The sequence below is a fragment of the Phyllopteryx taeniolatus genome, chromosome 15 (assembly GCF_024500385.1).
Source record: "Phyllopteryx taeniolatus isolate TA_2022b chromosome 15, UOR_Ptae_1.2, whole genome shotgun sequence".
Taxonomy (NCBI): Eukaryota; Metazoa; Chordata; class Actinopteri; order Syngnathiformes; family Syngnathidae; genus Phyllopteryx; species Phyllopteryx taeniolatus.
The window spans coordinates 6,011,998-6,575,709 of record NC_084516.1 but is presented as its reverse complement, the minus strand read 5'-3'; the positions used below and the strand labels follow the sequence as shown (position 1 = coordinate 6,575,709).

The following is a 563,712-nucleotide window of genomic DNA, read 5'->3' as shown; positions in this document are numbered from 1 at the left end:
TGTAATGTATGTGTGTATATGCTTTGGTTTGGTTTGTAAGAGAGATTTCTGCCTGGGGTGGTGTCACATGACTGTGTTTCACCAATCCGACAGAACTCCTAGTGACATTGGACTCCGTTTGACCAATCAAACGGCCCCAGGCAGTCACATGACCGCACATAAAGTCGGCAGCCTCACACAGCAGCAACATTTTCCAAGTGACAAATTTTCGTGAAACCCGATTTAAAAAAAAACAACAGGGAAAACCATCCACCAGTGATAATGTAATGGAATCTCTTCTTATAAACAGCACTTGGAGTTGTTGGCAGGGCAAAGGGGGAGGTGGGATTGTTTGTGTTTAGTGATGTGTCCATGCACGACAAAAATGTTTTGACTGTCTTGGGCGCTCGCTTGTTTTCAGCACTTTGGGCGGAAGAGAAGACATGTCGATGAGATCCAGCCCACTGGTTGTTATTTGGCTCGCCATTGGCCCAGCAGCGGTGAGGCAGTTTCACCATGATAAGAAACAGGCTTGCAAAAATGTATAAAGTTCTTAATCCTCTGAGTATTTTGACAAAAGCACACTGCAGAGATGTTATTAAGACAACTGGAAACTATTTTAAATTGTGAAAAAAATAAATGCATAATGTCTCCCCGAAGTCAGTTCACGCTCTCTTCTCTGGTAACAAGTAGCAGATGTTAGGTACCCAGCTTGGTGGTCCGGTAACTTGACCTTCTGTGTTACTGAATTCTCTCCATCTGCCTTCTCTGTAGACCCTTTGAGGCCATTGTGGTGTCAGGGGTCACTGTGCTGTCGTGCCAGAGTCCAAAACAGGTTTTGACTAGATTTCATCCACTGTCATGTAAATTTGAAAAATAAATGTCTCCTGTAAGATATCAATTGTATCCATCATTGTATTAATCAACCCCACGCTTAATACAACTGTTACATCGGGATATATATATATATATATATATATATAAAACACTTTTCCATAAAATGTCATGTTTTGAATTGCTCAGAGGTGCAGTACCAGCGCCGGTCTGTTCGCGTCGCCCTACTTTTGTTCACCCTCTGTGTTTGTTTTGTAAGTGTTCGGCCGCGGCATCCTGGCGTTGTACAATAATGTTAGCAATATTTTGCTAATATTATTGTGATACTATCTATGAAATAACTTTCAACTTTAGGTTTTGACACACAAATATGGTCAATCTCGGTCTCACTCGAGTGGACGATGAGCTGGCAGCAAAACACCCGGTGAGCTTTTACAATTTCGCGTGTCGTGATTCTCTTTTGCTCAATTTTACACCGACGACACTGTCTAAGCGTAATGTAAAATATGAATGAAGATATGCCTTTATCAAAGAAATGTTGCCTTTCAGGGCTTAGAAAGTTATGCCGCCTGTCAGTCTCAGGCCTTCATGAAGGGGACTGGAAGCTTTGTGCTTGGTACGTAAAATGTGTACTTTTTTTAAACCACTCATTTTACTAACTTGTAATAGCTTTTTTTGTTTTGTATGCAAGGTCCCAGTATGACAGAAACAAATTCTAAGATTGATCTAGTATTTGCCACATGAGGGCGGAATAACCCTCAGGCATGTGTGATACAAGATGTGGACAAAAGTATTGCATATCTGATTATTATGAATAATTCATTTTATTTAAAGGTGCCTTACGGGGCACTCAAGGTCACCGTACAAAACATTTAAAATAAATCAAGCAAAACAAATAACAGAACATAAAACATCAATTAAAATGGCAAATCATACGGAAAATGTTAAGTGGGAGAAGGGGGTGCAACCTCTTGGCCAAACTCTTGGTTCTGGACCAAAAAATTCCCACAAACACTCCAAAATCTTGTAGAAAGTCGTCCCACTCCTTATTTTCTTCCATTTTTCACTTCCTTTTAGCATAACCTGTCCCTGTACAGTAGTGTACCAATAAATGGTGGAAGCCTGTGCCATATTGTCATAGCAGTTCGATGGTCTATTATGTCAACCTTCCCTTACAGGTGCTGTTGGCCTTTTTGCCCTCCAGAACATTCTACAGAAGAGATTTGCTTATCCTCTGCAGTGGAACTTGCTCATTTCCATTGGTGAGGAATAAAAGCGTGATTCTCCCCCCGCTCCTTCTCTCTATTATAAGTCTCCATCTTTTGTGCCTGTCAGTGACGTCATCGGCGGGCAGCTATGCACTGACACGGTGGGAAACGCAGAAATGCTCCGACCTGTGGTTGCTACTCGAAACTGGCAAAATCCCGGACAGGTTGCCGCCACAAGGTGAGTTTCTGGCCCAATGTACAGTATGTACGACTGGATTGACAGATGTAAAAGAAACATACTTTGCTTTACTGTCACACTTTAAAACAGTTCTCAGGTGTCTCAAAACATGTCTGTGTATAGGTGGTACATGGACTCGTCACCAAACACAAATACTCAAACACTGTCAACTTCAAGCAGTCAAGTACAGTGGAACCTCGGTTTTTGTATGCCCCGGTTTTCGTAAGATTCGGTTTTTGATCATTTTTTTTTCGTCGATATTTTGTCTCTTGTTGGTTTGAAAATGGTCCGTACCAAGCTCATCTGCCTGCCCGCGGGACTCTGCCACTCATTTTGTGGAATCAAGCACCCACACATAGGATTCCAGGTACACGGGCAACTTTATTGAGTGTTTTCTTGTAGGGCTTGTGAACGTGTCATCATGACGCAATGCTTCATGGACGTATAGGCCATTTTCCTGTCTGTTTACTACTCGAATGTGCCCTGTCATGGTGGTTCCTTTGTATTTCTGTTAAATTTATATTTTTTCAGCCGAATTTAAGTATCGTCAGATGTTGTTGTGTTACGGGGCCCAACACTTCCTGAACGATGTAATTCTTTTTACCAATAGAGAGTGCTAAGACACTGTAACATGGTCATAGGGACCATGACTTGCATTTGCTTGAAAGTGAACATTATGGTCAAATAAAGGTAAAAGTAATGTTAAAGGTTCATTGAGCCATTTAAATGGTCATTTACTGTCTATTTATTTCACTTTGTTTTCTGTATGTTAAACTGTAGCTATTCTCTACTTTTTTTGTTAATATATTTGGGTGTCTGGAACAGATTTTCATTTATATTATTTCCTATGGAAAATTTTGCAACAGATTAATCATGAAAACCAGCGTTCCACTGTATGTACTGCTTATCAGAAGCTAAAGCTTTTAGTATACACTTATCTGTGCATCCATCAAAAGTCAATGCAGCTCTGCTTACTTTATGGCTTCAATAGGTTAGCATCAACGTCGCACCAGTGGGGGATGTTTCTGCTTGATAGTGCCTATGCATGAGTGGTTCCCGTAGTGTAGCCCGCACACCGCTTGAAAGTGGCTCTGGCTCTCCACCCAACCTTACTGATGATGTTTTGAGTGAAGAAACTCAGTGTAGGGGTTGTCACTATGTAAAATAGCCACATTGTTATGTAACAGTGGGGTGGTTGTCCAGAAGGACATTTTCAGAAATAGGTCAATAAAATCGGTATAAAATGACCTTTAAATGATGGATGTTTACTCTTGTCTTCTAGTGCCTCAAAAAGAAGAAGCACCCGGGACTGGGAAGACAAAATATGATGATGTGATGGATTGAAAGCCTTATACAGTTATACAGTGGAACCTGTCTGTTCGGGGACGTAGTTCAACCAACATTTTTTCAGAAATATGCCTCAAAAGTAAAACAAAACTTGGGGCTCAAACCGGCATCATGTAGGTTTTCTGAGACTTCTGCTCAGTGAGAAAGTGTGTTTTGCTTTTTCGTCATTTCGACATTTTCCAAATTTAACTCGTCCTTCCACCGTTCTCCCGATTCAAACCATTCCAATTTAAATATATTTTGTTCATTCAGGAAATATTAGGAATTACTGTTCACGTTCCCTAAATTCACACATTTTTCAGTGTTCCACATTTGCATGAAAATAATCCCAAATGTATGCAGACATTTTTTCAAATTTGCCTAATCCTTACACATTTCTCAACCGATTCAAACCATTGTAATTTCTGTTAGCTCATTCATGAAATCTTCAAAACGATTTTTCACATTACAAAAATATTCACTTTAAAAAATTCACAATTACATACACAGTTTTCATTTCCCCAATTAATGCAGACATTTTTCAAATTGTCCTAATTCTTCCACATTTCTCAACCACAATTAGCTCCTTCAGGATATGGTGGGAACTCTTTTTTTACATTGCATAAATTCCCACTTTTCCCAAATCAACCAATTTTGCATGGTAAAATTCCCAAATGACCGGCGACATTTGACAAATTGACCCCATTCTTATGTCAACCAATCAAACCATTGGAACGCCAAATTGTGCAGCTCATTCAGGACATTTGCCTTTCCATACTTGGGCTGCTATTTTGCTATATGTTAGCATACCTGTGGTTAGAATGTTAGCATTTGATCAATTAGCATAGAAATACAGAAGTACCAAATAATGGCACAGAGGAAAAGCGTAATGATAACTATAAAACCAGGACCTGACTGTGATATAGGAACTTGTCTCATAAAATCAGTTGATAAATGCTGTGTCATATGATAAACGCTGTGTCATATTTGCATTCAACAGAATGTGCTTTAAGACTTCATAGCAGCATTAACATGAGGATATACTGAAGGTCAGAGATTGGTATGGCTTTTTGTAGTGATCAGATGTTAAGCTTATGATCTGGTATTAATTTTTTTGGAGGATGTGTTTGTTGGCTATGTAATACATTTTATACTGCAGTACCACTCAATGGATGCTGAACACAGACTGCTGGGATTAACAATCAAATAATTGAGGGGCGGGGGGTGGTCGAGTGAAAATCTCTGGTGATATTCATGGACATTATTATCTTTGCAAAGGTTTTTTAAATACTGGAGTTCATTAGATTGTGTAAGTGCTCATCTGTTTTGGCCACACTTGCTATTTTAAATCACCCTGCGTCTTGAATGTGTGAGTAAAGCAGGGTACAAACATCAATTTTTGAATTTTTAACTGATTTATAAAATGTATGAAACGACACACACAAGGTAAAAATATCAATGTGTGTGCATAAAGCTCTTATATTGTGTTGGAACTCTGTGTTGACCACACACACAGCGATTTGCAAATGTAAATATTGAACAAATTTAACATTTACTATCATTGGCCAAGACCATTTTCTGAACAGATTGCAGTATGGGCGGCACGGTGCCGACTGGTTAGAGCGTCAGCCTCACAGTTCTGAGGACCTGGGTTCAATCCCCGGCCCCGCCTGTGTGGAGTTTGCATGTTCTCCCCGTGCCTGCGTGTGTTTTCTCCGGGCACTCCGGTTTCCTCCCACATCCCAAAAACATGCATTAATTGGAGACTCTAAATTGCCCGTAGGCATGATTGTGAGTGCAAATGGTTGTTTGTTTCTATGTGCCCTGCGATTGGCTGGCAACCAGTTCAGGGTGTACCCCGCCTCCTGCCCGATGACAGCTGGGATGGGCTCCAGCACGCCCGCGACCCTAGTGAGGAGAAGCGGCTCAGAAAATGGATGGATGGATGGATTGCAGTATGATTGCAGTAGGAAAAATCACTCTTAACACACCCCACAGCAAAGGATCATCACTGAAGTTAATATTTTAGAGACATCTGACAGTTAGGCGTTTTGATGACTTTGACCGTGCTCAAATTCGGCCTGATTATCAATGTGTGTGTGTGTGTACCACCGTTTAAAAGTAAGTCTCTGCATATTCTGCTCAATCCAACAATACTGTCGTGCTTTAATACTCCAAGAACAAACCAGTAGCGTGACAAACACACTCTTTCTGAATGCAAATTGAAAAAATTGAATGTTTTGGCTTCGCTTTGCATGCTCTGCTCTGCATGTGATCATCCTCCCATTGCAGTTACTCAAATCTGATTAAACATCTCCAAGACAGGAAGGTTTTTGAACATTCTCGCTCTCTGTTGCTCTCTTGTTTTTCGGATCCAAGAAATGAACGACAAATCCCTTGTCACACACACACAGATGCCGCTAAAAGAGAAAGAGGACAAACCAGAAGTAATGAGGGACCCAAAGACTGTTGTTAACATGAGTGGAAATGTGACTCATACAAGCAGCTGGAGAACACTTGGCAACCTCTGGCAGCACTAAGCGGGGTCCACACATACTGAAAATCAGGCCACATTCAAGCATTTTCCCTTCCTTGTGATCAAAGTCAGCAAAGGTCCGATTATCAGATGTCTCTAAAAGATTTACCTGGGCGATTGTCCTGTGGTGTGGGATGTATTAAGAGTAATTTTCCCCCCTCAATCCCCTCTGAAAAAGGTCTTGGCCAACAATTGTAATTGTTAAACCTGTTTATAACATATGATAGAAAATACTTTCGTGTGTGGAGAACACCAAGTTTGGTCGAGGCACAGACTCTGTGATTGTGACAAGAAACGGAACGCTAGCCAATTAAGCGAGGGTCACAACTTCACACGTATCAATAATCGGGCCGAATTTGAGATTTTTTTCCCCCCACTTTTTGATCAAAGTAAGCAAAGGCCCGATTAACGAATGTCTCTAAAAAACGGATTATCCTGTGTGTCAGGAGTGATTTTTTTCCCCTCCACAACATGATAGAAAAATGGTGTGGGTTGCTAATTGTAAATGTTAAACCTGTTCAATATCCGCGATCAAAGATCCTTGTGTATGTGGTCAATAACGAGTTCGGCCGAGACGCGTACTCTGTGATTGTGATGTGAAAGGATATGATAGCCAATTAGTAAGGTACACATACTGATAATCGGGCCAAATTTGAGCATTTTTCCTCCCTTGCGATCAAAGTCAGCAAAAAGGCCTCATTGTCAGATGTCTTTTAAAGATTAACTTGAGTAAATGACTAGGAAAATCTTTGTTAAAAAAGCTAACAATTCAAGGCTAGGTTCTCCCATTTCTTCGAATGCCACTCATTCTTTTTCTTTGTATTTTCCAGCGGTCTGCCTCTCACTGGTCAGTTTTGGTACTATAACAGACCTCGTTACATGTTTGGTGTGCATTGTTGACGATCCAGAGTGCACCTCTCACGCTAAGATTAGTAAGCACACACATGACAATGCATGGCTTCTCTTTCTAAGAAATCGATTAAGATGTTAAATCGGTCTGTGTACCATGCTTTAAAAACACAAATGTGTGTTCGCTTGCTCTTGGCCTTCTATTTTAGCGTGGCAAAAAACTTGACATCCCACTGTTATTCCATTGACATTTTGGCAAAAAAAAAAAATGCACAAATGCGTATGATCCTTTCACCCTGTTAGACTGTGACTGCGTGTGCATGGGCATGACAGTAGAAGAGGCGAGCACGGCCGGCCGTCAGAGTCGAGCCATCCCGCTGAACTGGAGCTGTGACCTCTCTCCTCTTTCTGTCACTCACTTTCTTGGGTTATATAACAGCAGCTCACATCCTCATCCAGGCCAATGCAAACTCTATTTACAACATTTTTGCAGCACAAGACTACCACAAGCGGCACGGATGCGTGGTTAATATGTTTGCCTCACAGTTCTGATGTTCTGGGCTCGGCTGCAGCCTTCCTGTGTGGAGTTAGTAATGTCTCCTTGTGCTCGCGTGGAGTTTCTCTGGCTTCCTCCCACATTTGAAAAACATGCATGTTGGCATCATTGAAGACTATAAATTGTCCATACGTGTGAATGCGAATGATTTATTGTTTGTCATATGTCCCCTGCTACTGGCTGACAACAAGTTTAGGGTGTACCCTGCTTGTCTCACCAAAAGTCAGCTTCGATTAATTGAAGATTCTAAATTGTCAATAGGCGTGAAGGTGAGTGTTTGTTTGCCAATAAGTGTCCTGGAATTGTCTGATGACTAGTACAGAGTGGACCCTGCTTCTCTCAACAAAACTCATGATAGGTTCACTAAAAATTCTAACTTGTCAATAGATTTTAAAATTTTGTCTTTTGACAACCTTTTTGAGAAGTTCTAATCTATATATATATATATATATATATATATATATATATATATATATATATATAATAGCACGGAGACAGCCCCCCTCAGTGTAACAAGTGACCTCCTTTAAACAGTTGATAAAGGGGTGGGCTCGATGCTTTTTCTGTTGGATCTCAGTGCAGCTTTTGACACAGTTGACCACGTTATTTTAATTGACCGGCTTAGACACTGGGTGGGGATCAGGGACACTGCACTGAGTTGGTTTCATTCCTATCTTTTAGAGCAAACCTTTGCCGTGACCATAGGCAATCATTGTTTTTAGATGTATTTATTTTTATCATCATACATCAAGCTGCTTGATCTCAGTTGGACAAGCTGGGTTCTGCATTGCCTGGGGCTTCAGTGTTTTTTTTATTTTATTTTTTTAAATATGATACACGCGCATGATGTTTGGCGTGTACTGTGTTCTACTCTTGTCTGTCACAGCACTTTGTGAACATGATTTTAAAGGTCCTATATACTCTAAATAAAGGTATTATTATTTAATAGGTGTGAATGCGAGTGACTTGTTTTTCTATTCAGTATGTGCCTTGTGAAGGTGCAACAATTAATCGATTAATTGACAACTAATCGATTATCAAATTAATCGACAGCTATTTTGATATTGGATTAAAAGTTTCAAGACATTTAACTTAATATTGTCCAAATCCTCAAAATTTCAGCTTCACAATGGTAAATATTCTCTGATTTCTGTAGTCTTCCATTACAACAGACTGATTATTTTGGCTTTAATCAAAATAAGACATTTGAAAACATCTGCTTTTACTTAGGACAACAATGATCAACATTTTTGCCCATTTTCTGATATTACGGCCCAAACAAGTAACTGAATCGTAATCTATTTATGTTTGTGCATTTCATTTTCTGCATTGTCCATTTGAAGCAATGTCCTGTTTTTTTAATAAAGGGATGGACATTAAAAAGTATTTTTTTTTATCTGATTAATTGACAGATTAATCGAAATTAAATTATGGTTAGTTGCAGCCCTAGTGATTTAGGATTGGCTGGCGACGAGTCCAGAGTGTACCCCGTTTCTCTCGACAGGCTTTGGTTAATTGAAGACTCCAATTTGTCCATAGGTGCGAATGGATATTTGTCTGTTTCTTGTCATTGGCTGGCAAACTCTTGCCTAAAGTCAGCTGGGATAGCCCCCAAACACACTTTGAGGCTACTTGATCACTTACTCTATTTGATCTCGACTATATATGCTCAGCCCCCAGCCACAATCGATGCCCACCCATTTTATTTGTTGACTAGAATAACCAGCGCATGATTGATTATGTGAAGGCAACTGTTGATTCTGCATCCTATCCTTGGGGCATCACATCAACATAGCAGGACAATTCCATTATCTCATCTGATCGGGACAGGAAAAGTTGGCAGGGTAACAGGGAATTCACTGTTGTTACAACATGAGTCACTCTGGGACGTTTGCAAAGCAGATGGAAGCAGAGTGAGTGTTCAAGCCTAGACAGGTTGGAAGTATATACAGTAAATGACTCAGGAAGGTGATGAAGAAAGTTAACAGACAGTGAACCTCTTATCAGATAAAATAAAAACAATTATAACAAAAATAGACCTGTGCTGATATTCATTTGTCATTTGATAGATAGATTAGATAGATAAAATGCAGTGCACTTTTATTTCTTGCATTATATTCAATCTGTGTAGTTATGTTTTTTTTTTATACAATATACCCCGGTCACAATAGGTAGGATTGCAGTTTGGGTAAATATATATATTTTTTTACAAATTAAAGTGAAAGGATTAAGAGGGCTTGGCTACTTCTCTCTCTCTCTCTCATTTTTCAAATCATATAGTAAAAAAAAAAAATCCTCTATATGAATAACGTCGCACTACGAGATATATAACACAAAGCAGCTCACAACTCAAACTGGAGTTTAACCTCGGCTCTCCGCCAATCAGCGCACGACTCTGTCACGCCTCGACCAATCGGCGGGCCGGGAGCGCTCGCGCACATACGTTTGAAGGGCGGTGCTGGACTCCACAGGAGAGTGTGTTCAGTGTTCACACACGCGACGATTAAAAAGTGAAGTTTCACCAGCCAACGCGGGATTAAACATGACGCCGAAGCCTTATAAATACATCACAAAATGTTTGTAGTAGTTTAAATTCAGTCGCTTCTGTGTTTTTGTTGGTTATTTAGTCTTTTCACCTCGGTAAAGTTGTCAGGCTCCTGGTAGTTTATGCTAACTGGAAGTACTCGAAAGTAGTCATGGCTTTGATAGCCACGGAGCAGGGCAGCAAAATGAGCGGTACGTCGGCGATCTATGGCTGTGTTGGGCCCAGAAAAGACGCCGTTCACGGGAAAACCCAACCGAAAGAGGGAGACTATTCCACGGACGGACTTCCCAAAGCGTTTCTTCACAGCCTGCGGACCTTGTTTGACATCCTGGACGACGCCGGTCGCGGCTACGTCCACATATCGGAGATCGAGAGCCGCTGGCAGGGCGCCGACACTCGGGAACTACCCGGCGGGGTGTTGAGCTGCCTCCGACGGGTCACCCCTCCGCACGGCTGCCTCACGTTCGAGCGCTTCGTGGCGGGGCTGCGCTATTCAATGCTTAACCCGGAGAACCGCTGCCAGTTGAAGGCGCAGGCGGCCGTCCCTCCGCAGCCCCCTCCGCGGTCCGCATGCACCCGGGCGGAGAACAAGGTCCGCCCGCTGGGGCCGAGCAACGTGACCAACATCCAGCCGCACCGCGCGTCCTCCCTGATAAGCCGGGCCAGACCAGAGGAGGGAGGTGGCCACCCGGCGTGCGGACCGCCGCGGTACGGCGCCGGCTATGAGAGATCCGGTCGCAGTCTGGAGCGGATCCCGGCCGCTCAGGAGGCCGGCGGGTCTTACCGGGTGGAGCCGGGTCACCTCTCAAAAGCACCCCAGCAGCAGAGCCGGGTCAGGTCCATCGAATCGCTGGCGCTGGAGTCACCACAGCTCCAAGGACCAAGTATGTGCAACCCGAAGGCATTTCTAACTGTTTGCATCTGTTATGAATTAACGAGTGGGGGAGAGGGGTGTGTCTTTGCCACAATTTTCCAAAATCAATGATTTTGATAATAATAATAAATTTGATAAAAATCAAATGCAGGGACTCTGGTGTAATATGATGTAGTGATGTGATTTTAGGTAAAGAGAGGTTTTCCTGATCAGATCGAGGCAGCGGTGATACCATTCTGATCATTCACACACACTGACTGAAACAAACACTTTGCTGCTAAGTATTTACAGTCGTACCTTGCGATACGAGTTTAATTCTTAAGGTGAACACGCTCGTACCTCAGAATACTCGTATCTCAACTGGAAAGGCAATTAGTCTGTACCAGCCCCCCCCCCCCCCCAAAAAACCACCCAAAATGTGTTTTTTAACATTTTCCATCACAAAAAATTGCACTCAACAGTAATATAGAAAAAAAACACCCAGTAATAACATTTGCTATCCATATAACCTGCAAATATTGAAAATGTGAGCACAAAACACGACTGTACCGTATTGTCCGTCCTTGTTCTTATGTGGGGTCTATTGGTAGTTGGCAATCCAGCTTAATGGAGCATCACTGCTACGAACTGATGTTGTCATTCCACTGCAAGAAAACCAATTTGAATTGGATGTTGTGACGTGTGCTACTGTACTGTTACAAAACCTAGTGTTTATACATTTATCTGGTTTCACTATAACAAACGTCCCCGTGAGGGCCACTATAACTACGATATGGCTGGGGATGAAAACGGGTTTTACACCCCTGCAATCCAAGAACCAAAAATGCTTTGTTTTAATTGACACAGTCAGAAAGATATTAATTGAAAAATGACCCGTGCCTTCGTGGGTTTTCTCCGGGCACTCCGGATTCCTCCCACATCCCAAAAACATGCATGGTAGGTTAATTGAAGACTCTAAATTGCTTGAAGGTGTGAATGTGAGTGTGAATGGTTGTTTGTTTATATGTGCCCTGCGATTGGCTGGCAACCAGTTGAGGGTGTACCCCGCCTCCTCCCCGATGATGGCTGGGATAGGCTCCAGCGCTCCTGCAACCCTTGTGAGCATAAGCAGCTCAGAAAATGGATGGATAGATGGAGTTTATTATTTTGTTTGTAGTGTAGTGGTGTAAATCATCCTTATCATGCTTAAACTATCATATAGTATTTTGAAAAAAATAAATGGTGCCAGCTCTTTTTACATGTCACAATATGAAACAATAATATTTGCCATTGCGATCAAATTGAGACAAAAGTGTAATCCGGACATGTCGATGATGTGTGTCACATCACAAGTAGGGCGTCTGCATACTTTTGAGCAAGCCATGCGCACATCTGTCGTGCAAAAGCAAGTTGATATGTTCACCACATCGTCTTGCCAGTTCAGTTGCTCTGGCAGTGTTCAATTGGATGCACTGATCCGAGCGCAACACAAACAAAATACACAAAGTAAGTAGGATATGTTCACTCAGTAAATAGTCTTTTAACTGCAGTAGAGTCTACTTACGGTAGAAAGCCATCTATTCCGGGACGCCTGTTTGGCTTCCTAATATTTAAGGCTTTGGAGCTTCAGTTCACTTCCTAATCCCATTTCATGTAACAATCATGGCTCAGAAACATGTCCATGGAATTGAATTATGAAATCATGACTCATAAAACTGTTTAATCATTCATTCATCTTCCGCTCCGCTTATCCTCACTAGGGTCGCGGGCGCGCTGGAGCCTATCCCAGCTATGTTCGGGCGAGAGGCGGGGTACACCCTGAACTGGTCGCCAGCCAATCGCAGGGCACATATAAACAAACAACCATTCGCACTCATGTTCACACCTACGGGCAATTTAGTTTATCAGTTTATCAGTTTATTTTTGAAAGGGGACAATGCAATTTCATAAAACACATGAAGTACACATGGTTAAAAAAGCCAGAATTAGCCAGAAGGCTAGTTTTCATCTGTAGTCCCCTGGCCATGATGTAAAAAAGCAGTAAAATACATCTACAAGACAATATAATACAGGATACATAATCAAACTATACTATTAAGAGAGAATAAAACCATAATTTTTTTTGATCATAACAAAAAGACAACATAACATACTTGTCTTTTAGTGTTGGCAGCTATAGGTGTTAACTAGCCACATTTTCAGTTTTTTTGTGAAGGCCTTGTATGTTGTAAGCAGTTTAACCTCCTCAGGTACTGAGTTCCACTCACCAGCGCTCCTCACTGACCAGGCTGACTTACTGAAAGTGCTCCTGCGCAGAGGAATGAGACAGTCACCTCTGACAGAGCCTCGAGTGACACGCTCAGAGCTGTTTCTTTGGCTGATGAAGTCAGCCAGAGGAGCTGGGGCCAAATCATGCAGTACTTTATAAATCAAATTTAAATCTGCAAATATGTGAAGACTGTCCCAGTTTAAAAGACTGTATTTTTTAAAAATTGCACAGTGATGATAGTGCCTTGGTTTTTTTATCCATCACTTTAATTACTTGTTTACTTTAATTTAGAGTCTTCAATTAACCTACCCTGCATGTCTTTTGGGATGTGGGAGGAAACCAGAGCACCCGGAGAAAACCCACGCAGGCACGGGGAGAACATGCAAACTCCACACAGGCGAGGCCGCGATTTGAACCCCGGTCCTCAGAACTGTGAAGCAGATGTGCTAACAAGTCATTCACCACGCCGCCAGAAAACGCTTTAATTCTTTGGATTATATTTAATAGTGTCATTACTGTATGTTTTTAATAAAGTACCATACTGTAGAGGGGCGTTTTTCTTATTAAAAACAAAAAGACATTGCAATGTTTGGGGGAGTTTTTTAGGGGGGATGCTGGAACAGATTAACGGCATTTATTTACATTTATTTCAATGGGCAAAGTTGATTTGCGTTATGAGTACAGTCACAGAACAAATTAAATTTGTAAATTAAGGTACCACTTCATTTGTATACAAACAATAAGTCACTTTTACATATGTCCCTTCTAAAATGAATGTCTATTTAGGGCTTATTTTTTGTTGCTGTTGTTGTGTATTGTTTTGACAACAAGCTTGTCAAGCATGCCACATGCCCTAAAAGGAGCTCACGTTCAGCATGTTGTAACTTGTTGAGTTATTGCTGCCGTTAAAGCCAGGCCAAGTCAGCGGTCCGGTCAGACGTGTATCTTTCTTCATTGGTGCCGTGGGCCTCGCACTGCGTGACTGCCGATGGTCAATTCTCCCCCGGTGTGAGGGAAGTAATGCTTTAGGAATCAAGCTACCTCATCTCACTCGTACGTCTCTTTGTGTCGCTCTAACGACCGCGTTTGCTGTCACACAGGCTCAACCCTCTGATGAGTCTCTCTGGGTTAAAAGTCTGATCCTCGCACAGCCAGCATGCCTCGAGGGCGACACTCCATCACTCCCTGCTCACTTACTTCCCTCGTTTGAAAAGTTTCAAGAGATTTTTCCACCCAGCAGCACACGTTGTTTCAGTGCATTCATCTTAAAAAAAATTAAAAAAAGACACACAACACTGCACCATAGCTTATAGCTTCCATTGGGTACCAAACACAGTCAGTCATATGGTATGATAAAGCCATTATTAGTGTTTTCAATTGCATAATTCACAGTATTGATATTGTGCTTTCCTAAAAAGAAATAATAATAATCAATGACGTCATTGATTGGCTTCAACTCAACTTCCATCACATTAAAGTTGACGACAAAAAAAACCTCGACTTGTTTAACCCCTATTACACAACCACATTGGTAGTTATCGTAGTATACAGCTACGATTCCCTCAAGTTCAGTTCCATACTGCATGTTTTTTTTTTTTTAACAACATATCCAACCTGTATCGTGCCACTTTGGCACACAGAGTGTGGGGTGAGCAGTGCCTTATCAGCATGAGACTGGACCACCCCTCAAAGCAAGCTGATATCAGCAAGGATAAATACGAAGTAAATTGTGCTGGAATTCCTGATCCTTGGGCTACTGGTTGCAGTCGTAAGAAACGCTTTGTTTTTGGCAGATGCCGGTAGACATCTGCTGTCTATTGTTTGGTCGATGGAGAATTTGTGTTACGAAACAAATGGAAATTCATCATCTCTTTGGAAGACCATTTTAGCATCTATTTACCTTGTACACTATTTTTAGGCATTAAGGATCCTCAAATCCCCATGTTTCGGCCTCTAGTCCTCATGCATTTGGCTGATTAGCGTGGACGGACAGAGCAGCACTTGTCCGTGCCATAATCTCTCACATGCAGTAAAACCTAGTAGTATTAGTCCAGATTACAGCACGCAGGTCAGGCCTCGCCAAAAGGGTGACAGCTGTGAAATCTCTCACCAAAAAGTCCTGCCAGAAGCTCACTTTCTCCTGGAATTTAGACACGTAACACAGTGGCAGTACACTCATAATCTATAGGGTGCTATTGAATCATCAAGTGATAAATCACCGTCAATCTTGTGGGAAATGCAATTGGAAAGTCATAAAATCAGCAAAAAAAAGAACATTAACTGCTGAAACTTACTCAAATAAATTTAACAATTATTAAAAGGGAACTCAACCCAAGATGTCAAAATCTTGCCATAAACATAACCGTACGGAGTAATTAAATGTTAAGCAATGCTGCATTGTTCATGTCGATATTATACCTTATTATTCTATCATATACCGTTGCATACCAACATCGACACAACACCACCCCAAAATGATGTTGAATCGCTTTTATACCAATTGTATAGCACCGGCAAAATCCATCGCTCTCTGCAATCTGTCATCTGACATGATTCAATAGTACGTAACAGGCAGCAGGTAACTCTACCGGCGCTTCGCCGTCACTTCCCGTCTGTAACTGATAACGATTTCGCCCAACATGGCCCCTCCCACCCTAAATTAATTAATTATTCAGTTTAATTCTTGTTCCACAAACGCAATATTAATCAGAGTATTGTGTTTTGGCTTGTGTTGGCACATACAATGTATTCTTGCTTTAAAAATTTTGTAATCAAGTCCCCCTTTAAAATGTTTTTGCAGCACCGTTTTGCTTGACTGGTACTGGGTGTGTTGGGTCAAAAATATTTTAAATAGTGACAATTTAAGCCTCTTTGTCTGCTATGTATTTTATGAAGGAGTTTTAAGGCCACACTGAAAAGGAAAAAAACTTTTACACTCGGAGATTAAAGTCATAATCTTTTGAGACTGCAGGCATATTTAGATTCTTTTTTTTCACTTTGAGAATAGTGGTAATATTCAGAGATTAAAGTTGTATATTTTTGACATTAAAGTCTTATATTTTCGACATTGTTTTAACATTGTATACTTTTAAGTAAAACAAGTTTGATTTTTGGAATAAAAAGTATATTTTTTATGTTAGTTGTATATTTCAGAGAGTAAAAATCATATTTTAACAAGTGCATTTAAAAATCTGCCAGCACGCAATGCAGCCCTCTGTAGCATTTTTCTCGAAAATATATTGATTGGTAGGATTACAAATTCAATTTTATAGTGTACTTTTTAACAAATTTTCCCACCGATGCCCTAATACTCTTTCATGGGTTCATTTTGAATGGCTCGCACGTGTGGTGACCACTGGGAACGTTTTCCACCCTCCTTCCTAGTTGTTGGATATACAGTATTCTCCTATATTGCTAAACAAATACTCAATCATCTCATCCACATGTGTCCAGGTGTCGCCAAATCCAATTTGCCCCGATCCCAAAGCGAGTCTGCGACGGGCTTCACTGGAGGCTCCAGGCGTCACAGCCGCAGTCGGGAGGAGCCGAGGCGCCACACCATCACCAGCGGAGTGGACTACGAAATGGTCGGTGTGCGGCTCCGGAATGGCATTCAAAACTGTCATGCACATTCATACACTCAATGTGACCTCTGCATTTAACCCCCATCAGAGCAGCAAACAATGCTGGGTAGTTGTAAATCGGAAAAGACAGAGCCACTTTTCTGCAACGTAGGAGATTTTGTGCAAAAAGTCCACTGAAGCCTAAATCGCCCACAGGTGTGAACGTTCTTGTTTGTCTCCCATTGGCTGGCGACCAGTCCAGGGTGCACCCCGCTTCTCTCGCCAAAAGTCGTCCTAGTTTATTCAAAGAGTTGCCCTTGTTATTGCCTGGCGACCACTCCAGGGTCTAAGTGTGCCTCTCTCCCAAAGTCAGCTGGGATAGGCTCCAGCTCACCCTTGATGCCAATGTATGGAAAATGGATGGATGGATGGATTGTACATGTTGTTCAGTCACAAAGAAACTAGTGTCACTAGTGGCGAGAATAGAATAACAAGAGAAAAGTCTCATTTGACCTCCTATTGGCTACCCGGTTCCCCTCCCACTGCTGTCCCCTTGCACCCCCCCCCCCATGCTTAAACTCCCACCCTCCCCTCTAGAGCTCATGCCTGCCTCCTCTCTGGCTCTCTCTCCCCCCTCGCTTCCACCATTTTTCCACCTTCCCTTGCATGCCTGATCTCCTTCTTTCTCCTCGCCGGCGTCTCCTCCGTCTCTGCGTCTGAGGAGGCAGACGGACCCCCCTCCTCCCCTTCTTCCCTTCTCTTCCTCCTCTCCCTACCCTCCCTGCCCTCATCCTCCCCTCTCCCCACCCCCCCCTTCCCTGTGTCCCTCCCACCGGGGCCGACTCCGCTGCCTCGATGGTAGCGAGCCGAGTCGGGCCCAGCGGCCCGGTGGACGTGGAGGAAGCCGGCCGGGCCTGGACGGCGGTGTGGGCCGCGTACACCACCGTGTTCATCCCCCTCAGCAGCAGCCTGTACAGCCGCAAGGCCCTGCACTTTTTTTTGTGGGTGAGTAGGCGGAGGTGGAAGAGTTGAGCGGCAGCTTCTTGGCTGTGTTTGGGACAAGAGTGAGGAGTTTAGTATAGTCGATTTTTTAGTATAATGGCACTACTACACTATATGGAATGAAAGTATTTTGATAGATAGATAGGACTTTCCACCATACTATACAGTACTACTATTATACAATGCTTAAAAAGGCATCAGCACTGTTTAGATCACTGTAGTATACTATAATTATGCTACACGGCTTGATACCATACTACACTACATGGAATGAAAGTTCTAACCAGCAATAGACAAGACTTACCTCGAAACAAGTGATTTTCAAAGTGTGGTACTAGTACCACTAGTGGTATGGGGGCTCCCTCTGTTGGTACATGAAATAATCCCTGCCTATTCAGTTCCGTTGTATTTAACTATTTAGTGGATTACATTTGCAGTCAATATTTAAAAGCTGTTTTTAAATTTTTATTTAGATTTAATTTTTATTTAACTTCTATGTGCAATGCATTGTAATCGAATCATTATTTTGGTAGGCCATACAGTTTTTTTTTTTTTCCCCCCTATATTTAGGCAGTATTACTGTTCAAACTATGCACAGTGTTACAGTGGCTTATATGGTATATACTTTTAAGAAAAAATAATATATATCGGGCTTGTGTTTTTTGATGAACACCTAGGCCTACTGTGCTACTGTATTGTACTGTTGGTCATTTTGGTGGTACTTGGAGAGCAAAGTTTTTTTAGGTGGTACTTAGTGTTAAGTTGGAGAACCACTATTATATACTAAACTTTACTAGTGTACTGTACTTATACAATTTACTAAACTATACGTAAAAAGGGACAGGCGTACTACACTATACTGCATGAATACCATAATACACTATATGGAATTGTGAGTTTTAACTAGCCACGAGACTTTCCTCTATTGTATAATATACCATACAACAATATATTCTACTATTCTAAACTGTGGTACTATACTAGTACTGTTCATCCCCCTTAGCAGCGAGGTGCTTTTCCTGTGTGTGAGTAGTTGAAGGTTGAAGAGTTGAGTGCTAGCTTTTTGCTGGTTTTTGTTATATGAGTGAAAAGTTTGTTGTGGATTTTGGACACCCTGCTGAATGGAACAAAAAGTTTTTACCTTGTAGTATGTTTAAGATAATTTTCCCTCAATAATCCTTTTGACACCATTGTATTTGGGGATTGTTTATCGCCTTTGACGCGCTGTTGTATAGCCGCTCTTTCATCCTTTGTGTTAAGCAGCCTGAGCAACTGTTGTGCTGTTATTGTGTGTATGTGTGGTGTGTGTGCGAGTGTGGTGTGTGCGTGTGTGTATTTATGCACCAGTTGAGGCACACACTACTTCAAACCTTCTGCCGCTCACTGTTTTCGGTGCATTCATTGACACTAGCTCCTTCATCTCACCACCAACACACTCCACCTTATCTGCCTTATTTAGGCACAGGCCAACAGTGAGTGCTCTGATGTAGTTGTTTAAACATGGGATGGAGCCATGCAAGGGGCGCTTGGGGGTGTGTGGGGGGTGGCTGAATGCCAGCGATGAGGCTAGGACTGTGCAGCATGGACAGCCAGGTCAGCACAACTCACATAGACACAGAGGGGTGGCCATAATTGAGGGGCTGGCTATTTACTCCATTCTTAGGTTGTTGCGCGGTTGCCATGATACCGGACTGTTCAGGATTCAGTCGGACTGTTCGTCTCTGTCTGCGCCTTCTTCACAACACAGTCTGCTCTCAGGTTGTGTCGACGACGTGGAGTTTGTGCTCTTTGCGTGTTCCCAAAAAACAGATTTCCTCCCTCTTTTCCAGCTGAAGCAAATGAAGGAGCTGGAGCAGGAGAAGGACTCCTTGCTGGCGGGCCTGGAGGTGGTGGAGCGTGCGAGAGACTGGTACCAGGGCCAGATCCACAATGTCACTGAGAGACAGCGGCAGGTCGGGCAGAACTCCCAATGCACGGTGAGTAAAGACCCGGGATAATCCAAAACTTCTACTACATATTTACCAGGGAGTATGAGCGTGTTTTTTTTTTTTCAAAATCTTTTTTTAGGACTTTTTCACTGAAGCCAACCAGAGTCGTATCAACATTCTTATTCCCAAATTACAAGAAGTCAACCGCTGCCTCAATGACCTCATTTGCTGTACTGGAATGGTGAGAATCAACCTGCCACACGTAACTCATTCCATTGTTATACTACTGTATATCATACCTATAGTTTCCTGTCCAAATACCATACTGTATCCATACTACATTCATACTAGCCTGTGAAATACCAATACATTGATACCTTGAGATACGAGTTTAATTCGTTCCTGGGCAACGCTTGTAACTCAAAACACTTAAATCTCAAATCATCTTTCCCCGTTGAATTGAATGGAAATGCCAATAATCAATTCCAGCCTCCCCAAAAAAACGAAAAGATTTATAATATTGTACTCTTGTAAAAATGTAAAGTAAGTGCATAATTAAATTGAACTAAAAATAATTCAAATAGTTTTTTCACATTTTCTCCTTCAATCTGCTATATGCGGCACGTCACGTGACCAACACGGAACACAGGATAGCTGACTTCCTGTGTATGCTATGCTAACGAGTATAGCTACAGTTCAGTTGATGACCTGGTTGTTTGAAGCCGAACTTGCTAAAATTTTGTTTTCTTTATGGCTAGTGTCTTCTGACAAAAGTTAGATACATCTATATCATTTATTTATACAAAGATGATATCATAGTTTTAAACATGAACGAACCCTGAAAACCTATTGTCATCTTTGGTGGCTCTGTGGTGACATCTTGTTTAAAAAAAGACATTGTGGACATTTGAAGTTCTTACGGGTGCTTTGAAACGGTCCACTTCCCCAGTCACCCGAGTGAGGAGGAAGTGTTTTTACCTGATTTGCAGAATGTGGAAATAGTTTGCGGAAAAGCAAAAAATCGGGCAAGTGATTGGGCAACTTAATTGTATACAGTACTGTACCACACCACCCTACACTGTATACTATGTTGAACTCCTTTTTGTTTTGTTTTCCCAGTCATCCTTCCCTTCCAGTGGCGGTCTGACGGCAGTTCTCCCCACCAGCTCGCAGCCTCCGGTTCCAGCTCCACCACAAGCCATCATGAGACTGAAGGACCAGAACAGACTCCTCACACAGGTTCCTTTAAGTTAATTCCTCCAATACTTCATTGCTGTCAGCATTTTGGACCGTCTGACCGTTTCATATACTTCTTCCTTCTTCTCCTCCTCCCCCCGCGAAAGGAGGTGACAGAGAAGAGCGAGCGCATTGCCCAGCTGGAGCAGGAGAAATCTGCGCTGATAAAGCAGCTGTTCGAGGCGCGTTCCCGCAGCGTCCAGGACACCAGCACCATGGACTCCACCTTCATCTGACCTTTATGCAGTAGGTCGGATTTGTAAGACTGACGCTGTCGTAACCGTTTACCCGACTGACCTTTTGTGGCGGCGATGCACCTTTTTCAACACCCCTTGACTGCAACTTGTAACCTCTCCACTCCACAAGCTAATTGTGCACTACAAGAGGCAGAAACACTCCAAGCTGCTGGACTCCAACCTCTTTAATTTTGTTTACAGTAATCCCTACTCTTCATAGACGCCCATATCTGTAGTTAAAACTATAACTATACCACAACCTATGATCCCAAAATACTTTATCATTTCGCACTTATCTTACACTAACCTTAAAAATAAATGGTTTATAGATTATTTGAATTTGAAAAATGCACCAGAAGTGGGCGTGTACATGCACATGTGGCGAAGACTCACTGTAACTTCCACTAACTACCCGGGCTAAACTTACCTCCTCCCCGACATACAAAACCTGTCTCTCAGTCGAGATGTGTCACTTCAACATACAGTGGTGCCTTGAGATACCCATGACCCGCCTTATGAGTTTTGCAAGATACGAGCCGTCATTTGACTTGCGATCGCAAACTTGAGATACGAGCGTTGTATGGTGGCAGTAAACTCAATTCAACTCACTTCACAATAAGCAGCACTTTGGCGAAGAGAGAATAATGTGTTGAAAAAGAGGCTTCAAGCTGTTTAATGCCACTCCCAGTTGAACTTAGAGAAAAACACGGTTTGTATTTAAAACAAGCAAGCTATGGTGCCTTCAGAATGCCCCCCACTTTCTTAATGCTGACATAAATGGAAAATGCCATTTACATTCTAACGGTTAGCATGGATAATTGTGGTTTTACAACCCTTTAAGCAACACATCTTTGAACAACAATGATGGAACGACACAGGAGGACAGATAATATAACAAAACTCACAGGCATATATTCTTTATCCTCTACAGAAAATGACTAATGTAACAGCAACTTATTGAGTAGTAGTGGTAAAAGTCTGTTCTTATTCATTTGTGTCTGCTTGACTGTATTATACCGTGGTGCCTCCCGGTGGCCAAGGCAGCCACACCAGAAGGAACAACAAAAGGAAATTAAATGCAGCATTAAATCATTATGCGAAAACTGTTTAATGCTTTATGTTATAAATAATATTGAGTGATTTTTGTGATTTTTCCCAAAAAACAAAAACACAAGAATTAGTGTTTTTCTGGGGGGAGGCTGGAACGGATTGATGGCATTTCCATCAATTTCATTAATGGAAAATAATTTCAGAAGTGTTGCGTTACAAATGTAGTCACGGAATGATTTCAACTCGTATCTCAATTTACCACTGTACTTCCTTTTGTACCAATTACCGTGCTAATGTCCTATTTAGACGGGCTTTGGTGCAATCTTGTGGCGTTTAGGGTGTTTCAGAAAGTGCACAAAAACCGTGATTTTGAGTAGGTGAGTTTTTCAGTGACAAGCTAGGGATAGTTTCCACAAAGATTACCTGGTATAGGTGAATTTGTGAATAGCGAACTGCAAATATGAGAGGGATTACTGTACTTCCATAGAAACCAACCACTTTGTGCAAAGAAGGTATATCATCACCTAAACCTTCTGTTTACGTTTTTTTAAAAGTTTGATCCCTTAATCTAAAATACAAAGTTTACCCCTTTTCCCTTTCAGTAGTCTCTCTTATTATGAAAATCCTACACTGACTCTCTGGTTGGAGTGTTTAAAAAAAATAAAAAATAAATCTAAACACGAAGGTTTTTATATTCAAGTAGTATGTTGGATGTGTTGTTTTTGTGAGATGATGGTGGGGTGGGGGGAGGTCAGCCCTCAAGCCAACGTGACGTCGATCCAGAGGCGGAGGAGAGAAGTTTGAAAGTTTGGATGTGGAGGAAAGTGGAAGAAGTGTTCACTTGTTTGGGAGATGTTTAAAAACACCTTTTGGCTCATTTTTAAAAAATGCTAAATTTCCTGTTTTGTCCTCCACGTGACTGGATAGGTCGCAAAATTGATCCTCTGAAGATGTTTAGCTAAACATGTAGCAGTAAAACAATAATAATAAGCTGGCAGTAAAACAATAATAATAAGCTGTAAGTGTATACAGCAATTGTATGGTACTTCTGGGATATCTCCATAGAACATAGTTACTGTATGTAGTTTTGAATGTTTAGGTTTTTTTTTGCTGCTCAAAGTACATAATGTGAGTGAAACTCTTTTCTCCTGCTTTCTATTACAAGTACTTCATCTATAAATGAAATGTAAAATAATAAATACAAGCAAACAGGGTGACAAGGCGTCCTTTTATTCTTTTAATTTATGACTAAATCATGCTCGCAGCAGCTTGAGAAATATAAGGTTTTTCTATTTTTAAACCTTCATGCTCCAGAAAATGAGTGTGTTGGTTTTACACCCATGAAAAAGACTCAGACTTTTAATTTGACAAAGGCAATAATGTGTTTTGAAGTTGTTAAAATGGGAAAGAAAAGAAGCCTTACTACATGTACCAGTATGACTATGGAATCCAGCTACTGTACTTCAAGAGGCATAGACTGTATATTGATATCTTGACTATGTTATATTAATATTGCTGTCAATTCACACAGGATTTTTGCTATGAAAAATATCTTTGAAAGGTTGGCAATAAGGACCGATTTCGTATCCGCTACCGTGGCTGTCTTGTGATTATTTTGGTCAGAATAAACTTTGAAAGAAAATGTGGAAATAGTTATATATGGGTTGGTTATCCATAAAGATCATTAGATTTGTTGCTTTTGGGGTCAAAGCCTATGCTGTCACATTTGCAGTGACCGCAGTGCAAACTAACTTGAAATGAATGAAATGGACAACCTATATGGAGGAAATTGTCTCTTTCAGTCCTTTTTAACTGTTCTGATGCACATTTGGAGACCCACACCCTTCAACAGGACATCTACCTGAAGGGAGATGTACAACAATTACAGAAGACAGACACCAAAGGTAAACAAACCCAGCTCATATTTCACCCAGAAACTGACCACTTGTGTATTTCTGTGATTAACTGCTGAGGAATAGAGAGCCAATAGACTGGTGGCAAAAGTACTTCCACTCAGTTCTCAAATACACTAGTACCTTGAGATACAAGTGACTCGACTTACATGTTTTTCGAGATACAAGCCGTCGTTTGGCCAATCTTTTGCTTTGGCTTGCGAGGAAAAATTTGAGATACGAGCGCTGTATGGTGGTAGTGAACTCAACTCACTTCACAAAAGCAGCACAGTGCCACATGGTGGCAATCTGTTAAATGCCACTCCCAGTGGAGGTTTACTGTCCAACTAAACATAAAGAAAAGAGAATTACACATTGTGTATTAAAAACAACCACATACGGTAGATTTGCTTTAGTTTAGATAGTCTGTTTAGCTTAATGCTAATAACAAATAGCATCTGAGTTGCACTGTTATAACCCTTTTAGCAACGGATTTTTGAACACAAACGGTGGAGCAACACGTAAACAGATAATATAAAAATACAGGTATATATATATATGTATCAGAATCAGAATCATCTTTATTTGCCAAGTATGTCCAAAACACACAAGGAATTTGTCTCCGGTAGTTGGAGCCGCTCTATATGTAATATGCTTATCTCCAGCTCCATGCATATCCATATAACTGTATTATACTGCCACCAGGTGGTCAAGTCCCACACACTGGAAGGAGCAGCACAATGTCCATTGAATCGAAGCAAAAAAAAATGCTGCATAATTCTGAAACAAGTAGTAATTAATTGTCATTACTGTATGTTTTCTGATTTTTAACACATTCCAAAGTATTCTGTTTTGTTTTTTTGGGAGCCTGGAACCCACCACTGCTAATTACCAGGTGAAGGTCATTCCATGAGCACCGAGTTGTAAACGGTGAGCATAAAAAACATGTCAGCCTGGCGTAACACTTTCCGAAGTGTTACGGCAAATTGAATCATGAGCGAGTCGGTGCACGGTTGCATCAGTTGTTTACTGCCGTCAATTTTCCGTCAGGCCCCGCATTGCTTGGTTGCATCATTGCCAATCGGTGTTGAATGCATGACGGCTTGCCACAACATGTCTGCCTCACCGACCCCCGCCACTTCATTCTTTTTACTAGCCATTGTTTCCACCAGATTCCCTCCGACACTTTCACCCAAGTGTCATTGCTTTAAACTAGTGGATTTTTAAAAATTATTTCTCTGCAAGGGTGTGTGCACAAGGGCCTCAAAGAGACATGGCGGCTGGTTCCTGACACTCTGATTGGACGACGGGACGGGAAAAGGATCCCTCAAGTGTTGGTGTGTCTTCCGAGAAGGACTTTTCCAATCATTTATTTTAAGGCTCAAGCTCAGGATACAGAAGACTTAGTTTGATTCACCGATTTATTGAATAGGTAAGTGGCTTTTGTTGGCATACTTAATAGAATGTAAGTAAGTCTATTAACCCATTTAGCTACTCTAACATAGGAATAACTACTCATAAATAGGCATCCTTGAGTCACTTGAAAGGGACAATTATTATTACTGCTTGATTGTTTGATTTTGTAATTATTACAAATTGTACATTTATATTCAAAAATTCAAAATTAATAATTAGAATCATTTTCATTTTTCAATTAAAGGTTTATTTTTAAAAATGTTTCATCCTAATTCACTACTTATTTATTATTGTTGCTTGTGATTTGAGTTTTTAGCAGTGGCGTCGCTAGTCCTAATGTGTCTCAAGCCCCCAGAATAAATATTTGGTAATATATGTTAATGTTGAAGATTCAAACTCCAACCCCCCACTTAAAACCGAGTCGTGAGTGTGTCAGTGCCAGCTATCAAAGACAGTTACATCATAAAATGCATACAGTGTGTGTCTATTTTTATTTTATAGTGGACGTCACACTGAGATATTAATATATTGCCTCTGGTTTAACTTGTTGTTTATACAGCAGATGTACATTGTAAAGGAATACTCGCAAATAATTCATATAGCACCATGCAGCTACAACCCCAATTCCAGTGAATTTGGGACATTGTGTTAAACATAAATAAAAACAGAATACAATGATTTGCAAATCATGTTCAACCTATCTTTAATTGAATACACTACAAAGACAAGATATTTAATGTTCAAACTGATAAACGTTATTGTTTTTAGCAAATAATCACTAACTTAGAATTTTATGGCTGCAACACATTCCAAAAAAGCTGGGACAGGGTCATGTTTACCACTGTGTTACATCACCTTTTCTTTTAACAACATTCAATAAACGTTTGGGAACTGGGGACACTAATTGTTGAAGCTTTGTAGGTGGAATTCTTTCCCATTCTTGCTTGATGTACAGCTTCAGCTGTTCAACAGTCCGGGGTCTCCATTGTCGTATTTTACGCTTCATAATGTGCCACACATTTTCAATGGGAGACAGGTCTGGACTGCAGGCAGGCCAGTCTAGTACCCGCACTCTTTTACAACGAAGCCACGCTGTTGTAACAGATGCAGAATGTGCTTTGGCATTGTCCTGCTGAAATAAGCAGGGGCCTCGATGAAAAAGACGTTGCTTGGATGGCAGCATATGTTTCTCCAAAACCTGTATGTACCTTTCAGCATTAATGGTGCCTTCATAGATGTGTAAGTTACCCATGCCATTGGCACTAACACAGCCCCATACCATCACAGATGCTGGCTTTTGAACTTTGCATCTATAACAGTCCGTCCAGATGGTTTTTTTCCTCTTTTGCCCGGAGGACATGACGTCCACAATTTCCAAAAACTATTTGAAATGTGGACTCGTCGGACCACAGAACACTTTTCATCAGTCCATCTTAGATGAGCTCGGGCCCAGAGAAGCCGGCGGCATTTCTGGGTGTTGTTGATAAATGGCTTTTGCTTTGCATTGTAGAGTTTCAAATTGGATTTACGGATACAGCGCCGAACTGTATTAACTGACATTGGTTTTCTGAAGTGTTCCTGAGCCTATGTGGTGATATCATTTACACATTGATGTCCATTTTTGATGCAGTGCCGCCTGAGGGATCGAAGGTCACGGGCATTCAATGTTGGTTTTGCTAAAAACAATAAAGTTTATCAGTTTGAACATTAAATATCTTGTCTTTGTAGTGTATTCAATTAAATATAGGCCGAACATGATTTGCAAATCATTGTATTCTGTTTTTATTTATGTTTAACACAACATCCCAACTTCATTGGAATTGGTGTTGTACTACTGCAAGCACACACACACACACACGGGCGAGTTGCACTATAACTACAAAGAGGAAACTGAGGGTCAGTCAGTGAAGGAGCGAGGGGCTAAGGGCACCACTTCATTACATTCATTCAAAGTAAGAGGAGCATCACAATGATCATTCTTTTTCATTTAGTCACTTTGAACATATTAATGAATTCATGTTAAGGACTAAAGGAGTGCTAAAGGTACTCTATGGGTCACACATACTGTCTATATCTTTACAGTTCATGGCACTTTTTTGCACATTTAGCTACTAAAAGTCCATCCTTTATCGTTGAGCTTTACTGTTATTTAGTCCTGCTCATATACAGTAAGCTACATGAATATGTGTTGTGGATGATATCATTAATGTGGTGTGCCAGGTGAGGGTTTTATTGACGGCGCATTAGGGGGAGGAAGTAGGATTAAAAAGAAATAACAGTGTAATGGTGATAAGAGCCAGTTTAGTAGATCACCATAATAAAGCAACGAATTGTGCTCAGCAGTCATTGAATAGGACATATACAATACTACTACGACTACTACTACCTCTACTGTTACTACTACTATAATTTAAAATTAATAATATACAGTACATTGTATAAATAACACATTTTAAATGTGCCATATTTTACCAAACCAACTTTTTCAAGTATTTGGGAAGTAATATTGGCTCTACGGTGCCTCAGTAAAAGTGAAATATGAATTAAAATCATCCACGCGTTCCTGAGTTCCAGATGTTTTTCTGCCGAGAGGTCTGAAATTAGATCATTGGAATTCATCTATCCAGCCACCAAACCACCTAGCTACCTTGTACCTAACAATCATCTATCCTGAAGCTTTTAACTGGAACACATAAGAGGGAGCACATTCTGTCATCTCTATTCTGGCCTCCCTCTGTTGGCTGTCTTTGCACTTTAGAGTTGATGTTAAGATTCTTTTGTTCATTTTTAAATCTTGAAATGATCTCTGAACTACTCTATCCGTGACACTCCTGCCCGTTGCTCAGGTCTCAGCGCAGGTACCGAACTCTAAGCGGAAGCTCAGAGGGGATAGGACGTTTCCTATTGCTGGTCTTAAACTATGGACCAACATTGTCCCAGATTATCGCACTACTCGTCACTTTAAACCGCATACACTCGTTGAAGTCTCAGCGCCCCTTGCACAATGGTCATTGCACCGGTCTATTGCAATATTAGTCATTCGAACTGCTCTAAGTGCTAGAGGACTCTGCATCTTTTTGCACAATTGTTTTTTGTCAATGTCTCTGTCTCCAAAGTGTTCTGTAAATTGACTGTCTGTTGTACTAGAGCGGCTCCAACTACCGGAGACAAATTCCTTGTGTGTTTTGGACATACTTGGCAAATAAAGATGATTCTGATTCTGAATGACCTCCTGGTACACATTAGACAACCCCTGTCCTTGTCCATTTTTTTAAAACGTGCCTAAAAACCCATTTTTATTGCTTGTCTTTTAACACAGCATGAGACAATGCTGTTATTTTATTAGTGTCTTATTTGTCTATATTATTTGAATCTTCTACCCTGTGATAGATCTCGGGTTTCCTGTGCCCTCTCTACGCCATGGATTTCCTCTTCCTCAACTCGTCGGCGCTGTTCATCTCTCAGCGGCCCGTCAACGCCACGCCGTGGGAGCTCACGGTGTACGAGGGCTGCCACGACATGCCAGCCGTTCTCATCTGGTACCTGGGCCTGCAGTTCATCAACATGTTCCTGGGCATCCCGGCCAACATCATGGTCCTGTGGCTCATCCGCAAGAACAAGGGTGACTCGTCCACGTCGGACATCTTCATCCTGCACTTGGCTGTTCTGGACGTGCTCTTCTGCCTCATCCCGCCGCTGGAGCTGGCCAACATCGTGTTCCTCACCACCAGCAGCACCTGGTACGTATTGCGCTTCTTCTACGGCATGAAGGACTCGTCGCCGCTCTTCCTCTCGTGCATCTGCTTGGACCGCTACGTGGCCGTGGTGCACCCCATCACCTTCACCGAGCTCAAGGACCGGCAACACCGGGCCGGCCTGGCCGCGCTGGTGTGGCTCGTCACGCTGGCCTACGCCGCCGCCAAGTCCGTGGGCCACATCGTCAACTTCGAGAAGGTCTTCACCACCATGATCCTGGCCGCCTTTGCCTTCATGGTGTTCTGCAACATCGCCATCCTGTGGGTGCTGCGCCAGTCCGGGCCCGGCCGGGATGAGATGCACCCAGTGAAGAAGCGAGCCTTCAAGATGGTGCTTATCATCCTCGCCATCATCGTCTTCAACTACTTCCCGCCGGTGGCGCTCTTCCCCTTCCAGCACTACTTCTCGCCTGACGTCTTCCGTTGTTACATCCACTACGTCGCCTTCGGTCTGATGGACTTCAGCAGTAGCATCCAGCCCATGCTCTACCTGTCTAAGGAGAAGGTGGCATGTCCCGGCTGCTGCCAGGCCAACACCACGCACCTCCGGTAGCTTCTACATTGTGAACGTAATTGAGAGACACTCGCACAATCCACTGACATCCGATACAAGAGCCTTGGTCTTTGATTGTCACGTAAAAATGAAAGATAGCCAACTAAGCGGTGTACACTTTTTGATTGCATCGACATACAAGTTTTAATTAAACATATCTGTACTATTGTGTTCGTAGCACTGCATCTCACCAAGAGTTTGCTCTAATATTTTGATTACCGCATTTATCGATATGAGAGCCCTTAGTGCGATGTAGGGCACAAACACATTTTTTCAATGAACACCTCCGTAAAAGTGGCAAATCAAAATTGACCGTTATCTTCTGTCTATCTACAGCTCTTGTATTGGATCTCATTAGATGATGCACCCGGTGTCGTAGTTGGTGAGTGTAAAATTTCAGTCTCGCTGAGAGGTCAAAGTTACAAAACTGATAATGTACTAGTCAAAATTCCAAAAGCAATATATGGAGAGCGCGGGCCAAAAGTAGGTACACTGTAAACTTTTCAAATGAATTTATTTAAGGAGGGATGGAACTGTATGAAAGGAGGGAAGGATGGACAGAGAGAAACAATGATGTATGAAAGGAATGAAAGGAGGAAGGATGCAAGGATGGCATGAAAGGATGGAAGGAAGGAAGGATAATGGATGGGAAGGCGGAAGTACAGAAGGTAAAACGGGTGGATGGATGTAAAGAAATAAAGATGTATGGTACGTAAGGAAGGAAATGAGGAAGGAAGGAAACATGAATGATATGAAAGGAAGAAATGAGAGGAAGGAAGGTAACAAGGATCTATGAAATGAAAGGACATGATAGAAAGGAGGAAGTACAGAAAGAAATAAAAGATGTATGAATAGGAGAAAGGAAGGAAGAATAATAGACGAGGAAGGATGGAAAGAAACAAGGATGTATGAAAGGGAGAAAGGAAAGAAGGAACGATGGAAACAAGGATCTAGGAATGATGGGAAGGAAAGAAGGATGTATGGAAGGAGGCATGAATGATAGAAGGAAACAAGGATGTATGAAATGGACAGGGGTAAGGAAGGATACAAGGATGTATGAAAGGAAAGTAAGATGATAGAAGGGAGGAAGCTAGCAATGAAGGGAGGGACAATGGAAGAAAACAAGGAAGGAAGGAAGAATAGAAGGATGGGGTTAACTCACTTTTAGGGTCTCCACCTGTCAGCTCATCTACAATAGCACACCTGGCCTTGAAACCCTAATTTGAAACACAAATTACAAACTCTAAACCAGGCTAGAAACCCTAAACTTTACTTGAAAGCACATATTCAATTTACGGGATGAAACTGTTCAACAAATATAATTGCAACAAGTTTTTGGAAATACATGTTGAAATGGAAAAGCCTTCTCCCTAACCATTGTACTGTACAATAAATTCATGCCTTCAAAATATTGTCTCATTTTTGTGTAAAAATAATGATACAAATCACTTTTTGGCTTTAACCGTAAACAAAATTAGCGAAAACGTGATTTACAGGCGCGTTAAAGTGACGTCACATATACACGAAGCTGGTTCTGCTTGTTCTGTCTCCATCCAGTGCAAAGCTCCAGCGCGCCCCCTGCAGGCCTCGACGGCGAACGTCCCGACTGTAGCCACGTCACACAGGCTAACATGTTTATGGTGCCGTTCACCATTATTCAAAAACACGCTGATAAGTCAGTGTTGTTCATATAGCAAAATTACGCCTCATCGTATCCTGTACGTACGTCGCCGGACTCTATAGTACAACGAAGCCACGAAAGCCGACGGCTAAGCAAGGATGACCCCATAAATGCTAGGTAATGCTAATATTTTTAATCTCAATGCTAATCATGCTAATGATGCTGAGGCTAAGTGATGAAGTAAAGTCACTTTTGGAGTGTGCCTGTGTTGTCGCCTGCATCGTTATTGGTAACGCAATTGTATTAATTATATAATGTCCATGAATGTGATGCTAATGACGTGAGCAATGATATGGAATATCGACGGCGGCGTAGTGTAAATGTTAGCTGAAATACCGAAAGTGGTCATCTTTGACATGAACAAAAAATGTAATTAACTGCGATAAATATCCAGTTAGGCTAGTGAAATATTGCTTATGTAAAGGAGAGATATCTATCTATCGATCGATCGATTGATCTATCTATCGATCTTAGAAAAAGTGACAAATTCAAGAAGAAAAACGTATCTTGTCGGTATAAAAAGTCGTAATCTTACGAGAATAAATTTAGATTTTTCCAAGATGAAAAATCAAAGTTTAAGAAGGGAAGAAAATCATGTTTTAGTTAATAAAAATAATAATTATATATACATACACACTTTAGTCTTATTAGGTCAGAAAACACACATTTATTGTCTAGAAAATAAGGCTATATTCTACCAGAAATCTGGCTCAATGCTATGATAAGGAAAAGTAACTGGTTTATTATGTTTGCTTTATTGGCGTGCTGGTTCTCATATGTAGCGATGCATATTAATATGAACATATTTAGGGCTGCAACAATGAATCTGTTAACTCGAATACTTTGTCGGGATCATTTTCCCACACAGAATAATGTTACTGCAGTCGCACGGAGAACTCATTGTATAAAATAAATTGGCGTGAAGGCGGCGAGTACTTAAACGAGAAGGTAAAGTGCAATGTGTGTTACACAACAACACGTCGATGATGGCAAACATAAGGTTGCGTATCAATGTTAGCAAATTTAAAGTAGCCAACCAGAGCTAGTTAGAACATATTGTTTTGTCCCCGCAAGTCCATCCATCCATCCATTTTCTGAGCCGCTTCTCCTCACTAGGGTCGCGGGCGTGCTGGAGCCTATCCCAGCTGTCATCGGGCAGGAGGCGGGGTACACCCTGAACTGGTTGCCAGCCAATCGCAGGGCACATAGAAACAAACAACCAGTCCCACTCACAGTCACACCTACGGGCAATTTAGAGTCTCCAATTAATGCTTGTTTTTGGGATGTGGGAGGAAACCGGAGTGCCCGGAGAAAACCCACGCAAAGACGGGGAGAACATGCAAACTCCACACAGTCGGGAACCGGGGATTGAACCCGGGTCCTCAGAACTTTGAGGCTGACGCTCTAACCAGTCGCCCACCGTGCCGCCTCCCCGCAAGTCATCAAAAATAAACACAGCCGCCAGTGCGCTTTTGATTGCTTTATTGAACAAACGGTGGGAAAACAAAGATGAAATAAGCACATTCATACGCGAACTGCCGATGGCAACAACTCACGCAGCACAGCCAGCCAACTCTCCACTCTCATTCGTTGATGCTCGCATCACTCACCAGACCTGGCCTCACCTTTTAAAGCCATACACACTTAAAGTCACAGATACTACAGTGAAACATGAGGATGGTGAGGACAAATGGAGAATAATACCTGCACCTCACACACACATACACATTGTTGTGTTGAATAATGCAAAATAAGTTTTTATTCGAATAATCGATGGGATAATCGGTACAATAGTAATTTCCCAAAATATTAAATAGCTGCAGCCTTAAACATAATAATTAAATTCATCAGAAAGTATTTTATGGACTAAGTCTCACGACCCCACCAGACTCCATTTTGAGAGACATAGTTCTAAAGGACCGTGAGACTACTTCCATTGTAGCTTTGTGTTCACTGAATTTGGACAGACACCTTCTGGTTTTGCCACATCAAGATTATTATTGGTGTTGTTTAAAGGAATGAAGCTGAGCCACTCCCCTTACCTGAGCTGTGTGCGTGTGTTTTGTATAAATAATGTGTGTCTGTGTGTGCATGCGTGCCTTCAGGTTCTGTGGGCGTAGGCTGAACTTCTCAGGTGTTTTTTCGCCTGAGTCATTTGCCAATCACAACGAGCCCTTTCTTTCTCTTTGCATCTTTCACCCTCCTCCTAACTCTTTCCTAATTTTTTCACGCCCCTGCCCCTCTCACAGCCATATTTGCAGCGGCGAAACGACCACACACACACACACACAGGTCTAATCTATCCACAAAGGAAACCCCACACAGGGTCCACGTGCGAGCGACAACACCGGCTGACATGCCGCTTGATGCGAAGAGAGCGGCCGTGCAGCTAGTTTGTGGTGCCCTGCAGGTAACAGAGAAGAAAAAAAAAACAGAATGGTGATTTTGTGTTCTCGCTCTGTGAAAGCATGTAAGAAGCCATGTCTTTTTGTCTTCCCTCCTCCCACAAGACGAAAAGCTCACAAGCCGGCTGATCATATGATGCTGCTTTTACGAACCCGGAGGGTGGTAAGTCACGCTTTAACTAGTTTAAAAAAAATCGTCCTAACGAGATGTTTCCTGGCTACTGTTTATCTGATTACTACACAGGCAATAATAGTTTAGACTTTTTTAGAAATGAGACATTGCACACCACTTTCGTTTTAGCCGCTCTTCCTCTTTTGTTCTGACTTGTGTCTTTCAGTATGTTAAAACATTTGGACTTCTTGAATATTTATGTTAACAGCCATCCCAAGCTTCTTTTGGGCTGTAGTAACTTCCACAGCTTTCCGAACTTGTTCTCATGGTGAATTCTTGCCGGAAATATCACAATACACGACATGAATTGTACTTATTATAAGCAGAAGAGCAGTTTCTAATAATTATTTTTACCTCACATGCGACTAAATAAGATGACCAGAACATTAAAGGTCTCAGTATGATACATTGCAGGTCTACACCACTGCAACTACCATAAATTACATTCTTTTGTCACTGTTTTAATCTGAAAAAACAGATAGCGTGTCAATGCAATGTTAACCAAAAAACAACATGATATTCTAATACAGTCATACCTTGACTTAGAAGTGCCCTGAGTTTTTCAAGTCAAATTTTTTTTTTCTTTGGGTTGCGAGCCAAAATTTAAGTTATGAGTGAGCTTCGGATAGGCTGCCGCTTGATTGAACTGGGAGGGGGAAAAACAGCACAATTAAGGTACTGAAATGCTCTCGCATGTGGGCAAGAAGAGCCACAGGTGCCAATGACCACACAAATACAAAATGAGAACAACAAAAAAAATATTTTAAATGGGTGACTCTTAGCCACACACGATTGACCACCACACATCTACTGACTTGCTGTCACAGAAATACTGTGACCTGTTATACTGTAGCATACTGTATTATTGTATTATATTTTTATTGAACCACAAAAATATGGCGTGATTTTCAAGGAAGAAGCAGACTCCTACAAAGACAGTAAATGGGCGATCCTAAAGGGGATATTTTCAGTGGCTGTTGGCAATGATCAATCGACCCATTCACTGATAGAGCATTTTGACGACAGAGACTCTCCTCGCGCTGCTTTTTAGCCACAGACTACATATGAAATTGTAAATATAGATGTAATAATTAAAAATGTGCAGCAAAAAAAAAAAGGGGGGGGGTTGTGGGGGCTGGAACAGTTGAATGTCATTTCATTTCAATGGGGAAAATTTATTTGTTCTGAGGAAAATTAAGTTACAGTAAAATAAAATATATGTGTAGTGTAATTGAGAAAATGTATTTTTTTTCATTCCTCTCCAGTCAACATTAAGAAAGACAAACATGGAATATAACTACATTTAAAGTGCACCCACTTCTGTTTTTTTCCACTATTAGCCTGGTGTAACAAAATCACTAAGTGCACCCTGACAGGAAGTGAGAAATGAGCGCACACAGGAAACGCGGTCAAGGTTTCACCCGGATGTCGGTTGCGTGACGCTCGGAGGGTGTAATAAGGGGAAGCTGCAGGAGGAATGAAATTTAACGTCGACAACAGAGGCTGCCTGTCGGTTTGTGGACGACCTTGGTGAGAGATGCCCTCGTTTCTGTGTTGACAACACGCGAGCCAGCGATCGTAGGCGCGCACGCCGTGGCGATAAGATGTTTAAAAACAAGACGCAGCCGGTTCGACTGCCAATCCGCAACATGTGCCACCAAATTGACTTTTATCTCCGTCGCTCACTCTGAGGTCAGATAGCGCCATGAAATCCACCCCAATTTAAAAAACTAACTGATTTGAAACAAGAGCAGCACAGCCAGGCATGAGACATTGGGTTTTGTGGACAGGAGTTAAGCGTTTTTATAATTTTCCCTTTTTACACCACCAACATGGATTTGAATTTAAAAGGTCAAATCTGCCCCTTTTAGAGGACGGTCCTGCTTCATGCAAGTGAGCCAGCCCTGAGAGGTAACAAGGATATTTTAACTTGTGGAGTCAGAAGTACATGCACTATATTTTGTGTATTAAGAGTCGCACAGACTCGTCGACCTTACTACTCCACATTGAAATTTAGAGCGTGACATCGACGAGTCGCTAATCATGTTTTTGGCTTGAGGCAGAGTGCAATAGATGTGCGCTGAATGACATTTGCCACTTAAAGTGATTTAAATTGTCTTTTATTTCTAAATTGCCATTTTAGTAGGTGACACCAAAGCTGCACATTTAGAAATAGAAGACAGTAAGTAAAGTGGAAAAAAGCCAGGCTTGAGCAGGATTTTGAACAACTTTTTTGGCCTTCACTATCAAGGTGGAAGGCGAGTGGGGAATTATTGCATCGCGCACCAAGAGGTCCAAGATTATTTGCGATCGCCGCAACTTCCCATCATGCAGAACCCACTGCTGTGTTGGGTCCAGAGCGAGGATAGGTTTCCTCGTTTGGCCAAGTTGCGCAAACGTGACCTGGCGAGCGAGCCTTAACCCAGCCCACGTCGATTCTCGTTTTCTAACGTGTCTGTTCTGCATAAACAGAATCAGAATCATCTTTATTTGCCAAGTATGTCCAAAACACACAAGGAATTTGTCTCCGGTAGTTGGAGCCGCTCTAGTACAACAGACAGTCAATTTACAGAACACTTTGGAGACATAAAGACATTGACAAAAAACAATTGTGCAAAAAGATGCAGAGTCCTCTAGCACTTAGAGCAGTTCGAATGACTAATATTGCAATAGTCCGGTGCAATGACCATTGTGCAAAGGGCGCTGAGACTTCAAGGATTGTATGCGGTTTAAAGTGACGAGTAGTGCGATAATCTGGGACAATGTTGGTTGTGCAAATGTTACAGATACTCCTCAATCAGTGTGCAAATGGAGCAGATGCTACTCTGGCATGAGTGGCCAGTATATGCAAATAGTGCAGCATGGCGAGACAACTACAGTGAGTGCACGAGTAATACATAATTGGCCCCACAGAAATGTGACAACGAAGTCAAGTCAAAAAATTGCCAGCTTGTTGTAATGGAATTATAGGTTAGGTGTTTAAGAAGTTGATCACAAGAGGGAAGAAGCTGTTGGAATGTCTACTAGTTCTAGTTTGCATTGATCGGTAGCGCCTACCTGAGGGAAGGAGCTGGAAGAGCTGGTGACCGGGGTGCGGAGGGTCCGAGAGGATTCATGATTGTATGTGGTGTCCATTGTCGTTGAATATAGATTTTTGCAAATATCCCCTCTTGTCCATCCATCCATCCATCCATCCATTCTCTACCGCTTATCCGGGTCGGGTCGCGGGGGCAGTAGCTTCAGCAGGGACGCCCAGACTACCCTCTCCCCAGCCACTTCATCCAGCTCTTCCGGGGGGATCCCGAGGCGTTCCCAGGCCAGCCGAAGGATGTAGTCTCTCCAGCGCGTCCTGGGTCGTCCCCGGGGTCTCCTCCCGGTGGGACATGCCCGGAACACCTCACCAGGGAGGCGTCCGGGAGGCATCCGAATCAGATGCCCCAGCCACCTCATCTGGCTCCTCTCAATGCGGAGGAGTAGCGGCTCTACTCTGAGATCCTCCCGGATGACCGAGCTTCTCACCCTATCTCTAAGGGAGAGCCCGGACACCCTGCGGAGGAAACTCATTTCGGCCGCTTGTATCCGGGATCTTGTTCTTTCGGTCACGACCCACAGCTCATGACCATAGGTGAGGGTAGGAACGAAGATCGACCGGTAAATTGAGAGCTTCGCCTTTCGGCTTAGCTCTTTCTTTACCACAACGGACCGATACAAAGTCCGCATCACTGCAGACGCTGCACCGATCCGCCTGTCGATCTCCCGTTCCATTCTTCCCTCACTCGTGAACAAGACCCCAAGATACTTGAATTCCTCCACTTGGGGCAGGATCTCATCCCCGACCTGGAGATGGCATGCCACCCTTTCCCGACTGAGGACCATGGTCTCAGATTTGGAGGTACTGATTCTCATCCCAGCCGCTTCACACTCGGCTGCGAACTGCTCCAATGAGAGTTGGAGGTCACGGCTTGATGAAGCCAACAGAACCACATCATCTGCAAAAAGCAGAGATGCAATACTGAGGCCACCAAACCGGACCCCCTCTACGCCTCGGCTGCGCCTAGAAATTCTGTCCATAAAAGTTATGAACAGAATCGGCGACAAAGGGCAGCCTTGGCGGAGTCCAACCCTCACCGGGAACGAGTCCGACTTACTGCCGGATATGCGGACCAAACTCTGACTGCGGTCGTACAGGGACCGAACAGCCCGTATCAGGGGGTTCGGTACCCCATACTCCCGAAGCACTCTCCACAGGACTCCCCGAGGGACACGGTCGAACGCCTTCTCCAAGTCCACAAAACACATGTAGAGTGGTTGGGCGAACTCCCATGCACCCTCAAAGACCCTGCCGAGGGTGTAGAGCTGGTCCACTGTTCCACGGCCAGGACGAAAACCACACTGCTCCTCCTGAATCTGAGATTCGACTTCCCGACGGACCCTCCTCTCCAGCACCCCTGAATAGACCTTACCAGGGAGGCTGAGCAGTGTGATCCCCCTGTAGTTGGAACACACCCTCCGGTCCCCCTTCTTAAAAAGGGGGACCACCACCCCAGTCTGCCAATCCAGAGGCACTGTCCCCGATGTCCACGCGATGTTGTAGAGGCGTGTCAACCAGGACAGCCCCACAACATCCAGAGCCTTTAGGAACTCCGGGCGAATCTCATCCACCCCCGGGGCCCTGCCACCGAGGAGCTTTTTAACTACCTCGGTGACCTCAAACCCAGAGATAGGAGAGCCCGCCTCAGAGAACCCACACTCTGCTTCCCCATGGGAATGCGTGTCGGTGGAATTGAGGAGGTCTTCGAAGTATTCTCCCCACCGACTCACAACGTCCCGAGTCGAGGTCAGCAGCGCCCCATCCCCACTATACACAGTGTTGGTGGTGCACTGCTTTCCTCTCCTGAGACGTCGGATGGTGGACCAGAATTTCCTCGAAGCCGTCCGGAAGTCTTTCTCAATGGCCTCACCGAACTCCTCCCATGCCCGGGTTTTTGCTTCAGCGACCACCAGAGCTGCATTCCGCTTGGCCAGCCGGTACCCATCAGCTGCCTCAGGAGTCCCACAGGCCAAAAAGGCCCGATAGGACTCCTTCTTCAGCTTGACGGCATCCCTCACCGTTGGTGTCCACCAACGGGTTCGGGGATTGCCGCCACGACAGGCACCGACCACCTTACGGCCACAGCTCCGGTCGGCCGCCTCAGCAATGGAGGCGCGGAACATGGTCCACTCGGACTCGATGTCCCCCGCCTCCCCCGGAACATGAGCAAAGTTCTGTCGGAGGTGGGAGTTGAAACTCCTTCTGACAGGGGATTCTGCCAGACGTTCCCAGCAGACCCTCACAATACGTTTGGGCCTGCCACGTCGGACCGGCATCTTCCCCCACCATCGGAGCCAACTCACCACCAGGTGGTGATCAGTTGACAGCTCCGCCCCTCTCTTCACCCGAGTGTCCAAGACATGCGGCCGCAAGTCCGATGACACGACCACAAAGTCGATCATCGAACTGCGACCTAGGGTGTCCTGGTGCCAAGTGCACGTGTGGACACCCTTATGCTTGAACATGGTGTTCGTTATGGACAATCCGTGACGAGCACAGAAGTCCAATAACAGAACACCGCTTGGGTTCTGATCGGGGGGGCCGTTCCTCCCAATCGCGCCCTTCCAGGTCTCACTGTCATTGCCCACGTGAGCATTGAAGTCCCCCAACAGAACAATGGAGTCCCCAGCGGGAGCGCTCTCCAGCACCCCCTCCAAGGACTCCAAAAAGGGTGGGTACTCTGAACTGCTGTTTGGTGCATAGGCACAAACAACAGTCAGGACCCGTCCCCCCACCCGAAGGCGGAGGGAGGCTACCCTCTCGTCCACCGGGGTGAACCCCAACGTACAGGTGCCGAGCCGGGGGGCAATAAGTATACCAACACCTGCTCGGCGCCTCTCACCATGGGCAACTCCAGAGTGGAAGAGAGTCCAACCCCTCTCGAGAGGACTGGTACCAGAGCCCCAGGTGTGTGTGGAGGCGAGTCCGACTATATCGAGTCGGAACTTCTCGACCTCACACACCAGCTCGGGCTCCTTCCCTGCCAGAGAGGTGACATTCCACGTCCCTAGAGCCAGCTTCTGTAGCCGGGGATCGGATCGCCAAGGTCCCCGCCTTCGGCCACCGCCCAGCTCACACTGCACCCGACCCCTATGGCCCCTCCCACAGGTGGTGAGCCCATGGGAAGGGGGACCCACGTTACCCTTTCGGGCTGTGCCCGGCCGGGCCCCATGGGTGCAGGCCCGGCCACCAGGCGCTCGCCTTCGAGCCCCACCACCAGGCCTGGCTCCAGTGGGGGGCCCCGGTGGCCCGCGTCCGGGCAAGGGAAAACGAAGTCCATTGTTTGTCGTCATCATTAGGGGTCTTTGATTAAATTTTCCACAGTATTTCCCCTTTAACATTCACAAAGTTTGGCATCTGTTCTAGGAATTACAGCCATTTTATGCAGAGGACCTCTTATTTTCAAGGGCTTAACAATAGTGATATCATCTCATATTTCTGTAGTCCTCTTTGAAAGCAGACTGATTATCTATTTGTTTCATCAAAACAAGACATTTGTAAACATTTGATTTTACTTTAGAAAACAATGAACAACATTTTTGCCTATTTTCCAACATTATGGATTAATCCAGTAACTGAATCCTAATCAATTTATGTTTGTGCATTTTCTGCACTCATAATTTTAAATCATGTCATGAGTTTGAATAAAGGTCTCTGGATAAAAAATATTATTATTATATTTTAAAAATCTGATTCTTCAATTAATCGTAAAAATAATCGACAGATTAATCGATTATTAAAATAATTGCTAGTTGCAACCTTAAAGTAAAGCACAGATGCCTGAAAAAGCTACTTAAGTACAAAAACAACAAATATTTGTACTTGTTGATTTGATCAGGCAGTCATCATATTAAAAATATGATTATATTTAGTATTTACAAGAATGGAGTTCAGTCACATCTTGATTGTTTTATTCCATAGTGGTGTATAATAGCAAAAATTAGTTCCAAATACTTGTGGACTGTAAGTGAATTAGTATCAGTTTTGCTTAATGTGTGCTTCCCTCAGTTATGCAACCCCTGCCAGTCACATGAATAGCAACAATACAGAGCCACTGTTTATTTCCTCATCAACAACATTGTGAATAGACTAATTTGTCTGTTCGGTAAAGACGTCTTCCCTCGTGGAGATTTCTCACAACTATTTTTATCTCAATGAACCTTTCTAACCGAATTGTTGGTTAATGCAACATCCAGCATGGGTCACATGTTCTCTTTGGCAGATCTGTGAGTGGCATATCTCTACTTTCTAAGAAGAAGTGAACTGTGGGGTGTGGGGAGAGACGCCGATGGAGGAGGACTGTGTGGGATCTCCTCACTTGGATTTGAGTGATTCGGGCCCTTGGCGGACCCATGATCATCAGCAGTTGAACGGAGAGGCGAAGGGTGAGATAAAGGAGATAATATGGCTGACACGACCGGTGAACTGCAACACTGTCGCGGCCGCGCTCTCCTTCGCCACAGCGCAGTGGGACATTCCTGACGCTAACGCCGCCGCGAAGAGACCGACTTTTAAAACCGCCTGCGACTCTGTGGACAATATTTCATCGCTGCGCGAACCTTTTCATGGTGATGAAGTGGAGCACAGAGAGGAACAATATGGCTTTGACTCATCAGTGAACTCAACGGGAAATGACTTCAAGGTAGTTTCTTAACGCTCTCTCAATCCGTAACATTTGGTACATACGATTTAATCTAACATCTGTATAAAAAAAAGAAACATAGGTCGAGAAGAAGTTTACATTTTTTTAGATAATAATGTTCAATTTTGGTGGACACTGTCACAGCAACGTAGTGTCCCGATTGGAAGCAAAACATCAACAGGGTGGGGTGGGCGTGCCCCGTCTCCCCCTCTGCTAAAAGCGATCTGTGCGGGCCGTGGCCTGGCGGTTGGGGAACACTGCCATGGCCTTTAAAGGCACACATCCAACACAAGTTTATCTTGTTATATTCTCTTTTATTATGTTTTGATACAATTTAGTGCTATTTTTCTTCTTTGTTTTTTGGGCAGGCTGGAAGGCAGGCAGGGTATCAATGGGGAAAATTGATTAGAAATATGAGCAAATCGAGGTACAAGTTTGCTCAGGGAACAACTTCAACTCCACGGTTATTTGAAAGACATTTGAAGACTTTCATTTGAGCTGACCTTTTTTCTTAGAACTTGTGGGATAGATGATTATTTGTTCCCCTGCCAAATTGTAAGTTTGCTCACTTGCAAAGAAATCAACGGTACCAAATTTTTATGGTTGTTTATTGATTATGGTGATAGACGGAATATCAGTCAAAAATGCGTAGAAAAAACCTCCAAAACACTATAAAAGTGATGAAATGTTGTGCATTTTATTGAGTGAAATAAGTATTTGATTTCCAAGAACTATGAGTTACTACTACCGTATTCTCACGACCATTGGGCGCACCGTATTAAAAGGCGCAGTCTCAGTTACGGGGTCTATTTCTGCATTTAACACATACATAAGGCGCACTGTATTATTGGGCGCAGGCATGGTGAAACATACGCTAGCCTAAAACATACGGTAGCATGCATGCAGGCTGAAGCAATGTTTTTAATAAGGCAGCGGGAGCAAAACTGAGTTCGGTTGTACTTTATTTAAGTATTTAACAATGTACTCACGTTATTTTTTGATCAATCTCCATCCACAAATCCATCAAAGTCCTCATCTTCTGTATCCGAAATGAACAGCTGGGCAATTTCTCCATCAAACATGCCAGGTTCGAGTCGGACTTGTTGCCGTGCGAAAGCTCGAACAAGCATCCACAATCCATTCACAAATTGTGGCGTAACTCGCCCTGCGCTGCCTCCTAGTCTTAGTAAAGATGTGTTCACCATCTGTCATCTATGGCTCCCACGCCGCTCACTTCACTTTGAACGCCCTGTTTATACGGATGTCCAGCGGTTCGTCAAACCTCCCGGAATGATGGCAAGCCCAGAGTTATTGCACTCAGTCGAATGGTGACTTGAGAAGCTTCTCCCGGCTGTTCTTTGCTCATTAATCCATTGCTCAAGTTGGTCTTCCAACTCGGGCCACCTCGCCTTGTTTCCACGTTTTGTTTTTCTTTTTTTTCCGCGGAAACTCAGCTTCGTCTTCTTGACTTGGCGAAGCTCGTTTTCCTGCTTCCTCCACTTGCGAACCATGGATTCGTTGGTCTTGAATTCTCCCGCGGCTGCTCGATTCCCATGTTCCTCTGCGTGACTGATAGCTTGCAGTTTAAACTGTGCTTCGTAAGCGTGTCTCTTCGTAGGTCACATTTTTGGGGGTCCTTAGCCAAACCGATGTTGTTTTGCACAATGCACACCCCAGAAATGCTCCCAGTCAGTCAAGCGGTAAAAAAAAAAAAACGGCGTGGGGGCATGGCTTTAGCATGCTACTTCATGCACCCTCCCCTGTCCTCGGCCAGGTCCTTTTCCTCTGTGTAAGCAGCGTGTCGGCAGGAAATACTCAAAACAAAACAAAAGTCAAGTGGAGCGCTCATCACACAACAACATTTACAGATGTTGGAACTCGGTGCACACATAAGGCGCGCCGCATTATAAGGCGCCCCGTCCATTTTGGGAGAAAATTTAAGACTTAAGTGCGCCTTATGGTCGTGAAAATACGGTACTTCTAGTTGGTGCTTCTTCTTTAAGCTTCTCCTTTGTTGCCGTGCAGTTTGTTTTGGGTCATTGTCTTGGTGGAAGACCAATCCATAACCAATCTTCAGTGTTCTTGTTGAGAAAAGGAGGTTTTCATCCAAGATTTCACAGTACAATTGTAACCAACACATTAATACACATTTCAGTATGATGCAGTATAAACTACAAGCATGATAAACTACATATTGTTAAATCAATATTCAGTTCCTCTCAGACAAAACAGCATTATTACCCAGCTCTGTAGGTGTACAGTGAGTGGTATTAAGTGCAGAGTGCAGATTAAGTGAGAGAGATTATTTGCATCACCACCTCAGTTGTTGCCCATTCATTATGCAGATGTCGAGGTAGTTTTGTGGTAGGATGAATGTAGCGGAAAAAGCCCCATTTGCCACGTCTCATATTGCATCTGCAGTCACGTTGTGCATGATCGACGACCCGTGTTGCAATTTTTAGCCATGTGATGCCGCAGAGGGACAAGGGCCGACGACACAACAAAGGGAACATTCAGCGCATCAGCTCTTAGACGGTACGCATCATACAAAGCCTCATTTACTTGCGAAAAGTATAAATCACACGTCTCTATTACCTGTTGGGTGGAACATGAAAGAGTGATTTGCATCCCTCTCTGACACAGCGGTCACGTTCGAGTCAGACTCAGAGGAAGAGGACCACGTCATGTCTGATGCGGGTAATACCACTGTGGATTTACGCCCAGAAGAACCACGGGAGGAGAAGGATGTGCCGATGACGGGACGCGGCGACTCAGAGGGAGCCCAAACTTCATTTCAAAATCCAAAGACGGCGGCTGGGAAGCAAGTGGGGAGTGGAAGCAACATGTCATATCCCAATGAATGCGTCTCTAACCCTGCGTGAGTATTTAATCGTTATCTCCAGCTTTGCCTGTATTTGTAGTAGGGCTGGGCAACATTGCCTTAGAAGAAAATATATATTTTTTTCCCCCACAATGACAAGGACAATATTTAAAACAAGTTTTGCTTCCCTCCTTTTTTGGATTTTCTTTAGTTCTCCTGATACCAAACAGGCTTTGAAACAGTTTTAACAGAAATAATTGAATGTCTTTTGTTTTATTTGGAGATTATATGAAAAGGGTTGTTGTAAAGGTCAGGCAAGGTGACCATGGCAAATTATGTGTTGGCTTTGAGGGTCAAATACTGTGGGTCAAAAGTATCCACCGTTGATAAATTATTGCTTTTGTACCGTACAAATGGGGACCGTGTCATTGGCAATGTTAAGCCAAAGAGTCCGCTCATGTTTTCTCTTTCTTACTGGAAATAAAAGTCGCTTTTGAAAATAAAAGTTGAAGGGTCACAAAGTCGCTAAATATAGCCACCAAATCGCGAACTTGGCAACAAAGTAGCTCCTCTTTTTTCGCAGCCATGTTTTTGGTGCAAGCAGTCAGAGAGGTTGTGCTTTGAACTACGGAAGCCACCCAAAAAATATTTCCCCCACAAAATCGTCCTGAACAATGTATTTGACTTACCGTAATGAGCTATAAAACTGAATAATCGCCCTGCCCTAATTTGCAGGTTGATTTACTTATATGTTTGTCACACTACGATGCCTTTTATGATGATTACATGTGGTCTGTACTTTTTAGGATGGCAACCGCACAGTCAAAACAAACCTTAAAGGTACTTGCTGCAGGAACCCCAAGTGAAAAGGTTCCAGCAGCTGATGATGCAGAAAGGGAACCACAAAAGTTCTCCCAGGACAACGGGCTGCCCTCGAAACATGAAGACTCAGTCCATTTGGGACAGCCTCAACATTCAAAAGGATCACACGCCTCAATCCAGCCTGCGGACTCTGCTGTTGAAGAGCGGAAGGTCGAGACCGAGCCATCGCGCCAGAACCAAACGTCCCAGCGTGCCACTTCCTTGGTACTCGAAGTTTCCAATCAAGCTCGAATGTCAAACGAGGTTCAGGAGGTTGCAAGCGCCCTCAACGGATCTGGAGTGGTACTAGTGGCGAAGAGAGAGCCAAGCAGAATGGCAGAGTCGGCAACTCCTCACATGAATGGAGGCGATATGGATAGGGAGAAGGTGTGTCAACTCGCTGTGCGGCTCTTTATGTTGGATGGGATCCAGCGCGTAGATGTGGTCAAGCACCTTGACAAAGAGTAAGAAGATATACATAACATTCTCACTTTAGGGGTTCCACTGGGGGTTCTACAGTATTATCAACTGAGCATTATGTAATACAATGAACCCCTGTTTATTGCGGTAGGTCCGACCAGCAAGAAGTGAAAATCTGTGATTTAGAGAAACATTGTAAACAAAATGTATTTGAAGCATAAAGGTATACAACATACTAGTGTACAGTATTGAAAAGTGCTATGTTATGGAGTTCCATAGCCATAGTTGTTATGTTGAGAGTTGAGGCCATCCTTCTTGTCTTGAGACAGTGAGACTCCTTAAATAGTAATCATTTTATGTACATAATTGAATTTCTACTGCATTTGAATTATATAGTTTTACATGTAATATTTGCGTTTTCAATACTGTACAGTATATTTACGTAAAAAGCTATAAAACCCCATTAAAATTATGTGGTATTTTTTAGTTTTCCATAGTAGTATTTTGGTTAATACATGGGACCAGCAAGAATGAATTAGTTTACTTCGCGGCGTAAGACTATGTGGTCACACAGCACAATTTTACTTACTGTTTTTTTAGTTTTATTTTATGGCTGAGAAGTGTTTTTGAGGATAAGCAGTACAGAAAATGGATGGATGGATATTGTCTGTATGACCTTTCTACTCTGTTAGTGTAGGTTAGTGATAGTATTTGTTGAATTCTGACTAGTGTACAAATTTGGGTTACGTCGCCGCTGTTGCAACAGAAATATGTCTGAAACCGAGGACCCCCCGTTATCTGCATAATGACGTTTGCTTTATCTACAACTATTTCCACAACATGGCAGCCTTTTTGTATTGACAACACATGAAGTCATTGCTCGTGTATCTCTGTAGCACCGCCTTCAGCCGTGCTGTTGGGGAGGAGTACCTCAGGTTCTTTGAGTTCACCGGTCAAACTCTGGATCAAGCTCTGAGGTGAGCATTCCGAAGGCAGAGCAAGTGTCACAAAGGCCTGCTAAATATGTTTGTATTTCCCTTTTGCATCTCTCAGGTCTTTTCTTAAAGTGGTCATCCTGCTGGGAGAGACACAGGAGCGCGAGCGGGTGCTGCAGCATTTCGCCGGCCGCTTCCATCAGTGCAACCCGGACTCCTTCTCCTCACCAGGTGAGCATCGATCTCGTTTCCTCACGGGCCTTACCCCGCATACCTGACACAAACTCAAATGTCTCACTTTTGACCCTCTAGGGGCTGTGCTGGCTATCACGTGCGCTCTGATGCTCCTCAACACTGACCTGCACGGACAGGTGGGCAGCACGCTTGAGCTGAACGGCTCCTGAACTGTGCTCGCTGTCAATCAACTGTACTCGTGTTTTAACAGAACGTAGGGAAAGCCATGTCCTCGTCCAAGTTTGTGTCCAACTTGGACGGCATGAACGACGCAGAAAACTTTAGCAAAGATCTGCTGAAAGTAAGAAGCCTCTCTCGAAACCCTTTTAGAACTGAAAAATATGAAATTGTTAATGGTTTTTAAATGTACCTTATAGTGTCTTTACAACGCCATTAAGAGCGAGCCGCTGCAATGGGCTGTGTGAGTACCGTTACTTCTCATCATTCTTCCCATCATGTCAGTGTTAATTTTGACAGCACTTATTAATTTAGTTTTTGTCATAGTTATTTGCCTAAAATGCTTAGTTTTACTCCTAAATTGAGTTGGCTCAATTGTTTTAGTCAAATAAATTTCTTAACATCGAAGTCGACTATACCTACAGTAAATTTAGTCAACTAAAACAAGTGATTCTCAGTGTAGTACTAGTACCTACCGCTACTACCTATGCAAAACATTCAATGAATTAAATGTTCAATCTGTGCATGTAACAGTGCCTTAAACTTTATTTTAATCCTGTACAGTACATTTATTTGTTAAGTACAGATCAGTTTTATTTACCTAGTAAAATGCATGTGCATTTAATTTTTTAGAGCTGTTTGTTTTCAAGTCACTGATGGTGTAGTGGTACACTCGCCTGACTTTGGTCTGGGCAGCATGGGAGTAGTTCCCACTCAGTGATGGTGTGAATGTGAGTGCGAATGGTTGTCCGTGTCTTTATGCGCCCAGCGACTGCCTGGCGACCAGTACAGGTTGTAGTCCACCTTTCGCCCGAAGTCAGCTGGGATAGGCTCCAGGACCCTACGACCCTAACCAGGATAAGCGGAGTTGACAATGGATGGATGGATGGATGGTTGTTTGTTTTCAAGCGTTTAGATAATTTTATCCATTTTCTGAGCCGCTTCTCCTCACTAGGGTCGCGGGCGTGCTGGAGCCTATCCCAGCTATCATCGGGTAGGAGGCGGGGTAAACCCTGAACTGGTTGCCAGCCAATTGCACGGCACATACAAACAAACAAACAACCATTTGCATTCACGTTCACACCTACGGGCAATTTAGAGTTGTCAGTTAACCTACCATGCATGTTTTTGGGATGTGGGAGGAAACCGGAGTGCCCGGAGAAAACCGACGCAGGCACGGGGAGAACATGCAAACTCCACACAGGCGGGGCTGGGGATTGAACCCCAGTCCTCAGAACTGTGAGGCAGACGCTCTAACCAGTTGGTCACCGTGCCGCGTAAATATACTTTTTAGGAGTGAAACATCTGCCTCATTCTTTATGAACACAACCTACGCTACAATATTTTAATGTTGGTCATTTTGGAGGAAGTTGTATTTTTTTAAGTGGTACTTGTGTATGTAATATATGTAACATAGACTACGTTGTTTAGAATGGAAATGTTCATTTGACTTAATATATTTTAATTATTTATAAATCAATGAACACGTTTAATGTGATGTGTGTAATTAAAAAATAAATACATACATTTTAATAAATGAATTAATAATCAGTAAATACATTTGAAATAACCAATTTTAGGGGGGGAAAAGTGGTTTAGAGAATTGCTGGATGGATAAATCAATGCACCAAATATTACAGGACTGTTTTTAATGTAAATGTTCTGAGGCCTGGATTAAACCGAGCTGGCCAGATGCCATTTTTTTACACTTGGATAAAATGAACTATCATTAATATTAATATTATATATCTATGATATCATTTATGAAATTATAATAGTTTGGAACGCCATCACTTTTATTTTGGTTACCTGACAGAGCACAACAACAAAATTCTAAAGTAGACCTGCATTCAAAAGTCAATTACAAATTTTAATGATTTGAACTGAAATCCTGAAAAGCACTCAAAGCACCTTAATCTTAATAAATAGCACAAATGTGCTCTTTCTCTTTACAACACCAATAAACAAACTGCATAGCCCCATAAATCATCCCGCCTTCACACATGGCAAAAGCAGTTGTTCTTGGATATATTCGTAGCTTGTCCCCCCTTCAACAAGTTTCCATTTCCATCTAACATTACATTTGTTTTTATGAGTTTTTGTCTCGTTTGCATCAGGGAAAATAAGTTGCCGAAAACTGTGACAAAAATGCTTCCTCAATGAAATGACCACTGCATCACATCTTCAACTGGCGACTCTCCAACGCTTATGAAACAGTGCCGAGGAGGAGCTGACCTCGGCGTTGATGGAAGAGGTGAACGCGCCGCTGCGCTCCAAGAGCAACCCGTTCCAGGACGTCCCCCACGACAAGGCGGCCCCCGTGGTCAAGCAGGGCTTCATCCAGAGGAAGCTCTACGCCGACATTGATGGGAAGCGCAGTAAGTGATACGCAAAGTGCCCTACTAACCCACTTTGAGCCACTTTAACCCCATTTGAATAGAAATGTCTTTTCGCATGTTTAATTAGTGACTCATTGCGAATGTCTTTGTCAGCTCCTTGGGGGAAGAGGCGCTGGAAAACCTTCTATGGTGTGCTGAAGGGAATGGTCTTTTACTTGCAGAAGGTTGGTAATGTTAATGTTGTTAATGATGCCTAATGTATATTATAGGTCTGAAAGATTAACTCGAATAATTTAATGACAAAAAAAAATGGCAACAAAAAATCTCTTCCTCGAAGCTTTGCAGGGATCATTTTTCCACATTGAATAATGTTACTGCTGACTCAGGCACCATTCTATATACAAAAAGTGGTACGATAGTGGCGAGCCAGGAGGAAAGACTCCCATGTCACTCACCAGGCCCCACCTTTTAAATCCACACATACTCAAACATGATAGTGTAGAATGTGAGGATGGCGACCCCAAGTAGACAATAATCATACCTGCACCTAAAGTGCCCCTTTTGGATGATTGGTAGAATTTAAATAAAAATACTTGTGCCCCTTGTGTACCCCGCCTCTCGGTCAAAGATAGCTGGGATAGGCTCTAGCACGCCCGCGACCCTAATTGAGTATATGCGGTACAGAAAATGGATGGCTGTTCACTGCATTCTACTGAGAGCTATTTGTAATACACAATGAACCCCCGTCACAATCACGGGAGTCCGATTTGTCATCATAATTATTGAGCATGGTACGTTTAACATTTACGATGTTTAGCCCGACCGTTTTTCAAACAGATCATGGAGGAAAAAACATTCTTATCACATTCAGCAAGATAATCTTTCAGAGTTATCCGACAGTCGGGCCTTTGCTGGGTTTCATCGGAAAGGAAGAAAATGCTCAACCTCCATTATCGGTATGTGTGTACCCTGCTTTTAGTGATCCACCTGCACATATATTTGTGTCTGTCAGGATCACAGCAGGAGGGAGCAGCAGACCAATGAGGAGGTGGTGAGCGTCCATCACTCCCTTGCCGAGCCGGCGGCCGACTACACCAAGAAGCCGCACGTCTTCCGTTTGCAGACTGCTGACTGGAGAGTTTTCTTATTCCAAGCATCGTAAGTTTGGCAGGAATTTGGCATTGTGCATCTTTGTTCCGTGAACACCAGTCAGCGATCTTTCCTTTTTGTCTCAGATCCAAAATGGAGATGACCTCGTGGATCAGCCGCATTAACTTGGTGTCGGCTCTTCATTCCTCCCCTCCGTTCCCCGCCGCCGTCGGCTCCCAGCGGAGGTTCTGTCGACCCATACTGCCTGCCTCGCAGTCTGCTCACACTCTGGTTTGTTTTGGTGTTACTAACCTCAATCAACGTGTGTTAATGTATCAACTACGGTTGGGCAATTAATCAATTTTATTGATTAATTTAAGTTTATTTGGCAGGACTTTTTTTTTTTTTTTTTAAATCGTTTTTTTTATTCAGTGGCTTCCATAGTTCAAAGCGCATCCCTGCTGATTGGCACTGATACCACGATCAACATGGCTGCGAGCAGAGTGGAACTAGATTACAGTAGTCATTTTGCAACTGCTTAAAAAAAATGCAAATTTTGTTTTAAAAAGCAACCTCTAAGAAACATACAACAAGGCGAACAAAGACGTTGTGCCCATTTATACGTTGCATAAGCAGATATTTATCGATGTGTTAGAAACCCTTGTGCTTCCAGTAAGAATAGGGCATGGAGCAGACACATGACGACTCATTTTATGATGTTAAATAGTTGAATATTTAAAATGAAATTTATTAATAATCGTGTTTGCATAAATTTGTTAAATGTTGGCAGTTTTTTGAGGAAGCATGATTGAGCAAGGACCATCTCATTATTTGATTATGTTTTGTTGCATGATTGTGCTATTCTGATATTCCTTAGAGTTTACATTAAAAAAAGTGTTGTTTTGCCTGTTAATGCTGCCAGAAGAAACCTGCTGGAAATGGGAGAAATGAAGCAAATAGCAAAAGAGAAAAGAAACTCATGGAATAATGGCATTGTCATTTGCTTTTTCTATAAGCAGAGGGGAAAAAAAATCGATTAAAATCGAAAATCACATTTTTGTGACAAAAGCCATATGATATTACCATCCCTGGTACCAACACTCATTGTGCTTCGTGTGCAGGAGCGCCAGCTACAGTCTCACGCCGGAAGGCTGGAGTCCTTCAAGACGGACCTGTCGCACCTTCAGCAGAACCCACCAGAGGGCAAAAAGGCTCGAGGCAAGGAGATGGAGGAGCACCGCACCAGGGCCGAGTACCTGCAGCATGAGGTAGCAGCACCAGGCGGCCACGATTGAGAAGCGAAGTGGCGGTTCTTAACTATCAGTGACATTTCATCTGGTGCCCGCAGATATGTCGCTACGAGAGCTACATGCAAGTGCTGGAGGCCTGGAAGAGTGTCGAGAAGACGGGCGACGGCACTCTGATCGCCGCCGTTCTCTGCTCATTCGACAAAGCCATGTGCGCTTCGCCGGTGGCCGAGGAAGTAGAGGAAGACGCGGACGAAGGCCGCCTGACAAAGTCCCACTCCAGCCCCTCCCTGGACCTGGATATGGCACCGCAGTGCGCTCACAAAATCAGACGCAACGTCTCCGAAAGATGGACTTACCGGAGAACTGCGCCTCGGTTGAATAAGGACGCATGACAGCAAGACGGAAAATTTTGTGACAATTGTTTATTCCTGGTACAAACTGAAACCCGACCACTCGTATCCTTTTGTTTTTTTACCTTGTGCACTTTGACAAAAATTTACCTCAGGGATTCCCAAACTCAAAGAACCTGATTCATTTGTTTAGCGACCAAAAATGTGTGGACCTGATTGATTGATTTATGTTGTCGTAGTAGTCCAAATGGGCCTACCTGGTTTGTGACCACTTGGTGGTGCTGTAGTTAAAGCGGACGAGGTTGTTATGAATGCACTTTTGTTTAGAATCTGTTCTTTATTTTCTGTGTAACAGTCCGTGTCGTTTTTATGATAGCTTTGTTCATATGAAGGGTTCATCTGTAATGTTTTCAATGTGTCCAGTGCTGGAGATGTTTTTTATTTTGTTTTTTTAAATACATTGAAATATTCATTTTGGTACCAGACAAATAATTTTTGTAATATTTTGTGTTAGAATATCTGCGAGAAAAGACTCCCACGTAACGTGTCAAAGAAATGCAATGAAGGACTGAATTTCTTTTCCCACCAATAATTTTTCACCAATTAAAAACGTTTATGTGATACCTTCAAAACCATCGTTTTTTCTGTGTACATTTGCTTGTCATTCAAACAAGGCTAAACACTATGGTATTTAAACGTTAATTGTTAACAACTTGAATTTGCTTTTCATGTGGAGTCGAAATTTGGATACTGCTTTGGACAGTACTTGGAGTTTGGATCTTTTCAGGTCTACCAAATATATTGTCCGGTGAGAGCATTTCTAATGAGTATGAACACCACAAACTGCAGCGTAACCTGTGTGTTTCTGTCTTTTCAGGACGAGACACAGTGAGCTCCACCTTGCAAGGGTAAGCGCCCACCTCGCACCCCTTCGTTTACTTTGATGGGATTCTCCACGTCAGACTGGTTGTCCATGTTTCCACTACCATAGTAGAGCAGCGGTTCTCAAGTGTGGTACATGAAAGACTCACTGAATAGAAATACAATTTACAATATTTAAAAGATGAAATACAATCGAGCATATTAGAATGAAGCTTACAGCTTTGCATTCAGCCTAACTTTTTTCCCCCCAATTTTTTAAAATGTTTTTTTCTTTTTTCAATTTTGGGGTGGAAACAAACCCCCGAAAATGCTTATTGGTGGTTTATCCCCGCTTAGTGAATAATGTTTTGAGTTTAATAAAAAACAAATAAATTATTAGTGTCAATTATCCACGGCTTTTCTCTATTCAGGGTCTAGCCCAGTCTCAATCTCCCGTGAATAGCGGGGATCCACTGTACAGTACTTTTAAAAATGTATTTTATTTTATTGTTTAACCTTTTATGTACAGTATATTTTTAAAGCACTGTTCAGGTGTATTAAACTGAGGTACAGCACATTTGCATTTGAGCTTGTGAGCTTTTTTGTTTTTAAACATTTTAGGTAAAGGTTTTAACTTTTATCTGCAATGCCTTTTAATTGAATCGTCTTAAGTACACTTTTTATTCTTTTCCTATATTTAGGCACACTGTTAATGTTCAAACCGTACGTAATCTTACAGTGACTTGCAATAATGTTAAATAGAATTCTCAGGAATACAACAACCGTCTGGTTTTTGATGAGTTGAGGATACTTACTGCCTACTATGTTAGTGTATTTTAATGGTTTTCATTATGGTGGTACTCGGAGAGCCAAGTATTTTTTTTGATGTGGTACTTGGTGTTAAAAGTTTGACAACTCTTGAACTAGAGCATTGTAGACTTGTAAAGACAGAAATGTAGCATTCATGTAATCTTTAAAATGCACATTTCTACCTATTATAGTGTCCAGTAATCTGTGTGTTTTGCATAGTTTTGTTTCATAATGTTACTTTATTTTCCTGCTGCAAGTAAGACCAAAGAGTGAGAAGTCAAGTACAACTCTACTAATGCGTTGTTGATCTGTAAATGTGTTAATGATTGATTTTTGAAGGGTAAAACTGTTTTTTTTTTCTTTTTTTCTTGCCATGAAACAGTCCTTGGTCTGTTAGTGTGTGTGTGCGCACAGGCCCATTTTGTTCCCTTTCAACCCGACATGTCGGGTTGCGACCGACCTCAAGCGCTTAACAATAAGAACAGGATGTCTAGGATAAAGGCCCGTAGCGCTCCCCCCCTTTCCAGACTTCTAACACGTACACATTCCTCACACTGGAATGTAATGCAACAATAGGAAACGCAATGAAGAGCAAAGACAATCGTGAGGGCACCCTGTCTTGTCCGGAGGTCCGAATGGGATCAAGGCACTGGACTCTGCATAAGCTTTTTGGCGAGACGTTTTTGGGTGGTGGCAATGTCTGGACGGGCTGCGGGTGCTTCGTTAACGTAATAATGCTGGACTTTCCTGTCCTGTGAATGGAGGCCGTCTCCATTCATTGACTGTCATAACAGCAGCTCATTAAGATAAAGTCAGATTGTGCAGATGAAGGTGACTGATGGGCCACCTGAGTGACGGGGGGCCCAGGGCCGTATTGAGAGGGGGGTCCGGGGTATGCTGAAAGGTGACGCCAGCCCTGCAGTACACGACAAAACATTCCACGGTGAGGAAGGCAGCCATTAGTGTGTTGTTGAGTTCATCCCAGCTGAAATGTTTGCTAACATGTGCTGAGGGTGCGCTTCTTCAGTGGACCCGGTGGGCTTCCTCCTTCGGAGGACTGCCGCCAAGTCACAAGTGGCTGGAGCAACAGGGGCAGTCTTAGCTCCTGGATTCACACAGCATCTTTCCCAAGGAATTTTCCCCTTTTTTGTTGTTGTACCATGTGTGCCCTCTCCATTCGAGCTTTGTGAGTCTCAGTCAGGCCTGGTTGAGTAATTAAAAAGCCAAGAGCTCAAGTTGGGATCATTAGTGGCTAGTCTGGCATGCTTTTTGCAACACAAAGAAAACTAGAATAACACTTGGTCAAGCGCAGACCCTCCGCCAAGGTTGAGCTGTCAACAAAAGTGAGGAAGAAGTTGTTTGTTTTGTTTGTCTGTCTGCATGTTCGCAGGCCACTTCCCGGTTTACGTTGCATGACATACGGCAGGCTTGAACCATTTTCGATGTGGGAGTGGAATTGGTTCCATTGTGCCCCAAAATGGTGAACAGATAAGGCTGTATTCGTGTTTTTGTCCATCAGTATCTTAGCAGACCATTTCTCAGTTTATGACAACAAACCGTACAATTTTGGTTTAAGGGTTGTGGAGGATGGTTCCATTGCAAATCAGTTGGCAAAAAGGAAAACAAATGGCTCTAAAAAATGTAAAATCTTTAAGTTCTACTAGTCTGCAGGCAACTTGTTTTTCATTGGAAGACATGACGATGCTATTCACCATTTTTGATTTGGGAGTGATGGTTCCATTCGGACTAAGAACTGGCAAACAGAATTTCTCTTAACAAAAAATGAAAACAATTGCGGGATACAATATTTGTTTTTCTTAATCCATATCTTAGCAAACAATCCGCTATATGCGGAACATCACGCAACCAAACCCGGAAAACCGGTTCGCTGAGTTCCTCCGTATGCTGCGCTAACGAGCATGACTACAGTTTGATGACATGACAATTTAGAGCCGAACTTGCTCAAATTTTGTTTTCTTTTTGTCTGGTGTCTTCGGACAAAACAAATACATTTATATTTTTTATTTTTACAAATATGATATGATATATGTAAACATGAATCAAGCCTCAACATCGGCTATTGTCATCTCTGTTTGCTCCGTGGTGACATCTTGTGTTAAACAAAAGACATTGTAGACATTTAAAGTTCCTCCAGGTGCTTTGTCCCCTTCGCTATTTACGCGAGCCGCTAGAAGTGTTTTGACCTGTTTTGACGAATGCATAATTAAGTTGCGCTTATACCGGATTTCCTGGTTGATGACAGCAAGACTGTACTGTTTGGTTTAAGGGTTGTGGTTGTGGAAGGCGGTTTCATCACAAAGCAAATAAACGGCTCTTAAAAAAAACAAGTGGGCCAGGGTATATATTTTTTTTTCATTCTGTATGAGAGCAGGCGACTTCCTGGTTCACGTTGGATAACATGATGGGATGACACATTTTTTATTTGGAATTTTGTGCAGCGCTGCCTTGAGATACAAATTTAATTTGTTCCTTGATCATGCTTGTATCCCAAAACACTCATATCTCAAATCACCTCTCCCCTTTGAAATTGAAATGACATTAATCCGTTCCAGCCTTCAAAAAAAAAAATAATAATAATGTTATGTTTTTAATGAGGAAAATAGCACTCTTATCATATTATACTGTGTTAAAACATACAGGAATGACATAATTAAAATAGAATTAAAAAAACAACAACTTTTTGTCACACTTCAATGAACGTGCTGCTCATTCTGGTGTGTCCACCTTGGCCACTTGGGGGCAGTATAAGGCACATACAGATATACAGTATCGAATGGAGACTCAGCTCCTTACAGGGATTCTCAGGTCCTCTCTGGGATTCTCAGTACAGCGGTAATATTAGTCGTCCTTTGCAGAAGATCAAGGATGTCTGCCTGTGTGTATTGTCATATTGTCTGTCTGCATGTGTTGCCCCATCGTTTGTGTTCTGATATCTGTTGCTCAAAGGATAACACTGCCGCATAGATGCTAATTGTAAGCCTGTGTGCCTATGGAGTTTCCCATTGTATGTTAGTGGAGTGCTGGTTTTCTTTTTTCTTTTTTGGATCTACGCTTCCATTTGTTAGCAATGATACATACTGTATACTTTCTGGAGAGTGACTTCAAGAATAATAGACAAATGGGTCACCATATGTATTTTTTGGATGAGGGAACCAATCCGTCTGGACTGAAACTGCAAAAATGTAAAATACAGCCAATATATGGTGAACAAAAAAATACCTTTTGCCTTTGCAAAGGTATCAAGTCCAGCACATTCTTTTCCCCGACCCCCTACCCCCACTCGCGCGGTGAACACGAGCCAACATCCACGAAATGCCACACCAATAAACACCACCAACAAACATTTTTTTTTTTCTTCCGGCCTCAACGACGCTCCGGATGCTCATTGTCCATCTGCTGCTGACGCCTGGCACGCTCCACTTGTTACTCCATGTCTCCCACTCTCCCACTTGAAAAACTCTTTTTCTCTGCACCCTCCTCTCCACCGCCACCCCCGCTCTTGACCGCCGTGGCGTCAGACCCGCCTCTCCATGCAGGGCCCTTGAAAGCTCTCTGCGGCCCTCTCAGACACTCCAACCAGCAAGAGTCCGCCCGAGACTTTGACAGGGATGACATGTATTGATAACATGAATGCTTTTGGAATGTAAATGGAAGCCAAGGAAGGTAATATGCAAACTCTAGTCAATAAGGTAGAGATTGGAACCCTGGATCTCAGAACTGTGAGGCAAATGTGTGAACCACTATTTCATCGTACTGCCCTAACCAAAAATAGGAGAAGGAAAACCCCTCCTTCCCTTGTCTTTCAGTTGATTCCTAACAAGCTTGATGTAAACGTTGGCTTTTGTAGCAAAAGCAGCTGTTGGAATTAATGTGAGTGCCTGGCTCGAGGGCATCTCTACGCATGACCTCCCCTCGCCCCCTCCTATTGCTAGCACACACACTCAAACGTACACTCCTTAGGTACAAACTGTGCTGCGGCCGTAAAACACGGCATAAAAAGAATGTTTGTGAACTAGTCGGCTCCGTTTGTATCTGCTTTGCATCTCTCGATCTGGGTCTTACAGCGCTCGGACCCGGCAGCCGTTCCACCTGCTTCCTCCTCGCTAATCGTTAACCCGAGCAGCGCTGTGCGGCGGCGGTGAATGAGCTGTATTGTGACTGACCACAAGTGCCCCCCCGCCCCACTCCTCAGGTCACCCCGCTCCTTCCCTTGGGGCGGTACCTGATACCTGGGCTGATTTTATCCACCCTGGCTGTGCATGGTGCTCAATGTGTGTGCTTTGAAAGGTGCGTTTTTCTTGATGTCTCGCAGTCAAACAGTAGCTTCCTGCCCGCAGGGCCCGTGTGCTGTTTAAAAGGTGAGCTCCAACACTGGGCACCTGTGTTTCTATACCCCCCTGCCTCTCCACCACCACCTCTCCTTTCTGAAGCTCCCTCTGTTTGCTCCCCTTGACTGGCACATTTGTTCCAAAGGTGGAGGAGATGAGAGAGTTACTTGAAATCAGAGGATAGGGTTGTCATTACAGGTGTTTTTTTCTATGAGTGATCTTCAGATCCTCTTTGGCTGGATTTAAAAATAGCTTTTAATGATGAAAAAGAATAATTCTCATTTTAATTATACATTTAATTAAGTGCATTACAATTAACCAGTTACACAATACACTACTAGCAAAAGAAGTTGATTTTTTTTATTTCAACATTTTACAATAAATCAATAAACCCATTACTGAATGAGAGTTTTATTCACATTTTTTGTAAATCGTTGGCATCGACTGGATGAGTTTCTTTCATGAAGAGGGAGATATCTTCATTTGAAGCCCATCCTCGAAATTGTGAGGTGCTGCACAGCTTCACATCCAAATTCACAGACGTCGAGAGGTCAAATACCTGCAAAATTGCAGCCAACCTCTTGAAGGTTTCAAAGAACTTACAAAGCGTTCAGGTAGATTGCTCTGATGTCACACCTGGTGGGCGACTAGTTCACAGTATACATCCAAAATCAAACGCCACCGTAATGAGGACAAGTACTAGAGAAAAGGGATAGATATTAACAGTGGTTAATTTCTTTTTATGCTTGCAAGAATTTTAACATGACCCTTGAACACCTCGACTTCACTTGATCTCCTCATGGAATTGTTTTCAAGTGAAACAAATTGGTAATGGAATTGTCTTTAACCTCCACTGTTATTGGACACTTGTGCAATAACAGGTCATGCTTGGTCTGCAAAAACAAATACTGGAAAACTGAAGCCTTCTCACACGCAATGTGGGTCGGAGGCACCCAAAAACCGCCGTTCGCGCGACACCATGACGGCTCGTTTGTGTGGACAAATTGCGTGGGCCTGCATAATACTCATTTGCTGGGCTTGAATTGCTCGGTCCGGTGTAACTGTCTCGTAGATAAGTGGCTAACTTTACAGATGACTGGCGCGGGACAACCGGAACCCCCACGCCGTCCACCCTCCCTCTGCCCCTGTCGCCACACACTCCTCTTGCTGCCGTTTTGCCAGCTCGTTCTGGGGGGGCCCTCGTTGTGTCTTTTGAGCTCTTACCCCGTAATGGTGATGGACACATGCCTTCTGCTCGACACACACACACACACAGACACCGTGTAAGGATGGCTCTGTCTGTGGTAGTGACTCCCTGTCGCACCCGCACCCCCAGCCTGTCCTGCCAGCTTTGTCTGCCCTCAGCTGTTCCGGCCGGGTGCCTATTTTGTACCGACGGGCTCATTACCGCAAGCGCTGTGGCCCGAAGCCTCCTCACTAATAGACCCTCAGAGGCAGGAAGACTTGCGCTTATGTGCCACAACTGTAACTTTGTCTTTTCAGTCTTTTGAAAGTCTGAATCTTGATGTTTTTCGGCACATGAAGCTTTCTTGTATGGAGTTTAATAATTATACTTTCAAGCCTACAGACTAGGTGTACGAATGAACAGAGAAGGCGACGACGAGCAAAGTGATTCATCTCGACTAATCTTTGAATGTCGGCGAGGAGCTAAATTCAGTCCGGGTTGTTAGCGGAAGTTAGAGATTCTTTGCTGCTTGTATGTCGTGGCTGTTAAAAAGCTAAAAATGACACGTCTCATTATTGCTTGAAAATTTGTATTTTTATGGGTAACGTCCTTGAAAAAAAAAATCTAACCAACTGGAAGCCATTTATTTTTAAGCGTAATTCTGTAAGGTGAGTTTGAAATTATATTTAAGTGTTTTGGATTATACTTTGTAGTATATTTGCAATTTACACTATTAGTATAGGCGATTATAAACATTTTAAACGAAAATTTTAATGATGACAAAAATCGGCAAGTACGCAATATAAATGAGGCTTTAAAATCGTGAAAAATCAAGCCATTTTCTATCTTCTCAAATGGTGTGAGCGTGTCTGCTAAATGCGCCAAATCACGCACTCCTGACAAATGGATGCTACTTCATGTAGCATCTTCCTTATGCCTACACATACCTACATGTCACTAAAATATATCCGCTTAAAGCCTGCAGTGGCTGGAATATATCCCACCGGGTCATCGTGGGGCTTTCTGCACCCCGCAGAGAGGCGCTAGCCACCAGATAGCTGGCGGTTAACACGCTTGGACCTAGTAATAATATTACCCCGAATATCCGCTCATGTGAACGAAGGTGCTCAAGTTGTTATATAGTCGCGGAGGGAGGACCGATGCAGGACACCAAAGTGTGACACTACGTGCCGTTTTAGTCACGGAACCCAAAAAATCTGCAAAACTGAAATGGTGAAAAAACAGTTAAAAGCTATATCTACACAAATGTGTGGCACCTACTTCTCAGTCGTTGCAAGTTTTCAGCAATGCTCTTCAAACATGTCTGACGTACAGTATTTAGAAGAAAATCTCTGTATTCCCTTTGTGTGTTGTTCATTTGGGTGACTTAAAAAAACCAAACTGTGGCTCAACCATACACATAACCAACACATACGAGCCCAGGAATGGAAAAGCGGCACAGTCTAATGAGAACCAATACAAAAAGTCTACCTTCACAAAAGCTATATTTACATCTTGTCCGTCAGTGGGCACCAGGTGGGCCAGCCCCGCCGAACCGTGGCTAGCTAGTTCGCGCATTGTGGTAATGAGGTGGCAAAAAAAAAAAGGGACGCAGACCCCGAACATAAAAGCAGTCGATGCAGAAAATAAGAAGACGCCATTAGACAGACGCGTGCGTGCAGGGTCGCTGCGCTCGTCCTTTAAAACTGCTGAAAGAAATGGCTGTTATGGGGCTAATATCACCAAGGTAATAATAACAATAATAAGAGTAATCCCCCTAGAGGACCTAAAGTACAACCCCTGGAAATGGCGTCCAAAAATCGTTAATGCAAAACAAAATGGCAGACTTCCTGCTTTTTTCTTGTTGTTTCTGAGCATGGATTCTTTAGAGTTTGGTGATGATGGACAAGCTCGCGTAATTTCGTCTTGTGTTTTATAAAATGTCCGACGGGCACTCACAAGTCAATTTTTAGGGGGGTCGCATCCGGTACACACACACACGCTCATAAAATTTTGGGCGTTTTTGGGTATGCTACATCCTTAAAAAAACACACACACACATTTGAAAAAAAAAGAAAAAATTATGTCCATTAATTGAAACAACATGAGCATTATACTGCGATTGGCTGGCAACTAGTTCAGGGTGTACCCCGCCTCCTGCCCGATGATAGCTGGGATAGGCTCCAGCACGCCCGCGACCCTAGTGAGGAGAAGCGGCTCAGAAAATGGATGGATGGATGGATGGATGCATGAGCCTTATATATTTTATATATTATATAATAATAATAGTGGATTGATAGTACAGGTCAATAAATTGCTACTAGAGCTACCACTACTCCTTACATTAACAATGGTAATACCATTTTAAATAGAGTGTTCCTTGCTGTATTGGGGTTCACTTATTGTGGATTCAGTCCATTGTGGATTTTTTTTTTTTTCCATATTCATATCACACATAAGTCGCCATATCGTGGGATTTGTAGTGTTTGCTGTGATTTTTTTGTTTTGTTTTGTGGTAAAATAATCGCCTCCTAGCCTAAAATGTAAAAACTTAAAAAAAAGAAAGAAAAAGAAGTCATTAAAACACATATTACAAGGAATATAATCTACATAGTGTAGGGTACTCTGTGCACTACTGCAGCTCCGAGAGTTTAAAAGGTGTTTAAGAGTAGAGAAAGTGTTTATAGGGCTATGGTAGAAGTTAATAGGTCTGTCGGGATGATTAATAAGACTCTGGGGAGGTTCATAAAGCTTTAAAATATGTATAAATATATTTAAAACAAGAATAAGTGGTCGCTACTTTGTGGTTTACACCTATTGCGGGGGTGGTCCGGGACCTCACCTGGACGTTAAACAAGGTAATACAAATTATAAAAATATCATTAAAAAATAAACATGATACTTATACAAATAATAATAATTTTGGAACGTCACATTTCATTGAACACGCAACAGGAAGCGCACCTTTGCCATGCTTTAATTAAAAATAATTCTTTAGAAACTCCCTATTTACAGTACATCTGCAATAATAATAACCGTGTATATGAATAAAAAATAGTCACAATTCTTACCAACATGGCAACAAACTAAGCACGTGTATGGAAGCCTGTTTTTGCTTTTTGTCATCAAGTCAACATCCACTAGCCCTGCCGCTTGCCCCGCAGGTAAGTCATCATTTACATATGTACATCATGTAGACAAATAGAGGGATTTTTTTTCCATCTCATTCACAAGCAGACAAATCAAGAATGAAAATATTCCCCATTTTAAAAGGAAAGCATTGTAAAACAACAACAAAATAAAAATCAAGCATAGTTCATTATAAAGATGTTGCATATCCTTAGTCAGGTGTGCGAGAAAACAAGTCTTTGGCTGAACAACTGCAATAAGTACTGAAAAAGATGCACCGCGTGACACGTAAGGCTGCAGATGTGTAAACGTGCTCGAGTCCGAGTTACCCTGCGTCGCTTGGATCGTTGGCAATGACAAATAAATAATTGACTTGGTAAAAAAAAAAAAAAAAAGACAACAACAAAAGAGGTTGCTGGTCCATCTGCAGAGTCGTCAGAAAATTCCATCCAGGTTGTAGTCTGGCTCGTGAAGGTCCGTCCAGCGGGGGACTAGAGGTGGTCGTAGGCAGCCGCTGAGGGGGGGCCGCTGCGGGAGGCTGTGCTGTAATAGTAGGGTGAACCTGAGGGGGCGCACATACAACAATGTGAGTCACTAATGAGTTTTATATATATTTTAATCCATATTATCAGCAATTTGTAGTTATCCTTCTGTTTTTTTGACCGAAATGTTCATCTATTATGTTGCTTCGGTTTCATCTATGCTGTCCTCGTACAAATTTTGGAATTTGGCAAAAATAGGATACAAAAAGTCATTTGTATCCAGGCTCTTACTGTGAAAGAGTTTTACTTTTTCATTAGTGACTGCTATGAGAATGATATACTCCATCCAACCCCTCTTAACAGTTTTGAACTAATTGCATTGTTTCCGCGCATGGAGCATGCAGCAGGCACAATGATCTCATGTTGCTAGAAAAAAGTTCCAATAGCAACAGAATGCGACGACTCACATTCACACCGATGGAGAATTCAGAGTCTTCAATTAAACATGGCTGACTTGACGAGAGAAGCGTGGTGCACCTGGACTGGTCGCCAGTCAATCACAGGGAATATTAGACAAAGAAGCAGACAGCCATATTGATGGATGTACTATGCATGGAGACTCAGCTCCTCTCTCGCTTCTCAGTACGGTAGTAATATTACTCGTTCTTTGCAGAGGATATAGAATATATACGTGTGAGTATCGTTATATTGTCTGCATCATTTGTGTTCAGATATCCGTTGCTTAACACATTCACTGCCATTGACGGCTTTAGAAGTCAAATATCCATGTTAACTGGGAAGGCTGGCAGTGAATGAGTTAAAAGGTACTAACCGCGCCACATACATACTAAGTGTTAGCTTGTGTGCCTCGGGCGTTTATATTAGCATTAAACTAGCGGACAGTCTATGTCGTTTATGTTGCTATATTAAAAGCTTGAAGTTTATTTGCCAAACTGCGGCTTGCCGTAAAGTAAGTTGAGTCACCTGCCACACTATACAGCGCTATCTCAAGTTAGCGCTCGCAAGTCAAAGCAAAAAATCGTCCGTTCGACGGCTTGTATATTGCACAACTCGTAGGTTGAGTCACTCCTATCTCAAGGCACCACTGTATGTTTATTGTGTTTTACAATCATACATAACTATATTTATATATAGGTTGTATTGAATTCAATTTATAACTACATATGTACCTGTGGCTAAAAAGTGAAGTGTGGAGAGTCTCTGTTGTAGAAATGCACGAGTGCAGTCAATTAATGGGGTGATCTCTGCTTCTTCCTTGACAATTGTGCCATGTTGGTTGTGGTTCAACAGAAAATAATACAATAGAGTACTGTGTGTGGCGGTTCAAAACGTCGTTCGTTGCGTGGCGGGCCTAAGCTGACTTTTGGCGAAAGAAGCAGGGTACACCCTGGACTGGTAGACACTCAATCACAAGGCACAAATAGACAAACAAGCATTCACGCCGATGGACAATTTTTTTTCAGTGAACCTATGATTTTTGGAATTTGGCAAAAAGTTCCTGGACAAAACCTGAGCAGAGATTCGAACCTGACTACCTCCTTCCGTTAACAAACACCCGGCCAGCGTCACTCACCCAGTATGCTGGAGTTAGTGAACCTCCAAGCGTCGCTGTAGGAGGCGTAGGGCGAGTGGCTGTAGGACTGAGCGGGGTAGTCGGCGCCTGAGGGAGGGTAAAAGAAAAAAAAAAAAAGTTACATGATTTTTTTTTTTTTTTTTTAAGAAACAAGATCGTCCATTTCTGTGAGATGTTTACGCGCCGCTTAGCTCATCATTCACCAGCAGTTTAGCTGAGCCTGTAAACCATTAATCTACAGTGCAGGCGGAGGCCCAAATCCCTCGAACCCAGTGGTGCATGCCCTTCGCCCTCAAGCCTCCTCTTCTTGCACTTCCCGCTTGAGCCTCCCTCCTTCCTCTTCGTCTCTCTTTTTTTCACATTCCAATATCTAATTGGTAATTATGTTGGCTGGAATGAATCCTCATGAATCCCCACCTCCAGCTCCTCTAGTCCGTACCCCACCACAACCAGCACCTCCATCCCCCCCATACGAGGTAATTGTGTATCAACGCTCCCTCACTGCGAGCCCACCAGAAAAATAATAAATCAGACCCTCTCATTTCGCGCTTCGAAGGGCAGACTTCAAATAAAAAAAAAAAAAAAAAAAAATGCCTCACACTCACGCACACACAAAGTGGCATCCTGACACACACACACACACTACAAAGACCACCCTCCTGGGCCCCCTGGTTCCCATGGCGATGTGTGGTCAGAGGTGTTTGGCTGGCTGGGGGTAGTGGGCAGCAGGGTGGAACCCCCAAGCCTGTTCCTTGTACCCCCTGGGCCCATGTACTCACACACACACACAAACACACACACACACACACACACGCTGTTCAAGTCAACTCATTAACTCCAGTCAAGCCTCCGTCGCAAACCGCTGCTTTTCCTTATCCACCCCCCCCCCCCCCCCAATATTCTCTCTCTTTTATGTTTTTGTGTGTGTGTGTGCATTACAACAACACGTACCTGCGACCACGCCAGCAATGGCAGACGAGGAGTATCCCGACTGGGCCGGCGACGGGATGTGAGGCGGGTAACCCGGCAGGGTGGAGCTCACCATGTCTCGCCCTGAAAAGCACCCACAGAATGAGACGTACGTTAGGTTAGCGTTATTATCTTGGTAATCCACTCACCGGACAAAATATTAGGTACACAAGTGCATCCAAAATTATGGCTGTACAAAAATAAAAATGTTTAATTTTGAAACATATTGGAAATTTTACCTTAGCAGGCGATCAGATAATGTATTTGTTGAGTCGGCCAATGCAACTTCTGCTTAAGCGATATGTGACTCATGACCCGAATTTAAGTAACCGTACAAGATTGTATGTTTGGGACCAGGGGGCAGCACCTGTTTAGTGGAAGCATCACTTCAGCTTCCGCGTTAGTTGGAAGACCTTGTATACTGCATTCTGCGAGTCAACTATACGCAACCTCGCCGCAAGCGGCATCGGGCTTGTTGTCAAACGTTTGTACACCTCGTTCTACGTAACTGGAAACAATCGTATGTTTGTGCGTGACAGCAGCCGCCGCGTTTGTCGGAAGAACTTTGCAACCGCTCTGTGCAACCTCTCCTTGAGCAGCATGTACGCCTCATTCCAAGTAACTGGACACAAATGTATGCTTGCGATCAGGACGGTGGCTCAGTAGCGGCCATGTTAGTCGGAAGACGCCATGCAATTTCTCTTTTTCATAAGAAATAAACTCAAAATAACGTTTTGACACCTGAGCTTTATCAAAAGCACATGATCATGAGATGAGCGGATAACTGGGTGACATCCTGAGGGGGTCGTGGACGTTACCTGAGATGATTGACTGGCCGCCGATCTGGCCATACACAGGTGCGTGATGGGAGAATGAGTTGAAGGAATTAGAGAAATGGGTGCTAGCTCCGCCGCCGCAGCTGCTGCTACTCATAGAAACCGGTTTCTGCAGCTCCACAAATGGCAGGTTGGACGCCGCCATGTTTGGCGAGGCGGGGCTCGTGCTGGTAACCTCTGGTGACATTTCCTGCTTCAAACAGAGCGGCAGGGACTGGAGGGGCTCTGGACGAGGGTGCGGCGAGGCGGGAAAATGGACGAAATGAAACAATGGAAAACCAAAAACCATGGAAAACCGAAACCAGGAACGACGGGTGGCTAAAACTGGTTTTGGCGAGGAGGGCGTCATCTTACCAGGCACCATGGTGTAGCTCTGATGCGCCGTCAGGTTGCGTCCAATGGCGGAGCCGGACGATGACAGGCTGCTCTTGGCCTCGTCCAGGCTGCCAGTGATGAGCGACAGCGGGTACAAAGTCTGAAGGCCAAGGATTAGCTATTAGCTGTCGCCCCAGGGAAAAAAAACAAAACCCAAACCAAACATGCTCATGTCTCGGAATTCCTAACAACACATCACGTGACGCTGGTGTCCTCACCTGCTCCGTCTTGCTACCCGAGGCGGAGGTGGAGAAGGAGTCGGGAGGGTAGTGGGGACGCTCAAAGCCGCAGTCCAAGTGCTGCGAGAAGTGGTCCACACGCATGCTTTTCCTGGGAATGGCGCCGCCACCGCTGCCCTGAGAGTCCACACTGTGCCGACAGCTGTCCTGGTCGCCTGAAGACCAAAGGAAGCAGAAGTTGACCATTCTGAGGAAGACCTGTGGCTGCTCACAATGCCCTGAGCATCTGACAGTTCCCGGCCCGAGAAGATGACCGCTGTGCTGAAGCAACCTCCCTAACCACCCAACTTTTTGTTCCTCTTGCATCAAGGGGACCCACTTTAGTTTGTATGGTGTGATGAGTCAGTTAAGGTTGTCAAGATTTCCAGATCGATGTGGAAATGTAAGTTTAAAATGATTTCTACTAGACCCTAATATGCTTTATAAAAGGTACATATGGTTTATAGATCCACTGTGATCTGTATGTTGCACATGTGGAAATGAAAACACAGATAATATTGTTGAAATAGTACTCATTTTTGTTCAATTTCAGATTGCTCACAAGATAATAAGGGAAAAAGTAAATAATTTCCAAATGTAACCCACTAGGAATTGTTTGCACCAAAAAAAAAAAAAAAAAGGGGGAAAGTTTTGGAATTGTCGCTATTTATAGTTTATTAAGCCACGATTATACGGTCAAGCCCACATGAGATCAAATTAGGGTGAATGTGGCCCCTGAACTAAAATGAGTTTGACACCCCTGCCCTAAATTGTCCATCAGTGTGAGTGTGACTAGTGACCAGTCCAGGGCGAGCTGGGATAGGCTCCAGCTCACCTGTGACCCGAACGAGGACAATTGCTATCGAAAATTGAGGGATGGATGGCGAAGTCCAATTTGGTGCTGATCCCAATGACAAGGCCTTAGTGGAGGTTCTAGTGGGGGCTCTTACTGTCATCATGGCTCCTCTTGCCCTCGCTGCTGGGTTGGGGGATTCCTAAGAGGCCGCTAATGGAGTAGGTGGAGCCCAAAGAGTCGGAGTGCGGAGACTCGGGCGGGGTGACGGCCGAACTAGGAACTTGAAAAAGGAAAACATTGGCTTATAAATCGAGCTTATATATACTACAATGGAGGAAGGAAGGAAAGGGTCTTAGACTTACTCAAGGTTTGTCCAGGGCTTAGGCCTTTTCCATCCAGAGGGAGATTGAACGGCTGCTGGACTTTGGTTCGAATGATCCTGATAGAGAAGAAGGCCACACAAAGATGACTTACTGCACAGGTGTCAAACTCAAGGCCCACCCTCCAGATCCGGCCCTCAGCGTCATTTTGTGCCCCGTGAATCCTTGCCTCAATGTTTTTTTTCTTGACCTATGTTCAAAGCTATGCATAAAAATTAGAATAACCAAATGCAGTGGCAATTATGCAATGTGTTGGAGTGATGTAGATCTATATATTTATATAGATATATTTATATATTTATATATTGAGTTCCTAGCTCCTCCCTGTCATACAAAGCTTGCCTCTTGAGATCTTGAGGTGTGTCGCTTTAATAAACCTTCTAGTTAAAACCCAAGTACTGTACTACTTTTCTATTTAGACAGGGTTTGGGCAGCATCATAAAGAGCATAAAAATGCGAATAGATTGAGTTTTCCAGGGAATTGGTGAATAGTTAACGGCGAACAGTGACTGAAGACAATCACGAGCGCGCTCGCAGGCCGGTTGCTCACCTGTTGATGGAGCTGACGCTGGGCACGGTGTCACCGTCGCACACCGCCTCGGTGAGCAGCCTGTCCCTGATCTCCCAGGCGAACATGGTGGGGTTCTGCCTCTTGTACTCTGCGATCTTGTCCACCACCTTCGGCGTGGCCACTTTGGGCTTGGAGCCGCCGATCACGCCGGGCTTGATGCTGCCTGTCTCGTAATACCTGCGGGGGAACCGTTTTGAATGGAAAGCCGTTTGAGCGCTTTTTTACTATCGTTGATATCCATGAACGAGTACGCTCTTTGTCCTCTCTAGTAAGAAAATTCAGCACATTAAATGAACGACTGTCTTACTAGTTAAACAAAAAAATAAATTCCACCGCGGTGTGACATTTCTGCACATGAGTTGGACAACTTTGGCAGGCCTTTAGGATAACGACATGTCACTTGAAAGGAAAAAAATGTGCACTTCTGGTGTTCCAGCCTTGGCCACCGGGAGGCAGTACTGTATAATACAGTCATGCAGACACAAATGAAGACAAATAATACACGTCTTCTTCTACTACAACTCTGTAAGTTTCTGAAATACTAGTCATTTTTTGTAGAGGATAAATAATGTAATATATGCTTGTTAGTATTGTTATATTATTATCCATCTAAATGTGCTGTTCCACCATTTGTGTTCAAATATACATTGGTTAAAGAGTTTGTAAAACCGCGACTATCGATGCTAACCGTTCGCATGTGAATGTTTCCTCATATCTTAAACTAGGAGGCCATTTTTTAAAGCATAATTGGTTGTTTTAAAAAGGTGTAATTATCTGTGTTTGATGTTCAGTGTGACAGTAAACTTCAACTGGGAATGGCGTTAAACAGCTTGGATTCTCTCTTTTTTTTTTTGATGAATTCATCTCTATCTGCCAAACGGCTGCTTAGTGTGAAGTGAGTTGAATTGAGTTCACTGCCACCATTACAGCGCTCGGATCTCAAGCTTGTTAAAGCAAAAAAATGGCGGCTTGTATCTCGAAAAACTTGGAAAGTCGGGCCGTACAGTATCTCAAGACGCCACTGTCAACTCGTGCACAGTTTACTTTAATAGTAACATGTAGCTGTCCTACTGGAGAATTGTCATGTTATAAAAATGTCCTACTAGTTGCATGTAGTCGCGCATTAGTAGTGTGTAATTGCATACTAGTACTGCGCTATGGAAAGGTGTTTGAGCATTTATTTGATATTCTTATCCGGCTTAAGGTCCATGTACTACTACACTCTTTGTCCTCACTAATAAGACAATTCAGCACTCTCGTGGAATGACTAGGGCGTACTAGTAGAACAACTGTGTCTTACTAGTAACGTTTATTCCACTACTATTTTGGCTACTAGTACGACCTCAAGTATGTCGAATAAATACTCAAACGGCTTTCCGCAGTTTGCACTAACAAGCCGTCCAAAGGGTACTAGTGGCAACTCACCGTCCCAGGATCTTGCTGACGCAGCCGTGACTGACGCGGAGCTGGCGGGAGATGTCGCACGGCCGGACCCCCTGGTGGGCCATGTCCACGATGCGTTGCCGGATCACCTCCGGAAGTGGACGGCCATTAACAAACATTCCGCCTAGTTGGTTAAGACCCCCATGACCTGGGGGAGGAGGGGGGATGAACACTGATGAATGTCAGGGAACCAAACACGCCGATTCTTATGTGTCTTCAATGTAAAGCAGTGGTTCTCAAACTTTTCACAACAAGTATGTCTGAAGAAAAAAAGAAAAGAAAAAAGCACTCCACGTACCACCATCATGACCAACATTGAAATATAGTAGGTAGTAGGCCTATGTGTTCATCAAAAAGCGAGACAGAGGTTTTAATCCTAAAAAGTCTAAATTATATTATTATAAACCACTGTAACATTATGCACAGTTTGAACATTAACACCGCGCTTAAATATCGTTTTCGTTTTCAAAGAAATGTATTGCAAATAAGTTCTAAATTATACCTAAACAAATGTTTGAAAACAAACTGTTCTATAAGATTAAATACAACTATATTGTACTTGAAAGTTAACTACAACGGAGCTGTACTTAACAAACTCAGTGATTCTTTCACGTACCACTAGAGGGAGCCTGCGAATCAATGATGGAAAAGCATTGGAAAGCACTATATGTATCAATATACAGGTGCATTTTTTATTTATTTTGTTTTACATTTTTTTTATGGCAATTACAAGGAAGCGTCAATTATCCGCGAGTTTTCGCTATTCACGGTCGGGCTATAGTCATCAAAATAACAAAAAAATACGACTCTAGTAAATCTTATGTGATATAGTTTAAATGGAACTTCTGAAATGAATGAATTTTCTCACCATTTATCGAGATCTTTTATTATCATTCCTTGTTTTTCCTAACATCATATATTCATAAGTCACTTGCTTTTGTGTGTTGAATATATGAAGTACTATACTGTATTTTGTTTCACTCTTATAATAAATGCACTTTTTGCAGTTTTCAAACTGCTAGCAAAATTTGAACGTAGCCTCACGTCAACCCCCTCACCCGCGCTCTCGCGTCTCTGCCCAAAGAAACGCTCGTGCATGGCAACTACATTACTAGCATGGCTTATTCATGATGGAGTGTTACAATATGTTACCTGTTTGATGTTGTATTATTTGGAGTATATAATCAATTAAAAATATAAGAGAGGTAATCAACTTACCTGACGACCCGGTAAGAATGGTGACATGATGTATGTGGTGGTTTTCCAACCCCAATATGCAGCCGTCCGCGTATAGGACACACCTGTTATATATGTTTACCCTTTGTCTTAAGAACTGTCGTTTTTGTTTTTGTTTGTTTTTGTAGCTAACCTTTGTTAAATAATCAGCCCAAGAAACTATAATAGTCTCCTTTGCGAGAGGCTGCGGCACGATGAATGAAATGATTGACACACTAGTCGGTCACGCCTCCTGTCTCAGTTCAAAGTCTCTGATTGGCTATTCTTGTCGTGCCGTGACCAGTTGTAAAATAATCACTGGCAGTGAATAATAACTACAATTAAATTAGAGGCATTCGATGGGGCCAGAGATGGATTATTTTTCAAAAGATCTTTTTAAAGAAGTGTGAGCACATGCTACATTTGAGTTGGGTTGGGAAGTGTTGGGGTGACGCGCGCACGCATGCAAGCAAGCACGCACGCGCACGCACAGGAGGTCTCTTGCACGAACACTGTCTCTTTTGATTTAACCCATTGAGTCGCGTCTCTTTCTCTCAGCCTTTTGCCAGCTTTCATTTCCACATCAAACACACTTCTGGGAGGGGGAGGGTGGGTGGGTGTCTTTTGGGGAGTAAGGGGCGGGGGAACTGTGGGAGGGGGGGGGGGGGGGGGGGGGTCTCTATTAACGCTGCCAGCCGAGTGTGGAGACAAAAATCTCCCCGCCAAGCTTCATCAACCTGCAGGATATTAAAGTCGAGCAACACCCCCCCCTCGGGTGGGTGGGAGTGAGGGGCGGTGGTTGGTGGTGGGGGGCAATCTGGTGCATGCGCACAAAAGTGGCGTGCGCGCCAATACAAAACATGCATTCGTTACCAAATTAGATAGATAGATAGATAGATCATGAATACGTTTTTTATTCACACTTGACTGGTTAATAATTTATAGTGTATATATATATTATATAAAGAATGATTATTTAAGTCTTCCATCTTATTTACTAATACTGATCGTCAATATAGGTAATACAACATGATTATGCAATGGGGAATTGTATATAATAAATATTTGAGAAATATTTACTCTTGCAAATTTTGAATACTACTAATAAACACACAATGCTTTACGTCTATACTAAGTGAATGATAAAATAATAAGAGATATGTACCCATTATAAATAAAAAAATATAAGAAAAATAATTATTTACGCTTAATAATTTTTAATATTAATAATAAATATACATTATAAGAAATATGAATGAATGTACAGGTTGTCAGCCTATCACAGGGCAATCAATAACACTCACAGTCACACTGAAATATAAATAAAACAAAAAATAATCATTTACTCTTTCTTGACAAGTGTTGATAATAAGAATATTTATGCTTTCTTTATTCTGGTTAATAATGAATAAATAAAAATAAAAATATAATGTACTCCTACTTACTGTTAATATTAGTAATAAATATGTGTAATAGAATTATTTAGCCAACTCATACTTGACTAATGTTCATCATAAATGTATATAAATGATCATTAAAAAAGAGAATTGTTTACTCCTACTTGTCAACCACACTTGCTGGATTGCGTGCTTTCTTTGTGCCATTACGATGCTGCTTTGACATCTGCTTGGGTTACTCTTTTCCATTTTGTGTGTCTTGTCTTATATTTAGACGAACTACTTTGGGACCACTCAAGTTGTCCGAATGTCAATCAAACACAAATTGAGTAAAAGTTGAGCAAATGAATAAATCGTGTAGAATAATGCGATTTGTGGGGGGCATAATGTATCGGGAAGGAATGAGAAAATGCAGGGGTTGCATGGAGATGTTTTAAAAGCAATACTAGCACGAGTACATGTTTTTTTTGTTTTTTGTTATTGTTTTTGTTTTGTTTCGTGTAGTGCAATGGTTCTCTCATTTTCAGAAAAGGCCCCTCTGACAGTTACTTCTGTTTGACCCAGTTTTGCATCCGCTTTGTCCATATTTGGCTTAGACCACTTTCCTCTGATTGGTTGCCTCTGTGTAGAACACCCAACCTTCACTTCTTGTGAGAGCAGATGTGTTGATATCTGATATGTTGACAAATTTTACTGTACTTCAAAAGTGAAAAATGTGCTTTGCTGCATTAAAAAAAGTCAACAACTACTGAACTGTTTTCAAAAAAATTACTGGACTTGAAAAGTATAAACATTACTGGATTAAAAAAAGTTAGAAACAACTGAACTGTGCTTAAATGTAATGTACTAAAAAGTAATATATGTACTGGAAAAAAAGTTGATTACAACAAAACTGTACAAAAACAATCTATTGTACTTACTTAAAAAGTAAAAATTATACTTTACTGAATTAAAAAATAATACTGTACTTGAAAACTGTACAGCACTGAAAAGTACAAAATGGACTGGACTGAATTTAAAAAAAGTAAAATACAACTGAACTGTACTTCAAAAAATGTACTGTACTTGAAAAGTAGAAAATATACTGTACTGCATTAAAAAAAATTCATGTTTTAAATGTTATAAATTGTATTTCATTCAGTGATTCTTTTGCGTACCACTAGAAGGAGCCCGTGTGCCACTTGTGGTACTCGTGCCACACTTTGCGAGTCACGGGTGCAGCCTGTGTATTTACCTCTTGCCGTGCCAGCGGACATATCCCTGAGATGTTGCTCCCTGCACCTCCACCAGCCGAACGTGAGCACACTCTCGTCCTCCACCCTGCCCCTCTTTTTTGTCCTCTTCTTTTTCTTCTTCTTCTTCTTCTACTCCCTGCACGTTCGGCCTGCCTCGACGGGCATGAGGGTGGCTCGTCCGATTCTGCAGCAACACAACACTTCTGATCATCTTTGACAATTCGTTAGCCTCATAGCATAATTGCTTAGGTCATTTTAAACCTATTATCACAATAGCCATCATTTTTTTTCACATAGGTTGAATGAAGGCAACTGGACTCTTCTTGTTTGATTTATTTAATTGTTTCTTCTGAAAAGAATCACTGAATCAAATGTTCAAATTGTGCATAATGTTACAATGGTTTCAACTTTTGTTTTTGTTTTTAGCATAGTACATTTGTTAAGTACAGTTCAGTTGTATTTAACTTTGAAGTACAATACGTTTCCATTTAATCTTTTTGAACTGTTTATTTTGTAACATATATGTTGGTACAATTTTTTTAAGTCACGTGCAATACATTTGTGTATTTTCCTACATTCAAGCGCAGTGTTTGTTAAAAAAAAATGACGTAGGCTATTATGCCACTAGATTCATGATTTTTACATGGAATATATGTGCGTGTATTTTGTGTGTGTGTGCGTGTGTGTGTGTGTGTGTGTGTGAGGCAGAGAACTTTTTTTCTGGTGTTCATCGAGAGGGTCTTACATTTTTGGTATATTTGGCATATAGAAATAACACAAAAAGAACTTTCAAAAAGAAATGACATAAAAGGGCATTTAATTTCAGACAAAAGCATTTATAAAATATAATAGTAGATTATAACTTGCTAACTGCAATATGCTATCATGTCTTTTTGTATTTTTACATTCAGAAAAGTCTGTCCTCACCCCATCAGAGCTCTTTTAATGATAACCAGCTTTATCAAGGGTAAGGTGTCGAATAATTTCACCGTTGTAAATATCACAATATCCACCGTGAGAAGAAAATATGTTCAAACAATGGAAGCTTATTTCATGTGAATGAGAAAAACTCCCAAATCAAAATTGGTGACTGGATTCTTTCGTCATTGGCGCACAACAACATTGGATTTATTTCTAGTGTAATTCTAATAGCAACACGAACATTTGCAGCATTCAGTCACGTTTGATTCGGATCTTCTAAAATGGGACGTCAACAATATTCAGTCAAATGTAAATCCACATTTGCTGATAATAGAAACTTTTACAGGGATTTAATCATGACAAATGAAATTAGTGGTAAGAAAAAAGGGGAAACTTGGACTGTAGTCACACTGTATTTGAACTGGAATCGTTAATATATATATATATATATATATATATATATATATATACATATATTAAAAGAAAAGCGAATCTTCTTCCTTAAGTCTTTAAGCTTTTCCTCTCGTACAATTTAGTCACCAATAAATGATTACATTTGTACTTGATCATATATGAGGTACAAAAAAGAATTTATTATTTTTCATGTATAGATGCATGGATTTTCATTTTATTTTTCAAAACTAAATACAATTCGTTTATTAACGAAGATGCACCGATTTTTTTTTTTTACTTCAAAAACTTCAATAGGAAAACATCTAAACTATATTTTCTATTTAATGACTTAAACAATACTATAACATTGCATATCCGTTTTAAATTGAATCTTTTTTTTAAACTGGTATGCAATGTTATAGTATTGTTTGAGTCATCACGTGGAAAATATAGTTTAGATTTGTCCCTTTTTAACATCAAAACTTAATTTACTAATTTACCCCCTAAAAATAGTAGTAATAGTACTGAGTCACTATATATAATATTTTTAATGACGATGCATAGATTTTTAACTTAAAAAAAATTAACTTACTTAAAAAAAATTCTAAAGTAGTAGTAACAGTATTGTTGGTCATTAAGCGAGAAAATAAAATCGAGTATTTTTCATTTTTAACTTAAAAAACTAATTTCATCACTTTTTCCCCTTTAGTACTCTATTGTTGAAGTAATTAAACTTCAGTTTTTTTATTCTTGTTTTTTAACTCTTTTTTCTCTACACATGACAATAAACGTCTTGAATCTTCAATGAAGTAGACCCCCCCCCCCCTCCCCCCCCCCCCCAAAAAAAGGTAATTTGAATTAACTTAATTTGAACATGTCCATCGGTTGCACATGATTAAAATGTGTTCATATTGTTTAATGTTTTCGAGGGGAAATGACGTCAGTTTAGCACATTTTAATCATGGGTAACCGATGTGCATGTTGAAATGAAGTAGTTTTTTTTTTCGGTACACAAAACAATGAGTTCTGAATTGTTCATGAAGATGCGTTGACATTTCACATGTAAAACAGCATAAACAATAATATTACTATGAAAGTAGATGTCAGTGACAAGTGGGAAAAAGTTGATGTGTATGTTCAGAATTTTATTTAAGGTATACATTATAGTGATTTTTATTTTTTGGGGATGCATGGGCAAAACAAATGCAATTAAATAGGGGGGGGGGGCCCAATTTGTGCATCGTTTTCTATTCAAAGCGTATTTAAAGCAGAACGTCACGTCTTACGTGTTACGTCTTGTTGGATGTGAGGCAATCAACATTACATCTTCAAAATAAATCAAGACACATTTGGAATACAAATAACAAGCGACATTCTTACCTTTTTATGTGAAAAACGGAGATTTCCCAGCGCGGATCCTGCGTGCTATTATCCCAAAAATGGTGCGTTCACGAGCGTCTCCAGGCGTGCGTGTGCTTTTGCGTGTGTGTTCGCGCATAGCCGCGCGTTTTATCCAAGCGGGAGCGCGCACCGGAGGACGCCCTGCAGCCATTGGACGAGGGCGGGAAGGGGGAGGAGCCACACACACGCACACACACACGCGCGCACGCACACGTCCCGAAGTGCGCTTTCACACGCAATTTAGTGCGTGATTTGCGTCGATCCGTCACCATTTTGCCGCTGACAGCTTGAGCGCAACTCAGCCCAGCTGACATTTCGGATTTATTATTAGGAAATATTTGGAGCCATTTATTACACCCGCCCCCCAAACGTGTGAGATTGCACAGCTTCACAACAACTTTCTTATTTGGATGCTTTGCGCAAAGAGAAAAGAAGCGCGTAAAGCATCTGAATAAGAAAGTTGTTCTTTTTAGATTCCATCCACTTTATTTAAGCCTTGAGTTTTCCGTATAAAAATACATGATTCATTTTTATCAAAGGATTGTGAGGGAATGTTACCCAACGGCCAATATTACTCATTTTATAGTTGTCAAAACACAACAACTGCAACTAACAGAAGAACATTCATTCTAAATATTTCTTTCTTTAAAAAAAAAATATTCATGGGTTTCGAAGCAGGATGAAATACATATTTTCATGATCTTTTTTTTGTTCCATGACAATGAAATAAAAATGAAAGTGAAGAACAATGTTGTTGCAATTCTACAATCAATATGTTTTAATCATGTTTATATAGTATATTAGCATTAGCATTAAACCACAATACATATCTTCTGTATTTTGTTGTGTTTAATCATATTTTAACTATATTTTTAAGATAGGAGTGTGTGTCTTCATAAGTTTTTTAATATATATTTTTAAATAATTATTATTCTAATAGTTGTTTGACAGCTTGATTGTAATATTTTGTATACATTTTGTATGATTGGTAATTTGATTTATGTAACCATACATTTTCCTGTGGGGGTTTTCCATACATTTTTAATAGTTTTCATGATTTTACATGTTGTTTTTTCAAACCTAAATTGTCAAGGCAATATTTTTTGTTGATTAGACGTTTTTTTTTTGTAATCGGAACATTGCAATGTGAATAATTTACAGCATAAATGATGAAATATATTGTTATATAAAGTTTGTAGTGGTTTATGACTCAATATGAATTTATTAAATAATGATGTTGGTTACAACTTTTTTTGTGTTATTATTATTATTATTATTATTATTTTTTAACCAAGATGCTTTCAGGATAAGCGCTATGCAAACTAGGTGGATGGATTTTAATAGCTGTTTAATGACGTCATTGTATTTCGATTTGGGATTGTGCGCTTTCTGCAGAGATGTTTTTGTCCTATTTCTCCCCCGCCCCCCCCCCCCCTGTCAAATACATTTTAATAGCTGTTTTATGACTTAATTGTATTTTTCTAAAGCACGACTGTTTTTTTTTCTTTCTGCGGAGAGTGTGAGGAGGGAACAAAAAAAAAAAAGTTAGTAAGTCTGCAGGCCTCACGTCAGGTGTCAGCAGGGTGCCAACACTCGCAAAGGTTGTTAAGGTTGTTCTCAGCAGTCTGTTAAACAAACACAACACCTCTAATGACAGCAATACAACACCCCCGCGGTGGGCGCTGGACTTTATCTGCTCTTTTTCGGGGGTATTTTTATTTTATTTTTTTTTAAAGGGGGAAAAAAAAGGCAAGAATGAATGGTCTAAATGAGTGGAGCTTCACTGGTGACTGAAGTGTTTTTTTTCCTTCCTCTTCGCAGCAATGCAAGACAATGGGGCCGAGTGTTGTTGCAATAAATACACACACACACAAACACACACACACACACACACACACACACGCGCGAGATGACGCCTGCAGGGACAAGTTGACAACACACAGGAGAGAGGTTAGCGGGAGTTTAACAAGGGATTAGAAACATAACAACTATAGATTGCTATCAGACGTCATGATACTGAATGTGTGGATTATTGTGCTTAATGATAGGGCTCCTCTTTTTCAAAGGACACACACACACACAGACACACACACAAACAGTATATCATTTCAAAGTGGTTCGAGGGTTTGTGTTCAGTATAAAAATGGTAAAAAAAACACACCTCCATTCATAAAAAAAAACTACATTTTCAGCAAAAACAATAATAATAATTAAAAACAATTTAAATGTATGTATTTATTTATTTGCAGATTAATGACACACTAAAAACCATTATGACTGATTGTCAATTTGGCTCTTCAAGAAAATGACAAGGAAAAAGTGCTTCATTTAAAAATTATATTCACCCTAAAAAAAATGCAAGGATATTGCCATGATTATTGCGTTTAAAATATAATAAATGTACACACATATATATATATATATATATATATATGTAAATATAACATAGAAACAACTTAATTAATTTATTTATGTGTTAAAAAAGTATTTCACAATGTCCAGTGATATTAGGCAGAACGGGAAAAAAAATGAATTCACTGGTCACAATATGTAGATCTGCATGATATTACGATTTAAAGTAAGCATTTTTTAAAAATCCGTAATAAAGATAAGTACTGTCAGTTTTTCTTGACATTGTCAGAAAAAGATGATTGTGGCTATTATGCATCATCATCTGTCCACTCATTTATGAGCAAAATATTACAAACACCTCTCACGTTGATGTTTTATCTTTATCATTGTAAAACTTTTTTTTTTTTGGCATTATAGTTGCATTTAATCTCAATTAGATTTTGGAGTAATAGTTGATAACAGACTGAGAATATCAAAATCCACAAAAAAAAAATGGCGTTGGGGGTCTTGTTTGAAAGTGAGGTTGGAGGGGGCGGGGGGGATGGTTGGGTCTCTGTCCAGATTTGTAAGCAAAAAAAAAAAAAAAAAAAAAAAAAAAGTGTCCTGTGGGGGACAGGTGTCAATATGAGGTGAAAGGTCACTTAAACACTTTCGAATGGGCACACTGTACAACGTGTTTAACAAGCTTCATTGATTGATTAGCATCAGGTCATTTATTCCTTCCTTTAAAAATATATATCTATATATATATCTATATATATAGATATATATCTGTGAAATTTGCCAAAATCCTGTCATGGATTTTAAAGCAATGTAAGTCCTAAAATAAAGCTGTTTTGTCGGGCACGCGCTTGTGTCTCTGCTGCCAGTGCGCGTGCGCTGCCGCAGCACCCCCCCCCAATAAGATGAATGCTTCCTAGGGAAAAGCCCACTTAATGACAATTTTATAAGTGGGCGCATGTGTGTTTGTGGTCAGTGAGTCGAGATGAGGCAGATAATGAGGTCATAATAGCCTCGCTATTGATGAGCCCATTAGGCCACACATTCCTCCCAAGTGCTGAAAACACACATTTCACATTTCCTCCAGCCGCGCTTCCGCTTGAGTGCAACTCTCACTCCCCTAAAATATGTATACAGCGCTGCCTCCATAATAAGCCGACGTTTGATTGACGATTGTCAAAACTACACGTCTTTTTAAAACAAGTAAACGACGTTGCCTTATGTAATGATTTGCACACACTAATATATTTCATCGTAAGCATCTCGATGTATTCTATTTAACATGAGTTTTAAAATGGGATTGGTTGATTTAACTTCTGTACAGAACGACTTATATTACTGCGTCTTACTGAGGAGCTGTGACCGTCTCTGTATTTACTGTATCTTTAATGTCTTGTATCATGCCGCCCCCAGGTGGCCAAGGCACGCACACCGGAAGGAGCAGCACCCTGTCCATTGAATGGAAGCAAAAATAAATAAATAATAAATGCAATACCTGTTTAGCTAACTTAGCACAATGCAAAAAATCATTTACACAAAAGTTTCCCTCTTTTGTTAACTTAAGACTTTTATGCAAGCAAAATGCTGAAATAGCAAATGATAACAAGTGAAAAAATACCTTACTTGCACAGTGGTGCTTTGAGAAACAAGTTAAAAAACTTTTATCCACGCTTGTAACTCAAAACACAAATCATCTTTCCCTATTGAAATGAAGGCAAACTGCAGACTCAGCTCCTCTCGTTTTCTCATCACGCCAGTAATGTCAGTCGTTCTTCGCAGAGGATGAAGAATATATGCCTGCAAGCATTTTTATATTATCTGTCTGCATCGTTTGTATCCAGATATTTGTTGCTTAAAGGGTAACAACACCGCCACTTCGATGCTAATCGTTAGCCCGTGTGCCTATGGAGTTTCCTATTGTATGTTAGCATTGAGGTAGCAGGCGGGTATGTGGTTGTTTTAAATACACAACGTGAAATTCTCTTTGTGTTATGTTTAATTTGACAGTAATCTTCAGCTGCGGGAGGCATTAAACATCTTGAATGCTCTTTTTTTGAAGAAACCTGACCTCTCCATATTTACATTTGTATTTACGTCGTGTCGTCATCTGTGGAGGTTGAAAAAGGTAACAGATAGAATGTAGAGCGCAAAGTAAAAAGTAGTAGTAAAATTACAGATACTGATGGCTGGTAAAAATACAAGCACTGATTCGACTCCTTTAATTAAGACCCTGAAATATACTTAAGAACAAAAGTAAAAATGAATTTTCACAGTTAATTATATACTTTACAACATACATTTTTGTAACTTGGCCCAACGGGAGGAAAAAATGGACACAAACTCACCGAGCAATACCCATTTTCCCTCAACTCAAAACACCATGTTGCCATAACTCTGCCAAGGTTGTCAACTGACTAACAAAAAAATTATTATATATATATATATATATATATATATATATATATATATATATATATATATATATATATATATATGCAGAATTAGCTAATGATAACAACTGAAAAAATGATTGAACATCTTGCCTGTATGTATTTTTTCAGATTGGATGGAGAATTTTTGAGCGCCAGAAGCTTGCGGTTTTTACACTGGAGAAGAAGAGCCAGACACATTTAGACAAAGTAGGGATTCAGAAGTGCAGATATCTGTGTTTGAATGCAGGGAGAAAGAACAAAAAGTCATCAGAAAAATACTCAAAGTACAGATATGTGAAAAAATCGACTTAAGTGCAGAAAGGAAGTATTTGTAGGCCTATTTGGTTACTTCCCACCACTTAGGACGAGGCGCTGACTCCGTCGACCCACGCGGCCTGAACATCGGTCTCGGGCCGAGCCTCCCAGTTGCTGACAGCCTGCACGCCATCGCGCGCCATTGTGCGCCGCACAAAGGCCGGCATGCTGGGATTTTGTGCGCCGCATGCCGGCAACAGTTATTAGCCGCTCAAAAAGACTCAAGACGAAGGGAGGGTGGGGGGTGGGGGGCGTTTAAGAGAAGAACAAGAAGATTTGGGGTGCTGATGGGAGTAGAAAGGGAGGGGAAGAGGAGGGGAGGGTTCGGTTGGGCGGTGGGGTCAAAGGGCAAACCCAAAGCGGAAATGCGGGGCGCGGGAGGCGACAAAGGGAAAGACAAAGGTGGACGGCCGGGATGAGGGAGCAAAACAGATGGTACGGGACGGCGGCGGCGGGGGGTCAAGACGTGACAACACGGAGGACGAGCATCGACAACCCCAAACATGGCCGTCCTCCATATGGCGACACGCTGTCATTACAATCTCGTCACGCCACGAGGAGGAGGCGACTAAACCGTAGACAGGCCGCATTGTACAGTGCTCCGTCGCCATATCACGGTTCACCTGTTGCGGATTCCGTGCACGGCGGATTTTGTTTTTCATATTCATGCCATGCATAATTCACCATATCACGGGATTTTGAGTGTATGCTCTAAATGTTTTGTGGTAGATTAAACGCTTCCTTGCCTAAAGCTTTGAAACTGAAAAAAAATATAACACATTACGAGGAATAAAATGTATATAGCGTACAGTACTACTGTGCATTACTGTTTAAGAGGTGGTCTGGAACCTAACCCCCCCCCCCACGATAATCGAGGGATTTACACCCCTTTACATAACCTTTATTGAGCCAAGACACATACAGTGGTACCCTGACTTAAAAGTGTTTTTTGACAGCTGTCGCTTGACTAATTTAAAAAAAAAAACAAAGAAATTTGCATTAACAACGCTTGCTACAGTGGCAGCGAACTTCACAATAAGCAGCAGTTTGGCTTCAAGCTGTTTCTTGCCACTCCCACTTTACTTTCAAACTACACACACACAAATAAAAACAATTACACGATGACACCTTGTGTATTTAATCGCACCAGCAAGTCTGCTAGTTTAAATACTAACACACAATGCAAAACGTCATAGCTTTAATGAGACTAGCAACGATGTTGCTGTAAACTTTTAAACAACTTCTATTTGACCACAAGCAGAAGAAACACATGCAGGCAGCGTATGCAACACTAACACTCACAGTCATATATTCTTTATCCTCTGCGAAAAATGACAGCAACTCACTGAGTTGTACTGCTGTAGAAGAAGTCAATTCTTCTCGGTTTCTGTCAGCATGACTGTATTATACTGCCCCCCGGTGGCCAAGGCGGTCACTCCAGAAGGAGCAGCACACTCAATTGGATTGCAGCATTAAATCGCGATGCACAAACTGTTTCATGCTTTATATTCTATTTCATTATGTAAGTACTCTGTTTTCTCAAGTGCAATATTATAAAATGCTTTCCCCAAAAAAATGAATTTGGTTGGATTAAACTTCAGTTTGAGTGATCATACATGTTGCATAGTTTGCTATTTTAAACACGTTTGAAAAAAAAAGAGCCCTTGAAACTGTCCTTGAGATATTTGCACAATGCTGCAGAAATACACTAATTATCTCCTAAATACACACAACACAATCAGACTTCTTTTTTTTTTTTTTTTTTTATCTCTGAAAGCATTTTGTTATTTCAAATGAAAAGTCTTTTTTAACCCCACAAATTGACTACTTATACATTCATTACACCGACGAGCCGGCTGCTGACGTTGGCTGTTTAGCGAACGATAAAGTGGAGAAAAAAATGTGAACACAGTAATGCTAACAGGCATTAAGAGGAGGGGAGGGGGGGGGGGGGAGATTTATTTTTGGGGCGCCGTCCCGCCGCTGCGTCGTGTTGGGGCGATTACGGATGGCCCGGGGTAACGGCCGCCTAATTAGGCCTTTACTGTCGTGTAATTCTCCGTCAAGCACATTGTCAATATCTTGCTTGATGAGCTTGAGAGTGAGAATGGAAGATGGTGACCCCTGGTCAGCCATTGTCGTAATGGCGGCAACAAACACGCACACGCGCGGCACACACACACTTGTAATGCAGTGTTGATGTTGTGATATTTGCTTTTCGTGCCACTGTTGATCTAAACTGACATTATGTTCTCAAGGCTGTGTGGCCCACTGTTACATTTGTCATCTTGCAGGAGGGCAAACGGGGGCTCAGAGAGGTTGACGGGGGGGCCGGGGGTTGCGAGGGTGGAGAGGCAGGTGTGTATGAGTGTGAGTGTGTGTGCGTCACGAGCAGATCTGCTGGTGCGGAAGCGGATCTTTTCCCTCAGTGACTCTATTAATTTACCTCATTTATCTTCAAGAACCTCCCCTCCTCCTTTTTCTCCCCCCCAATAAATACTGGAGAGCTCAAGTCCTCATGAATGAATGTGTGTGTGTGTGTGTGTGTGTGTGTGTACAAACATTCATCTCTATGTTACGGAATAAAACACACACGTACAGCAGTTCCCCCTTTTTCTATTCCCAGAGGACAAATCCGTAGCGGAAAAACTCATTTTCCTGCAAATAGTTTGTCAGCCAAGCTAGGAGGAGTGATAAATTATCACACTGACATCAGGTGAAGAAGAACACACACACACGCGCGCATGAACACACACACCCACACACACACACACATACATACATACACCCACAGCTTTTAAATTCTCCCAAATTCACAGAGATCTCTCACAGATACAGTCCACTTGCAGATCTGCTTCTACACAGACACACACACACGTGCAAACACACACACGCACGCACACACACACACACACACACGCGCGGGCGCGTGTCCCTCGCCCCTTACAACTCAACTGTGACTCCGCCATTCCAAATGATAAATTGATGGCCAGAGAAATGGATTTGTTTTCAAGCACTCGCCCGTCAGAGAAATAATAATTCTGTGTGTGTGCGCGCATGTGTGTGCGTGCGTGTGCGCGTCGGGAATGATGAATGGAGCAGGACGGAATGCATCATAGCCGGACTGACTGAGTGGAAGAGTGGAAGAGTGGAAGAGAGAGAGAGAGAGAGAAATATCAACACACACAAAATGACGTCCGACAACTAGCATGTGTTTTGTGTCGTCCGTCCTAACGAGGCCAGACTGGTCTCGTATTGGGAAACACGACACACATCAAAGCGTGTTTTGTGTTTTTAAAGGACAAATGGCACGTTATATTGTACTTTATCAAAAAACATAGAGAAATAACAAGGATTAAACACTTTGTGCATCATCTGCAAATCAATTCATTGTGCCGCTCCTTCTGGTGCGCCCGCCTCGGCCACTGGGAGGCAGTATAATACAGTCATGCAGACACAAACCAAGAAGAAGAGTACTTCCTGTAATATTACAGCCATTTTTGTTTGGTGATGTGTCTGTGTGCCACATCCACACAGTGCAGTGCTGCCTCAAGTCTTGCGTTTTACTTTGGACTCTGCTGTCACTAGGCCGGGCGAAGATCTGGAGCCACTTTCAAGCAATGCCCGGACTCCATTGTGTGAAACACGATGTTGCAAAAACACCCACACCCACGTGGGTGCGAACTCCTTGCTGTCATGTCAAATCCAAAAGGTAAGCAGAGCTGCATTGAGTTTGGTCGGCTGCACAGAACACCTCTAGCGTCACGTTGCATTCAATGCAGCGTGCATTTCTCAGTTTCCTGTAATGCAATCATAACTGCTGTACGTGTGTGTTTTATTCCGTAACATAGAGATGACGTGTATTATGTATTACTCGTGCACTCACTGTAGTTGTCTCGCCGTGCTGCACTATTTGCATATAGTGGCCACTCATGCCAGAGTAGTATCTGCTCCATTTGCACACTGATTGAGGAGTATCTGTAACATTTGCACAACCATTGTCCCAGATTATCGCACTACTCGTCACTTTAAACCGCATACACTCCTTGAAGTCTCAGTGCCCTTTGCACAATGGTCATTGCACCGGACTATTGCGATATTAGCCATTCGAACTGAGGACTCTGCATCTTTTTGCACAATTGTTGTTTGTTGTTGTTTTTTGTTAATGTCTTTATGTCTCCAAAGTGTTCTGTAAATTGACTGTCTGTTGTACTAGAGCGGCTCCAACTACCGGAGACAAATTCCTTGTGTGTTTTGGACATACTTGGCAAATAAAGATGATTCTGATTCTGATTCTGATAGAAAACAATATGCCAAGATGATGGGTAACTGCTTTTATTTTATTTAGTTTTTTACAGGTAAAAATCTGCTATAAGATCGACAGTATATTATTCCTTAATTTAAATAATTCTTGCAGCATGCATTTGAATTAAACACCCACCGGACACTTTATTAAGCACACTAACACATCCGAATCAGAATCAGAATCAGAATCAGAATCATCTTTATTTGTCAAGTATGTCCAAAACACACAAGGAATTTGTCTCCGGTAGTTGGAGCCGCTCTAGTACAACAGACAGTCAATTTACAGAACACTTTGGACACATAAAGACATTGAGAAAAAACAATAGTCCTCTAGCACTTAGAGCAGTTCGAATTCCAGTGAAATCCAATTACTGAGCTTTGATTGACTCTCATCGGTTCTTATGCTCTGACCCAAAATATTAAAAGCCTCCTGAAGTGTGATATATGAGCATTATTTTTGTAAAGGCAGAATTTTTATTGAACAGTGGCTCTAAAAATTCTACACACTCCTGTTCAAATGCCAAATTTATGTGATATTAAAAAAAGAATGTTTGCATTAATGTGGCCTATAACATGTAAAACTCAATTGTAAAAAACGTTTTTGGGAGGTAGAGTAAAAATAAACAACTGAGATAATGTAGTTGCACAAGTGTGCACACCCTCAGAACTGGGCGTCTGGCTGTTTAGAATTAACCAATCACATTCAAACCTATGTTAAAAGGGAGTCGGCACAGACCTGCCACCATTAAAAGTGCCTCTCATTAGCCTCAATAAATTTCAGATGTTCTAGTTGGCTTTTTTTTTGCTTTCTGCGTCAGAAACATGAAGGTTTTGTGCTAACACTGATCTGATATTTGGAATTGATTGTGCTGATACTTCTAACCTCCAGGAACTTTAAAGACGAGGGTCCCATTGCTTTTATATGACAAAAACCTGGCATTTCAAAAGCAGCGTGTCGGCAGGTGTACCTAATGAACTGTCCAGTGACTTTTAAACTCAATCCTGCATGTGTGTTTTCACCCATCTTATTGTTCTTCAACCGTATGTTATTTTTACTCGCCTTCTTTATATCACCCCCCCCCTCCTCCCCCTTCCCCCCCCCCCCTCCTCTACGACAGTGCACCGCACTACACCCCACCCACAGACCCACCACCCTCCCGCACCGCCTCACAGTGATGGATGGAGGAAGGCAACAGAGCACAGAGCAACGTGTGGCCAACAGTCCACGACAGGAGGGGAAAGAAGAGAGAGGCTGCCGAGGTGAGGAAGAGGAGGAGGATGGTGTGGATTAAAGGAGGTAAAACGGGAGGAAGCAGGAAGTGTGTGTGTGTGTGTATGTGGAGTGGGGGGAGTACGGGAGCTCAGCTGAAAGCCACAGACTTAATTCTATGCATCATTAAGCAGTCTCACTCAATGCAACATCCCCTATACATCATCCACGCTCGGTAAACACAACGATGACATTACATTAGCAACTGCAAATGAATTTTCTTTTTTAGAAGGAAATTGAGAATGCTCTCCACCTCTTTTCTATTCCCTCTCTTCGTCGCCTCGCTCGCTCGCGCGCGCACGCACGCACACGCACATACAAACACACGCGCGCGCGCGCCTGCAAGCAAGCCATAAAAAGCTGCGGCAATGTACAAACAAAATAAAAGCCCCTCGAAAAATATTTTCCCCTTTCTCTGTCTTTAAATAGAAATACTGTAGAGGAGTCTTGTTCCAACAGTACAATGCCAACATTATAAAACACTTTACTGCTGCAGGAAATGTTTTGCTCATTTGATCATACAGATAATGGCGTGGCTGTTTTTTTCTTTAAATAATCCTTTTTAAATTTCCGTTTTTTAAAATTAAATTGTATTTTTTTGGTATTTTAATTCATTATTATTTTTTTATTTGTATTACATTTTTTTCCTTTCATTTTCAAATATATTTTTACGTCAATGTTTTTTTCCCCACCCATTATTTGCCAATCATCAGACATGTTCTATTACTAAATGAATTTGTTTATCTACATGTGGCACATCATGTCCAGCTAACTCGTTTGAAGTTACTTTACTTTACTCATAAAAATATTCCATTGTCCCTGTAAAACGACAACTTCTGTCTTGTAACTTTGATTTTATTCTTTTTTTACAACTTTTTCATAGTATTTTTTTGTTTACACTTTTGTTGTTGTTGTATTACACATTTTTGCAGTACGCATCATGTCTATGCAGACTTTTTTTTTGTTTTGTTTTTTTACACAACTTTTTTATGTACAATAATTATATGACTATTCTCATGAAATTATGGCTTTATCCTCAAAGCATCACTTTTCTAAAAAGATGACTATTGTTATAGATTCGTTTCCAAGATTCCAAGACACGAGCCAAAAAGTGACATTTTCCCCGACTACACACAAAGACAATGAAGGAGTTCTGGAAATTCTTCACACCGGCCTAAAATGTATTTTATTATTTTTCATTTTTTTTTTTTGCATGTGGACAAAAAGCTAAAACACATTTACTGTTGATCGATGAAACTGTTGCTGGGGGGCTATTTTTTTTTTTAACTTATAAAGAATCCTCAAAATCATGATTCAACTTTGCCACTGCGCTCTGTCCACATTAAACGACATAGGCTAAAAAGCTTTTATCATTGGCCGTCTGTCTCGGATACCTGCTTCCGACTGGAGCTTATTTGAGCAAGTTCCCTTAACTATAAGAGAGTGAAGGTCGCTTCTGTGCACGTTGAACTGCATCCCGTGTGCCTCCACGTATTTAACGGTGTTAAGAGTACAGAAGAGTGACAGAAAAGGAGCGATGGTAATACGCCAGCTTGCCTCGGAGTGACAGCGAGCCCCCCCTGTTCACTCCGGCTGAAGTGGAAACCCCCAGGAAACGGATGAACTTGCCTAGTTCGTCAAGTTACCATTTTAAAATCTCTGACTTTTATCTGGGGAGTCAAGAAGAGCAAACTCTCTCGACTATCACTCATGACTGTAAACGTACTTTGGGCACTTCAAACTTCCCAGACGAGCAAATCAAGTTTCTTCTTCGGCCATGTCAAAGACTATCAGTGCACCACTCGCTGCATTTAAAGTGAACGAGAGGAACCGCTTCGATTCCTGCTTCCGATCGGAGCTCATTTGGGCAAATTCATTCGAAGAAGACTTATAATTCACCCAAAATGGCTGCTTCCATACAAAATGGCAGCCTTCATGTTCACTTCGTGGGCCCTTGAGACTTTTTCATCTGTACTGTTATGACATACAATCGTATCAGGTGTTGAGGAGGCCAATTGTTTCATTCATTGGTCATAAGAATACTAATTCCTAATGATGCCAGCTTTCTTACTATAACGCACCAGAACATGTGAATCACAAAAGTCAAATGATTCATTGTGTTTTTGTTCCGAAGTATCCGAACGCCGAGCCCTGGAGAAATCGATGAAGGCTCTTCCGACGGAGCGTGCGTGTCGCACGATACGCCGCACGGTCGGCTCATTTGCGGAATATTGAATCGGTTACAGTGAAGTAATTCCGCCGATAGAGTCAAATGTAAAAATCCATGCATGTGCGAGCAGCTGTCAGCGTGCGGCCGCAGTGACGGATGGCGCCGCGTCCCTCTCTCGGTGCGAGGTGATAAAGAGTCGAATTATGAGCGCCAGGCAGGGACAAAAGTGGTGGGACGGGGGTGCGTGGGGTTGGGGGGCTGGGGGCTCGCAGACAGGGAAAGAGAAGCCGAGCGAATCCGTCAAATGATAAGGGCAATCAGTCAATCCGGGAAACGTTTTGGGCGACGGAAAGTGTTATTTCCTGCCGGTGCAGTTGAGGGTCAGAGGTCGACGAGGTGTCAAGAGAGTGAACCCTGACCTTTCTGCGAGTGACGAGCGAGACAGCGGCCGGTCGGCCGTCGAGCGATTGGCCGCCGGCACGCTTTACGCGCGTTATTATCTGGCGGACATGATTGTCCCACTGGCGGCGATGTGAGCAGCTAAGTGCGTGTAACAGGACGGACGTGCTCGATAGATCTGCTCATTATGTCAATCCACATCATATTGTGCACTCAAATACAGACAATGTATTAGCATTAGCTTGGAGCTGTGACATTTTCATTAACTCGCGATTGGTTCTTCACACGTAGTTGCACTTTAAATGTTGTGCTGATAAGCTACCAAAACGGATGGCATTCGGGTTAGCTGCGTCACAGGCTATCTTCAAAAACCTTTTTTTTGAGCAGATAAGGGCTTGAAAAATCTTTCTTAACACACCCCACGCTACAGTATGGACGAGATATTCCGATCAGAGTTTGCAAAGGCCCGATGTCTCTAAAAGATGATCTGGACCGATTATCTTGTGGTTTAGCGTATGTGTTAAAAGTGACAACGGTCAACAATCATAAATGTTAAACATGTTCCATATTTACCATTGCAAATCCTTTTGTGTGTGGTCAGCACTGAGTTGCGCCGAGCCACGGATGTCGTAATTGAGACGAGAAATGGAAGGATAGCCAAATAAGCGGCATACGCACATAATGATAATTAGGCTGAATTTGAAGATAAAATCAGGCTGATTCTCGGATGTCTCTTAAAGATTACCTTGAGCGATTATCCTGTGGTATGGAGTAGGGGTGTGCGGTATATGCCGTAGAGCACCGGTGTCAAACTGGCGGCCCGGGGGCCAGATCTGGCCCGCCACATCATTTTATCTGGCCCACGAAAGCAAATCAAAATTGCTCGTTGTGTTCTGGTGTAATAACATTGAGATATTTGCAAGCATATATTTTTTGTTACCAATCCCCCTTTGAAAAGAAATGTAATAATTGCTAAACATGTTTTTATAGGCTTCTGATTTCCAGACTGCTTATTCATCAACGTGTTGTGTTTAGTCTATGTAATAATATGATGTAATCTTTCATTTATATGGGTTCACAGTAGTAACAACCCTCCGAGGAAAGTCATAACTACGATGTGGCCCGTGGCAACAATGAGTTTGACACCCCTGCCGTAGACGGTATGAATTTGGCCGACGGTATAGATTTGGTCTCTATCGACCAATAGCGAGGACGCTTGTTGGCGACGTCATCGTATCGGCCTCAGCGTGAAAATGGCTTCAAACACTTCGGACTACGTAGTTATAAGAGCTGCTGCCATTAAAATAAAAAAAATTATTATTTAAATTTAGCTGGCTCGCTAGCACGGCTAAACATTGTCCTCTCCTCTAAGTCACTAACCCTTGCCTTCACGGCGGCAAATCAAATTCATTCATCATTATCACTAAAGGCGGACAAGGAGTCGGTAAACATGTGACACAGCCCACAAGAACGGAGACCAGGAGAAGACAGAGAAGTCTTGCAAACTGCTAAAACAATATGATACGTAGATGTAGCAGTTGCGAAACACCAGCGTTAAGTACACAGTGCACTTTAACAGAAGTCTGGCTGGAACCGTATTACAGCAGAGCGCAACCAACTTTGAACAGCAAGTTAGCAGGTAAATTAATAATTGTCTAGAGAAAGAAGACTTGGAGGTTAGTTTTGGTTTAGTTTATCGGTAATTCACATAATAAACATAAACATGATTCCGATATCGATATCATTACACTGGTATTGCTCAATGCTGCGTATATTTGGATGGACGACTTCTATTAAAGCACAAGTCCCGGGTTCATTTCGACTCTGACACTTCCGGAGCCGAGGACCCCCAACCGGCCCCACGCCCACCTTGCTGACCCCCACTATTCTCCAAGCCGCTCCCCTAGTGTCCACTGCTGTCCGCCAGCTGATAGAGCCCCCCTGATCATTTTTATAGTCCCCTCGCTGTTTGTGACTGACTGCAGTTTTATTATAGCGTACACACACATGCACATCAAAGGAGCTACGGGAGGAATGTAGACATTTGCTATTAGTTTTATCATCCACGAGCTGCACTTATCTGCTTCATCATAAAGGAGTGTCCCGGGAACGAGCCAGGAGGGACTCCGCGGGCCAAACAAACAATCCCCGAGCGTGTAATTGCTGCCCAGGCCTATTTCCTTTTAGTGGCTGTTACCCACTAACTTTTAATCAAAGACAACACGGATGAATGTTGACTTCGTCTCTAATAAACCGTTTTGTTGTTGTTGTTGTTGTTGTTGTTGTTGTTGTTGCTGCCGCATCTACTGACATATATTGTGTAAATGCTCGACAAGCTAAACACAGCTGTTTCATGTCTGATAAAATGCTGTCCATTAGTTTTTTTTTCATCCTTATCCAGCAGAGTTGCCATTGATTCACTTTCAACTTGCTCGCTGCATAAAGAAGTCAATAACACCTCCGCTAAGCAAATTCAATGTTCCGGTTGTTAAAACAGTTGCTGTAAAAATAATCTAAATAAATGTACGTGTAAAAATGCATTATTTTATTTTTTTTGTAATTTAAAAGAAATGTTCAAATGATTTTTGAAAAAAATCTTTTTTCATTTTGTATTATAATTACATATAAAACAAGATTTTAGTTTTGAATATTTTTAATATCTAATTAATAATTATTTGATTTGATGATGTCAGTTTTCACCAAAGTTGATCAAGGAAATAGAGTCACATGCCTAACCCAAGTCGAAATACAGTACTCACTCACAATTGCAACGAGATTACAAGCACATTTACTTGAATTAATTATTCAAATTACCTTTGAATGTTAATTGAAAATAAAAGAGTATATTTTTTAAATATAAAAACAATACATCATTGTTTATGCTGCCCTGACCGACCATTGTCTGTAAAGTTGACTCATTTTTCCTCTCAATTTTCCCAAAACTGTCAGGTGTGTATCTCTGTTCTGTATACATTATTTCCCAATCTTACACTGATTTGATCTGCACAAGTGTGAGGCTGTCTCCGCTGTAATTAAGTCAGAGGATACTCTCGCCTTTCTCCCCCACCTCTGAGGCCTCAGGAGTCAATCGGACGACGGCCTCGGTGTCCCCCGTGTGGGAGGCCGGCGTGCAGGGCCGAGTGGATGGGAAAGTCCCGTGATTTATGGCCCTCTGCAGGCCTGACTGCCTCTCATCTCACTTGAGATTGAGCCACACAGTTAACCACAACTCCAACACTCCAATCCACTCTCTATTTGGTAAAAAAAAAAAAGCACTTTGGTTCTTAGGGGAAGGCAAGGACGCTTGACGCTATAGTGCCATTGTTTGATATGAAATTGGAAAGCTTTTGCAGACTACCTTTGTGTGTAATTGGGTATATTTTTCCTTAAAGCTTGGCTGATTATCACATGGATTTGATGTTAATGATTAAGCAACCTGGTGGGAGAGGAGAAAGTGGGGTGTGTGTGTGTGTGTGTGTGTGTTTAATTCTCAGTCTCACATGGCGGACTTTCATTTCCTTATTCATGACTTTGTCCTCGTTTGGAGACCTTCTGGAACATTTGCATGAGCTGGATCGCACGGTCGGTCAGTGGTTAGCACGTCTGCCTCACAGTTCTCAGGTTGAGGATTCGAATCTCAGCTAAGGCCTTCGTGTGCGGGGTTTGCGCGGCTTGTTCTCTACGTACTCTGCTTCCTTCCACATTCCAAAAACATGCATGTTAGCTTCACTGAAGATTCTAAATCAGGGGTTCACCAACATCTTGGGAGCACTCACAGGGGAGACATTTTTTTTCAACATCGCCTCTCATATCCTAACACCAATTCAACACAGTTTACACGTCTACCCCTAAATGCATAGTCTTATTACCGTAAGTCGTCATTTCACAATAACAAATTCCCTTTTTTTTCAAAGAGGAAAAAAAGCTGTAACGTTATGAGAATGAAGTAGCATTTCTTTTCAAGAGAAAAAGAACAAAGACATTTGTCAGGATGAAAAATCTTAATCCAACAAGAATAGAGTTATACTTTTCCAAGAAAAAGTCACAGTATTATGATGTTTAAAATCAGAATTTAACAAGGGAATAGTGTAATTGCCTTTCGGAAAACAAGAAAAAAACCACAACAAATTCAAAAAGCAAGAAGAGTCCAGTTGCCTCAATTCAACCTTTGCGGATTATGCACCTGATTGACTGAGAATCTACACAGACACAATTAGCAAACACATTATTTTTCTTCTTAGGAATAATGTGGTATGAAGTTAAAAATGATGCAGGCAATTATGCTATTAGACTCATTATATTTTAAAAAATGAATTTCAAAAATGTTGATTTATTCTTTTAAAACTACGTCTTTTATTCACGGAAAAAAATGCTTTTATTCCCGAAACAAATCTGACTATATTCTTGAAAATGAAAATATAGGATTTTATTCTAGTATGCGTTTTGTTCTTTAAAAAAAAGAAAAAAAAAAGACTATATTCACGCAGAGTTGTAAGATTTATGTGCTATGTCACAATCATATCAGAGCTATTAACTGACCCAAAGGTAGGAGGAGTAATTGGTTTATTATGTATGTTTTATTGGCCGCCGGATCCCATATGTAGGTATGCAATTTTTAAATTATAATTTGCTGCAAATTATTTTGTGGACCTCTGGTTTTGGACCACTGGGGTTCCCTGGACCCCAGTTTGGGAAACCCTGCTCAAATTGTGCGTAGCTGTCCTTTTGCACTTCTGTTGAGAAAAAAAACAGGACAAATCATTGGCTAAATATTGAACGTGACTTCTCGACAGGTAAAGGGCAAGTATGTTCACACTCCTTGAAAACATGACACCGATCCCGGATGACTGTACAAGTCCATTTTGGGGATTTCTGCTCCTATTAAAAGCAGCCAAGCTTACACAGGAGGCAGCAGGCCAGTAACTCAAGGCCAAAGGAGGTTTATTTTATCATGGGCAAAGGCACCAAATCATGTCGCGATGAAGGGGTCTATATAAATGCAAATTGTAGCGGGGAGCTATTAGTCGTGGAAAAAGGCTTTTATGTAAATGTCCTGTCGGACCACAGCAGAGCGCTTGGTCACTTTGGATTAATGTTGCAAATGTGCCACTGAAGACGAAGTGAAAACAAATGTAAAATCCAATGGGGTCCACTGCAAATGTGTTCATTAAGATACAGTGGGTACGGAAAGTTTTCAGACCCCCTTAAATTTTTCACTCATTGTTATATTGCAGCCATTTGTTAAAATCATTTAAGTTCATTTTTTTCCTCATTAATGTACACACCGCACCCCATATTGACAGAATAAATAAATGAATTGTTGAAATTTTCGCTGATTTATAAAAAAATAAAAACTGAAATATCACACAGCCATAAGTATTCAGACCCTTTGCTGTGACACTCAGATATTTAACTCGGGTGCTGTCCATTTCTTATGATCATCCTTAAAATGGTTCTACACCTTCATTGGAGTCCAGCTGTGTTTGATTATACAGTTTGGATTTGATTAAGAAAGCCACACCCCTGTCTATATAAGACCTTACAACTCACAGTGCATGTCGGAGCAAATGAGAATCATGAGGTCAAAGGAACTGCTTGAAGAGCTCAGAGACAGAATTGTGGCAAGGCACAGATCTGGCCAAGGTTACCAAAAAAGTCTGCTGCACTTAAGCTTCCTAAGAGCACAGTGGCCTCCATAATCCTGAAATGGAAGACGTTTTGGGACGATCAGAACCCTTCCTAGAGCTGGCCGTCCGGCCAAACTGAGCAGTTGGGGAAGAAGAGTCTTGGTGAGAGAGGTCAAGAAGAACCCAAAGATCACTGTGGCTGAGCTCCAGAGATGCAGTTGGGAGATGGGAGAAAGTTCTAGAAAGTCAACCATCACTGCAGCCCTCCAGCAGTCGGGGCTTTATGGCAGAGTGGCTCGACGGAAGCCTCTCCTCAGTGCAAGACACATGAAAGCCCTCATGGAGCTTGCTAAAAAACACCTGAAGTACTCCAAGATGGTGAGAAATAAGATTCACTGGTCTGGTGAGACCAAGATAGAAATTATTGGCCTTAATTCTAAGTGGCATGTGTGGAGAAAACCAGGCACTGCTCATCACCTGTCCAATACAGTCCCAACAGTGAAGCATGCTGTGGGGGTGTTTTTCAGCTGCAGGGACAGGGAGACTGGTTGCAATCGAAGGAAAGATGTATGCGGCCAAGTACAAGATATCCTGGACGAAAACCTTCTCCAGAGTGCTCAGAACCTCAGACTGGGCCGAAGGTTCACCTTAAAAAAAGACAATGACCCCAAGCACACAGCTCAAATACCGAAGGAGTGGCTTCAGAACAACTCCGTGACTGTTTTTGAATGGCCCTGACTTAAACCCAACAGACCATCTCTGGAGAGACTTGAAAATGGCTGTCCACCAACCTTCACCATCTAACCTCACAGAACAGGAGAGGATCTGGAAGGAGGAATGGCAGATGATCCCCAAATCCAGGTGTGAAAAACTTGTTACATCATTCCCAAAAAGACTCATGGCTGTAATAGCTCAAAAGGTTGCTTCTACTAAATACTGAGAAAAGAGTCTGAATACTTATGGCTGTGTGATAATTCAGTTTTTTCCCCTGGCAATATGGGGTGATGTGTGTACATTGATGTGGAAAATAAAATAACTTAAATTATTTTAGCAAATGGCTGAAATATAAAAAAAAGAGTGAAAATTTTAAGAGGGTCTGAATAATTTCTGTACCCACTGTATACAAGTTTGCTGGTTTCTGATCATTTTTTAATACATTAAGCAGAGGCTGCTTTTCCAAAGATACATTAGTGGCCCTGTCTGGACCCTAAAAGCCCCCAAATATCAACTTTTGGCCAGTTTTTTTTATGGTTGCGAAAGTGTTCTCAAAAGTGCCAACAACACCCCCACCCCCTTTTTTTCCAGACAGAAAACCTTCTGAACATAAACCAGTGGCATAACAAAAACAAACAAACAAACAAACAAAAAAGTCTCCCTCGGATCCCCTTTTCTGCTGTTTTTCAGGTCTGTGATTGCAGAATGGTCGTGGTTAGAAAATCCCACTTTTTTCAGTGGCCAATTAAAAACAAACAAAGAAAAAATAATAATTTCTACAGCTTTCCAAAAATTGTGTTTCAGACTTTGGCTGACACAACTCTACTTCATTCAGTACGACCTTGTCGATTCGAAATGAACACAATGTGAGCATAAAAATCAGTCTATCAATCAATATATAATGTTGCTGTTTAGTTACCTTGTGCTGTATTTGGTATAAAGGCATCAATTTGAATACTGTAAAAACAAATAAATTGCGTAAAGGTAGACTACTGCTAACATACTGTACAGTTTAAGTTGGAACGGTGAGAGGTCTCCCTCTAGGGTTTATTTTGGAACATTACACAACACACAGATTTGATTGTAATTTTTGTCAGTTTATTTTTTTTAACTGACAAGTGACATAATTCTTTTTGCTTTTTTTTAGCATAGAGTATACAGTGAAATGATGGTCATATTTACATTATATACAGTACATTCATTTGGATTCTGAAGGGGCTGTGAAGTTAACAAAAGATGTTTACACCTTTAGTGATTGACAAAATGTGACAGTTCTGTTTGATCAGGTAAAGATCAATTTAGCGAGACCCATCCGATCTTCATTTCTTCAGAAACCTTATATTCCTGCACACCCAGCTCATGCCATCCTGGTTGGGAATAAAACAGATTTAGTGGGCTTCATTCCAAAAGCTCATGTTGTAAATACATTGTTGATTTTTATTGCAACATGTGGGAGAGACGCATTCATTTAATTGTTGGGGTTATTGTTGTAGTTTTGCAGTGGAGTGTAACTGCACAGCTTCATTGTGAGCGGTGTTGTCACGCCTAAAGCCGTTGAGGATTTTCTTTCCTACTGCCAAAGTGTTGGATGCTTTCGTGGATTTGGTGGCGATGAGCGTTTTAAGAAAATGGAAATATTAAGAACAAGGAAATACTTCTTAGAAAAAGTGTTTGAGCCAGGCATACGCGCCATGATCAGATTTGTACAACCTCTGCCTCAATTTAGGCAATTGTAAAAAAAATCTAGTGGGGACGTCAACTCTCGCGCTATGTATGTCTGCATCGAGCACGCGTGCCTACCTGCAGTCCCTCTGCGGTGACGGCCGAGCAGGCCTGGACTTGCCACATGCGATCTCGGACCGTGTGCAGGTCGAGACCCTCGGCCAGCTCCGAGGCCGACATGGCGGCGCTCAGGTCCTGCTTGTTGGCGAAGACCAGCAGCGGCACGCCGGCCAGGTCGTCCTCCTCCAGCAGCTCGGCCAGCTCCTGCACAAAAAGCCACACTGTTGTGACAAACATCGACACAACATATAGCGAGATGACCGCAAATGTTTGTCAACCCTATTAAGGGTTACAGTTGAGCTGGAGTCTATCCAGGATTCTTCAATGAATCTAAGGTGACTTTTGGCAAGAAAAGCGGGGTACACCCTCGATTGGTCGCCAGTCAATCGCAGGGCATATGTAAACATAATCCATTCCCACTCCCATTCACACCTATGGGCAATTTATAGTCTCACCAGACTTGTCTCTTCAAACCGCTTTTTGTCCGAGCAGTCAATCACATAGATCTGCAAGCACAGGTAATAACAATAATTGTACATACACGGTCCATAATATGTACGAGAATACATACTGCGATGATATGATATGACATATGTTGCGATGCAAGCCGTACCAGCACATGGGTGTTCTCAAAGTAATTCTTCCAGTAGGGTCGAATCTTCCGCTGCCCCCCGATGTCCCACACGTTCAACTTGAAGCCAGACGACTGGACGCTCTTGATGTTGAAGCCCTGCTTTTTACACATAATGGTGACGTCAACAGCGCTAACGCGTGCATGCGGGTACGTTGCGCGTCCCTTACTTGTGTAGGCGTGATGTGGCTGATGTCCTCGGCGGCCAGCTGTTTGACCAGCGTGGTCTTGCCGGCATTGTCCAAGCCGAGCAGCAGTAAGCGGACCACCTGGTCTTGAGGCTGCTTCAATCTCCGCAGGATGGACAGCAGGCCCTGCAGGTTGAGTGCACACGCGAGGCTTCACGTGCCGTTTTACACCACACCGTGTTCAACTGAACGCACAATGGTGAGAGTGATGTTATGTTCCTTCTGTAGTATTGATGATGAATGATACAAATACAGTGCAGTGGGAATTAAAAGTCAACACACCCCTGTTCAAATGCCAGGTTTTTGTGATGTAAAAAAAAAATAAAAATGACACCAAGATAAATTTTTTCGCAACTTTTTTCTCCCCCACCAATATGTGATCTATAACCTTTATAACTCAATTGAAAAAACAAAAACAAACAAACAAATCTTTCCTAGAGGTGAATTATAAATGGTAATGATTATGATCATTTTTAAAAAGAGCTCAAATCAGCCCATAAAACTAGCCAACCGATGAATCGGTTGGGAAGTGAAATACAGTAATGTGGTTGCACAAGTGCGCACACCCTTTTATAAATGGGGAAGTGGTTGTGGTCAGAATTAACCAATCACATTCAAACTTGTGTCAAATGTTAGTCAGCATAAACAGAAGAGTATTTACATTTTTATGCCATTAATGAAATGTTCATTAATGTACACTCTTCACTATTGAACAATTGATCTAACCTGCCACCATTTAAAGTGCCTTTGATTAACTCCAAATAAATTTCAGATGTGCTAGTAGGTTCTTTTCTGGTGATTTTATTTTATTTTTTGCTTTCTAGCAGAAGCCTGAAGATTTTCTTTTTTCTTTTTTTTGCAAATACTGATTGCTATCTTGAACTGTTCATAATTCTCTGCATATTTGCTAAGGCCCCAGTTCCAGTTGAAGAAAAGCCTCCTCCAAGCATGACGCTGCTGCCACCATGCTTGACTGTTCTTTTGGTGACGAGCACTGTTATGTTTGTGTCAAACATACCTTGTGGAATTATGGTCGAGAAGGTCAACATAAGTTTCTTCGGACGGTAACAAAACCTCCCAAACACGTGGGGAAATGTGTTACGGGCCGATGAACCCAAGGTTGAACAAACATGAAAAAACAAACAAACAAACAAACAAATGATGATCATGTGATCGAAAACTATCTTTAAACTTCTTTCAACCCTTGTATTAAAGTTGAAATAATGTAACAAGACTCGGTCGACAAAGTTAAGACTCAGTGTGGTTAACGTTTGTATGAACGTTTTGAATGGTGAAATGTGGCTTGTACAGTGAATAAAACGTGATGATGGTGACAGTACAGTGCTGTTTACATCAGAACAGATTATGTTTGAGCTGAGAGGCTCAGCTATATTGCTTCTAATATTACCGCCGCTGTGGTGTGTGTTGTTGTGGTAAAAATCTCCCACCGGGTTGAGATCAGGAATGTACACGGTGAATGGACGCTGTCCAAAAGCAGTTCAGGAAGGCTTTGGCTCAAGCTAATTACTTCCCACGCGGCTAAGAATAAAACACTGTCACTCCACTCTGCAAAAAGTCACATGTACAAATTGGAATCAAGTGATTACAGGTTATGAAAGCTTGGCTGTGAGGAACTAGTCAATGACTGTTTTAGGAGAGGAAAGAAAATAATATGCATTATTATGACTTGGCACAAGCTATATATGCACCTTTCTCTTTTTTTCTACTGTTAAATAGTTTGTGCTGAAATGATTTGAACATAAAAATACAGCCTGCACTAACAGTTGCTCATAACTGAAAGTATAGTCCAATAAAAGTAGACGACAACCACTACAGTTTCATCTGCCGCAATCAGAATTTGCAATAATGGCACCCGCTCTTTCTTTTGACAGAAGGCATTTTCCCTTCCCATTCGGAGACATGTAAATTAATTGCAAATATGATACAAAAAAAAACAATCATTGACTAATTATTAAGCATACAGGCATGTGGATTGATAACGTACCATGATGTCGTCCGGTGAATTGGTGGCTCCAGCTCAGGCTGACTGGATTAACATCGCTTTGACCATGTGGAACTGCAGCGTGACGTCAAGAAAACAACAACAACAACAAAAATATGTGGTGAAAGTGACAAATGAATGAAAAATGACAAAATAACCCACATAAGTTATGAAACTATATCTCACACTTTTTAGGTTTGTGACCATCGTTTGTCAAGAATGAGAAATGCACAATGTCCAACAGAAAGCATGCAGAATAGAACAAACAATTCACAAAATACAGTAGGATTCATTATAAGTATATGCAAATATTACTGCTAAAATCCTGTCATATACAATATTTTACAGTATGTTTTTATCAAATATTAAGTGCCTTTGCCACTCAGTTTATGTACAAAATGTTTATCTTAATTAAAAATGGTCTTCAATAATCTCACTATATTTTATAAAATCGTATCTGTATATTGTAATTATTATTACGATACTACAAGTGAATGTCATTACGTTAGAATATGTGGGAAACTATTTATTTCCGTAGCCCAATTCAAAAAGTAAAACGTACATTATAAAGATACACTACACACAGTGAACTACTATTTAAAGATATATATATATATATATATATATATATATATATATATATGTATATATAAAACATAACACGAAATTCACCATCATAAGGAACAAACAAAAATGTTTTTTTTCAAAAATGGCCAATTGCAATTGGCCCTCTGAAATGAATGAAATATTCAAACTATGTAGAATGTTACAGTGGATTATTGTTTTTTTTAAATCCAGCACAGCACATTTGTTAAATATAATTCATTAATTTGTATTTTTAACTTTGAAGCAGAATACATTTGCATTCTTCTTTTAGAACTGTTTGTTTTCAAACATTTTATGAGGTGCAATTTTATTGAAATTTTATGTACGCTATATTTGAATTCATAATTCAAAGTACTGTCGGTCATTATGGTGGTCCTGAGTGAGCCAAGCATTTTTTAAAGGTGATACTTGGTGTAAAATGTTTGAGACAATACAGAGACTGTGATTGTGAACATGTTAGTACAGCTAACTAATGCAAGTACAGATACTCAGTGTAAAGAGGCTAATGTGCAAATACATATTTGAGACTGAGCAAGATTATATGACTTAATTTATGACTTGTTTAATCCAAATTATTTCTTGATTTGCCCCTAGTGCGAATGTTTTTACATTCAGGTTAAAAACTATTATTTTCTCTCATGCTTATGATTGAGCTCTTTTAAAATCTTTTTTTTTTGTTTTTAAAAAAAAAAAATCTTTTACATGCAATGTACGTTATTTCACTAATTTTATTAAGATGTTTTGTGCTTTGTTTTTTACGGAAGCGTATTGCTGCCACACCAAAAAAAAAAAAAAAAAAAGGTTCACTATCACGTTATAACGTGATACGTTTCATGTTATAACGTGATAGTGAACCCTTTTTTGTTTTTGGTTTTTTTGGTGTGGCAGCAATACGCTTCCGTAGTTTTTAAATGTTTCTTTTTTATTATTTTTTTTGCTCTTTGTTTTTAAATGCTTTTGCCACAGTGGTTTGGGACTTGCTTGAAACTTTAAGGTTAAGATTTGAGACTCATGACTCCAAACGACACCCACCTCTGACATTTTCACAAAACAACAATTTTCACAAAATCTTAAAATGGCCTATACTTGAAATATGACGTCAGCTCCTAATCTACAGTATTTAGTCGAAACAACGTCTATAGCGCCCCCTGCAGCTCGTCGAGTCCCCTACACTTTCTCATATTACTCCATTTCAGTCAAGAAACAGCATAAACATGTCGGAAGGCGACTGGCGGAACCGTTAAATAGAGCGCCACGGCCACCCGAAGTGACTTCGACACGCCGTCGATATTTGACTCAATTTTTGCTTTTATGGTTGCCGTCGTGTCGACGTCTGACAACCCAGGAAGATGCCACAGAAAGCGCTGGGATCCATTGTAGGGCTCCTCTGTACCGGTGTCTGTCTGGTGCAGGTAAGCCGACGCGAGCGCTCTCCAGATCGGTCGACGCTCTCAGTCGAGGCCGAGGCTGATGGGCTTGGCCACGGCCTCACCTCTATGCTTTTTTTTTTTTTTTGTTCTGCTCCACAAAGGAAACTGACTCCGGCTCAGTTTGTGTTGGCTGCAGATGACGTCAGTTATTCAAAGTTTTCCAGATTTTGTCGATGGTCACTTGCGAGGAGAGTTGGACTTCGCACAAACAGCTACCGTACACGCCGTTTTAATGTCTCCATTTTGCAGTTTTGGATGAACGAGGTCGAGATGAACGTTAGCTGTTGCTAACGGGCACCAGGCTATTTGACGGGTTTATTCGAGGTTGTTGATATTAGCTTCCTAGGCCGAGGGGCTAGCTAGTAGCTAGACACGGATGGAGTCTCTCTTAGTAGGTTTTTTATTTTTTATTATATATTTTTATTTAACATTTGAAAATATATTTTAGCACTGTTTCGGCAACTTTAGATTGATTGTGACATTTTGTGTCGAGTGAAGCTGATCGAAAACTAATTTCCTTGGGGAATTACTGCCAAATAAATTGGGCAATTTGCTAACTTTTTAGGTCGAACATTGATTTAAAACACAAGGCTGTGTTTTATTATTAACAGCCTGAATTAAGAGTGGTCACCCATTGCCACTTCCTCTTAATAATGCTATTAACACTTGTTGTATACTCGTAGCCTACTACTATTACTGCATGTATCATTAAAAAAAAAAAAACATCCAGAAGCGACATTGAAGCACATACTATTATTGTGCTCGGATATACTAATAGTATGTGCTTCAATTTCGTGACTTGATGTATGAGATTGCAGCTTTCCAAATAATGTCTTGCGTGAATGCTAAAGAGTCCAACGTCGTTTTAACCTCAATTTATGAAAAAGGGAAAAGAAAAAAAAAACGAGATGTGATTCTCTTTTCATGACTTGGAGCTGTAAATTTCCCCAAAACACTGGAACATTGCTTTCACGGACATAACAATAGTGACGTCCTGTTCTGGAATCACCAGACTATCATAATGTTTAGTAAGCTTTCAATCCGATTGTTCACAAGTACTAGCAGGGGAATATTTCCATGATATCTGCTATGATCAGCTGTGCCGCATTAACCAATGTTATTGTTCTTGAGTCATTCATCTGCAGTTTCTCTTTCACATGTGGTTAAATGTTGACTCACAAGGAAAATCGTTTGTCTGCGCTTTTGTTTTTAATTAAGGGCAAGGAGTTCTGTTTTGGGGTGAACAATGAGCAATACCGCTGTGAGATGGGATACTGCTGTGGAGAGACGGAATGCTGCACTTACTACTACGAGCTCTGGTGTAAGTTAGCGATTCATTCGTGTAGCATTTGACAAGCTTGTTGGGTAAATCTGGATCTAAATCGAGCCTGTCTCTGACCCTCCCCATCCTTTAGGGTTCTGGCTAGTTTGGACCCTGATCATCATGCTGAGCTGCTGCTGCGCATATCGACACCGCAGGGTGAAAATGCGGCTGCAGCAGGAGCAACGGCAGCGTGAAATTAGCCTAATGGCTTACCAGGGCGCCTCCAGCTCTTTTATTTCACCCCCACCACTCAACCTCAGTGAGTAGAGGTATATTAGGCACAGGGGGGTCCTCTGCTGGCCGTCATCATCAGAAGCACTGACCTACATTTACAACCAATATTCTTAATATTTGTTTCATGAAATTGTATAATGTATGTATGTGTAATGTATTTCCGACAGTCTTCATTTCTTCGCGTTTCTTTTGGCCGCACTGCTTCCAGTACGTGTATCGGGATGTTAACATGTTTTTAAAACAAAAAACAACAATTTTTTTAATCTGCCCATGGCCTTCAGAATCACTAGTGGAACTTCCAACTATATGAGCTATGGGATTGTTTCTTTAACCGATCAGATTTCAGTTTCGCCTCACAGGGCAATAATGCCAATATTTTTTTTCTCTCCGATTGGTTGGTCAGAGTAAGCCAAGTGTGACTACCAAAACGCGTCAAGAGCGATTTGCATGCTTTCATACATTTGAGGTTTGTTTTTTTTATACCCGCAGTGGCTGACAGAGGAAGATAAATTGACTTGGTCTCGGACATACATTATAATCAAATTTCAAGGTGGACTTTTCCAGAAAGGTTAGACATCGTGAGGTATCGTTTTTGTATCGTATTGATGGTTTCTATACTTGTATGATAGTGGTATTAAAGAGGTGTATTGCATCAGATAAGTCCCCACTGAAGGGCCAGGTACCAAATGGACGGCCAGCCACTGTTTGTAAGCAAGTTGTAACGCTGCAGTCCATCACTAAAACATCCATCCATCCATTTTCAGAGCCGCTTCTCCTCACAAGGGTCGCGGGCGTGCTGGAGCCTATCCCAGCTATCATCGGGGAGGAGGTGGGGTGCCAGCCAATCGCAGGGCACACACAAACAAACAAACAACCTTTGCACTCACATTCACACCTACAGGCAATTTAGAGTCATCAATTAACCTACCATGCATGTTTTTGGGATGTGGGACGAAACCGGAGTGCCCGGAGAAAACCCACGCAGGCACGGGGAGAACATGCAAACTCCACACAAGCTGGGCCGGGGATTGAACCCCGGTCCTCAGAACTGTGAGGCAGATGCTCTAACCAGTCATTCACCGTGCCGCCCATCACTAAAACAATCAAATGAATAACAGTAAGTTCGGCGGTAAACTAAGTGTAAATTAAATTTTGCCTTAATCGATTATAATTTGTATAGTAAATTAAACATGAAATTATAGTCTCAACACAAGGCAAAATAGCTTGAAACTCGAAAAACTCATTAGTTGGTACACTTGGAAGTCATTGTACAACTATATTTACGTTGAAACATTCAAAAAATAATTCCCATGGGAGTAATGTTGAATTGGTGTTAGGATTCTGATGGGGTGCTTAGAAAATGTCTCTGGAGACCCTGATTTAGAAGCTGCTGTGCTGTCTTGCAGGATTCTGGAATGACTGCAAGCTTCCCGACTATGAGGAGGTGGTGGGTCACCCTCCCACACCGCCCCCCCCTTACTCTGAAAACCCTCCCGAGGCCGCTCCAGCTGACCCTGCTCAAGTTAGTCAGCCCGCCGTCGCTGTTGTGGCGGACCCGGAACCCTCGCAAGCCGTGCAGCCTGGGCCAGCCGCCGATGCCTTACACTCAAACCAGGGGGCTGCCTCCTCGCCGCCGTTCTCGGCTCGGGAGAACGCCGAGGAGGAGGAGGATGAGCTCATCACTCGGCGCCGGCACGTGACCGGCGACTCAGGGATCGAAGTGTGCGTCTGCCAGCTGGACGAGGGCTCGGGGCAGGAGGAGGAGAGCGACGAGGAGCGGCGTTTGTGTGGGGCCGCCGGCGGGGAATGCTGCTCCCGCCACCAGCAGCATGCCTTCAGACACAAGGAGCACACCTCCGACACGCCCAGCCAAGCCACCAGCGCCGGAGACAGCATGGTGTGAGCCACCGTGTTTCCCACCAGCTCAGCCAACCCGGTGCGACACTCGACTTTTAACATTGTCACCATGGGGGAATGTCTGTGTTTTAATCCTCCCGGCTAATGTGCAGACACTACACTCAGATGATGATGATTGCGAACCCATCGACACGACTCGCTTATTTGTCCCCTTAGTTTTTCGTTGAGTGAATTGATTGGTATTGACTAGGCCACAGGTTCTCAAACTTTTTGGGTCCAGGGACCTCTTATAGGGAAGGATTTTTTTTTTCTCCCTTCATTGTTTTAACACCAATTGAACATAACTACCATCTCATCAAAATTATCTCGTTTGAATGTTTCCTCCATTTTCTATACAGCTTATCCTCTCTAGGGTCTTGGGTGAGCTGACTTTGGGCGAGAGGCAGGAATAGAAAAAAAAAGATACCATATAATAATTCATTACAAATAATTTTGTGGACCCCCAAGTTATGGCTGGTGGACCCCAGTTTGAGAACCCACGGACTAGACGACCGTTACTACTTCTGGCTCGTCGGGAGCATTTCCGCCCGCTTCTTCAGTTTGACACTCAACCGTCCGCTCGGGATGTTGACCACCAAGACGCATACCAGCAGGGTCAATTACGTCTCCCTCCGGTCCGCACTTCGCTGAGCCCACGAGTGGAAAAGAAAACTTAGTTGTGACTGACCGAATTAACAACTTACACCAAATGTAGGGTGCCGCTGCGCGACGCAGACATGAAGATGGCGCTGTCTTCAAAATGTGGCTAGAGTGATTACTAGTGTAGTTTGGAGGAAAGGCACTGTCAACATCTCGCTAGTTTGCATGATTTGATCTTAGCTTGAATTATTTAAATATTTTTTGGGGGCTGCAAAGTTTTGGTCCCAGACAGTTGTGAAAATGTTGGCGTGTCGCTTCAACGTTCTGGTTGGGAGCATGGCGTCGGGCTTCTCTGTAGCATGAACTCTTGGCATCCGGGAGTGATTTGTTGTGGTATTTTCCACTGGCGAGGGGGGGGGGGGGCAGTTTGAGGTTGATGCCAGCAGACTCCAATTGTGTTAACTGCGTGCTTCTCTCGCCGTTGCGTGTCTCCGTAGTGTTTGGAAAAAGGGATAGTGGTCGAACTTGGGGGGAAAAAAGATTGTTATTGTGCATTCAATGTGTTCAAGCCTAGCGGCGGTAAACGACACCATCTTGCAAGAACCAATGAGGAATTTGTACTTCGATTGAACGATACACAGTAAACCCCCACTATAGCGAATAACCGTGAGTAATTGCCACCCCCCTAAAAATGTTTGAAAGCCTATATCGATAGTTTAAACCAGAAATATACCTTAAAACAATGGTCTCAAAACAATATCATTTCAGACTCCTCTTACAACGTTGGCCTTAAAATAAATGGCTTACAGATGATTTGATTTTGAAAAACTGCCCCAAACATTTTTTATATGGCCTTTGCAGACTCCTTAACTTCCGTCAACAACTCCAGTTTAAACTTGGCGCCTCCCTATCATACAAAGATCTTGATGCATTACTTCAGCTTAACTCCAATCACTATGTTGCTATTAGCCAGGGTTTTCACTGTATTATGCTAGTTCCCTGGAAATGTGCAATACGCTGCATTTAAAGGATGGATCCAAAATCCTTTACAGGTGCCTCTCTGTTTACGACGGAGTTCTGTTCCTACACTGACGTAACCCAAGTTTGTAGGCAAGTCGGAACACACCGTAGTTGCGATCACGAAACTATGCCAACACGGTAGTAATGTCCAAATTACAGTAAATATTTGTATGCAAAACATGTTTTGGCCATAAATGTAAAAAATTAAATGGAAACAGTGAGAAAAAGAGAAAAATTCCTTACCTTTGCAACGACCCTTTAAAGAGGTTTGTAATGGCATGTTATCCAAATCTCCCCAATTCCAGTCCATTGGGATTTGTATAAAATTGCATTCAGGCAACTTTCCTGTGAATATTCTCAGGGCTTTCAATGGATCGCAACTGGACTTGTTGTTGTATTAGAAGACGTTTCGCCTCTCGTCCGAGCATGCTTGATCAGTTCATGCAACACTGCTTAGTTAGGATACACTAGCCTAAGTTAGTGTAGAAAAACCTCAACTATTTATGCTCTAAGGTAGGAGACATGTTTATTAAGACAACAAGAACAGTCCAGTTGCGATCGAGTCGATGCCCTGAGAATTTAGCAGCTGTTTAAGCGCTAAATAAATGTTAACGTTTCCAAAAGTCGTCTTTTTTAAATTCGGCGATGCAAATGAGCTGTGATTGAACGCCGACAAGGACACTAACGAGACGCAAAGCCAGCTTCTGCCCGCGGCAGACCAGTTTTCACTTGACTGGCTCAAACAGTACGTGCAATTTGTTGCGGTGTCGGGAAGACGACGCAAAGCGTGAAACACAAGGGAAAGTCTGATCAAGCATGACACGTTTGAGGTTTGCGGGTCCGCTAGCAGGTGTCCAGATGTGAAGTCATACTAAGACAAGCGTGACCCTTTCGTGACGGGGCCGTGACACGCAGAGAGCGCGACTACAAGCCCAATTACAAGCAGAGGAAGACGTGTTGCTGCATCTCGACAGACGTTCCTGATGGCTGTGCACATTTCTGCCTTATGCGTGGCCACTAAATAGCATTGTTCCCTAACCTTTATTGAGCCAAGGCACATTTTTAACATTAGAAAAATCTCACGGCTTACCACCAAACAAAAATGTCACAAAAAGTTGGGGACATTTGGCTTTCCGGTGAAATGTGTTCTCATTAGCATCAATGGATTATATTTTTATTTAATTTTTTTCCCCCACCGCCAAAAGCAAGGGGTAGATTTATGTAACAGATTTAGACCCCCCATTTGTGGTCACTAGTGCAGAGTTAGAGAATTTACGTCGTAAGCATGCTAAATGATCGGGAATGAGAAAACCTTTTGTTTTAGTGCATATAATCCATATCGGTTATCTTGCAAAGAACACCCTAAAAGAGAATTTTTTTTGTCATTGTCATTTTTACATTTTTTTCATTTGTTTTCTCAAGTTCACATCAGAGTTTTGAGACACACTGAAAAGGAATAAAAATAGTGAAACGTCAAGAAACACGTAAATAAATATATAAATATATTGTAAAATCACAAGAATAGAGAATGTTATGAGAAAAGTCGACGTTCTGAAAATGAAGACTGCTACGATAGTCTTACGTGACAATAAGGACAGTGATACTAGAAAAGAGTTGTAATGATAAATATTACAACAAAAGTTGTAAAGTTAACAGAATAAATTTGTAATATTAAGATTGATGACATGAAGTCATGAGAATAAAAGGGATGTCTTGGAGGAAGTTATTAATGTTACAAGACAAAGACTAGAAAAACATTGGTCATGTAACAGAATGAAGACGATGTTATGACAAAAAAGTGAGAATGAAAACACAACGAAAAACTTTTTGTGACAAAAACTTAGAATGAATAAAGTCGGATAGTTCTATAAATGACTCATGATTTTTCTCGAAAATTTACAGCTTTATTTGTTCTTTTCAGTACGGCTCAAATATTCCGTTGTATGTTACACAGAGAAAAAAGGCTGAGGATCGAAAAAACGATGTGCAGGATTTAAGATGGAGGTTAAAACGTTTATGGCCTTCCTTGGATTTCATGTTTACTGAGATTAAGGGCTATTTATATCAGTCACGATCGTCCATCCACTTGCAATGTTTTTTTCTGATCCTTTGGAGGCTGGTGGAGTTTTCAATTGAACATTAGCTGATTGTATGACAGTGAGTGTATTTTTGTTTTACAGGCTAAAACTTTTGCCTTTTTATTTGCTTTGCTCAGCATCAACATTGAAAATGTTTCTTCCCGCCCATTAAGCCAAAGCATTAGTTAAATTTCATCCTTGTATCCAAATGGTAGTTTTTACATCTGCAGTGTCGTGTATACGTCACTCAACCAGGCTATGCAAAAAATAAAAAATAAAATAAAAATAAAACCTAACTGTTCTAATGCTGCCCCCCACTTCCTCTGTCATGTGGGCACCAGTACTAGCAATATAACTCTCAGTACTGTGGCACAGCACCGTACTGTAATCTTTCTCTCTGTGTGTCTGTGGTCTATTTGTTAATTAAAAAAATGTAGTGCTACAGCAACAATGTATGTACACAGAGGGGCTTTTAAAAAAAGGCATTTTTTGTTTGTATATATACTTTAATTCCCCTCATTTGGAGACATTAACAGCTAACCTTCCTTTTCAACCACTAACATTTATGATTAAGTTACTAGGAGGAAGTCAATTGTGCTTGTTATTGGATTGATTCATATTTTGGTGGGTTTGTCACTGTTCCGTCCATCCCTTTTGGTGCATTATTTTGTTTAAACAGCAGCTTTCTTTTTTCCATATTTAAACATTCACAAAATGAATATTTAACGGCTGCCTTTCATACTTAGAGACATACAGTTTTGTGTATTGCTTAATGGAAGACCTCAGTGTGGAAGATGGAAGTTGACTTGATGGAGGTGCTGTGGTTGGATTGGTTTTCTCTTTCCAAATAAGACCTTTTATGTTTTCCGCCAAAAAGTGAAAAGGGGGAGGCACTGACTGATGGATAATAATGCTTTTTTTGTTTAATATGTCTGCTGTGTGATGTTTGGGTCATCATTTGTATTTTATTTTTTTAATAAAATTAAACATCTACACTAATGTATTTCTTTTGGGGTGGGGTGTCTGAATGTAATTACCAAAATTATAACTTTAGTCAGGCAATAGCCTCGCTGTTCAAATGTTTATAGTCTTTAATGAGGTATGGTACTTGTTTGGTCTATGCAAGTATGAAAAAGGGTATACGCATCTTGAGGGAAAAGCTAACAAATGAGGCATCATATAACGGAACTAGAAAGTGTCCTAGTCATAATTTACAATATTTTAAGAAGACGGTCTGCTCTTCTGCATCTACTCGCTCACAACAGCAAAGCTTGTGGAATGAACATTAAATACACAACATGCAAAAAAAAACAGTAAAAAACAAAACGGGTCACCTTCCTTTCAGTGCACAGTCGAGGTTGAAATACAGCAAATGAAGGATTTTCATAATGCAAAAGTTACAAGAAATGTGATCTACTTTCTTTAACATACTGAAAAGGAAAGGTAATAAAAGTTACATTTGATATTCAACTGCAGCGGAACCTCCAATGTGGAACACGATCTGCTCCAGTTCTCATTAAAAAAAAAAAAAAATCTTCCCATAGTAAACTGTAAAATGAATTAATCTGGTTCAAACACAAACTGTCACCATCATAAAACCTTTGTCTGTGTCTGCAATGTTTTAAACTGTCGTACAACTGTTAAGAGAAATTAACCTAAAAAATAAAACAAATGACTCACTGTTTTTAAGACACCTGATGGAAACATGATTGTGAGGGAGCAGAAAGGTGTCTGGCAGAGTGACAACTGTCACCTCGTGGCCTTTTACAGGGCCCACAGGAATTGAAAAGTATTATGCAATTTATCATTTATAGATTAGGTGTATCCCCCATATTGTACTGAGCACCATATCTACTTCTGTGGTTAATTCTTTTGATGGTCACTGTGCTGAAGTGTTAAGATGTTAAAAATCAGTACATGTGTAGTAGCCACTTCATAATGTGCAGGCGTATCTAATGTTGAGGCCACTGAGTGTATACACTGTGCAGAAACGCCACGACATAGTTTATCTTCAACCTTATACAGCAGCAGGTCAGAAAAGCCTAACAGGGGACAAATCAACACATAGTCCAGGGGTTCTCAAACTGGTGTCCGTGATAAGTTGCACTAAATTCATTTTTATAAAAGTCCATACTTACATATGGGGACCAGCGGCCAATAAAACATACATAATAAACCAATTACTCTTCCCTACCTTAGCTTTGGGCCAATTAAAAGCTCTGATTGTGACAAATCACTAGAGAACTTTGGCATGTTTTTTCAAAAACAATCTTTTTTTTTTTTTTTTTTTTTTTTTTATTTTCTTTTAGAATTCCAGGATGAAAGGCATATTATGAGAATAAAGTTGTATTTTTAAATTCCATTTGTTAAAATATGACTTAAGAGTCAATAACATATAGTAAGGTGCCTTTGAGACTTTCCCATGTCACCCCCCACAGTATTACATTTATTTAACATTCATTCATTCCATATTCATTTTATTACAGTAATTACTGCTACAACCACTCAGTTAGCAACCTGACTGTGTACTGTCTAACAAATATATTTTTAATTTTAGTTTTGATATTGATATTTCACTATGACAGAGTGGACAACATCTAACGATACACATAATACGATGAAAATGACGAAACAGAAATGTAAATTCTGCAGCTATGCAGCGTTTCAGCCTCCATTGAAGAAAGACAACACTGAAAACATCAGAGGGTTTCTTAAAAGGGCAGATACCCATAGCGCCAGGGTGGACCGCAGGGGCATATGCAAAATGTTTAATATGAGAATAGAAATATACGATTAAATGACGCATATAATCAAATAACTTGTTGTGGACTATATTTAACCGTTTACTATACACACTGTAGTTAGCAGAGCAGTGTGTGGAGTGGGACATGCCAAAATCATGTACATCCAAAGGGAAAACACATTTTAAAAGACTTATCATTGTACAGGTATGTGTGCAAATATTTGGCCACTTATAATGAGACCTCAGAGTTTCATTATTCTGTTCCATTTTCATGGTGACTGCGTAATTCTGATGAGCGCACCAAAGGCACTTCATAGTAATATTGACCCTTTAATATCATTGTGATATTATTCTCGTGTTTTTTGTTCTTGTAAAGATGAATTTTTTTCATTAAAAAATACAACTTATTCTCATAACTTTCCATCTAAAAGATATGAATTTGTTAGTGTAACATTATGCCTCTTTTTTCCCCCCCTAATAATTGATCAACTTTGAATTCCTATGCCATTGAGAAGTACACGTGGTAGTTATGTTTAATTGGTTTTAGGATTATGAAGTAGTGTTTGGAAAAAAAATTCTCCCCTGGACCCAAAAGGTTTGAGGACGCCAATTCAACAGTAAAAGAGTTAAGAGTCAGATGGTGCTGCTCAGAAGAGGTTAAGCATAAGGTTTTGTGTGAGGATCCTGCTCTGTGAAGTCTTTCTTGCCAAAACCGACCAACATGTGTCAGCCACAGTGTGGACTCAGTGCAGTTAAGTTCCATACCCGAACCCACCCCCCACTCCCCTCCTCAGTAGAAGCGCTTGCGCCGGCTCTCGTTCCAGTGACCGTAGAGCAGCAGGCCGACGACCACCAGGAAGATGCAACCCAACATGGAGAAGAGCACCGTGAAGAAAACGGCCAATCCGCTCATTCCTTCCTCGGTCCGACCCACTTGAAGAGAGAAGAGAAGGTCAGAGGGAGGTAAAGAAAGACAAGCTATGTGTGTGTGTGTTACATCTGAGCAGCTCTATGTTATCCACGCTGGGTATTGTGATTTCCTCCTCCTGTTCTTCTTCTTCCTGTTTGGTCCGCAACACCGTCAGTTGGTAGAGTTTCAGTGAAATGATGTCATGGTTGTCTAGTGATTCAAGTTGGAGGAAAGTTAATTATAACTTCAGCGAATGACTTGAATCACACGCAGCACAGAAACAAGTGACGGAAGGGTTCCAGTGTTTGGTACCAGAAGGAGCTGCACAATGTGTTCAAGCATAAAATCATGATGCAAAAACAGTGTTGATAAAGTAAAATAGAGGGCAATTTTTCTTATTTAAAAAAAAATAGTTACATTTTTGTCGATGTTTATGGGGGACTGGAAAAGACTTGTGATATGAGTTCTGAGCGTAGTCACGGAACGAATTAAACCCGTAAGTCAAGGCACCACTTTATTTGTATTATTGATGTATTATTGTTTATTTCCTGTTTTTGTCAGTGCCTGGTGTTGACACTTGTGCAGTTATTTATGTGCAATTTGGGCATCTGCGCAAATTGGTTGTTTCATATGTTCCATGTATGTAAAAAATATTGGACTTGTGTCACTTGAAATATAAATAGACCGGATATAGGCACTGCGCACTTGGACGCACAGTGTAAATCCATCTTGATTGTTGGCATTTGCAGACTCAACCAATCCAAAGTACTGTGTGTTTGATTGACTTGGGTGTCTGCAAAGTGTTCTACCTGAGAGGTCTCCTGTAATTGCGGTGGCGCCAAAATAAAAGCCCTTGGGCAGCCGCACGCCAGGCAGATCCAGACAGTCCCTCCACTCGTGTTGTCCGTCAATGTCTATCATCACCTGGCGAACACATTGTTTATGAAATGATTTTCGCGACACGGTGCATTTCTCCACCACTGCCAGCAACAACAATAACAATTGTTAAACTCATCGACAATTCCAAATCCTGTACCAATCAATTTTGGCCCAAACCACATAAGAATGGCATCAAATGTATATGGATTCACTGTATTATACCTATGGCACATGTGCAGTAACCCCAGCAAGTATTGTCTTATTGGTAGTCATGTTTAGCTTTATTTTTGCTGTTGAAAATCACTGATTGACTGCAAAGCACTAAATCAGCTAATTTGCTAACAGTGTGCAACTTTGAGGATAATAACGACGGATGCGCCTCACCGTCAACCTGCGGCGGACGTATCGGATGAAGAGGAAGGTGTCGTGCTTCAGGTTGCGCACCATGGCGTTGCAGCCCCCCAGCTCGGTGGGCCGGCCGTCCCGCTCGTGGTCGTAGCTGATGGTGCCGTTGCCCACCATGGCGAGAACGAAGGGGAACACCCTCTTGTGGTTGGTAAGAGGAAAACGATGCATAGGTTGGAAGACTTCAGACATTATTATTATTGTTTGTGTTATTTGTTTATTATCACATTTGCTGGAAACAGTAAAACTAAAAACACACGTTAAACACGCATATTCCAAAGACGGTTACCTGCGTGCTCGGAGTGTATCTCTTTTTTTGTGCCTGTCCCCATGCGAATGCACAAAAGAACACAAAAGACAGCCCCTTTACACAACACTGTACGAGTACTACTATAACAGTAATCCCCCACGAGTGGCTGAACCCTGATGTGAATAGCAAAAAAAAACTACAATTGATTTCCCCGTAAAATTGTTTATAATGGCCTACACAGTAATAGTTGAAAAAAGCAAATATAGCAAAAATGATGGTCCCAAAACAGTTTGATATCATTCAGTCTCATTTCAGCAGCTTAGTTGCGAATGTCTACAGTTAGTGTAGTGTCTCCTCTGTATGTATTATAATGCCATACACATCATAAGAAGGCCCATTTACGGCATGAAATTATGATGCCCAAAATGTTTACTGGAATACATTCCGTTTGATTATGTTATTACTGTATTTTTGTATAAAATACAATACTGTGGAGCAGGGGTATCAAACTCATTTTTGGTGCGGGCGACATTGTTGTTATGGATTCCCTCAGAGGGCTGTAAATGTTTCATCGCCTCATCATAGTATAACATATACAAAACAAATTAATGGATAACTAGTTTTAAAATCAGAAGTCAATAGTTGGTTCAACTATTGTTCAAGTTACTGTAAAATGGGGTTTGGCAACTAAAAAAAATGCTTAAAATATCTCGTTATTTATTACATATGACGATTTGGAATTTTGGTACAGATTTTAGCAAGACTCATGGAAGTTCATGTTAATTATTTGCTTTAACAGGCCACAAAAAAATGAAGTGGCGGGCCAGATGTGGCCCCCGAGCCTTGGGTTTGACACCTGTCCTGTAGAGTGCTATTTTTCTTATTAAATGCACATAGAGGGGCGTAAAACAGATTACTGGCATTTCTATTGATTACAGTGGGGAAAGATGATTTGAGATACCGGTGTTTGGGTTACTGGCGTAGTGACAAATTAAACCCGTAAATCAAGCAACTACCATAATTCCTTGACACAAATGTATGTACTTTCCTATTATACAGGGCTTTGGTGCCATCCAATGAAATCGTAGAGTGTTACAGAAAGAAAGTTTTTAAGCAAATAATGGATGGGTTAATAATAATAAAAAAAGCATGAATAGGTGACTTCTTGAATCTTGATCTAACCACGTACGGGCAGGGGATTACTGTACTGCTAGACCCACTGTGACCGTCGACCAAAAAACACACGAGCGCGTACCTCTAGTTGTTTCTCCTCATTGGGATACGTGTCCACAAAAAGTCCCAATCCAGTGAAATTGTCCTCATTCCCGAATACAGGACCTGTGTGTGATGATAAAAATATTTTATTTTATGAAAAAGACTACAGTGCTATAAAAGAGCATTTTCGATAACATTTACCTTTCTGCATGCGCTCCTTAGTGTACCAAATAGCCAAGCCATCACCATTGAGGTTCTTCTTTCCTTTCCCGTGAATCTTGAAGTGCACCTGCATCTCCCAGTCGTTCAGGTGGCAAGGCTTGGAGGGAAAACACGTGATCAAAAATTCATGTGCAGAAAAAAAAAAAAGTAAACCTAAAGCGGAATACAGTGAATCCCCGTATAGTCGCCGTTCGGCATTTGCGTTTCTGCTTCTTCTCCCGATCCTGTGTTGTCTCCTTACCGTGACAATTTGCCTGTATTCCCTAACATTTATTATTGTGTGTAAATGCCAAAAAGTGGGTTTGATGATGTGTAAAGTGCTAGTGCAGATATTTTTTTGCCCATTTGTGATGTCACGTCAGTCTGTGCTAGTGTGTTATTTAGGCTAGTTATGCTAGCTAATACTGTTGATGTCGATTATGTTGTTGTTGATGATGTTGATGATGATGATGTTTATGTCCCTCTCCCCCACGAACCTAATGTGGAATACCTGTACTGTACTTCTATTTCCACAACAGTACTCACAAGGCGGCTCCACACTGCCCCCTGTCGGCTCTGCATGTCAGGTGTGAGTCGCACCTGCTCGGTGGTTACCATGGCATCGCCCATCAGCTCCCAGTGGGAGGAGCTTAAAGACCCCACAGCTAAAAGCAAACACACAAAAGGCACTGTTGTTTTTTTCCCCCCCCAACAATCACGTGCTGACAGAACTATCGTGATGGTCAAACATGGTTGTTTTGTCAAATAACATACACCAGATATGACAAAGTAGGTGGCATTTTATGTTAACGTGTTGAATGGTAAAATACAGTAAGTGTTTTTCTATCCTTCTAGAATCTTCTACCCAATGAATCGAGCGGTATACCTTGATAGGGCTTGGTGAGGGAATACTCCCGTTTCAGGAACTCCTCCATTTCGTGGTCACCGTCGGCGAAACAGTAGCCAACGGTAACAATTAAAAGAATGAAAGAGGACAATAGCTTAAAAGGCGTCATCGTTTGCAGAGAAAATAAAATGATTTGGTTTGATTTGGAGTTCCGCTTGTGCCTGCTCCAGCTGACGGCGGCCATAGTAAATCCAGCATCACCGCCCCATACATAGCCAACGTCTTTCCTATTGGCTCTTCGGATTGCTTAGCTAACGCTCATTGGGTTGTTTTGCCGTCAGTCACAATAAACCCGTTCTATTGGCTTAGCTTTATATAGAGGCGTGGTCATAAAGAAACGCTATTGCAAATATGCATTTTTTTCATAGTTACAAAAAGAAATTCATTGATCTTAATGTTTTAAATGGATGCCACTATTTATTTCTATAACTTTGCTCTCAGAATGATCTTCCCTGGTGTACAAAAGTGCTAAATGGGCAACATTTTGAAAAAAAAGTGCAATATTTCTGTTACAACTGATCTGATTCCATACTTTGTTTACAGTACAGCAGTGTTTTCATTACGCCAACTTAATATCTCATTATAATGACAATTCTTATACTTAAACTTTGCTTTTCCCCTTATCTCCTGCAACAATTTCTCCAATGTGGCAATAATAAATTATTAACCTAATTAAAATTTTTTAGGAAAATAAGCACATATGGACCAAAACTCAAAATTCCAAATGAAAGCTGGAGTTGAGATTTTAACCCTAAACCTCTTGACTGTGAGGCAGATGTGCTAACCACTCCTACACTGTAGTGCCCCCCCTGCTCCCCCCCAAAAAGATACTGACCAAATGTTACAAAAAAAATATGCCGTCAATTCTTTATAAAACTATTCAAAATAAAGGTTTTGAAAAAACAAAGTTACGCCCTTCACTCTCCTCTTTAGCAGGTAAAATGTATGCTCTCTGGTGTTTAAGTTTGAAGATGAACTTCACCCAACAGTTCACCGCAGCCTCTGTCAGTTGTTGTTTTTGTTCTGTGTGTTTGTGTTTACTCCCTTCACTCTCCTCTTAAGTCTGGAAGTGGACTCAGTTATTGTCTGTTTTGTTTGTTTGTTTTTTGGAGGGGGGGTTGTAGGGTTTTAATTTGAATTACATTCTCATGGTTGATGACTGATAATTACGCCAGCTGTCATTTGTATCAACTATTTGTATTGTTTGATTTGCAAGGCAGTGTATGAACGTGTCTTCTTGTTGTTTATTCATAGTTATTGGGTTCGTAAAGCCCACGGTCGTATGTCGGGACCGTCGTACTCACTCGGTCGGTTGGAGGCCACGCCTCCTCGTGGATGCCTTGGTTGTTGTTTCTACTCGCTCACTGAGCACCGGACGGGATGGAGTAAATCACGCCGCAGGGAAGCATGGAGCCCACGGAAGAAACATCGAGCAAAGCGGTCGACATCTATCGCGACACATGGGTCCGGTTCCTAGGTGTGTAATATTTGTATTTTTTTTGCCCCCCCTGAGCTTGCATGAAACAAACGCGAGGAATGAGTAGAGAGAACAGGGTGACCCTGGAGCTGGGTGCTAGCTAGCTAGCTTGCTAGCAGCTACCAAGCTAGCTAGTGGTAAAATGTCTATTTATAGCGAACGTGACCGACAAGGGCACTTCGTAGCACAAATCTGAGACAAACACTTTTTATTTATTTATTTATTTATTTTTATTTTTGCCTTTGACGCTTTATCCGAGCTTTTGTAGTTTATTGTAACTCTAACGAGTTGTCAGTGTTAGCAGCTCGGTCAGACCAAAGTAGTTGAGCAAGTTCACGTTGAGGCAGTGACTCACAGCCACTTGGGAGTCAGAAAGTCATGAGAGAGTGTGTCACTTTCTGTTTTGTGTACTTGAGTGTAGCAACAAAGCCTCCTTTTTAATCCTCCCAATAGTAAGTGCAAGTACACTATGCAGTATTGAAAGGCTTTTGTGCTGCAGTAATACTTAATTGCAAATGTACAGCACATCCCGAGGAAAAGTACAAGCGTGCATGTTTCAGCTGTAATTAATACACAGTATTTGTAGATAAATATGTGTGGCTCATGTTTTTTCCCGTTATTTGTAGTAATAATCACTGCTAGGGCTGCAACTACGTATTCTTTTAATAATCAATTAATGTAATTTTTTATTATTTGATGACTCGGATAAAAAATTTTTTTTACATTTCTGTCCATTTGTTAAAAAACAGGATATAATTTCAAATTTACAATGCAGACAAAGCACAGACATTACTTGATTTTGGTCTGTAACATGTCAAAAAATGGGCAAAAATGTTGATCATTGTTTCCCAAAGTAAAAGCAGAATTTTCCAAATGACTTGTTTCGATTAAACACAAAGATAATTAGTCTGCTTTCATTTTACAGAAATATGAAAGTATTTACTGTTGAGAGGCAGAAATTCAGTGGATTTGGACAATATTAGTTAAACAATGACTCTAAACAATTAATTGATTATCAAAAAAGTTGATTAATTTGATAATTGATCAGTTATTGATTAATAGGTTAGTTGTAGTGCCTTTAATCACTGCTGTTATTTGCTTTTATTTTTATTTGTTTCATAGTTTAAAAATAATTTTATCTTACTTTTAATTTTAGATTTTATTTATAGTATTTATAAGCAAATGTTTATTTTTTTAAATTTAATTTAGTGAAAAAAATATATTTTATTGTTTGTCATTAAAATGGTCGATTATGTAACAACAGATTAGAGCTGAACAGAGGCTGCTTGGGTAGTGTGTGTTAACGGGATCCACAAATAAATTAAGATTTGACCTGAGGTCAATCAAACTGTACCTATTTTATTTTTCTGATAAAAGCATTTCAGTTTTTATTTAATTTATTGTAATCTTTTTTTTGATAAAAGGATTTCATTTGTTTTTAATAATTGTTATCTTCTTTTACTTTTTGATAAAAGCATTTCATTTTTTATTTAATTTATTGTAATCATGGTCTATTTTTCATTGTTTTACTACCATGGAATTTGTCAATTATGTAGCAAGAGATTAGCGGTGAAAAGAGGCTGGTCCCATGGTGCGTGTCTGTCAATGTGTCCTCAAATAAGAAGATTACGCAATGCAAATCAAACCATTGCCCATAATATTTAGCTTTTGTACCCTGTTGGATCCTCAAGAAATTCAGAACCTGCAGAAATATCACTGACGTTGAGCTCTTAATTTAATTTTATTCCTTTTAGATTTTGTTTTATTTACTTTTTAGTTAATTCATATTTTTAACAATTCTTTTCGTTTTTTTTATTCACTAAAATAGTTTTCAGGTATTTTTTTTATTGATTAAAAAATAATTTTTTATTGGTTTTACTACCATGAATTTGGTCAATTATGTAACAAGAGATTAGAGCTGAATAGAGGCTGCTTGCACGGTGCGTGCCTCTCAACAGGAATCCTCCTTAAATAAACATTTTGACGCGATGCAAATAAAACCGCCGCCGACAAATTCGAGTTTTTGTTCCCTTTGATCCACGAGAAATTGGAGATCTTCCAAAACTACTTTGAGCTGGTAAGAAGCACAGCAGTTGACTGAAACAAAGATACAAAGTCATCTATCAAAACAGTGATCGGTAAAGCCTCTGTTGACCCTGTACACCTCCCGCCCCGATTCCCCAGGCTACGCCAACGAGGTGGGGGAGGCTTTCCGTCCGCTGGTGCCGGTGAGCTTGGTGTGGGGCAGCTACGCTGTGTCCACTGCTTATGTCACTGCTGATGCTGTGGACAAAGGGAAGAAAGCAGCTGTGGTGAGTGAGGGTGGGATGGTGAGAAGCAGTTTGATGTTCGGAACGGTTGTACAAGTGTAAACAAGTTAACCGCAGTTGTTGTTGTTAAGAAATTTGTGAATTGTGAAGCTCAACTATACAGTCGATTACTGTAATGATCACAGTAAATGCTGCTTGGAGGAGCTGGAGGAGTTTTCGTAAACTGGTTGAGGTTGAATCAACCTCTGTCGCCTCAACTGCATCAATAATACCACATGAATCTTCTTCCGCTTGTTCAGGCGCACAGGGACGACCCAGGCCAGAAGATGCGGGTGGTGACGGCGGTGGCGGACACGTTCGTGTGGCAGGCCCTGGCCTCCATCGTCATCCCGGGCTTCACCATCAACCGCGTTTGTGCCGCTACGCTGCACCTGCTCGGCCGCACCACCAAATTGCCCCTGCCTGTGCGCAAGTGGACCACCACGGCCATCGGCCTCTCAACCATCCCTTTTATCATCACCCCTATCGACAGGTAGCATGTGGTTGTTTTGCCGTAGGCCACTAAAAATGAGGGCGGGCCACAAATGGACCCTGAGCCATAGTTTGGAGACACTACTGTGTGTGTGTGTGTGTGTGTGTGTGTGTGTGTGTGTGTGTGTGTGTGTGTGAGTGTGTGTGTATATATATATACACACACATATATATAGTGGTTATGAAAAGTCTAGACACCCCTGTTAAAATGCCAGATTTTTGCGATGTAAAGAAAAATCGATGAAGATAAATCATTTTAAAGCTTTTTTCACCATTAATGTGACTTATAACCTCTACAACTCGATTGAAAAAAATAAAAATAAAAATCTTTTCGAGAGGGGCAGTAAAAATAAACTGAGATATCGTTGTGTGCACACCCTCTGATAACTGGGGTGTGGCTGTGTTCAGAATTAAGCAATCACATTCAAATCTGTTAAATGGGAGTCAGCACACACCTGCCACCGACTAACTCCAAATCAAGTTCAGATGTTCTAGTCGGCTTATACTGTCATTTTGATTATTATTTGTTTTCTCCAAATTGTAAAAAAAAAAAGTTGTATAGCTTATACGCCACATTAATAGAGGAAAAAGTTTTTGAAATGATTTATCTCTGTCTATTTTTTCAATATCACAGAACCCTGATACAGTATCCAGCTGTGTTCTCAGTCCAAACTTTGAATGGTAGTGTACATGAAAGTCAAATCACTTTTGTTTACCACATGTACACCGTGCAGGTCTGTGGACTACTTGCTGGATTCGAGCCTGCGGAAGGTCTACGGTCACAGCGAGAAGCAGGAATAAGGAGGGACAAGGCGGCAAAGGATTGCATGGAGCCATAAAGAAAAGGGATTTTATAGTAGATCTTTAAATTGTACTGTATACGTATAACACTATGCAGGAGTGTTGCTGTTAAGAATTATGACTGTCTACTCAAGGTTCTTTTAATGTTACACGGCAGGGATGCACTTTGCATAAAGCGGGGTACACGCATACCGATAATTGGGTCATTTCCAAATTTTTGCTCTCTTCCGATCAAGGTCAGCAAAAGGCAGATTGTGAGATGTCTAAAAGATTATCCTGAACAAGTATCTTTTGGTGTGAGATGTTGTAAAGGTCCTTATCGCAAGTCTTTATGTGTGTGCTCAACACCGAGTTGGGCCGAGCCATAGATTCCGCGATTGTGACGTGAAATGGAACGTTAGCCAATTCAGCACGGTTATACACACACACCAACAAACAGCCACAGGCCAAATTTGAGCCTTTTTCATGGCTCGGAAAGATAATTTTTTTCCCCCCTCTCTAGTCTGCTGGGAAAATGGTCAGGGCTGACAATATCTCAAAATATTCGGTACTGTATTTACTGTGTACTGTGTGGTCAACATCTCCACAATAGAAATGACAGCATTGCGACGTGGTTAGCCTAGCTTAATCTATTTCTTCTTCTACGACTTTTCCGGCAGTCTGGATGTCCTATGACACCGTGCTACCTCTCCCAGGTCAGTCTAGGTACTACGAACGCATTGTTACGTGCGAGTAGACCACACACTATTGGAGCAGTAAAAGCACACTTAAACAATGATTTATTGTTTTTCCTTGTCATGTGTCACATTTTAAAGATCGGTGTGTGTCCCTCGCCTTGAGCAATACATTGTGGTTCTGCTGTGAAGCAGTTTGCCACAGTAGTTCACTACCTTGTTCTTCACAATTTCAATTGTCTGGTTCTATTCACCTCTTTATCTCTGATGCACTTTGATTCTACCAAGGTGTTAGCCATGGCAGCCATTGAGCTTTGCACTGGGAACACTATTTACTCCACATTTGTGACACAGTACTGTGAATGTGTGAGCTTCACACGTATTCATCATCACTACGATCTGTTGCCGTCTCCGAGCACAAGTTCGCTGTAGAGAAATACTTGTTAAATGGAGGGACTAGAGGTGTGGAAACTACGAGCTATACTAGGGAATAGCTGCTATTTAGCAACAATGTTCAATTTTGTGAATGTTTGACTTTATTTGTATGCCTTGTTAGCAATAACTGTCAATGCTCAGTTTTACATTTAGTACATGTTTTGGTGGTGGGGGAAGAAAAGCAACGAGGAAAAAGAAGCTAAAGGGATTGCTCATGGTTCTCTTTTCATATTCAGTGTTAACATTTCAGATTTGACGTGATAGTTTTGTGGCAGCATGCCACCGATGTAAAGAAATGGAGGTATTTTTTGTATTGTGGTTGAGTGTTGAGATTTGGGAGGGGTTGCGTCTTAGCAATATTTTCATCATAACTGAACATTACAGCCTCACTAGTCATACTGGACACTCCCCCACTCTTTCACTGTTTGTAACACTGGATAGAAAAACAAACTTGATTGTGCAACTGTTGTGAAATAAATACTACAATGATGTGCATATTGTGTATTTTTGATTTTTTAAATTGATCTAAATCTAGGTTTCAGTAAGAATTTTGGGTCTAAAATTGTACCTAAGACTGTTAATTGAGAGGAGTGACTCAAAAGTGCGGTACGCAGGCTCCCTCTGGTGATATGCACAAGAATCACTGAAATGTTCAAACTGCATAATGTTGCAGCAGCTAACTTTTTTTCTAAAAAAAAAAAATATATATATATATATCCTATACATCTTATGTGTGTAGTTCATTTGTATTGGACTTAAGCACAATACATTTACATTTAATCTTTTGTTTTCAAACATTTAATGAAGTACAAATTGTATAATTTTTTTTAAATATTGTTTTTAGGAATAAAATCTCTGCGTTGTTTTTGATGAACATTTATACAATGAAAAAGAATTATTTGAATTTACTTCATTTGAACACCAATATGGATTAAAATGTGTTCAACTAACATTCTATTGTTTTGTAGGGGGAAATTAAATCAGTTTGCCACATTTTAATAATGTAAAACTGAAAATTATCCCGGCGGCACGGTGGCCGACTGGTTAGAGCGTTAGCCTCACAGTTCTGAGGTGCGGGGTTCAATCCCCGTCCCCGCCTGTGTGGAGTTTGCATGTTCTCCCCGTGCCTGCGTGGGTTTTCTCCGGGCACTCCGGTTTCCTCCCACATCCCAAAAACATGCATTAATTGGAGACTCTAAAAATTGCCCGTCGGCATGACTGTGAGTGCGAATGGTTGTTAGTTTCTATGTGCCCTGCGATTGGCTGGCAACCAGTTCAGGGTGTACCCCGCCTCCTGCCCGATGACAGCTGGGATAGGCTCCAGCACGCCCGCGACCCTAGTGAGGAGAAGCGGCTCAGAAAATGGATGGATGGATGGATGAAAATTATCCCCCACCCCCAGTATACGCCTACTGTAGTTTAAATATTGGTCATGAAGGTGGTACTTGGGAGAGCTTAGTATTTTTTGAGGTGGTACTTGAGAACCCCCGATTTAGGATAATATGACTCAAATAAAAGTAGTTCTCCAAATAATAATAATAATAATCTAAGAGTCAGCATTTCCTCTTAACAAAATACTCATGGAAATGTAATAAGTATGCTTTATTAAAACTACTCTGAAAAGCTCGATTTATCCTAAAGGTTACCAAGTGGTAATGTAGTGACTCGTTATTACCCACCTCTGCCTGGGACCCCTTACATGGGAGAAATTATTCCCAGGACCCCCTCATCATCCTAACACTAATTAAACTTAACTACCATGCGCACCCCTAAATGGTGTAGGAGTTATATATTTTCTCACAAATGAGTTTTGATAGTCCAGATAATTAGGTACACCTCACAGAGTATTATTACACCCCCCCACCCCAAGTACAAGCTCTCAATATGATACAGTGGAGTCTTACTTTTTGATCATTTTAACTGTTTTATGTTTAAATTGTTTAATAAATTGTGTGATTTTTATCTGTGTGCAGCACTTGGTTCCAACTGGGGTTGTTTATAAAATGCTTTATAAATAAACTTGAATTGAGTTGAGCTTTTGTCTAATCTAGAGCTGATTAGACTATGCAAGTGTATGTGCATCTCTGGAAAAAAAAATTAAAAATGAACACCACTGCAAAATATTGTTTGATTTTTGATTTTGATATGTATATATATACTTTCTTCTCTAAACATAACTCTCCAGTTACAAACACAAATTCTTAGCAAAAAAATGTAAATGGTCAAAACACCAAAAAAAGTCCAGTGTTACATTTGGTCTTTTCATATTTTTGCAAGGCTGTATGGACATATATATATTTTTTTTTTACTGCAAAAAAAAACTCAAGTCACTGTTCCTAATTGCTCTGCAGCTGATGCCAATTGTCCCAATGAAGTGAGTGCATTTAAGAAGAAGCAACACAAACATCACACTTGTTTCAGTCATGCTGCTTCTTCTTCATTTGCTGTTTTTGGCACTGATGACGCCATCAAGAAGTCATCGAGGTAAGAGGAGCCCTGTGCTCGCTGCTCACTTCATTAGCTTCACGCTCACAGAAAAGGTCAGATACTAATGAAATGAACGAGGAAACAATAATGATTTTCACACACGGTATCTTCAGCAAGCACCAATGCAGACAGTAGCCAGTTTGGCTTTAAATTGAAATCAAAAGTAAAATTTTGTAGGGAAAAAGATATTTGTTTGCACTATTATCTTATTGGAGGCCATCAGAATTGCGTATTGTCCCTGTTCAATATAAATTTCAAATTTGATACATGAAGTAAAAGTCATTTGCTGCAGCTTGTATTTGATTTCAAACTCTTTGCTTACAGTTCAAAGATGAAGTGCAAATGAATTTTTAAAAAGTGGACTACAACAGAACTGTACTTGAGTATAAAATATGATGGACATGAAAATTTCAAAATGGACTGAATTAAAAAAAAAAAGAAAGCAAGTTCAAATAGGTGGTAAGCATAGCAACAAGCTTCATTGTAAAGTTTGACTGTATTTCTTGTTTTGAATGTTGCTAATTCAGTGACTATTCCACTACGCCACACTTTGAGAATCATGGTGAAATTGATAACACTTAAGCCTTCTGTGCCAAAGCAGAAACTAGGTTACAGCAATGAGTAAATGCTATAAAGGGCAGGCCAGCATTTTTGAGCTCATCAGAGATTGGAATTGTTGTTCTAATTGTGACCTCACTGGCACTAATATTATTTAACTGCAGAGGACAAAGGAGATTTATTTTGTTGTTGTACATGTTGATGCTGCACAGTTTAACTCGTGAGTTTGCTCACTCTTATCTTTTGCAACCCCCTGTATGTATACATTTTCAAGGCCTTCCTCTACACATCCTGGGCCAATGGACCTTCTCCGAGGAGAACGCTCAGGACGATGAACTCGATGAGCTTTACAGAAAGTCCTCCGAAGACTACTTGATGCTGATGATGCCCGAGAGCACACTGGGGACCGACGGCGTCACTCTACTACAGGACGACGAGAACCTAATGACTACTACGAGAAAACCGTTGCTTCTGAAGGCTCGAGGTGAGGTCACTGTGCCTTTTTAAAATTTTTCGGCGTGCTCGCTAACTAGTTTACGTTGTTGTTGGGATGATTCAGATGAGAAAAGAGCAGGATCGGCAGTGTGGAAGGTGGCTGTGGTGGTGGCCATCCTGCTGGTGTCCGTAGCGGGATGTGTGAGCGCGGCCTACTATCTGTGTGTCTGGAGAGGTGGCCGCATTCATTATCAACCTCACAAAGTGGAGGCTTGAGTCAATAAAAATGGACTGTGACATCAGCTGGCATCACTATGACCTGCATAATTTTCATGTATCAGTTAAGAGCAGTACGCCGTTGAGGAAAATTGTATTGTTACAGAAACGAGAGTTCATTGACCCCTGGTCATTTTGTTCGTTTGTTCCTGACCCATCTGCGATAGACTATAAATATGGATAAATTAAAATCCCCCTCACGTGCTTTATTTTAGTTTATTTTTACAGGGACAATGTACAATTAAAAGGAATTGGACCAGAGTTGGCTAAAAGCTAATTTGCATCTGTTGTACGACCATGGACTACAATAAATGCAGCACAAGAACAGAAGGCAGTCAAAATTTGGTTTATTTTAAAAGGGGATTGTAACACAAATATTTGCAATATGTGTTATTAAAAGTGAAGACAATTTGAAGTTTGGTTATTTTAGTCGGAAACATGAAGGCGACGCACATGATTTGCTTTCGCGGGCGGAATAAAATGATGTGGCGGCCCGGATCTGGCCGGCGGGCATCTCATTTGATCAAGTCTCGTGCTAATTTACAGTTCTGGAAGTAAAACTATATAAGCTTTATCTAAGTAAGGTAATAGAAAGAGGATTATTCTTGTAATTCCAAACTTGGTGCAGGCACCAGAGTAAAAATGTAAGCAAATGCATGTACATAATACAATCTACAAACTTGGTGCAGCCACCAGCTACTGTATCCCTCGACTTTTTAAATGTATTAAAATATTTGTTTTTGTTTTTGTTCTGGGTGTTCCAGTTGTTTGGGGCACAACATTTGAAAAGAACGACCGACAGCAGTTTGGACTTTGGGGGACGAAGCGGTTAATAAAAGTGCTGAAAGGCAGTGTGGGGGTGGTGCAATGCAGAAAGGGAAGCTAGGGTAATAGACTGCAGTAAACATATTTAAAATATGATATAAAACAAAGTATGCCAAAAGCTCTAAGAATTATTTTTTTAACTTTATTTAAAATGTTTTAATAAAGCAAACTACGGTTAATTTTGATTTATTTTTGGAATGAGCTGCTCCATCTGCCCCTTTTTGAAACCTCAAATGCGGCAGAGTGATACTTGAGCACAAAGTTCGCTCAGGCCTTTTATCAATTCATGGATTGTCAAACTTTGCAAACCCTTGTCATTCACTATAATGACCAGTAGAGGTCCTTGTTCTTCTTATTTTGTACATAACACAAAGTGTCAGGAAATGCACAGCAGGTTCCAAACTTAAACATACGTTTTTATTTTTTTTTTGCTTTAAGAATAGGTTTAAAATCGAAGCTACATACAAAAGGTGTTCCCCTAATTTCCTAAATGTATCGCTTTTTTGCTGATTGTCTGATTGTATTTTTTTTTTTCTACAATGGTAGTAAATGAATCCACAGGTGAAGTGAGACATTTCAAATCAGCGAAGGAGATTCCCATCAAGCCCACCACGACATGTACGAGTCCCCCTTTTAAGCAATATCAGGTGGCATTGGGGGGAGCTGATGAATTGAATTAACCCCCCCCCCACACACACACACACACTTGTGATAGATGGGCCTGTTCACAGGGGGCTGCAAAATGGAGCCATTGTTCATGTGTCACTCCGATTGCCACGTCCATTCTGATTGGTGCCTGCCTGGCGAAGGCCACAAGTGGACGAAAGACCTCCCTCTCTCCTCATTCTTCTTGTCTCATGTCCTTTTTTTCTTCCTTTCTTTTCTCTCCCAGTTCTTCTGTTGCAACTCTGTTTTCCATGAAGCGAGATGCAAAGAAAGAAGCCTTCACTTGGGACAAACACAAGTAAATGTCTTTTTTTTTTCTTTTTTTCTTTTCTTCCTTCTTTGGTGCTTTATTCTATATTCACACAAATGTCAATGTGAACCTCTCAAGGGAAATCAAATATCATTCATAAATACTTTTTTTGGGTACCCACTGGGTTACAAGTGTTTACAAAAGGGTGACGTTGACTGAATTGGGTCAAAATGTCATCGGAGTCGGCCCATAAAAATACATGATGATAAAAGGTGATGATAGATGTGACTTAGTAGACATGAATTTGAATAAGGTCGGGAATTGTGGTGACAGATGCTATTGTATCTGCGTTAATTTTATTTAATCACGCTTCAATTATGACATCATGGACACAGCATTATATTCTAACATGTAAAATGTTTTTAAAAGCTTCACATATTTCAATGTAAAATAGTTGCTATTTCTCTAGATCACAACTTTGAATTACGTGACCATGTAAACATTGCAATGCATCATACTAAAACTTATTTCACTGTCAAAATAAACTAAATACAGTACTTAAAAATTGCTTCAATATGAAATATTTCTTTAGTTATTAGTTAAATCACGATTTATCACGATGAGAACATAAATGGATTACACCTAATTGTTTAAAAGCTACTTTAATAATATAAAAATAATTGCAAAACATACAAGACTATAATTAAAACAAAATAATGATTTACTTCAAGGTAAAAATATATTTTTTAAATTATTCATCTATGATCGTAGAAATGGACACCTTACAAATCTATTTAAAAAAATACTTTAGTAACGGAGATTAAGATTTCTGCCCGACAGGGACAATACATCAGAAACAAGCAGATGAAAGACATTTCCTGGAAAAGGTACAATAATGTAACAGGACAAAAACCTTGAGATATTAAAATGTTTGCAAACAATATACAAAAATTTGGTAATTATAACAAAATAAATACAAAACATCTAATTATATATTTTTTAAAATATGCCAGGGTTATTTTTCTTGGCTTTTCTAGAATGTCAGTTTTAAGTGCCATCAATTGCAAAATGTGTGTGGAAGAAAGTCTTGCGCAAAAAATGTTTAAATATACATTTAAGTAAATAGTAATATATTATAAAATATACAGAAATTATACACAGTACAACAAACCAGAAAAAAAAGTAAAAAAAAAAAAACAAAACATTCCAGCCTCTAAAGTAATTGAAAACGATCTGACACAATCATTAGTTCTGGTCAATTAATAGTAATTGTATTATGCCATAGTTGTGGTTACTACATCGCTCTCCTCAGACGGATACAAACAAGTAAATACACACACACAGTCACTCACACAATGAGCCCCCCCCACCCCACTCCATGTGCCGCCACACTTTGAGTGAAGGACCATGTTTGCGGAAAGGCCACTCTGAGGGCACTAACTGAAATGTTTAACGCTCGCCAGTGGATTTATGGAGGTCAGCACAAGGCTACGTTTTGAAAAGGAGAAGACAAGGCTATACCTTTGGATTGATTTCCATGAATGACTTCATGCTCAGGGGGAGGAGGGGCACAAGAAGAGCATCCTGCTACATTAAACGACAGCACAAAGAAAACGTAGCAGGTCGACGCAAGAAGAAATGAGGGCACGATGGCGTCAGTGAGCATTCTGCTAATAAATATGTGTCTGCCACAGAGAAAAGAGTGAGCTGACGCGTGCAGGGTTGGGCTTTTATGGTGATTTGATGGACTACTTTGCACAGGAGAAGGGTGAAATTGCCACTTCAAAAATGTGTATTGCTGCTTTGTTTGTTCTGTGACCACACTTGTATCTTAAACCATCTTTCCCCATTGAAATGAATGGAAAGGCTATTAATCGATTCCACGCCCCCCCCCCCCCCCCAAAAAAAAAAAAAACCAACAATCTTTTTTTTTTTTTTAACAAGTAAAAATCTCAATCTATGTTGTACTTTATAAAACATCAAATAGAAACAATTAGGTGACACAATGCAAGCTTTTAACAACTCAAGGCATTAACAAGCCTCCCGGTATGCTCGGCAACACTCCGACAAGTTGGGGCAACATTGACGTGACGCCCTGTCACAAGTCAGGCCTTCAAAATAAAAGCACTCCAATATAATACGTTTGCACGTGGTGGCTTATTTAGCAGTCACTTTTAATAAACAAGCACAAAATAGTTTCGTGTGACAGCTAAATAAGCCACCCTGGAGCCAAGGAAAGTGTGGGGAAACTGTTATTATACTGGCAAACTTTTATTCTGAAGGCCTGACTTTTGACAGGATGTTATGCCAATGCTGCGCTAACTTGTCCAAGGTTTGCCTAGCAGACTGGAGAGGCTTGTTATATAGCCTTACTGGAGTTGTTAATAAAAGTCTGTATTGTGGAATACGCCTTGCCATCTGTTGAACCCGTTTTATATCATTTACAATATGCTTTGGATTAACATGACACAATTTTTTTTTTGTATGAAAAACCGAACAGGTGTAAGAAAACTGGGACAAAATTTGGATGAAAAAAATAGTCAAATTGAATTATATGAAAACAGAAGTACCAATGTAGTTCCTTGGACCAACCGTTCAAATTAGACAAGGCATTGGTGAGTTTTTCAGTGAATAGGTGAGGATAGGTTCCACAAAAAAAACAAACAGGTGAATTTGCAAATGGTCAACCATGAATGAGCGGGGGGGGGCTTACCGTAATTCTGGATCCAAAAGCATGTCGCAGAAATGTTATTAGGACACTTGTGAACTGTTTCAAATAGTGGGGGGGGAAAAGGCTATTTTTATGCATCTCGTTAAAATTTCTGATCATTTGACCGAGAATTGGCAATGCTATTTGACCACAAAATGATCCCCTTGTATTGAGATGAAAATAAAAGCTCAGAAACTGGGAGATTACATGATTCATATCACCAGTGTTATTAGATTAATTTTGCCAATCACGGAGCCGCAATCTGGGAAGTGAGCGATGCCTTGAAAACAGCAACATGACAGTTCTTTATCATGATTTGATGCTTGATGGTTGTCATACAGCTCGGTGCTCTCTCTCTTTCTCTCGCTCTTTGTACGATGAATTAGAGGGAACACGAAAACGGAGCAGACCTTCACCAATACATAATGTATGAGCAGCTCCAAGGCTCCCGCTGAATTCTGTTCAGGTGGCATCAGAGGGTGCAGCCGAGCGGAAATGCAGGCCGGTCACTTAGTGCACGCCGTGTGTGGTAATCTCTCCACACGGAAACTCGGACAATGTCACTCCGCTCGCACGGTGAAAATGTGCCGTACGAGCAGGTTGCCGCAGCGCGTCCAGAGGCCTCCCGCTAACCTTCAGGCAAACCGCTCTGCACGTTTCCAAGACAGTATTTGCAATGGAAATGAAATCTATATTTCGGTTTCAGGCTGGATTTAATGGTCACAGTTGATGTCGATGGTTAACTTGAACCCATGTGGCATCTGCACAATAGCGTAGTTACGTGAGAAAATAGCAGGGGTAGGTAGCGACATGTCAGGAAAACTGCAATACAGTCAACCCCTGAAAATCTTGATTAAAAAGTGATCATATAAAACGTTTTGGGATATTTTCCCCCTCCCACACACTTGAAACACATTTAAAATCACTAAAAACACTTGAAAATCTTCCTTTGCATGTTTTCTTTTTTTTTTTTTGACTATTCTCCAAGTAAGAGGCACAGCGTGCTTGCTTCAAGCTGTTTATTTCGTCACTCCCTGTCGGTTTACTTTCAAACTGATGCATAAAACAAAAGAGAATTAAATGTTGTATACTGTATTTAATGAATGAAAAAAAATCAGCCTCACCCTCAATAAAGGCCCTAATAGATATCAAGTGCATGCGGCAGTTGCATAAATATATACACTGTGTCACTATATGAGGAAATACGGTAATACAGCTCAGAAATGTGAATTGCTTGTGTTCAATCATGAACGTAGCCTGCGTTTTTGGGGTATGTGGGAAACGACCCCCTGGAGACGCCTTAATTTTAAGTGTTGAATCCTTTTGATTAGCTACGTTGGGTTTAGCGTCAGTGATCATTATTTCTGAATTAAAAATAAATAACAGTTCATTGTAAAGGCATTCTATAGTGTATTATCGTATCACACAAGTTTTACTAGGATGGGGGTTGGCAGTTAAAATATTTGTTACGCCACAAATCACGCAGACAGAAGAATGCCTTCCTGTGTGCGCCATGAATGTAATGCGTCGTCTAGCTGCCCTACCACACCCTCTGGGAGCCATGATTCATTTCCCATGCACTAGTCGTACATACAAATGACAAATTGGAGCTAAAGAATTGACTCGATGAGACGCAATATAATCGCACTGAGCGCCTCTGTTATTATTATTTTCTTTTTTTCTCAGGAGGGCTTTAAAGTGACTTTTTGTCACACCAAAGCACGTTGTGTGTGTGTGTGTAGCGTGTTGTGTCGTGTCGTGGTTTGTTGTTGAGGAGTGCACGCCGTGACATCTGGGTTGATTCACTCTGGCAGCGTTGTGTCGTGATGGGGCTCGTGCGGCATATTGATTTCGGCGTGACTTGGAGATGTCTTTGTAATCTGACTACACAGATGGTAAATGTCTCCAATAGAAGAAGAAGAATGCAGGATGGAGTTTGTTGTTATGTTTATATGTTTGTTGTGTTATGGTGGCCACAGAAAAGTGTCAAAATATTGACACTTTAGTACATGAAAAATTAGTTGTATTAATTTGTAATTAATAAGTAATAAGTAATTTGGGGTGTACTCACCTTTGTTGCTAGCTGCTGTGAGTTGAGTTATTTTGAAGATAAATGATACAATTAAAATGGAATTATTTTATTATCATATAAATAAATACTTGAAAATATTTTATGTATACATTTTAACTGTATATCTATCGATCGATCGATCTATCTATCGCAAAATCTCGTGGAGCTTGAGCACAAATGTTTGCCTACCCCTCACTTAACGTCACATGACTTTTTATTTTTTTTATTTTATTATAATTTTTTTTTTGCAAAAGCAAAACGTGCCCAGAACGAACTAACTAATGATGTCAGTTTAGCACCTAATTCTACTGGATGTGGCGGCACACTACAACAGTGATTCCCAATCAGTGTGCCGTGGGAAATCATCAAAATTGTACTTAACCGCTCAAAGAATTATTAATTTACCAGAAATAATGTATGTATCTTTGTTCCTCTATCTATGGCAGTGAGGCAGAGTGACAGACAGAACAAATAAATGCTCTTCTATTAGATATGTGTCTTTGCTCCATAAAGGTTGGAAATCACTGCACTACAGCCCCCTGGCCCCGAAAGCAAAGGCGTCATTGTATAAGGGTCAGAATACAGAAGCCAGACAGGAATGTCAAATAGTGAGGGGGCTGACCAAAAGCAAGGAGAAGTGTACCCGAGAAAACACAAACAATGAACTTCGGCCGTTCTAATTGAAAAAACAACAACAACAAAAACAGCAAAGTTGAAACCTGCAGACGTTCCTGTGATTTAAAGTCTCTCTCTCACTCTGCCACTACTATAACTTTGCTGGGTGCCATGATGGATGAGACGGTGTCAGGCCATGTTCATTATAATGCACACCATCTATTCTCCTCAGCCACACTCTGCCGCGCTCCAGGAAATGCCAGCGAGGTAGTACCGCTCGTGCACTTGCACAAAGAGGAGAGAAGCCCTCATCTGATATCACGGCCAGACTTCGCTGCTTTGTTTTGCTGTTGTGTTAGCTTAGCGCCCAGTGAGCCATCAATCACGGATGAAGATACCCACTTGGATAACTTCTGTGTGTGTGTGTGTAGGGGGTGGAGGGACTGTATGACTGATGACCCCCCTACAGTGTCCACGCAGCCATATTCCCTTGAAATATGCTCGTCCTGAATCATTAATGAGCACTCCCGCAGTTAACGTTGTGCGAAAACATGACAAGAAACACAGAACGCTTCCCACATCAATGTGATCGTCTCATCCAGCTGCAAGAAACATCAAATACTCACATGAAACCCCTTTTGGAACTGATTCATACATTTGTCAACATCTTTTTCAATTTTTCAAATGTGAGAGACTCCGCACGTAACGAGGAAAGCAGGTGTACAGCAAACCTCTGCAAATATGTGATTCACGATTTATGAATTCACCTTTTTATGCTCCCCCGCCCCCAAAACGCCCTAAACTGCCACAAGATGGCGACAAAGCCCTGTCTGCTAGGAAAGAAGTACATTGTTTATTTTATTTATTTATTTTTTTTAAATTTGTGTTGAAGTGATCAATCTTGACTGAGAAACTAACATCTTTGTATGTCAGGGAGGAGCTAAGTTTAGCCTGGGTTGCTAGCAGAGGGAGCAGCACAATGGCCGTTGTATTGAAGCAAAAAAGAAAAAAAAAAGTAATATAAATTGAAGTATGTCCGTATTGTATGTTTTTATATTGTACAATATAAAGTGCCATATTTCTTATTAAAAATGTTTTTTTGGGTTGCTGGAATGGATTAATGGCATTGAAGGAGGAAAAAATATTTGCGATAGGACTGTTTTGCGTTATAAGCGTGGTCACGGAACAAATTAAACTTGTATCTCAAGGTGCCATTGCATATTTTCTAGATACAAATACAGTGTATGAGAGGGGGGGGAATTACTGTACCTATTTCCCCCTACACACACACTGTATATAAACTTGCAACATATGGAAACAGATTTATTCAAACTGATCTGAATCTCATCTATCACCAGGACACCAAGCGCACTTAACTGTGTGTGCGAGTAGCTTCTTCTTCTTTATTTTTATAAAGCCTTTAAGGGTCTATTGGAAAAAAAAAAAAAAAAAAAAAGGTTATCCAAATGACTTCTGGATCATTCCTGGAGCAGAGGGATCAATAACCGCCAGGCTAAGTCCCCTGCTCATCCATCTGATGCTTATCTTTCCCCAGTAGCGAGAGGAGGAATCTGCGGACTTTAAGGCTCTCTTTTCTCCCTCTGTGGCACCATGCAACAACATTGTCCTCTCATGCATGAGGCGGCGTTAAATGATTCATGTCAAAACTGCACCAGTATCATCGGACACGTTCGCCATATCACTGGGGAAGCGAGTCTGTTTCTCCCAGTTAGTACCGTGGCACCAAAGTAAGGAATGGCCTATAAATAGCTCGGCTAGATTTACACATAAAGGTAACATCTCGCTCGAGCAGAAAGGATGGAGCATCAGGGGGTTGGGAGGAAGCTATTAATTATAAAGGAGAAATCAAACTGCTGCCATGTTGTGTGTGACTGCTCGGAGGGTTTAGATGTGGCTGGACTGCTTGTCAAAAGTGTCTGGAAAATAATGTAAATATCCCAAAGTGTCATCTTAGGAAATAAGAGTTGCGACACGCTCAAATGTCGCTTGATCCGCTCCCCGCTTTTAAATGATTGTCACTTAAAATCGGATTTGAAGATCTCCTATAGTCGAGTCAAGCCTGTCTCGCTTGTCACTCTCTATGACTAATTTAAAGGCTCTACATGCAGACATAAAAACAATCCCCGGCATAGCAGCTTGATCATTTCCATTTGTACATATGCATGAAGAAAAGACTAACATGACATACGAACACAGAGGGATTCAACTGCGAAGGTTTTTAATAATCAGCCTATAGCTCGGCTTAATTGATGTGAGCTAATAGTCGGAAACATCAGAGCCGTCTCATTGCATCAGAATACAAACACGACGACTGTAAAACAGTATGATAAGTGCTCCTAATAAATGATTAATTAGGGCGCACATATTGGATGGGATGACTCCTTTCCGTCAGGAAAACTGCTCGTTTGTTGTTTCATTCACAATGCAAATTACAGATCATTTCACGTGAAAATCCCATTAGATTTAATTGGCGACTTGTAAAACCGTCCGCAAGTTGACGCTAGATTGAGTTTACCTGCAAAAGGATGCTTCAGTGTCACATTTTTCAAGTCATAAAACCAGATGCAATCACAATCGACATCAAATTGACACGGTGGAAATGTTAGACTATTTATGATATTTATACTTTCCTCTTGACATATTTAAGTGCAGTGGAAAACTCAAAAGGCTCTAGCTTGTCTCCGCTGTCCGTATCAGTAAATTCATATCAACATATTTATCATGACTTAAAAAAAGTGCAAAGTTTAGCACTTTAGGGAGAGTTAATATACATACAGTGGCTCTAAAAAGTCTACACACCCCAAGTTTTTGTGATATAAAAAAAGTGAGACGAAGACAAAACATCTCCAAACTTTTCCCGCCATTAACGTGACCTATAACCTGTACAACATATATATATATATATATATATATATATATAGTACTTTTTACAGATTAAAATGATAATTTTACCAGAATAAAATTATAGTATATATTTTCAAAACACAAGCTAAACTACTGTTCAGCCCCCAAAATATATTTTCAAGATTAAAGTCATAATCAAAAGAGAACAAAGTTGAATAAAAAATTTGATGAATTAATAAAAATAAACAGCTGGAATAATATGGTTGCACAGGTGTGCACACCCTCTTATAACTGGGTATGTGGCTGCGTTGAGAATGAACCAATCACATTCAAACTCATGTTGAATGGGGCTCGGGTAATTATGTAATGCCTTGGAAGTTTGTTTGTTTCCTTTTTGTATGTTTTCAAGATTTTTTTTTTATATATAAACAAACACAATTAGTAAATATTCAGGATAAAGCCTTCATTTTAAGACAAATGTATATTTGAGACAAAAAAATGTTTAAGGTCATAGATTTAGAATAGTCGTTTTTAGATTAAAGGTTGTGACATTATGAGCAAAAAGCTGTTTTATTTTAAGTTAAGTTATTTTCTAAAAAGAAGTTGCATAATTTCGAGATTAACATTGTTACATTATGAGAATACATTTGTATATTTTCAAAATTAAATTAGTAATATTTTGAGAATAAAGTTGCATATTTCAAAGAATGAAGAATGAGTCATAGTTCCCCCCAAATAATCACAATTTTACAAGACTCAAGTCTTCCAATTTTATAAAGAAAAGCTATCATATTTTTATATATTAAAATTGTAATATTACAAGAAGTCATATATTTTCAAGAAAAAAAGCATATTGTCTCGATTAAATGAGTAATAATGTAAGAATAAAGTGGCATTTTTTCAGAGACCCCAAGTCACATTTTTGTGATTAAATCGCAGTTTTACGAGAATAACATTTTTATAATCGGGCAAAAGAGTGGAATGTTTTTTAGATACAAATTCAGATTGCTTTTAGATAAAAATGTATATATTTTCCAGAATATGCAAATGCTCTACAATATGTAGTTCTGTAGTCTATATAAATATATATATGTGTATATACATATTTTTAAATGTGTATATTTTTCAAAAAAATGCATTTTTCAGAGAAAAATGCATATTTCGCGACACATATTTTGCGACACACACGCAGAAGATATCCAGACTCGCTTCCCCATATTTTAATCTCAATATTAGTATAGTATATAGCCCTAATACTCATTCGTACATAGGTGCATTTATTATAATAAATGATGAATTATTCTTATTGTTATTAACCTACATTCACTTCACTGTCCTCCCTCCTCCCTGATGTACAATTACAATATTGCCAATATGGTCGCATTCACATAAAGACACCACTCCAAATATATGATATTATTATTATGACTAATAATGGAGTACGGTAGGTGACGGACACACAGTGTGTCTTTGCAGCTGTGCGAGATGTAATCCCACACTTTGATCACGTGGGTCGCATGGGTGGGTGTCGGGCGGGGGTGACCGTGGGGTGGTGGAGATGTTGGGTGGGGTGGGGGGGCTTGGTCAAATGGGAAAGGCGAGTCTCTTGTTGTGCGACGACCGCCATTACATTGCCGCGCGTAAAAAGGGGGAGGGGGGAGGGGGGGGATTGTGTTTGGATGTTACGTTGCACGAGCGTGCGCGCGCAGACCCCACGGACGACCCCCCCCCCCCCCCACTCCCCTCCCCACTCCACACCAGCGCTTCTTATTTACCAACCTCAATGACATGATCACACACATAGCGAGGACTGCAAATCCGCCGCGCGAGAGCGAGCATTTTTTTTTTACGCACGCGCGCGCACAATAAAACGTGCAAGAAATCGGTGCCTTTTTTTTTTTTTTCTTCCTTCTTTTCTTTGCGTGCTCCATATGCACGTGCACGAGAGGACGTGTCGTAATGATAGAAAACTGAAAGGAAGGAAGGATTTTTTTTCTTCTTCTTCACACACGCACAGAAGGCTGCTTGTCTCTTTCCTGCCGCTGGAATAGTTTCTCTCCTCCTTCGGACGATCGTGGATTGTGCCCCACTTTTGCCCCCCAAGGGAGGGTCGAGGGGACGCGAGGAAACGCCGTTTGGGATTGTTGTTGTTTGTTTGTTTGTTTTGGGTTGCCCCCCCAGCCCCCCCAAGAGAATCTTCATCGGTTTCCTGAATCGAGAAGCAACAGAGGGATTAAAACATTCCTGGCCGGGTTACATTGTGCGCCGTGCTAAGAAAGGCGGCTATAAATAGCCCCTGCGCGATTCTCGTCAACTATCACAAGTGGTGCATGGGATCGTGAAGAATCACACGCGTGTAAAAACCCTACTCTACTATACCCTACCCCCCCCCCGGTTCAAGAAGTTTATTTAATTTTTTAATTTGAAATTTTTTTTTTGGGGGGGGGGGGGGGCGGTGTGTGCGTTCGTCGCTGCGTTCGCAGCCATGGATTATTATTATTATTATTCCGATGATCACTATGATGTTCGTCTCAGGCTGATCTTCTCCAAATGGCGTGGATGTGCCCGCCTGACCTGGATTGGAATCGTGTTCTGATTCCCCCCCCCCCCCGGCGCGTGGATTATTTTGACCATGGGCTCATCGTGCACTTCTTCGTCTCCTTCTTCGCTGTGAATCCGCCCCAGCATTATTTGCTTCTCTTATTCATCTTGGACCTCTTGTGAGGTTTCGAGCCTTTTTTCTTTTCTTTTTTTTTTTTTTTTTTTTTTTTGGGGTGTGTGCTTGTGTGGAGTGGACCCCCACTTCAGGGACGGGACCCCCACTGTGTGTGTCAGCCCCTTGGTGCGCGGGGGGTTGATGTAGGATTTCGACATGCCCAACGCTGAGGAGCCAAAGCTGGGAGCATTATGACGACAACGACGAACTGGGTGGCGAACGGGGCAAGCCTTGAGGACTGCCACTCCAACATCTTCTCCCTGGTAGGACACATCAACCATGCATCGCTTCTGCACACAAACTTACACTATATTTGTCTCTACTGCAAAGGATCGGGTTTAGTTTTTACTCCTAATGCAAAATCATTTGAAACCCGGTGGTGTTTTGTTCCTGTTATCGCCTCCGGTACCCTCGGAAATGCAACTACAGCGCAGGGAAACAGTAATGTTTATATACAATACAGAGCTGATTATACGTGAATATCAATGAATAAGACAAAATAGATTTGACAGCTCGCTTCATCGGCTCCTGGCTACAGCCCTGAAAAACACAAGTTTCACATATTGTAGAGGTGAAAATAATTGCACAACTCTCCAAATAATTTGACACCCTACGTAATGTTGGTGCCCCTTCCCTTTGCACGGCCCCTGGTATCTCAGAAAACAGTAGATTTATATAGAATGCAGAGCTGAAGCATAAATCAAAGAATCATTTGACACCTCACGTCATGATCTCTACTCCCGTTTCATTTGGATTAGAGTTATGACTTGAACAATATTTTCATTGCTGTGATTGTAGCACACACAGCACTGCATCATACTGAGGGGTATTGACGAATATTTTGACTGCACGGCGGGGATAAACAGAAGCATACTCTATACATGTCTTCAATGCAAATGGATTGGTGTAGTTTTATATGCAACACAAAAGCTGAACATAAATGCATCAATCCAAAAAATAATTTGACATTTCACGCCATGGTGTCCTAGGGGGGGCTGCCCCTTTCCTTCGTATGGCCCAAAGATGCTTTCAAGTGATGCGAACTGGACAGCACGAGGCAGCCAGCTCTTAAGGCTCAGTTTTGATGGGCCGACAGGTTCAACCAAATGTAGATTTTTCTTTGTATTTTTTTGTTCTATATAAGGTACTGTATCATACTCAGGGGTCTTAATTGCTATTCTGGTTTTACGAGGGAGGTGAACAAAATTGCACTATATGCATGTCTTCAATGCAAATGGCTAGACAGTATTAGGTAGACTATGTTGTGATGGTCCGAGAGGTGTTAATTAAACAAAATGTTTATAGTTGGCATTGTAGAACAATACTGCAGCATACTTAGGGGTGTTAATTAATATTCTGGTTGCACAATGGGGATAAGCAAAATTACACTGTATTCATCTTTAATGCAAATGGATTGGTTTAGTTTATATATATATATACAAAGGTGAACAAATGCATCAATAATAATAAAAAAAAAACAACAACAACACTTTATGACATGGAGTCCTGGGGGTGCCCCTTTATATGGCCCATGGTAATGCAGAAATGTAGCCGGTCACAAATGATACGTACTGGACAGTAAGAGGGAGCCTGGATATTAAGGCTCAGTTTTGATAGACTGACAGGTGTTCATTAAACAATGTTTTTTTTTTTTTTTTTTGTGTGTGGGGGGGGGGGGGGGGGTAGAACACCACTGCATCATACTGAGGGGTGTCTCTAATATTTTGTATTTACTTCTAGAAATTACATTATTTGGTCACATTAGGTCCAAGTGGTTCAACTATATATATAATGTGTGGTTTCTAATATTGTGACCCACTTATTACAAAAAGGCAAATAACATATTATACTTGATAGAATGCAGTTCTACACCACTGTAAACCACATTCATAAACATGTTGTTAAATCAATAATGCACAGGCACATTTAGCACCACAGGAGGGGCAATATGTTCATTATAGTCGAAGATCCTCATCAATAAATAATAGTACACTTTCAAAAAAAAAAAGAGCTTGTCAGGTTAAAACCAGTTATAATGGAGCAAAACACACCTCTTAATGATGTACATGTAGTTGTATCGTGCTGCTCCAAACACTTCACTCTGCTCTGTAGGTAAGCATTATCTAAGCTCACGTGGAGGGTGAAGATCACCTCCACAGCATCATCCCCCTTTTAAATAATCATTTCAGTCTACAATGCTGAGCAGCGCCTGCCTCTCAAATATTTCTCCCAGGCATAATGATTTCCTCATCTTCAATATTGTAATGTGTCAAGCTACACAAACGGCTTACCAGCTCATAAATCCGAGGATCGTGCGAGCTGAGGAGCAAGTCGAAAGCTTTTTACTCCTCCTCCTCCTCCCAGATAAAAGCTGATAAAATGTTAATGTTGCCCTCTCAAAGATTGGCTGATAGGAATTTTTTGACAGGCGGCGACACGCACAGCGGATACGGTTTGGGGTGAGATTTGGTGACTTTGTCGGGAGGCGGGTGTTGTGTTTGGCAGGTTTCGACACCCCCTTGCAAAGAAAGAAGCGGCGCGCTAACTGTCCTGCTCCCTGAGGGCAGCCAAGTGGAAAGGCATGCAGTAGACTGGAGTCCAATGCTTTGGCTCCAGAAAACAACACCGAGGCCCCGAGGATGATCTCTCATCCTGCGAGTCCCAACTGAGCTGCGACGTGAGCGGTCGTTGCCGTGCGTTTCGGTCGGTGACCGTCCAAGTCGTAGCGGTCGTCAAAAGTCGACAATGCTTTGGTGTCAGGAGGTCTTGCGGCTCCCAATGCGGTGATAACATCTCTCTGAAGGCTTCTCCGTCATGACTAAGCCTTCATTCGCTCGCCACTATTTGCGAGACTTGTTCGCACCTGCAGCACCAGTGCGAGAGCTCCATCTATTGATCTATTGGAAATGGACAACTTTTTTCTTGAAAACGTACAACTTGATTCACGTAATACTCCGTTTTTAATCTAAAAGAAAATCGTTAATCCCAAACCTACGTTTTTTTCACTAAAAAAATGAACATTCTTCTTCTAATATTATGACTTTAATCTAAGCCCCCCCAACTCATTGTCTTGAAAGTATACAACTTTATTCTTGTGATATTATGATTTAAAACTCAATCAAGTTGTACGTTTTCAAGAAAAAAAGTTGTATTATGATTGAAAACTATTCCTACTTTAACTATTGTTGTAATATTACGATTTGAATATTAAAACAAATCGACAACTTTAATCTTAAATCAGATTCTTTTTTTCTGTAAAAGGTATGATTTTATTCTCACATTACGATTTTATTCATAATATTATGACTTCCTTCTAAAAAAAATACTATTTAAAAAATATACTTTATTCTTGGTAAATTATGATTTTAACTTTTCCAAATATACAACTTTACTCTTGAAATATTATGACTTTAATCTAAATATAAAATATTTATTACGATTATTAATATTATAATATTATTACAATTTTAATAACAAAAGAAAAGTAGGAACCAAATATCCAAATATTTTCTTGAAAATCTACAATTTTATTCTCATAAATTGAGGTTTTATTATCAAAAATCTACAATTTTAACGGTAATTTAAAAAAATTGACAACCTTTTTTCCCAAAAAGGTACAATGACTTTTATCTGGAAAAAAATACTTTTTTATCTTGAAAATACACAACTTTAGAAATGTATTTGCATAATAGGACAATTTAGATTTTCAAAAACACATATACAACTTTAATCTCAGAAATATGCAACTTTATTTTCACAATACTACGACTTTTATCCCCCCAAAATCTATGACGTTAATCTAAAAATGTAGACAAAAACCTATGACTCCTTAATACTCTATTATGACTTTACAGAATAACTAAAAAAAAATCTATAGTTTATTTACTCAAAGATATCCCACTTTATTTGCATAATATATTGACTAAAAAAAATATACAACTGAAATATACAACCCGTCTATCTATCTATCTATCTATCTATCTGAAAGGCGTAATTTTTACTAATTTTATTTTTGCGTTTGGTGGAGGTAATAAGGCTGCTAGTGCTTTACTATTGTATAGTTTATTACTGTAGTTGTATTTTAAAATAGTGTGAACTACAATGTATCATATTAGTAGTAGTAGTACATATTACTAATGCTTTATTAATGAAGTAATGCTTTTTATTATATTAAGCCCCGCTTCTAACATACATGTTACCTTATTTAGTCCCACTGGTTGGGCGCAGTTTAACAGTACAAGCACAATAGTAAACATGCGTGTAAGTGTCAATCAAAATAGAGCGTTGTCACCATCCAGTAGATGTGGTTGCAAGATTCAATTGTGTAATTTTAATTTAGGCAAGTGATGCAGCGCTTACAGACAAATGATACCGTGACGGCTGTGTTATAAAGAAATTTACCAGAAGTTCAATCTGACGCTGGCTCACATGTGATTTAGCTGTGGTCATTTCCTGCCTTTTTCTGTTTGTGGTGCAATCATTTGTACATTTGCTATTGTTTGTTCATCTCACGAAAATATTATTTTTCAAAGACAATTGTTCACCTCGCGAGACAATAAAGAATTTTTCTCTTCTACAGTGGTACTAAAGTAGATAATGCACTTAAGTAGAATTTTCAGGTATCTACTTATCTATTTTTCTTGCAGTTTTTTTACTTTTACTCCCTAAATTTACTTCCTATTGATCACTTTGTCAAAATAGGCTTGTTACTGTGATCAACATCAGCGGATGACGAAATAATGTAAATAAAGACATAAATAGAGAGATGTAAAGTTAACGGCAGTTGAGCTCTTGACTGATCTTGGAAAGGCGGAAAAAACAGAAAGCGCAGTGACATGGAGGAACGTGAACCAGGGAGCATAAACGATCATTGCGCAACAGATTCGGACAACCAAGATATTCCCCCTTCTGGCCTTATTTAAGAGATTTAAAAAAAATAAAATAATAATTTATGTTGGCTACAAGGAATCGTTGCAAATGTGTTGTCTTGTGCCAGCTGAAAAAAAAATGAAAATGAAAAAATTCTCTGTCTAATCTGAAGAAAAAAAAACCCCTCACCAGTAAGGTGCATTTTATTCATTTATCGTTGGTTATTTTAACATTTTTTTGTTATTCACTTCACAATGTTAGCAAAACTTTGGGAACACGTTTTGATGGCATAAAAGTCGAGCAAATGCCGACTGACTTTTGCACAAGCGATTCTAAAACGGCCAATCATAATGAACGGCATGCGACTATGAAATTGCGCAGTCGTGATATATAGTCACAGAGAATGCGTATCCAGCTTTGACAAAATAGCAGCGTTAGCGATACTAAGGTTAAACATCTAACCTGCAATTCCATTGCAACATGCTGCCAATTATTATTTTTTTTTGTCTTGAGTTTTTTGTCACATTTCTGTTATACATTACTCGTGCACTCACTGTAGTAGTCTCGCCATGCTGCGCTATTTGCATATCTGTTGTTGTTGACCAATACTGGCCACTCGTGCCCGAGTAGCATCTGCGCCACTTGCACACTGATTGAGAAGTATCTGCAACATTTGCACAATCGACATTGTCCCAGATTATCGCACTACTAGTCACTTTAAACTGTATACACTCCTTGAAGTCTCGACGCCCTTTGCACAATGGTCATTGCACCGGACTATTGCTATATTAGTCATTCAAATTGCTAGAGGACTCTGCATCTTTTTGCACAATTGTCAAAAAAAAACAGTACCGGCATTACCAGATTACTAGCAACCTTTTATTGTGTTTATGTCTCAAAAGTGTTCTCCGTCAATTGGCTGTCTGTTGTCGTACGAGTGCGGCTCCAACTGCCGGAGACAAATTCCTCGTGTGTTTCTCGGACATATTTGGCAAAGTAAAGATGATTCTGATGACTTATTCGTGATATTATAACGCTAAATGTTATAGAGGTTTGAAGTTTCCTGGGGGGAATATATAATCAATTAAAAATCAAAAAGAGGTGATAAACGTACCTGTCGAGCAGAAATGCTGAGTCTTACTATGCCCATTTTTATTTTGTTTTTTTTTTGGGGGCGGGGGGGGGATTTTCCATATGTGGATGTTCCACTGTAGTTTTTTTTCTCTTTTAAAATACACATAAGTGTGCGAGTACTTTTGCCAATTCGGTTTAAATGTGTAAAAATAGTGGAGTCGGCCTCTTAAATATGAACTGGGCATTAGTTGACCTATGTTGGAATATTAAAAAAAAGGTCTTTGCTAAGCAGTGTGACAACCTGTTTTACTGCATTCCTCCATGCGCTAACCTTGTGTCTCACACTGATTTACCGCTTGTAACTGCAACTTGCATCATTATCATAAAAAAAAGAAGGAAGTAGAGCGAAAAGAAGAGGAATATGTGATTGGCCTTTACAAGGCGCAGTTGCTGTCGTGAGCTGTCCATCAGCGACGTCACGCTCTGGGATCAACACACACACATATCGAAAATCAACTGTCTTGTGTGTCTGTGATTATCCATCTGTGACGGCACACAAACGAGTCCCGTGTAGGATGTGAGCTGGTGACGGAGGAGGGGAATGGGTGGGGGAATGTTTTTTTTTTTTTTTTTTTTTTTTTGCTCTAACACAGAGGAAAAGAGCGCGAGCGAGAGAGAGAGGCTGAGGAACTGCAGTGGAATCTGTTTTCATTTTAGGAAAGTATTATGACTGATGTGCATTTCCTGACTGCTGGCCTCAGCCCCCGTTTGTGCGAGAGAGTCGGACGGATGGAGAGAAAATTAAAGAGCGAGAGAGCATAATGAGAGAGGGAGAGAGAACAGTCATCTGGCTGTTGACATGTGCAGCTTATTGTAACAGTGACTCAAGCTAAGCAAAGGCGGAGGCTATAAAAAAAAAGAGCAACACACAGGAAGCCTCCACTGTGCTCTTTGTACATTCACCGGCCACTAAATTAGGCACACCTGCACGATCTAATGCAGTGTTTCCCAACCGTTACTGAGCCAAGGCGCACATTTTAGAATGGAAAAATCTTGCGACACACCACCAAACAAACAAAAAAATACATAAAAAAATCATAGTTACTGTATGTACGGCGGTATTTGTGTTGGATGGGTGCCTTTAAGGGGCGTGGCCATGTGAGTGACTTCTGAGTCATGGCCTCTCTGAGTGTTCTCATTTTGACTTGTTTGTCTTGTCTCGTTCAGTGTGCATCAGCGACTGTAGCTCCTTGCCCACATGCGAGGGCATTACAGTGACAGTGGACCCTCGCTATTCGCGGGGGTTAGCGACCGAGACCGACCGCGAGTAGCGAATTTCTGCGAATAGTGAGGGGTTCACCCAATTACTTATATTGATAGTTTAAACCATAAATACCAAAATCTATGATCCCCCAAAAACACTCATAGCATGCTCATAGCATTTATAATGCTTAGAAACATAATTCATTCACATAATTCTCTTTTGTTTTGTTTAGTTTTCCAGTATTACTTATGCGCCATCTAGTGGCATTTTGGTGGCATGCATATATGTTGAACTGAGGGTAGGCGCTTCATTTAATCAGGCCATAGCCATGTCTAATTCAAAATGTGATTTGCTGCCATCTAGTAGGATCTATAGGCAATTAAAACCTTTTTGGGTGGGCGTCAATTACTTATGGATTTTTGTTATTCGCAGCACGGCTTGGTCCCTCTCCCCCGAGGATAGCGGGGGCTCGCTGTATACATTTCTAAACAGCGAGTCATCAGACCGAAAGGAGCGCTGGACTTTAAAGGTTACACGGTATTATCGTTTTTAGATACAGCACTTGTCTTGGTTCTCACTACATGTGCAAGTGGTCATAATACTGTGGCCCTGTGACGTCCGCTCCCAGGAGACAACCTTCAAACAGTCGTCGCACAACACACACATCAACGTAACGGAGATTGAAAGCACCCACACGGCCACGCAAACATGCAGTATGTATCTCATATTGGAAACACACTAAATCTGCCAGCCACACTTGCACATGCACATGCACGCAGTATATATGTTTTATGGACTTGATGTGTGTGTGTGCGCTGTGAAAACATCCCCGCCAAGGACGCCGGCTTGTGCAAACACAGGTAGAATGCAGACTCTTTAATTAGAGGACGTCTTGTGTTCCCCCTCAACGGGCGAGGAGTGCACCACTGGTAATTAAAGTGTCCTCAAGTGGAGGTCTAATGTGATCAACTAAGAGGCGCTCATTAGCGCAAACTGTATTCCAATAGAGATCCCGCCTTTATAATAATGATGTGATGGTCCGGCCTGGAAATAAAGTGCTAAGCTATGCAGCTGTGGGAGCGCCATTAAGCGCGGCGTCTTGATTAATGGTGGACGAGGCGGGGCGCCATGTAAGGAGACGCAGGTGATCGGGAGCGGTGTCTTTTTTAGCACAGGGCTGTTTGTGTTTGCATTTTTTATTAATAGGACTCTCACGCCTAAGCACCGGTGAAATTTCGAGTCCGTCAAGTGGACGTACAAGTGAGTGTTCAATAGGTCGCGGGAGGGGTGGGGTGGGAGCAGTGGCCGACAGCAGCTTCTGTGTGAGTGCTCATTGTGTTTATGCGTTTTACTGTTCTCCCGTCGTTCAATAAACGGCTGGAAAGTTTATTGGCGACTGTGACTCTCCTTTCCCGCATGTAAGGGCATCACAGTAAGTAGCGGAGCTGCGACCGATGAACTGCGAAATACTGTAGCTTATTTTAGTATTTTATTATAATATTATTGATTAATATGCTTAACAACCTTCACAACCAAAACCTTGCCCCGATGCAACCGGAGTGAGAAGGGTGGAAAGTGAAGATAATTTGTAACGGTTCTTGTATCTGCACATTTATTAAAAGTCTCTATAAAATTGTATGGGTTCCTGCTCAGTGAATGCCACGCCAACGTTTTAATTTTATTTATCAGGTTTGGAGTTTGGGTGTACTTATACTTATAAACAATGAAGAAAAAAAACCCATATAATTTCCCTCTAAGGGATTATATATTGTATGAAAAATACAAAGTAATTCAATAAAAAATGAAATGTGTGATCAAAACAATACCGTCACAACTATAGACTGGTTGGGACTCAATTGCAGGGCACGCATAGAGAAACAACAATCATTCACAATCACGTGCATCTATTTACAGTCTTTAATTATTCTAAAATGACCTTTAGTGAGACAAAATAGTTCAACTACATGAAAGCAAGTGAAAATACCAATGACGACGACATAGCGGGACCGTGACAGGTGAACTGCAGTTGAGTGGGAGGATTGCCGAATTTCGGAATTCCTAATTGTATAGCCATCATTTTAAAGTCTGTCGTTTGAGAGCTGACCCAAAAGCCATGGCGGCATCCTCTAACTAAGGACAGAACCAGTCCAGCTTTTCCGGCACAACCTCCTGCCCGCCACTCTTCTCCAGCACCTCCATCTGGTCACTTCCCGCCGCTCCCCCCACCCGGCCAGCCCCCCGGCTCTGTTGACAGCCAGCGTCAGCTTCACCCTGAGTGCCTGTGGTGGTGCCTCCCACTAATCTGCCCCTGTCACTGCTACCGGAGCCCCTTGTCATCACAGTGGGACTTGACCCCAGCTACTACTGACTCACAGTGGTGGGAAGTAACAGTAAAGTACAAATACTTCGCTACTGTACTTAAGAAGACTTTTACTTGACTTTTTTTTACTCCTAACAATTGAAAACAGATACAGTGGTGCCTTGAGATACAAGGCGTGGTCCGGGCAATTTTAATTTTTTTTGTTTTAACTTGCAAGCGCAAACTTGAGATACGAGCACTGTATTGTGGCAGAAAAGTCGGGTCACTTCACAATAAGCGGCAGTTTGGCAGAGAGTGAACAACTGTTAAAAAAAGAGGCTTTAAGCTTTTTAATACAACTCCCTACTGTCAAACTAGTTGTTACTAGTGGACTAGTTGTGTATAAAAAAAAATAAAAACGCTAACACATAATGGGAAAGGCCATAGATGAGCTAGCAATTACCATTGAAATGGTGGCGAAAACATATAGACAGACAGTATCACTATTAGGGCTGTGGAAAAAAATAGACAAACTAGGCTAAGTCGATCACAAAAATTCGTCGACACAATCTTTTTTGCCTCTACTCGATAAAAAATATTAATAAAAGCCTACTTGCGCCACCTGGAACCAATTTGCGCCGCTAGGAACCATTTGGCCACTGTCCATGTTGACCACACGGACATTTGTTGCAGATGGACTGCACAGTTGGGCCGGTGAAAAACAGTACCTAAAACAACAGAGGGCCGTCTATAAGTGATTTTTAAAACACTATTAGATGGAAATGTACATATAACATGATGTATGAGTAAGGTGAAAGGTAGTTAGTTTTTGTTTTCTTTTTACTTAAAATGCTAGTGCACTAATGCTAACCACGAATGCTAACCGTTTAGCAAAGGCGGATTTTGTTGTCTCAAATTCTGTACAGTTTACATACACCCAGTACCAAGATATGAAGTTTAAGCATATAAGTCCAGCCCTCACAAATGAGAACAAAATACATTAGTAGTAGTTAATTTTTCAAATTTCATTAAAATTATTATTATTTTTTAACAATAGTCCATAAGGTAGGTTATCTTGAACACACTAGTAAACTATTTGTAAAGTCTAAAATGATAAAAATGAATGAATTTGCGGAAGTTCAAAGAGCCCAACACCTATACAAAAGCAAGGAATAATTTATTACCAAGCAATTTACAGGTTCACCAAGTAGAGTGTGTGAATGTGAGTACTTTTGCAACCTCTGCTGGCTCACCTGTGTCCCCATGACATCATGTGTCTCTCTAGCGCTGAGCGTCTGTGCCACTGTAGCATAATGTGAGCGTGCGGTGTGGGTGGGGCGGCTGCGGGGAATCACAAAGGGAAAAGAGAGGGCTGTGCTCACTCCCTCGCTCGCTCCTCGTTTTTACGATGTCATCTCATCTAGTTACCTCTGCCAAGGAGGTCATGCTTTCACTGACGCTTGTTTCTTTGTGTTTCTTGGCAAGATTATGTCACGAGTTCGTAACACATTTTCACAAAATGCTCTCATTGGGTGTGGCACATTGCTTTCTAAGCCATGGGGGTTAGGTTCTTATGACTTTTTTTTTTTTTTCAACTAAATACAAATTTGGATGCAGAGCCTTAAACAAATGTACATTTATAAACTTTAAAAATACAGATATAAAAATGCATTACATTTTTCAGTGAATAACGCACAAATTTAGCATACACATTAACATGGCATCTGTGCATTAATTTTCCCACTCACTTGAATTAGGATTGTTCTGCCTTGGTGGAGGTCAGTGTTCATCTGTGTGCAATTCTGCTTACCCTGGTCACGGGGTTTACTACTTTTACTGTATTCTTGCTCTGAAAAAATCTGGTGCAAACATGAGAAAAAAAGTGCAGATTCCAATGTTACTTGGAACATTTTGCTTATTCTCCCAGTCAATAATAAATTGATTTTAATGAGAAAAAGGATTTTCTTATTCAGGATTGTTCTGCCTTGGCTGAGGTCAGGTCTGTGTTGAGTAGTTTTCTAGTTGGTGTGACTCTAACACGGGTTTATGTTTGTATTGCCTTTTGTTTATTTTAAATTTCGGTGCATATCCACATAAAAATATGAATCCAGGAATGCAGAGTAAAATGTCAGAGATGAATTTCAACAACTAAAATCTGTGATTCACAGTTGGTAACAACCTTGTTGGAGGTCAATGTTCAGCTGAGTGCTACTTTGTCCACTGGGGTTTTATTTCCATTGTTTGTCGACATGCATAATTAGAGTTTTGGTGTGGACCGGGATAAACTTGCTAGTAGGTCACGTAGCTGATCCAAATTCGGATTGTTAAACCTTTGTGGTGTGCTGCACTCTTCTAAGTTACATTCATGTGTTGTCTTGGATCTTATCTAAGTGGCGAGCCACAGAGGTGAAGGTCAGTTGAAAGGCACAGAAATGAGGGTGGGATCCTCGAGGCTGGTAGGGAGGTGACCACCGCTGGGCTCCTGAGTTGGGAAATGGGACAAGATGGGGGCAGCGGTATTTTGGAGCGCTGTGGTCCGAGTGTGAAATATGTAACGCCCGCAGTGCCAGCTGTGTTCTATTCTTAGCGCCCACTGGTGTTGGAGCATGTGCGCTGGGCGACGGGAGGCTGAGCGGGAGCGCTGGATTGGCAGGGGGCGACGCTCGCTGGCTCCTGGAAAGTTAGCTTGGCAGACGGGCAAAAGACTGGCAGATAGAGTCCTGGATGGATAGATTAAACACATCATTGTCACGCCGCCGCGGCTTCTACTGCCGCTCTTATTTATGACGAATTTAGCTGTTATGTTGCATCAGGGGGATGTTCTTGTTATCTCGGGCAAAGACACTCTATCTGGCTCAGACACATCTTCACGGATTATTCCGCCTTCCAATACATTTTACGGTTTACCTCTGCCAAGCATGGTATACTTTCATCTACATGGCGTTGTTTGTGTGCAACTTCCTGTCTACACTTTCTAACAACCTCTCTAATGTTTCCATTCCATTTTGGTGAGGTGTCAACATTTCAAAGAAATCTTTACATTTTAGAATGGCTGAAATCTTCTTTTTGGGTCGGGACCTGTAATGTCCGATCAGTTTTGATCCAAATCTGACATTGAGCATTTAGTACCAGTTATACTTAACTTGGAAAATCCTGTTTAACACGCTTACAATCTCAATCCGAGATCAAGATGTAATTTGATGTGTTAATGTGCCTGAAAACACTGTAATATGAAAGCCAGGTCAACAGCAAGAAATTGGATGATGAACTATAACAAGCATGTACACCAACTGCTTGTCTGGTCTTATCTGAAAGTGTAATTTGAATACTCTTTTTGAGCGGTTTAAAGTGGGTTCAGAATATGGCAATTACTTCTCCAGTGTAGAAAATGTATACATTTTTGTACTGTCCTGTAAACATGTTAAAAGGGCAACAGCGGCTGTGCATTGTTGTCAGTTTTGACAAACGCGCATACCTACACTGAACACTCTAAGCTTGGTACACACAGCCCTGATTTTTAGCATTTAAACTTTACAACCCTACAAATGAAAGGGGGAAAATAATTGGAATGTGTGTTCTTACTTCTCTTAAAGTGTCTGGTGTACTTGTGATGACTAAGGCCTGGTACACACATGAGGATTTGTATCCGTTTTATCTTCTACAGACTCCACACACGAAGCTAAAAAAAAAAAAAATCAGGCATTTCCCAGTTTTGGACGTACTGTGTGTGGTGTGCTCCGATAGCCTCAACACAGAACACCACACACTGTTCCAGCACTGATCTAGAATCCAGTCCTCCAAGACCGAAATCTTGCATGATCAAACGTGAGCTGACAAAAAGAAAAAAGAACAAATACTACCGGATATGTTGTGCCGATGTTTGTGCCAGACTGCCGGAAAATACAAAAAAAGAAGGAAAAGTAAGACTGGACGAAGCGATAGAAAAAGTAAGGCTAACTGTTCGATTCAGGTTGCTTCCTGATTGGCTATCATTCCATTTTAGGTCACAGTCACATCGGAAATATTGAACAGGTTTTCACATTTACGATTGTCGGCACCAACTGTTTTCGGAGTAATCTGGGGAGGGAAAAAAAACTCTCAACACGGTCCTCTCCACACCACAGGCTAATTGGTCAGGATAATCTTTTCACAACATCCAAGAATCGAAGTAACCCACTTTGATCAGAAGGGAAGGAAAATGCCCTAATTTGGCCCAGTTCTCGGTATGCGTTGACCCCGGTTAACAAGCATATCCTCAATTTGCACATTTACGAAAAATTACAGGCTGTTCGTAAAGCCACTCTGCACTTTGATTTTTAATAACATGACATTCCAAACATGCTGTAGAACTACAGCATGTTTTTTTAAAGGTATTGTTTTTTTGATGTTTTCTTATTTTTTTTACAGTATACTTACTGTAATACATTTAACACCGTGGTAAAGGAGAGCCGCAGTCACCAAAGCATGTTGCAGCTGTTCATTGAACGCTGGGAGAACAGTAAAACACAGTGAGGACATTCACGCAGAAGCTGCTGTCAGCCACAGCTCTCACCCAGACACTCACGCAGACTCGTCAACATCACATGGCACCCCGCCAGGGCCCACCTCTTAAAGGGACATGCATGTACACAGACACATACAGTATTTCCTTTGCGATTTGTTTTTGTGTTATAAAACATTTGTGTTTAAAATTGTGTCTTAATAAGTCCAGATGTTTTTAAAGCATATCAGAGGGGTAAAACAACCAAAGAAAATGCTTGTTTACATGGTCTCATGCGGGTTTTCACCTGTTACGGGTGGGGTTTACACGTATCACCCCCGATAAATGGTGCGTCACTGTATTGCGTCGACCCGATTGAAAATGCAACTATGCAAATGTCAGGAGATGGGAGAACTTGCATTTGTCAATTTTCTAAATTGCTGCTAGCGATTTTTGCATTCGTTTTCACTACAAAACTGCGTACAAATTGCCTGCTGAGTCATTGATTTTGCAGGTGACAAATGTAGAAGCCTTGACAGAGACGTTTTTATCTCAGGGCCAATCTTTTAACGACGGAAGCCACACTGAAAAAGAGAATGAACTTTATTTAAGGGATGTATTCGCAAGCTTGTAAGTGGCCACATATTTCCTGCAACCCAAATGGCTCTGCTGGTATCCCACTTGGCTTCCGTCCAGAGCCCACTTAGGTTAAAAGGGCTCCTTTTTGGATCCAGTGAACAAGAGAGGGGGAGAGAGAGACAACATGGTGTTGCTTGCACGCCGCTGCAAATTCTAATGATCATCATGTGCTCAAGAGATTATCTGTGACCAGTCAGAAGGCTACTTGAGGAGAAAAAACACGTGCGCTGACTGTTGATTCACAGCGTTTGTGTTGCATCGATTCTCCCTCACGCTCATCTCAAATTAGGCCCATCGAATTTAAAAAAAAAAAATAGAAAATTTAATATGGAAATGTGTTCAGCTCAATTTCGGTCCTGGCTTGCCATTAGTAATAAAAGCAGAGATGAGAACATGGGGCCTTTGTGTGTAAACGGTCAGCATTACGTAAGACTGAGCGGAACGTGTTAGCCGTATAGCTTAGGGGACTTGCAGTTGTTGCGTCTTTGAGTAAACAGCAGATTAGAGAGCCTGTTGCGAGTTCAAACCTGCCAAGGTGAGAGCCAGGTTGAAGTCGGTGGCCTGGCCATGTTTACTTCAAGGCACATGACTGCTCTTCACTCTTACACTGTTGGAGTAAGGAAACAAATACAAATAAATAAAAATCAATGCTGCAGATTGCAACCAAAATGAGATATGGTTCATACCACTTGTGCTCCTTTTAGCCAATTTTGGGAACAATAAGACTATTTGCTACTCGTAGGCACTGACGCCTCCCTGCAGGGCTGATCAGCTAACCACAGCAGTGACTCATTTCTCTTTTTACATCACTCATTATAGAATTACACACAGACATTGAGGCATTGACATAGAGATCCAGTACAGTACAAGACACAATGCAAAATATCTTAATTGCTCAGTTGGATTTGTATTAATTTATGAATACAATGTTCCCCTGGTACAAGTACATCGTGGTTCATGCTTTGTACCTTCGCTACTGGGTGTTTTTGTGAGCAATCATTGAAAACATTCTTTTTTTTTTACAGTACAGTGGTGCCTTGAGATATGAGTGACCTAACCTTTTCAAGATATGAGCCGTCACCTTGAGATACGAGTACTGTTTGGTGGCAGTGAACGCAATTCAACTCACTTCACAATAAGTAGAGTGAGCTACCAGGAGAGATAGACAGCACTCACTCGGCTTAAAGACACAACACAAATGTACAGTGGACCTCCGCATAGTCACGGTTTGGCACCTGTGGATTCATCTAGCCACAGATTTTTTTCACTTTTCAATTTTTTCCCCCCAATTCTGTTATTAATTTTGTCCTTTTTCTTCTTTTGTTTCTTTTCTTTTTATTTTTTTATTTTTATTTTTTTAGGTGTAACCAACCCCGAAAATTATTATTGCCGGTTTATCCCTGCTCATTCACAATTTTTTGGGGTTGATCTGATATTGTCCTTCTACTGCAAGGAAATCAGTGTGAATTGATGATGGCCGGATGATCTGACGTTTTCTGCTGCCATCTACCAGTTAGAAACAATCTTAATATAATCCTAAATGATCCGGTTTTTTTATTTGTTTTTATACAAAACTGATGTGCATTCATATTGTCAAAGTATCTACTCTGACAGGATGAACAAAGTCTGGCACTCTAATCATCTTTGTAAGAAGAGAGTAGTATTGTTATTAGTGTTTTAACCGTGATATTGTTGTTAGTCATGTAACTGTTAATTGGTTGCCTGGACCGGTTGAATGCGCTCTCAGCCTTTGTTGCACCTCCAATAAAGATGAAACCATAAAGAACAAGAGTATTATGAATATCACCCAGTTACTAATTATTATCTTCCCCACAGCAGTCTCTTTAAAAAAAAAACAGAAAGAAAAGAAAAGTTGGCCAAGCAAATTAGCTAATATTCCAACATCCAAATCATCTGAGTATAGAATATATCAAACGAAAGAACAGAGCCGCTAGTTTAAGATGTGAAAAGCATTACAAAAATAGACACAAAGAATATTTTGTTCTTGCTTCATCTTTTCCTTTGTTTGCAAGAGTGAAGAATCTTGCAGCTGTTGTATGTTGCTTAGCAACTGTTTTTGTGCTTCTGTGTCTTCCGTGGCTTTTCTGCGAGTCTTTGTCTTGACTTCATTTCTGCGCGGCTCGTCACACTTAATTAAGTCACAGACACTAGTGAGGCCGACTGGTTTATTTATTTGCGCCTTAATTATTGAGGCTAAGCAGGATTCACCCGTTTCAGACCGCCCCGCGATGCTTTGACAGCAGTTGGACGCGGAGGCTTTGTGAGCCCTTATTTGTGTCCGACCGGCCTCGTTGGTGTCTTACGGCCTCCCGCCGCCCGCCTCTTTGTGCCAGGTGAGGAGTGGCGGCTCTGACTTTGGCTCGCCGCCGTGTGATTGGCAGCTCTATCTGTCACTCATCCCCGGGGACTGTCGCTGCTCTAATTAGGTCACTTGGCTCGCTCACCTCCCAGGGCTGCATGCTACAGCACAGCACAGATCAAATGACGCTGCCTTGTTTTATGGGCTTGGGCGGAGGTGGCGGCACAAAGCGGAGGAAAAGCATCTGTTTAGTGCCTGCGGCCCCTCGAGCCGCTTTGCTACCAATCGTCTCCCTCCCCTCCATCCCTCCGCACCTGTTTGCCGCTTTTGGGTCGGTACTTGCGCTCCTTCACTAGTGCAGTAATGCGCATTGCTCTTCATTTGCGTTGTAAGACGCCCGAGGGGAGTGCGACTCCGACTGGGTTAATTTGATTTCAGCGGGTTAATTGATGAAGGGGGAGTTGTCGCCTGCTCTTTTCCACCGCTGGTTTGTTATCATCTTTGTCTCTATTGACGGCGATTCTCAAAGTGTGCTACAGTACCACTAGTGGGATACAGGCTCCCTCTATTTGTACGCGAAAGAATCATGTTCAAACTCTGCATAATGTTACAACTTACGGCAACAACCTTTTCTCAATCATGTACTGTACAGTTAGGTTGTATTTAACTCAAGTACAACACCTTGGAATTTCATCTTTTTAAATGTTTGTTTTCAAACAGGCGGCATGGTGGCCGACTGGTTAGAGCGTCAGCCTCACAGTTCTGAGGACCCGGGTTCAATCCCCAGCCCCGCCTGTGTGGAGTTTGCATGTTCTCCCTGTGCCTGCGTGGGTTTTCTCCGGGCACTCCGGTTTCCTCCCAAAAACATGCACATTAATTCAAAACTCTAAATTGCCCGTAGGTGTGAATGCGAGTGCGAATGGTTGTTTGTTTCGATGTGCCCTGCGTTTGGCTGGCAACCAGTTCAGTGTGTACCCCGCCTCCTGCCCGATGACAGCTGGGATAGGCTCCAGCACGCCCGCGACCCTAGTGAGGAGAAGCGGCTCAGAAAATGGATGGATGGATGGATGTTTTCAAACATTTATTGAAGTACACATTTTTTAATTAAATATACTGTTTAGAAATAAAACCCCTGCTTTGTTTTGGATTAACATTTAGGCCTACTGTATTTTAATATTGGTCATGATGGTGGTAGTTGGTATAAAAAGTACCACCATGATGAAATTGTTTTAGGCGGGTGTCAATTACTTATGTTGTTTCTCAATTTGTGGCAGGGCTCCTGCAAATAGCCGTACATATAATTACTGTACCCCACATTAGGAGAGACCAGCACATACAGTAGTGCTACTGTTACATAAACTGCACTTTGCTGGAAAAGTGTTATCAGTACACAAACTAGTAGTGTTTGCATTTTCATAAAAAAATATTCTAATAAAACTTAAAAATACAGTGGTGCCTGCCTCGAGATAGAAGTGACCCAACTTAGGAATTTTTGACATATGAGCCATTCATTGTTCGCCCAATTTTGCGCCTTTACTTGCAAAGGTTTCATATCCATATTCTTTATCATCTGTGAAGAACAACTAATATTACTGCCGCTTACTGAGAAACTGTGACCGTCTTCACGTATATTCTTGTGGCTAGGGTGCAGAAGAAGCACCACAATGTCCATCGAATGTGGCAAAAACTGTTTAATTCTTTACATTCTGGCCCATTATGGCTTTACTGTATCTTTTCATAAAGTACAGTGTTGTAGAGTGCTATTTTTTGTATCAGTAAACACATTACAAACATGTTTTTTTTTGGGATGGGGGTAAGGCTGGAACGGATTAGGGCCATTTCCATTCATTTCAATGCGGAAAGATAATTTGAGCTACAAATGTTTTGCGTCGCGATCAGGCTCATGGAATGAAAACTCTTACCCCAAGGCACCATTGTAGTTAAATTAATTCACCTATTCAACATTACATCAACCTTTTCTCCTTGCTCTATGACATGAAGTCAAAGCGAGCATGTTCCGTAATGGCCTGATGAAGATAACATATCACAAAAGTGGCGTGTACCGCGACACACGTGAGGCGAGCCCCAATATTGGCAGCTCGTCAAGCGTCTCAGCAGATTGGAAGTTGATGAGAAAGCGATGCCACCCGGCCAGAACAAGTGTCTCACTTGTGCCCGACGAGGTAAAACTGCTGATACAAGCCGTCTCTCAATTGCCTAAAGGGCCTCCTTTGTCAGCCCATCAGCTCGCGAGCCTCTACAAAGCGTCGTGTGTGTGTGTGTGTGTGTGTGAGAGAAAGAGAGAGAGAGAGAGAGAGAAAAAATGTCATTGCTCTTCGATGTCGTGCTTGCAGAGTGTGCGTCAGCTTTGATGGAGCTGCCCTCTGTGCGCATTAGCTGCAATTTATACAAGACCGCGAAAAGCTACCAGCGTGCCTTGTTCAACGTAATATTCTTTTTCTTTTAAACACACAGTTTGAAGTGGATGAGAATACATTTCATAAAGTAATTTAGACGTTTAATGCGATGAGAATAAAATGACCCGTTTTCTTTTGCTCCTAGGCTCCTGCTATAGTCGTGACGTCATTTTCTTTTCTTTTTTTTTTTTATTATTTTTTTTTAAATATTTCTGTCCAATATTCTACTATTACACTATTGATATCCGGAACATTGTATTGTAAAAACGCAGGGGTTCTTCAACATTTTAGAGAACTTACAGGGGAGACATTTTCCAAGGACCCCTTATAATCCTTATGCTAATTCAACTACCACATGCACCCCTAAATGCCATGGGAATTATTATTATTATTTTTTTAATGTTTCAACCTAAATATTCATAACGTATTTAATAGAATGGATCCTCAGGTCCCTATAAAGTGAAAATAAATGTCTTCTAAATTTGACAGACCACAGAGAAGAGTGTTGTTAGCGACCTCGTCAAATTTGAATGATTTAAAATAAAATCTCCAAGTATATAAAATGAGGCTTCATAATGGTCAAAAATCATGCTATTGTCTCCACTCTCAAACGGGTTAGTGGGTGTGTCTGCTGAATGGGCTTAAACCACGCCCAACTCAACTGTCAATCAAATACCACACATCTCTCTCATGCCTACTCATCCCGACATGTTTGAACCACGGAAATATAAAGCTTTTTTTTAGCTACAGTCCAACAAAATCTGGAAAACTGAAATGGTGAAACACAGTTGAACGTTATATAGTCATAGTTGTCAGTCTAAGTTGTTGGGCAACTTATATTTTTAGCCACTTTTCCAAACTATTTAGCGACTATTTTGCAGCGACTAGTGACTTTAATTGCTGCTAACAGACAACACGAGCGGAATCATTTTCAAATTGTTTTGCGTATGACCCGGTGGAAGGAAATCACGGAGTCAATCGCACTGAACCAAATACATGGTAGCGATATACTTCATGATCATGTTGCTCATTTTTGACCCGAGGTATGTGCGTCCAAGCTGCATTTTTGCATGCTCGCCTTGCCTCACCTGTACAACTCTACACGAGAGGAGCGGGAGAACGCTAGAAATGCTGTACACAAGCAGGGATGTCAGATTTATTCTATTCGTCACAATCAAATCACAGGTTCTAAAATGTTAGTTGTATTGGTGTGCCGGTCCCCATAAGTAGGAATGCACCTTTTAAAAGGTAATGATAAGGTAATGACACCTTTCTATCAGTCCTAAATTTGTCCCAGCAAGAACCGTATTGATTCTTACTGATATCTGAGCTGGTGCTTGTGGTCATACGGTGTATGTCATGCCAGTTATCAGGGAATTTTGCTTGAAGCTGGGTCAATAACACTAACATTTTATATCTCAACTATATCTAGGCCTATTGACTTTTATTGAAATCCACACATGCCTGCTTGTGGTGGCTCAGCCTCAGGCTCGATGGCATTTCAGTTCAATTTTAGAGCTCCCGGTTTTGAAATGTTCTTTTAAAAAAAAAATGTTTGGTCAACTTTCCTCACCTTTCTACTGGTCGTAATGTCCACAATAGTTCTTTTTGCTTCATGTCACGCGCAAGAATGCTATTTTGACTGATATCTGAACCACGATACTTGCTTCAGCTAATGTGACATCGCATTACACGTATCTTATTCAATCAATTGTAGACATTTCAGGATTGTTCCGATATGACGGAACAAGAACACTATAGATTTTAAAAGACGTTTGAAAATGCGTAAAATTGGGTTCACAACACTTACAAATGTCAGACTTTCAGAAATGACATAAGACGAAATAGGGAAGTTTCTGGACCCCTGGGAAAATGGAAGCACCCCCAAAACAACAACAACAAAACAAGGATGGTGGATAAGCAAAGACGCATTATTAAATAATTGACACAAAGAAATCCTGCATAAAATAAACAAGCCTGCTAGTAGGGGGGCGCCATTAGGGAGATTCCCGAACCCCGACTTGTCATTGCACTGTCTACGGTGGCGTCCGGTTGTGTCGTTGATCTGGACGGGGTCCCTCGTAGCCACCAGCCAGCAACAGCTAGTATGTGGGAGATTCCAGACATGTTGCTGTCACATTGTCGAAAGCAGTGCCATTGTTTTGTCATTGATATGGGCCGATGTCAGCTGTCTCTCTGTGCCCCCTTCATTTTGGGACCCTAAGCAATTGTCTGGGTTACCTGCCCTGTTGTTGCTCATTCCAGCTCATTTTTGTACATTTTTAGTCTGTTCATTGCTGTTTGAATTTTGAATTGAAGAGTTCAATTCAAAAGCAGACAATTCAATTTTTTGTGAACTGAGAAAAATTAGTTAAAATTGTTTTATTTTTTTATTGTTTTACTTGTGGTTCCAGGTCAAAGCTAATAATTTTTTTCTATTAAACGTATTCCAAGTTAATATGTATTGAGCAATTAAGTGGCTAATTTGGGTAAAATCAAGCTTTTATTGTCATTTAATCGCAACACCGGACTACTCAAAAACTAATTTATTTCAAAAACAGACAAATCCAAAATGTTCACAAAACTGTAAAATTACACTGAAATGGTATTATTCTTTGTGAATATAAAATGTTAACAGGTGAGCGTGCTAGAACTACAATCTCTTGAACGAACCCTTAAGCTTAACTTAAAATTAACCTAAATTAACACTTCAAATAGAGAAAAAAGCCACATTGAATACACTCTGATTGCTTCTTCGTTGCTGCTAACCTCAAGATCCCGTCGACCCGCTTTATTGCGACCGGGATCGGCGAAGGCTTTCTGCGGACTTGATCACTCATCTCGCCGAATTAGTGATGGGTATTTCGGCTAAGCGCTTTGAGAATAATGAGATGCAATTGAATAAAAACTCACATGCAAGGAGACAGTTGAAATCCAACCTGATGTGTCTGTCTATTTCTCCTTAGGCGAGGTCATATCCTGTATATACGCACACGAACAGGCAGTTATCATCTGCCTCATGCAACTGGCTCCCCCTCAACCGCAGACATCTTGCTTTGTCCCACAGCAGTGATAATACAATATCAGAGAGCGACAGGAACAAGGTCTGCTTTCACTAAAACAAAAAGATGATATGAAATTATAATTATAATTCTACAATACAGAATTTATACAGATTTCACAGCTTTTCACCTATTGCGGTTGCGTCTGAAACGTTACCCCCCATGTTCACGTCGTTTGTTGAATGTACAAAATAAAAGTATTCATATCAAATGTGAGAAATGTATAGGAATGCAGTTGTTGTCTTTCTTTGTTTCCTTTTCACTCATTAGTAAGACGACTGAAGTGGGGTTTGTGGGAGGGTTCTTTAGACACTCCTAAAAGGCTTTGGGTGACGGTGAGAGAGTGCCGGGAGATGAGAGCGGAGATGGTGAAAGATAATAGAGGTGAGAGGAAGGTCACCGCTTGAGTGGTGGAAGGGAAAGCTCTTGTTTTTGGGGCTTGCGGGTTAGGGTTAGGCTAAATTGAACCTAGTGAACAAGAGGCTCAGAAGAGTCAAGGTTTTATTGATAGAGAGACAAAAACAAACTGTTTCCTTTTCCTTGACCTCGTTGCTTTTCGCTGGTGATTCAGAGAGAACCTAAAGTGAGATGTCTTTTCCCTGTGTGACTTGCTAGCCAGTTGCCATCGCTGCTATTTTGACAGATAAACGATAGATCAGAAATACAACATTAACAATTTAGCCAATTTCAATGAAACTTTTGAAGGGTTCAATCGATTTTGGTGCAATTCTGGATTTAGCTGTGGTTACAAAATCTTTTATCCTTAAATTTTTTTTTTGGCCTTTATTTAAACGTGAAAAATGCCTGAAAAATGAGACATGCACTCACTCCCCACAAAATAAAACATTTTGTCCCCTTTAAAGACAAAATGTAGGCACATTAGGAAGTGGGATCATTTGGTGCTGATTGTAGTTGTTTATCACATACTTTTTATTTTATAAACACTATAATCGAAGTGAAGATATTCGAAACACAATTCTCATTATTATTTGAGTGATATTTAGAATTGTAGAAAACAAAATATGTTTTACTGCCAAAGCGCAGTTGACTCTTGCACTTCACTGAAAAGGAACAACATGAAAATATTAACAATAAAGTTATTGTTAATATTTTCATGTGAATCATTTCCACGCAATTCTATTTTGTTTGTTCAACACAAAATAATTAGGCTGATGTTGGATCATCTTCATGTTGTGGTTGTGTTCAACAAGAAGAACGCAACCCTGGGGAACAGCTTCGCATAAAAATGAAGTTGATCAAAGTCATTTTCTTTTTATATTTGGTGTATGTGAGTGGTAAGATGGTGCTGTCCAGTATATTGAAAGTTTGAGAGCTGTTTTGTACGGTCCAGTCATTTTCAAAGTGCACGCTCCCTCAAGTAGTGCACGAAAGAACAACTCAAGTAACACTAACTAATAACTAAATTACATGTTCAAACGGTAAATAATATAACAACGGGTTAAACTTTTTTTTTTAATCTAGCATAGTAGATTTGACAGGTCCAGTTCAGTTATATTTAACTTTTAAGTTCAATACATTTGCATGGAAGCTTTCAGAACTGCTTGTTTTTAAACATTTAATTTGGTACAATTTAAATGTAGCTTTTATGTGCAACACGTTGTAATTGAATAATTATGTACATTTTTAAAATTTTCATATATTTATTCATTACAGGGACTTAAAATAATATTGAATATACTTTTTAGGAATAAAACCTTTTCAATTACCACTTCCTTACTACATTACTGTAATTTAATGTTGTCATGATGGCGGTACTTGGACAACTAAGTATTTTTTTAGGAGGTACTTGGTGTAAAAAGTTTGAGAAACATTAGTATAAACAGTATATATATATCTTTTAAAGCTAGTCTTTCTTTAATTAGGACAGTAGGATCATTTGTTTGTCAAAATCACTGAAAAACAAAGAAGCCTTAGAGAGCGGTGTAGGAATATTACGCTTTATTAAAGGTATTTTGGAACTAAAGCTGAACAAACACAACATATCCGATGACTTAATCTCATAATCATCCTTGAACCCTCGGGTGGTGAGTGAGGTGTCACTGCAACCGTGCTTTACTCTTCTCTTAAATCCACCTCATGGCGATCAACAGCCGTACCATTAAAGCCGTCACGATAAAAGGTTGTTCTTGTTTGCGTGGCAGATTGCGGCGCTGATTTCTCACTAAATGCGCTGATTGAACGCCAGATAATTGAATTTGCAGGGTCGACGGGGGTTTTTCCCTCCGCTTTCACTCTCGTGTTTAAAGTGTGAATTTAGTAAATGCATTACGATAACAGGCTGATAGTATCAGAACAGCGTGATGAGAAATCTCAGACGCTGAATAATAGAATAGACGAGGTGTTACTATTCTGTATTGTATGCTATTATAGCACCACATACAATGAATAATTTGCACAAAAAGAGTATAAGTACATGAGCAGGAAAGTAATCAGAAATCCAATGGGACAGAACATTAGGAACACGTCTCATTGTAATCTAGTGCCCAGGACCGCCCATTAGTTTTGATTCGAAGGCAAAATTTCCTATGGGAAATAAATGGAAATAGGAATATTAAGTCTGGGGTCAACGTGTTGGCATTATTTTGTGCGCGACTTGGTCAACACGAGAGAATAACGCAGTCATGCAGACACGAGCGAAGAAGACTTTTACAGTTTATGTAAGTGACTCAGTAACTGCAGTAATATGAGCTATTTATGGCAGAGGATCAAGAATATTTACCTGTAAGTATTATTATATTGTCTGTCTCCATTTGTTGCGCCACACTTGTTTTCAAATGTCAGTTACTAAAGGCGTTCTAACACTGCCACATCGATGGTAGTGTTAGAACGTGGGTTAGCAATAAGCTAGTGGACAATTATGTGGTTGTTTCAATTATGTGGTTGTTTCAAATGCACAAAGCATCATTCTCTGTTTTATGTTTAAACTGAAAGTAAATTTCAATTAGGAGTGGCATTAAACAGCTTAAAGCCTCTTTTCCAAAGAATCGTTCTATATCTGTTAATTTGCTGCTTGTTGTGAAGTGAGTTGAGTTCACTGCCAACGTATAGCGCTCGTATCTCAATTTTTGCCTGCAAGTCAAAGCAAAAAAAATAAATACAAAATCGCCTGAACGACGGCTCGTAACTCGACAAACTCGTTAGTCGGGTCACTCGGATCTCAAAGCACCACTGTACCTTTTTTTCCCGCTATTTGCAGCAGGGCTAGCAAAAAAAAGCTTAAATAAAACATTATGTAGGCGTGACAGGTAAATAGGCGAGTGAGTGCACGTCTTCCACCTGACACGTGTCTGTTCACATGATTCAGTATGGCGTGCACATCACCATCGTCGCATATGTTGCACGTCATGTCACTGAGCTCTGTAAGTTGTCCTCCGCAAGCGCTCAGCGGGATTTGGCGACACACCACGCAGAAAGGAAGTTTGCACATTTTGCCTTCTGCGCTAGTGTCGGCACACGACACGGATCCAGTAGCAAGAGACGGCAGTGTCAAACAGCGGAAGGACTTTTGACACCGACTGGAAGTGACGAGACAACAGTGCAAATTGATGTCTCTCTCTCTCTCTCTCTCTCTCTCTCTTTCTTTTTTTTGCATTGGGTTCGGGAAACGCAGAAACCTTGACCTTGTCGTGGGTAATCTTAGGGCAGGGCTTATCGCAGCACCAATGTTTATACCTCCCATTACACGCACTGTCATTATAGAAGGGACTCGTTTGTAATTATGGCTGTGCTCGGCATGCAGCTGTGTGCATGCGAGACGCTGCAGTGCATTGTGGCTCGTGTGGAGCGTTGTCTTGCAGCATTTGGATGGCCTTTTGGACACAGTTAAGCGGGGTACATGCATACCGATAATCGGGATTAATTCACCCCTCGAATCTCCCCGTTCTAGTGAAATTCCCCAAAAGCTCGATTAAAGCCCAAAAGCCTGAGTAATTATCGTGTGATGTCGTTCACCACAATAAAAATGACAAGGACAATTTGCCACCGCAAAGTTAAGCTAACATCTTGCCGAGCTTCTTCTATTTCTTCCTCTACTGCTACTACTACTACAACTAATAGTAGTCTTTCTTATTCTTTGTATTTTCTGGCAGTCTGGATGCCCTATGAAACTATATTTTCTGGTTTGTGCGTAAGTCTTCTTTTCAAGGTGCAGCGATTCTTCTGTGATGACTCCTGACACGCCCCCGTGCATACTGGGCGAATAATGTCCACGACCGCCCATTAGGCGTGACTCATTCAAGTCTGTGGGTGGCTGCAATTCTTGGGAAGTGGAGTTTCCCTGAGATGTGATTGTCATAGAAATCCATTTGGTCAAAATATAAATTTGAAATTAACCCCTGTAGCGGATACGGAATTTCGGCGTCTCCAGTTAGATGTGAGCTGACTTACTGAATTGATTTCCAGCCACTGAATCGTTTCGGATCGAATCGTTATAAATGAACCAATATCCTCCTTGAATCAAATTGGCAAACACAATTCTTGATACTAAGATGAACCGTTACACCCTTAGTTTATATTGTAATTAAAATACAATAAGTTGTAATACCTTTAAATGTGTTTAAAGTGTGTGGGCCCTGCAATTGGCTGGGGAACAGTTCACGATGTTCCCCGCCAGAGTCAGCTGGGATAGGCTCCAGCCCGCCCGCGACCCTAGTTAGGAGAAGCGGTACGGAAAATGGATGGATAGATGAATAAAGTGTGTGTGTTTGTGAGACAATTCTTTGGTCTCTCTATATCACAGATTTTCACATATCGTGGGCGGGTCTGAAACGTATCCCCCGCTTTGAATGAGGTTCACCGTCTTCGTATACCCATGCTGATGAAAATATAATTACCCATATCCCATGAATCATATTTTTCATATCAAATGTGATTTTTGTTTTCTCTACAATTTTAGTGAAACATGTTTTAAATGAATCGGATGTGTAACATGAAAAAACAACATTTTCACCTCTTTATCACTCTAAGTCTGTAAATTGAAGTCTCAAATCTTCTGAGACATGTTAGAGACACGTACCAGGGATCTGACATGGGCACACGTACACACTTAAATGAGCACACAGAAGTCACATTTATAGTGGAAGATTCCAAATATGCTCAAACACCGCATCCTTAAACGCGATCTGTTGCTAGCTATCTTCTTATATCCTATGTACCATATGTTATTCTGTGGACAAACTGTGTGTTGTGTCCGGTCCAGTGGTCTCAGCGCTTCTTTGTCCCTTTACATGTGAATTTGAACAGGAAGTAGGCAAACGTAATTGGATGTCCTCCGAGGAGTTATTGATCGCATTAGATGTTTTTTTTTTTCTTTTACGTGAAACACAACAGTGCTATTGCAGTGTAAAAGCCTCGCCGCAGTCACGTTATTGATTCATGCTTAGTGCTTGCTTTATATCATCCTGTGTGTAGGAAAATAAATATACTAGAACGGCAGTCAAAGATAAAAGACCTCCAGCAAGTGAACGATTTTACTAAATTGCACAAATCATAGACCTCCTGCATATTTTTGAACTGAATAACTAGCAAACTAACAGCAGTAAAAACAACTGGTTTTACAGAGATGAAGAAATGTAAATTCTAACCATGTTAGGAAAGGAGTACAGTAGTCCCTCCTTCATTGCGGCGGTTATGTTCCAGAACCCCCCGTGATAAACAAAAAACATATTTTAAAGCTTTCTGCATAATACCAAGACAAAATATGCAGGTGAGGTGCAGGTGTTATTTTTGTTTACTTGGTGTTACCATCCTCACATTCTACACTAAAGTACAGTCCCCTCCAAAAGTATTGGAATGGCAAAGTCAATTCCTTTGTTTTTGTTGTATACTGAAGACATTTGGGTTTCAGAGCAAAAGATGAATAGAGAGAAAAGTTCAGAATTCCAGCTTTCATTTCACGGTATTTACATTTAGATGTGTTGAACAACTCTGGACAGAGCACCTTTTGTTTGAAGCCACACACTTTTCAAGTGAGCAAAAGTATTGGAACAGGCATGATTCACTTAACTAAAAGTGAATAACATTTACTATTTGGTGGCATAACTCTTACTTGCAATAACTGCATCAAGCCTGCGACCCATTGATTTCCCCAGACTGTTGCATTCTTCATTTGAAATGCCAGGCCTTTACTGCAGCCTCTTTCAGTTCTTGTTTGTTTCTGGGGGTTTCTCCCTTCAAGCTCCTCTTCAGGAGGTAAAATGCATCCTCTATTTGGTTAAGGTCCGGTGATTGACTTGGCCATTCTAAGACCTTCCACTTTTTCTTCGCTTACCAAAGTTAGTGAGTTTCCGGGCACATTGAGATCCGTAAAATGCAATTAATTCATCGTATGGCCCTTACAGTATATAACAACTTGAAAAAGATGAATGCCTTCAGTTGCTAATGAATGATAACGAATGCTGAATTAATGGCTTTGTCATCATTTCTCCCTCTCTCCCTATCAGGCGGATTTGACGGGCATCAAATGGCGCTGCTACAACTTCCGCGGGGGCGGCGAGTACGGTCCGGTGATCTCGGCGCCCGCCCAGGACGACCCGGTCCTGCGCAGCTTCATGCGCTGCGTGCAGGCCAACCTGCTGTGCGTGTGGCGCCGCAAGATCAAGCCTGACGCCAAGGAGCTGTGGATCTTCTGGTGGGGCGACGAGCCCAACCTGTCGGATGTCATCCATCATGAGCTGGAAGGTGAGCGGGATGTACAGTACAATACTTACACTTTATGGAACAATTTTTTTCTTTACGTTCACTTTTATGTTTTTGCAATGCAAAAACACTTACAAAACAAATGTAATTTTTTTTTGGGGGCGGGGGGATTGGTTCAATTAATATGATTTACAGTGGACCCCGCTATTCGCAGGGAATAAGGACCGGTCCGGAGCGCAAATAGTGGAAATCCGAGGATAATTGACGGCCATCATAATTAGTATTTTTTTCTAACCCAAAACATTCTCAAGTAAGTAGGGATAAACCGCCAATGAGTGGGAATCCTTAAATAGTAGAATCTGGGGGTGCCGAACTGCGAGTATGCGGGGGTCCACTGTACAAGTAAATTGAGTCATGAGCTTGGTGACGGCACAAATGAACCCCGTAAGTCAAGGTACCACGCTACTTCATGTGCCAGATTCACTTGATTTGAAATGACCCGACATAGAAATTTGTGTCGTAACATGCATTACTTTCTTTTTTTAAGTGCGGCTCAACGCACACTGATGCTGCACACGTGCTCTTGTTGTCTAACACGCAATTGGCCCCTCGTCGCGTGAGCTGTCGAATCCTCGGCGGGCTTTGTGCTGTTTGTTTAAGACGTGTTTGTGCCTTGTGCGGGAAAGTCCTTGATTCGAGCTTCCTATAGCACCTATCTATAATGTGTTTGCTTTGCAGCTCAAGTGTTTATATGCTACTCGGGTGCTATCGCTATGATGAAGCACTGTGCGTGTGTGCGTGTGAGAGAATCACACCGAGCTATCGCACTTGTCAGCACTATTGCCCCTATTTATAGAAACATTTGCATTATCTGGCCGCGCACGTGTGTCGAAATTCAACATATCGACTAAGCCGCGGGAAGACAGAGCGCGGGGGAGGCGGAAGAGGGATTATATTATTCTGCCTCTGCTTTCATTAGAACAAGAGAAGAGGGGAAAACGATGGAAGACTGGATGCAGAGGTTGTCGCGATAGTGAGAATTGGCCATGAAAAGAGCTTTGAAGGCGCAGCGTGCGGATGCTTGACAGATGTCGGCTAAAGCCCTTTGTTCCAGCATGTGTAATACAGAGAGCTCCTTTGTACGTTGATATTGTTGTTCCAGACATACGACTGCCAACACGCAGTCCCCAGTCATCTAATAGCCTGTTGGAAGTGTGCAGGATGAAGAAATAAACTCAGCGTGGTGCTCAGGCACAAATTAGGCTTTCACGGGAGAAATCTATTGTCTGCTCGACCAAATGTACGCAGGCTCACTACTTTTACTTGCGAAGTGCTACTGGCAGCTCCTGCTGACAATATGCATTGAGGTTCAAATGGAAATAATCATTCTATATTACTAAGAAAGAAAAGAAGGATTATGAATAGCTATGGCTTGACAGAAGATTATGAAGGCCTCACTGAAAAGAAAAAAATATGTTTGCATTAAGTTTGCAAGAGCAAAAGAACATTTTATGAGAATGAGGTTGAAATATTACAAGCATAAACACATACCTTTGTTAAAATAACAGCTGCTTTTTCAGGTTTGTGTGGAGAATTTTGACGTTCGCTCATTGAAATTACAATAACACATTCTTTTCGAAGTGGGACCATCCATCCATCCATCCATCCATTTTCTGAGCCGCTTCTCCTCACTAGGGTCGCGGGCGTGCTGGAGCCTATCCCAGCTCTCATCGGGCAGGAGGCGGGGTACACCCTGAACTGGTTGCCAGCCAATCGCAGGGCACAGAGAAACAAACAAAATTTAGAGTCTCCAATTCATGCATGTTTTTGGGATGTGGGAGGAAACCGGAGTGCCCGGAGAAAACCCACGCGGGCACGGGGAGAACATGCAAACTCCACACAGGCGGGGCCGGGGATTGAACCCGGGTCCTCAGAACTGTGAGGCCGACGCTCTAACCAGTCGGCCACCGTGCCCGAAGTGCGACCAATGTACATATTTTACAATTAGATAAAAAGTCACAACAAACCAGCAAACAAAAATGTCACAAAAAGTGGACACAGGTTGATTATAAATCATTTATTTATTTATCTTTATTTTAATTTTATATATGAACCGTCAGCCATCTACTGGAAGTGTATGTGTGTGTGTGTGTGTGTGGTGGTGGGGGTGGGGGCGGAAATGTACCCCCCAGACCGCCCGGTTCCACCACCCCTGGACAGACAAGAAGTATTTTCAAATTAGTTTAAAAAAGAAATATTGGGTCTTCACTGAAATGAAAATAATATGAGAATAACGTCAGGCTATTGCAAAAATAGTTGTCATTTTGCGAGATTCTTTCATGATACAGTACTACAAAAACAACCTTTTTCTTTTAATATTATGACTACTGTTTTTACTATATTAGATGTTATAATATTTGTTTATTACTTATTATTTCTCTTTAGTTTCCTGGGGATTTGATTAATTTATTTTTAAACTGTTGCCTTAATACTCCTTCACACATTCGATTTGTCTCAAGATACTGACAAATTAGATATTCATATACTGTACCTCGGCAAAAGTAAAATATAAAATTTGGCACTGTAAAAGGGAAATAATATTATCATACTTAAAAAGTGGTTCCCAGGCTTTTTGAATGAACTTTCCAGGGCTCGGCAGTCTTCGAGCTCTCAGCACAAGCGGGGAAATGAAAACACGAGCCATCCTGTTGCTTATTTTCCGTGCAAACAGCCTAATGCGTTTGCACAGTGAGACACGGAAGATAGATAACAAATTTGTCTGGATTAGAGTTGTTTATCTTGACCTCTACAGGCCACCGTACGAGTTTATCCAAATGTACTAAATTAGTCCTGGGAGCTCAGTGAACAACAAATGTTGGAATCTACCTTAATCTTGATAAATGACAAATTGTGTGGGGACGTGGGACAAAAGTATTGTAACGTTGTTGTTCAAGTCTTACTGCGTTAATGTGAGTGGGCTTACTTCAGGTAACTTCCTGTGTAGATTCGTCTCTTCTGGCCTTCTTCTTTTTATTGCAAAAAATGTGTTTTTTAGAATATGGTCCCCCTTTTTTTTGTTGTTGAGAATAAAGACTTTTCCAGAATAAAAGACATAACATGTAACATTACAAAAATGAAGTTGTATTTTTTCTGTAGTCTTTCAGTAGAATATGACTTTTCTTCCCTTGTTCAATTTAATATCATATTATTCTTGTAATATTATGACTTTTTATACAGACTTTTTGCTTGAAAAATAAGACTTTATTCTCATAGACATCTTTTTTTCTCCTAAAATATGAATCTTTGGCAACATAACTTATTTTTCTTATAAATAGGTAAGTTTTAATTTGTGCGATATTTAGGGGAACATGTGGTGACTAATATTTAAGTGACGTTAGGAAAATTAGAGGGGCTTTGGAAAAATCTTTTTATCCGGACAAAATACGTCTTCGTTCTTGTAAAAATACAACTTCGGTCTCATAACGTTCCAACTTTTTTCAACTTAAACTATGAATTTAGTGTCACAGTAAGACTTTCTTGAAAATAGCTGCGCAGCACTTTCATTCCAATTGCATTTAATTGACATTTGTGAGGGCTCCTGTGGAAAAAAAATCCGGCTATTTTCGTCAGTTTACAACCTCTTACCCAGACAAAATACCTCTTTGCTCTTGTATTGATTCCGCCTTTTTTTCATGAAAAAATACAACTTATTCTCCACAGCATTACAGCTTTCTTTTCTCTAAAAATATGAATTTATCGTAACATTGACTTTTTTTTCCCCCTCAAAAATAAGCTACTTTTTAATTCCGATGGCTTGGTTCCTGATGGTAGTTATTTTATTTGGTGTTAGGACTATGAAAAAGTCCTTGTTAAGCAGGTCTTTGGACTCAAAATGTTTGCGAAGCCCTGATCTGACTAATGTGCTTCCCCTTCTCAGTAACTGTGGCAGTCAAATCGAAAAAAAAAAGCAAAAAATCCTGTAATTACAACGTCCGTCCGTGAACCCGCTGACCGAACGTGTCGGTGTGAAAAAGTGCTGAGTAGCCGCGGAGTTAAATGTTGAGAGTGTCGCTATTGTTTGAAGGTGATAAATCTCTTCACTGGTGCTCAAGTCTAAATAAACGATGCCTTTGAGATAGTGCCAGGAGCGCGAGCAGCCAGGATGGAGTGTCGCACCCTCTGGCTCGCGCCACCTCTCTGATATTGTCTTTGCTTCAGGGGCAACTCTTTAAGGAGCCTGTTTTCACACTAAGTGGCATCTTTAAATAGGTTGGCCTCAAATGTGTCGGCTGTGTGTGTGTGTGTGTGTGTGTGTGTGTATATATATATATATATATATATAAAGGAGCAAAAAGTATGGGTTGAGTGCTGTTCATGAGTGCATGAGATGAATGGGCTGAGTCATCAACATGTTGCCTGCACAGCCGCAGAGAAAGTGACATATTTTGGATGCTCGTCATAAATATGAATACTCTCACGTGCACTCTCGTGGTGTTTGGTTTTACGAATGATGTTGCAGTTTTGATATGCTGTGATCGTCAGTGGTGGGAAGTACAAAAACTTCATTCCTGTAGTCAAGCACATATTTCAGACATTTATGCTTGGGTATTTTTCTGACGATTTAGTATTTTTTTTTTTTACTTTTACTGCCTACATTTGAAAACTACTCCTCACTTTGTCAACGTAGGCTTGTTACTTTGTTCAACCTACGCGGAGGACGACGCAACGTAAATATAGTGAATTAAAGCCCACTGCAGTTGATTTTGATTGATTGAGATCTTAGGGTCTTACGTATGAGGAGCAAAAACCAGGATCAGTAGCAACATGGGGGAATGTGAACAAGGGAGCATTATTTGATATTCTACATCAGCGCTCTAACTTATAGTTTTCCCTCAGTCGTTTTGGTATATTTCTGGAATCATCCTGGACGTTTGCTAAACAGTATGTACATTTCTCAAAACAATTCATACAAATAGAAAAACACTGTGGATTACCTGCAAAAGTCAGTCTCTTGTTCATAATCCTTAGTTCATCTCTCAAAAGTAAACATCTGATTTAATGAACACGTCAGTGCCATCACAATGATAATTCCTTTGTGTCATTGTGTCACGGATAAGACGGATTATCAATACAACAGTATGTTCTGGAGGCATGTTCTGATGTTAACTCTGGCTAAAGTTTGGATGATAAATATTTTAAAATCGTAAGTTAGAACTCAGTGTAGGTGGGAGATTGATTCCAAAAGACCGGACAAGATTTGTATTTATGATTTTACTGTTTGTACTGTAATTTGTTGACAGACCATCTCATTCGAAAAAACATGACTGCATAGCACAAGAAAAAAACCACAAAAAAAAAACAGTAGAAATGTGAACATAGGACAATCACCGTAAAGAAAACTGTACATGCAGTGTTGTAGGAATTACATTGTAGACTTCCTTACACCTAAGCTCATGATTGAGAACACGGACTTCCATCCATCCATCCATTTTCTGAGCCGCTTCTCCTCACAAGGGTCGCGGGCGTGCTGGAGCCCATCCCAGCTGTCATCGGGCAGGCGGTGGGGTACACCTTGAACTGGTTGCCAGCCAATCGCAGGGCACATAGAAACAAACAAGCATTTGCGCTCACAGTCATGCCTACGGGCAGTTTAGGGTCTCCAATTAATGCATGTTTTAGGGATGTGGGAGGAAACCGGCCGGAGTGCCTGGAGAAAACCCACGCAGTCACGGGGAGAACATGCAAACTCCACACAGGCGGGGCCGGGGATTGAACCCGGGTCCTCAGAACTGTGAGGCTGACGCTCTAACCAGTCGGCCACCGTGCCGGTGGAACACGGACTTGACTTGTGAAATATAAATAGAACAAGAAATAAGATAAAATTAAAAAAAGATGTAAAAATGTAACACATAATAGTAAAAACAATAACATTGACCTTTTTTAGAGTGAGTCAAGATTCACCTGGGGAAAACGTCTAATGGAAATGTATAGAAATATTCTTGACAAATGGGAATTTTTGTTCAACCATTTTGCATGTAAAGACGATGAACTACGGCCTAACTGTTGTGGTGGGGTGAGTCTATTCAATAGAGACTCATTATAATGCATTTTTCTCACCACATCTTGAGCAATTGATTATGTAGCAAACAGCAAAGAATTGTACTTAATCATTTGCATTGACATAACAAAGCATTTGCATCTTGTTAAAAAACAATAACTTTTCCTGATATGCACACGTGACACAATGATGTAAAGATCATATCATAGAATTGTTTGACAAAAATGATTTGTAGCGAAAGTGTTGTCTTGTGCCCCCCTAAAAACCAAAAACCAAATCAAAATATTCTCAGTCTAATCTAAAAAAATTTAGATTTTTTAGCACGGTGGCCCGACTGGTTAGAGCGTCAGCCTCACAGTTCTGAGGACCCGGGTTCAATCCCCGGCCCCGCCTGTGTGGAGTTTGCATGTTCTCCCCGTGCCTGTGTGGGTTTTCTCCGGGCACTCCGGTTTCCTCCCACATCCCAAAAACATGCATGAATTGGAGACTCTAAATTGCCCGTAGGCATGACTGTGAGTGGGAATGGTTGTTTGTTTCTATGTGCCTTGCGATTGGCTGGCAACCAGTTCAGGGTGTACCCCGCCTCCTGCCCGATGACAGCTGGGATAGGCTCCAGCACGCCCGCGACCCTAGTGAGGAGAAGCGGCTCAGAAAATGGATGGATGTTCCTTATTTCACAATGTTAGCAAATCAACGGGAACACGTTTTGATAGCATCAAAGTCGAGCCAAGGCGATCTAGCGCTTGATTAAAAAAAAAAAAACGTGACGTAATGTTCTTTTTCTCACTACGAGCACTAAGTTATTAACGTTGGTTTTCTTCATTGTGCCAGGTTACCAAAATGCGTTTGTATATAACTGATATTAAAATTCATCTTTACTTTTGTACTTAAAGGTAAAAAAAAAAAAAAAAAAAAGTACAGACTGAAATATATTTAAGTACACGAGTTGAATCCAGTCTTCTATTTTCTTACAGGAGGGAAATCTTTGTACAATTATCTGTACCTCTACTCGAGTACAGAGTGCAAGAACTTTCATCCAGCTGCAGGATCACATATAACGCAGCAGATTTTTGGAGGTTATTGTGCAACAACATCGCAGTTGTAATACTCACACACAGGCACAATCTGTGGAGTGCGGATAATGAGATGATTCATCATAGCGATGAATATTTCATCAAAACAGGAGTGGGATATTATCTATTATCCAGCTATTTAAATAACTGCCATATTGTAATATCCCAGCTGTGGTCCAATGAGACCTTTATGCAAAGCAAAAGCGATTCATTCGACATGAGACCAACTCTGACGTACATTGTCCATGACTTTTTCCGTTAGCAGCTAATCAGCTAATGGGTAACAACAATAGCTAATGCAACATCAATTCTTCTACCTCTGGAAAAATGAGAATTACATTTCAAACCAGCGAGCTGGCTACAATGATGTGTAGCACTTAATATTATAAAAGGAAGAAACATGGATAGTGCTACGCTATCTGACAGTCTAAGTTAGCTTTTACCAAGTTAATTTGCGAGCTACACATGATGTAATGTGATTTAAAATTGTTTATTTATTATTATTATGTTTTAACTCTGCCATCATTAACTGTCCAAATATAGACAATTTTTTTCAGATATTTACGATTCTTACCCAAACTTCATAAAGCCTCACATCACATTTTAGCCATATCACATAGCTATACTTTTAAATGAAAGGAATTATACATCCATCCATCCATTTTCTGAGCCGCTTCTCCTCACAAGGGTCGCGGGAGTGCTGGAGCCGATCCCAGCAATCATCGGGCAGGAGGCGGAGTACACCCTGAACTGGTTGCCAGCCAATCGCAGGGCACAAACAAACAAACAACCATTCGCACACCTACAGGCAATTTAGAGTCGTCAATTAACCTACCATGCATGTTTTTGGGATATGGGAGGAAACCGGAGTGCCCGGAGAAAACCCACGCAGGCACGGGGAGAACATGCAAACACCACACAGGCGGAGCCTGGGATTGAACCCCGGTCCTCAGAACTTTGAGGCAGACGCTCTAACCAGTTTTCCCACCGTGCCGCCTAGGAATTATACAACTAAATAGATTTTTTTTTTTTACAGAATGTGACTTTAAAACCTTTTGATACACCGTGAAAAACCTACCAAATTGATGAAACCACAAACATGCACACATTCAAGATACAATTATTTTTTTGTTTTGATGTAATACAGAACAACTCCACTGATGTTCCCCAGGGTTCACTACTCGGCCCCCTTTGTGTACATCTACAAGAGCAGCTTGTAGATCTGTTCTTACCACTTGGGGAATAAAATCTGTGGAGTAAAATGATCGGGATATTCAAACTATGCCATGGGGATGAGTTTATTTGGTCATAACACAAATATGGACATACACGAGTCCTAAAGTAGAGCTGATAATTAATGTATGGTATTTTCTGGTGAGGAGTTTAGTAAAGGCTGATGACTTTGATAATGCCGCAGGCGGTGTTCCTGTGCACTGCCACGACAGCATGTGGTCAAGGTGAGCACAGGGGGAAGACTTCACACAGCCGAGCAGATGGTACATTTATATAAAATCTACAGGATGACAAGAGTAATTTTGTTTTCTGTTTGTTTCCTTTTTCCAATTTCGTAGAAATGCCCTAATCGTAAATTAAACAGCAACATTTATGTCTTTTCACTGAGGTTTCCACAACCCCTCTTCTTTCTTGAAACTGTAGTTAAGGTGGATGCAATACAGAATACAATTGACTTTTGAAAAAAGAAAACAATTTGGAATGGAAGCTACACTATCTGGGCAAACCAGCAATAGTGAATGTATAGTCGATGATGAACTCAAACGGCATTAATACATAAAACATTGGGTAGTCATTAAAATAAGTTCATACACGCACATTAAGTAACTAAGTAAGGTTTATAATAGGGATTCATAGCACCTATCTGAAGCACATACTACAATAAGATAAGGTTGCTACTTTGACTTGGGGAATAATAATAATGTCCATAAATGTGTTGTTTTGCTTAAAACCCAAAGGTAAAACAAAGGTTTGCGTGGACAGAGGACTAAGGAAATCAGAAAGTTGTCCAATTTGACGAAAACAACAACAAGAACAACAACAACAAAAAACATCTCAGGATTTGAAATCTTAATTTATATTTAAAAAGTGGTTAACTTCCTTTTCACTTCCTTTCCATCTTCTGTCATCATTGGACAGTTAATTATCTTGCCAGTTGTGATTTATCTTCATGGTATTTTAACTCAGTTAAAGTTGTGCAATTTTCATTAATGCATTTTCCTTTTACGATAATGGTTTGGTAAATTGAATCGAGATCAGGAGTGTTATGAATGCATTGTTGAGATAGTTTATTTTCTGTCCTGTCGAAGGTGTTCAATTAATGTGTCTGCCTTTACACGGTAAAAAACGAAACAAAATCTATGTAATTACAAAGTAACTAAGGGCAGAGAAGCAATGCTATGCCGTGGATGGAGAATGCGAGGTGGACCACCTCCTGAAACCCATTTCTCAATTGTGTTTAATTGTAAACAAACACACAAAAAAAAAACAGTTCTAGAGAATAAATGTGTGTGTGTGTGTGTGTCGCTAACCACTCTCAGTTTAATGCATATTTAATTCAAACACTTCTTTTAAATAGCACAGAGAAGAGACATGATTAAATAGCTCATCTCCAATGCGTCATTTTATGCTCTCAGAACCAACACAATGGCTCACTTTCATCATGATCCTTCTCCTTTTGAAAACATTTTCGCATCATTATGACTGCTTGAGCAGTAGCTGCCTTTCCGTGCGAGTGAAAGTGAAACAAAATGAAAGATGAATTTAAAAACAAAACCCCCGCTCGTGTATATCCATTATCAGCTCTGGTGCAATAACGATATGTCAGCAACAAGTGGATCAGAGCGGCGGCACTTAGGAGAAAATAATCACGCGTAATGGAATTAACAGAACGCAGAGAGGAGAGTGACTTGGACATGACTTTAGGCTTTTTGGCTTTAAACAGGCACCCACACACACACACACACACACACACACATACACTCGCACACATGCACGCAAATGGTCAAAATGGGCAAAAGTATTCAGACACACCGCTGAATCAAATACATTTCTCAATCAAGGGTCAGGGCAGACCCCTATGGTGCATCGTAATTATGGCTAAAGCAAGTCCATACAATACACGATGAGTTGCACCGTGCATAACTCAGTCCCATGCTTTGTGCATTCCTCTTCGCACTGATCATTTCCAAAATATTGAGGCCTCGCTGCATTGACTGCACACATGTGTTTATGAACGAGCATCTCAATAAATGAGACTATTGTAGAAAAAGTTCATTTCAATAGTTCAAAAAGTGAAACTCATATTAGTATATAAATTCGTTAAAGACAGACAAATGCCAATTCCTGCTCAATTTCTGTATTAAAATTCGGATTGTTTCTTGGATAACATGCCAATTTGTTGAGTTGGTGAATATGGCGTTTTCATTTTACGCGGTACTCCAAGCAAATATTTCAGCTACCCAACCTACATATTTTTTAGCGATTGAGATCCAAATGACAAGTTTATTACAATGAATTGGCCTATAATCGAAACTTTACAAAATGTTTTCAAAATTTCCCCATCTAAACTTGCTCGGGAAAATTTCTGCTAAATTGCCTGCATTTTTCTGCCACTAAAATCTCGACAATTCCCACAGATGCATTCCAAAGTAGAGGAGCGGAAGCTGTTGTATCTGTAAAAACGGGCACCAAATGTTCATCCACATCTGCTTCCTGTGATTGTAACAGCCAAGTGTCCAGATACTTTTGTCCGCATAGGGGATGTGTAGTGCGAAGACATAAACCTGCTAATTTAACTCCCAGCAAGGCATCAAATAAACACGTTTGGCTAAAGTGTTCCTTAATTTGCTGTTGTAGGGCAGATTTGCTGAACAGATGCAGCGTTTATAGCCACGTCCCCCACCCCACCCCACCCCACCCCAACACGCACACACACACAAACACTCACACAATGGCACCTGTCCACCTATTAGCAGTATCACATCCTCGGATCGGTGATGCATGAAGTGTTTTCCTTGAAGTGCAGCGTAGCAGCAGTTGTTAAGGGACCAAAGGCCTGTGCGCTTTTTAACCTTCTTTGCTTAATGGTGGCCCGGACGAATGTTAACGTGTCTGTCCACTCTTTATGTACTGCTGAGAGGGCCGCCGAATACACTTCAAGGGCTGCTGGGAAATCTTAATTTCGCATTGTCGGTGTGCGCAAAGTAGCAGCTGCTTCCCAGTATGCATCGCTGCCCCTCTCTTTTGTACAAAAGTGTAGAATTACTGCAAGTCTTAGCCGGATAGTGACTGGTTTTCTGTACAGTAAAAGTGCACATTTTAGAGTGACCTCATATTTTGGCCAGCCAAAGGCACACCTGTGCTGTAATCCTGCTGTCCAGTCAGCATTTTGACAAACCAAACCTGTGAGGTGGATGGATTATCTCGGCAAAGGAGAAGCGCTCACTAACACAGATTAAGACTTTGATTTGTGAACAATATTTGAGAGAAATAGTTTTGGTGTACATAGAAATAGTCTAAAAAAATAAAGTGTCGCATTTATATTTTAGTCCAGTCTATATTGTGTGCAGATAAACGGGTATTGTATATCATTGACAGTAACAATTATTTTTTACTTATTTACTTAAGTACATTTCATGTCTGTATGTTTTTTTTTTTTTTTTTTTACACGTGTGTGTGTGTGTCTTCTACTCAAGTAAAGAGTGTGAGCACTTTTGCCACCTCTGGTGTATTTCTTGACTTGCGAGGTGAGCGCGGCAATTTCATTCCCTGCACAGTTTTCCTTGGAAAGCATTTAAGGTTACGACTCGCAGTAAATTGCCGAATATGAATTTGTCGGAAGGCGTTCGAAATTAAGGGCAAAGGGACCCACAGGTCATTTAAAAATAAAGAAGCAGACTTAAAAAAAGAGTTGATGAAAATGAGCTGAGTTGTTTTAAAAGAGAAATACCCATTATTATTCATTGCAGAGAAACATGCTCCTGAGAGTACACGTGTCTATTTGCCTTGTGGTAGGTGACAAAGGTATTTACTGATTTTAAAAAAATTAATAAAGGAGTCTTTTCTTGTGTATTTAGTAGGATTTGGTACAAAAAGCTGTAAGCAGACAGCTGGCATGTTTTTGGGGATTACTTGAGAAAACTCATGAATACAGTGTTGCCTTGAGATAAGAGTTCATCATTTTTGTTTGTCACTTTCAGTTGAAGTTTAGTGTAAAACGGACACGTTAAAACAAAAAAGAAGTAAACATTATATATTTATACACCAACATTTTAAACCTAACCATGTAGTTTTTTCTTATGGGAGTGGATTAGCGTATTGCTAAAATATTATGCGAAACGCCATACATAGGTATAGAGGTGTCACACTTAATTGATTAATCGACAACTAATCAATTGTAAAATTAATTGACAACTACTTTGATAATTGCTTAATCATTTAGAGCCATTGTTTAACTTAAAATATTCCAAATCCTATGATTTCACCCTCTCAAAAGTAAATATTTGGATTTCTGTGATCCTTCGTGAAAGTAGACTGATTATATTTTGTGTTTAGTTAAAATAAGACATTTGCAAACGTCTTCTTTTACTTTGGAAAACAATAATCATAACTGTTCCCTTATTTCTGATATTATGGACCAAATCAGTAACTGAATCGTAATCAATCTATAGAAAAAGTTATATTGTAATATTGTAGTGTCGGATGAATTCCCAGCATGCCGAGCAGCTTTGTAAATAGTTGTAAAGTGTTGTATAAATGCTGTGTTCTTGTTAGCTAGTGTTAGTTAAAATGCTGTTTTTAAATGGTGATTTTATTCATTAAGGAAAAAAAAATGTTTTGTTACCTGGCCCTATTAAAAAGTAATGGCCCCCTAAACCTAATAACCTGTTGGGCCATTCTCAGCAGCAACAACTGAAACCAAGTGTTTTCTATAACTGGCAATAAGTCTTTCACATCTCTGAGAAGATATTTTGGCCCACACTTCTATGCAGAATTGCTTGAATTTAGCAAAGAATTGAGGGTTTTCAAGCATGAACGGACGGCCTTTCAATCAGATTCAAATCTGGACTTTGACTAGGCCACTCCAAAACCTTCATTTTATTTTCATTTTTTTAAAGCCATTCAGAAGTTGACTTGCTAGTGTGTTTTGTATCGTTATCCTGCTGCAGAACCCAAGTGTGCTTCAGCTTGAGGTCACAAACTGATGGCTGAACATTTTTGCCCAGTCATGAACACTGACCTTAACTTTCAAAGTTGTCCTGAGTTCCTTTGTGGCCTCCTCAGTGAAAATTAACCAATAATTGTGATTAGCCACGAATAATTCATGATTTAACAAGGGGGTAATTATTTTTTCACACAGGGTTAGATAAGTTTGAATAGGTTTTATTTTCCTTAATAAGTGAAATCATCATTGAAAAACATTTTAAGTTCACTTGGGTTATGTTTGTCTAATAATTACATTTGTTTGATGATCTGAAAGTGGGGAAAGTATGCAAAAATATATGATTTTGAGAAGGGGGTGAATACTTTTTCACAGCACTATAGTGGGGGTTCAGTGTGTTTACATTTTATTTTGGTATCCTACTAATTTCTTGTAAGAAGAAGAAACCTTAGAATGGTCTGATTTTGATTAAAAGGAAGAAAAGAAAAAAATCTAGCCCAGATCCATAGCAACTCCCGAGCTGCTTTTCTGTGTCAACAAGTTTCCCTTGGCATCCGTTCTTTCCTGTGACGCCTGCCTCTTCCAGCCTTACCACCCTCCACTCTCCATCCTCTCCCTCCCTCCTCTTTTCAGGCTTTGTTGTGCTTTATTTTGCTCTCCTCTCTTGTTTTTAGCGCTTCTCTCTGTGATGTTAGCGTGCTTGGCTCCTCGGCAAATAAAAGGTGGGGGTGGGGGTGGGGTGGCGCTGTACGAGTGCCAATCAATGCCTGCTCCTCTTTGGTCCCTCGAGATTTGTCTTAGGAACATCTCTCACCGGAGCACAACTTAAACCAGACGGAGTGAATAATTTTCCCTTCTAATTTTTGATTTTATTTTGCTGAAATCAGGAACTAGGTCACCGCCTGCCTCAATAGGGACAAGCGTCACTCAAAATGGAGACCTACGGAGGTGATAAGACCCCTGTAAGACCGCGGAAAGGGAGTGAGAATGGAGACGTTTGACTTGTTTTTTTTTTCCCCCTGTTGCTGGTGAAAGAGTGAGTCACATGTGGAAAGTGCCCCAAAAAAGAAAACATGGGCAAGGAGTAAAAGAGGGGGAGGTGAGGCGGTAAGATGAGGAGTGGGGGGGTGAGATATACATGTAGTGGGTGAGATGGAGGAGGAGGAAGAGGAGGAGGTGTCTGCTTCCAAAAAGAAGAAAAGGCTTGTTAAGGAACAGGGAGGCAACATCTGGTATTTGTCTTGAGGCCCATCAGATAGACTGTGCGCCCTATTCTTGGCTGAGTTGGGGAACATTCACACTTCGAATGTGTGGCCGGTTTGTTCATCTGTAAACAGTAAACGGACAGATGTTCAGTCATGGCATAACAAGGAAAGTTTTTTTTCTCCCCCTTTAGCTTGGCTTGTAGTGGTGTTGGTGGAGGGGGTGGGGGTAGGGGGTTCTAAAAAAGCAAAGAAATGAGGAAAAAATGACCTCAGTTGTGTTTACTTGAATTTGTCAGGAAGGACTGAGGATCTCTGATTTCCTTCCCTCCTCCTTTTGTATCCACCCACTTTGGGCTGCCAGGGCGTGGCCTGTGACCTCTTGACCCTCTACTGTGTGCGTGTTTGCGCGCGCGCGTGCGTGTGTGTGTGTGTGTTGCGTGCATCTGTGTGTGTGAGAGACAAGATGTAAGGGTGAAGTTTCCCAGCTGCGCACAGAGAGGGTGAGGGTGGTGGGGAGGGAGCATACATTTTCTTCTCCTTAAAAAAAAAAAGAAAAACCACAACCAGAAAGAATGAGAGCTTTGTGTGTGTGTGTGTGTGTGTGTGTGTGTTTGCATCTTAAGAAGGAGGGGGATAGAGGGACTGAAAAAGAGAAACAGAGAGATTATTAAAGAAGTAAACAGATGGCGAAAAGAGTTTTTGAAGCTATTGCAGAGTGAAGGAAGTTTCCAAATGTGGAGGTATCAGAGAAGAAGTGCGACTCCAGAGTTGACAGGCAGGGAAAAGTATGACATGGGTCTGAAGAACAGAGGAGGGATGTGAACAAGAGCTCAACTTCCCCCCCCCCCCCCCCCCCCCCCCAGTTTTAAACTACAACAGCAGTCATGAAAGTACAACCTCTGTCAAAGTTCAGCTGTTTAAAAATAACTTTGTGCATGTTTTTTTTTTTTTTTTTTTTTGGTAACTGTATGGTGGCAAGCCACTTCCCTGCTCATGGAGGATGATATTAGATGACAGAACTGTACCATTTTTTTATTCGGCGTTGGGGGGATTGGTTTCATCTTGACTCTTGAAGCAAAAAGAGAAAATAAATTCCTCTCATGCAGCAGATGGAGAAAATTAACATTAGGGCTGATGATAATGCTGCCTCAAGTTGTCATTTTATTCCATGAATACGCTTGTTTTGCCCAAAGCAATTGAAAAGCACGAGGCAATAAGACAGATGATTCATTTTTACTATAAACAAATTCATGCTGCTATATATGTTTTATGTCACTTTTCAAATAGGTGCAGTACTACAGCTGATAGGTTTTCTGGCTGAATGATAAGGAGAAGATAGCGTTAGTGACTGCTGCAAATAATGGTCACTAGGAATGGCCATGAGTCTAACTGTGCATGTGTTTGTGGTTTAGACGGGATTATACAGTCGTCTGCTTCCCTGCTGGTGTTTGAGGACATATATCAGCAGTTTGTGTGGCCTTTCAGCCTGCGTCAAGTGACTACTACGGCCAAATAGATTTTCTCCACTGGCCTTTTTTCTCTCCCTCTTTTTTTTTTTTTATCAGCGTAAAAAAGCAGATTTTGTTGCTGTAGCCGCACAATCGATGCTTCCACTGCAGCCGGTTTCAACTAGAGTTGCATGTTTTAACAAATAGCAAGGATGAATTAATGCTGCCATGCTAAAATAGGGTAACATGCATGTGCAAAATACATAAAAAATGCTTTGTTTTTAGTCCTTCATGTTTGTACCACTGCTGTTTTGTATGTACAGTAGTACACCACTGTGTTACCAGATAACACAAAAACTACATGAGTCATTTCTACAATTCAGTGAACCCCCGGCTATTAATGTGGGATAGTGACGGAGCCATGAAGGGGAAAGTTTATTAGACAGTGGTGAGGCCAGCCATGATGTACGGATTAGAGACAGTGGCACTGGTGGAAATAAAGATTTTGAGGTTTGCTCAAGGAGTGACCAGGTTGGATCAAATTAGAAATGAGCTCATCAGAGGGACAGCCAAGGTTCGATGTTTTGGAGACAAAGTTAGAGAGAGCAGACTTTGATCGTTCGGACACGTCCAGAGGAGAGATAGTCAGTGTATTGGTAGAAGGATGATGAGGATGGAGCTGCCAGGCAAGAGAGCTAGAGGAAGACCAAAGAGAAGGTTGATGGATGTCGTGAGGGAAGACATGAGGGCAGTTGGTGTTAGAGAGCAGGATGCAGGAGAAACATGGAAAAGGATGACGCGCTGTGGTGACCCCTAACGGGACAAGCCGAAAGGAAGAGTGACGGAGCCATTCTGCAAAAAGCTACATTTAGTTAGCTAATATTGATAACTTGTGTTGTCGATAACGTGCTGTTGTGCTAAGTTAGTTAGGCTTTGCAGTACATTACACTATATCGTCTGTTTAAAGTGTCAAATGATCCAAAACCTTGAACAGTCTTGGTCACTGCGAAGCGTCGAGGCTGAGATTTTGCATTCACTTTTTTTTGTAATAGAATTATTCGAGTTATTTAAAAAAAAAAAAAAAAAAAAAACGTGGTATAGCTGGGGGTGGGTGGGCGTGAACGATGAACCTCAATATAATGGGGGAAACACTGTAATATCGTTAAGTGGTTTTATTACAGATTTTGTTTGGCCTGTTTCCTCTCCTTACCAATTTAATTGAATTGGTGAGGAACAAAGGAATAAAAAGGAGTGTTACGCATCCACCACAACGTACTGTAGGTTGCCACGTGTGTCAGTAAAGATGAATGGGGGGCACCTGACGACTGATCCGATCTGTGAGCGGTGCCATCAGATCATAAGCGCTCTGAGTGGCTGAGGAGGCACCGAGCAGATTCATCCCGTGCTTGAAGCGAGTGCATCTTGGCCCCGCCTGGGAAAAAGCCAGGAGGGCTCTCCAGCTCCCTCCCGCTCATCCCTTAGGGGAGGGGCAGCGGGGTGTAGGTGGAGGAGAGAGTGAGAGCGAGCGCTTAACTGTCAATCTGCGGCCGCCTCTCCCCGTTCCTCCCCTCTAGTGGCAGTTAGGGAGCCCTGTGGAGTCCCACTAAGCCTCTCAATAGCCACCCTCCCTCCCATCTCGAGCCTCATTCACGTCTAATGAGGTGCTCAAGTGTCTGTGGCTTAACATGAGGGTCAACAGCACTGAAATGAGACCTTTCATTTTGTTATTATTTTCTTAATAAACACACATTTACATGTTGCTCTCATAAACACAAGCACGATAAATGGTATTATGCTCTTTGTATGTTGTTCTGAGATTCTCTTGACCTCCTAGGAGGTTCCGGTTCCGGGAATTGGAATCGTTTTTGGTTTTTTCACAGGGGCCTCACCTTGCTTGAAAACTCACCAATTTTGGCAAGGGCGTGCATCCTCGTGAAAGGGCTCCTGAAAATGGCTACCCAAAACTCACTTCGTAGTGCCACCTGGAAAATGTTAAATATTTATATATTTTTCAAAAATATATATTTTACGCAGTTATACTAGACAGGGCGGCACGATTGACGACTGTTTGGAGCGTCTGCCTCACAGTTCTGAGGACCGGGGTTCAATCCTGTGTGGAGTTTTGATGTTCTCCCCGTGCCTGCGTGGGTTTTCTTGGGGCCCTCCGGTTTCTTCCCACATCCCCAAAACATGCATGGTAGGTTAATTGACGACTCTTTTGTCTTTTGTATGTGCCCTGCTATTGGCTGGCAACCAGTTCAGGGTGTACCCCGCCTCCTGCCCCTAGTGAGGAGAAGCGGCTCAGAAAATGGATGGATGGTAGGTTGACAAATAATCTGGTATATGTGCAGTAAAAAAGCAAAGAGAAGTTTATCAAAAAGCTCGCTTTCAGGGCAACTATCCATAATATTTACGTTTACGTCAGTCGGAACATTATTCACCTCTTTTTTTTTTAAATTGCAGCTACAAACGACTACACACGTGCTTCAGCTGCCTGCTGAATGATGAGCATCAAAGGCAGCATCGCTTTCTTTTGACTCCAACCTAAACAACCTTCAAACTTTAGTCAGGAACCTCGTGCGACATGTGTTGTCTTCCCCCCCAGTTCCCAGATTAGAATCAACAGGCGGAGTTCAGTGTTGATATAACACTTGCTTGCTTAGGAGGCTAACTGTCGAGTTGAAAAGGTTTATGTGTTTTTCTTTTAGATCCTTTTTAATATCTCGCAGCAGAATGTCTCGTTTTATTATCCTTCTTGACATTTCTCTCAATATTGCACCCGTCTAAATTTGCATTTTCTGTACTGAGATCATCTTCAACGGCAGAAAGGGAGAAATGCCACACGTTCTTTTGCATTTTTCTTCACCAACATCACATGTAATATTTAATAGTAAACTGTCAATAAAAGCTCACCCGCCAGCAAACAGACACTTTTACGCAGACAGAGAGGAAACACAGTGTTGTTTCGAGTAGCGGCAACATCATAAAAGAGAGGCATAAAACTCTATGAGGGTGATACACATTTTTATAATCTCATGGGTTAAAGTAAGCGCGCTCAGCAAATTAAGTCAAAAAGAGTCGAGTTATTCAGAGGTACCTTAAACTACCCCGCACATAATTCTAATGGTACCTAGTTGCTTGATGTCTTTATTAAAGCACGACTCAGGAATTAATCTATGTTTTTGTTGCTTGTACAGGGTTGACATTTAATCTACACATAGTGGAAAATCTGGGAGTGTAAATTATTTTTGTATCATTTGGTGAGCAATTAACTAAATAATAATACAGTGGCACATAAACCTCAGAAAAAAGAATATGCTTACAATTATTTTCTGAGGGTAAATTGAATGCTGATGCATACAATAATAATATACACAGGACATAAAAGACTGAAATATATCATCATGTGAATTTACTGTACTTTCTTTTTGTTGCCATAAATTAGGTGAAGCCAGTAAACATAAACTTGAATGACAACTCATTTTGTTTTGCTTGTACAGTGGTGACTTGAGATACGAGTGACCCGATGTATGAGTTTTTTTTGCAATACGAGTCCGTCATCTGGCCGTTTTTTTTGCTTTGACTTGAGAACTTTTGAACTCAAATAGTGAACAATTTATCAAAACGAGACTGTAAGCTTTTTATGTCAATCCCAGTTGAATTTTACTGTCAAACTAAACGTAAAACAAAGATAATTAAACATTGTTTATTTAAAACAATCAAACAACTGCCTGAAGAAAGCCCCTGCTAACTTAATGCTAACATACAATGGAAAATGCAGTTGAAATCTTAACGATTAGGGTCAATAGTTTGAGAACCGTTTACGCAACGGATATTTGGACACATATAGACTGATAATAGCGGCACGGTGGCCGACTGGTTAGAGCGTCAGCCTCACAGTTCTGAGGTGTGGGGTTCAATCCCCGTCCCCGCCTGTGTGGAGTTTGCATGTTCTCCCCGTGCCTGCGTGGGTTTTCTCCGGGTACTCCGGTTTCCTCCCACATCCCAAAAACATGCATGAATTGGAGACTCTAAATTGCCCGTAGGCATGACTGTGAGTGCGAATGGTTGTTTGTTCCTATGTGCCCTGCGATTGGCTGGCAACCAGTTCAGGGTGTACCCCGCCTCCTGCCCGATGACAGCTGGATAGGCTCCAGCACGCCCGCGACCCTAGTGAGGAGAAGCGGCTCAGAAAATGGATGGATGGATAGACTGATAATATAACAACATTCACAGGCATATATTCTTTATCCTCTACGAAAAATGACTAATATTAGTATTACAGCATCTTACATCTTGCAGTGGTGTGAAACTATTTTTCTTTGTGTATTTATAATTGTATTATACTTCCCCCGGTGGCCAAGGTGGGCACATTAGAAAGAGCAGCACAATGAATTGAATTGGAGCATTAAATCATGATGCAAAAACAGTTTAATTCTTTACATTCTATTTAAATATGCTTGTCCTCTGTGGTTTTCTACAGTACAGTATTATGGAGTGTTACGAGTGTTTTGGGTTACGAGCGTGGTCACAATTGAACTTGTATCTCAAGGCACCACCGCACTGTATATACCGGTAACTTTTTGGGGAAACCTAAAGGTAACAGGAGGGTTCAAGGAATAATCCAAAATTTTGTCAAATCATTGTACTTGCTATAAAATATCCGTGTTCTGCAGGAAGAGTGTATTCGCTATTGATTTTTTGATTTCAATAGTTATGTCTTTTATCAGATGTTGTTGTTTTGGAATCCAGAACACCAGCTGTGAGTTTTTTCTTTTTTTTTTTTGCACAAAAGAGACTGAGAGGAGTTTCCAGACGACGTGCGAAAAAACAGCTCAGACACCACGTCCCTTTCATTTATTCATTACCGCCGACTTATGGGAGAACACTTGGCACTTTGCATCCATCCATGCCGCATTCAAAACATCAAAACGATTCGCTTTGTGTGTATGTAGGTATGTTTGTGTGTGTGCCACAGTAAGTGTCATATTACGAGAGAGTACGGGGAAAGTCAGTGTTGGTGAGATGCCAACCACACAAACACACCAAAATAATGTGGCCACACATTTCGCGCTATCTTTCCCTGCTGCTCCTCTCCGGTCATTTTAATTGCACCGCGGACTCTGCATTAATACAGTAAATAGCTAGTGAGTTATGTATTTGCGCTATCAACATGCTGTCACACTATCTCGCATGCTATCGCTGCACAGCGTTACTTAATCAATTAAACAGTTTATCATGTGCAATCTGTTCTCTGGCTCCGCTGAGATGATTATCTCTACATATTTTTTTTTTTTTTTTTTTAAATCTATCAAGAAGACCAACATCCTGTATTTGATTTTAGCATGAGACTAAATGAATATTTGAGCTGTGCTAGTGGGATTTTGATGTTTGTATTTTGTGTTGTTTTCAATTATTGATTTTCCTCTTCAGTGTGCCCATGACAATTGCTCATCTTCGATTATGTAATTGTGCAGCTTTGTCTGCTGAAATGGAGACCGAAACATATTTCCAGCTCTTTGTCACTTTGTCTGTGCAGTCGTAATGAGCTAATTATTATTAATAAGAACCGTAGACTTTATTTTTTACTGTATTTTTTCTGTCTTCCTGATTTGGCGTGTTGCTTTAGAGCTGAAATTCAGTAATCCGCAACCTTGTGACCAAATATTTATTTTATTATTTCTAAATATAATTTAAAGTTTCATGAATTCATGCATATAATACCAACATATATGCATGTGAGGTGCAGGTATATTTTTTTCCACTCGCCATCTTCTTGTTCTGCACTTCAGTATCTTTGAATGTGTTTGTGCCTTGAAAAGGCGGGCCTGGCCTGTTGAGTGACATGGGAGTGAGCGAATGAGGATGTACAGTCTATCCTAATCACCTGTGATGGATTACAAATCATTCTAACTAGTGGTGGCAGGCTATATTAAATTAGCTCACAATGTTTACCGTAGACGTGCAGGTGTGAAACTAAAGCCAGTTGTGCTACAATAGGCACATCACACTTCAGCTGTTTTTTTTAAGTGTGAAATGATCCCAAACTTTGGACATTTTCTGTCTTTCATGCACGCTTTCCTCCTGACTCACGCTTATTGCTACGTGAGTCTGCAGTAACAATCCGTCTGAAAAAAAAATCACCACAAAATCCCAGAATATAGGTTATGTTCTATGATATAAGTACGATAAAAATTCAGTAATAGAATTAACCCGCAAAAATAGCGAGAAGTGACTTTAACACATTTAAAATCATTTCAAACTCTGTTACAGTTGCAAAAGTCCAGCATACAATAAACCAGTTTTTCACAATATCTGCTCAGATAGTTCCTGCAAGTCTTCTGTTTTTTTTTTTTTTTTTTATTACTTCCCCTACACCCCGAGTCAAATTCCCCCGTTGTCAAAGCCAAGAGCGGAAGGCAAAGTGCAGAGAAGTAACAAGGGGAAGTTGTATGAGTGAACAGAGAGAGAGGGAGAGAGGCAGAGAGAGAACTGGTCTGGGTGGGTGCCAGTCGCCCACTTTTACCCTCCACTTTGACCTCCGCGTTGCAGAGGTGGAGCTCTGCTTACTGCAACTTGACTCCGCCGGTTCAATTCTCACTCTGAGCAAAACAAGACGACCAGGAACTTTTTGATCCTAACTAGTCATTTCTTTTTCGTTTTTAACAGACATGCCATCGTGTGTGCATTTGCACTAGTGCTACACATTGTAAAACACCTCCAGACACAGCCTACACAATCCTGGTGCCTTCTTTATTTTATTTTATTTTTTTGCCTCTCTTTCGCCTGACTCACCCTCACAAGTATGCAAGCAACTCCAGCTCAGTCACCTAATTGATTCCAGACTTCCCCCACAAGCCTTCACTCTCCATACGCGTCCTTCTGGACTCTCTGGGTCTCAATGTCGAGTGCATGTTTCCATGACATGGTGTCCAATGACTTTATGGAAACATGCTTGTCCGTGTGCAATGCATGCGTGCATATTTTATTCATAACATCAGTATGTTTTCCCAAGTAAAAATGAGGCTCTAATTAGTAGATTTCTTTTTGTCTGTCATAATATCAATAAAACTGTCTTTGTAGATTCTCAGTGTTCCAGGTCATAGTAATCCGCAAAGGTTTAATCAAGGCAATTAGGCTCTTTTTCTTTGTTGAATTTTTTTTCTTCTTCTTTTTTTCCATAAACATTCAAAATTCCATTTGAAAGGTCTAATACAGTGGTGCCTTGAGATACGAATTTAATTCGTTCTCAAAACACTTAAATGGAAAGGCCATTAATCCTTTCCAGCCCGCCAAAAATCCCCCAATTTCTTGTAATGTTTTTGAGGAAAATAGTGCTCTGTAATATTAGACATCATCAAAAATACACAGTAATGACATAATTAAATAGAACTAAAAATAATGAAATACTTTTTGTCACATTTTCGCTTTCAATGCGGATTGTTATGCTCCTTCGGGTGGCCACCAGGGGGCAGTATGAGACAGACATATACTGTTATTGGAGAGTCAAGTCCTCTCTTCGCTTCTCAGTACGGCAGTAATATTAGTTGTCCTTTGCAGAGGGTAAAGAATATACGCCCGTGAGTATATTATTTGTCTACATGTGTTGCTGCACCATTTGTGTTCAGATATGCCATGCTTAAAGGGTAATAACACTGTTACATAGATGTTAATTGTTAACCCTTGTGTCTACGGTGTTTCCTATTGTACGTTAGCATTAAGATAACGGAGGCCATATAGTTGTTTGAAATACACAATGCGTAATTCTCTTTGTGGTATGTTTAGTTTGACAGTAACCTTCAGTTGAGTGTGGCAATAAACAGCTCAGACTTTTTTTTTTTTTGGAAGAATATTTACTAATTATATCTGCCAAGGTGCCGCTTGTTGTGAAGTGAGTAGAGTCACCTGCCACCATGCAGCGCTTGTATCTCACGTTTGTGCTTGCAAGTCAAAGCAAAAAAATATATAAAATAAAAATCAACTGATTGACGCTGGCGGAACGGTGGTTAGCACATCTGCCTCACGGTTCTGAGGACCGGGGTTTGATTCCCGGCCCTGCCTGTGTGGAGTTTGCATGTTCTCCCCGTGCCTGCGTGAGTTTTCTCCGGGCACTCCGGTTTCCTCCCACATCCCAAAAACATGCATAAATTGGAGACTCTAAAATTGCCCGTAGGTGTGACTGTGAGTGCGAATGGTTGTTTGTTTGTATCTGCCCTGCGATTGGCTGGCGACCAGTTCAGGGTGTACCCTGCCTTTTGCCCGAAGATAGCTGGGATAGCCTTCAGTGCGCCCGCGACCCTAGTGAGGATAAGTGGAACGGAAGATGAATGAATGAATGAATGATCGACGGCTCATATCTAAAAAAATAACTCGCTCGTATCTCAAGGCACTACTGCACACTATAATTATTTTAAAACATTAGAGTTACCTCATTTTTTAGTATGATTATTCTTTTTAGCCCTTGACTATGGTTGGTATCTTAAAGGGGACATATTATGGAAATGTACCTTTTTAATTGCGTGCAAACAAATAGTTGAGTCGCTAGAGGACCTGTGCACTAATCGAGTAAAATTCTCTTTTGTGAGCATTCTATTTCTCAAAATGTGTCTGTTGGCAAGCCATTTGGAATTTTGCAAATTGTAACGGCTTTCATAAAATGCAAAAAACCCTGCCCCCACACCGAATTTTTCCATGGCTCCTAGACCATTGTGCTCTTCTAAACTGTCAAGTGTTGGCTGGAACCTACATGGAAGGGTGGCATGTTTACATTAGCCAGTTGTGGTGGTGCGCAAGCGCCATTCATTTGCAGTCTAGACGCAGAGGGGTGAACGTCTCCTCTCTGGAGGGAGCCTCCAAATGTCTTCAGTAACGCTACAAAAAGTCGTCAGATTTGTTGCTAGTCGCTTATTTGAAAAATGGTCGTTAAAGGGGTAAGAAAAGTTGCAAAGTTGGCAATACTGGGGAGCTGCTTGCTTTATCGTAATGCAATACCTCCTCCCCTGGTTGCCATGGTAATTAAAAATGATTCTCCACTTGTGTGAAGCAGAGCCCCCATCTCCCAAAACTTGACTCCATACACACCTCCTATTTTATTCTATCTAGAAGCCTTTTGATTTTCTGCTAATTTCTCATAATGACAAGTCGTCTCATCTCTTCCTTATAATTCCAGCTCATCCAGTATAAGAATGCTTGTTAGTTATTATACAATGTAGTCGGAAAAGTGACTCTGATAAACAGACTGCCAACATTTCAAGTGGTTGTAAACCATTCATGAAGTTGGATCAACTTGGATTAATACACATTTATTACACTGTTATTACACCCATAGCCCAGCTAGAGGCCTATCTCTATATTAGACCGTGTGTGTGTGTGTGTGTGTAGCTGAGTGTAAACAAACACAACCTGCAAACGATATTTATGCACTGCTAGGTAAATTCAACCTCATTAGCGTGTTGCTACATGCTGTTGACCTTACCTGGCCTTGTCATCATCAGCACACGTGATGCTTATGTGAGTAAAATAGGAAAACACTAGGAGTCAAACAAAGGTAGGGGCACCAACTGCAGTTATTCTAGATTGCAGTAAATCTACATTCTAATGTGGTTCCGTTCTACCAATTTTACCTGTAATGAACGGGTGTCCACTTTCTTAGCATCCCCCTGCATATACCAAAAATAACATTTACCAATGCCCTTAAATAACATAAGAGGGTTGTTAAATGAAGTGTATCGGCGACTGTGACTCTCCTTTCCCATGTGCAAGGGCATTACAGTACCTTAATTATTCAATTGTTTTTCACTTGGGTGGCAGCCTATCTCTCACTACTGCTGAGACAGGCCTGGTTTGGGAGGAAGGGTCGGTCCTTGATCTTTGCGTGCCATTGATCCGAGGCAAATGAACAAATGAGAGCGTGGGAGAAAGGGAAGGAAATGTGGAGGGAGAGGTCGTCGCGTGTTGTCGCACCTTGGAGATCAATTGCAGCCTTGTTTGTTTGCTCGTCAGTGTGCTTGGCGAGGGATTACGCTCCCTCCTGGTGATATGGAAGGTGGTGGATAATGAAGATGTGGCAGTCAACATGGCTAAAATCATTTTGGATGTTGCTGCAGTAATTCTGAATTTGTGGTAGTAATTTATATAGTAACAAGGGTATTTAAGTAATACATAATTTTTGAATTGTTTATTAACTGCTCCTCCCCTCCCCCATACAAAGTTTGTCTCTCAGTCGAGATGTATCACGACAACAAACTCCTTGACCCCGATTACTACTTCCCTATTTAGCTAGGGCTTTGGCGCCATCTTGTGGCATCTTAGAGCATTGTAGAAAAAGCACAGCAAATAGGTGAGGGTAGGTTCCACAGAAAAAAAACGGAGTAGTTAAATCTGACTTCTTCTTTTCAGTCTCGTCCTTGTTTTCTGTGATAATCAGTAAAAAGCCGAAATGACTTTAATCTAATTGAGAGCGTGTGGCTGATAACATTTACATTCTCTGGGGCATACTGCAGTTGGTTGTAGCGGCGTCCATGATGAATGACGGATCATGATGCATTAAAGCCCTACTGCATTCAGCTGCACATTTTAGTCTCTGCAGCACGCTTTTCCCTCGGGCCATCTGTTTTCCTCCCCTGATTAACAGGCAGTAAATCTGAAAATGTGGCGCTTAGTGACACGCTGTTGCTACAGTGACAGTGGTGCCGTGTTTTCCTTCAGCCTACACACACAATTTATCCGACTGTTTTGTTTGACACGTCACTGAGTGTTGGTTTTGACTAGGTTTTCTTACGCAATTGACACTTGTGTTGATATGGTGCTACGGGGATTGCGTATTTGTGTGTTCTAAATGTGTTACGTTACTACTGTTGGGATCCATAAAAAAAAAAAAAAGAAAAAGGTTTTACAGCTGCTTTTCTTGGAGAGAAGCAGAGAAAATCCCACCCTGACAGTAACCCTTTATAGGACGCACGTTGAAATATACTTCAACATTGATTATGTGTACAAGTACATCCACCCATCCATTTTCTGAGCTGCTTCTCCTCACTAGGGTCGCGGGCATGCTGGAGCCTATCCCAGCTGTCATCGGGCAGGAGGCGGGGTACACCCTGAACTGGTTGCCAGCCAATCGCAGGGCACATAGAAACAAACAACCATTCGCACTCACAGTCATGCCTACGGGCAATTTAGAGTCTCCAATTAATGCATGTTTTTGGGATGTGGGAGGAAACCGGAGTGCCCGGAGAAAACCCACGCAGGCACGGGGAGAACATGCAAACTCCACACAGGTGGGGCCGGGGATTGAACTCGGGTCCTCAGAACTGTGAGGCTGACGCTCTAACCAGTCGTCCACCGTGCCGCCTACAAGTACATTAGTTTTTTAAATTTTTTCATTTGTGATTTAAAAAAATAAAAATAGTCCGTTATTGTGTTTTCTTTTGGTTTGGTTTACTCCGGCTTCCTCACATTCCAAAAACATGTTTCTTAAGTTAATTAAAGACTAAATTGTCCATAGGAGTGACTAATCTTTACAGTATGTGCCCTACGATTGGCTGGCGACCAGTCCAGGGTGTACCCCGGCTCTTGCCTAAAGTCACCTGGGATTGGCTCCAGCTCACCCGCGACCCTTGTGAGGATAAGCACTCTAGAAAATTGATGGACGGATGCAAGTCTATTGGGAGATACATTTGGATGAAAAGGTTGAGTTCCACTGCATTTCCAAGCAGGTTGTATTACCAGTGTTCATTTTGACAATACTTTTTAATTTAGTTGTAGTTGTTTGCCTAAAATATCTTTAATTTTAGCCATAAATGCAATAATCTTTAGTTTTAGTCAAATAAATTTCACAACATTTTCGTTATCAAAATCTCCAGTAAATTTAGTCGGCTAACCTATGAAGTGTAAATATTTCTAATTTTAGCCATAAATTCAGTAATCTTTAGTTTCAGTCGACTAAATTTCACAACATTTGAAACGTCAAAATCTAAAGTAAATTTAGTCGACTAACGTATAAAGTGTAAAGGATAAGGCCTTTTAAAAAAAAACCAAACTGATTGGCTCTCTTCCCCGGACGCAGCCAAGGCAGTGTATTATTATATTTTTTAAAAACCTTTACTTAGCCAGGAAAACCTCATTGAAATTAAAAATACTGTATCTTTTAACAAGAGTGTCCTGGTCCATTGTCATTGGATCCCTTCGCAAATTGTCCCATCTTCCCACGCAGCTAAAGTACAAGAAACAGAAGCGAGTCCTGCAGCCGATAGCAAACCAGTAATTTTTTTTTAGAATTGCCCGTACTTTATTAATAGTTTAAACATGAAATATACCTCAAATGATGAACATTACCCTTACTAATAAATGGCTGACAAATAATAAAATCTTGAAAAAAAATGCACTTTAAATTTGGGCACATGTGGTGAAGACTCTTGTAACTTCCACTAACAGTCCGGGCTAAGCTTATCTCCTTCCCCATAAAAACAATTATCTTGTCTCTCAGTCAAGACGTATTACTTCAACAATTACTACTTTCCTATTAGCCAGGGCTTTGGCGCCATCTTGTGGCACCTTAGGTCGTTACAGAAAGATCACAAAAATATGATAATAAATTTTTCAGCTACGAGCTGAGGGCAGGTTCCAGAGGGAAAAAGGCAATTAGATTAAATTGTGAAAAGTGAACACAGAATAGGAGGAGATTCACTGTAGTTTATTGGATATAGTCCTAGCTTGTCCAAACATAGTATTGCTCATCATCACCACTTAGAGTACATGGCTGGAGTGGCACAATGATGGCGATGACAACTTGCATTTTTTCCCACTTTTCTCAACAAAAGAACAAGAACAATGTCTATTCTGATAGCATGATTATATTCCCCTTTGGTTCAGTTTTATTGCCTTTTGGTCAGGACTTATACTTTGGCGAGGTGCGAGAAGACACGTTCCAGTCTTAAAAAAAAAAAGAAAAAGCCATCCTGTGGGTCGGGTTCAGCAGCGGTGGGCTGCAAAGTTTGTTCTTTTAAGAGGTGTACTGAGAAAGAAGAGATATCAGGAGCGCTAATGAGCTGGATTTTGCCGGAGACTTGGCATTCTGCTCATCTCGCTGCTGTGTTAGATAGAGCGAGCTGGCTCCAGCGAGCTTCCTGTCTGCGCCCTCAAGCAGGAGTAAATGAGGGCTGGGTGGTGGTGGGGGTGAAGAGGGAGGGGGAGGTGGGCAGGGTGTTGGAAGCAAAAGAACAGAGGAAGAAGCAGGAGGAGGGAGCCGTGTTGAAATTGAATGCCAGGACGCCATGTTCTCGCCGCCTGGGTTTCCATGGCGACGGGGTAATTCTGGCGAGTAAGGAAATTTCATTCACCCTTGTTAAGAGGGAGAGGGGAGAAAAAAAACACACGAGATGAAAATATTAACTGAGCAGAAGGACAGGAAGACACATGACATAAATCAGAGACGGATAAGTAAACCCACCCATCCCCCCCATGTGATCTTAGCATTTCTCTTTTCTCGGATCGTTCTGTGATGATGCTGGGGTTTGTTTGCCCCCTGCCGACCCTCCCTCCCTACACGCAAACACAACACCCACCCTGCACACGCTCACTCTGGCAGCCCTGCAGGTATATGGCACAGAACAAAGACAACCACTGTTAACCCGCCACTGTGTGTGTGTGTTTAATTTGGGAGCTTGTGCTGAAATACAGTGACGAAGCCCCCCCCACCTTTCATTGCGGGGATATCTTGCAAGTTGTGTATTTAAAACAACCACATGGCATTAGCCTTTAGTCCGCTAGCTCAAGGCTACTGCTGACATAGGTAAAGCTTAGCATCGATGTAGCTGTGTTACAACCATTTAAGCAACAGATATTTGAACACAAATGGTGTAGGAACACATGTAGATGCACATGTAGACAATATAGCAGTACTCACAGTCCTCTGTGAAGAAATGACGATATGAATCTCACTTGAATTCTACGGAGAGCACACCCCACTCCAATATGATTGGCTGCTGAATCCAGGCAGGAAAATAAGTGTGAAATAAATATGAGTTGACTGTTATATTGCCCCCGATGGCCAAGGCCCACAGACCAGAATGAGCAACACAATGTGCATCGAATTGAATGAGAAAGTGTGGCAAAAACAGTTTTCTTATGTTTCTACTTAATTGTCATTGCTGTATGTTTTTATAAAGTATGATTTTAGAGAGTGCTATTTTTCTCATTAAAAAACACAGTGCATGTTTGTTGTGAACAAATTTGAACACAATTTTTTTTTGCGAACATAAAATGTATTGAAAATACTATATGTACAATAGACTTGCGGTTCACCACCTGCAACCCAAGTTTTTTTCAAAATGTAAATTATTTTTTCTTTTAGTTTTTTTTTTCTTTTCATTTTTGGATGGGGTGGGGGATGCAGGGGGAACAATCCTGAAAATGCTTACTCAAGAATTTTTGGGGGGGTTGAAAGAAAATTATTATAATTGGTTTCCCCCAATGCAATTCTCATGCTCGTCAATAATCCTCGGGTTTTCACTATTCACGGGCCAGTCTGGTCCCAATGCCCTGCGATTAGGAGGGGTTCCACTGTATTATAGTGCCTGTGCGTTAGACATGTGCCTTTAAGAGGCAGGGCATTGAAATTAATTCAAAACACATTTTGACGCACATGTGCCGTAGCTGCCGAAGGATTAAATCCTTGTGTTTTATTTATTTATTTTTTATTTTTTTTGCCCTAGGCAGTTCGGGTGGGGGTTAAGAAAAAGGGGGTCGGGCCGCAACTGTACACGCAAGTGCAAGAACCTGAGCACGCGAGTGGCGCGAGTGCCTCGGCGAACGCACGCTAATCTTGGGCTAAGCGAGGCTGACAACTGACTGGGCCGTCGCTGCAGCCAACCTGACACTTGCCCTGCACACGCACATACACAGTGACATCGCAGCACACAGTTTCCTCCCCGAGCGTGATTCCCGATATAATGCGCAGGTTTCCTCATCAGCACATGCGGCATGTGGTGACAGAACACGCCATAAACAAGCGCGTGTTGTTTATAATCCTCAAGCTGGTATGTGCAGATGCTTCTCAGTCTCTGAAAACATCGTTACTGTTGCCACCGATTGGGATTATAAAGGAGCGGGGGTAATAATGCTGTATATTGTGATTCATAATTTGATGCTTTGTACTTTCAGTGGCTGAGGAGGGCCTCTGGGAGTGCGGACTGTCCTACGAGTGCAGGACCCTGCTGTTTAAGGCCGTACACAACCTACTGGAAAGGTAATGAAAAAGTGAATGACAAGCAAGTTATTGTTATTATTCAGGCACAAACGAACGCACAGTAGAACCTGCTTGGAATTCAAAAACAATTTCCTCATCGGAAAAATGGAAATATTGTGTACCCCTCCCTGTTTATCATAGGGGAAACATTCCCGACTGAAAATCTGCTATATCGAGAAAGCACACTTAAAACACATATAAACTTACTAAAACACACTTAAAAAAAAAGTATTCCTTTGTGTCTTTTCTTCAAGAAATGGGTAGAACCTCACTTTGTGGAAGCGAAAAGAAGATTATCTCGCACATTTCGCCAAATAAGACATACAACAATAGTCGCAGGCATAAATTCTCTCTTCTCTTTGGGGGCAACAACTATTAGCGGAATTTAGATGGGGACCTTCTCGACCTTTTCATCAAAAATAGTTTCAAACTTTTATTTTAAGAAACAATTGCGACATAATGTTATTTTAAAGTTGACTAAAGTCGTCACTATTCAATTAAAAGCGTGTAAGACCACAGAATCTTTTTCTTTGCATTCATCCACGAAATGGAATTCTCGTCGCAATTTGGCGTCATTTTTAAAAAAATATTTGAAGTGCGTCTCCAAACAAAAGTGCCAAAAGAAAGAATTAAAAAGTCACCGTTAGACAACTCCAGTTGCCTTCTGGCATCCTCACCGCAATGAAATTAATAATCTGAGCACTGAATCATTTGCTCAAGTACCCAAAGCTCTCCTTTCTGAGCCAGAGCCATCTGTTAAATGAAGCAGCACATATTTGCTCTCTATTAAGTGAAGCATCAGCGATCATCATCGGGGGCAGGCGGAATTAACCTTCCTATTACCTTGAAGATAACTGCTTTTATTGCAAACTGTTTCGGCGAGAAAGGGATCGCCTTCTCCGTGACGACATAAACTTTTGTTTTTGCTGTGCGCGAATAGGCATGAATTTGAGTCAAGTGGGTCTTAATCAAACAATCACAAGCAACACAATTAGGGACAATTTAATAATGTGCGCAAACTGCAACCGGGCAGCAATCAGGACCATTGGAAAAGGTCTTGGCAGAGATGTAATTGTTTGATTGAATTAGCTAGCGGAAGCTTTAGGGTGTGTTAAGCAAGGTATAAACATACAGATTTTAACATTATCAAGCAGGGTGCACATATACTGAGAATTGGGACACATTTGAGCATTAACCCTCTGTTAATGATCAAAGACAGCAAAGGCTCGATTATCGGATGTCTCTGAAAGATTTTTCCTGAGAGATTATTTTATGGTGTGGGCTGTTTGAAAAACAGTCAGTGCAGACAACTGTAAATGTTAAGCGGAGTACACACATACCGATAAGCGGGCCTAATTTGTACACCCCCCCCCAAGTCCTTACGATCAAAGTCACCAAAAAGACCCGATTATCGCATGTCTCAAATGATGCTGAGGGATTATCCTATGTTATGGGGTGTGTTAAGAATGATTTTTTTTCCTCCCATAGCTGCTCTGAAAATGGTCAAGGCTGACAATTATACATGTTAAATGTGCACTCATATCAATAATCGGGATGCATTTGTGCATTCCCACCCCCTTTACGATTAAAATCAACAAAGGCCCGGTTATTGGATCGCTCCCCAAAAAGATCCTGAGGGATTATCCTGAGGTATGGGTGTGTTAGAAGTGATTTTTCCTCCCCAAATTCCTCGCAAAAATATTGGGGCTGACATTTTTAAATGATAATCCTGTTCAATACTCATGATAAGTGACTATTTAACTGGTTTGAACCACTTTAAATGATTCTTAACACATGCCACACCACAGGATAATTGCCCAGGATGATCATCCAATCATTGGGCCTTTGCTGAAATTGATCGGAAGGGGGAAAGGGGGGGCGGGGTGTCTGCTCAAATTAGTCCTGATTACTAGGGATGTCACAATCCAATCACGTGATCAAAAATCGGGGTCCCTCACCTGATTTTTATCTGATCAAGATTGGGTGAGAAAGATCAGTTTTATTAAATTTCTGACGTTTTAAATGTCACACAAAGTGACAAAATAATCCAAAGGTACAAAGAGCTTGTCAAATTGAACAGTACTATCTTAATTATATATTACTCAATGTAACTTTTCTGTTTTTTTTTTTTTTTTTAGTACGTGTATAAGCATCTGTGAAAGATGTGTGTGTGAGTGTATGCGCACGTGTGTGTGTATGTGTGAGTGCGCGTGACGCACACAGACACACTCTGCCTCGATTCTATTGGCGTGTTGTACCACACCGACCGCCCACCCTCAGCGGAAGGTGAAAGACATTGACTGCAATGCCTAAAATAAAGCCGTCTCGCTGAACGGCGTCATCAACGATTCGAGACAACGTCAGACAAGTTAGCATTTCAAACGACATAACTTGAAATAGAAGTTTATTAAGTGTGAATTATTTTGTGACAAGCGATCTTGGGATCGTAAATCAATAGTGTCGTTTGTAGATGAGCGGAGTCACGCACGTGAAGTATCCCACCAACTCAGTAGCTGCCTGGACCATCATTATAGCCTTAACGCACACGCTAAAGTAACAAATAACAATGTAAATGTATTGTTTACCATGCGCTCAGGGCAATCGCCTATATAAAATATCTATGTACAACTATATACATACACATAAGTGCGCATATTGAGAAAATTTGGAGGCACATCCCTACCGATTACCCACATGTGTGTACCCCTCTTTAGCAAAATTCCTTAATATCAAGTTTGGTTTGTTTGCTCCCAGGATCCCCCTACTGGTTTGAAGTGTAATTAGTTTCTATAGAAGTAAAGAAAATGAAGCATGAAAGCCAAAGAAACAAATGATCAAGCAGATGTACCTACAATAGAAACACTAGTTATACATTGCCAAGTGCAGTCTATAAAACAACCGTGTAAATCTTTGACCCGGTCAGAGGATCCAGCTCGGAATTCCCTGGCGCCGGCACACAGAGTACAAGTCAAGACCGTGGAGAAGGTCACTGAAGGGAGGTGAAAAGGAGGAAAGAAAAAGATAGGGAGCATAGTAACTCAACTGTTTGATAGCATTAAATGTGTCTGATGGAAGGGAAGATTCTGGGAAACCACTTTGGAAGGCAGCCTTTCTGTGTGCTGTGAAATTGTGATTAAAGAAGCATTTCGTTATCATTTAAATGCAATTTGAATACATCTGATTAACCTGTTATAAGGCACTCACTGACCCCAACATTCTGTTCTGTTCAAATCGGACCCATTTTGACCTTGGACGATCAATTAAACAAAAAAAAACAAAAAATCTTTTTTTTTGTTTCACTGTGCAATTTAATGACTTTTGACCCAAAATACACAAAAAAATTAATATTTAAAAATGTAATTCTATTGTACAAAATTTGTGTAGGCTGAGGCTGTTCTGGTTTAAATTGGACCCGTGTCTGTGTTCATTCAGTGTGTATTAAATCAAAGAAAAATAGCGGTAATGGTAAGAGTCTTGAAACGGTGAAGCTGTACATAGCATAAATGTTTTGCATTTTTTTATGGGACAGTGGGAACAGTGTTCAAGGGTCAGTTTGAAACAGTCCCGAGAACTGTCACCACATTTGCACAGGTTCCTGCTGAAAAATGCACCAGCTGCTCGTTGAAGGGTCAAGGGGGAATCTCAAAACAGTAAAAAGAATCCAAGTCATGTATTTGTGTATTTTTATGCGACAGTAGGGACGGTGATCACAGCCTTAGGTAAAAATGGACATCACGTTGTTCGATAGTCGATGTTATTAATCCCAAAACAAGCAGTGTAAAATAGAAAAAGTGCACTTTTCCTTTCCTCTTAAACATAACCATCCATTTTTCTGCTGTTAGATAGGCTACCAATACTTGGCCCGGGACACAGTTGAAACACATACTTAATACATAAGTGTTCAAATATTTTGATATTAACATTTCTATCCCCCAGAATATACACTCTGTAGAATATTCTTTCATGTAGTGTATTTTTTCCTTTACATTTGTAATAGTTATTCCATTTTTATCGATATCATCATATTCATATCATTGTATTGTCCTACAATGAACAAATTGGCTTTTCCTGTGCCTGACATTTCTGTTGGGAAATATTTAACTACAAGGTAATACACATGCAAGTTAAAACCTTAAAAATGATAATCTAGTTAAGCAGAATGAAAAAGATATCAGACACTGCTAAAATTTTGTATGAAAGTGTATAAAAAGGGACATGAGGCACTATATATGAAAAGCTAGGGAAAAAAAACCCAGCAAGGTGTGTTGTATGCAATAATTTGATAAAAAAAAATTCTATACACTGTACATAATGTTATAAACTAATAATTCGGTGTGATGGGTCATCTTATAAGAAAATGAATTTTTATATATATATACAGTGTTCCCTCGCCACTTCGCGCTTCACGTTTTGCGCCTTCAGTGCTTCGCGGGTTTTTCCAAAATATTCATTAAAAAAAAGTAAATAAATAAATAAATAAATACAGCCATATCAACGGCCATATTGCGGAAAGACTCGTTGTTTCATTTTGATGCGCGAGAGAGAAGGGAAAAGACTGAGTAATGAATTACTGTATAAGGTTTCATATTTAAAGATTTAAGTAAATACGTGTATTGTTGTAATCTTTGTCTCAAATATGTAAAGTATAAATACTGTTTACATATATTTTAATATAATATATTTAGGTATGCTTTAGTCCCTTGAAAGGTGCTCTACAAATCTAGTCATAATGATGATCATGGTTATTATTGTTACAAAGAATTGAGCGCGTTAAATTCTGTCTGTTGTTCTCACCGCTGCAGATGTCTAATGGACAAAGGCTTTGTGCGAGTCGGCAAGTGGTTCTTCAAGCCGCACCAAATGCAGGAAAAGTCGATGGGCAGCAGGTGAGTGGAATTCACTAAACGGCATGTTTTACGCGCTCACGCTTAAATTGTAAAAAGGCATCTCAAGAGCGTTTCACAGCTCGCGGGAACATCCTTCATGTGCTTTGTTCAGTGCGATCGTCCTCGGGGCAACAGCAGCCTGCCCCACAGTATGAGGCTGTTCAAAGGTAGTGGGGCTAATGTTAGCCAGAGTGGATTACGCGTGTTTGTGAGAACGTAGTGGCCCCTGGTGACAGTTGCCTTGGCCCTCTTCTCACAGTTCACCGCAATCGGAAACTTTTTGATTTTCCCACTGGGCAATCGCAAGTTAAAGCATGCGGGAATGTCAAATTTATGGCCCAAAGCTAAAGTAGGGGGGGGGATTAATTGTTTTAGTATGTTTTTGTTGGTGCCACATATGTAGTTATGTACTTTTTAAAAATGATACTCCATAATTTACTGCTAATTATTTTGATGACCCCCAAGTTACGGCTCATGAATGCCTGGGGGTCTGGGATCCCCAGTTTGAGAACCACTGCCATAAAAAATCGTCAGATGCATAACCCTTAACTACTGTTATATTCAGGAAGCATATTTATTTTTTCCCACAGTTTTTAAAACATTTCCCAGTTGGAATGGAAAGTGATGAGAATTTAGTGATGCTCATTCAATTATCGGTATTGCTTATACATCCTATTCCTTATCGATTGTCATTGTGTAAGCGAATGAAATAATACAAATGGGTTTGTGTACTTTATACAAAATATGTGGCAGATCCAGTATGCAGTCTAGCCTCTGTCAAGGGAGCAAAAAGCTTAGTGCAGGTTTTCCGTACCATGACTCAGACGACCTTCATGAATTTTCCAGTTACACTTTTATTGGTCCAGAGAAAATGAAATATTTGGGGTTGTAAGGCCAACTTTAAACATTGAGACTGAGAACAGTCAAATCATAGCTTCTAATTTTCATCCTTCCTGCCGGGATATACGGTGGGCTGCAAGTGCAAAAAATATAACAAATTGTGAAACACTTTCACATTTCAGGAACCACGAAAACAAAACACTTTAACATTTCAGAAAACAAATGAAATCAATTATATATTGACGCATGTTCTCCCCGTGGCTGCGTGGGTTTTCTCCGGGCACTCCGGTTTCCTCCCACATCCCAAAAACATGCATTAATTGGAGACTCTAAATTGCCCGTAGGTGTGAATGTGAGTGCGAATGGTCGTTTGTTTGTATGTGCCCTGCGATTGGCTGGCAACCAGTTCAGGGTGTACCCCGCCTCCTGCCCGATGACAGCTGGGATGGGCTCCAGCACGCCCGCGACCCAAGTGAGGAGAAGCGGCTCAGAAAATGGATGGATGGCTATATTGACGCCCTGAACAGCGAGCCTGTATAGGCATTTGATGCTGTGTATACAATATATTCTACTTGATCACATTTCTTAAACCATAAAAAGATGGATTCAGAGTTAAGGAAGAAGCAGCTTGTAAAGAGAGAGGATGCTGGCGAGAATTAAAGGGAAAGTGTGGATATTAGCAAGGAAGCTGCCGGCTCCATTCATTTTTTGTAACGTACCGAGCGAGGGATCTACCTTGCATACATTCTGGGCACAAGCTATGCTTTTTCATCGACAGGCTCATTATACATTATGAATATAGTTTAGCATTGATGTTAAACAACAGTTGATGCTTTACGTACTATTTATATGGCTTGAGCCGAGGCGATGCAGTGGCACGGCTCGCAAACCCGGAAATGTACAGCATTCTGGTTTGGTCGATCGGGAAGGAAACAGTTGCCTAACCACGTACACTGCGCCATAGTTCAGTCGGGTGGGTTTCTTGAGCGGCCGATCGGTCGACCGCTGGTTTTGACGCGATTCCAAATTATAATCTCCGTTCCACGCCGTCTTCGCAGTTTGCATTCAATCAAAATGCACCGCAGGATTCCCCTACATTTATGCTACTGCTGTAGGAAACTACCCAGACTCTTATTAATCTTCCCCACACTCCTATTAACCTCTACCATACTCTTACGAACACTTTTTAATACTCCTAAACACCTCTTAAACATAGTTATGCACAAAGGTACTGTACACTATGCAATTTTTTTTCCTTTGTTTTTAAACAGTTTTAATATTTTAGGCGAGTACGCATTTATTTTACCCCCCAAAATTACAGCATAGACTCAAACTCCCACGATATGGCGAATTATGCACGATATGAACATGGAAATTTTTTTTTGCAATGCACTGAATCCGCCACAGGTGAGCCGCGATATGGCGAGGGAACACAGGAATCGTTTTAACCCTACTTAAGACTTTCACAGGTGCGCGCCCTGTTTCAAAGTACCCAGTTGGTTTTGAGTGGCATTTGCTTCAATGTGACCAAGATTGCGTCAGTGTTATTGTTGGCCCTCTGCGTTGCAACAGTGCTGTAGGTGTCCCAATAGTTTTGTCTCTATTGTTTATTTTCCAAAGTGTCGGTGAGCATGTGTGTATATCTGATGCATGCATGGTGGTTAAGTGCAGTGTAGATATAGGAGGGAGACTTCGTCTTTATTTGGACATCTCTGTGTGGATATGTTGTCATGTGGCATGCACCCCCCACCCCTACCTCATGCTGAGCCACCGTTGGCGCTTTGAATTATTCAGCATCCTGCAAAGAGGGAGAAGGCGGACTATCACTGCAGCCTTCAGTGTCCAAAAACAAATAGTGCTTTGTGACTGACACCTTTTTTTTTTTTTTTTTTTTACACCATTTTATGTCATTCCTTCCTCCTTTTCCATAATAACATTGCACAAGCCTGAGGAATCCCCCCCCCCCCCCCCTGTAAATCAGTGTCCCCCCACCATCCTCACGCCACAAGGGAGGATTGCTCAGTTGATGTCATGTGACCTCCAGCCTCAGCTGTAACCAGCTCCTTTGTCTCCTCTGCACCTCCATGCCGTCCGTGCCTTTTATCCCCAACAGAGGGCGTCTATACCAGCGCGCGCCATCACCCAGCCACCCCACCGCCCCCTTTCTGCCTTTGTCAAGCTTCCCCGGTGTTTATCTCGCCCGTGTCCCTCGGGCCACAGTGGCGTAGAAGAGCGACACATCCAGGAGAGAATTCCAAAACCTCCTCCCTCTGCTCTCTTTGTGTCGGAATGAGGAGGAAGCTCTCTGGGTTAGTAGCGAATTGCATCAGACGCTTAACAAGGAGGGGGTGTGTGGGGGGGGGGGGGGGGTCTGGGAGGAAGAGGGATGAGAGGGAGGGGGGAAATCGGGTGGGGGGGGGGGGGTCTGGGAGGAAGAGGGATGAGAGGGAGGGGGGAAATCGGGTGGGGGGGCTGGAGTGGTGGTCATAAATTAATCATTACTACAGACAGCTGAATTGATGCATTACAGTCTGTCCCTCTCATTAGTTCAGTCAGTTGTATGCATGCCGACGACAATACAATATGAATCTATAGGGGCTCGTATTTGAATTCATGGCCGTAAACAGTACAGCGTTTATTATATTCATATTTTGACGCAAAACAAAAGAAGAAAAAAAAAACATTTCCTCCTGTGACTTACCGTGCCGGAGAAAGTTGTATTATCTCCTTAACAATACTTCATACTAAATAAATATCGCACAGATGCTCCGCTCTCCTCGGGTGACATTGAGCTATTAGCCGTCGTCTTGGCAACAGACACTTGGTGCCCAGCCATATCCCAAGGTCACGGAATATCAAAGCAGGAGGGAAACATTTTTGTGCTATTATATGTTGTAGATTATATTATTTTACAAGCGTAGTCTTTTTTTCGCATGCAGCGCAAACAGTACAAATAGGAGATTTTTTTCTTTTAAATCAGGTGTGCAGTTTGATTAATTTTCTACATTTTTGGGGCAGTCTGGTGACCTAGTGCATTGATTCTCAAAGTGTGGAAAGACTCACTAAATGAAATGTTCAAACCGTGCATAATGTAACTTTAGCTTTTAGCCTTTAAAAAAAAAAAAATTCCAGTACAGTACATTTGTTAAATCCAGTTCAGTTGTATTTAACATTTAAGTACAATACATTTATATGTAATCTTTAATAACTGCAATTTTTATTTATGTGCAATACATTTTAATTGAATCATTATTTATGTACAGTATTGCCTTGAGATATGAGTTTAAAAAATTTCCATTACCATGCTCCTATCTCAAAACTCCTATCTCAAATCATCTTCCCCCATTGAAATTCATAAAAATACAATTCATCCATCTGAGCTCCACCTCAAAAAAAATTTCTTTTTTTCAACATAAGTACAAAATGCACTCACCAGTATTGTACTAAAACAAACAGTAGGCTACAATGTTCCCTCGCTGTGTGTGTGTGTGTGTGTGTGTGTGTGTGTGTGTGTGTGTATATATATATCTGTGTGCGTGTGTGTGTACACACACACACACATATATACACGGTGCTCTGTGCTAATTCCATATTTGCATATTGTCACTGTTGACCAGAAACCTTGTATATCCAAATATGGTCAATTTCATATTTATTTCACAAATCGATAAAAATGGTCAGTCCACACATCTGGTATTTTTATAAATTATTGACCAATCGAAAGTGTTGTAAATAGCTTGGGAGTAAATCTTTTGTCTTGAGCACTGTCTGAGAAGTGTTGTATAACTCCAGTTTGTGCCATTATGTCAACTCAAAATCTACTATTTTTGAAACAAAAAGGAGCGAAAATTGGTTAGATACATTTGCATCATCCTATTTTGTTAAGTACTAATAGCTGTAATGCTTCATTGCAGAAGGAACTGGTCAGCCACAAAGGTAAATATGTGTGCAGATTAATATCCACCGATTTCATTGTCCAGTCAGATCATAGTTTTTTTGTTTTTTTTAATTGCATCACTCATGGCTCTTAAACCTTTGAGTTTGCGAAACTGATGTAAGCACAGTCGTTAGCGTTGGTTAAGAATTAAAGCCTTTTTTCTCTTGTCGGGGGGTCAGTGGGAGCACAGAATTTGATGTGTCCATAACATCCTAATCAATGGGAGCATAGTTTCCGTTTTTGTTCTTTTTTGTGAATTAAATTACATTATTTTGGGGAACTGTGGTGTTGATGTTGGTGCAAAGTGTCATGAAGTCTTTAAAGACGTCAAAACATGAGAACAATCCTTGCTAATGGTAAACAGTCAGCAATTACAACCCCATTTCCAATGAAGTTGGGGTGTTGTGTTAAACATAAATAAAAACAGAATACAATGATTTGCAAATCATGTTCAAACTATATTTAATTGAATACAATACAAAGACAAGATAGTTAATGTTCAAACTGACAAACTTAATTGTTTTTAGCAAATAATCATTAACTTCGAATTTTATCAGAATCAGAATCATCTTTATTTGCCAAGTATGTCCAAAAAACACACAAGGAATTTGTCTCCGGTAGTTGGAGCCGCTCTAGTATGACAACAGACAGTCAATTGACAGAGAACACTTTTGAGACATAAAGACATTGACAAAAAAAAAAAAAAACAGTCACTGAGCAGTAAAGGGTTGCTTGTTATCTGGTAATGCTGGTACATTTTTTTTTTTGACAATTGTGCAAAAAGATGCAGAGTCCTCTAGCACTTAGAGCAGTTCGAATGACTAATATTGCAATAGTCCGGTGCAATGACCATTGTGCAAAGGGCGCTGAGACTTCAAGGATTGTATGCGGTTTAAAGTGACGAGTAGTGCGATAATCTGTGACAATGTTGGTTGTGCAAATGTTGCAGGTACTCCTCAATCAGTGTGGAAATGGAGCAGATGCTACTCTGGCAGGAGTGGCCAGTATTGGTCAACAACAGATATGCAAATAGTGCAGCGTGGCGAGACAACTTCAGTGAGTGCACGAGTAATGTATAATTGGCCCCACAGAAATGTGACAACGAACTCAAGTCAAAAAATTGCCAGCATATTGTAATGGAATTGTAGGTTAGGTGTTTAAGAAGTTGATTACAAGATGGAAGAAGCTGTTGGAATGTCTGCTCGTTCTAGTTTGAATTGATCGGTAGCGCCTACCTGAGGGAAGGAGCTGGAAGAGCTGGTGACCGGGATGCGGAGGGTCCGAGAGGATTTTGCACGCTCTTGTCTTAGTTATGGCTGCAACACATCCCTAAAAAGCTGGACAGGTGGCAAAAAAGTTGAGGAATGCTCATCAAACACCTGTTTTGAACATCCCATAGGTGAACAGGCTAATGGGATAGGTGGGTGCCATGATTGGGTATAAAAGGAGCTTCCCTGAATTGCTCAGTCATTCACAAGCAAAGATGGGGCGAGGTTCACCTATTTGTGAACAAGTGCGTGAGAAAATAGTCGAACGGTTTAAGGGCAATCTACAGTCCATAATATCATCAAAAGGTTCAGAGAATCTGGAGAAATCACTGCATGTAAGCCCGTGACCTTCGATCCCTCAGGCGGCACTGCATCAAAAACCGACATCAATGTGTAAAGGATATCACCGCATGGGCTCAGGAACACTTCAGAAAACCAATGTCAGTAAATACAGTTCGGCGCTACATCCGTGAGTGCAACTTGAAACTCAACTATGCAAAGCAAAAGCCATTTATCAACAACACCCAGAAACGCCGCCGGCTTCTCTGGGCCCGTGCTCATCTAAGATGGACTGATGCAATGTGGAAAAGTATTCTGTGGTCCAACGAGTCCACATTTTAAATTGTTTTTGGAAATTGTGGATGTCTTTTTCTCCGGGCCAAAGAGGAAAAGAACCATCCGGACTGTTATGGACGCAAAGTTCAAAAGCCAGCATCTGTAATGTTATGGGGCTGTGTTAGTGCCAATGGCATGGGTAACTTACACATCTGTGAAGGCACCATTAATGCTGGAAGGTACATACAGGTTTTAGAGAAACATATGCTGCCATCCAAGCGACGTCTTTTTCATGGACGAACATTATTTCAGCAAAACAATGCCAAAGCACATTCTGCACGTGTTACAACAGCGTGGCTTCATAGTAAAAGAGTGCGGGTACTAGACTGGCCTGCCTGCAGTCCAGACCTGTCTCCCATTGAAAATGTGTGGCACATTATGAAGCGAAAAATACGACAACGGAGACCCCGGACTGTTGAACACCTGAAGCTGTACATCAAGCAAGAATGGAAAAGAATTCCATCTACAAAGCTTCAACCATTAGTGTCCTCAGTTCCCAAACATTTATTGAATGTTGTTTAAAAGAAAAGGTGATGTAACACAGTGGTAAACATGACCCTGTCCCAGCTTTTTTGGAACGTGTTGCAGCCATAAAATTCTAATTCATTAAATATCTTGTCTTTGTAGTATATTCAATTAAATATCGGTTGAACATGATTTGCAAATCATTGTATTGTGTTTTTATTTATGTTTAACACAGCGTCCCAACTTCATTGGAATTGGGGTTGTAATTGGACTATCGCTATAAATATGTTTTTTTTCATGCAAATGTGCATCCATCCATTGGGAGAGACGTACGCGCACTGACGGAATTTGCAATTAAAGTTGTCGTCGAGAGCCCGTCGTTTGCATCGCAGCCAATTCATTTTGAAGCATTCTCGTTAAATACGCTGTATTATTGACGCGCTACAAACGTTTTGTACTACACATGTACCAGGCCTCCTCGGAGAAGTAGAACACAAACCACATCATATTCCGCAGATGTCTGGTATCGTTCTTACATTAGCAGGTAAATCCTAGCGAGAGGCTTAAATAAAGCCCAGGATCAGTGGAAGCGATGGCGATGTATCTGAGACAGATGATTTTCACTTTAATTAGCAAAGAGGAAAGAAAAGTTAAAAAAATAATAATAAAAAAAAGGGGGGGGGGGGGGCTTTGCTGTTTTTAACCACGGCTACAACTTGGGTTTGGCACCAGTTTGTGTCGCCTGGCATCTTATCACAACCACTATGTGAATAAATCCAATTTTACCCGCTGAAACAAAATCACACACAGTGGTGCCTCGAGATACAAGTGACCAGACTTACAAGGTTTTCAAGATTTGAACTGTCATTCGGACGTTTTTTTTGCTTTGATTTGCGAGCGCAAACTTGAGATCCACAGTATGCATCAGTCGCACTCTTGACTTTAAGAAACAGATGCTCGCTAAGTCTCGTCATTGTACTATTAGCATTATATTCCATCCCCTTTAATCCGACAACACTACATGCTAATGTGATGTGTATGTCAAGCCTCCACGGAGCCCCCCTCGGACCCCGCCCCCCGCGTTGTTTGACACATAAACCGGCTAAGTTTTTCCTCATTGGTCTTGGCCAGCGATGCTTCTATAGTCGTGTATATGTCACTTTCACTGTACTCACAACTTGACACAAGCTTATTTGCATATTTATAGCATAGTTAGGATGTCTTTCCATGCGCACATGCAATTAATCATATGTCTGTGCACATCGGCCACTTCATTAGGTACACCTGCTAATAAGATCCGATACTAGAACTGAAATGAGATGGATAGACGGTTCGATTGATTGACAGACAGACAGCTAGATAGATAGACGGCTAGATAGATAGATAGATAGATAGATAGATAGATAGATAGATAGATAGATAGATAGATAGATAGATAGATAGATAGATAGATAGATAGATAGATAGATAGATAGATAGATTGATTGATTGATTGATTTTGGAATTTTGGGGAAAAAAAGCAAGCAAGCAATATTTTCAAGTTATATTTTCATTTATTTATTAATTTTTTTTTTTTTTATTACCTGTTAGGTCAAGCAGAATGGAAAATCTGTATGCCTTTCATGCCGGAACAGTTTTATTGTGTGACAGTGGAGTTTTTAAGCTTCCGCTGTGGTATTATAATTGAGGTTTATTGAGAATCAGATAGTCACTGATGGTGTAGTTGTACACTCGTTCAGGGTGTAGTCCGCCTTTCGCCCGAAGTCAGCTGGTATAGGCTCCAGCGTCCCGCGACCCTAACCAGGATAAGCGGTGTTGAAATGGATGGATGGATGAGAATCAGATTTGATCAGTCGAACCGAACAAAGCGTCCAGCATCTTAAATCAGGTGAGATTTTGTTTCCAGAAGTGGTGTGTAATTTAGATTGGTTAGCTCTTGTCAGTTTTGACAAAATATTGATACCTAAATACTTAATGTTTCCTATAGGAATAGGGTACTCTGGGATTTGATCTGCAGGAGTCCATGAGTTTACTGTTATTGGCAGTATTGTTGATTTTGTCCAGTTAATAGAGTAGTCTGATATTTGTGAAAATGTTTTAATGAGATTGAAGAGTGCCTGAAGAGAATAATTGGGTTTCTGTAAATAAAGAAAAATATCAGCATATAGATTCATTTTGTGTTCTGTCACTAGTGAGCATATACCTTTAATATTAGCATTGTGACGTATAGCGGCAGCAAGAGGTTCTATAAATATTGCAAAGAGCATTGATGAGAGTGGACATCCTTGTCTGGTTCCTCTTTGTAATGTAAAACTTTGTGAAGTGATCCTATTTGTGGTGACTTGTGGCTAAAACTCTGATTTCCTTGATATGTGCGAGGCAAATGTGCATCCCAGGCTGGCATTGCTCTGACTCTAAACTGTATGTTGTTTTTTTTGCCTGCACCTGCCTTGCAGCTTTACACTTCATCTTGTGCATTTGCTTAATTTTTCAACCACCAGGGACTGTTCTCTTTCTCTTTCTTTAACAAAAAAGTGAAGGCCTTCCTGTCTTTCCTCATCACCCTACTCTTTACTCAGCACCCTCCTCCTCTTCAGTCTCCAGCTGTGAAAATCACTCTTCTTTTATAAGTACCATGCGCACGTTTCCTGCTGTTTACACAGACACATGGACGCATATGTACACACACACATACGCACGCACACAAACACACGCACTGAGTCTCAGAGGATGCAAGAAGTGCTGTGTTTCCACATACTCACACCTGCTTACGGTGCAGGAAAATGTCCTTTGCTAAAGGATGAGGAGCATCAGTCTCAGCCTTCACCTGTGTTCATGTGACCCTCAGGTAGGGCTGGGCAATATGGCCTAAAATTCATATCACGGTATATAGTAAATTGGAAGGGTATATAATTGTGATATTGTGGTGACCCACAAGAGGGAGACATTCATCAGGGGCGTGCATCTTAAAGGGAGGGGCCGGAAATGAAAGAATTGTTGGCTTCAAATGGAGTGGTCGGATGTTTGATGCGAAAACACTCAGTGACTGGTTCTCGTGTCCTCATCTTACTTAAGTGTAAAAATTATCATGAAAGTATTTGTGAATGTAATATATAGTGCATACACATAGCTAAATTAATGTTTTTTTTATTGTATTGATGTTGCACTTTGCTAAAAAGAAAGGATTTAAGCTGTTGCTGTTTCATTTTAAAATTTTAAATTTAAATTTTATGTAAATATGTTTACATATAATGTACATTTGGTTTACATTTTGTTCCCTCATAGTATCCAATGTGAACTGAACCGTGACCTTAAAAACCAAAGTATGTACGAAACCACGATTTTTGGCGCGCCGTTCTGGACCTAGCCATTATGCATTTACAGTATGTGGTTTCACTGTTACAAGCGTAGCTATGTGGCCAGCAATGGGAAAAAAAAGTTTGACACCAGCAATGTAGCTCTTGTTGTGTATAATTGCACCGTTGCTATTGCCGTGCCGACAGTGTGAGAGCGCTAACGTCATAGTTATCCCACATTACATTTTGGCTGGAGCACTTATTTTACACTCAGCAATGAAAAAAGTTGAGCTTGAGTTTGACTGACAGAGTCAGAGGACTCATTTACTGTAAGAGGATTATTATTAATATACGTCACTGACTGGGGTTCTCTAATAGTATAACATGTCTCTTCAATATATGTTGAAAACTACAAACTCATCATTTAGAGTGCTTTTAGTTGAGAGGTGGAACACAACACAAAAGTATAAAATATACACTGTGGTTCAAAAGCTGGGGGTCACTTAGAAATGTCCTCACTTTTTAAATAAGCACTGTATTTTCTTACAATCTATATAATATTAAATACATTTTTCAAACTATATAATATCAAATTAATCTGGAATACAGTCAAGACTGGTAATGTGGTAAAAACAGTGCTTTTTTAAAAAAACATTTTTTTTGAAGTGATATATATATATACTGTATATGTATGCAATGTATTTTTTAAAACAAAAAAAATATGTATTCACTGATAAATACGTATTCACTCTTGATTTCAATAATTTACAGTATTGTTAAAAAATCATATAAACTGCGAGTGAGAAAGATTTTTTTAGTGCATGCATACTGCCAATATGTACGTCAGAAAGCACATAATTAAAATTTTTTCCCCTAGATTTTTCCTTTTTTGAACCTTAACTTCACAGTGTATTTTCTTTATCTAATTACGAGTCAAAGTAATTTAAAATAATCTACGTTCATGAATGCAGGGCTTGGGTGTGTTTTTTCTTTTCAGTCGAGTGTGAAAAGTGTATACTGCAGCTGTTCCTATTTCCCTTCCATTGTGTGTGTTCCCACATGCAATACATAGAGGGCGGTTAACAGAACTTTTACTCTGGACATGCATCTGCTGCCCCTCACGTTGCTATTTTTAGCTCCTCATATGTTGTGATGACACACCAGGAGGACGAGGTTGAAGAGCAGTGCCACCGAAAGCTTTTTGGACTTGTTCACAATGAGCTGCAAGTGTCACATTTTGTGTGCCACCTTCATAGAGCACCATTGTACAAATATTACTGTTTTATTATTACATTATAATTCATCATTATATTGTTATATATCACTGTCCGTATTATACATCCCACTTTGCGCTCATTTCATAAATATTATTAATGCATATTTGGACTATATTTATTCCTTAGCAATACCAACATGCAACATCTGAAACTTACGTTTTTTATTTTTATTTATTTTATTTTTTTTAGGTTACCGGTAGATTTAAAATTATTTTAATCCCCAATCCCTTTCTAATTTCTTAGTTGTACATCCAGTATCTTCTTTGTATGGGTGTATATTTTTGACTTTAGTCTTGTAATAGTGCAAGTGTTTATCTTCAAAACTTTTTTCTCTCAAAGATAAAAGATTTTTTTCACAAATAAATATCCAAGTTTTTACCTCGAAAATACACCACATTTTGCTTGTAATTACGATTACAACCTTATTCTGACAGAATTAGGACAACTCTGAAATGTATTAATTTAATCTCAAAAAGGTAAAACCTTTAATCTCTAAACGATACTTTCTTTTGTAAAAAATATACAACTTAATTCTTATAATATTACATCTTAAATCGAAAAAAATTATAATTGCATTATCGTAATATGACATCTCGAAAACGGAAAACATAATAACTTGAAGATTGAACATATTTTCTCAAAAGTATACAACTTAATTTTTTATTTTATTTTGAAAATATATGCGTTTTTTCCCAAATGTACCACTTTATTCTCGTAAAATCGTGAGTTTAATCTCGTGTTGTAATTAATTTATTGTTGCAAGATTACAAATTTAATCTGCAAAATATACATTTTTATTTTACATTAGCGTGCTGTGAGAGATCATCGGGTTTGCCGTGGGATAATTTCCCTCAACTGGTCCAAAAATTATGATTTATTACAAAGAGTACTTTTTGTGAAAGCTTTTTTTTTTGTAGTATTTTTTTATTTTTTAGTGGTGTGCCGTGAGATTCTTCGAATGTCAGCTTTGTTTCTTTGGTTGGGAGACCGACCCTATTGTATGGTTTTTGCTTCTCTGAAATTCTCATCCCTTCACTTTGGTTGCACCCAACGCCATCTGGAGGCCATTTTCGTACAGTATTTAACGACGTATCCTTCAGCTCGACCCATTAAAGGCATAACTGTCTTTTTTTTCTTTTTTATTGAATTTGATGACCCATTACCACTCCAATGGAGGTCCAGTGCCTTGGGGGCAAAGGAGATATTGCAAGGCCAGCAGGGTAATCACGAGGAGATCACACTACCTGCTGACTTTATTGTCATTTTGATGCACATAACCAAGGTTAAAAGAGCCTTTGCAGATTAAAAATATACATCACAGAACCCTCGGCGGCGGATAATGGCGCACAGGCCGCCCGCCGCTATATAGATTGCAATAAGACCCAAATTATTACCCGTCTTTGTTAAAAATAAATAAGTATACATGATGGACGGTTGAAGGCGGTGTAATAAAGAGATGTAAACACGCAGCGTGAACAATCAGTCATTAAGCAAATGAGGATTCATACCTGTAATAAGAGGGCCGCGTGAGGACGATGATGGATGCGTGTGGTAGAGGCTGGACAGCCCACAAGCTCTTTGCGCACTGTCGCAATTTCTGGTTGAGGGAGGAAAAACAGTCATGTTGTAGATTACAACAGAGTAATGCTATTCTCTGGCTTTGTTTCAGGCTTGATGGAATAATCAGGTAGTGAACTGCAATTAGTCAATCATTATTCTTAAGAATTGCTGTTAAATGTGATTATTCATTCAGTGGGCACAATATTAGGTACGCCTGCACAATGTAGTTCGATATAAAAGTAGTCAACAAACAACAAAGTCAGTCTTTCTGTATTGTTTATATTGAGGTATATTGTTGATATATGTATATATATGTTATTACATTTTGATTTGCTCAGTGTTTTGTTTTGATCAAATAACATCCAACCGGAGTGCCTGGAGAAAACCCACCCAGGCACGGGGAGAATATGCAAACTCTACACAGGCAGGGCCGGGGGTTGAACCCCGGTCCCCAGAACTGTGAGGCAGATGTACTAACCAGTCGGTCACCGTGGCGGCGATCAAATAACAATAATAATAAAATTTTATTCAAGTGCTAATCTCAGTTTAATTTGGTGCTTCTGTTTCTTGCTGCAGCATCTGCAATCGTACGAGATGTGTCAGAAAAGTTCAAGGAGTGGAAGCACAAAAGTTCTGTTTCAAATCCAAACTACAATTTTTCTTCTTCCAAGTCCCCTTGTTGAACCCACTTGAGCTTTTGGGGGGGTAGGGTGGGGGGAGGGGGGGGGGGGGGGGGGTGATCACACAAAGAGCAAGCCAGGTCAGGTGAGTAGGGAGGTTGCTCCAGCATGATGATGATGTTCTCGGCCAGGAACTGTCAGATGCTCATTGTGAGCAGACGCGTCGTCATGGTGGAGCAAACGCCGCAAGATTTCCTTGTAGATGTGCGGATTGATCATCAGACCCAGACTGAAGGAGAAAATTACTAGTTTGCGGTTTAGCGTTGAAATATATCTTTTGTGACGCTAGTCCTGGAACCTTTCTGACACACCTTCATACTGTATTGCAATGGCAAATGATGGAATTTTACGGCGTTACATGAAAATGTCTCCCACCTTCCTGGCTCATCTCGTGATGGAAACCTGTGTGCTCTTCTGTCTCTGCCAGCGAGCACCTGTCGTGTTCCTTCTCCTTCTTCCTGCACGGGGAGAGCAACGTGTGCACCAGCGTGGAGATCGCCCAGCACCAGCCTGCGTACCACATCACACAACAGCACATCCGCCTCGCACACACCTCCGTCGCACCAATACAAGGTAACGCATGGAACAACCCGGGCAGGACGCCATATAGACTAGTCACCAAAATGTGAGGGATATTTGGCTATCGGGTGCAATTTTTGCAGCACTTGAATCTTGATGTTGAGCTGAGCGTCAAAATTGACAACAGGTGTTTGGTTCATGAAAATTTCCAAGGATGTTCACGTCTATGCCTTTCTGTGACTCCGCCAGTCTCTCGATATCTCTGTTGCAACTTGCTGATGACACTGTGTCAGAATGTCTTAAATTTAGGGCTTAAATTGTTGTTACAGAATTAAAAATGATCAAATAATCCATTTTTCAAAGATCTGGACAATGACCACATGGGCCACTCCTAATGGTCTTATTCAGTGAACGAGCCCAAAGTGGTCTTAAAAGGTCTTAAAATTCAGCTTGCCTAACCCTGATAATCTATTTTAGAGACATGTTTAGTGTTGGATTGCATTAAAGTAAAGTATCAGATCTAGTTGGACACGATTTTGTAATGAATTAATCAATCAGGGTTTAGAAAACACCCCCCAAAAGTATGGTTTCTTTGATTTGTACTTTGTTGGTTTGTGCTGATCATCTGTCCCAATACTTATGTCCATATAGTCAGTGTGCCCACAGCTCCTTAATTACAAAATGTCTTAAATTTTAGGGCTTTCGTTTTCCCCAAATTAAAAATTAAAATGTAATCCATTGCTCTAAAGTCTTTTAAAAAAAGACTAAATACAGAACAGTACCATTTTTTCTTTGAAAATCAAAAATAGAATAGATGATATGAAGAATATTGTCATAATGAGACCATATGGAGCAATCCTAATGGGCATAATCAAGTTATAAATTTGGCTTGCTTAAACCTGTAACTATCCTGATAATGATCATTTAACACTCATTTAATATTAAATTGTATTAAAGCAGAAAGATTTGGATCTTTTTTAGACTGCAATTGAGTCTTACCAGTATGAGGTAAGACACAAAAATCAATTCATCTAACGACGACGATGCACACAGTAGTTGTCACTTCATTGTATTTCATCTGGTGTGTTTTGCAGTGATCCTGAGCCCATACGGTCTGAGTGGTACTCTGACAGGTCAGGCCTACAAAATGAGCGACCCGGCCGCACGTAAGCTGATGGAGGAGTGGAGCTACTTCTACCCGATGGTACTGCGGCGGAAGGAGGGAAGCGGCGAGGGGAACGAGGAGCCGGCCGATGATCGCAACGCTCACGTGGCGGTGGAGGTGGTCGTCGGTACGCCAGAACTTCCCTCGTGCTGCTTCAAAAGCCACCGCCGCACATTAAAGCCGGAATCCCACTGAAATCACTTTAGACCACAGCGACTTTGTTCTGCTTAAGCAAACACCGGCGAGCGCAATCCCATAAATTAGCTGCCGCTTCGCTCTCTCCTCTCTCACTTTCGTTTGAGGTATTTGCCAATGCTCTTGAAAAGCACCTTCACAGTCTTTTAGCCCGGTGGGGAAAAAAAGAGCAAATGATGCGGAGGGAAAAGAGGATGAATGAAACGACAGGAAGTTCAAATTGGGAAGATGGAGCCGCAACTCCCGGGAGTTTTTCCTCATCAGTATGGCCCCATAGGGTTTCTTTGACCTCATTACAATTAAAACTGGAATGGATACCAGCCACTTCTAACTTCTGTCCTTAATTTATAAGATAATGTGTCACCCAATTAAAAAAAATAAAATACAGTTTTAAATAATGTAATTATTACAATATAAAATATAACAATGAAAAACCCAATCCATGCATGTTCACTATGCATGTACTGTATAAAACATAAACCTTTATTTTTATGGACTTAACCCTTGATGAGTCATCTCGTTTTAGAGGGGGTCTGCAAATATACAAAGTTTTTTATTTTTTTGTATTTTATTCAATAAACTGCTGACAGCATAACTCCCCAATTGAAAATAAAAATATTGACATTATTTACAAAAAATGAAGACTGGTCAAAATGACAAAAAAAAAAAGCTTTGAGCATTTCTTTGGGTGTCTGGGCTACAAATAATAATCACATGCATGGGCAATTGCGTGTATATGTTGATGATGACTACACTGTGTTAAAATTTTGTTTTTGATTTTGTAAGTTTATTTTTTTTTCCTCAACTGATTTAGGACAGCTTTGCATAGCTGAATCCGGAAATGACATCCCTTTTTCTTGTTCAGGTCAGGTTTTTATGCCAAGTTGTTAACAGTTTATTAATCAAATGTTACAATCTTTGCTTACTGTAAATTGAATAAGAGACATTGATAAACGGACCAGTAAATTGAATGTTAGGTCACAATTGTTCAAAATTCAGGGGGTGAACCACAGTTTATTTGAAACTCTAAAGCGAACGTGCCTGTACATGTAAACAAAAACGTGGCCACAGTTCAAAAAGTTGACCTGATTGAGCAAAACTATTGTGATGTTTGGATTCAGAGCATCAAAACTGTCCTAAATCAGCTAAAAAAAATAAAAATAAATCTAAGTCAATGAATTTGTTGTTGATCAGTGTTTTCACGGTCATAACAGCCCCAGAGGGAATCAATAACTATGATGTGATATGTGACAAAAATTAGTTTGACACCCTTGCTATAGCGCCACACCAAAAGTGATCTAAATCTGTTTAGAATTTGATGGTTTGGATCCAGATTGCGATGAATTTGTCTTTCGGTCATACCACAGACACACACGCCATATTTTGTCCAAATCTGTTCACAGCCTCAGTAAGTACTAAATATGGGAATAAACAAGGCCCATACATCTCAGGACGTGAAGCTGCAGCCTCGTCATGTCCTTTTTGGTCTCCTCAGGTGGAGTAAGGATGACCTACCCAGCTGCTTTTGTGCTGATCGCCCATGGCCAGCTGCCGGTGGAGCCGCCTCCACCTGCTCCTGCAGCTCAGAACCTTGCCAGAGAGCAGAACCACTGCAGCGTGCCGCTCACGCCGCCGACGTCGCCGGAGCAGCCCTGCTCGGGTAAAGACTACACGCAAATGCCATTCCTGCATGCGTACCGCCAGACACGTTGTGTTCGCGGGTGAGTGTGACGAGAGATTTTGACGACGTTAAAAAAGACGTAAATAGGGAGAGGTAAAGTCAACCGCGGTCAGGATCCTGATTGATTGAGATCTTGGGGCGGAAAAAATGTGGACAGCAGCGACATGGAGGAACGTGAACCAGGAAGCGTTAACGACGACTGCAACAGATTCAGAGAAACAAGACCAAGACGATCCCTTGGCTTATTTAAGAGAATCATATGATGTTGTTGGCTGAATGTGCTGTGATTTGTGCCAGGTTAAAAAACACAAGCTTCTCGTGTTCAAAAATTCTCTGTGTAATCTGAAAAAAAACCACGTAAAAGTAAGGTGTACTTGTTCAGTTGTTATCATTAGCTCAGACCACAATGTTAGCAAAGCTTTGGGAAGAGGCTATTTTGACAGCATAAAAGTTTAGTTCAATGCTAGTTACCTCTTCAACAACATGCGACACTATGTAAGTTCAAAAAATAGAGGAAACTGCATGGTTTTCTTTTCCTGTTGTGTCAAGATTTCAAAACGGGTATTTTTAATTTTATGTCAAAGTAAATTTCAGAGTCTGAGCATTTGAAATCAGTACTTCTACTGTGTTTTTTGCTACCTCCATTTTATGAGAAACTGAATGCATGCTTTCTTGACTTTCCAGCGGACAGTGGATTCGTGACTTCGGCCTCGAGTGTTCCAACACCAGACAGCACTATGGGGGTCACCAGCCTTAGCCCAAAGCATTCTGGGAAGAAGCTAACTTGTCAGGTGGTCCATCAGGCCTGGAGGGAGTGCTACCTCAGCCAGCCTCAGCACGCGTAAGTGACGCCAGACCACTCCCATTCCCAGTTCCGACTTGGGAATGTAGACCAGAATGGGTACATTTGTTTGTTCTTGGCAGACTAAAGCAGCCGGCTGACATGACGCCTAAGAAGGAAGTGCCAAACGGAGTCACCACGTGGGACTTCAATGACGTCGGAGCGCGAGCGCCTTGCAGCTGTTCGAGGTACCACGGAGCCACGCTCAAGCTGTTCACTGACGGCATTACAATTACTTTGTTTCTTCTAAAAAAAATTTTTTTTGTCTTTCAGGCTGAAACAGCAGAAATTGACAACGGCCACAAACATCTCCAACCCCCAGATCGGTGCCAATCCGTCCTCCGGCTCATCACTATACGCGGTTTCCGTACCCAAACACAAGACCAGCGACAAGACGGAAAAGGCTGACAAACAATCCAAGAGACCGGCCGTGATCCCCTTCCACCACCGTGTATCTGTCACCCAGGAGACCCCTCTGGAACAGGACTCACCTGGGGGGCCCCAGCTCAGTGGTCTGGTACCACTGGAGCCACCTATGGAGCCTCTGGCCACTCTGGCAAGCTGCAAGTATGCCAAACCGCTCTCCAACGGCAGGAAAGCTCCAGAGTCCCTTCTCTTGTCGCCAATGTCGCCGCTTCCTCCCACGCTTAGCCCACACCCCCGGGTGCAGGACACGGAGGTACTGGAAGGGCCGCTGGACATCCACGTATGTCAGGAGGCAGCCCCGGGGATGGGGGTGATGACCAGTGAGACGGTGGTGTACACGGCCCTGCTGAAGCAGAGGGAGAACGGGGCCGGTTGGTGGAGAGGCTTCCGGACTCCCAGGACTGATAAGATGGATTTCAGACCTCTAGAAGTCTCGGCTGATAAACTGGAAGAGGGGAAGATGGAGGCAGTTCCTGAGGGAGCTCTGCTAAAGAGGTAGGAGAGATATCATGCTATTGTGAGGGAGCACAGGAAGAGATACGAGATAGTAAACGACTAGGGGAGCGATAACAGGAGGTGAACAAACATGCATTTGGAAAATTTGCATGCATTTTTTTAATTTTCTTTTTTTTTAATTGAAATGTTTCAAATGAAACACATTTGTAGGAGGTGCGAGAAAATAACTTACAAGTTATGAGAGGTGTGAGGTAACCCAGCTCCCTAGAACATGGCAATGACAGCGATGCTATGTACCATAGAAGCTAATGTGCCATTTAAGTGCTTTCGAGCTTTAATTTTAATGGATTGCAAATGTCCCTCACAGACTTTACACACATACGCACAAGAGATTTAAAATCTCTGACGAGAGATTGCGGGACCACGTCCAGACATTGGGCCTGCTCCAGCAGCCGGGCGTGGAGGCGCTGCGCGAGCCAGGGGAAGACCCCTACGACTTCAAGGAAGGCGACATCGAGTACACGTTCTCCACTTCCAAGAGATTAAAGAGTCAAGGGCGGGAATCCAGCAAGAGAACCAAGGTAGGGAAATACAGTCTGTGAATATTAAAAGCAGCTTGACTGCCATTTGCCTGTATAGGCTTTCAAAGTCATCCTTTAATATCCATTAAAAGCTGAATTTCTTGACTCATTCTTCCAAATCGCCCAACAGAGTGACGAAATCACCAGCAATGGCAACCTGCCAGATGGGAAAGACGCTATGTCCATTTTTAACTCCGCTCCCAAATCAGGTGGCACTGACACTTCAATACTATAAGCCAACTTTGTTGGCCTTTTATAAGCCATTAAGCCTTAAATTGTTTGTTTTCCTTAAGACGAGTCCAGTCCGGACGATGCGGCCGCCAAAGCCAATCCTTCTCTGACCCGAGAAAAAGACCTAGTGGTGAACATTTCGGATCTGGACAATATATTTGATGAAGATGAGGAGGAGCTCGGGGTGAGGCATCCAAGCTTCTGTTTGGGAAATATGAGGAAGTAGCAACACTTCTGCCTTTACAAAACTAATGCAGCATTTCCTCAAGTAGTGGCCCCTTTTCAAAGAAACGCGGTGCCAATAACGGACATTTGCTAGCACTTACAGTAGTTGTCCAATAATTTTTTGGGATGAATTCCGTCTTACCAATTTCTAAAAATGCAATTTGTTTCAAAGTATTGGTAAATCATACTGACATAAATTTACAGCACAAACACAATACAGTACAGTAAATAGGCACCGAGCCCTACTGCGAATAGCGAAAAACCGCCAGTAATTGTATTGTATTTGACACTCCCAAAAAATGCCATTCAGCAGAGCAAAAATCTACACATGCGGCAAAGACTGTAACTTTGGCTAAAGATCCAGGCTAAACTGATGCACAGTATCCCTTCATCGTACATCCTTGACACCAATTACTACCATTAGTATCATTATTTATTTGAGAAAGATATTACGAAATATTATCATAAAATCTGTTCAAATAAAGCCTCTAAGAAAATGCGTTGCCTCGAATTAAAGCCTGGTACTTACTGTAGTGGGCGGCACGGTGGCCGACTGGTTAGAGCGTCAGCCTCACAGTTCTGAGGACCCGGGTTCAATCCCTGGCCCCGCCTGTGTGGAGTTTGCATGTTCTCCCCGTGCCTGTGTGGGTTTTCTCCGGGCACTCCGGTTTCCTCCCACATCCCAAAAACATGCATTAATTGGAGACTCTAAATTGCCCGTAGGTGTGACTGTGAGTGCGAATGGTTGTTTGTTTCTATGTGCCCTGCGATTGGCTGGCAACCAGTTCAGGGTGTACCCCGCCTCCTGCCCGATGACAGCTGGGATAGGCTCCAGCACGCCCGCGACCCTAGTGAGGAGAAGCGGCTCAGAAAATGGATGGATGGATGGACTTACTGTAGTGGGATGAAAAAAAATCCACTATTTGAGCTAATGCTTAGTTTTATCATTGTAAAGGCACTTACTATAACTTGTGTTTTGGCTCTTATTAGGCGTACCTAATTGAGTGTATATTTCTGTTACTGATAAACTATATTGGCCCGATCCTCTAATCTGATGTGTACTGATTTGTAGACGGTTTACCCCAACCAGCACTCAACCAAACTCACAGTATCCACAGAGGATCGTCCTCTGAGTAAAGAAGGCAGAGCGGCAGTACCTTATCCATCAAGTGAGTTCCGATCTATTCACGGTCATACATATGGCTCCCAAAGCATTACGCCATAATAAATCTGCTTTTGTCCACCTCAGCAGTAGCAGACCTGCAGCGTATGTTCCCCACACCACCCTCTCTGGAGCAGCATCCGGCCTTCTCTCCCATCATGACCTACCGGGACACGCCGAGCCAGGAGCCCCCCGCGCCCAGCGGCGCGTTTGATCACCTTCTTCTGCCCATCACCTCCAGCCAGCTGCCTGAATTCAGGATAGAGCTCGAGGAGGGCGTGTCTAGTCCCTGGCAAGAAGATTTCAAGGTTAGGACAAGTAACACATGAGTCACAATAAATGGGGCAGTCAACCCAATTTGCGGTTTCGCAATTCACAAATTCACCTATTCGCGCTTTTCTCGAGGAAACCCATCTTCAGCTATTTGCTGAAAAACAACCTATTTGCGTTTTTGTGCAAAGATGCCATAAGATGGAGCCAAAGCCCTGGCTAATAGAAAAGTAGTAATAGGTGTCAAGGAACTATTTTTAAAGTCTTTGTTCTCAATTGAGAGCCTATGGTCTCTGTATTTCAGTGAGGAATGAAGTTTAGCCTGGGTTGTTAGCGGAAGTTACGGAGAGTCCTCTTCGCATGTATATGTATTTGCTCTGCGACACGTGCATTACCGGTGCATTTTTTTGTAATCAAATTATCTGTACGCCTTTTATTTTCAAGGCTAATGTAATGTAATGTAAGATGAGGTTGAAATGATATCAGTGTTTTTGGATCACAGTTTGTTGTATATATTTATGGTTTTAATTAATTTATATAGACAAATATGTCAGTTCCCAGTTTTTCGGGATTTGCATACTGTATTGAGAAACACCAATTAATACAAGGGTTTTAAGTTAAGTTTTGTGTGGTCACAGAACGAATTGAACGTTGAATTTAAATCTCAAGACACCACTGTATATATTTTCACATCCTGTCCCAAAACATTTGCTAATTAAACGCCAATGCGACTTTCAGAATTTGTTGAAATCCACTTAAAATTCTCCCTTAGCACGGGAATCAATACAAGGAGTCACATATCCACTCTCTGAGTTGTCTGGCTTATACCTGTAGCTTACTACTAATTAAGCATCCCAGGGTTGTATTGATTGCAGGTACCGTGCAATTGCTGGAAAATGCTAATTATAGCTAAATGAATCCAGTTCCCGCTACAATGTGGATCCACGCAAGGAACACAGGCAACACTTCCAAAGCAACTCGCTGTCTTTATGTCCCGTCTGTCCAGACTCAGGTGGTCTCCGCCATGTTCGCGCCACTTTCCTGCTTACCTAGTCAGAGTTCAGCACCGCTCAAGATTCCCGAGCAGTGCTACTACCGCCCATCCTGGGCACTCCTGCCCAAAATGGAGCACATCCCAGCTGTCATGCACGCCCACAACAGCGGTTTCGTCAGGGATGGATACACGTGAGTAATGTGCAATGACAAGCTTAAGTAATATAGCATTTTGGCTTTAGAATTTCTCTCTAAACGTATGATCAAAAATAGTCAATGTGCAAAATGTGTTTTTGTGTTTAACAGTATTTAAGTTGAGATCATAGGACGTAGGCCAAAAGTGGTATCTCCATATTTAATTTTGACGAAATGAGGATATTTTTTAGCAGCACACTGTATTTCTGGTCAGCATGTGTGCCTCACAGTTGAAAGGTCCTGGTTTCGAATCTGGGCTCAGGCCTTCCTGGTTGGAGTTTGCATATTATCCCTGTGCTTGCATGGATTTTCTTTGGGTACTCCAGCTTCCTCCCACATTCCAAAAACATAGGGGAACTCTACATCCACAGTTTAGAATTGAATAAGCCTTGTTGATTAAAGGTAAAACGTCATCAACAACTAAAAGGAGTTCAGTTGCCTCGATTCAACTTTTGCCGATTACAATGGCATAACTGGATGACTGTGAGTCTACACAGTGTCATTCAGTTGTTGTTTTTTATATCGTAGTAGTGTTTGAACAATGCTTAACTTTGACCTTGGAAATGGTGTACGAACATGTTTCGGTGTCTTTCAGAAATATACCAAGTGTCAGCGCTCTGACGGACCAGGACTACAACCAGATGAGCGGCACTACGGCTTCTGTGAGCACCACCGTGGGCATCCTGCCCTCTCCGGCCACACCTCGTTTCTCTGTGCCCACTCCGCGCACCCCTCGCACGCCACGGGGCATGAACCCCGCCAGCTCTGGCCAAGGTTCCGTCAAGCAGGACGGTACTGAGCTGAGCTCACCGGTTTCAACCCCTTCCACCAGCCTACCTCTTAGCTCCGTGGAGCCCCTCGCTCGGCCCAGACCCTGCCTCCCCGAGAGCCACAGCCTGTACGCCATCCTCCTCCTGTCGGACTCCGTCCTCAACGTCTTCAAGGACCGCAACTTTGACAGCTGCTGCATCTGTGCCTGCAACATGAACGTCAAGGGGGCGGACGTAGGGGTGTATATCCCCGATTCCACCTGCGAGGATCAGTACCGCTGTATGTGTGGCTTCAGCGCCATTGTGAACAGGCAGCTGGCCCACGGCACGGGCCTCTTCCTGGAAGACGAGCTGGATATTTACGGACGCTCCTCCGAGGTCGGACGGGCCGCAGAGAGGAAGCTGGCTCTTTGCCGGCGGGACCCAACGTTGGGCGACCCCAGAGCAAAGCGGCCTCAGGATGCGGCGCCCGCCTCCCCGTCGGTCGTGGTCTTACTTCAGGAGCAGTGCTCCCATCCCATTTCGTCCCTCGCCTCACTGCACCTTCCTCACGGCTATTCCAGCTATTCCCGCAACGGGGCGCTGCTCCAAAGTTGGATGTCGGAAAAGCAGTGGGCGGACGGGAGCGATGCCTGTGTGGAATGTTACAATGCCTTGGAGCAGGGGCTGCAGTATGTGGACAACTCCACTGGGGGGAAAGTCGATCCAGCTGTTGTCAGAAGTACAGCTCTGCATCCCTGGCCTCACACTAATGGTAAGATTCGCATTTGACGGCTAAAGACGGGATGTTTGTGGATTAACAATCCTGAAACCAATATCTGGGTATATGTTTTTTTTTTTTTTTTTTTTTTACTAATTCCTGTCTTTCTTTGTGTGATCTTAATCATGTATTGCCGTGTTTCATGTTTGTTCATTTGTTTCCTCGGTGTATAGGCTCTTGTTAACACGTGTGTATCTGTTTTGTGTGCGTGTGTGCGCTTGTTTCCGTGTCACTGTTCATCGCTGCAGTGGTGGACATGAGCATGTTGTCGTCCCAGGATATGGTGCGCTTGCTGCTGTCCTTGCAGCCCTTCCTGCAGGACGCCATCCAGAAGAAAAGAACCGGTCGGACGTGGGACAACATCCAGCACGTTCAGGGCCCGCTCACTTGGCAGCAGTTCCATAAGATGGCGGGGAGAGGCTCGTATGGTAAGAAGAACCAATCGTTTTTTTGGGGGCCATCTGATTAGAATCAAGCCAAGACTCACGGTGGAATCTTGTTTTCAGGTTCCGAGGAATCTCCTGAGCCCTTGCCCATCCCCACAGTGCTACTTGGCTACGACCGAGAGCGGGACTTCCTGGCACTGTCCCCTCTGGCTTTGCCTTTCTGGGAGAAGCTCTTGCTGGAGCCTTACGGGGGGCAACGAGATGTGGCGTATGTGGTACTCTGTCCCAATAGTCCTCCACTGTTGGCTGCAGCCAGAACCTTCTTCCAGGAGCTCAGCTCTGTTTACGAGGTAGTAAATTGGATTGAATTTAATACAAATGTCTCCAAGAATGTCCCTCATGATGATGACTTCATTCCCAGACGTGTCGTCTTGGGAAGCACCGTCCTCTGACCAAGGTGTCCCGGGATGGCATAATCCGCGTAGGGGAGGAGGTGGAGTCAGAAAGGCTTGAGGAGCTGGATGTGGACCAGTGGTTGACTGGACCCTGGGCTGGAGAGCAACACACAGACAACCTCAGCAAACTGAAACTTTACGCCTATGCCTGTAAGCTGCAGCTTGGTAAGAACCTCCATTGTCAACTTCACGGACATATGACGTACATACAGTATACCAATTATATATCCAAATTCTCTCTTCACTCTTGCAGGACCCCAGCTGTCAGTCCTGCCTTTGGACAGCACGCTTCTGTTGCCATCCAAAATCCAACAATCCACCTCTTCAGCGCAGCCTGCCTCCTCCGGTCAATCGCAAACGTGGACATCAGACGCAGAACCAGCTCCGGGGGCTGTCGGGACAGCAAAAGCCTCCACTCCAAATGCAGCACCCTCTGGCCAGACGGGGGGGACGACCCCTGGAGGGTCCAACGAGTCAAAGGGACTCTTGAGTGGCACACAAGCAGCCAACACACCAGCAGAAAACCCTGAAATGTAAGAGCCAGAAGAACATCCTCACATCCCACATATGTATTTGTATTTGTTTGGTATTTGGCAGTACCGTGGAATACTGTTTCGCACATCTACCTCACAATCAAGAGATCCCAAGTTTGAACCTTTTCTCTGGCTTCATGTTCTGGCCGTGCTTGCATGAGTTTTCTCTGGGTACTCTGGCTTACTCCCACATTCCCAAAAAAATCAAAAAATAAAATGCATGCTAGGTTCATTGAAGACTCGAAATTTTCTAAATTGTCCATCTGTGCTCTGCAATTGACTGATGACAAGTCCAGGGTGTACCCTCACCTTGCGCCCAAGGTCAAGGTCAGAAAATGGACACAGCACCATCTTCTGGATCTGGTGTGACACTGCTCCAGTTGCCCCTAGTGCAAACACCCTTGAACTACTGCACCTGACGGTCCCATCCTTTTACTTTTTCCAGCACCGCCGAGCAGTCCAGAATAGGCGTCCCGACTGGTCCCGACTCCACGGACAGCCGCACAAACCCACCAGCCATCGTTGTTTACATAGTGGACGCGTTCCTCAGCCCAACTGGGGTGCGGAGTGACGGAGGGGAGGAAGAGGAAGGTGATGAAGTTGAGGCAGGGAGCGTGTGGCTGCTCGGGCTTCTTCGATGCTACACGGAGATGTTACAGACCCTGCCTGACACCATAAGACCTGCACTCGTTCTACAGGTAATCTACAGGTGGAACATACTCTCACTCTGTACTTCTAGACCCTATAGAGTGAATTCAGAGTTTTAGTTAATATTATACACGAAGATAATTGCTGAAAATGTGAAAAGACTGAAAACTAGTACTCAATTCTGGAGATATATCGTTAAACTTTTTTGTACCATTTCGGTTTTCCTGATTTTTGGTGCAGGACGAGAAGAAGAAGAAAACAAATCACATTACATATTGCATGCTCTTGTTTAAGAGATAGCTAGCACTGGCTTGACTTGTATGCTATCAAAACAACGTTTGCATAGCATTGCTAACGATGTGAACTGACTTACAAAAAAATGCTAAATTAGCTAGTCGTAGTAGTGGTCTTTATTCAATTAGCTTTTAATCAGTCTTCTCAATTGAAACCAAAATTCATTAATAACGCAAATTTTCAGAAACCAACAGAAAAACATTATAGTTATGAATGTTTTCACAGAAACCAAAAAATAAACATAATAATCCTTAGAATCAAAACTAAATTAATAAAACCGTTTTAGAAAATAAAAAAATCAATGCACAATTTGCACAACAGTCAAGTTAACACAACCAAAAGTTCCAACATTGCCACATTTTCTTTTGTTTGTACCTGATGTGTGTGTATATTTTTTTAAACAAAGAAAGTTAACCACACCTTTTCAATTAATTTTCATAATCATTCCACAAATTAACACCTCTCATTTTGAAAAAAAGTAACGAGCCTAGCAGTAAGTACCATAGTAAGAGGAATACAAAGTACAGAAATCTGTTTTCAAATGTAGGAAGTAAAAGTTGCAGGTTATACTTGAACAAGCACCAGAACTTCAAGCTGAGAGCAAGCCTTCACCACTGTTCTTCTGGCAGGTGGTGCCATACCAGTACCTCCTGCAACCTGCGAGTGGGGAGAGCCACATCTACCTGCAGCACCTGCGCTCTCTGGCCTTCTCCTGTTACTCCCAGTGCAGACGCTTGCGGCCCCACCACACACACATCAAGTCCTTGACCGGCTTTGGCCCGGTGTCCACCGTCACGTCTGTCCTCAAGAGCCCGGATGTAAGTGATAATAATAATAATAATAGTAATAATAACAACAAATGCTAATTTATCATCGCTCTGGGTGTCGCTTTAGTGCAATAGTGTTAGCTCCATGAGCTGGGTAAGCTACTGTCAACTATAATTTTGTGTGGAAAAAAATTGTGTATTACTTCAAAAAAGCCCATTTCTAATTAGTGAATGTTTAAATATCCATATTGTATAATTGATGCAATTATTGCCATAAAATTCTCCACTGCATAGTTGTTAAAAAGTTTGGAGAAGGTTAAAATTAAGTTCACTTGTAAAGGTTATAGTGCATTTTAGGTATACAGTGGACCCCTCCACCACAAATAGCAAAAATCTGCGGATAATTGACAGCCATTATAATTGCATTGATTTATTTAGTTATTTTTTTCAAAAGAAAAACATGTTTAAACCCCTCAAATTCTTGACTAAGCGGGGATAAACCACCACTAAGTGTTTTCTGGGTTGGTTTCCACCCCCCCCCCCACCCAAAAAAACAAAAACAAACAAAAAAAAAAAACAATTATTTTAGGGGGAAAAAAAATAAATTGGAAAAAAATATGTATTTTCTCCTATTTTGTCCACGCCGCAGCATCCGAGCCCAGTCCATCTGTACTCGCCCCCCTTCATCCTCGGGCCCACCCGTCCCAAGCAGCCGGAACAAGGAGAGATTTGGGCCGAAGTCCCTCCCAGATACAACGTGCTCTTTGTGGGTTATTGCCTGTCACATGACCAGCGCTGGATCCTGGTGTCGTGCACCGACCAGCAGGGGGAGCTGCTGGAGACGTGCATCATCAACGTCGATGTGCCTAACAGGTTGGTTTCGACTTCATTTTTTTTTTTTTAAAGCAAAATTATTGCTCGTCACCTCGTATTCAAAATTTTCCCAACTTAATTTTTTCACTGCAGGGCACGCCGCCCGAAAGTGTCCGCTCGGAAGATGGGTCTGCAGAAGCTGTGGGAGTGGTGCGTCGGCATAATCCAGATGACCTCACTACCTTGGAGGATTGTGATTGGTCGGTTAGGGAGACTGGGTCACGGCGAACTTAAAGGTGAGTGACATGGCTTCACTTTCTTAAATTAGTTTACTGTACAGTGGTGGCTTGAGATTGTGGGAGTTCGATTTTTTTTCTGTGACCACACTCAAATCACTTGTAGCTCAAATCATCTTTCCCCATTGAAATGAATGGAAATGCCAATAATCCGTTCCAGCCTGACCCCCAAAAACAACACGACTTGTTGTAATGTGTTTTCATAAAATATTTATTTATTTATTTATTTATGCGGCACGGTGTTCGTCTGGTTGGAGCGTCTGCCTCACAGTTCTGAGGACCGGGGTTCAATCCCCGGCTTCGCCTGTGTGGAGTTTGCATGTTCTCCCTATGCCTGTGTGGGTTTTCTCCGGGCACTCCGGTTTCCTCCCACATTCCAAAAACATGTATGGTTGGTTGATTGAAGACTCTAAATTGCCCGTAGGTGTGAATGTGAGTGTAAAGGTTGTTTGTATATGTGTGCCCTGCGATTGGCTGGCAATCAGTTCAGGGTGGACCCCGCCAAATGGATGGATATTTATTTATTCAATGTATTTAATCATAATTATTTAAATTTATTATTATACTATTCTATATCATATTTTTTCAGTGCTTGTATTGTAGTATTACAATTATAGAAACTATTCCTATTATTATTTTTTAGTAACTGAAAAACAACCACAAAATTACTTCTTTTGTTTTAATAAAACAATTTGACATATTTGTTGTTATTTATTTATGCATTTATTTATGTTTTTAGATATTTTTATTAAAAACTTTATAATTTTATGAAAAGTTGCAAGTCAAATTCAGAGATACGCGCTGTTCACTGGACAGTTTTTGTTGTTGTTGTATTTGTTTTTAATTAAAATTACTAAGCATACACAGATACCACTTATTTTGGGGTATGAGTATGAGTAGTACAGACAATTCCATTTGATTACTCGCTAATACAGAGTACAGATACGTGATAGTTCCATTATGTCTTACAATTATGAAGAATTTTTTTTTTATCTTAATCAAATGTAGTTCAAAAACACAAATCTTTCTTGAACATGGCATAAATTCCAGACAAATGTTACACTTTTTAGAGAAATAACTTCATGTCATGAGTGTCATTTTAACATCGAATTGCATGTTTTGTTAAGTCTTAAATGTAGCCTGTGAATAGAAGGCATTTGATTATGTGGTGTCTCAGCCTGAACACTAGGGGGCACTATGTAAAAGTCTTGGCACTCATGTTTACCTTAAAGCAGGGGTGTCAAACTCAAATTCACGGTGGGCCAAAATTAAAAATTGGGACAACGTCGCAGGCAAAACTCAATAGTTAATGAAAGATTACTGCAATGTGCATGTTTCCCTTCTCTGCAGAAATGTAGCGTTAAAGTTTTTCATATGACAACAAACTTAAATTTTGCTTAAACACTGAATCTGGAATAAACAAACTTTAATATTATAAACACGAGAAATCAAATTTGCGATAAAAGACATCGGTGATATTTGTTTGTTGTTTTGTATTTAACTAGATGACATGAATTCTTCTGTCTCTCCATCTTCCATGTATCTATCTCCAACTACCTTTCTTTTTTTATGTAAATCTTTTTTCAAAGGCCAACAACAAAACAACCCCAAAACATAAGAATGTCCTTCAATAAAAATCAGTCCATGCCTAGGAGTTGATAAAGGCCATTAAAAAAACATTTCATATATGTTAGATTCTTTGTTATAGCCACATGGCTCCGCAGACGACAAACAGGTGTGTCTTTTACTTTAGTGAACAGACAGTCTGCCTCCCACCTGTCTTGGACGTTAACCATTTTCCATCTTTCATTTGGCCATTTTTGGGTGTAAATTTGCTCGAGGAGACTGGTAGCATAGTTGCTAACGACTGCAACAGACAGGGAAGGGGCGCTCACCGGTCTAGATTGATGGGCCAACACACTAGCAAAGCATTCTGGCATTTGTAATATTAGTGGCGCATTAGTGGTGCTATATACTGCCGGGCCAGCTCTAATACACATTTGATATGGTCTTGCGGGCCAAATATAATTACTTCGTGGGCCAAATTTGGCCCCCAGGCCCGAGGTTGACATATATGCCTTAAAGTGTCTACTACTTAAAGTAGTATATCACATAGCATCGGTGTGTGGTATCGGTTCATTTCTACGAGTACAGAAGTGCATTATCAGCATCCATAATAATTACTTTATGCGAGTTAGCACCTTCGTCGGCTGGTCAGTTTATTTAACACAGTAATGAAGATGTTGTCTTGACTTAACGACAGGATGATTCATTTGAAAGAGTCTTAGGTCACGCCGCTTTGTCTTTTTCTCTCCGGCAGACTGGAGCTCGCTCCTCGGGGAGCACTCACTGCATTCGATAGGGCGCCAGCTCAGGGAGGCCTGTCGCATGTGTGGCATCTCGGCGGCGGACACCCCCTCCATCCTCAGTGCCTGCCTGGTAGCGATGGAGCCGCAGGGCTCCCTCGTGGTTATGCCCGGTAAGTAGAGGCAGCACAGTGGAAACACTGATAGCTTAGATCATGAGGGTTTTCAAAGTGAGGGCTTCGTGTATTAAGCCCAAGTGTCCATCAAAATCAAAATCGAGTAATACTGTGCTCAAATTTAGGGGGAGGAAAATTACTTATACAATTGTAATGTGCCTAAATACAGTTTTAAAAACAAACAGTTCTTAAGGTTTAAATGCAAATGTGTTTAAACTTTAAAGTGAAATACAACTGAACTGTACTTGAGCAGTGATTCTTTCACATACCACAAGAGGGAGCCTGTGTACCACTAATGTAACAAAAACACAAAGACAAATGAAACAATATTTTTTTGTGGCATGTTTGCGCTCAGACGCCGTGACGATGGGCTCGGTGTTCGGCCGCAGCACCGCCCTGAACCTGCAGACGTCGCAGCTGAACACGCCTCAGGACGCCTCGTGCACACACATCCTCGTCTTCCCGACGTCCGCCACCACCCAGCTGGCGCCGAGCTCTTACCCCACTGAGGACAATAACGGTACTCATTAGCTTTTACTGGATAATGTAGTGCCAAGGTCGCGTCTTTAGACAGCCATAAAGCTACACATGCATGGCCAGTGAAATTATGGGCTGGGTTGTTGGTGGAACAGCGTTAAGTTAGTCCACCTTCACAGATATGACTCATAATGATAGCGCTGTTTGTCAACCAATAAGCCTGTCGTCGCCAGAATTTTGCAGGATTTTATAAGTAACATGCTGAAATTTGTAGAACATTTATGGGGCATGTGTCAACAAATACTTTAATACTACTTTTGTTAACATTATGACGTTCTTAGACAACCAAATCATGTACTTTGTTTTTATTAAACAATGGAGCGATTTTCACGAACGTATGGAATAAGCCATTCAATATTAATGCAGATCCAGAATTTATTTTCCTGCCTTTTGTTACTGTATATATTATATAGTATTTTTTTCATTGATTATTGTGTTTTTATTACTTGCTGATTTTTTTTTATATACATATATTTTATACTTACATTTGGGCCAAAATCCAATATTTTCTTTATACTTTTGTTAACATTGTGTGATTATTTGACAACCGAATCATGTTCCTTTGTTTTATTTCACAAACGAAGCCGCGATTTCCACAAAAACAGGGAATAAACCATTACAAGCTGCTGTGGATCCAGAATTTTATTTCCCCATGTATCTTTCCCTATATATATATATATATATATATATATATATAATGTTGACATATTCCATTTTTCTGTTACCAAACCCTTCTTCTACAGTAACTTAAACAATACATGAACAAACTATTATCCTTGTCTTCTGATTTCAAAACTAGTTATCCCTCAATTTGTTGTGTAATGGTAATAATATGATGTGGTGATTAAACAATTATATGGTTTCACTGTTCTAATGGCCCTCCGAGGGAAATCATAACTGCAATGCGGCCAGAGACAAAAATGAGTTTGACACCCCTGTGTCACTGTACAGCAATGCAATGAAACATGATGGTTATTTTACTCTATTCCACCAACAGGGGGCATCTTTGCTCCCTTTCACTGACAGTATGCCTTGTGCGATTTGTTACTTCCATGCCCTACCACATTGTCCATTTTGATCACATAGTGATACATTGTTAGCCAATTAAAAATCAGCAAATGAATGACTTTTGTTCCCGTAGATGACATGTTTGACCTTCCCTTTCCTGACGAACTGGAGAACGACATCGGCCACGACATGATGCTGATCACGGGTAACCTCCATCCTTCCCCCAACACCTCCCCTGTACCGTCGCCGGGCTCTCCATCCGGAATGGGAATGGGATCCCATTTCCAACACACCAGGGTGAGCGACAAACAAATAATTGCCCTCACCTCTCCATAAGACAAATTATAAGTCGATGAATGCTTTTGAAGATGGAAATCGTGTTACTGCGGCATCAGAGCAGTAAAAAAAAATAAAAGGTACTGTGTACTATGCCATATATTGCTAAATCAGGGGTCCCCCTAAAAATTACATAATTTGAAGCATGACTATCTTAGTAACTGCATGTGCTAGACCAGTAGTTTTCAAACCTTTTCCACCAAGTATCACTTAAAAAGAAAACTTGGCTCTCCAAGTACCACCAAAAGTATATATATTATTATTGTAAGCCAAGTACTACACTATGAGAATCAATGTCCCAGGCAAATGAAATTAAGTAGGCTTCATGTTGATAAATAAGACTGATCAAATTTCCAACAATATATTCAAGCAGATTTAGATTTTTATTGCAGTTTTCACAAAGACACTGATTGAATTTAACGGAAATTTTAGCTGTTTTGAGGAACATGAGTGGTAGGGTAGCGAGTGTACTTTGATTTTCTTGTCTTCAACAACCTTAATGTTTTTACACATCTCGTTCAAATTTGAGATAATTTGAGAGATAATAGGCTAAGTTATTAACACTGAAATCATGTCACATTTGTTGGGACAACCGCAGTATTGGTGCAGTTGTACCTAATGAATTGGTCACTGAGTGTATATTTCTTCACGCAGACCGGTATTTAGCAACATACCTGTTGCAGCTCAACTCCACGCGATTGCATCTTGACTGACATGTGACATCACACGCGTCACATGACCAAAGAGCATGTGAGAGTGAAGCGTTGCCAAGCGTGGAGGAATTTGGCTCCGAGGCGAAAGGGGCGAAGAGAGACGCGATGACAGTTGCTTAACAGTGCAATCGCAAAGTCGAGAGCAGCGTGACTCCAGCGCGTTGTCGCTCACCTGAGGGAAGAGATCAAAGTATACTTCAGACTTTACAGCTGCTTTGATTTGTGGGAAAGTTGGAGGCGAGTGCATACCTGGAAAACTACCGGATGACGCTGTTTTACAGAAATAGTAACAGTCGACATGATTCCTATCATATACAGTAACTTGCATCTGCTTTTGGCCTATTGTATAGTAAATATACTAAATCAACCCCAAATTTCCCTAACTTTCCAATAATCCACATTTTACTAGAATTTCCAGCAAGTAAGGGCTTTCCCAAACTTTTCCAAAATTTACCAGCAATCAAAAAGTAGGACAAACGTATTTTTTGTAAAACGCTATCTCCTGGATTTGTAAGCATATTTAGGATCTTTGACTTTGTGATAATTATAATAATGCTAATTCTGGAGTCCAGTGTTTATTTATGTATTGGGTTTGTTGAATCAAATACATGTTGTACATTTCATTAAACATATATCTGAATGGTACATTTTTGGAGTATTTTTGTTGACACTGTGTTAACTGAGTTATAATAATAATGAAGCATTAGGTCACATATATGTATTTCTTTCAATTTATTTAACTGTGTTTATTACCTTTATTTTTTGAATTGACTGGGTGAAATCACATGGTTAGTGAAGTGCTTGGTGGCCATTCTGCTTAAGTGAATAAAAACGGTTCCTTGCCCTTTAAAGGGCTGCACGTAAACGACCACATTTCATGTTCGGTTTTTTTTTCACCCTAAAACTCTCACACAGGCCTTCCAGACAGACTGCATTCATTTCCTTGAACCATCAGTGATGCATCGCCCTTGTTTAAGCATGCGTTCACCATGCACATGGTCAATAATTGAATTTCCTGTTTGCACAGAGCCAGGGGGAGCGCTTACTCTCCAGAGACAATCCGCCGGAAGAGCTGAAGCAGCAGCCGCTGGCTCTGGGCTACTACGTCTCTACGGCGCAGGCCAGCGGACTCCCGCACTGGTTCTGGGCCCCGTATCCTCAGGCCGAGAACCAGTGTCCTCTGTTCCTCAAGGTACTCAAAACACGGCACGTGGGTGACACGTCGATTTGGGTCTCATTTAGAATTAAAAAAAAAAAAAAAACAGTTACGAGAGCGGTCGGAAAAGTCAAGAAATATCAGAACCGTAACAAGGTATATGCAAACGTAGCACCTGTGACCACTAGGGGGCCCCTATTAGCAATTAATAGTTGAGTCTGCAGCAGTATTGCAGAACAACAGAGTATTAACAAAAATAAAATGTCTGGATTAAGGTCATGTTGGTGTATATTTTTTAAATAAAGCTTTTCTACATTTTTACTGTTTTAACAATTATGAAACTTTCTATTTCTGTTCAATTACATATCTTTTTGTGTTTGCTTGATAGTTTGTTAATTTTATATAATTCAGTGGAATGAATCCAAGTTGTTGTATGCTTCGAGCCAGTGGTTCTCCAACTTTTTACACCAAGTACCACCTAAGAAAACACTTTGCTCTCCAAGTCCCACCAACATTAAAATACAATAGCGTGGTAGGCCAAAGTGATGATCAAAAATTAGACATTTTATTCCTATAAAAAAAATTGTCATTGTATGTCACTGTAGCATTATGTACATTTTGAATATTAACACTACACTGAAATGTGAAAAAGTAATGATTCAGTTAAAATGTACATAAAATTGTACCTAAATAAAAGAGGATAAAAATGTTTTTGTCAATTGGTCATCCTTTTATTCAAAAACATGACCATTATTTCAAATTGACAGTGGCGAAAATGTTTATGATTCATTTACTGATTAGGTCCGTAACAGGCATCGGAAAATGGGCAAAAATGTTGATCATTGTTTCCCAAAGTAAGAACAGATTGCAGTTTGCTAATGTCTTATGTCTTATGAGTCAACTCAAAGATCAGTCCGCTTTCATGGAGGACTACAGAAAGCTGAGAATATTTACTGTTGAGAGGCTGAAATTCTGAGGATTTGGACCATTTTAACTTATATAAGTTCTCTACACGATAAAACGAATATCAGAATAGTTGTGAGTTAATTTGATAATTGATTACTTGTTGCACCTCAAATCTAAGCTGTTGTATTTAAGTGATTCTTCTCCATACCACTAGAGGAAGCCCGCGTACCACTAGTGCTTCTCGTACCACACTTTGAGAATCACTGCCTTAAGTGTTTGTATAATTGTATTGTTTTGTCTAAATTTGGTCCCAGTTTTCATGTTTTCATATGCTCGGTTTTCGTTCAAAAAAAGCGCGCGACTCGGCCAGCGTGACCGGGTTGACGGCACGGACGAAGTTCCTGCGTGTGACGCTGTGCTGACCGCTCGCTGCTTCTCCGCAGGCCTCGCTCCACCACCACATCTCCATGGTCCAGTCCGATGAGCTGGTGGCAGACAAGACAAAGAGGACCCCTCACCCGCTCGACTCAAAGACCACCTCTGATGTGCTCCGGTAAATATACAACACATGTCGGGTTTCCTGGCCGCGAGTGTCGAATGTGATCTAAAGTGACTCCAGAAGCTCTGCGGCCCGAAAGCCACAAGGCAGTGCTGTCATAACTTATGCAGATGACATGTGAAAAATTGTTCATGGTATTATTTATTTTAACTTCTTAGCACACAAGTTTTTTCTCACATTACTCTCTTACATGTGGTCTTTGAGCTCGTCCAACAACTTTATCAGCAACACATTTTTACGGTTATTATGATGGGAATAACAAATTCAGACTGCCAAGGTCTGAACATTTCCTAAACACGACAAATAACATTTTCCGTGTTGTAAATATACCTCAATGAACATTATTGGTCATACGTACAATACTGTCTTACTTTCATCACATACAGAGATAATGTAAGGGTAAAAAAAAAAAAAAAAACAGGCTGATATATAACAAAATGACAGATTTCTCACACACAAACCATATTTTGAGCAATTTCTACCAGCAACCGCCATGAATACATGTAAAATGTATATATATATATATATATATTTTTTTTTTGTTCTTCAAATTTAGGTTTGTATTGGAGCAGTACAATGCACTCTCCTGGCTGACGTGCACACCTGCGACCCAGGACCGCCAGTCTTGCCTGCCCGTCCACTTGGCCGTGCTGGTTCAAATGTACAACGCCATCCTCAACATGCTGTAGCCGTGCGCACCTCTTCTTCGGCAGCTCTGTGCCTCCTCCTCGTCCCACAGAGAGCGAGAGACAGCGAGACCGGACTCTCCCGGGGCCTGGAATGTAAATCAGAGTGACAAGATGCAGAGCCCGTAGAGAAAGGAAACGCTTGGAAATGGCAGTCACGGTGCTTCTTTAATGGAGAGAACCTGCAGCTCTCGTCACACCCAAGTGGCATTTTCACACAAACATGTGCAGAAGAACTCTTCATACCTGTAATATTGTACAACCAGCATATTTGCATGTCAACGCATTGTTGCGTCGTTTTTACATTTTCTTGAACAAAAAAAAAAAGCGCTGTTGAAAGTTGAAAGATCACTCTTTTAACTACCGCGGGGCGAACGTTTGCAAGCAGCACTTTTTCTTCACCTTTCACAAGGTTGTAGATAAGCAATGGCGGTACAAAAAAACAAAAAAACAAAAAAAAAAACAATGGAGACGTGTGGGTGTTCATAATGTAAAACATTTGCAAAGAACTGAAAGTTATTTTTTAATATTTAAAACAAAACAAATGGAAAAAAAATAAGGCCTTTTTATTCCCAAATGGTAAATCTCTTGGGATCTGAAATGAGCGTCAATTTAATGCAATATTTATACAAATTATATCATGCCATAGGATTTGATATCTATACGTATATACTTAATAAATATATATTACCTCTTCCAAACAGGCACTTAATGATAATAAAGGGTGATGGACATACAAGCCTCTTGTAAGTGGACATAGAATGAACATCAATTTAAAAAAAAAACAACAACTATAATTTCTGTTTTATTTAATGATTTCAATTGAAAATATGGAGGAGAATCCTTGGACTAGGCAATCGAAGATGTTCAACTAAAATATTTAAGAATGACACTTTCTATGATCCGTCTCCTAGATGATGTCGAGCAAACCACGAGAAAGGCCCGTACTCTTCACTTTGCTACTTGTTACAATCTGAGCATGTTTGTATTATACACCATTCAGCTGTGTTTTTCTGGAATTTTCTAAAGCTGTACATTTCAAGCTGTTTTTTTTTGTTTTTTGTTTTTTTTTGCTGTGAGCTTTTATACATTATAAATATATACAGTATACTGTGCAAAAGTCATTATTTCCAGCCCCAAAAAAATGTGGAAATTGCCAAGTGGGTGTTCGCAATTGTACAGACAAATGCAAGTTTGCAAGACTTTGTTACGTCGGTCATCAATTTGAATATGGAACAGATCCACACGAGTGGGAGATATCTGTTACTTTTACACTATTTTTTAAAGTAAATTATTAAAAGCCTTCCAAGTGGGGACGTGCTCGCTGTGCTCTTTTTACGTGCATCGGTTACACTCGCCGGACACTCCATCAGGCACACGTAGGGATCTTCCTAGGGGCCACGCACACCAATTTTTAACATCTGAACTGATTTTTAAAATGTGAGAGACTCCACACGTTAGGAAACAAAAATAAATTGCTGCGTGCGCTTAATGGCTTTAAAGTGTGGAGCAGCACTCAACACACATCACATGATCTCCAGCCACAATCGTGAGTGACCAAGATTGACCTCTCAGTGGCCGCGTGGTGCCACAGGGCGTCCGGACTGTTGGAAAACACCGAGAAGAAATCGTAGTGGAGTAGTGGACGAAGAAATTTTACCTCGCACAAGGACTTGAATTTTGAACATGTTAAACATTTATGATGTTCGGTCATGACCGTTTACTTTTGAGACAATTGGGCCTTAGCTGACTTTGATCGGAAGGGGGAATCTACCAGGCAGGCTAGAACAGTCAACCCGTTATCCACAAGAGTGTCACTGATGCGCCCCCTAAAATGTTTTCTAATTGCTTATATAGATTGTTTAAACAGTAAATGTACCACAAACCATGATCCCAAAATGCACCAGAAGTGGAAGGACGCTTTACATCCCGTAAAGATAGTAATTGTCAAAAAATAACGAGACCGCCGTCGTTTGTTAGCTTGAGCTTTTCAAAGGCCCCTCAGCAAAGCAAAAAAATGCAGCGAAGAGTCTGCGTAACTTCCGCTAACAACACAGGCTAAATTTAGCTCCTCCCCGACAAGCGAAGCTCTCAGAACAGTCGTGATGTACAGTACTTGTGTAACTTGGACCTTGTGAACCTAATCGCATAATTGCCCAAGTCATTTTAACTTACTGTCACAATATTGATTAAAAAAAAAAAAAATACCACTGTGCTTGTTTTTTTTTGTTTTTCTTTATGTCTGTGTAGATTCTCAGTCCTCCAGGTCATGGCAATCCGCAAAGGTTGAATCAAGGCAACTGGACTCTTTCCAAAATGACTTTGGCAATTATGTTGTTAGGCTAACAACATACTTCCTTGATCGGTTCCAAAGGAAAAAAAAAAAAAAAAAAGGGTGAAATTGTGCACAGCAAACTGAATAAGCAGGGGTTCGCTGTACCAGGAAGTAGCCTGCAACCTAACAAAAGAGGTTTACAAAACACCCATCCATTTTCTACACTGCTAATCTTCATTAGGTCCGTGGGCGAGCTGCTAAACAATCTTTCACACTCACATTCACAACTAAGGACAGTCTACACAGGAAAACCGTAGACCCAGATTCTAACCCCCAACCTCAGAATTGTGTGGCAGATGTGTGAATCACTCATCCACTTATTGACAAACAAATCTGAAGGTGACCAACCTACCTCACATTTAGAATTGGATAAACAATAGGAAAAGGAATTCAATTCAACAATTCAGGTGTGTTGGAAGTGAACAACGAGCCTGTGCTAAATTTAACTTGTGACTTCAGCATGGCTTTTCACATCACATTTTTGATTTACATTATTAAAAGTCAACATGGTCCCAAAGTTTGAGACCAGCACTGTGGTTTAAGGGCTGTAATGTTAATGTCCCTCCGATTGGCTGGCGACCTGTTCAGGGTGTACCCCGCCTCTCGCCCGAAGATAGCTGGGATAGGCTCCGGCACGCCCGCGACTCTAACTAATGAGGATAAGCGGGACAGAAAATGGATGTTAATGTCCCTAATATGTGCCAATGGCGGAATTTACAGTACATTTGCCGAGTCACTCCAAAACACGTCCCTCTTGACAATCTCTGTTGCATTTGTGTTTGAATAAACGAGCGCTGGAGAGGTTGTGCTCCACCATCAAGGTCATATGTACTGATTGAGGGGCAAAAACAACATTTTACTAGGAGCCAGAGTGGACAGGAAAAGCAGACAAAAAGTCACTCTTGGAGATGGTGGCCCCGCTTGTAAAGGGAAAAAAAACCACACAGAGTGGTTGAAGAGTAAAAGCCAGTGAAGGGTCACTTGTGGAGCTGCCTGTCTAATGGCCGCAGTCACTGGAGGAAGCAGACTCTTAATTGACCGCATTGTGTTGCCTGCAGATGGCCAATTAGACCATGGCCGTTCAACTACCACGTGACTCGGCTGCAGCCAAATGGCCCGTGGGCAGGAGGAGGAGAAGGCCAGCGTCGGCCCTGGCATTAACGACGCTAACTCGCTCGCAGTTGGAGGTCGATGGCGTTTTATCTCGCTTTTCCACCAGCGCAACAAGAAAAAAAATAATAAGGCTTCACATAAGAGGTCCAGTGAGGTCAACAAGGGGGCCGACATTGAAGAATGTGGAATTGAATGTGCTCTAGCATTGTGACTGTCATTGTAAATATATAGTAATTTAATATTTCAAGCAACTGTCACATTAAGCACAGTTTGAACATTAACACTATGCGCCAAATACCACCGTAATGATCACCATTAAAATACAATCGCTAGTAAGTGTTCATCAAAAACGAGGCAAATCTTTTAGTCCTAAAAATGTTACCGTAAGCTACTGTAACAAAATACACAGTTTGAACATTAACACTGCACAGATAGGAAACTAAAAACAATGTATTCATTTAAAATTTACTCTGCATTAAAGTTCCATTAAACAAATTTGACTTACATAAAATTCTAAAATATTAAATATTTTTATTTTTATATTTTATATTATATTATGTATTCAATGTATTTCACTTAAAAGTTAAATACAACAGAATGGTACTAAACAAATGTACTGTATTGATTTAAAATAATAATAATAATAACTTTTGAACCACTAAAATCATGCACAGATTGTGCATTTAATTGAGAGATTAAATGCTGATTGTTGTGACGTGAGTTGAGTTCGCAGATTTGACATCATGGCACAAGGCAGATCTCAAATTTTTGCTTGCAAGTCAAAGCAAAAAAAAAAATGAAAAAGTCAGGTCACTATTATTAACCTTTTTATGAACAAGTCGTTAACCCTTAAGCAGTCCTACTTTTACTATGCAGTCATTTTAAATGATAAAGATTCTGAAAGTTAAAAAAAAAAGGAAAAAAATAAAGAAAAAAGAAAAAGTGATGATTTCAGGGTAGGTGTTGCAGCCACGCTGTCACTCCAGATGAGCGGGACTTTCCCTCTGAAGTGGAGGCAGCTGGCGGCTGTAACGTCACGGCTCCTTGAAGATGGCGGCAACACTGTTCTTTTTCTGAACTTAAAGCCAAGAGAGCGTCAGAGAGAGAGAAAGAGCAACACACACAGACCAATGCACACTCTTTGGATACACTGCTGTCTGTCATGGCAAGCAGAGGTGATGCGGTGTTACGGGGCGGGGGCGTACGGCGTGCTACGGCTCCTCTCTGGGGGTCAGGGAGGGTTCAATGCTCGGCGCGCTGTGGGTGGCGCAGGTCACAGGCAGCAATGTTACAATGTGCGAGCTGTGAGGGGTCGAAGGTCACAGGACTGAGCGCTTCCATGTTGCTCGGTCACAACAAATGATGAGTAAAAAAACAAACAAAAAAACTGCTTTTCTTATTCGTACTGTCCATGTAAATTTGCTATCTGTGTATCTGTAAAGTAGCCGGACAGACAGCCACGTTCGGCTCCTCTCAGCTCGTCTCAGGTTCTAAAGATGACTGTGAGTACTGTTATATTGTCTTTTGTCTTGCTTGACCTTTTGTTTTTAAATATCAGTTGCTTAAAAAGTTTTATATAGACAGTATAGATCAGGGGTGTCAAACTCATTTTTTGTCACGGGCCACATCATAGTTATAACTTCCCTCGGAGGGCCGCTACAACTGGGCACCCATATAAATGAAAGATTACCTCATATACTGTAATTACATACAATATACACAACACATTGATGAATAACCAGTTTTGAAATCAGAAGCCTATAAAAAACATGTTTTTCAACTATTACATTTCTTTTCAAAGTGTGATTGGTCACAAAAAAATGCTTTCAAATATCTCAATTGTATTACACCAGAACACAATGAGCAATTTTGATTTGCTTCCGTGGGCCACATAAAATGATGTTTGACACATGTGGTATAGAAAATGGATGCATGGATATACTATATGTGGTGTATCCCATAATGTGTTAGCATTCGCATTAAGCTAGCAGACAAAACGATGTCGTTGTTTTCAAAATATTCTCCTAGTTTTATGTTGAGTTTGACAGTAGTCACTTATATCTCAAGGCAAGTAGTATTCATAAAAGCGGGTAAGAATGTATTGGATGTAGGGTGGGGGGGGGGGGGGGGGGGGTGAATAAGTGGGCTATGTCGACTTCCAAAATAGGTTGACAGAATTTCTGCCTCGGAGCTACGCTGGGATCAAATAAAGAAAAAAGAAAAAAAAAGAACGTTTCGCCTAGTTGTTTAACACATTCAGTGCCACTGACTGCTTTGGAAGTCAAATATCCGTGGTAACTGTTAACTGGGAGGGCTGCCACTGAATGAGTTAATATATATAGAACATGATGTATGAGTGAGCTGAATGGTATTTAGCATTTATTATTATTATTTTTTTTTAACCTAAAATGGTAATCATTAGCACGCTAATGCTAATCGCAAATGCTAACCACATAGCTAAGGCTGATTTTGTTGTCTCTAATTCTGTACAGTTGATACCATACACTCAGTACTAACATATGCAGTTTAAGGAAAGATGTCCATCCCTCAGACAGTAAATGAGAATGAAATACATTTTAGTAGTAAAAAAAAGTAAATTTGTTTGGCGGGGGGCAGCGAGCACTCAATGAAATTTCGATAGGATAATCGATTGTAAAAAGATTCAATCGTGACAGCCCTCATTGGCAGTTGTGGCAACTGAAATCTGGTTCATGGATAGAAAAAAAAAAGCCGTCGGCAATTCATTTGTTTTTGTTCCACCTCGGGCGGTGAGTTATGTCAGTCCATCACGTCCACACCCACGATCAACTAAACACCACTTCAAGTATTTGCCGCGTTTACGAGCCCGCGCCCGGCATGAGCCAGCACAAAAATGAAAGGAGAGTCTCAAGGTGAAGGCTGATGAACGCGTACGCGGCCGCCTCGCAAAAGGAGGCCTCACAAACGTGTGAACACTTTGCAGGAGAACCTTGTGAGGACACGTTTAACACCCCGCTCGTCATCAAACGCTGCAGCAGAGATGAAGAATGATGTTCATCCCTCCGGCGCACTCGTGTTGAACGGACGCCAAGGTGCACTTGGAGGTGAAGAATGACGGTTTGCCACTTCCTCCAACCTGACTTCGAGACTTTAAAACGTTTTTCCATTTTACAGTGATCGACTTGTTTTTCCTATTGTGTGAACATTCAAAATAAGTGATTTATTGCAAGTAGGTTGAGTGACTGCTTTGACGATGCATTCAATGCATTCAATGAGGCCCTTTTTATTAGCATGACAATTGGGGCCCAACCCCGCTGAGATTTTTGGGCCAAAGTTTGGGAAAGCTGTTCTGTAGAATTTTCATGAAATACTGAGATTCCTCCAAATTGTTTGGGATATTGACGTGTCAAATTCGAGGCCCGGGGGCAAAATCTGGCCCACCACATCATTGTTTTTGGCCCAGTGAAGCAAATCAAGTGTGTCCACCCAAAGTAGTTTGTTCTTTTTATAAAGGAAGACAATCTGTATAAAAAATATTGCCTGTTTCTTCACTTTTTACAATCAAATCAACTGTCAACATTGAACAATAGTATATATACAGTATTTGGTTAGCCTTCTCCATTACTTCTGATTTAAAAATAATTTATTGTTAAACATAAAATACAAAATACATACAATACACCCCAAAATATATAAACCTACCGCACACTGTGTATGTATACATGTATATATAGTGACAATTTAAGAATGTTAAAACATTTGTTCCTTGAGTCGAACGACCTTCGCTTTACTCTTTTGTCACTTACGTGAAGACTGTTTTATTGCTTTCACAATGAATGACAACAGAGACAAAATGAGAAAAATGAGTTACTTGGCACGACACACCTTCACGTTATGAATGTGTGTTTTATTGCTTTTTTGTTTCATATTAACTTGTACAATAAATGAAGAACATTAAAATTCTACCTAAAACTTGGCTTGTACAGCTACATACAGAACAGGTGACTTCCATTTCCATTACGTCCTGTGGAAATAAAATACTTGGAAATCCAAATAAATTGAAGGTGGACCAGCGTCCCGTACCAACCGAGCAACGTTGTTTCAGATGGTATTGAGGAAAATGCAAGCTCAGAGGCCTCAACAACTGTTGTTTCAAGACACTGCCAGTGCTGAGGCGACACAACAGCTGCCAGCGCAACATGCTGTGGCCTGCTTGCAAACATCTGATTGAGTCTTGGGGTGGGGGGTTGCATTTTCAAGAAGAGGCCCCTAAAATGACAACGCCCATTCTGAATGCAGTTGCGAATGTGACACAATGCCTCCTCCTCGCAGGGCATTCGATCCTTCAAAGACGCCAAAATGGAAGTTCCACATTGCGTTTGAGGCGATGTAAAGTGTGCACGCTAAGCCAGGCCCTCACCAGCCCCTTCATTCGGTAAACGTTCGCAATCCAATTGAAGAGCTGTCGTGATAACTTTGCTACTGCAAAGATAAATATGCTCTATTTGGAGCGGTTTCAATAATATGCTGATGATTGTGGTTTGGGTACCAATTTACAGTAACTCTACATTCCTGGTTTTAATGAGATGATTGACCCTTTAAAGCAGGGGTGTCAAACTCATTTTTGTCACGGACCACATCGTAGTTATGACTTCCGTCGGAGGGCCGCTACGACTGTGAACCCAAATAAACAAAAGATTACCACCTATAATTACATACAGCATACACAACACATTCATGAGTAACCCGTTTTGAAATCAGAAGCCTTGAAAAACATGTTTTTCCACTGTTACATGTGTTTGCTTGCAAAAATGCTGGCAAATATCTCAATGTTATTACACCAGAACACAATTAGCAATTTTGATTTGCTTTCGTGGGCCACATAAAATGATGTGGCGGGCCGGATCTGGCCCCCGGGCCACCAGTTTGACACCACGCTTTAAAGGGAAGGAATATTTAGAATTGCAGTACCGTACCATAGTTAGCATTGGTGTTCAACTGCACTGCATCGTGGTATTTTCTAATGTTTTCACCCTCTCATAGCTAAATACGGTCACCGTATGATAAAGCTCTTAGATTGCATCGCAGGTGTGTGAGTATTTACCACATTGTTATGCTTTGTAATAGCAGCAATCGTAACACCAGGTGTAATAATAATAATCATAATACAGCAATCCCCTCTATATCTCATTTCACCTATCGCGATCCCGCTATGTTATGGATTTATATGTGAACATCTTTTTTTGTTTATAATGTGTTTAGCAAAGTGTGTTTCAATAGGTTTAAATGTGTTTAAAACATGGTGAAGGATATTGTGAGGCTTAAATTATGTAAAAAAATAAAATAAAATAAAATAAATTGCCAAAAAAGTTTTTATATCGGGTCTGTATATTGCATGTTATCGCAGGTGGGTCTAAAACGTAACTCCTATGATGAACGGGGTATTACTGTAGTAGTTATAATATTAGTTGTAGTAGTATTAGCAGGATAGGTAGTTATAGTGGTAAACATATTAATATTAAAGGAATTAATAATTTTATTGATGCAGCCCTCCAGATAGACTGGCCTTGCACAAACGCCTGCTCTAGAAGTTCGGTGTTTTAAATCAGTTGTGGCAGTTAGCAGGCCTTCCGCTGTCAAGAACAGACTGCGTTTTGAGGCACTTGCCATGAATGGTGTAAATTGCACGATGCTTTGGAGCAGTGTGACGGCCATGAAGCTTTTCAAACTGGCGGGGAGCAAAAAACCTCTTGGCAGGTGACAATTTTCCGAGCCATGCTTACAAAAACTGCACGTTTATTCGAATGATACATGAAATGAAAGAGAAAGAAGGAAGTGTATAGTGACTTTTGGGACACCTTGTAGTATTGTTTGGTGCTTTGATTGAATGGATGGTACAGCTGTTTTTTTTTTTGTGATCCCTGACATATGAAAGTAATCCCATCCATTGCATATTAATGCGCTAGATCAAACTCCTCGCAGACAGGCTTTTAGGACTCGCCATTGTGGTGTCATTATTCCCAAAGAACACAATAAAACACTTACGCAACATGTCTCTTTGCTCTTCACAATACGCTCCGGAGTTGTTTTTGCGGAGAAGCGACGAGCCATCGCTCACTCCGAGCCCCACTCGGCCCCGGCGACGAGGCCTATCAACGCCTCTGAGATGTAAAACACGGCCTCTACGCGCTCATTCGTTCATTGTGGCATTAATGAGTTGACCTAATTATCAAGAGGAAACATGTTTGATGCAGCTGTCAAACACAACACCCGAGCAAAGCACACACCTGTGATTCAATCCTCAGCGAGCTGAAAACGCACACCGATGGAGAGCCATTGGGTCATTATACACTCCTGTGTGTGTCGCTTAGCAACCGCAGTGTTTTTTTTTTCCCCTCCCTCCCAAGGGCCTTTTGTTCATCAATACAGACGGTGGTTAGAGCTAATTATTCTATTTAATCATTAGACACAAAAGCAAAAGCACACGTGTGCTCGCGACGTGTGTATGTTTGATACATTTGAACGAGAACCACGATTTGATTACGATTCCCCCAATTGGACAGGTTATTGCTGTTTGAAGTTAATCTTTTTTTTCTTTACACATCCAAATTCATTTGATCACACCATGAGTATTTATTTATTTTGCAAACGGTGCATGAAGTTAACAGTGCGTACTTGTAGAGCCAAGTATTTTTTGAGGCGATACAAGTCTGACGACGACTACTGGGTAGATGAATAGATGGATACATGGATGGATAGAAGCTGCTTTAATTTAAAATGTTATTAGTTCTATTGTGCACTAATGCAACCAGTTCATTGTATTTTTCCGTCAAATGTAAATTTAAAAAAACACTGTATGTCAAATGTGTATTGATGCAATACCCAACATATCCACAAGGAGGCAATGTGAGTCAACAGATGCAGTAGGCCAGCTCAGCACTGAACACGCTCAAAAGCCATTTTAGCCATTTTCATTCAATCAACAAATATCTGTATTATTGTATATTACATGGCACAAATGTAACAAGTAATATTCCTGAAAAGTGGAAGGACAAAGATATATCTGTTTTAGTCAATACAATCACCAAAGACTTACATTAAGTGCACTTGCACATAAATAAGACACATCCAAAAATGATGTCTTTGTCAAGACAATCATGTTTATATTGGACTAAAACGCTAAACGTGGCACTCATTTAACAATATGTTGATCATGAAGGTGGTGTGGAACATTGTATCACTGTCAGAGCTGTTCCGAATTGTCTGATCTTGCATGAACTGTAAAATGTATTTTGGTATGATAAGTAAAAAGCTGCAACCATCATAAACATTTTCATAAATCAACTGGAACACAAATATTTTTAAGAGGCAGTTTGGTTCAGATTATCAATGGGTACCCAATGATGAGTCCCGCAGAGTGGGTATTACTATTGATTGAAAATCATTTTTAAAAACCTAAATACATGATAATACAAAATGTATTTTAAAAATAACAAATATACAAATACAAAGAAAATAAATATTAGAAGTGATTTTACGTAACTAATATACACGTCTGAATGTTTCTCATTTCACAATTAGAAAGTTTCAACTTTGGCACCATTCTCTCCCTTGGACAAAAAACAAATAACACTACTACTACTTCTTCTGCTACTAATAATATACAAAATACTATTAATATTGAATATAATAAAAATACTACTACTACTACTAATAATAACAAGTGATAATAAAAAACAAATACTCCTCCTCCTCCTACTAATAATAATAATGACAGTATTACTGCTACTTACTACCAATCATCATCATCATCATCACAATACTACTAATAATTGTAAAAAATGCTACGAGAAGGACTGCTACTGCTACTACCACTAATCATCATCATCACCAGCATCACCATCATCCTCCTTTTACTACTAATAAAAAATACGACAGGTAGTACTGCTACTACTACTCATTATCATCACAATACTATTACAACTAATAATAAAAATTACTACTAGTACTGATACTACGACTACTTCCACTAATATAATAAAAAGGAGAGTGATAGTGATGATGATGATGATGATGATGACGATGAGGATGATTAGAAAACCTAAGAGAACGTGTGTTTTTTATTGAGCTTTCCAGGTGCACTTCAGTCACACATCGGAGAAGTCAAGGCCTCCAAATCAGAGCCCAAAAGTCAAAAGTCCTGCCAGGATGGTGATGATGATTTTAGACCGAACAGTGCAGAGAGAGTGACGAACACCGAGAGATGATCGATGGTGCAGCCGATTATCCTTACAATACAATAACAATGACAACATTCATCTCTCCCCTGAAAAACTAAAGAAAAGAAAACAAAACAACAATAACAAAGCTTCACTGGCTCCCGTGATGCTCGCTGAACAGGTCACCCCAACCCCACCCACCCCCTCAACTCTCAGCCCCTCTCCCTCCTATAGCCTCACTCTCTCTGCTTCTAATTTAACCGTCCTAATCATAAAAGCATCGGGCGAACTGCTGTTGCCGAGTGGAAACCGACCAGGTGAAACATGGCCCCCACCTTTAAAAAAATTCCATTTTCACTCAAGTGGACCGGCGCAACCAGGACCATTCAAGTGGGGTTGGGGGTGGGGGACAGACTGCCAGGGGCAATGTCGAATTCACACAAGCATCCGCAAGAGGACTGGACTGTATATGCAAAAGTATCTGGGACGCATGGCGGCTACACCTACAGGAAGTGGAGAAAATTTGCAGCTATTCTGATTCGTCACTCGAGATGTGAGCGCCGGGCCCGCAATCTCAGTCGTGACGCTTTTCTGCTGCAAAGCTGCTTCGTTTGGGGTTCGCCGTTCCCCCCACTTCAAAATAGCACAGCGGGAAACTGCCAAAATCACTTGGAACGTGATACGAGAATGCCTGGATTTACCGCTAATGGTAAGGACACACACTTTATCCAAGAGTAGACTAAGGGCAGCACCAAAGGAAGCGCTGCAGTCAAGTGGAGACTGTGGAGGTGAGGCAACGCGGTCGGCGCACGTTAATGGCTTTCAAGTTACAAGCCATTGTTTTTGTTGATGTTGTTTTTTTCAAAATTTGAGTTATGAGCGAGTTTCAGATACGCCGAGTGAAGAAAAAAAAAGTGTTAGTGATGCAGTTTTTTTCAATGGGGCAGTCAACAGTCAAACACAGAACTACAAAATGAAAACACTCGCAAGGAGCAGTCGCTAACACTGAACTAACCACAAAGTATGATCTCAAAACACTCTGATATTATTTCAAACCTATCTTAAATTATCCTTATAAATAAATGGCATACTGGTGGTTGGATTATGGGAAAAATTCACAAAACTGTCTCAGTAACTTCCACTAACAACCCAGGCTAAACTTAGCTCCTCTCCGACATACCCTCGGTCGAGCTAAAAAAAACGAAAAAAAACCAAAACATGCGTACTTGTCATCAATTACTACTTTCTTATTAACCTCTGCTTTGGCGCCATCTTGTGGCACCTTAGGCCGTGATAGAAAAAGCACAACTGGAGTTTCTCAGTGGTTGGCTCCACAGGGAAAACAAACAAACAAACAAACAAAACAACAGCAACACAAATGAGTGAATTTGCGAGCAGTGAACAGCGAATATGAGGGATTATTTAGCGGCGAGTTCGAAGCTCTCAAGTTCTTTCACACCAGAGTCCTCCAACAACGCCATTATGGATCTTGATTCAACAGTCTGATGATTGATAAACTAATTCACTGATTCAAGTGGAGCGTCTCAATACTTTTTTTTTTTTTTTTTTTTTACATTTACACAAGTTACATTTCTAGACTTTGAGCATGTTTTTTTTTTTTTTTTAATAAAAGGAGCCTCTCCTTTGTGATTACATTAGCCACAAGGGCTGGCAGGCCTCCGTGTCTGCATATAATTTCAGTCATCGCTCTCTATTTGGACGCAGCAGATGTTTCCTCACGTCAACACGCCCCTGACAAAGCGAGATGGAGAAGGCGTCCAATGGCGGACAAGCGAGCTCCTCGCTCCCCTCTTGCCACCGCAGCACAGCAGTCAAACGCAAACAAAAACAAACATCCTTAGTTGTAATATAAAAGCTGTTTTGCTGTTGTGAGATGCAAGAGGTCAGACGCAGATTGATGACTTGTTTTGAAAGACTTGCAGGCCCTCTTCTGAAATTAGAAGGAAAAAAAAGTGATTCAATGGTTCGGGGTGACAGTGGGCTCATCACTGACAAGAATGCGGTCGGCTTGACAGATCCTCATTTTTTGTCTTCTCTTTCTTTCATCATTTGGAGCAACAGAGTCATGTCAAGCCGCTGACTAAAACGCTATTTGCTCTACTTCTTCACAGGATAACAGACAGATAGACATATTGATCAAATCAACACTAAAGTGTTCATACATTTAAAAAATATTTTTCAAATCTCTATTCAGAAAATCTTTCATTTTATCCTTAATAATACTAATAATAATAACAATAGTTTCAAAATACAGTTTGTTTTGAAATTGCACATGAAAACACTACTTGTACAACTAATACAATAACATTAATTATTTGATTCTTTAATAAGGTAAAAATAATCCACTTATTGGATTATTTTTACCTTATTAAAGAACACCACAAAAGTGTTGGGTTTTGCCAGTGAATATAGCATCAATGCAAAAAAAAAAGTGTGCAAAGTTCACATTTTCTTGAAAGTGCTCATTGAAGTCAATGAAATAAAAACGACTAAATTGAAAATAAAAGGAAAAGATTCCCAAAAAGGAAATTCTAACTTGAAGAAATAAGGTTTGAAAAAACAACAACACCGCTAATGCAACCAAGTAATAAAGCCATTTTTTCGTTGAGTTAAAAAAAAAAGAAAAAAAATACATTTCCGTTTGTGTTTGTAATATTTTCAATCGTGCGTGTGTGTTTAAGTGCAAATAAATACGATCGGAGGCATGCAGGAGGAGGAGGAGGAAGAGGAGAAGTGGACATCACTAATGAGAGGTGACATGTTTTCAAACTCCCTTCAGGAGCGAGACGCGCAAAAAGCGCACCAACGACAAATCAAGTCTTCATGTAATATTTCCTCGGCTTCTCCACGACTTCAAAAAAAAAAAAAAAAAAAAAAAAGTCATTAGAGTGGGAAAACACGCACGCACGCGCACAAGGTCGGGATGTTATTGTATCAATTTGACTGGGTCGGCCCCAATTAGGCTATTAAGGCTTTTCCCTCCCCAAAACGGATTTTGGGTGGCTAAAACGCTTTGGATTCTTGACATCCACTGAAACTCAAAAGTTTATTTGACTTTCTGATGTGATGTGTGCAAACTTACGTCAAATCAAAGAGTTTCGGGGGAGAACTGCGTTTGCTTTGTTTGGGTTTTTTTCTCGTTTTTTTCGTTTTTGCACTATTTCCAAAACAAGGCGCAGAAAGAAAATAATCCATTTAAATCAACTATATAATCTGACAGTTGTCATTTAAGAGGAGGAGGGGGAAAAAAATACAACTGCGACCTCGCTTGGGAGTGAAAGACTGCACGCGTGTTTTTTTCCACTAACCACTGAATGGCGCTCGGGACCTGCAAGACATTTTTTGACATGATGGTTTCGTGTGCAATAGAAATAAAGCAATAAGACAAACAAAACACTAAGAACGTGTTATATGTCTATTAAAAAAAAAAAAAAGGTTGAGAATTGAAGAGCCCACGCTCGACTGAAATAATGTAGGATGAATTAGAAATGTGGAGAATGTGACAAATTGAACAAATCATAAGATTTTTTTTAACGAATTATAGAGGTACATTTTCTCATGGGGAATGTCAAGTTGGAATTTTTAGAACGATGAACCTTTTCAAGTTAAGGATTTGAATGCCTTGAAAAAGGTTGAGTTCATGACGAAGTTGGAAAATGTTTTGCAAATGAGAATTCTGAGAATGTGAAAAATATTTTTGCTGAATATAAAGAATTTTGCTCAACAACGATTACATTTGATTGATTGATAAACTGACAACAATAAAATATGAATAAAACGTTTGGTCCAATTCTCTCCCCTTACAGTAAAAGCTGAACTTTGTTGGAGTCCGATAAAAATCAAAGCAATAGTTTGACACAATAACATTCGTGAAAGTGTAATAACACCTGCTAATTTGTAATGATTGTTTTTAATGTCATCAGCAATCACGTTTTAAGGACATAAACACAGAAACTTCATTTCATTTACACCGCAAAATGTTAACTGCATATGTGATTATCTTTCAAATATATTTCAAACACAACAAATCGCTACTGCTCGTGTAAATATTGCAGTATAATAACTAAATATAACATTGAACCAGATTTAGCGTTTCGAAATAAAAAGTGACAACAATGTCATGCGCACGCACGCACACACACACACACACACACACACACACACACACCACTTAGGCGTGTGTGTGTGTGTGAAGGTAAAACATTGGCATGATTATAAATGAAGTGATTACATATGCAATTGCCTACAAAATTAATAACCATAATCAAAAAGTCTTATTTTATTCAATATTTTTAAAAAGATAATGTATTTTTCACAGTAAATAAGCTATCTTTAGTCAAAGCATTGATTGTTGTTGTTCTTTTTATTTTTTTTTCAAAACAGGGGCTAATAAAAACAAATTTACCAAATATTGCCAATATTGTACACACACAATCCAAAACAAAAATGATCATGCTAATTCAAACACACAAACATGTACACACACACATACATATATTGTATATACATTCGTACATACACTCCACTACATCTTACTGAGTGCTAATATATTAATTACTGAGGCAAAATATTAGCAACATCTCTCGGTATGATGATCATCTTTACATAATAGATTGTACCTAATGAAGTGGCCAGCGAGTGTGGCACGATCACCGTCCTGTTGTCATCCATTCAAGTAAGTTTGGAGACTATTATGATGGTTGTAATAACCTCCCCTGTCCAAACATGGATGATTCATATCCTAAAAAACTATCGCACACGCAGCGTCTCCTCCGAGGAAGCTCGCGTTTCATATTGTTGTCATTGTTTTTATTGACAGATAAAAGCACCGCGTTGTCCAAATACGCAAAGCCAGTGGTATGCAGAGTCATGGAAAGTGTGTGATAAAACTGAGCAGTGATTTTGCATGTACTGTACAGCAAATAAGACACACATAAAACCAAAATGACCGCAATAAATTCACTCGTTTCCTCTCGTTCTTACTGGAGCCACAAATCAACCACCGCATCTTCAACCGTCCACAAAAGAGCTTCATGTTCCCTCCTCCGTGCTTTTTTTTTTTTTCCCCCGCGACCATGTCGAGATCCGGCGCGGTCGCCCCCGCCCCAGCCTCGTTTTGGGCCTTCCATCCGGAGAAAGCTCTCCTTGTTCTGTCCATTCTGCTCACATCAACACCCGACACTTAGACTTGGCTCTCCCTCATGGGGGGAAAAAAGGAGGAGGAAAATAAATAAAAAAATCCAAATTTGATTATTCCCGCCTTTCATCAGGCTGAGAGATTTTGTCAAAAGTTCTGTTTTTCTGCCCTTCACACTGGATTTTTTTTCTGTTTGGAAACATGTTCGTGTACCTTTTGGAGCTGCGGGGTACAACAAGTCCAATATTCAGCACCATTACAGTGATTTGTACAGCAAACATAATGGACTTCGTAACAAAGACCCCTCCATGTACAAACTTTGGGTCGAACTGATTAGTCGACTTCACATTGTTGTCGACTCATAGCTAATCTCGTTTTAAACATCTCGTCTTCCAATAGGCCAATTTACAGAGGACTTTCAACTCGCGCGTCTGCTGCCGTCGGCAAACCTTAAGGCTCCCTGGAGCGGCGAAATGTCAGGCAAAGGAGGCGACACACTCTTCATCGGCACAGGTTCAAATGTAAGAATATAAGTTGGCTGTTGAAAAGTGTGCTAACAAGACCTTTATTCATACTAGAAGTTGTTTGCTACAACACACGGCAACATCATGACACTTGTGTCACTTTACGACACTGATGTCAGTGTGTAAATTTTGTAGCAAAGCTATCCTTAAGTGCAATAAAAGTATAAGTGAAATCGAAACAGAGAATTGCTTTGTTGGGGCGGAGCCTGGCTACGATGTCCCATCTTTCAACATGCTATGCCATATAAATAAGAGGAGATTTGTTGAAGAAAAACATGCACAGCGCTTCCACTAACTACTCCAATTAGCGCAATTGGGAGTTGTATTGCCACCTACAGGACTGGAGTAGAACTTTACCCACGGCAACCGACAACTATCAGAATTAATGACATGGTTTCATTAAAGGTTGGGAAAAACAACATCTACAAATGGTTCTGCAGTCTTTGTGTACTCTGTTCACGATAGTTTTTTTCTCATGCACGTTATTTCAGGAGCAGCTAATCTTGGCACCAAACACGATTTCTACCCAGACACTGCTTAGCAATAAGATACAGTAAACCTCTGCTATTCGTGGGGGATAAGGACCAAATCCTGCGTCGAATAGTGAACAAATGCGTGTAATTGACGCCCCCTCCAAAATTTGTGCACATCCTACTTCTGTATTTGGCAAAACGGGTCTAAGCACTTCCTCCCGGTTGGGCTGAATGGCAAAGGGGGGCTCTACAATGTCTTTCTTTAGCACAAGAGGTCAGCCACCAAAGATTACAATATTCGATGTTTGGGCTTCGTTCATGTTTACTTATATCATATCCCATTTGTACAAATAAATGATATACATGTAATTAACTTTTGTCCAAAGACACCAGCCATAAATAAAACAAAATTTTAGCAAGTTACGCTTCAAACGATCATGTAATCAAACCGTAGTCATGCTTGTTAGCAATCCCATTTTCCGGATTTGGTCATATGAGGACCATTTCCGCATATGATGGATTGCCCGTTACAAGTTGAAATAAACTGTAAATATTCCACAAATCTATGTTCCAAAACACTCATCTTGCAACAATACACTTGAACATACTTGCTTGAAAGCAATTACTACTTTCCTATTATACAGGACTTCAGTGCCATCTTGTGGTATCGCAGGGCGTTACAGAAAGAACACAAAAATATGCAGGAGGAGCGAAGTGCGAGTAAACGGGGGCTCACTGTATTAGTATTTTCAGCGTCTTTTGGTTATTTAGCGTGAATAGCGTTTGATTATTTACAGTAGCAGACTGCATTTGACTGTTCGACGAATTGTCTTATGAATGTGATGAACAATCGTGAATAAAAACAGTTTAAAATCTGCCATAATGTTTTTTTTCTCCCGCTTTTGTGGAGGACTATGCTCTGTTGAGTGCCATCCTAAATGATATACAATTTTTGATATTTTATTTTTAATTTTTTTTTTTTTTTTACCACGCAGCCTTGAAAGCCATCAGCTGGTGGTCCTGCTCCATTGTGACACTTCAGCCATCAAAGCATCGGCGAGTGGCACACCTCCACGCCACTTCCATCGGCTCGGCAGGACGAGACGGCTTCCTCAAAGATAAGACGCCAATGCAAAGTGACAGCCAAATGGAAAGTCTTAGACACACTTAAAGAGATTGATCGCAGTGGAGGGAAATTGAAGGCGTCGTCTTTAATAAAATTCAGTTGAAAAAGAAAAAAAAAAAAAAGGAGATATGAAGATGGCACTAATTCGTCCTCGGCACATGAACTTCCATTTCATCTGCTGTGGGTGGATTGAAATATTCCGCAGCGATCAGTCGTCTCTTTGTCATCCCTTGTTGATGTGCGGATGACATTGGCTCATGCATGTCATAGCATACCCTCACCCTTTGACATTTGTATAACACATTCATCTTTTATTTATTTATTTTTTAATAAAGAGACAACATATTTCTCGTCACATTTAATTTACAGTATACGGCGGTAACTATGGGAAAATTAAGCCACTGAAGTCAGCAAAACGACATCATCTGGGACTTTGATCTGAAGGATAAACTCCACAGGTGTGTTTTGCTTTTTCTTTGGCTCTTTTTTGTGTCTTTCCAAAAGGAAAACGACAAATCAGAAATGGATCTCATTCGTAGGAACGCATCTTTCCATCTTGGGCAGATATTTATGTGAAGAGACTCGCCTCACAAGCACAAGCAGTAATCCCCTTTTGTATGTTTGTCATCACATTTAAGTGTGAGACAAAATTTGTATATTTTGTAAAGATATTAAACGTTTGTCTTTTTAAAATATCACTTCCAAAACTGCCCATGCAGGAAATAACGGTTTTATGACGGTGACATTTTGACTCCGGAACACATGAATTCAATTTCCTTAATGTTCTACGGGCTGACATTATTTATCTGAAAAAGGTCCTTTTAGCTGAAAAGTTATAGTTTAAAAATTCATTTTTAGTTTGAATGAATATAGCTTACAGCAAACAAAAACCCCAACAACTTCAAGAAATCAGAATATTACAGGAGAAAAAAAAATGATGAAATTTGCGATATGAGCGCTGTATGGTGGCAATGAACTCAACTCAAAAAGAATTACACCTTGTGTATTTAAAACAACCACATAACTGTGCCTTAAAGGCCGCAATTTTAATCCCTGCATTAAAATGTCACAGATGGGCTGACAAATAGCATCGGTGTCACTGTGTTACCATGGATATTTGAACACAAACAGTGAAGAATGTAGACAGATAACAGGAAAATACACACAGGCATATATTCTTTATCCTCTGCGAAGAATGATTAAGATCACTACAGTTTAAGTTTAACTGAGGAACTGTGACTGTCTCATGTATATCCGAACTGTGTGACTGTATTATACTGCCCTCAGGTGGCTAAGGCGCACAACACCAGAAGACGCAGCACAATGTCAACTGAAATGTGCTACAAATGGTTTAATTCTTTCCGTTCTATTCAATTATATCATTAGTGTTACTATGACATACAATGTGATAGAGTACAATTTTCTTATCAACAAACACATTTCAAATGTGTTTATCAGACTTTTTTTTTGGGAGACAGTACCATTAACACATTCACTGCCATTGACGGCTTTAAAAGTCAAATATCCATGTTAACTGGGAAGGCTGGCAGTGATTAATGGCTTTTTCATTTATTTTAATCAGGAAATATGTTTTGAGATCCAAGTGTTTTGAGTTACGAGCGTGGTCACAGAACAAATTAAACTTGTATGTCAAGGCACCAATGTAGAGTAAAAACCCATTTAAAAAAAAATAAATAAAAACGATCGCCGTCGATATGGCAGTGGAACATTGTATTGGGATACACCTGTATCGTACAAAGAAAATGCCCATCGAGAATCACAAGGCTTTTTTCCCCGCATGTGAGTGATGGGTCACATCTCGCCCCCTCCTACTGTTTGTGCTCTAATGCAGCGTGTGCATCTTCTTTGAGAGGGAAAAAACTCAACACCCTCATTAGCCGCCACACTACACTTCACATTTCCAGCGAGCCGCTTGACGGACAAAACAACAACAAGTTTGTGGATGACACGCGGGCGGTTCCTTCCCTCATCTCCGCAAGGAAAACACACTCGGGCCCTCAGCACTTGGCCTGATCAAAGACTGACATGTTCAACAAGCAGCTGCCACCGCTACACCAAATGTGTATGGTGCATTATGTTTGTATTTTGCTTGAGAGTGTGTGTGTTTATTTTTGTATGCTTGTTACTGCGCACATTCGCGCATACATTGTGCTCTTCCTCTCATTGTTGCCTGACACACATCATTAGGAAGGAGCTGCTAGATTTAAATGGACTGGACGGAATACAGTGGTGCCTTGACTTAAAAGTTTAGTTCCGTGACCACAATCGTAACCCAAAACACTTGCATCTCAAATCATCTTTCCACACTGAAATGAATGGAAATGCTTTAATTCGTGCCAGTCAGTCGCCCCAAACATTTTGTAACATGTTTTTTATGACAAGATGGCGCCTAACCATGTGGACGCCTCGGTTTTAGAATTTTTTTTGTTTTTGTGTTTTTTGTTTGTCTTTGGAGACATTACACGACTCACTTACACAAGAGGAGACTTGCTAAGCATCAAGGAGGCTACTCCGGACTTTCTTTCACCAACTTTCGCAAATCCGCTCAGTATGTTCCCCGAGTTACCTACCGGAGCAGCGATCACGGTCTTTGGCGCATGACGGAGGCGGAGCCATAGGGGGAAGCGAGCCGGCATCCAGGTGAAACTCCGCAAGAGAGGATACAGATTGACGTTTCCGTCGAACCACCTCGCGAATCTACACTCCCTACCCAACAAAATGGGCAAGCTTCATCTTCTGATAAAGACCAGGAAAGACTTCGGACGTTCCCCCGCCATGTGCTTTACGGAGACTTGGCTTTGTGAGGCTGTACCCCCTGTTTTTTTTTATTCCTAAATTATATAAGATGGAAAATATACATTCATCATAAAAAAAATAATTTGAAGCATAAATAATAATCATAATCATACTAGTAATAATAATAAATAGATAAAATTTCCATGCCACTTTACCTTTGATAAAGTCATTTTGTATATTACCATTACCATTTATTTTTATTCTATCTATTCATTGTTATTTAAAATTTTCATAGCATCTCCTGTGCTGTAGCACCAAAATTTCTCCTCTGGGTATTATTAAAAGAATATCTTTGCCTTATCTTAATTCTTGAATTAATGTAGCTATTTCTTCCTAAAGTTGGTTAATCAAAAGGCATTTATTATATTTTTTCAAGTGTCATGTAGACTTGGTAAATGTATTTATTGTAAATAAAATAATAGTAAGCTAAATAAGTTTACCTTTCCCATTTTTTTAACATTATATCAAATAGCTGGTTAATTATTTTAAAAACATTAATTAGAAATAAAACAAACGGAGCAGAGAATGAATGTTATTATTTAAGTATTTCCCCCCCCCACCATTTTTCAGTTTTAGAATTTACTGTAAATATGGCCCTTTGACCAGCTTTCCTTAAAACCTTCCGACTCTGCCACATGTAATTACATGTACATTAGGGGTTAATCAATTCAAACAAATGCACCCCATAATTACTGTACTGTTTAACCGTTTGTACATTCTCAAGTGCTTCGAAAAAGACACAGATATGTTCGTAAGCTGTAAAAGTCAGCGTCAAGCAGCACCTTGGAAGGAACCATCCAAGTGACTCAGGACTTCAAAGGGTGACACATGTTGACCCGCATCCCCAACATTAAGATGACCAGACCAAACATACAAGCCAGTTGTTCAACTATTTCCCGTCTTTGTGTAACAATTTTTGTCGCATACATCACTGTGACAGATGTCCCCATTGAATACGAGTCGCACGGCTTAATCCTCGCATTAAAGTGCGGAATATGATCCCCGCCAAGCATTGTTAACGTCGGGAAAACTTGGAAGGAGTCCATATGCGTTGTAATAGGCCATTAGTTTATTGTCAAATATATCATATCGGGGTGCCGCTACATCCTGCCAAGTCGAAGCAGCTGAAGCAGTTCAATGTTCGTCTTCTTAAAAATTATGCAAATAAACAAAATAATGAAGAACATAGTAAACCGAAGCAATAGCAGTCATATGTAGGTACCTGTCGTTGGGCTGATTTTTTTGGTTTTGTTGCTTTGACTTAATATTTGAGATATGTGTGCGTGACCCGACCTCGGCTAACCGGTAGAAAATGGATGGCTGGATGGATGTGTGCGTTATGGTGGCAGTGAACTCAACTCACTTGACAACAAGCAGCAGTTTGGCAAAAAAGTGTCGTCAAGATGACTGTTGTAATAAACATAAAATATATGGAATAACACGTTGTCTTTAAAACAACCAACTACAGTCACATTAATAATACTGACGCATAATGTGAAACGCCATAGACGGGCTAAAGAATACTATCTATGTAGTGGCGTTATAATGGTTTCAGCAATGGCTATTTGAACACACGTTTCAGCAGGACATGCAGACGGACAACTTAACAATACTCAGGCATGCATTACATACAGGAAAAGTTTAGTCTGATTTCATGTCAGGAAAAAAAAAAGCGTACATATATTTTATACATCTATTTAAACAGTCATGTCCAAAAACATTGGCGCCCATTATAGCCACGACTACAGTATACTACTTGTGCATGGAAAATGAACAACAGTATTTAAGGGTTTAAATATGATTTTTTCTTTAAATTAATTCTCATAACAGTTACATTTGTAAAATGACTATAACATTACTACTTTACTGTCATAAAATTGTGAATTTATACCTGTAAAAACGCTTTTATCTCCATCTTAGACCTTCAGTCTCTTAAAAGTTTGAATTCATTTTTGTAAAATCTTTTTTTCTGGCTTTTCTCATCCTACTACAATTTTTTTCCTTGTACCATACGACTTTATTCTCATAAAATGTTAGCAAGAAGCTAACGCAGTAGAGTCCATATCGTCATAAGGTGCCATTGAGACTCATTTCACCCCCCAAAAGTTGAGATTTTCCATTGCACTTCATATCCACTGTATGAAGTAGATGTTATGCTGTTTTTATTTTTGTAAATAAATTAACAGCGAGTAGACTGTGGACATGCAAACAGCAAAGTATGTGAACTTGCTGACAATGACAGGGCGGACATTTTTGGCTCATGTTAGCATTTGACGAGCACTTAGCAACATGATTCAGTTAGCAAGTGGATTGTGTACCGTTTAATGAATATATTTTGAAAGATTTTCATATCAACTGATATTTCACTATGACAGGGTGGACATGTTAAGCTTCACAACATCTAACAATACACATAATGTTAGGACTATTCAGTGTAGCTATTATTCTTGTCTTATCACATTTTTCTTTTTGTTTTACCGCCACTGCCCCTCCAGAAAAAGTGTCACAAAATCAAACAAACGTTTGAACTCCTGCGTCGCAGTGTGACTTAAAGCGTGTGAATCTTTGCCATATCAAAGCTCTTCTGTATTGTTGGTCCTCCGATGGACTTCTGAGGTCAACAATGAGGGAACTTGAAAGGCTCTGACTGCATATGGAAGACGAATTGTCTTCAGGAGTGTCTCGGCTAATGCCGTCATTATTCATATGTCTGTGCGGCGGCTGCTGCTCGCAATAATTGGAATTGCAAGTGGCACATGAGAGTGAAGAGGAGCACACAACAAGTGAGCATAAAGGAGGTTAAAAGCATTTCCCCCTCTCTCTCCACCAGGCTTTGTCTTTCCACTTGAGGCCTCAGGGAGATAATGAGGGCCTTGGCATCGCAAACATTATTTGTGGCGTACGGCAGCTGCCATCAGCTTATTTCTGCGGCCCCAATTTGAATATCGCGCGAGCCGATAGCCGTCAGACGGAAAAGCCGAACGGGGCCAAACGCCGGCCGCCGAGTGCAGGAGGCCACTCGACGGGAACATCAAACGCTTGCGACCCGATGTCTGGCCCGCATTAAATGTGCATCTTTTGTTCCCACGTCGGTCCCCGGGAAAGCGAAGATGGGAGAAAATGGGCCAGGGAAGAGGGCGAAGTGATGGAGAGAAATGAGACTCCCCTTGAACTGAATAAACATCTAAAACATACCTCGGTCGCCTGCCACTGGACTTGTCATCCATTTTTCTTAAGAGAAACACACAATTGGAGTGTGCTGTTATTCTGGTTGAACTCTAGTGTTTTTGTACATAAATAAATGGCACTTGGGTTCCAGTAGGATTTTTCTGACATTTTTTTTTTAACTTTCTAGAAGAAACCTGAACATTTTGTGTCAACAGTAGCTGGGTTTACATGCAGACTTTTCTGTCAACATTCTGTTTACATGTGACGGGATCTATAGCGCTTACAGTACGTGGGCCACTACATTTCATCGGAACAGCTGCTTTACAGACATGTGACATGCGCAGATCGATGTCAACATCGCGTGATTTATCAAGTCGTCTATTTAGCACAGTCGCTGTTTGTTTTTACACTTGACAATATTTAACAAGTTGCAAGTACCTGTAGCTAAAAACATCTCCATCGTAGACCTTTATGTATGATTATTGCTGACATCGACAGTATATCGGTATCGGCCAAAATTCAAGGCTGCGATATCGGTGATCGGGACATCCCTAATTATAGCTTTAAAGTGTCCTTGAGCAAGATACTGATGCTGAGTCATCAATAGGTGAATGAGAAGAAAGCATTAAAGTGCTTTGAGTAACTTGAAGGTAGAAAAGCGTTTTACAAGTGAAAGCCCATTTACCAGAAGGAGCAGCACATTGTCCATTGAATTCAAGCAAAAAAAAATAAAAAATAATAATGTAGCAAAAACTGTTGAATTCTTTACCTTCTTTAAAATTGTCATCAATGTATGTTTTTATAAAGTACAATGTTATTGGTGGCTATTTTACTTATCAAAGAAAAGACAGCGTGTCATCAACGGGATCCAGTGGGACAGACACTGCACTCCCTGCCCCCGCGTTTATAATTGGCGCCTGTTGTCTATTAGTAGAGGATGTTCGATGATTTACTGTCCAAAGGACACGCTTTGTTTATCGTCCTTCCGATGTCTCCTGCACTCGCGCTGACAGCAGCAGACTATATCAGCATATTTCGGATATTGTTAAGCCATTAAACAGCTGTTATTAGTTACCAGCAGCATTTATTTTAAGTCTCAGGGCCCTATTCTTCCAACTGCAGTGGAAATGTTGCAAATGTCGGTAGAAGTACCAAAGAGAACCAATAAATCAGATGGATATCATGCATTGAAGTGTCGTGCTGCATTAAGGCTGGGGCTAGGGTGGTTGATGGGTGACAGAAAACAAACAATGGCCTTTGATAAGAATAACATTTGAATATTAGAAAAAGGTTGTAATGGAACAAAAATACATTGCAATATTATGAGAAAAATGAGCAGGCAAACTAACAGTCTTGTATGACTTTTTCTGTGGTGAATTCTTTTAATTCTCATAAATGTAAACTTCATTTAAAATATTTTTTTCTCACAATATTACAACTCTATTCTCTTCATGACTTTTTTTTTTTAATAGCATGACTTCATTCTTGTGAAATGATGACTTTGAACCTGTAAAAATGAGATTTTTGTTGTTGTGACCTTATAACTTGTTTTAATATTTTCACTTTATTCTTGTAAAATACTTTGTTTCTCATCCTTATTTTCCTCATACTATTTCACTTTTATTCTCAAAGGTATTAATTTATTCTTGTAAAAAAAAAAAGTGTTTCTTGGAATACTAAACCTCTACTCATTAATTTTTTGCTGTTTTCTTCAAATATTGTAATTTTATCCTTATAAAATATTGACTATTCTTTTTCTTTTAATTTACAACTTTATTCTTGTAAAACTTGGAATTTGCTCTTGTTAAAGATCAAGTTTATGTCTTCCTGTTCTGTCTTCATACATACTGTAACAGTTATTTTTTGTAAAATGTGATCTTAAGGTTGCAGAAGTTTCACTTCAAATTTGAACTTTTTTTAATTCTCACAAAATATTGACTTCATTCTTGTTCCATATGACATTTTTTTCCATACTATTCCAACTTTATTCTCATAAAATATTTTGTTTATTGTTGTGAAATGATTTTTTTCCCTCTCTAATATTGCTACTTTAACCTCATAAATTGTTGACTTTATTCTCTTAAGTTTAACTTTTTCTCATACCATTGAAACTTTATTCCCTTTTTCCTTAAAATAAAACTTCATTCTCACCGCATTTTGACATTATCCCCTTAACGTTATGGCTTATTTCTCATAATTGTTTTGATTTTCTTTGAACACAGAACTACTAAGTTCAGGGTAGCCTAAGCAAATGAGGGTGATGTTGCTCCTTAGTGACACCCACTGGATCTGGGACTTCAAGCTTTCAATGTCTTATTTTATATCTTAATGTAAATTTCAAATATTTTTGATACCTTTAAAACCATCCAGGTGAGGCAATTGAGAACTGATTCATATTGGCAATGCCAACCTGGCTGCAGGCAGTCTTTGAGGTCAGGAGTTTTATTATATACAGGTACATTTCAATACATTTCAATATATTTATTATATATTATTGAAATAATATACATAAATAGATTGTGTAACAAAAGCTTGCAGATGACTATAGATGCTTATTTCTCAGCTGGAAAACGCAATAGGGACATGAGCCTGAATCCTTACACAGTTCCGCTACATATTTGAGAACAATAAATTACATCTATAGTTATCTACAGGCTTCTACATTTATTTATAGAATTATTTATTTAAAAAGATTTAGATTAGATTAGAAAGTTTTTCTAATGCCTTGGCATTCGGGCAATTCCATTTTTCTTCATGCAAGTTCTCCAGCTTTAGAGAACATCCGCTCACATGCCTTTTATGGACCTTTTATTAACCATGTGCTAAGAGGTAAAGTGATATTTAACTTATCACATTGTACAGTTTGTATATATATATATATATATATATATATATATATATATATATATATATAATTATTTTTTTTTTGTTAAAAACAAATTTGTTTCCCAGCGCATCTGACTGGATTGGACCATCAGAGCGTCCCCGCCGGCCAGCCTCACGGTGGTGTTGGTCTCCTCTGGTCCGGCCGAGGAAGACGCACACGCCCGCTTGGCCTCTGACCTCCGTTCCTTAGCGGGACCTCAACGCAGATCTCGCCAAAACACTACGCAGCCGTGCTAAAACTCGAAAAGCGACGACTCCGCAGCTGCTTTTCACCCATTCCGCGCAGTATGTAAGCTAACAAGCTAACAGGCACTTGGCAGCAGGATCAAGGTGAGTGCAAGTTCAAAGGGCAGGGTTCACTCAAGTAAGCGACCCTGCGCTGCCTCACAAACTCCCGGGCTGTCCATATTTACGAGGTGTCATTTTTATGTGAGCGCCGGGCAACAACAGGTTTAAGAGAGCCAGCGTAACCTTCCTCGGGGCCCACGGCTGACCCACACCCCGGCTGCAACGCTTTCCTTGGGCTACAATTAGAAGCGAGGCCTCTGTGAGTCACCCCAGCGTCGGGCTTCTAACGCGACAGCCTCTCAAGACCCCACAGCCCTCCCCCCCACCCTCTCCCTTGGTGAAACACTCATGTTGCGCCAAATGTTCTGCACAAAGTTGTTCGCTTATTAACCAGCACATATCAGTCAATATACAGTGGTGCTTTCCTATGAGTTTAATTCATTCCATGACCACGTTTGTAACTGAAAACACTTTCAAATTATCTTTCCCCAATGAAATGAATAGAATTGCCATTAAGCTATTCCAGCCCCCCCAACGTGTAATTTTTAAAAATGTTTTTTAAATATACATAAGAAACATAACACTCTCTTATATCCTAGAGTAACTAAATAGAATGTAAAGTATTAGACAAGATTTTTGCCACATTTTTTTTTTCAGTTCAGTGGACATTATGCTGCTCCTTCTGTAGAGCTGTATGGTGGCAGTGAACTCAACTCAACACACTTTACAATAAGCAGTTCGGCAAATAGTGAACAATTCATCAAAAAGAGGCTTCAAGCTGTTTATTACCAATCCCAGTTTAAGTTTATTGTCAAACGAAAGAAAGCAAAGACAATTAAATCTTGTATATTTAAAACAAACCAAAAATACCTGATGAACGGCCCCGCTAGCTTACTGCTAATACAAACTAGCATTTATGTTGCAGTGCAACATGTAGACAGACAACACAACAGTACTCACAGTCATATATTCTTTATCCTCTGCATAGAACAACTAATATTAGTGCCGTACTGATGATCTGAAAGAGGAGTTTGGCCCATCTCAACAAAGCTTTATTATGAATCCCATTTGAGTTTGAGGCAGGACACGCTCGCCTGCAGTAGTTGGCTGCTGAATCTGGGCAAGGATTGCCAAGGACTGATGCAGCATGACAAAAAACGGTTTAATTGTTTTTAATTATGTCTTTATTGTATGTCTTTATAAAGTACAATATTTTGGAGTGCTATTGTTCCTGATAAAATACACCTTCCATTGTTTTGTTTTTTTGGGGAAGGCTGTAACGAATGTCCATGCATTTCTAGGGGAAAGATGATTTGAGATGTGAGTGTTCTGAGTTACGAGCGTGGTCACTTTGTGAATTAAACTTGTATCTTAAGGGACCACTCTGTGTATTTCCTGTAATGCCCTCGCACGTGGGAAAGAAGAGCCACACTTGCCGATACGCTTTTGAGCTGTGAATGCCAGAAGAACGGATCAGACATGATTTTGCGGGCCCTCAAGCCACGGCTCGCCGACCCCAGTTTGAGAATCCCTCCCTGATCGTCCTTGGAGGAGGTCTGCACTCGGGCGGCTTGTTTTCCATCAACTCGTCCTCAATCCTCATCCTCCCTCTCCTTGCTGGCCCTTTCCCCGCCTCTCTCGCCGGCGCTTGGCGAGCTGCGACAGTCGCCGCCACGTGTGCCCTGCAACGCGGTGGATGCGCAGCCCGGGCTCGGCCACACAGACTTGTCAGCGCCACTCACCGTCAAAGCCCAAACTACCAATTAACTCCTGGGTCCACCCCCACCTGCCCGGAGGCACAATGACCCCTCCCCCCTGCCAATGCCACACCACCACCGCCGCCGCTACCGCCGGCCTCAAAATCCCGCTGCCGTGCGCCATGAGATGGCCCGTGACGTACACATGCTCAGAGATATTGCGCCCCCCGTCTGGCCGCGTACGTCCATCTTTCAGACCCCTGAACTTTGCAGAAGAGGATAAAGTCAATTTGTCTGTGTTTGTTTCACTCCACAGTGCTTATAACAGCTCCTCACATGCTAGCGAGGAGGGCGTGTCTACAGGCTGCTGTAGGTGGAGAAGCAGCCAGCGTCCGAAAGAAACTGGAATATCAAAAAGGCTCACTGGCCAGTTTATTAGCTACGCCCGCACGATCTATTGCAAAGCTGTTAAACTCATTTTCATAGTTATGCTTTATGGTTATGACTCAATTCAATTCACAACAAGCAGCAGTTTGGCAGATGGTGAACTTCAAGCTGTTAGTTGCCGCTCCCAGTTAAGGTTTAATCTCAAAGTAAACATGAAATCAAGAGAATGACATGTTGACTGTTTGATCCAAAATGTGAATTAAATTAACTGCTTTTAATTTATTGTTTTTTTTTTGTGAAGGCAGAAAACATATACAGTAAGTTCAATGAAAATAGTGTCAAGCAAATAAATTTTTTTATCTCTACATTGGTAACTTACCATTAAAATAAAAAAAATAAATAATAAAATTATCCATCCATCCATCCATCCATCCATTTTCTGAGCCACTTCTCTTCACTTGGGTCGCGGGCGTGCTGGAGCCTATCCCAGCTGTCATCGGGCAGGAGGCGGGGTACACCCTGAACTGGTTGCCAGCCAATCGCAGGGCACATAGGAACAAACAACCATTCGCACTCACAGTCATGCCTACGGGCAATTTAGAGTCTCCAATTCATGCATGTTTTTGGGATGTGGGAGGAAACCGGAGTGCCCGGAGAAAACCCACGCAGGCGGGGCCGGGGATTGAACCTGGGTCCTCAGAACTGTGAGGCTGACACTCTAACCAGTCGTCCACCGTGCCGCTATAATAAAATTAACTAATTAATAATACTAAATAATAAGTAATACATAGTATTTTTATAAGACGACTGTATTTTATGAAACTAATATAACCGAACCCCATCCCTGGTTTGAAATCATGAAAATGTACTTTTGGTGGCAAAATTTCAAATAGTCTGATTTGTGACATTTTTGGAAAAGGATCAGGTTTGAATGCAATACATAATATAAATAATAATAACTATATAATGTATGAGTACTGAAATAAATACACTTTTCGACAATATTCTAAGTTATTGAAATGTGCCCGTAGTGGGAAAAGTTTTTTTTTAGAATTACCCATGTTTCAAATTGTATTTTCTTTCTCAAAATTTGGTAAAAGGGAGGATTATTATATTTACTTTACACTAAAAGATCACAATAAAGTAAGGGAAAATGCATGTTAAAGGTTTGAAAAAATAAATGAAAAAACCTTTAAAACCTGTGAGTGAGTACTTAACTAATCATTTTGGGTGTAATCAATCAGTCTTATAGCGCAACTTAACTACAGATAGTCATTTTGCATCGTGACGCTTTACTTTTTAACATCATTCCGGATTTGGAAAAAAAACCCATTTATCTGTAGTTATCAGTACTGCCCACTTTTCTCTCTTCCCCTCAGAGTAAAACATTGTGAAATATTTGTGTTCCCGTCGCCGTCACAGTTTACAAGACCATACGTAGTTATTTTCACTAAATATACACATACACACACATTGTTGATGGAAGACATTCTTTCCCGGTGTCACGCAGACACATTTCCTCCAGTGGTGAGCTAACTGGGGCTGTCTACACGCTTTCTGTGAAATCATCAGCCTGAGTGGCCGTGAGGGCAATGCTTGACCTGAAGTATCATGAGCAAACCGCTCGCTCGCTCTGTGGGCCCGGCGGGGCTCGCTCCCACGGGGGACGCCGCGCATTAACGGGGGCACGATGACACACGGAACACGGCCGCCGCACCCAAATCCCTCCCGCCCCCAACGCCGATCTTCCGCCCGTCGGCAATCGGCGGGGCCTTTCACCTTCTGTGCGGTCCCTCGTTACAGGATCAGAGAGCGACTTCCTCTCACGGTGGAGTGTGGTGGAAACTCTTCTCACATCCTGATATCTGTTTATCACAGAATTACACCACACAGCTGTTTTGTGTTGTACACCGCGCGTGTGTCTGATTTGTGTACACGCACACTTTCCATTCATTTTAGGATGGAAGCTCATAGAGGAAAATTCTCTCTATATCGGCTGTTCCTGGACTTACCATGAAGAAAACACAGTCGTTTACGCATGAAAATGCATCGTGACATATTATTATCATGATCGTTTCGAGTGCTCCCGCCTCCCTTCTCACGCAATGGACTATTCCATTTTCGTAGTGCGCATGCGCAGGCTTGGTTCAGGAAGAGGGCAGCAATGCAAACTTGTTGGCGCGTTGTGAGAAAAATGACGCAGCGTTATCCAAGTGGAGCAGGGAAGAGGGCGAGAGGAAAACAGATTTTTATCAAAACTCCCCAAAGTTTCAATCGAATGTACGTAACCGACAACACCAAGAACAAACGCTCTCGCCAGTTGCAGTAGCACTGCTGTCGGTGTCAGCCGAGGAAGATGAAGAGACTGACACGAGTGATGCCCTTCATCACCAAGATTTGAGTATTACAGTAGTTGAAAGGATTAACGATATTAAATGTTGATTTATATTCTTATCAATTACAGTAAACGTTGAGGGAATATGACATGTTAGATAAAACAAGAAGGATTTGAAGAACTTTATTTAGGTCGGGAAATAGAATAATTTTCTGAATCACAATTTTTAGTGGATGACAAACATTAATATTCAAAACCTTTGTCGTATATTAATCTGAAAATCAAGTGCCCCCGCCTGTGCCTCCATTAACATTTAATTAACATAACATTGTGTTTAACAAACAACAGCATTGCTTTGCCTTTGGAAAGTCCGCACAGCTTAATGCAAAACGCCATAGACAGGCTAACGAAAAGCAATTACATGGCGGTGTTGTTTTAAGCAAAGGATATTTGAACACAAACAGTTTGAACACTGCAGTTTACCGAGTTATTTCCAGTAGTTGTGAAATTCTTCTACATTTGCATCTGCATGACTATATTATACCCCCCCCCCTCGATGGCCAAGTAGCACACATGAGAAGTAGCCACAATTAATCATGAATCACGATGCACTAAGTGTTTAATTCTTTACATTATATATATAAATATGTTATCACTAGATGTTTTTATAAAACACAATATTGTAGAGTGCCGTTTCACTGGCATTTTCATTCATTTCAATGGGGAAAAACTGCCCCAAAAAAGCACTTAATACCTCACTTCCATTTCCAACAACCTATGTTTGTGCAGCGCGATTTTCCGCAACGACGGGCGGTCAGACTAGCAGACATTTTACATGCCTCTCTTCCAGGATATCCTGCATTTCAGGGATTATTTCTCAAAATCAAAGCAATATCCCTATTGATTTTGAGCGCTACCCAAACCTGACGTGGCTGGCAATTATCACTTTGTTTTCGTTTTGCAAGCTGATTTTTTTTTGGGTGGGGTTAAAAAAAAACGAGCGCGAGGCGAGGCTGAAAAAGCGCAGGATCAACGTTGTAATTAGCGAGCCAAAACGGTTTGAACCTTTTTCGGACGGGGGTCCTGTCTGTGCTGGTTCAGTAACAGTCGCTGTTTTAGCCATAATGGGAGCAAAATGTTCCCCCTGATTATTTATTGCCTGTCAGGCATCCCCATGCGATGGGGTCGGCTACACTGTACAGCTTCCTGTGACACGTAGTTACATCAGGCCAACGCAGTAACTCACTGGAGGTGATACGCCAAAGCAGAAACCTTGCGCGTGAAAAATGAGGTGCAGTCTGGCACGGAGCTCGCATTGCGGCGGCATAAGATCACGAGAAGATAATCTGCAGGCCCAACCTGGTAAGGTATCATTAGGAAGTGAGCGGTGTCACGGAAATCTCAGTCGTGGGGCTCGATCATTCGCCATCTGCGTGACCAGGCGTTTTAATCGCATTGGGAGACCTGAGCCGGCAGCCCAACAATGGGATCCAGATTGAACTCTGTTCCACTTGTGGACACACGATATCGAAAGCGCAGACGAACCCACGCCTCATGGGGCCTTCAGGAGAATTGGTGGCATCCCCTCAACTCCTCGAATGGTTTGTTCCATGTCGAGAGCGCGAGACCCAAAAGCGACGGCGTTCCTAAAATGAGAAGCAGGAAGTTGGATACAATAGAGGAGACCTTTGATCCACGACGAGGGGGAAGACTTCCCTTTGGGGTGCAAACTGTTAACGTGAAAGTGACTCGGCCCTTGGCACATTTGTTACGGAGAATAATGGGCCTAAAATTAGCACACAATGGCAGGCAGACGGGCGACACTTGCACTCAACCGTGCGCAGGAAGGGAGCGGGAGGTAATTGTGTTAGGAAGAGTGATTTACCGAGGTCGGGCGGCTTCTGAAGCGCGTCGGCCCGTCTGCCTTGAGTGGACGTACAAGACTGGCAGCTGAAGATGGTAAATTAGGAGCACCCCCAACTTTGCGTGTGAACGATAGCATCAATTCCTTGAAATAATTATTAGGCATTTTTTTTTCCTGTCGGGGAAAACTGAGGCATTTACAGTATTTGGCTTAAAGGGTTGACGTATCCAGTGAGCAAAAGCCAATTTCCCTTGACATGCATTACATAGTAATATAAGAGTAATAGTGTTTGCTATTATGTAAAAACATCTTTTCCTTTTCAGAGAAGGTAGAGTCGACATTATTCTCTCAGCAAACGCTCCATATCGTGACTTGTCGTATTTAAACGTCATGTCAAGTCATGTTTGCCGACCGACTTTCCCCCAAAATCCCACATCAGAAGAGCCAAGCAGCAGCACTTTGTCTCACTCTTTAAAAGAAAAGAAAAAACACACACACATCCTGGCTATTTTGATGGAAAACATATTTCATTTGGGAAGGTTTTACAAGTTCGATGAAGAAAGTGAGCACAAAAGTGATCTGTTAGACATTATTGTTTTTGTATAAACAATACCCCCCCGATGGGAATGCTTCTAAATTGTGTTTATTGCTGTAAAGCGCATAATCCCAAGAAGCTTCACTGCCTTCAGACTATTGAGGACGCTCTGCATGACCCTCCCATAAAGTGACAACAATAACATATTGTATTGTGTGTTAAAACAGCACAATAGCTTCTGCTGGGGGTCGTAAAATACACACGTCAGACTAATCAGGACAATAGTAAGTATCCACTGGCAGTTTATTTTTTTTATTGTCAACACTCTAGAGGTGTTTTTTTTTTTTAATCGACTTTTTAGATTATTTTCAATAAATATGCATTTATCAAAGCAAAAACTAAATTAACCACAGCAACCCCTTAAAGATTTGTTCCACTCTCACATAAACAGTGCAGTGAGCAGTAAAAATCTTGTTTTTTCTTCTTCCGAGAAACAAGCCGTTGTTCGACTGTGACTTGCATGCAAAAATTTGAGAAACGAGTGCAGTATGGTGAAAAAAAAAAAGCAGTTCATTGACCATCCCAGTTAAAGTTGACTGTCAAACAAAACTAAAAGAATTAGACGTGTATTTAAAACAACCACATAGCTTTGCCTTAGGAAAGTCCGTTAAGCTAAATGCTAACAAATGGCATAGACGGGCTAACGAATACATTGGTTTTGCAGAGTTCTAACCTCATAAGCAACGCCTATTTAACCACAAACGGCGAAGCAACACATGTAGAAAGATAACAACACTAACAGGCATATATTTTTTAGCTTCAGGAACGAACAACTAATGATCAAATTGAATAATTGAGAAGTGACTGTCTCCATGCGGGTCTTCAATCAACCTACCTGCATGTTTTTGGGATGTGGGAGGAAACCGGAGTGGCCGGAGAAAACCCACGCAGGTACGGGGAGAACATGCAAACTCCACACAGGCGGGGCCGGGATTCGAACCCCGGTCCTCAGAAATCTGTGGCAGATGTGCTAACCAGTCGTCCACTGTGCCCGGTTTCATTTCTGTACATTTTATTTAATTAGGTCACGACTGTATGTTTTGATAAAGTAGAATATTTTAGCGTTTTTTTTGACAAGGTGGACGGAATTTTGACCAGTTCTAAATACCAGTCAGTGTCACTAAAACCCTATTAGAACATCTGAACTTAATTTGGGGTTGATGATGATGATCTCGAGATGCACTTTAAATGGCGGCAGGTGTGTGCTGACTCACATCTAACATCGGTTTGAACATAATTAGTAAATTTTGAAAAAAGTCACACCTTTTATAAGAGGATCTGCACACAGTCTCTTGAATTAACCTTAACCTTAGTTTAAATCAACCATGAACTTTAACCTTTCAAATGGAGAGACAAGTCACATTAATTACACAGATATAGTTATCGTCTTCATTGCCGCAATCCTCAAGATTCTGTCGGCATTTGATTGATCAGAATAGGTGAAGACTTCCTCGTACAATCTGCGGACCCGATCACGAAAACCAATCTCACCAATGAGTTTGATGACTGTTTCAGGCAATCGACCACAGGCAATATAGTTGCAAGTTATCATATTTTTACACTTTTTAGGAAAATCGAAGCGATAGAAGCAGCAAGTCAACAAGAAATCATAGGCGCAAACTTATGTTTGAGAATGTACGAGACAAGCACAGTGGCTCTATTTTTGTACAAATGACACTTGTTGGTTTCTCATCTCGAATTTTTTTTTTTCCCCCAGTTGTGTTGAACAAGTAATACTGTATGTCACATTAATAGTTGGGGGGGAAAAAAAAAAAGTTGTGAAATGATGTACTTTGCTCCCTTTTTTTTTCTGTATAACTAAAACCTGTCATTTGAACAGGGGTGTGTAGTCTTTATCTCCACTGTACAAGGAGAGGGTCCAGACCAACTGCATTAGGCTATCTAATAAACATGTAAACACTGGGCGTCCTCCAGCTCATTAGGTGATTGCAGAGGCTGCTTGCTCTCCATAAATCAGAGCCCAGGTTATCAAGGCCTCTGATCTTAACTGTAGCGGGCGCCCAGCTGTCTACAACCGCACGGACTGGGAACAGCAGGCTCGGAGGACTCCAATTCCACCCGTCTCTTCTACCGTTCTCAATTTGCAAATAAAAAAGGGGAGATAGTCTCGTAAGCTGCCGCGTACACATGCTAAGCGCTCATCAAAGTCAGTTAACCGCCGGCCGCCGTGACCTCGACAGCAAGCGGTATCAGGTATTTTGGGTTTTTTTTTTTTTTTGCTTGTCAGGTGAGCCATCAGGTATTTGCGGGATTGGCGAGACCGCCGGCTTCCGCTACACGTGTAAGATTTGTTAGCGTGGCGCTGGCGTAAAAAGTAGAAAACGTTTTAATCACAGACGTGAGAAGATTAAAAAAAAAAAAAAAAAGAGCGCTCTCTCCAGGCTGAGCAAACCGGAGCCAAAGATGAAAAAGTCTGGAGAATTAAAAACGGCTGTGTCAGTTTGGCTTGAGCCCCCTCTCATACCACCATAAAGGTTACTACATGCCAGGTTCAAGCGCAGTATCACTCTTAGCCCCCCAAACCCCCCCCACTCGCCTTTAATGTAAAACACACTCAAGCCGCATGCTAAATGTTACACCGCTGACTTTCCATGCTCACACACGCCCACATTTTGTATTTTTTTTCTTTGTATTTGTTTAGGTTCGTGACGCTTGAGCTTCCTTTGCGCTGCACTGATTATTTCCTGCTGCATAACAATGTCCATTCAAAACAATACTAAAGAAGATAAAAGTTCACTGCTAATGATGCTAAAATAGATTTCAATAACAGTGAGCCTTATAAATAGGATAATTATCATACTTGACATGGAAATAAAACCCCAAATATGAAGTGGTCGTCTCATTATTATTTTTTTCAATCAAAGTTATACAACAGTAAAGACTGAGTTATTAGACAGCACCAGGAATATAAGGTGCTAATTTAAATACTTTAGAAATGTTTTTTCTGTTCCTTCTCATCCTTTGTTTATTTTGTAATTTTATTGAAACAATATTTTTCAATTCACACATTAGTCATGATTATTCCAAAAGTCATAAGGTCCGCAGAAAGTTGTCATTCAGGCCAAAAATAAATTCTCATTTATTTTTTTGAATAATAATTTCAACTTTAAGTCTATTCTTTTTTGTATAATAATTTCAATTACATCTGGAGTGTGTGTTAAAATCTCAGCTCAGTCTTGCTAGCTAACTTATTATTTTTTTAAATTTTGTTTTTAAAATACAATTTTTTTTTTATTGAATCACTTTCACGAACATAGTGTCACCGTACAATTAGCATAAATACCATGTGGCTACGTTTGCTGTTTTTGCTCATTCTGTGCTAAAAACTCATTCTTGTTACTTTCAATCCTGTTACTCAAATGAAGAGTTACAGTGCATAAAACTGTGACACACACACACACACACACACACACACACACACACAAACAGGTTGCCTGAGATGGGACATCTTGAGTTGTTCAAATTCAAAGTGTGTGTATAATATTTTGGGCTCTATTTTTGGGACTGGAGTAAATCCAGCGATGCGAGTGGTGTAACTCTGCGAGGAGGCGGGTTATATATACATCTTTTGTTGTATATTAATGACATTTAATGATGCATAACATTGTATATTTACTTTAGTATAATAAAACAATCTATTGGCTGTTGATGTGTTGTAGAGTGAGTGAAAAGTGAAATGCTAATGTTATTAGCGCTGATGATATTTCCAACGTTTATTGCATTCCTAACGTACGACGCTTGAAGGGGTTGTTCCAAATGAGTGGCGAGAGAGAATCAGTTGCAACGTGGAAGTGTTAGTGGTCGGGGAAGAGTGATGGATCCCCCTTGGAGATTAAAATCTTTTTAAAAGCGACATTTTTTGGGGGGCCCACTTGGGTTTGAAAGCCTCCCTTGATGGCTCAGGTTTCTGTGTGAGAGGTGCTGAATGAACCTTCATCTAAATGGAGCCCAGGAGACTTTGCCGCGCAGGAACAGGTGGATGGGAAAAGTGACGACTCACAATGGCGGAAGTGCTTATTGGATGTGCACAATGTAACCAATAGAGAGATGAGCTGTTGCTCATTTGGAAATCTGGATGGATTTTTCTTCTTCTTCGTATCTGCAATGACAATTATTGGGACAGGATAAAGTCACTACATTTGACAAGTTATTTGGAGAAGAGTAGAATTTGACAATGTTTGTTTTGGGGGCAAACTATTATGAGCACCTCTGTGTATTTTCAAAAATATCCCATTTTGTCATATTTGTTAAAACTGTGAGTCCAATCCGACTGTAATACATCAATTAAATGATCTGTATTCAAAATAAAAATAAAATCATTCCCAATCTTATACCTCCAATTTGATTTTTAAGAAACCACCACACCTGAAAAAAACAGCCAATCAAAGACAGAAGGCATGACAGACGAGGTGTCAATCGTTTGCCATGCACTTGTGGGAACACTCTTAGAGGGCACAACCCTTACATAGCTTGAGCCACAACCTTAGCAAAATATCCACCACCGGAGGGAACGTTAGCGCCTCGTTTTGATTTTTAATTGATTGTACATTCTAAAAAAATAAAACTTCAAATCGATGATGTTTAGTGTCATAGTAACACTCCATTATGAATACGTACGCAATCAGTGTAGCAGCCGTGGCTAACGCTGGCTTGTTTACAGTGCTAATGCTAGCATAATTTCTCAAGAGCTGCAATTATCTTGATGCTAGAAATTCGTTCTTGGCGACTATTGACGACTATACACTCTCATTATCACATTATGGCCATGTTTAAGAATCAAATTTTTGCACGTTAGCAAGTGGCCTGCCGTTGGTCAGACAGTCGAGAAGTGAAGTGAGGCCACGTTAAAAACCTGCTAGCAGTTTTAACAACACAAACTCCCTCTTTAATATCTCCAAAATATGCAGTATCATCTTTGTCAAAACAGATTGTATCTGATCGGATCTTTATACCGTGAAGAGGTACCTAATAATGTGGCCAGTGTGTCAGAATAAAGTCCCCATGTTTTCTCCCATATTATCACACAGGAGAAAACAAAATGAAATGCAGAATATATATATATATATATATATATATATATATATATTGGCTAGCGAGTTTCAAGCCCTGCAGCTGTCCAAAGTCAAACAGCTGTTGTGACATCACTGAGGGGGGTGTGGCCAAAAGTGCAACATGCGTGTAAGTAAGTTGAAAAACAAATGACAACAGCCACTCTGCCAAATGTGCGCCGTAGATCAGTTTCCCTACCTTCATTGAGCCAAGACACATATTTGACATAAACTCACCACTAAGCAAAAATGTCGGTAGATTTCAAAAAATGAGGATCTTACCCTTATTTACTCTCAGATGTACTTACTCAATGGGCCTGTTTAGTTGAACACAAAGCTATTATTATTCGGTTGCATGAATAGCAACAGGTGGCCACGCAGGTTAATTGTACCTTCCGCCATCTAATGGAAGGGCATCTCATTGTTCCGCCTGTCACTATACACCACTAGCATAGATAGCAGAACAAAGACACATTATTCCAAAAAAAGTAAATAATTCTTTGAGGACCAATCAAGTGAAATTGGATCATTTCCCGGGGAATACCCGATGACCTCTCTTCGGGCCGCAAGTGCACAGCGGTTGGGAATAGTCACCGCCTTAGATCAGTGATTCCCAACACTACAATTAACCTGTGTAGCCACCTGTTTCCATCCACACAATAGAATGAGTCATGGTTTCCCGCGACTTCAAGCAAACAGGCCCAGATTTCAGACCCAGTAAACACAATTGTGAGGAAATCGAGAGAAAATCAACATTTTGTGACATTTTTGTTTCACGGTGAACCATGAGATTTCCCTTGGCTCAATAAAGGCTTAAATGATGATGACATTAGCACATAGCGAGAATTCCCCCCCCCCCTCTTGAGATGGCCATGAGGGTTTTTTTTTCCCGGAAGTTCTCCCACCAATGTTGTCTCATCACTTTTCCTGTCGCAGCGCAGATGTGAGCTGGGCGGGAAATGAAGAGTTTTACTCTAAACCGAGTTGGGAAAGTGTTGCAAACAAAGATGAGAGGCAAAAGAGTGGATGATATTAACATCTATTGACAGGCGGGGCAGATCGGAGCTACTACTCGCCCCTAATCAGCTTCTCCCTTTAATCAAGTGTGGTTCACAATCTACTACTACTGATGAACAGCACTATTGAGTTACTTCAGTCTGAGTTCACACACTGAAGCCAAACCATGCTCATCACCCCTCGCCGAAGCGGCATTAAGAACATTCCTTCCCTACAGACACGGACGGAGTGTGTTGGTGCAGCAGGCGACGTGTAATGTGTGTAATTTGATGGGAGGCTGCAAAACAAGGAAGCGGGGAATATCCTGGCCACATCTTTAACCTATTGAGGCGGGGATGATGTCATGATTAGAAGAGGAAATTGGGATCCCTCCAAAACCTAAACACCCCAAGGCTGTTGAGCCAGCCGTCCAGACGGCTGCAGGGATCGGGATGGGAGTAGGGGGGAATAAAGAGAGGAAAAGTGTGGGAGTGAGTAGAAAAAAAAAAAAGCGAGAGAAAGAAGCTCGGATCAAAGCGTAGCAGCACTCGGCCGACAAGGAGGCGCACACTCCTGGGATAAGTGCGTGTGTGGAGATATACGCGTGTGTGTATGCTATGGAACTCATCCAGCCTCTTCACCCCGGGCCCTAGTGTCAAATATGCTGCCCTATTCACGATATCTCTTCCCGTCTATTCTTTGACGGATTCATAGTCTCCCATGCGTGTGCGCCGAGTACGCATGCACGCATGCATGCACGCACGCACCCACACACACACACAGCTCATGGAGGAGGAACTGTTAAACGCATCAGGCTGCGGATGCTCCTCTTGGATTCCTTTCCCTCGCAGTGGTGAGATACACACAGAGGTGATGAGGTGAAGGAGACGCAGAGCAGAGACGTCAGGGGGAAAGAAAGAGAGTAATTGTGCTCGGACGGGATGCCCTCGCATGCCCCCTCCGGTTCCCCTGCAAACGCTCACGCATATATCGCATGATCACGTGTGAAATCCAACCACAAGGCTCTCTGTTGAGATCTACGGGGGGAACAACTGATGGGCTGTGAGGGCGAGGGGTGTTGGGTTGGTTCTTAGCAACACTAAACTCTCCCTCACTCAGCCGTCTGTGGCGCTATTATCTCCTCCTCCTCCCGTGTCCGAGGACTCAGCTGAGTCTTGCTGGACGGTGGCCAAGGTGGGCACAAGGGACTCTGCAAACTCTTAACTCCTCAGGCCCAAGTTTCTCTCCACTCTCTTGTCCGGTTATTCTGGCGCGCTTCTCTGCTACTGTGCACTTTGCTGCTGTACAACTGGAATTTCTCCATTGCGAAACTAATGAAAGGCTTTTTTAACGTGGGTCAGATAGTACGAAAATTAGATGGTGGTGGATGAGAGTAGCGTTTAGCCTCGCTAGCTTCAGCAATTACGATTGCCGCGACAATTCCGTCCGGCAGTACCTCGATTCTGGACTGGCGGCGTGGAACAAGAGCAGCGGCGCAAAGTGAAACATCTAGCATCGCCAAAATGTTATGTCTAATAATGTGTGGACGACAAATGTGTGCTAACAAGAACTTTATTTAGCATAGAATTTGTTTGCTATGACATGGACCAACATCGCGACACTTTGCTTTACGACACTGACCACAGTGTATACGGCCGCATGGATGCTACAAGCACCTGGAAACAGTTCACCAAAAATGTGACCGCTAGCAAATTTATCCTCCAATACAATAAAAGCACAAGTCACAGTAAATAAAAAGAGTGAAACAGAGAAATGCTTAATTTTTGGGAGCCTGCCTACGAACACAAGATGAGACCATCGGGCTCGTTGAAGAGAAACATGCAGGCTCCCAATTAGCATAACGGTGAGTTGTATTGGAAATCATTTGTTACACAGTTAATCCTGATTATATCGCTGGGGATAAATTCCAGACCCAGCCGCTAAAGGAGAAAATCTACGATAAAGAGAGCCCATATAATTATTTACTTTATATCATTTTACTCCTCACACACACATTTAAACTTATTGAAACATGCTTTTTAAAATATTCCTTAGTGCCTGTTCTTACTCTCTCAGTGTCACGAAATGGGAGCCTATCAAATAATAATCTCTTTGAGGAAAAAAACGCTCTTGTTCACATAGTTGTCCAAATAAGAAACAAAGCATTCTTGCTTCAAGCTGTTTGTCACTCCCAGTTGAAGTTCACTGCAAAACTGATGTAAAAACCAAAAGAGAAACACCAAAATGTTCAGTCAAATCACTATGTTGTTTGTACGAAAATCCGCCAACTTACAATGTGAAACGCCATAGATCGGCAAAGGGAAATTAGCACAGTACCGTCGATGTTACAGTAATATAGAAACATTCAAACAACTTCCACTTGAACAAACGGAGTAACGACACATACAAACAGAGCACACAACAGCACTTGACAGGCATACATTCTCTGCTTTGTGGGGAAACGATTGTTTGATTGAGAGGGGAACATGACAATTTAGCAGGAGTTCACATGGAAATTGACGCGTTATCTTGACTTTGAACCAACAGATGAGGATCTTTACCTGGCAGTTCTAGACTCCAAAAGCAAGTCATCGCAGTAAACATTCCACAAACATGGTGGTACGTTTCTGCGTGCTATTAACGACAAGATGCGTGGGATGACGAGAAGGTGAATGACTCGCTGTTTTTCGTCCCTGTCACTCAGAGTTAATCAAGTTTGTTTTGTGTGAGAGCAGTGTAGCCTGCTGCTGGTATGCACTTTACTTAGAAGTCAACTAAATTCATCATGCAGCGCTTGTGTTCCTGAGCATTTTCTGCTTATGAGGAATATGGGGCCCTCTGTTCTTTGTTCACTTCCTGGTATTATTGGAGCCATGGCAACCAAGCCACAATCACATCCTGAAGTGTGGAAAGGCTGGTGTTAGCAATATCCGTGGTTACGTAACTGGCGATGTCCCTGGAAAATAGTTGGGACCCATTTGAAGTCAAATGAGTCCAATATCTAACGCAATCCTTTCAAGTTGTGTGCTCTCCAAAATACAGTCGAATGATTTGATGTGGCAATATTTACACTTTCCATCAAGCTTCGTCGCGCGAACTCCTCGTCCGAAAACGCAGCCCCCGACAATGACGGATGGCTCGGAGTCTCGCTATGTTTGGATGTGTTGAAACGAGCTGAGCCTCGCTCCCTCGGGGGCGAAGACACTGAGGGAATCACTTAGAGAGCTTTAAAGACTCACACGGCCCCGCCTCTACACATACAAGTCGACTTTGCCTCGTGACCCGCGACACCGTGAACTTTGCTCTTGCCTCCGACTTAAGCAAACAAGCCATAATTCTTCATCAATACGTCCTTCGACGACGAGGCAGCCGAGGCAGACCAGCAGATACAACACATAGAGAAGTGGGAAAAGATTTTCTACGACTATTTAAGGTTCTATGATAAAAATAAAGAAAAACAGGGACTTTAGCGATGAAGAAGTTAGGTTTCATTTTTAGCACCAGGCGGTGCAAAGACCCTATTGTTGTTTATTATTCTTCCGACCAATGAATCGCCCTTTTGGGGGTTCAGCATACGCCAAACGTTTTGCAACCACGTATCCTGGTGAAAATGTACGGAGTTTAGGGATCCCCAACACGATCTCGCTGAGCAGCCCCTAAGACCGGTTCGATCGACCGACATGACATTGGGTGGTCACGTCGATTATAACAGAAAGCACAAAAAATAATCAAGGACCTACACCCAAAATATACATATAAAATGGGGCGGCACGGTGGACAACTGGTTAGCACATCTGCCTCACAGTTCTGGGGGCCGGGGTTCAAATCCCCGCCTGTGTGGAGTTTCCATGTTCTCCCCGTGCCTGCGTGGATTTTCTCCCGGCACTCCGGCTTCCTCCCACATCCCAAAAACATGCATGGTAGTTAGATTGAAGACTCAAAATTGCCCGTAGGTGTGAATGTGCCCTGCGATTGGCTGGCGACCAGTTCTGGGTGTGCCCCGCCTCTCGCCCGAAGATTGCTGGGATAGGCTCCAGCACGCCCGCGACCCGAGTGAGGATAAGCGGAACGGAAGATGAATGAATATATAAAATGGATGGATGGAAGTGTAAACCAAAAAGAGAACCCTTACACCCCTCCTACCAAAATATGATCACCTCTGCAAAAAAACAACTCACGACAAAGCAACGATGTCAAAAGGTGATTGCGGCCTCAACGTCACTGTAGTGCCCCCTACCCCCACCCTCCCACCATATTGCGGTTCATCATTCGCCCCCTCCCCCTGCTACATTGTGTTTTTTTCTCAGCAATCTTTTTCTTTTTTCTATGGGTTCTCGCAGCACACTTACTGTAATGCCCTTGCATGTGGGAAAAGAGACCCACAGTCACTGAGAACAGTACAACACAAAACCACATTGAGTAAACACACGTAGGAGCTGCTGTCGGCCACAGCTCACGCCAAGACACACACGCAGACGTTGCATGCCATCACACCAGGCCCCGCCTCTTAAAGGCACATGCATGTACACTGACACTATTGTATGTGGAGTAGTTGTTTTTTTGTGTTCAAATACATTTTCATGTTTAAAAGGTGTTTTAAACAACACTTTTTAATATGGTGGGTCTGGAATGTCAAACGGGGGTTCACTGCACAACTAACAACATCTGACAAGACTCGAAACGGCCGTGATTAGCGCAGTGTAACTCTGCTGAGCTGTGGTCTGTCCAGTCCTCACTCGAGTCCGGTGGTGTAAATTCCAAAAGCGAGTCAGCCATGATTGCAGTCTTTCAGAGGCAGCTTGTATGGCATCCAAGCAATGTCGAGCTCTTTGGCACCACAATACCAAATTAAATGCGGCTTTTTTCCCACTGATATTAGTCACAGCCTACTGATGTAATGTTTCCCCCCAGAGCCTGATTTCGTCCTCCCTCTATGATTATGGCGGCGCACTTGAGGAGGATATCCAAGACTTATAACGCCGCAATCATCGGAGGCCACCTGATCTCTTTCGGAAGCACTTAAACGACCCACACTCACTGGCATCCTGAGTTTGTTTAGGCCCTAATTTCCCCCCACTCACTCGCGCGCGTGTGTTTACCTGTACCATCTTAGGTACATATGTTAGCTTGTATGCGTACGCCTGCACTTAGGCTGTCACGGCCTTGCTGAAGTTCGGCTGATTGCTCTGATGTGAGTGCAAAAATGTGTCAGCCACAGGGTTGACCCTTGTCCTTTTTTCCAGCTTGGCCAATTTCACCTGAGCCCTCGCACCAGTTACGGCTGGTGGTAGCGGCGGTGGGAATAATGGGGCTTGGCACAGCTCTGGAAGCTATTTGCCTTCAGCGTACACTGATTGGAGCAGCCCGGTGGAGGGAGTGTGGAGAGGTTGCCGGTTGAGGCTGAAATTAGCGGAGGGCACCGGGGGCCTCTGGTCGGGTGTCAGGCCTGATTAGGTGGATGCCGGCCTCGCCGACACGCCACGAACAGAGCATGCCCCCCCCAAAACATGTGTGTGAACAGTCCCAGGCATATGTGCGCAGGACATGGTGCCAAGGACTTCAATGAGAAACAATCTGTAAAGAATAACTTTAACTTTTGAGAGGAGCCCTCAGTGTTCCGCTGACAAGGATTGGCCCTGAGTTAAAGGAGACCGATGAAAACCAAGGACAGAATTCCATCATTTTCCATAAATCACCATTTCAGATCAATGCGGCCCTGCTTGGCTGAAGCTCGCGTCGGCGCCGTCCTCTTCCCGTAACAGAAGAGCAACAGGAAATGGATGTAACGCGTCACCGGGTTCCTCAAAAGCACCTTTTTGTCAGCTAATCCTAGAAAAGCTTTTTACGAAAAAAAAAAAAAGCGTGACGAGGCTGCCAAATGGAATATCACTCCTGACGCATGAAGGGAGTGCGCTTCAATGGTTTGCCCATCAAATTCCCGCTTGATGTCACACTTGTCGCGATTTCATGACACATTAAAGCCATTTTAGCGACGATGTTTCCCTCCCACCCGTCTTGTCTTTTCTTCAAGTCGGCATGGGCCTACTCAATGTCTCGCTTTAAAAAAATAAAAAATTGTACAGTTGGATTTTGATATGACCGAAATAAAAGTGGTTTCATCCTGTGTAACTTAGGCCACATAAGTTGAGAAGTTCTAGAGAACTTTTTGGTAACACGCATTTTTAACTACAGTACGACTACTATTACCATATCAACATGAGACACAAGCGAGCCGACTTACGAGGTTTTTTTTTTTGTTTTTTTTTTTGTTTTTTTTTGCTTTGACTTGGGAGCAAAAATTTAAGACACGAGCGCCGAATTGTGCCAGTCAACTCAACTCATTTCACAACAAGCAGCAGTTTGGCAGAGAGTGAACAATTCTTCCAAAAAGAGGCTTCAAGTTGTTTATTGCCACTTTCAGTTGAAATTTGCCAAACTAAACAAACAGAATTACACATTATTTAAAACAACCACATAGCTTTGCCTTAGGAAAGTCAGTTTGCTAACAATAGACCATAGATGGGCTAATGAATAGCATCGACGTTGTGGTGTTACAACCCCTTAACCAATGGATATTTGAAAACAAAAGGTGTAGCAACACATGTAGCCAGACAATATAGTAATACTCACATGCATATATTCAACAAGCATACTACAGCTTACTGAGGAGTAACCGTCCCCTTGTATATCGTATGTCTATATTATACTACGGCCAAGATGCATACACCAGAAGGAGCAGCACAATGTCCATTGAATTGTCGCAATAAAGAAAAAAAAAGGCAAAACTTAAATTCTTTATTTTTATTATTCTATTTAACTATGTCATTACAACATATTTTTGTAAAGCAGAATATTATAGAATGCTATTTTTTCTGATTAAAAACACATTCCAATGTTGTTGGTGTATTTTGGGAGCCTGGAACAGATTACAGGCATTAAACTTATACATCAAGGCACCAGTGCACTAAAATTAATTTGTGTACATGTGTAGTAATGTGTATGCACTTGACATGTAATTCAATGTATTACTCATATGGCATTGAGCAGCCAGACTCTTTTCCATGTCGCAGAAAGTTTCATGTGTTTCTAATCCTATGGTTATCATTTTCCTTTTTTACTCTAAACTATCACTGGTAACCTTCTCTGGAGGCGTCAAACTTCAGGGGTTAATCCTTTCGATACTCAATTAGCTGACCTTGCACATGATGATGGTTTGAACACATTTGCTTGACTTTTGAGACATTTTATTCCAGAAAATATTGGTTGAATGCCAAATTGTCCCAATTTGGAAGTCCCACTGTACAACACATCAATGATCTGTAATTTGTCTTCTATTCTAAAGGATCCTGGTAGATTATATATATCTTAATCTCGAGCATTATAATCTTTTATGTATTTAGACATTTTTTGGGGACATAGGACTTTTTGTTGAAATATTCATAATAATTGAAATAGCATTTGAAAAATATAATATGTCAGTGAGGGAATGAATCATTTGGGTTTTATTCATCTGTAAAAAAAAAAATAAAAAAATAAAAAAAAATATATATATATATATTTTTTTTTTTAAACGCAAGAAAAAAGTCATAAAAGTATTGAAAACAAAAGGAAAGCACATCCAAATGTCAGCAGAACTCAAAAAGCTTCTCGTCTAGAAATCAAAACAAGCTTTTTAGAATGGGGGGGAAAAGGAAAAAAAACGTGACCCAGCCGCCAAATACAATATCACTCCTAGCACACTAGTGGAGTGCGCGTCCAGCCGTTAAGCCATCAGAAGCTTGCCTGATTACACTTGTGGCGATTACGGCACACATTACTGCCATTTCTGCTCAGACGCCAATCAAATATGAATGGCTTTCCTCTGAGAGGGGCGCCTGGCCTGGGTAACAGCTTCCTCTGGAAAGAATTTTGGAGGTGAAAAGTTGTTTTAAGGGAGACGCTTTGGCTGAAAGATGAGAGTTGATGGAGGGGTGAAGATGACCCACTAATGTGGAGGGGGTTCACATACTTGCTTTTTCTAGGGCTTGGAATATGAGGACCTCATGATGTTATTTGCGTGACATTTTGCCAATCATAAAAATATCATGAAACAGCGATTTGGCTGTAATTCATATATATATATATATATATATATATATATATATATATATATATATGGGAAGAAAAATGCTATTACATTGCAATATACATATAACCGTCATATGAAAATCAGGTATCTTGCACATTAAGCATATAATACGCTGCTGAATACAAATAAACATTTGATTCTGATGTACAGTATAGTGATCATTTTTCATTGTGTCCCTTGACATTGCTGTTCACACTGTCATCATGGGGTAATTTCCCCTTTTAAAAAAAAAAAAAACCTTCAAATGTGTTTAGTGACATTGTAACATTGCATTTTGTCTTTCTTCAACGGAAGCTGAAACAGTGGATAGTTACATAAAAAATATTTCCACTTGAAATTTTCATCATACTGAATGTGTAGTTGATGTTGTCAAGCTTAACGTGTCCACTCTGTCATTATGAGGTACAAAATAGATATAATGTAAAAACCTTTTAGAAATTGAAAACATATTGGTGAAAAAATACATAGCTTGCTAAATGAATCACGTAGCGAAGTGAAGGTCTGCCATTTATTCATTAAACGCTAATATTAACCAAAAATGTCCATCCTGTCATTCTCCACCCTGTCAGCATGCTCACATATTTTGCTGTTTGCGTGCACATTGTCTGCTTGGAGTTACTTTATTAAAAATAAAAATGTGGGCGCTTGACCAATATTTATTTCTAATGCATAACATCTACTTAATACAATAACTATAAAGTTCTTTGGAAAATCGCAAGTCTGTGTGAAATGGGGAAGTTTTCTCAAAGGCACCTTGTAAAAATTGACTGAAAATAATGTCTGCTTTAATGTTTTCTTATGTTTATGATGACTTAATTACATCATAAATACTGTATGTAATAAAACAGATGATTTATACAGTTACTGAGTTAGACAGCTGAGTCAGGATTGAGCCATATATATATAGGGACTTTTTGGGATCACCGGATTTGGACAAGATTTTTTTTCTCACCAATTTGAAATTGTCAAAAACATGCTGTAAAATCTTCCCAAGGGCAGACAAAGGCCAACAAAAAGGCACCCCATCACATGCCGATTCGTCACTATCACATTAATGCAGGAAATCTTAAATTTTGCACGGACAGCTGGCAAATCAGGCGATAATCCGTTTGCTTCTGCGTGCAATTGCATTTTTCTCGCCCTTTCCAGCCAACACTAAAATAATAAAACAGCCTTTGAATGCATCAACGCATTCTTGCTTTGACAAACCCCCCCTTTTTCCTCTTGACAAAAAGCTTACATTTATCTTCTTGGAATACCTGAAGACAGGCCATAAACTCTTAGCGAGGTGAGCACAGAGAAACATTCCATCCCCCCAACAGATAAACGCCAAAACAGCCCCTGGTGTCAAAATGTCTTATCAGCCATCATAAACAATTTTGCAGGGTCTGAGTCAGGCGTTCAACAGTCAAATTGTTTGCAACCAGCTGTCAAACAAACAGCACAACCAAGCCAAGGGATCGGAAAAGTGCACTGAAAAACATTCTCTAAATTCCCTCAACAATAATTTTTGACTCCATATTTGCATGGACAATCCTTTAAAGCTATTTTATATGTTTTTAATGGAGTTATCTTAATTAGATGTTTACTACCTGTTTGTTTTATTGTGTCGCTGTGTTTTGTAGCCATATCTCCAAATTATGTCTTTTTTTCCCCCCCCATGTCCAAAACCCAAAGAAAAAAAGTTTTGTTGTTTTTTGGGCAAAAAAAAAAAAAAAAAAAAAAATCTCGATTAGCTCTTTATTCAGACAGTTACTCAATTTCAGTCATGATATCACAAACAGGAATTGCTTAGTGTATTACCTCGTGGCTTCATTCCAATGAATACGGACTTGTTCTTCTCCCTTTCCAAAGGAAGATATTGTTTTGATGGCAATCTGTGGTTTCCATGAAAGAACCAATGGAATGTTGGTGTAAATCCGAATAATGATGCGGCCAATTTTCTGAAGTCACTGATTGCAAATTGTAGAGTCCATCCATCTATCCATCCTTCTTTTTATAGCGCTTATCCGAAATCTGATTGGTTAAAGAAGCAGTCCTACTTCTAATATAGTTTAAGTTACATCGGCCTGTACTACCGATACTGAAAGTTCTGGATTGGCCTTAGATGGCAGCACATAGAAGCTAAAATCTGATTGGCCAAAGAATATATATATAAAAAAATACACGTACTGGAAGCAGTGTATGCAAGAGAAATGCTAGAGAATAGATTGTTGGGAATAAATTAATACATTTGCTTGGAACAAATGGTTGTAAATGGAGGTCAGTGTTTCTGGTAGCGTTTAGGCCAGGTTAGGCACCGTTCCGATTTACTGTACGTACAAACTCGGGTGACATCGCAGTCGTGGGATTGGAACCCGTCATTGGAACGTCATAAACCGAGGAACCCCTGCACCAGACATCAAGATTTGCGTCTTCAAGTTGGGTTTGTTGTTTCTCTAGACAAGATGCGCACTGGTTGCTAGCAATACCCTACTCTACAATTTCTTTTCCCACAGTTGTGTTAAGAGTTCAGCTTTGGTGGAGGTCCGCGCTCCACCGAGTACTATTCTAGTTCTTCTTTGTTTGGCTCTTTACGGTAGCATGTCAACCCCGCTAAATCCCCACACTTACGACGCCTAGGCTTTTAATTCTTCTTCCGCCCTCCATATCTTCCATGGGGACGGCCAGTCAGGAGGTGTTAACGTGGACTACTCTATTCCAGATAAACTCCATTTGTCAACACTCTGTAATTCCCATAGCAGACTTTGCATGGAACATGTCATTTAAGGGTCATAATGTGGAGTATGTGAAGTAGTCCGCAGATTGACATAATTGGTTGTAATTACAAAGTAGAAGGGGCTTTTTAACCAAAGTGTTTGTTTATCACATGAGCCTGATTTAAAAGAAAAAACGAAGAATGAAAAGAAAGCTGTGATGATCTGTGTTTTCAAATTACCATTAGCATGTCGCTCAGTCCATCTAATGATTAGCCATGCTGTGGTCAGGCTGCTATTTTGAGCCAGTCTATGGTAAACGCTGAGCCCTCAAATCCAGTAGGGTCTGCGGATGGCGCCACTAGTAGCCAGTCAGTCTCACCCCCGCCTCCGAGCTCCCCAGCCAGCAGCACTCAGAGCCAAGGTCCAGGAATTAGCGCCAGCACCCGTCCAGACAACAGATCAATGGGCCCGGTCCTGTATTGATAGGGCCACTTGGGCTCCAGAAGTGGCTGCTAATCCCTGCAGTTTATCAGCCACGCTGGCTGCCTGGATCCGTTGTCTGCTACACACTTACACTTGTGGACACGCACACACTTTCTTGTAAACATCAGGAGTTCTATTCACGTTACCTCCAACAAGCACTCATGATAGAGGTCCCCCACCTCTCTCATCGTGGTGCCCTTTTCCCTCATCTGTGGCGTCAACTGCATTACAGCGGGTGTTAGGGCTGCGGCTATAGAGTTGCCTTGTTTGAGTTCACCTCGGCTGGGTGTCTGTAACTGTATCCAGTGTCCTGCATGTTAAAGGGGTGGGGGGCGGGAGGGGAGTGGGTGGAGGGATAGGAGGCACGCTGGCTGGTAGACAGAAAGTCTGACCGGAGTGTGGCCCATTGATTCTAATGGGCATTTTTAGGGAGCCTAATGATGGGAATCTATTCACGCCTCACTTGTCACGCCTTATTAAGGCAAAGCAACAATGAGTCCATTCACACTGGCTCCAGTTACCTCACTCAACCCTCTGTTTAGAGGCGGGCTTTGCTCATTTTGACCACACACACATCAAGAGGCTGGAGACAGAGGGACTTCTGGGTAGGATATTGATTGAAAAAGTCTTGTTTCATGTCTTCCGTGCACTTAAATTCTGCACCTCTTATGTCAAATGAATGCGTAGAGAAAACTTCTCATGCTTGTTCTCCATCAACTACAGGGATTCATGCATTCATTTCGGCAGTGGCGGGCGGTGAATTTGGTACCCGGGTCTTCAGTGGGGACTTTGTCGAAGGCCTGCTACGACCACCACTGATGAAAACACCAAACGAACTTCTAGAGCAGGCGTTCGCGCAGAGCCATGGAAATGCTATCCGATGGGCTGCGTTGGAATTGAGCATCAACAAAAGCTCAATTCAGCAGATGTTTCGGAAAGTGACAACGATTCACATGTACCGACTTCAGCTTGGTGAGCATCATAATCGTCTGCTTGAAGCCTTAGAACAACCTGAAACTTGCCAAGGATAGCGTAAATTGTACACCGCGTTAGAGCAGTGTGACAGCAATAGAACTTCTCAAATTGGCGCTGACCTGCAGTCGGGGGCAGAAAAACGTCTTGCTGGGCAGCAATTTTGCAGGGCTGCTCCAATGGCAATTGACAAGGGAATTCTATGATTACAAAAACTACAAAGCCTAAACTGTCAAATGCTGATGGCCTCATGTCTGATACCTGAAACGAAATACAAAAAAAAGGAAGCGTACAACACAAAAACAAAATAACAGCACGCAACTATGCCACATACATAATCTTGAGCAGTTCAAAATAATATCTAATAACATGACAAAAACACAACACATTTAAATAAAATACAAAATACTCACCAGTATATTTAATATGATTGGTTAAAGACAATCTCCTTGCTTATCTAGCTAAAGTTACGTCAGCCAGCACCATTCATTCTGAAGGCCCTGGGTAGATGAGATTGACATGGCAACACATGGAGGCTGAAATCTGATTGGACAAAAAAAAATAAAAAATAAAAATCTAACAACCACATACAGGACATTGTTTAGTCAAGAGAAACTGTACGAAACGAAGAGAATAGACAGTTGGGGGGGAAAATGACCTAATTTTATGGAACAAATATAATTTAGTTGCTAAATGTAGGTCAGTGCCTCCGATAGTGTTTCATCCAGCAGTTTTAGAACCAAGCAAGAGGCGCAAAGGCTTGTGGGATAGTGAAGCTGAAAGGTGTCATAAACCAGACAAATAAAGGCCAACAATCCAAGCTACAAAACCTGTACAAACAAGTCATTATCACCTGGCTAACCAACAAAAAAAATGTGTCAGCAAACAATGGGAGTGACTGATGACGTGATGAGGGATTTGGGCGCAGGTGAGAAGTGGGCGGACACGCCCAGTAAACCTGAGGAAGTGTAGTCCGAGGGCATCTGGTGGACAGGTTGGGGATGACAGGTTGGGGAGGGAGCAATACGAGAGAAACAGCATTTCACAATTTAGATTTTTAGACTGCTGGATTTGAATGCTGAACGGGAGATTTAAACAAACAGTTTAAAACAAATGTGCGGTACTTGTTTGAACTTGCCAAATAGTTAGCCTAGACAAAAACTGTCATTTACAATCGTGTATAAAGGATATTAAAAAGTGCTTTATTATGCAAAGGTTAACCAATTTATGAACCGTCGTGAGAGTGTAAGAAAAACTCTTACAAAGAAACGTATACTCTAGTGCTACAAGTATACACCGTAAGTGGCTTGGAAGCCCGTCAATGCCAATTTGGCCGTTATTGACATGACACGAGTCCATTAAAGACACATCTGATGCTCGAGCCCGCATTACTTTGTGTGCGTGCTTTGCTGTGCGCATGCGTGCACATTTGTATTTCCAATCTCTGCCAAGGTCACGAAGAGTGGTTTCCTGTAAGGCCGGGCCATATATCAGGTGTGCGACGACGCCCGCAGATAAACGGCGCGCACCACCTTGCCCTCCCGCCCCCCCGTTTAGTGCGTGCGTCTGTGTACACATGCTTTTAGCCGGCCACTTAACAGCCAGGATTAAGTCTTCATGGAGATAATTGCTGGGTGAATGCAGACGGCGGGCCGCTGTGTGCCACTCAAAACATCCACAGACACCTTTTGTCAACCTTTACCTTTTGTCTCAGTGCAGAATGTACTAGAGAGGAGAGAGGGGGGAAATGGGGGAAGCAGGGGGGTGAGAAAGAGTGTAAGTGTATGTGTGTGTGTGTGTGTGTGTGTGTGTGTGTGTGTGTGTGTGTGTGTGCGTGGTGTCGTTAGGTGCGGGCTGGACATTACCGCTACACGGATGACTGTTTGTTCGTTGTGACATGAATGCCGTCTAAAGAAGAGGAGTGTCTGTAAATATTGATCTCCCGACTCGGGCAGCATGAAGCACTCTGCTCTGCTCAGACGGATTCACCCCGCAGCTCTGTGCTATTGTTCAGCCTGTTTGACATGGAGACAACAGTCCACACATGAAAAGACCTGCACGGATATACGCTTTTCATTGCAAGACAAAGACGTGGACAACTAACAAAAACATTTTATTTAAGACCACACTTATTTGATTGGACTTTGATTGTTGTTTGTTTTTTGTCCTAAAAATAACAACATACTGCAGCATATATTAAGGATAACACGGATAACCTTCTGGAGTGTTAAAGGGATTTTTTTTTTTTTAGGTGCATTCAGTCTGGACTCACAATGTGCTTCACATAGTTAAGATACACAATGGAACCCTCCCCTAATTATTGTATTATAAAAGCTTTTAAGCAACAACAACAAAAACATCATTTTAAAGTTATGAAAATGATATACTTTTATATTTCAGCATAACTCTTTTTGTTTATCTTAACTTCTCCACTTATTGGCTGGGAGAAATCACACGGTTCTACTACCTTATAATGAGGTGCGTGGCGTCCATTTTGAATGTAATCAAAATGACCAAATATTGTTCCTTGCCCTACAAAGAGATACATGGGACCCCGAATACGACCCTCATAGGAGTTCTACAGTAGAATATGTATGTAGGCTCTAAATATAGTTCTCCTCAAGTCACACTAAACCACTCTGGCTGAAGAGGCTCCTGAAAATATCCTTTTGTTGAACTGCCAGCTCGCATGCATATTTTAACACGGCGTGTAAATAATTTAGACACTTTTATGGCCGGACTCATCCAACTGGTGTTTGGGCTTCTGTTTGCACACAATGAGTTGAAAACGAGTCGGCGGATGCGACACGCCGTGGCAGGTGACGGAGCGCCGTGGCACTTCCAACGTCAGCGGGTACAGTAAGCGGAGCGCCGTGTTTGCGCGGATTTACGCCGCTGCTGTATGTCATCTGACTTGGCAGCAGGATGTCTGGGGGCGAAAAAAAAAAAGGCAGATCTTGCTATTGGTGCGCGGAGAGCGCAACGTCGGCCTCCATTCAGGGGTCTTGACCGTGACTTCACCCCTTACCTCCTTGAGGGCCAGGATGAGGAAAGAGTGAGAAGGGGGAAAAAAAATGACTGACTGCCAATAAGAGATTATAGCGTGCAGCACTAAGGCCCCTGAGGCCATCATTAAACTTCTCGATCATGCCACTGAATAAAGGATGGGTTTTAGATAAACACTAATGCACAGCGTAAAGAGGACAGGACAAGGCAAGGGGTGGTGTTCGTGTCGAGGCTTAGACTGAAATCCCACTATGTAGTGGTGGGAAGTAACAAAGCACAAATACCTCGTTGCTGTACTTGGATGTTTCAGGTATCTGTACTTTATGTGAGTATTTCGTTTTCTGATGACTTTTATTTATTTTTATTTTTTTTACTTTTACTACTTTGAAAATAGATATCTATACTATTCTACTCCTATCACTTTGTCAAAATGGGCTTGTTATTTCTTTCAACCTGATAAAAAAAAAATACAGAGGTAAAGTTCACTGTGGTTGAGATCTTAACCAACTGATTGAGAGCTGAACTGATGTGAAATGTCAAAAAAAAAAACAATGCAAAAAAAAAAAAAACCCACAAGCTTCTTGTGTTAAAAAAATGCTTCGTCTAATCTGAAAAAACAAAACAAAACAAAAACGTGAAGGTATGGTGTACAGTGCACCACCCACAAAACAAAAATATGTGAATTCACCTATTAATGGATTTTTTTTCTTTACCTATCCCCGTTAGTTTTATACCTTCTTCTGTTGGTGACATATCGTCTAATGGTGACTGCATTGATTCCAGACTTCAGCCTATAATTCCCTGCAAAAGATTTACAACCAAGTATTAAAAAGTGAAAGTTTTATTTATGATTGTTCATTTGTCCCATTACTTTTGGTCTCTTCACAAGTGGGAGATATACAGTACATACGAACTGTAAATAAAGCATAAACTGCGTGAAAAAGATTTCTTTTCAGATGTGTTTCAAACACCAGAAAAATAAGCAATTACTTCCCAGTTCGAAGTTTATGTAGCTTTCTTACCGTAATGCCTCACAAAAAAATGCTTTTATTGAGAAAGTAAAATGAAATCTCCGACAGCGAGGAGAAATCAACGATACTAATCGGCTTCCGCCACGCGCAAAACAAGGAAAACCGCATTCTCTGCAGCTGCGGCTTGAATTCAAATGTACGTCATTACACGTATGACCCAACAAGAGGCCGTAATACTGTCCCTCGTGAGGTAAACAAAACATTCCCCGTTGCTAGGCTAACGCTGAAACGCTCTTTAAACGGACATAACTTCACCAAATGTTCCCCGATTACCACAAGCAATAAATCATTGGAAAGCATTCCTAACGCCTTTTGAGAAAATGTACACAGCTCAAAAACCTGCCCGCAAGATTTTCGGTTTCGTGCTGGAGGGTCACATCTTGTTCATTTAATTTCAAATCCATTGTGGTGGTGTTTAGAGCCAAAAAACATGAGAATTGTGTTGATGTGCCAATATTTATGGACCTGACTCTCACCTCCTCTGTCTATTTGTGCCTTTTTACTGAATACTTTTTATCCTTTTAAGGTCGTTTGAAATCCCAGCTATGAAGGGAACAGGAGGACACATGGCGCAGTGACGAGTTTTTTCGGGGGGTTCCCGATGACTGCTTGTTCAGCAATGTGGAACGTGTGGAACGTGTTGAGCTGATGGAGCTGATAAAGCCACCTGTCTTTGGATGAGCATCACGCGGGACTTGAATGCTTCCAGGCCCGAGGTGGTGGCGTCATACCACACGTGACTGGTTGACACAACAAATGTATAAATTCACCCAAATGGGGCTCGTGTGCGTCGTCAATCACACAAAATAGTTGAGAACGGTTTACATAAGCAGTTAAAAATGTGTTTTTGCAAGCTTTTAAAAACAAAACATTCAAATTTGACACACTACCCTTAAAGCTTGGTTGTAGTCATTTTGGTTTAAAAAATGTTTTTTGCTACTTTTTCATACATTAACTAACATCAGTTCTCTCGTTCCTGTGAAATATCCTTTATTTTTTTTTACCCTTCAAATTTCTATTTGCTTGCACAGTACACAGGTTGCAAAACGTCAACAACAAATGATTATATATATATATATATAATATGTATTAATATATATATATTTTTTTTTAATTGCCAGAGGGATTTTCTTAAATTAAAATTCTCCATGGTCAGCAGAGGGTATATATTCCACTTCTTAAAATCAAAATTGCGCCATTTATTTGCTCCACCTGAGCGCAGTATGTCATTAAAGGCGTTTTTCAAAAACTAAGATGACAAAAAATTGTCCAAAAAATGGATAAACTGGGTATAGTAAAATGTTATTGCCACAAAAAAATTGAATGGATCTACAAAGGAGATATCTATTTCTCCAAACACAATGCGGTTTTACTGATAATAGCACAATTTATTACTTTTAAAGTCACTCATAATCGATAGTCAGTAAAAGACAAATCTCAACATCAACCTCTGCTGCCATTCTTACATAAAATCCAGCATCGGGGGACTTTTGCTGGGCCCCGAGGAGGTCCAAACAACTCTGAATAGTGCCTTTGAGCGGCCAACCTCTGCAACACAAAGGCATCTTTTTCGGTTGCTCAGCATCATGAGAATCATTGACAAGCAACACATTCAACGCCGCTGGAATCCCACACTTTTAACAATTATCATTTTATTCCTGGTGCTTATCTCATCTGGTGAGAACTATTGCTACCTTGAGGCATGGCCGCCGACCTTTGATAGACCATTTGCTTGTCCTGCACACGCTCATAATGTCACCTCCACTATGTCATTGTGAAATAATGTAGCAGTGTGATGATACACTGGCTTTTGCTGCCCGTCTACACACTAGTAAAGCTAGACTCCAAGCTTTTAAAGTCTTTTTATAGGTCTAAGAAGTAGCTGAATGGCATATTTCTATGAGTGTACAGAATGTAGTTAGTGGTATTGATCAAAGAGATTTTAATGTACTATTATTATTATCATTATTAATTGTAGTAGACCTATTAATACCAGGGCTCGACCTCTGTCATTGCGAGATGTAATTTTCTAAATTGAGTTTTTTTAATACAGTGTTGCCTTGACACACAAATGACTCGATTTAAGAGTTTTTTGGAGATAATTTTTGTTTTGAGAATTTGGGATACGGGCACTGTATTGTGGCAGTGAACTCAACTCAGCAGTTTGGCAAACTGTGAACAATTTTGCAAAAAATAAAATAAAAAATACAAAAACTGTTGAATGCCACTCGCAGCTGAGGGTTACTGTCAAACTAAACATAAAACAAAGAATTATGCGTGCATTTAAAACAACCACAAAGGGTTGAGCAACACGTGAACCGAAAGTATAACAATATTCACAGGCATATTTTCCTTGCTTTGTGAAAAATGACTCATATTATTGCAGCTTACTGAGAAGTTCTGACCGTCTCCGACTTACGAGCGTGGTCACGGAGCGAAATAAACGCCAACCACTGTCTTAGTGTAATATATTTGTCTTGCATTATATTCAAGGATAGTCACTGACCTCCACTGTCTTGATGATAACACAATAATTGTCTCATTATTTATAAAACGTGTGCACGAGCACTGTGTACAAGCAGCTTGAGAAAACTAAAGTGCGCTTTAGCTATGCTTAAGAGAAAAAAAAAAAAAAAAAAAAAAAAAAAAAAAAAAGAGGCTCCATTTTTAGTTCCTATGGCGAGAGAGGCTCAGACCCAGCCAGCTCAGTCTTTGAAGTGACGCACAAAATCATCAGCACCATGCAGTGAGCGCATTCGCAGCTGTCTCAGCAAAGATAGCGGCGCCATGTCTACGCGGCCGACGTAACATGACATCCCGTCCTTGCGTTTTTCCTCCTGACAGCTTCTGCGTCTCGTCACTCCGTCGCCATCCCCGCCTGCCTTCATAACCCGCGGGACGACGCGGCGTGTCAAGGGCCAGCTCGGGCCTTTTTGCCGTGTTGCTGCTCGGCACTGCGCTGATTGTGGTCGTGTGGCAGCTACCTGATGCCCGAACCTGGCAGCTCACCTTCACCACTGTCTCGCTCTCACATTCCAGTTTCGCCAGGCCCCATCCCAAGCATGATTTATAGCTTGGCAAGTTAGCTGTGCGGGGGCCAAAGCCTCAGAAGGCAGCTTCCTCGTTTTGTTTTTCCTATACTTCAAGTCATTCAAGTTACTTTAAGTACTGTATACTTTTTTTTAACATAGTGTAACAAAAACAAATAATTGGGCACCCCAGGAGGGTCACAAGGTTTTATGCACAGGGGAGGCTTAGTCCCCAGGAGTTAATTGGAAGATAAAAGTAAATCAATATTTTTTCTTCAACCATGAAAGACAAATACTACTCAATCACCTTTTAGTTTTAGGACCACAGTGGCCCCTAACCACAAATCATAGGGGGCGTCAGCACAATATTTAGCGGCGCACCCTGTAAATTGACTGGCAAAGTAAATTTCATTTTCACTGTATTGCTGATAGAAAAAAAAGATGTTTTGAGTTCACATTTCTCACAGGTGTTGACGCATAACAAACAAGTTAGACAGCTGAAATATAGTACTAAAAATGTAATGTTAATGTTTAGGCTGGCAGTGCCAGTATGATAAGCAAATGTGTTTCTCGTATGTTTAGTTTGTCAATGTTTAATGATAATAAAACAGAAAATCTACTTTGGCACCTTTAATTAACTGAACATGCTAAAACCAATCCGTCAGAGTAGGTAAAGATAAGATAAGCAATTAGATATTGTTTTGATATGTACCATAATATATTCATTTTGAAAAAGCGCTACATCACAGTTTTCTGTTAAAGGCGATAACACAAATAGTTTAGGATTTTTCAATATTTTGGGGTGGCCCACAGTCAATATTCCATGAGAAAAGATTAGCCCCTGCACTGAGCAGGGGCAGAATCATATCTCCACAATCACGAGCTGTAGTAAGATGACAATATGTAAAGGAATGTTTACTTTCATTAGGATCATTAGTGTGATTTGTTTTAAAATCGGATCTTGACAAGGAGCAGAAAGTGGAGAAAACTATCGAGATTCATACAATTTTCTCATTAAACAGGATTATCGTTATTCATCGACGCTTTAAATGGAAATTGTGTTCCTATTTGCATCATAGCATACCGAGAAAAGCTCTGAATAAAACCAACTTATGATTACTATTTGCAGAAGTCCTGTGGAGGACGTGTCAGAATTCCCCCACTCTTTTTACACCTACACTTTTAACACTGCATCCCCCCAGGAGCAAAATTGGGCACCGCTGGTTTAAACTGCAAATATCAATGACCATTACATCAAAACAGTTTAATATAATTTCAAACAACATTGCCCTTTAAAGTGAAGAGCAGATAATTTGATTTTGAAAAAAAAAAGATAAAATTCCAAATGGTACAATTAAGTATTTGTTCAAATTTTGAGCAGTCACTATTTCCTATTATTCTATGGTTTAGGCAGTGGTCTGGAACTTCAAGTGTTGCAAAATCTCTCTCTCATCTCCAGCTAGATACTAATTGTTGATAATGGCGGTCTGGCCACGCAGCCCCAGGGTTTGAAAGCTCATAAACCGTCTTTGGATTTTGTTGTTGTTTGACAATCGGGGTCATCTTGATGGTCGACCCCTGCGTTGTCAGGGGGGCACGCTCGAGCAGCAAATATCCATAGTGAAGGTGCGCCGCCGCAATCCGGCGGCAGACGCTCGACAGGCCGCTGGTGACAGATAAGTGGCGAGACGAGCCCTGACAGGTCACAGCTTCTAACGCGATGTGACACCTAATAAGTGCTGCTTTTCCTACCGCAACACAAACACGCGTGCCAGCACACGGCCTGCGGAGAACAAAAGTAGGAGGTGGGCAGTGAAAACACCACAAAACAACAGTGGTGGGAAGTAACAAAGTACATATACAGCACCTTGTTACTTCCCACCACTGGTCTTTTGTTACTGCGCTCAAGGTTTTTCACATATCTGTACTCTACTTAAGTATTTATTTTTCTGACAACTTTTTACTTCCTATATGAAATCTTCTGTGCTTTCTACTCCTTACTCTGTCGAAATGGGCTTATTACTTTTTTTCAGCCTATGCGGATGATGACGCAACGTAAAAAAAAAATTGTAGCTAGAGAGAGGTAAAATCAACTACGGTTGAGATCTTGACTGACTGAGGTCTTGGGGGTTTTCATAGTAGTGACTTGAGGGAAAGTGAACCAAGGAGCATTTCCAACAACCACAAACCGATTCGGAGAAGCAAGCTCTTATTTTAGAGAATTGTTGATTTTGTCAGCTACAAGAACGGTTCGGAGCGAATGTGGCCTAAAAACCACCAGTTTTTGGTGCTGAAAAATTGTTTAATCTGAAAAAAAAAAAAAAAACATATTCAATAAGATGTACTTTTGCAGTTGTTACCATTAGCCAATTTAGCATTTTTTGTGAAACAGTTCCCAATGTTAGCAAAGGTATGGGAACACATTGTTATGATAGCATAAAAAAACAATGCTAGCAAGTTGTAATGTAATGCGATTTTTCATCATTTGGATTAGCTTAATGCTCACACAATGCAAAACGGCATGGATGGGCTAACGGAAGTACCAATATTGCGATATTTATACGCAGACTGCCTGCAAACGTAGATAGATAATATAACAATACTCAAACATATATTGTATTGTCGCTAAAGCTCACAGACCAGAAGGAACAGCACAATGTCAATTGGACTGAAGCGAGAAAATTTTTTCAAAAACAGTTTAATTATTTACATTCTATTCAATGTCATTACTACGTTTTTTTTTATAAAGTACAATATTATAGTGTGCTATCTTTCTTTGAAAAAAACCAAAAAGTTAAAAAAAAAAGAATTGTGAGGCTGGACTAGATTATTGGCATTTCCATCCATCCATCCACCGTGCCGCATTATTGGCATTTCCATTCATATTAATGGTGAAAGATGATTTGAAATCCAAGTGTTTTGAGTTAGGAGAGTGGTTGGGTGACAAATTCAATTCATATCTCAAAGCACCACTGTACTTTCAAATACAGTGTGTGAGTACTTTTGCAACTTCTGGAAAACACTTTAGCTCCCCACAAGCCACCATATTGTTTTTAGGTGGCTGTAAATAGTTTCCATCATTTTGTTTTGGTCCCGTTCAAAGAGGCACTGACAGATCATTTCTATTACGCCTGCCGCCACTCCTTTGAGGCTGTGTTTACACGTCCTCATGTAAGAGTCGAAAAGTGGGAAGAACAGCAAACCAGCGAGGATCATGTTAAAACGAGAACGGATGAAGGCTTTTGTTTATGCTGCCTTTTGAGTCATCGCCATTGATTTCCTGAGGTGGACTGGAGTCCAGGGAGGAGGTTAGCAGCTGGTCATGTCTTCTGCTGCGCTTCACATGATTTGGCGCGTGTGAATGGTGTCGTTTGTTGGGACGCGAGCGGAATGGGCCCTTTGTCAAACATGGGAACATTTTGAGAAGAGGGCACCGACTTAATTCCACTGATGCGAGAGGAAAATTTGTGGTAAAAGCCTGCTTGTGTGTGAATCCGCAGCAAATACTTTGTCTAATGTGGGAGGAATTAGACGTGTTGTTTGGGAATGTATTTTAAAGTTAAACTGCGTCTTCATTGCAAAGATTGTGGGCTACATTTCCGTCTAGCCTTTTGGGAATTCCATACTAAGAGATGCACCGCAAATAGCTGAAACAAAGGAAAGAAATTGATTTCCACTTTTGACCGTTATTGGAAAAGTCCGAAGGCAGCGCAGTGAAAATAGTGGTTAGCACCTCTGCGTCACAGTCAGGGGATCTGGGCTTGAACCTCTCTTGGAACATCATCTTCCCACGATACACATTCATTCACATTCTATGTCGCTACCACCTCATAAAACCGAGGGACTGATCATAACGGCCAATTTCTTTTAACACACCCACTTCTTTCATATACCGCCGCTGCCGTATAAGCTTAAGTTTTTTTAAACATATCGGCACCCAAAGAGACGTTTTGCGTGGACGGGGAGTGGCTCCTTTAAAGCATGTAGCTGTCAGGCCAACTTAGCCACCAGCGTCTCAGACGTAGCCCAGGGGGAGCTGTGCTTTCTGGGCCAGTGGAGCCTGGTGATGTTTAGGGGCCTCGGCCCCTATGTTAGCATGTGCACATCTAGCGTTGTCTTGCTTCGTTGTAAGTGACTGAATACGTGCAAACACACGGTGGAAGAATCTGGGAGAGGCAGCTGCGATTTAAAATTCGATGGAGCCCAGAGCAACAGATTGGCTGCTGCCGATCTGGGGGTGTGTGTGTGTGTGTGTGTGTGTGTGTGTGTGTGTGTGTGTGTGAGAACGAGACGGGTTACAGTTGCTTGGCTGTGTTGATCATTTTGTGGTTCTTTAACTCCCATGTTGTAAAAGGCACACAAAGTCTTTAGATCTTTTCCGCTGGAAACTCAACACTCTAAGCCCCAGTGGCATTGTAATTTAGCTCAGTAAAATACAAATATCTTTTACAGTTGTTTTTTTTTTTTTTTTTTTTTCTTGCACAAATATTTACATTTGCAGCAAACAATATGTAGGATCAGAAAGCATGCTGGGGATGAAAAAGTCCCTATAAAAGAATGTCTACTTGCTTAAAGCTCCCATGCGACACCTATTTTTTTATGATTATCTTTTAAAATCTTTGATGTCCTTTAATCAGGTTTGCAAGATCATTTGGGTTGGTAATCCCCAGGATGCCCTTTTTCAAGTGAGTGTTGTCGGTCTAAAATGCCTGGGAGATGAGATGACTGACTTTCACATTAATATTCGATATGTAAATAGGCTTTTGCTGAAGCTGATTGGCTCGCTGTTCTCCTTATTTTAAATATGGAAAGCAGCTTTGCTCTGATTGGTAGTTGGCGATATCTCGGTGTCCGCGAAATGGCATGGCAGTCGGCGACTCACACCCACGCATTGAGCTATTTGATCGTGAACGCCCTGAACGGCGATCCTGTTTAGGCTTTTGAAGTGACATACACAGTTCATTTTCAATTTTATTACTTTTATTAAAGCATAAACACAAAGAGTAGCACAAAGAAAAAGACGGTTGCTACAGAGAGAGGACATGAGCGAAAATAAAAAGCTAGTGGGGATATATTGAGAGGCTCGGCTCAGCACCTATTCGCTTGAATGTAACTGGTGCGGTATGGACATCGCTCGTGTACATTTTGGTGACAATGACTGCTAGCTAGCTTTGCTATTTCATCCACTGGTACATTATACACAGGTAAATTATACACATAATTAAAGTACTGTTGTATAATAATATATGTATCCTTTATATAAGGTAATTGTATGGCTTGGCGGTGGTGCGGCTGGGTCTCACTCACTTAAAGGAGCCATATTTTACCAAATCAACTTTTTCTACTATTTGGGATGTAATATTGTCTCTATGGTGCCTCATTAAACATGTGAAATATGAATTAAAATCATCCACACATTCCTGCGCTTGATGTTTTTCTGCCGAGAGGCCTGAAATCAGGTCATTCGAATTTCTCGAGCTTATCTATGTCACTAGCGAAGAGCTCCGCCTTCCCTCCGCTCCCGAGCTAGCGCTGTCAACATAACAAACGCGTGTGCTCTCACAAGTGGGTCTTCTACACGGATGCAACCAATCAGATTAGAGGGGGCAGTCTTAGACAAATATGGACAAAGCAGATCCAAAACTGGGTCAAACAGAAGTAAATCTCAGAGGGGCCTGGTTCTGTACACTCGTATGACAAAACCAAAATGTTTTTTGAAATGAAATTGACACTTTTATACTATGTCCAAGTTAGAGAGTCGCTCTATGGAGATCTAAACCCAAAAATGTATTTCTAGCGTGTGTGAAAGCTTGTTTACAAAGTTATTCGCCACAAAATGTGCCTGAACAGAGCACAAATCTAGTTCCGAAATGCTAAGACATTTCTCCCAAAATAAACTGAAGCCATTCATTCCTCAACCCCTCTGAGGAACAGATTTTTCCCGATTTGAATGGGCATGTTCCAACCACAAACTAGGCAGGTACTTGAATAATGAAATACATACATACACAGTACAGTATTGTATTATGGGCTGCATGGTATGCTAGAGGTTAGCACATCTGCCTCACTGTTCTGAGGTTCATGGGATTTGAATTTTGGCTCCGGCCTTCGTGTGGAGGTTTGATCTTCTCCCCGAGCTAGCGCAGGTGTTCTGCGGGTATTCCATCTCATCTTCCGCCCACATTCCAAAAATATGCATGCTTGCTTCAGTGAAAACTCTTCATTTTCCTTCGGTGGTAATGCGAGTCTGAATTCTTGTTTGTCTATACTGTACATTCTAGTGCATTTTTTCAAAATCAAACAATCTGTAAACCATTCATTTTTAGGGGTAATGTTGTGAGTTGAGTTTAAAATCATATGTAACTGTTTTGGGATCATAGTAGTTTAAAAAAAACAAAAGAATACTATTTATACAGTGGACACTGGCATATTGGTGGTTCTGCATTTGCAAATTCACCTATTCACAGATTTTTTATTTTTTCTCCATCCCTATCCTTCGCAGATAGCTAGTTACTGCATTTTGAAAATGTAGAATTCATATCAACAGACAGGATTTATGTTTGAGCTTCAGGGAGTGCTGGAAAGAACCCCACCCCCCCACCCCCCCCCTCCGCACGATGAAGGAGCTGACTTTCCTGAGAGAGCGACGCGACCCTCGACCTTTCACACAATCGCCGGGCCAACAATACGATGCAGCCTAACCCTCGCACACCTTCTATTGTGCTGCGGCCAGCAGCAGCTGCCCAAAGTCACATTTAGGTGTCACGGGGCAACAAATGTTACCCTAATTGGAATAGTGGCATTAGCTCATATTTCCTCCCTGCCGCTTTATGAATCCCCCATGTCCATTGTTTGGAGGCCCGCGTTGACGTCGCCCTGGCGGTCCCGGCTAATTGAACGAGTGTGTGCTTGGACCACGGTCAACAGGACCCAGTGTCTCTAGCCTTTATGCTTGTATGTGTGCGTGCGTGCACGTGTGTGTGTGCGTTATCTTTTTCCCCAAGGTTGTCCGTGCGTCGGTGCAAACAAGACTACATGCAGGATCTTTGCTGGGCTTTGCCGTCATGTGTTTTCTCAAATTGGACCGAGCCTGCAGAGACGGATGCTGAGAAATTGATTTATCCTTTTGGACGACCATTTTGTCTTTTTTGAGAGATTAAATCAAGCCGTCATATGAGCTAAATCAGAAAAACAGTTCTGATAACGGATAAACTAGGATTTTCTCCCCACCAAAATTACACATTGAATTTAACGTGTGTGTGCGTGTGCGCATATATATATATATATATATATATATATATATATATATAAATATATATGAATAAATTTAGGTATCTTTCCACTGTTGATCCACTTGAAGACTATTGTAGCTTTTATAGAGAATGGAATCTGCTTATTACATCTGGATAAATGAAATGAAAGCATTTGTACACAAACTTTAAGTGGATTTACTGTTTCATATGCTTAATATTCAATAAATAATTCTTCAACATATATCCATGAGCAGAAAACAGGAAAGGACCATGAGAATTTGCGTAACGCTAGATTTATTTCCCGTTCCTTGCCTCATTTGACGCAAAAAAAATATTCTTTATTTTAATTCGGTTAAATCTCAAGAAAGGGAGTTTGAATTGGCTCAACGCCTGCGTATTCCCATTCTTGAGTAATCTGAGGAGATAAGATTACTGGTAATCTGGGGGCATTAAAGACACACCAATCCTTTCCCTAATATGAGATCTTAACACTGGATCAAGAAAAATTGCCACAATCCAGGTCAAAAGAAAGGACGAGAAGGACTTTATGGAGGAATAGTTGATTTCTACACTTTAGCTAGTCGAGTCTAATTGTGTTGTTGAGAAATATTTTGTTTATCAGGAACAGTAATACAAAACCCGTTCTATAATAAATCATACAATAAAAATATTTTCCCAATAATGTGTTTACATGACAAATCTTAATCTGTAAACCAAAACACATGCAGTGGATGTGGAAGCTAACGTTGAGGCAAAAACAGGTGCCTCAACCTCCAGAATCCATGTCAACCCGGGATTACAGGATGTGTCGCAGTGGGATTGTTAGCGCGCCACCAGAAGAATTACTGACAGACTTGAGATTGCAAATATGGAAGATTAAGAACTGAGTAAGACGCAGATAGTGCTAAATTCACAAGATAATCTGTTGGCATGTCTTGATCACAATCTCCCTCCTGAGAAAACAGAATTATGATTGTGTGTGTGTGTGTTTGTGTGTGCGTGTTGATTGAGGATTGGTGAGGATTATTGCAAAGGAGGAAGGGACAGAAATTCTGGACTGGAACGACTTCCCCCACTTTAATTGAAAACAAGTTTCAGCACTGTAAATGCGGTAACGGTCTAATAAAAAGTGTTGATGGATAGGACTTTTTTTTTCATCATGAAATGGTTGATGTGGTGGGCCAAAATTGAACAGGATTGGGTTTTTTTCAATGTCAGTAAAGGTACGTACATACAAATAACTTTTTTTTTTTTATTGCGGGACGTACAAGAAAATATCTCTCTATTATGAATAGGGGTGCACTGTAAATCTATGTCGTGACCACAATATTTTTTTTTCCTGTCATGTCTGCTGTTCGGTCGAGATTAAAAAAAAATAAAAATAAAAACTCGCAGCCATGTGTTTGTTTTTTTTTTACTTGTTAATCTGTTTTGTTTATGTGGGCATATATTCGCGGTCAGCTCCCCAGAACTAATGCGATCAGGGCCCGCCGAAGTGTGCCGGACTCGGCGAGCGTGTGCGCACTCGGAGCTCCGAGTGGTTTGCGGGGAATTCATTAGTGGGTGTACAGGTGGCTAGTGTTACACTGCACCGGTGAAAGGCGGCAGCTCGAGCTGTCCCGCGCCACTCTCGCCACTCGCCCGCCTCCCCTTTTCCTGTCATGGCGCGGTAAAGCTACACCAGCCTGGATGACATTTCCAAAGGGCCACTGATTAGAAAATGCTCTGCGCTGAAACAACAGCCTGTGATCTTTATCAAACTTAAAACATCCTCCCTCTTTCCCTCCCCTCCTTCTCTTCAACCTTGCCATCTATCCATCTCGAAGGCCCGGCTCTCTTGGGAGAGAACTATAAGTAGTCCATCAGGCAAACTGCATTAGTGTAACATCGTCCCAGGAAATTAGCAGAGCAGAGCGGCGCCAATTAGAAGTCAATAGCTGGCTTTATTAATCGAGCTAGCCATCGCACTTGATTAGATTAAGCCGGTGGCGGGGTGGGGGGGGTTAGGGTGAGCGGTGCCAGTGTCCTTGTGTATTTATTCATCTGTGTTTGTGCCTGTGTGTGTGTTTGGTCCCACGCAAACAGTGGCAGGTGCTGCTGACTTGCTGATTCCATCTCATTGTGACTTTCTGCGGCTCGGTCACAACTCAGTAATATGTTGATATTGACCTTCATGCACTGCACGCCCGCAATAAAGGCATCAGTTCCATGAATAGACACGGCACAGCCAATTAGAGAAATGACAATGTTATTACAGATCAAGTGCGTATAGATTAGCCAGCTATGCTAAGTAGAGACATCATGCAACAGAACACAAATAATAATAACAATATATAACAATACTCACAGGCGTACAGTATATTTTGTATGGTCTGCAAAGAACGACTAATATTACTGCCAAACTGAGAAGCTGAAGAGGAGTTCCAGTATAGTATGTCTGTACATCTTGAAGGAGAAAGCGTGACAAAAATGGTTGAATTATTTTTTCATTCTAATTGTGTCATTATGGTAAATTGTTATAAATAACATTACAGAATGCTACTTTCTCATTAAATGGAGTTGCAAGCGTGGTTAGAGAACAAATTTAACTCGTATTTCAAGGCACCACTGTATTCTACATACCAAATAACTGGTAATATTACATTCATAACTGGACTGTTTTTTCAGCAACACTCTAAAAAAAAATTATAGGTGTACTGTATTAAATTCAAAAGATAAGGCAGTTTTTCAAGAAACGCCAATATATAAATATATTCTCAATGTCACTGTAGTTCATGCTCACTAATACAAAGAGAAATGTCTTGGAATATAGTCATTACATTCCCGCTATATCCCCTTGGTAGGATTAAAGTGTGACTTTCCTGTCTTGTGTGTGTAATCTGCAAATCTCCGCTGTTACTGACAATCCCTCACAAACTTGTTTTAATCTGTCTGGCATATCTGATGCCTAACACCTGTTCCTGAAGGAGCACGCTTGGACCCACACTCTGCTGCTTGTTGTGCGATTATTTGCGCGAGTCAAACTTGTCCTGGGTTTGCTACTGTGTCAATGTGATGCTGTAAAACAACGTACTGGTCGGAGTACAAAAGGCCAGTGTCAGTCACCGGTCCAAAGGCGCATTAAGAAAAAAAACCACAAGCACTAAATGTCACACAAATGCGCTTTCGACACTAGTGGCAAGTCAGCTACAGTTTGATCGCATGGATGGAAACGCAACTTCCGTGCGGATAATGGTGTTAAAATACCACAGGGATTTTTTTCTTTTTTTCTTTTGCTGCAGTAAGGTTATTTGCACTTCCAAAAACTTGAACCTTAAGACCTGCCGGACACCGAGCAACAAGGCCCAACCCGACTGAACTCTGTGGGCGGTTTGGCAACTACAACCCCAATTCCAATGAAGTTGGGACGTTGTGTTAAACATAAATAAAAACAGAATACAATGATTTGCAAATCATGTTCAACCTATATCTAATTGAATACACTACAAAGACAAGATATTTAATGTTGAAACTGATAAACTTTATTGTTTTAAGCAAATAATTATTAACTTAGAATTTTATGGTTGCAACACGTTCCAAAAAAGCTGGGACAGGTGGTAAAAAAGAGAAAGTTGAGGAATGCTCATCAAACACCTGTTTGGAACATCCCACAGGTGAACAGGCTAATTGGGAACAGGTGAGTGTCATGATCGGGTATGAAAGGAGCTTCCCTGAATTGCTCAGTCATTCACAAGCAAAGATGGGGCGAGGTTCACCTCTTTGTGAACAAGTGCGTGAGAAAATAGTCGAACAGTTTAAGGACAATGTTCCTCAACCTACAATTGCAAGGACTTTAGGGATTTCATCATCTACGGTCCATAATATCATCAAATCACTGCATGTAAGCGGCAAACCCAAAAACCAACATTGAATGCCCGTGACCTTCGATCCCTCAGGCGGCACTGCATCAAAAACCGACATCAATGTGTAAAGGATATCACCGCATGGGCTCAGGAACACTTCAGAAAACCAATGTCAGTAAATACAGTTCGGCGCTACATCCATAAGTGCAACTTGAAACTCTACTATGCAAAGCAAAAGTCATTTATCAACAACACCCAGAAACACCGCCAGCTTCTCTGGGCCCGAGCGCATCTAAGATGGACTGATGCAAAGAGGAAAAGTGTTCTGTGGTCCGACAAGTCCACATTTCAAATTGTTTTTGGAAATTGTGGACGTCGTGTCCTCCTGGCCAAAGAGGAAAAGAACCATCTGGAGTGTTATGTACGCAAAGTTCAAAAGCCAGCATCTGTGATGGTATGGGGCTGTGTTAGTGCCAATGGCATGGGTAACTTACACATCTGTGAAGGCACCATTAATGCTGAAAGGTACACAAGTTTTGGAGAAACATATGCTGCCATCCAAGCAACCTCTTTTTCATGGACGCCCTTGCTTATTTCAGCAAGAAAATCCCAAACCACATTCTGCATGTTACAACAGCGTGGCTTCGTAGTAAAAGAGTGCAGGTACTAGACCTGTGTCCCATTGAAAATGTGTGGCGCATTATGAAGCTGTTGTTTAAAAGAAAAGGTGATGTAACACAGTGGCAAACATGACCCCGTCCCAGCTTTTTTGGAACGTGTTGCAGCCATAATATTCTAAGTTAATGATTATTTGCTGAAAACAATAAAGTTTATCAGTTTGAACATTAAATATCTTGTCTTTGTTCTGTATTCAATTAAATATAGGTTGAATATGATTGGCAAATCATTGTATTCTGTTTGTATTTATGTTTAACACAACGTCCCAACTTCATTGGAATTGGGGTTGTAGTTTTAATGAGTGGCTGATCCGTTGGCCACTTGTTTTGCAGCGATTCCAAATTTGAATCACAGGTGCACGGCATCGCAACGTCGCAGGCTAACCAATAAATGCTGTGTTGTATCACATGAACTTTCCCAACAAAAATATATGGTTCTGGGTATACAGCCAGCCGCCTAGCCGTATCAATAAAGTATTTTATATACAGTACATAATAATATAATAATAATTCTACAATAATACTTAACTATGTTTATAATTTCAAGTTCCTATGAATGAAAAAGTGAAACGTGGAGTTTCTTTCGCAGAAATGGACGAGACTGAATAAAACCAAAAGTCTCTGAACTATCCACCGCCTCTCCTTTTATTTCGCTCCTGTTTTACTGCCACCACACACATCTGCAGAACTGTACGTACACACGCATCGACAAGGATTCACTCTCACCCGCATGCACCGAGCCTAAAGCAACATCAGTTCTGCCTTACTCGCGGTAGCTGCGGTCGCTGTCACACAAGACGAGCTCCCGAGACGCCAGTGGCCTCAAGGAAGCTTTGCGTCACTTGCAAAAGCCCAGCCTTGGCGAGTCCGCTCCCTTTTGAGCTCTGAGAGGCCATACCAAATTCGGTCCAGCCCAAATCCCGAAAGCGGCCGGCCTCACAAACCACCAAAAAGCCCCTGCCTGCATCCATGTCACATTGAAGTGGTCAGACGCCAACATCAGAGGAAGCCTAAATATAAACGATGAGGTCGTGCAATCAAAGCCTCAAAGTGCGTCTTTCATTTTCACAAACTGCCGACAGGGGAACGTCAGTTCACAGGCGCTGTGGCGGAATTCTTTGAAACACAACAATGGGTTTGAATTTCTGTGCAAATTAATCATTTTTATGCCGCACACTTGAAAGCCAGCGAGGCGTTGATGAAATCCAGTGGTAAAGCAAAGGCGCTTTCCTCTTTAAATCTTTCATCCCGAGGAGGCTAACCTGATCTCATGACGTGAGCGCTTCCTGGTGTCCCGGTAATGATTGTTAATGATGTCACCCGATCGGCAGAAGAGGAAGTGCGCGGCAATGTGTGTATTCATGCGTGCGCCGCAAATCTTCGCAGGGTGAAGATACCTCGCCAGAGTGAGTACGGGGGGTCATTTTATGTTAGCGAGAGAGGGATGGTTGCCCGGCGCAGGAAGTGTGTTGGACAATGAAATCCAGTGTCTGTTCATACAAACATAACTGTCCTCATCTGAGCATGAGACTCCCCCTCCTTCCAGTTTAATCACCCGGCCCTCACCCACACTTATAACCCCCCCAATGGTCCCATCCTTCCAATGAGCTAGAGCAAGGGTCAAATGGAAATGACTGTTTAGCCCTTTCCCCCCCCCCCACTATAAACCTTTTTCAGCTTCTTCAGCACAACAAGAGGCGGGATTATAAACCATCGGGGTGGGCGGTGGGGGTCTCTTTCTCACAATCTGAAAGGCGGAAAAGGCTTTCTGACAACAAGTAGCTAATTCTAGAAAAGTTTACATGATGGTGGCCTCTACTTTGTCCCCCAGTAAACACTCATCTTCCAATTTTAATGCCACAGACAAAAAGAAAATGTGTACTGGACCGGTTTGTGTATACACTCCCTGATTAACCTGTTCCCATGAGAATTTTGCACAACAAATACAGTAGAAAATGTGGATATGTTTTGCGTTGCAAGAACTATTCTCAAATTCTGAAAATGAACTGTTATTATTATGAGCGGGCTAACAATTAGCATCTACAATAGGTGGCGGTGCTGTTACCCTTTCAGAAACGGGTATGAAAACAAACGGTGCAGCAACACGTCGACAGATCATATAAAAATACTCACTGGTGTATATTCTTTATCTTCTAAGAAGAACAACTAATATTACTGCGTCTTACAGAGCAGCTTTGACCTGCTCCGTGTATTGTATAGCCATGTGTCTGTTTTTGACTGCCCAAAGGTGCACACACTAGAAGGAGCACCACAATCTCCGTTGATTTTTAAGCAAAAAAATTTGTCAAAAACAGTTTCACTCTTTACATTTTATTTAATTATGTCATTACTGTACTGTTTTTGTAAAGTACAATATTATAGAGTGCAATCTTTGTCATTAGAAACACATTACAGTTTTTGTTGGGGTGGAGGCTGGAACGGATTAATACCATTCAGTTTGATTTGAGTACATAAATACATTTGAGACAAGTATGTGGGTTACAAGCGTGGTCAAGTAACCAATTTAACTCATATCTCATAATGTAGTGAAGCGCTTCTTAATCTTGTTTTTTTTTTTTTTTTTTTATTTATTTGGTCAACAATTGTGCTGTAAGATATTGTACTGATCACTGAGCAGGCCTTTTTAGTGCATGTGTTTTAGACAAACCTTTTCATGCGTTCTATTGAACAAAAAAATTAAATCATGACTGTCATCTTCCATATGTTGAGTTTTGTTTGAGATGACTGCACTATTAGAACTTTGTTGTTCTGGCACAGTATCATAAACAATTGACAAAAATGTACAGTATATGTTAATGACGCAGAGGGGCCGCGCGGGCATAAAGAGGCCTTACCTGTTGAAAAACGTTTTTGACGAATACAAACGTCCATGGCAGTGAATGAGTTAATCATTCAAATTTGGCAGGATTGTGAATAACACTCCTCTTTGTGTTGTCAAATTTAGAAGACATTTTACATTACTGTACTTAAGTGTTAATGCAAAGTCCTTTTTCAATTAATAATTGGACATGAGCACAGCTTTAGAATCTTTAGCCCCCACCCTCCAAGAAAATTTCCTTGCCTTTACACGTCAGTCTAAACACTTTGGCGCATCCTCCAACCCCCAGCAGGACGCCAGCGAAGATAGCCGCGGTGTTAGCCTAAAAGCCACTTCCGCCTCACACAAACAATGCTTAATGATTTCCTCGTACAAATGTAAAGATGCGGCCAGACAAAGCATTATAAAAGCCTTGCAGATAGTGCTAATGGAGCCGTGGTTGTTAATGGGCCAGCCGCACTCTTAGTGATAAATGATGCTTATCTGACTTTAAGCAGCAAAGGATTTGTTACACGTCTCCCTCGGCCCATCCTTTGATGCAGCCACTGATAACACCCTAATGATGTGTGTAGCATGGTTACAGCTGACTGTGGTGTCACTTTTTTTTTTTAATTCCTGAAATGTGCTAAAAGACAAATAAAACATGCACATGTCCTCATTATGTCTGCCGTTTGTCCTACGGTGTCTAAGGGTCAATGTAGCAGACAAAGGTGGGTCACGGCCCTTGTTTGAGTGCCCATGTCTGGGGAGACAGGGAGCCCAGGCTGCAGCCTACTTGTCAGTCCTCCGCGGCTCGTCCCCAGCTAAATGGGTCCAATTACATCATGTTCGGATCCTAATATAACGGGTGGCAGTAGGGGGGCTGGAGGCGAGGTTGAAGGGGTGTGACCCCTACACTTCCAAAGCATGACCTGGGAATGCGGACAAGGTGACGAGAGGCTTGCTTCATGACGACGGCGAGCGTGGTAACGTGGCTAACGGGACATGGCTGCGCCCATCTCCATCTGTTCCTTTCACCTCCATGGATCCCATGGGGACAGCATGCTGGGCGAGTGGTTAGTAGACTGCCCCACGTTGCTAAAACATGCACGTTAGCTTCATTTAAGACTAAATTGTCCATCGGTGTGAATGCTTGTTTGTCATGGGATATACGCTCCAAACCCACCTGCGATCTGTGTTATGGACAGACCATCTACATGAAACACATTTAAACATTAAAATACATTTCAACTTTAAAACACACTTTTTTCTGTTCACACTTTCTTACTCGCACAGTCCTACAGATAAGAGACAAAGTGTGCTTGCGTCAATCTGTCACTCCCAGTTTACTGTAAAACAAAAGAGAATTAAACATATATTTAATTGTGTTCGGACTAGCGAATGGAGTTTTACTATTTATTATTCTTATTGGCAGTAACGAATGACTAGCAAATCACAATCAAATCATTATTCCTTGTACTATTCCAAAGTAATAGTCCAACAATTGAAAAATCCAATTTGATTATTTGAAAACTATCTATTGAACCGGTAAGAGAGTATGCTGGCACATTTTGACTGATGCGTTTTAGCTGCTGTTTCTCCATGCAGAAAAGTTTTTCTTTTTAGTTTAAAAAGGCTTACTTTAGCCAAGATCCCTCGCCGTACCTTGGCCACAAGTAGAATCCCGGGTCTGTGTAGCGCTCATCCGTGCCATGAATCCACGTGGACTAATCTGCCGCCTTTCCAGCTAGCCTGCTGGCTACCTAGCCGGTCTCTCGTCATCTTTCACGCTGCGTTGGCTAAAAGAGGGAAAGGGCTCCTTCAAGCTGATTGCCGCACCCAGCTGTAGTTTATTGTCAAACTAAAAATATAACAAGCAGAAAGCGTGCAACTCTAAATTAGGACTTGCCTGAATACCAAAAAAATCCCTTAAAATCCACAATATAGCGGGGGTCACTAACCAAAAATCTACAAAAACAATTTCCATTAAAGTCCGAACAAAAATGCAGATACATTAATTAACTGTTTGTCGCTCAAGTTGCAATGTACTTGTTCCTCTCACCCCAGAATGCAACGCCTCTGGTCATTCTCCATGCATCACAGTCAAAGTCAGTTGTATTTATGTTATGCCAATTCGCAACAAAAGTTAAAGGCACTTTCCATATGCAGCAGGCCTAGAACCACAAAGAAATCCGAAGGAACCCCACATGACCCTGCTCAATAATAAACAAACAAACAAACTGGTGACATCCCCCGTATGATGTGCGGATACCTTGCCAAAGCCCACCGCCGTGCAATGTCTGTGTTAATATACATATTGTGCTTCGATATAATTGAGAAAAATGATCATACATAAAGTAAGTGTTTTTGTATAAGGTCATGGCATATGTTGATACTTTGACCTAAGGGTTCCCTTGACGTGTTTTTCAATCAATACATCATCATATGATTATATTGACTGCTGCAGAGTCGCGGGCCATAGTGGCTGAATGCAGCCTCTCCACAAAATGTTGTTCTAGCCGTGGGAATAACTAAAAGGCCTATGCCAGAGGACCTCAGGACCCGCGAGGTTTGATATGATAAAAGCATATCAGAAAAATATGGTGGCCCAAGAACGTAAAGACACTTAAAAAAATAACCTTAAAATTGATCCTAAAACACACAGGGTTCTTGCCCATTAAAAAATGTTAGCCTAAAAAAAAAATATATACTGTATAGCATAGCCACACATGCTTCACTTGTATCGTGTCTCCTCCTCTTTGTTTTAAGCAAAACCAGGGCTTTCCGTTGTAACTACTTTACATCCAAGCCAGTTAGAAAAAGCACCAGGCTACTACCTGTTCGGTAGCTTAGCAACCAGTGCCAAACAAAGAACCAAGTGGAGTGTGAAAAGTTTTTGTGCTCATTTGTGTATGTGACAGAGAGCTAAATAGCCCTTTTGAGTCACGCTGAAAGAGTTGACCTCACTCCAGAATCAAAACGTAGTCTTTTGTGTTGTACGTTGACTTGTGAAGTGTTTTAATGACAAGATTTGACTGTTAGCTGGCAGCACCTTTGCATGCGGTTTCATAATAAAGGCCATCCATCGATATCTACTGCCTCGTTCTTCTCAGAGCGCACATTTGCCGAAACTGTAGTTCAAGACAATGTAGTCAAACAAACACAACAAGCATTACCCCCCCTCAACTTTCATTACCAGTTAAACCTAGGCAGTGGTCCTTGCTTTCCTAAGTGATATTCCAGTTCTTCATGTGTTTATGCACATGGGTAGAAAAACAAGTTCTTTAAAAGGCCACACTGTCCAAGACAATGTTAAAATCAATGGCTCACAGAATTCCTGCAAAATGTCGGAATTTAACACGGAGCACAAAACACACATCCATCAAAATAACATATGGGGGGGAAACCATATATCCTCATTAACCTGGAACTGGCCCGGGCAATATATGCAATCCCCAGCTAATGCGGTCGTCTTTTGATCCCGGTCATTAACGCACCATTAGGACTATATTTTATGTACTGTTTCATGCAGCACTCACTACCTTAGACCTTATTATGGGCTACGTGATCAAAATCCAGATATGCGCAGCTCCGGGAGGAGAGAGTGTTTTTTAGTTAAGGTCAAACTTTTCCGTCGAAGCAGTAAAAGACATCTCGAAAATTTGCGGGAAATTAGCCACAGATGTGTATGTTTGTAAAGATAAATTGAATTAAAGGCTAGTCTCTACTTTGTTGCCCAGACTGAGTGTCCTCAGTGGCCTTCTAATCACACTGTCCACGATTTAACTGGCTTCAACAGGTAATGCTGTTTAAGGGGGAACTGAGGCAGGCAACAGGAAATGAAACACGGTCGCCTTAAACATGGATTGTCGGAGTGGTTTGACTCACCCCCTTCAAGTACCCCCACCCACTTTCTCCTACTTTAGCCCTGTCCGCACCCTGCGACTTCAAGAAAACCAATTAAGCCGCACAGGAAAGTGTTCTCGATGGAATGCGTTGGATTTGCTCGCGTCTATTAGTCGATTGGAACTCCTGTCCGATAACAACAAAACGCATCCAGACACACAATGATTGAAATGGATTCAAAATGTCACATGCCGTGTACCCTCTTAATCGAGCTTAAATGTCTCCTAATGTTCTCCTTGGACCGAGCCCATTGCCTGTCTTGATAAAGTCTGATTTCAGTAGAATGTTGTAGGATTTCATAAAATTCCCTATAATTAGGAAAAGTTGGGTATTTGTTTTTATTGCAGTAGAGCAGAAACTCAAAACTCAGTCAAACTAAGTTTTTTGAGGCTGTTCGATTCTCGAGTTTTTAATAAAAAATTTTTTTAGAGGGGCTCTAATGAAATAATGGCATATGAATATTGATTTGATATACAATGGACTTACAAGTGTTTTTCAAGATATCATTTGGCCAATTTTTTATTTATTTTTATTTTTTTTAAAAAGTAACAAAATATTTTTGTGAAAGTTACAAGCACTAAGTGGTGGCAACGAACTTGAAAACAAGCAGCAGATAGTGAGCAGTTCTTCAGAAAAGAGGCCTGAGCCTTATTTTCGTTGATGCCGCAACTGCGGTTGAGTGAAAAAACTGGCACATCTTGATTTTCGTGCAAGGGTTTGGCCAACAGGCTGCCTTTGTTTGCCAATATGGAAGTGTGTTAATGCACACATTGCAAAACACCACAGTCAGGCAACAAAAAAAGCATTTATGTTGCGCTAGTTATAACAGCCAATGGATATTTGAAATGTGTTGTTGTTTTTGTGCTGGAAAAACACCCAATATTGCTGCTGCTTACTGAGTCACTTAGTTGTGAAACTCTTCTTTGTGTATGTCTGTATTTTACTGACTCCTGGTGGCCAAGACGCACACACCAGAAGGAACACAAAGCCAATGGGCATTGAAGCATGAAGTCATGATCCACAAACTGTTTATTCATTACATGTATTTTTCTTATTAAAAAACGTTACCAAAAAAATTGTTACTGGATACAGGATATACAACCCCAATTCCAATGAAGTTGGGACATTGTGTTAAACATAAATATAAACAGAAAACAATGATTTGCAAATCATGTTCAACCTATATTTAATTGAATACACTACAAAGACAGGATATTTAATGTTCAAACTGATAAAGTTTATTGTTTTTGGCAAATAATCATTAACTTAGAATTTTATGGCTGCAACACGTTCCAAAAAAGCTGGGACAGGTGGCAAAAAAGACTGAGAAAGTTGAGGAATGCTCATCAAACATCTGTTTGGAACATCCCACAGGTGAACAGGCTAATTGGGAACAGGTGGGTACCATGATTGGGTATAAAAGGAGCTTCCCTGAATTGCTCAGTCATTCACAAGCAAAGATGGGGCAAGGTTCACCTCTTTGTGAACAAGTGCATGAGAACATAGTCGAACAGTTTAATTAAGGACAATGTTCCTCAACGTACAATTGCAAGGAATTTAGGGATTTCATTATCTAAGGTCCATAGTATCATCAAAAGGTTCAGAGAATCTGGAGAAATCATTGCAAGGCCGAAAACCAACATTGAATGCCCGTGACCTTCGATCCCTCAGGCGGCACTGCATCAAAACCCGACATCAATGTGTAAAGGATATCACCACGTGGGCTGAGGAACACTTCAGAAAACCAATGTCAGTAAATACAGTTCGGCGCTACATCCGTAAGTGCAACTTGAAACTCTATTATGCAAAGCAAAAGCCATTTATCAACAACACCCAGAAACACCGCCGGCTTCTCTGGGCCTGAGCTCATCTAAGATAGACTGATGCAAAGAGGAAAAGTGTTCTGTCGTCCGACAAGTCCACATTTCAAATTGTTTTTGGAAATTGTGGACGTCGTGTCCTCCTGGCCAAAGAGGAAAAGAACCATCTGGACTGTTATGTACGCAAAGTTCAAAAGCCAGCATCTGTGATGGTATGGGGCTGTGTTAGTGCCAATGCCATGGGTAACTTACACATCTGTGAAGGCACCATTAATGCTGAGAGGTACATACAGTTTTTGGAGAAACATATGCTGCCATCCAAGCAACGTCTTTTTCATGGACGCCTCTGCTTATTTCAGCAAGACAATGCCAAACCACATTTTGCACGTGTTACAACAGCGTGGCTTCGTAGTAAAAGAGTGTGGGTACTAGACTGGCCTGCCTGCAGTCCAGACATGTCTCCCATTGAAAATGTGTGGCACATTATGAAGCGTAAAATAAGACAACGGAGACCCCAGACTGTTGGACGGCTGAAGCTGTACATCGAGCAAGAATGGGAAAGAATTCCACCTACAAAGCTTCAACAATTAGTGTCCTCAGTTCCCAAACGTTTATTGAATGTTGTTAAAAGAAAAGGTGATGTAACACAGTGGTAAACATGACCCTGTCCCAGCTTTTATGTTTAACACAACGTCCCAACTTCATTGGAATTGGGGTTGTACATTCCATGGTTCAAGTGACCAGATTCCGTTTTTTTTTTTTGCTCTGAAGTGGCACATTTTGTGTATCATGCCAGAGTGACAGAATCATATATCTTCAGATTGGGATCAGGCCTCATCCAAACGTGGATAATAATCCAATACGTATCAGATATCAGCCAATACAAGTGCAGCATAAATGCACACACAGGATAAAGCACGGACAAGGCCACCTTGATGTCATTCGAATACACAGATTGGTGAACTATACACACCCGCGTTTGCCCAAGCAACACAAAAAAAAAACCATTCAAAAACAATCCCTTGAAATCTAAACTACAGCAAAAGCGTAGAAAATCAAACATGGCCTAAATATGCTACATGAGAGGTCTGTCCATTATTAAATAAGCACAATAAGTCGGCCAGTGGAGTAATTATGAGGTTACTAAACGGCGATCTAAATGATATGTTATGTTTTAGGCGGTCAAAAAAAAAAAAGACAGGAAAGAGGCATTAAATGGGAATTGGTCACTTGGACCTGCAGTGGAAATCGAGCCTAATACAGAACGAGATGGGACGAAGCGACTCAACATTACCTGATTTCACCAGCAATGAGTTAAAAGTGAATGAGGACGTGCAGCCAGCAGCATGAATGAACCTTCGACCTTGTGATTGTGCTAACTTCAGTTTGTGGGTTGTAATTAGCGGAAATATTTGAGCTTCATGCCAACGCAACAACTTCCTATCAGGGCTGTTGACAGCGTTACAATTGCAGTACTGCAAATTGGATTTTACACAAAACTGAAGGATGAACAATTTCAACCTTGTTTTTTTTTCTTAATTTGATTCATGCGCATGCAGGACCCAAAAAATGTTATATTTTGTAATCTAATAACATTGCCAATTCTCGTTTAATTATCTCAAATTTTAGCGATATGTGTAAAAAAACAACTACATTTAATGTTAAACTTAAGTTCAATGTTTTCTAATATGTTTTCAGGGTGAAGAATGACATTCAGTCGCAATGAAAAGACATTTTGTGTGTTAGAATATGCTCAAACACAGTCAAACAAGTGTCCATTTTTGAGTAAATTCAATAAAAAATACACCAACTAATAAGGATATTTGGACAAAAATTTAAAAAGGATTGGCAAAAAGAAAATGTGACAGACGATGCGCATACCGAACATTTTTAAAGCTTTGTGAAACAGTGATAAGGTCTCTTTATCTGTGTGACTATGCCGTCTGAATTGTGATTAATAAATCTCGTGTTTTCAATCATGAAGCCTATTCAATTTCGTTTGTCTGGGACATGTAGTTACTCAGATATTTATATTTCAAATAGTGTCATTTTCTTCTTTTTTTTTTTTGGGCGGGGGGAGCCCCCAGTACTGTAAAACGGCGATAATGTGTCACATTTTCAGAGGTGATGTCCCCAAGGGCCACTCTACAGTGTCCACTGACACAGTTGCTGTTGTTTCAAGCCTCACACTCTCGCACAAATGTACGCGCACACACAGTCTCACTCTCTCACTCCCTATCTCCGCTTCTTATGAATGATTTTAACCTCTGTGCTGCCATTTTCTATGGCCCTATGTTTATTTTTTGGGACAAATACAAGGCGGAGGACACATTTATGCCAGCTCTTGAAGAGGGAGTTTACAAATTTCACCCACATATCTTTTTGTCATATTTGTTAAAATTGTCAGTATGACCTGATAATAGGAGTACATGAGTAAAATGATTAGTGAAACAGGAAAAAAATATATATCAGTCTTCTCTGGCCCCATTTTTTGCCTCTAATATGATTTGCAAGAAACCACCGCACCTGAAGAAAAATAACCAATCAGAGACAGAAGGTGTGACCGATGAAGTGTGGGCACATCCCCACAGCCTGCCGTGGACCTGTTAGTTTGGGCTTCAGGAGCTTTGGTTTAAAGTTTTTACTTCCACAAGACCACAAGGAACTTGAATATTTTTTTTGAAGATGTGGGTTCATGGAGTTTTGTTGTGCAGTTACAAAAAGAGTGAAAGTTTAGTGATAGTCTCGGCTGAGTTTGCTTGTCTTAGTAATTTTGTAGCAGTCTTTTTGTCATTTTGTTGTTGTTAACCAAGTGTTTTAGTAAAAATCTAAAATCTCTTTGTCTCTCGCTCCTTGTGCAGAAACCCCTCATCAACGGGAAGGCCCTTCATAATTCACAATCAGCTCTCTGCCATTATTCACCTTTGTCTAAAAATACAATGGAGGAGGTGGCGCAGCCGAGAGGCGTAGGAGGGCGTCTGAAAAAGATTACTCAAGAATTGCCGGAACAACAGGAACGAACTCGGACGAGCTAAAAATACGGCAAAGCGTGTGAATAGGGTTTTTGGGGCCGCACGAGAGGACGCTGACAAAGCTTTGCTGACTTTCAAGTGGGAGAACAATGCCGCAGACACTTTCAGGGCGTTGGGCCGCACACTGTGGCGGCTGGATGGGCCGCGAAGCAGGATGTCAACTGCCGCCCCCGTGGAGAGAGAACTGAGGGGGCTGTTATCATTTACCGCGCACAGCACGACACGCAGGGTGGACAAATGTATTTGGGCACCTGGCTATACGATACCTACCAGAAGCAAAAATGGTGGAAAATACAGTCTGAGCTAGCAGCTTGCACTTGATTCCTCCAGACAGTAGCTTTCAACTTTTTCAACAACAAATCCAAGTTACACTATTGTTTCGTTCCTGTGGCGGTGATGCAAACCAAATCAGTAAGTCGGAACGCACGTAGTTTATCACTAACTGGCTGACGCAACAGCTAGCTCAGGGGTGTGAACCATACGGCCCGCGGGCCTGAACCGGCCCGTCAGGGGGTTCAATCTGGCCCGTGGGGATGGAGAACACATTCACTGCTCTTTTTCAATAAAAGTAACTTTTCTTGCAAATTTTGTCCACTGGAGGGTGCACTGACAACACTTAAATGACATTGATGCGCTTGTGAAGGCCAAACGATGCCAAGTTTCAGGAGCACACTAATATAAAATGGTGTGCCATGTTCACACTACAATTCTGTGAAAATAAATACCTTGCTTTTTAGTGGCTGCTGATTTCAAAGCTAGTTATCCATCATTTTGTTTCACAGTCATAACGGTCCTTAGAGGGGAAACCATGACTACGATGCGGCTCGCGAAAAATATGGGTTTGACACCCCTGGCCTATGGTTCCACTTTTGTTTTTATTTTTCAAGGGAATAGAGGGGGGCTAAGCGGCCTTGCCGAAATCCCTGATTGATAATCATTATTGATTAAGATGTGTGGTTAATTAAAAACAAAAAACAAATAAATAACAAGTGGGTGCCGAAAAAGGACAGAGAAAAGCGTTGAGACCGTGTCCAAACAGAGAAGTGCAACGTGAGCTGGGCCTGCGTCCTCTCATCTCATCGATTCAGACATGGAGGTTCTGGACTTAATTACCCTCAATTTACCCCGAGCCATCACTTTCCCTGTTGATCACCTTTCCCTACAAGTGTGTGTGTGCGTGCGTGTACGTGTGTGTGTTTGAAGAAAACGAGCAACGAAGAGGTGTATGTTTCCAAGGCCGCTGCGTTTGTGGTTTTCTGGAAATTATGGGCTGCCTCATCTGTAATCTGATGTCAATGGCACTGGCTTCAGAAGGCGAGTCAGTCACACCGTGTGTGTGTTTGTGTGCCTGTGTTGGTGTGTGCGTGTTCCCCCCTCCCCCTCTGCAGGAGGTTAAACACTTACAAGGCACCACTCAGTCAGTCTGTCGCTCCCCTCCGCCCCCACCCTGCGAGGCATCCTGGGAGCGCTTGATTGGGTGCGTTGCAGAGAGTGGAGTCAATTAGACAAGATGGAGTCATGTGAGGCGGGCAGGCGGGGAAGGGGAATAGCAGGAGGAGGAGGGAGGAGAGGGGGAGTGGATCATGTGATCCCAGGCTAGCCGCATCTACAGGTAACGATCAACTGTCAGTCGCATATCGTCGCTGTCGGGCAAAACCATAACCGTACTGTATGTCCAAATACGGTCAATTTAATATTTTTTCGCAAATCGATACTACTGCTCTGTTTCCATGCTTTCTGTTATTTTTACACATTATTAACTAATTTAAAGTGTGGAAAATAGCGTGAGAACAAATCTATGAACTCTTTTGGACACAGAAGACTTCTGCCTGCCTTTTCCTCACTCTGCGGGAGCCGTGCGGTATTATGTCACCAAGATTTTAGAAGAAGTCTGAAAATTGTTAGCTTAGATGCATTTAAGCATGCAGTTTTAAGCAGGTTTTAAAATGTAAACGGGGAAGACTTGTACAAGCCGTGTAGTTCAAGTCTGAGTCAAATCGAGTCTTCATCGAGTCGAGTCTTTCATACATCTTAGCTAAGCAATTCCCAAGTCCTAAAAATTGATGACTTAAGTCTAACTCGGGTCAAGTCATGTGACTGGAGTCCTCCGCCTCTGCAAACTGTTCTCACATCCTGCTGATAGCTTCATGGTTTATTTTGACCCAAACATCGCGTTTCCAAGTGCCAATCAGGAGGCCCGTGATTAAGTTTACAGGAGGGGAAGTGAGAAAATAGATACAAGCGCCTACAAGCTAAAAGCCCCCCACAAGGGACAATCAACACCGGCTACGAGACGGGCCTGATTGCCTCATGGGACCTTCCCTTTTCCCAGGAATTAGGCCCGTCCACTCTCCACACTCGCTTGCACGCACACACAGGCGGGCACGCCAACACGCCGCCGTGTTGGTGTTTACCGTAATTAGCACCAGTTCATTTGCGGCCCACTGACCCGGGGTGACCCGCTGGAGGATCTGGGTCAACAGGGACTTGCCCAGCGTCACGGCGAGGGTGAGACAGCGCGTCCACCGAGAGCGGAAGGTGGACGTCTGGCAGCTGAGGAGGAAAGTGTGTAAAGTGTCTGTTAATGCGCGTGTGCCGACAGATGACAAAAGTTAGTTTGGCAGATGACAAAAGCCGGTGCGTCTGTTGTTTGTGCGTGTGTGTAGGTGTATAAGCGCACGTGTGCTATTCACTAATTGTGTGTGTGTATGAGCGCGCACTCCTCATTGTGCTGGACTTCAGAGGCCCAAACGTCTCCTGCTTCCTCTCGGAGGCAGTGGGTTAAAAATAATGTGGTGTGCAGTGAGCGGCAGGGAGCGAGGCGCAGACAGCTAGGAGCCAGAGCCTCACGCTCAACCACCGCCCCCCCACCCAGACCCACTCATACACACAAACACACAAATACACACACTAGAGCCATAGCACCAGGACTATATGGATTTTTTTTTTCTGTTTTATGGACATCTCCCTCAGTGACTTAATATCCCCCATAAACATTAGCATACACAAACACGAGTAGATGGTCATCCATCTGCCCACATTTTATTTGATGCCTTCCTTTCAGAGCACATGAAAAACACCGTCGCCGACTTTGTTTTTTTTCCACTCTTAAGTTTTATCTTAACGCTTCGGCCGTGATGAAGTTTGGGTTTGGGTTTCCTTTTTTCAATTCAATATAGAGGGAATAGCTTCTAAACACAATAGGTACCGTTGTTTTTGTGCCGCGAATAGCGAAACACCATTAGAAATGGACACCACCCTAAAATTGCCTATATTAATTGTTCAAACCATAACTACATACACTGTATCTGCAACTGTATTCTGACTAGTACAAACGACTTCACTTTTGCTATTCATGTGTATGGGGTTTGTCATTACAGATCTACAATTCAGATATCCACGACGTCAATTCTGCAACTGAATTGTAGAACTGATATTGAAAATTTGATTCTGGTGACTCATAATTCTAAGTCAAGATATCTTTAGGGTTTGGTTAAGTTTAAGGCTAGCTGTCTAATGTTTAAATGGCTTGCGATATAAGAGTTTACTACAGTGTGGTTCCCTTATTTAGCCAGTGCAAGAGTACCTAATGAGGTGTCCTCAAGGATCATCCTCGTTGCCCCGTGACACCAAGCAAACACGAGAGAACGCAAGGTGGCACTGAGGCATTGAAGTTAACGACGCCAGCCTTTGACCCACACATGACACGTGCCAGTCATCCAGGAAAAAAGCACGGTGACTCACAGGTAACAGACCTATCGCATATTATACACACCCCCACAAACACACATCCTCCTTGTCCACCCCTCCCTCCATTGCGTGAGGAAGCCAGGGCGGCTGCAGTCTTTCTCCGCCCCGAGATAAGACTGTCTCCAAGCGGCCTCACACACCTCCTGTCATCTGTCTGCTCTCCTTATCAGCCGGCCACTGCCGCATGCTGGTGTTGATGCTCTAATTAAACCCACGTTGTCATATCTGCGCCGCGCCGCCGCCACTCGCGATCCGGGATGCTCAGCAAACTCCTTTGTTGCATTGTTCAGCGATTTTGTTTTGCACTGTAAGGGAACTTTTTTCTTGTGCGACACTATGCGCTGCACTGGGATGCCAAACTGTACTATCCATTGTACGAGTGCAGACAATGTGCAGATGGGAAAACAGATTTTAATGCACACTTTGGGACAAACATTATTTTGTCATGATGGCCAAAGATGACTTGTACAATGCAGTGCTGTGCCAAAGTTAGGTCAGCACTAGCTTTCTTAATTACCTTTTTCAGTGATTTCAATATATATATATATATATATATATATATATATATATATATATATATATATATATATATAAAAGCAAACAGTGGGATAAATATAGGAAATAGCAATGACATCCGCTCCTTTCGATTTACGTATCAAATCAGTAGGTTTCTTGAACCTTACATTTTGTACAATGGTTTATTTTCACTTTTTTGTTTTACATGAATATTTTTTGTCATACACAGTGTTGGGAATGGCGTGCAAGGTATATTTGACTGTATGCTATACAAATACAGTGGTGGCAGTTCATTCCGTGAGCATGTTTGGAACGCCAGAGAGTTGTATCTCAAATCATCTTTTCCCATTGAAATTAATTGGAATGCCATCAATTTGTACCAGATGCCCCCCCCCCCCCAAAAAAAAACAACCTTTTTTTTTTTAATAAGGAAAATAGCTCTCTATAATATTGTATATTTTAAAAACATAGCAATCACAAATTGAAATACAATGTTAAGAATTAAACAGTTCATTAAGTCATAGTGAATGTGCATTTCTGGAATGTTTGGCTTGGTCACCTGGGGGCTGTACAATACAGACATAAGGATATACTGGACATGGAGACGGTCACATCTGCTGCTTAAAGGGTTATAACACTCCAACACCAACGCTATCTCCAACACCAACGCTATCTGCCTGTCTATGGCGTTTGCGTTGTTTGTTAACATTAAGCTAAGTGGACTTTCTTAAGGCCAAACTATGTGGTTGTTTTAAATACGCAACGTGTAATTCTCTTAATTTTGTGTTTAATTTGACAGTAAACTTTAACTGGGGGTGGCAATAAACAGCTTGATGTCTCTTTTTTGAAGAATTGTTCGCTAAACGGCATCCTGTTGTGAAGTTGGTTGAGTTCAGTGCTACCATACAGCGCTCGTATCAAAAATTTTTGCTCACAGGTCAAAGCAAAAAAAATACAAAATAAAACTCTGCCAAATGACGGTTTATGTCTCAAAAATAATAATATTTTAATATACTGTAATATCGGGTCACTCATATCTCAGGCACCGGTGTATAACTACTGTCTAGGTATAAAACTGAAGCGTAAAAGGATCATATACTGTATGTTTTTACTAATTTGGTTCGTCGTTTTCTGAGTGTATTCCTATAAAGAGATGGCAAAGTAAATATGATAATGATAGGTTATGTACTATGTTTGCTTAACAGTCTCATTTCACTTCCCTTTTGTAGTTTTAACATTACGCCTTTTTGGACAATATTAGCCCCGTAAAAAGTTATTTTAAGGCAAGACGTACTACTAAGGCTACCCCACACTTGGGCAGCTGACAATACAATAACTTTGTCTGATATTTGTTAAGTTGTTTGCATTTCAGTGCAATTTTCGGCTTGTATTAATCTCCCAGAAGCACATATATAGTGCGGGTCAGGCGCCCCCTTTGACAGCTTGGCTAAATAGTCGTGATGCTTGGGGAGTCCACACCACTCAACATTTTTTCCTTGGTCCCTTATCTGATTAAAGTGTTTACAAAGTGGGAGTGCTGTAAAAACAGGTCCCACAGATTATTTTATTATATTCCTCTTACTCAGAACAAACCCAACCTTGTGTCTTGTTATTCGAAGCACTGTTTTCACACCTTTCTGCGGTCTTATCAGCGCCTTTTGACCCACAGTCATTCAACAGTCCAATCAGAGGAGAAGTATAAATACATCAGTGCTTGTGGCGGAATGACTCCGATCTTAACAAACAGGTTACGTGGGTGCCGGCAGCTTGTTTTGTCTCTGTAACTCTGACATCGTGTGTGTGTGATAAGAGGAGAGAGACTGAACTAGTTCCAAAGAGATACTCCAGTAAAGAGTTGCACCAACACACACAAATAAGAAAAGCCATACCCATAAATGTTTATTGCTCACCATTAAACTTTGCTTTAGATGTCGAATGTGTCAGTTACTGATAGCGGAGCCCGTCAGCTGATTTACGGTCATGCCTGAAATTGCCTTAGTGACGCCTGGAGAGGATGACTAACCAACTCAGGTTGGGTCAACAAGCGCAGACAGTCCGATAAGGGAGCTAGGCCGAGACACTGAGGTAGATCGAGATAGAGAGTGGCAGAGAGAGAGAGAGAGAGGGAGAGAGGGAGGGAGAGAGGGAGAGAGAGAGAGAGAGAGAGAGAGAGAGAGAGAGAGAGAGAGAGAGAGAGAGAGAGAGAGAGAGAGAGAGCGCGAGAGAGCCCTTGGGATGAACAAGAAGAATGAGGGTCACTCCACGTAAACATGGCAGACATCTCTTGATCTACCCCGAAGACATGAGACCAGACGCAAACTACTCTATCTGATTGATTCTCTTGTTGGTCCGAGGAATTGCTATCAGCAACGCACACGTTCACATGTATTCAGTGTTCCATAGCTCATTAAAGTGGATTGAAAGACTCGCTTCAACCTGGAAGTGCATCTTACCTTTGGTACTGCACTTTTTTGTGTGCATCTTTTGTTAAAAGTTGTCAAGGGTATTAAAGTAAAGAGTGGTACACACATAAAGATTTTTAACATAACAGATACCCTAGTGAGGATAAGTGGTAGAGAAAATTGATGGATTGATATTTAAACTGTTAGAGGCCTCGACATATAAGTAAAATATCGGTAAGCGTTTTCTTACTGCTCTTACAGTAGCACACTAACAGACACTTTACACACTTGTGTACTGTTGTGGTGCACTTTAGATTATCAACACAACACACCACGCACATAAACCTATCGATAATTTGAGTCCGCTCCCCCAAACCAGATGTCTACTGTAATCCCAAGAATGACCTGTGAGGGGCAACATGGTACCACAGTGCATCCGGACAGGCAGTAAGTACAAAGAAGAAGAAAGAGTAGTACAGTGTTTTTTTAATCACAGACCATTGCATGCATGATTTTTTTCTTTGTGTTTAAAATAAAACAGGTTTATTACTTTACATTATCCTTTATTAGGTTTTATTACGTTTTTTTTACAGTACAGTGCTATTTTCCTGTATTAAAAACAGGACTGGAATGGATTCATGGCATTTCAAATCATTTCTATACGAAGAATTGATTATGATTTAAACTTGTAATGTACTACTTCAGTTGAAGAAGAATGACAAGAAGCTAGCTTAACTGTTAGTCATGTGACGGTGATCATCTGGGGCGATCCTGCCCGAGGCTCAAACCCACCGTCCCCCCGGGTTGGGAGTCGAGTGCGCTAACCAGCAGGATAAAAGCCCATGCTGCTAACTCACCGACTAGCGCTACTTTTGAGACATTTTTTCCCAACTCCTCAGTCCACAATATTTCAACCTCATCTCTTACTCTTTACGTCTTTTTTTTTTTTTTTTTACACATCATCATCCCCCGCGGAGTACCGAGCCTACTTTGACTAGGTAAGGAGTATAAAGTACAGATATCTGTTTTCAAATGTAGGACGTATAAGAAAAAAAATCATCAGAAGTCTAGATATCTGAAAAATCACAGTCACAAATTATTTGTAATTTATTACTGCTCACTACTGTTATTGTTTTAGGGGAATCTAAATGTAAATGAGGGCTTATCATTCCAGACTGAAGTAAAACATGGCCCAAGACTGGCCATGCTGGCAACTTATCCAGTTAGGTTAACCCATTATTAGCGCTCTCTTAGCCTCTTTGTCCCAACTGGGACATCAGCCATCAACACCCATTCGTCTCAATCAGCCTCTATTTTCATTCAATATTTAAAAACGGCGGCCACAAGTCGAGCCATAAAACACGCGAGCATACACCCAGTCGGCCCGCCGGCGCGTCTTGCAGCCACCCATCCCGCCGTAATGCCATTTAGAGTAATAGCACTGCTAGCAAATAACAGTTAACCACGTTAACGTCTGACTCTGGCGCGCCGTGCCCCGTGCGAGCATCTGTCATCTTTATCAATGAGCAGGGGGTTTGACGTCAATCTAATTTGGCCCCTCCAAACATATCGTCCTCCCCCCTCGCCCCCCGTGTCATCTGCCCTTATGCGTCGCTAACAATGATGTCACAGGTGCTTGTACTGCGAGCATCTTCCTCTTCCATTAGGTCCTAATCTTTTATGTGCAATAGAATTTGAGTCATTAGTTGTTTAATTTTTATTTTTCCTACATCTGAGCACAGTCTTAATGCTCAAACCGGGCAGAAGGTTACAGTGGTTTACAATAATATTTTTTTTACGAAAGGAACCGAGTTAATGTTAGTGTAGTGGTAGACTCGCCTGACTTTGTTGCAGGCAGCGATGGTGTGAACGTGAGCGGAGTATGAATGGTCATCTGTCTTTATATGTGGGATGTGATTGACTGGTGACCGGTCCAGGGAGTAGTCTTTCTGCCCGAAATCACATGGAATAGGCGCCAGCGACCCACGACCCTGAACAGGTTAAGCGGTTTAGAAAATGAATGGCTGGATGGAATAAAACCTCTGCCTCTTTTTTGGATAACACTATGGTCATTATGCTGGTACTTGGTGTGAATAGTTTGCGAACCACTGGATTAGAAGGTGTTTTTATGCCGCTGGCCATAAAATAAAAAACATTTCGCGAGGTGATTTTGATTTTGGAGGTGGGGTGGAGTGTGTAGTTGTGTGAGGGTGGAGGAGCGAGGTAACGCCCCCCCCCCCCCCCCAGGTCCACCTTTCCACCCTCAGACACTGACCTCCTGACCCACTTGACCCGTGTGGCCGCTTGGACAAAGGAAGCCTTTCCCTTTTAATTCTGCCCAGGGAGCTTTATCTGGGACCTGACCCGGCGTTCCTCTTAACCTTTGGGACCTCTGGCCTGATGTCCATGATTTAGGGCAAATTTCATTACATGCATTCTCCGGATGAGACTTTGGGCTGAGGGGATGTGGCACTGCAAACAACTCAGCCTGATTAAAATGTCAGGTGGGGCAGACAAGACGCGACGCTAAGCCCCACATGAAAGAGGTGTGAGGGTGTGATCCCGGCGCTACGGTCGCCATCATGATAACTAAACTGTACATAATTACCCGCAGACACAAAGCGAGCGCCGTAACCGCAGAGCGTCCATTGCACGAAATTAGCGGAAGGTACAGGATATTCGATTGCATCCGCCATTCACGCAGCGGGAAACGTGAGCTCCGGCCCATTCGCGCTCTGCGAGTGACAGCCACCGCGGTGTAGGTAAACAACCCCCCAGCCGGGGAACTTGTGAACCTGTGACGAGGCGAAAGAGAACGCTGACACTGAAGGGGACGAAAAAGATGAGTGAGGAGCACTAGATAGGCAAGACCCTTGAGATGGACTGCCATCAAAGGCGCCTGGGCCTGTGTGCCGTCTACCTGTCTCTCTTCCCAACTGCCATGTTCGTGTCAGTGTTGACACCTGTCAGCCCCACCTAGAGCAGGGCCCTGTGGGTAGCAGGCAGGCTGGTTAGCAAACAAGCAGGCAGGAGCTCACATAAAAGCAGGCAGGCTGAATAGGGGACTGACTGGGCTGGGCCGGGCCGGGACGGAGCCAGCCTTCCAGACGCAGACAATAGTGGGGCCCGAGGCCGGGGCCTGAAACCCGAAGCCCCGGCCTGGTATTTTAAGAGGCCTGAGTGGCTCTGGAGCCACTTGTCAATCAATAGGTGCACACAATCAGATGAAAACAAGACCTGGAATGGCGGGGAAAAAATTGAGACGATGACAGGGGGAATGAACATATTGAAAGATATTCCCTTTTTCTGCACATTTTTGGTGAAGCACTCTCGAGATGTGTTGAGGCAACACAGAAATGCAAGGGGAAAAAAGTCCAAGTATTACGATGTCTTTTACAACACAAAAGGCACAATATAATGAGAATAGTAATATGTCTGAAGGTTATGAAAATAAAGTCAAAGACTATGATACTTAAATCATATTTCAAGAAAAGTTAAGTCAAAAGTCATATTTACAGGAGCGAAACCTGAAATCTAATCTATCAAAAAGTCATTAGGCTAATAATACGTATGCCCAAGTCACATCCAAACATGTTCAGAAAACAAGAAAGAAATTAATAAAACAATTTCAACAAATAACCTTCGCAGATTACCATGACCTAGATGACTGAAAATCTACAAAATATGGAAAAATCCATTTTTAGCAAGGTACTTTTTAAATCGGTAGTACGTTAACAATGACAATTATGCTATTATGTTATTAGGATAAGGAAGTTATAAATTATAAAATACAATCGAGATTAAAGTCAAACTGTTTAAAAGAATGAAGTTGTATTTTTTTCAGGAAAAAAACGTCTCAACATATGAGAATAAAGTGAAAGCTGTATTTTTAAAATAAAAACCTCATATTGATGAAATATGACGAAATAATGAAAGTTACAAAAGTTTAATGTTGGTAGAATAACGTCAAAGTATTACAAATTATTTTTTCTATCGAAAAAAACTAATGAGAAGAATAATAAGTCTTAAGTTATGAGAATAAAATTGAAGTCATAATTTCATGGGAAAAACCTGTCATGTAACAAAAATAAAGTATTATGTCAACAAATATATATCACAAATTAGAAACAAGTTCTGAAATATAAATGAGGTCATATTTTTATGGTGAGAAAAGTCCCAATGTGTGAGAATAAAATCATTACAAAGTGAAAGATGCATTTTAACAAACAAAAAAAAAGAAATCGTAATACAAGAAGAACACAGAACTGGGGGACGAAAATCACAAAAGATTTTACGAGAATAAAGTCAAATACTGAAAGAACAAAGTATTATTTTTTTAGAGGTAGAAGTATTTTTAAAAACAGTTTTACTTCTATGAGGGAAAAAAGTCATTTTATGAAATTGTAACGTATACAAGAAAAAAGTTGGGCCTTTAATTTGTCAAATGACACTAGTGTAAAAGTTTTACACATACTGAATGTTAAATGTCAATATATAATATTATTATCAACGAGTGATAGACAACATCAGCATTTTTGTGTGGGAATTGTAAAAATTACAAATTCACTTACTGACCTCTAGATCTTGTAACATTCCAACGTTTCTCTGTGGAATAATTTTATGTCTTTTTTATTTTTTTTATCAGACAAACACAAACCAAATGCACGCTACATTTTTAAGGGTTCTTCTAAGGGGACTTCTTCATGGTTCCTCAAGAAGGGGTGGAGGAGCTACGGGTCTCACCAGTACACCATCCGCTGGAACTGAGTGTGTGTAATTCTATGTGTGCGTACACAGATAGCAAAGGCAACACAATTGGGCTTCCTCCTCATTTCACAAACACTTGCATCATCTTTCGTGACACCTTGCACACGTCTGAAGAAGGCCAACAAACAAGTTGATGACGTAGCTTTTGTAGCCGTTAAATGGCAGACTATAATAAGCCGTAAGGAAGGGTAGAAAGAAATAACACACATTTGAGGCCTTGTGAGAATTTCCCTCTAATGCCAATAGAAAATAGAACACACGGTGTATGTTATGTTGAAAGTTGGCAAAAGAATGTTAATCATAGAGTCTAACTTTTCCATGGGGTTCTGTGTAAAAAGTTGACTTCCACTCATCTTTTATATAAAAAAAAACAAAAACAAAAAAAACCGAAAAAAGCCTTAAATTGCATCGAGACAACAGAGACAGCAAATGTGGCTGTCTCCTACGTTTATTAGTAAATATAATAACAGAAATGAGACACATGCAAGCTGGCCTCCAATTGAGTTTACCGTGAGGATAGTTAAGCAATTACTGCCTGAATCTCATTAAAGATCCGAGCTGCTCTTTACATTTACTCTTTTGTAAAAGTAGCATAACAGTGTAGAGTGTTTAATGGTACAGACCTATGGTGAGAATATTTAATATAGAGATTTGAAAAGCCTGCTCGCTTGTTGCAATGGTTGCAATTCTACTTACTTAAAAGGAGCTCATTCCCAGGATAATATTTGTATGTGTGCTACAAACCATCTTCATTAATTGATGGTTTGAACATGTTTTCGTGGGAATTTATCAAGAAATAAAAAAAAAAATAGCATTATATTCAATAAATTGTAACTGTAAGCTCCCCCTCACAACCTGGATGTTAATTGTATATAGAAAATGGCTGGATGGATTTGAAGCTATACGGCAGGTTTTGTCAATCTTTACCAAAATGACATCATCTAAAAATAGATTTGTGATTTTATTTATTTTTTTAAGTCACATAGTGGCACACTAATAAATAAAACATGAAGTCACCTGGTGTCTACAGTCACTCGCTTCAGCAAACACAGCAACACTGCCGACTCTACTTACAAGGTCGTATTTCCTCAGAGTGGCCGAGGGTGTTTATTTATTCAACTGCAGCGAGGAAAGGGCATTTAAGGCATTTCCTGGAGGGGTGCCTTTATTTGTGCATATGTATTATAATAACTTTTTTTTCTCAATTCAATGGCAACAACAAAACACTCTTTGTTTCAAGCACCAACTAATTGACACACCTTTTTATTAACTCGTGCACTGCCAGCCGTTTAAACGCAGAGTTTCGCAAAACCTACCATAAGAGCGGGTATGCTCTCTCCTTTCACCAGAAAGTTTGTTTTGGCTTTCCATTTTTTAGTAAGCAGCAGTAGAACATGGGTTGGTTTCACCAAAAACACGGGCTTCTAACAAAAAGCGGAGAAAACAGGATTCTTGTGAAAAGAAATGACAAGCAGAACATTGACTGACACTAATATTTTTGGCTTCTGTGACACCTTGAAAACGTACTTGACAAACATATTTGTCTGTGGAAGTAAACTTTTGAATTCCAGCTGACCAATAGAAATGTCTACGGTAGTTAAAGTGGAGGCAAAGTCCTATCTAATAGGAAAGAAGTACACTGGTGTCAAGGAAATACTGCATTTTGAAATAATACATCTCGATTGAGAGACAAGCTTTGTATGTCGGGGATGTGCTAGGTTTGGCCTGGTTTGTTAGCGGAACAAAGTACGAGTCTTTGCTCCATGAGCAAGTACACAAGCACTTCTGGTGTAATTACAAATTACAGAGGAGCCTTAACTTCTGTGACCATTCTCGCAACTCAAAACACTAATATCTGAAATCATGTTTTCCTTTTGGAATGATAAAGTTGATGAAACTGGGGGCGGGGGACTAACGGCAGGATAATACAGTCATACCGAAACAAACGAAAAAGAGTTTCACAAGTCAGTGGTTGAGTAAACTGCAGTGATAGTTGTTTTTCACATAGAATACAAAAATATATATGCTTGTGAGTACTGTATTGTTATACTGTCTGCATACATGTGTTGCTGCACCGTGTGCGTTTAAATACCCATTGCTTAGATGCTATTTGTTAGGCCCTCAATGGCATTTTGAATTGTGCGTTAGCATTAAGCTACATAATTCAAATTTATGTGGTTGTTTTAAATGTGTAATTCTCTTTGTTTTGTCAGTAAAGTTGAACTGGGAGCTGAGTTGAGTTCCCTGCCACCATCCACCACTCGTATCACAAACCTTTGCTCAAAACAAAAATGTAAAAATGTTAAAATGGCCCAGCGACGACTCATCTCTTGAAAAACCCCTAAATTGGCTGAGTCGTAATCGAAATTACCACTGTAATTCGAAATCATTTATTTTTGCAATAATGTTGCAATGAGTTTGAAATGATATTTAAGTGTTTGGGATCATCGTGTTATATTTACTGTATGGTTTAAAATATGAATGAATATTCATTAAATTAATGAATTACTCACATTTTATCACAATTCGTGGCAGGGGATTACTGTATTAGGGAATTTAAAATATGTCAGTTTTGTGCAAATTACATGCAACATGACTAAACTAATAGAAGGTATACCAAACTGAAACAAATCAAAGTTGATGGCTGAGGATGTTTATGACCTCCCTTGGTGCATGAACTCCTCAAGCTCAAGCAAAGATGCCAGCTATCAGGAGATTAGTCAAAATATCCTGTCAAGGTCCAATCCAGTCGGGTGCCTGAGATTACACACACACTCACACACACACATACACTTGCACACATGTGAGTCCTGACTGGAGTGTTGCATGTCTCCCTTGTCAACCAGATGCAGATTAGAAGTGACCGGCGGTACCATCAGAGAGCGGCGCCTGCCTCGTGTTTTCCGGTGAAGCATGCGTCCAGACACATCTGCAAGCAGTTGACTGGGCCTTTTCCTGCCGCTCTGTTCCTGAGAGGTCTGGAAGGGCGACGCGCCAATGCTGACCTTATTGTGCCCCGCCTGTCACTTAACCTTCGTGTTCGATGTCAGCTCCCCTGCCGCCGATGTTCAAGCAGCCCCGACTCTGATGCAGAACACAACACAAGCGCCGTTTAAAGTGGTCGACCTCGAACGTGGCGAAGAGACGGCCAACAAGAAGGGACTGAAAGGGTGTCACGTGTGAACTAATTCAAGCTTGGCTTATGTTATCAATAGAGAAATGGTGGCTGGTGTCTTGTAAAGTAGATGTCCCCAACCACTGGGCCGAAAAAGATAGCCTGAACAAAAAAACATTCAATTGGTTATCTGAGTCTGAAAGTAGTTTTATTTTGAAAATTGGGTGCATCTGCCTGGGCCTCGCTCATTCGTCTCTCATGTAGTAAAACAGTAGTAAAACAGGAAGCCCCAAAAAAGTCGGAAAGGCCAAAAGATGAGAGAGAAGAATAAGAAGAGCTTGCAACTTCCAAGAAAAAGAAGTGACAGCCTCAAAAATGAGGCAATGAAGCCTTCAAAACTGCTTCAGCTCGTGGAGTTGTGTCCTGGGGATTTCAATTGAGATTTGCCTGAAAATAAGACACTTCAGTTGTCATTGTCACAGACTACCCCAAAATGGGACCGGCTCGCCGAAGAGAAACAAGTGCAAGGCTCCCACCAATTACAACAACTACATTCAGTGCAATGTTTTTATTTGTTTCTATGCCAGTCTGTTAAAAATATTTCTCTACCTGAAACTGATCCGTGCCACAAAAAAAGGTTGGGGACCGTTGTTATAAATGCTGAATCACAAAACCCTGAAAAACAAACAGGACTTCTCACCCAAAGTGTTCATGATCCCCAACCTTTGAAACCAAGCGAGTCACCGTGATAAACTGTTTCAAAAAGTTTACATTTTCTTTGCCTCAAGAGCCTAAGAAACACAAGCTTGTGCTGTATAAATCTGTCAGGGCTGCAGAGTTGAGCGTATACAGAGTCATGATTTACACATTCCAGATGGGAGATTACAGGACGGCAGTGAGGCGCTCGGAGCATCACGCACGCTCCTCTTCATGCGCCCACTTCCACGAAAGACCCTTTGAGCGCTGCGAGCATGATGGAGCAAACAAACAAAAGTGTTAACATATTCAAACATTGGCTTTTGGCGGAGACATACGGCGCAAACTGGCACCGTAGTGAGCCTGCGAGAAGGAGATCCAGAACATGAAACCCGCACCGTGTCCCAGATGGTGAAAATATAACGATTCCGCCTTGGCTTGACCACAATAAGACATTGTTGATTATGTATTCAGACATTTCTGCACAGTCGTCTCCTGGGTAACCTCGCATAATAACAATTTGCAGAAACAAAGGACTTTTACAGAATCAAAGAGCACTCAATTCGACTAAACTCTTGTGTGTGTGTCTGTTTGTGCTTATGCGGTGTAGGCAGCGTGCTTTCCTCCCCGAGGGTCTCGCCCGGGGTGCGTAAACAGTGATCCTATGGTGCTGGGCAGAACAATTCAGTGTCAGGGAAAAGGTCAGCGATCGCTGCTCGGCCCCATCAGGTCAGGGAGGGGGAAAAAAAACAGCGAAAGAAAAACGGGGAAAGAGCTCGGCTATAGTGGCGAGGGCCCGGAGAATATGTTTCCAATAGACCCTCGTCAGGCCGCGTTAGCATCTGCGTCCAACACGTGCACCGCAGGGATCGTGACCCTCCACTTCCCCTTCCCTCGCACTCCCCAGTGGGCAAAGCGGCCTGCAAGGTCACCACATGGATGAACGAGGCACAATATAAACTGACCCCCAGCAACTAGCTTACCCATAAGCCCCCCCATTCCTCTCTTAACAGCCAACACCCCTTGGACATTTCCAGAGAGCACCAGAGTACTATCCCATCCCTGGCAGGGTCACTGTCAGCCCGTAAAATCACACCAGGGCCCCAAGTGTCACTCGAGCGGGTCCGAGTCTTTAAAGGCGGGTAGAATTGGGCAAGGATACGCCCGGAGCACCGACACGCTGATCAACACCGACGCCCGCGGTCCTGTCGGCCGTCATCACGGCACACGCGTGCCGAGCTCAGCGTAAACACGGATGGACCGCCGAGACCTTTATGCTGCTTTTACCTGCTGTAACACGAGCCGTGTGTGGCATTAGAAGACCTAACAGAACCTGATGGCATTGCACAGAGGATAACCATCACTTACAAAATATTGTCTCTGCACTTTGAGAGGGACCGCGTTTGAAAGATGAACTTTCTGGATCACCTTTGAAAATGAAACTCAATGTGGACTCCGTAGTAGTAGTGTTGACAGTTGCTTTAGTTAGTAATACAATAATTCCCAACCGCTGTGCTGCGGCACATCAGTGTGCCGTCAGAGATTATCGCGTAAAACATTATCCAATTTCACTTGAATTGCTCCAAAAATTATTTATTTAAAAACCCCAATTACAGTGAAGTTGGGTCATTGTGTAAAATGTAACTAAAAATAGAATAGAATGATTTGCCAATCCTTTTCGACCTACACACGATTGAATACACTACAAAGATCAATTCATGTTCAAACTGACAAACTTGGTTTTTTTTTTGCAAATATTCACTCATTTTGAATTTGATGCCTGCATCAAGTTCTAAAAGAAAGTTGGCACAGGGGCATGTTTACCGCTGTGTTACATCACCTTTCCTTTTAACAACACTCAATAAGCATTTGGGAACTGAGGACACTAATTGTTGAAGCTTTGTAGATGAAATTCTTTCCCATTCTTGCTTGATGTTCAACTTCAGTTTCTCAACAGTCCGCGGTCTCCGTTGTCGTATCTTGTACTTCATAATGCGCCACACATTTTCAATGGTAGACAGGTTTGGACTGCTAGCAGGCCAGTCTACTAGTCGCACTCTTTCAATACAAAGACATGCTGTTGTAACATTTGTAGAATGTGGCTTGGTATTGTTTTGCTGAAGTAAGCAGGGACGTCACTGAAAAAGACGTTGCTTGGATGGCAGCATATATTGCTCCAAAACCTGTATGTGCCTTTCAGCATGAATGGTGCCTTCGCAGATATGCAAGTTACCCACGGCATGGGCACTAACACACCCCCATACCATCACAGATCTTGACTTTTGAACTTTGCGGCGATAACAATCCGAAGGACATGACATCCATGATTTCCAAAAACAATTTGAAATGTGGACTCGTCAGACCACAACAACCCTTTCTACATTGCGTCAGTCCATCTCAGATGAGCTTGGGTCCAGAGAAGCCAGTGGCATTTCTGGGTGTTGCTGATATTTGGCTTTCACTTTGCATGGTAGAATTTTAACTCGGATTTGGAGATGTAGCGGCAAACTTCTCTGAAGTGTTCCTTAGCCCAGGTGGCGATATCCTTTACACAATGATGCTGGTTATTAATGCAGTGCCGCCTGAAAGATCACGAGCATTCAATATTGGTTTTCAGTCTTGCCGCTTACGTGCAGGGATATCTCCAGATTCTCTGACTCTTTTGATGATATTACTCTCCTCAATGAACCTAGCATGCCAGAGGAGACAAATCGTGATAATGAGTCTGACTCATTTTGTGAGGAAACAGTTGTGGTGAAAAAAGGGAGGAAAATCTGTTTTCGGGTTGTGCGGGTTCATCTGACATAGATATTTGAGGGAAACAAATTCAGTGAACTGCAAATTCTGCGGTTGACACCCACAACATGTGGGGAACCAGAAGAGCCAAATCCTGACAATGAGTCGGACTCATTTTGTAAGGAAACAGTTGTGGTGAAAAAACGCAGGAAATTCTATTTTTGGGAAATAGGGAAACAAATTCAGTGAACTACAAAATCTGCCGTCGACACCCACAACATGCGGTGAACATAACATTTGCTAATCATACTGGCACTCCTGGCCTCGACATTAACTTTACATTATTAGTATTTACGCTGTATGAATTGGGGTTTGTGAAAAAAAGAAAGTAAAATGTTTAAGGTATCGTTCATTAAGCAGGAATGCAATTTCTTGGAAAGGGTTTCTTCTGGTGTATGTAAAATATGGCAATATGGGATTTGAATTTGGCTCTCAGAGGAGGAAGACAATTTGTGTTAATGTATAATTGTTATGCAGTATATAAATGGGTCTTTAGTTTGGGGAAAGGGAAAAGTGTAGCAAATATTATGACTGATGAGTTTATAGCACATAATAATGTCAACGACAAAGGTGTGGGGGAAGAAAAGAGAGATATAATGCAACAATTATCATAATAGATTGCTAAGAGAGAAAAATCTGCCAAAAGGTATTTAATCACGAAATTATACAAGTACATCAACTTTAAATTCAATTACACAGAGGCTTACAGTTACCAATGCGCTCCTTATGGATTTTAAGGGTTTAATTCGACAGCATTTCATTAACTCTCATTATTTTTCTACTGTTAGTTATTTCCTAATGATGTCATCATCCATGTGCAGAGCATCCTCACTCTTAAAAGCCCAATAAAAACAACAAGATGTCAAACAATGAGTGGGGGGATGAAACATATTCTTCCGCTTGACAGGGGGAAAATAATTATTAATTAGGAAGGAAGGCCTCCTTTAATTAGTCCTTTTATTAAGACAATGAAGGCAGATGAGCTTGGATTGGAATATGTGTTTTTCAATGCTTGACAATAACGGGGGGGAGGAGGGGGCGGGCAGGAGAAAAGAACAACATCCATGGCTAATTTGAATACAGTCCCATTAGTCTAATGACCAGAGTCTGTGATCACTACTCATCACCATTAATGCCACAACTCTCCTTTGCTCTGATTGCCCAAGGCCTGGCTTTTTTCCCCTTAGCCCACATTCGGCCGGGGAACCAACGTGTTTCCCCTTCCGCTACACATGAAATGTGACATGGCGACACTAATGTATGTGGAAAGGGGACGGAGAGCAGGGATGCTGAGACACCGCGCGCTCCTCCTTTCGCGGCTAATGATATGACGTGCCACACGGAAAGTGGAGAAAAAAAGGAAAAAAACACAACCTTCCGTGTTTAAGAGCCATCAATGCAGAGGCACGCTTCTTATATGAACGGTCCTAAACGCGCTAATTGGTGCACCTAACGAGCTTTTGACCTCGAATCTGCCGCCGTCCAAGGCCATATTGACATCAGAATGATGACGATGCCGCATTGCGTTCAAATGAGTTGGAAGATTGCAAAAAAACGGAGCTGAGTCGCATTTGCAGTTGCATGATTTGCTCCCGTTATCTGCCTCACAATGCACAACGGAAGCATATTATTTTAACCACATGTTTTATATATAAACAAGTCATGCAATGGTCGCTATTGGGAAAGAATGCTCTCGGGAAAGCTTCTGGAAATTCTGATGCATGCAGAAATGTGCACAGAAATGGAAAAAGGGGAATATTATATTAGATTTAAATACTGGAACGCATTTTGGCACGCTGGTTAACTTCCGATTTCGGTTTCTCACAAGAAATATTGTTGAGTAAATCTGTTTCTAGCGGTCATCATAAGACCTTTGTCCATTGTACAGGTAGTGTTTTAAGTTACATTTTATCAAGTGTATTCAAGTGTAACTGATTTTAATACTCAAACATAAAACAATACAAGGTAATCCAGGCACTACTGAAACGAAGGCCACTAACCAAGGGTAAACAAATTTTACTTTTTCACATTTTTAAATTCCAAACAAGAGTAAAAAGAAGTTAATGTGCGCTTAAAATTAAAACAAAGAACAATAACGTGTTTCGGGGGGGTCCTATGAGTTCCATTGTTGCGTCGGCTACATACCCCAAATTTGTACTTAAAGGGGGGTTTGGGGAGTTAAAACTGTTAGCAAGATTTTAATCTAGCCTCATTTCACTAATTCCTCCCAACCTTCGACAAAAGCCAAGCCTCTCACTATTCATAATGGCATGCGATTATGAAAGCGCGGAGTTGTGATAAATAGTCACAGCGAACGCATAGCCAGGTTCAACAAATCGCAGCACTCGCAATACTAAGCTAGCATTAGCACTGTAAAGAAGCTGACGTTAGCCACGGCTGCTACGTTGGTAGCATGACTTATTCGAAATGGATTGTTACTATAACACTAAATGATGTTGGTTTGAAGTTATTTTTTTTTGGGGGGGGGGGGGGGGGGGGGGGGAATAATAAAGTCATTTAAAAATGAAAAAGACATAGCAAATGAGTCACACTTGATTAGTAAGAAAGTATGTTTTCACATTTTCATTTTCACTCATGTACTAACAAATACGACAAAAAGTGAATTTTGGGAAAATTGACCGCTTCCCCTTTAAGTCGCTGTAAAGTCGTAATTACAGTAAATATTTTCTAAGCTATAAATATCAAACAAACAAAAAACTAAGTGCTGTGGTACCCTCGCGTGGCTCGTTGTGCCACGTGCTGACATATTCTTTTACGCCATTTCACAAACTAGTTCATCGCGCGCTGTTTGTAACCTCAAAACGGTATATGTTGGGACCCTCATGAACCGAGAACCCCCCCATGTTTCTTAAAACATGCAGAGGGGAATTATATCTTCGTAGAGCATAAACACTTGACGCAGCAAACGTCCTGGTATACATTCCCTTTCTCTTCTTTGATACCGTCGACTTATCTATATTGTACTGAGCAGCCAGAAGAGAGACTGACTGCAGACTGCTTTTCTACTGCGGTTCAACAGCCGTTATCGTGGCACCCTTCTGCAGTGGAAGAAAATCAAGAAAAAGCAAAACACTCCTGTGTATTTTATCCTTTCTATGATCTGAGCCGAAGTCTTACGCGATAGAAGACATTTTGCCATGATGTTACACATTCAGCAGGGTGGCAAAAGCCCAAGCTTCTCATCTTGTAAACAAATCTATGTCATTTAACCAAGGTAGAGAAATGGAGATTTCTTCTTGCAGGGGGGTACAGGAAATCTTCTCTAACTCCTTTTTGACGCTGAAATGGGCCTACACTTGATCTTGACTTTGTCTTGCCTGGATTAATGGCACAAAAGTGTTGAAATGGGCCTTAACGAGACCTGATATTAGCTAGCAGGCTAACCATTATACATAACTGTGAGAAAATGTCTTCCGCAAATCCAGTAATGGAGGTTTGGTTCCCAGTATGTTCCTTTAGAAACATGCATGAGAATATTCTCATACATCCAGGTCATTTTATTTTCAGGGCATTGAATCGATCGCAATTCGACTGAGTGTCTACGCCGCCACGAAGCGGTCTTTATAGTTTTATTATTATTAATTACGTAACTATTTGCAGGTTCCGCTGGATTCATTAGGATGTTTATTTTAATTTTATTTAGTTATTTATTGGGGGGGGGGGGGGGGGGGGGGGAGAATTGTCATCATCATTTCAGTTCAGGTCAGCAGTAGTCACAGCCACCTGGAAGTATCCTGGCACCTAATGCTCACAAACATTCTGGAATGTCCTATACCAAACTGGGGCACAATTATATGGTGTATTTATCCCATTCTTATTTGTATGACCTTGCGCACACACGTTTCCTCTCAGCTTACTCTCTACCGATTGACATCTGAGTGACAACCTCTCATATGGACTTGAAAGCTTGGCCTTTTGTTATTTTAATGCTGCCTTTTCATCGCTCTAATATCGCGGAATATATTCCTGGCGCTATATTTTATTATATGCTTCTGCCTCGCCAACAGCTTCATGACACTGCTGTAGAGAGAGGCATTGTCAAGGGCAAAACTCCAATAAAAGAAAACCTCGGTCATTATAACAGCGTCAAATGAGCAGTGAAGTTATTTGGACGAGGGACCCCTCCTCCCCCTTTCGCACATACCGGTAGCACATGACAAAACAAACAGGTCACCGAGCATGAGGTGAAAACATGAAAGTCACACGTCTAATGCCCCGGCATCATCGTCACCCGGCGTGATTCCACTCTGCCAGACAAAGTGGCACAGCTGGCAGAGAAAAGAGCAAGCGCAAAGCAGGCAAGAGTGTTAAATCACCTACGGTGCTCAACAACCTTGGTGACTGGGGAAGGCCAGCACTAATTAACGCCGGGCGGCCATTTTGGCTGTCAGGGGAATCGTCACTGTGGGGAGAGGGGTGCGCAGTCCTTGGATTCACCCCTTCGGACGTACTCATCACTCAACCGCTCCTAGCCCGAGGACTATTTTTCAGCCCCCGCCCCCACCCTCCAACTAACAACCTCTCATGCCAGCCTGACCCCCCGCCCATGCTAATGAGGGGGATGTTTGTCCGAGGAAAAAAAGGCCGACCCCAACTGTGTCAATCAAAACGCTGGCCTACCACCTCGTTGCTATAGTCGCCTCTGCCCATTTGGACACCTTAGGAACCTACATCCTCAAAAAAAGTCTGTTCTTAACGGTTAGATTAGCTTGTCACATTGGTGGTAACCTCAGGGATACTGATTTAATACCCTTGATGCTTTGCTTTCACAGCTTTGGAACAGACCTGAGCTTTTTTTGGGGCCTGGAAAAAAAAAGTAACATCCATCCGTTTTCTATTCCACGGAGCCCCAGGCATGACATGAGGAGAAACAATGAAGTGCACCTTCTCTCAAAACAGTAAAGAAGCGTTAGAGGCTGGGCTTAAGACAATGGAAAAGGATATTGTTTTAGGCTGGAGCTAAGCTACAAAGACATTCTGGCATTGCAGGCCAATGACTACAGCGGAATAAGAAAAGACATTGAAAGACATTGCGTATTACAGAAAGTCAGCTATGTGAACCACTATACTTCAAATGGCCATAGAAACAGTTATCTGTCTGTGTTTCATAATGCTTATTCTGATCATGATGAACAGGAGCTTGGAGTCTACTGCAGCTAACAAATGACCGGGAATTGAGCCTTTGCTAGCGCCGTGAAAGTCAGCTATATGCATCACTACACCTCCACTGGCTGTAGAAAAACTTAATATCCATCTGCCATTGTCTGTACTACTACCACAGGGAGCTAGAGTCAAAGCCAAATGACTTGGGTGAAAAGCAGACTTGCTCCTTGAATTGGTCACTAGTGCGTCAGGAACGGATCCTTCACTAGAACAATGAACATCAGCCATGTGAACTACTACACTTTCAGTGGCCGCAGTGTCCTTCCATCCATCCATTTTCTATATTGCCTATCTTGATCAGGCTCACAGGGTTCTGGAGCCTGTCCCTAAAGGCTGGAGGGGTTGCTGGGAATTGAGCCTAGCGCCAAATGTGTGAACCGCTACGTTCACGTTAACTTTCAGTCCAACAATGGGGTTAAATTAGTGTAGATATCTGTGCATCGGCATCATGGGACCTATAAAACAAGTTCCAGTTATTAGTCATGCTCGCTCGCTCTCATCAATCCGCCTGTCGTTACACAAAAAGTGGTGAGGCAGCCGTCGTCTCTGCGTGAGTGCTGGAAGCGAGAACATCTTCTGCAGCCAAACATGTCTATCAATCATTCATGTGGATTCTGACACGCCGCCTTAGAAAACCTAACGTTCTGTCGCCTTTTGCTGACGATCTAGCGCTATCACATGACAGGAGCATGGTAGAATTAATATTCATCACTGGTAATTTATGGATTCATTTATCACCCGCTTCCTATTTGTTTCTTTTAATCGGCCCTGGGGGTGCGACCATGGCTTTGGCCAGCCACCAGCGCTGGAGCTTTATTCCTCTTCACACAGGCCTAGTGTTAACGCCGCTGGCCAAGTTCACAGATTTGACTGACTGTAGACTTAATGCCGCTTGCCTTGTTTTCAGCACTTGTCCCTCCAGATTTGCCACCCTGGCTGCACAATTTCCTCCAATTCTAATTATTCATCAGCTCGTTATGCCCGTGCCTGGGCGCCTCCCCTAATTAGAGGCGACGGAGGGTTTGATCCCAGGCTAGCCCCGAGTCAGGGAACCAGTTCAGAACCAGTCTCCGGCATGCGCCCGTGGAGGACTGGGTAAGTGCCAGCCTCTCCGAGTACACGAGCAAGAGCCCGTCTTCTCAGTGTGATGTGACGTCCCTTCAAAAGTCCAACACGCACACACACACATACCATCATACTGCTGTGCCCCATATCTGTTAGCATCACCTCTAGATATTTATAGCAAAGTCTTTCTTTCATTGGTGTTATGTATTGCCACATGAGTGTGAATTTGTATTATTTATTTTTTTTTATGTAAATTTGTTTTAATGCCGTCAAGTCAGGCTGCTGAGAACAGTGTCAGTGGGCAGTGTATACAAGCGTGAATTATTAAATCATTATTCCCTAATTAACATCAGACCCCCTTAGACACAGAATAGCCACTCGAACTTAGAACAATAGAGCGTGCCCGTGGTTATTTAAATGGACATTTTCCGCAAACAGAACCAAACAATGGCCTGTAGTTCGCATCCACCGGCACAGCTGTTTATATTAACATGATTTTTTTTACATTTTTTAAAATTCATTTATTTATATTTTGCTGCAGAAGCAGGACTAGTAGACTTAGCAATAGCCAATCAATACCAGTGTTGAATCAAAATAAACAAGACACAGGAATGAGAGACTACAAGAAAAATAAATCCCAGCTATTCATTGTTCCCAGGCAAATTCTAAACTTCAACACATCAATTTAAATTGTGACATAATATTAACCTTGCTGGTAAAGGTCGTAATTTCAGAATAGTAAAAGTGGTAGCCAAAAAGCGTCACTTTGAAATATCATTGTCATTCGTCCACTCAAGAAAAAGAAAATGTATTTGAGGGCAAATATACATGACGACGTTTCAACCCACACTTACTCATTAATAAAATCATTTAGAACCTCAAGGCTTCCTCTCAAATTGTAATGTTTAATTATTTTGCAAGTTACTGTCGTGACTACAGATCAACGGCTGTAAACAAGCAGTTGTAGACAGGATGACCAAGTCGAAATGTGTTCAATATTTGAGATAGTATAAAAATGCGCTCGTAATGAGTACTGTATCCATTAATTAAGATGCTTTGTGCATCTGCTAAATAAACAATACTTGGAAGTAACAACGTCATGGTACACTAAGAAGTGTATGCGCTAAGTGCAAAGAGAACTTGCCTGTTTTAACATCATGTTGTAAAAGACGTATACATTTTTTAGGGCTCGTTTGAAGCCCTGTTGAACAATATTATCTTTAGCAGGAACGCGAGCCCAAACACAGAAGGTAGCTGGAAATAACGTTAGCGATACCAATCTTCCTTTTAACTATGTTCTACTATCAAAATTTTTTTTCTTTAAAGGGCTTTCCCCCCAGTTTACCAAAAGAGTTGGCATCATTTTAAAACCGAGGCCCCACTGTTGGCATGTTCTAAACATCACTGGACACGTTAAACCGTTTAGTTGTTTTCCCCCCTTAAGAATCGCATGCCTTGACTAAACAAACTACAGTTTGTTTGTTTCAGTGACCTAAAACACAGTTTGCGTGCGGAAGAAAGGCAGAAACACATTGGAAAAAGGTACATCCTTAAAAATACCCTGAGGACATGACTTGAGCCGCGGGTATTTATCGTGACCCTGTGTGTCATCTTTGCACCTGTATTTATTTCTTTATTTCTGCCGCATTTACACATTAGCAGATGTGTCAAGTGTAATTCTTTGTGTAGTCCTGTTAGCCCCCCCTCCCCAACCCCCGTTACACTCATTTTCACACAGCTCAATGGTCAAAAGGTTTCGGACTCAACACGGGGAAGCTCCACGGAAGCCTCCTAACAGTAAAGTGGTTCATGTTAATGCATATTCATTAGCACCCTAATGCTTACACACACACACATAAATATAAATATATAAATACAGTGCATGCGTAGAGCGTGCTGTACTAATTAAATCCCTGTTTGTGAGCGCAGAAATATGTAATGCTGACATTTAGTCAAGGGAGATTTGGGGAGATGAGGAGAAATTCTAGCGCTGGGCTGGAGCTGGGCCTGAGGCGAGCTGGCAGACAAAAGGACAGCGGCAGGCGGCGAGTCTGGGATCGGGAGCGGCGGAAAGGTCATCTCCGTAAAAAGGCTAACGTGTCAGTGCTTTTGTTCCCGGCCCAAGGAACATATGTTTGGCCCTCCTCCATGGCTGCCCCCGCTATCAGGATGAAATCTAAACTCCAGCCCCCTTCCAAACATAAGATGAGACACTTTGCGCACGACACAAACACACACATCCTCACACAGTGGGCAGCGATTGTGTTGCAATACAACAGTTGTTTTGGGTAAATTGTCTTATCACTCACGCTGGCGGAAAGCTACACCATCCAAGAACACCTGTCCGATTCGGTGCACACAAGTCAAAAGATAAGCTTGATGCGGCAGCGCGTAGCGAGTGAAAAAAGGAGCAAAATCATCCTTTTCTGACAGTGTTTAATAATAAATAGAATAATAACTTTGTGTAAAAACCCGTTCACACCAAACATCACAATCGTATATCATGAAAAACAAAAACAGTGAAGCCCCAGGCAACGCAAGAACCCAGCTTGCCCAACAGAGACCAAGAGTCCGGATGTAGGATGAAAAGATACAGCTCAAAACCCATAAAATACCACACCAAATACCAAAATACCAAAAAACCCATAGTCATGCAGATAGCGACAGACATGTTTTGCTAGTCGAAGTTGGCTGTTACAAGTTTCGCTCTGATCAACCAATCAGGGGACGGTAAAATCTTGATGTCATCGAGGGCCCGTGAGGACCAATTTGAAAGTTTGATTGGTTAAAGAAACAGCCCAATGACTAATTCACTTTGACTTCAGTCGGCCAGCACGGCTGATTCTAAAAGCCCAAAGCATATTAGATTGACGCGGCAGCGCATACAGGCTGAAATCTGATTGGACACAAAAAATAAAATTAACATACACGTACACATACCGGAAGCAGTGCAGCCAAGAGAAATGCTACGAAATGAAGGCAATGGACTGTCGGGGATAAATTAATACATTTTCGTGGAATAAATATTCAAATTTAGGTTGTAAATATAGGGCAGCGCTTCTGATAGTGTTTAGGCGAGCAAAGAAGCCCTCGCTGGCCCGGACACGAGACATCACTGGGCATTTGCGAAGAAATTACAGCGAACCACAAACAACACGGGCTCTTTGGAAGAAGATATGCAAATCATCCAAAATCTCCCGGATTTAAATATGAAAAACCGTTGACAGGATGTTGTACACAAACTACTAAAGGGATAAACCCACGCCAATGAAAATAACCTCTGCAGCGGAAGTAATAAAACATCAGCATAACATGGGGAAAATAGTTTAATCTTAGGTTAGCCAAATCTGTAGCTCTCGCCATGAGTTTGTGCTGCAGGGATGTGACTCATCCACAAGAGAAACATGTTGGCAAGACTTCTTTCACCTCGAACAGTGAAAAAAAGGGAACTTGGTTGCACTCGTGGTTTATTACCCATCGACTCCCTCTTCCTCCCCTTACAATACATCCCAGGAACAGAAGGCAGTATTTTCAACCAGGAAGTAAAAAAGCCCATTAAAAAGACATTGGTATCAGAATAAAGAACAACAAAATCAAGCTTTTCCTTAAGGCAGCTTTAAAAAGTTCTCATGAAACCACATTCCAGCACTGGTTTTCACACCTCAAGTAACTTAACACCAGGAGAAATATGCACGGAAGGAATAACATGACATGCTCGCCAACACCTGGATGATGGCGTAATAACTTGTGACTTTTAACGGAATCCAGCAGAGAGGGACCATCGCCTCTTTTCGACCAGTGCTTTTTAATTCCATATTCCTTTCTTAGGGCTTACAATGAAATCAAATTGAATGTGTATGTTTTTTCTCCAGCTGCTTTTCTATACCGCTTATTCTGGTCAGGGTGCCAGTTGATCCCATGCCAGTTGTAAGAAAGTCAGTCTTATCAAATTCAAACTATTCCTTACTTATGGGATCCAAATGGCTTTGCTGCTACACTAATGCTATTAAATGAAATCTACTATTGTGGAAGGCATCGATATATTCATCACAGAAATCCCCACTATAGCTTGAAAATCTGCGGTTTATAGCAATTGCTTTTTTATGTGTTTACATGATACTCACTTACTGCAATGCACGAACCTTGCACGTTCGAAAGGAGAGCCCCAGTCGCCGATCCACTTTTCAGATGTTTATTGAGCGACATGCCAACAGTAAAACACGAAAACGATCACGATTCACTACACTGTATATAGTGTATTTGGGGCTGGGCCAATTAGTCGACAAGTCGACTTTTCTACTCCGCATGTACTGACTAATTATTTTTGTTTGCTAAGGGGGAGCGTATATTAATGAACATTGCAATAGTGACAGAAAAATGAAAATGCACTGCTATTAAAATCACAAAGCTGATTTCTATAGACTAACCGCTAATCACGTGTTTTTTACATATTTTACCAAAAATGAGCACAGTCACTTGCAAAATATGCAGGATTGTATTTGTAATCATTAGTTTTTACCTGTTTCTATGCCAGTTCGTTGAAATATGTCTTTACGTGAAACCAGTCCATGGCACACACAAAAAAGGTTGGGGACTGCTGTACTGTGTTGAATAAATATCAATGACATCATCGATTAATTGAATTCGACTCGACTTTCATCACATTAAATTAAAATGTCGACTAAAAAACACATTTAGTAGTTCAATCCCTCGTACATACGAGTTTGCAGAATGTACATTTGTGACTATAATAACTGTAATGGGAATTCTGGGGAGGGCAAAAAAAACTATTTCTGACTGTCCCCAGAATTGGACTTTTATCCAGTAATGCAGTTTTAATTCATTCTTTCTTTCATTTTGAAGAATTATGGTCCATCGTTGTCAACCACGAGGCAAGACAACCTTCCAACAAGCTGTCGGGATGCATCAGGTGACACCAAAGTGACGTACATAGTGTGTCTGTGTGGCTGCGCGTGTGTGTCAAGGGAGGAGAAAGGAGTCGAGGGTTGGAGGTCACTCTCATTAGCGAAAACGAGAGCCGCTGTCACTTCTAGATTGTAACTAGTTGCCAGACAACTTGCATCTCAGCTCTCTTTACAACACACACCACACTCCCCTCCCCTTGGTCACGATGCCCTCTTACACCAAGTGCACGTGCCAAACACGGTGACCCACATTTACATAAAGTCGTCGGTGACACTTTGGACTGGTCCGTCCACTATTCATAGCCTTGGCGCTGGTCAACAGTCAAAGCAGGTAAAGAGCAAGAAGTCAACGAATGCTGCGTGACAACTGGTTTCCTCTCCATTTTCTATTCCAGGGCATGTTTGTGGCCCGTTCCATTTTGTGTCGAAGAAATCACCACCGGTGCCACATGGGTCCTCCACTCCCCCCACACCCCGCCACACTCGCCCATCGTGAAAAAATCATGCCACTGAATGGAAAACAACACTCGAGAAGGGAGCGGATAAATAAATGATGGTGTCAGGGCAGAGTGCGAATAGCAGCCGTGAGGATCCAAAAGGGGAAGGGAGAGTGATTAAGGTTCCGGAAAACTGGCGATAGGCCCCTTTCCTGGTGGTCTCTGTGGACCCCGCAGATGAGGTTGAGAGCGCGGAGACAGGACAGCCAAGCTCTCAGACCGCATCAGGCTGTCGCCGCCAGTGATGCCCGACCCGGGAGACTACGCTACGCTCTCTGTGAGATGGGAACAAACTCATAAAAGCTATTATTGTGCAGATGGTATTGTGCTATTTCGCCTTTAAAAAAATATATCTGCTGTTCCTGACTGCTGCAATTCACATGCACTCAGACTCGTCTCCAAAACCGTCGCTATATGTTTGCAGCTCCGCGTGCATATCAAAGTGTTGCAGACGCGGCTCAAAATGACCGCATGTTTAATTCCTTGGGCACTAATTCTGGGGACATGTCGCTGCTTGCCGCTCAAAAGGAGCTATCTCACAATCAGGGCGTGAAATGTTAAAGAGCTTCCAGCCAATGCGCCTGCTGCATGGTGTTTTCTCCCAACTAGTGTTCATTTGACATTTAGTAAATCATTACTGCAGTCATGCCTTTCAGCAACATGCGTACACACACATGCAGTGTCAAAAAAAAAAAATCATCATCTAAACACACGCACACAAACGCAACCTTTGTTAACACTGTTAACATGTTAGGTGACCTAATTTCATTCATTGCCAAAATGACACTTTTAACCGAGAAGTGTGTGATCAACGCCCCTGCGGCAGGATGTCAGCTTATAAAAATGTGATGAAAGATTAGTTTATATTTAGGGTTACAATGTGTTTACCCATTATATCACGGTTGATCATTCGCAGCCCTGCGATATCGTGTTTTTTTTTCTTCCCAATACAGGGACACACTGATATTTTTTCAGACCATGTTCAAGTACAATTACTTACATTTGAGTACTTGCGATACCAAGTACTGAGTACTTGATAATTCTATATCTTGCAGTTGTGATGAAAATGTGGTTTATTTTAATCAAATCCTGTTCAAAAACACAAACTTTTCTTCAACAAGGCATTTCAGCTATGTACTGTAGTGTCTCAGTCTGAACACTAGGGGCACTATATAAAAGGAGTACTTACATACTGTAAGAGATGGAGAAGAACAGAGTCTGGTGGATATACAAGTAATATTGTGGATGCCATGTTACCTCTACGCGTTAATTACAAGGTATATGTTAGGCTGGTAAAGTGGTATCCGTGTCCCTGTACCTGAGAATATTTTAGAGTACGAGTACAGACGTACAGTACAGTTTCAGTACTGATACTAGTATCAGTGCATCCCTAATACTTAGTAGACGCAAATGATTTGCTTTTGCGGGCCACGTAAAATGATGTGGCGGGCCGTATCTGGCCCCCGGGCCTTGAGTTTTGACACCTGTGCAAATTATCCGCCACGACAAACTTGGGTTTTACTGTACTGTTATGCCCCGCCACTTTTAGTAGATTCCTGGAATTTAGGTAGAATCTTCCGAGCGGCTGTAAACTATCAGCCTTGTAAATTCCAATGGAGACGTGAACGTGGACATCTCGGCTAGCTTCGCAGGCCCCGCCAGGCTTTCACACATCTCCCACATGTGCTAAGCTTCCTCGCGGGCCCTCTAATCACCGGCGGGCTGAGGGTTGAAAGCTGATAAAAACCCGAGCGATACGGCGGCCACACATCTGTCCGCTCGCCTCTCATCTCCGCCGACAACTGATGGACGGCTGATGGCGAGAGATTGTAGATGGACGGGAGACATTTCTGATGTCTCACAATATGTTGAATTTAAGCGACGTGTGGCCAAGAGCTCTCTGTACGGCTGAATTTACACTTAGTGGTCACACAATTAGGCACCTGCGCGGGTGTCAAACTCAAGGCCTGGGGACCAAATGCAGCCGTCCACGTCATTTTATGTGGCCCATAAAAGCTTCATTTATTTTTGCTCAAAACCAGTTATCCATCATAAAATATCTTATTACAGCAAATTTCTGTCCACTTATCTCAACAAAACTTCATTTGACCTTCCATTCATCCATCCATTTTCTAACACTTACGTCGCGGGGGCAGTAGCTTTAGCAGGGATGCCCAGACTTCCCTCTCCCCAGCCACTTCATCCAGCTCTTCCAGGGGGATCCCGTGGCATTCCCAGGCCAGCCGAAGGACGTAGTCTCTCCAGCGTGTCCTGGGTCGTCCCCGGGGTCTCCCGGTGGGATGTGCCCGGAACACCTCACCGGGGAGGCGTCCGGGAGGCATCCGAATCAGATGCCCCAGCCACCTCATCTGGCTCCTCTCGATGCAGAGGTGCAGCGGCTCTACTCTGAGCTCCTCCCGGATGACCGAGCTTCTCACCCTATCTCTAAGGGTGGTAATATATATATATATATATATATATATATATATTTTTTTTTTTTTTTTTTTTTTTTTTCCCGGCCTGTACTGTGAACTGTGAACCAAAACGTGAACTTAAAACCAGAGTATGTACCGAACCGTGATATTTGGAGCACAGTTACACTCCTGGTGATTATACATCATAACAAGCCCCACTGAAGGCAGCCTTGTTTGCTATAGAAACAAGTTTGACACTTCTGATCTATTGAGACCTACGTTCATAATTGAGCCTTTTCTTATGATACTGTCAGTTTTGTCCCTCTGGTGTAGCTAAACAAGGTAAGCGCTTGGTTCAGGTCCATTTGCATTGCATCATCCAAAGTGTTATTTGGCAACATGGAAGAGACAAAATATTAGAAACAGCTCTTCGTGTGATTAAGTGCAGTTCTACACCACTGCCCAGCTACAACATCAAAAAGAAGCATTTCAGCCTTCATAAAAATGTCAATCAAAACTGAGCATTTTATTATTTTTTGTGTCGGTGTACTTAATGTTAATTACCTTGAGTAAATGAAATAAAACGTCTTAGGAGCTTTAGAAAATGTGTTTGGGTGAATAAAAAGATTCCAACAAGACTAGTATCTTAGTGTGGACTGGAGACATTGTTTAATGAAAGTGTCCTGTTTAGAAAAAGGTGTCTAGTTTATTAAAAAAAAACAAAAAAAAAAACATAGGTAATAGTTCATCAACAGAATGTGAGAACACTACAAAAATATGATGAAATTGAAGGAAATGTACAAATAAACACTTGTGTTGAGGGAAGAAGATGTTTTTCCTCATCTTTTCTCCAGACTAAATAAGTGCACTGGAAGTTTTTCCTGTACTTGAATGTGTACACTAACATGCATAGATATAGAATGCTACAAGATAATAATGGTCTGTTTTGCACGTGCAGAATGTTCTTGCACTGCATCTCATTCAATTGTGCCAGTGTACCTAACTTTGAGTGTGCAGATCTATACAGAATGGAAGCAAATGCAGCTGATGATTCTAAAAAGGCACCTGTAACACGTTGTTCCGTGCATCACAATGTTTTGTAGCAATGCTTTACGCCCGTTGTCTGTGTAATTGTCTCAACAAAGAGCTCCTAATGTCTCATCACTGCACTCACACATACAGTGCATCCTCTTTTTTAATCCATAAGCTCTTAAGGCGGTTATAACAGCCTCGGACGGTCAAACCAAGTAAAAGGCACCAAAGGCATGCCTCCACGTTCTGTACGCACACTTTTCATATCAATGAGTGCACCGAGTGGAGTGGGGCAATATCCACCATCAATTAAAGATGGAACAAGGAAGCAACAGTCGCGCTAATGTCAGCCTTGAGAGGCTGAGCGAGCAGTTGGTGCGCAATCAATAGCATTAGAAAAACCTATTGTTTGTGCGTCACTCGAAAAGGTACATCTAAAAGTGTGTGATTTTGATTGTCGACGTTATCGAACGACGCAAACCAAAACCAGTACACACTCCATCAGCTTCTTTTCCTATTGCTATAAACTTCTTACACAATCGACTCATCGTTAAGTGCATCATAGTATTGTAGGATCGTAGGTAGTATTAAAAAAACTGCAGTATCACAAATGTTTAATACTACCTATTATCATTCAAAATACTTCTGCAAGTCTGAATTTAGAGATACACCGCATCAGTGTCGCATAACGCTGTGCCATAACATGGAGGGCAGCACTGAGGTCAACTTCAAGAACTGCAGTGTGATTAACAGACAGAAGAAGAGGCAGAGAAGGTCCACAACTTAGCACCTGCAATAGTTGATCCCACAAAGCAGTGTGAATAAATGTATGTGGGTATTGTTGTATGCTCTGTTTGTATGGTAGGAGTTGTTTGAAGGTTAATAATTACAGAAAAATTGATGCTAATTTCCGTTATCACATCAATGGCGTTTCTTATTATATGTTAGCATTAAGCTTTCGTTATATGACATGACGTGGTTTGGATGAACATTTTGGTGTCAAGATCTTAAATGTTTAATTCTTTTTAAATTTTGTTTTGTGTCAGTTTTGCAAATGGGAGTGATGAAAAAATCTGGGAGGCGTAAAATGCTTTTTATACGTTCTCTTAAGATCGCACATTTGAACCTAAGGCGGATGGTTTTGGAACGTATCCCCTTAATGTATATTTTATGTTATGTTCCTTTTCTTCTTTGCTATCGTACTAGAGTGACTCCAATTACTGGAGACAAATTCCTTGTGTGTTTTAACATTCTTGGCCAATACAGAAGATGATGATTCGGATCCTGATTTTCTTGGTTATACAAATATGGAAATGGCGCTTCACTTTTCCGAAGTCATCGAGACACAAAGCCAAGACAAACACACTCACGTGCTCACGCCGCGGACGTCTTTGGCCTTTTGCCTCTGAGCGCTTTTACTTGCTCGCGCAGATATTACATATTCAAACTCTGTCTAACCCTCGGTCTACCTTGACGCTCGCCTTCCCCGACACCTCAGCGGAGACGAACGCTGAGACGATGCCAGGGCTAGGCGAGCTTGCCGGCCGTCTTCTCGCCTGACAGCCAACATGTTTATTATTGGTGGCTCGCTACGCATCCCGTCCCACGCTCATGAGGAAGGGACAGGCGACGGTATTCCAGCGCCAGAGGCGGAATTGAGGCAAACGAGGTGGGGGGAAACGCTACAACAACTCACACGACGTTGACCTATTGTGTTCAGCCTCAGGGTGTCGATGAGTGAGAACGAAGGGGTTAAGCCATGTCCGCTGTGGTGGAAGTAACCAAGAATAGTTGAGGGAAAAGAACAGCAAAGGATGTTATTAAGATTATTGTAAGAGGGCATACGCTGAGTTGTCAGGGGGTAACTGTTGGAGGGAATGTTTTTAAAATGACACATTCACAGGCTGTCAGTTGCATAGCAAAGCCACAGGTGGTGCTAAAACGCTAACCAGGAGATTCTATCCGGGTAAAAAGCCTGAGTAAAAAAATTAAGGAACAACAAGGGAGAAATAAACAACAAAATACCCAATGACAGCAAGGTGAAACATCTAAAGCACGTGTGTCAGACTCAAAGCACACAGGTTTTGAGGCTCCACATACAATATACTGTATTATCATTATTATTTTTTTTTTTTATTGAACCACAAAAACATGAAGCGATTGTCAAGGACGATGCAGGTGCCCCTATCGCCAGCCAGCCGTTGAGCTAGCTAGCTAGCTGCTTGTGACTCAAGGAAATCTAATAAGTTGACGGTGTATTATCATACATTATTTTTATTAACAGCTTACGCTTTTTCCATCTTTATGCTCGTCTCCAAGATACCAACACCGTGTGCTGTTTTAACATTAAGTAGCTGTGTGTCATGTTCGCAATTAATCACCTAAGACAAGGCTCGAATGAAATAGCTTGACATATAGCCAGCGGAAACGAGCCAGTTAACAGGGATGAGGTTTATTTACAGTTTTCCGCATTGCTCGCCTCCATACGGCGAACCTTAAAAAAAAAAAAGCCTTCCCCATACTTGTTCCAACATTATCAGAAAACACTAAATCATAATGTTGTTGTTTTTTTTTTTATTCACAAGCAGCAATGCTAAGTAGCTAGCTAGTCAACTCTACGCGCCAAGTTGCCCATCATCCACTCCATCGAAGAAGCTGTCTAACTGTGGTTATTTAGAAGGCGCGGATTATATGTTTTCATTTCAGACAAGTGGAATTATTTTCCATTATTTTCCATACTTGTTGGAATCCATCCACTAAAGTTAATACAATGGTTTGGTATATACAGTTTAGAACACCTGTGAGGCGGAGTGATATGAAAAGTTGAAAGTCTGAGTGCAGTTGTACTGTATAACAGGCACTCATGGCCCACCAATCAAATTGCTTGGTCAGAACTAACTGTCGTATAATGAAGCTTTAAAGATGGCAGGGTTTGGCCGCAGAATGCACTTCCACAGGCACTTTCTTACTTCCAAAGGGAAAACTTGGTTCAGAATGAACTCATTCCCGCTTCATCCGTCAGCGAGATGATGGACAAATCAGGGTTTACAATAGACTCTCACACATGCTCGACGAGAATGAAAACCCGTGTTTGTGAACTCAATATTGCGACCTCTGACCCACTCCATGCTGCGCGGCGCTAGCCTTTCTTGTTACATTTTATAGGGTCGGGAGTTCACAGTCCATCCATCAACGTCTCGAGCGGCGTGAAGCTTATTTTTAGCCAAACTGAAAAGATGTGAAGCAGATGAATGGGATGAAGATTTATTGTTTTGGTCCCCTAAATCTCGACAAAAAAAAAAGCCCCCCCCCCCCCCCCCCCCCCCCCCCGCTACTTGACCCAAATGAGTCGGTGCCAATGTTGTTCTCACCCTCCTGGGGTCAAAAAGCAACACTCCCTGGGGTCACAGCAATATTATTTCCAGCTCCGACTCTGCCGTTAATGATGTAACACACTTTTAACTAAAGCAGCCACTTGCAGAATGCACCTGTTGTTGATTCCTGGCTTCCAATCCCTCAGTGTTCAAGGTTCATTAGAAAAACACCATCTCGCTTTCTTGCTTGACTTGTATATACGTGCACACAACAATAAATTCATACAACAATACCTGTATGAGGCTGAAAAGGTTCTTCATCAAAAAGCGGTAAAGAGGTTTAAAAATCAAATCCCCTAATCTTGTTCAATACCAGAATACAGATTTGAGATATTTAAGAAAATGGCTCAGAACACTGTATTCATGCCCAATCTCTTTTAATGGGATTTCCCTTGATCTACTTGAAATAATCCATCATAATTTAAAAAGTAAAGGTTGGTTGCATTACTGTCAATTGCTAAATAAAACGTGGAGGGATGGAACAAAAAAAGAGACTCAAGTCACAGGAGCTTCCCGAACTGCATTATTATCGATTTTTTTTTGGGGGGAGGGAATTGGAAAAATTCATAATATACAGTTGCATATCCGTATTTAGCTCAATATTTATTATTTTAAATTGCAATAGTGAAACTCATATAGATTCATTAAACAGATGGAAAAAAAAAAACTGGAAATATCTCACTTTGTGTTCCACTTTTTGTATTGTATTACTGAAATAAATTACTTTCCATGATATTGTAATTCATTAAGATGCACCTGTATATGCTATGAAAATAGTAGTAGAAGTAGTTGTAGTCTCACTTATAATTTCCTCACTTATTCTTGGCAACATCATTCATAATAATGTGTAGTAATGTTTTACATAAATAATAGCTGCTGGGCTCAGCTGCTCTTTTTTCCCTCTATATGCATATCATCATACTTGGCCGGTTGTTTCACTCCTGTTTTGCCAATCGTGAAGTCAATATGTGTCCTAACCAGAGGGAATAGGAGACCTAAATGCAGTGAAAGGACGCAAATATTGTCATTAGTGCAACTGGGAGTCCCGCATGCATTCTCTGGGCTCTTTAACCAAAAGCACCAATTCTCTGGAGATGCAAAGCTCTCCTTTCCGCATGTGAAGACACGGTAAAATATGCCTCCAACCCCATTTGCATTTGATTTTCCTCACAAGCACGTAAACGTGTCAAAATGGGGGCGAAAAGAGGCTCGGGTGGACTCCGAGGTTCATACACACACTTACACACAAAGAGAGGATATGGAGACAGAGGCACACAAACGCCGTATTAATTTTTCATAACATCATGCTCAATACAAAATGCAATAAGTGTTTCTTGTAAGACGACTCCCAGGCACTTATAGCACTTGAGCATGCGGCAAGGTACTCCTCAGAGGTCCGGTCTACATGTTTGTCTGACTTACTTTGACTCCAGGAGGCTGACATCTGATGCTAAGGACGCCCGGGGGCTGGTTGGCTGCAGGAGAGGGAGGCAGGACAGTGTGGTTAGTGATAGGTGGGGACAGTAGAATCACTGTGATCATCCTAATCCTTCACAAACAGATTTCCCCTCCGCTGGAGAGGAACAGCAATAATCCTGTTCTCCAGGAGCATGATACGCAGAATTGATGTCTTTTCATTTTTTAGCCTCTCAGTTTGATCGCTTTACTCATCACATTCGCATTCGGCTCACTGTGGCCTCGAGTATTTAATATTCTCCGGAAGTACACCACCACCTCCTCCAGGGGAATTTGAGTTCGAGTTGAAGCACCGAATATTGTCGCTGGCCGGTGACGCTCGTGTGTGTCACATTTTTATCAGGAGCACTAAAAAATATTTTAGCAATAAACACACCGAAAACATATGTTGAATATTATTAGACATCACTGTATGATAGGTTCAGCAGTGATGTCGAACTACTTGCGACTAAACTATTCGGTATCCTCTTCTCAGCCTTGCTGCATTACGCTTTCCGTGATGTTGCAGATGAACAACAGTTCATCCCGTACAGTGTAGGCTCTTTCCGATACCTTGGCCCTGCGACTAAAGGACTCTTCTCCAAGCACGCTTTGGCAATGCTGCAACCACCTTTGGCAGATTATGTGCTCGAACAAGGAATAATCACTACCTGATGGACAAAACCAAAGGCAACATTGACAAATCTTGCGTTCTCAAGAATGGCTCGGAAACATGGCCCAAATAAAGTGTACACTGCAGGGGTGTCAAACTCATTTTTGTCATGGGCCACATCGTAGATATGACTTCCCTCGGAGGGCCACGACTACTGTGAACCCATATAAATGAATTATTACCTCATATAATTACATTCAGTAGACACAACGAATTGATGAACAATCAGTTTTGAAATCAAGAAAAAACAAAATTCCCTCGAAAAAAATTTGAATTTGTTTTCACAACATTACAACTTTTTTCTTGAAAATAGGCCCCATTTTAATTCATGTGGCATTTAGGGGGGCACATGGTGGTTTTGTTTAACTGATGTTTGGAATATGAGGGGCTCCTTGGAAAGATTTCTCCCCGGTAAGGGGTCCCTGGACCCAAAATATTTGAGAACCCCAGGTTTAAAGGCAAATGTAGTGTCGGAATTTTGACCTGCTTCAGCTAAAATATTGTTCATCATCTCAAAGATTTATGTTCACTATTGAGGACTGATTAAAAGAAAGTGATTGACTTAAACATACATAAAATGGCATCATCCTTCCATAACTAATATTTATCTCCATGAAGCACTAAGTCGTCTCCAAACTAACAAACAAGTGATTTAAGAACATGGAGATATATGAGCGCTCTGTCCTTGCTCGCTCTTTAGAGAGAAAAAGAGAAGGAAAGAAAAAAAAAAGATGATGAAAAGAATGAGCTACTGTTTCAGCACTCACTGCAACTATTCCCACGGTTCTGGTCAACGTTCGCTCCATTTTTTTATCGGGATAACACATCAGCCACTGTGTCTTGTCTTCTTGAAAATTCCCCACCAAAAATAGCTCACAAATGACAGTTTGTTCAAGGTCGAAAAGCACAAGTGGATGCTCTCACTACAAATCAGTAGGATATTGCACTGTAATGTGATAGTAATACAGCAAATACTGGTGTTTTATGGTATAATATATTCCTTTTTTTTTTTTTTTTTTAAATGAGCAAAAAATATGTTTGTTTGTTTTCACTGTATCCCGCTACGTCGCAACACAGTTGTCGTTACACTTAGCTTTCTGGCTAATTGGCATTGGTGCAATGAAGTCACCACTGGCATTTTAGGATTTGCACGGGTCAGCTGAACGTCTGGAAAAGGCCTTGAGGGAGGAAAGCGACATTGACATGCAAATGATCGTCTCCAACTTTATTGAGCGGATACATTTAAGTTAATTTGCTGTTGGGAGTGGCTAATTGAAGTAGGCTCCTCCAGTAATTCTTAAAGAGTCAATGCACCTGATTTAGAGGAGGCCCGCTCGTAGCTCTCTCGATTGACAGCTCCGTTAACTCCGAATGTGACATAACCGCCACAGAGACAGGAAGCGAGCGGTAAGGCAGCAGAGTCCTTCTTACACGTCGAGGTGACCTTGGAGCGCCCCGTGGTTCTTATGTCCAGGCTGATATGCTCAGCGAGGCAGTCGAGCATTGTTTCAGAACCTTCAAGGCCAATCATAAATGTTGCAGGAGACATCTCAGGAAATGCCACCTCCCACTGAGCTAAAACAGAGCCCTGATGGACCTTTGGGGATAAAGCATTTTAGCGTAGCGTCTTGCTAGCATGATTGCAACAGTAAGGCCAGTCGCACTGCGCGAAAAGCGACTCAATGTACCTGGACTGTCGCAGAGTGTTTCATTAGTGGCCATCTGCCGCTAGTTTTGCTGCGATTTGAAATATGGAATCGCAGGTGAATGGCATCGCAACGTCAATCAATCAAAAAATGCCATGTCGGATCGCATGAGCTTTCACAACAAACGTTATTTGTGGTTCAACAAAATAATATATATGGTGCCTCCAAAAGTTGCTTCCCAATAAGAACATCAGGAGTCGCCGTTATTCCATGTGTGAGAGTCAATCGCCTAGTGTGCGTGTGTAAGTCGCAAACTATTTTATTTCACGATTGTCCAGTTTAGTCACATTCGCTCGTGCAATATAGCAGCGGTCGCCAACCACTGCACACTTGTAACCTTCCATTTTTCTTCTTAGCCCACTGAACTTAGCCTTGCCCCGTCTCGTGCAAATGAAACACTGCTCACCTCGCCCCCCTCTATTGTGGGGCCAATGGCAACCACGGAAAACTGTGTGACAGTGGCTATTACTTGCGATGTAGGAATACTGCACCATGAGTAGCTGTTTTGTTTTGTTTACAGTTTGGCCTTGACAGAGTGACATGCAAATTACAAAAGCTCAGCAAATCTAATGGTAGCCGACAGAGTTTACACAGCACACGCTTGTCGTCGCACAGTCACAGCCTCATTTACCTGCTCCTGTCCGACGTGACAGTGTGTTTGTGCCTGCCCAAATGTCCTTTTTGTGTGCGTGAAACATGCTTGTCTGATCACACTCAAACCCACTTATCTATATAGTAGTGTGTGCGCCGTGCTTGCCCTTTTGCAGATGTGTGTGAAGGACCGAGCCGAAGGGGGCTTAAAGTAAAGCGTCAGGCCGTAATTGGGTTACGGGGGCCAGTGATGGATTAAAGCGCGGCCAGAGAGACGCTGCAGCAACATTAGGGTGTCTGAGATGTCAGAGGCAGAGCGCTCTCATTAATCGCCTCGGCCCGTACATTACTGCATTAGCTGTATTAGCAGCTACGACTCGCCAAGCACTTTGGGATTTCTCGCTGAGGCAGGCCACATTCCTGTCTTACACTTCTGGTAACTGTACCGAGAAGTGGGCGGCGTCTCTCACTTTTTAATCGACGAATAGCGGGCAAGACAGTGGAAACAATTAGATAGGATCAACAAGATTATTAATTCATACCTTTTGACCTAAGAACAAGCTTATGGAAGTACAGTATAGTAGTCCTTAGCTGTATTGACCAATCACGTTTAAGTAGTTTGATTGTATAATGTAGGTTTATAGGGTTTTAGGTAGAAAATAATGTATTTTACTCGTAATTGTTGTTTTTCTCCAGCTTAGCCTCAACAGACAACAGACATATTTTGACGTTTTAATACATTTAAGCCTGTTAAATGTGTGGGAGGGGTATAGCTATTTGAAAATATTTTTTATATGATGCAAATTTTGGGAGTGGGTCTGGAACGTATACCCCACAATAAATGAGGGTTCACTAAAGGAAGCAATAGCTGTTGCCTCCAGATACAAATATTTTATTGCAGGTCATTGCTAGCGTAGCAGTTCACATTGCTGACTTTCGTGCAGCTGGCGCGGAATCGACTGTTGCGCAACACTCTATTCGCAGTCGCCCTCCAGTTTACTGGCAAACAGTCCAGGATGTAGTCCATCTTAGCGGGATGGTTTTACATTTTTAAAGTCTAACTTGGTAGTTAATTCACAAGAAGTACAACACAACTCCCAATAACCTAATAGCCTTCCTGTGTGAAAATTTATTTTTATGCGTATGTTGCATGACCTGGATCGCTATCGTCATTGCAATCTAGTCTTTTTTTTTTTCCCTCCCAGTTCCATCTAACCCCCTCGTGGTACAGATATTTACAAGATAGCGGTTATTAATAAGCATAATCAGAAATTGATTTTGCAGCGGTGTTGGATGTGACTGAGCTCAGCTCGGAAGCAGAGAGTGTACGTATGTGAGTGTGTGTTTTTTTGTTCTTGCATTTGACCGATGGAAGCCGTTGGGTGGGGTGGAGGTCATGAGTCAGGGGCGGAGCCTAGATGAGAATGTATGGACGAACACCGGCGATCTGGAGCGCTCAACCGTCGTCCACTCATTCTTTGTGAAGCGAGGGCTTCATCACTCATTGCCTTTCCCGTTGTAAGCCCCCACTTTGCCGCCACCGCTATCCTCCTGGGGCTAAAATATCTGACTTAATCATAGCTGATGAGCGGCCATGATTACCTCAGAGCTGGTCCTTAGCCTCAGCTAAGCCGCGGTGTCGGGCGCTCACAGAAATGTCCCATCGTATTATTTACCGGACCCGTCTCGAGTTGCGAGGTTCGTTCAGCCCTTTCCTGCTTTCTCACCATCAGCGCTCACAATGAGCTATCTGTATCTAACGTCTAATTCATTACCGTCCCAATCGAGGTGGGTTTGTTTGCTGTCTCATGAACTACATGGCGTATAATCATTTCCTTTCATTCAGCAATGAGGCGCTTGCAAGACAATGTTCAATAACATCTTTTAACTTTTGGGAAGATGATGACAACATAGTTTCACAGGAATTTTGAGTTTTATCGTGGCATCATTTTCCGTTTTACAACATAATTTTAAGGGATCTTTCTGGAGGGGTAAGGCCCCGATGTTGAGCCCTGCCATGACCCGCAAAAAAAAGGCAATTTCTTGTTTTCATTTTTGGATCACGGGCGGCTGACGTTTAAGTTTAATAATAAAATGCTAAACTAAATTAGGCAGGACTGAGCCCACGCATGATTTATGAATTGATTTAATAAGAGACATCATTTTATTTGGTACAAACAGGATCCATCCATCCATTTTCTTCAGCTCAATCAGTTTTTGGGTGAACTGGAGCCAATCCCTGCTGATTTTGGGTGAGAGGTGGTGTACAATCTCGACTGGTTGCCAGCCCATCGCAAGTCACATATAGACAAACAACCATTCACATTCATGTCCATACCTATGGACGATTTCAAGTTGTGATTGATGTTTTTGGAATGTGGAACATGCAAACTCCACACAAGAAGGCCAGAGTCAAGATTCCTACCCAGAACTTCAGAACTGTGAAGCATAACAACCACTGCACAAGTAGTTACATTTTGTGGCAAAATATTGTAGGTGTCAATCCTTTAAAAAAAAGTACTGTTGCGGAAAAAAAAATAATAATAATTTGCGGGCACCATAGATCACTTTCTCTCGCCAGGATGCATGACGACAGGCCAAGGCGCGCACGAGCATGGATTGTTATTGGATCACGTTCGGATAGAGCACAATTTCCCATGAGCGTCCTTTGGTACCTGATCTGCGCTAGGAAATACAGTACTGGACAACCCTACCCCGAGCTCCTTCCCTCTTGTTCTCACACGCAAAAGCGCATGCACACACCCTTGCGCCACGGCTTCACACTCAGGTATCTGTTAGTCTAGCGAGCGTCTCCATTCACATGGAAAGGGGTTGTCTTCCAACTCCGAGATGAGGTATTATCTTACCCCTGTGGGAGAGTTCTAATTAGGTAATTGACTGATGCATAAAGCAGGTGCCTGTATCCGTTACAGCCGGCCCGACCTGTTCATTATTAAACACTGACCCTCTCCGCCACTCGTGCCAAAGCTTACAGTGAAGGGGAGAAAGTGGCCAGAAGCTTTCACGGGGATAAGGGACACAACTAATTACACTTCGCTGGTTACCTGAGTGCTGATGCATCTTGAATGAGGTGCTTGCGACTCTAATTCCCACTGAATGAGAACGACGACTTGCTCCATGTCACAGTCAGGCAGTGGTGCGAAATAAAGTACAAATAAAAGACAAATATATTTTTCCAGTATCTGTACTTCACCTAGGCACATTTGTTTCTGAGGACGTCCTTCCTATATTTGAAAATAAATATCTTTATGTACTTTATCTAAATTCGGTTTTGCCTAGTCAAAACTGAGCTACAGATATCCACAACACCATTTGGCCTAGAACAAACGTCACTTTTGCCATTCATGTGTAAGGGTTTGTCACAGATATCTCCTATTCAGCCACCAATATCCGCTTGAAAATTACAGATATCTGCAATGGAATTGCAGATATCTGTGACAGCAGTTAGAGATATCTACAGTTCGACTTCCATTCACTGAGTTCAAACACGATTTAAAATATCTGAAAAGGGATATGGAGACATCTTGAATTGAGGTGAATTAAAAATATTTGTAACTGGAATTATGACTATTCAGAATCAAATTGCAGCTATCTCAAACTCGTGTTACAGATATCTACAATTTCGTTGCAAATCTCTTGTCTTTCACGTAGCCGATATCTGCAAATGAATTCCAGATATCTGTAACGACAAACCACATACATACGAATGGCAAAAGTGACGCCATTCGTTCTAGGTGAAATGACGTTGCAGAAAATTAAAATGTTGTTAAATGCCATAGATCTTAATTGATTGAGAGCTTGGGGTCTTATAAACAGGGAAAAAAAAAACTGAGACAGCAGCGTTTGTAGACCCTCTGAGGGCCCCAGGCAATAAGGGGTCATGGCGACCTGCCACCCAAAAAACAAAAAATAAAAATCCAGGATGATTGGATATCTTATATTAAATAATTGACCTAAACACAGTGGTTGAGAAATAAAAAAAAGTCTGACACTTGGAGGGCCCATTAGGGAGATTCCTGAATCCTCAAAGCCATAGAAAACGAAGTCCAGACACTGACCTGCGCTGACGCCATGTCACCCAAATTGACATAACGTCACTATGCAGTGCAATGCAAAGCAGTTGACTAGTTCCAAATTTTACCATCTGTAGAAGACATTTTCCACAGAAACTTCACAATACATTTAATGTTAATGTGATATTGTTATCATGGCAATTAGTGAAGTATAAAAGAAATAGGCTACTATTATCAAGACAACATCACGTGTCCAGTATCTGTGCTTCTGCTCAAGTACACAGTGTGAGTACTTTTGCCACCTCTGCCGTCAGGGCTTTTATTAAAGGCCAAAAAAGTCCTTCTGGGGAATTAGTTTAGCTGAATATAGCATTGTTGCATGGCAAACCACGCCACGCTTCGCCCTCGCATGTCTGCTCATCGACAGACGAATGAAACCGGAGCTACACTCCTCCGAAAGGAAAGGGAAGGAGAAACTGGTGGAGTGCGAGCAGGCAGCACTTCATTCTGACATTTTGACACTAGTGAAATATATAAAGGATTAGGTTGCTGTTAAGCCCGTAGCCCGAGTTATTCACATCACCAGGTCAAACGATCCAGATATGGATTGATAGCAGAGACGAGAATTGATTCAACGTGCGTGTATTTTGTACGCATGCATACGGGACAGCAAGCTGCAAAACATGACCCCGGGCGGTCCATTTTAATTCAACGAAATACACATTTCATTGAGTGTGTAAATTACAGACGCTTTCAAGCGATTTGGATTGAGCAAGACTGCTGGAGCCAGGCCAGCCCGTAAAGTTTTGCCACCAAAGACCATAAATTGGATCATACTCTCAAAATTGACATTTCTATCATTTTAATTTGTGTTCTTTCATCTTAAATGATGAAATACTGTGAGGGCAACTCAGGGCAAAGATGTTTTCCGACTTTTTATATGTAACTTGGTGAATCGCAGCTTGCATTATCTTAGCCGTCAAAACCACTCTTCGCCTTGCCCATAACACAAATAGTCAAGTCCCTTCTGTCTATTCCTAATGTATTTCGTCATTCTTTGTGAACCAGGAAGTAGCCCGCTAGCTAACCAATTGATGGACAAACAAAGTTTTGAACTATAATTAGAGAAATGTATTTTCTGTTTTTGTAGCTTGAGTCATGACAGAGCCGCTTCCCCAACCCAGATCGCAAATGGTAGAGTCCCTTCTGTCTATTTTTTATGCATTTCATTATTCTTTGTGAACCAGGAAGTAGCCTGCTACCTAACCAACAGATGCACAACCGAAAAATGTTGCTCTGTAAAAAATGTTTTTTTTACTTTTATCAGAGCAAATGATTTTTTTATTTTGCGGTTTGAACGCAAATGCTTGAGTCCCGTCAGTCAAATCCTAATGTCAACTATTTTTCTCTGTGAAACAGGAAGTAAGCTGAAGTAAGCTGCTAGCCAACAATCGAACATCGTCTTGCTAAAAGACAGACAGACAAATACCGCAAACAAATGTTTCCCTTTTCTCAATCTTTTTCAGCATCTCAGCATGTCTTTACCATTTAAGGTAAAGGATACTGTATGTTCCACCCTCTGCAGAAACAGCAAAATGTCATCGTCCATAAACAAGGAAGTAACTTGCTAACATATGAATGGACAAACTTATACATTACGGCACGTGTCAACAGTTCAACCTTGACTTTTACTTCAAAATGTTTTACCCTCTGAGCATTTGACTCTGTAAGAAGTGGAACTGGATGATAGTTTGCCTGTGCGTTTTTCTCTTGTAGAACATAAATTCTATAGGCTAGGCAGTATACTGTATGTCAGGAAACAAGGTTTGGCCAATATTACTAAAAAGACATAAGTACATGGTTTTATTTCACGTCTCGTCACTGTTTGCTCAACCAAAGTGAGAAGAGCAGGAAGCAGCGGGAAAATGACACCATACTCTTAATTTCTATGTCCCTAAATTACTATATATGTTTAGCAAAATTAACCAAGTCCAAATAATTCAGAGTGTGGGTACTTTTGTGCGAGTAATTTTGCCACCTCAGACATTTAGTGTCATCAATGACTTGAAGAAAATACGGAACTAGGGAATACAGGAGACCATATCCTGCCTAACTCTAATAAAGAACCACTACAAAAGTGAATACCTCTTGTGACAAGGCCGTCAGTAGATTACCAGATTTCGGCGTCATACTGAATGTTTATCCCAAATGATCCCTAATCCGATCTAGCCTAACCTAATCCCATCTACAGAGAACACCAAGAGGCAGATCAGACGTCCACTACACCACCACTAAAAGGAATAGCACAGTAGATTTGTGACATGGAAATGACCTTCTTTTCATATTTCTTTAGATATTGGATGGATTTCTACTGAATATAATATAGTGACATGTACATTTTCAGCAAAGCAGCAAGCTTGATGACCTAAACTACAATTCTCTTGCCACCATACAGTCATTGTGGCAGATCTTTAAAAATGATCATCTGTGTATTAATCCCCCCCCCCCCCATAAAACTTTCTGATTGGACATTTGCAATCGGTGCCCTGCAGTACAGCTGGTACAGTGCTCGTACACTGGTGAAGTGCCCACAGTAATAGATTCCTCGATCCAATCACGGAGGCTTAGCAGGTACAGTAAGAGATGGCGTTCATCACACAGATGTGGCCACTCTTGACCACTGAGATGATCAACCTCTTACCCCCAGCAAAAAAAAATAAATAAATCTTAGAAAAATCAATTTGCCCCCCCCCAAAAAAAAAAAAAAAAAAAAAAATTAAAGCAGCAGTATGGCTTGTGCTTTTTGATGAGATTGCATTTTTGGTATAGCATTAAATGCATCCCTACTTTACGAGCATGTTGTGGCCAAAATCCACTCAAGATGCCTCCTGGTCTGTGCAAGCCAAATTAAACTGTTCCCCAATCTTTTAGGCTAGTTTTTAAATCTTTTTTTTTTTTTTTTTTTTTAATCATCCTTATTTTGTAAAAGCAATGCTTCAATTCAACTACAGTAATAAGACAACCCTGGAGAAATAGTCCATCGTGTCTACATCAATTTGTCAAATTTTTGTCCATTTTATAGAAAGAAAAATTAAAAGGCCAAATATACTGTTTTGTTTGCTTAATGTTAAATGCTGTGATTACATGACATATTGTATTATATTGTATTAAGGGGGGCATCACGGTCAGTGGTGGTTAACACGTCTGCCTCAGAGTCAGGGAATCTGGGTTCGAATCTCCATTGGTACATCTCTGTGTGGAATTTGCATGTTCTCCCAGGCTTCCACGTGATTTCTTCCTCACACATTCCAAAAACAAACATGCTAGGCTAAATGAAATGCTCTAAATTGGCCATAGGTGTAAACGTGAATGATTGTTGCATACTTTGTTTCCCCCCCCCAAAAAAAATAAAATACTGAGTTGTACAGGTTATAGGTCACATTAATGGCAGCAAAACGTTTGGAATGATTTATCTTGGTCTCGTTTTTCATATCACAAAAAACCTGGAATTTGAAGAGGGGTGTGTAGACTTTTTATGTTGACATATTTTGTTTTTGGCATTGAAATCAATTAAACTGGCCCCTTTTTTTCATAGTTGCTGCAACGCACCAAAATACGTCATCAGCATCTGTATTTCAGTTGTTAGATAAATATATATATATATATATATAAAATAAGGTATCACAAACTCTTTTGTGAACCTGCCCTTTGACATCCATGAAATTCTTACTTCCCTTTAACTCTCGCACAAAAACATCCCCTTTCTCGGGAAGAGGGACAGGAAGAAGATAAGAGCGATTTTACTCCTTGGTTCCACTTCAAAAGTGGAAAAGAGCCAATAAAAATCATTTTAACAACAGGTCGGACAGAGGCGAGGGCTCTCTCCCTCGCTCTCCCTATCGCTCTGTTTGGAAATCGTCATGTTTGGAAATGACCCCCCAGTGACCTCTTCTTCCTGAACCAGAGGGAAGTCTGTCAGGATGGACGGCAGCTGGTTGAAAGCACCCGAGTCCAAGACAGAAAACTTGCTCAGAAAGTCCGACTGAAAAGACCTCTCCCATTGAGCGTATGTCAAATGGGCCCTGTGCATTTCTGTTTGTTTGGGTGTGTGGTCAGAATAATGTAAAAAAACTAAATTATAATAAAAATACAGATTTCCAGGGTTCTGGGGCTGCAGATGATGATCAAGGTTTTATCATTGAAAGACAGTGGACTTCTTCTTTATTGTTCCACCAGTTTGCCATAAACATTACCGCCACCCACAGGCTTGGAGTAGGCTAGTATAGGGTGAAACTTAAAGACTTAAAGTAACAGAATATTTGTTACTTCTCTCGTATTTGACTGTACGTTTTGGGTTGTTTCTATATTATTAATGTGTATATATGAGAATATTGTTATTGTTGACCGTTTAATTATCTATCTATCTATTTACTAGCTATCTGAAAAGAGGAAAAAAAAACTGTCCGGCATTCTTTTTTTGTGAGTTCTTGGCAGAGGTTAATGCTTGTCCTCTTTTCATTTGCATTGTGAGAAGTGAGTAGCAAGGGCGGCGGCCATTTAGGGAGCAGCCGCAGAGATTAAACAGGGCAGCCCAGGGTTTAATCTCTGCCCTTCACATCTACTAAAATGCAAAAGGGACCACAGCTCGGAATGGTTGAGAGGTCATGAAGCGATCATGCCAAAGAGAAGGCGACACCTCCCCTCTATGATTAAAACAATAAATCTGATTAGCCCTCTCTTTCTTCGTTCCCCCCCCCCCCCCCCCCCCTTTTTTTACAAGGACTCGACAACGTGCGTGAGCCCTCAAAAGCCATCCTATTTCAATCGTCTCCCCAGGTGTGCCCGTGCTGCATGTGAAACCCAATAGTAGATTAAAGTGCCAAAGCCCTGAGAGGAAAAATGCTTTTAGGAACCTTTAAAAGTGTGTTTAACAGGGTGTTTTTTAGGGCGCACTAAAACCAACACACCGCAGCACATGGCCAAGACGGAGACTCTTAGCGTCCTACAGACGACGATGGAGATGAAGGGGGACGAGATAGACAGGGAGGAAAGCCCCCAACTTGTCCCAGTCTTGACACCCGGTCTGGACTGGGTCAGTCTGTCTGTTCGTATGTCCTGAACACGCTGGTCCAGAGATTAATGTCTTGTTATTTCTTAGCAGTGGTGGGACGCAAGTAAGTTCAAATGCTTCGTTACTGTACTTAAGTAGGTTTTTCCAGTATCTGTACTTGAATATTTATTTCCCTGACGACGTTTTACAATTATACCCTATATTTGAACACACAAATCTGTACTTTCTACTCCTTACTTTATCAAAATAGAGTTTTTACTTTTTTCAACCTCTGCTTATGAAAACAGGGTAGTTAAAAAAAAGACAAATATAAATAGAAATAAATAATGTAGAGGTAAAGTCAACCATAGTCAGCAAAAATCCCCAATTTTGTGGCAGCCTAAAAACCACCAGCGACTGCTTTTAAGAAATCCTCAGTCTTATCTTAAAAAACACAAACAGGCAATGTTATTACATATATTTGTTTTCCCAGTTATTGTTATTAGCACTTTTCATTTATCAGTTCACAACATTAGCAAAGCTATGGCAACGTTGTTTTGATAGCACAAAAGCCTGAGCCAACAAAAAAATTAAGAAAAAAAAAAAAATAATCTTTTTTAAAAAAGCATTTGTTTTTATTGTTGTGCCAAGTTATCAAAAATTGTATTGTATATAGTTAACCAAAAATAAATAAAAAATCCTTTTTACTTTTGTACTTAAGTGCATTTCCAAGTTTGTGCTTTTGAACTAAATGAATCCAATCAATCTTTCCACTTTTACCAGTTTTTCTGTACAGTACTTTTACTTAATTACAGAGTGTGAGTAATTTTGCCAGCTCTGCATCCTATAAGGAGGAAACGTATGACAATGTTTTAAAAGACAGTTAGTTTTATTTGTGCAACCTTGATTGATTTGTTGAACAACCTTGATGGTGTATATAGTACGTACTGTATACAGTATCATAAACAAGTGGAAGATTCCCAGAGTGGTCATCCATCAATTTTTAGGGCCATAATGGTATCTCTTTGAAGGATTTTTATTTTTTTTAAATGCCATGAACAACTTCAAATAAACTGATATTGAGTGTATTTCTAAACCCACTGTAGTTAAGTTAGAATAGCTTATAGCAAATTCAATTGAAATAAAAATGTTAACTGCTTTTTAAAAGGCATTAAATCAATGAAAAATGTCATGACTGCACTGATATTGAACGGAGTGATACCACTATTGGCCCACGTTGAGATTTCAAGCACAGCAATAAACACACATTGTCAACCTGATATATACAAAACTGCGCTCTGTAAATAAAGACAATTGATGCGGTGCACACTCAATCATGAATCCAATGTAGGAAATACAATAATACTTCTATGAAGATCTGCAATTGTAGTTAGTTTTAAATACCAGGACATTTTAATGTTATTTGGGGCAAGGAGAAAAAATATGTATGACCACGCAATCACACACAGAACAGTGTCAGTGTCAACTGGTATTAGAGGGGGGGGTGATAATTTTAGATTTGCACGCATTTTTTCCCACTCATTTTCAGATCTAATGTCGAAATAAAGGCTTCTATCCCTGTCGGCTGAGACTGGGCCCCTGCCAGGGTGCCCGTGACCCCTTCATACCTGTGCTTGTAAAAGCAGCCACAGGGGGTCCCAACACGTGAAGAAATGGAAGCCATGTGACACAAGACAGTGCCTATAAATATGGTGGAGATCACAGGGGCACTTAATGCAGGGGTGGGCAGACGCCTTTTTACCAGTTCGTCTACAACATCTTAAAAAGGTTCTGTCGTGTCATATGAAACCAATAAAAAAAAACGAATACTTCCCCCCCCCCGGCGGAGGAAAAGGTCTGCACCGAGACTCTTCAGTCGTCCTTTTGCTTTAAAGACACACTCACGTCACATGCGTTGCTGTTGTTGTTGTTCTTTTGATGTATTCACCTTTTTACCGTTATCTTGCTCTCGCTCTCACCCCCTCGCAAAGGCGGAAGGGTGTGGGGGGGCTAGGGGGGTAGGTGGGGGCGGCCTTTTTGGAAGGACCTCACTGCTGATTCATGAGCCGAGTGAATGAGGTCAAAACCAAACGGGAGGAGAGCAAATGTGTTATACAGTTTAAGCAATTATTCTGAAACCTCCTGGCCACAACATTAGGAACACCTGCACCAATACCAACAGCAATATTCAAAGCAAGCTCAGTTTTTGGTCTCGAACTTCTGTATGTTTATTATGTGGTTGGAGTTTGCAGTGGTACTGTATAGAACTGCACTGCATCATACTGACAGCTGTTTCTAATATTGTGCACCTTTACTGTAACCACATGAGTTTATCAGAATATTCATATTTAGTTTTTATGTTTGTCCTTTTTGAGCTCATAACCTCAAATGTTACAATGACCTGTTCAAGGAGAATAAGGGCAGCAAGAAAACAACTGCAGCACAGTGGAGATTGTGGAGGCACAGGTAAGCGAATGTTACAAAGCGTTTTTATTTTTTGTCCTTTCTTGCCTTGTGGCCTTAAATGCCACAGTGACCTTTTCAAGAAGAGACTATGGGCAGTAAGAAAACAATACAGTACTGCAACCAGCAGGTGGAGACTAGGACGACAGAACTAAGCTAATGTTAGAAAGTGTTATTTTCCTCCTTTCTTGTCTTGTATCCTCAAATATCAGAATGGCCTGCTCAAGGGGAGACGAAGGGCAGCAAGAAAACAGAGCGCTACATCAAAGTGGAGACTGTGGAAGAATAGCTACGCTAATGTGTTTTAGCTTTGTCATTTCTTGCCTTGTATCCTCAAATGTCACAATGACTTGTTCACGATGAGACTAAGGACACCATGAAAACAGAATGCTACAGTAAAGTTGATACTATGGAGCAACAGTTAAGCTAATGTGTTTTAGTTTTGGCATTTCTTGTCTTGTATCCCCAAATGTCACAATGACTTATTCAAGAGGAGACTAACGGCAGCAAGGAATCGGAACGCTATAGCAAAGTTGAGACAATGGAGGCACAGCTAAACTAAATAAAACTGTGTTTTATTTTTGTCATGTTTTGCCTTCTATCCTGCAACATCAGAATGGCTCGTTCAAGGGGAGATTAAGGCCAGCAAGAAAACAGAACGCTGCAGCAAAATTGAGATTATGGAGGCACAGCTAAATTCATGTGCTTTAGTTTGGGCATTTCTTGTCTCGTATCCTCAAATGTCACAATGACTTAGAGGAGACTCAGGGCAGCAAGGAAATGAAATGTTGCAGCCAAGTGGAGACTGCGGAAGCAAAGCGAAACTGATGTATTTTCATTTTTGACATCTCTTCCTTTACCCTCAAACGTCACAATAACCTGTTAGTAGCCGAGACGGTAGCGTGCGGTGGAAAAGGGGCGGTACTTTAGAGATTCTCTCACTGGCTCTCCAGCCACTGGACGTTTAAAAAAAAAAAAAAAAAAGAAAGTCTTTAATCGGGCCGCGGCCGCTAATGAAGACGGGCCGGTGGAGGAGGCCGAGAGGAGAAGCGAAGGAGGAAGGCAATCTCTGGAAATGATTACAGACTCATTTCCTTGTTTATCCTGCCTTTGAAAAGAGAAGGAGAGGCCCCCTCCTCCTCCCCAACTCTCCATCCCAATAGGCCCTCCACTTATTGTGTCAAAATCACTGCATGCCGCCCCCCCTCCAAAACTCCCATCGACAGCACCCGCCAGAAGCGCCCATTGGTCCGTCCTTAATCACTCTCGCTCTCGTGCTCTTTCACTTTTGCCCTCATGCTTTGGAAGATTTGTTTCACGCTTTCACTCAACTATTTCGCCCCTTTCTTTGGGTCCCCCACTTCTCTTGTGCTCTCGCCTATTGTGGAGTTGAGGGTCCCACTTGTAAACAATTTCCCCACAAGATCAAGCTGGGTCCCCCCCAGCCCCCGCCCCGTCCGCTTTCATAGAGGGGCTCCGGCCAGGCCCTTGTCTGCCTCAAGTGGCCGAGCTGGCTGGGCTCGGGGTTAATGGCTGGAAATCTCCAACTAACCTCTCCAGCAGCTGGCTCCAGAGAACCCTCTTTCTCATCTTATCCTTTAGCCATGCCTCCCCCTCTTTTTTTTTTTTTTTAGCCCCCTCCTCCCTCGCTCTCTTCCTCTGCCAACCCCAGGAATTTTTTTTTTTTCTTCCTAACAGAAATCTGGCTTTTTCCTCCATAGCGGCTCAAGGCCGGAAGAAAACCATGGAGCATAAGTGAAAATGGGGCTGGAAAGCTCTTCTCCAACCTGCTACCCTACCCACCCCCCACCCCTTTCCACCAACCCTCCTCCTCCATTTCCCCTCTCTCTACGCTTGTCTGCTAAAAGAGAAGAATAAGAAAAGAACCTCCATTGGACATGTCTTTCATTTTCAAATACGGGTTCAAAGGCACTGGGAGACTCGGGCCCTTTTGTGAGAGCTGGAGGGTAATGACAAGAAGGGCGGAACAACGACCAATTCCAAACAGTTTCCTGGCCTATTCCGCGCGGGCTTTCCCCGAGCCAGCCGAGGCCTAATCAACGCAAATCTACACGAGCTGCAGAAAAGCTGTTTCCAGTCCTCAAGTGCTCCAAAGTAGCGCTGGAGTGGAGGCTGTCGGCCGACTGCTGAATCCCGCTGTCTGCCTCTTTAGCCGTGGCGGCAAACACATAAATGGAAGGTCAACAGGCCCACCGGATTTATAAGAGAAAGGGTTTGATCATTAACACAACAATGTATTATCAAAGACCACTGGCACTATTTTTGCACAGAGGAATAAAAGGCCTTTTTTTTTTTTTTTTTTCTTACAACAATTCAAGAGAATGCAGTGAACGAAACGAAATCTGTTGGAGCTGTCGCACAAAACGAACATATAATTTCCGCCCGAAAAATAAACAATAGTATTTATGTTGAAATATTTTTTAAAAAGCCACTGGAATTGTTGGCACAGCCAACATAATAGTGACTGAAAATAAGTACAACTAACCCAAGAGAGTCACACGTCAATGTGTCGTATAATTTAGCATTTGAAGAAGGCTAATGTTAAATACACACACATGCAAGTGGCATATTTGTGGAAGTCTCCCTTATGTTTGTATTTTGCTTCATTACCTAAATTAACTACATAATGTTTCAATAGCAAAAAGAAAAAGAGAAAACCTCATGAAAAGGAGAAAATGTATGGCCATAGACAACCACAGTCTTTCCCTCCAGAGTTGCTCAAAAGAGAGAGCCGAGAGAAAAAGAAAAAAAAAAGAAAGAAATAAAATCAGGTTTTAAGAATTAGGCCAGCTCAAATCAAACTGTCAGCTGTCTTTTGATTTACATTTAAATGAATCTATGAGGGGAAAAAATTACGTTTTGGTACTACAGTATAACAAATGTGATACAGATAAAACTGTCACAGAATGACCTACAGTAACTAATCCAAAGTATTTCTCAGGGTGGAGTGCAAATATAAACATGGGAACCGTGAAGATACTGTACCTCTGATAGTTGGAAAGTATTTATAGAATAACCATTTTTCTATGCATTTACTGAATGTTACTTTACCCAATTTTTACAAAACGTGGTTTTGGATTTGGTACATTATTTCTTTTTGTATTATTACTACTTTATTGGGTCAAAATCAATTGGTGGAGCTCTTTGCACAACTGAGTACCATACTTGCTTGTAATATTTTCATATTCACGCCGTTATTTTACAGCTTCCTTTCACTTTAGCCATCAAAGCTCCGTGTGTGTTTGGGAAACGTTTCGAGTGTAGGGAGTGACTGCACGACGAAAGTGAAGTGTGACACTCTTAGACACGCAGATGCCCCAAAGAGACAGGTGACAATCTCCCATCATGCCTCATCTCCCCGCCGTCGTGCTGGTGACGTACTTCATTTGGCCTGGCGAGGAAACGTTTAACCTATGATGAGGTTAGAGAGACGCTCCAAAGCAGACCAACTGGCAAGCAAAGACTAATACATACAGTATGACAGGGACTTTAACACTTGATTTGAAAAAAAATTTAAATATACAATATTGTTCAAAGGTTTGGGGTCACTTGGAAATGTCCTTATCTTTTAAGGAAGTTTTGTTCAATGTAGATGAGGCCACCAGCATCGGATACATTTGAGGGATCCAATAGAATATTTCTATGAAAATAGAAGATAATGTTCAGTTAACACGTTGTGGTTGTCGTTTGCAGTGGTGCAGAACTGTACTGCATCATATTCAGAGCTGTTCCTGACATTTTGAATCTCATTTAAAAGTTTCAGGTGTAATGCCCTTCTTTTTGAAAGAAAACCTGTAGTGTTTTCGCTCAATATTACCTTGGAAAACTTTGGGCTCACACGACATGGTTTTCTTTTTCAAAAGGGCCTTTCTAAAAGGACCCCCCCCCCCCCCAAACTTTTTAAAGGTCGATAACAATTTACAATGGTGTGAATTTATGGGGGAAAAAATTGTCAAAATTTTTTTTTAATGAAAATAAATATTTAAATATTTTTTAAAAATGTTAAATAATGTATTATATTTTTGCTCCTGGTGTAAACATACCAACACATACACGAGGGGGGGGGGGGAATATGCACTGGCTTCAAGCAATCATGTGATAATATACACAAACAGCAAGCAAGCCACATTTAAATGTGTACACACACATACACGCACGCACGCACGCACACACACACACACTGACACACACACAGGCAGGTGGTCCCAGGCCATGAGCACTGATGAGGAAGATGTTGGCCGACATGCCCCGAAAGAAAGAATTTGCTGTGGTCCTTCATCACACCTACCTGTTTTCTTCACACATGGCTTCCTCCTCCTCCTCCTCCTCCTCTTTTCTGGGGCAGCACGAGATGCCTTCAACCCACCCTCCCTCCCTCCATCCATCCATCCTTCTCTCCTCAGTCGCCCCCTCACAGTCGCCCTCTTCCCACCTGCAAAACACAAACAAACATCCCTCCTTCATCTGTCCTCAAATCAAAAAAGAAAAAAAAAAACCCGCGCCTCGCCATGCCGGCCCCCTCCCCCCATGCCATCAGTGCTGTCCAGCTTTTCACTTACAATTATCTTTGCGGCCCTTCGCACTCGTCAACTGTCTTGAGTTTAGCACCCAGTCATGAGGGGCCTTGACAGATCAAGCTAAGGCACCCTGACACCACTGGTGTGAAAGAAGATTCTAATTCCGGATAATTAGCTGACGAGAGCGTGGAAAGGAGTTGGGGGGGGGGCAGTGACGTGTGTGTGTGTGTGTGTGGGGGGGGGGGGGGGGGGGGGGGGCAGCTGAAGCAAAGTGGCACAGCGTGCTAAGCACTTTTTGTCAGCTCGGTGTTGATCGCTCTTCTCTCGTTGTCCGTCTTAACAATTTCAATCTATCTTTATTCTGCGACTGACCTCATTTATTGGATTATGATAAGAGTTTTAGGAGAAAGTCACTTGAGTTGAGTAATATATTACAATACTTCATCAAATAGTGCCCACCCCTCGAACACACAGCTGTCAAACTCATGGCCTGTGGGCCAAATTTGGCCCTCCGTGGTCATTTCCAGAAAAGCCACTATATTGCCTTCTTTTTTTCTAAACACTATTTCTTTTTTTCTTAACACTATTTTATCCTCCATAAAAATATAATAAATCAAATGCATGGGACAATTATGTAATATAATGGACCGATTATTAGCGTTCCAAAGCAGAAGATATTAGGAACTGTGACTGACAGGAAGTGTAACTTCATTGTGCTCAAGCCACATTCCTAAGGCCCGCGCGCCAAGGGTGAGTTAGGCCGATGTCGGTGATTTTAGATATCGGCGCAGCCTGGCGGATCCGATAACGGGCGGGCTGCGCCACTGTAGATGCGTTTACAACCGACTTCATTCACCGCCAATCAAAGCGGCTTCTCCCATTCCCTTTAAACGTGGCGCAATGACAGTCTCGACGCAGACGAAGAGGACGATGCATAATCACTGCTATCCATGCGTGAGTGCAGCTCTTGGCGGTGTGGCAACAGACAGTGTGAGCGGGTACCCTCATTAAATTGAGAATGAGTTATTGATAACGGCTAGTGACTTAAATACAGCATGCCAGGGGACCTTAGTATCTGTCTGCCTGTGCCCTCTCACCAAAATCGTGTGAGACTAGCCGTCTACCTTACCTACTAAAAATCAAGTGAGTAAACAAGGGTGCAAAAAAATATATATATTTTTTAAATGTGAACCGGACAGCCATTATATTGCACAAAAGCCACCACTCTAAATACCGACCACTTTAGAAAAATGTATCATTTTAATCTACAATTTCGCACTTTATTATGGCTGGTGCTGTTCTGAATCGCCATCAAAGTATTCTTTGACTACAGTGATTTAAAAAAGAAAAACACGTCTCGTTTCTTAAATTCAAACGTGTTATTTCATTAATATAACTCTTTTGAAAATGGACTAGAGGATAGGCATGAAAAAAAATGTGTTACTCTTAAAAGTTTGCATTAGGGAGCAGATTGTGTGTGGCGTAGTTGTCAGACAAACACTCGAGACACACACCGGCCTCTGCGTGTGGACAATGCGGAACATCTTAATCGCGTCATTAACACAACATAAAGCACACTCAGCCTTTAGAAGATGGAACACGCCCCGTCAGCACAAAGATCGTCATCGTGCAAACACACCATGATGAAAAGAAATGGACGCCAAGGGCAGGTGCAACTAGAAAGCAAAATTAAACCATAGTCCGTGCTGCGGTTTAGGGTGTGAAACACATCATGTGTATGTATGCTTTTGTGTGTATATATGTTAAACCCAGTGCACACACCTTCTAATAGCCAAATCGCCAGCACCTGCACTGACACAAAGGCGCAAATCCATCATATATTTACACATTCGTCTGACCTGCTGATACACGTTTACCATTCAGACTTAGTTTTAAATCTTAACATCATTGGCAAGTTTACGCACTGTTATATGTGTTTGTTCCAATTCTTGTTTTTTCTAGTACAGTGGTACCTTGACTCACGAGTGCCCCAACTTGCAAGTTTTTCGTGTCACGAGCCATCGCTTGGTCAATTTTGTTTAGTTTTGCAGGACAGCATTTAAGTCACAGACGAGATTCAGACCCGCCGCCACTTGAGTGAGGTGGGGGTGGGGGGGGGAATTGAGCAACTGAGAGTTGTTCGATTTAAAGCAATGATTATTGTTTTGATCTTAATTCACCAACTTAAAAACACATCATGATCATTTCGACCGCCCAATGGACTATTCTATCTTCTTGCTGCGCATGTGAAGACTTGGTCCAAGAAAACAAAGTTGCAGGCATCTTGTGAGGAAAATGAAGCAGAGCAGGGAAGAGGAAAATGCGAGAGGAAAACAACAGCTTTTTTTCCTTTTTTTTTTTTTTTTTAAATCATAACTACCAGAGGTTCCAACCTTTTTTACATTGAAACCAAATGTGCCTAACCAACAACAGCAAGAGCCAGAAGCTCTTGCTAGTTGCAGTAGCACTGCTGTCAGTATGGACTAGAATTGGAAGCAAAGCATTTGGAGGTGAAACGCTATCCATTCAACTCACTAACAAAATTCAAGCGCTTGCTCAATGGGAACCACTGCAATTTGTATGCACATCTGACTAAGCAATGCATTGAAAGAGTACCAAAAAGTGGCATACAGACACAATGTGGCTATTGACCTACATTTTTAAATATGTACAGTATATGGCCAAATGTGCTCACTCATACATACACATGGATACATGATTGTGACGATATAAAGCACACACATTCACACTCACACACACACACTGCCAGGGAACCAGCTTGTCTTGGGGTTAGTCTTGACTTAATGTGGGCTTAATGCAGTGTGACGTTTGTGATGTCACATTCTTTGCACCACCGGCTGGGTTGTTAATGGCCATTAGAGGCTTTAGAGAAGCTCTGATTGGTGTGGCGGCACAATGTGACCCAGTGTGTGTGTGTGCGCGCAATGGCACCTACGTGCCGGTTCAAATGGTGACCCCGCCAAACGAAAGCTGGACTATATCATTTCTAAAATCTCGTCCAAAAATGTAAATCTGGCCCACATGACTGGCTCATGGAATCCTCCGCTGCTGCGCCCCATCCCACCCCCTCCGCCGCCCCGCCGCCATATCAACACATTTAGCAAGTTAACCATCCATGCATGTCTACATCTCGTCAAGCTGTGACCCCAACAGTTAAGCCTGGCGCCGTGGCCCCCCGTGTGTGTGTGGAGTGGGTCCATCCAACCATGGCCAAGGTGGGCCCCAGCCAGTGGCATGAGCCAGACACAACGGGCAGGAGCGATGGTTTTGAAATGATATCTATTACTGTTAGTGACAGCGGTCCCGCAACGCCCGCCTTGACGCTGCCGCGGACTGACAAGCTGTGCAGAGTGACGCTGATGGCGGCGGGCACAAATCACAATCGCTTTACTGCATCGGCGCCGCCACGCTCTCCCTTAACCCCGGCCCCAAACCTCTGCTCTACCCCAAAAACTTCAAACTCTGAGAGGTGGGAAGGAGAGGAGGTCGAGGAGAAGTGAGGGAGGCTCAATAAGAGCCAACAAAGAGAAGAGCTCAATGTGTCTCCTTGACGATCTGGATGTGTGCTTCAGGGACATATAAATATGGGAAAATGACCACTTATTTTCTTGGACAGTAAACCCCCGTTTATCACAGGGGATACGTTCCAGACTAACCTGCAATGTGTGAAATATCACGAAATAGATACCATATTAGAACAACATGCTTTAAACGCATATAAACGTATTAAAACTAATAGCATTTGTCAACTTCTTTATGGGGTTCAACACAAAATCTTCAATGGCACGGTGCTCCCACAGCGTTGTTTTGGTTGTGATGTAGTCGAATCGCTACGCTTAACACTTCAAGGCCTGTTTTCAAATATTTGTGTTATATCAACAGCGTTTATTCATTTTCACTTCCAAACGGATTCACTCGGTTCTCTCGTCTCGCACGTGACGGAACGAGGATACATAACGTAAGGCTCGGCTTTCCCTGCAGGAGAAAAGAAAACAGACGGCGAGATTTCGTCCCGGGAATGAGAGCGAAGTTCCTCATATGTTGAGAACGAACCGCGCCACTGCAGAGAAACTGCTTAATCCCGGATGTGTTGACATTTCTAGCCTTTGGAATACTGCTCATTTCCACCTAGAACTGAAAACATCTTACAGTGCAGGAAATTAAGGCTGATCCCGTCTAATACGCAGCCTTAACTTTACATATCCGCTCAGGAATCCACTTGAAAACTTTGCAATTATTGGGCAAAAGAGTCATGTTTTACACAACCCTGGATAGTAGGATAAAGAGATAGACCGATGCGATATTGCTTCACTGTGCGAAGACCTTCACTGAGAGTTGAAACTAACATGCAAAAGAAATTTTGTCAATTTTCAGAGAGAAAATAAAATTCAACTAGTATAAAATTTTAAAAAGAATTAGGGGACAAAGACATTATGGTTGAAAACAAGATGAAATGAAAGAATGAAACTCAAAATTCCAGCATAAAATCAGGAATAAATGCAGAGATAAAAAAAAAATTTTTTTTTTTAAAATGACAAAACACAAATTTTAAAAAATCATGCCAGATGGTGATAAGAAATCATATTTTTTGATTCATGAAAAAGCAGCAGTGAACAAAGTTTTCAGGCCAGATTTAAAAATGTTCCATCTCTGGTGCTCAACAAGTGCGTTGAGAAGCACACAAACAGAATACTGGCTCGCTTTGTTTGGTTCTGGAAACACTCACTAAGCCTGCGCCCGGCAACCTGAGGAGCCTAAAAGTCTCAAAGGGAACTAAAAGGTCTGGAATATATTTAGAGCATTGTAGACCAACAGTAAGATTCATTTTGAAATCTATTCTTACTCTCACAAACCCAGTAAAGAGATTTTAGGACAGGTGTGATGTGGTCCAGTACCAGTCAGAACTTGACCCATTATAACAATACCTGGTCCTCATTCATGCAGTTTATCCACAGCAGATCCCATGAAAGATTATTCCACTATGTTCATCCTTTTTGGGGAAAAGAACATTAGTCTGCTAGTTGACTGGTCGACTGCACTAGTCCTCACCCCATGAAGTTTGAAGTCAGCTAATCCCTAATGACGTGGTTTTGGCATCTTGTCTTCCACTTTACAGAAGACTTTCGACTCGTTCGTCTGCGGACGTCGCCGGAGGAGTGAAATATTCAGCCAATGAAAAAGATAATGTTTTGTTGAATATTGCACTTTGAGGTACATCCTTAAGTTTCCTACCTCAGATTGTGTTTGTTTTTGCATATTAAGGACTACAGTCCTGTTTTTGTTTTAATTCCTCGTTTAAAAAGAAAGATCATTCAAAAAGGTTTTCCCTCATGTTTTTGAGACTGTAGGGTGAAATGATCTAGTTGCACTTAAATTGGGGCCATAAATGATACAAATGATGCATCTTTATTCATCTATCTGTGCCAACAATGTATAGTGACAGGCAGATCATTTCAAAGCTCTTCCACTAGATGGCGGAAGATACTGTATAATATGATAATATTGCACTTAATAAAAACAGTAATGAAACAATTAAATAGAATAGAAATAAACAGTTTGTGCATCATGATTTAATGTTGCAATACATTTAGTTGTGCTGTTCGTTATGGTATGCCATCAGAGGGCAATATAATACAGTAATGCAGACATAAACGAAGAAGAATACTTAGTTTAAGTATTCTACTACCACTGCAAGTGATACAGTAAGATGTCGTATTATTAGTCATTTTTTCATTGAGGATAAAGAATATATGCTAGTGAATATGGTTATATTATCTGTCTACATATGTGGCTCCACCGTTTGTGTTGACATATCCGCTGCATGTAAAGAGAAGATATTCTACTGTATATATTACAGACACAATACAAAGCCAGAGATGAAAGTGATGGTGGTGGATACAGCATGCACGTCTGACTGTGTGCGCGCCAAACAAACACACTTGCGAGCACCAGCAGCACACAGCTTCCGTGCTGAAAGGCCTCTGGCCACCATGCCAGCACAATCTCTTCAGCACTTTGGGACCCCCCCCCCCCTTTGCTCGCCGCATCCTCGCCACTCCCGCCGCCCTCCCCCACTACCCGCGTTTATTTCTGTCAGCTTCCATATTCTCGTCTTCACAGCGCGTTTGCCCCCTTCTCACAAGACATTTCTAGTCCGTGCAGAGAGGCGCGGGCACCCCCGGTAAGATGGTAAACAGGCACACCAGCTTCTGTGGGCCGCGCTCCGCGGTGGCACTCGGGGCCCGGGGACACGCCGGGCTCTGACGCTCTCCTTCTCTTTATTCTCTACAGGGACGATCAGCGGGCCTGTTAGGGCCCTGGTGTGACACCGCCTGTCCGAGCGATACGCCGACACGGGCACCCGGCGCACCCCCCGCAGTCGTACGGCCTCCATATGCGCACATCACTACAATGAGGGTCCTTCAGTGAAGGCCCCGGCTCTCCTGATATCTGGGATATTATCTGGAAAGATTTTTGCCAGTGGAGCGCAACAAAAGGTCAGAGGAGCATTCGCTGATCGTGACCATGATAAACACAACGCACCACAGCACGACAGCCCGGTAGCGGTTGTCATGGAAAAGAGCGCACAATGCTTGCCTGAATTAATTTAATTGAGATTAATAACAAAAAGTTTTATAAGTACACGGCCAAGTGGTGAAATGTGAAATAGCTTTTTATTGATGTTTTCTTTTTACTTGCTATTCTTTATATTTATGTTCCTTGGAAGAAAAAAATAGAGGATCTAACCTCCATACAGGGTTCTTACAGTTAAATAATAACTCCTAAATGCACTACTTATTATAGTATAAATGGAACATTTATATATACTTTTTTTTTTTTTCCCCAAAAACAATTTGCATCGAGCTTAATTGTGGCAATGTTTTTACTGAAGTGGCCCTTGATCAGTTCCAGTACCCACACTTTTCGCCACACCTGAGGAGGATGTGGGTGTTTGAAACCCACACTTTTCATGGCACCCACGGCAGAGTTGAGTCGGGTGTTTCAACACCCAGAATTTTCCCACTAAAATATTTCAAAACACACACTTTTGATCACACTCGATGAGGATGTGGGTGTTTCATCACTCACATTTTACTGGTGAAAGAGTTCAACACCCACACTTGTTCTGCTGTCATTGCACAACAAGCTACGCCATCATAAATAATATAATAATCCTAAAACATAATCTCATATCTAAATCTATTTGATTTTAGCCCCCCTGTCTTCCCGGTCAATGGTATCTTCCAGTCTAAGCCGGACTTCCTGTCGTCTGCGCAGCATGCTGATGGTCCTGTGACGGACAATGTGGAGCCAGCCATCGCATCTATCTGCACTCTAATGAGATCAGCGGGAGGGACTGAGGGAGGGTGGGAGGGAGGCCAATGATAGCTGACATTCTTGTAGCTTCTGGAGACACATGCAAGTGGAGGTAAAGGCTACATGTAGTACATAATGACCCAGCCCACAGCGCATGTAGCTTAGCACAGATAAATGAGTCTACGTAAGGCAATGAAGCAAAAAAATACAAGCAGTGTGACGTACTGTCTGTGTTTCTGTGTTTTTTGGGGTTTTTTTGCTTTGCTTGTCACAGACAGGTATTAAAAATTTGAAAGCATAAAGCAAGTTTGTTTGTGTTAAATTAAAGTGTACTTTCAAGGGATTATGTCATGATTTTGAGCTGGCTTTGTTTCTCCACATTGTAATTACATTGAGGTTACAGGTGTCTAAGGTGAGGGAAAGTCCTGCTTTGTACAACCCCAATTCCAATGAAGTTGGGACGTTGTGTTAAACATAAATAAAAACAGAATACAATGATTTGCAAATCATGTTCAACCTATATTTAATTGAACACACTACAGGAACATTGAGGAACAGTGTACTGAAACTGTTCGACTATTTTCTCACACACTTGTTCACAAAGAGGTGAACCTCACCCCATCTTTGCTTGTGAATGACTGAGCAATTCAGGGAAGCTTCTTTTTTGTACCCAATCATGGCACCCACCTGTTCCCAATGAGCCTGTTCACCTGTGGAATGTTCCAAACAGGTTTTTGATGAGCATTCCTCAATTTTCTCAGTCTTTTTTTGCCACCTGTCCCAGCTTTTTTGGAACGTGTTGCAGCCATAAAATTCTAAGTATAATGATTATTTGCTAAAAACAATAAAGTTGATCACTTTGAACATGAAATGTCTTGTCTTTGCAGTGTATTCAATTAAATATAGGTTGAACATGATTTGCAAATCATTGTATTCTGTTTTTATTTATGTTTAACACAACGTCCCAACTTCATTGGAATTGGGGTTGTACACACAAGATATACAGTGAACTTACACCACAACATTAGGTACACTTGCACAATGTAATGTCAGCCAAGAGAAAATATATACAGTGGGGCCTTGAAATACGAGTGAAGTTTTTCCAGATTCGACACTCTACTCACCTCACTTCACAACAAGCACCAGTTGGGCACAAAGTGAACGATTGTTCAAGAAAAGACGCTTCAAGCTGATTATCTCCACCCCCATTTCAAGTTTACGGTCTAAACATATGGCAAAGAAAATTATACGTGTTTTTAAGACAATCACATATGATTTGCTTAGTAAAGTCAGTTAAGCCTTTTTTCTTGTTTTTTTTTTTTTAAGTGAATGCTAACAAACAATGCAAAATGCCACCAACGTGCCGTGTTAGAACCCTTTAAGCAACAGATATCTGAACGCAAATGGCGGCGCAACATGTAGACAGATACTATCACAATACTCATAATTATATATCCTCTGCCAAGAATAACTAATATTAGTGCGGTTAACTGAGAAGGTGTGACCGTCTCTGTGTATATCAGTATGTCTGTATTTTACTGCCCCCAGCTGGCCAAGGCGTGCACACCAGAAGGAGCAGCACAACTTCAATTGAATTGAAGCAAAATATAATAATAATTGCAATTGGTAAAACGGTTTAATTCTTTACATTCGATTTATTTATGTCATTGCTGTATATTTTCATGAATTCCAATATTTCAAAGTTATATTTATTGTATTAATAAACATTACAAAAATTTGGGGGGTTTTATTAATGTCATTACCATTTATTTCAATGGACAAAGATGATTTGAGATACAAGTCTTGATTTGTGAGCGTGAGGTCACGGAACAAATTAATTTGCATCTCAAGGCACCACTGTATCCTCCTATAGCTATTTGAGAGTCAAAATATTAAGAGCCTTCTACTACTGCAAACTGCAACGACAATAATAAACAGTGTTAAATAAATACCTCTCTGAAAGCTGTCAATGAAAACAGTTCATTGCTATCCTTGCATGCATTGTATTGGATCTGCCTATACTTTGCAAGTGTGGTCATAATGTTGCGGTCGCTTGTTTGCGCCATGGCACATCCACTGTATATAGAGCATATCAGCGTTTTGTGTTGTTTACGTCAGTTCTCATCACCAAAGTGCTCGGGTTGTGTTATCGGAGGATCACAGTTTAGGTTTGAATAAGCATTTTTTTGTTGTTGTTAAGAGTCTGCAGCTGCAGCATCTGACAAAAGAGCGGTACTGACTAACAGCTGGGATCAAACAACTGTCTCCCACGCTAAATGACCGTTTTTCGACGAAACTTTCATCCCTACACCCGATGTATTGACTATAGTTTTGTGATTTCCATCCCTCCATTTTCACCCACAGCGGAAGAGGCCCAAGTTATTCCTGCTGATATTTTGGCAATTGTGAACGCAGCACTCCCTGCATGAAAGTCACCTATGTGACCACTACACGATCAAAGGCCCTCGTCAAGTAACTTGTAACACGTTTTACGTTACATAGCCCTCCATATTGTCTTAAAATGTAATTACAGGGTTCCCTCACTATATTGAAGTTCACCTATTGTAGATTTTTAAAATTTTCATTTTTTACACTGCGCATAATTCACCATATCGTGGGATTTCTTCGTGAATGCTGTAATATTTTTGTGGTAAAATAAACACTTCCTGGTCTAAAACATTAAAACAGTGAAAAACAAAAGGAAAATTCATTAGAACACATATTACAAGGAACAAAATGTACATAGTGTGCAATACTACTGTGAATTATTGTATGTTTCAGAGTGAAAAGGGTGTTTAGGAATATAGAAAGTGTTGATAATCATATGGTAGAGGTTAATAGGAGTGTGGGGAAGATTAATAAGAGTCTGGGGAGGTTCATACAGCTGTAAAATATGTATAAATAATTTTTTTTAAATATATGCAGACACTACTTCGCAGGGGTTGTCACGAAACCTAAACTTGGGATAAATGAGCGATTACTGTAAATCTATTTCTGATAAAATGATTTGATACAATGTGTAAAAAAAAACCTGAAATGTTGCAAGTAGTTTGTCACTCACTGTATATTAGAATGTGTATTGAATTGATTTACGGTAAATATAAGGTACATACACTAAGCAGCCACTTATTTGGGTACAGCAACGCAATCCAGTGAGGTCCAATGTCATAGCTGTATTTGAAGGAAACATTCCAAAAAAAATTCATTTTAACTATTGAATCTCATACAGTCTAACACTTCGTAGTCATATACGCGCCTTTGGTCATTGCGCCTTGAGATACAAGTTTGATTCATTCCGTGACCACACGCGTGATTTAAATATTCTTTTTGTAATTCACTTTGTTTTATGTTTAGTTTGGCAGTTAACATCAACTGTCATTACAAGGCTTGAAGCCTCTTTTTTGATGAAATGGTCCCTAGTTTCCAAATTTCTGCTTATTGTGAAGTCAGTTGAATTGAGTTTACTACCGCCACTGAGTGTCAAAAATTGGCCAAGTGATGGCTCGTATCGCGAAAAACTTAAGAAAAAAAAAAAAAAAAGAAGAAGGGTAACTCGTACAGTGTCTGAAGGCACCGCTGTACTGCAATTTATGAATGCAATTTGAGTGAATGCTTTATTAAACAACAGAGAATGGGGGGAAAAAAAGCAGAATTATTCTGTGTTCATCTTGAAAAGGTGAGACGTAAAGAGGCAATAAAATGAAATTAGGCGGGTGTCCGTGTGGCACAAATGGACTGCGGTGACAAGTTCTTGTGACCTCCTCCTCCTCCTCCTTCTACTCTGTTGGGTCCTGAACGTGGACCTCCAAAGCCTCCTCCCCACAGCCAGCATTTTCTGGCAGGTCATAAAAGATAATTGTGTTGCCTGGGCTTTTTAAGAGTTAGCCAACGAGTTGCTCCGGGGTGGTCAAAAAGGACGTATAGTGTATGTGCGCGCTTGTGTGTATATATATATATGTATGTGTGTGTGTGTGTGTGTGTGTGTGTGTGTGTGTGTGTGTGTGTGTGTGCGTGTGTATGTTTACCACGACAGAGACAGCGAGACTCGAGCCAGCCACCCAGTCGGCTGCAAGATAAGGCATCAATCTAAAGCACCTCTCCAATTTAGGCTGCAAAGGATGGGGAGGAGAGGACTGGCCTCTTTGAGGATTGAATGATGCTCTGTGCAATAGTTGGAATCTGGATGCACCTTTTCATCTAAGTGTGTGCATGATTCTGTGTGTGGCCGAGATTGGCCAATCTGCAGGGAGCCGTTTCCCAACAGCCTCGGCCCTGCTATAACTTCACGAGGTGTGTGCGGAGCTAACAGCGCCGTGGACCAGGAGCTCATAATGTGGAGCCAGAGGCCCTTCACCTGCCCGCCAGCCAAGGCCACACAGGTACACTGCACTGCTACGAGCGCCGCATGCATGCATGCATGGGCACAAGTGGAGGAATTTGGGAGGCATGGGAGGGGGACATACTGTAGGAAATAAAATTTCCCACTCTAGTAGTAGCTCAGAGGCAAGTAACGCTGCAAAAATACGTAGCAAAATTCAAAATTGTCGTCACTTTTAATAACTTTGAAATATTGTATTTTTTTGTTACCAAACCCATTTTAAAATACAGTGGTGCCTTGAGGTATGAGTGACCCGACTTGAGAAATTTTTGAGATTTCGATTTTTTTTGCATTGACTTGCGAGCAAAACTTTGCGATACAAGCGCTGCATGGTGGCAGTGAGCTCAAGTCAACTCACTTCACGAGAGGGAACAGTTTGGCAGATAGTGAACAGTTTTTCAAAAAAGAGGCTTCAAGATGTTTAATGCCACTCCCAGTTCAAGTTTACCGTCAAACTACACAAAAAAAAAGGAATTACACTTTATTTTAAACAACCACACAGCTTTGTCTTACGAGAGTCCATTTAGCCGAATGCTAATAAACAATGCAAAATGCCATTAACAGGCTAATGAATAGCTTCTGTGACACAGTGTTATAAACCTTTAAGTAAAGAACATTTGAACACAAATGGTGGAACACCTTTTTTAAAAATTTTTACAGACAATATATTAACACGCCCGAAGATAACCGGGATAGGCTCCAGCACGCCCGCGGCCCTAGTGAGGATAAGCAGTACAGAAAATGAATGGATGGATATATTAACACCCACAGGCATCTTTTATCCTTTGTGAAAAATGACTAATATTACTGCAACTTAGTCAGTTGCGAAACTCTTATTCCTGTGTGTCTCTAGGTATGATATTATATATGATGGCATTTCCATTCATTTCATTGGGGAAAGATGATTTGAGATACGAGTGTTTGGAGTAACGAGTGTGGTCACAGAATGAATTGAACTCGTATCGCAAGGCGCCACTGTAAATTGAACAACTGTTGAACTCAATTTTCCTTGACTTCTGGTCTCAGAACTTATGTCGTAGTTATATCTTGTCTCTGTACCCCAAAGATTTGAGAGCACAGAGTGTGCATTAGGAATAAACTAACTGTACACTATATTAGGTACACTTGCAAATAATAAAAACCAGTAAAGAAATTCAATATAGAGGCTTTGAGCAAGATAATAAACAGATAAACAGACAAAAAGATAATAAACAGACAAATAGAGTTGTGTCTTCAGTGTAACACCACGTTGTGCCACAACATGATGGGCAGCACTGTGGTCCACTGGAAGAGATGTAAGGTATTTAAAAGAGAAACATAGAAAGAAAAATATTATGCCTGTGAGTTTTGTTGTATGCTATGTTTGTATGTGTTGCTGCGCTGTGTGTGGTTTAAGTAGCAGTTATGCTCTGCTAATTTCGGACAGCCTATTTATGACCTTCCGCATTATATGTTAGCATTAAGCATACTTTCATTCGATGAAATTATATCATTTTCGTGAACACTTTGGTGTTTAAATATACGATGTTTCATTCTCTTTTGTTGTACGCTTTGTTTGCATGTGTGTCTGCGAATCTAGAATGTATCCCCCGCGTGAAAGGGTTCATTGTAGATTGTTATATGAACGTCTTCTGGCCCCTCCCCTTGTATTAGCTACACAAACACCGTATTTCTGGTCGTATAAAACAAAACAAAAAGTTAATGTGTCAGCACTGACTGCTTCAAGACTGGCCAGACTTGTCGTCTCTAGCTGCTTCAGACTAAAACATATGGTTTATTTGAATACACGCACATGCAGTTGCACAGGAAGCCCCGCGTTCATTTATTTGCTATACGTCTGAACTAGCCCTCCTTGATGTTCTTGTGCTGTAAGTGAGTCCGAAAGCGGCATGTTATTAAATCAGCGGGCTCTCCCGCTGGAGTGCGACGATCCCTCAGATCTATGGTAATACACAGCCTGGGGTGCAGGACAATTCCATTAGTGGTGGACAGGGGCCCGGGCTGATAGTGCTACAGATAGGATCCCCTCCGCCGCCCCGGCGCTTCCTCGCTACAATACCTCTCGGCCGACTGGTCATCTGCCGACGCGGCCCGGAGTCTGATGTGGCTAATCAGCACCGTTCGCGCAAATCGGAAAACATGTGCTCCCTGTGCATGATGGGTAGGCAGACGGCACAATAGGGTATTCAGGATTACAGGGCAATGACAGCGCATTTCTCCTGATTCCATCATCGAGTTGTTGACATTCAGGAATGTCAAACAGGTGGACGACAGCCATCTTTGGAGCAATTTTTTTTTTAATTGATAATTTTTTTAATGGAAAAATAAATGTCAAGTTTCCCATCAAGACTCTAGTTGTGTTATTGTAGTAACCATGACAACCAAGCCACAATGCATCACCGTCATTAACTACGTTTATACGAAAGAGAACGAGGGCTGCACTGAAAAGGGGGGGATGGGTGGGGAGGTGGGGGTTTAATTACAAGGAAATGAGTTGTAAATATACAAGAGTAAAATCATGCTGTTACAAAGATAAACAGAATTAAATGGAAAAAAAGAATACATTTCTAATTTTATGAGACCTATTCTTAATATTATTGGAATAAAGTGCAATTACTGAATATTTCATTGTTTGTGAAGCTTATTTCTAATAAAATATACCGTGATTACTATCAAGATATTTAAATATTACTTACTTTTGTCTTGTAATAATATTTTCATTTCACCTTTGTGGGTTTGAAATATTTCATGTTTTTTATACACTCAACCTATTCTTACAATTAGATAGAAGAGGATTTAGTCTATGTTTTACCTGTTATCGTGCATTAAACCGCATTTGGGAATGAGAATGAAGCAACATCGCACTAAACCGCTTGATTTCCTCAAGCCAATCAAATGAAGGATCAAATATTATAATTTGCTGTCTGACTGATGATAAATGAAATTCAATTTTAAAAATATTAAAATCACATCCCCACTTTTTTCAGTCCCCTACAAAGAGCTGAAGGCCAATTTCCTGTTTCTACTTCTACACTAAGCACCTTTGAGACAACACCCAACATAAATAGCAGCCAGATGTATGAAAATATTAATATCCTGATTATGAATAGTATTAAAGCCAAAGTTAATACAACACAGATTTGCATGGGGGGGGGGGGGGGGGGGGGGGGGAAAGAGCGAGCCAGGTCTAGGTTGTATATGCTGCTGCACACAGACGAGCACAGTTTACGTTTGGGGAGTGAGCCCGAATAGTCCCGGGCTTTGGCTAAAGCCTGTGATGAAAGCCCACCACTCTTATTTTTATTGTCCAATCTCCAGCAGGCGGAGTGTTGTGGGAACTGGAGAGAGTTGTGTCTGCTGTTTGATCACACCATGGGAGTCTGACCTGTCACTAAGTGGTGGCAAACACGGCCCACACACGGCGCAGTTAGCGGCCACGCATGCGAACGTGTATGTGCGTATGTGTGTGCGTGCCTGTTTCCCACACACAGCGCCACATACCTCACCAAAGGAGGCAGGTCACAACATGTCAGAGTGTTGAGGATCCATAATGGCCATTTAGCCTTCAACAGCTAATATCAGCACCGCTGATTTACAAGGAATCGGGATGTTTGCGCGACGGTCTCAGGAGCTGCTTTCATCAGACCTGTTTGACATTAGCTGCTAGGGATATACAGCTCAGGATGTAAACACACATACAAGAGTGTAATGTTAAACCAAACAGAGATATTTTAAACGCTTTTAAGGTCGTTTACGTTGGTTTCATGCCACTTTTTTAACAGTCAAACATAAGACTGCAATCAATTGGACAGAAAATAATTGATGAGTCCACCAGCATTTTATGGTCTTTCGTCTTGGCATTTTTTGTTTTGTTTATTACAAGAAGAAAATATTAATATTCTTGCTTCTGGGGTTGTATAGCCTGATATGTATGGTTTAACCTAATAATCCCATTTCTGACACCGTCTGTCACAGGTCAATGAAAAATCTGTACACTGACCGTAATCGCTGGCTCTTTGGTACATTATCCTGACCAGATAATGTACAGCACATTGGTGACATGTCACACTTACCACCCTCTCTCTTAAATTGGCTATTCATCCCACTTCTGACACCAGCTATCACACAATGCTGGATGTGAACAGGTCTATTGAAAAATCTGTACATTGACAGCATCACTAACTCTTTGGCACATTGTGCTAGCCAGATCACGTACAGAACTGCCACGATGATGATAGATAATCATCCCCACTTCTGACACCACTGACCTCTGAGGGGGAAGACCCTCAACCAGGATTGCAACAGAGGTCTACTAAAAATCTCTATGATGACTACATAACTGTCTCTTCGGCACTGTATACTAGACAGTTCACATACACAAGTGTATTGACAGACTTTCAAACTATCCCGCTTCTGACACCATTTATCACAGAACTCTGAAGAGGCATACCCTCAACCAGGATTTGAACAGGTTTCTATTAAAATCTGTAGACTGACCGTATAACTATCTTTTTGGCACAGTACAGTAGATCAACATACACCACTTTCATGAGTCATGACGGCCTTTTGAATAGCTCCACTTCTGACACCATTTGGCACAGAACCCTTCGGAGTTGTACCCTGCACCTGGATTTAAACAGGGGTCTGCGCTAAAAACACAGACACTGACCGCATCACAGACTCGTTGTCACAGTATAGTAATCAGATCACGTACACAACAGCTGTGACGGCCTTTTCGAATAGCCCCACTTCTGAAACCATTTGTCACGGAACACTGTGGAGGAGGAGCACCTGCAACCTAAGAAAGCTACATACTGAGCTCACTGAGGTGACACGTCCCAAGGGTCCTTACAAACACACCGCAGATGACCTAGAGGTTAATCATCCCACTTCTGACACCATTTGTCAATGCACTCTGAGACATGGTCCCGATTACATACACAACCATCTTAGTACTGTATGACTAGAATTGGCAAAGATCTGTAGTGTCCCAAATCTGTGATACAATTTGAGCAATTACATTTGTATCCTCAACTTTTGCCAATAGAATCGTAAACAACTGGACCGAACTGTACTGCTCGGTGGACAAAATAGGCCTGGCTTACCAGCTGCTGGCAGCCAGGAGGAGTGACAGCACACCTAGGGGGGCGACTCAAACTCCAAACGCTGTGACAAGTGACGACGGCGGCCAGCCTCGTGCACGTCGCCCACCGCCACCATGCCGCGGCAAAGCACCCTCAGCGACCAGACGAGACGGAGATCACGCACCATGCTAGGCTAATAGCCACGATATGCCGCCGCCAGAGTCACGTCTGATTGCGGCTCGGCTCCGTGATCACTGCTGATAGGAGCGGTGTGGGGGGGGCAAGATGAGTCGGAGATGTCAGATTGCATATAGGCAAGGAGTCGACGTGTCCTCTTATAGCCGCTGAGGCATGCAGACATCCAAACTTTGTTCATACACATGAGGAATCTTAAAAACTGGCAACATGCGAGGGTCTTAACGTCACTTTGACGACAAAGTGTTGGGATGTAACACTCGGGTGCAAATGGAGGCTTTGTTTGGATGTTTTGTGCCTCTGTTTGTAATGAAGGAATGGTGTAAACATCACGCATGTGAAGGTTTGACTGCAGTCACACACTTGGAGAAAATCTATTTTGGTGCTTAAAGCCTGGATTCTTCAGCAGACACACACACACACACACACACACTTTGCCCTTGTAACCAAATGGAGACCAGAGAGACATTGACATGACCCAGATAATAGGCCCAAAGTCTTGCCTCCACAATTTGATCAATTTGCAGTTTGCGTACAATCGCAGCACTGTGCTGTCCCCCGCAGCTACCGCGTAAGCACCCCCTCTCGCCCCTCATTCACCCGGCCATGCGGAGCCATCAGCAGCTCGCCGCAGCGTGATGCTTTGCCTTTCTCCCCTTTTCCCCCCAAATCACCACTAAGCCCGCCTGATGCCTGCTGCTGGGACACAAACGTGCGCCTGCTCCTGTCATCTCCGAGCAAAGCACAAGGCAGGAAGGAGGGAGAAAAACGCTGACAGTTTGTCTTGTACCATATGCCACGTGGCAGTAAAGCCCAACTGATATGGCTGGAGTTTGGGCCACAGCCAAGGGCTCTCTGTCTTTCTGGGTTTTTGTTTTTTTCTCCCAAGTATTCTATTTTCTTCTTCTTCTTCCGTGCATGTGCCTGTGTCTTGGGCGGAAATGTGAAACAAAATCACTGTCTGGCCCTCAGCAGGCTGGATTTACTGTCTGGCCCCGGCCAGCACAGAGAGCTGCTTTGATCGTTATTTGTGCAATATTTCAGGCGGCGAGGTGGCCACTGATAGCTGGAAGAGCTTCTCCACAGCTCCTGTGAGATTTGTGATGCTGAAAAAGACATGTTTTCCAACAAGTACTTGAGTTTGGTACACCCCCCACCCCCCTCTTCCTTTTCAAAGGACATGCAAAAAGTTGTTATCGTACTATCCTCATACAATACAATACCATGGGCTGCTTGGGCTTACCAACAGATGGTACAGTATACCATCATTATATCATTAGGTTGAATCAACTCGTTGTACTTTAGTCAATAAGACATGCCAAAAATACCTGATCCTTGTTGTTGTTGTACTTACAAAGCAGTGGTACAGTAAGGTACGGTAGTAGTAGGCTGGAGCAAGACACTGCAGTCAAACGAATACTGGCTTTCATATTTACATAATAATATATTGTTACTAAGGTGGTGCATTGAGATACAAGTTTAATTCATTCCGTGACCATGCTCTTATCTCAAGTCATCTTCACCTGTGGCATTCATCTGTTCCAGACTCCCTAAAAAAAAAAAAACATTTTGTTTTTCTTTTTAATTAAGAAACTAGCACTCTATACATATAAAACTGCAAAGAAGTGATATGCATCACGATTAATTCGTTTCGGCTCCTTCTGGCGTGTGCATCTTGACCACCCGATGGCCGTATAATACAGTCATGGAGACACAAAAGAAGAGTTTCCCAACTACTGTAAGCGAGTCGGTAGGCTACAGTAATATTAGTCTTTTTTTCACAGAGCATAGTGAGGATAAGCGGTAAAGAAAATGGATGAATAGATAAAGAATACATGCCTGTGACTATTATGTCTATCTTCATGTGTTGCTGCACTGTTTGTGTTCAAATATCCATTGCTGAAAGCGGGTTAGGCTTAGCCCTAACCCCCTAACACTTTTTGGCACCTTTCCGTTGCAGCTATTGCCATCCTGCCTATACACAACCGGAAGTGGTAAACAAGCCACAGCAGGGTTAAAAACCGTACTACGGAAAACTGAACTGGACTGTGAAAACAAGGTGAAGGACAACACACAAAAATAACAACCGGCAACAATCGCCCTCCTAGGATGAAACCTAAGCAAGCCCATTATTGCTATTAAATGTAATTGTGCGGAGTGAAGCAAATTTGTTGCTGGTGATGTTTTTAACCCCTGAAGACCCCGCGTCTGTTTGATCATTTTCCACACTGTGGGAGGGAGGCCACGCACCCCGAGGGCTAACAGCGGTTTTCGGACTTCATAAACACAAAGGTGTTTCTTTTCAGCAGCCTTAGCGGTGAAGAAAAATGTGAGTGTGACTTGCTCTTCAATAATTATGCTGCATTTTACACGCTCCATATAATTTGCAAGGTATCAATAAAACTATTGTACATGATGCCTGCAGACAGACAAATAACTAAATCATCTGATTTGGGTTGTGTGGGCATACAGTACAGCACTTTGTCTTTGACCTTAATCTAAGATCTTAAACATACACTGAAACGTCTGGGTTCTTCCTTCTAGCCAAAATCACAATATGAACTGGTGATTAAAAAATAATAATAATTTGACAAAAACCTGACTGCTTACTGGGAGTTGGGGGTGAGATTATTTTAGATTTTAACAGTGATACCTTGATTTATAAATTCCCCAACTTTTGAGTTTTTCAAGTTATGAGCCATCTCTTGCTTGGTTTTTCCAGTTTGTGTTAAAAATGGAGCATTTAAGGTACGGTGATGCCCTCGCATGCCACAATCGCGGATGCACTTTCCGCTTTTTTTTTTTTGAACGTGACAAACAGTCAATCACATAAATGCAAAATGAGGAAACTCACAAAGAGCGGCAGTAGGCAAAAATTCACACCCTGACGCTCACATGCAGAATAACCACCCAAGTCACTCACTAGGCCACGCCCCTTAAAGCCACACATACAACCCCACAGTTGTTATTGTCACTTATGCCTTGTCCAACATAGTTACTACAGTAGTTACTACAGTAATTGTCTTTACATTTGTTATTATGTTTTTTGTTTGTTTTTTATTCAATACTAGTTTTCTTTATCAAAACCATCTGTGTCAAGGTAAGACTGTAGTAGTAGTAGTATGTATGCAGCCTAAAACAACAAATGAAGAAAGCTGATGTCAGGCCAATCTTGGAAACATACTACATTGCCATTAAAACTCCACTTTAAGCCTTCAATAAGGATAAATTTAGCATTAACAACGCCCTAGGTTGTTGCTAAACTTCAGACTGAGACCAAAATGGTCACCGTTCTCGCTCTGACAGTTCCTTCCCTCGCCTTTAAAGAGGCCAGTGCGGGAGGAGGGGGTTAGGGGAGTTGATTAGAGGAATGACAGGTGAGTGGCAGACGCCTGGAGGAGCAAGAGGTGGACGGGGTTGGCGGAGGCGGTTGAGGGGTGGGGGGTGGGTAGCGTGCGAAGTGCAGCATGGGGCCATGGGTGGAGAGATGCCAGATTGGACCCTTGACGCACCTTGATGGCGCTGGCAGGCAGATGTGACACAGGTGAGGGCCGGCGTTGGCGGAGCTGGCGGGCTCCTCACAGCTGTTGATTTGACCCTGCGAGACAGGTGCACACGCAGGACGCCGACAGTGGAAGCACGCGTGTCGATTTGCACACACGCCAGCACAAACGAAAGGAGGTTTTCTCAAGTCTTTAGAGGAACCTTTTCACTGAATTCATCGGTCAAGAGTCAGGCTTCCCCGCTTGTATCTTCCTGCATCACATGAAGACATTTTTTGATAATTGTAAACTTCAAATTTTGTGGGAACGCTGTGGGGAAGGTCTTACTTTGATCCCCAATGCAAAACGCAAAGACATGTTTGGATCGATCGATGGATTAAGCAAAACTGACTACAACACGGGTGTCAAACTCAAGGCCCGTGGGCCAGATCTGGCTCTCCACATCACTTTATGCGGCCCGCGAGAGCAAAGCATGTGCATCCACCACCATGATTCTTGCTCAAATCTGTACCAAAATTTTAACTTGTCATATTTAACAAATAATAACGTTGTAATATTGCAAAAAAAAATGTGTTACAACCCCTTTTTACATTTACTTGAACAATAGTTGAACAAGCTATTATCCTTGACCTCTGATTTCAAACGTAGTTATCCATCAATTTTTTGTGTACCTGCAATAATATAAGAAAAACTGATAGATCGATACAATATTGCCATAAAATTTGCTTCTGCTCTAAAAGGCATTCCTTGCCAATTCATCTCGCTCTACTTGAGCCAATATTAGCCTCACCTCAAATTGACTGTTAGTAACCTCCTTTAAAATGTATTGGTACCCTAATGACTTACCCCGAATAGACTACCACATCGATATGTAGATTAGGTAAATCAGATAGAATAAATAAATATTAAAATTTATAAAATATAAAGACTTGAAACTGTGTCTTTTTCCATTTTCGCTTACAGTCTGTGTGCAATTCCACAACAGCCCCTACCCGCCATTTGCATCATCACCGATTAAAATCAATCATGGTACGCACGATGATAGGCAGCAGAAGAAGATTGAGACAATAGCGCTGCGCGCTACGCAGATGAGATATAAATTAATCACAAGTGTGATATTTTATTCAAAGGGCGTCCATATAGCGAGCGGGACACCCATCTGTCTCTGATCTCTCCAGGCAGCCATGTCATGTGGGACAAAAGTGAAGAGAAAGAAAGCCTGCCACCATCCATCTCTTTCTCTTTCTCTCTCTGCTCAGTGTCACTGCCACTCACGCGCCGCTATGATGTGTTTGTTCCTCTCCGCCTCCATTAACGTCACTCTCGGTCGACACGCTCACAAATGGAACGTCGCCCGGGCCTCCTAAAGAGGGGAAAGGGGACCACTTCATTTATGTTTTAGGTGTACATGGACACTAGAAATGCAGAACAAGAGTGATACATATATATTTTGACTTGTTAATGTATGTCTGCATGAACCAAAAAAAAAAAAAAGATTTTCTCTGGAACCGTCGAGCCATCTTACGGCATCAGTGTGCGGAGATGTTTGGCGCAGACCGAGTGGCGAGGTTGCGCCAGGGGTCAGCATTCTCAAAGGGCGACCAATTGGATCATGACCCATGAGGGACAGATATGGGCAAGGGATTTAGGCGGGAAGGTCGCGCCTGGGTCAAGGAGTGTCTTGCATTCCAGACTCCTAATCCTCTCCCGGCAGTCTGGAGCGGCGGCCCTCTTGCCGCTCCGCACAAGCGTGTCCACACACACAAAAAACAAGCGCACCTCCGACTTAAGTCTACGCCAACAAGAGCAGGTTGTGGTGATGGAGTGGATGAAGAGATTGAGTCTGCATGGGAACATTTCAGAACACAATTTCCCCCCCACTGCCCGAGATGTCTCAGTCCACACCAGAGGCATTTTTTTAGACAGTCAGTGTCCACATTAAAATATTGGCTGTCAATTGCATGCCAGAGCAACAGCTGGCGCTATAAAATGCGTAAGACCACTTTGGCACTTAAAGTCAGAGGAACTAAATAGATTGAGTCCCTGTTAAGTGAAAATAAATGTCTTCTGTATAAAATAAGGCTTCACAATGGTGTGGGCATGTCCGCTGAATGAGTGAAAACACGTCCTGCTGAAAACTGGATGCTCCTTGTTTAGCGGCTTTCTTATGCCGCCACATCTCTACATGTTTGGACCGTGAAAATATATCCGTTTAAAGCCTCCGATAGCGGGAATACACCCCACTGGGTCATTGTGGGGCTTTTCGTGCGGCAACCAGAGGCGCTAGCCACCAGCTAGCTTGCTTGCGAGCTAACAGGCTTCCGGGGGTTCCTCTCAGCCGGCGGCTGGGCGACTGAGCTTTTCTTTTAATGGTGGCATACAGGGAAGACGCATCTTAGGGGTGCAGGCATAGCTAGCTAGCTAATTGCACATCGCAATTGCGCTGGATAAACACTGATGCAAACAAAGGCGCTCAAGTTCTTATATAGGGGAAGGGGTGACTCATCTCAGACCCAAGTGTATGATTGTGTGCCGTTTTAGCCACAGCCCCCCAAAAAAATCAGGACAACGTAAATGGTGAAAAACTATTTTGAAGGCTTTAACTCCATTAATCTGTAATACAAAGTTCTCAGTCACATTTCACAATGAAATTAAACAGCTTTTAGAAACGAATTTCTGAATTCACTTGACAGGGTCTTTAAGAAAGCAAATGAATACATGCATACGCAATTTCCATATTGAGCCAATGAGAAGAAGTCTTTCGACGGGAAAAGCCACAGTGACAACGGTAAAGTGGAGTAAACTAAATGTCACATAAAATCTGAAAGTTTTCAAGAAGCCAGTTTCTTGAGATCTAAACCTGAGTTTGCATGAAAAAAGGCTGTTTTAACAAATCAGAACCCTGAGGGGGGGCAGGGGGGCACAGCATGATAATCTAACAAAAGAACAATAATCAATGGCACCTATGATACTATTTTCCCTTTGGCCAATCAAAAATCTGAAAATAATTTCCCAGAAAAAGGCAAAAATAACATCAAACGGAGTTACTAACCTACTTGAATATAAGACACCATGTCCTACAAACAAACCAGACCAAAAGAGAGAAGAAAAAAAAGGGTTTTGTTTTTCTTTTGGGCTACACAAATGCTGAAAAAACAGCTGGCCAGAGTGTGGCCTAAAACCGGGAAAGACCAGGACTATTTTTAAAATGAGCCACACGTAATTGCCATGTTCTTGCAGACATGGTATTAAAGTCGGGGGGGAAAAAAAACACCAAAAAAAAGTCAGTGTAGTCTCCTCGAACTCATCATCTTCTACAGAGACTGCGTGGATTCTGGTTGCCCTCCCGGGCTCAAATCCCTGACCTTCCACTTATCCACCCGCCTCCTACTGGGCCATCCTGTTTTCCCCCCATGCTGAGACACCACAGTGGCCGGGATGTGGGTAATTTGTCAGGGCAACCCAACCCCCCACTGGTGGTACCTTTGTATGTGTCTGAGTGTGTCAGCATGCAAGCATGTGTATGTATTAGAGGAGGAGAGAGGGGTGGCTTTCCTCCAGGAATCCCTCCAACTATGTCGCCACGCAGTCCCGGCCGCCCCGGACAAGAAGCGGCCGAGCACGGTCATCCCGACTATTTCAAACATGCGACAACTCGATACGGCGTACGTGCCGGCCAACGCCGAGCGGCTGCCTTTTCTAAATACATCTACATTACATCCGCATACACAAAGGCGACTGTACGCCAGAGGTGACAAGGGTACTCAGACTCTGTGCGTAAGTAGAAATACAGATACTTGTGTTTAAAAAATAAATAAATAAAATTAAATAAATTTCTTTTAAAAAAGGACTCTGGTGAAAGTAGAAGTACTGATCATTCAACTCCAGTACCGACTCTGAAATGTACTTAAGTAAAAATTGTTCACCTAATACCACAATTGCCCAAATCTTATTTCACTTACTGACAAAATATCAATAAAAATACCAACATGCATGCTAAGAATGTTTTTTTTCTAATATAGATTCTCAATCATCCAGGTCATGATAATCTGCACTTTGAATCGAGGCAACTGGACTATTCTGCTTTGTTGAATTTTGTTACAAGCATTATTTATTTTTTATTTTTTTTGCACCTGTCAAATATAATTATCATACAATGTTTTGTTTTAGAGTGAGGTTAGGAAAGAAGACATTGTTCCGCTCTCTCTCAGCTATTGTATTATCACTAAGTTGCAGTTGCATGAGGCAGATGATAACTGCCAGTTTATGTGTGTGTGTATACAAACTCGCCACAGGAGAAAATAGTATTAAAAAAAAAAAAAAAAAAAAACTTCTTAGAAAGAAGTCATCAAGATGTATTTGAACTATGTCCTTGCATGCAATCGTTTTTTTAAAGGTTTGAACTGTAGCTATCATTATTATTATTATTATCATTATTGTCAAAGTGCTCGACCTGTCTTGTCTATTAAAGGGTAAACATTTTTCCTTTGACAAATGTACAATACTATACTTCACTTATTTACACAGTAACACAGTGTTTGTACTTCTTTCCATCCCAGCACTCCTGATGATTTGGCTCGAGGGCATATGTTGGGGGAGGGGGGAGGTGGGGGGGGGGGGGGGGGGGGGGGTGAACCTGTTGAGATTTACTCTACAAATCACACCACACGCACAAGACACACAAACGGGGGGCGACAAAATTGCTCCATCTGTGGCCTGGATCGCACGTAACGCGGCAGTTTGTGTGCACTAAGTAAAGCACACCCGGGCAGGCATTGGCCTCCTACTGTTTGTTTTGGAGTGGCCCTCCTTCTGGGCCTTCAAGTTGTGCAACCCCCCACCCCCTCCCCCTCCCCAACAACCTCCTGCTCACTTCCTATTCCACTACACCATACCAAAGAGATCCAAATAAAACACAGGCTAAACATAATGTAGCAGCATGTCAGCGGCAGGGGCCCAGAGCAAGGCTGTAACATGAAACGCCGTGTACCAGCCATTAAGGAGCAGAGCGAGCGCGGCTACAGTTTCTTTGCCGCCCCGTATGTCGTCCGACGGCGGGCCTTGTATGCTAGCCAGCGGCAGGATTGACTGATGGATCCTGTGCGGCTGTGCAGCGCTCGGTGGACCAGAGAGAAGTCCCGGCAGGGGACCACCTCTCTGCGCACCCCCCCCCCCCCCCCCCCCCCATCCCCCCGCCCCCTCGGGCCCACTGCACTGCCATCAATCTCGGCGCTGGGAAAGACCTGACAACGCAGCGCCAGCTTTGGAAAAGCGGCAGGATGCAAAAAAAATAAAAATAAAATGCAAAAAAAATCTTAAGAAGGCGCAAAGCAAAAATAAACGTAATCTGGGAAATAGGGCGGCGCGAGTGAGGTCACATCGTGAACGTCAAACGGGAAGACTGTTATTGTTTGAAGTGTGTTCATGCGTCGCATTGTTGTTTCATACGCGGCATCACCCAACCCACCTCATGAGTCACATTTGTCAGGTTGGCATCATACAAGCTTTGAACTAAAGTGGGAAATTCTTTTTTTAAGGGCCATCCCGCCGAGTCAGTGCCATTTGCTTCCCCAGGGGGGAAAAAAATTTATAAATGCAGAACTAACTGTAAAATACTTGTTTTTTTATATTAAGCAAAGTGCCTTGTAGATTGATCTACTTGCATAATTAATAAATGCATTTTAAAAAGATTAGTGTAAACTACCTTGAACAGTGAAGAAAAAAGCATCTGCTGCCTCTCCCACTACCTAAAAGTAGACTTTACCGTGAAATATAATCATTGAAATCCTTCAGACTTTTTTTAAGCATTTGTCTTACTACTTATTTCAACTATACTTTAAGAATATTTTCTTTATAACAAACAAAAAACAATTTAGTTTAGTCCCTAGGTTTTCACTCAGTCCTGTTACGCTAACATTACCCCCTCTAAAAAATTTGGAATATTCCACAAGTCACATGGTCCACGGGAAGTTGCATCATTCGGATCCTCTGCAGGCCATGGGAACGCCAAAAGAAGTTCACTTATTTATTTTTCTATGACTGGGGTTAAAATCTCATTCAGTCCTGTAATCTATATTATTTTTTATGTTCTTTGTTTATCTTTGAAATCCTTTATATTTTTGGGTTTTTTTTGGGGGCAAATCACTGTCACATGCTTAGTGTCAACAAATTATTTGGATAGATGCCATGTGGCTTTATTTCATGTATTTGCCAATTATATGCTAAAAACTCACTTCTGTTACTTTCTGTCCAATGAGGAGTTAAAATTAAATAAAACGATGACACAAATAATTAAATTGCATGAGACGGGCCAATAAATATTTTGAGTAGTTCACTATGTCTATTATCAGATTTAGAGTTGAAAAAATACAGAAAATTAAGTTTATTTTGACACAGTTACAAAGAGCAAATGGCACCGATTACATGGAATGGCCAATAACCATTCATGGTGGCATTTATTAGAAATATTTTTTAATCAGAGATAATTGACTTTTCGAAATTAAAAAAAATCTACACTATCATTCTTTTTATTAGAAATTATTAAAATGAAATGAAATTTATTTGCATTGTATTATTTTATTTTAAAGGCTTGTTTGATGTTTTTATCACTCCATTTCTATTATCACATAAGGGGAAATTGCTGACATGCGGTCAGTGTCCATTTTCAACCTTTTTTTTTACTAAATATGGTTCCCGAAGTGTGTAGCTTTGGTGTTTTTTTTTTTTTTTTTTTTTTTAAATAGCTGCCTTAAAATCTATTTTTGAATTTAAATAAAACAAAAGAATTCTCATGACTAAAATCATTTAATGAAGACAATTTATAGTTAATATAATGAATAAATATGTAAATTAATTCTTTAAATAAACCCCAAGTGAGCATTCAGAACAGGGGTCCTCCAGGAACTATGCGTCACCCCGCTCTGAAAATAGCTCACCAGTGAAAATAAAACTCCCGATAGCATAAAAATGATTAAATCAGTTCCAAATTACTGTGAGAAATCAATCACATGATCAGTGTCTTCACATTGATGAATAGCATTCTGAATAATATGTAGCATAATATAAAAGGGAATTTCAGCAAATTTGTTATTTGAGAAGTGTGTATCAAACTGGTAGCCTTTCGCATTAAACAGTACCCAAGAAGTAGTTCTGCATTTTAAAAAGCTTGGTGACCCCTAATTTAAGACTTTAAAGGCATATCATAAGATCTTTGTAATATGTTTATTTTAATGTTGCGTGTAGAACTGCAGCGCATCATACCGAGAGGTGTTTCCAATGCTTGATTTAGCTACACGACAGTGACAAACAGAACATTCCTACAAAGTGAACAGAATTTTTGGAAAAAAAGCTCTTGTACAGGATCACAAGTGTACCTAATGTTTTGGCCGGTGAGTGTTCCAAACTGATTTGAAAAACAGAGCAGGAGGGAGTTGTCAGCGTGTAACAAAAAAAGCCCTTGTGGTGTGAACACTCGCGGTCGCGGAGGACTGTTGCACGACATCCCATAATTTGACACGGTCGAGGTGAGAGCGAATGTCTGCTGTGGTCTTGCTGCACTGACGACGTCCTCTAATTCGACATTCCACAAGATTCTACCGAGGACGAATTAAAATGATTTAGGAGACATTTAAAGTATAGCTCTCTTTACTCGCCGCCACTCGGGGCGCTCGCGGAGGAGGAGCTGTGGTCTTCGATGGCGGATGAAAGCACACATGTAAATGCTATTGCCCGGCTTCGGGCTTCGAGCAGAGGCCGAAGGACGGCCAAGGTGAGAAATAGTTGTTGGCCTCCTCTTGCGTCCACGAGGACTCCGAGAGCTGAGAGAAACGTAAGGAATTTCTCATGCCTCGGAGGGAAGCGGCGCCTGGGTCTCACTCTCGGAGAGTGTATATATATATATATATTTTTTTTTTTTCCCCCAGTGTACACCAACATATGGGGACCGGCGTGACAATGAAACAAACATAAACCAATTACAGTTCAATCTGTTCAATGCCAATCTCAGTTGAAGTTGATTGTCAAACTAAACATGAAACAAGGACAATTACACGTTGTTCATTAAAACAACCAAATTACATTGGTTTAAGAAAGGCCCGCTAGATTAGCGCTAGCATATAATGGAAAATCCCACTGACATTCTAACAGTTATCATCGGTAGTTGCGGTTTTACAGCCCTTTAAGTAATGGATATTTGAACACAGATGTTGGAACAACACATGTAGACAGATAATACTGGATAACAATACACACAGGCATATATTATTGATCCTCTACAAAAAAATTGTAAAAAATATTACAAAAGATATTACTTGCCTTTCTGCTACAATTGAGTACGACATATAGATGTCAAGTTTCCAGCAATTATCTCCATTTAGAAAGAAATCTCTGAAGTCACTTTACAGGGTCTTCAAATTTGACTTTCCTCTGTCATTAAACTTTGACTTCAATATTATAAAATTACAACTTTATCTTGGACAAATACCACTATTGTCGAAAGATTTACTCTTTATCCAGACAAAATACAACTTTGTTCTTGTAAAGAAAAAATAAAACTTTATACTAACAATATGAGCCCTTTTTTCCTCTAAAAAAATATGAATTTTACACTGTAAAACAATGTCTTTTTCTCAAAAATAGGCAACTTTTTAATTAGGCCAGGGGTGGGCAAACTTTTGTGCTCAAGGCCCACATTTGCCTTTTAAAGCGGGGACAGGTGGGCAGGTCATTTGTAAGTGAGGTTTATAAAAAATAAATAAATAAAAATAAAAAAATAAAAAAGGCCTATACAAAACATCAATAGATATATCCATCCATCCATCCATCCATCCATTTTCTGAGCGGCTTCTCCTCACTAGGGTCGCGCACTCACATTCACACCTATGGGCAATTTAGAGTCGTCAATTAACCTACCGTGCATGTTTTTTGGGATGTGGGAAGAAACCCACGCAGGCAAGGGGAGAACCTGCAAACTCCACACAGGCGGGGCTGGAGATTGAACCCCGATCCTCAGAACTGTGAGGCGGACGCTCTAACCAGTCGACCACCGTGCCGCTAAACATAAAACAAATAGTTAAAATAAAGAACAGAACCATCTTCAACCTGGACTTATATAATTGTCAGAGAAATTTTATTGCATGTGACCCCCTGGGCCCTACTTTGCCCACCCCTGCACTCGAGACAAACGATGTTGTGTCAGCAAACGCCTCAAAGATCCAATCTGCAAGATCGTGGAGCACTACGGACTCGTTTTGTCGAGGAAAGGGAGATTAGGCCGGAATGTAGCTGTAGCTGTGTCAACAAATAATAGCTTTGACAATGACTTGTTATTGGCTGAGCTATAAGTAGAACCGTCGGATAGTTTGGGCTTTTTCTTTTTTTAGGGTCATCTATTCCGGTGAGGCGGCTCAAATCTTGGCTCCGCGGAGACGAGAGGAAGCTGTGGAAGGAAATGAAGCGAGCAAGAATGAATGAGGCTTGCAGAACAAGAGGCATAGCTGGTGAGGAGAGTTAGTTTACAGTGCAATCAGCATTAAGGAAATTGGTTTGCACTAGCGCTGAGAGTTGAGCGAAGTGATTGATGCTAAGCTAGGCTAGCGGGGGAAGGAAGTGGAGAAATAGCAGCAGGCCAGGCCACACAGAGCTGTCAACTACTTCCTGGTCAAAGCACGGTGTGAAGTACGCTTCCTGCCGTCAGCCCTCGTGTGAAGTATGCAAGGCACACTTTGAGAGAATTTCAAACGATTTTGTATAACAACAAAAAAAGTAGTTGACTGGAATGTGTAGAAGACTGACATTTTATTCAATTAGAACGCTTCGTTCATGTGGCGTCGGAGGCACATCTCGCAAGAACTTTGTTGGATTGCACACACGCACAAAATAAAATGTAAGGAGAAACGCTTTGAAGGATAATGACAACAGTAGCTCATATTTAGTGAGATCTGGTACATTGTAGGTGTAAAAACTGATTCGCAACTTTTCAGGTTACACAAAAAGGCCTATTTTCAAATATGTTTAAGATGCCTTTAAAGGGTTATAAAACCGGTGACACAGATGTTATTTGTTAGCCCATCTGTGGCGTTTTGTATCATTTGTTAGCCGTAAGCTAAACAGACAGGCAAAGCTCTGTGTTTATTTACATAGAGATCATGCAGTTGTCTTTGTGTCATGCTTAGTTTTACAGCAAACTTCAACTGGGAGTGGCATTAGACAGATTGAAGCCTCTTTTTTGTTCACTATCTGCCAAACGTCTGCTTGTTTTGAAGTAAGTTGAGATGAGTTCCATGTTCGCAATTCTTTTGCTCAAAGCAAAGCAAATCAATCAGCCAAACGGCGGCTTGTTAAATTGAAAAACTCAAGTCAGGTCACCGGTATCTTAAGGCACCACTGAGATGATAAGGAATATTAGTACCTAGGGGGAGAGTTAAATAGGATTTCATACAGTAAGTGCTTTGGGTAACAGACAAATTACATTTCTAAAGATTGCATTAAAAAGCTCAGGTCATGCGGCATGAGAATTCAGTCAGATAAGCGCTACACTGTAATTAGTAGAACGTATGAAAATGTACACGTCATGTGTGCTCACAGCTGTTGAATGAAAAGTGAATGAGCTACTGTTCTCACGCCAGCGCCCAAAGCCATTGTCCCAAGGGACGACATCATTTCCACTTCCTAATGATTCCCCAAAATTCCCCACCAAAAATAGTCAACATATCGCAGAGTGTTTGGTCATGGTCACGTAGCACTGAAGTCTGTTCAGAAGAAGCTTGTTAGGGAAATATTGGAAAGGTTATGTGTTGTTGTTGTTTTTGAAAAGGGTAAGCACTAACACTAGTTTCTCTGTAATTGTGTAAAAATATTGTGTTTTTGTGCAGCATGTCATTTTTTTCTGCAGTCCACAGGAGTTGAAGCTCAAGTTGCTGGAAACTAGCAACGTACTTTACTTTTCATAGTGTTTCCGACACAAATCTTGCGAGAGCATGCACAAGGAAATCTGAGCGCGCACACTGACTCATCCCAAACTGTTTTCAAATCAAATGATTTAAGAGTCCTAATGTGACAACCATGTGCAGAATCACGCTGGGACTGGACTTGTTTCCATATGCAAAGACGCTCACCGTCCCACAAAGGATAGCAGTGGTGGGAAGTAACAAAGTACAAATACTTAAGTAGATTTCGCAGGAATCTGTACTTTACTTATTTATTTTTCTGATGATTTTTGTTTGTTTGTTTAATTTTTTATTCCCTACATTTGAAAACAGATCTGAACTTACTTCGTCAAAATAGACTTTTTTCAACCTCCACGGATGACGACAGGTCGTAATCAAGATTTAAATACTGAGCGCTAAAGTCAATCTTAGTTGCGATGTATTGATGGATGGTTGGATTGAGATCTTGGAGACTATTTTTTATCCTTTTTTTTATTATTATTTGCTTTCATGCTTTGCTGTTCAAAAATGTCTTGACGTGAAACTGGTCCATGGCGCAAATAAGGTTGGGGACCGCTGTACCGTGCTGAAAAAATATCAGTTATGTCATCGATTAATGAATGGAATCGACTTTCATAGTCAACTACAAAAAATTTTTTTTATTGCGTTGTCTTGTGCCAGCCTAAAAACCACCAGCTTCTGCCGTCCAAATGCTCTCCATCTAATCGAAAAAACACACACAGGAAAGTTCTTTTTTTTTTTTTTTTTAAACTTATCTTTTTTATGTTTTGTTCTGCTCATGCATCTTGTCTGAATTTAGCTTGCACTGTGTGATTTTGAGCGTTATTAAACGAAAGACTTTGTGTGCAGAGGTTGTTTCTGTTTGTACCAAGTTATCAAAATGGGTATTGTATATCCCGGACAGTAAAAAAAAAAAAAAAAAATTTACTTTTGTACTACTTCACACTCACAGTCTATAATTTATTAATTGAAGAAGTTGAATCAGTACTTCGACTTTTACCAGAGTATTTTCTACACAAGTATCATATCTGTACTTCTACTTAAATACAGAGTGTGAGTAGTTTTATTATTCATCAAAAGATAGCTCATCATACTGAAAAGAAGCCATAAACCTCCTCCACTAGCATCAGCAAAATTGCCTCTGCACACAAACCGTCAACACCGCATGAACCAGTGCAGTCTTCGGGGCACCGTGTCAAAACTTGGCCGGGCGCTTGCCAACAGTGGTGCCACGTCAAGATCTTGACAATAGCAGTTGCAGTGTACACGCAGCGTAATTAAGCAACAGAGGACACGGCAGCGAGGAGCAAGAGACGCACTCGTGCCCTTGATACTGGGGTGTTGGCGTTGATGGCATTTTTTCTGACAGCTCCATCTCGTCGCCAGACCAAGAACGCCTCACATCTCCTGACGTCTGCTTTACTCATCGCTGCCTCAGCATGACGAGGAAGAGGTAGAGGAGGAAACGGGTTTTGTATGGGTCTGTGTAGTGTTTAGGGCTAGAGGGAACCCCAGCATGGGCGCGATTCACCATTCACGAATTCATCTATTCATATTTTTTTTTTTCTGTGAAACCTATCCTCAGCTATTTGCTGAAAAACTGACCTGTTTGTGTACTTTTGTGCTCTTTCTGTAACGCCTTAGAACGCCACAAAATGGCTAATAGGAAAGTAGTAATTGGCATCAAGGAAGTATTGTTAATGTGATACATCTGGACCGAGAGAAAAACTGCAATGAAAAACTGCGACCTTGTACCAGGCTCCACATACAATATACTGCGCTGTTTTTGTTTTTGTTTTTTGTTTTTTAATTGAACCACAAAAACATGGCACGATTGTCAAGGAAGAAGCTGATTGCCACAAAGAGAGGAAACAGGCAATAATGGGGGAGAGAGTGTGAATATTTTGAGAGGCTGTCGGCAACGATCAATCGCCCCTTGCGTTTCGATCCACGCTTTGAAATGTTTTTTTGTCGGTGGTTGTGTGTGAAAGCTCGTGCATTTTTGATTGGCTGTCACATCTGCGTCGGAATGCACCGTAGCAAAACTAGTGGCCGACGGTCGGCCACTCACAAAAAGTAGTTCCCAAACCCCGCACACTGTGCGACAGTTGAGTCATGTTCGGCAGACGTTTGCCTCACGGGCCTCCCATGACATAGAAGCTTTTTTTTTTAACAATTTTACTTTAGGGATTATACTGCAGAGGTCTTCCAATTATTGTCAGGGGTTCAAATTCCCAACTATGTCCCCCACCACAAATAATTAAACAAGGAGACAGAACCCCCGAGATGGAGATGGACATTTTACGTGAACTCATCTTTCTCACACTTCCAGGCAGTATTGAGTTAAAGTCCCATCCCTTTTTTCTCCTCTCTCCCAGTGGCTCAGTGTCTTGATTTATCTGATGGAAGGAATTCTACACAGGGCTCGGGCTCTGGTGGTATCCCTCCGCAGTAACCTTTTCCCCCCACCAGATGTTCCGCTCTCCAAACACGCTAATGTTCATCCCCAAATCCCCGTACAAACATATCAAGTGGTCGCTACATGTTTACGCTGGCCACCGGCCGACACAAGTGACAGGGCCGGCGACACAAGTGTTTTGGCGGGGGGGTCGGAGGAAGACAGACAGACAGACAGACAGACAGACAGACGGACGGAGATGTCAGACATATGCTCGGGCCAGCTGACGACACGGAGATGACCTGGACGAGTAAGTGGAGATGATGTGAGGAGGGGGCGGGTTCTGAGAAAGGGATTGATCACTCCTCCAAATGTTGTAATGGCTGATACTTTAAGATGGACTGTAGCATCTGTATTCATTTTTTAACTGAAGCTGTTCTATGGTGGTGCAGTTTACTAATCAAAGACAAACGCACAAGGCATGGGTTACCTTCTGTGACATTAGTTGATTTATAAAATAAAGCTAAAAGACCCTGGAAAGTTAATTCAGACGTGTTTATAAATACAATATATAGTTCATGTTTGACGATAATTATTGAATTAATGTGCAAAGACTGAGAACTATGCAGAACAATTGAGGAGGTATATATCCAAATATATTATAAATTGAGTGCCTTTGTTCACATCAGTGGTTCACCTGTGCAATTGCGAGTTACTTGCTTATTATTACCAGGCCCAAAGCTGTTAGCATGCGAGCTAGCTGGTGGCTAGCGCCTCTCGTTGCAAAAGCCCAGCGACGACCCGGTGGAATATATTCCAGCCAGCGGAGGCTTTAAGCGGATACATTTTTGCGGTCAAACATGTCGGGATGCGTAGGCTTAAGAAAGATGCTAGACAAAGTAGCATCCGTTATTCAGTGGGACGTGGTTTCACACATTCAGCGGACATGCCCACAGCATTTGAGAGCGAAGACAACAGATTTTTTTTTTTTTTTTTTTTTTTTTTTTACCATTTTCAAGCCTCATTTTACATACTTTGTTGATTTTATTAAGCATTGAAATTTGTCAGAGTTGATAACAATACTCTTTTCTGTCTCTCTATCCATCCATCCATCTCCGGTACCGACCTTCCTATCTATGCTATCAGTAACTCTACTGGGATCTTGTTATTTGTGCCTTTTCTAGTGAATGACTTTCTTCTGACTTCTGATTGGCTAAAATGACTTAAAATCGGTTATGAGCGCCGCTTTTATTCTTGTGTTGTTACTTGACCAAAGTAATTGTCACCTTTACGTGGGTAAAAATTATTGTTTTGTCAGCATCATATTATTCAAGAGTTGTTATTATGCCTTTTCCTGGAGGTCTGATTGGCTAAAACATCTTAATGGCATTTCATTTCCATGCAAACTGTTTTAGGTCTTAATTAACTTTTGTCTTTGTTTTCTTCTTTATAAATTATGGACAGGGTGGTTATTTACCCCAACTCATTTTTGGTTGAGGTTGTGTGTGGAGTTGTTATTGTGCCTTCTCCCCTCAAATAGCTTTCCTCTGGGTTCTGATTGGTTAAATGGGTTTTCCAGTTAGCGGATATAGCGACAGCTGTTTATTTATTTTTTTTCTCCTCTGTGGGACGTCGTGTCCTATCTTTCTATGTATCCATCCCAGGGAATATGCAGAGCAGACACCGTAAAATGACTGTAAGGGCGTAGGAGAAGAAGAAAAAGCAGCAGCCGGTGATGCTGCCCTCCCAGTGACCTCCTCCATGACACAATGAGCCCCAAATGGCAGACATGAGCGAGGATCAAGTGCTTCAAAGTGCGCCGGCAGAGATAAACCCCAACAGGCCCTCTTTGAATGATAAAGTATTTTTTTTTCTTGTAGAAATTATGTTGCTACCATGACACCTGGATTGTATGGAGCCAACACCTCATCCAGTTAATGGACAGGGGCAAATAAATAGCTTGGTTGGATTACCAAAGATGCTTAAAGCAGACATAAGTAGCAATTTCTTTTCTTTTTCAAGTCTCCAGCCGGCCTCGGAGATGGGTTTACTCTCTATTGTGACAATAGAAAATACGGTTGCTTTAATGACAGACATGAGCCCAAACAAACTATGACCCAATTTTGCAAAAATCCACTTTTTCCTTTCATGATAATCACTTGGATTTAGAGTGTCAAACTCAATTCTGCATGACCCTTGTCGCAAACCAGGCTGCCCATTTGGGAACCTTCTCATCCACAATTAGTTACTTCTTTGTGGCCCTCAATTGCAAACTGGACACACTTACCTTGGTTTATTGTTGTCAGCTGTATTCTGTGCCCATTGCGGCGGAGAAACAACCGTCATTGATTTCCTCTTTCCTTATCGTAATGGAAGTATGAAAGGTTTGAGTGGTTCCTTTTTACGAGTGACGCCTTCCTCCACTACTTAGCCTTGAGGCCACTGAATGGATGGAGAGCAACAAGGGCAACCAAAAGCTGTTTGGTAAACACCTCGCAATGTCTGTGCAATGTGAGTTTGAGGCCAAGGGGTGCTCCTTAGACACAGACATGCTACAACACTGCATGTTTATCAGGCTCAACGCCCACCTACTGTGCAGCACTGTGTACAATGCCACAATTAGAATTGCGGTTTGTAAAATGATTGTAAAAAACTGCACTATGGAAGTGTTAGCAAAAGTGTGGGGGGGGGGGAATTAACATTTTATTATTAGGCCTGGGTGACTTCCTGGTTCATAGGGGATGGCCAGATGGTTGAGGCAAATTTTTGCAGATTTAATGAATAGAATTCAAAAGAGGCAGCATGGTGGGCAACTGGTTAGCACATCCGGTTCTGAGGTCTCGGGTTCAAATCTGGCCTTCCTGTGTGTAGTGTTCTCCCCATGCCTGCGTGGGTTTTCTCCGGGTGCTCCAGTTTCCTCCCACATCCCAAAAACATGCGTGGCAGATTAATTAAAGACTCTTAAATTGCCTGAAGTTGTGAGTGTGAATGGTTGTTTGTTTATATTACCTTTAACACTGGAAACATATCATTTGTTTTCTGTTCTTGCTTCCTTAATTATTTTCCTGAAATGTTATTTGTTCATTTTCAAAAATGTTTGTTCATAATGTGCTTAGTGTCAACATGCTATTAGCCTAAATGCCAAATGGTTACGTTTCATGAATTTGCTAACTCTATGCTAAAAACTCACTCAAATCAGGGGTTTGTGTACAATAGAATGACGTAAAAAAGTTAAGTTGCCTGAGATAAGCCACCACACATTTTGAATAAATTCAATATGCGTATTATCAGATTAAGAGTTTAGGGGGACCATTTATCTTATTTATCTTATGGTCCCTAACCTATCTCTTCCACCATTCCTTTCCTGAGCCTTTTTTACCCTTTAAGGCCACATTAGTTCTTGCTCAAGTCCAGCACTCCTTCTGCTACTGCAGTAGCCCAATATATGTCTCCTCTTTCACTATTTTAAATCTGCAAATCTTTCCAATTTTAAACACCCAAAAACCCTTTTGGGAGAATGTCTCTGATCTGAGCTTCAAGACTGTTGCTCAACTAGGAACAGAAGTCAATTATAAACTGAGAATACCCGATCCCTGCAAAAGAGGAGACGGAAGCGATTAATGCCTTAAAACGAAACACAACTGAAAGAGGCTGTGGTGAACTCTTGGGCCAAGCCCATCTCCAGACTTAAACCCTACAGAGCATGTATTTTGCCTGCTAAAGAGGAGACTGCAGGGAGTAACCTCTCCAAAGTAAAAAGATAACTGAAAAAGGCTGCAGTGAACATCACGCAATGAACTAGTTTGCGCCACAGTGTCAGAACAAGTGGTGACGCGGTATAAGAAGGCATGCTAAGCTACCGCCCTACTTAGCGTTTTTCATTTGCTAGTTTTTAACTCTACCATACGAGTGTTTTTCATCCAAATATTTACTTTAATTTTACTTTACTACTGTGTTAGTGTCGGCTAATGACAGACTACGTACGGCATCTTCTGACTTACATACAAATTTAGGTTACGTTGCCGCCGGAGGAACAAAACTCCATGACGAGGACGTCTTGTGTTATGGGCATCCACGGTGACTGCTGTCAAAACAACAAAGCTACAGGTGGCCTAAGACTTTTGCACAGTAGTATATATGAGCTGAAAGCTATTAACTTCCCCTATTAGTCTCTTTTGAACATTGAGAGCTGGAAAAAAAAGTCTATGCTCATCTCTGTAGAAACAACCTTAATACATGTCAAGATGCTTACATGCTTTTTTTTTTTTTTTTTTACAGGTCACCTAATTCTACTTTCATGTTCAAGTAATGTGAGATACCTTTAATCTCGTGGCTGACTTCTTTGCTTAATGATGAGCCCAAGTGGAGAAACAGAAGGAAGAGCAGCGCTTTTCTCGGTAATAAAGCCAAAAAGGGGAAGGCCGGCGCTCAACCTGTCAGCTCGCAATCTAAATGCATACAGGATTGCTTTTAAAGTGGGTGCTGCTGATATTCTGCTATGATGTTAAGGCTTCTCTTGACGGGTGGTAAAAGCCCAAGAAAAATCTCTTGCAGAAGGCTCGAATTGTAAAGGAACAAGTTGTCGCTTTCTTCTGAAAAAAAAAAGAAGAGGCGGTGGAAAAATAGGAGCATCTCACTGCGCGTTGTCCTCCTGTGCTGATGTCACATTGATTATGCTGATCATAAACCGCGTTTGTTTACCCCTCGCTCCCCGCTGTCAGTCATCCATCTGCGGAGATGAGCGCAAGTCACACTAAAAGCCATCTTTTCCGTGTTTTTGCTGCATTTGCGGGTCACGCCGCAGAAAAAGGCGCTCCCAGCGGATGTCGTTTTTCCGCCGCGCTCCCGTATATTAATTGCTTTTTAATGTCAGCCTCCTCTCCTGGAAGTTGTCGCGTACTTACAAATCAACAACAATAAGGTTCTTTAATGTCGCCGGAGCGGGCCACAGCCACGACTAAAAGGGTACGCTTACTGAATAATCCATGCTGGCTGCGGCGGAGTGGAGGCTGCTAACGGAAGAGTGGGAACAAGAGGCCATTTGGCTTTCTTTCCACCGCGTCCCAAGTGTCCCCTGCTCCCATCTGTGCGCATGTTGCAAGATGGGACTTTGGTGCGGACGATGATGGGAAGATGTAACAGTGATCCAGCTAACCCAATGAAGCAATGTGACATGCGCTCCCTCCTCATTTTCATCTTAGACCACAACTTGGGGCAAAATTGGACTTTGGCATTCATTATTAATCCACACACTTATCAGGAAAAGGCTCATTGTTCTGCACTTGCCTCTAAGATGAAGTGTCACATTTTGGAAAGGCTGAGAGTTCGACAATAAGCAAAATATTGTTTTAAGGCAAAATATAGCATTTTCAACACGTCGGCAAACTTTGTGTGGTCTTGCAACCACACAAAGACCCTAAAATTGCGAGTACGTGATTGTAACTGTTAAAAGAATATATTTTTTAAAAATAATCCTTACTTTTAGCAATACAAAAAAAAACAGGATCCACAAAGATTGCCGACATGCTACGCTAAACACATTAGACGATGTAAATTCAAAACAGTAATTGTAAAGCCCGTTCTCATTTGATTTTTGTAAATTGTTATATTTTGTCTTGTAAATGATAGAAAAATGTATTCACCATTAAGCAACAGCAGAGTCCATTCTCACAAAAGAAACAGCAAGACGTGTCATAACCACCCTGCTAAGCTAACGGCGTCAACATGATGTCAAAATAAATCATTTCTGTGGCTAGAAATATCACGTTTTCAGCACGCCAGCCATGTTTGGGGAGTCTTTTGCGATTGGGGAGTCTTTTGCGATAGGATCCACAAACACGGCCGGCATGTTAAGCTGCTATAGTTTGCCTCAAAAACATATTTATGTGTCAATACAAAGTATCTGCAACAGTGGAGTTAATAAAATTTGTCACACTTTGTAAGCTAACTACTTTGAAATTGTGGGGGGGGGGGGGGGGAATATTGAATCTTTGTGGCAAAATCTGACGTTTTCGAATCTATCTGCCATGTTTGTGGCGTGCCTTGTGACAGGAGCCACACACAGGGCCAACGTGATGTGCTAAAATTGCCATATAGTTTGTTTTAAACATGAGATTTTAATGTAAATTCAAAGCGTCAACAACAGTAGTCTCTAAGAATTGTCATAACTAGCCTGCTAAGCTTACCCATTTGAAACATCAAAATTCACATTTTTTAGCATTATGCTACAAGTGTTACAGTTTTCCTTAAAAACGTTAGAATAGAATGTACTTTGCAAACGCAAACGGTAGAGTCTATTATCACAAAAAAAGATCAGGACACACCGAGCTTTAGAAACTAAACCCTTTGAAATTGTGTCAAACTATACAACCTGTGTGGCTAAATATAGCATTTCTCCACTCATTGCTCTAAAATTGTGTGTAAGTCATTGTAATTAGTACAAAATATATAACTAAAAATATAATCCTAATTTTTAGCTAAAGTTATTTTAAATAATGGTACGGGTCAAACATTGCAAACTCGGTTTTTTTAATGTCGTCACAACTTTTCTTTTTGAAAGGACATACACTGCAAAAATTAAAAAAAATAAAAACAAGACCAAAAAAATCAGGGAATTTTTTCAGATTTGTTATTTTCGGCATTAAAATAATTTCGTAAAATTCCGTTTTGAGTGCCAAGCATTCACCGTACAGCTTTTCAACACAGCATGTCTGCCACATTGCATGACACCTAAATTGTCATGTTGATGACAACATTTACAGTTTGTACTTGAGTAGGTTCACGTTTGTATGCGCATATGTGCACACGCATCAAGTAAAGATTATGTGTAGTGGGAAGGGGGGCACGGGGGGCGGGGGGGGTGGGGGGATGTAGTGTGGGGTGCTGCACAAGGGGTCATCAGTGAGTGTTTGGAGCTTGAGTTACAGGGCCAGCATCTGCCATCCGGTCATCAGGCCCTCATATCCATCACTGGGCCATGGCGTGGTGCAGCCCGGCGTTTGTAAAAACACCCAGAGGAAATGGAGTCTCTGGGCCAGACAAGAATAAAATTAGCTTGATGACTAAGTTCCTCCTCGGGTCCCAGCGGGAAAAGAACTCTGCCATTTGTTTTCATTACTTCCCTCGGCTGTAGAAGCAGAGCCGACATTATGTATGCATGTGTGTGTGGGAGAGTGTGACTTTTTGTTTGTGTATACGCGTGTTCGGGGTAGCTAGCCAACTCCAAAATGGCCGTTTTGTCGTTTCCACTACTGGGTTTAATCAAACATATTCACTCGTAAACACAGCACTCCCATTCCAAAGCTGCTCCAGCATGTGTAATATTTGTGCTCGGCCTCTCTGGAGGTGACATTAGCGCTTGGACTTGTTCCACGTGTTTCCCTCACGGCTTGCGATATTGCCTTCTGCTACTTTATTGCATTTTTTTTTCTCAGAATATCTTATAAACACGCAAAGGTTATAAACATTTATTCGCTCGCAAATGTGTTTTCATTCATTACCACTTGTGTGTCTGACCTCAGAGTCCGAAACGTGCATCCAGTTTATTTTTGGACAGAATATCATATTTTGGAAATACACTCACGGGCCAAAACTTGAGGTACATCCGTGTGGTCCAATGATATCCATCCCATACAAGAGCTGTGTTAACAATTCCATCTTTAAAAAGATAATGCTCAGATTTGACAGTTCCTAACATAAATATGATATAGTGCAGTTTGATACACTACAAATATGTTAAAGTGAGATAAATGTCGGAGTGATAAATATTATATTTTACACAATACACATATGTATGTTCATAATTTGTGATATTAACCATTATTTCCATTTACACAATGTTCCCCTAAATGTCACCTATAAATGCAATTAAATTCCATATTATTCATAAATTCGGGAAAATTTTGAGTTAAAATAAATGTGTTTCTGTTGAATCAGCATTTTATGACTGGACAATACAATTATAAGAGAACACAGTGGTTGAACCAATCTTCTTATTGTATAGCATCCATGTAGAACGTTAGGTATGCCTGTATTGAGAAAGAATATGAATCATTTTGGAAATTCAACTTTTTGTCGAAATGGAAAGTTATCGCATTGAAATAGCTGATTGGGCAGCCAAACAGCAACACGCATGTTAACAATAATGGGCCTCAGAATAGATCCAGATAAAAACAAGGAAGCGGATGGCGCTCTTGTTTGTCAACTGTGATAAAATATCCCAGTAATAAACGTTTTGTTTTTAATCACTGTTTGTCCACAAATGCATCCCAGTGCTCTGAATCCAGTCACCAATTAGTCTCTCTGTCACTCCACTCTCCCAGATTAGTTCCAGCTTTTACCCGTGGTGCCGTTCAGAGGTGAAGTGAAGACATCTTGTAGCTCTTTAGAGCGTGTAGCATTAACACCTTTTGCCCCCCCAGTGTAAACCCTCGAGTACTGACCCACAGCTTCTTTGGGACGCGGCCGCGTTGAACGTGTGCGCGGCCGGCGCTGCGCTTCTCCACTCGCGCCTCCGCTGGGAGGAAGAGATCACAAAAGGGAAGACTGGACCTGATGGAGAAAAGGAAAGTCTGTCATAAGGCGAGGACCTGGAGCAGACGTGTGGGAATTACACACAAAAACAAATTGTGATTAATAGTATTATTTGCCTATTTCTGTCGTCTTCCTGTGCAGGATGCAAATATATTACAGAGAAAATTTGATGTAACTTCATTTGTGTGTTCTTGCTTATACTGTGCATAGCTTAGCTTTAATTAACTTTCCTCAATTTTCAGTAAATTGATGGTGGATATCGAAGGAGGAGAAGCAGTACAGTGGTAGTAGAGGTTGTAGCAGCGGTACTAGTAGATGTAGTAGTACTACAAATAGCAGTCGAAGAAATAGTAGTAGTACAATAAGTAGTAGTAGTGGTTGAAGTAGTAGTAGTAATAGTGGATGAAGAAGTGTTATTAGTAGTAGTAATAGTAGTGGTTGAAATAGTAGAACAAGTAGTATTATTAGTAGTAGTGTAGTAGAAGTAGTAGTAAAAGTTATAGAATAAGTCGTTGTAGCAGCAGTTACAGGTTAATGCTCGTGGTAGTAGTACTCATAGAGGTTAATACTAGTGGTGGTGGTAGTAGTAGTAGTACTACTAGAGGAGGAGGAGAAAAGGAGTTGTAGTAGTGCTAGAAGAAAAACTAGTTGTGGTTGAAGTAGTACTGGGATTGGTGGTAAAAGTAGTAGTCATAGAAGTGTTGGTATCATGAAGTAGCAGTAGTTGAATGACTAATAGTAGTAGGCCTAGTAGAAAAAGTAGTCCCATTCCACTAAGTTTATTTGGGCACGTTCACAGTGATTTGTATACAACGATGATCATTTTTATACAATCGGGCTTCATTTTGTGCATCCAGAAGTCACACGGATCTGCTGCACTTGTGAATAATTGCAACCATGAGCGAGAGGTGTTATTTAAGGGCCAGCATTAGCGAGGACACGGGAAAAGCACCTATTAGCAAAAAAACAACAGTCAGGAGCTCAGTAAAGAAACTGGTCACGTGACGACGCATAATCCAGACCGTTATGATGTGACTGGAGAACCGAAACACGTTTGGTTCTCGTTCGACAAGCTGTCTGGAGAATTTAGTGAGAAATCCAAGTGTTAAATTCCATTCAAATTGAAATGTTTTCCACCAACGCAAGCGTCAGATGCCATCAAATCTGTACATTCTCAGTCATCCGGAGAACGCTAATCCAACAAAGGTTGAAATCAAGGCGACTGGACGTTTCTTGTTTTGTTCAATTTGTTGTGATCTTGTATTCTGAAAACCTTCAAAAATGACTTACGAAATGCGGAATCATAGAGTGAAAATGGAAGCACTTCATGAATCTGGGAGGTCTCCATGACCAAGTAATTGTTTTTAAAGACCCTGTAAAGGGAATTCAGAAATGTGTTTCTAAACACATTATACATGCTCTATACATGAACACGAACCTTCGCCTCGCGTTACGCTGCGTTCACACCGGACGCGAATTGACCCATACGGGTGACGTGATTACACATAAAGTCAATGCAAATGCATAAAGAGACACAAATTTGTGCCGTACACGTTTGAAGGCTAAAAACAAATTGGCGTGATTATCTGTATTTGTGTAGTTTTCCTAATTTAAAAAAAACGTTATGAATAAACAGCAGTCGTGGACACGCACTCACGTGAGCACACAGCGGGAGAGAACAACACGTGTTTTGTGCGAGGCCGCTATAAGATAATGCATTTACATGTGGATCCAAGAAAGGATGGAGAGAAAGCAGACGAATTACACGACTTCCTTTTGTGGGTTGAAAATGGGGGAAGTGATTTTCTCTAATGCATCTCTGTGTTGTGTCCTTGTCCTCCCACCACACCGACTGTTTGGGGTCCTGCGAAAACACGGGTCAAGGAGAGTGTGTGTGCCGGACGAGTGTAGAGTAAAAAGGGAAAGAAAAAGGAAAAGAAAAAAGTTTGCTAGTGACAAGGAAGTCAAATAAAGGGAAGAAAAGCTCCATTTCCCCGGCTAAATGTACCCCAGGGAGGTGTAAGGGAGTGAGAGGGAGATCAAGAGTGAGAGGAAAGGTTATGAACCGACAATACTCCAGCAAAGGCTGCAGATTTACAACTCGCGAGCCCCTAAAGAGCTCTGCCATGCTTATTCCTACAGCCAGTTAAAACAAATTGCGGCCATGTTTCAATCACCCACATCCTCCCTGCGAGCTCATCCGCCCGCGCCAGGCTTTTTGGCCCGCTTTGCCCTCAATTACTCCTGAATAAATACTTCAACTGAGGCGTCTTCATGTGCTGGAAAGTACCCCCACGCCCCCTCCACCCTTCCCCTCGCATCACACACTCTTCTTCACCGAACACGGCGAGGTCCAAAACTCTTGACCCCGTCGAGGATGAGAACGCACGCGGCCCTCGCGGATGTTTGATTGCAAATTTGCGGTGGAAGCCCCGTGGTAACTTGAGCCGCTGTTTGATTTCAGAGCGACGTCGGGGTGAAGGAGCGAAGGATGGGGTTTTCATGTCTGGGCGGTGGGGGAGGGGGGCACGCATTTGGGGGTCACAGGAGTGACTTTTTCATGTTACAGATTAAAAGCAGATGTCAGTGGGATTACATCCCCCGGTGTCATCACTCACACCCCACCTTTGTCTGTACACACGCACACACACGGACACACTTGGAGGGAGCGTTGGGAAGTTCTCTCAAGCCCCCGTGCAGCCCCGGAGGAGGTCAAAGGACGAGAATGACTGGTGTGACGCTGGCCCGCAGCGAAAAGTGAGATCATCATGACAGTCTGAAACTTCAACGCCAACGCCTGCGGATGTATACTATGTATGCGTTCATACCACGTGTCGTGTTTTGTTGATCCGAGTAGAGTCATAAACAAAATAACGCGACTGACTATAATCTCGTTGCTTTTTGTTCATATTCACATGTGCATATAAACTATGTATAGTATTGTGTTATTCAATCGTTATTCACTGTTTTTATACCGACTATTTATTGATCCATGCTTCATTTTGTGTAACATAGAATGCTGCTGACTACTCTTGCTGCATTCACACCTGCATATACAGGAGGCCTCTGCATAGCTTTATATTCACGCTGTTGATCCTATTCACTTGATCTGTATTGCCGCACACACTTCTACATATTTAGCGTGCACAGATTGTACTATTCAACTGCTCTGAATTGCTTTTATGTACTGTAGATTACTTTTTTTTTTTTTTTTGCTACATACCTGTACAACGATGCTGACTCTTCTTGCTGCTTTTTATTCACACATACATGCTGCAGGTTTTTTGTTCCATTGAATACTGTTGACTGTTCTTGCCGCTGATTCTATTCACATCGGTCTGCATATTAACTATATGATGTACAGTTTCCCATACAGATCTGCATAAATATTAATATTCATGTGCAGTTGCAACATACACTGCTGTCTCATTGGGTGGGGGTTTGATTTTTTTGGGACTACTGTCGCATTTATTCAATTCTTTTTGAATGTAAAGCAAGATTCACCCACACTACCGCAGTGCATTTATTGTGAAGGAGTCACAGGAATGTGACGAGCACTGGAGTTTTTAGCCACTGAATACTGAATTATAGCGGCACACCGATTCATCTTAATCCACTTTTTTTTCTCTCTCTCCTTCCCCCCCCCGAATGGATGGAGTTGAAATATTGCCCGAGAGGACTGGGATTCATTAGCGCTCTGACAAAGCATGGAGAGGATCAAGCTTTTTAAAATATATCCTTCTTCAAGAGAAGTGAGTGTGACATGAAAGATGAAAAAGAAGGAGGGGAAAAAAGTTCGTCCGGAATTCCAACACTTAGTGAATCATTTGGACTAAAATAAACAGAACTATACACACAGACACACACACACACACAAACACACAAAACAGTAGCACAATGATTGGATCCAATTTATGGATCCAAGTGACTGTTTCAGGGGGTAAAAACATACAACTATTTGTTTTAGTTATGGAAGATTTAGACAACCCCCTCTAACACAATAAATGCACAAAGAAGTCTGTGAAGTCTGTTTTATGGACCTACTTATCTATATTAAAATTTTTGTTCTAATCATTTTTGGGGGATCCTTTTTTTTTTTTCCAAGAAAGACCATGTAAGGTCCTCGAGCGAGGGGACGCCATCTCCGCCGATCTTATTTATTGGGACACGCTTAAAGCCCGACTGTGCTCCAGAGCCGTGATGTCACGCGAGCTGGTGTTACGCCGAAGACGACCAGGCCCACAGGCTCGGATCGGAGGAAGAGCGGCGAGCTGCTTATTGTTCCCGACAGGAACCACGCCGCAGCCGCGAACCGGGACGCAGCTGCTGAAAACGTTGTCACATCACGAGTCAATCGGACCGCCGCGATGAGATCGGGGGTCGTGAGTGCATGTCAGAAGGGAAGTGGGGATCAACTATGACTGCGGGTTGTTGTACAAACATTGTTATGATATGGAAAAGGGGGACAGTTTGGACTCAGTGGTTCTCAAACTCGGGTTGGCCAACCCCCGTGGGTCCGCAAGTCGTAACTTGGGGTAACTAATTATGCCATATCATTTTTTAAAAAGCTCAAACCTACATAAAATAAACATACTAAACCAATTGTTTCTCCATACCTTAGCTTTTGGCCAATTTAAAATCTGATTTAATTGTGACATCACACAGTGTAAATCTGACATCCCTGCAAGTGCGCAACATTTAAAGCAATATAGCGGTTGCGTGAACGATGAACCGCGATGTAGTGGTGGTTCACTGTTCCACATAGACGAACCAAGATAAGATAATCAAGATAACTGCAAGTCTCTAAATGAATAAAACAAACAAAATACACATGCATCAATTACGGACTTCAATAGACAAAACTTTGGGTGCGTTGATCATTAACGCGATCGTGATGAAACAAGTCGAGAACGGGCTCGCAGATGCCCATGCATCCAATAAACGCCCTGTACAAATAATATGAATTCTATTCTCATTTATGAGGGATTCAATTCTATCCTTGAACTGCATATGTTGGTACTGAGTGTATGGTATAAATTCGGTGCATGGGATTTAAGACAACAAATTGCTTAATGGTAAACGGTTAGCAATCGAGACTAGCATTAGCGCGCTAGCCATGACCATTTTAGGGTAAAAAAAACAACTAACTACAATTCAGGTCACTGTTAATATTCATTACACATCTAACGGTCTTAAAAATCACTTACAGGCGGCTCCTCTGTAGTTTTTGGCAAAGTTTATGAGTGACCCAACACCACGTCTGTCTACAATAAATGTCCATGTGACATTTATTGTAAATGTCCGGCGGTGCAAACATGGTTTGCGTCAACCTATTTTTGAAGTCAACATAGCCGAGTTTTTTTTTTCCAAGCCCTATTTTAAAGTATCTAAGTATCTACAAGTATCAAAATATGAGGCTTCAAAATCATGAAAAATCTAAGTTGTTGTTCACTTTCAAACGCTGTGGGCGTGGCAAATGTATGCGCTGAAACCACGCCCCGCTCAACTGCCAATCAAATACTTGCGCTACAAACTGGAATAATGGAAGCGATTTCGTCGAACATTTTTCTTATGCCTACTCATAACTACGTTAGAGCCGTAACAACATATTTGCTTAAATCATCCGGTGCCTGGTATACTATAGAGGAGTAGGGCAGACTCATGCCAGAGTGCAAAGTGCATCATTGGCCACCATTTCGGCCACACTCAAAAAACAATGAGGAAAACTGTTTAATGCTACATTTCCACAATTGAGAACATAAGTACAGTGGTTCTCAGTATTTGCACGTTTCCAGCAATTAACTTGTATTATGTATTTCATAACAAATCTCGGAATTCACATTACAGGGTCATTTAATTTCTCAGTCAATAACACATGAATTTTAAATGATAACATTCAGACTTACCCAAGAGATGGTTGTCAAGTTAGGACTCTTCTGTCTAGCTGGTACTATTCTAGTTTTCTATATTTGTTTCTGTGACCTGAGTACGAAATTTCATTTATACATATAAATCACATAACACCGATTTATACACTTTTTGATTTATGTAGGTGAGCCGTGGATGGTAAGAGACAATAAAAACGAAATACAACAAACAAACATTAAGAGGCTGGAGACGCGGACTAAAAGCTGCTTGTCAGCGACTAAATATAGTTTCAAAGTAACTTTGTTCCCCATCTTATCTCCTCGGCTACACAGTGACTGCGTGCGAGCGCCGAGTGCTTGGCGAGAACGGGGCCGAGGGCCCCTAGATCTTCCTCTCAAGCCGCTATCTGCTCGCTCTTGACCCGGCATGCGTCTTGAAATATGGTAACGGGCGCGCACACAGACAACATTTATCCACTCCAAGGCAATAGTGGGCTGAAAGGTGCTACTCCTCAAGGGGCTCTTTTCTACTTGAGCTCCAAGAAGGCAGGAGAAAAAAAAACATACAGGCTCTCGGTATGTTCAACATGGTAACAGCATGGTAACAGCTTTTAGAGAAAATTACTCAAAAAGACGTGTTCATGTCCAGTCGCTAATTAAGGTTATTTTTGCTCTCAGTTTCACTTCTTAAAAGCAGTACTTTCCCCTCTCCCCTTTGTTGTTGATAACTACAATCAGGACTGTAGAAACACCGTAAACACTCAACTTGTAAAAACAACGTGATGTTTTATATACAATGGAACAAACATTCTAACATCCTGAGGTTATAAGGTTTTCAAAAAAAAAAAAAAAAAAAAGTTGAAGGTATTACTTTTTTTTGGCTAAAGCAACAGGAATAAGGGGGGGGGGGAACGGAATGTAGGAAAAAGTGAGAGATTACTCTTAATGTTAAGAGACTCACCGCTGAGGCATAATTCATGTTTTCAGTGTTTTACAATTACCCACGGTTAAATTCTTTTTACATTTTTATCAGATTTGACTTAAGAATGCAACAAAGCACTCTCAAACTGGTGGCCAGATACGGCCCCCAACATCATTTTATGTGGCTAGCGAAAGCAAAACGTGTGTCGACTTCATGTTTTTTATGAAAATACCAAAATTGCTGTCTTTGCTTGTATAATGTTGAGATATAGCAAGTATTTTATGTTACCAATCCCCCTTTTAAAATAAATGTAATAATAGTTGAACACATTTTTTATTGGCTTCTGATTTGAAAAGTAGTTATCCATCAATTTGTTGTGTATATTTCATTATATGAGACAATCATTTATATGTGTTCACAGTCATAACGGCCCTCTGACGGAAGCCATAATTACAATGTGGCCCGCGACAAAAATGAGTTTGACACCCCTGCTATAAATCGTGATCAATAAAGTCAACTGTCCTTCAGCAAAGCACATATGAGGACGCGTTTTATTCGTATCCATTTCACTGATGTTTCGCATTATATTACCATTAAGCTCGCAGACATTTGACAGACCAAATTACATGGTTTGGCTGACATTTCTAGTTTTAAAAATACAATGTGCTTTTGTTTTTTATGTCACTGACAGTAAACTTCAACTGAGTGTTGGTACTAAAGAGTACTTTAACAAGTGTCTCTAAATAAGTTTAAATGTGTTTAAAGTGTGTCGGTTGGGTATATGGTCTCTATATATTGCAGATGACGTTCAACTATGGCGGGTGGGTGTGGGACGTGTCCCCCGCGATAATAGGGGGGTTTCTTGTAATATTAAATTAGGCACTTGGAACTGCAGTGTGAATCCAGCTTTAGTCTGGAATTCAAACAGGTTTGGTCCACAGAAGAGATGCAGTTGTGGGGGGGGGGGGGGGCAAAGAGATCACATGACCTGACATCAGTCATTATTGCAGCATAATGCAGCTGAAGGCCACATCCTCATGTTTAATATCGCCTCACTGCCTTGACTTGCATGCCATATTCTGGATTTATATCCCAAATCTGCTCCCTTTGACCCACAATTAACCCTTAATGAAAATGTGAAGACTCGCTGCCTTTTGGGTCTTCCGGGCAGTGTGCATCTACCCCACCCACATCTTCTCCTTACCGTCGCTTTTCTCTTCCAGCTCCTCCACGTTACCTTCAGCCAATGGAAATCAAGGTAATGACGGGGCGAGGAAAAAGAATGTTCCTTCAAAAGATAATTAGGGAGATTGGTTTACCAGGGCCACTGAAAGCCCATTGACATGCGAGGGGGCTGAGGCCGGGGCCGCGTTGTCCGCCCGGCCCCCGAAAGGGCTCCCCAGAGAGGCATTGGCCCCAGCTTCATTTCTCAGAGCAGGTGCCTGGCAGGTAGTCAATGGAGACGGCAGGCGGAGATATACAAGAGAGCCATCCTCCCGCGCAAGGGGTCAACATCACAGATCAAGGGTCATGAGCAGAGGTCGCAAGGTCAATGTTTAGCACACACGGAAGCGGTCAGATGAGTGGAAATGCATCCTGGGACATTTACCCATACGGACAAGAAGCGGCGGATGTAGTCATGTTAATTGACAGTTTACCGTTTTATTTATCACCGTCTGATGTCATGTCTTCATTTAGCTAACAGCACGCTGTCTAAAATACACACACGAAGTCAGACTTCTTAATCTTTCCATTTAAACATAATGTGCGCCCCTGAATGCAATGCTATTGCAAACATTTCAACTTGAATATTCATGACTTGTTTAATCGAAAGGAACCTAACCAAATTCAATTGAAATTTTATATAGATTCGTCATCACGAGCTGATGCGCGATTCTTCCACTAACAACATAGCTGCGAACAGAAAAGAGCTTGTTTACAACAGCACCGTCAGTTTAGAAACCTTTGCGAATTTTCCCGACCCTTCTAGCGACTAGTTTTCAAAAATGCGACTAGCGACTTTAATCCGCTATATGCAGAATGCCACGTGACCAAATACGGAAAACAGGTTAGCGGACTTCCTGTGCATGCTCCAATAACTAGCGTAAAGTAACTATGAGTTGATGATATGATGGTTTGGCTTTAATATTTCTCAATTATGTAACGATATACCACTAAAATAAGTACATATACAGATACATATTTTTTGTTTTAACTCCGATCTATGTATTTTTATCACGCTCGACATTACCATGTAGTATTGAGATTTATCGTTTTACAAATCAGCCTCATTGGCGTAATTCTTTTGCCGATTTCTTCCATAAATATGCGTCAAGCCGCTTCCCAAGACAAGGTGATACAGGAAGAAGAGGTCAGAGGTGACGTGCACTCTAATTTGTAATTGAATCACAGCGTGGAAAAGCGATCAGTCATTGCCCGTGGGCTGCCATCCAGGAGGAGGCGGCGTGTCTTTCGCCGTCTTTCCAAGTGGTTGCTCTTGGAAGTGCAGCAATGGTTTTACGGTTAAATGTGGTTTTTTGAGAGGCGCAGCGCCCAAACACTTGTGAAGCAGCTTTGATTGAGAGAGGGGCAAAGGCGGAAAGATGATACCATCGTGCGACCAAAGATGAGCTGCGACGGATATCAAGCGTCGGCCGATATTTAAAGAAGTCACTCCCAGCCACTGCGCCACAATACGAATATGTCATGAGTGATCGTCAATCACCAATTTCACTTAGTAGGGCCGAAAGTTATTTATTTGCTAGAAATGTATCTTTGTTCATCTACAGTATTTATGCCACCAACATATGTGTGAGTGAGTAAGAAGCACAACGGTGCCACAGGGCATTTCAGACTGCTGGAAAACACAAAGAAGAAAGATTAGTACTACACAATGGTGCTTTGATTTAACAGTGTCGAAACTTACAGGTTTTTCCAGTTTTGAGCCGTCGATTTTTTGCGTTGTGTTGCAAGCCCAAATTTAATGTGCAAGCAAGTGTTGGATGCGCCAAAAAAAAGGAGCAATGAAGGTACGAAAAAAAAAAAAAAAAAAAAAGGAGCAATGAAGGTACTGACAATATCTTCACATGTGGGCAAGGAGTACCACAGTCGCTGATGCACTTTTATGTTTATGCTCTTATTTATTTATTTATTTATTTACAGGACAAGACGCTAATCCAAAATGAGAACACTCGCAAGGACTACAGTCAACTACTGATTCCTCACTAGGCCACGCCCCTTAAAATACACACCAACACAACACACCCAAGTACAGTATTATAGTACTGCGTTGAGTAATTACTTACTTTATAAAACATTGTCTTTCGTTATGTTTTAAACAATACATCAATATTTTTCTTTATTAAAATATTTTTTTTGGTTTTTTAAATGCTATAACAGATGAATGTTTGAGATTACAAAGAGGAAGTCCATTGGCCGGCCCATCTCGGTGCTGACTGCACACAAGGATTTGAAAGCAGAAATATTAAACAGAATTTGTTATCGTAACCTTCCAATTTTTTTTCTCGAAAATAGCCGACTTTTTAATCCCTGTGGCATTTAGGGGTACTACTGTATTTAATTGGAATTAAACTTATGAGGGGCTCCTTGTAAAAATGTCGGCACTTTCAGGGGTCCCTGGACCCAAAAGGTTTGAGAACCCCTGATTTGGGGGGGACACATACAGTTTCGCACAGGCTTTAGGTAATGATTATTACACAAAGCAAAACAACTCCAACTCCGAATGCAGCCATACGTTTTGCCCAAGTACTGACCCAGTATTCTCCATTAGCACTGGTGCCAGTAAGTACAACAACACATCGAATATGCATGTCAATTTCTCTTGTTCTAATCAAATAGAAAGCCTGCAAAGTAAATATCTGTCTTCTTATCGCCTCGACTGTTTACAACACGGTCGAGGCTACATAAACAGCGTGTGGCAAATGAAGACTTTTTTTTTGATTTTTATTTTAACGCATCGGGCCTGGCCAGCATATGCCCGATATAGGAAACCCATAGCATCAGTGGCTCCATATTGGCGTCGCAGGTCAAAGGCTAGGGAAGGTCAAAGGTTTTTGTTCTCCTTTCTCATCACGGAGTGCATTAACATCTTCTCCCCGTCCCGTCGCATCCAGATGGCTGAGCGAGCCCCGCGGACAGATGCTCCGGTTTTGAAAATGCACCGTCGAGAATAAACGCGGCTCCATCATCGCCACATCATATTTCAAAAGGATTATGGATATGGATGCATAAAATAAGGACAGGCTGCATTAAGACATTGATTCTCTGTGTTTGGCACAACTTTCATCCAAATTATCGTAAGGGGGGGGAAAATGTTGTTGACATCTAAAGTTATAGTTTTGTTTTGGGACCAATGGAGCAAATTGTAAAAAAGATCTGCGATAAAGACAACAAATGATCAACTGAGCTGATGAACTGAGCAGAAATATCGACTTTTCATTGAGATGTCCATCTTTGATTTACATTGCCACCAATCGGGATCAGGACCAGTTTTAAATGTGGTTGACATTGCAGCTTCAGACCCTGCATATACAGTACATAGCACATTGATATTTTTGCATTGAATGAATTGCAAACCACTTGTTTTATGGGAAGAAAAAAACTAACTAACAGTGCCACACAAAAAATGTAAAAATAATAGTTGATTAATTAACCCTCACCTATGTAATCTGCCTGGGTGGATGTCTCATAGGTGAGAAAGTAAGTGTTGTTGAATGAAAAAACAGAAAATAAATGTTTATCACTGACATGTTGGTGCTGGTTTGAGAAGGCCAAGTGTTGCTCTGGCAGGTTTGTTGCATTTGGCAGTGGATCCCTCGTAATCCAGAGGAAAAACAAAGATAACACACCGAGAGGCAAGCGAACTCACTTGTGCGCTTTAGGAGAGCTTGTGAGACTCGCAAGCACCTTTTGTGTGAAGAAATATCACATGCCTGCCAAATCCCGCATGATCGATTTAGCAAAGAATTTGGCAAAACCGGGGACTGTTAATCAGTCCCCATAAACTCCGCCGTCTGTCGGCCAATCGGCACGGCACCCGGACCCGAGAACCCGCCTCTTCCGTCGGCCGTCATTATTTTTCAAACGTGGCGAAAACCTTCAAGGCATGCGCGCAAGTCAAACAAACGCGGCCGTTCCAGGCCGCATGGCACCCTGCCGCGAGGTTTGGATTGGGGTGCCTCCGTTGGACACACACATGCACGCACACACACACACACGCACACACAACACTAGCCTGCCCAGAGACCTCCGACATGAACCTGCTTCTCTCACTCAGCAAGACATAAATCAGCGGCCCTGCTGGCCCCTCAGCACCATGCTGAACCTAACTCCACGGGAATCAAACGCCTGTAACAAGATACAAAAACTAATCCAGGCCAGAGACAATTGCCGGCATACAGAGGGGCTCGAGGGGTGCTGATCGAAGACCAAACCCCTTCCCCTCCACCCCCAAACCCAACTCATCTTTGTCATGAGAGCTTTGGGCGACATGCTATAGTGAGGTGCTCCTGCTCTGCTACTGAAGATGTAACCTGTCAGGTTTCCCTCCACCCCTACTTCACTGCTGAACTCTCCAGATGGTTCTCGAAGCCTCCCAATCACTCACACACGCACGCACACACACACACACACACCACTGGTGGGAAGCAACAAAGTACACTTCCAACTTTAAAGTATTTATACTTTGTTGCTGTACTTAAGTCGATTTTTTTTTCCAGGTGTCTGTTCTTTACTTGAGAATTCATTTTTCCGACAACTTTTTACTTTTACTCCCCACATTTGAAATCAGATAGAGTGGCGCCTTGAGGTAAGAGTTTAATTTGCGCCGTGAACACCCTCCTAACGCCCCCCCCCCCAAAAAAAATGTGTGTAATTTGTTTGATTAACTAAAATAGAACTCTATAATGCTGTAGTAAGAACAAATTTATAGAATGTGAAGAATTAAACATTATGATTAACTAATTGCAGCTCCTTCTGGTGTGTGTGACTTGGACACCAGGGTGCAGTATAATACAGTCATGCAGACACAAACAAACAAAATAAAGGGATTCACAACTCAGCATGCTGCAGTAATAGCCATAGTAATCGTTTTTTGCAGGGGATAAAGAATATATGCTTGTATTATATTATGTGTCTACATGTGCTGCTGAACCGTTTGTGTTCAAATATCTGTTGCTTAAAGCGTTACAACACCTCCACACGGATGCTATTCATTAGCCCCTCTGTGGCATTTTGCTTTGTTTGTTAGCATTCAGCTTTTGCGGACTTCGGGCAAAGCAATGCGATTATTTTAAATACACGTGTAAATCTTTTTGCTTTAAATTTAAGTTGACAGTGACACTGAACAGCTTAAAGTTCTTTTTTTTTTTGTAGAATTGTTAACTGCCAAACTGCTGCTTGTTATCAATTGCTTTCACTGGCACCATTTAGCGCTCGTATTGAATAAAATACAAAAATTATAATAAATCAGCCAAATGATGGCTCGTATCTGGAAAAACGTGGACGTTACATACTCTAAAAACAAGAATAGATCCATCCATCCATTTTCTAAGCGTGATAATAGATTTGCAAGGCTACATCGAAGCGAGGAACTTAATGTGGCTTCCCTTTGCCGCTAAAAAGTGCTCACCACCGCCCACAGTAAACGATCCAGAAGCTTCCCGCTCGGGTCCGTCTGCCTGAGCGCATCCATCCCAGACTCCATCTCCCCCCCACCCCCTGCCCCCCCCAAAGCAGTGTTGCTGGAATGCCTCTGTACTTTGCTGTCCTGATAGAGTGGCCACTGTTTCACTGTGATAACATCAGGCACCAGGGCCTGCACAGCCACAGGGCTCCGAGACACACTTTTATGACTTAAGTGTCTGGGACACATATCTGCAGCCATCAGCTCCTCTGTACACCCTCATCACATACTCGCACACATGCACTCCTGCGCACGCACAGCCACCCGCAAAGCATGCAAATGTGCGCGCAAAAATACAAACATGTCTTTGTTTACTCCACTCTAAACGCGCAGCTCAAATGAAATCAACTTGTATTCGATTAGTGACACAGGCTGTGTGTTATTATCTCCTTATTAAGCATTTGAGCATTGCCTTCAAGGCAATCATTAACCATAACCTCACTGGAGCAATCAACTGTAAAGCTAAAATGGATGTGAAAGCTTATACTGGATAAAATAACTTCCTTAATATTAAAAGGACAAATTAATCACAAGAACCCGAGAAGTATTTAAGAAGCATGTAATCCACCAATACATGAGATATTATAAATTACTGTCATTTAGAGTATAGCAGATTGTCATAAATAGACTGTGGTACTTGAGTAGATTTAGATTGAGGGGTTTTGGGTGTGTGCGCGTGTGTTTGTGTGTGTCAAGTTATCAAAATGAGAATTGTATATGATCAACAGTAAAAAGAAAAAAAATAAACATTTTTAGTATCTTGTAGTTCATTTTTACTTTTATGTTGAACTCCATTGCAGTCTGTACTTTTTTTTCCTTTTACTTAAGTAAAGGAGTTGAATCAGTACTGTAATCAGTACTCTGTCTTTACCAGTGTTTTCTTTATTTATTTATTGTTACACAAGTATCAGCATCTTCATTCATCACCTTCATTTCTACTTTTTTTTTTTTTTTTTTTTTTTTTTTTAACCTTTCAGAGTCAAGTATCTGGATGTTTACTTCATTTTTACTTTTGTCCTGTACCCAGAGTGTGTATTTTTAACCTTTACATGAGTATATGAGTCAAATCAGTACCTCTACTATTACCAGAGCATCCGTACTTATGTACAGTATGTGAGTATTTTTGCTACCTCTGCAAATAGTGGTGGTAGAGGTATTTATTTACACAAATGCAGATGGAGCATGGGGGAGGATTATTTGTTCAAATGGAAGGATATTAAACAATATAACATAGCTATTACAAATGATGTCAAACTGGAATTGTAAACAAAATAAAAGGGGCAAATGAGGAGAAATGTGAAAGAACACAAATTGAGCCAAACTGTGCAGAACAAATTGCGCAGCTCCCTGGAACACAATTATACTTTTTTTTTTTTTTTTTTTACTTTTTGCTGCTTTTTGCAATTATGGACACACACAACACTGTGGACCGATCATGTCACACTCCACTGAAAGTCATTAAAGATCCGCATAATGTAAGATCATCTTGAATACGCCACAGTTTTGTCCCCACATTCGAATTCATTGGAGCGACTGTTTACGCTCGAACCCTGCGACTGTTTACCCTCCACAGGTGCTGCTGCTTTGGTTAGCAACGGCGTTCAAGTGGGCTCAGGGTATGACTGGAAAGTGTGAACAAAAGCGTCAATGAACCGAGCTAATTAGCATTACTACGCGGGACAATGGAGGTGTCTGTTTGAGGTGTTTATTTGTGTTAAGTCGATGACACACCTGGCAACTCATTGAGCCACGGCTTCTATAAGAGGGACGGGCGCTATTTAAGGAAATAGTGTCGTTACATTATTATAATACAGCCCCCGCATTGTGATGAACAGTACTTCGGCAGTATTTTAAGTTACTTTAGCGCAAAGGAAGTGGTAGAACTAAGAAACACAAGCCGCTGTAAAGTGGAAGAGCAAATGCCAAGCAAGGTAATGTAAACGCTGATTATTTTTGAGATCCTGCCTTTTTATTATACAGTATTTTCTATACATTTCATGCTTGCATTTTTGTGTGTGTGCTCAAATACGTTTAAAATGTGTTTAAAAAGGTGTGTGGCAGTTTAAAGTGTATGTCCAAATATGGGCAATTATACAGTATATTTTTTCACAAATCAATACTATTGGTAAGTTATGTTATTTTTACACATTAATCAATTTAAAGTGTTGGAAATTGCTTGAGAAGAAATTGTTTAACTCTCTTGGACACTTGAACTGTGTGAAGTGTCGTATAACTCCCCCACTTTCTCATTTCTCATTTTTTCAGACAATATCTAGTGAAAATAGTTCGGTTAGGTAAATTTGGGAAGACCTGTTTTCTTAAAGTTAGATAGTGTAATGATTTGTTTCAGAAGGAAGCACGTCAGCCACGAAGGTAAATTTGTGTGCAGGTTAATTCATGTCGCTTGCACTGCTTAGTCAATTTATTATTAATTTATTTTTAATGCGTCACTCATGGTCTTTCAGATCTTTAAAAAAAATAAAAAATAAAAACATTTGGGAAGTTGATACAACCACAGGCATTTGCTTTTGTGAAGTGTTAAATAAAGGATAGCGTACTAAATTGGCAAGTTGAATTAGCAATTGAACAATTATGGGATGGTGTTGGCGCACAATGATAAATGACATCAAAATAAGGCATAAGACCAACACGAGCGACGCAGCGTTTGATAACTCATCCAAGATGTTTTTGGATTTTGTAGCTGCGAGGATTCCGTCCCACAGCAACAATATGTTGTCGGTTTTCACCTATTTCGGGTGGGGGTTCACTGTAGTAGATTTGCATTATATTTGTTACATTAGCTACTTTTTAATTGTGACAAAACAACAAAACTACCTGGGTCCACTGGAGTGAGTAGGGCCTTCACTCCACTTCAGGGGGAAAAAAAAAAAAAAGATGCAATGCAGCCCTGATGGACAGCACCACTTCACTTGTCCCCATTGATGGTCAGTCACTCAAACAAAAAAAGGAGGATGAGATGAGTTTCTCTGGGGAGTGAGGATAATAAAATCAGTGTGTCTTTGTGTGTGTGTGTGTGTCGTGAGCGGGGGCCATATTTGATGCTCTAACAGAATGAAGGTCTTTGGCGGTCTTTTAGCTAAAGCAAGCACAATTCTTTGAAGCCCAGCCACCTTGGCTGCAGAACCATTAGTGGGCCTGGGCTTTTCTATACATTAAGCACAACACAAGTGCATTACGCTCCGCAGCCCCAATTGTACTCTCTCTTGTTAAATATGATCCCAACAGACCTTTTGATTTTGTTTTTTGATTTTGGATTTTTTTTTTTGGCTCCCTTGCCACGGCGCTGCAGCTTCTCGTCTTCCTTTCCCTCGTGATCAGATTAGGATCGATTGTACCGTGGCAGAGGCGGCCCAGACACGAGGACCGGGACAACGCCGCCGCGCGATTGTGCTCCTCCAGCCCCGCCTCGGAGACTATTCAGGCGACTAAATAGAATGATTTGCCCTTAGATGTCAAATTTCCTCCGAGACAAGGATGTCAATACCAATTAGATTGTCTGCAGTTGCCTTAGTTACGCCAGCCTGCACCACGCCGCCGCCGAGCCAACCTCCTCCACTCCAAAGACACGCTCACTCTCCTTTAACATCTCACTCCCTTTTTTTTTTTTTGTAAGCAGAGTGGTGGTCTCGGCACCAAGCCTTCAGCCTCAAATCAGTTTTATGACTGGCGCTGCGCAGACATTAGGCTAACTCCATTAGCCTCTCGGACGGAGATGGCCGGAGGGGATACTGTGGGGCCACGATGGGACTGAGTAGGTGTGTGTACGTGTATATGTGTATACGTGCGTGTGCAGTAAAAAGGGTGAAGGAGGGGGTAACACTGTCTTAACACACAGTCTTTTGGCATCTCCTTAAAGGTCACTGTCTGCTGGTCGGACGAGGCCGAAGCCCAGCGGAGCGAGAACGTAAACAAGAGAAGGAGAAGAGGGCAGAAAATGGATTAACGAACAAATGTAATTAGGAGGAAAGGGAGAGACTGGGAGAGAGGACTGTCTCCACTTAGAATGGTGGCTCCTGCAGGCGCTTAAGTGCAAACATGACAAACAGATGTGGCCATGGCTGGCCAGACACAAGACTACACACACTCATTAGTATACAAGTACACCTACACACGCATGGATAAACATCTCCTCTGACTTGCTCTCACCACGGTTCCTTTAACGCCACTTCGCCTCTCAGAAGCATGTTGGATAATAGCGACGATACGAATACTGCTTTAAAAAAGTGCATGTTACGCTGCTTGCGCTTATGTATTAGAAAATGAGGATGTACTGTTGGAATTGAACATCTAGAGAAGGTTGCCATCAAGACAATGAAAGAAGAAGTTGCAGTCGTCACAGCAGTGCATTTAGTCCCAAAATGTGCGACAACTGAAGAAGGTCACGCTGGAGTAGTCATGAAAGGGCATGGTACACTGCTTGCTACTTGTTAATAGACATCCCGAACAGATTGCAAGGATTTATTCAGTCCCGGAAGGTGCGACAACAACTTCAACAATGGCACATATGCATAGAATAGCCATGACACTGCATGGTAGGCTGCTCGCTGTTTGAAATTAGAAAATCAAGATAGATTGCCGTGATGGATTTAGATCCAAAATGTGCCAAAATCTCCGCGCTATGTTGGCATCACAAGGCTGGGATAAATATATTAAAAGTCCATTTGCAATATCATGCTGGACTGGTCACAATAGTGCAAGTTATGATGCTCGTAATTAGAAAGTCCAGGAAGATTAGCGATGATTATGCTGTCCCCACATACTAAAACAAAGACAACAAAAGCATAAGAAGATGAAAGTATCCTGCTGGAATGGTCACAACAGTGCATAGCATGTTGCTTGCTGACAGGAAATTTGACAATTTCCTCAGCTCCCTCTGAAAAGCTGACCGATTCATTTTATTGATGAAAACGGGAGAACCTGAGCCAAAATGACTGCAATGCGTAAACAAACATTCCTACGGATCATTAAGGATCATTAGGGGCTTAAAAAGGCTTCTTGACTACAACATGCTTTCTGTTTATAACAATACACAGATATGAGGCTTATCTCCGGCAAGCGGACACCATGAGACAGATTTGTCAAGATAGCGTGCGATACAACAGGCGAGTTCTGGGAAGGACTATGAAGAATTTCATTGAGCCAGGCTACACGTGATACAAGGCCTTTTCACACCGGATGAGTAAATGTGAGCCAAATGGAAGTTTTGTGTGTGACATAGTCACAGAAAATGGCAGATCCCCTGATATGCATTGTTCCACAACACTTTACCTGGTAGGTTAACCCTTTAGACTGCATGTCATTTGACGGGTTCAAGTGCAAAAGCCTCAAAATCACCCCTTCCATGTACCAGCGACGTAAGTTTGGATGAACTTTTAAACTTTTCAAACATTGTAAAGCTTTTTGATATTTATTTACAACACTTTTGTACACGACTGGGTGTTTTTTTTAAACCAGGAGGACAAAGGACAGTATTGTACTGGTGTTTTTAGGCCACACAAAAAAATTGTGCTTCAATTTAACGGACAATCGGATTTAACGGACAACCCCGACACCACCGCCCCACCCCCCATTAGTCCTTTTAAATCGAGGTTACACTGTGTATATAAAACAATTCAACTTGGGTTGGTAATAAAAATAGGTATCTTATATATTTCTCTTTTATTACATTGATGTATATCTTTTCGTTGCCTTTCTTCACAGATCGGAATGACAGATCATATGGATGAAACCCTTTCGACTGACGATACCCAATATGTTTCCTTGGCCTTTTAGGGACAAACAGTGAATCAACTGAGACCTAATTTATTGCTTTAACTCTTGTTTACATGAAATATATGTGCAGGGTGCTTGGTCGGGCTATCAGGTTTCAGCTTAACTTGAGGGTTTTTTTTCCTATCATCAGGAACATGAAACCATATACTTTCTTTTCCAGGTTTTCGTCCAATGCCTAATTAGTTACTGCAATTGGCTAAAATCAATACCTTCCCAGAAAGCCTCCGAATAAGGACACGATAAAGTGTTTAGCTCTGTTTTCACTTCTCCGCCATCAGGGAGCGACTCAACAATACACGTGGCATCATCGTGCAAGAACGTGAAGTGAAATAATACACAGGATTCAACCAACACAATTTCTACAAAACTGATTTTGGCACAATTTGGCCAGTCAATTTTGTCCCATTTTTATTAAAAAAAACATAGCTAATTTTTGTAGAAATTCTTTATTGCTCAGTTAATATATGAATCTAAGCATACAGAAGGTGTGTATCTATGATGATGGAAAGCCTCCAACTTGGCAGAAGACGTTGCTCAGGCAATACGCTACATTTTCATTCCATTCTGGCGTGCAACCTGCATTTCAAAGTTGATCTAACCTCCCAGTGACACTCATTGCAGATGCTTTGAAATGGTTGTAAAAGAATAGTTTCTGCATGATGGCGTCTGTGATTAGGCGGCACATCTGCACTAGCAACAAACACACACACACACACACACACGGAACGGCCCCCTCCAATTTCAGAGGTTGGTGTTGGTTGGCAGCCAAGGCAAACATTTCCCGTGAATAATTGCATGAGATTGATTTCAACTGGGGCGATTAGATGGGGTTTTCGTAGGAAAGGTAACAAAAAAGGCACGCCGTCGAGAATGGCAGGAGGAAGTTGATGAGATGAAGAAAGATAAACAGGAAGCGGAGGAGCAACTTTGACACCCACGACGATTCTATAACCAGTCCGACCGCAAGCCTTTAAAAGGTGCATTACTGCTCGTTGAATTCTGAGGCGCTCGTCAGTCAAACGGGCAAAACAAATGTGGACGCTCTTAACTTACTCAATGCATCTCATTAACTCCATCCCACTTATTTGTCTTTTTCGCTCTCGGCCCTCCGAGTGTTTTCCGAGCTCTCGTTTTTCCCCGCGTCTGTGCTGAATAAGCATGCAGAAAGTGACCATTAAATCTATTGCTGATAGGGAGACAAGCGAAGGGGAACGTCAATATTAACGTGGACAGGATTTACGCGTGCGACAGGCCGCCCCCCCCTCCCCACCGTGGTGACATCATCACCGATGCAAAACAAACTGCAGTGGGCGTAAAAAATAATAATAATAATTTTTTAAAAAGGCATGACGTCAATCGAAGCATGCGGCTACTTATTTTTCCATCCATCTGTTTTCTACAGCGCTTGTCCTCATTAGGATCGCGGGTGAGCTGGAGAATCGGAGTACACCCTGGAATGGTTGCCAGCCAATTGCAGGGCACATCTAGATAACCAGTCACCCTCCAGGGGCGTGCAAAACGGAAGGGGGGGCCACCAGGAAGGGGGCATCCAAACGGGTTTGGGCATCGACAATTTCGTCTTCAATGAGTTAAGGTGTGGGCGTGTGCAGTACGGAGGAAAACAATGAAAACTCCACACAGGAAGATGAGATCCGAACCCCCAACCTCAGAATTGTGTGGCAGACATGCTAACCACTGGGGCAGAGTGCAAATTGCATTAGCAACTGTGGCTCTCCTTGCCCATATGCCAGGGCATCGCAGCACCTCCACTGGCATTATAGCACAGAGGTCTGTCAACCAATCAATAGACAGCAGTGCTCCCAGCTCCACCCTTATTCATGCATGTGTACAAATAACAGGGCCTCCTTTCAAATAGACGCCTTACTTTATATTAAAAAAATTTTTTAAAAAAGGACTGGTAAATTCTGAGATAAATAAAATCTACCAGGTTCCTATTTGAGGAAAGATGGTAGGTTACGAGATTAAAGGCTGTTTTGCAACCTACGCTCATCTTTAAAGTCACACTCCCAGCCATTTCTCCGTTATCGCTGCAATTAGACGCTGCGTAACGAAAAAAGCATGTGGACACGCATACTCCATAAAATCTGACTTTCAGCACCTCTGAAATTAGAACTTAAGTCCCCCCAGAGGGGCTATTAGGCGACAAATCCCCGCCATTGACCAAGTTCTGCCCTCTGCCCGCTCATGACTGACGCCCCTTACCAAACCCACACCCCCTCCGACCTCTTTGAAGTTCATCGCCGCGGCAACCACAGCATCACATCCTCTCCCGAAAGTGCAAAATACCAGTCGGCCCCTTATAGGGGCGTGAGGGAAAGAGCGAAGGAAGGTCTACGGGAAGGGAACCCGGCCGGACAAATCGGAAGGAGCCAGATGTTTGCATCCCCATGCAAACTTGTGAAGACATGCGCTCGCCGTGGGCCTGCATTAATGATGGCGGGGATCCATTTTAAAGCGGGTGTTTGGGGGGGGAGGGGGGGCTGCATAGGTTTTGGCCATGCACACACTCACCAAGTCACATGTGCTTGCAATAAGTTGGTTTTAGCCGCTCTGATCCGACAAACAGATGGAAGCGGGCGAATGTTCTTTCGCGCTAAATGGGGTATTTTCTTAAGAAGGGGGAAAACATTGTAATTGGGATTCTATCAACATTTCTTTATATGGAAATTATATCTCGACTTTTATTACTGAATGAATGGAGAAATTAAGTTAACAGACGACTATGTGCGTGTCGTGCCTGCCGCATGCCAAAAAGCCATCACGACTGCAAAGCTCATTTTTTTGAAAATCCATCATTTTTGTCGACAATGAAGTCCGCTTTAATAATTTACCTCTTTCTTTGAAAAAGGCCTGGCTATAAAAATCATCTAATATTTTCATGGGAATTCATTAGTCTCATTTAAAATTAATACTTCCATTTGAGTAAGAAGGAAAAGTCATTGTGTAAGTGCTGGAAAATATTTTGAGTGAATTTTATGTATTTTTTTATTTATTTTTTGATTTTTACTTTTGGTGGAAATTAAATACTTATATGTATCATAAATACAAAAGTTAGGGATACTCCTTGCAGTGTATGTGAACAACATGTTTCTCATTAGAATTCAGCATGAAATTGGAAAATATTTTCAACCTGGATTTTCCTCCCCCAGTGCTATCAAATCAAAGCTTTTAGGATTTCAGGATCCGGGTAAGGCAAGTAATGTTCATAAAACTTATTATATTGTGCTTTTGTTTCCCCCACGTACACTCAACCCACATTTATCGCACGGGATACATTCCAGACCCATCAACAACAGGTGAGAATCAGTGCGATGGACCTGTAGTTTTGCATGTCCCACACAATTTAAAGCCCATTTAAACTTATTAAAAGACACTTAAACTTATTAAAACAAACTTTCTAGACTATTCTTTAGCCCCCGTTCTCGCTCTTTTGCCCGCACAGTTCTCCACATTAAAGGAAAAGCATGTTTACTTTTAGCTTATTTATCGCTTAGTTGAAGTTAACCGTGAAAGTGACGCATAAAACAAGAGAGAATTAAACTTAGTATATATTAAAGACCAAAATGTTCAACCATACCAGATAATAACTCAAGTCCACGAGCTTAATGTGTGCAAACCTATTTTGTGAAACGCTACAGACGGGCTAATGTACACGCGACACAAAACTAAGTGAGGTGGACGGCCCAACGCCGTACTGGTGAGCTCGCTGCCTTGTGAACTTGCTAGCCAGTTAGCTTGTGAGCTACCGCACGTAATAACTGGTTTGGACGGGCCCCAAGCTAGTCGTTGGCAGGACGGCAAGGGGCGGCGGAGCGCTGCGGCGTTGCTCCAAGCAGTGCGCGGCAGAGACACTGTAGCCCAAATAACACAAAACACACAACGCAACAGGAAGAAATGGGCCAAGTTATGATCAATAAGGAAGTGGCAATTGTGCCGAATAGCCACCGAAGGCGCTCGTTACTTTGATAGTGGGGGAAGGCCGACTCGTGCGAGAAGCTCAAGGGTTCAAACAAATTGGGGGCATAAACAAAAGGCCACGATTTTGCCCGAAAATATATTTTCTTGTATGACTTTTTTCTATCAAAATCCTACCAAATTTACATGCAGGGTCTCATTTGTGAAACACATTTAAGGAGTTCAGTGTGTGGAATGAACAGTCCCGAACTGTACGTTCGCTCTATCACTCCTGGACACGAAGTACATGTCAAAAGTGTCCTGGGGGAAGAAAAGATTGCTTAAAAACAAGGAAAGAGGGCGAGAAGGAGAGATAGAGAGGAGACGTGCAACAGAGGGCATGCGAGGGTGAATGAAAATGTAAAGATTGCCTGGAATGCTCACGGGTGAACTGCGGATGAACCCCTGAACCCCAATCTGCACCTGACAGACGATGTTATTTGCATTGACGTACAACCACAAGCTAGCAGCCAGCGTGTTGGAATTCCACATTAAGATGAAGAAGAAAGGGCGTTAAAAAATAAAAAAATAAAAAAAAATACATCAAAAGTAAATATTTCCGCTATGGGAGAGTCTGTGGGAATATTCCACAGCCCCGATAATTGCGGTACATTTAATATGTTAACATCCTGTGCCGCGTTACCTCAAACATACATTGAGGTCTGGAGGGTGTGTGTGTGTGGAACTTTACAGTCAATCAGTGGCATTTTTAAACAGGGGGGAGAAAATTAGTTGGGCGGCCAACCACTTAAATCAGGAAAGTACAGCGCGCTTTCTCACTGTCGCTGTTAATATATTGTACAGACAACACAAATTATTTGTGAACTTCACAAGTGAATGGAACTGTTGCCAACTGGCAGGGTGAGGATTGTACATCCACAGTATTATGTCAATTATTTTTACTTGTCATGCACACGTTGGCGAGTCACTCGTCTCGAGGCAGATTTCCCGCATGTGCTAGCCACGAGGCGGTTTGATTGATAAACTAGCAAAATGTCAAAAACTATTTAAAGGATAAGGAGGAAAATATTTATGATATTGTGCACTGTTACAGCCGCGGTTGTTGTCAAAGTACTCTATAAATAAAGTTGAGTTGTGTATGAAATATAAAATTCATATTACAAAGAAAAAAATAGAGAAAATTATTATTTAAAAAAAAAAACCAAAAAAAACAGCACTTTAAGAATTATCACACAATTTGATGAAACCATCAAAATCGGATACGTATATAGTCTACCAGGGGTCACCAACCATTTTGAAACCGAGAGCTACTAATCTTGGGTAAGGCCTACCAGTTTGATAAACAATTCTGAAATTTTCACAAATTACCATTAATTATTAAAAATTAATGACTATCTTTGTGAAACAAAAGCTTTTATTCTTAAAAAAAACCAATGTATTTAATATTATTGTAACCCCCTGTAACATTATGCACTATTTGAACATTAACACTGGCCTTAAAATATAATTGGCAAAAAATATTGTACCGAAATAAATGTTTTACAGCTGTTCTTAAAAATTCAGTTAAAGACAGTTAAAGTTAAAGACAACTTAACTGTACTTAAATGAACTGTACAGGATTTTTTTTTAAAAACACTTTACGCCACTGTAACGTTACGCCAGTGTGAATATTTAATTCAGTGATTCTTTTGTGTGCCACTAGAGGGGAGCCTGCTTACCACTTTGAGACCTAAAAGATCAAAACTTGTGATGATCGACTGTAAATATGGCACATTTAAAGCAAATGGCTACAACATCAAAACATGAACGTATTACAGGAACCTTTAACACCCGTTTTAGCACCTTTCGTGCTGTTGTCACATGGTCGCCGGTGTGATATCTCAGCGAGCTGTCATCACCTTTTTCAACGGAGAGAGTGCAGGAAGCCAACGACGACCGCAGAGCGTTGCCGTCGGAAGAGCGCCTAAGCCGCCTAATGCCATGTTTGTTTTGTTACGCGCTCTCGACCCTCTCACGCCGCCATTGGTGCGTTGGCGGCCACACGCCACCCCTCTCCCTCGTCCTTCATTCACTTTCCCCTCGCTCGCTATTTTCTTTTTCCCATTCGACTTCCCCCCCCCCCCCCCCCCCCTCTTCATGTCGGCTTGCTCCCTCCTCCGCCTTCTTCTGCTTCTTGGTCTTGTCCTCCTCCCACAGGGGGCTGTGTGCATTCCTGCCAGGAGGGGCGGAGGTGTCTGCGATCTGGCTTCGATAAGGACCAGGCCTCCTGCTCTCACCCCCTCCCTGGGAAAATGGGTGCACCCTCCTCCCCTGGCAAAGAGGGACCCTGGCTCCTCTTTGAGCGCGCTGCCAGATTTGTTCATCTGCCGCTGCAGTCTCTTTTCGCAGAGAAGGAAAAAAAAAAAAAAACCTCTGCACATTACTCCTGCAGGAGATCCAGAGGGCTCTGCTAACATCAGAACAGGAGCGAGCTTCCCGAGGATGAGGTGGGAGGTGGGGAGTGTGGAGGGAGGGGGGGCTGTGAAAGAAGTAGGAGAAGGTGGGGAATGTAGGCCGAAATGAGCTTGGAATATGATCCACGGGCTGGAAACAGTCAACGTTTCTTGACCCGGCGTGCGTGTGAGATAACGTGGAAGCCTTCTCTCACACACACACAAAATTCCACTAATCACTCACAAAGCATTGGCAACATTTAAGGGGTTTTCTCCCCATACCCCTACCACCCTCCCTCCCCTCCATTTTGTCCCCCCCCCCAGTATTTTTGTAACATGCTTCCTGGCGTATAGCGGTCGACACCAGGCACTGGGGCGGCTGCCCATTCGACGCATTGATCTTTCATCACGCTGTACATTTAAGGCTGAAGGCGTCAGGAGAGGCGGCCCCTTTTTTTTTTTTGTAAATGGCGGCCCTCTGGAGCCGGCCTCAGATTGTTCGCCGTTTCCTCAGATTGTTTTTTTTTTCACTGAGTCAGGCCGCCGCGCTGGGCCGCTCTGTTGAGGTAAGGTGGAGTTTATGCAGACGCTTGGGGCGGCACGTAACAACCGGACTACTGACACAATGGTCACAACCGCGCTTGTTTCTTGGCGACTGTTTGCACGTGTTCAACCACACAGTGGACGCTCAGTACAGTAGGCTGTCTGCCGTGTCGAATTCCCAATATAGATTAAGTACAGTCATTGAATTGCTCTGTAATTGGTTGGACACCAGTTTTTTCCAAAAATACATTTAATACAGAGGAGTCATTCAACTACTCCGTAATTTGTTGGGGCACCAGTCCATGTTTTTTACACCTAGATATTTTATGTTTAATACAGAGTAGTCTTTTTAATTGATCTGTCATTGGGTTAAGCAACAGTCTTCTTTCAAATATACTTTATATTTGATACAAAGTAGTTATCTAATTGCTATGTAATTTGGTTGGGTGCCCGTCCATGTTGTTTTTGTCCCCGTATATTTTATATTTAATACAGAGCAGTCATTTAATTGATCCATAACTTGGTTGTGCACCAGTCCATGTTGCTTTTGTCCCCACATATATTTTATTTTTAATACAGAGTAGTGATTTGATTGCGATAGGGCACCACTGCCCGAGTAATTTAGTCATGTAATAATGAAATCCATTTATTTGATTTACTTTATTTGCAATATTTGTTTTATATTTTGTTAGCCTGATACCACAGTTGCCTAAGTCAGTGTTTCTCAAACTTTTTACACCAAAAATCGCCTAAAAAAAAAATCCTGGCTCTCCAAGTACCACCATAATGACCAACATTAAAATACAGCTGTGTAGTAGGCATAGGTGTTGATCAAAAGTGAGGCAGAAATTTGTAGAAATTATATAACATACAATTGTAAACCACTGTAATTTTATGCACTGTGCTTAAATATAGGAAAATAAAAACTGTACTTAAATCATAATTCAATTGAAAAGTACTGCACATAAAAGTTAAATAAAAATTAAAGGTTAAAAGAAAATGGGTTGTACTTTATTTAACTAAAACTTAACTGTAATTAACAAATGTACTGTACTGGATTAAAAAATAATAATAATAATAAATAAATAAAAGCTCAAGCCACTTAACGAGCAAGTCTATGCACTGTTGGAACATTTAATTCAGTGATTCTCGTGTACCACTGGATTGAACCCACATACCACTAGTGATACTTGTAGACTACCACACTTTGAGAATCACTGGCCTAAGTCATATTGGAACATTTTGGGAAAACAAGAAACAAAAATAATATTTTTTTTTAGCGAGCACATTCATATTTTTTGGGGGGGTAATGGTAAGTTAAATCTGACTTCTACAGTTATGCTAATAGGCTAACAATTTACATTACAGTGGTTTAGTCAATAAATTGTGTATCAATAACTCTAACTCATTAACTACCAGTATTCTAATCCTTACTGTGTTGTTTTCGATTTATTTCCTTCATGTTGGGGTGGGGGGGGACGTGACATTTTTACAGTCGCTTATTAGGCAGTTAAGATTGATCTTCATGATTTCTCCCTATCAACAAGTTGTCAACAAATTCACAAATTACAGTATTGTTGTGCCTCACCGTTTTCAAATCCAAAAACACGTGAAATCATGACCAATCTAGTCGGTTTAGGCTGTTACGTGACGCTTAACTGACAACACAAGTGTCCATCCAGCTCATCCGAGCTAAATTTGACAGTGTGGGATCGATTAAAGTCACGGATAGTTGTCATAAAAATTTGCATGTCTGACTTGTGAGTATGAAAAGGAAATCCGTGCTTCCTTCCCCCCAACGACAAACAGCTGCTGCGCGACTCCTTTGAAGTGCACTTGATCATATGACTTCATTGCATCCCCAACTATTAATCAAAACCGTTTCAGATTAGCGAGAGGGGAGCAGAAGTAGGAGGGCTCTTAACGCAAATCAAATTGCACTTAATCGGCTCAAATTACCTTCATCAATTTGCATGAAAGCCTCAGCGGTGGTCAACGGCGTCCAATCAAATGGCCCTCCTCCTCATCGTATCCCGACGGTATTCCATTGATCCGACATCCAGCAGCGGGAGGAGGAGACGGCGTGCGGACCCTGAACTTGGTCATCCCGGTGGCGTGATATCGAGTTGCTCCGCCGGGATCCGCTCGGACTGGGAGAGGGAAACAGACTTCGGATCAGCGGATCAATTTTCACTGGACCTTGAATATTTTATTTCATGGAGTCTTCAGGAGGGACACAGATGGACCGAATAGAGCAGCCTGGCCACACATGACACACATTCATGCAGCTCATCGTGCACCGTCACCATAAGAGTATTCATGAACACCTTATCACTGGCTAAAAACATATTTGTAAGTACCTCAGGCCCCAAGATTTCCAGGGGCCTCGAAAAATCTCATAAAAATGAATTCATTTCTTTGATTTAAAGCAATTATTATTGTTTTTGTTATGATTCATGCACTTAAAAACGCATTGAAAATGCTGAATTTATCATGATCGTTTTGACCTCCCTTCTCATGCATTGGACTCGTCCATCTTCTCACTGCGCATGTGTAGACTTGATTCAGGAAAACAAACTTGTTGGTGCCTTTGATGACTAAATACCGCCCCACTCTTCATACAGTTGGGGAATATCTGAGACCATTTAAAAACATATTTTTTTACATAGTTTTACCGCACCCACACACGTTACAAACGACTTAATTAAAACACACTTTGCGAATACATTCTGAATGTACTTGAACAAAAACAAAATGGAAAATACCATAGAGATCATAGTGTCTGTATGCATGCATGTGTCTTTAAGAGGCGGGGCGTGCTAGGGTTGCGTATGAGTGTCGGGGCGTAAGCTGTGGCTGACAGCAGCTCGTGCGTAAGTGTGTTTACGTTTTACTGTTCTCCTAGCGTTCACTAATCGGCTGAAAAGTGTGTCGATAATTGTTGCTCTCCTTTCCCAGAGGCGAGGGCATTACTGGGGAGAAAAAAATAAATAACAACCACTTAAAAAAAACAATATGAGGCGGCGCGAACATCAATATCGTCGCACTAAATGTAGGCTCACTCTTTGGCAAGCAGGAGGTCACTCTTTCTCTGTTCTTATGTAATGACTTATAGTTGCTTCTTATTGCTTAGCATCATGTTTAGGTAATAACATTATCACATATGTTACAGATGATCATTTAAAAAAAATACTTTACCACTTCCCCAAAATTGAAGGTCATGCTTGCCGAATTGTTTTTTGCTGCAAATACTTATTAAATGTTATTTTAAAAGTGGATCTTGTGGTGAAGCAGCAACTGAGGCCCTACGGGATTTAATGTCTTTTCCTAATAACCCTGAAATCGATTAGGGTGGACTAAAATAAGAGATTGTTGTCTTTGTTTTGGGACACACACTCCGGCAATCGGGGTTAAGACTGGATCATGTTTCTCATCTAGCGTACATGAAGTGGATAGCTCTAATTAATGTGCTCTATCATACTAAATATGCATTTCAGAAGACACGTGAAAATAATGTGAAGTCCGGGCTGAAATTGGCCGATAATGAATACAGACGAGGACGCCACCTCGCCCCGCAGAGAGACAGGATGTTTCAGCAGTGAAACCAGAGCTGCTCGCCATCTTGTATTTGTTTATTAAGGATGCGCTTGTACTGCCTTATACTCCCAGGATGCTTGTAACTGAGAGATCGCTGCATGTGGGGCCATCGGGGCGGGCTGTGAGCGGTGAATTATTTATCGGGGGAGGATGGGGAAGAAAAAAAAAAAAAGACATCATTGACAGACAGGAGAAGAAGATACAGCGTAGCACGCTGATGATGATGATGCAGTTTAAAAGATCATTTTGGGGGTGTTTTTTGTGTGTGTGTGTGGCACTGGAGTGGATTAATGCTATGAAGATTTGAAATACGAGTGTTTTGAGTTACGAGCGTGGTCGCGGAACACATTTATCTGGTAGGTGAAAGTACCAGTGCATATAAATAACCCCGCAATCGAACTCTTGTGAGAGACGCGAATCTGAACGTAATAACAAAAAGCGCGACGTCGCTATGAACGCTTGGCCGCCCCAAGCTTTTATCTAGATGCTAGCAGACGCTGTGGACCAATCACAGCCAAGCTGTTTTCTATTTTTACATTGGCGAAGATGAGCAATCCAACCAGAGCAAAGCTTATTTACGTGTCGCATAATAATGGGAAATCCGACCGTCTCAAATGCCAGACTGACCAACAAGAATAGCTTGAAAATTGACATTTTGGGCATTTTCAACCCAAATTATATTGCAAACGCAATAGAAGGATATTAAAGATAATAAAAATAATAATAATAAAATAAAAACAGCTGATGGAAGGGGATCTTTAAAATAAGTGGTGTTAAAGAATCATTTTCTAAGGATAAAAAAAAAATTCATTTTGTTATAAATTCTGTTTAGTTTTTGTGAAAATTGCTACTTAAATTCTTTCAAAACAGGTAGATACATGTTTTTTTGTTTATTGAAATGTAAATGCCGTCTTTTTAGGAATAATATAATCAATGTCAGCATATTTAGGCCCACCAACAGAGAAATTGGAGATCCCAGTGGAAAACCATGCGACCTCTAACAAGTAGCATTCACTTCCCATCTCTCTGTGGCCAGATTTAAATCACAAATGATTTGTTCAAAAATAAAACAAAACACATATGGTTGCTTCCTCTCCTGTCTTTGTTGTTGTGAAGTTTTTTTTGTTTTGTGTTTTTTAAAGCCATGTGAGGCAGCCAAGAAAAAGAGAGAGTAGCCTTTTGTCATTCAATGGGCCGAGCCCTCGTTTTGGGGAAATCACCGTTCTTCTTTCTCGATTGCCTCGTGGCTCGACTAGAAGCGAGCTTTCCTCGTATAATTCCAAATTATGCCCCCCCACCCCCTTCTTCCTCTGTCTCCTAAACATAAATGTCAACGATTGAGTCTACATGACTGAACGCGGTAGATGATTCCGATTCGACTTCCAAAAGTATTTACGACAACAGGATGCGTCCATAACTGTTAAATCAATACGACCTTCTTTTTTATTTTTTTACAACCAAATAATAAAATCAAAGAAATCTGGAGACGATTTACAGCTGGAGACGTCGGCATATCGGTGTTTAAGCTAAAAGCTCCTCCATTAACAGTTTGTGCTCGCTCAGCAAATAATCAATCATGCTAGTGTTGCTGTTTAAAGTGGAATTTACTGAAAGCGGCGAGCAAACTTGGAGCTATACTTCCGTCATACGCACCATAGATTATTTTATGGCTTTAACGCAATACAATAATCTCCCCCTTGCTTTGCGTAATCGGGCATTACTTCGACACCGATACTAAGCGGGTCGTCGTGAAAAAGACAAAAAGCAGGCCGAGAACCTTGTGCAAATGTCGGAGCCGCTCTCGGCCGAGCGGCGTAAAATCCCAGCAATTCGCCGAGCATCTGCCACGCTGACAGCCTGATGATTTGCAGGCCCCAGCGTTCAAACAAGCTCCATGTGAACACTTGATTTTGCACAAATCATAGCAGAGAGGGATTTGCATCAAGATGGGGATTTTTTTATTGGGGTTTTTTTTAACCAGCTTCACCACCAGACACTAGACACACCCTTGTCTCGTGTGTGTGCGTGCGTGTGTGTGCGTGTGTGTGTGTGTGTGTGTGTCGCGCGCGTATTTTAGGGGGTTCATGTCAATGTGAATGTGATGTCCCTTTTTTTTTTTTTTTTTTTTTTTTATATATATAATACAGACCAGTATTACATTCATGAAATTAAGGTGGGGGGACATTGTCCCACCAATTGGCACTGTTTTTCTTTATTTACATTATTTTGTATCGAATACAGAACCGTGATTTGGTTGTGAAATTAACGAGAGATGGAGTTGTTTTTTCTCATTTCTCATATTTTAAATTTAAAACAGGGCACTGATTCAATTGTGAAATGAATAGAAGCACATTGACATTAAAAAAAATATATTTCATATAGGATACAGAGCAGTGATTGAATTGTGAAATGAATAGGAGCAAGGATGACATGTTTTGTGTAAATATTTTATATTTAATGCAGAGAACTGATTCAATTCTGAAACCAATAGGAACAAGGTATGACTTTTGTCTCGTATTTTATATTTAATACAGAGCAGTGATTTGGATGCAAGATTAATGGGGAAAAGTGTTGGTTTTCCTACTTTCTAATACAGTATTCATATTTAACTTTTTTTGTTGTCGTTTTTACTGTTTTTTTGTCTCCCTATACTTTTTACACAGAGCAGTGATTCAATTGTTTAATTAACGAGGAGGAATTGGCACCACCAGATGGCCCGTTTTGTCCTTATTTTCATAACAGCATATTTAATACAGAGCGTTATCTTGTGAAATGAATTCATGGGAGCAGTGCCCAGAGTGTTGGATTTACATCTCATATTTCATCTTGACACAACACACCTTTGAAACGAATTACAGCTCCAGATAACTTTTTCTTTTCGCCTGAATATTTTGTACCGAATAAAGAGCAATGATACAATTATGACATAGCCCTATGAGATTGCACTATTTTTTTTTCTTCTGCACTAATATTTTCTATCATAGCACGGATTTCATTGTAAAATCAAATTTGTCCAAGAGCTGTCAGACATTCAGAAGACCACGTTGGCGTGGCTTGTACGTACTGATTTTAATTTCTTGGATTTTAGGGCACAAATGAGGGGGCTCCACGAATTCTGCCTAGCAACAAGTGGTCAAAGACATTTATGTGACAAGACCAGGACATCTCAGCATCAATTGTAGCTTACAATTCATAGCAGCTCTGTCTGTCTGAAAAGAAAAATTACATTTCATTACCATAATTTTTAATTAAATCAGAAAACAACAAACAATTGAAATGATACATTGAATTTTTATTTTGTGTTTAAATCCTTGATGGTACAAGTACGCGAGTGTAGTTTGACTGGTCGGTTTATTAAATAAAAACGGCACTAATTACGCGTGTACTGTCAGCATCGCTTAAACAAATACAACATTAAAAGCTCTAAAAGTTACTTTAAGACGGTCGAATGACAAAAAAAAAAAAAAAAAAAAAAGAATAAGTGGATTGAGCCTCCTCAAAGAGTGTCCCAAGACGTGAAACGCTCGTAAAAAACAAGTGACCTGACTGGTAAGTGTCCGCTGGAAGTGCACGCGTGCACGTTCGGTTGGTGGTAAAGCCAGAAAGAAGGTGGAGACGAGATGGTCGTGCACGCGCATGACCATCGGCCGCACGCCTTTTTTTTTTCTTTTTTTTCTGCCCTGAGCGCCGCAGTTTGTCCGCCAGGCGCCAAGCAGAGTAATCTGTTTACAGTGTGTGCGTTGATGGTCATTTTTTATGATGTTGTTTAATCCACAGTGGAGGGAGGAAGGAGGGAGGGAAGAGGGAGGGATGGGGGGGTGAGGAGTTGCAGGAGGAGGAGGGGAGCGTGTGGGGAGAGGGGGGGGGGGGGTCTAAGCAGAGGCCCCAGACAAGCTGGCTCCAGTGGGCCATCTCTGTAGCCTATAGGCTTCTTCTCTGTGGCAGCAAAGAGAGGCAGGTGTAAATCTCTTCCTGCAATCTCTCTCGCTCTCTCGTCCATCTTTGCGACACTCACCTCCAGGTAAATGTTTTAATAAATGACCACTGCACCTTAAAACGTTCGCTATACGCTTGCACAACTCAAAGACAAGTGCAAACTGCACCTTCAAGTGTGTTTAAGGGCAAACAAATATAAATGAATCAATAAAATTATAGGGACACTCGCACAATCCAAATACATGATAGGATATAATATGACTTTGCACTATAACCCAGTCGTAATGATTCATTACAGAGGTGTTTCTATTATTTTGTGCCTGTCAGGTAGCTAGAGTAAATGCAATTAAAAAGATGATAATTGGATGTAACAGAAAAGAAGGCTAACTGGATGATGATGATAAAGACAGGTAAACGGACAGACAGACAGACAGACAGATCGATTGATCGATCGATAGATCGTGAGAGACCTTTGTACTGGCTTGTTTTTACATTTGATATAACTTTTATGTTGGATGCAACAACTATTTTTTCTTCATTTACAAATGTTAACTATTCAATATGGCGAGTGATTTGGTTGCTTCTATATAATATCAACATAGTCTAATATAGAGCAGGTGGTCAGAATTTTGCTAAGTTTAACTACAACGTAAACATGAGAAATTAATACGTCAATTATGCAATTATGTTTGAGTTTGTAGGTGTACCTAATAAAGTGACCTGCTAGCTAAAAAAAAAAAAAAAAGAAAAGCTATATTGTCTAATTTGTTACAGTGCAATTGCACATCTCTTTCTTGGATTTGTAGCATTTAAAAAAAAAAAAAATTAACATGCAAATTATGATGCGAGAGAGGTGGGCGTGGCGCCATTCTCGTTTTATTCCTTAATGAGCGCAGCGGCTAAATGACCGAACAAAGTCGATACACGGGCATATCACGCATAGGTCGTGCAACACCTCGGATCACGCAAAGAGTGTGACGCCGGGGAGGGGGGGGGGGCGGGAGTGTGTGTGTGTGCAGAAATGTTGAAAAAGTATTGCAAAGTAGTTCTGTGCCACTCTTGATTAGGGCGCGCTGCCAAAGGATGCTTGCAGACGTGAGATAATGAGGTCCTGTGATAACGCGGGGCTCCTTTAAGGTTTTCCCATGAATGCAGGAGACTGTCGCCACTCCACACAGGCGCACTGTGTATCGCCGGCTCGCTACTCACTTCTCATTTGGCGCGCACAAAAGCTGATCCGCGCCCAAATCCGCGCTAACAAACCCCACCTCGTATAATGTCCAGCCCCCCGACTAATTAACTGGAATCTCACCTTATTCTTTTTAAATACAGTGAGCAATGAAAGCGCGATGTGGGCCAAAAGAGGTCTCCGGGGCCACGCTCGGTCGCCAGGAGCATTTGTGAAGGTCTGCAGCTTCTCTATAGGCCATGGATCTTATTAGGTGGCTGACCCCGGGCCGGCGAAAGGTCCCCTCGCTAACTAAGATGTTTCCTAATCGGATTTTAATTGGTTGGTTAGGGCTTGTGTCCTGCTCTGTGTGGCTGGCGGCAGGCTGCGTGGTGGAGCGCACATGAGCGCGGCCAGACATGACACTTTGCAGCTTACAATTTTGGGGGACGGGGGAAAAAAACTACCAACAGCTACCAAGGGAGCTAACAAGCTCAAGGGCAGTGGTCCTCAAACTTTTTACACGAAAGCACCTCAGAAAATACTTTGCTCTCCAAGTAACACCATAATAGCCAACATTAAACAGAGTACATTAACATAGTAGGCCTAAGTGTTCTTCAAAAAACAAAACAGGTTTCTATTCCGAAAAGGAATAATAACAGTCGGAACGCAAAACCTAGCTGCAGGTTTGGCGGCTTTCACTCTGACACGTAGCATTGTGCCTGTTTTGTTTTTCTTTCAAAAAAGTACATTTTCCAGCTGTGAGGTTTTGCCTGACCGCCATCGATAAGCGCCTCTAACATTATGCACTACTACTATGTTTGATTGTACTGCGTGTTTTAATTGCTGTACAATTTATTTGTATCGAATTAAGTGATTCTTTAGCATGCCACTAGAAAGAGTCCACGTACCACTGGTGTTATTTGGACCACACTTCGAGAATCCCTGACATTAGCAACGTGACAAGGTTGTCAAGTCCGTCAAAATGCAAAGTCAGGTTGGAACGGCAACTTCGACTTGAGTACAACGCTCCAAAAATGTTTAAAATCCCATGACGGGTTCCGGAGTTATTGAGTTTTTTTGCATCGGGAAAAAGAAAAACTTTCAGGGACGATTTTGTCGAGAATTTGGTCAGAAATTGCCTAAAATTTGAGTACAACAGTATTTCTTCATTACTTCTCAACATATCTCCTCATCTGCTACTTGGGGAACTGCTTCTTGGATTTCGCTGACAAGTGTCATTTCAAAATATCCACCAGTAAGCTCGTACAGGCCGTAAATTCGGAGCGGTTCTCCAAGTCGACACGTCAAAATTAAGTGAAGTTTCAGACGGCATCACTTGCCTTAAAACTTAACTTGAATAGTGCAAATGGAAGATTATTGGTGACGAGAGCAGAGTGGCCAAGTAGGCTAGGTCATACATGTCAGTAATCAGTTGGGTTTTTTCAAGACTTTATTCATCACGGAGGATTTTACAGGCCTTTGAAGTGCTCATTCCATGTTTTGTTTTGTTTAGAAAATTCCCCCAAAGATGGCGGCCACTAGTTGTCACGGTGCTCCTGACATAAGTTAAATAAAAAAATCTAATTAAATAAATGAAAAAATAAAAAAACAAATAAAACGTTTCGCACTGTACCCAAAAGTAAAAAAAAAAAAAAAAAAAAACAACAACTGAATTGTATTTAAAAATGTAGCCCCCCGTACTGTATTTGAAAAGTTCAAATGTAATGTAGTAGATGAAAAGTAAAAGTACTGTGCTGGATTAAAAACTGATTCATTAGCATACTACATGAGAGAGTGTTACGCGGACTTTCTGCCATTTAGAGCGTCGACTTGTTCTGCTTGTCACCAACGTCGCTGGCATAGCTAGATGAACAAAGTTATATTTGTAGTTAATAAATAAGTGAATTTGTGTGAAATTGGATGTACGCTACTATGTCAGACAACCTGTTTGGGAATCATTTGGCTTAGAGAGCCGCAAAATTTGCCCAGCATGAATCAAAGTTGTTTTTTGTTTGTTTGTTTGGTTTTTACGTTTAGTGTTCATACGATAAAATCCTTCTTTTTTTATGAACAAAAGGCATATTTCTTTGGAAGTGTTATTTTCTTGAATAAAAAGTGCAACATTACGAGAATAAATTAGATTTTCAGAAATCTTCCCTTGTTAAACTTTGACTTTAGTATCATAATATTGCGACTTTATCTTGGAAAAATGCAACTTTTTTTCCTCCTAATATTACACCTTTTATTCTGGGGGAAAAAAAGCCTTTATTCCCTAAACTGTTCACCCTGACAAAATATCTCCGAAAGTTTTATTTCTTGAATAAAAACTCTATTCTCATAACGTTACTGCAGTTTTTTGTTTGTTTGTTTGTTTGTTTTTTTAATAGGAACTTGTTATCGCAAACTGGCAACTTTTTCATTCCTGTGTCATTTCGAGCTATAAATGGTAGTTATATTTAATTGGCGTTAGTATTATGAGGGGTAAGTGGTCCCTGGACCCAAAAAGTTGTGGGAACCCCTGCTCTTTAATATTATTCGTTTTCTTTAATGGCTTCGTTTTAACCACTAGTTCCACACTTCAACCTCAAACCAAACCGAAGGGAAACTGTAATGTTGGTTGGACTGAAAATAAACGTGTTGTAGTGAATTATACTAAATGATACCTGGCAAATAAGGTATCATTTATCACAAGCAGACGCAAATATTTAACACTGAGGTCATCTTTTAATAATTTAACCAAATTAATAGAAACGCCTCAGTATGATGCGATGCAGGTGTACCTAATATATTGAGGGTGTTTTTAAGTTATGGAAGTCCGTGCAGCCATTTTCCATACCGCTTGTCCTCACTAGTATTATAATTATTTCTATATCATCCGATGGGGTTTTTAATGGCAAAGTCTCAATGACATGGGAGTCAATACTTGCTGCTTCCGTTTAAGTGCACTTGACTTATATTGACACAAGTCTATTCGTATTAATTGCACAATTTGGATGGAAGTTTGGCAGATGAGACTGTTGATTAGAACGCTAATTGGCATCGCAAAACATGGATTTGACATATGACCTTATGAGGCGGCATATTTACAATATCTGAAATATACAGTAGTTGTACATGAAAGAATTGAGACCCACTGTGGAATGGGAGAATTCTCGAGGTGCGGACACCTGCCACCATTTAAAGTGCCTCCGACTGACTCCAAATAAAGTTAAGATGTTCTAGTAGGATTTTCCCGACTTTCTACCAGAAGCATGAAGGTTTTGTTCTAACACTGACTCCTATTTCAAACTGTTCATAATTCCGTCCACCTTGACCAAGGCCGCAGTTCCCACTGAATAAAAAACCACCCAAAAGCATGATGCTGCCACCACCCATGCTTTGCTGTAAGGTATGGCGTTCTTTTGGTGACGAGAAGCGTTGTTGCGCTTTTGCTGGTTTTGGAACTGAGGCCTTAGATAAGGTCGAAGGAATTATGAACAGTTCGAAATAGCAGTCGGTGCTAGCAATAAAAAAAAAAAAAAAAAACCTTTAGACTTCTGCTAGAAAGCAACAAAATGTTAGGAAAAGCCTACGAGAACATCTTTTATTGCTAAGTGATTCTCCGTCATGTGTTTTTATGTTTTTATGTCTCAAATGTATTTATTTGTCAAAATTGCTGTCCATTGTCATACTAGAGTGGCTCCAACTACCACAGACAAATTCCTTGTGTGTTTTTGACATACTTGGCCAATAAAGAGGATTCAGATTCTGATTATACAGGTCATAGGTCACACTCATGGTGGTTTTGAAAGGCTTTCTCTTGGTGTCATTTTATATATATATATATATATATATATACCCCAAAATATGGCATTTGAGCAGGGGTGTGTAGAACTTTTACATCCACTGTAAAATACATACACCTATTTATTGTCCACGTTTACTGTGCTTGCATGTACTTTGAGTTAAATTTAGTTTCACCGAGTTGCACCAGACAATGATTTCCTTAAAACTGTTCAAATGTTGCTTGTACAGTCAATAACACTTAATAATCACTTTGCATTGTTTTAATTGAAACAATTGTTTTGAATTGAGAACATCCAGGAATCGAATTCGACCATGGAGGTTCCACAGTATTGTCAAATTAAAACTGCCACTCTTATGTCTCAATAAGTATTAAAATAGTAAGTGCCGTACATTGATTTTACAATACATACTACAAAAACTAAACTTAGGACTACGACCTCTGAGTTAACTCAAGCAAATGAACTTCTTTTCTTGCCAAGGGAGTGTTGCGGATACTCAAAGGGAGCCACGAAGGCGAGCATGACCACAAATGACCATCAATTCATCACCCAACGCTTTGATGGGAAAACTTAATGCAGCAGCTGCACACGTTCAAGCCTCTTCCGTGCCCACGCTCCTGAATCACATAAGCAACACACACACACGAAAAAAAACCCAGGTTCAGTTTACGTCCAAACACGCTCGCCTCCTCATTACCCCCTGAAAATGTCTTTATGCAAAACATCTGTGGGGAATTCAATAAATGAGGGCACGGCTCTTAACCGCATTGGACTTATTTTGATTTTCATGTGGCTTTCGTGTATTGTCTAGCTCAGTAAATACGGCCCGGCGTCGTATTTCAAATGTCACAAGTCTCCTGACGGGACATGCAATTTGAACATGAAAAAAGCAGTAAAGCCAAACACAGCTAGTAAAACGAAAGGGGGGGGTGACTCTGAAAGTGAGTCATATTTAACTCATAAGAGATCTAAAGGGAGGATATTCAAACGCATGTCGGGCGCATATAGCTGAGTGCATCTGGGGATCTGGTATTATTTTTTCCCCCCACAAATTTAATAGACTATTAGAATAAAGGTTCTAAAGGTTAACAGCGTGCTTTGTCAGCGCATAACCAAATGAACCTGTTGACGCACGGTGGCTACAAAGTGCACAACTTCAAGCTTACCGGGTTCCCACCATAAGCGCTTTTGCCATTCAAAATTGCCTTTATGGGCAAAATATGACCTGCGGCCCTCAAAGAGCCAGCTTTGTTCTTCAGTCCGGCCCAACGAGGATTTACATCAGTGATTCCCGATTATTATGTATATTATATTATAATTAAGATATCAGGAATGCAGAACAGGACATTTCACTTAAAGTCTCGGGAGGGTGAAAATGTCTTACATTTATTTGGCACACCTCATAGAAGAGTGTTGTTAATAACCCTGCCAAATTTGATTTAAAAAAATCATCCAACATGTAAAATGAGGCTTCAAAATCGTGACAAATCAAACCGTTGTCCCTGCTCTCCAATCCTGTGGGCGTGTCCACTGAATGCCCTGAAACCACGCCCCCCTGAAATGTCCCGTCAATCAAATACCACTACTATACCTCCATATAAGGAATCGCACCTGTGTTATCGGCGAGACACGCCCCGCTGTAATATGATTGGCTTGTGTACCGCCAGAAGGGCAGGCTACAACAGATGTAACGAGATGACCACGCCAAACGTGCATCACATTTATATCAAATAAAAACAAAGGCGTTTGTTTCGGTCAGGTTTAGGGCTAGGGTTAGGGTTAGCGGGAGTCATAACACCGTACTTCTTTTCCATTTCAAGTTCACCTATCTATGGCAGTGACGTACAGCGACAGGCAGACCAAACCTTTCCCCAGATGTCAATTACACAGTGTGGGCACCTGTTGCCAGTCATACAACAGAATAATAACTTTGTGGTTCACTAAACAGGTACAAAAGTACATTTGTGAGTAAATGGAGACGAGAGCGTCATTATTTCATGTATACTCTTTTGTGAAATTCATTTTTGGAATGTCAGATATACGCATAAAGGTTGATTTACTTTGGACAATCAAGTCATGCAATATCTGCTGTCTTACTTTGTTCGCTTTTTCCCAAAATTGGTTAATTAAAACCCTTTTTTTTTTTTTTTTTTTATTCATTTATGTTATTAGGCAATGATGTAGTGTAAATAAAATTAAATATCAGTAAAATCAAAAGATGGACATACAGTATATTATTTTCCATTTTATTAAAGAGTAAAATAATTCATTATAATTAATTTAATTATAAATAACACTTTCAAATGAGAATTCATTGTTTTTTATCATTAAAATTAACCTTTTTTCCCCCCTCTTCTACAAATGATCTATCCGTTTACAAAATCAAACGGGGCCCTTGAGCACAAAAGTTTGCCTACCCTTGTTCGACCTGCTTTGTGCGCAAACATCTAAAAGATATTAAGCTGCTGGCCTGAGGAGTGTGTGAGGGGAGGGTGGGGGTCAGGGTGCATTCATGGCGGGAGTGGCATGCGGGAGATTCAATTGACCGCACTCAACTTTGCCGCCGCTTGAGTTCGCCGCCGCCGCGAACACTTCAAAAATTGTTGTTCTGGCTCCTGACAAAACCGTGAATTCACCCAGAAACTGGAGGTCAAGTTTCAACAGAAGCAGGGGGGAGGAAGAAGGAGCAGAGAAAAAAGTAGCATGAGGCAACTTATGGAAACATGTCAGTGGCACAAAAATAAGCTTAAATAATAAAGAATATAAATAAGAATGTATTCCCTGGTTCTTTTCGGAAGCACGTGTCAAATGTTGGCGATTCGATTTCGAAAAAGATTTTACAACAGTAATCAGGGAGGAATGCGGTACACTATGATGTATGACAAGCTGCAACCAACATACACAAAGTGGAACATACAGCATAACCTCCAAAGTTGAATGCCCCTCAGGTTGTCAGTCAGAATTTGACTCAACCTCAGAGGTGAAAACGCCATCATATCGGAAAAGATTAACCCTTGCATGGCCTGGGACCTAGAAGGTAGTCTTTTCTTTTGTTTTTATCTTTTACAGTGCTTAACTTCGTTTAACACTTGCATGACACGTTCAAATGCTACTTAAAACATCGCCTGCACAGGTAATGAAGGTTTCCCGATGGCAACAGTTGGACCCGGGAACAGATTACAGTGCTCCCTCGAGTTTTTATAGTACAGTATACGTACAGTAATGCCCTTGCATGTGGGAAAGGAGAGTCACAGTCGCGGATACGCTTTTCTGTGGTTAATTGAATGGCGGACTCACAGTACACACAGAGCACAGTCACGCAGAAGCTGCTGTTGTCCACAGCTCACGCACAGACCCTCACACCCCTAATCATTGACATCCCATGCCACCCCACGAGGTCACGCCTCTTAAAGGCTCATGCATGTACACAGACAATATGTACAGTATTTTCTTCACATTTTATGCTTGACATTTTTTTTTGGGGGGGGGGGGTGTTAAAATGTGTTTACAATATTTTTTATGAAATATTTTTAATAGATTTCTGTATTTCCATAAACACAAAGAGGCATAAGAATACGTGACAATGAAGCACAGGAACGTCAAAGTTTTTTTCATAAGAATATCACCGTCACCACAGGAAAAAAACTCAAAATTAGGGACCCCTTGTATTAGCAGTAAAATTAAAACTACAGTGCCGTCAAAAAGTGTTGGCCCCCTTCTAAAATTCTTATATTTTTTTATCCTTTCCACACTTTAATGTTTAAGGTCATCAAACAAATGTAAATATCAGACAAATATAACCTAAGTGAACGTCAAATGCTATTTTTAAATGGTGATTTCATTTATTAAGGGGGGGGGGGGGGGGGGGGACTATTCAAAGTTCCCTGGACTGTGTGAAAAAGTAATGGCCCCCTAAACCTAATAACCTGTTGGGCCATCCTCAGCAGCAACAACTGAAATCAAGCGTTTTCTATAACTGCCTTCACATCTCTGTCAAGATATTTTGGCCCACTCTTCCATGCAGAATTGTTTGAATCCAGCACAAATAGAGGGTTTTCGAGCATGCACTACCTTTTTAAGGTCATTTCAGTCGGATTCAAACCCAGACAAGGCCACTCAAAAACCTTAATTTTGTTTTTTTAAGCCATTCAGAAGTTGACTTGCTAGTGTGATTAGGATCGTTATCCTGCTGCAGAACCCAAGTGCACTCCAGCTTGAGGTCACAAACTGATGGCTGAACATTCTCCTGCAGGATTTTCTGTTAAAGAGCAGCATTCATGGTTCCATAGATCACAGTTGTCCAGGTCCTGAAGGAGCAAAGCAGCCCAAGACCATCACAATACCATCTCCATGTTTGACTGTTGGTATGATGTTCTTTTTCTGAAATGTTGTACTACATTTACACCAGATGTGACAAGTCAGTCCATATAATAGTCTCCCAAAAGTCTTGGGACTCATTCAGATGTGTTGTTGCAAAAGTAAGACAAGCCTTTATGTTCTTTTTGGTCAAGAGTGATTTTTGCTTTGCAACTCTGCCACGGATGCCATTTTTGCCCAGTCTCTTCCTTATTGTTGTGTCATTAATGCTGACCTTAACTAAGGCAAGAGAGGCCTGCAGTGCTTTAGAAGTTGTGCTAAGTTCCTTTATGGCCTCCTGGATGAGTCATGGCTCTTCTCTTGAAGAGTAATCTTTGTAGGCTGGCCACTCCTGAGAAGGTTCACCACTGTTTCATGATTTCTCCATGTGAGGATAATGGCTCTCCCTATGGTTCGCTGGAATCCTAAAGCTTTCGGGATGGCTTTTGTCACACTTTCCAGAACTGATAGATGTCAATTACTTTATTTCTCGACAGTTCTGGAATTTCTTTGGATCGTATTATTTTGTTGCATCTTTTTTAGATCTTTTGTCCGACTTGATTTTGTCGGTATTCAGGCTTGGGTGTGATCAGTGAAAATGAACCACAAATTGTGATTGTGAGCATTTTAAGTTCAGTTGGATTATAAATGTCTGATATTTACATTTGTCTGGTGATCTTAAAGTGCGGAAACTATGCAAAAGTATAAGAATTTGAGAAGGGGGCCAATACTTTTTCTCGACACTGTATCACAGCACGTAGAAAGACGGGGTTCAACTTGAGAGGAAGGGAGTGTGAAAGGTGGGCTCGAATGCTGCTTGTGTAGCATAACGGTCTGCGCAACTTCTTTTAAGTGTGTGTAAAAATCACAGAATGTACACAAAAACCAGGCACATTTAAGGTGCCAAATCTGGCTATCCTGATTGGCCAAGCTGTTTAATGTTTTTGCATGCGCTCACTCAACGTACGTCACAATGAAAAACACAAATATGGTGGACATGGTATGCGAAAACACTGCCAGGAAAACCTTTGCGCTAAATTGTTCGGAAAAGGTCATCAATGTGCTTTGTGGAATAGTTACGATATCTTTGAGTGGTATATAAATCGATCTGGATGCATCAACTTTTCCCAAATTTAGGATGGAGATCCATTTTTATTGGATCACCAATTGACAGAATAAATATGCTGTTGACTATTTGAGTGAATTTCGCATAAGCATTTATTTTAGTGGGAAGTTGAGTTCAAAAAGATAAGCACTGTTATGTTCACAATTGCTTTACGATTCATGCACTCACTCGATGGACTCCAAAAAATTAAAAATTAAAATAAAACATGCCACAAAGCAAAACATTCCAAGAAAATGGCAGACAGGCTGCGCTAAAACACTATATTTTGCCAAAAGCATTATTGCATGAAAGGAAAAAACTTCATCTACTACTATATCAAATTAGAATTTTGTGCTACTAAATTGTACAAACTGCTTTGTAAAATATTTACTACACATTTGAATGGTATATAAGCATATTTGTATGCATCAGTCTTTCCCAAACTTAAGATGGGGACACAAAAACTGACTCCAATTCACTTTTAATTGCGTTTCAGTCGCCAACTTCGGCTCACTATGTTCATAATTGTCAAGCAAGCATATATGCTCTGGGGGAAAAGTTGCGAATAGATTTTTTTGGTTTGTTTTTTTGTGCATTACTATTCATGCGCTCGTACTCGAAAAACATGTCACGACGCAAGACACGCCACAAATATGGCGGAAATGCTATGATCAAACAATATTGAGCCAAGAAACTTTCAAAGCAAATGTCTAACATTACTAGAAAAAATGAAAAACATCCCTCTGCTACTTTGGTCTACTGACACTTTTGCCCTAAATCCCTGACTGGTACAAACGGATTTGTATCCATCAGTCTTTCACAAATTTAGGATGGGGACCCCAAAACTGATTGCAGTTGACTTTTTAGTGGGTCGCCAACTATCAGAAGAAGTAAGCATACTTTTTGATTCCTGTTTTTAAGTCATAAATATATGGAAGGAAGCAGCAAATTTCAAGTTTGATCAAGTAAGCTCCAAGTCTGAGTGGACGCATTCACACTGGCCACTCGCTTCCTACTCAGTGTGATTTACTTGAAAGATTTACGATTGCTCCTAATCCATTTACCTGAAAAACGTCATTCGCAGTAACAAAACATGCGATTGTGTGTCAGAAGGAGACACGCTCATCCGTGCCATCAGAGGAAATGAGCGCTATTTCTTTTTTGTTGCCTTTCAGACTCCATGGCACTTGCCTTTCCGCTTATGGTTTTCCATTTCAAAGCTCCTCTGTCTCCACGTAAATACCAAAACACAGTAATCCAATCTGACCCCATTGCAAATTTTCCAGAAACTATCGGGGGGTAGCGGGCTTGACATGAGCCACGCACTTATCCCACTTAACCCCCGAGAGAGCGAAGCCACCCCGAGCTCTTAGCCCCAAAGACGTTGGAGGAATGCGATGCGGCGCTTTATATCGCTATCCTCTTAAAAGAGGATAGAGAGGATGGACTGACAAAAAAAAAAAAAGAAGAGAGAAAAGCTGGCGACTTCAAGGAAGTGGGAAGCGGAGGAGGCCAGACTGAAGAAGTCTCCGCCGCCATGCAGCGTCACATGAGGTCACCGCCTCCCCGGCCTCTAAATCGAAACCAAAATCATCCCCCGCGCCGATGCTTCTCGTGAACACAGCGACCGCGTATTTATACCGCGCTAACTTGACGACAAATAACCCCAGGACTTTTTTCCCTCTGCTCCTGATTTGCCATTGTTCGCCTTTTAGCACACAAAACTGGTTTGAGTGAGCCTCACGTTAGAAAGGTTGAGGAGTGAAGATGCTTATCTCCCGCTGGCACGTAAAGGCCTAAAGACTTTTGACACATGGTCCACATCTGAGGCGTTCACGGTCGCGATCACGTCGCCTGGAGCCGGCGAACTGTTTATGGGGCCGAGCGGACATATCCCTCGCGTGGTGCTCTGGAGGTGATGCATGCCACCCGACTGCTTGGCTGCGAACAAGGCGGCCGTTCGGTCCTCGCGCGCTGTTGTGGTGCAACAGGTGATAATGAGCAGAGCCGCGCATAAGAGGCATTAAAGACGTTTGCAACAGGGCCGCAGGGCACACAATACGTTAGTGTAAAGAGCCCGCAGGCTGTTTCCTCAAGAATTTTTACGGCCCAAAACGGTCTCTCAAGATATGTTGTTAACCTCATATTTGATCACAGTAATCTATTACTATGACTGGAGAAATGAAAATGAAGGGGGATTTTATTAGGGTCACGCTGACAAGGAGAAGTCATATTTGATGTCAGAACCAAATATTATATTACAAGAAAAGAGTTGGAATTATAACAAGTGGCTGTCAAAACTCAGTCGGTGTACTTCTTTCTTGGAAATCGACTCAAATGTTTGCACAATCACATTTAATTCCTCGTGCTCATGACGGTAGAGATGTGCCAACACATTGACTCTTTTCCATTGTTTTAATCATGCACCACCAGTCAAACGTTTGGACACAGTTTCTGATTCAATATCACGAGAAAGTGTGTCCAGGCTTTTGACTGCGAGTGTACTTTTATGCTCATAATATTATCAACATTTTCATACATTTTGCTCGCAACATCAAACTTTTATGCCTGTAACATTATGACTTATTTGTCGAAACATTACCACTTCATCCTCGTAGTATTACGACTTCATTCCGGTAACGTTACAACTTGGTTCTCCTAACAACACAACTTCATTCTTGGAACATTACGGCCGATTTCTTGGAGCATGATGACTTCATCCCCGCAACGTCACCACTTTATATTTGGAACAGTCCGCAACATTACGACTTCGACACGTCATGCTTGTCATATTTCAGCTTTATTTGGATAATTCCGTGACTGACATTTTTCTTATTTCACGGTTAAAATAATAATAAATAAAAAAGCTGCTTTTTCCGATTAACATTTGTAAATGAAAAGTCAAAGTAGTTATAAACTGCAATGTGGACATGGGATTGATTCTGATGTATCGATACTGCTGTATAAGAGAGAAGGGATACGACACTGGCAATATTTTGCCCCTGAAAGACTGTTATTCTGTCCATTTTTTTTTTCTTACATGACATTTAAGACAATGTATAACATCTCCAAGAGTTCCGCGTTGGCCTGCTCAAGTCCACCACAGCAAAAACAACAATGGTGGAGGGCAGCGCTATTGTAGAGTCTTCAGCAAAGTGTACTAACCGCGCCATCACATTTTCAGTCGCTGCAAAAAGGTTTTTACTCGGGCATTGCCGTATAAACAAACTTAGGCCATGACTTGCTTTCTTTTTTTTTTGTTTTCCTGGATTTCCCTTTTCACTGCAGTCATCTTGACATTGTAAAACAGTAAATAGTGGGCTAGATACAGTTGGCAGAATTACACACACAAAAAAAAAATATATATATATATATATATATATATATATATATATAACTGGTTTCCCACAAAAGGTACAGAGATTTTCACTATTTCAATGACATCAATGGAAACAGTCCAAACTTTTGAATTATAATGGCACTGCCCATCATCATCATTGAACTGGGAAGTAGCCAACTAACTGACTAAACGAACTAATAGGTTAGCCTTGGTGCAGGTCTGCACTCTTCTCGGTGACAGTTCGATTTTGGTTTATGCAGTGGAAGCGGCTCACACTCGCACACCAGGCGATTGACCCTCGCGTAGCAACTCGCTGCAATGGAAAAACTGTGACGCCAGGTGTTTTTCATCAGGAAACAACATTTTTAAATGCCAAATATGCATTTACTAAGGAAACAGGCAAGAACTGAAGGAGAGAGTGTGTATATTTGACAGGCGACAGAGTCTCCCCATGCTTCGCTTTTTAGCCAGCGGTACAAATGAAATTATAGATATGGTTAAGTATTATTGTAAAACAAGATACATACTCGAGACACTGTACCGTGTTTTGGTACAGTTTTCCAGCAGCTGGATCATTCTCGCTTTATACCCATGTGACACGACAAGCCGTTTTTGATCAGCCGTCACATCTACGAATTTGCGACGACGCCGTTAACCCGCAATGCAAATTTCGTATTCCAGCAAAATTAATGGCCGACGGTCAGCCACGCATGAAAACTAGTTGTAGATTAACGTTCACTGCGACAGCTCGGTAGCTTTCGGTGCCCGACGGGCCTTAAAGGTCTCCATTTTGTTTTCGGCTGTATAGTTTCAATCACAGATTCAAAGAGTCCTTTGTTTTGCTTTGTTTTGTTTTGAGTGGCCTCCTGAGGCAATAACTTACAAGTGTGAGATCATTTCCGGCACGCTACCATTTTCCTTGTCCGTCTGCAGCCTGCGCCGTGGCATCAATAAACACATCCCCTAATTAACTCAAATTGTTTTTCATCAATAGCTATAACTAGCCGGCGCGGGGATCGACGGGAGCAAGGGTTGACTAGACACGCCAAAAAAACCAAAACACAAAAAAACGGCCGACGGGGACAAGGTATCGACAGGTAAGGAGTTTATCATTCCTGCAGGAGATAGACTAAAACGTGTTGATTCTGGGAAGTACATTTTATAATCTACGCCCTTTCTGAAGTGCCGGATCAATTCCTTGCCGCACCTCCATCTTTTTTTGGGGCAAACGGCTCGCGTTTAGAAAGCCATTAGGCCGTCAATTGGACATGTCCCGTTCCGCTTTGTGTCCGTGAGAAATTTTGGACTCAATTACAGTAGTCAAATAAGTTAATTTTGCACATTGCCGTGGGTTTTTCTCTCTCCCCCTTCCCCGTCGCGTGGTGTTTAGGACAGAGGCAATCTCCCCTGCATTCGGGAGCGGTGCCGCCAAGTCTGTCCTTGCTTATCATTAACAATCTGCAAATAAACAGGACAGCATACATTACATCACTTGCAGCTCCGTGATCAATTCCAGGAATGTCTTTGAAGCTTTGCTTAATGAACCTACACAGTATGGCTGTTGTGTGTATAGTCAGGGCTCCGTATAGAACCCATGACCTCAGCATTGAAAGATTAGAAAGAGAGAAAAAAAAAAGAAGAAAAAAAAGACTGGTGAGAATGCTGGATTGGATTGAATATAAAAGCCAGAATTCAGTTCCCAGTGTGACAATGTCGCTCACCTCAATGTAGACTTTGGGGAGGATTGGATACAGACTTCTAAGAGAAGCGCTGACAAAGTTGACCTCCATCAATCAGGAGCTTTTTTTTTTGTTTTTTGTTTTTTTTTAACGGCCTCTCCGAGCCCCTGAGAGCCCTAACCCAGTAAAAGTTTATACGGCGTATTGACCGTCCTTCTCCTTGCTTAGCGACTGAGGCCACATCGGTCGAGCTCGCGAGGAGACTGAGCGGCTTCGGTCGTGTCGACGGCGCTTCCTGTTCGATGACACCTTCCGCTAAATTGAAATGTGTTTCTAATGGACGCGACGTATTTGGAGAAGACGACCAATAGCGTGACCCCGCTCACCGGAAACAATGTACACTACAGCGCGTATGGAAAGTCACTGTGCACTTACAGTTTTGTTGACAGACATGTTTTAATATAGCAGGATACATACTGTATGTAGCTTTTTTTTCTTTATTGTTCTAATTTGTGGCTACAAATAACGCGTGCAAGAAACACAAGGTGTTCGAATAGTCACTGAGGACAGGTTTCAATATAGAACATGCACGTACCTCACGCATTCAATCCTTCAATATTAAAACATGTTTGTTACTTGCGTATAAGGGGAGTGCGAAATATGAACGTGTGGCCACGGAAAAGGCAGGTACGCACCAAATGCAGCGTGTTGGGAAAGTCATTGAGCACTTACTGTATATTTTTATGAAGTCTTGTTTCAGTATAGATTACATATTGTATGCACCTCCTGCTTTTCTATGTGCAAATATGTACACAAGTGCACAGTGATGTTCTGTACACCCTGTATTGGAAAATAAGCACTAGGTCGTTTTTCAGCAGGTATTTTTTTTTATATATATCAATAATGTATGTCAAGATTTCGCCATCTGATTTAGTGCATCTTGTGTCTCTCTCAGCCACATTTGTCTGAAGCTTATCAACAGCTTTTTTTTTTTTTTTTTTGCAGGAAATCAATAACAGACAACACGTATGCCCAATATCGTTGTGTGTAAACCCCAAGGGGACACACACACACACACATGCAGGTGTTTGAATGTCTGTTAATTTTTAATTCATTTATGGAGGGATCCAAATCTATTTGAACAATTTGGCAATAAATGCAAACTCCGCGTACATTTAAAGTACCCACGTGCATGTTGAACGTCCGCGTGGTCGTTCTTGACAACAACATGAGGTGCACGCAAGAAAAGTCATTACAATTTACTGCTGTACAAACTCAGTTTTGTTTTTTTTTTAAATTATGGCCACTTTTGCAAATGAAAAAATATATATATAAATGGTACCGGGGGGAAAAAAATATATATATATATATGGGTACTATTGATTGAGATGAGGGAAGCAAAGTGGAGCGTGACAAATAATTGACAGTTCACAGCGTTGGTCCGAGGTGACCGAGTGGTCACAGCTCTTAGAGTTTACTCGTGAATTTGGGCTTAAGATGGCATTTAAAGCGTGCACGTGCATTTAGACACACTGTCTGCACACGCAGCCTCCAATATAATGCCGCAATCACTCCAGCATACACAAATCTATAAGCTCTATTCGTATCCGCGCATGGCTTAAACCTTTCAAAGTATTAAAGCTGTGTAACATTGTCAATGTAAGAGAAAGGATGACGACAGACGCGCTTAATAACGCCACATAAGAGGGACATTTGCATGCGGATAACACGCAACCTGCACAATGGGGGGAAAAAAATAGGGATTAATATAATACTCAAATCTATGGCGGATGCGTTTAACTGCCACACTCTATGTGTGCAGCTTTGAAATTGAATTGTTGCCTGCACGGCGCACTCGTGCCGGGAAGTGTTCTATATTTGCCTGCACAATTGATTGGTTATGATTCACAATATCTGTTGCTGTTTTGATGCCAGAGATGATAAGACAACGCGCTGCTGAGCACCATCCTCCCACGAGCTGTCATGTATCAACATACTTGGATTTACTTATTTATTTTTATATATTAATTGCAGTTTTGTTGATTTAAACAAAAATCAATGCGAACGTTTTGGTTTTTTAAAACTGACATGGAGATGATACACGCACGCCAGAATGTAAATGTGAGCGACCAATAAATGTGTCGTCCAGCGCCTCTTTCCGCCGATTTGTTGACTTTATATCAACCGAGGAACTAACAGGAAACGCTGCGTGGGATTAAATATGCATTAAGACAAGCGCACAAACACGGCTAAATTGTGCTGAAACACACTCATGAAGTCACAGTAGGATTGCCGGTGTTTTGCTGTAAAATTTGGGTGGGGGGTGCTCCGGGGGGATCCGAGCGGCAGTGTGCGAACAACCAAGCCGGGCAAGAGCGTCGCTCCCCCGGCTCGGCTCGCCCCGCTCCGCCTCGCGGAGCTCCGTGTTGACATATTCACACCACACGGAGCGACTGATTGACTGACTGTGACTAAAGCTTTTGGATGGCGTTTCACATGCAAAGCCTTTTTTTTTTGTTTGTTTTTTTTAAAAAACCTTTTCCTTTTTTTTCTTTTTTTTTTCATCGCCCTTTCTTTTGCCGTTTTCCAAACACCTTCTTATAAGTCCCGAGCCTGATCCCCTCCACCCGGACCTGTTAAAACCCCGCCCCCGTGGTGCCTCACAATTGGTCCGAAAGCGTCAAAGAGCCAATCAAAGGGAGTCGCTGCAACACATCCATCCTGCGTGGAGCCCCGTGGGCCACAGAAGGCGCTAGGAAAATCACGGAGCTGGGACCTTACCACACTCTTTCTCTCTCTCTCTCCTCCTCCTCTTCTTCCTCCTCTCTCTCTCTCTCTCTCTCTCTCTCTCTCGCTCGCTCGCTCGCTCGTTCTCCTCTCTCGAGCTCCGTGGACGACTTGTTTCTCCGCACGCGTCCTTCCCAGAAATGCGCGTGAAGGCGAGGGGACGCCCGGCGTGTGTGTGCGTGCGTGCGTAAAGAAGGCGCAAGGGAGCGCGGAGCCAGTCGAGGCAGGACACGGGAAGCTGCAAGGAGGGGAGGACTCGCAAAAAAAATAAAAAAAATATTGCTACCCGTCGCCAGGAGGGACGTGGGTTTTGTTTCGCTTTTTTTTTTTTTTTTTTTTTTTTTTTTTTGATCTCCTTTAAACCGGGAATGGCGACGCAGTGAAGAGGAGACAATGCACCGCCGTAGACTTGAGTGACGCGCCCGAGTTCGGTTGCTTGTGTGCGGCAAACTGGTTTGTTCATGGAGAACATCTTTGCCTTTTGATTTGTAAGTCCCCGCAACTCCCTCCCCAAAACAACAACAACAACAACATCAAAACCAGAAGAAGAAGAAGAGGAAGAGCGGACTCTTTGGTGGATGCTGCAAGTTGGAAGGAGGACTTTTGCCACCCCTCCTACTTGATTTTCGCACCCAGTCCGAAACACTCCGAGCCCACGTCCGCACTGGTTGCAAAGCACTTTGGATGAACTTCCTGATGAGAGATCCAGTCATCCAGGGCTCGAGTATGGCATATCATCCGTTTATACCTCACCGGGGTCCGGAATTTGCCATGAGCGCCATGCTGGGCCACCAGCCGCCCTTCTTCCCGGCTCTGGCGCTGCCCCCCAGCGGTTCGCTCTCGCTGCCGGGCGCCCTGAGCAAGCCGATCATGGATCAGCTGATGGGGGGAGCGGCCGACTCCGGGCTCCACTTCTCCTCGCTGGGCCACCAGGCCGCCGCGGCGGCCGCTGCGGCGGCGGCGGCGCACCTCCGGCCGCTCAAGAGCCTGGAGCCCGAGGAGGAGGTGGAGGACGACCCCAAAGTGCACCTGGAAGCCAAGGAGCTGTGGGAGCTCTTCCACAAGAGGGGCACCGAGATGGTGATCACCAAATCCGGAAGGTGAAGCTCGCTCTCCGGCTGCTTTTCAATGTCAATGATGTTCCATAGAGTGGAAAAGTCGACGTGCTAGTCTCGGGTTTACAGAAAACGGAATGGAGTCCGGGTCTCTCGCTTCGAAATCAGTTGGAACTGCATGCGCTTTAAAGCTGGATGATAGCGGACCCCCCCACCACCACCACCACCCCCCCCTCCCCCCAAAAAAAAATCCAGATTAGAACTGCAAAAAAAAAAAAATTATATTTGGGAAAGGAGGGATAATTTCATAAAAGTTTCTCCGCGACACACCTAAATTAGAATTCAGTCAATTAATACAAGCCACCTTTAATGCGTTCAATCATTTAAAGGGGGGGGGGGGATTTGTCCTGCAGTAATTAAGCCCCTGCACTAAAGCTTTATGTACACACACACTCCTTTTCTCCTTGTAATCCCATCATTCATTTTGCTAAAACTTTACACCAACAGATCCCACTTTCTATCGTGTGTGTGTGTGTGTGTGTGTGTGTGTGTGTGTCGTCCTACTCCTTTGAAATAATGGCTGCTGCTGCTGCTGCTGCTGCTTCCTTGGGAATGCATCAACTCGTCCGTCTTAAATCGAGCCATATATATTTGTTTTGTTTTGTTTTTCAAAACCATGCTATCCCAAACGTTTTCTTTGATATTAAATGCCCCCTACCCCAAATGTGTTTTGGGCGTCAAGGCGGATGTTCCCCCCCTTCAAAGTGAGGTGCACGGGCCTGGACAAGAAGGCCAAGTACATTCTCCTGATGGATATCGTGGCGGCCGACGACTGCAGGTACAAGTTCCACAACTCCCGCTGGATGGTGGCGGGCAAGGCCGACCCGGAGATGCCGAAGAGGATGTACATCCACCCGGACAGCCCCGCCACGGGCGAGCAGTGGATGTCCAAGGTGGTCAACTTCCACAAGCTCAAGCTCACCAACAACATCTCCGACAAGCATGGATTTGTAAGTTCCACTAATGTATGTCCATTTTACTATTTTCCTACCTTTATTTTTATTTTGCACAATCATGTATTCTCATAATATGTGAAGTACAATTCGCCCTCGTGCATGACTACGCTATGAAAACGTGCTGTTGTTGTGTATATTTTGAGCCACAATATTAGGCACAGCAGCCCAAAAAAAAAAAAACCCCCCCCCAAAAAAAAACACAAATCTCATGAATCAGTTCACGTGCTTTTTGCATATGATCATTTAATTGATTTAGAGCCTCGAAGCACCAGCCACATTATTAAGTACACCAGCACAATCTAATGAGAATCAGTTGACGTGGTTTTGCAAATAATAAATTCATGGAAGAAGAAGCAGCTGAAAACAATCACTATAGTCGCCGCATTATCAGTATTTTTGCAGCAATTTTCACATGATACACACCCAAAATATTACAATTACTAAACGTGTGGGGGCTCCTCAAATCAACAAGTCTGCCTTTACAGGGATAATAATGGAAAGTTATTTTTTTTGGTCCAACATATAAGAATGAATTGAAAAATATTATACCGGATGTATTTCTTGCTTATTCTAATATTGTGGTTACCTTATTGTGACTACACGACGAGGCAAAATTATTAGATGTTATTGATGACTGTAGATATTGGAAGCGTTTCACTCGAATTTACAAATCAAAACTTTCTGAAATGTGATTTGATCCATTTAGTTTTTTGTTTTTTTTAAATAATCAATTTGCATCTAATGCAACTTGTTTGTTCCACAGGATTCTGGTTTTCATGAGCACGGCAAGGGGTGTTGACATATTTTTTTTTGCGGGGGGGGTTTCGCTTGTGTGTTTGCAGACCATTTTGAACTCCATGCATAAATATCAGCCCCGCTTTCACATCGTGAGGGCCAACGACATCCTTAAGCTGCCCTACAGCACCTTTCGGACTTACGTGTTCCCCGAGACCGACTTCATCGCGGTGACTGCTTATCAGAACGACAAGGTAAACAAATAGGAATCAAAAGGAACAACACACACACACACACACACACACAAATGCCCCCACTGCTTGCTTGTTGCATGCATTCATTCATTCGCGTGCATTCAGTTTGTTGTCATAAAATATGAAAGACTTGCTGTGGAAAGGAATGTTGCACAGGTTACCCTGCTTTTTTTTTCTTTTTTTTTTTTTTACATTTAAATCACGTGGAAGGGATTTGGTAGTCGCACACACATGGACGCTCGTACACACACATGCACTCTCGCTCTCTCTGCATGTGCAAATAATAATAATAAAAAAAAAGGTTGGGGGAGGTTGAGAAATGGGAGCAAAAAAAAAAAAGAAGAAGGGCAACGCTCTGCGCATGAATGGAGAAAGAGAAAAGGCTTTTCGTGTCACACTATACGCTCTCTGCTTGCATTTGTGTATGGGTGTGTGTCCGTGGGGATACATGAAATCAAATATATAGATTCAAATATGTATTTTTTTTTTTTTTCAAAATGATCCCGACAAACAATCATACTAGTTTGCAATGTCTCGCACATGGAGGAGGTTGGTAGGGAAATAAAAAGAAAAAAGGCACATGGAAAACACGCTTGTTGGAGCCTTTGGGCTTGTATGCCTGTTTATATTTTATGGCTGTGCTTTTTTTAATATATTGTTTAGCCCCGCCCCCTCCTCCCCCCCCCCCCCCCCCCCCCCCCAAAAAAAAAAGTGGCAGCGTTCCACGTTTCGGCGCTTTAAAGTGTTGTCCATAAAAAAACTAAAACATTGAATTAAAACGCCTTTTTTTTTTTTTTTTGCAGATAACTCAGCTTAAAATCGACCACAACCCATTCGCCAAAGGCTTCCGTGACACCGGCAACGGTCGACGGGAAAAGAGGTAAGCAGCAACAACAACAAATAATAATCGTATTAGTTGGATTCAAAACGCGTCAAAGCGTCAAAATCGACCCTCGGGGGGGATGTTGCTCTCTTTAACCAGGCAGGCACACTGCACGCTGTTTAAAAAAAAAAAAAAAAAAAAAAAAGCTGCTGCTCTATCTAGAGCACATTTAATTAATTACCTCGCTTTTATTACCAGCACACTCACAAGCAGGGATTTATTGCTCAAATATGAGGAGAAATGGATGTGTGGCATTGGTGGCCATGGTAACGCAGCTCTGTGTTCGCCACGTCTTTTTTTTGTTTTTTTTGTTTTTAAATTGTCGTTGTTCGGTTGGTTTTGCGGGAATATGACAACGGAATTGCGTTTGCGTGCGCAGGAAGCAGTTGGCCCTGCAGTCCATCCGCTCGTACGAGGAGCAGCAGAAGAAGGAGAACGGAGCTTCGGACGACTCCTCCGGGGAGCAGGCCCCCTTCAAGTGCTTCGGTCAGGCCTCCCCCCCTGCAGTGGCCACCGTGGGGCCTCCGCACCTGAAAGGTACTCAGGCGCGCGCGAGCATTTGGGGAAAGTGGCGAGATTAGGGTTGTTGTTGTTTTTCTGTTTGTTTGTTTATTTAGTGTGTGGGCGGTTTTCTACAGTATATGGGGGTCATTCAAGTGTGCCAGTCAGTAAAAAAAAAAAAAAAAAAAAATCTTGGACATATATGAAACAACTTTTGCATCCTTAAATATGCACAACGTTAAAAGAAATGCGTAAGAACTGTTCGTGAAAGCTCTACTGCGCATGCTGCAGTATTAAAAAGTTGTAAGGGTAAACGTGTTCCAAATCGACCTTGATTGTGACGTCATTAAATGTATAGGAGTTTTTTTTTTTTTTTTTTTTGGCTCGGGTTTGATGTGAACTGGTTGACAAGTTATGATTTTGATTCTATATTGCAATCATACTAACCAACTGCGCATTCTAGTACGATCCAACTGCAAGAGAGTACCGTCCAACATTGCGCCCATGCATGTTTGAAAGTCTGTATATATGTATCTTATAAATACGTAAATATGCAAAAACAAAAATAAAAGTGACATTAGGTACACCTGGACATTTGTGATTCATTACCACAAAATTAGGTACACTGGACTTCAATACAAGCGATGGATGAAAAATAACTTTATGCAAGCTAAGGCTTCATGTTAGATATTTATAGATGAATTTATAATGAGTTGAAATTTCGCTCGTGGGACACAACATTAGGTACACTTGAACGCCCATAATCGAACAGCTTTATCGCGTTTCTGCCTGTTTATTTTCCGCTGTGGACAATATCGGAAAAGTATGAAATTAACTTCCAACTCATGCTGAGAAGAGGTTTCGAATATTTGGAATCGTGGTGCTAAAATATGAGAAACAGGTAATAAAAAACCGTTCAACTAACATGCAACGACAAAAAAAAAAGGGTGCGAGTGTAATTCCACTCAAGATCATTTTTGATCATGGTTATTATTATGAAACCTTGACTCACGCCTCCATCGGGCCCTCTGTTTCTGCAAATTATCCCTTACAATGAGTCAATGTAAAAAGTAAAAAAAATATATATATACACGACAAGGATGTAGACAACATTGGGAGCACAAAGTGGGGTATTGAATATCTAGGAATATTAAAAGTAATCAATATAAACCAGTGTACGATGCGTTTATTGTTGTTGTTGTTGTTGTGCTTAAATTTGGGTAAAAAAAAAAAAAAAAAAACAGCAATGTGCAAAAAAGAATTTGCAATGCAAGAACAACAATAAAGTGCAACAACACTGAGGATTAAATGAAATGAACAATAACGTCAAGCAAATAAACCCAAATCACGTTGACTATAATATTTTTTGAAAGAAAAACGTGGAAAAATGATGTCTCGAAAGTATTTTGACGTAGTTTTAGACCTAACCAATTATCCGATGACTATTCAGCAGGTGCTGAGTTCGCTTAGGCCTCGCCAGCTTTGATTCTAAACTGAGCGAGGTGTAAAAGTTGTTTTTTGGGGGGGTCGGGTGCAGACTTTTGCGACAGCGACGAGGACAGCGACGACGAGAGCAAAGACGGCCACGTCAAAGACGGTCCCGACTCCAGCAAGATCTCCACCACCACGGAGGACGGCAAAGAGCACGAGGCCAGCCCGGCCAAGGGCCACCTGTTCGGGGGAGGAGGCGACCCCCCCGGCCGCACCCGCGACGGCAGCCCGAGGACTGAGCGAGGCCGGGCGGACTCTCGACAGAGCCCCATCACCGTCATCTCCAGCACCACTCGCTCCGGGGAGGACGCGAAGAGCCCGAGCCTGGACCCGGCCAAGGAGGACGAGAGCCGGCCGCCGGGCAAGGACGCCTTCGTGCCTTTGACTGTGCAGACGGACGGCGCGCACATGCAAGGCCATCACGGCCACGTGCCCAACTTCGGATTTCCCAGCGGCCTGACCGGACAGCAGTTTTTCAACCACTTGGGAGGCGCGCACCCGTTCCTCCTCCACCCGGGTCAGTTCAACATGGGCGGCGCCTTCTCAAACATGGCCGCGGGCATGGGCCCCCTACTGGCCGCCGTGTCCACGGGAGGGGTGGCCGCGGTGGACACCAGCAGCATGGCGTCCTCCCCTCAGAGCCTGACGGGGGCTCCGGGCCTGCCCTTCCATCTGCAGCAACACGTCCTGGCCTCGCAGGTAACAACAACACCATATGAGCACGTGCTTTCATGTCGCTTCCGTGTCAACAATGTTCTGAGTTATCTCGTGGGCCACGTGATTGGGTGCACCTGCACTCCGGAATAATAATAAGATCCAACACAACACATGGAGACATTCCAAGCGCGGTGACGAACGCATGCAAGCAAAAGCTTCCGCTCACCCGTCAAAATATTCAAATAATGAATAATAAATCAAGAATGACACTCGTGGGCAAAGAGTGGAGGTACTGACATACTGTACTGCGATCCAAAAACCCAAGAGATGAGTTATGACTTTATATGGTCCATACTGCAAAAGAACGCATCAGATAAATACATAGTGACATTTAAATGACACTCATAACAGTCGTGCAAGTACACTGACTATGTATTGTGAACCAGTGCAAGTGATGAATTGGGGGCCGGGGGGGGAACTATATATGTTTAATAACGCAAGCGAATGTATCATATTAGATACATTTGCGTTCTGAAACTTAAATGACGCTCACAGGCAGCCGTATTAGGTACATGTGATTCAATACAAGGTCACTGTCTTCATCATGCAAAATATATGCACAAACAACATGGCCGCCAAACATTAGAAGCAGGTAACGTGTCAGTTGGCCATGTTTATCGTCCGACACGTCGTCAAGGCGTCTCGCTCGAGTGCAGACGTGAGGAATTTTAAGACGTATTAGAAATTCTCCAACTTAGGCAAAGCTGTTTACAACGCCGCCGCTGCTGCTGCTGCTGCAGGGAGCTCGCCCGGTTGTGCTGATACTCGGTTACAGGACGCCGTTTTGCTCGGTGTGTGTGTGTCTGTGTTAACCTTTGGGGGTGTTAATACCTGCTGATTGATTTAAAAATAATAATAATAATAAATGTGCGACTCTCCAGACGGCAGCACACAACTTTGTTTTGATCCACACATGCAGTGGCGTACAAGCTGCCGCAGTTGCCCGGGGGCAAGGCTGTTAGTGCATGCCCCCACCCCCCGCCCCCTAAACTAACCCTTCAACGGCTGGATTCCACCGGTCCAATTTTGACCCCCTTCGCCTCCAAGCGCATGAAGGAAAAAGACTGACGCAATCAAAGCGGAGTGGTTTTAATCCCTATACGTTCAATAACACTACTGACTACTACTATGACAGTATTGCTTCCTCTTGGCTGGCGTGGAGCTCTGGATGCTGATTAAGAAGCGTTGGCAACAAAACAGCGTACACATGTGCAATTTGAGGATTATGTGAGTGGAAAACAATCAAAAGTGTACACACATCTGCAATTTACGGATTATGAGAGTCGGATTATACATTTAGCACAACCGCAATTTCCACGAATCGGCCGCTCAGTCTGGAAAGCTGCTTGGGGTCGCGGGTTTGAGACCCGCCAGGGATGTAAAAATAAAAGATGGAAATCGGCACAGGTGAGCTATAATGCGGTGAGCAGCCCTCCATTGTCAATTTAAAAAATAATAATTTTATGATTTGTGAGCATGCAATGCTGATTGAGCCTAACCGCAAGTCATCAACTTCAAAGGCCGGCTTGCGCTTTTTAAAAAAAATATATCATTTTTTTGGGCGGGGGCGATATTTGTTAAAACAGTCACTATGACTCGATAGCAGAGTATATTACAAGAAACCACCGCACCCGAGAAAAACAAGCAATCAGAGACAGCAGTCATGACCTATTGCGAGACCACGACGTTGCAATAAAATAAATGAAACATCAAACTGATAACATTTTGTGTTATAGTAACACTCCATGACGATTAAGGTGCTTTTCCGAGGTTATGGGTCAGCGCAAGGCTGCGAGTGCACGATAAATGATTGACACCTCGTAAAGTACGCCTTTTGTCTCTGACTGGTTGTTTTTCCTTGTGCGTGATGGCTTCTTGTATATCCAAAAAAATAAAAAATAAATCACCGATCATATTTGTCATGAACTACCGTCAAATCAAAATGACAATTTTAACAAATATGACCAAAAAAAAGTTTTTTTTGTTCTTTTAAATAATGGTTAAATTAATTGCAAACTTCTCATTTAACAGCACACTGTGCTAAATAACGGATGCTTCATTTCGTTACTGAAGCTTAACTTCGAGCTTTCTCCTGTTGGGATTTATTGGAACTGTACTCATCATTTGACAAAGAAGCAACCGGGCAGGGAGGTAATGCATTGTCGCTAACTGTGAAATTATACTGACGTTGCCAAAGACAGTATAATGACTTCGTTTATGTGCTAACTGAAACTACTTAATAGATTTCCACCACACTTAGCAGAGGGTGGGACGTACAATGTCGCGGTCCAAGGAAAACACCTCCACAAAAGGTGCGAGATGCAGGATTTGTGTTGTCAACACTCTGAGACAAGCGGGTTTTGTTTGACATGAATTACAAAATTGAGGAGGAGAAGGATATCTATTCTACAAAGGTGCACAAAATTAGGATTGTGTATGTGGCGGAGGATTGCCGTGTTAGTTCATATGACATTTGGGAATTTATCTTTCACTTTGGTCTACATTTCAAGGAACATTTACTAAGCACTGTTCTGCCTTGGCGGAGGTCACCTTGGCAGTTTCTCTGATATTGGATTTTAACACGATATCCAGAAAACCTTGTGCCATTATATTAGGAGGGGGGGGGGGGGGATATATAAATAAGCAAAGACTTAATATCTGTTTTTAATCTGACTTCCAGACAATTTCCAGAAACCTTTGTGCCATTATACAAACCCCAATTCCAATGAAGGTGGCATGTTGTTTAAAACGTAAGTAAAAAGAGAATACAATGTTTTGCAAATCCTTTTCAATCTATATCCAATTGAATACACGACAAAAACAAAATATTTACTGTTCCAACTGAGGAATGTTAGGTTTTTGTTTGTTTTGCAAATATTCTCTCATTTTGAATTTGATGCCTGCAAAACATTCCAAAACAGCTGGGTTAGGGGGGGACAAAAGACTGGGAAAGTTGAGGATTGCTCAAAAAACACATGTTTGGAACATTCCACAGGTTAATTGGAAACAGGTATGATTAATCATGATTGGCTATAAAAGGTGCATCCCCGAAAGGCTCAGTTGTTTAGAGGCAAGGATGGGGCGAGGTTCACCACTTGGTGAACATTTGAGAAAACTATTGTAAGTTATAACAGCTCGTCGCTACATTTAAAAATGCAAGTTAAAACTCTAACATGTAAAGCAAAAGACAAAACGTCAACAACAACCAGAAACGCACAACCGCTTCTCTGGGCTCGAGCTCATCTGTGATGGACTGACGCAAAGTGGAAAAGTGTGCTGTGGTCTGACGAGTCAACATTTCAAATTTTGGGGGGAAATCGTGGACATTCTGTCCTCCAGGCCAAACATGAAAAGGACCATCAAAAAAAATAAATAAATAAAATAAAATAGACAGCATCTGTCATGATATGGGGGATGTGTAAGTACCCACAGTGTTTACAGGTTTTGGAGCAGCATATGCTGCCATCCAAGCAATGTCTTATATGAGGGACATCCCTGCTTATTTCAGCAAGACAATGCCAACACGCATTCTGCACGTCTTACAACAGCGTGGCTTCGGAGTAAAAGAGTGCGGGTACTAGACCGGCCTGCCAGCAGTCCAGACCTGTCCCCCATTGAAAATGTGTGGCGCATTATGAAGCGCAAGATACGACAACAGAGACCCCGGACTGTTGAACAGCTGAAGCTGTACATCAAGCAAGAATGGGAACGAATTCCATCTACAAAGCTTCAAGAATTAGTGTCCTCAGTTCCCAAAATCTTATTTAATGTTGTTAAAAGGAAAGGCCAACTTTTTTTTGAACTTGCTGCAGGCATCAAATTCAAAATGAGTGAATATTTACCCAAAAAAACAAAGTTTATCACTTTGAACATTAAATATCTTTACTTTGTAGTGTTCAATTGAATATAGGATGAAAAAAAAAATTGCAACTCATTCTATTTTGTTTTTATTTATGGTTTGAATAACGTTCCAACATTGGAATCTGGGTTTGTATTAGGCAGGGAAAAAAATATTCATCCGATAGCTGTTGGTTATCCAATTTCCATAACACTTTGTGCCCTTATATTAAAGAGGGAAATTCTATTGGTCTGATGTCTAATTTAAATCAAATTTCCGCAAAGCCTGTGCCATTTTACTCGTCAAAAAAACTAGCAATCTAAAATCAGATTTTTATCGAGTTTCTATTAAACTTTATCCCTTTTTATGAGGCAAAAAAAATTATAATCTTGATCTGATTTCCAGAAAACATTGTGGCAGGGTGTGGCATATGCCAAGGAAATTTTTAATTGAAAATGCTGGTGCATGCATTACTCTTAATAATGAACTTGAGACATATGCAGTAAGTGAGTATCTGTGGTTTTGATTTTCCTTGGTGGAAGTATTCAGTATCTCAACTTACATCGCCCTAGACATGACGACGGAGAGTGGCCAGGAATTTAAATTGTGGCCATGATATATTAAATGCTAATTCGTGGCCCCAAATTAGGTAAAACGTGTGCACAAAATACTAATTGGGGATTTCATATCACTCCCATGAACAACTTGGAGGTCTGGGTAAGCAAATGGAAATACTACCTTTGCTGGAAATTGTAATATGAGATGTCCTCTTTGCTTAACCAGCATTTCTATTCATTTTCATTCAGGGTGCACACTATTAACTAATTCAGGGTCAAACATGAGCATTTTGTGCACACATTATACATAATCCGTGACCACTAGTTGATATTTCGTGGCCAAAATTGACAAATGTTTCCCTGGTGTCATGTCTGGAGCCCCGAAAGTAGAGATACTGAACACCTCCACCTAAATTTTCTATACATTCGCATTGGAAGTTTAACTGGGGAAATTGCACTTTTGAGCTTAGAAATTCAACTTAGTCATCATAAAACTTGATTTGTTTCTTAAAAACATTAAGGCACTTTATTTTTTGGGATGAACCTACAATTTTGAAAATTGTGTTCCATTGATTCCACTCAATTTCCATCTACACTATTCACAAAAAGCTAGAAAATGCTCTTGTACTGGATCACAATACATTGTGTCAGTGGGTGTCAAATTCATTTTTGTTGCGGACCACATTGTAATTATGGTTTTCCTCAGACTGTGTAACTAGGGATAGGCTAGAGGGCGCAGGACTTTTATATAGTGGACGGTAGTTGATTTATCAGTCAGATGAAAAATACTTTAGAAACACTACGTGAATGACATCTGCTGTCACATAATTACAACGTACCCAATCCACGTCAGTGGGAGGACCTTCCGTAATAAATGTTGAATAAATAGAAAAATACATTCAAAAAAAGACAGCTATATAAATGTTCCAAAACCAACACTTCTTAAAGAGTAAATGCAAATGTGTTGAATTTTGAACGGTAAATACAACTGAAGTGTAAGGCAGTGATTCTTTTGGAAGCCACTAGAGGGAGACCACATTCAACTACCACACTTCGAGAAACACTCATCTCGTGAGCCTTATTGTTCACTTCTTTTCAAGTAATTGTACACATTGAAACAGCACTATGTTAAACTCACTGTAGCGTGCTATATGGCGCAGTGATTCTCAAAGTGTGTTACAAGCACCACTCGTTGCGGTACGTGGCCTCCCTCTTGTGGTCTTCAAAAGAATTACTTCTTAAATTGTTAAACTGTGCATAATGTTACAGTGGTTTCAACTTTGTTTTTTTTTTTGTTTTTTTAAAATCCCGTACAATATTGTCAAGCACAGTTCAGTTGTTTTTCACTTTTAATACGGTACAGTGGCATTTAATTTCAAAGAACTGTTTGTTTCCAAATATTTATTCAGATAACATTTTTTATTTGACTTTAATGTGCAATGCATTTTAATTGATTCCTTATGTAAGTACCATTTTGTTTTGTTTTTTCCTATAAGCGCAGTGTTCATGTTCAATATGTACATAATGTTACAGAGGTTTACATTAATACAAATACCTTTTAGGAATAAAACCTCTGCCTCATTTTTGATGCACACTACTACGCTACTGTATTTAGATGTTGGACATTATGGTGGGACTTGGACAGCCAAGTACTTTTTGGAGGTGGGACTTGGGGTAAAAAGTTTGCGAACCACCGATGAGAATGATTTTGAACGCAGCATGAGAGCTAATATGCGGTGACCTCGTGCATTTTTATGTTCCTCCTCCACAAACTTGGCTTTTTATGCAGAACTGTCAATAATCTTCACATCGGATCAATATTGTTTAACGTGTATTTTGTTTTCTTCTATTTTATTGATAGCAGTTTGTATTTGATATGCTGACTTGAAAATTAGGAGACCACTAAAAGGCGGGTTGGGGGGGGGGGGGGCGTTGACCATGTTTTATTTTCTGCAAATGAATGCTCTAAATCTGTGGTTAACCTTTCTTTTTTTTTTTTAACACCGAGTACCACCTCATAAAATACTCTCCAAGTAGCACCATAATGACCAACGTTAAACATAGGAAAAGGACAAAAACAGTAGTTAGTTAATGATTCAATTAAAATGTATTTACAGCAAAAGGTCAATTAGATTGATACTTAAATGTTTAAAAGGCAAGCAGTTCTTAAAGATAACGTGCAAATTAATTTGACTGTACTCAAAGGTTCAATACAGCTGAAGTGTACTTTAAAAATGTACTGGACTGTTAAAGTAAAATATATATATATATTACTGTAATAAAAAGTGTAAATAGGCTTTTTTCATAGCTACAAGCTTCATTCTAATACGTACTTAAAAGTTAAATACAACTGAACTGTACACTTTAAAATATGCACTGTACAATGAAAAGTAAAAAGAAAAAAGTACTGCAACTGGATTTTGTTTGTTTGTTTAAATGGGCTTTTTCAATAGCTACAGCCTTCATTCTAATGACTTAAAAGTGAAATACAACTGAACTGTATTGTACATGAAAAGTGCTGTAAATGGATTAAAACAACTTTTTAAAGAAACTTATTCTATAGTTTATAAGATCCATTCCAATATGTTTTCTTGTATTGCATGATGCAAAACGTTGAAAATTGTATTTCTATTTTTTAACAGCGAGCTCCCGCTGACCACATTTTTAGAAAGCTTTGCTTTATATGGCAATATTTGGACTGTATTTAGCAGTTATAATTGTCTTTTTTTTTTTGCCAGTCCACTTCTTTCGCGTGGGAAGAGTGCAACATAGTGTCAAAACTCCGTTTTTCTTTGTGGCTTTCAGGGTCTGGCCATGTCCCCCTTCGGAAGTCTCTTCCCCTACCCCTACACGTACATGGCGGCGGCCGCAGCGGCCTCCTCCGCGGCCGCCGCCTCGTCGTCGTCCTCGGTGCACCGGCACCCCTTCCTGAACGCGGTGCGGCCCCGGCTCAGGTACAACCCCTACTCGCTGCCCATGACGGTACCTGACAGCACCCTCCTCACCGCCGCCGCCTCGGCCATGGCCCCCCTGGGGGCCGACCTGAAGGGGGACGTGCTGGTTCCGGCCAGCCCGGTGTCGGCCCTCGACTCCACGTCGGAGGTGACCAGCCGCTCGGTGTCGCCCAAATTGTGCGCGGAGAAGGAGGGCGCCACCGAGCTGCAGAGCATCCAGCGCCTCGTCAGCGGGCTGGACTCCAACCAGGACAGGTCAAGAAGCGGGTCGCCCTAAGGTGGGGTGGGGTGTGGGGTGGGGGGACGCCCCGCCCCCTCCTCCATCCCTCACACTCTTCTTTTTTTTCATTTCTCCTTTCATTTTCAAGGCGACCCAAATATCTTGAAAGAGAACAGGAGGACTTTGTTCATAGCAGGTTTTTTGTTTTTTGTTTGTTTATTTTAAAAAAGGAGAGAAAATTCAAAACAAGAAACATGTGTTAGTTTCTGAAATGCACTTTGGTTTAATTCACATCTGATATGTATTTTTTTTTCGTTTTAAATTAAAAAAACAACACTTAACCTGTCTTTCTTTTTCTTTTTCTTTTTTTTGGGCGGGCGGGGGGAATACCGTACAAGTATTGAAACTGAAAAGTGGTCATATGGGTGAGACTTAACGAATTTAAGTTGCTGCTGTCTCCTAACTGCATAGTACACGACGAAATGTTATGGGTTTTTTTTTTTTTTTTTTTTTTATTATTGTTATTATTTGTTTTTGTTATTACTTCCCAATATGCACTCTGAATTTACACCTTTTGATTTCCACTACCAGTGAACATAACCTACCTTTAAAAGACTGCTGTATTTTCTTGTACAATTTCAATTTTAACGAATTGGCCAAAAAAAAAAAAAAAGTTGCATGACCTCTTCCTCATCATCATCATCATCATCCTCCTAATCGTGAATGTTCTTTAAAAAAAACAGTGGAGGAAAATATTTGTTGTTGTTTTTTTTAATATAACGCAATCATATCTCTTTAATTGGAATCGGGTTTATATAATTTTTTTTGTTTGTTTTTTAATTCAAAAACTGCTCTGGGCAGGAAAAAAAACCGCTCAAGAGTAATGTTCAACAGGCAAAGGGAAGCAGAAAATTCAAAGTAAATATTAAAAAAAAGAAAGGTAGTATTAAGTCGACATGTACATATGAGTATATAAAATATTTATGTATAATTATTTCATATTGTTGCGTGTAAATAAAAAGTAGTTTGTCCTAGGGATCTGTTCTTAATTTATTGTGGATATATCTGTGTAATGATAGTTTGTGGCTATTATCCTTTTGTTGCCATCGACACTTATTATCCGCCCCCTCTTGTCAAAATCTTAAAATATGGATTTTAATCCTCCCTTAATATCCACTCAACTAGTTACTCACACTCATGTGCCATTGTATTTTTCACGTGTCGTCCGCGCGTGTGTTCCTCTTTTCAACGAATGGAAAAAGGCGACAGCGAACGCACCCCACCAATGGCTTGAAAACGCCTCCTTTTTTTAAAATATGAAATAAAAATAAGTTGGGTTTTTTTGTTTGTTTGTTTTTATTAGAAACGCAAAACAAGTGTTAAAGTTGGACAACAAGTGGATTATTTTTTTCTGTTATGGAAATTTGTAAGCCTGGTCGTTAAAAGTGCCGTATAATCTAAAAAAAAAAAATGATATGAAGGTTTCTTTCTCTCTTTCTTTTTGTTTTTTTTTTGTTTGTGTTTCTTAAATTGGGTTATGTTGTATCGGATATTTTTTGTCTAGTTTACAACATCGACATCGTGTTCTTGAAAGTTTCAATAAAACATTGAAATGTTCATTTTTTTATTTTTTTTTTCTTATCCGTGTCATATTACACCACGCATGCAGACTCATAATTGTTCACTTGTGCAAGTGAAACTTCATTTAAAGAAAAACTTGAAACAACTCCTACACACATTTACGTCACCGGAATTAATTTCGTTGCACCTACAATGGCAATTACCTTAATTGCTACATTAACGCTTTGAATTGTTCCTGCGGAGACTTATTTTGGGAATTATACAAATGAAATATATTGCCACGGCAAGTGTGCTCCTTGGGCAGTTCAAAGCAAATTGACAGATATTTAAATGTGATCACGCCGGCGTCAAATTTGCGTGTAAACAAACAAACTTCAACGACAACAACAACAAAAAAAAGTCCTAATTGGACTGGCGTGTGTGACTTTAAAAAAGGGGGAAACAACTGTCCTCGATTCTTTTTTTGTTTTTGTTTTAATGGCTCCAGCTCTGAGTCAAGAGTTTATCAGGTTCCTGTCTTTATTTGTATGTAGCCTGGTTAATGTGCAGCGAGGGGACCGACAGCAAACACGCCGCGCTCCGTCTGAAGCCGCGACCACTTATTGCTCACCTGGCGCCCCACGTGCGCGCATATCTGCACTTTATTGCGCGTCAGGCGGCGAAGCGTCTGTCCCGAGCGGAACGAGATGATGACGAGTTGTGACGTCACTCAAAACAAAAAAATCATAACGAGATCAAAAGTTCCAATAAAAAAAATTAAATCAAAATAAATGTTCAGTTTTGATTGTGATCCTCCGTGGAAATTTTTAAAAAGTTGTCTGTTTTAGGCTTAGCGTTAAGATTACAAATTCTTATTTTATTTTATGTTTTCAAGGACAAGCAGTTGCACTCTAGAAAAATTGTAAAATTATGGAAAATAAAGTTGTAATTGTCCCATTTCAAGTCGCATTTAAATGATATTGAATTCTTAGTTCAGCGAGTGAATTTGAAAAATATTTATTCTCATAATATTATCCCATTTATAATGGAAAAGATGCCTTTATTCCCTTCAAAATAAATAAATAAAACTCATATTGTCAGACAAGTTCCAGGACTAGCGTCACAAAAGATATCCAGGTCTTCTCGGCTGGCCAGGAACTGTCAGATGCTCAGAGCATTGTGAGCTAGCGTGTGGTCATGGTGACGCAGGGCCCGAGTTGTCCCCTCGTCTCTTCTCGCGCACCGAAGTCTGGCCTGCAGCGAGTAGGAAAACTTGGACTTTGGTGTTTGTTACACCAGTTCCGGAATTTTTCGGACACGCCTTATATTCCCAGAAAACAAAACCAAACCAAAAAGTGTTTATTCCTGTGATGATACACCTTTTGTTATTGAAAAAAAAGACAATTGTCAAATGTACATGATGCGTCACAATCATATCAACACTTTTAATTGGGCCAATGCTCAGGTATAGGAAGGACCCATATAATTTTTTTTTATGTATTCAAAAATGTATTGCAAATTATTTTGCGGACCCCAAGCTACGGCTCGTGGATCCCCGAGGGTCGCCGAAACCCACTTTTGACAAGCCCCTTCATTAAACAACGTTTATGATTGTTGTTCGCGGTGCTACGTCATAACTGTCCCACGTCTTAATAACTGGACTCATGTAAATGAACTAAAACCAGCATAAGAGGGATGAAATACTGCACGGTAGATAATGTTAAGATAATGTTGGGTGAACATGCTGTGTTTTGGACTTTGCGGTGGTGCAGAAAACTGGACTGCGGCATACTGAGAGCTGTTCCTCATTTTTGGACTCACGGACGCTTTACAGATTCAAAGTTTGGTCGTTAAATTGCCTCATTTTTGAAAGAAGAGCACTAGACCACTTCGAAACGGCCTTATCTGTGAAAGCAAAGCACTCAAAGTCAAGTAAAGTAATCAGAAATGCAAGTCTAGATGTTGCAAAAAAAAATAAAATATATATTTATATATATATATATAAAATAAAAAATTACCCCCACTCCCCCCAGCCAACTTTTGAATGGTAGTGTTGCTATTTACAGTATACTACGGTGTGTTTTCATGGGAAATTGAATGATAATTGGGTGACCACAAACTTTTGATAGTTTCAACAAGGTGAGCAAAATATTAGGCACCGTTGACAGCAGGATGTTGTGTATTCACCACTGCAAATTCCAACCATGTTGTTGAATACTCTTTGACGCTGGCAGCCTAAAAGAAACATTAGCAACTTCTATGTTTACGCAGCTCTTGGATGTCATGCTGTGTCCTTCAAATTATGGATCTTTTTTTTTTCTTTTCTTTTTTTAAAGCAAATATAGTTGATGTTGTTTCTTGTGTAGGGTCCAATTACTGGTAAACAACGCTACAGTCCGCCGTCATTTTTGGACAAAATGCGTCAGTTGGGTTCCCCTGATTTTCTGTGTCGGTTCAAGAGGGCTCAATCCAATCCAGCTGGTCCAACAGGTTGTGCCCGCTTGGGGCTCCAGCAAGTGACGGGTCAGTGGCGCCATCTGGTGGCCATCGTCGTACTTTTAAATGGACAAGGTATAGGTACTCCTCGGAACTAATAGCATAGTATAAACATAGTAGCGCAATATACAGTGCAGTACAGTAAAGTAGGCTACAGCACAGTGAAGTATAGGGATGGCGTGGTATGGTTTGGTAAGTACAATACACTTCACATCGTTGTATACTAATATAGTATAGTACGGTCTACGGTGTGGTATGAGTATAGTACAGTACAGTGCACTATAGTGCAGCACAATGATTTATAGTATGGCACACTACTGTACAGAGAGCAAAGTGCAGTATAAAATAGTACAGTATAGTATGGCACAGTATAGTATGGTGTGATATTGCATGTAATAGTACAGTATTGTATGGTACTGTATATACAGTAAGTATAGCAGAATACTACGAAAAATAAAAATACAGTTCCGCGACGACTGTATTGTGGTATTTGTGGGAGGGCGCCGTCGCTATCACCCGCGAAGACTGCAGTACAATACAGGGAATTACAGTAGTAAAGCACGCTGATCACGATGTGGATTACCTCTTTGCCTCTTCAGTGTGCAACGATAAAAAGACTCGCGGTGGGTAAACACCACGCCACAGATCATATCGCACGCGCTCACACACACACACACACACACACGCACACGACAGATCTGTTCCGATCGTCGGGTCTGGCGAGAGCTCGCAGAGAGTGTTTGACCCATTTGTCAAGGTTTAAAGTGCACAGACGGCAAACACTACAGACGTGCACAAAGGCAGATGGTAAACACAGCGGACTGGCGCTGCTGGATGTAAAGTGTACAAATTGCGGCGCCCTTTAATCTGCAGCCGGGAGAACAGATACAGATTACTGGCCCTGAGCCCAGGTATTGTGACATGACAGAGATTATTATTATTATTTTACATGAGTGCAGTCCTGTCGGTATAATCTGACTACTCGTCGTTATGAAAGGAGTGCAAGTGATACTGATGGTAGATTTATTTTAAAAAACAAAAAAGAAAACACTTCCATCACTTTAGCGGATGTTGTATTAAATGCGCATTAAGACTAAATCTCCACTTGTCTACGATAAACGTTGCCGAGTCACACGGTTCAGTTGAGTTAAACACGGTGATAGGGATGAAATTATCCGTGAATAAAAACACTGATGGTAATCTGATGTATTTTCCCTCTTCCTGCTATGGTGGAACCTAGCTGAGGGTACGGTATGGTATGGTGCCCCATAGTAGTTACAAAAAGTCTACACACCCCTGTTGAAAACTACGTTTTTGTGATTTTAAAAAAATGTGTTACGGGCCTATGAAACCAAGTTTACATTTTGGGGCCTTAATTCCAAATGGTACTCTATGTTTGGCACAAATATAACGCTGTTCATCACCAAAAGAACAGCATGGCTACAGTCAAGCATGGTGGTAGTTCTTTAGCGGGAAGTGGGGCCTTAGTCAAGGTGGAGGGAATTATGAACAGTTCCACTGAACATCTGTGGGCTGAATTGTGCACATCAGATGCCGTCATAATCTGACAGATTATAATGTCATATTTTGGACTCCTACCCAAAAGAACTGAGCTGTAATGAAAGCCAAAGTTGCTGCAGCAAGTACTATTTTGAGGGTGTGCATATTAATGCAACCAAGGTTGGATGTTTTTTTTTTTTTTATTTTTTTTTTTTTTAAAAGAGTTGGACAGGTCAGATTAATGGCGGAAAAAGATTTTAAATGATTGGCCTTCGTCTTTATATCACAAAGACCAGACATTTGAACAGGGGTGTGTAGACTTTTAATATCCACTGTCAAGAACAGTACAATAAACTATTGCATGGCATAGTTCAGTATACCATAGTACAGTACACTACAAAAAAAAAGTTGATGTGATGACAACAAGTATTTTAATTAGTTCCACAAATCTCATAGCAAGTTAGATATATAGGAAAAATATATTTAAAGAATGTAAAAATTGCACTGATCCTAAATCCTAATGACACATGTTAAAATGAACAATTATATTTGTCTTCAAATAGTGCACTGCATGTGACCTTTACATCTATAAATGTGGTAAATTGAAAACAAAGTTTTGTAGCAATGCTGTATAACAGTGGGTCGTCAATGGTTTTTGTTTTTTTCTTTTGTGGAGCGGCAGTACCCTCTATTGTCCAGTAACCGCTACTACAGGAAAACCCCCATTGTGGTGTGTGCTCATTTATTACAGAATGTATGTTTAATGCAATGCTTAAACAAATTTAACGACTTTATTTTGGTCTTTGACCAAGTTCGTACCTCAATTTATGTTTTATTTATGTTTTTCCTCCCAGATCCCAAAAATATGCCTGGTAGGTTGATTGAAGACTCTAAATTGCCCGTAGGTGTGAATGTGAGTGTGAATGGTTGTTTGTTTATATGTGCCCTGCGATTGGCTGGCGACCGGTGCAGGGTGTACCCCGCCTCTAGTCCGAAGATAGCTGTGATAGGCTCGACCACGCCCGCGACCCTAGTGAGGATAAGCGGTATAGAAAATGGATGACGTTTGTCCCACTCAAAATATAAGTCATTACAGAGATAGATATCCTTTAATGTTTTGAAATGTCTTTCTTTAGCTTTTGGTGATATGGGAAGAGTGGGATATTTACTTCTAATCCCAACAGTCAAGGGGGCGTGGCCTGTCTGAAAATTTTACAGTCCATTTCAATTCATTGACAGGGGGTGCTGTCAAAAAAAATGGTACCGTAATTTTTTACGGTACAGTCCTTGTACCGTAATTTTTTACGGTACAAGGACTCCAAGATGGTGAGAAATAAGATTCTCTGGTCTGGTGAGACCAAGATAGAAATTGTTGGCATTAATTCTAAGTGGCATGTGTGGAGAAAACCAGGCACTGCTCATCACCTGTCCAATACAGTCCCAGCAGTGAAGCATGGTGGTGGCAGCATCATGCTGTGGGGGTGTTTTTAGCTGCAGGTTGCAATCGAAGGAAAGATGAATACGGCCAAGTACAGGGATATCCTGGACAAAAACTTTCTCCAGAGTGCTCAGAACCTCAGACTGGGCCGAAGGTTCACCTTTAAAAAAGACAAAAGACCCCAAGCACACAGCTCAAATACCGAAGGAGTGGCTTCAGAGCAACTCTGTGACTGTTTTTGAATGGCCCAGCCAGAGCCCTGACTTAAACCAAATTGAGCATCTCTGGAACGACCTGAAAATGGCTGCCCACCAACATTCACCATCCAACCTGACAGAACTGGAGAGGATCTGCAAGGAGGAATGGCAGAGGATCCCCAAATCCAGGTGTGAAAAACTTGTTGCATCATTCCCAAAAAGACTCATGGCTGTATCAGTTCAAAAGGGTGCGCCTACAAAATACTGAGCAAAGGGTCTGAATACTTATGGCTGTGTGATATTTCAGTTTTTCTTTTTTAATAAATCTGCAAAAATGTCAACAATTCTGTTTTTTTCTGTCAATATGGGGTGTTCTGTGTACATTAATGTGGGGGAAAAAATGAACTTAAATGATTTTAGCAAATGGCTGCAATATACCAAAGTAAAAATTTTAAGGTGGTCTAAATACTTTCCGTACCCACTGTACATATGATTGTATCTATGTGCAATTGTGCCTATAAGTTTACATAACCAGGCAGAACTTGTTAAATGTTGTTTTTAAATACGACTGAAGAAAAAGCAGCATTAATTTCTTTATGGTTATGTTTTGTTTAGTGATAATGCTTTTCTGAAATGCTCGACAGTTTAAGTTGAATCCCATTAAAATAAAATGTAATGTTTCACCTGGCACTTCATGTGTTCTTGAAAGAATTGTACCCATCCTACAAATTCTGCCTCGATAATCAAACATATGGGCACATGTGTGTGTTTCCTTATTTACTAAATAAAATTAGGGCTGTGAATTTCAAAATAAGAATGAGTAAATACAAAATATTACATTCAAATAAAGTGCTTAACTTCAGAATATTTATTTGAAAAAACTAACAAAATACAGCTAAGACTTCATGTTTTGATCATATGGGTAGAAGGAAAATCATGCATTGTAAAAATGCATTACACAGAGGTAGAAGGGCTTTCCAGAAGTTTGAGGTCAACTTTGGGGGTGCGTATTATACATGGGTGTGCATTATACACGGGAAATTACGGTACATTTCACTTTGTCGACCAAGTGACAGCTCATAAAACTTCTAAGTCGTAATATGTGAACTTTTTAATTTGCCATTTTTTTGTAAGCACCATATACACTTCTAAATAAAAGTACACGAGGAGGATTATCTTATGAGGAGTGTTTGGATATGAACTGGAGGATGTTTGGTTATTTAGGGAGCCGGTGGGTTAAAGCAAAATAAAACAAACAAACAAAAAAAGGTCTCCAGACTCATCAGGTGGTGACATTGATACTTGAAGGTGTCGGAGGGCAGTGAAAACATCAGCTAAGCCCGCATGACTGGTTCGAAGGGAACAAGCCCAGGAGGAGTAAAAGTAACTTTGGTGTTTTGAGATGTTTGAGCTGATAAATCCTGTGGCGAGGATGAGGTTACACAGTTGTCTCCGTTAGTGTTGCTGTCAAACGTGACGATCACTTCTCGGGGATCATAGGCCGCCGAGCTGTGTCCCGACTCGTACGCGGACCCCACCGTCTTCTTCACGTTCATACACTTGTCATTTGGTAAAACTAGTAGCTTTTTTTTCACCGATAATATAATAGAAACAGATCTCAGTATAATGCAGTTCAGTTCTACACCGCCGCAAATTGCTAAATTATTCCATCACAAAACCATCATATACAAACGTTTGTACTTTGTTACGCTGTGATACGATATGCTGTAGATAGAGAAAGATACCGGTAGATACTGCATTTTCGGCGGGTTGATATGCAAGTAGGGAGGTAGGCAGGAAGGACATATCATATTATAAAATGTACATTTTGTAAGGTATAGATGTGCTATAGATAAGGTCTGACATTAGATAGATACTGCATGTTGTGATGATACATTTAAGACACTTAAAAAATTTATTTGTATTTGTATTAATAGACGGTTTACCTCCAGTTGACACAATGTATAGACTGATAATATATATTTCCTCAAATAATGCCCTTTGCTATTATAGATACTGTATTGTCGACTCTGTTAATAGACACCACTGTGTAGGTGTACCTAACATAGTGCCCAATGAGTATTGAGTACTAAAATGCACTCCCATTATTGTTTTCACAAAGGAAATTCTTGAGATGGACAAAGTCAATACAAAGTGTTCTTATGAGGCAAATGTATTCCATGGCTACCCGAAGATATTTAAGATAGATGAACAACAAATGTGTGTGCATCTACAGTACACATTTACTATCGTTTCAGCACTATTCTGCATCTGTACCTGACTGAAAGCAGAAGGCCAGATGTAAAGGAAAACGACATGTGGGGCATCATCACAAAGCGTTTTGCACATGCTCACAATATGCTCTTTACGTGCATTTCACTCACTGGCGCTTCTTAAACCGCATCAGCAGGATTTCCCCCCCTCCCCAACCAGCCCTCCACCGTTTATCGGCCACCTCGGCCTGGAAGTGGAAATGAACTGTGTGGAGCAGGCGAAGACAGCCAGCGTTCCTTTCAAGGGCCTAATGGTCTGCAACATCATCCTCACTTCATACACAACCTCCACTGGCACATTAGAGACGAGCACACGCCGCAAAACACTGACAGACGCACGCTAACCGACGTTACAGGCCGACATGGAACGCATACAACGTTTTAAAATACTCACGGATGGACCACAAATGACAATATAGACAAATACAGTTCATAAATGCACCTTTGATTCCTCAATCACTTTCCTTTCTTTAAATAATTTCTTCATAGGTATACAGTAGCTCTCTTGCTTTTCCAAAATGTGATTTTATTTTTAATACAGCTTGCTACTGAAATCGAGGGAATTATATATTGTCTTTTAAATAATGCCTTCAGGTGCGGGTTTTTCGAGATACAAGCCGCCATTTGGCCGATTTTTTTTGCTTTGACTTGTGAGCAAAAATTTGAGATACAAGCATGTTGGCAGTCAACTCAATATAAGAAAATTGAACATTTTTACCAAAATAATGATTCTCAATTCAACTCAACTCAATTTTATTTATGGAGCACTTTAAAAGCAACTGTGACTGAAACTATGTTCTGTATGTCAATAAAAATCTAACAAAAAAAACAAAAACAAAAAAAAGCAGCATTTTGTCGGATAATGAACAATTCCTCAAAAAAGTCTTTATGCTGTTTGATGTCACTCCAATGTAAGGTCTACTGCCAAACTAAACATAAAACAAAGAATTACATGTTGTGTAAACCACATAACTTTGCCTTAATGTCCGCTACCTTAATGGTATCACAAAATGGGAAACGCCATCGAGGGGCTAACGAATAGCATCTAAGTGGTGCTGTTATAACGCTTCAAGCAACTGATATTTAAACACAAACGGTGCAGCAACACATGTAGACTGACAATATAACCATTCTCACATATTCTTTATCCCCTGTAAAAAAAAAAATTTTTTTAAAGACGAACATTACTGCAGTTTACTGAGGCACCTAAAGTAGTTGTAAAACTCTTCTTTGTGTCTGTCCTTATGACTGCCCCACGGTGGCCAAGGTGTGCACACCAGTCGTGATTCAACATAGGAGTGCACTTTAAAAACAACCTTGGCCGAAACTAATTGCTGTACTTAAATAAAAATCGAACATAAAATATAAGACAATTGAACATAATGCAATTTAAAAGCAATTAAACAGTAAAACAGTTCAAATAAAAAACAAGACACTAAAATAAGGGCTCCAGTTTCATGCACAACAAGGAATAAACATTGGTTTTAAGGCAGGTTTTAAAAATTGACAGCAAAGGGGCTTGTCTATTAAAATGTAATGCACATTAAGGTTACAATTAGAAAATATGTACCTAAATAAATGTTTAAAAAACAAGCATTTCTAAAAGATTAAATGGTAATTTATTTCATTTATGCAGTGATTCTTTCACGTACCACTAGAGGGAGACCTCATACCACTTGTGGAAACTACCATACTTTGGGAATCACTGACTTCCAGGACATACATGTGACAGCTGAAAAATAGTAACATTAAAAAAAGCCTATTTTGTTTTTATTATTTGTAACCTATTTCTAAAAGAACCCGTCCCACACTTTGAAAGAGTCCACTATAAAGCAATGTCGCGGTACACACACACACACACACACAGCCACACCCTCTCTGAGCTCACATGACACAACTAGCATCCCTCAAAGTATATTGTGGTTGCACAAGTCCATCATCAATGTGTACAGATCTTACGACTTGAACATACACACACAAAAACCTTTCACACACGCACACAAACACACGGCTTGCAGTCAAAAGCGCTTCTTATAAATTGCAGAACCAGCTACACGGTCGGAGGCCTCTAACGGTACCCCGGAATAGCGGAGCAATGAATCAAAGCAGACAGTAACGGAGCACGCGTGCGATTTTCACAGTAACTGTATATAACATTAATAATGTACTATCGAGGCCAACGTATTGGGGTAAAGACTGGCTAGAGCGTTGATTTAATCAGAGTCTCTCTGCTAATATCGATTGTGAATCTTATCATTCAAAGGTGTTCTGCAGCTAGCTTTCGATGCTAGCTTGCGAGTAGTAACACGACTCATACGGTAGGTGGGCCCCAAAGAGCAGAGGTGGCAAAAAGTACTCGTACTGTGTACTTACATAGTACAGTTTTGAACATGCAGTAGGAAAAAATAAGCAAGAATGGAAAAATCTACAATTTCAATATCCCATACTAAAACAACATGTACTGCCGTTCCGAAAAGGAGCAGGAATTAGTAAAAAGTACTTTCACCATTACCGAAGATAAACTATTCATCAAGAAGTGCAACTCGGGATGCATACTACTCAAAAATTCCAAAAACCTAATTTGTTCAAGATAGTTAAACAATAAACATATTCCACATGTGAAGACATGCAACACAATATACGTCATGAAAATGTGAAGAAGAAAAAAAGGAAAGCCACAATGACATATTTGGACAAATTGTGTTTTTAGGGTAGTAATACATAATACTGTTTAAGGCAGGCATTTGAATAAAGTGCAGCATTTTACACACCTTAGCTTAGCGTGCTTGCCAGTAGTATGACTACTCATTAGGTGGGCAAGAAAAAGTAAGCAGGGACCCCACATTCAGTTCAGCAATAAAAATATTGCAATGAAAATAAGACTTAAAACCAGCAGACAAGAAAAATGGATGAAACATTGTGACATGTTTTAAGCAGACCATTGCTCTGCTTCTTTGGTAACATACGCAGTCAACAAGTCTTACCTGCTGTCTCGGTGGTCACAAGCTGGTTAATCCTTGAGTTTTGGGTTTGAGGTTTTCATTTCCCTCCCCCCCAAAAATCGAAATAAAAGTTATATTCCAAGTAATGTATGTGCAAAAAAAGCAAAAAACAAAAATCTTACTTTTCACAGGTAAGTGTCAGACAGTGTTACAGATGCAACCTCACATGGCTGTTTAAATAGGCCTTAGCTCCTCCCACAATAGGTAAAACCACCTCACAATTCAAAAAGTCGCCTCAGTCCACGTTGCGTCCAACAATGCATGTCAATATTTACCAAAAAAAAGACACATTTCAATTAATATCTGGACACAATCAACATGCAAAGGCAAAAGAGAAGCCCATTTTTGTCCAAATAGACACCTGAATGACACGCACCTGAATGACACACCCCTTCATCGAATGCTCACTTGGTACAGTCCACTCCAGGTAGGCCTCGATAAAGGAAGGCCACATTTGGGTCAGTCCGGTTTGGATGCCGAACACCAGAAGACAAGATGGCAAAACCTGATTAAGCTCACCGAAGACGACGGAAAAGCAAGTTAAAAAGTTGATTGATAATTAATAAGGAGGCTTTCAATGACAAATATGGGTCGTGTTGATGTAAGATTTGTGTCAGAATGTCAAAATTGGGATTATTTGTTGAAAATATATTCGTATGCTTGTGTGCCTGGTTGAAATTTTCCCTCCATTACCCCCACAGAGTCACTTGGACTGCTTTCTTTGTGATATCTGACCAACAGTATTCATTTGTGAAAATGTATGAAATTGACCAAAAATGGATATACAGTGCAAGGTTTTCGGCCGATACAAATGGAAATTCACTGAAATTGATGGGAATAAACTGAACATTTACAAAAAGGCCGGTTAATCTCTAACTAAACGCTTCTATGTTCATTTCATAGTTAAAACCTATTTAAACAAACTTTGTCACAACTAACATTTTTATGACTGTCTTGAATGTTTAATTCCCAAAATGCATGTTAATTTGAATATATTTGAAATTCTCACAGCTAAACATCCAAGCCTTTCGAATTCCCAGACAGAGTTAAAAAAAAAAAAAGACATTATTCAGTTACATTGTGTCGAAAGTTTTGTTCCTTGTACAAAAGTAGTTATACTTCGATATTTCTGTGCAAATCTATAGGCATTAATGGAAAATATATGGACATTTAGTGAAATGAAAACCCAACTTTATCAACTTTAATAAAGAACTGTAATAATTTTGAAAATCTTTCAACCTAATCTTTGTTCCAGCAGCATCAAGGTTTATGATATTTAAGTTTAATTTCTCACCTCCAAATTGCACATTCCTAAACTTCCCATTGAAATCTGTGAAAAAAAATATAGCGGAAAAGTTCCGACATTTTCAGATTAGATATTAGTTTTCTTACCCCAAACAATCTCCAAAATATTTTACTTTTACAAGAATAACATCATTCACATAGAACTAATTATGATGTCATGATGTCACGACGTGACAGGACGAGTCATTGCCATTACCCCATCTATGGTATTTCGCATCGTTAGCATTGCGCTAACAGACTTTGATTAGATGAAGTTACATGGCTTTGCTGAACCTTTTGGTGTTTAAATAAAGAATGTTTAATTCTCTTTTGTTGTATGTGCCAATTTAACTTTAAACGTCACCGTGGGAGTGACAAACCGCTTGAAGCAAACACGCCTCTAATTCTAACTGTGCGAGCAAGAATGCGAGCAAGAGTGAGAACAGGCACTAAGGAATACTTTTAAAAGTGTGTTTTAACAAGTTTGTGTGTTGGGAAATTTCAATGCTTGAATCATGTGGCATGTTTTTTTTTCTGGTCTCTGTAGACAGCAGGTTTTCACCTTTTGCGGGTGGATCTGGAATGTTTCCCCGCAACAAACAGGGGTGGACTTGATTTCCACACGTTAACGTTCTAGTTGTTTTTATACTAGGACTTTTCCTGGACGTAGCAGGGAGTCAACGTGGGGCGTAGAAATGGCCTCATTTATAACTTCGCAATTTGACAAGAGTCGTAATTCGTGCATTTGAACATGTCGAGGGTTTGAGGTGCTGTGACCCCACCGAGGTGAGACGTGATGGCCCCCAGGCCCCTGCCCGGACTCCCCTTCATTCCCCACCTACCCCACCCAGGTCTGTGAATGTTAGGAGACCACACCGCACGCTTCCCATGGTCGTTAGTTCGGCTTTTACACGCCATGTGCGCGTCATGACTGCCACACTTTTCATATTTGTTTCAAGGGATCCAAGGACGCTTATATAATCTGTATCAATGATTCCCAACCATCGTGTGTGCAGCGAAAATGATCCAAGTTCACTTAAATGGTCTGAAAATTATACATTTCCTGCAAATAAAGTATCTTTGTTCATCTATCAATGCTAGTGATGTATTGTGACAGGCAGAACAATTAAATGCGCTTCCATAGATGGTAGAAGTTTTTTTTGGTTTTTTTTGGGGGGGGGGGTGTGACCTCCAATTCATAGAACAGAATAGCTTTGTGTTCAACATGCGCATATTTCACACTAAGTAAATTTGTAAGTAAATTGAGATTAAAAAAAATTTCAGTACATATGCTGTTTGTGTGTAGGGCTGTGAAATTTTCCCAAGGTAAAATATATGCCTTAGCTCACTACAGGTTTAGGAACATTGATGTATAAAATATTCTACTATTCTAACAGATAATGATAAAATCCTACAAGGTCAAGGTAAAAGTCCGAGCATATATTTTATTAAAGCTTTAAAATGTAACTCCCCCAAATACTAATCAAATAGAAGAGCTACATAAGGAAAAGATAAAGCAGCACTATTTGTGTAGCCTTCTGTAAAACCAGGAACTATACTTGGAAACGTAAAACAAGATGAACGTCACCCATCTTACTACAAGGACTGTGATGATAATAATACATATACCTTTCAAATAAAATATACCTCCTTAAAAACAAAACCAGTTGGTGACCTTGAAACTCTCCTGCAGTGCTGTCTTTCGGCCATAATGTATTCCGTATACAGTGGTGCCTTGAGATACGAGTGACAAAACGTGAGTTTTTGGAGATACAAATGCCGTTCAATGGTTTTTCTCTTTTTTGCTTTGACTTGCAAGCAAAAAAAATTGACACTAGCGCTGTATGGCGGCAGTGACTCATCTCACAGGCATATAGTCTTTATCCTCTGCACACACAAAAAAGACTATTACTGCACCATACTGAGGAGTTGTGACCGTCTCCTCTGTAGTTATGCATAGCCATATGTCTATTATACTGCCCCCCGGTGGCCAAGGTGCACACATACTGCAATATCACAAATCATCATCATAATGAAATTAACATTACATTCTGTTTTTTATGATGAACAATATAGAATGTTATTTTCCTTCTAAAAAATAAATGACAATTTTTTTTATATGTATATTTCCATTTATCTCAATGGGGATTGATTTGGCCACAGAACGAATTTAGCTTGTATGTCAAGGCGCCACTGTTTTATATTATATATGTTATAGTATGTAAGGATTAATAATATGAATTCAAAACTTCAACCAAACTGGCTTTAAAGTTTAGAACATTAAAAAGATACTGTTAAGGTTTGGAATTTCCCATCCACACCATGGAAGCGCCGCTACACAAATGCAACACGAGAGGGCAGCAGAGTACATGACGTTGATCATATCACGACTTGAGTGTCAAAATGAGCTTGACCTGCATGTGCAGCAATTTTAATTTCCTATTATAGAATTAACAAGTTTTGACAAAGAAAATATTGATTCCCCCCCACACACACACACAAAAAAAAATGGTCTAAGCTTGACCACTGCTCGTGTCTTGCTGTCAGGCCAGTGGGGGTAGGGGTGGAGAGGGGGGGGGGGGGGGTACTTGTGGTGTGGGTGTGTGTGTGTAATGGTGTTGGCTTGATCAGAAAGTTGGAATGTGGGTCCCCGTGTGTGTGATGTGATTGTTTGCAGTAACATGTCAGCCCCCAGCCCGACCACCAAAAGGCCCGCCCAGCAGCCCGAGCGAGGGCCCAGGCGTGCGGCTCGGCCCGGAAAAGTGGATCCCGTGTACATCAATATGTACGTGTGTGTGTGTGTCTCTGTACCTCTTGGTGTTGCCATGAAGACGCAGATAGCTTATCAGGCTCGTCTTACTCTAGTAGAACGAGAGTGAAGTCACTCCAGAGGTCAGAGGTCTCAGGCCCATGTGTGGCCATGCAGGCTGGATTAGAAAGGAGAAGATCAACCAGAAAGAACGCGGCCCCAGGCTCAATCGAAGTCTTTTGTTTAAAAAAATCAATTATTGTCACTATTGTAAGATTTTTCTGAGGGTGACCGTGTGTTTTTTTTTTTTTTTAATCCAACAGTCCTCATTCAGTAACTAAAGAAGTGATCTTTAAAATCACAACGATTAGCTTTTTTTTTTTTGTCCTTCATGCATCCTCTCTGAATCAATTTGTTAACATTATCAAAAAAAATTGGCGAGAGACACTTGTAAACTGCAAGGCAATAGCGTTCGAGATCAGTTTCGGAAATAAAAAGTAGACAACACGTTTAATGCTATGAATTCAGCTACACTTTAATAAGTCAAATTCATGAAAATTTTTCTTGCATGATTTTTCTTAATTTCAAATTTGACCAATTATAAATACAGAATTTGGTTTTCTCAGTTTTGCTGAAAGCAAAACAAAGGGATAAAATACAATATTTTAAGTTATTTTTCTCAGTTTTCTGCTTCCATCCTTGCCTGCTAAACAATCTATGGAAAAATGGGGCGTGGGGGGGGGACACGATTTGTATTATGTTCTATTAGGTTTTGTGCCTTAATGCTTGCCTGAATGTAAAAAGAAGAAAAGGGAAACTGATAAACAAATACAATATTTGCACCAGTATGCTTGCCTGCTAAACTATACAAGAAAAAAAAAAAAAAATGATCTCTCCAATTTTGCGCCACTACAATGACCTGATAAACAATATCACCTACTAACAATATTTGGGGGTGGGAAAAAGTGGGACAAAAGGCAATAATTATTTTCCTCCCTTTTGCATTTTTGGCTTTGTCAGCTAAACAATGTCACAAAGAGGAGGAAAATGAATCTTACTTTCTTCTCGCTAGTTTGCATCACCATGTTTGCTTGCCCAAAAAAAAAAAAAAGAGTAAAAATAGATGTTTGAGTCCATGTTCACTTACTGAACAATAGAAGGGGGAAATAGTGCAATAATCTGCATTATTTTTCTCTCTTTTGTACCTTCATGCTTGCCTTCTGAATAATAAAAGAAAATATGAAAACAAATGTTTTCTCAGTTTTGCGCCTTCATCTTCACCTAAACAAAACACTGTTGTTAAAAAAGGAACCCAAAGTTTTTTTTCTCAACGCAGCTTATTAAACAAAAAAAGACAACTTGTGGCATGTGTACGTTCAGATTACTTATTCAAAAATAATAATAATAATAATAATCTTGTAGTTAATCTGTTCATTCCAGCGACATATAGTGACAGGCACAACAATTAAATTCTCTTACGAACAACTTCATTCATTATCAATTCTTATTTCTGTTTACTGTATATACAGTAAAGTAGTTTCTGTATGACACTTGTCTGGTGTTGTGCCCTGATAGTTTTCTAATAGGAAATGAATGTACCTTGGCTCAAGAACGATTTAGAAACGCAACTCTAAATGCTTTTCTGTGACAACACTGCTGCCCGTTAAATATGAATTTGATCCGCACGTGTGTGAACATCAACAGCCTGTTTAATGCTTAGGACTCCAAACTGTCACCTGGCCTGACACCTTTTTTGTTTGTTTGTTTTGTTTGTTGTTGTTGTTTTTTTGGGTTTTTTTTTTGCTTCCCTTCCAAATTGGCTCCCATGTGTTGCTATTTGGTGCAGGCGGACCCCGGCCGGTCCTCCCCCCAAAAAAGCTGCGTGCAGACACACACCAGAGCGCAGCCGAGGAGGTAGGAGCACCTATTTGCATCCACTGGGGATGAGTGTGTGTTTCATTAACAAAAAAACAAAAACAAAAAAAATATATATATATATATATATATATATATATATTAAATCAATAAATAAACAGCAAGCAATGCCATTTTTTGTCATTCAGTGACACGATGTGTTTTAAACTGTTTTGGTAAATGCATTTTTTATGTTGTGTGTGTGTGTGTGCGCGCGCGTGCATGTGTTGCATTTAACCACAAGATTTGGGCTTTTTGTATCAGTGTGTATACACACTGACATGTACACTTAAAAACGAAGTACTTTGCACATGACGAAAATGTGACGTAATTGTTTCCTCGAAAAATGTTTAACACGTTTTAATCATGTGCAAAGCGAAGTACACGTTCGAATGAACCAAATTGAACTCCTGTTGTACTATTTATTGATTTGAAAAACTTAAGTAGAGTTGAACGTATACAGCCACGGGTCAGCGTGCATGCAGCACGCGTTGGCCCGTTGGTCGTGTGCTGCGTTCACTGTCCTCCCGCGGCAGGACAGATTTGAAAGTTTCTATTTTGGGACTGAATGTCACTCAGTCACACAATATTGCATGACAGGGAGATTGTTTTTGGAGCAGCGATGACTCGTTTTATGCACTTGGAAGTATGCACAAACAAAGTTTTGGAAGAGTTTACCTTAAAGCAATGCCACTTTTTTTGGGCTGAATTTGCAGGCATTTTTTTGTTTTTGTAATTTAGGGACATGAAGTTATCAGATGCGTTGAGTTTAGGTAAATGCATTTAATTTGGTGGAAGGGTTTGTCCAAGAAAATGACATTATTATTATTTTTATTTTTTTATTTTTTTTATGAGCAGTCGTTAAGTGTGTGCGTGCGGGATTAGTTGCGCGGCCACGTGTCACGTGACGTGGAACTGCGCTATTTTCAGCGCAAAGTTGCTATAAATGACGATTTTATTTGCGGTAACTGTGCAGGATGTTTTTTTTTTTTCTTCCCCGTTGTCAAATTAAATATATCCCCAAATTATTAGCATTGCTATAATATAACAAGAAATCGAAGTTATATATTAATACTTTTCACGTGAATGGCATTTGCTCTAAGTCGTGTTCTTATAGCGACAGACTTAATATTGATTTACAAGAGATGCGTTTAAGTTTGCATTTCAAGGTGCTTGTGGAATTTTTTGGGTGTATTTGTTTAACTGTTACAACACGCGTTAATGTGGCGTTTTTAGTTAATTGTTTCCTCTTGTTGCACCGTAAAATAGAACTTACACATTTCACAACAGATGACGCGAATCTTTTACAGGAAGTTAAAAAAAAAAACGTATGCATACATTCATATCTCATCAAAAGTGTAGAGTGCTTTTTCAAAAAATATATATTTATACGTTCATTTTAATTGACTTGAAATTGCGCGAACAAAAACAACTCGGGACAATATGAATTGGGCAGCGTTACGAAGTAACTTTTTTTTGTATCAAACGTACTTTTTGGAGTTTAATCAACTTTTTTTTTTTTGCTTGTTTCTAAAATTTAAGAAGCCATTAAATGAAATAATTTGTACAGAAAGAATGTTTGGTGTGCAAGATTTTTATCAAGAACTCACTATTACATTCAATTTAATAAAACCTGCAAGCCTGGATTCAATTGAAGTGTTAAATTATGTTATTTAAAGTAACGTTCTTCTCGTGCAGCATTTTTTTGGGGGGGAGGAGGGGGCCTGAGAGTCTAAAAAGTGTGTAAAATGCAGTTTTGGATTACTTTATCTGATTTCCTAATGAGAGTGAAGCCATCGGGATGTTCCTTTTTGAGGATCAAGTTGTTTAAAAAAAAAAAAAAAAAAAGTGATGTCTCAGTTTGTTTAATGTGGATGCAAGACACACACACACACACACACAAACACACACACACACTTGCACGCTGATACGGTTTACAGAGTTAAAAGGTGACCAAAATTTCCATTGAAAACGAATTTAGGGCCATTTTGTCGTTTTCCAATCTGGGTGAAATGATTAGAAATACACATTAAAAGCGAAGTCACTCAGTGCAAAGAAATGCAAGACGAATCCTTAAGTCCAATGTTGGTTCCGTTTGTTCAGCTACATGAGCGGGACACAAAACGATTGGAAACAGATCCCCTCATGACGCGCACTACGAGTAAATAAATACACTGAATATTAAATATCAAATGCAAAAAAAAAAAAAAAAAAAGTGCACCCCTTGCATTGTCTCGTTGGACTGCACATTGGGGCACAAATACAATTTTAATGAGTCTACTAATTATCTATCTATCTAATCTCCCCTCATAACCACTCACCATTCCACCCCCTTTTTTTTTTTTTTTTTTGAAGCCCTCCTCATCCATGGATGCAATTTCCGCTTCGCACGCTTGCCCATTGATGCTCATTGGATGGTGGAGAGAGAGAGTGAGAGAATGGGAGTGGAGGACGTCGAGAGAGAGAGAGAGAGAGAGAGAGAGGGGGGGAGAGAAAAGAAGGAGGTGGCCGACCTGCTCCCCGGGGACCGAAGCCCAACGCAGCCAATGCTCGACGCAAGCAGCCGCCGCGGCTCACTCGAGCGCCAGCAGCACTAAAATGCACCACCATCACTTCCGCCGCTTCCAGGCACCGCCGGGCAGCTCCTCGTAGCCCACGCCGAGCCGCGAAGCCCTGTCGCCGGGCACGAACTCCGCTGCGAGTCGCTGTCTGTCCGGAGCTCCGTTCGAACCAACAAAAGAAGAATACATGGAGATACCCAACCGCGGCTGGATTATTTGAACTTTTTTTCTTTTTTTTTTTTTTTTTTTTGTTCTTCGGGAGGAAGAAAAGGCTACTGTCTGAACCGTCGTCGTCTTTTTGATTGTTCTTTTTCCCCCCTCTTTTCTTTTTGTTTAGGGGTAAAGTGAAGCAGATCGTGTTTAACTTCATCGCTGTCTTCCGTGGAAACAATCCTTCTGATCATCGTTTTCAATCTTCATATGATGCAAAATAAAAAGACAAATGTCAAAACGGCATCATACGTGTGGAGCTAAAAGGGTGAAAAATGTCCCATAGGGTCCCGCGGGCCTGCACAGTTGTCACGTGTGGACCGTGAAGTGCCGTACTTCAATAACATCATTCATTTACGGGCTAAACATTTGATGACTTGCTCAATTTTTGACTTTTTAAATGCGTTCTTTCAAAAGTCCGAATCATAGTGTGCTGTTGACTTGAAAGTCTTTTTTTTTTTTTTTTTTTTCTTCCCATTTTCCTTTTTTTGGGTGGAGGGAGGGGGTGGGGTGGGGGGGTCTTGCAGCCCTGAGATCCGGTCATGGCGGACCCAGAGGAGACTTTCGGCCTGCAAGCCTCTCCCGGTGCCGGTTCCGATTCGAGGGAGGTTCCGAGCGAGACCAAAGCCGAGAAGCCCAACGGGACGTCCGGCAAGTCGCCGTCCTCGCAAACCACTTACATCCAGCAGGTCGAGTATATTGTATATTTCATTGTTCCTCAAAAATACAACCAAAATAAAATTATATGCATATACAGCTCTTGGAAAAATTAAGAGTCACCATTTTTTTTCCTGCGAGTAATATCTGGAAATGACAATATTTGGAATATTTCTAGCATATAACCAACAAGTTCAAGCATACCAAAAAACAGCAAAATCAGAGAAACTGGTCATTTAAGATGGTCTCTTTTTTTGGTTTGTTTTTGGGGTTTTTTTTCCCCAGAGCTGTATATTTAAAAAAAAAAAAAAAAAAATTTTCACGACGACATTGTTCTAAACACGTAAACTCGCTTTAAAAAAGTCTGTCTTGCGTATTTTACCTATAGTTACTTAGTAAATTTACCTCCATTTTATTTGAAAAAAATAATGTTGTTTCTTGTCTTTTGTAGGGCATGGAGGGCATCAAAGTGTACCTGCACGAGAGGGAACTGTGGGTAAAGTTCCACGAGGTGGGCACCGAGATGATCATCACCAAAGCGGGCAGGTGAGACGATTGCGCACGCGCTCGCGGGCCACTCCATTAGGCACCTCCGCCTGCACAATCGATTTGACACCTTCAGCACATTTGAATCGATGTTGTTTGTTGTTGTGCTTGCGTCACACGACGGGAGCCAAATATTAGGAATATACGCAAAATGTGGTAAACTGACGTCATTTCCCCCACGAAAACAATCAAATACACGTTAGTTTAAGACAATCTAATCGTGCAACTGATGCACATGTTCGAATTCAGTAAATTCAAAGGACTTTTATTTTATTTTTTTTTTCGTTATGGAAAGCATAAATCATTCAACGAGATGGTGTCATATCCACGATATTTTACAATTTACACCAGTTGCCCTTGTTATTTTTTTAAAGAAAATAATTTCTTTTCATTGACTAACGTTTAATTAGTAAAACATATTCAGAATGTCACATTTGTTACGCGCATGCTCAGTTTTTTATTTTTTTTAAACTGACACATTTGTGCGGTGTATTCAGTTTGCAAAGTTTTGCACTCAATTCTTTCCTAACACATATTTAATTACATTCCCCCCTCCCCCGCCCCCTCCCCCTCATCTTTGCAGGCGAATGTTCCCCAGCTTCAAAGTGAAAGTCACCGGCTTGAACCCCAAAACAAAATATATCCTGCTGATGGATGTCGTGCCCGCAGATGATCATCGATACAAGTTTGCTGATAACAAATGGTATAGTCCAAAAATCTATTTAATTACGCACACTTTATTCGGAAAAAACAAATATATATATCTATATCTATGTCTATATTATATATATATATGTCTATATCTATATCTACAAATGCTATGTAATGCCTAAAAAGGACACTTAGTTGTTTTCCTAATTTGACATAAAATATACACTGACGTTTGGGGTCACAGACAATTTCATGTTTTCCATCAAAACACACTGTTATACTTACTGTGTATATATGCACTTTTTCTTTTTTTTTTTTTTTAATAAAAGAAAAGCATTGTTTTTTTTTGGGGGGGGGAAAAACAGTACTTTATTTTCAAAAATATAAAGGTTTTTTTAGTGACCCCAAACGTTTGAACAGTAGCGTAGGTCTAGTAAGTCACTAATTTATTTGGTGGTTTACCTTACTAAACATCCGTCTTGTTGGGTGACTGGTCATCCTTTAAAAAAAAAGAGACAAAGAGAACCGCACGTCAATATTGTGGTCAATACACGTTCAAAACAAGCACATTAATTATTATTCGTGCGTCATGCGTAATTGCGCGTGTGAGTGCTTACAAATATCCTTTTATTATTGTGGTGGTGATTTATTTTTTAAAAAAAATTTAATGACTGCTGTATAATGTTGCGTGTAACTGCATGCGCGACCCTCCAGGTCGGTGACCGGGAAGGCCGAGCCCGCCATGCCCGGGAGGCTGTACGTGCACCCGGACTCTCCGGCCACGGGGGCCCACTGGATGCGGCAGCTGGTCTCCTTCCAGAAGCTCAAGCTGACCAACAACCACCTGGACCCGTTCGGACACGTAGGTGCCTAGGCCTGTCTCCTAAATCTCTAACCTGTGCCATGTTGCTCGAAGGAACTTTTCAAATGTTGATTAAGGTACCACTTATATATTTTTTCTTTTTTCTCCCTGTTTATTAGATTCACGACAGAATTTTTGTTGAATTTTGGTCACACCAGCACAGATTCACACTGAGATGACAAGAAATGTAGTAGCCGTGGTAAAAAAAAAATAAAAAAAAAAAATCAATATTAAATACATCGAATAAAAAGTTACAACTGCAATGGTGATCTTAATCCAAATCTAAAATTCTAACTAAAACATGTTGTTATTCATCCATGCTAAAACGTGAACCATAATAATATTCTATTAATGTTAAAGTACAATAATGCATATAGGATATGACTACAAACGTGCATACAGTATATGATTAGAACTGCAATAAAATTCGACTTTATTTTTTTTTAAGGATGGCAATACGATGCCAGTTTTTTTTGTTTTGTTTTTGGGGGGGGGGGGGGGGGGGGGGGGCATATGTTGCACAATAATGGTCCATGCATTATTGAATGGGGATAGCATATTTTCAAACCTTGCTATAATACACCTAATTTCTAGTTTGATGGATTTTCTGTTCTTGCATTGCACATTTTTGCCCACTTAAATATTCTAATCACTACACTTAATGATATAAGTATTTAAATTCTGCTGTCGTTAAAAAAGTACACTACTTATTTTTTTTGTTTGCCGCATGATTAAAATTTGGTCAAGTGACATAACCGCTCCGCCACACATGCACTTTTTTTTCTTAAAATAAAGAATGTCAGTTAAACTCATTTTAGTCATGTACAACCGATGTAGTAAATTCAAATGACTTTTTTTTTTGTATACCTTCTTTACTGTTTGTTTGTTTTTTCTCACTGAAAGATTGAGTTTAATTTGAAATATATCAAATGTAATGCAGAATGTTTTTATTGGACATAAATCATTCCTCCAGTTTGCCTATAATAGTGTGACCTGAGTTTGCACACACACGTCACGGTGTGAATGGATTTTGAAGGAATTCTTGAGTCCTGATTCACATTCTCAATACAGAAGATGACTGCGTTTAAAATATATATATATATATATATATTTTAATAGTTTTCATGTTAAACTAATTAGCAATTGAGGGAGCTCTCTTGCGCACCAAATGTTGGCCCTTAAAATCAAAGTCCACGTGCACTAGAAAGAGGAAACTTGTCTCTTTTTTTTCTTTCTAACCAGAGTGCGCCTGTTACCCATTTCCTAAAAAACTCATTATTGCACACTAACTAACCCGCCCTGAAACATCTGCAATTCCTGCAACACTCACTCACACACACACACACACACACACACACACACACACACACACACACACACACACACACACACACACGCTCCATCAGTCTCCATGCTAATAAGAGGCCTGTTGGCTCCAGTTTTCCATCAAACGTTGTTTTGTAGAAACTACTAGCTCTCACAATCACTAAAGGAGAGCAGCAATGAGGTATATAGGATAATAGTTGCCCCCTATTTAATGAAGCTAGTACACTTTAATGAGTTATATATTTATTTATTTTTTACCTGTCGAGAATACAGTACATTTCTTAAGTGCATGCAGTTCAGTTATATTTAACTTTAAAGTATAATACATTAACCTTTGAGAACTGTTTGTTTTTAAAAACTGAAGTACACTTTTTTTTCCTTTACCTTATGTTTAGTACATTTTGATTGAAACATTATTCAAGCAACCCTTTAATTTTTTTTTTTATTGCTACATGTTCTTATATCATAGTGGCCATATGAGATTATTGCTAACGTTGCACAAACTTTCAAAGGCATTTCAATGACTCCCTTCAGTCCAACACTATATACAGTAATAGACCGATGATTCTCAGCGTGGTACCAGTACCACAAGTACAAAGTGAAATAATCACTAAAGTACACATCAAATTGACATCTAAAACATGCAATCCACTCAAACATAGAATAAATATTGGAGCTATATGCCTTCATCCCATTTAAACTTTTTTTATATATATAAATCAAATGCAGTACATTTCCAAGTACAGTCCAGTTTTATTTAACTTGGGTACAGTATATTTGCATTTAATCTTTAAGTACTCAGTGTTGCTACATGCTTACATCCCTTTTAAACTTTCTTTTTGAAATCCAGTACAGTACATTTTAAGTACATTTCTGCTGCATTTAAGTATAGTCCGATACATTTGCATTTAATCTTCAAAAGCGGTTTCATTTTAAACATTTAAGTACAATTTTTATTTACCTAATGCGTAGTCCATTATAATTGAAACGCTTTACTTTTGCTGTTTTTAAGCGCAGTGGTAATGTTTAAATTGCATAATGTTCATGTGGTTTACGATGTTAAATATCGACAGCCAACACGCAAAACCTCCTTCCTGAAAAATTCACCTTTTTTTTTTTGACAAAGGAACTTGTTATTGTTCAACTTGCAAATAAGTTGAAATCCGCCAATCAGAATATCCTAAAGTTAAGAGGTTTTATGTTACACATTTTTAGGAATAAAACCTCTCTTGATCAACACTTAGGTCTACTTCGCTACTGTATTTTAATATTGGTCACAATGGTGGTACTTGGAGAGCTGAGCATTTTTTTTTTTTTAAGGTGGTACTAGGTCCAAAAAGTTTGAGAAGCACTATAATAGACATTCCGTACGCAAGTGAGCTGCCACGCATCCATGTAGCACCTAGTTATTGTTGCCCCGCCATGAGGGCCCAGCTGGCCAAATGAAACCTGAGCTGGGATGGAATGCGAATGGTGTTGTAAATTTTTGGATGGAGTGCGTTAACCCCCCCCCACTTCCTTGATTGGTTGCAGTGCATGCATGCATGCTTATAGTCTTCTCTTTCGTGCCCCTGGGAATTATAAATGACACGGTGGCAGGCCCGAAATACGGTTCCGACGGTTTGTGTTGGTGCAGCTGGATGAAAGAAGTTGGCGTATAGGTGAGATGCAACAATAAGGATGAGCCCGAGGGCGGGAATGTTCGGCTGTATTGCGAGAAGCGTGCGGGACTGAGCGCAGCGGCTCAATTGAGCATCATTTGGAAGGCTGTAAGGAAACAATGAAGCTTGAAGTCTTAATCCAATGAGTCGCAGAAGCGCTGAAGTGCAAGGTCTTGGAGAAGGCTTTTATCAGTTGGACGCAAGGCCAGGAGAATGGATTGTTTCCACATGAAGAATAGTCGTACTAAAATGTGCAAACATGCAAACTGACTTTTCATTATTGAAACACTTTAAATAAAAAATAAAACAATCTTTTTATTTTTTAAATTATAAGGTATTTCAGTTTCGCTCCACGTATCACGTTCAAACCCATGTTAAATGGGAGTTGGAACACACATGCCACCACTGACGTGCTGTGATGAACCTGAAATAAAGTTCAGCTGTTCATCACAAAAAACCTGTCATTCCATACAGGGGTGAGAAGACTTTTGAAACCCTCTGTTCATGTATTTTTGCATTCCTCTTGTCCAACTGTTGTGTATCCGTTGCTTTAAATTGACTTTTGCCACCGTCTTCCCGCGTTTGGGCCATGTAGAATGTGTCGTGTCGGATTCCGAGACTTTTAACGTCTTTCTATTTGAGTGGCAGCGCGGTGGGCAATAGAGATGGCGGCCCCGCAAAGCCTCGCTAATCCCGTGGCTGGTGCTGGGAGGGAGGGACTCTCTGATGTGGTCGGGACTTGAAAGCGAGAAGGACCAAAAGTGATCCCTCACTATCATTAACTATTATCATCACAAGGAAGGCAAGAGGGGGCAGGGACAAGGATATACATAGGTTGTGCCCGTTCATGGGTTCGAACTCCGGCGGGTGGTCCTGTGGAAACACCCCTAACTCCAACGCCACGCACGCCGGACATTGGGAAGCCACAGTTAGCGAGCCGTGTTATTTTCCGGGGTGAGCTATGCATTTAGGGGGTGATGTTTTTAGCTTCTAAATCCACGCAGCGGGACGTGGTTTTGTCATGGGTCGGATGCCGAATTTGCGGAGACCTCACATGAGCTGGGCAACAGGAAGAGGGGTTTAAAAAGTGCCTGCAGTGGCAACTTCAACCTTTGAAATGAATGGAAATACCATTAATCAATTCCAGCCCTCCAAAACACCAACACCTTTTTGTTAAATAGCACTCTATAGTATTGTTCTGTATAAAAACATATAGTAATAACATAAATAGAATGTCAAGATGTAAGCAGTTTTTGCAACCGTTTAATGCAATGGCTATTGTGCTGCTCCTTCTGGTGGGTGCGCCTTGGCCACCAGGGGCAGTATAATACATACATATAATACGCATAGATTTTATCACTAACAAAGAGCATTGCGAAAAAGTTGCATTATTCATTTATGGCAGAGCATTAATAATATATGCCTGTGAGTATTGTTCTATGCTCTGTTTCTCACCATTTGTGTTCAAATATCAGTTGTTTAAAGGTTTATAACCGCAGTGATTATGGATCTAGTTCAGTTTCTCCCATCTATGCCGTTTCGCATTAGGTGTTAGCATTAAGCTAGCGGACTTTCATAAGACAAAGTTATGTGACTTGATTAAAATACACGTAATTGTTTTTGTTTTAGGTTTACTTTGACAGTTAACTTCAACTGGGAGTGGCAATCATCAGCTTAAAGCGAGCACACTCGGCCTCTTTTTTGTTTGTTTGTTTGTTTTTGTTTTTTTTTTTAAATAAAAGAACTGCTCGCTAGCTGCTAAATTGCACACGGCACGCTCCGAGAGGACAGAATATACATCATGGTTGGAAAAAAATCCACTCGTAGGTCAAATTTGCTAGCAACACGTAGCAAAAAAAGTTCAGCAAGCAACAGGCTTTAACTCGAAAAACTCTTTAAAGCCACAAGCGACGGCTCATAACTTGAAACACTTGTAAGTTGGGGCACTTGTCAGTCAAGGCACCACAATATAGCTCCACCTTTTTAAAGCAACACTATGTCAAAAATATTAATCATTGATTCTCAGTGTTGCTATCATTGCCAAAGCAATCCCAGATTATAGAAAGCATTTTTTGGACTCATAAAATTAATAAAAGGAGGGTTTTTTTCTACTACTGTATGACTTTTTTGTACACTAGTAGGACAACTTTGCAATGCTTGTAGGCCAACTTCTGTACATGTTACTAAGTGAGGCAAAACTGTACTATTTGGCATCTGGATGACACGAGCACTGCTAGTATTGCTACTAGTGAGAGCAAAGGGCATGCTAGCACATGGACCTTAAGATGGAAATCAAGGATCTCGAATAAATGCTCAAATAGATTGCCTTACCAGATGACACAGTTTAGCTATTCTATTATTACCATGGACCAGTCAGGTCCCCGTTTGTGCTACCTTAGTGCTAGTATTGCAGTTTGTATACAGTGCTTCTACAAACACAACCTTACACTAAAGCCATGTCCACATTGTATCGTATTATATTTTTATATTTTCAAATACATTTGTTACTGTCTCATGAAAAGAATGCATGTCCTTTTTTTCCTGTTTTTAGGTGGTGGTGGGGGGGGGGGGGGTTATCAGAAACATGAATACAATTCATGTGATAAATAAATAAACTTGGTCAACATGTGGCGAGATATACTTTTCATTTGGCAGCAACATTTCCATATGGCTGCATGGAAACTGACTATTATGTATCATTTGTAAAATATATATATATATATATAAGAAAGATTTAAATTATATATGTATATTTAATTTTATATATTTTCATATTTAATAATTTATTTTTATATCCATATATATATTAAGTGTAAGATTTGTTTTTAATTAAATTTGACAAATTAAAAACGTTCTTCAATTTTGCATTTTGTTTGTGTGCCTTTTCCAGAAATCACTTAAGATAGTAAAATAGTGCCACCTGTTGCTTTGGGATGTGTCTTACTCACTTTTACTGAATGTATTTTTACTTCATTGGTCTGTTTTTTTTGTGCATGTGTGTGTGTTTTTTTTGGACAGTGGGGATTTCACTCACTCAATAGCACTAAAAAATTCAAATCACGGGTGGGCTCGCCCTGAAGCAAATTAATGGCTTTTAGGACATGCAAGTAGTCAGAGACCAAGCAGAGATCCATCCATCCATCCATCCATTCATTCATCCATCCATCCAACCAAAGCGCCAGACAAATCCTGACTGCTGTTTTGTGGCCTGGGTCACTCACTACCTTCGTGTAGGGCGTGGAAACGTCTAGTACAGTTTCAGCCCTTTGCCAAAAGCAACTGCAGCATGAAATGCGATCAAGTTCAACTGGAAACTAATAATGGAGCACTATTGTATCCTTCTTTGGCCTCCGCGCTTCACTCGGCCCCCGAAGAGAGCCTTGTGGGGGCATGCCGGAGGTCAGTGTGGTGGTGAAAGGCAGGTACAAAAACAACCCTCCAGATAACAGATAGCCCAGAATACCAAAGCCGGGAGGGGGAGGAGAGCAAAGGGAAGAACAGGGGAGGTTTTTTTTTTTTTTTTTTTTAATCTTAAAGGGACTCTAAGCAGATATCGATGTTTTGTTTCTAAATGCATTAAATATGTTTGAAGATAAGTGTTGAAAACCTATGTAAAGACTGAAAACAATCTGGTGCTGAATTGTTGAGATACAGCTTAAACATCTTTTTCACCGTTTGAATTTTCCTGGTCTTGTGGGCAGGGCTAAAACACAGCCCCGTGACCCCGTGATGTCACGCGGCTGAAGTGTATACTTTCTTGCGTGAATTTTCTGGGGTGTGTTGAATTTACATGCCATTTTTTGGGCCTGCTTAGTGCCACTTTAAGATTTGCCAATTTAAAAAAAACAAAAACAGTAGGTTTCCTAAAAGGCTGCAAACCTTATGTGCTGCATTTTAAATATTGAAGCCCGAAAGTTCAAGTTCAAGCTGATTGACCGGCACGTACACACACGAACACGCACACACGCACGAATGCACGCACGCAGGCCCTCTGGTAGTCGTCACTTAGCACGTCCGACTGCGAGAGAGAGAGAGAGAGGCAACATGCTTGTGGGAATCACTTTGGAGTTACACAAGGAAAGTTTTAGAAAGGAGACATTCAAAAAAGTTTGAAAACAACACTTAAGTTTGAGCACAGTGCAAAACACTGACATTGTCTTTTCTTGTCATATTTTATCTCTGCTTAAGGTTCATATCCGCGTGTGTTTTGTTTTTCGTATGAATGGAAGTAAATAGCAGCTCCGGGTTCAATCTGGTGTGCATCTGAAGCGTCACTATGAACGCATGAGAAGTTGAATCGCTTTTGATTTTGTGACATGCACTCACATACCTCAAAGTGTTTGCACATTCCTATCCTTTATGGAGTAGAACATTGACACATCCAAAACATTGAGAACAGATTTGGATTCAATTTGGTTTTCATCTGTAGCGTCAGTGTGAACATGAGATGTTTCAACCACTTTTATTTTGTGACACTGCCAAAACTCAAAAGGTTTCCCCCTTTATGGCATTTTCGAAGATGAACGGATCGCAAAACATTGCAAACAGATTTCGATTCGGTTTGCTTTTCATCTGACGTGTCAGTATGAACGCATGAGAAATTAAACTACTTTTTTGTGACATTACATTTTTGTATTACATGGAAACGGCAAAAAAAACAGAACAGATTTGGATTAAATTTGATGTGAACACATGATAAAGCCGCTTTTATTTTGCGACACTCAAAGCAAAAAACGTTTGCGCATTTAAATCTTTTTTTACACACGATCAGATCGCAAAACATTGCGAATGGATTTGGATCTAATTTGGTTTTCATCTGAAGATTCAGTGTGAACACGTGATATTAATCCCATTTAATTAGTGAGACTGACAAAACTCAAAATGTTTGCAAGATCATCTTCTTTTTCTAACATGGACAGATTGCAAAGTGTGTACATATTTTCAATTCAGTTTTCACCTGACGTGCAATATTTGCGGCCGCACAAATGCTTCATGTAATAATTTTCTATTATCGAGATGTGTAAATCAATGCTGCTTGTAATGGAAATTTGTTTTACCTTGTGGCGTATTGAAGGATTTTGCTAATAAATGGTCATGTGCAATTTTGTGATTCCCCCCCCCCCTCCCCCCCACTCCCTTTTGATCCCAAAAAATAAATAAATAATATACGCGATTATTTGGTCAGGAAATTGAATCTGTAACCAAATCATTTTTGTGACATGAGGAAACTGTTAACTGTTAAAAAAAAAAATAATAATAATCGTGATCAAGATGAATTTGGTTTCAGTCTACAATATGTATATTTATTCATTTTAAAGCAAGATGGTGATCTGGACATTTTTTTTTGTTGCAATGTAAGCATAACTTGGATTCGAATGAATTTGGATTGCATTTTGTGTAATTTGCTCAGACTTGCACAGTCCAACTGTTAATTTAGATCAGAATCCATTGTTGTATATTGTCTATTTGTAGCAAATTTAGCTTGGTTAATATCTAGCTTTAGTTTTGTCTATATTCATGAACATTTGCACTTCTAAACTGGATCCATTATTGAAATTTAATTTTGGTTATTATTACCTTAGTCATGAGAACATGTGGCTTAATTTTGGTTTCTACTGAATATATTTATTAACATCATAATGTGGACCCTACATTTTTTTCCAACTCAATTTTAAAAAATAAATAAATAAATATGTTGACTTTGGGTCTGGATCCAAATCAATTTCAACTGTAATGTGATTGGTTGTTGGTGGGTTTTGGTGAAATTTTGATCTTTAGTATGTATATATGATAATGAATCTGCCTTTTGTTTAACAGAAAATTGACTCATTATTATTATTAAAATATTGAATGTGATGCGCAACATGTTTAAATAGTGCAGTCGCCTCTCAGACGCAAATTGGGGGGGGAAGTTTGCCAAACTTGTTCCTTTTCAGGATTTCTCCCTTTCCTGCTAAAAATCAGCTCAGCATATCTTGTCTCTATATAATGTTTTAATTATTTTTTCCCCCCCAGATTATCTTGAATTCGATGCACAAGTACCAGCCCAGGATCCACATCGTCAAGGCGGACGAGAACAACGGCTTCGGGTCCAAGAACACGGCCTTCTGCACGCACGTCTTCCCCGAGACGGCCTTCATCGCAGTCACTTCCTACCAGAACCACAAGGTCAAGTTTGCTCTTTTATTTAGTTTTCATTGTTTTTTCTTCCTTGAATTCGCTCCGTGCGGCTTTTATTGCGCGGGGAACCCAACCCGCGGCGCTTTTTGAATGATCTCATTTAACCATTTAATTGGGTTGTTTGGCGAAATAATTCCAACAAGCAGGAAAATAACGATTAGACAGATTTAAAGAAAATTAAACCTGTGAGTTTGTCTGTAATATTGTTGTCATTTTTATTTATTTTATAGAAGGATGGGAACGAGAACAAAAACTAACATTACTGTATTATGATGTATTAATTTGAAGTTATTGGTGTGATAGATGAGGCAAGTTTGGAAATAAGCTAAAAAAATAGTTAATTAACTTTATGTACTTGTCTGCTATATTTGGAATAACTATAGTTACTGCCAGATGAGGGAAAAAAAATACACGTCAAAACACTAAACAACAATTAACGTTAGTTATTTAAATATTACATTTTTTTTTTAGGGTTTTAAATTTTTGTTCTAGTCAGTGACAGGTTGAGATTAAAAAATACCAGTTAGAAGTAAAGGGAAAAAAGATTATTTATTTTATTTTTGGGGGGATAATCGGTCTTAAAATTGAAAACACCCTTCAAAAGACTAAAACAAAACTAATTAGTTGACCTTTTTCATGTTTTTTGTCATTTTTGCAGATGACTTGGAGTGTTTCATTTTTTGTGTGTGTGTCAAATCAAATGGAGTATTTTGCTTGTAAATGTTGTCATTCTTAAATGACTAATAAAATACGTGTAACAGAACACTGCTAATAATAATCATGATGATCTACTATTTTTAATTGTTTGATTGAATAGTCGTTGCTGTTTTGGATAAATAAGCACTTTTACATTTTTAAATGCACGCCGTTCATGTATTTCTTGTTGGTTTGCGTGGTGCAGCCAAGCAAGCAGTTTGCGTTTGCCTTGCCCAAATATGAAAAAGACGAAGAAATATGTGTAAACAGGGTCTGTTTAAGATCATTTAAACACGTGGGGGTCGATGTATTTGGTTGGGGGGACGGGGGGGGGGGGGGGGGGGGGGGTCCATTGCAAAGCAGTGCAGACTTGGGGCTCGTAATGTTTCTGCAGCCAATCAGCAGCCTGCTTGCTTCTGGGAACAGGAAACAGCGTTCTTTAGAAACCATTCATAATTTTATAACGTGTTATTGGGCGGGGGGGGGGCGGTGGGGAGGTCAGATCGTAACCCCCTGGCTAATTATTGGGGCTTTCCAGACCTGCCCCCCGAAAAAAAAGGCAAGCATTCTGAAGTGCAGGCCCTTGAGCACAACTGTCTAATAATCAAACAGGCCAACATCTGCATAGCACTAATAGTAATAACATTGTTAATAATGTGCTGCAGGCCGTCATGTCACCTGCTAATGAAGGTGCTCAAAGGCTCCCATTCTCTTTGCACATGTAATTCAACTCCAGATTGTTTTCAAGGGGAGAAGAGAGAATGCTCTCACCCTCAAAAAAAAAAAAAAAAGAAATCATAATTAAATGGATTTTTTGGGGGGTTCAGAAAAGTGTGAGGCGACCTGGTAAACGCTGAAAATAATTTGTCTTGTCTTTTTCTAAACACGTGTGTTGAAGTATTTTTTTTTTGTTTTTAAACCATTTCCTTCTTTAAAGTCATGTCAAGTACACTCAGTTTTGTTTAAGAGCTACTGAGTTTATTAATTGTCTCAGCTTTAGCCGTGTTAAAGTTTACTTTAACACCACCAACAAAATATATATAGTATACCTGTATACACAATACCTTCATATACACTTATTCTTGAGGGGGAAAAATATATGTTCTATATATATATATATATATGTATGTATATAGAACATGTATACCACAATTTTCGGTCATCTTCATTAATCTAATTTAATTTAGCAATAAATTAATCGTAATAATCAAATTTTTTTCCACTTAAGACCAACAGATATTTACTTGAGTAAAATTATGGAACCAAGGTAGAATCAACACAAAGAAAGTATATTTAGTTTGAAAGACTACTTTCATCGCTTTCTTTGATCTTTAGATACCATTTCTCTGAAATATAAATGCTCAAAAAAAAAAAAAACATCAACATTGAGTCACTCTTTACCACATGAACAATGTCCAGACTGTATTTCTGGTTCATTTAATGTTATCTTCATTCAGAGAATACAGTGTTTGTCTTTCAAAAATTTGGACTTTTCCAAGTGAACCTATACTTTTTTTATACTGTGTATATATGACGACAAGACCATTTTTAAAAAGCTGCAAAAATCTAGTTTTCAAAGCCTTGATCATATTTTTGACATTTTAACATTGTTTAATACATGATATGGGATAGCGTGGTGGAACGGTGGACTGGTTAGCACATCTGCCTCACAGTTCTGAGGACCGGGGTTCAAAACCCAGCCCGACCTGTGTGGAGTTTGCATGTTCTCCCCGTGCCCTGCATGGGTTTTCTCTGGTTTCCTCCCCCATCCCAAAAACATGCATTGCAGGTTGATTGAAAACTGTAGGTGTTAATGTCAGTGCGACTGGTTGTTTTTTTTCTACGTGCCTGGCGATTGGCTGGCTTTTCATTGGTTCTAATTAGATTTTGATTTTGAAAAATTTCAGTGAGTTGTGTGTCAGCAGCCATCTGCAGAAAAAACTTCTTCTTTGCTCCGGAAAAGTGAAAACACTGAAGACCTGCCAGAAACCACCGTGCCTGACTTTAGAACTCCTCAAGCAACAATACTTTATTTTTGGGAATGATTCCAACCAGTTCTATTTGATCATATGAAGTGTTATTTATTGGATCATCAGTTACACTAAACTCAAAAAAGTGGTTTAAAGTCAGGCTAATTGCTTTAATTTTAAAGCAATAATTGTAGTGCCTTACTGGGTTGTTTCCTTATTTTCTTTAGATAACGCAACTTAAAATTGAGAACAACCCATTTGCTAAAGGCTTCCGGGGAAGTGACGACATGGAACTGCACCGGATGTCCAGAATGCAAAGGTATGTGCAAAAGCCACAACAGTAGGTACACCCGAACTATCTAAAAATTTCTCAACCTTTGAGTCACACATTTTGTTAAAAAGAAAAAAACTCATGGCACACCACCATACTAAAAATGTCAAGTTTTTACAGTGTTGCCTTGCAATACAAATAACCCGACTTGTGACTTTTTGGAGATATGAGCTGATGTTCGCCCGACTTTTTGCTTTGACTTTCGAGCAAAACAGTAAACTCAACTCGGTTCACAACAAGCAGCAGTTTAGCAGATAGGGAACAAATCTTGGAAAAAAAGGGAAAAAAAGCTGTTTATTACCACTCCCAGTTGATATTTGTCAAACAACAAAGAGAATCACACGTGTATTTAAAACAACCACATAGCTTTGCCTTAGTTAAATCCGATTAGCTTAATGCTTTTAAACAATGCAAAATGCCACAGAAGGGCTAACGAATGGCATCGTGTTGTCGTACTTTAAGAAATGCATATTTGAACACAAACGGTGCAGCAACACATTAGATAGACCATATAACACTGACAGGCATCTCTTCGATATTCTTTAACTACTATTTTACTGCATCTTAATGAGTCAGTTTTGAAAGTGTTCTTGGTGTCTTATGCACAAACTGCTTAATTTTTTTTTAAAATTATATTATCGCTGTGTTTTTATACAATACCGTAGAGTGCTATCGTGACGATCTCATCGCAAATTACTCACAAACTAACTCGGTGAGAAATCTGTTTTGTTAAAGACAAAGCTAATATTCTGTTGCATAAATGGAAAAGGGTGGATACACAGCTTAATTGTACCTTCTGCCATCTAGTGGAAGAGCTTTTAATTGTTTTGTCGTTTCACTATACGTCGTTGGCATAGATTAGCGAAGGTACATTATTTGCAATAAGAGCGTGATAATGACAGACATCCCGCTCTCTTCCATCACTCGAAGCACGAGCCGGTTACGAGTGTTAAGTTGCAGTGACCTAAGTGTCGCGCGCTTCGACTTTGACGACGTCTAACGTACATGTGCACTCAAACACACAGTCACAATTCTTTTCTTTTTAGAACATAGGTCAATATACACACGCTGTATGTATTACTCGGCCCACATGAGGGATGGAGTGCGTGCAAAACACATTTTCAAAGGACAAAATCTGGTTTTGTAACTTTAAGCCCCCCCCCCCTTCCCCCCACATAAAATCCCCCCTCCAATTCCACCCACCGTCCTTCCCATAACATTTATTCACAGCCACAGGAATAAAAGTTTGCAATCAAATCCTGATCTGCACAAAAGGATGGCATGACTTCAGAGGACTGCTTGCAATACGTTTTCCAAGTACAGTAGTGCCTTGACTCACCAGTTCAATTCATTCCGTGACCCAGTCGTAATTCAAAACCATTGTTTCTCAAATTAGCCTTCCCCATTGAAATGAAAAGAGTGTTTCCTTGCTGTATGAAGCTTAATTGCACCCCTGTTTAGAAAAACATACAGTAATAATATAATTCAACGGCATTCGCAGCAAAGAATTTTATGCATCATGATTTTATGCTTCGATGCCCATCAACATTTTCCTCCTCCTTCTGGTGTGGGCGCCTATTCCACCAGTGCCAGTATCATGCTTACAAAATAAATACAAAAAGACTGTTTCTTTGAAGCTTATTAAGCAATAGTAAAATTTGTCATTTTTCAAAGAGGATTCAAAATATAGACCCCTCAGTATTGTTAATTGACTGTCTACATGTTTTGCTGACCATTTGTGTTCATACATACATTGCAAAAACAGTTATAACTACCGAGACATTGATGCTTGTTTCGTTGTCTATTGAGTTTTGAATTGTGTGTTAGCATTAAGCTAGCAGACTTTCTTAAGGCAAAGTTACTTGGTTTTGTTAACTACACAACATGCAATTCTTTTTGTTTCTTGTTCAGTTTGACAGTAAACATCAACTTAGAGTGGCTTAGCCTCCTTTTGAAGAATTGCTTGCAAATTGCTGCTTGTTGTGAAGTTAGTTCACTGCCACCATGTAACGCTCGCTACTCAAATTTACGCACGCAACTCAAAACAAAGAATCGGCCAAGTGACAGCTCATATCTCAAAACTCTCAAAAGTCAAGGTACGGTGGTGCTAAAATAATATTGAAATCATTGTCTATGCTAATACAATGCATGGCACATAACTTAAAGCTTTGTCATGTTCCAAACCACATCAGTCTGTACATGAGGTTTGGTCAGCTGCATGTCTGCTCTCGGTGAAAATGAACAACCCAAAACGTGCATCGAAATGTCTGGCAGCCGGTGAACAAGACAACAACAAACTCGCATACACTGTGAAAAATGTACTATTTTCGAGTGTAGAATGTGTGTTATTGATTACTCATGGGAAGAGTTTTAAGTTTTGCTATTACCATGAAAATACTTCAAAATATAGCGATTCATGTCACAAGACAAATGTGGTTATGTTTCTATATATAGTATATTTTGTATTTTGCCACAATTTAAAATTTACAGACGTCAAAGTATTTTTGTGTTTATACGTAGCACCAAGGATTACCCGGTGGTACCTCGCAGCACGGTGCGCCAACGCGTGAGCTCTAGCCAGAGTCCGTTCAGCGGGGAAGTCCAAGGCCTGGCCACCCCGAGCTCCCAGTACTCCCAGTGCGAGAACGGGGTGACGAGCACTTCGCAGGACTTGCTGCCCCAGTCGGGCTCCTATCCCCTGCCCCACGAGCATGGGCAGGCGTACCACTGCATCAAGAGGAAAGGTAGGCCACTATCTCATGTATGTTTAACAGTTTGTTATCTGAATAAGATTATACTATGATGCATAAATAAAATGGCATTTACCACAACATGGCAATATAATCCAACCTGAATCTTATGAGATCCAATATAAGCGGTCGGTGTATTTAAAATTCTCACTTTATATTTGTTTAATTGATGTTGATGCTCTAATTAAAAGTCATAAATCAGGAGTTGCTCACCTGTTACTGAGTACTTGAGTAGTTTTTTTCACTGAATAATTATTCTTACACAAGTAGTTATTTGGAGGACTATTTTTTGCTAAATTCATATCAAGTAACGGCACATTTACTTTAGTACAATTTTTGGCTTATCTGGCCACCTTTGGTCAAGGTAAAAAAAAAAAAAAAAAAAAAAAAAAAAACTCTTCTCTCACCAAGTCTTAAGTTCCTTGAAGGCTCTAAATTGTTTCTGCGATTTAGTGGTGACCAGTTCAGGGGTGTATCCCGCCTCTCATCATAAGTCAGCTGGGATAGACTCCAGTTCACCCATGACCCTAAAGAGGACTGTAGAAGATGGATGGTATTTTTGATAGAACCAGTGAATATGTTTGGATTCCAGATAACTGACATCCTTCTCCCCCAATTTCTCTGTCAAGACTTGACTGTATTTTTTTTTTGTGAATCCAGCAGCAGCGGAGGATGAATGCCACTCAGGCGAGCACAGCTACAAGAAAGCCTACTTGGAAAGCTCGTCCAGCGAGGAGGATCATTACTATCGCCCGGTCAGCTACGCACAGAGCCTGGGCCTCACCGCCGGGCCCTACCGCAGCGAGTCCAGCCAGCGCCAGGCCTGCATGTACGCCGGCGCCTCGCAGGGTGCCGAGCCCGTTCCCAGCTTGGAGGACATCAGCTGCAACACCTGGGCCGGCGTGTCGCCCTACGGGAGCTGTTCGGTGGCCACCATGCAGCCTATGGAGCGACTGCCCTACCAGCACTTCTCTGCTCACTTCACGTCAGGTTCTCTGGTGTCCAGACTCGGCGGGGTGGGGAGCCACTCCTCGCCCCAGCTGGCCGACGGTCACCACGCCGCCATGTACCAGAGCTCCATGACGCACCAGACTCTGGGTCGCCAGTGTAGCCCCGGCGCAGGGATCCAGTCGCCGACCGCCGGCCTGCAGGGGAACGAGTACCTCTACACGCACGGCATACCGCGCACGCTATCGCCGCACCAGTACCATGCGGTTCATAGCGTCAGCATCATGCCAGAGTGGAACGATAACAGCTAGAGGAGTATTTCAGGGTTACAGAAGGCAAGATCTTTAGATGCATTTCTATTTATATTTTTATACGATGTGTGTTCAGCGACACTGGTAGGATGTCAGCGAGTGGGCAAGTCACATGAACATGAGAAATGTGGCACTTGAATGCACATAAAGACTGCACGCACACACACACACACACACACACACCACACAAAGACTCCACTCCAGAGAAAAATGCGAATGTCACACGGTTGAAAGGTTCACTGTACATATGGCTATTTGGATTAATGCCCCGATTTTGTCGAAGGGACTTTCCCTTCTTGTGTTGCATGAGCCTTGGATTCTCAAGTTATTGTAGTCACCAACAAAGTTCCGAAGCAGATGATGGACTTTGTTGTGGCTCTCAAGTGATTGGATTGGGTTTTGGGCCTACATTTAACTCTTGCAGCCCTCCATCCACTTTTAATCGTCACAAGCAACCTGGAGTCCACCCCCGCTGCTGTTGGACAAGGGTACACCATGGACTTCTTCACAGTCAATTACAGGACACCTGTACAAAAACAACAATTTGCCCTAACATTCAGTCTACAATTAAGCTAACATGCATATTGTACATGTTTTGGACTGTGGGAGAAGAATGGGGAACTCAGGAGGAGAATTTGTCAAAATGTCTTCAAATACTTCACTGGAGCACTTATTTGTGGTCTAATCTCCAATCTGGGCCGGAAATGCATTTCAGTCTCAATGTCAGGTTCTCCCTCCCACTAAACAGCCAAGTTTACAATATTACAAAGCCTCCAAAGGTATTCAATTGAATTGCAAGAATGAAATGAGGAACAATGAATGTGAACGCATGCTTAAGAGGAATGTTTTCTCTTAAACTCCCTGTAAAGTGATAACAATTCTAAATGTGACACACCACAGAGATTAAAAACCCTGCCAAATTTGAATGATTTAAAAATTTAGGGAAGATGCATTTTCGGGGTGTAGGCCTAGCCAGGTAGCTAACTGCACACAGTAATGGTAGAAATGGGCCTATGAATAATAACTCATTGCAAATGCACCAGATAACCACAGAGGCAGAAGAAGGTTCTCAAGAAGAAAAATCAGGAAAACTGAAATGGTGAAAAAATAGTTTGACGCTATAGCTCGACAATGCAGTACTACATAGTTCTCAGTTTTTGCACGTTTAAAGCAATTATCTTCAAAAATAGAATGTTCTTAGAAACAAATCTGAATTCACTCTACAGGGTCTTTCATAAATACTGTAGATCTCCTTGGGTTCACATTATGCTGAAATAAAAAATACTGCATTGTCGTTGTATTAAAAAAAAAAAAGTCAGTATTCTTTGGGGCGCGGGGTACTAATTTTACTGTTTACCCAAATCTCACAAAATTCCAAAAACAATCAAGCATTGTATTTACATGAAGTTGGAAATCTTACTTTTCCCTTTTGGCAACAACCCACGTGAAATATTATATTTATTTGCAGATGTCCAATCTTGTTTATTACGATCATTGTTTCTATGTTGAGACAATTACTGGTTTTCCTTGCAAGTTCAGAAAAAAACAAGTTTTGGTCACAAAAACTCCATAAAACTGTTGCAGTTTTGTTAAATCCAGTAAAAGTTTGCGCTCCAATTTATAATGATCCTTGAACTGGCACTTCTCTAAGAATAGAATTAAAACATTGTTATAACGTAGCAGCGGGACACCACAGGGAATGTAGTTTTATGAAACATACTTGTTTGAGAAAAAAAGTTACTTCCACCACACATCCTTACATGTGGACAAAGGGTTATTTTTAATGCTTGTAGTTGATAGAATGTTAATTGTCAATAGTATTTATTTGTCACCTATGTAAATCACCTTGCCCATGCATGTAGTAAAGATAGATGGTTACTTTTTTAAATGTTTTTTTTATAACCTGTTTTTAAAATTGATTTTGTATAGGATTTTCTAATCATACTCTTATAGAAAACAGGAGATTACTATACAGAGGTCAGTATGTATCTACAATAAGTACACACCAGGATGTCTTTGTAAATATACATGTACATAACAGAAAACTTGCAATAAATGTAAAACAAATCCTTGCTTTTGTCTGTTCTTTCAGGGTTAAGTTGGTTGGTTATATTAAAACCATTTCCAGGTGTGTTAATAAAATGTTTGTCATATGCTTTGGTTGAAAAAAAAAATGTTATAGTTGAAATCGGCCTGTTTTAAGGGGGCTCTCCTGTTTGATCTCCCAGCCCCTCTACTGCGGGGTGTACACTTGTTACTGTGACGATCACAAGACTGCAGAAAGGTGGAGTCACCACTTCTAAAGGGACAGACGGAACCAAACCTCCATTGGGTTTACATTTTCTCACAAGTCTGTATTAAATGTTCACTTGGGTTGTCCGAGTCATTTAGCAAAAAATAAAGGCTGGCCATCAGCTCTGTTCTGTTTTACTGTCAAAAGAGCATGTCTGTTCAATTAATCCGAGCAACAGAAAAGTCAATTAGCCAGACCTCAGTGATAATGTAAGCAATGACTGAATTTCCCTCCCTCTCTATTTTTTTAATCAACTTACATGACGAAATGTAAATCACGGCCAGCATTCTTTCTCCCTTAGAAGCAATTTACCTCACGTAACATTTTTTCGACTGACAAACTATGTTGGTAGTGAAAAAGGCTAAATTCATTATTTATTGACCGCAATTTCTCGATCGACCTGCCTTTGTCAAATGACATGTAAGGGTTTGTTTACTAGTGGTGCCATCGGCGATTGCTTGAGCTTTTTGCCACCTGGAAGTACGTGTGACGTCATGGTAAAAAGGTCTTAAGGTAGTGCGGTATATTGGTTTAGAGCTGGGAAGCATTCGTTTACTGTCACTTCGACTGGTGTAAAGCGATTCCTAAATATGAGTGAAATTTGACTTGAAAATTCGCCATCCATCTCCCCTTCCCCCATCCCGTGACCCTTGCAGCGTCTCCGCCTCGCTCCTATTTGTCTTCCACTGTCTCCAGCCATCGCTCGGCCTCTTCGTCTCTTTTACTCCTCATGATCCTGTTCTCAATCCCTCCGAGCACCCCTCCACTCTCTCCTGCACCCCACGGCCCAAACACACTGACCTAGACTCCCGGCCTCCTTTGAAGTGAGCGATGTGACCCCGGCTCTCCAGATGCCCCGACACCGCCAGTCTTATCCTCTCCGAGAGCCGCCGGCACGGCCCACAGAGAGAGCCGGTCATTAACCCTGAACAACCTCCACCTCCCCTCCACTGCTTAAACACATGATGTATTACAACTCCCACCCCCGGCGAGCCCCCGCCACCCCCAACTCCACCCTCGATTCACCCAAACATGCATGTGTGGGCGAGGACCGATGATGCAATAAGCTCTTTAAACATTTAAAGAACAGGTCAGCTTTTCAAAGGGAGGAGCTGGAACCTTTGGCCACGGCTTCAGTTATCATGGTCAGTGCTTGAAAGTCTGCTGATATGTCAGAAGGAAACAAATGGTTCTATAATAAATGAGAAGCCCGGAAGATGGATGAAACTCCGGTCCAGGTAAACTGAAGGTTTATTTGGATAATGATCTTTACCTGGCATGAAAGGAATAGATAGGATTGGGAAAATAAACCACTAAATGAACATGATGAAATGTGCTCGAGGCTACCTGAAAATATGTTGAAACCTTAAGAGGCTGCAAGAAGAATGAAAGAGTCCTTATAATGTTTCTTTTGGTAGGCCAGATTTAAGACGTTTGGGGGGGAAAAAAATTCAATCATTTCAGGGAAATGATGAGTCATGGCCTGTCGGCCTCCAACGAGAGCAGCTAAACAAATCAAAGAGCGGGTGCCCCCGTATGACAAAGTAGAAGAGTGCAAGAACAAGAGCATTCCTTGGGCTAGAAAAACGAGGGAGGGGGATTACGTTATTAAGATGTACTGAAACGCGGATCACCGCAGATGGATGAGCTCCCAGCACAAAGAGCTTTTTTTTCAAAGAATCAAATCCATCTCATCCAAAACATCTGCTTCCATTGTTAAACTGTTGCATCTTTGCTTTGCTCATCACAAACTGTTTGAAAAGTCCACGTTGGAGGCTTCAGATCTTAAAGAGATGATCTTTCCTGAGTAAATACAAAGATTTGTAATAAAGATGTTTTAAAAGTCAGGCCTCAATCAAGAGGGTATCTGGGCTGTGCACAAAGACGCAAATGCTAATGTTGCTGTTGCTGGCAGATGCAATAAAGTTTTAAACATTTCTGGCCTATTTCCAGGGCGTGTGCTTGATTCCTAGCTTGGGGCTTGTGGTCGACTGGCTAAGGGGTCGGTCTGGAATGGTCCCTTCATCAGATAACGCATTTTCTGGTTCATGTAAAGACGTCCGCCATATCAACAAAGACATGCATCAACGTAATGGGAAAGCTGCATCTGTAAAGGGGCAGCCGCGCTTTGCCTCACCAGCTGGCAAACACAAGCTACGGGACGGGAGCGCTGAAATGGAAGCAAAGACCTTTCCATCTCGCACGTTCAGTCTTTCAGCACCACTCCTGGCCTGAATCCTGAGAGATGGGGGGGCGTTAAGGAGGGGGAGAAGCAGGGAGTGTCCTCCGGGAGAATCAGACAGGGATGATACAGTGATGATAGGGTGAGAACCAAAGCCTTACACTGTGTTCCAAATTATAATGCATATGGCTTTTATGTTAAACATTTGAGCTATAGTATTTCTGGGAAACCTTTTTTTCCCCTATTGTCTAATTAGTTCTCAAACTGGGGCAAAAATAATCTGTGATCATTTCATTCCGAGCTTCAAGGTACCAAAATCATAACCCTGGTACACAGCTGTGATGGACAAATGATTAATGTGTTGGACTTGAAATCCACTGGGCTCTTCCAGTGTAGGTTTGAACCCTGCTTGCAAAGTTGAAAATGGTTATGGACTATTGTGCCAGAAGAATGGAAGTGTACCAAACTGGAGTATTACCCAAACATACTAAAGTGTTAAGTGGGTATGGGTCGTCTGGGTGTGTATACGATAAGAATTGATAAAGCAGACTGAGAACAATCTGCCGTTTGACTTAGTTCAACACTCTTTTGAAATGAATTTTGTCCTTGCTTTGGCAAACCAGTCATCCCTGATAGTTTGAGAACTGCAACTGTTCAAGCGCTGAAGTGAAATTTACAGGGGTATACGCCAACTCTAAGGTAGCTCCCTCGATTTGTACTGACATAAATATTTTTCTCCAGTAAAAGAATATTGAGAAACGAAGTGTGAATCAAGGCCAAATCACTTTTCAGTAATTTATGGGAAGTTTTTGCATGAAAGGTAAATTATGACAGCATAAGCCAGTTTGCTCGGGTGAAATATTGTTCAGTACGAATCCCATCCAATTTAATGCAAAAATCGGCCTTCATCAGTTATTCACTGACATCTTGGTGATGTGAATCAGAGCACACATTAATCAGGATTTGATTTTTGAATTTTTTTTTTCGCTATGTCACAGATCCTGTTTTCAACAAGTCTTTCATCTAAGGCTGAGGGGAAATAGTAGCATTTACTCCAGAACTAAAACAATTATTTTACATTTGAGTCAATGGTTAACGCTGTAAAAATTCCATCCAACCTCATCGGGCAGCATTAGCACTGTGGAACGTCACTATTTCAATGTCAAAGTTGAAAAACAGCCTCCAGCTATCGCATCATTAGAGCTGATAAGACACCGTGGGCAGGCTCCGACAATTTCTGACCTAGTCTGTGGGAATTACAGGTACAAACAGTGGTACCGCGCCAGGAGAAAACAACTCTTCCTCCCATCCACCTGGGGTAGACGTTTGGTCCATATGGAACACATTTAGACTGAATGTCAGTCGTGCGAGATCTAAAGAACTGGGCTGGTTTCTTTCAGTTTAAACATCGCTACCTGCTTTGTACAATGGAAGATCCTAACAGTGTCTTGACATGCTGCAAGTAGGATATATGCAGCACATTTTTATGTAAAGTACTGCGGCTATGAGGAACGCTTCACGAAGGTTGATCAAGGAAAATTTGATCCAAAAATTTATCAAGTACGTAATTGTTTTGCCCTATCTTTGGCTTTTTTAAATGTATACCACTTTACAAGTATGTATCAATTGAGAAGAATTGACAAAAAAAGATTTTATTTCTTGCAGTGGACACTTACTGATTTTGTACATCTTAACCTATTTTGAAAAAGTGTTGTGTGTTCTTACTGCTCTTTTCGTGTGTGGTATACTCAAGATGACCTACACAGCATACAAGACATGTAAACAATCTCTGTCATAGTACCAAGACTGACCTGTGAAAAGCTGGTGCTACAGGGCATCCAGACTGCCGTAAATTAGAAAAGAAGAAAGACAAGTAGTAGTACGAGGAGTAGGACTAGAAGCTAGGCTAACGGTTAGCTTATCTGGTAACTACATTGTGGCGGCAACAGCTCCAGCTTCGGGTCACTTCCTGTTTGGTTAATGTTCCGTTTACTCCACACTACAGGATGATCAGTCAGAATAATGTTTTTAGGATTCGATAACCTTCCAGTCAAAAGCCTTGACTGCCCTTTGAGGGGAAGGGGGAAAAGGCTCAAATTTTGCGACGATTATCAGTATTTCTGTACACACTTTAAGGTAAGGTTCACTTCACCTTTTGTGAATGACAAACGACTTACTTCTTTGGCAGTTTCTTTTTGCACAAAAACTTACAAGGACAAAGGTTTGACCTATCGAAGTAGTTTCATGTTGTCATTTTATATGCACATGTGTTTGAACTCCTACCACAGCCAACACCTGTGATGGCTAAGAGGTTAAGGCGTTGGACTCGAAATCCAAAGAGATCTTCCTGCGCAGGTGCAAACCCTGCTCTCAGCGTTTAAAATTATGTGGTTTCTTGTTAGTCCAGGACAGTGATAGGCAAGCTCCTCGGAAAATTTAGTGAGCAAGACTGCAAGATATTCTATGTAAAATGAAGCTTCATGACAGACCTGTGATACTGCCCTAAATTAGAATCAAGAAGAAATAGAAGAACCGAGGCTAACGTTTAGCTTTTCTGGTAACTACATGGTGGCGGCAACAGCTCCAGATCAGGTCACTTTTTGTTTTGTTAATGTTCCGTTTCACACCTCAATCACAAAGTCTGTGGCTCGGCCCAACTTGGTGTTGACTACACACATAAGGACTTGCCATCGTAAACATTGAACAGGTTTAACATTTTCGATTGTCTGTCTGGCCGTTTCCCCCAGCAGATCTGGGAGGAAAAAAATTTAACACACTTCACACAACAGGATGATCAGTCAGGATCATGTTTTTAAGATTTGATAACCTTCCAGTCAAAAGCCTTTACTGGATTTTGATTGGACAGACAAAAGTCTCAAATTTGGCGACGATTATCAGTAGGTTCGACCTATCGAAGTATTCCATTCATGCTGTCATATTACATGCACATGTGTTTTAACTACTACCAAAGCCAACAGCTGTGATGGCCGAGAGGTTAAGGCGTTGGACTCGAAAGCCATCGGATCTTCCCGCGCAGGGTCGAACCCTGCTCGCAGTGTTTAAAATTATGCGATTTCTTGTTAGCCCGTGACAGTGTTAAGCAAGCGACTTGGAAAATATAGTGAGCTAAACTGCAACATATTCTACGCTAAATGAAGCTTCACGACAGACGTGAAAAGCAGTGTGGTACCATAAAGAAGGCTGACTACAAGTAGAAGAAGCTAGGCATCCAGACTGCCATAAATTAGAATCTAGAAGAAGCTAGCCAAACTAGTTTATCTGGTAAATCCATGGTGGCGGCCACAGCTCCAGATTAGGTCACTTCCTGTTTGGTTAATGTTCCATTTCACATCTCAATCACAAAGTCTGTGGCTCGGGCCAACTTGGTGTTGATGACACACATAAGGACTTGCCATCGTAAACATTGAACAGGTGTAACATTTTGGATTGTCTGTCCGGTCGTTTTCCCAAGCAGATCTGGGAGGGGGAAAAAATCATTTTTAACACGCTTCACACTACAGGATGATCAGTCAGGATCATGTTTTTAAGATTTGATAACCTTCCAGTCAAAAGCCTTTCCTGGAGTTTGAGCGGAAGGGGGGAAAGGCTCAAATTTGGCGACGATTATCAGTGTTTGTGTACACACTCTCAGGTAAGGTTCACTTCACCTTTTGTAAATGACAAACAAGTTACTTCTTTGGCAGTTTCTTTTTGTACAAAAACTTTTCCAATGACAAATGTTTGACCGATTTCCGTCATGCTGAAATATTATATGCACGTGTTTGAACTACTACCCAAGCCAATGGCTGTGATGGCCGAGAGGTTAAGGCGTTGGACTCGAAATCCAATGGGATCTTCCCGCGCAGGTTCGAACCCTGCTCACAGCGTATAAAATTATGCGATTTCTTGTTAGCACGCGACAGTGTTAGGCAAGCTACTTGGAAAATATAGTGAGCAAAACTGCAACATATTCTACGCTAAATGAAGCTTCACGACAGATGTGAAAAGCAGTGTGGTACCATAAAGAAGGCTGACTACAAGTATAAGAAGCTAGGCATCCAGACTGCCAAAAATTCGAATCTCGAAGAAGCTAGGCTAACATTTAGCTGATCTGGTAACTCCATGGTGGCGGCAACAGCTCCAGAACAGCTCCAAACTTCCTGTTTGGTTAATGTTCCATTTCACATCTCAATCCCAAAGTCTGTGGCTAGCCCAACTTGGTGTTGACGACACACATAAGGACTTGCCATCGTAAACATTTAACAGGTTTAACATTTTCGATTGTCTGTCCGGCCGTTTTCCCCAGCAGATCTGGGAGGGGAAAAAAACATTTTTAACACGCTTCACACTACAGGATGATCAGTCAGGATCATGTTTTTAAGATTTGACAAACTTCCAGTCAAAACCCTTATCGAGCTAGAAACCAGCTGACCAAAGAAATTAACATTGCAAAGAGGATCTATACAGCAAAGTTGGAAAAACAGTTTAGCGCAAACGACTCTAAATCAGTCTGGCATGCATTCCAGTCGCTGACTAATTACAAGCGACGATCCCCCCAAGCTGAGAACAATAGCACACTAGCCAACAACTTGAATACCTTCTACTGCAGATTTGAAAAGGACAGTTTCACACCACACACCAACCCGGGCGCACCCGCGACCACAATCACACCTCTGACCTCTGCGTTAACCATCCATGAACAGGATGTGAGACGCATCTTCAAACAACAAAAGATTAACAAAGCGGCAGGCCCGGACCACGTGTCTCCATCCTGCCTCAAAGTCTGCGCGGACCAGCTCGCGCCAGTCTTCACTCAGATCTTCAACAGATCACTGGAAATGTGCAAAGTTCCATCCTGCTTCAAACGCTCCACCATCATCCCAGTCCCCAAGAAACCTGCAATCTCGGGTCTGAATGACTACAGGCCTGTCGCTTTGACATCTGTGGTCATGAAGTCCTTTGAACGTCTTGTGCTGGACCACCTCAAGAGTGTCACAGGTCCCCTTCTGGACCCCCTGCAGTTTGCCCACCAAGCGAACAGATCTGCGGATGATGCAGTCAACATGGGACTGCACTTCATCCTAGAACACCTCGACAGTGCAGGGACCTACGCGAGGATCCTGTTCGTGGACTTCAGCTCAGCGTTCAACACCATCATCCCTGAACTCCTTTCATCCAAGCTTCTCCAGCTCAGCGTCTCACCTGCCATCTGCCAGTGGATTTACAGCTTTCTGACGGGCAGGACACAGCAGCTCAGGCTGGGGGAGGCCACCTCATCCACACGCAGCATCAGCACTGGGGCGCCCCAAGGTTGTGTCCTCTCTCCGCTGCTCTTCTCTCTCTACACGAACGACTGCACCTCAGCGAACCCGACTGTCAAACTCTTGAAGTTTGCAGATGACACCACTGTCATCGGCCTCATCAAGGACGATGACGAGTCTGCATATCGACAGGAAGCGGAGCGGCTGGAGCTGTGGTGCGGCCGACACAACCTGGAGCTGAACACGCTCAAGACTGTAGAGATGATCGTGGACTTCAGGAGGCATCCTTCGCCACAGCTGCCCCTCACGCTGTCCAGCTGCCTTGTGTCAACCGTCGAGACCTTCAAGTTCCTAGGAATTACAATCTCCCAGGACCTGAAGTGGGCGACCAACATCAACTCCGTCCTCAAAAAGGCCCAGCAGAGGATGTACTTCCTGCGGCTTCTGAGAAAGCATGGCCTGCCACCGGAGCTGCTGAGACAGTTCTACACAGCGGTCATCGAATCAGTCCTGTGTTCTTCCATCACAGTCTGGTTTGGTGCTGCTACAAAAAAGGACAAACTCCGACTGCAACGGACAATCAAAACTGCTGAAAGGATTGTCGGTACCCCCCTACCCACCCTTGAGGACTTGCACGCTGCCAGAACTAAGACAAGGGCGTGCAAAATCCTCTCGGACCCTCCCCACCCTGGTCACCAGCTCTTCCAGCTCCTTCCCTCAGGTAGGCGCTACCGATCAATGCAAACTAGAACTAGTAGACATTCCAACAGCTTCTTCCCTCTTGCAATCAACTTCTTGAACAGCTAACTTACAATTCCATTACAACAAGCTGGCAATTTTTTGACTTGAGTTCGTTGTCACATTTCTGTATTATGTATTACTCGTGCACTCACTGTAGTTGTCTCGCCGTGCTGCACTATTTGCATATAGTGGCCACTCATGCCAGAGTAGCATCTGCTCCATTTGCACACTGATTGAGGAGTATCTGTAACATTTGCACAACCATTGTCCCAGATTATCGCAGTACTCGTCACTTTAAACCGCATACACTCCTTGAAGTCTCAGTGCCCTTTGCACAATGGTCATTGCACCGGACTATTGCGATATTAGCCATTCGAACTGAGGACTCTGCATCTTTTTGCACAATTGTTGTTTGTTGTTGTTTTTTGTCAATGTCTTTATGTCTCCAAAGTGTTCTGTAAATTGACTGTCTGTTGTACTAGAGCGGCTCCAACTACCGGAGACAAATTCCTTGTGTGTTTTAGACATACTTGGCAAATAAAGATGATTCTGATTCTGATTCTGATTTCCTGGAGTTTGAGCGGAAGGGGGAAAAGGCTCAAATTTGGCGACGATTATCAGTATTTGTGTACACACTCTCAGGTAAGGTTCACTTCACCTTTTGTAAATGACAAACAAGTTACTTCTTTGGCAGTTTCTTTTTGTACAAAAACTTTTCCAATGACAAAGGTGTTCCGTCATGCTGAAATATTATATGTACGTGTTTGAACTACTACCAAAACCAACAGCTGTGATGGCCGAGAGGTTAAGGCGTTGGACTCGAAATCCAATGGGATCTTCCCGCGCAGGTTCGAACCCTGCTCGCAGCGTTTAAAATTATGCGATTTCTTGTTAGCCCGTGAAAGTGTTCGGCAAGCTACTTGGAAAATATAGTGAGCTAAACTGCAAGATATTCTACGCTAAATGAAGCTTCACGACAGACGTGAAAAGCAGTGTGGTACCATAAAGAAGGAAGACTCCTCGTAGAAGAAGCTCGGCATCCAGACTGCCATAAATTAGAATCTAGAAGAAGCTAGGCTAACGTTTAGCTTATCTGGTAACTACATGGTGGCGGCCACAGCTCCAGATCAGGTCACTTCCTGTTTGGTTAATGTTCCATTTCACATCTCAATCACAAAGTCTGTGGCTAGCCCAACTTGGTGTTGATGACACACATAAGGACTTGCCATCGTAAACATTGAACAGGTGTAACATTTTGGATTGTCTGTCCGGCCGTTTTCCCCAGCAGATCTGGGAGGGGAAAAATCATTTTTAACACGCTTCACACTACAGGATGATCAGTCAGGATCATGTTTTTAAGATTTTATAACCTTCCAGTCAAATGCCTTTCCTGGAGTTTGAGCAGAAGGGGGAAAAGGCTCAAATTTGGCGACGATTATCAGTATTTGTGTACACACTCTAAGGTAAGGTTCACTTCACCTTTTGTGAGTGACAAACGAGTTACTTCTTTGGCAGTTTCTTTTTGCACAAAAACTTTTCCAATGACAAAGGTTTGACCCGTTCCGTCATGCTGGAATATTATATGTACGTGTTTGAACTACTACCAAAACCAACGGCTGTGATGGCCGAGAGGTTAAGGCGTTGGACTCGAAATCCAATGGGATCTTCCCGCGCAGGTTCGAACCCTGCTCACAGCGTATAAAATTATGCGATTTCTTGTGAGCATGCGACAGTGTTAGGCAAGCTACTTGGAAAATATAGTGAGCAAAACTGCAACATATTCTACGCTAAATGAAGCTTCACGACAGACGTGAAAAGCAGTGTGGTACCATAAAGAAGGCTGACTACAAGTAGAAGAAGCTAGGCATCCAGACTGCCATAAATTAGAATCTAGAAGAAGCTAGCCAAACTAGTTTATCTGGTAACTCCATGGTGGCGGCCACAGCTCCAGATCAGGTCACTTCCTGTTTGGTTAATGTTCCATTTCACATCTCAATCACAAAGTCTGTGGCTAGCCCAACTTGGTGTTGATGACACACATAAGGACTTGCCATCGTAAACATTGAACAGGTTTAACATTTTGGATTGTCTGTCCGGTCGTTTTCCCAAGCAGATCTGGGAGGGGAAAAAAATCATTTTTAACACGCTTCACACTACAGGATGATCAGTCAGGATCATGTTTTTAAGATTTGATAACCTTCCAGTCAAAAGCCTTTCCTGGAGTTTGAGCGGAAGGGGGGAAAGGCTCAAATTTGGCGACGATTATCAGTATTTGTGTACACACTCTCAGGTAAGGTTCACTTCACCTTTTGTAAATGACAAACAAGTTACTTCTTTGGCAGTTTCTTTTTGTACAAAAACTTTTCCAATGACAAATGTTTGACCCGATTTCCGTCATGCTGAAATATTATATGCACGTGTTTGAACTACTACCCAAGCCAATGGCTGTGATGGCCGAGAGGTTAAGGCGTTGGACTCGAAATCCAATGGGATCTTCCCGCGCAGGTTCGAACCCTGCTCACAGTGTATAAAATTATGCGATTTCTTGTTAGCACGCGACAGTGTTAGGCAAGCTACTTGGAAAATATAGTGAGCTAAACTGCAAGATATTCTACGCTAAATGAAGCTTCACGACAGACGTGAAAAGCAGTGTGGTACCATAAAGAAGGAAGACTCCTCGTAGAAGAAGCTCGGCATCCAGACTGCCATAAATTAGAATCTAGAAGAAGCTAGGCTAACGTTTAGCTTATCTGGTAACTACATGGTGGCGGCCACAGCTCCAGATCAGGTCACTTCCTGTTTGGTTAATGTTCCATTTCACATCTCAATCACAAAGTCTGTGGCTAGCCCAACTTGGTGTTGATGACACACATAAGGACTTGCCATCGTAAACATTGAACAGGTGTAACATTTTGGATTGTCTGTCCGGCCGTTTTCCCCAGCAGATCTGGGAGGGGAAAATCATTTTTAACACGCTTCACACTACAGGATGATCAGTCAGGATCATGTTTTTAAGATTTTATAACCTTCCAGTCAAATGCCTTTCCTGGAGTTTGAGCAGAAGGGGGAAAAGGCTCAAATTTGCCGACGATTATCAGTATTTGTGTACACACTCTAAGGTAAGGTTCACTTCACCTTTTGTGAGTGACAAACGAGTTACTTCTTTGGCAGTTTCTTTTTGCACAAAAACTTTTCCAATGACAAAGGTTTGACCCGTTCCGTCATGCTGGAATATTATATGCACGTGTTTGAACTACTACCAAAACCAACGGCTGTGATGGCCGAGAGGTTAAGGCGTTGGACTCGAAATCCAATGGGATCTTCCCGCGCAGGTTCGAACCCTGCTCACAGCGTATAAAATTATGCGATTTCTTGTGAGCATGCGACAGTGTTAGGCAAGCTACTTGGAAAATATAGTGAGCAAAACTGCAACATATTCTACGCTAAATGAAGCTTCACGACAGATGTGAAAAGCAGTGTGGTACCATAAAGAAGGCTGACTACAAGTAGAAGAAGCTAGGCATCCAGACTGCCATAAATTCGAATCTCGAAGAAGCTAGGCTAACATTTAGCTGATCTGGTAACTCCATGGTGGCGGCAACAGCTCCAGAACAGGTAACTTCCTGTTTGGTTAATGTTCCATTTCACATCTCAATCCCAAAGTCTGTGGCTAGCCCAACTTGGTGTTGACGACACACATAAGGACTTGCCATCGTAAACATTTAACAGGTTTAACATTTTCGATTGTCTGTCCGGCCGTTTTCCCCAGCAGATCTGGGAGGGGAAAAAAACATTTTTAACACGCTTCACACTACAGGATGATCAGTCAGGATCATGTTTTTAAGATTTGACAAACTTCCAGTCAAAACCCTTTCCTGCAGTTTGAGCGGAAGGGGGAAAAGGCTCAAATTTGGCGACGATTATCAGTATTTGTGTACACACTCTCAGGTAAGGTTCACTTCACCTTTTGTAAATGACAAACAAGTTACTTCTTTGGCAGTTTCTTTTTGTACAAAAACTTTTCCAATGACAAAGGTTTGACCCGTTCTGTCATGCTGAAATATTATATGCACGTGTTTGAACTACTACCAAAACCAACAGGCTGTGATGGCCGAGAGGTTAAGGCGTTGGACTCGAAATCCAATGGGATCTTCCCGCGCAGGTTCGAACCCTGCTCACAGCGTATAAAATTATGCGCTTTCTTGTTAGCACGCGACAGTGTTAGGCAAGCTACTTGGAAAATATAGTGAGCAAAACTGCAACATATTCTACGCTAAATGAAGCTTCACGACAGACGTGAAAAGCAGTGTGGTACCATAAAGAAGGAAGACTCCTCGTAGAAGAAGCTCGGCATCCAGACTGCCATAATTTAGAATCTACAAGAAGCTAGGCTAACGTTTAGCTTATCTGGTAACTACATGGTGGCGGCCACAGCTCCAGATCAGGTCACTTCCTGTTTGGTTAATGTTCCATTTCACATCTCAATCACAAAGTCTGTGGCTAGCCCAACTTGGTGTTGATGACACACATAAGGACTTGCCATCGTAAACATTGAACAGGTGTAACATTTTGGATTGTCTGTCCGGCCGTTTTCCCCAGCAGATCTGGGAGGGGAAAAATCATTTTTAACACGCTTCACACTACAGGATGATCAGTCAGGATCATGTTTTTAAGATTTTATAACCTTCCAGTCAAATGCCTTTCCTGGAGTTTGAGCGGAAGGGGGAAAAGGCTCAAATTTGGCGACGATTATCAGTATTTGTGTACACACTCTAAGGTAAGGTTCACTTCACCTTTTGTGAGTGACAAACGAGTTACTTCTTTGGCAGTTTCTTTTTCCACAAAAACTTTTCCAATGACAAAGGTTTGACCCGTTCCGTCATGCTGAAATATTATATGCACGTGTTTGAACTACTACCAAAACCAACGGCTGTGATGGCCGAGAGGTTAAGGCGTTGGACTCGAAATCCAATGGGATCTTCCCGCGCAGGTTCGAACCCTGCTCACAGCGTTTAAAATTATGCGATTTCTTGTTAGCACGCGACAGTGTTCGGCAAGCTACTTGGAAAATATAGTGAGCTAAACTGCAACATATTCTACGCTAAATGAAGCTTCACGACAGATGTGAAAAGCAGTGTGGTACCATAAAGAAGGCTGACTACAAGTCGAAGAAGCTAGGCTTCCAGACTGCCATAAATTAGAATCTAGAAGAAGCTAGGCAAACTAGTTTATCTGGTAACTCCATGGTGGCGGCCACAGCTCCAGATCAGGTCACTTCCTGTTTGGTTAATGTTCCATTTCACATCTCAATCACAAAGTCTGTGGCTCGGGCCAACTTGGTGTTGATGACACACATAAGGACTTGCCATCGTAAACATTGAACAGGTTTAACATTTTGGATTGTCTGTCCGGTCGTTTACCCAAGCAGATCTGGGAGGGGAAATTTTTTTTTTTTAACACGCTTCACACTACAGGATGATCAGTCAGGATCATGTTTTTAAGATTTTTTAACCTTCCAGTCAAATGCCTTTCCTGGAGTTTGAGCGGAAGGGGGAAAAGGCTCAAATTTGGCGACGATTATCAGTATTTGTGTACACACTCTCAGGTAAGGTTCACTTCACCTTTTGTAAATGACAAACGAGTTACTTCTTTGGCAGTTTCTTTTTGCACAAAAACTTTTCCAATGACAAAGGTTTGCTGTTCCGTCATGCTGGAATATTATATGCACGTGTTTGAACTACTACCAAAACCAACACCTGTGATGGCCGAGAGGTTAAGGCGTTAGACTCGAAATCCAATGGGATCTTCCCGTGCAGGTTCGAGCCCTACTCGCAGCGTTTAAACTTTTGCGATTTCTTGTTCGCCCGCGAAAGTGTTCGGCAAGCTACTTGGAAAATATAGTGAGCTAAACTGCAACATATTCTTCGCTAAATGAAGCTTCACGACAGACGTGGAAAGCAGTGTGGTACCATAAAGAAGGAAGACTACTCGTACAAGAAGCTCGGCATCCATCCATTTTCTGAGCCTCTTCTCCTCACTAGGGTCCCGGGCGTGCTGGAGCCTATCCCAGCTGTCATCGGGCAGGAGGCGGGGTACACCCTGAACTGGTTGCCAGCTAATCGCAGGGCACATAGAAACAAACAACCACTCGCACTCACAGTCATGCCTACGGGCAATTTAGAGTCTCCAATTAATGCATGTTTTTGGGATGTGGGAGGAAACCGGAGTGCCCGGAGAAAACCCACGCAGGCACGGGGAGAACATGCAAACTCCACACAGGCGGGACCGGGGATTGAACCCCGCTCCTCAGAACTTTGAGGCTGATGCTCTAACCAGTCGTCCACCGTGCCGCCGCTCGGCATCCAGAGTGTCATAAATTAGAATCTAGAAGAAGCTAGGCTAACAGCAGTCTGTGGCTCGGCCCAACTTGGTGTTGACGACACACATAAGGACTTGCCATCGTAAACATTGAACATTTAACATTTTCGATTGTCTGTCCAGCCGTTTTCCCCAGCGGATGTGGGGGGGAAAAAAAATCAATGACAATGACAAAGGTTTGACCTGTCAGTTTTCAATTCATGCTGGCATCTTACATGCACATGTGTTTGAACTACTACCAAAACCAACAGCTGTGATGGCCGAGAGTTTAAGGCGTTGGACTCGAAATCCAATGGGATCTTCCCGCGCAGGTTCGAACCCTGCTCGCAGCGTTTAAAATTATGTGATTTCTTGTTAGGCAAGCTACATGGAAAATATTGCGAACTCAACTGCAAGATATTCCACATTAAATGATGCTAAACAACACTGAATCATACACATACCAGAGAAATGTAGCAAGCTCAGGGTGTGGTACACACATAAGGATTTTTTTAAATATCTTAAAATATATCTTTATCTGTGACAGACCCCATACATAAAGATAAAAACATTTCTGTCATTTAACAGTTTTGGTCAAATTGTGTGTGGTGTGCTCTGATCATCTCACCACGTAACCGACACACATAAAGATTCTGCTCAACCGCCAAACTCGAAATCTCGTGTGCTCACACATGATCTCACAAAACCGAAGAAGAAGAAATACTTCTGGATAGGCGCTGATCTTTGCCAAGTGTATGCGAAGGTTGCAGGAGCCGGGAGCCTTGTAAAATGTCGATGTCCTAAAAAAATTACTTGCTTTGGAAAATACTAAAAACTACCGGTAAAAATTTGAACTGAAGAAGCCTTTTGGATTGAAGGACAAACAAGAACTCCAGTTTCCTCGATTCAACCTTTGCTGATTATCTTTAGAGGTTCCTCAATGATAATCGCCTAATCAGGTGGCCGCTGCAATTCACACCAAATTCAACCAAACCTTTTTTTTTTTTTAAAAACAAACAAATTGAATACTGTCTTGAAAATGCAGATTTTTAAATGTAAACCAGACTTGTCAAGTCATGGAGTTTAAGTCAAAGTCAAGTCTGATGAAAACCAAGTCACAGTCAAGTCTTTCATAAGTTATAGTCAAGCAAGTCCCTAGTCTTAAAATTGATGACTTAAGCCTGACTTGAGTCAAGTCATGTGACTCAGGTCCCCAACCTCTGTTGGCCAGTATCTAGCAATGGGATACATCAACCACCACCACAGCCGCAGCTCACTGGGAAGCTTCGACTCGACGGGGGTGTTCTGTCACTGCTTCCAGATCAATACCTCACCTGCTGAGGAACTGAAACCGAGGGTAGCGGTGCAACGAGCTTACGTGATCCCACTGTGCCTTGGGAGACGGCGCGCCAACGCAGCAGGTCAATACGTCTCGAGGCAGCGGTATGGGGCCATCACATTTGGGAACAGTAAGGTGACTTTTCATCCGTGCCACACTTAGAACAGCAAGGCAATTGCACATGACGCTGTTGACGCTGTTCGGAGGTTTTAGTAAACCTATTGATCCTGCTAGACTAGGCTAATTGCATTAAATATTGATTACAGAGATGGCAAAAGTAGGCGGCACGGTGGCCGACTGGTTAGAGCGTCAGCCTCACAGTTCTGAGGTGCGGGGTTCAATCCCCGTCCCCGCCTGTGTGGAGTTTGCATGTTCTCCCCGTGCCTGCGTGGGTTTTCTCCGGGCACTCCGGTTTCCTCCCACATCCCAAAAACATGCATTAATTGGAGACTCTAAATTGCCCGTAGGCATGACTGTGAGTGCGAATGGTTGTTAGTTTCTATGTGCCCTGCGATTGGCTGGCAACCAGTTCAGGGTGTACCCCGCCTCCTGCCCGATGACAGCTGGGATAGGCTCCAGCACGCCCGCGACCCTAGTGAGGAGAAGCGGCTCAGAAAATGGATGGATGGATGGAGATGGCAAAAGTACTCGGACTCTGTACTTCAGTCGTAGTACAGATACATGTGTAACAACATACTTGGGTTAAAGTAGTAGTATTGCTTCAACTCTGTACTTGAGTGAAAGTAAAAATAAGTACAGACTAAAATGTATTTCACTATCCATCCATCCATCCATTTTCTGAGCCGCTTCTCCTCACTAGGGTCGCGGGCGTGCTGGAGCCTATCCCAGCTGTCATCGGGCAGGAGGCGGGGTACACCCTGAACTGGTTGCCAGCCAATCGCGGGGCACTGTATTTCACTAAACTGGAAAAAAAGCAAAAATGAATACAAAAAAAACCCTTTACACGTTACATGTTGCTCGACCTTGGTTTCATCAAACGATAACACATTTTCCCACATGTGTTTGAGAGATGTCAAGAGTGTTTTTGCAAAATTTTGAAACCGAAGATGAACTTTTTGGCCATACTGTAGTTCCAACAGGTATGTTTGGCACAAACACAACACCAAAAGAGCACCATAACTCCAGTCAAGCATGCTGGTGGCAGCATCATGCTTTGGGGCTGTTTTGCTTCAGCTGGAACTGTGGCCTTAGACAAGGCAGAGGGAATCATGAACAGCTCCAAGTAGCAGTCAGTGTTAGCACAAAACCTTCAGGTTTCTGCGAGAGAGAGAGAGAAAAAAAAGGCAGGAAAAGCCGACTAGAACATCTGAACTTTATTTGGGTTTAATCACAGTCACTATCAATGGTGGAGGTGTGTGCTGACTCTCATTTAATATGAGTTTGAATGTGTTTGTTAGATCTAAACACAGCCACATCCCCAGTTATGAGGGTGTGCACAACCACATTATCTTCCCCTGTCTAAAAGATTGGGGTTTTTTTTTTTTTTTTTTTTCTCATCAATTGAGTTGTACAGGTTGTAGGTCACATTAATGGTGGCATAAATTGTGAAATGATTTATCTTGATCTCCTTTTTGACTTCACAACGACCTGCCATTTAAAAAAGGGTGTGTAGACCTTTTGTATCCACTGTATATCATCACAACGATATTCACTCGCAGGACAGAAACAAGGCTACATAAGTATTGAATCAATACGAGCGATCCTCAAGAGGCGCTCTGAGCCGTTTGTAGTAAGATATCGATCTGCCTAAATGCGAGGTGTCCGCATGATGTTCTGTGAGGCTCCGCGGTCTGACTGCGTGCCAGCGCACCCGCACAATTCACCCCCCCGGCTTCCGCCCACACGCCAGCCCCACACCGCCTTTGCCCTTTGAGCGCAGCCTCCACAGAGGTCCACGTGTGACTTGATGCCGTCGATAAAACTAAAAACATCATTGGAGATGGGCCAGTGTCGCGACCCGAGCAGTTATTCGGGCCCTTAGAAATGAAGCAACTGGGCCCCGGAGGAGGTGAACACTCAATATCTCACCGGTGGGTTCTCACGGATCCGTAGCCATTCATTTTTCTGCCTCTGAAGCAAGGGTGAGCAAACCTTTGTGCCCTTTTTTTTTAACTCTCAGATGGGCCAGGTTATTCATAGATGAGACAAGAGAAAAAAGGTATGTAAAATATTTTGTTTAAAAATACAATATTTCTCATTTTTAAATGTACCACAAATTATATTCCCAAAACAATTTCATTTCATTTCAAACTCATTTTACATTACCCTTAAAAATAAATTTCAGATGATTTGATTCCAAAAAAGTGAACAAGAAGTGCCCATGTACATGCACATGCGGCAAAGACTCTTCATAACTTCCACTGACAACCCAAGCTCAACTTACCTCCTCCTGAACATACAATGAACTCCTGTCAACATAAAAAAAATATCTACAAGTCTGGGAAGATGTATCACTTCAATGCTCCCTTGACATTATGCAAAATTAAGCAACTAATATTCCAGGACTCTTGATAATGTAAATGCTAGGTGGGCCAAGATAAAGTGTGGTGCCAATTACAGAGAAAAATTGAGCGGAGGTTACAGTGAATCAAAAAAAATGAAAATGGACCAAAGCACTGCTGTATTAACATAACAAAAAATATGAATGGAGTTAGGGTTATAGACTTTGTGAGCTTTAATAAAAAAATTATGAATTGCCAAGCGTTTTTTGTCTGCAAATCAGCTGTTCCGTTTTCATCTTATCGCTGACAGCTTGTTTGGTTTTTGTAACGACTTTTTATCTATGCATGTGAAAGAGGTCACACTTCATGTGTGTGCGCGCGTGTGTGTGTGTGTGTGTGTGCGTGTGAGGCTGTCTTTGTTGGGAAAGGCTCAAGTGATATAATGCTGGTGGTCTCGTTCTGTCTCGCACTTGAGAAACACGCCGGCTCTTGCTCCACTTTTACAAGATGACGCACCAAAAACACAACGCTCTAAACTGTCCATAGGTGTGAATGTGAATGGTTGTCTATATGTGCCCTGCGATTAATCAGCGACCAGTTCAGGGTGTACTCTGCCTCTCGCCTGAAGTCTGCTGGGCTAGGCTCCAGCACACCCGCAACCATGGTGAGGATAAAATAAGTAGTATAAAAGATGAATCGAAGGAAAATAAAATCCATAAAAACAAAGATTTGGTACTTTCTGAATTTGGTCCTCTGTGTGGTGTGTAACAAAATTATACAGCACACAATGTAAAATTAATAGAGGGCACCTAATCACTCATAATATTGTACATTATAAAAACATACAGTATTAACATAATTAAATAGAATGTAAATAATTAAACAGTTTTTGTATCGTGATTGATTGATTGCATCTTCTTCTAGTGTGTGTGAACTGACTACAGGGGGGCAGTATACACTAATACTGTCACGCAAACACAAATGAAGAAGAGTTTCACAACTACTGTAAATGACTCAGTAATCTGCAGTCATATTAAACCAGGATAAAGAATATATGCCTGTGAGTAATTTTATATTGTCTGTCTTTGTGTGTTGATGCATCATTTGTGTGCGTTATAAAACTGCCACATACTGTTTGTTAGCCTCTCTATGGTGGTTTGAATTGTTTGTTAGCATTAAGCTAAGCAGATTTAATGCAAATTTATGTGGTTGATTTAAATACACTTGTAATTCTCTTTGTTTTATGCTTAGATTTCAACTGGGAGTCGCAATAAAGAGTTTGAAGCATCTTTTTTTGAAGAATTGTTCACTATCTGCCAAAATGCTGCTTGTTGTGAAGTGGGTTGACTAGAGTTCAGTACCATCATACAGTGCTCAAATCTCAGATTTTTGCTCACAAGTCAAAGCAAAAAATTGGCCGAACGGCGGCTTGTATCTCGAAAAACGCAGTCAGGACACTCGTATCTCAAGACACCACTGTAGTTTGCACCTCTTCCAGTGTGCAAACCAACTACAGTAGTAAAGGCAAGGAATTGTTCTCTTTTTTATGTTATTGTTTTTAATTTGATTGTTTTATATGTAGGCTATGGCTTTGGTTTTTTCACACTAATATTGACTGTCATAATGACTACTTCTCCGTTAGCGTAAGTTAGTGAGACTACATCCCTATGCTCACGTACTGTACAAATTTGGGTGGAGTCACTGCCATAAACCGAGGACCACCTGTATTATTGTAATTCCATCGGGAGAAAAAAGAAAACAGAATCTTTTGATGCTTTCAGAACTGTGCTGTAGTGAGGTACGACTTGCTGACACCTTGACAAAGTTTTTTTATTTTTTAACAACTCATTCACTGCCAGCCTTCCCAGTTAACATGGATATACTTCTAAAGCCGTCAATGGCAGTGAATGTGTTTTAATTTTAGTTTAGAGGCATATTTTTCCCGGAAATGTCCGGTCACCAGCACGTTGCGCTGGTGGATGCAAATGTTGTCCAGGTTAAAGCAAACTCTGAAAAGTTGACAGATGACAGTAACAGAATGGAAGACACCCCGTGGCTCCGTATCTTAACAGGGCGCCCTATCAAGATGGATGAGTCTGAAAGGACACAGCCATGGCTTGAGCGGGCTGATAGGACAACAGACATACACCAGCAATGATAATCGGGTCTGTGGATGTGAGACGGGACACCGACAATGTCTGGATGTTTTGGATTTGAGCATTTTCCATCATTTATGATCAACGTCATCAAAAGCTTGCTTGTCTTATGTCTTTAAAATATTATCCTGAGTGATTACCCTGTGGTGTGCAGTGTGTTAAGTGTAATTTTTCCTCGCCGATCAACAATCCTAAATGTTAATCCTGTTCCAATATTTACGATGAGTTGGACTAGCTTAGCCTAGCCTATTTTATTGTAATTCTGTCTTCAACTACTCCTTTGTATTTTCCAGCAGTGAGGATGCTCTTTGGCACCGCGCTGCCTCTCACAGGTCAGTCTTGGTACTATGACAGATGAGACTCTTGTGTGCCACTTCTTCAAGAAATAAAAGTTTTTTTTGTGTGTGTAGTACGCGAAAACCTGGCAATCCACCAGTGTGTTATGATGTGGAGTGCAGACTCAACCTCATGAAGCAAATATCATAGAGGGAGCTTCGAAGAATATTACATTAGGAGTCAACGATTATTTTGCAGTTAAAATCGTGAAAAAGAGACGACTTCAGAGGTCAACCATTACTATAAAAGCCATATAGACAGGTATGCCACGTTAACGTCACAGTTTTGCTAACCGATAGCTGTTCAAATATGAACTAAGCTTCAGATCGGTTAAGCGTTTAAATGAAAAGGCAAAAAAAGTAATAGATAATACAAAGACTGGTTTAGGATAATAAAAAAAACTATGATTTTGAATGTGTTAGTACAGCTAACTAACTCAAATATGTGTATTTTAATGAGGAAAAATAGCACTCCATAATGTACTTCATAAAACCACACAGTTATGACATAATTAATTTGAATTACAAAGAATTAAACAGTTTTTGTCCCACTGCATCGGTTGAATGGCCATTGTGCTGTTCTTTCTGGTGTGCCTGCCTTGGCCATCTGGTGCAGTATAAGACAAGACAAACGGCTATACTGTTCATTGAGATATCTCAAAGCCTCTCAGCTTATCAGTACTGCACTAATATTAGTCATTCCTCACAGAGGATAAAGAATATAAGCCTATGAGTACAGTTATATTGTCTGTCTACATGTGTAGCTGCACTATTTGCATTCAATCCTTTGCTAAAAGGGTCATAGGATTGCAACATCCTATGTTGCATGGGCAGCCGTGGCCCGATGGTTAAGATCATCGCCTGCCACCGTGGGGGACCTAGGTTCAAAACCCCGACTGGACCATCTGCCAACATCCCCCGGACTCACGGCTGTGGTGTCCTTGAGCAAGACACTGATACCCCGAAATGCTCCCCGGGCGCTTCAGTTGCCCCCTGCTCCAGTGTGTTCCACTAACATGTGTATGTGTTCACTGTGATGAGTTAAATGCAGACAACAAATTTTGTGTGCATGCATGCATGTTCATGACAATAAAAGATGATTCTTCTTCTTCTTCTTCAACATAGATGCTACTTAGTGTTAGCATTCAGCTAGCAGAATGAAAGGCTGAGATACGTGGTTGTTTTAAATACACAAGCTGTAATTCTTTGTTTGTTTGGAAATCAACTTCAACTGGGAGTGGAAATAAACAGCTTGAACCTCTTTTTCGAAGACACTTTCACTAATTGCCAAAATGCTGCTTATTGTGGAGTGAGTTGAGTGCACTGCCAACACACAGCGCTCGTATCTCACGTCTGCACTTGCAAGTCAAAGCAAAAAAAAGGCACAACAATGGCTCATATGTCGAAAAACCTGGTAAGATGAGTCACTCATATCTCAAGGCAGGACTGTACCGAGTGCAAAGTGGCTAATATATACAAATATATGTTTTGACTGAGCAAAATTGTATGACTTGACTAAGACTTGCTGAATCCAAGTATGACTTGACTCGTCTTGCTTGAAATTTAGTAGGAAGTCCACTTGACTTGCTTAAAACTTGAAGGTTAAGATTTGAGACTTGCTCATATGTGACTATGTGTCTCTCGCTTTCAGATTCGATGTTAAAAATAAGCACGTGTAGACCCCGCGCTACTTCCGCTCTCAGGGTGCTTGCACACTAGTACCCGTAAGTAGGTTTGTATAGAACTCTAGTTTGGTTTGTATGGAACTCTACTTAGTTTTCCCGCTTGATGCAGGTCACTTGAACAGGTGTTTTGTGGTCTCAGTACACTTCCGAACACATTCTACAGAAGAGCTACAGAACTCTGTGTACTTTTGCTGGCATTGTTTATAGTATTTTCTTTTTAATAATTTTTTTCTGGAGATCCAGACTAGACTGTAGGTAACGCACTTCTGCTGTGTTTAGGCTGTCAGGGAGAGAACAACTCAGCCCAGCTTTGGCCCCGAATGTAGCTGAGATGGATGAGTGTGTGACAGGACTCTCCCTTTACTGACTCAGTGTGAGGCTTACGATGGGTCATGCATTGTGTGTGTGTGTGTGTGTCTGTGTGTGCGTGTGTGTGTGTGTGTGTACTGGCTATATAAACTCACACAGAGAGGACCATAAGCCCAGGGAAGATAAAGACCTCTCGGAAAATGTAAACACTCTGTGAAGTGGCGAGTCGGGCAGCTGCAGTCGCGCACACACACATGTTTGGAGAAATGCAATCCCAAGGTCAAGGTTAAGCGCTAACAGTCATTCAACTCATTCACTTTCCCTCTTGACCTTTCCGTCGCGCTCTGAAGTTTTGGGGTGCCGAAACACGGGGCGGCCCAGACGAAAAGAATGAGCGCAGAAACTGCCTGTACTGTACCCACCACTGTCACATGACTGATTTAAGAGCGCTTGCACTTTGATTCTAGAGCCTCTAAGTGCAGTTGGTGGAGTGAGCAACGCCGGGGAATTAATCAAAAAAAGTCCAAGGATTTAAAAGTGGGGGTGGGAATGGCGGGGTTTGGTGGTAATGTAGGAAATGAATCGAGTGATGAAATTGGAGATGAAGAGGGGGCAGCACTGGCTGTGTAAAATTGTTTGATGGGAAGGCAAGTTTAGTTTGTCATTTTTTGTGTCATTTGGCAGCAGAAGAGGAAGCATGGACTAGTGGTGAACAGCTGACTTTGGGCGGGAGAAGCCGGGTTCACCCTGGACAGTCACATTCCCACTTACGGACAATTTAGAGTCTTCAATGAAGATAACATGCATGTGTTTGAAATGTGGGAGGAAGTTGGTTATAGTAGTCGGGTGTGATTCAACGTTGCAAGTTCGTTTGGTCGGCTCTGTATGTGTATATGTAGCCGAAACAAGTAACCTTCAACCTAACGTCTTAATATAATATTATAGTCATTATGGCGTTGAGAAAATATTTTTTGTTGGTTGGGTGTTGTGCACAATAGGCCCCCTGTGACGTAGTCTAAGCTTTTGTCCTAAATTAATTTTTTTCCCCTTGCATTACTTTTACTTTTATACTTTATGTAGTTTTGGAACCATTACGTTTACACTTTTAATTGAGTAAAAAGCTTGAGTGGATACTTCAACTTTTACGTCTTCTTAAACCTTAATATCTGTATTTCTACTTGAGTAATAAACGTGAATACCTATGACACTTCTATCAAAAACTAATACAGTTCACATTTCAAAAATTCAATACAATCTAACAAAGTTTTTAGCCATGCGTACAGCCTGTTTAAACATTTTTTTAAATCTAGTACAGTACATTTTTAAAGTACAGTTCAGTTGTATTTAACTTTTAAGTACAAGGCAATCCATTGCATTTAAGGTTTAAGAACAAACATTGATTTAAGTACAATTTGTATTTAACCTGTGTAGTAGATTTGAATTGAACCATTATTTAAGTACAGCGAAGCAATTTTTTTGACGTGGTATTTGGTGTAAAAAGTTGGAGAATTAAAGTTGCAACTGTCACTAAGCTGACAACTCGATGTCTTATGCCTGTGTGCCATTACCCGGGTGATGTTTGTGTACACAGAGGGAAAACACACTTAACAAGTACTTAACAAAGTACCTTTGGCTCAAGTAAGAGTGCGGTGAAAAATGAAGCGGGCTGGCAGGGGCGGCGGGTAATCTTTGCTGGAGTCCATCTTTATTATCTCACTCAATGGACAGAAGTGGATCCCGAGGTAAAAATACCCCAGCCTGCTTCTCATCAACGCGATGCTCTTATCTGACATTGCAGATACATTTGGGACAAGCGAGTGCGTATAGAGCAGCGCTAAGCTGAGAAGGGTGAATAATTCAAAGCATCTATTATTTTATCGAAAGAAAAAAAAGTGGGCCATGACTTGTTTATTTCAAGTGAAAAGGTTGGGAAGCGCAAGAGATATCAGAGGAACAAGAGGGAAATGTTTTCAGTGTTTAAGAGCGACAAGGTGAGAAATTGCAGCTTACAGGGTACAGTGGTTCCACTCTAGTGAACTATTGATTTTGTCCCCGTTTTTCCCGACATTGCAGACACTCTGCGGCCTTTGGTGGCGCTCTTGCTCCCCTCTGGGACGCCGCATGAGAGGATGTAACCAAAATGGGCTGTGAATCGTTGAGTTGGAAACACCTCCAGAGATGGCTGTCCGTGTTATTAAACGGAGACAATGGTCCTCTGTCGCATCCCAGTGCTGCTGAGGGATGCAAACACTCGTTCCGAGTCGGTCAAGTGCAAGAAGAAAGAAACTGGAGCTAAAAGGACTGTGAGGAGGACAATAAAATGTATTCAAGTGCACCTTGTACAACCTCAAAGTCATTTGACTGTGGCTGGAATAAAAGCAGATGATATATTTTAAAGTAACAAAATGCACTTCAGTTCCACAAACTAAAGAAAAATACACTTCTTCTTAGATCATCTAAAACCAATAAAGCGGTGCCTTGACATACATTAATTGGTTCCGCAACCACCATTGATAGTTGAAAAATTTACTTAACATATATTTGTCGATATATACATATATTTGCAGAGAATGGTGGGATTCCAGTTGACCAATCTAAACGTCCATAGTAGTGAAAGAGTTGAGAATTTAGTTTTTGTGGGAAATTTCGTAATACCGTCCTATTTTAATTCCTTCACTACTTCAGTACCAAGCCATGGACAGTCCCAAGCCAGGATATATAAAAAAAAAAATAAAAAAAAAAAGTGGCTTGCATCAGGGAGGCCTTCTGGTGTAAAAATCTGTGCCAAACAAAACATATGAGTGATTGCTTGTGAGGACCCCTGATGGGACAAGCCGAGAGTCGCAACTGATGTTTACTGGAGGTCTTTCCTTCTTCGGTTGCACAAGTATAGCAATGGTAACTTTACATAGAATAAAAATGTGGTGTTTTTTGCTGATTGAAATTTAAAATGACTACATAATCATCATAAAGATGCAGGTCAATGTGTTAAGGCATGCACTTTTTAATTACAATAAAGATATATACAGCGTTTGGGAGTCATGAATAAAGCATTTCCATATTTGTGGTTATGTTGGCGGGACTCACAAATGTTTCACAAAGCGTCCCAGCAGGGTATTTTTGTGGAGGCACAGAGCTGAAGCCAACTTTTAATTAGGAATTCAATAGTGGCTATATTTTTTTGTGCAATTTTCTTTCTGTTTACTACGGTCCCGACATGACATTTATGTTACAAACGGTAAAAATATGAGGGGACGCGAAACAAGAAGCCTCGCTTAGTTTACCGCAGCACATACTGTTTTCCATTTGATTGTTTTGTATTTGTTGCCTTGTTTTTCATTCAGATATTTAATGTAATCATGAATTTATTTCTGTTTTAGCATAGGTTAGTGAAAGAATATCGACCATTACCCCCCAAAAAAATAAAGAAAAATGAAAAAAATAAAGTTATGTTGTAAACCCTGTTGTAAAACAAGAAGAGAAGGGGAGCCTTAAGGCATAACTTCCCTATACACAAACAACAACTTGCTGTGGAAAACCGTTGGATCAAGTTCATCTTCAGACTTAAACCCTACAGAGAATGCATTACACCTGCAAAACTAAGGGGAGTCACCCCCAGAAAACAAACGACAGAAAAAGCCTGCAGTGAGTGAACTATTCAAATACAAATACGTCTTTGATTTACAACAAAATGAGTTTATACAAATGCACGTAATAACTACTTTGCGCAGCTGCGGAAAAATATGTGCTGATGCGGAACAAGAAGGCACACCCAGTTGCCACCATACTTATTATTTTTCATTTGATTGTTTTACATTTATTGCCTAGTTTTTTTTCCATTCGAATATTTACTGAAAATACGACTTTACTACTGAGTTAGCCTCAGTTAGTGATAGACTAAGTAAGGTTCAGACTTGTTAGCATACACTGAGCCAAACATTTAGCAAGATGGATTTTACGTAAATACATTATGATAGGCTGGATGGTTCCGAAACTTTATTAAAGTGCTGAGAGTAAGATACAAACTCCAGGAATGTTCATAGTTTAGTTTTTCATGGCTCTATGGATTCTAGAAGACAAACAGAAGCATCAGCTCGCGTATTAATGCCGCGGGCCGGCAGTCAAGCAGACAGACGGGCGGGCGGCAGATAAAGAGGACTCAATTAGGCTCGCCTCATTGTGCCACTCTGATTCCGCCGTCCTAATTGGCTGGCTTCTGTAGGCTTGGCAGCCATATTTCAGTTTAAAGGCGAAGGATCCGCGGGTCACGGGAATAAAGGGAACCCATTTGACAGGTCACCAAGCTGATGTCTACGCCATAATCTTGGGTCGGGGGTCAAACTAACATCAAGATAGGCTGTGGCGGCGAGGGTCAGCCGCTACCCAGCAAGTACGTTGGCAGACTGGCTGGAATGTTGCGATCGGGGCAGCAAATTTGGTTGAAAATACAAGCAAGGAAGTCAATCTATAACTGAAACTGTACAAGGGCTCAGAGTTTTAGCTGCAAGATGACAGTTAAATCAAGTCTTTTAGAGCAGTCTTTCACAATCTTTATTGAGCTAAGGCACATATTTTACATTAGAAAAATCTCTGTCACACCACAAACCAAAAAGTCACAAACATTTGATACACAGATTGATCGAGTGGAAGAGCATTTAATTCTTCTGCCTGTCATGTCACTACACGTTGCTGGCATATATAGGTGAGCAAAGATATATTATTTGTAGTGAATAAATAATTTTCAGACCAAGTAATCGAAGTGTGCATGTCCCATAGCACATTGGCTGGGAATAACTGTTTTAGAGACAGTAATGTCAACATTGGTTACAATACTATGCATTAATCCTGTGTCCTGATTAGCTCCAAAACATGGACTATTAACTCCACCTTTAGTGTTACTTCCAGTTGTTGCTTCGTAATTCTGTTATTTTTTCTAAATTAGCAAGATGTCAGCAACAATTTGAAATGTATTGCTGCTTCTCATTATCCCATACATCACTGAAGCAAAAACAGACAAAACTAACCATCGTAATCCAATTAGGGGTAATACAAGAAGTCAGAAGACTTAAGCAACAGGACAACAGTCTACCTCGTCTGATTTGTTTTGAGCGGCACATCGCATTGGAATCGGCTCCCTCGGAACTCCACGCGCACAAAGGATGAGTAGCCTGAAAACACGAAGTTTGGGATGCGCATTTGCACGCACGCATGCACACAAACACACACACACACACGCACATACACACATGCACATACACGCACGCACAGGACAGTCTGCCTGGCACCAGACAGCAGTGCGCTGCCAAATGAGATGTGTGAGAGCCCCCTGCTGCCAAGAGGCGGACAGGAAGAAGAAACAAACCCTCTCTAATGGAGACATGACATGCTCGCTGGGGCGGAAACTCAAACAAACGATTAATGGGCCATGGAGACTTTAGTACGGCAGCAGCAAAATACCCCCCCCCCCCCCCCCTACACACCCCCTTCTTTGTACTCCCTCACTCTGGCTGTGTCCCACGTTGGCTGAGAGGCTTTGACATTTCAAGACGCAGGCCTCTGCCTGGGGGCGGCCATTTTCGGCCACCCCCTAAGCCCACTTCTGCCTGAAACCAACAACGCGGGACGACGGCCAAGGGCCAGAAAAACCCGAAAGTATATTCTGGTCTTTTTGTTTTGCTAAAGACAGAAACCTGCTATCTGGACAAGAGTCCTATCATCTGATGGAAGTCTCCCATGACTGATTAGAATGTTGAGTATGTTTGCAGTTAGGGGGATAGTTCCTGTTTGATTTAATCAGACGATGACAACGTCATTCAAGAGAAAGCAGTGGTAGTCGGCTAGAACACAGTCCACGTTTAGTGAAGATCTTGAGGTGTGGCTTACAGAAGTATTCTTAGAACAACCACTGTGCAAGCAGCCTTTCTTGAATGGTTGATGTATTAAATCATCAAACGTATCTCCTGGATATTATTTCAGTAACTTTAAATCTAACATCGTCATCATGTCTTCTGGTAGATAGCTGTCAGGAGGCGGTGACCTACGCAACCATAGAGAGACTACAGGCCATGGGAAACGATAATGAGCCAGAGACACAACGTCCCCTTGAAGGATCCCGTGTGAAGCAAGCTCAGAATACAAACATCAGTTGGTGAACAGTAAACATGAAGTTTGTCCAAAACTTGATTTTATACATCTGGGACCTTCGAAGACTCGGGTGGGTAGGAGGGTAGTGGGGCGGGTCCGTCCGTTTCAGTAGCCAATGCCGTGTCCTCCTTTGTCTCAGTCTGAGATCCAGAGGGTCAACACAAGGGAAGCCCCTTACGCTCATGTGTTTTGATTAGCAGGTAATGATCTTTGATCTAATTCGCTGACTGGGAAAGTGCGGCTCCCATTGAAATCCGGTGGATGCTTGGCCGACCTGGAGCCAGTGTCACTTCTCGTTAGGGCCTGCAGCTCCGTGACCTCCGCGTTGCCAGTCCCAGCCCCCGCCTCTCAGCATGTGCACCCCGCGTAATGATATCAATAGCAGCAGGGGTGCAATGAATACAAATCCGCGTGCAGAATGTTTGGACAAGAATTCGCTGGCGGCCCCCCACCACCAACCCTCCCCTCCACATCACGGCTCAACCTCTATCCCGGGACACAAAGGGCA

At 41.3% G+C, this 563,712-nt stretch overlaps 11 protein-coding genes, 5 long non-coding RNA genes and 8 other non-coding genes across 49 annotated transcripts; 18 read left to right on the top strand and 6 right to left on the bottom strand.

Annotated features, from left to right (window-relative positions):
- The first annotated feature begins 1,021 nt into the window (after nucleotides 1-1,021).
- Nucleotides 1,022-23,428, top strand: tmem141 (transmembrane protein 141). 6 transcript variants are annotated; one of them, XM_061798834.1, is made up of 10 exons: nucleotides 1,048-1,067; nucleotides 1,168-1,237; nucleotides 1,363-1,429; nucleotides 1,992-2,075; nucleotides 2,149-2,259; nucleotides 16,647-16,780; nucleotides 19,588-19,734; nucleotides 19,826-19,927; nucleotides 20,806-20,925; nucleotides 21,030-23,428. In XM_061798834.1, exons 2-10 carry the CDS (start codon nucleotides 1,184-1,186, stop codon nucleotides 21,156-21,158), a joined length of 948 nt encoding a protein of 315 aa, XP_061654818.1. In that variant the 5' UTR covers nucleotides 1,048-1,067; nucleotides 1,168-1,183; the 3' UTR covers nucleotides 21,159-23,428. The 6 variants fall into 6 exon arrangements, with proteins under 6 accessions (XP_061654821.1, XP_061654822.1, XP_061654817.1 ...); XM_061798833.1 differs by having other exon boundaries at nucleotides 1,047-1,237; XM_061798832.1 differs by lacking the exons at nucleotides 1,048-1,067; nucleotides 1,168-1,237; nucleotides 1,363-1,429; nucleotides 1,992-2,075; nucleotides 2,149-2,259 and adding an exon at nucleotides 9,683-10,955.
- Nucleotides 23,429-24,974: 1,546 nt separating this feature from the next.
- Nucleotides 24,975-30,877, top strand: hcar2 (hydroxycarboxylic acid receptor 2-). The gene is made up of 3 exons (XM_061798839.1): nucleotides 24,975-25,030; nucleotides 25,346-25,532; nucleotides 28,907-30,877. The coding sequence occupies exon 3, from the start codon at nucleotides 28,937-28,939 to the stop codon at nucleotides 29,822-29,824; it is 888 nt and encodes a 295-aa protein (XP_061654823.1). The 5' UTR covers nucleotides 24,975-25,030; nucleotides 25,346-25,532; nucleotides 28,907-28,936; the 3' UTR covers nucleotides 29,825-30,877.
- A 518-nt stretch (nucleotides 30,878-31,395) lies between these two features.
- Nucleotides 31,396-52,912, top strand: LOC133489771 (PH and SEC7 domain-containing protein 4). 5 transcript variants are annotated; one of them, XM_061798827.1, is made up of 18 exons: nucleotides 31,396-31,622; nucleotides 33,755-33,915; nucleotides 34,016-34,073; nucleotides 41,396-41,815; nucleotides 44,278-44,350; nucleotides 44,459-44,693; nucleotides 45,443-45,961; nucleotides 46,814-46,894; nucleotides 46,971-47,083; nucleotides 47,165-47,223; nucleotides 47,298-47,387; nucleotides 47,464-47,507; nucleotides 49,481-49,641; nucleotides 49,756-49,826; nucleotides 50,615-50,760; nucleotides 50,838-50,982; nucleotides 51,813-51,959; nucleotides 52,040-52,912. In XM_061798827.1, the coding sequence occupies exons 4-18, from the start codon at nucleotides 41,462-41,464 to the stop codon at nucleotides 52,331-52,333; spliced, it is 2,532 nt and encodes an 843-aa protein (XP_061654811.1). In that variant the 5' UTR covers nucleotides 31,396-31,622; nucleotides 33,755-33,915; nucleotides 34,016-34,073; nucleotides 41,396-41,461; the 3' UTR covers nucleotides 52,334-52,912. The 5 variants fall into 5 exon arrangements, with proteins under 5 accessions (XP_061654811.1, XP_061654812.1, XP_061654814.1 ...); XM_061798828.1 differs by lacking the exon at nucleotides 41,396-41,815 and having other exon boundaries at nucleotides 31,398-31,622; XM_061798830.1 differs by lacking the exons at nucleotides 41,396-41,815; nucleotides 44,278-44,350 and having other exon boundaries at nucleotides 31,398-31,622.
- Nucleotides 52,913-62,458: 9,546 nt separating this feature from the next.
- On the bottom strand, nucleotides 62,459-77,227 carry pax8 (paired box 8). 5 transcript variants are annotated; one of them, XM_061747640.1, is made up of 12 exons: nucleotides 76,832-77,227; nucleotides 74,137-74,321; nucleotides 70,273-70,414; nucleotides 68,827-69,024; nucleotides 68,259-68,335; nucleotides 68,051-68,176; nucleotides 67,101-67,276; nucleotides 66,862-66,982; nucleotides 66,490-66,732; nucleotides 65,654-65,755; nucleotides 64,703-64,789; nucleotides 62,459-63,188 (listed from the first exon to the last, which is right to left on the bottom strand). In XM_061747640.1, exons 2-12 carry the CDS (start codon nucleotides 74,156-74,158, stop codon nucleotides 63,118-63,120), a joined length of 1,365 nt encoding a protein of 454 aa, XP_061603624.1. In that variant the 5' UTR covers nucleotides 74,159-74,321; nucleotides 76,832-77,227; the 3' UTR covers nucleotides 62,459-63,117. The 5 variants fall into 5 exon arrangements, with proteins under 5 accessions (XP_061603624.1, XP_061603622.1, XP_061603627.1 ...); XM_061747638.1 differs by having other exon boundaries at nucleotides 70,273-70,438; nucleotides 76,832-77,226; XM_061747643.1 differs by lacking the exon at nucleotides 66,490-66,732 and having other exon boundaries at nucleotides 70,273-70,438.
- Nucleotides 77,228-97,543: 20,316 nt separating this feature from the next.
- LOC133489892 (ADP-ribosylation factor-like protein 3) lies at nucleotides 97,544-101,095 on the bottom strand. The gene is made up of 6 exons (XM_061799135.1): nucleotides 101,043-101,095; nucleotides 99,020-99,163; nucleotides 98,832-98,951; nucleotides 98,674-98,724; nucleotides 98,237-98,422; nucleotides 97,544-97,803 (listed from the first exon to the last, which is right to left on the bottom strand). Exons 1-6 carry the CDS (start codon nucleotides 101,043-101,045, stop codon nucleotides 97,756-97,758), a joined length of 552 nt encoding a protein of 183 aa, XP_061655119.1. The 5' UTR covers nucleotides 101,046-101,095; the 3' UTR covers nucleotides 97,544-97,755.
- Nucleotides 101,096-102,795: 1,700 nt separating this feature from the next.
- On the top strand, nucleotides 102,796-115,245 carry wbp1 (WW domain binding protein 1). 5 transcript variants are annotated; one of them, XR_009792024.1, is made up of 6 exons: nucleotides 103,073-103,292; nucleotides 104,294-104,396; nucleotides 104,491-104,658; nucleotides 106,040-106,569; nucleotides 113,768-113,933; nucleotides 115,105-115,243. XR_009792024.1 is itself a non-coding variant. In XM_061799132.1 (5 exons), exons 1-4 carry the CDS (start codon nucleotides 103,212-103,214, stop codon nucleotides 106,534-106,536), a joined length of 849 nt encoding a protein of 282 aa, XP_061655116.1. In that variant the 5' UTR covers nucleotides 103,073-103,211; the 3' UTR covers nucleotides 106,537-106,569; nucleotides 115,105-115,245. The 5 variants fall into 5 exon arrangements, 4 of the variants coding, with proteins under 4 accessions (XP_061655117.1, XP_061655116.1, XP_061655115.1 ...); XM_061799132.1 differs by lacking the exon at nucleotides 113,768-113,933 and having other exon boundaries at nucleotides 115,105-115,245; XM_061799133.1 differs by lacking the exons at nucleotides 103,073-103,292; nucleotides 113,768-113,933; nucleotides 115,105-115,243 and adding an exon at nucleotides 102,796-103,057 and having other exon boundaries at nucleotides 106,040-111,220.
- lman2la (lectin, mannose-binding 2-like a) lies at nucleotides 111,301-118,968 on the bottom strand. 3 transcript variants are annotated; one of them, XM_061799127.1, is made up of 9 exons: nucleotides 117,717-118,965; nucleotides 117,377-117,495; nucleotides 116,831-116,948; nucleotides 116,670-116,752; nucleotides 115,454-115,486; nucleotides 115,144-115,305; nucleotides 114,690-114,804; nucleotides 113,968-114,090; nucleotides 111,301-113,903 (listed from the first exon to the last, which is right to left on the bottom strand). In XM_061799127.1, the coding sequence occupies exons 1-9, from the start codon at nucleotides 117,919-117,921 to the stop codon at nucleotides 113,761-113,763; spliced, it is 1,101 nt and encodes a 366-aa protein (XP_061655111.1). In that variant the 5' UTR covers nucleotides 117,922-118,965; the 3' UTR covers nucleotides 111,301-113,760. The 3 variants fall into 3 exon arrangements, with proteins under 3 accessions (XP_061655111.1, XP_061655114.1, XP_061655113.1); XM_061799130.1 differs by lacking the exon at nucleotides 113,968-114,090 and having other exon boundaries at nucleotides 117,717-118,968; XM_061799129.1 differs by lacking the exon at nucleotides 115,454-115,486.
- An 84-nt stretch (nucleotides 118,969-119,052) lies between these two features.
- mtfp1 (mitochondrial fission process 1) lies at nucleotides 119,053-124,420 on the top strand. Its single transcript, XM_061799136.1, has 4 exons — nucleotides 119,053-119,214; nucleotides 121,399-121,526; nucleotides 121,784-122,016; nucleotides 122,750-124,420. Exons 1-4 carry the CDS (start codon nucleotides 119,145-119,147, stop codon nucleotides 122,814-122,816), a joined length of 498 nt encoding a protein of 165 aa, XP_061655120.1. The 5' UTR covers nucleotides 119,053-119,144; the 3' UTR covers nucleotides 122,817-124,420.
- A 15,033-nt stretch (nucleotides 124,421-139,453) lies between these two features.
- On the top strand, nucleotides 139,454-243,866 carry LOC133490234 (mediator of RNA polymerase II transcription subunit 13-like). Of its 2 annotated transcripts, XM_061800039.1 has the most exons (31): nucleotides 139,456-140,662; nucleotides 169,285-169,522; nucleotides 200,599-200,683; nucleotides 205,486-205,569; nucleotides 219,935-220,080; nucleotides 221,121-221,318; nucleotides 222,882-223,046; nucleotides 223,752-223,908; nucleotides 223,992-224,096; nucleotides 224,182-224,829; nucleotides 225,158-225,371; nucleotides 225,502-225,580; nucleotides 225,665-225,786; nucleotides 226,900-226,996; nucleotides 227,077-227,297; nucleotides 228,266-228,444; nucleotides 229,043-229,971; nucleotides 230,226-230,405; nucleotides 230,484-230,713; nucleotides 230,785-230,983; nucleotides 231,072-231,351; nucleotides 231,797-232,049; nucleotides 232,923-233,111; nucleotides 233,710-233,933; nucleotides 234,027-234,169; nucleotides 236,490-236,648; nucleotides 237,007-237,171; nucleotides 238,330-238,493; nucleotides 240,273-240,437; nucleotides 241,751-241,860; nucleotides 242,423-243,866. In XM_061800039.1, exons 1-31 carry the CDS (start codon nucleotides 140,591-140,593, stop codon nucleotides 242,553-242,555), a joined length of 6,333 nt encoding a protein of 2,110 aa, XP_061656023.1. In that variant the 5' UTR covers nucleotides 139,456-140,590; the 3' UTR covers nucleotides 242,556-243,866. The 2 variants fall into 2 exon arrangements, with proteins under 2 accessions (XP_061656024.1, XP_061656023.1); XM_061800040.1 differs by lacking the exons at nucleotides 240,273-240,437; nucleotides 241,751-241,860; nucleotides 242,423-243,866 and adding an exon at nucleotides 239,187-240,230 and having other exon boundaries at nucleotides 139,454-140,662.
- A 10,576-nt stretch (nucleotides 243,867-254,442) lies between these two features.
- Nucleotides 254,443-478,003, bottom strand: LOC133490341 (uncharacterized). Of its 3 annotated transcripts, XR_009792174.1 has the most exons (5): nucleotides 477,641-478,003; nucleotides 453,850-454,040; nucleotides 425,604-425,712; nucleotides 364,233-364,285; nucleotides 254,443-256,149 (listed from the first exon to the last, which is right to left on the bottom strand). It is a non-coding gene; the product is annotated as an uncharacterized LOC133490341 (long non-coding RNA). The 3 variants fall into 3 exon arrangements; XR_009792173.1 differs by lacking the exons at nucleotides 254,443-256,149; nucleotides 364,233-364,285 and adding an exon at nucleotides 383,194-383,235; XR_009792172.1 differs by lacking the exons at nucleotides 254,443-256,149; nucleotides 364,233-364,285 and adding an exon at nucleotides 412,999-413,254.
- LOC133464937 (uncharacterized) lies at nucleotides 293,445-297,856 on the bottom strand. Its single transcript, XR_009784503.1, has 3 exons — nucleotides 297,729-297,856; nucleotides 296,277-296,406; nucleotides 293,445-296,124 (listed from the first exon to the last, which is right to left on the bottom strand). It is a non-coding gene; the product is annotated as an uncharacterized LOC133464937 (long non-coding RNA).
- LOC133464938 (uncharacterized) lies at nucleotides 295,474-300,822 on the top strand. The gene is made up of 3 exons (XR_009784504.1): nucleotides 295,474-295,496; nucleotides 295,615-295,863; nucleotides 300,427-300,822. It is a non-coding gene; the product is annotated as an uncharacterized LOC133464938 (long non-coding RNA).
- Nucleotides 318,138-324,602, bottom strand: LOC133465308 (uncharacterized). Of its 2 annotated transcripts, none has more exons than XR_009784598.1 (3): nucleotides 324,540-324,602; nucleotides 319,161-319,380; nucleotides 318,138-318,868 (listed from the first exon to the last, which is right to left on the bottom strand). It is a non-coding gene; the product is annotated as an uncharacterized LOC133465308 (long non-coding RNA). The 2 variants fall into 2 exon arrangements; XR_009784599.1 differs by having other exon boundaries at nucleotides 319,185-319,380.
- LOC133489767 (uncharacterized) lies at nucleotides 389,449-390,690 on the top strand. Its single transcript, XR_009791992.1, has 3 exons — nucleotides 389,449-389,522; nucleotides 389,633-389,838; nucleotides 390,556-390,690. It is a non-coding gene; the product is annotated as an uncharacterized LOC133489767 (long non-coding RNA).
- Nucleotides 478,004-478,014: 11 nt separating the features above from the next.
- Nucleotides 478,015-493,243, top strand: tbx3a (T-box transcription factor 3a). 2 transcript variants are annotated; one of them, XM_061800287.1, is made up of 7 exons: nucleotides 478,015-478,746; nucleotides 479,444-479,711; nucleotides 480,560-480,706; nucleotides 481,510-481,586; nucleotides 481,969-482,126; nucleotides 483,628-484,280; nucleotides 491,499-493,243. In XM_061800287.1, exons 1-7 carry the CDS (start codon nucleotides 478,331-478,333, stop codon nucleotides 491,922-491,924), a joined length of 2,145 nt encoding a protein of 714 aa, XP_061656271.1. In that variant the 5' UTR covers nucleotides 478,015-478,330; the 3' UTR covers nucleotides 491,925-493,243. The 2 variants fall into 2 exon arrangements, with proteins under 2 accessions (XP_061656271.1, XP_061656270.1); XM_061800286.1 differs by having other exon boundaries at nucleotides 479,444-479,726.
- A 15,051-nt stretch (nucleotides 493,244-508,294) lies between these two features.
- Nucleotides 508,295-534,013, top strand: tbx5a (T-box transcription factor 5a). 2 transcript variants are annotated; one of them, XM_061747460.1, is made up of 10 exons: nucleotides 508,295-508,402; nucleotides 510,213-510,280; nucleotides 513,550-513,740; nucleotides 514,160-514,254; nucleotides 514,838-514,957; nucleotides 515,620-515,767; nucleotides 524,770-524,922; nucleotides 527,828-527,919; nucleotides 530,452-530,675; nucleotides 531,345-534,013. In XM_061747460.1, the coding sequence occupies exons 3-10, from the start codon at nucleotides 513,594-513,596 to the stop codon at nucleotides 531,938-531,940; spliced, it is 1,575 nt and encodes a 524-aa protein (XP_061603444.1). In that variant the 5' UTR covers nucleotides 508,295-508,402; nucleotides 510,213-510,280; nucleotides 513,550-513,593; the 3' UTR covers nucleotides 531,941-534,013. The 2 variants fall into 2 exon arrangements, with proteins under 2 accessions (XP_061603444.1, XP_061603443.1); XM_061747459.1 differs by having other exon boundaries at nucleotides 531,342-534,013.
- A 6,207-nt stretch (nucleotides 534,014-540,220) lies between these two features.
- trnas-cga (transfer RNA serine (anticodon CGA)) lies at nucleotides 540,221-540,302 on the top strand. Its single transcript has one exon. It is a non-coding gene; the product is annotated as a tRNA-Ser (tRNA).
- Nucleotides 540,303-543,204: 2,902 nt separating this feature from the next.
- trnas-cga (transfer RNA serine (anticodon CGA)) lies at nucleotides 543,205-543,286 on the top strand. Its single transcript has one exon. It is a non-coding gene; the product is annotated as a tRNA-Ser (tRNA).
- A 746-nt stretch (nucleotides 543,287-544,032) lies between these two features.
- On the top strand, nucleotides 544,033-544,114 carry trnas-cga (transfer RNA serine (anticodon CGA)). Its single transcript has one exon. It is a non-coding gene; the product is annotated as a tRNA-Ser (tRNA).
- A 747-nt stretch (nucleotides 544,115-544,861) lies between these two features.
- Nucleotides 544,862-544,943, top strand: trnas-cga (transfer RNA serine (anticodon CGA)). Its single transcript has one exon. It is a non-coding gene; the product is annotated as a tRNA-Ser (tRNA).
- A 745-nt stretch (nucleotides 544,944-545,688) lies between these two features.
- Nucleotides 545,689-545,770, top strand: trnas-cga (transfer RNA serine (anticodon CGA)). The gene has a single exon. It is a non-coding gene; the product is annotated as a tRNA-Ser (tRNA).
- Nucleotides 545,771-546,518: 748 nt separating this feature from the next.
- trnas-cga (transfer RNA serine (anticodon CGA)) lies at nucleotides 546,519-546,600 on the top strand. Its single transcript has one exon. It is a non-coding gene; the product is annotated as a tRNA-Ser (tRNA).
- Nucleotides 546,601-547,346: 746 nt separating this feature from the next.
- trnas-cga (transfer RNA serine (anticodon CGA)) lies at nucleotides 547,347-547,428 on the top strand. Its single transcript has one exon. It is a non-coding gene; the product is annotated as a tRNA-Ser (tRNA).
- Nucleotides 547,429-549,045: 1,617 nt separating this feature from the next.
- Nucleotides 549,046-549,127, top strand: trnas-cga (transfer RNA serine (anticodon CGA)). The gene has a single exon. It is a non-coding gene; the product is annotated as a tRNA-Ser (tRNA).
- The last annotated feature ends 14,585 nt before the right edge of the window (nucleotides 549,128-563,712 follow it).

Bases quoted from the DNA above. Each gene is read 5' to 3' on its own strand.
- tmem141 (XM_061798832.1), top strand. From the start codon at position 10,223: ATGGCTTTGATAGCCACGGAGCAGGGCAGCAAAATGAGCGGTACGTCG. The intron at 16,781-19,587 runs GTCGGTGTGCGG...CCTCTTTTCCAG, and splicing joins GCGGAGTGGACTACGAAATG to CTGAAGCAAATGAAGGAGCT. The intron at 19,735-19,825 runs GTGAGTAAAGAC...ATCTTTTTTTAG, and splicing joins GGCAGAACTCCCAATGCACG to GACTTTTTCACTGAAGCCAA.
- hcar2 (XM_061798839.1), top strand. From the start codon at position 28,937: ATGGATTTCCTCTTCCTCAACTCGTCGGCGCTGTTCATCTCTCAGCGG.
- LOC133489771 (XM_061798827.1), top strand. From the start codon at position 41,462: ATGGAGGAGGACTGTGTGGGATCTCCTCACTTGGATTTGAGTGATTCG. The intron at 50,761-50,837 runs GTAAGTTTGGCA...TTTTTGTCTCAG, and splicing joins GTTTTCTTATTCCAAGCATC to ATCCAAAATGGAGATGACCT. The intron at 50,983-51,812 runs GTTTGTTTTGGT...CTTCGTGTGCAG, and splicing joins CGCAGTCTGCTCACACTCTG to GAGCGCCAGCTACAGTCTCA.
- pax8 (XM_061747638.1), bottom strand. From the start codon at position 74,158: ATGTCCGCTGGCACGGCAAGAG. The intron at 66,733-66,861 runs GTAAGATGACGC...ACCCTCGTCCAG, and splicing joins GAGCTACACCATGGTGCCTG to AGCCCCTCCAGTCCCTGCCG. The intron at 63,189-64,702 runs GTGAGTGACGCT...GCGCCCCCTCAG, and splicing joins CACTAACTCCAGCATACTGG to GTTCACCCTACTATTACAGC.
- LOC133489892 (XM_061799135.1), bottom strand. The intron at 98,725-98,831 runs GTACGGCTTGCA...CTGTGCTTGCAG, and splicing joins TTGAGAACACCCATGTGCTG to ATCTATGTGATTGACTGCTC. The intron at 98,423-98,673 runs GTGAGACTATAA...CTTTTTGTGCAG, and splicing joins GGTTTGAAGAGACAAGTCTG to GAGCTGGCCGAGCTGCTGGA.
- wbp1 (XM_061799132.1), top strand. From the start codon at position 103,212: ATGACGTCAGTTATTCAAAGTTTTCCAGATTTTGTCGATGGTCACTTG. The intron at 104,397-104,490 runs GTAAGTTAGCGA...CCCATCCTTTAG, and splicing joins TTACTACTACGAGCTCTGGT to GGTTCTGGCTAGTTTGGACC. The intron at 104,659-106,039 runs GTGAGTAGAGGT...GCTGTCTTGCAG, and splicing joins ACCCCCACCACTCAACCTCA to GATTCTGGAATGACTGCAAG.
- lman2la (XM_061799127.1), bottom strand. From the start codon at position 117,921: ATGGCCGCCGTCAGCTGGAGCAGGCACAAGCGGAACTCCAAATCAAAC. The intron at 114,805-115,143 runs GTGAGGCGCATC...TGTGTTCGCCAG, and splicing joins ACGTCCGCCGCAGGTTGACG to GTGATGATAGACATTGACGG. The intron at 114,091-114,689 runs GTAGAACACTTT...TTGAATCACTAG, and splicing joins AATTACAGGAGACCTCTCAG to ACAACCATGACATCATTTCA.
- mtfp1 (XM_061799136.1), top strand. From the start codon at position 119,145: ATGGAGCCCACGGAAGAAACATCGAGCAAAGCGGTCGACATCTATCGC. The intron at 119,215-121,398 runs GTGTGTAATATT...CCGATTCCCCAG, and splicing joins CACATGGGTCCGGTTCCTAG to GCTACGCCAACGAGGTGGGG. The intron at 121,527-121,783 runs GTGAGTGAGGGT...CCGCTTGTTCAG, and splicing joins AAGGGAAGAAAGCAGCTGTG to GCGCACAGGGACGACCCAGG.
- LOC133490234 (XM_061800039.1), top strand. From the start codon at position 140,591: ATGACGACAACGACGAACTGGGTGGCGAACGGGGCAAGCCTTGAGGAC. The intron at 233,934-234,026 runs GTTGGTTTCGAC...TTTTCACTGCAG, and splicing joins AACGTCGATGTGCCTAACAG to GGCACGCCGCCCGAAAGTGT. The intron at 236,649-237,006 runs GTAAGTAGAGGC...GTTTGCGCTCAG, and splicing joins CTCCCTCGTGGTTATGCCCG to ACGCCGTGACGATGGGCTCG.
- tbx3a (XM_061800286.1), top strand. From the start codon at position 478,331: ATGAACTTCCTGATGAGAGATCCAGTCATCCAGGGCTCGAGTATGGCA. The intron at 479,727-480,559 runs GTATGTCCATTT...GTGTGTTTGCAG, and splicing joins GATTTGTAAGTTCCACTAAT to ACCATTTTGAACTCCATGCA. The intron at 480,707-481,509 runs GTAAACAAATAG...TTTTTTTTGCAG, and splicing joins CTGCTTATCAGAACGACAAG to ATAACTCAGCTTAAAATCGA.
- tbx5a (XM_061747459.1), top strand. From the start codon at position 513,594: ATGGCGGACCCAGAGGAGACTTTCGGCCTGCAAGCCTCTCCCGGTGCC. The intron at 514,958-515,619 runs GTATAGTCCAAA...GCGACCCTCCAG, and splicing joins AAGTTTGCTGATAACAAATG to GTCGGTGACCGGGAAGGCCG. The intron at 530,676-531,341 runs GTAGGCCACTAT...TTGTGAATCCAG, and splicing joins CCACTGCATCAAGAGGAAAG to CAGCAGCGGAGGATGAATGC.